The 537,500-nt window shown below is 38.9% G+C and overlaps 3 protein-coding genes, 1 long non-coding RNA gene and 1 pseudogene across 7 annotated transcripts in view; 1 reads left to right on the plus strand and 4 right to left on the minus strand.

The window, feature by feature from the left end:
• The window catches only part of ubl3a (ubiquitin-like 3a), a 131,770-nt gene extending 89,220 nt beyond the window's left edge, over positions 1-42,550 (minus strand). The window contains exon 1 of the mRNA XM_039745720.1: positions 41,962-42,550. Coding sequence (XP_039601654.1) covers positions 41,962-41,988 — 27 coding nt within the window. The 5' untranslated portion in view covers positions 41,989-42,550. The remainder of the gene's footprint in view (positions 1-41,961) is intronic.
• A 106,281-nt stretch (positions 42,551-148,831) lies between these two features.
• LOC120523965 (protocadherin Fat 4) lies at positions 148,832-324,893 on the minus strand. Of its 3 annotated transcripts, none has more exons than XM_039745722.1 (16): positions 324,829-324,893; positions 291,344-291,593; positions 287,940-288,287; positions 280,238-281,148; positions 271,447-271,621; positions 250,741-250,921; positions 243,203-243,453; positions 230,925-235,253; positions 222,539-222,586; positions 213,923-214,230; positions 210,459-210,541; positions 201,113-201,292; positions 200,064-200,188; positions 181,372-181,589; positions 173,883-174,144; positions 148,832-150,360 (listed from the first exon to the last, which is right to left on the minus strand). In XM_039745722.1, the coding sequence occupies exons 1-16, from the start codon at positions 324,883-324,885 to the stop codon at positions 148,892-148,894; spliced, it is 9,195 nt and encodes a 3,064-aa protein (XP_039601656.1). In that variant the 5' UTR covers positions 324,886-324,893; the 3' UTR covers positions 148,832-148,891. The 3 variants fall into 3 exon arrangements, with proteins under 3 accessions (XP_039601656.1, XP_039601655.1, XP_039601657.1); XM_039745721.1 differs by having other exon boundaries at positions 222,539-222,640; XM_039745723.1 differs by lacking the exon at positions 148,832-150,360 and adding an exon at positions 165,691-165,942 and having other exon boundaries at positions 222,539-222,640.
• A 181-nt stretch (positions 324,894-325,074) lies between these two features.
• Positions 325,075-403,307, plus strand: LOC120523967. Its single transcript, XR_005632728.1, has 3 exons — positions 325,075-325,142; positions 360,387-360,549; positions 403,112-403,307. It is a non-coding gene; the product is annotated as an uncharacterized LOC120523967 (long non-coding RNA).
• A 12,314-nt stretch (positions 403,308-415,621) lies between these two features.
• LOC120523966 lies at positions 415,622-417,612 on the minus strand (annotated as a pseudogene).
• An 18,358-nt stretch (positions 417,613-435,970) lies between these two features.
• On the minus strand, positions 435,971-483,075 carry katnal1 (katanin p60 subunit A-like 1). 2 transcript variants are annotated; one of them, XM_039745725.1, is made up of 11 exons: positions 483,011-483,075; positions 471,007-471,169; positions 467,484-467,644; positions 467,229-467,397; positions 466,097-466,224; positions 462,008-462,113; positions 453,365-453,523; positions 446,006-446,132; positions 443,952-444,086; positions 439,225-439,351; positions 435,971-437,665 (listed from the first exon to the last, which is right to left on the minus strand). In XM_039745725.1, the coding sequence occupies exons 2-11, from the start codon at positions 471,166-471,168 to the stop codon at positions 437,467-437,469; spliced, it is 1,473 nt and encodes a 490-aa protein (XP_039601659.1). In that variant the 5' UTR covers position 471,169; positions 483,011-483,075; the 3' UTR covers positions 435,971-437,466. The 2 variants fall into 2 exon arrangements, with proteins under 2 accessions (XP_039601659.1, XP_039601658.1); XM_039745724.1 differs by lacking the exons at positions 471,007-471,169; positions 483,011-483,075 and adding an exon at positions 470,762-470,923.
• Positions 483,076-537,500: the final 54,425 nt, after the last annotated feature.

Here is a 537,500-nt window from a genome sequence, read left to right on the forward strand (position 1 = left end):
ATAAAGCTTGAATTGGTGATCTGTTTTTCTGTGTTAACCTCATATTTTTTCAGACTTCTTCTCAAACCAAGGTGGTGCGAAGGTAAAATGAATCGGGATGCGCTGATCAAAGTAATCGGTGTACCAGGAAATCATGCATCGACAAAAGTTCCCCTTTGCTTGTAATGTGAAGTGTGATTAAATGCATTATTTTTTAACGCATTATGGAGCACATGCATCGAATCTTCTCAGCTGTGCTTGTGCTAAGAAAAGGAAACATTTTAAAAATAACATAACACGATTGTCAATGTAACCTTTTGTAAGTAGTGCCTGGAGGATTCAGTGTGGAGAAACTCTAGAGACAGCGTGTGTATTAACTTGTGGATTTTTCTGGGAGTATTTGGTGGCAGTGTGACAAAGTTGCTTCGAAAGACGGCGTTAGCCACAGAGCTCAGCTCAGACCGAAATGAGGTGAATGGGAGGGGAGATGATGACGTGACTCCCCCACCCGCCTTAAGTGTCAATCCCCCACAAACACAGTCTCTCGGAATTTGCATAAGCACACCCCTTCACCTGCAATTTTAACTTAGTTACAAAGTGATCAAAACTCATTTATATCCTGCGTCCTCTCATTAAACTTGTATCCTGCATTACCCGTGGGCATGAGAAACGCCAGCGGCAGCCTGTCTATGAACTTAATTTAAAGTTTAGGTTTACACCTTGCTTTCTTTCCGAAGTAGCAGCACTCATGAATATGGTAGTATATGTCACTCGCTCGCTTCTTATTGTTTCACTGCCTTCTCAATTATATAATGCATGTTTTCTTCAGCGCTTTTTGGAGGTCTTCCTGGTTTTCTACGCACTACGTTGACAGTCAGTTCATGTGATTACGTGGAAGGCGTGATGATGTCACACGAAACTCCGCCCCCCACAGCTTTTGAGCTCAACTCCATTACAGTAAATGGAGAAAAATACCTTCCAGTTATGACCATTACGCATAGAATTTCGAAATGAAAACTGCCCAACTTTTGTAAGTAAGCTGTAAGGAATGAGCCTGCCAAATTACAGCCTTCTACCTACACGGGAAGTTGGAGAATTAGTGAGTGAGTGAGTGAGTGGTGAGTGAGTGAGTGAGTGCTTTGCCTTTTATTAGTATATATATGAGAACAACACTCATATCAATGACAAAACAATTACATTAACAATCATGTAACATTATTTTTAAAATTTTTCCTTTTTTTTTTTCATAACTTCTTTAACACACTACTTCTCCGCTGTGAAGCACGGGTATTCTGCTAGTTTAACTAATAAAAATAATTATTTGGAATAAGCCTTATCATTCCAAGGCTCTCTAATGTAATATGTGAAAGACAAGGTGTTAAAATTTTCCATCTGCTCATTTAACATGTACTGGATATTAAAGCAATACAGAAAAAACTGAACAGAAAAGTAAATGTAAGATAAAATGCATAGCTGTAAAATTAAGGCAGAGTTGGTGAAAAATAAACAAAAAATAATAATTCTGTGCAACAGTAAGTCAAATACTATGTCAGTGTGACTGAGCACAGGGCAGGAACCAACTCTGGACAATGCACAGTTTCTTCATAAGGCACACATTTAATTTATAGAATTTTCAGAGTGAGGCAGTGAAAAACTCTGTTTACATCTACTTAACTTGCACCTCCGGTGACCCATCTGTAAAACTGTTGAAGCTGGTCCATGACACCAGCGAATCAAAGATTGGAACAAGGTGCCAAATTGGAAAGAGGTGGCACAGCTGGCCACTTCATAAACTAATAGCAATTTCAAACAGAATTCTAAGAAAATGGTGAAAAATCGCTGCTCACAGATTACTTGGTTTATGTATTACTTTTTAATTTTTTCATTAAGCATTATATGATTATGTATTTATGAAAATATGAAAACAAATTTTAAAATGCTGACATTTATTTTAATAATCTAATTACAGAGGCTAGTTTGTTATCCTGTGGATGCAGCACAGGAGTGTTTCCAACAGCAATAACCGCATTTAACACAAATGGAAATGTAAATGAGTTTTCTCTCCATATAAAACAATTACCGTAGATACTCGCCTATTAGTCAACCTCGCAGATAAGTCGAGTGTATTGTTTAAGCTGAAAATTATGAAATTTGTTATGACCCGCGTATAAGTCGAGGGTAAAGCTTGACAGCCTATCAAATTCTTTGATTTTCATAATTATACCCAATGTACCTGGGCCCAGACTTTCAACATTTTAATCTTTGAAGAATTTTAGTAAGCCAAAATTAAAACTCCAAAAACATTTTTATTCATTTACTTACAGTTAGAATATTTCAATTAAATTCGTATTCAAATCCCTCGCATATAATAAAGTGGCCCTAAGTGTCTTCTTCAAATCCTTCAAAGTCTGACTCTTGTTGGGATCAGAGCTTAAAATAGCAGCCTGACATCCCAATTATACTGAATGTGGGATGTGGGTGGAGTTGTCGGGGTTTTGGGGGGTGGAGTTTTGGGATTGAGTGTTTGTTGACGGCGTGGTGGGGTTCTTGTGTTTTTGGTCTCTGTTAAGCTAAAACAGGCACCTTAAAAAGAAGGAGATAATAAATTCAACCATTGAGCAGTCAAGCCTTGTGTGTCACTCCCTGCTGTAAATTAGGAGAAGGGAACCCAGGGACAGGGTTTTACCCCAGAGCACGTTGCTCTGGCCCTGGAGCTTCACACCACTGGACACGAAGAAGGAGAATCTCCCTGCGTCACCCCGACCACGGTCCAGAGACAGTCAGGAAAGGTAACACTGGGGGCTCGTCCGGGATTATTCCTGCCAGCACTAGTGAGTGATACGAAGCTTGTAAAACTGAAAGAAAATTGGTGCATTCTCTCGGTGGAGTGTGTAACTAGGAAACTGTGAATGGTGACAAAACTAGGGGTAGACGCTGACCTGGAAGCAGAGTTTTCCAAAGCCACCACAATTAGCACCAACCCCTTTAGGACATCGCCCACGCTAGAGGAAACTATGTCCCATCGTTTTCCACTAGTAAACTGGGAGAAAGGTGTCGAGGATGGGATTGTCGGACGCGAACGTGAGCACCATTGTAACCCTTTCGTACAGACGCCGTGGACCGAACTCCGAGAACATGCGGACTCGGACGCTATAAAGAAGAGAGATCTGGACATGCTTGATGCTGAAATCGCCCAACTGTTTACCTCAGATACTGAGGATGAAGAATTTGATAGATTTGTGGAAGAGGATTGAACTGAAAAAGTGAGTGTATTGTTTTGTATTTTATGTTACAACTGAGCAATGTTGAGAGTTATTGTGAATGAGTTGAATAAAGTTTGACTTATCTGTTTTGTTTCGCTGAATGCGCTTTATAATACGATGCGTCTTATGTATGAAAGTAGACCCATTCATTGATATTGCGCTTTAAAATCCGGTGCACCTTATGGTCCGAAATACTGTATGTTTCTCGTTACTGCCATCTACTGGCAGCTAATGGTATGTTTGTTATCCAAAACCTGGAAAAGCTAATGCTCAAATTCAAGTGTGGTATTTCACAGTTTAAAGAATTATTTAATGAAATTAGTGTTGCCCGTGTTTAAGTCGACTTTGTGTTTTTGAATGAATTTTAAGGCATAAATATTTCGACTTATACATGAGTATTTACGGTAGGTCAATAGAAAAGAACAAAAGCATTGTGAAGGGCTGAGACAGAAATCAGATATGCCACAGAAGAGAACTGACAATTAGGTAGTTTTAAAAAAAAAATAAGCGCAGCAGCTGTAGCAACATGCAAGTCTGTCAAATATTTGCTACTGTGCTGTAGCAGTAAAGGTTTTCATAACAGTGTGACATATTACATTTTTTCACTTTTTTGTGATGGATCATTATGAGCAGTGCATCCTGATTCTAACTTAGTAGCTTTCTGCATATAAACACAGGATCTGGAAATTCTGTGTGTATGTGGGAAGTCCATTCGATCTCTATTCAAAAGGAGATGCATTTTAGTACCAGGTGTAAATGCTATCTATTTAACTATATACCACTACAATATACTGTAGTGACCTAATTGTGACTGCAGGAACGAAAGCAAATGTAGTCAATCAATAAGAGATTAGTTTTAGTAGGTTGTGAGGTTTAAAATGGGATAGAGGAATTGTACAGCAAAAGAACAGGTTAAAACAAATAACGCGATGTACTATGTACAGTCTGTCCTACTGTTTTTGCTGTGGGGGGTATTTTAACTGAGTAGCACAAGGGGGTTTTGGATGATCAAGGCATACCACTGCTCCAAGCTTTTCTTGGACAACTACTGCTTACTCTTCTGAGTCTCTCTCTGTCTTTTGACCACTTGTGAAGCAACAATTACGCTCACAGCCTTCGGGCACCTGCACTCCACTATATAGAGCTCTTGATCAAGACCATCTTCCTTCTGATTCTCTTTTTCTCCTTCAACTCCAAAGCTCACTTGCCCACCATACCTGACCCCTTTCCTTTTCTATCCAGGAGGTCTCCTTCCTTCACTCGTCTGTCCATCCCATGGGTTATCTTGTATGGCATGGGCTGATCTTGTATTCTCCTGCAAGAAACCTTTATTTGCATAGCAGGTCAAAGCCAACCCCCTTCTCAGCACAGAGCAAATGATATTGCAGCTGTGGCACCACAACATTCAAGGCACTTTAAAGGAGGTCTTTGAGAAAACAGGCAGACATTTTGCATCATATGTAAGGTGTTTTGAATAAGTCTGACACACCTGCTATAGCTGATTTAAGTATTTTAGTGATTTAAGTATTATTTCTATTATATAAATATTTTCAGTTTTCTTCAGGCCCCCTTGGACATTTTCCAGGGCTTCCTAATGTGCTGCATCGCCCTGATGGAGAAGCATTTCTACAGAGTAGCCATTAAAAGCATCCACACTTTCTATGTAACTGTTTGTCATGGCAACATATTTGATCACTCATATTTTTGAAAGTATGCCCATAGGTAATTAACTTCAAGGCTGTGGTGTTTGATACTGCCTTAAATGAATTGTGAATTTCCCCTTGGGATTAACAAATCTATCTATCTATCTATCTATCTATCTACATCTCCAGAGACAGGACTTTGCATATGGATCTTTAACATGTTTTAAATTGTTTCTGTTTGAGCTTTAACCATGGTTCTAAGGTTTGCCTTAGCCTCCAAAATGTAACATGGAGAAAGCAGTAGGTTTATTTTTTTGTCTTGTATTTGATGCTGCTAAGATGTGAAACCAAACTACCTTAAGCAAGTTTGATGACAGATTTAAGAATGGATAATTATCTTCAATAGCTCTGCTATTGACAATAAGTTTTAAAGAGCAAAGTAAGTAAAAAATAATGGGCTTTAACACTGCTTCTAATTAATCATGAATCCCACAAGCTTTGATACCAAAACTAGCCAGACAGGCATTTCAGCAATCCATTTGAATAGTTCAAAACATGTACACTGCCAAGTGACTTTACTCTTGGAGTGGTGAAATTTTAAACGCTCATTGTATTTGAATTGAATTTAAAGTCAAAATGAGTGCATTTATGCACATTTTAGATGTGGCATGCATCAGATCAAGAGAATATATAAAGCTCCATGTGTAAGATTCACAGATTCAAAGTGTTTTCAAAACAAGAGTGGACTTTGTTGTGCCAAGAAGGATTTTTTTCAACAGGCCATAATGTCATATAAAAAAAAAATCAACAAACTAAACACAAGTCCACTCTTATACAGTTCTTAGAAAATTACTATATTTAATGTATCTACAGTGTACAGAAATGTAGATTTGTAAGAATTCTTCACCTCCTTCATTAGGTGGAATGTAATGGCTGTTGATTAAGTAGGTAGAATTTCAAAGTTTACTAATTATCAGCTACTACAAAGTTCAACCAATGAAACACTACACAAACTTTAATGATAAGGCTAGATAACAATTCGGAATCAACAAGACATTAGTTGCTATTTCATAAACAAAAGTGCTTCTGTTTCTCCTTTTCATTGAAATAAGACACTGGTATATTTTTACTGCTAAACAGCCTGAATTGATGCAATAGCTATTTTCTTCAATGCTGATTTATTTGATATACACAGTTGTGAGCGTTAAAATTACACACCTTATCAATTTAATCAGTTATATGCTTGTAAACAGTTAAAACTCACATACTGGTAGAATTCAGTTTAGGCTAACCCTGAAACATAGCCATATCAAAATGAATTTCAGTACTGACAGTTGCAGTATTTAAGGCACAGTATTTTAATCACAATTGGCCATATTGCATTTCTACTTAATACTAAAGTTTAGGTTTCTAGTTCTAACTTTCAGAACAATACTTGTCTATGATCTTAATGTTATATATCCACTACATGATATATTGGGAATTAAAGCCACTTCCCTTTAACTAAGTAATCTATTAAACTGCCACAAGTATGTATTAACAATGGTCTTTGGGGAATAACTAATAACTATCAATATACAGTAAGTAAGAAGGTAATGATATGGTTGTGAGGTCACACACTCATAAGTAAAACCAATAAAATTGCTAAACACACTCAAATTTGACCAGAAAGTAAATGTCCACCTACTGTATATATATTTCATTGAGTAAGTTAAATTAAGGAAGGGTTGTTGAAGAACTAAACTTATAGTAGCACAAGATCAACAGTAATGGGCATACTTTGAGAAAATAAAGAAAAGGCCTATACATGCTGTACAAATCATCTTGTATTTGTCCTTCGGCTCAGCAAAGGAGTCTTGTTTCTCAGACTTGTTCTACTTAATTTGAGGAAGTATTACTACTAAAAACAGGATACATTCCAGCAAAATAGGTTGAACAGGATGAACTGAACTGGGCACAGCTCATTATATACACACACACACAAACAGACAAATAATAAAAAAAAAAAACATCTTCCTAATTCCCAACCTAGCCACTGTCAATGTGTGGTCTTCATGTTTTCTCTGTGGCTGCATGTTTAGTTTTTTTTTTTTATCCCTGAAGTACACCAGTTTTTAAAGCAAATTTCAGGTTCTCAAGTAATTAACCAGAGCCCAGAGCCATCTGCTACGGGCGACATCAAGCTCCACCTGCCAAATAATGTGCCATCAGGTTTCTTGGGGAAAGCTGCCCAGTCCTAGAACCAGGATCTGTTAGGATCCTTGCATCTGCACAGGATTGGTAGTTGACAGATGACCTAAGACAGCATTTCATATTCTCTTCATCTGCATGACCACCTTCAGAACTAATTATCCTCTTGCTGTCTAAATCGATGAGGCAGGTCATGTTTAAACTGTCATTTCGAAAATTACAAATTATGAGTATCCAATGGAACAGTCTCATAATCAGGGATGGAAAGTCCAGCGTGCACCCAGAAGATCTGTGCTGCATGAATTTTCCAGGATGTCCTTGAAGAATGTCTACAGTTTGCTGGGACTGAAAAGCGGGGAACAAGAAAAGGGCCATCAAAAGTATGATGAAGTAAAGAAACTCGAATAGATGGGTTTTGACAGGGAAGAGGAAGTTGCAAGTAAGAGTGCTACTGGCACATAGGCCAAAGCCTGATCAAGACAGGACAGAGTGGGTGAGGGTGTCTGATGTTAAACACCTGAAACACCAGATGATCTCACTGATGACATAACTAGAGTATCAAAAGATTAATATTTTAACAAACCGGTTAAAATAATTAATATTTGATGGTGGTTTTCAGAGTATTTTATAGGCTTGGGGGCAGATTTCAGGTTTTAGAGAGAATGGTATGATCATCATGGACTACCTGATTTATCTTACATTATGCATATACCAAACTGATTCACTGACATTTTCTGCTCAGTGACTGATAAAGACTGCCCAAACTCTATACTAACAAAAAGAACTTCCAAACATTTTAATATCGGTAGAAAATTAATTAGCAAATGCCAAGATTATTAACCAGGACACTTCAAATCAGGCATGTTATGGTTTTTAATACATATCATATATGAGATTAGAGGTTTGTTACTGCTTATTTTTGGACCAATCCATCATTATACCTAGAATAAGATTAGTAGCATTAATTGCAGTAATTATATCCTATATTAAGCAGAATTGTTCCTATACCATTCTAAAGTATGCTGCACATTATCTCAGAGCAATCGTCACTTTAGTTGTACTAATAGACACTCTATTAACTTCAAAAAACTAACAAATATGAAAAATAAGTAGTTTTTGCTGGTTATTTTTTAGCACTGGCTAAGGCTCTGTCTGTTCACATTGAAGCTAAAAGTGATTTGAGATTTTTTGGGGTCCTATCTTGTTTTTGTTTGAATATTCAAATTAATTTTGCAAGCAATCCAAATGAGAAGTTTAGATACCTATGTTAAATGTATCACAAACACACAAATTTAATAAAAACAAATTTGTCAGACAGATTCAAGATTATACACCACCATAAATACCAACTGCATACTTGCTTCTGTTATTTAACACAGCTTTTGGGATAAGATGTTTGTTTTTAGCACTGCTATCACTGCCATGTTTTGATACAGAATCTCATTAGGTGAGATGTGGAGAGTTTGTTTATAAAACAGAGGTTTGACAATTTTAGAATATCAAGGGGGATGTCTGATTATTTATGTCAACGTCTGTTTGCAAGACTCAAAAATTTTGCATGAGGCTGACAATTTCTATTAGATAACAGGTAGCAAATAAGCTGTATTGCCTTGTGACAGTCACCCACCAAAATGCTTGTTAGGAATGCAATTCTTGAAATTCCATGTTGAAATTTACATTCTGATTGGAATATACAATGGTGTGAAAAACTATTTGCCCCCTTCCCGATTTCTTATTCTTTTGCATGTTTGTCACACAAAATGTTTCTGATCATCAAACACATTTAACCATTAGTTAAATATAACACAAGTAAACACAAAATGCAGTTTTTAAATGATGGTTTTTATTATTTAGGGAGAAAAAAATCCAAACCTACATGGCCCTGTGTGAAAAAGTAATTGCCCCTTGTTAAAAATAACCTAACTGTGGTGTATCACACCCGAGTTCAATTTCCGTAGCCACCCCCAGGCCTGATTACTGCCACACCTGTTTCAATCAAGAAATCACTTAAATAGGAGCTGCCTGACACAGAGAAGTACACCAAAAGCACCTCAAAAGCTAGACATCATGCCAAGATCCAAAGAAATTCAGGAACAAATGAGAACAGAAGTAATTGAGATCTATCAGTCTGGTAAAGGTTATAAAGCCATTTCTAAAGCTTTGGGACTCCAGCGAACCACAGTGAGAGCCATTATCCACAAATGGCAAAAACATGGAACAGTGGTGAACCTTCCCAGGAGTGGCCGGCTGACCAAAATTACCCCAAGAGCGCAGAGACGACTCATCCGAGAGGTCACAAAAGACCCCAGGACAACATCTAAAGAATTGCAGGCCTCACTTGCCTCAATTAAGGTCAGTGTTCACGACTCCACCATAAGAAAGAGACTGGGCAAAAACAGCCTGCATAGCAGATTTCCAAGACGCAAACCACTGTTAAGCAAAAAGAACATTAGGGCTCATCTCAATTTTCCTAAGAAACATCTCAATGATTGCCAAGACTTTTGGGAAAATACCTTGTGGACGGATGAGACAAAAGTTGAACTATTTGGAAGGCAAATGTCCCATTACATCTGGCGTAAAAGGAACACAGCATTTCAGAAAAAGAACGTCATACCAACAGTAAAATATGATGGTGGTAGTGTGATGGTCTGGGGTTGTTTTGCTGCTTCAGGACCTGGAAGGCTTGCTGTGATAGATGGAACCATGAATTCTACTGTCTACCAAAAAATCCTGAAGGAGAATGTCCGGCCATCTGTTTGTCAACTCAAGCTGAAGCAATCTTGGGTGCTGCAACAGGACAATGACCCAAAACACACCAGCAAATCCACCTCTGAATGGCTGAAGAAAAACAAAAGAAGACTTTGGAGTGGCCTAGTCAAAGTCCTGACCTGAATCCAATTGAGATGCTATGGCATGACCTTAAAAAGGCAGTTCATGCTAGAAAACCCCCAAATAAAGCTGAATTACAACAATTCTGCAAAGATGAGTGGGCCAAAATTCCTCCAGAGCGCTGTAAAAGACTCATTGCAAGTTATCGCAAATGCTTGATTGCAGTTATTGCTGCTAAGGGTGGCCCAACCAGTTATTAGGTTCAGGGGGCAATTACTTTTTCACACAGGGCCATGTAGGTTTGGATTTTTTTTCTCCCAAATAATAAAAACCATCATTTAAAAACTGCATTTTGTGTTTACTTGTGTTATATTTGACTAATGGTTAAATGTGATGATCAGAAGCATTGTGACAAACATGCAAAAAAATAAGAAATCAGGAAGGGGGCAAATACTTTTTTACACCACTGTATCTATAGTATGTGTAATGAAAGCTAGCATACTACAACAAAGTGAAACACATTAAGGTTTAATGGAAACTGACTGCAGAGAATGGTACTCTATGATATTAAAAAGACAGTCCAAGTATGTTTTTATTACCAATATCTATATATCTATATTTATATTTTATATTTTTATATATCTATATAATCTACATTTTGTTTCTACCTAAGAGAGTAATGTCCAATTACTAGTGGAGGTACCATCTGTGTGACGTTTATATGATTAAGACATACTCTGCAATTGCTGTTATTTCTTTCAGGGTTGATTTTCATAAGGTTCAGTAGCCCAATTACCTAGAACTAAATAACCATGTTTGGAATCTGTGTGGATATGACTCTTTACCAATTGCTGTCACTTTAAACATCTGCCAAAATTTTAAGAATGCAAACTTTTTCATGCAACTGTTTTGAGACATTAAATACATAACTATTTTCAACTAGTTCAACTAATTTCAACTCAAAGTTCCAGGCACAGTTCAACAAAAACAAAATCCAAGGCAAAAGATAACCGTGTTAGCCTCCTAGATAACTCTAGAATGCTCTGTAGTTTCAGCCAAATGTCACAATTAGCTGCCAGTCATGCAACATCATTTTTTACAAATTTTTCCTTTAAAAAGAGGCATTACCTGCTCTGCAAGTCATGACTGGGTTTTAGGGTTGTCACCATGCCAAAATTTCACATTCCAATATGATACTAAGAAAAGTATTGAAATTTTATACCATTTTTGATATCTTGTACAGTAGATAATGTACCTCAATAAAAAACATATTGAAATATGTAGCAATTCTGTATGCAAGATAAGCATGAAGTTCTGTAAGCAATAAAAACGTAAAGATGTTTAAACCTGGTCAACATGTTTTTTACTAGATGGGGTAATACAATGAAATATTAAAAGTTAACTGAATTAGTATTGCATTCTTTTGCTAAAAGTGTACGTAAAAATATTAAAATAAGCATTAAATAAATATTCAATGCAAAGAACATTAATTTGTTTTTTTTTAAGTCATGTTCAGGAAAGTAACACACAAACTTTGCATAATACAAACAATGTGCATTTCATTTCTGTATAAACTACGATATCTCTGTAACTTTCAAAATTTATGCAAGAAAGATTAGCATGTCAACGTGCTCTTCCATGAGACTGTGGAGTGCTTTTGTTGGCCTGCAAATTAGCCCTGACTTACTAAAAAAACTGTTCTGAAGCACAGCTGGAAGATTATGAGCACACAGAAGACTCATGGAATTATTTAAGCAGTTAAGCATTAAAAAGTTATAGTACCTTACATACTACAGTATATTAAATGTAATTTTAAAATGGTGCATAATAACATAAAAGAAAGTAATGCTCAACAGCAGCAGACTTCACAGCATAGATTTAAAAATCAACGGAGCAACAGCGCTTGGGACTGTTGCCCAACTTGTCACTAAATGAACCGCAAAGAATAAAACTGATCCTCGGGTAAAAATAATTGCAGACCCCTGTCTTCATGTGTTAAATGTTTAACTGGCTGTAAAACAGATTTTAACCTGTAGAAAAAAAAAAAAGACAAATTCCTACTTCAGCCACAGCAGTTTATAGGTTTACAATGATTAATGTGTCTGTAATTTAAAAATAAGATACCTGTCGAAATTTTTTGCATTGGTTTGCTGTTGAATCTTTTATACAGGCTTGTATGTATCTTTTGGCTTTCCAACCCCATTTGCCACTAAGCCAGAGTATTTCCAGATGCTATACTGGCAACCCTCTTTAGCAGTTAAGCGTGCTGGTGAAGACTGCTGCCATCTTATTAATCACTGTGGGTGCTGCAAAATGGGACTCCAACTCAACCTATGGTAAAATGGAAGTGCATTGGTAATGTTCCCTGAAAAATGAGTAATGAAGTACAGTAAAACCTTGATTAACTGTCAATCTCTGGTAACCTCCCAGCTCACAAATTACTTAACCACTAATAATTTAATGGAACCCTTTCAGTCTTGTTTCAGGGCGCAGCACAGTTGTGAAACTGCTCTTCTTCGGGTAACCAATGATTTGCTTATGGCAGCAGACTCTGGACAAACCAGCATATTAATTCTGTTAGACCTCAGTGCAGCATTTGACACGGTCAGACATGACATTCTACTGTCCAGAATGGAGAACATGCTGGATATCTCTGGCACTGCCCTCCAGTGGTTCAAGACCTATCTGACTGATAGGAAAGAGTTTGTTAGTCTTGGCAACAGCAGATCCAGCTCAGCGCCCATCATACAAGGAGTTCCTCAGGGCTCTGTCCTCGGCCCTCTTCTCTTCTGTATTTATATGCTTCCCCTTGGCCACATTGTTCGTAGCTATGGACTGGGTTATAATTTTTATGCAGATGACACTCAACTCTATTTCAATGTCAAAAGTGCAACTTCAGAGTTTTCTCAGCTCACAACTTGCCTCAGTTAAATTAAAACCTGGATTGTGCAGAACTCTTTAAAATTAAATTGCAAAAAAACACCTGCAAATTGGCAATAAAGCGCTACTTAAGAAAATTAGCTCCTTTTCTGTCACTCTTGACAGTGATCTCATCAGACCTTTTCTAATGCGAGGAATCTTGGTGTAATTTTTGAATTCTCCCTTTCTTATTCCGCCCACATAAACCACATTAAGAAACTTTCTTACTTTCACCTCCATAACATGTCACATGTTCGCTCATTCCTCTCCTTTTCTAATGCTGAGAAACTTTTCCATGCTTTTATCACATTTCACATCGATTATTTTAACTCGCTACTGGCAGATGCCCCTTCTAATCTTATAACACAGCTCCAGCTGATTCAAAACTCTGCTTCAAGAGTCCTTACATGAACCATCAACAGTGAGTACATCATGCCTATCCTGCTTCGCCTTCACTGGCTCCCTGTGTCTTACAGGATTGAATATAAAATTCTATTAATAACCTAAAAAGCTTTAAATAGCCTTGCACCGGACTACATCAGTGACCTTCTAAATCACAATGCTCATGTTCACCTACTAAGGTCCTCTGATTCTGGTAATCTTGTTGTGCCTCACACTAACTTGCACTCTATAGGTAACAGGGCCTTCAGCTCCATAGCACCCAAACTTTGGAATGACATCCCAAAATTAATTAGATCAGTGGACTCCATGCATTCTTTTAAAAAACAACTTAAAGCTCATCTATTTAGGAAGGCTTTTAACTTAACATTCTGCCCTTTCTTTCTGTTTTGTTAGGTTTTACTTTTAGTATTTTACTCTGGTTTATTGTCCTTTATTCTATTTAGTGCTTTGTTATCTGTTTCATTGTTCTATTCAGAAAAACATTTGTATCCAATGTTACATTTACCCTGTTTTTTTTTCCTGCTAAGACTCTGTGAAGCACCTTGAGCATAGGAAAAGCACTATATAAATAAAACATATTATTATTACTATTATTAATTTCCCCTTGGGATTAATAAAGTATCTAACCTATTATGGTACTACTACTACTACTACCATGTGATACACTGTGAGCTTTGCACATTGCAACATCTCTCTCTTATGCAAGCATGTAGTGTTCTTCCACAGCACCATGTGCCAGGCTTCATTTTGAAATCACAGTGTCAGTTACGTATGTTCAGTTTTAATGGCATTTCATAACTTTTCCCTTTATTATAATCAATCTACTATACATTGTTATAGCTGATAAACACAAGCGTGTGGTGTTGGAATTGCAAAAAACCAAATTATTAAACGTTTACAAAACGGCAGAAATGCCTCAAATATTGCTTCAGATTATGGAGTAGGAAGAACAACAGTGAACACTATAAAGTGTGACACAGAAAAAAATTGAAAAACGTGTTGAAAATGGAAACCACTGATGGTAATGTTAATGACATCCTGTATTGTAATTTTCTTTTTAAATTGTTATATTATGTTTTGTTAATATATTGTGACATGTAGGCAGCTTGTGATGCACTGTTGGGGAGCAGAAAGCGTGTAAGCAAAGTTGTAAGTAATGAGCCTGGGGGAAGGGCTCCTGTTCTGTAGGGGGTGGACACATCTGTTAGGAGATGAGCGACAGGAGAAATTTGGAGAAAAAGGAACCAGGTTTTGAGTATAAATTCAGGAGACAATAAGCTGGAGTGTTTGTGATGTAGAGAAAAAGGAACGTGAGTGGCAGGAGATAACTTGATTGGTAGGGAAAGCTTTCTTTTATTGTTTTGTAGGTGTGTGCTGTAACCCAGATAATGGAGTAACAGGGCACAGTTTGTTAAAGAATGAAGACTAAAACATAGAAAACTCCAGTACATCTGAGTTGTGCTTCCTTAATAAGCTGGTCGTTACAATATTATATGAATTATTTTTGTTAATAATATTACATTTTGTTTTGTAAATAAATATGACTATTCGCTAATCTACACAATTTCATTTTTAAAGTAGCTGTTCTGTTACCCATCTTTTCTCTTATCTGTCATGGCCTCGATGTCGACCTCTAACTGATAATTGAGATTAATATGTAATTCTAAAATGTTAAAATTTATATAGAATGATATTTCAGTACTTTTGACAAACATACAGGGTTTATTATTGTTAAGATGTAGTACATTATATAGTGGAAGCCACCCACTTTTCAGTACATTGCAACATTTAACCTCTATTATATGTGTTTCTTTTAATTTGATTGTACATAATATATGTTTTATATAAAGTTACTGGATTTATTCTGAATTTCAGACCATGTGATTTTGTGCTTGACAGAAGCACATCATGGCAATGGAACTTTTTCTTGCCTGCTGGAATTACTGAGATAAAAAATTATGCTGTGTTCTAATTTGACATTTAAAAGGTAGATGGTTCAGTCTTCATATAACAAGCTACTGTTGGATCCAGAGAAAATCTGGTTATGTGCCTGTGCTCCACATGGATTAAAAAATAGCAATGATAATGTGATCTTGCAAATCATTCTGAGCAAAAGAAATCTTACACAATTACCAGTTTATTCTCATTAACAACTTACATTCATTATTTTCTTTAATCAATAGTTTATTTGGATCCCTTATTAAATCAGGTTAGACAAACACACAATAAAAAGTAATCTGAAATTAAAACACAGTGGCAAACTGAATTAGACTGCAGATACAATAAATTCATTGAAAATACAGAGCACAATAAAAAGCCACATAATCTAAAGTCACATTAGATAAACTGGGGCCTGCCAGGGTCATATGTCATGTGTCTGGGGATTGGAATCTGCTTGTAATTAATGAGTCAACAGGAGACAAATCTTTGTCTCACCAGTTACCTTGGGAATTATAACATCTCACATTATTCAACAAGCTCATAGAATCCTGGTTCACACTTCCACCGGGAATTGCAATAAGGCAGTAATGCAACCTAAAAGATCAACAAAACTCCAACTTGAATGCACCATTTTCAAAATGTGGCATTACAATCAAGATTGTGAATTTCGATTAGATTAAATTAAGATGGAAAGTCCAAATGTTTTGTTCCCAACTTCTTGAAGATTCTGTCACAACGCAGCATTACAGTATACAGGAATACACAAATATCCACCTTACTCAACCAGATGATCAGAAAAGTTTTAAAGTAATATCTTACTAATGACTTCACACTACAGATCTATAATATGATTAATGTAACATTTTAACTGTAAAAACCTGTCAAATTATTTTGTAAATTTGAAATTGTGTGTGAAAGGCACACATTAAATCAAGGTAAATGAACATTACCGGTTTATAATTGTACTATATACAAACAACAATACTCATAAAGCACATAATGACATTTTCAAGTTGCAGACTTTGATGGTCTCCAGACTGTTATAAATAACATTTTAAAACTGCTTAGATTTTAGCACAGGAAAGCTCATTTTTCGTTTCAATAAAACATGATACCAAGGTATATGTTTAAAAACGGTATTTCTCCATTAAATGAAGCTGTACTCAAAATTTGATCTAACAAGATACTTTGAATGTGTAACTGCAACTGTGCTTAAATGACTACATAATACTATCCTGAGAGTGCTATATCATTTATCCACTTATTTAACAGTCATTAGTCTTTGAGAGTTACCCAAATCACTTGTGATAAAAATATTAAAAATATACAATACTAGACATGATTTGAACATATAAATAAAAATCAGGATTTGCTGCTAACCATTAAATAAGTAAATTCTGATAATGCCCAATGAAGCGCATTGATGAAAAGGCCAATATATTGTGTACTTCTTACTTTCAACCTAAGAATGTATGCCTAAATTAAGGTATCTTAATACACCTACAGCTTATTTTCTCCATATATCTGAGATTATTTCAGGCAATTTGTATTTATAGTGCCATTTTCTACCTGAAGTTGAAATCAAAAATAACATTAACTTTCCAAAATCTGGAAACTTGGATTCATACAGTGGGAGGTATATACTGTAGGTCCATAATGTGTACAGACCTTTTTATATTTTAATTGTGACTTGCAAGCATGTTATTGTTTTTTTTTTTTATTAGATTTTAAGTGTGACACTTAGCATAAGACATTCATGCAAAGGCAGTCTACACGTTGAGGCTTACGGTAATGTTAGTTGTGTTCATGTATGAAAAGCAAAGACCAAAAATGCATTTTTTATTTTTTGATATTATTCTTAACCATAGAATATTCTGTCAATAGTTATTGCTTTGTTTATTCTAATGTATTTTAAGCACACCTCCACATCTAATCTGTTTCATTATCCATTTTTCTAATCTATTTTATTTCACATTTGAAAAAAGAATTCATAAGATTCTATTTTTCAAAATTGGTGGTTCAATACATGGTTGTGGGAGGCTGAATTTTCATATTCTGGACACTTACAATTCCTTATTACACGTTTCATTTATGCAGTTATATTTCAGCAACTACTAATAAAATAATCAGTTTGCTTTGATAATTTGTTTCATTGCTCCTTCACCTATACTGATAAAGGTGTTAACCACAATAAAGATAACATAACATTCTAAGTCAGGTTTGAGAATATTATGATTAAGATATATAACACCTCTGGAATACACACATAAGCCTATGATGAAGGAATGTGCTCCAAAACATTAGAATATTGAACATGAGGATAGTAATACTAACCATGAGGAAAAAAACAACACTTAAATCAGGATGGGTTATCACTAAATATACTGATCTGAATGCAAGAAAATAAAATCTTTTTTTTTTACAAAAAAAGACAGGTGCCTATTTAGACACTAAATCTTTAAAATGCTTTTTTTGCATTCAACTGTTTGCTTGTTTTCTGATAACTGAGCCTGTGCTCTGCTTCTAGACCTCGTCTGAGAATAACATGAAAGTCAATACTGAAAGACTGCTGAATCTCATACATTTTATTAATTACTGTGTCATTTATGTAAACTGTGAGATGTATAATGTGGAAAGAATTCTGTGCATTCTATGTTTGCTTGCTTTACTGAGTGTACAAAATAATTCTTTTGTCACACCTTGCAATAAACCAAATTAAAAACAACCTCATCACAGTCAATTTTAATTTACAACAGCATGAAAGTGTAAGGAAAAAAAATGAAATAGTTTCAAATTTTAGAACGATATTAAATTAATATTTAACATATAATGGTTTCATTATATCACTATACAAGACTATTATTGGGAACATACTCTTTAGAGTTGCCTGCTTTATTAATCACTACAACTTTTTGATAATCCCACACTCATCACAAGAAATGCTATGGCAGCCAAAGCCAATTATTATTTGTGTGTTAAAAAAAAAAAAAAAAAAAGAGGAAGATTACTACTAGCTGTTCTGTCAATGAACTGCTTGCTGTCCTCTTTAGGAGTGAATAAAGGATACATTTAGCCATTATTTCAATGTTAATTCTTGCTTTGCTTGCTGCTTATAAATAACCTCTGTATGGTAGTGTTGGATCAATACTAAAATTCTGACTTTGGTACGAATACTTTTACACCTCAGTACCAATAACAAAACAATAAGGAAGCAAATAATTAATAACTTTTTAGACAAAATAAAGGCAAAATTATTTGTTTTATCCCCCCCAAAAAAAGAGTAATGACAAAATTGACACTGACTGTAGTAACAGAAAATACTCTAACCACAACCAAGAACACCATGGTACACATGCTAGAGCGCAACTGACCAAATTACCCCAAAAAAAAACATAATTTTCCATTATTTCTTTTTTCTTTCAATTGACTTGATGACTTATGTAATAAAGCTCAGCTATGGTTATCTTGTATTCAGGCACAACACTGCTATGGAGTTTGATGACTGGTAAACATCTGTGTGTTGCTCTCTGTGACTTTTTTTTTTTTTTAAAAGACAAACAGGTTATTTTTCAATTAAATGCAGTGTTTTACATAATGGTGATATAGACCTATTCAAAAAAAAAATGGTACTTCTGCACAACACTAACATATGGTCATTTTATATACTCAAACAGCAGTGTAAGAAATGCATAAGCTACGTAATGCAAAAAAACTAGTAATTAGCTATGACAGCAGTAAGAGTTACCTTTAACCACATAACATTTACAGACAAACATACATACAAGATATTTCTCCAACAGAAATTTTAATCCCTGCATACAATACAGTCTAGTCACTTTAGTACAGTAAACCTGTTAATGGATGATTAATTTCCTACAATGGTAGAACTATAAATTAAATCTAGTTTGCGGAACTAAAAAATATAAAGTAAGAATAGTTTGCTTTCAACGTATAAATATTCCACACAAACAGTTAGTAAAAAGCAAATTATTTATGTTCTGACATTTTACACTGCACATCTTATTAGTGAAGATCTATAAGAGACATGTAATCAGTGTCAGTTTCAGTTCATTTTAGTTAAGACATGCATTAGTCTTCTCTGTTCAGAATTGAAAAGATTAAGCTCTTTAAGCTTCTCAATGTAAGAAAAGCCTTTTAAGCCAAGGAATGATCTATTCTAAACCTTCTTTAATACACTGAAATGATCTGCTTGCTCAGTTCTGGGAAATTTAATTCATATATAAAAAGTAAAAACCTTTACACAAGACTACTCTGTAATTCGTGCAATGTACATCTAACTGTATTAATAAGATACCTGTACTTCTTTTTATGATTGCCTCATTGCATACAAACAGGAAGAATGTCTCTTTAAATTAAGACATCATTTGTGCTTTAAGGCAGGCACTGAATTGGCCTAAGCTCTAAAGCTTCCATTCCTCACATCACAATTTCCAAAATAAAAAAAAGATACCCGAGAATGGACAAAATAAATGACAGAGAATGGCAACACTGAAAAAACACTAAAAGAAGAGTTTCAAAAAAGCAACAATGCTTGAGGAAAGATTAAGCAATTTTTCCAAAATTCACCATAGAATATTTGTTTTTTTACAACATATTCTGCTGAGATGAGGAAAAATTATGTGATAATGAAAGTTGTTTTGTTTTGTAATTTATTGTAATGGCAAATTAAACACATAATTACTTATATTTATGAAAACAAACCTTTATCTTATTCAGGAAGTATACTTTCATTATGGATTGCAAAATATTATTTTTGACTCTAGCTGTGGTAGTGTTGTTTATGATGTTCACTCCAAAGGTATCTTCAACGTATGGGAATTTGCCTGTATGCATTATGTACAAAATCCATTCTATAAATATTTTAGATGTTTGGACTTTAGAGTTTTTATTATTTACTACTAAAAATTACAATTGTTTCACTTTAAATAACCTATCTTTACAAAAACAGCAAAAACTGTACAACTTAAATTCTTAATGTTAATGTTTGAGTTTTCCTTAAGTGTAAATAAAAATTAAGCACTCTGCCACTTCTTCAGGTTTAAGAAAAGCACACAATGCAAAACTATTTCATACCTGCTGTTAAAATCTATCTATCTTTTGGCCTTTTCATTTTGTCTGTCAGTGCAGTATTTTTATTTACATTTGCTATTGTGATTTTGGCATACTAATATGTCTTAAACCTGATATTGTACTTTGAATCTACTTGCTTCAAAAACAGCATTGAGTTAATGTTACTATACAGAATAAAGAATGACTAACTGATGAACTATTGGCAGCCCATATTAGTTTCTTTTATAGCTAGCAAGAATTAATCATATATGCGTTAACTCTTGTTTTCTGGTGTTTAAGGAAATTAATGACATAATATCAAGCTTCGAACTATTGTTTTATATGTTTATCTGGAGAAATAACTGTTCAAGAAAAAGGAATTACAATTCTGGGTATACCTTTTAGATTCAGAATTAATGAAATGAGGATTAAAATGACTTTAGGATTTGCAAAAAAAAAAAAACAAAGATGAAGCAAAAGCTCCAACACTATTTCTAAATCCTATTGTGAAAAAGATCCAATCTGTAATTTATCATCAGTAATAATAAAACAGGCATTATTAAATGTCCTTTATTTAATGTAAATGCAGTGTGTGATCTGATATCTATATGTACAGTACAGGCCAAAAGTTTGGACACATCTCCTCATTCAATGTGTTTTCTTTATTTTCATGACCATTTACATTGGTAGATTCTCACTGAAGGCATCAAAACTATGAATGAACACGTGGAGTTTATGTACTTAACAAAAAAAGGTGAAATAACTGAAAACATGTTTTATATTCTAGTTTCTTCAAAATAGCCACCCAAACTAGGCCAAAATAGCCTGGTTTTATTTCAGGTGACTACCTTTTGAAGCTCATCGAGAGAATGCCAAGAGTGTGCAAAGCAGTAAGCAGAGCAAAGGGTGGCTATTTTGTAATAAAAAAAAATGTAAATGGTCATGAAAATAAAGAAATCACATTGAATGAGGAGGTGTGTCCAAACTTCTGACCTGTACTGTATATGTAAACAATAATATAATTAAAATCACCACTAATTGACATCGTAAGGCCTGGAGATTACATACTTGGATTTATATGTGTCATTGCCAAGCACGATTTATGAACAACAGGAAAATGTATAATGTACTTTAGCTTAAATATATAACCCGCAGCATTATAAAACTTTGGGGGGAAAATGTGTACACATTTGAGTTGCAAATAGTCTACTTGACAAATTCTGAACCAAAATAGAAAATTTCTCTTTTCTTCCACATTCTTCAAAAACAAATAACAAAAATCTGAAAACCTATTCATTTTTTTTCTGCTTAAAGTAAAAAAGAAACACAAGTAACAGTTTAAGTTTCAGAATTTGACAATACACTGCAGTACTTCAATACACTTATACACCTATCTACTACTGCTCTTTTCATTTATTTAATCTGCAGTGGTAAACATGAAACAGGATAATACCAATTCTAGCCACACTAACCATCTACAATATTTCTGCCAGCAGTCTACCTTCCATCTGACTATCCCTGCTGGAGTCGCCAATGCACACTTAACAAGGCACCCTCATTTATTTTCTTTCCCCTTACCACCTTCAGCACCGTTTCTGAGCCAGAAAAATCAGTGACTCGATTTTTTAGGCGGATCACTACATTAAATAAAAGTGAAATCACCTGTAATGTAAAGGTTACAGTAAATGGCTAAAAATTGAAACAAACAGGTCTCTGGGACTCCCAAATGTTAAACCTTATAATGCATGAAATAAAATAAAATGTAAGGATTTCACAATTTAATGGCATAACTTCATTTAAGGACTGTACCAGACAGCTCGTAGATCAAGACCGAAGTGGTCAGAAATGGACAAGACTGTTTTAATACATAAAGTGTGTTCTTTTCTTACTGTTTGCCACATGACAAAAATGAAAAAGCTTGAAAACTTGCATCTCCCCCTCATCCACTGGTCAAGAGACCTACAATATTTTCAATTCAAAAGTATAACCCTATGTGAAGCAGCTTTCTGTTTGTATACTACTTTCATTGTCTGGAATTATTTATTTAACATTACATTTATATGGTACTGCTGTATTCAATTTTTCTTTTAAAGAAGTGGTTTAAATGTATTTTACTAAAAGAAAAACTACGATTTTTTATTATTTTATCAAACAATACAAATTTATATTTGAACAAACACTTCACAGCAAACAGCAGCCTATAAATAACACATCTTATACATAAACATCTACGTGTGGAAGTGTGTGTTTCTGTCCGGCCTAGAAGTGAGAGGTGGAGTCGGGGTAAAGGCTCTGCCTCCAAAGAAACAGAAAACTCACAGGGGGCTGTACTTTCTCCGGTCCTGTTCAGCCTATATAAATCAGACTTCCAATACAACTCGGAGTCCTGCCACGTGCAAATGTTCACTGACAACACTGCTGTTGTGGGCTGCATCAGGAGTGGGCAGGAGGAGGAGTATAGGAAGCTAATGTTGGACTTTGTTAAATGGTGCGACTCAAACCACTTACACCTGATCACCAGCAAGACCAAGGAACTGGTTGTGGATTTTAGGAGGCCCAGGCCCCTCATGGACCCTGTGATCATCAGAGGTGACTGTGTGCAGAGGGTACAGACCTATAAATACCTGGAAGGCAGCTGGATGATAAATTGGACTGGACTGCCAATACTGATGCTCTGCGTAAGAAAGGTCAGAGCCAACTATACTTCCTTAGAAGGTTGGCGTCCCTCAACATCTGCAATAAGATGCTGCAGATGTTCGACCAGACGGTTGTGGCGAGTGCCCTTTTCTACGCGGTGGTGTGCTGGGGAGGCAGCATAAAGAAGAAGGACATCTCACGCCTGGACAAACTGGTGAGGAAGGCAGGCTCTATTGTAGGCACGGAGCTGGACAGGTTGACATCCATGGTAGAGCGACGGGTGCTGAGCAGGCTCCTGTCAATCATTGAGAATCCACTGCATCCACTGAACAGTGTCATCTCCAGGCAGAGGAGCAGCTTCAGCGACAGACTGCTGTCACTGTCCTGCTCCACTGACAGACTGAGGAGAACGTTCCTACCCCACACTATGCGACTCTTCAATTCCACCCAGGGGGGTAAACATTAACATTATTCAAAGTTATTGTCTGTTTTTACCTGCATTTTTATTCTCTTTAATTTAATATTGTTTTTTTTGTATCAGTATGCTGCTGCTGGATTATGTGAATTTCCCCTTGGGATTAATAAAGTATCTATCTATCTATATATAAAGGGGTATGTGATCAAAGAGGGACAGTTAACCATCTATCGGCATAGCTCTGCTTTGGCCTTGAAGCTAACTAAAATGAATCTAAAAAAACAGATTAATGGAAGATTACATTTTACAAGATGTTAATTAAAAAGCATGAATGCAAAGACTTGCCAATCTGTTTTTGCCATTGCAAAAAGTACCAAATTTTACTGTTCTGATCTCAATTTGATACTCAAAGACGGCAGGTTGCCATGAAACTGTCAAATTAGTTCTAAATCATACAGTTTTCTGTCAAAGAAATCTTATGACAAAGTGTTATAATCAGTTTGTTATAATATTAAGTTTAATGTCACTGTTTCTACGCACACTGTTATGGATTCATTCACACAGGCAGACCAAGTTTGGCACACAGGGGCTAGTCTGCTTGCATTTAGAAAACCACTACTTTAGCAGTTTGGAGAATGAAGGGGACAACTGCGAAGGCATTGTACTATTCCTGAGATGAAATTGAACCCTTTACTTTCCTTGTTTGGAGACCAGAGAGGGCCCTGCACGTGGAGAAGACAGTATAAATACATGAACAAGCAGTCAAACCCTTTGAAGCTGTCGGGTGGAAGATTATGTCATCCGTCTGGAAAATCCTTTCAGCGTGGTGACGAAAGATGGTAGACTACGTAGATCAAGACTCCCACACTTTAATAGAGTCTGTCATAAGCTTCCCGTCTGTAACCGCGTAAAACCATCAGTAAAGTAAGCTAAAGTATATCTTTTTCTCTCATGTGATTTTTGTACCACTGTAATCACGATAGGAGGGACATCGCCTTTTCTGTCATATTTCTATATTTTTCGGTTACTTAACATGCCGAAATTTCAAAAGAACACATTTCCAGAGAGCTAATGCCTCCTAAGGAAACACAAAGTCACCCAGAAAACTAATGATTCCATTTCCATTTTTTATATTTCATGCTTTACTAACTAGTGTTGAATGTCATTGTTTTCCTGTATTCAAAATTCTGTGTTAACGGCCAACAAGAGGACCAGTGTTGTATGCAAAAAAAACTCATTCTTTATCAGCCTTGTGTTGTTGAAAATTGTCATAAGCAAGATTTAGCTTTCTAATCAAAAGTAAAAATGGAAAAAATGGAAACAAAGAACTAAAATATTATACCAACTGCCTTGTAATGGTAGCATTAGCAAAAAGCAGGCTAGAATCTTCATGAATAGTTGAAGATTAGTATTATACTACCTTTAGTGTGCCTTCATTTGGAGGAAGTGTGTACATTCCAAAATGTTAGAGAATAAAAGTTAAACTTGAACAGGTCAGAGATTAGACATCTGATCAGAATCAAGTATAGTTTTTCTTTTTTAAACAGACTTTAAAACTTCTTAAAAACTTTCTGCTTAAGAACTTTAGAAACTATCATAATGCCAAGTAATATTAGGGATGCAACTTAATCAGAAAGGAAGGAACTGGGTACAAAAATGGTTAGTTGTATAAGGCTGTTATGCACTTCCCAACTCTTGTAATAAAGATTTCCTGGAAAAAACAGACTTGCAAAAGCTTGGTCAGGCTTATAGGAAGTGACTTTATATCTATTCTCAGCAGACCTGACAGTAAATGCGTTTGGCTGGGGGAAAAACGTTCAGTTTCCAATAAAAATTTAAATATAAACACAAACTGGTTTGAAAATTCCATAAATAATGTCATAAATAAAAAAAAAATGTCACTTCAAGTGGTACTTATCACACAATAAACAGACAAGTCATTGGAAAGCCATCTTAGTAACTTTTAACTGACATGATAAAAGCATTTACTCCCTACCTGATTTCCTCTATTTTTGCTTATTTTTAACATTAAATTGTTCCTGAAGTCCAAAATATTTTAATGTAATTGAAAAGACAATCTGATTAAACACAATACACGTTTTTAAAATGGTTACATTATGGAAGGAAAACATTTCACTAATGCCTATATCACCTATGTGAAAATATAATTCCCCCTTAACTCAAATTAACCAAATTTAAAATAACAGGTTAAATTAGACTAGACAATGTAAAGTTTGATTGTTGCCATCCCTACTGAATCTAAACATTGCTTAAAGAGAAATGGTCCAGCAATGAAAAGTTGGCTAAAAGGTCAAAATGAGCAGCACATCACTTCTGAGTAAGGTCCCAGTTTAAGTCCAGTCAAACATGCCTTCATATTCTGAAGAGAAAATGTAAGGGGACAAGACACCAAAACAAGCAGGACCTGAAGATGGCTGGCTGGATTAGAGTCTTGGCATAGCATTACCATAGATGATCCTCAGCTCCTGGTGATGTCTAAGGATAGCATATTTCAAGCAGTCATTACATGCAAGTGATATGCAACAAAAAAATATGACTGCTTTAATATACCTACCATTGCTATGTCCCAAACCTTAGAATGTCCTGAAATGGGGAAGGGGTATATATAAAAAGTATTCAAATTTCTACATGGTGGGACCGAAATTTAGGCAAAGTCTGCAATGCGTAATCTAATCGCGTCTTAATTATGTAAGTTAGAATTTTAAATTGTGGAGCAGAGGAGTAACTCAAGGAAAAAAATTGTCCTTGTCTCAAATATTATGGAGGGCACAGTAAAAGACCTACTCTTAGTAAAGTCTCACTAACAACAAGCCAATTAAACTGGGAAAAATGTTTTACTTAAGTAAAAAAGTGATTTGCTGATAGTTACACACTGAATCTAGGGCTAAACAAAATAAAAAATATTGCAAAACACAAAAAAAATTATTTATCTAAATATCTAATTAAAAACAGTAAATTATTATGATAGTGGTATGTAGAAGTACTTTTATTTATTTAGCAGTAATTTATCACCAACTTTTCTATCAGGTCTCTTTCAAGTGAACTCCTAGTAGTTAAGGTATACTTGCAAAACCATAATGTGAATTTTTTGAGGCATCTCTTGATAGAAAATAAAGCAGGAAACACTTTATCAACAGAAATCTTTCTATGAGCAAAACTGCTTAGGTCGCAATATAAGAAGAATTACTAGAATTGTTACACAGAAAAAAATCAACAATATTCACACATTAAAACAGTGCTGTTCAAAACAGAGCAATAAACGAAATATTCTGTGTTATGTGCATTGGTTTTAAAGTACAACAGCTGAAACAAAATGCTAAATAAGATGTCTCATATTTTTTGCAGAAGATAATTTTATAAAAACCTAATGAAACATTACTGTAGTTTATATAAAGTTAACTAAAAATGGACTTAACCATAATGAATCTTTCACATTTAGCAGGTTAAGAGGTATTTGATGTTATTATACAATAAAAACACTAGAATGAACAATTAATCAGCAGGAAAGAGAAGGTCAACTGCCAAAATCAATGGATTTACATTTTGTTAGAAATTAAGTCTGGTATTAAAACTTTAATGTACAACACGGAGCCCAAGAACAAGATTGTAATGCCTGTTACACTTCCTCCTTCTGAGATTTTTGCCAGATTATGTACTTTTTTTCAAACAGCTCAGTAGCTGAAATGGCTTTTTTTATTTCCTCTTGTGCTTCTGACCCACTGATGGACATGTCGGCAATGATCTTACAGTAGGAATGCGCAAACGTTCTGTGCATGGCTGGTACAGCTCTGTGATGTCACACTGGCTTGCACAAAGTATTATGGGGCGTTTGGAAAAAATGTTTACCTATGCCATCTGAATGGCAAATTTCCAGGAAAATATTTGGCCAACACAGTGTATTTTCTGTGAAAAGTGTTTTGGTGAATTTCAGCAATCAACACTGCTAGTCAGTCATACAGTTCTCCACATGTTTAACATCTCTAAAAGCACCAAACATTCTGCTGCAATAACCCATCTTCAATCCATCGTGATTTGATATTTTCTTTGTTAAATAAATCAATCTAAATACATTGTTATGTTTTCCTTGAGCAGCTGTGTTTAATTCAAGCTAAGGTGCTATTGTTTTTAGAATCATTGTCACAGATTGCATTAAGATTTCACATATATGTTCATTTACAGATTTCCAATCCCACAAATCTAGTGGACAGATAGGTTTCAGCATTTCTCAGATTCTAGCACCAAAGAAACCTATACTTCTACACTGGTGTGGTTATGGGTATTTTGTGGTGTTGCCATGGGTATAGGTAAAATGTTCACAACCTACTAACTCCAAATAATATGCCCATATCTTAAATGTAATGTTCAGATTGGGGGGAAAAAAATATTACAGGTCATAGTCATGGATAGGATGTATGTTATTTATGTCACAGGAGTAGAACATATAAATATTAGAATAGAAACTGGCATTTCAAACAAAGGTTATTTAAATATTCAACAAAGTATACCCAAAAGATTCATACTTCTGACTATATTTAAACTGGGTAGTGCGTTTTTCCACAGTCTACAGTGCTGCGACAGGTACATGTCTGCTAACAATTGCAGTAGGCTTACAGAAGATGCAGTGTTTCACCAAAGAAAGCATTCATCTATACAAAGTAATTCATTTTACAAAAAATATACTGTACCCAGCAACAGACTAGTACCCTGTTCACTGCAAACCCATCATGTCATATACAAAACCTAGGCAAATATTCCCATAACACAACATGATAGCTACTAGGGCTGTAACTAATGATTATTTTGGTAGTCGACTAATCGTTCAATTTTTTTTCGATTAGTCACAATTATTTCATGCCTGACTATTTTGATGCCTGCGACCTGTGTTTGCACATCCTATTCTGGGCTTCAGTGCATGTCTTACCTTATCTGCTCACATCTGTCCACCTGTGAATGTCATCCTGATGCCTCTGCATTAACACGATTAAAATTAATAATAATCAAAGTCCAAAAGTTTAAATAAACCTTCAATTCAAATAAAACAAAACAATGTCAAGTTTATAAAAGATTCAGTTCATATATTCCTGATTGCAGTGCAGGAACGAGAGTATTTCGATGTGTTCTGGTGTAAGACTGGCTCTTTTCTTTGAGACAATGTTCCCAGGTGCTGAGAAGAGATGCTCAGAGGGAGTAGAAGTAGCAGGAATACATAGGAATGATTTTGCAGACAGAGAAAGATATTTTAATCATCACACTCTGAAAGAAAAGTGTTGTAGTTTATCACATCATGTACTATATTATGCAAAAAATAAAAAAAAATAGACTAAAATATGTAACAAGGCAATTACTGCCAGCATACAGTAGCTGAGTATATTCGGAAAAGTACATTTGTTGAACGCCGCAACCAGCTAGAGTCGGTTTCCAGTGCAATTTAGAAGCACGCCAAAGCCGAGTATATGTTGAGACATATATTCGGCAACATACATTCATTGAACTCCACAACTGGCTAAAGTTGTTTCTCAGTGCAATTTGCCAGCACGGACCCAGTTCATATGCAGTGTGTAAAATGATCAGTGCTGTAGTAACTGTGATACTCTTTGCATGAAAAAAAAATACGTGTTCCATTAAAATTTCACATTTTGTTTGTGAATTGTGATGTTTACTTAAAAAGTGCAGCTAAAAAGTATTTGGCATCCAGGGGTGCATTAACCCCCAAGTATGTATCGGTTTAAGGGTTAACTATCATTGTTGAAACCTTGATATACACATTATAGTACAAACATAAACGTTAACATGTGACACTAACTTTACTTGCTAAAACTTAATTCTCAAGAGACATCGGCATCACAGCTCCAGGATGCTTGCGTTGGTAGGACTGTGTGCGTCTTGACAAACAATAACAAACGATACTGCCCTCAGACATTCATGTAGTGCAGTGCAGTTACAAAAACCAATGTGGTTCTTTGTGACTGGAGCCTCTATTGAAGGTTCTGTTTATGACACGTCGACAATAAAAAATCTGCGTCAACGATTTTTTGTAATTTACGTCGTCGATTACGTTGACTAATTGTTGCAGCCCTAATTAGCTACATATAAAAAGAGAAAAGCAGGAACTTATACATAACAAGAGCATCTACTAGACAAAGCTACTTTCATAATATTCCACTTTTGGAAAGATTATATCTTAAGAAAACAGGTACATATTTGCAATTGCCTTCATTATTATATATTTTAATGTAAGCAAGTGTTTATTGTAAATCTTACTGAGATGCAGTAAAAACGATAACAAATTTCAGTAAATAACCCTTTTTATGTCACTTTTTAATATTTTCATCTGCAACAGTGAAGAAAAACTATGATTGTAGACCAGGATGTAGCTGTATTTGCCAAATTAAATTTTACACACTGATTACCAAAAACATGCTCAGGTTTAAAGTCATTTCTACTGTATATTAACAGAACCAACCACTAGAGGAAGAAACTTTTTCACATATTTATTCTAAGTCTGTTAAAGGATAGGCTTGATATTTTTCAAGTTAATATGAAACTGTGTTCTAAAGTGAAGAATATTTTATCTATTTAAAAAAATAACTAGCCTATACTTGTCCATTATAATGGAGGTAAAGAGAAACAGAGTCCCATCTTAAATTAAAGCCTTAAAATGCAAGGAATAAATCCACTTTGAAGTAGCAGTTTTCATTTAAGAAAACACACACTGGAAACAGTAACTCGAAAGGTATCAAAGATTGTTAGTTTGACTTTCGAGGTAAGGATACAATTCTTGCTTGGTTGTTTGCTTGCAGTGGCCACCATGGGTGTAATTATATCAAACTGATGTTGAATCCCACAGTCCATTACATTCTATATCATTATTTTACATAGAATACAGATTCATATGGAGCATGGGCATAGTGAAAAGCAAATATATATTAGTTTCATTGTACTGTGTACACTAAACAATAAATCTGAACTGAACTGACAACAATTTTTATTTTTAATAAAAGCTTTATTATGTTTTATACTGTATATGGTTTACATTAGAAATGCGTCAATGCCAATTTTTACAACAGATTCTGATCCTCCATTTCTTTTACTGAAAATACAGATTCTGAATCTGCTTCCCTATTTAAATGTGTCATACTGTCTGTAAGTGTCATGCAAGCAATTCAGATTAGGTTAATATTAATAAAATTGACTATTTTATGCACCTACTAGACTATGCTACCCATCTAGATGGTATGAAATCTAATTAATCAACATACACCTCAGCATTAATGTTTGCAGTGCACCATCCATTGAAATGTATTTTGTAATGTACAGTATGGAGTAATAAAGCAGATAATTTTTTTGATTTCAACAGAATTCTCATCACAAACATTTGTAGTAATACAATGCATTACTACAAATGCTTGTAATGTATCATCTGTTGAAATGACAAATGAAATGCATATGTCTGTTATATGCCAATCGGTATGGGATTCATAAAAACAGAGCTAATGTTTGTGATGCACCTTCTGTTGGAATGAGAAATGCAATACATCGGATTACTACAAATGTTTGTGGTGAGCCAGCGGTTGAAATACAGCAATTGGGCTGACATACAGACATTTATTAAATTGATGTTAGAAACATTGTTAATCTCACTGAATGTCACTGAATTCTATACAAATTGTATTTCATTAATTGCACCTGCATTATGGAAAACAAATTGAACTGGCTCTTTTCCTTTATATGCCTGGTTGGAATGTTTACTTTCTCCTTTCAGACAGCAAGCCGAAAAAGCCAGAAAAGAATATGCCCTTACATAGACTGTTAAAAAAATCTAAGCAATTCAAAGCATTCTATTTTTTGCTTCCACACTGCATTGTTTTCATAATAATAATAACACATTTTATTTATATAGCACCTTTCCCATGCTCAAAGAGCATGCATATACTGCTCATGCATGCAATGCCAAAACACCAAGAAAATGCAGCCTCCTCAAGCTTTTTGACTATTTTTTTAGTTAAAAAAAACATGACATTTATTATTAAAATGCAGTTGTAGCAGGCACATAATACTGAATAAGATGCAAATATTGTGCCTTTAACAAATTAACTGCTGTTGGAAAAAATTATTTTCATAACAGAAAAATTCTGTCACCCAGTGCAGATGCACTGCCCATGTATATGTGTTCAGATGCACTGGTTTCCTGCTTCTTAATAATAATAACAATAAAAAAACACAGATACAGATAATAGCACAAGACACTGTTTTTAAAACGGCATGCACAAGCCTTCTGTACTATCAGAATAAAGTAATGGATACATGTTTAGATTTCTGCATCTGTATGACATTTTCAACCCTGTTTGTTACCTTTGATTTTCTTTTTATTACTGCTGAAACTTCTGATATAAAGCAAAAAAAATCTCATGAAAATGGCAACAAACTTTGCACATGGTCGTAGAGTTTACAAGGCTTATTATTATCTTTTAATAAGAGAACACAAAAATAGTCCTTCATGCAGCTATAGAAATTGAATATAATTTGGTACTACTAATTCTGTGCTGTACATGAACATGTACTTCCTTCACTTCACTGCATGTCTGCAAATCAGGTCATTTTTATGCAGTTTGTTCATCTGCTACGGCAGTGGTATCCAACTCCAGTCCTGGAGGGCCGCAGGTTTTCATTCTAACACTTTTCTTATCTGGTGACCAGTTTTTGCTGCTAAATAACTCCTTTTCCTTTCACTTTGTCTTGCTTTTTTAAATTTGTTCCCCTGAATTTCTTCATTTCTTTCCTTAAATGTCACCGAAACAGAAATGAAATGTGAAGTGAGTGAGCTAACAGAAGACCAATTAAGTCAGGGCCTCAAACTCCAACCAATTTCACTCCAAACAGTTGCTAAATTAGGAGCCAATTCTTGTTGTTAATTAAATCCGTTATGTAATTTCATGCCTTGGTGCTGTGTTCATTGTGCAATAGCATACATTTCCAAAATTGTTGATTTTTTATAAGGGCACTGGTAAAATGTTTTGTGTACCTGAGAAGATCAACATTCCTGAGACCTCCATCTTTCTTTATTTTCAGCTACTGTATGTTGGACAAGGTTTGGTGGTCATGTTTTGGCTCATTTTGTATCTCATTATTGTTTGGCTGTTAATTAAGGAAAAAGAAACAAGGGCATGAGTCTTCAAGAGCAAGTCAATTAAAATTAATTCAAAAGAAGTTAATTATCAGCAAAATCAGGGTCAGAAGGGTTAGAATGAAATTCTGTAGCCGTCTAGGCCCTCCAAGACCGCAGCTAGGGACCCCTATGCTATGATGTGCTCACTTCACACTTGACTGATAACTGGAAAGGTTAGAGTCTGGTGCTATTAAATAATAAACTGCATCCATGTCTTTTTGAAAGTAGGATTACAAGTGAACTGACTTAAATCTCAATTTTTTTGGAAAAATACATTGTTACGAAATAGGCATGACAGCGGACTAAATAAAAAAATATTTTCTACAGAATTTTATCTACAAATATGGACACAAGCATCAAAAACAGTCACTCATCTGCCCGATTGTCTATACATCTTTAAAATGCCTTACTGTGACTACTCTCTTATTAAGTAAACCAGAAGTTTAACTTTTTTTTTTGTAATTCTTGTGTATGTTTCAGAGAGGGGCTATTGTTATTGCTTGTTATATTTCTATGTTTCTTCAGCCTCTGTAAAGACTAAATTACCCCTTAAGGAAAAAAAAAAACTCGTGTCATCTCCTGAAACCTAATAAATGCCACATATACTGCAACATACTACAAATGTTTTCTCAAAACAACTTGTATTCATCAAATTAAAAGAATTTATTTTTTCTGGTCAGTTTGGGGGATTGGTTTGGATAGTACTCAATTTACTAATCCAAAATCTAAGCAACAATTATAAAGCATCCTTCTAAAATACATTCCTTCCATCAATTCTTGCAGTGAATAGTCTGCATATATATTAAGTGTTCAAACTTTTTCAAACATTAATGCCTTTAACAGACAAAAAGCACTCTTAATGTTTCATATGTGAGATGTCATTTACTTTTAAGTATTAAAAACACAAGAAAAAGATCAGGTAAACAAGTATGTAAGAAAATAGACAGTTTCCCAAGTTAAAGAAAAACTTCAATTGATAACACAAATAATCTATTAAAAATTAGATTAGATAAGTGGTGACTGAATCTCTGCAGATTAGATAAAACCACATCAGCTCTACAAATGCTGAGACATTTCAATTTAAATTTGGTCACAATTACTGTTCAACCATTAAGGAAAAAAGCTTTCAACAGCAGAATGCCAAATTTAGACAGAATTACCACTAGGCAAGAATGCTCTTTTAATACTAGAATTGATAAACAAAGCATAACACAAAGAAAGCTCAACACAGGAGGATCACTTCACTTTTAAACTTAAGATTTAATTAATTGATGTTGGCTTGAGACAACAACAGTTACTGTTTTATTTAATATACTGTATACTGCTCTGTTTAACTCAAACAAAACAGTATCCAAAACTTAGAAGCAGCAAATTTGTGACAGGTACATTAAATTAATAACACAACTTATATTCAGCTAAAAAGTTATTTTACTAACATAGTATTATTGATTCTGTTACTCTCATATTGTATTAAAAGACAATTCAAAGAAATGATTTCAGTACAAAGATTATTGAAAAACTTAAAAGCCTATTATAATTTTACCCTGGGCAGTGAAATTAGACTTGCCAATAAAAAGATAATGCAAATGGTACATTTTATGCAGCAAATTCTACAGTATGCTAGGGCTGCAACAATTAGTCGACGATATCGACAACAAAAAATTGTCGATGCAGATTTTTTGTCAATGCGTCATAAACAGAACTTTCAATAGAGGCTCCAGTCACAAGAATGTCTGAGGAGAAGAAGAATGTAGAGGAAAATAAACGTGATTGCAATGGCGAGTCGGATAGAGGAGGAGGAAGGAGATGGAAAAAAAAATTGAGACAGAAACTTTCTAAAGTGTGGGAGCACTTCACCAAAAAAGAAAAAAAAAGCTGAATGCAGATTATGCAAAGTGGAGCTTTCTTTTCACGGCAGCACCATCGTGATGCATAAGCAACTGAAACGCAAGCATCCTGGAGCTGTGATGCTGCCATCACCAGAGAGGTAAGTTATCAAGGTTTCCACAATGACAGTTAACCCTTAAACCAACACATATTTAAAGGTTAATGCACCCCTGGACGCCAAATACTTTTAGCTGCACTTTAAGTAAACATCACAATTCACAAAGAAATGTGAAATTTTAATGGAACACGTATTTTTTTTTCCATGCAAAGAGCATCAAAATTACTGCAACACACTGCAAATGAACTGTAAAAACTATAAAAAAAAACTACTGCAACAATCTATTATTATATGTTCAAGGTGCAATTGACACCATTGATGAAATTCAGTAAATCATCGAGCCAACTGCGCTTGAACTGGCTGCATGCCAACACACAGAGGTAAACACTGATGAGTGCAGGCTCGTCTAGTGCAGCGGCTGAATCCCAGAGACAGTGGTGCTGCAGTTCTGCCAGGGCCAGCAGTGGTCATGAGCTGGCTGCTCAACGAATATACGACACTGACTGATCAGCTCCGGCATGCTGGCACATTGCTCTGTGAAGCCAATATAGCCGATTGTGGGGTTCAATGAAAGTACGTCACCGAATGTATGTCGCCACATATACTCGGCTTCTTTGTGCTTCCAAATTGCACTGGAAACTGACTCTAGCCGGTTGCGGCATTCAATGAATGTACTTTTCCGATTATACTCGGCTCCAGGGTGCTGGCAAATTGCACTGAGAAACAACTTTAGCCGGTTGCGGAGTTCAATGAATGTACGTCGCCGAATATATGTCTCTGCATATACTCGGCTCCTGCGTGCTGGCAAATTGCATTGGGAACCAACTATAGCTGGTTTCAGCAGTTTAAGGGTTAAGTGAATAGAATTTCAGTTATGTTTGCTAATGTGTTTTGAGCTATAGTAAACAAGTGAATAGGCTGTGAGCTGTCCTAGTTTTTTTTTTTTCTTCTTTTTTCATATAATATTTGAGTTCATATGAATAGTAAACCATCTCTAACGTTAGGTAACTCGTGCGTTGGAGCATATCAGTAATTAGCTTGTTACATATTTTAGTCCGTTATTTTTTATTTTGGCATAATATATAGTACATGATGTGATAAACAACACTACTTTTCCTTCAGAGTGTGATAATTAAAACATCTTTCTCTGTTGCTCTTTATGTTTCAGTGGTACTAAGCAAAGGTGTGTAGATGCACTGCTCAAATGGCTGAAGTGTTTAGAGAAAGCATCCTAAACATGATTGCCAATGACATGCAACCTATATCTATGGTTGAAGATCAGGTCTTCAAGCAGATGATCAACACATTTCATCCAGGCTACACTTTACCCTCCAGAAATCAATTTACAAAGATCATTGAGAGAAAGTATGAATCTGCTATTACTCAGATAAAACTGTTCTTACATCAGCCAAGAACAAGATTGCCCTGACAGCTGATGCCTGAACCAGTGTTGCCACAAAGGCTTACCTTGGTATTACTTGCCACTTTAAAAGTGATGATTGGAAGCTCATTAGCTTCAGCCTCACAACCATGCCATTAGAAGAACGACACACTGGCACAAACATTGCTGCATGGATTGAGCAGGCTGTGGAAAAGTTTGAGATCCCTCCAAGCAAAATTGTGGCAGTTGTTCGTGACAATGGCTCCAATGTCATCCTGGCTGCTATCTAGGCGTGTGCGATATACATCGTTTACGATTATATCTTAATTGCTGTTTTAACAATGTGCGGAATTAAATTATCGAGTATGTAACTCGCTTTGCAAAAAAAAAGAAAGACTTCATTCACTAATGCAACAGTATAGACCACTGTGCATGTGCAAAAGCGAGTTGCATAGGCATGAACATCCAGCAAGCCGCAAGTCAGCGTCGCTCTCTACCTCAAAATGAGTGAACAAACAGCACCAGATGATAGAACAGCCTCGCCATCTACGTCGTCAGAGTTAATTGCCAGACATCGTTCATTCTCACTCGCATGGCAGTGGTTTGGTTTTGAAAAGACTGATGTTGCTCAAAAGACGGCAATCTGCAAACTATGTGGTAAATCGGTTGCTGTTAAAGACAGCTTGACAACTAACATGTTTCACCATTTGCAAACTAACCACCGCACAGAATACAAAGCATATGAAAAGCTTAAGGAGCCAACTGTCCAGCACAAGTCTAAAGTAACCAAGGTACAAGCACAAAAACACACTCGGCAAACTTTAGCGGACTCATTCTGCAAAAAAGTGCCTTACGACAAGAAAAGCAACAGATGGCATGACATAAACACCGTCACCAATTACATCGCAAAAGATATGGTGCCAATTCAAGTGGTTGAGAGAGATGGTTTTAAACAGCTATTGAATACTTTAGACCCAAGGAACACACTGCCTGGCTGAAAATATTTCAGTCAAACAGCTCTGCCTAAATTGTATGATTCGTGTCGCCAAACTCTGACACATAAACTGCAAAAGGTTTCACATTTTGCCACAACAACGGATTTATGGTCAAGCTGAACATCCGAGCCATACCTTTCCATGACGGTGCATTTCATTGACGAAAACTGGCAACTGCAAAGCTTTTGTTTGCAAACATCCTACTTCCCACAAGATCACACATCATTGCGCAAGGTCTGAAAGATGCGCTGGCATCATGGTCACTGCAAGAAGACTGCATGGTTTGCATGACAACAGACAGTGGGGCTAACGTTGTCAGAGCACTACGGATTAATAACTGGAAGAGGCTACCTTGTTTTGGGCATAGGTTTCATATTGCGATTGGTGCGTAATTTGGGGTTCCTCTATAAAATGCAGTTTAGGTTAAATTGATCTTATTTATTATGACGTTTAAAAATACAAAAAGACTGTGATAAGTAAGGTTAGAGGACAAAAATATAATTCAATATAATTTGAAATAATACATTACATTATCTTGGAATTATCATTATCGTCAAAGTCCCAGAAAATATCGAGATATTTTTTTATCCCCCCAATATCGCACACCCCTACTGCTATCATCTTGCAGGAGAAACATGGGTGGATGTCCGTCCACTGTGCAGTCCACACTTTGCAGTTGGTGATCAATAATGCACTGATACCCCCTTATATCAGTAAAGCACTTGGAGCAGCAAGGTGTCTTGTAGAGCACTTTAAACGAAGTCAACTGGCTTCAAGGCTTCAAGCAAGCTGAAGACCAAGCAGAAACATATGGGTACCCAGGAGCACAAACCTGTCCTAGATGTCTCTACCAGGTGGAACAGCACTTATATGATAACTCACCTCCTGGAAAAAAGATGGCCACTGACTGTAACTCTGTCTGACCCAACAGTAATACAAAGAGGGAAACACCTAGACTTCAAAGCTGATCAGTGGATCATTTTAGAGGAGCTGGCTAAAGCTCTCCAGGACTTTGAATGTGCTACAGTATACTTTAGTGGGGAAAGCTATGTGACTGCCTCTGCTCTGCCTCCACTGGTCAAAGGGCTTCTGAAATCCACCCACACTGCTTATGATACAGCTGCTGTGCAGGCCTTCCAGGCAGCTGCTTCAGCAGAGATCACTGCACGTTGGTCAAGAGAAGTCCCCTTAAAAGATGATGATCCAAAAAAACTGATCATTGCAACTGCATTAGACAAACATTTTCGTAAGTTGAAATTCCTGAAACCAGAAGAGAGGTTCAGTGTTCAGAACAAAATACAGGCTCTGGCCCTCCTGTCCATGAATGGAAGTATTACTCAAAACCACCAAATTGCCACAGGGCACAAAGAACCACAGGACCAGATGATGAGGGTGCTTCAACTTCAGCTGAGAGAACTTTAAATAGATTTCTACTAGCTCTTGATTCACTGCTTGGATGTGACTCAACAGACTGCGACAAAGAGAACACTGAAGAAGATGCTCACGAACAACTGGTCACTAATGAAGTAAGATATATTTATTGAAATAAGAATAGTGCATATTAAAAAGGTCAATATTAAATATTTCAGATGTAGCCAACTGGCTAATTTCTATCTGTCATCCCATGCCAGGTGTTGATGTTCTTTGGAGAGCAGCCCATCTTGAAGAAAGAAAATCCTCTGTCTTGGTGGAAGGCTAATGAGGCAAAGTATCCCGCACTTGGCTTATTGGCAAAATCATTCTTGTGTATTCCTGCTACCTCTACTCCCTCTGAGCATCTCCTTTCAGCAGCTGGGAACATTGTCTCAAAGAAAAGAGCCAGCCTCACACCAGAGCATGTGGAAATGCTCACGTTCCTGCACTGCAATCAGGAATATATGGACTGAATCTTTTATAAACTGTACATTATTGTTTTATTTTATTTGATTTGAAGCTTTATTTAAACTTTTGGACTTTAAGACACACCAGTGGCCATTTTTGGTTAAGTTAAATGCACTTTTTTTATTTAAAGACTATGTGCACTTTAGTTTGTATTGTTTAATGTATTTCTTTTTTATTGTGATGGTAGTCACACTAATATAAAAACATCTGATTGATTTGATCATTATCAATTTTAATCACGTTAATGCAGAGACATTAGGGTGACATTCACAGGAGGACAGACGTGAGCAGATGAGGTAAGACATGCACTGAAGCCCAGAAGAGGACGTGCAACCACAGGTGGCAGGGCATCAAAATAGTCAGGCATGAAATAATCGTGACTAATCGAAAAAAAAAAAAAAATTGAACAATTAGTCGACTACCAAAAAAATTATTAGTTTCAGCCCTACAGTATAGCACTCTTCTTACAGGACAGGACAATGCAGGATCCTGACCCAACAAACAATATTTAAAGGTTTAGAAGACAATATTTAAAAGTTGCACAAACCATGTTAGGCTGTAATTAAAATGTTCACATTGTGGAAAAAGAAAAAAAATCTTATTATGCTTTTGTGACAGCTTGCAAATCTTTGTAGCCATGGCTGGCAAAAAAAAATCAGAAAGATAACTCTTAAGCTAAACCCATTCTTAATCATTTCATAATTTCTGAATATAAAAAAATAAACTTCATTTTTACAAAATAAAAAAGTGAATCGTATTTCAATGCGAGCCATTAATTTATGAATTAACATATTAAACAATGTACTCCAACCCAAGCAATAATTCTGACAGTATCAGAAAATACAATTAAAAGTTTCTATTTAATAACAAGTAAAAAATATATTTACTACAAAGAGTTATGTTTAACTATAGTGTGTTTAATCTATAAATGTGAGATTATGCCTGGAGGCAAATAGATTTTTAGTTTCTAAACTGCCTACTTGCTGAATTTTTTAAGCATCGATTTACATAATATTCCAGTAATCTGCTATTTACAATACTGTACCTTGTCCCAGCTGTAAGACATACTTCCTCTACAGGCAGCAACCATGTGACTTGCTATATGACTTATGAAGTAATCTATGTGCTTAGCTGGCTAGGTTTAAATGTAGACTGTTAAATGAAAAACAATAACCTGATAAATAGCAAAAATTTAAATATTTGACAACTACAAGCATACAATTATTTGAGTCTCAAAGCAGTTTTATTGACAAACAATATGTGAACATTTTCAAGGAATTTTTAAATTCTAATACAACAGTCATTTGTGAAAGGGCCTTACACTGCTGAGAAGCCAATGAAATACCAATAAAGAAGATTATCCAAAAGAACTTGTTATTTTTAATGTTAAGATCACAGATGTTTGTTGTCCCAACACTTGCACTAACATATATATACTGAAATAACAGAATTTAAATTTCTGCATTGACAGGTAGTGTGGCATAGTCCATAAGACTTAGGAGTTCAACCTCTGAGGTTCAAAGGCACTATTAACACTGTGTGACCATGTGCAACTCATTTCATCTGCCAGTACTCCAAGAGAAAAAACAAAACAAATGTAACTAATAGTATCACAGATGTTGTAAGTCCTCTTGAATAAGGCTTCAACCAGATTATTATTTACTCATTATTTTTGTTATTATTAGAATACATATGCTTTCACTATTGACTACATTCTTTAAATATATTCCTTAACTTTTTCATGTGGTAAACAATTACAAGTGCCACATTAACAAAATTCTGCTCATTGTCATGCCCTGCATATTCACCTAATTCATAAAATTCAGGTGCAAATACTATGCTAACATTAACCACAAAAAAGTATTTTGCATAAATTTGAAATGCTGCGGCAGAAATAAGTAAAAATGAGCATTCATTCATTAATTTTAAACGACTTAAGTTAGTTATTCCTAATTAAGGTATTGTATCTATCCTTTAATCTAAAAACTGTGTACAAGGTCTCCGAGTGCTGATGATACTAGAGCTGACAGGTGAACTAGGTGTAAACATGTAGACTTCATAAAACATGTGATGCTGCTGAAGTAAACACTTAAAAGTAGTTGTATAATATTTAACCAGTGTAAAGATTGTGAATTCAAGCCCTTAAAAAGACAGTTTGCCTTCTAAAACCGTGTTTTACGAGTAACTGAAACTAAAACAACGCTGTAGAAAAAGTTCTGTCATCATTCAAACATTGTTATTAATACAAACCAGGTAATATCAAGATAATAACAGCAGAATTATAAAATAAGGACGAACAACCATAAACAATTTTCAATAATGATTACAAATGCTACACATAGTACCAAACATGCATTACACATCAATAATCGCCAAAGACGCATACAGTGATGAAGTAGAAGAAAACAATGAACTTCATTGACCATAACCTACAGTTCACTTTAGAAAAAGAAATAAAAAACCTTCTTCACTATGTAAACTTCAAATGACGAACAATCCATCAAAACGGAGTTGACTGGAATAACTCAAGTTGTACGTGAAAAGACATTTTGGAATTCTCAGCGAAGTAGTGAGCTCGAAATTCCACCTAATATTTAACCAATCAAGTGAAAACTGAAAAATACGTGTCTATATTAAAAAACGTACAAATTAAAACAAAAATGAAAAAAGAGAATAATGATACGTTAAGTATTTCTATAATAAAAGTAGGGGGCGTAAGCGATTATTTCACCATTGCGGTCATCATTACTTCTACTAGAGGAATGGAACAAAAATTTGGGTTGAACTGCCATATACTACACAAAAAATGACAGATTTTAGAAATATTTTAAAGTGAAAGGATGTCTTGCTCCTTGACTGGCGTTAAATGAGGACTGTTTACCGAACATGCGAACAATAAACTTTTCGTGAGCAGAAGAAAATGCAAAACTACTACAACAGACAACCAAGCATTTCTATTCCTTTCTCCCTTATTGTCATTATGTAGTAGGAAACTCACTTAACAGTTTTTTTTAACTTATCAGTGCTTTAAATTTTATAATGTTGAATCAAGCTTCAAATATTACTGAATTACACTGATGACAGCGATAAAAAGCATTCAGCCTGTGGCTCCTAAATTGTGAGCACTGCTGTGTGCAGTTGAAATTCATGTAAAGTAATCCTTTCCATTAAAAAAAAATCCAAAATAAGACTGATAAAATGTTCAGAATCTCTGAAAAAGTAACACTTAAACTAAACACACATAAATCCCCATTTATATGAACACAGATGCAAATGTTTCTCACCGTGTCTGCGGGAATACTGCCTGACATCTTTGAGTGTTATCCTTTTTCCCCGTCTTTGACCTTCCCAAAATAGACGAGAGTTGATTTTAAATTTGCTTTACTCGTAAAACTGCTAAACAGGAATGATTAAAAAATGTATATCCGTGATTAAAAATGCGTCTTTAGTAAACAAAAACAGTAAAAATATGAAAGCCTCGTTACTCCTTCTTCAGCATCAGAGGATCGTTACGAGTGTTTCCCAATAATCATAATGTCGGCTTCTTTATAAGGTAGAATCTTGGCTGATGTATCCTTTACGTTACGGACAGGTTCCCAGAAGCAGCAATATTTATTATTTTGTTTTACATAAATGCAGCAAACGACACGCGAGAACAAAATTACAATCCCAAGGAAATAAATCTCGACAAAATCCGTTTATTTTCGTAGAAAGAGAAAAGTGCTTAGATTGTTAACTGCATACACAGCTTAGGTCCCTTCGTGTCATAACTGCAAAAAAAAATTGCTATTAAGTATATTAATATATTAACAAATTTCAAACTGGACCAGCGTCGTTCTTCTTCTCCGTCCTGCTGTCATTTTATCTCAAACAAACATGGCGGAATAAGACAGGAACAAGCTTAAATGGACCTGCCCCCTCTAATGCGTCATCATAGAAGGACGATGGGATTTGTAGTTTTTCACCGGGTTTTCCCTTTCCCTCTGTGCATCTTGTATTGCATGAAAGATGTTAGTTTGAGTTTTTTTAAGTTCATAAGAATTGCTTTGAAATCGTTTCAGTTTGTTTTTTTTTGACTCACGAGAAAAAAAAAACCTTTTGATATACCGTTCAACTCGTTATTATATCGTCTTGCTCAAGAGATGAGCTTTTTGGGGTTTCCCCCTATTTTTGACCATCTATGCCCGAAAAAAACATAATTTTAAAGACATTTCTGGGCCATATTTTGTGCAGGAAATTTTGCCTTTATGATAAAGAGCAAACTAATAGTTTTTTCAGCAAAAATGATCCAAAGGACTTAAAGTTGTGTATGCAGCATTAACCAATTCTAGGTGTGTATCCCCTAATAGGAAAGGAGGGGCCAAAGTTACTCTTTTTCACATACCTTCAAAAAATGGGGATCAGTAATATAGATAGTAGAGTGTCATTTTAAGCTACTTCAAGGTTGCTGATCATAAACATAACTTTTGATTCTTTATGTGAATTTCCCCTTGGGATTAATAAAGTATCTATCTATCTATCTATCTATCTATCTATCTATCTATCTATCTATCTATCTATCTATCTGTCTACTAGTCCTAGCAATCAAAAGCCACTCCAAGTAGGTTAAAAATGTCAAATTTCAAACATAAGCATGTGGGGTATAATTTACACTATTTTAAGGTCATTGATTATGAACATGGTGTTACTTTTCATTTTTGATCATTTACTAGGGATCTAGCACTCTATGAATCAGTATCAGAGAGTGAAAAATTACAACCTTTTTTTAGAGTTGTGAATATTTAGACTCAATGTTTAAAATTGAAGGGCACATTTTAATATTTCAAATATCTGATGCAACTATTCCTTTTTATTATGTACTTCTATCACATGAAGTAAACTGTTACATTTCTTCTGGACACTATGACTTAAGGTGGCTTGTGCTAATTCAGACATTTTCTCATTATTAACATTTGAAAATCTGTGATGAGAGCAAAACATTCAGTCCAACAAGTTCACCAATCCCATTCACCTAGATTGTCTAGAATAATCAATATCTGAAGGTCCCTAAAAGTCCTACTCTCTGCCATACTACTTTGTAATGTATTCCACATATCTGGTTCTTTCTGTAATTTTTAACATATGTATGAAATTTGCACCTAACAAATTTCCATCTATGCCCATGTTTTTGTTGGGGAATTTATTAACAGCTGTGATCCACTGTACTAATTTACCTCAAATTTTTAAACACTTTAGTTTATTATTATTATTATCCATCCATTTTCTAACCCGCTGAATCCGAACACAGGGTCATGGGGTCTGCTGGAGCCAATCCCAGCCAACACAGGGCACAAGGCAGGAACCAATCCTGGGCAGGGTGCCAACCCACCGCAGGACACACACAAACACACCCACACACCAAGCACACACTAGGGCCAATTTAGAATCACCAATCCACCTAACCTGCATGTCTTTGGATTGTGGGAGGAAACCGGAGCGCCCGGAGGAAACCCACGCAGACACGGGGAGAACATGCAAACTCCACGCAGGGAGGACCCGGGAAGCGAACCCAGGTCTCCTAACTGCGAGGCACCAGCGCTACCACTGCGCCACCTTTATTGTTATTATTATTATAATTATTATCATTATTATTATTATCTTCTTGCTGAAACTGAAGAAAATCAATTCAGTCTCTCCTCATACAGTAGCTCATACTGCATGTCCCTGTTCTAGGATCAGGCTAGTTACTCTTTACTGGACTTTCTCTAGAGTCACTATGTCTTTTTTGTAATATGGAGACCAAAACCATAAACAAGTGACATCTCACTAGTGTATCATGTAGCATAAGGATAACCTCCCTTGACTTGTACTCCACACATATAATATAATATAATATAATATAATATAATATAATATAATATAATATAATATAATATAACCTGACATCCTGTTAGCCTTCTTGATCATTTCTGTGCACTGTCTCAGTGTAGACAGTGATATATCCACTATGACCTCTAGATCATTGTCATGAGGTGTACTTTGAAGTTTCAAACCCCCTGCTGTGAATTCACCCTTCTGGATGTAATATCTTACTATTACTTACACTGAATTTAATCTGCCACAAATGTTTCCAAGCCTGTATGCTGTCCGGGTTCCTCTGCAACAATTTAGCAGATTACATAGCTTGGTATCATCTGTAAACATAACCAGCTTGTTGTTTATAGTTGTATTCTTATCTAGATCATGTATATATAATAAAAACAGCAGCAGCCCCAACACCAGTGTGTGTATATACAACCCCAATTCCATTAATTAAGTTGGGACGTTGTGTAAAACGTAAATAAAAACAGAATACAATGATTTATAAATCCTTTTCAATCCATATTCAATTGAATACATTATGAATACAAGATATCTAATGTTGAAACTGATAAACTTTATTGTTGTAAAGCAAATCTTCACTCATTTTGAATTTGATGCCTGCAGCACGTTTCAAAAAAGCTGGGACGGGGCAGCAAAAGACTGGGAAAGTTGAGTAATGTTCAAAAAACACCGGTTTTGAACATTCCACAGGTGAACAGGTTAATTGGAAACAATTGTTTGTCATGATTGGGTATAAAAGGAGCATCCCCAAAAGACTTAGTCATTCACAAGCAAGGATGGGGCGAGGTTCACCACTTTGTGAACAACTGAGTGGGCAAATAGTCCAGCAGATTAAGAACAACGTTTCTCAACATACAACTGCAAGGAATCTAGGGATTTCATCATCTACTGCCCATAATATCATCAAAAGATTCAGAGAATCTGGAGAAATCTCTGCACGTATGCGGCAAGGCCGAATACCAACACTGGATGCCTGTGACCTTCAATCCCTCAGGCGGCACTGCATTAAAAACCGACATCATTCTTTAAAGGATATTACCACGTGGGCTCAGGAATACTTCAGAAAACTATTGTTAGTTAACACAGCTCGTCGGTACATCTACAAGTGCAAGTTAATACTCTACCATGCAAAGTGAAAGCCATATATCAACAACACCCAGAAACGCCACCGGCTTCTCTGGGCCCAAGCTCATCTGAGATGGACTGACACAAAGTGGAAAAGTGTGCTGTGGTCTGACGAGTCCACATTTCAAATTGTTTTTGAAAATCATGGACGTCGTGTCCTCCGGGCCAAAGAGGAAAAGGACCATCCGGATTGTTATCAGCGCAAAGTTCAAAAGCCAGCATCTGTGATGGTATGGGGTTGTGTTAGTGCCCAAGGCATGGGTAACTTGCACATCTGTGAAGGCACCATTAATGCTCTAAGATACATACAGGTTTTGGAGCAAGTTACAGGTTATGCTGCCATCCAAGCAACATCTTTTTCAGGGACTTCCCTGCTTATTTCAGCAGGACAATGTAAAGCCACATTCTGCATGTGTTACAACAGCATGGCTTCGTAGTAAAAGAGTGCGGGTACTAGACTGGCCTGCCTGCAGTCCAGACCTGTCTCCCACTGAAAATGTGTGGCGCATTATGAAACGCAAAATACGACAACGGAGACCCCAGACTGTTGTGCAACTGAAGTTGTACATCAAGCAAGAATGGGAAAGAATTCCACCTACACAGTTTCAACAATTAGTGTCCTCAGTTCCCAAACACTTATTGAGTGTTGTTAAAAGGAAAGGTGATATAACACAGAGGTAAACTTGCCCCGTCCCAGCTTTTCTGGAACTTGTTGCAGGCATCAAATTCAAAATGAGTGAAGATTTGCAAAACAGCAATAAAGTTTATCAGTTTGAACATTCGATATCTTGTCTTTGTAGTGTATTCAATTGAATATAGGTTGAAAAGGATTTGCAAATCATTGTATTCTGTTTATATTTACGTTTTACACAACGTCCCAACTTCATTGGAATTGGGGTTGTATAACTTGGTACTGGTTATTTGTTAGATTTTAGCATATTTAATCTACAATTTCCATAAAATTAAGTACCTCTATAATAATTCCTGTTGATTTTGGGAGGTTATCAAATTCCTCATATGTGGAAACATATGAAAAATGCAAGCTCTTTGTATCTACTATATCACAGGCTGCATATTCAATGTCACCCTTTCCATTCCTAATACATACCTCCTTAAATCATCTTTTGCCTTTTCTGCAATATTTCTCTCCAACTGCCTTTTAGCTTTCCTAATATTCCTTTTTAAAATTTGCTCCCATGTTCTCTTATACCCTATGTTTAACATAGGAGTAATTAGTCTTTTATGCCTAATTCTTTGCAATTTCCTTTTTAGCTTATCATTTATCCATCACAGAGTTCTCTTTAATGTCTTACTTCTTGTAAATTTTGGAATAAACTTGTCCTGCATTATATGTAAAATACTTTAAAACCTGCTTCACATCTCCTCAATTTATTCTATTTAGGCTTTATTACATCTGGTCAATATTAGCTCTACTAAAATCTATAATAATAAAAGGCAAAGCCCTCACAGACTGACTGACTGACTCATCACTAATTCTCCAACTTCCCATGTAGGTAGAAAGCTGAAATTTGGCAGGCTTATTCCTTACAGCTTACTTACAAAAGTTAAGCAGGTTTCATTTCGAAATTCTACACGTAACGGTCATAACGGTCGATAACGGTCGACAACGTCCACCATGTTGAACTTTCTTATTTATGGCCCCATCTTCACAAAATGTTTTAGGCGGCTTCCCTGCGCTAACCGAAACCGATGTACTTACTTATTTCGATGGTATGACGCCACTGTCGGCCGCCATATTGAACTTTTAACAGAAACCGATGTCCGTACTTATTTTGTTGGTATGACACCACTGTTGGCCGCCATATTGAACTTTCCAACGTCACTAATTCTCCAACTTCCCGTATGGGTAGAAGGCTGAAATTTGGCAGGCCCGTTCCTTACAGCTTACTTACAAAAGTTAAGCAGGTTTCATTTCGAAATTCTATGCGTAATGGTCATAACGGTCAACAACGTCTGCCATATTTAACTTTCTTATTTATGGCCCCATCTTCTCGAAATTTGGTAGGCGGCTTCCCTGCACTAACCGAAACTAATGTACGTACTTATTTCGGTGGTATGATGCCACTGTCGGCCGCCATATTGAACTTTTTAACAGTCTTTGTTACTTATGGGCCCATCTTCAAGAAATTTGGTACACGGGTTCCTAACGCGAACTGAATCCTACTTACGTACATATATACGTCCATAGCCTGCAGCTCGGTCATCGTGTGAGGCGGCGTTGGGTCCCCCATCCCAACGCCTCCCACGTTGTTGGCTGCCTGCCTATATAAGGCCGTCCGTCGCTCCAGTCTCTACATTCCCTCCCTTGCTTCGCCACGGGATTCACGTCTCCCTACTGATAACTACAGCCTTTTTGTTTAATCCACGGCTTCTCCGCTGTTTTATTGTTTGTTTATTACAATTATAGTTATTGTATAGGTATTTTACACTTACTTTACATTGCTCAGGTACCCATTTCCTTTATCATTCCAACCCCCATTACCATGTCTATCGAGATGATCACTATCGATCAAAGAACTATCACTTGCCGAGTTGTTTCCATGCCCGGAGATACCACCTACCTTTTCCATTCTCTTTGTTACATATTGCACAGCCATATCAGGCTCACTCTTGATATCCGGAGGAACATTGTGTCTTATGTATTGAATGACTGGGACAGGTTCAAGGTGTGTACTGATGATGGTACAGGAGATAATTATACTACACAGGAGCACTATAAGAGTGAAATGCTTAAGCCCTTCACCTATGGTTCTGCATGTGAGTTGATGGCTGCCGCTGAATTGTCGCTTTCAAGTGTACCGAAATGGCCAGATATTTTACACCTTTGGACAACCGCCCAATGCCTCTTAAACATCTTAGATTCACAGGTGATGATTTCAGTAGTGGACACTTTGATGTTTATGAATGTTTAAACTCTCAAAAGCTGGATGTGATTTTATCGCTGAAACCGGTTGTGTGCTTACAACGCTTGACAGATGCCGAATGTCACTTCAATACAACAAATCCTGCAAATACTGTCATAATTGAAAGAAACCATGAAACTCAAACCGATTAAGACAGCAGCAGTTCAAGCTGTGAGATTTGAGACAAGATTACTGTTCACATGGCCAACTGTAAGTTGCATGGTCAAGAGTAAGCTCAGCGCACAGCTTGGTCATATTACAACCGGAGGGCCAAACTGACAACATGGTATACAAAGAGATCCTTAACAAATAATTATTGGCATATTTTTTAAAAAGGTTAAATTTTCTTCTTAATAAAAATTTTAATGCAGTACTTCGCCGCTGCAAAGCGCGGGTATTTTGCTAGTCTATATATATAATTCACTAAGGCAAGACACCCATGGAAAGCACGCCGGAAGGGGCGTGGATTCACTAAGCCACCGACAAGTGAGACACCTATGGCGCACGCAGGAAGGAGCCACGCCCACCAACTCCAAGACCATTGGATACGACGACAACTCGCAGAGCCACACCCACCAACTCGGACGCGACGACACAGAAAAACCAGCGTCATTTATATTCATCTGTCGTAGAGGTCACATGCAGCTCCGACCCACGTTGACTGTTCATAGAGGCATGTTTCTTGCAGAGGTGAATCACCATATGCAGTATGTAAAACGGTTTGCGAGGAGTATCCCATGGGATTCTTAAAACATTCCTTTATAACTGAGGTTAAAACACAATGAAGTGAGCAGTCTTTAAAAAACGTGTTTACGTTTACGACGCATGACCGCGTGCACCATAGCAAACTGTTTTACACGCTACATACAGCAATTTGCTTCCGCAACAAACATGCGTCTTCTTAGATGCTCCGGCACTTCGTACACACCCCCCTCCAACCTCGCTACTACCGTGGTCGGGTGTCTTGGTGAATTATATACAGAAAGGCAGCCAAAACTGCACAGAACAATGAAAAGTCTACGTGAGTCACAGGTGCATCTGGACTGTGCAAAGAGAACAACGACTCGAGTGACGAGTTGGAGGTGGGCACATGAGCAGGCAGTGCATACTGAACGAGAAATCAGCACACTAGCATGACGGAGGGAGCGGAATGGATGTCCTTCTCCTCTCCTCCCGTTCTGCACCATATGCAGCGTGTAAAACGGTTTGCGAGGGGTATCCCATGGGATTCTTAAAACATTCCTTTACAACTGAGGTTAAAACACAATGAAGTAAGCAGTCTTTAAAAACCGAGTTTTCGATTACGACGCATGACTGCGTGCACCATAGCAAGCTGTTTTACACGCTACATATAGCAATTCGCTTCCGCGACAAACATGCGTCTTCTTAGATGCTCCTGCACTTTGTACACACCCCCCTCCAACCTCGCTACTACCGTGGTCGGATGTCTTCGTGAATTATATATAGAAAGGCAGCCAAAACCACACAGAGCAATGAAAAGTCTACGTGAGTCACAGGTGCATCTGGACTGTGCAAAGACGACAACGACTCGAGTGACGAGTTGGAGGTGGGCACATGAGCAGGCAGTGCATACTGAATGAGAAATCAGCACAATAGCATGACGGAGGGAGCGGAGTGGACGTCCTTCTCCTCTTCTCCCGTTCCACCCTCCTTGCCTGAGCACCGCACGGACGATTGTGTGTTGGTTTGTTCTGTGCATTGTTACAATGTTGCTTTTCTTGCTGATTTATTACATTACCGATTTTTCAAATGTTAATTTTCTCCCTGTGCTTAAAAATTATTAAAAAACCGGCCTGATTATGCGGCATATGGTACGCCGCGGGTTGGCTAGTTAAACTTAAATGTTTTAGTTATTGAAAATGCACTCTGGCAAAACACTGTGAAATGTATTATAGTATGGTCACTAGAACCTAATGGTTCAGTCACATCTATCTTTTGAATCCTACCCTGATTACGTCAGAATACTAAATCTAGACAGGCTTTACCCTGCATTGATGGTTTAACATACTGTGTTAAAACACTCCTGTAATGAACTCCAATTTGTAAGGATAATTCAGTTAACATTTGGGTAAATTAAGACCCCAGTGACTATAATATCCCCATTTAAACTTGCTCTTTTAAAATTATTAAAAAGACTTGAAACTATTGCCTGCATTAAGGAGTCTTTAGCACATTTCTAACATAAAGCCTCAATTGCTTATGCTGTCTGACTGAATCCAAACATCCTCAGTAAGCTCTGGCTCAACATCTAATTGAAGAAGACTTGCATTCAGATTTTGTTTTACATAAATTGTGACTCCCCACACTTTTGGTTTTGCCTGTCATTCTTAAATATTGTATATTGGTCTACAATATATTCAACTTCATCTCTCTTATTTAACATAGTTTCTGTTATTTCTGTTTTTCTGTATGATAGTTATGTGCAGCTACAAATAAATCTAACTTGCTTATTTTATTCTTAAAACTCCAAGCATTAAGTCAAGAAATTCATAATGTATTATTTACTCTACTTTGGCTTTTTAAGTGTAAAATAACTTTTAATATTTGTATTTATACTACTGCCTGTTTCCTTACTGAAGTTCTATATCTGGTCTGTCAGAAAATCCTAGCCTTCCTATTCTGTAGTTTCTGCAGTTATATTTTTGAATAAAAGCGCAATTGTTGTGTTAGATTTGTACCTTCTGTGAAAATATTTCTTTGATATTTGGACTTCAGGCTTCATACATTATATAGTTTATGCCTACATTTTGTCATCTACTACTAGAATATAAAAAACGTTTCTGTTTTAAGAATGTGTTTACAAAGATTACTGTAGAAACGGAACAGACATGAAATGCGTGTGTTCCAAACAACGATCTATTATTTCCACTCTAAAACTACACTTCACTGCCAGATAATCAATCAAGGCATGAGCAGGGAGAAGTTTGTGCATGTTCTAAGTCGGTGGGGGGATGAAATAGACGGCTACTTGCAGCTTTTCTTTTATCAGCACATTTAGATTAACAAAAGACGCTGGCGGAGAGGTGAGAATGGTTTTAAGAAGCGATTTAAGGTGGGACGGATTTACGAGTTTTTTCGTAGGCTCTGGTAATTCTAGTGTTAAACAACTCCTTGCTACTGTCTCTTCAGTATATTAGTATCCCTTCTGTGCAGATGTAACTTGTCACAGTGGAATATGTCCCAGCTGTTCCAGAAGGTGTCCCAAGATCCCAAGAACCGATGCTCCTCTGCCCTACACCAAGATATGAGTGACATGTTAAGCCATTGATTTCTTCAGTCATACAGGGACTGGTATGTGCCACAGGCAGAACTTCACAAAAAACTAATATAGGTTTACTGTATCATTAATATCGCCAATGGTTAGGTTTACTGTATTTGACTTCTATACATTTCTATACTTTCCAGTTCATTTATGCCCAAATAGTAGATAAATAGGACCTGAAGATGTCAGGACAGGCTTGGAACCATTCAACCAAGCCCAACCCCAACCCAATCCTGTATTGAAATAACATGTTAATTAAATGAGTGAATGGATGGATATCCATCCAATGATCAATAAATGACTATCACAAACAAATGAATAACATATGCGCACAAGCACATAGGCAGTCACCTAATTATACTAGGCTGAGACTGGGGAAGGTGCTATATAAATAAAATATATTATTATTATTATTATTATCATTATTATTATTATTATTATTATTATTATTATTATTATTATATTGTATTAAAATACGTTTGGATGTAAGGTGAAGCTGATGTTTTGCCATTCCTTTTTCCTTCCTTGCATTGAATAGGATGCAGTCATGCTTGGAAGTTTGTGAAACCTATAATAATGACCACCTTGAAGATGCTACACAAATATTATATAAACTGGAATTCTTGATGAGCATACAAAATGAACGTGCTAAGTAAAAACTCATAGAATTTTAGAGTGTGATATTTAATAATTCACAAATGTTGCATGCAAAAGTAAATGAACCTTTGTCAGTCAGTAACTTGTGAAACCTCTTCTAGAAGCAATACCTTCATTTAGTCACCCCTTATAGCCAATTATCAGTTTCTGACAGGTTGCTGGAGGGGTTTTCTTTTCCCCATTCCTTTTTACAAAATTCCATTAGCTCTGTTAGGTGTGAAGGATGTCTTCCATAAACAGCCCTACTTATTGTCACTGAATTTTAGGTCAGGGCTTTCCCTTGGCTTCCTAAGTCGTTCTTTAGTTGTTAATATTTAGAATCATTTTCTTAAAGAAACATCAACTTTGTGCTCAACGTGAGCTTTCCAACAGATGCCCTAATATTCTTCTCAAGAATTTCTTGAGATATTTCTCAGAATTCATGATTACCTTAATTATGTCAGGTTGTCCACAAACACAGTATGGGAAACGATTCCCATATAAGGACACTTCTACCGCCATAATTCACAGCATGGAAAAGGTTTTGTTGGTGGTAGGTTGTGTTGGCACTGTGTTGACCTTAGGTCAATTTTAAACTCACCTGTCCAGAAGGAGTTATATGGCTACAATGCCTATTATAAATGTTTCTTCTTTAATCTCACAATATATCTTGACAAATTATTTCTTGTATCGTCAACATGTACCAGGACCAATCCCTTTCACATGCCAGAATCAAGAAATTGCTGCAGAACTAGAAAGTGGCAAAACATTTTCAAAGTGGCAAAACATTTCTCGAAGATAAATGGAGTTTGGGACATTCTTTGATATTCAAGACTGTCACTGTGAGGTAAATCATAACATAAAATTGAAAAGTGCATGGGATAACAGATTCTGAAGATAACCACTATCCTTAAATTTGTGGAAAATAAAGTGACAAAGGTCCAGAATTGGTTCTCTGGGTCAATGGTTTGAATGCCTCACAATGGCTTAGAAGGGAATAAGCTGGTTAGAAAATGGATGGTGAATGAGATCTTGCAAAAATAAGATGCTGTTTTTTCATGTAATTGTAGTTAAGAAAGGCACAAACATCTGCCAACAACTTTCATTGTTTCAATGGTTTTAACTCTGTTTATGTCATTTCCAAGTTACTTTCATACAAATGAAATGTTGTTGGTGTGGGTTGTTTAGGGTTTCATTTGGTTTGTTTGAGTAACTGTGAAATAATCAGCCACCCAGACCTTACACTTCAGAATTTGAATTCACTTGTGTTAATTTCAGAAACATGACCAAAGGCTGATTAAACTAGCGAAGAGAACAAGCCGACATGGTCAGAGACTCCATGTCACTACATACAGCTAGCATTACAACTCTAAACTTTTATTTAGAATGTTGGAAACTACTCACTCTAACAAGTACATTTTGCAGCCAGATGTAAAAATCTAAATTAGAAAAAATGTCAGATGTCTTTACCTTCCACATAATTGCAATATTGTCACTGGATGATTTTCTCCGGTCCACAATGCACAAGCATCTTGCTCTTTTCACAGTTCTTTCCTCTTGGGGATATTAAAGTATATCAAATAAAAAAAAAAGAATAAACACAATCATGAAGTGTTGCCCACCATACTCTGTCTCAGTAAAAAATACATCTGCCTTCAGAAACACCAAACTTGATCCACTTATTTGGTGAAGGAAGACTTGATCCACTTTTTTGCTGTGGAGGCATTTGTATGCTACAGAACTGTTGTAGTTTCTTTTTGTTGCTCCATCCATGCCACAGGGTAGAACAAAGTCATTAAAAATATCTCCTTACATCACTTATAGTCATTTGTATAAATCATCCTCCCACTTTGTCAGATGATGTGGATATGATAAGCCATCTAATTTTAATAAATTGGGAATAGCCCTGCCATATTAGCCTTAATCTAATCTTGAACTAATTTGGCATGCAAACACACACACATACACACATACACGCACAAACAAACAAACCTACAATCCAGATATGTACTGGGATCAATTTAGCGTTGCCAGTTCACATTAGGGCCATTTTGCATGTCTTTGAACTATGGGAGGAAACCAGAGCACCTAGTAATGGCAGGGAGCCAATTCATTGCAGGGCAAACACACACTCACGCGCACACTCACACACACACACACATACAAACAAACCTACAATCCAAATATATACTAGGATCAGTTTTGCGTTGCCACTTCACATTAGGGTCATTATGCATGTGTTTAAACTATGGGAGGAAACCAGAGCACCTGGAGGAAACCCAAAGAGACATGGGGAGAACATGTAAGTGCCATGCTGGGAAGACCCTTACTGTGAGGCAGCAGTGCTACCACCGTGTCACCCACATTAAATTAGTGGTTGGTACAAATAATTAACAGCCCAATAGCCGTGTGGTTAGAATTGACCTATCCCTCCTCTGCCAGAGTATTTTTTTCTTCAGATGTCCTGGTTTCCTTTCCTTTCCCAAAAACTTGCATTTTAGGGAAACTGGCAACTTTCAATTTGGTGGAATGGTTGCAGAAGAGTGTCAGGAGAAATTTGTGACAGATGGGTATCAGCAAGAGTGAAAGGGAAGGTCTACAGGACGGTAGTGAGACCAGCTATGTTATATGGATTGGAGATGGCGGCACTGACCAGAAAGCAGGAGGCAGAGCTTGAGGTGGCAGAGTTTAAGATGCTAAGATTTGCATTGGGTGTGACAAGGATGGATAGGATTAGAAATGAGTACATTAGTAGGTCAGGTCAGGTTGGACAGTTGGGAGACAAAGCTAGAGATGCAACATTGTGTTGGTATGGACATGTGCAGAGGAGAGATGCTGTGTATTTTGGGAAAAGTGCTAAGGGTAGTGTTGCCAGTGAAGAAGAAAAAAGGAAGGCCTAAGCGAAGGTTTATGGATGTGGTGAGAGAAGACATGCAGGTGATGGGTGTAACCGAACAAGTTGCAGAGGGCAGAAAGATATGGAAGAAGATGATCCTCTGTGGCAACCCCTAACGGAAGCAGCTGAAAGAAGAAGAAAAAGTGTGGCCCTGTGATGAACTGGCAATACCACCCAGGGAAGTTTTCTGTCCAGTAGCCACCAAGATATACTCTGTCTTTCTTTGGGGTGTAAAGAGCAAAACGGGCTCAAGAAAATTATGGATGGATAACATTCTGGATTCAGGAATTGAGACAGATATTGATACCATTGATGTGACCATTTATGTCTCCTATGTCAGAAATTTCAGTTTTGGACAACATAAATGCAGGTCTGGCTTGCTGTCATTGCTCTACAAGATACAACTGCTGTACCTTTGCATTTAGCTATACAGCTTTAAGTTTTAGGAGCTATAATGATAAAAGTAGAACTGCACTGTAGTCTAACCCCTCACCTGGGATTTTACATATTATCTTGTATCAAGTTTTAATGATGCAATAATAGAGATCAATTTTTCATATCTGTACATGTGAGATACAGTTAATAAAAAACTGTTTTTCAACTGCATTCATTAACATCACCAAGAACAAGCATGGATCAGTCTCGCAATATTCCCTTAAGCTTTTATATGTGATTATAGATACATAGATAGCTACTTTATTGATCCCAAGGGGATCTATACAAGAATCACAAAAATCAGATTTTGAAGAATATTTATTTGTCTGAGTAATTTTAAAGGACATTAAGTTGGAAATATATATGGTTCTCTATGTAATGTTTGCAAATCCTATAGCTTTCTGAGATGCCCATACCTCTTCCAGTTGCATTCGATTGTCTGTTAGGCTAGATGGGCCCATCATATCCTGATAATGAATGGATTTATTGTCTGCTGTATAGTTCAAATGCATTTCAGAAAAAAACGCTAGCAAGCAATAGTTTCTAAAACCCAGCATGCAAAAGTTTGGGCACCCTTGCTTAAAATGTCTGTTTCCATGAATAGTTAAGTTATCAGAAGATGAACTGATCATCTAAGGCATAAAGTTAAAGATGACACATTTCTTTTCAGCATTTTATAAAAGACTAGCTAATCCTCGGCATAGCATATGCCGCATATAATTATTTATTGATGAGTGAACATTTCCTGAAAGACACAGTTGTCCAAATGGGGAGGGTTTGAGGATACAACTGTCAGTGAATGAAAAGATGGAACTCTGGAGAGAGCAACATACAATTGTCTGTGAGTAAAAACAGGTTTTGGCAGATACAGGCATATTTTTTTGAAAGTTTGTGCCTTATTAATAGTCATTGCAAACGCCAATCTAACAGGAAATTGTCTGCGTGTAAAAGTAAAAGGCAAATTAGAATCTGATGGGGTCAGGGAAATCCAGGGAATAAGGAAAGTTTGTGAGGTAGCAGATGTGATAGTCTTATGGCGCTTTTCCACTGCATAGTACGGCACGACACGGTTCAGTTCAGCTCACTTTTGGGGGGTTTTCCACTGGGAACAGTACCTGGTACCTGGTCCTTTTTTAGTACCACCTCAGCCGAGGTTCCAAGCGCCGAACCGTTACCAAAACGTGACGTGTAAACTCTGCTGGTCACTGATTGGCTGGAGAAAATCGTCATTACTGCGTCACTGAACTTGCGACACAAGACAGAACAGACCCGCTAGATTTTTAGCACAGCCAGCGAAGGTTCGGACGCACCTTTAACCAAAAATGGCTGTTTCGTGGTCTATTGAGGAAGTACAGACGTTCCTCTCGTTGGTAGCCGAGGAGCGGATCCAGAGAGACCTGGATGGGGTGACGCGGAATGAAAAAGTTTTTCAGGAGGTCGGCGCAACTATAACGACACGTGAATAATCCTGCCCACTCTAAAGCGGTACTAAACTGCAGTCGAAACGCAAACTGAGCCGAACCAAGGTGAGCTGTACTGAACCGTGCTGTGCCGTACTATGCAGTGGAAAAGCGCCATTACACTACAGTACATTGCGGTGAATGCTGGTAACTGAAAGTCTAGTGCCATTAACCCGTGGGCGGGGCTCTGTTAGAGTTGGCGGGCGGGGCTCTGTGAGTTGGCGGTCGTGGCTCTCTGTCTTGCCTGTGGTAAAAAGTCAATGTGGCTCAGAGGTGCATGCTGTGGTGGACCAAGAAAACTTTTGAAAAGAATTGCTCATTGGATGCTAGACAGTCAAACAACGACCACAGTTTGACTGCAAAAGACCTTCAGGAAAATTTAGTAGAATCTGGAGTGGTGGTGCACTGTTCTACTGTGCAGTGACACCTGAACAAATGTGACCTTCATGGTGGAATCAGTAGAGAAAACATTTCCTGCATCATAGCCACAAAATTCAGTGCTTGAAGTTTGCAAATGAACATCTAAACAAGCCTGATGCATTTTGGAAACAAGTCCTGAGGATGGATGAAGTCAAAATAGGACTTTGTGGCCACAATGTGCAAAAGTTTGGGGGAAAAAGGATTCTGAATTCCATTGAAAACAACAAGTCTACAACTATCATGCATTTCAGTGGATCTATAAAGCTTTCGGCTTGTGTTGCACCCAGTGGCACAGGGAACATGTCATTGGTAGACTGAAGAATGGATTCAAATAAATACCAGCAAATTCTGGAAGTAAACAACACACTATCTGTAAAAACATTGAAGTTAAAAAGAGGATGGGTACTGCAACAAGATAATGATCTGAAACACACCAGAAAGTCTAAAACAGAATATCTCAAGAGAAGCAAGCATTTTGCCATGGCCCTCACAATTCCCCGACCTAAAGTGGATAGATTAAAGTTTTATCTGTCATGTTCCTTAATGATCAGTTGTGTTAGATGTTAATAAATTTCATTACATTTTCCAAAGAAGTAATTATTGAATAATGATGACTTCTGCTAAATAATGCAATACTTATCTTTTTAAAGCCTTCCTTTTCAGAAGGCCACTTTAATCATGAGCAAGCTTGGCAGCTATATACTGTAGATGGTTAAAGTGGCATGAAGTGACTGATTACTTGTATGTTTAACAAATAAATGTGTCTATCTTAAAAGAGAATCTTAATATGGACATTTATCTTCCAGTCGAAAACTGAAATACCTTTGTGGGACAAAATGGCACTGCCTTCTTTTTCTTTCTCATTAGGTGCAACCAAAACCTTTGACTCAAATTTAACATCACAGTCTTTCCTCAGCCAAAAGGAGAAATTCTCAATGGAAATGTCACAGAGTAGCCTCTCCCTTATATTTTTAGCTGATAAAGTGGTATAAGTCACAGTTGAATGATGCTCTTGCAAAGCATATAAAAGATATTAAGACATCTTGGTCAGTGAGACAAAATGTCTGTAATTCATTTATACACCAGCATCAGCACTAGATCCATGCTCTCTCTACATCAGTGAAGCCTTGGGTTTAATTTCTGCTCCATAGCAGAACATTCTATTGCCTAGGTTGGTACAACCTTTTTACTCCAAGGGCTAATTTGGTGCGTAACCTTACTAACAGAAAATGACTAATAGCATAGTTGGTTTTGGGTACCACAGTAAGTTCAGTATCATTAAAGAACACAGAGATGCACTAAGATGCACTTACAGGAAAACTGCATATACTGTAAAAGTAACATATTTGTCACATTGAAGAAAAGAGTCATCACTAATGCTCAGCAGGCATATTTTATGCTATGAATAGAGGATCACTTTGTGAAACTTCAATGAGTTTTAATTGTAGTACAACACAAGGCATGTGACCAAAGAGAAGGAAAGAGAGAAGGACATAAACTCCTAGACATAGAAACAAACAGCACCCTCTTCTTCCCCTACTTTCACATGTGCCAGTGAAATAGGAGTGAATGTATTAGCTGTGGCCGGGTGCGGGAATGAGAGTTCTGAAGACAGAAAGAAAGTTTTGGGTTGCCAGTCAGGTCGTCCCTTTTATTGTCTGAGGACAAAGCAAAATATCAAAAGAGAACAGACTGCTGATCTACTGGGATTTGCACAAACAACCATCTCTAGGTTTTACAGAGAATGGTTCAAAAAGAGGGAAAATACTGTATAAAGTGAGTGGCTGTTATCTGGGCGAAAATGCCTTGTTCATGCCAGAGGTCAGAGGCCAGACTAGTTCGAGTTCATAGGCAACTCAAATAACCACTGGTTACAACCAAGATATGCAGAAGAGCATCTCTGAACTCACAACACGTCAAACCTTGAAGCAGGAGACCACACCAGATGCCACTTCTGTCAGCTAAGAAAAAGCATCTGAAGCCATAATTTGCATGGACTCCACAAAATTGGACAATTACAGGTTGGAAAAATGTTGTCTGATGAGTCTTGATTTCTGCTGTGACATTCAGTTGGCAGGGTCATAATTTGGCATCAACAACATGAAAGCATGGATCCATCCTGCCTTGCATCAATGGTTCAGACTGGTAGTAGAGTTGTAATAGTGGAAGGATACTTTCTTGGCACACATTGGGCCCCTTACTACCAAATAGCATTGTTTAAATGCCCCAGCCTACCTGACTAACTTGTTCCTAACTTGTCCATGCCTTTATTACTGCAGTGTGCCCATCTTCTGAGATAATCTCAAAATGGTTTCTTGAACATGACAATGAGTTTACTGTACTGAAATGGCCTCCACAATCACCAGATCTCAATCCAATAGAGCACCTTTGGGATGTGGTGGAACAAGAGATTTGCATTATGGATGTGAGGACAACAAATCTGAACAAATCGTTGTGTGATGCTATCATGTCAATATAGACCAAAGTCCCAAAGGAATGTTTACCAGCACCTTGTTGACTCCATGCCATGAAAAATTAGGTGTATGTATGAAATGCTAAGTATTGCCTTCTGGACATGCAAAAATGTACAAACCCCTGTGACTTGGACCTTGATGTTGGTGCCAATTGAGAGCCTATGCCATGATACGTGTAATGCAACCCATGACTTGAAATTGTTGGCTAATTCATCTACTAAACTGGGCTTCTTGTCCCTCTCACGGCAAGCAATGTTACAGCCAAATGCAATGGCTGACAGGAAAATAACCGCTGCAAATTCTGCAAAGAGTGAAGCACATTGCACATGCCGATGAATTCACAAGCACACATCCACCTGTGGTCATTAACAAAAGACCAAATGCCATTTAAAACAGCTTAGCAAATTAGATTCTATTATTTGCCTAGTACAAATGGAAAAACTGAAATGGTAAGGCAATTGTTGAGTGGTGGTGAGACTCGCTTCTTATGAAAAATAATGTTGTGGTCAAAAAGTGGGGGAAAAAACATGTTCAGATTTGTTATTGTCTCGGAGACAAGGAGTTAAGGGGACTATCATGAGAACAGTCAGGTAAACAAGCATGGGTCTAAGCCATAAAAGTCTGACAATTGAAAGAGCAAAATCAAGGCATTAATCAAGAACTGAAAGTCAACAAATCAAAGAAAATGTCCTAACCATTTCTGACAAGCTTTTCTTTAGCTAAATTAAATGTGAAAAAATGACTGTTGAAGTATTTTTTATATATCCAAAAGAATGGCTGTGAAGTGCTTCCATCATAATCAATGTGAGCCTTACGATGTCCTCAATGATGACTATGATGACTAGAGTCTACTGCCACGTGGTTAGCAAAGAGTGTTTATACCATCAACATCATGGCAGTGCCTGAATAAAAACAACTCAAAATGGTGAGGATTGCAAGAAAACTCTGTAACTACTGTAAATACTGTCTTGACAGCATCATGAGAATATTAGGAGACAATTATAAGATTAATAAAACAAAATAATTTAAGCAAATATCATTCCATAATGATTGCACATATTAAAAAAAACATACTAGAGGGAGTCAAGCCAAAGTTAGAAAATGGGATTTATTAGAAAATGGAATGAATCTTAACAACAATTATCATGTCATTTCTCAATGTAGTCTCCGCGCTTCTCAATGCACTTATGCCACCTGCCTGGATTCCAGCAGAATAGAAGGTTTTATCTTGTCCTCGCATACCACTCGTGCACCCGAGTTATTGTCAAACACTACATGTTGAGGGGTACTACAGTCACTAGTGTAAGTTGTTGTGACTTGCTGGAGACCAATGTGAAGCCTGCTGTTCGATCCAAGTGGCAGATACTGCTGTCTCAAGGAGTCGTTTAGCTGCAAGATGATGCCTGCCTGCCGCCACACTGCTAACAACACCAAGTCTTGTCTGGAGAAACTGAAGTTTGAGGTATTGCCACATCCTCCTTATTTGCCAGATGTGGCACCGTGTGATTTCTACCTTTTTGGACCACTAAAAAAACATCTGGGTGGTCGTCGATTCAAGACAGAGGACGACGTGAAGAAAACGGTGCATGAGAAATTACCATGTCAATGTTTGTTCCATTTTATAATAAATCCCATTTTCTAACTTTAGCTTGACTCCCCTCGTATTATGACACATACATGTATGGGAGGAATTATTGATTGTATCTTTGATTGATTTGTGCATCATTAATTGTAATATGATTTACGAAATCAAAACAATTTAAAAAATAAAGCAGCTCAATTCACCATTCTGTATCCTTGATTGATGTGTGTGTCATTAATTGTAATATGATTTACAAAATGAAATAAATAAATAAAGCAGCTCAGTTCATCATTTGCAAGATGGGACACTCTCATATCAGCTGTCCTACCCAGAATGACATCATATGTTCAGTTTATTAAGGAAATAAATAGAGAAGGGAGTAGAAACTGACAACAGAATCAAAATAACCAGAACAGAAAGCAAATTTGTGTAGCATCCCTGGGTATGTCTAAACAAGTGTTACTCATATCTGCGAGGTAGGGTGGCTTTCCCTTAAATACCATGCCTTAGATAACATACCATTCTCCCTTCCTTATGTGCTGTCTCTGTCCATCAATGATTGTCATCTGGCCTTTTTACTTTTGATTGATAAGCTCTTGCCCAACTTTATGACCTGTCTCTGAGCTCTATGATGTTCTGTCCATTAGGCTGTTCACTTTTTTTTCTGAATTCATGCCATCTTTGCACTCATCAGTACACTGCACTCTGAATTGCTGTCTCTTGTAGTCTGATGACAACCTTCTTGCTGATATCCCTTATTAATTACATTTTGAAAGTGAAGGTAAATAATATCATTAGCTCAGCTGTGATCAAATGTTTTTGTGGTTTACTCATAAACTAGTATTTCTCCTGTCTAAGCATATGCCGACAGTCCACTTACACAGTGCTACAACCTACCAAAAGGCCTAGGGGTATTTTAATAGGCCATACGCAAGTGAGGGAGATAGGAGACAAAACACAGAAAAAACTAAACCAGCTAAATACAAACAGACTCTATTTATTGTCAAAAAGAAAATAAACTCACAAAATATGGAGAAAGTTACACACAACAGGAACAAGGCAGGAGGACAACACTAACTTAGCTATCTAGCTACACAAAGTTTACACAGTTAGATACATACTATCCATATTTATCCCATAGATGGCAAGCTTACAACAATTACATTTCTTTAATAAGCAATCAGAAACAAAAACACAACGCCAGACCATACTACCCTAACTCTCCATACCTTGCTCACTCACTCACTCACTCACTCACTCACTCACTCACTCACTCACTCACTCACTCACTCACTCACTCACTCACACTCATCTTAAACCCAAAGAAACTTCTTTTAAAATCTACTCCCCACCCACAAGCCAGGAGATTTTATTAACAATGGGTAACTCAATAGGTGGGTAATTAATGCAGGACTCAATTAAGTTATCAGCATCAAATTAGAGTAGCGTTTAACAAAAAGAGCTAGTAGGTCATAACACACAGTCAGAGTGAAAAACCTGTGTTTCTGTTTATTGAGGTAATAATAATTGATGATTTTGAAGAAAAATGAGAAGGCTGCAGCCTGAATCTGTTGACCTAACCAGGACATGCATCTCCTTGCCAAGAGTGACAAAACCACACCTAAGGAAGACCTTTGACTAGTGGCCAGCAAAGCTCCACCACCCCTGCAACCTGACCACATTAGGGCTTGGAAGAGCCAGAGAGGGAGAGGGAGTTTAAAATGTAGATTTAAGTATATTTTGACTGACTTGGCCATTGTACATATTATTTTTTTGTTAGAAGAATTCTAGAATTAAATGAGAAGTCTTTACTTCTCACCTAACCATTTTCTTAATTTAGTTTGAAAATTTGGCATTATCTTACTTTGATTTCTTTATCTGAGTTACATGTAAAATGAATTGGCCTACTAGGCTATGGTTTGTACTGAACTCTGAAAACATACACATTAAGGGTTTGCATATGTAATAACAGAAGTAGGGCTAGTATTATCATATGTACAGAGTACAGTGGAATTCTGACGGGCATAACTGAGCAACTTGCAGCTTGTCTTTACTCTCTGGCACTATGTTAAGAATAGATAGAATAGGCCAAGAATGTGCAAAAATACATAACTTCAGTTTATTTAATACAGGGTGGTCCAGATCTAATTATGCAATTATGAAAAGGCGAACACATCGCACCTGCTGTTCGACTGACAACCGTCTCCCCGCTATTTTGGAATGCAGGGCAGGTGCTGCCATCTATCGGCAACAAAAATAATTTTTTGTGAATTCTCTATGTAATAAACTTAATAAGTTATAGCGTAATGAAAATTGCATAATTAGATCTGGACTACCCTATAGTAAACACAAATACAGAATGTTAACCTGAAGTACTGCTTGCTCATGTTTAGCTATTTTCCAACAACATGAATCCTTGTGGAAAAAAAATATTATTCATTATCAACATCTTTGTGCCTGCTTACATATAAATATTTATTATTATACTATATATTATATATCCCTCAATGTGCAGACACCAACCAGGGATACTGGATTTACTGAATTTTTAACAAACTGACAGAAATATTGCAGAAACATAAAGTATGGAACCGTACAGCAAAAACTAAGAAATCCTTAAAGTACATATCTACCTACATACATGCAGAAAAATAACCATTTTACACAAATTACAACTTAGTACAAAAACTAAGAAAATAATTCCCCCAATTGTCAACATCGCTGGGAATTACAGGGTATTATTACAGCTGTAGCAGGAATCAGTCCTGAATGTGGTATCAGTCCATCGCAGAAGCAGCTCCTACTCACATGCTGCACTCACCTTAGAGATATGAATTAACTTAACATACAGGTCTTTGAGAGATGAGTGATAAAACAGAGAAAACTGCACATGTGTATGGAGCCATGATGTATATCACCAAGTACTATGCTGACATGTTCACCAAAGTAAAGTCCATTATGTTTAAATAAAAAAATTCTTTGAGAGTCTAACTCAGACATTTTCGGATTAAAAAACACTTGACCTCAAAGTGAAGCTACAAGGTCAGGAATCTTGTATGATTTTGTATTAAACATGAAGGTCATTTCCTCCAGATGAAAGTTAAGCATGTCTACAATAAGCAGGAAGGTCCGTTGTTTAAGAAGACTTCATTTTATGGAAAAATTACATAAGGCTACAACTTCTAGTTTAAGCCACTGATGTTTTTTACTGTTGGATGGAGCAAAAAAACTTTATGCCAAACAGCCAAGAGATCAACACAACATATTTTATGTTATAGTTTTCTAATAAATTGTTGCTGGATTTAAGTACTTGTCCAAGTTTTATTTAGCTATTCATACTTTTAAAAAATGTTCTTCTTTTGTCAACATTTTTGTTAACGGTTTTTGTGAGAACTGCTTGACCTCTAAACTTTACAGCCTGTGAGCAGACTTTGAAATGCCTCCTGAGGCGTACAGACAAGACCAGAATTCTCTTAATCATTGTTTGATTATTATAGTCAGAAATAAGGACCCCTAGGTTTCCAGGTCAGAGTTAACACGACACACCATAATTCAATGACACATCAGTTTAACGAACTAATGTTTTAAGTTGTAAAAATGTTCTTTTTCTATAATTAAATGCAGTGTTTGTCATAAACTGCAAGGGATAGAGGGCCTTAATAATTACAATAGGCAAAGAAACCCGAATTCCCAGAAAAAAATGACCTGGACATGTGATCACAGTTTAAGAAGTTTTTCTGAAGATCTTGGTAAAATGATTCCATTATGTCAAGAAAACAAATTAATGATTTCTTGGGGGTGTCAAGAATATTATTCTGTTATCTCAAGAACACAATTAAAAAAAAAGGAAAATAACAATATTACACGTCCTCTCTCAGCTTCCATACAGTGTGTCAGATCAGAAAAGATGTTATGTTTCTATGAAAATAAAGTGAATCCTCAGTAAGAAGATTGCAACCAATGGGTACCATTCTCTCTAGTGTTTTTCCTGTCCTCAGTGTGGCACACCAACCTATGATGAAGAAGGTCAAAACACTTTCAGCCATTAATACAAAAAATGGTCTTTGCTTAGTGTGCCATTCCAAACGTCTATACCTGCCACAGAAATAACAGCCTCTGGTGAACTGGTTTGATTATAACAAATATGCTGTCCACGTGACTTTGTAACATAGTTGTGTAAAACCCATGTTCAACATACTTTAATTTACATGCCTTTTCTAGTGAAAATCCCTGCCTGGTTATCTGTCCACTTCTAAGCATTAACTCTCCAATAGTTCAGTATCAAAGGTTAGTCACATAAATTCACAAAACTGCATAAAATCACAACATTTTTTATGGTTAACAAAGTACGCCCATAACAGTACTTAATAATAATAATAATAATAATAATAATGTTTTTTATAGTACCTTTTACCATGTTCTAAGCGCTTCACAAATACTCAAATGGGTACAGCAGAAATAAAAGTACAGAAAAGGATCCAATGCCAAATAACAATTGACAGAAATGAATATCAAATGCTAAACATAAAAAAAGATAGATAAATGAAATGCAAAGTTCTTACAATAAAATACAATAATCAGGAAGAAAACCTACAATAATTCTAGAAAGCACTTAACTTTACAAAACTGAAGTGGCAGTGGAGATGAGCCAAGTGTTCCAGACAAGGCATGCAAGGCATGAAAGAAATCTGCTGTGACTTACAATGTCTTACAGAATTCAGTTTTTCTTCAATAAGTAAATGTCATGCCATTTACCACACTTTCAAGAAACAGCACAGTCTGATTATATAGAATTGCAAATGAAACTTTGACTTGTAAGACAATAGTTGGGCTGTTCCAAAAAACTTTGTGACAGGTGAAATATCAGCGCTCATGAAGCATTTAGTTGACAGGACAACTGTCACTGAGAAAAAAAGAACAAAATTAAATTGTTCCTGTAATTCAGATAGTACTGGTTAACAAGAACAAAGTGAAGTGGCAAATGGGTGAACAACATAATTATTCAAATATTTTTTAGACAAAATGTATTCTATAAAGTGTATATGACCTATAATAACATACACATTACAAACTGAAGTTTATATATTTTGAAGTAAAACATACTCATGTTCTGTAATGTATACAGTGCACTGTAGATGGAAACACATATTGAAATGCATACACAACACACTCAAAAACACACTGTAATGAAATACAATGTTTTTTATTTCTTGAAATACATAGTGTGTTATGTATTGAAATGCATACACTATATATTGAAACATACCCCACAATATACACTTACTGGTCACTTTATTAGGTACACTTTGTTGTTGGACCCTCTTTTGCCTTCAGAAGTGCCTTAATTCTTCATGGCATATTTTCAACAAGGTGCTGGAAAGATTCCTCAGTGAATTCGGTCCATATTGACGTGATAGCGCCATGCAGTTGCTGCAGATTTGTCGGCTGCATATCCATGATGCAAATCTCCCGTTCTACCACATCACAAAGATGCTCTATCAGATTGAGATCTGGTGACTGTGGAGGCCATTTGAGTGCAGTGAACTCATTGTCATGTTCAAGAAACCAGTTTGAGGTGATTTGTGCTCTGTGACACAGTACATTATCCTGCTGTAAGTAGCCATAAGAAGATGGGTACACTGCAGTTATAAAGGGGCAGACATGGTCAGTAACAATACTCAGGTAGTCTGTGGCCTTTAAATGATGTTCAACTGCGGCGCCCAAAGTGTGCTAGAAAAATATCTTCCACACCATAACACCACCACCACCAGCCTGAACCACTGACAAAAGGCAGGGTGGATCTATGCTTTCATGTTGTTGATGCCAAATCTGACCTTACCATCCGAATGTCAAAGCAGAGATTGAGACTCATCAGACCATCAGCCTGGTGAGGCAGTGCAAATTGTAGCATCAGTTGCCTGTTCTTAGCTGACAGGAGTAGCACTCAGTGTGGCCTCCTGGTGCTGTAGCCCATCTGCTTCAAGGTTCGACGTGTTGTACATTCAGAGATGTTTTTCTGCATACCTTGGTTGTAACAAATAGTTACTTCAGTTACTGTTTCCTTTCTATCAGCTCAAACCAGTCTTGACATTCTTTTCTGACCTCTGGCATCAACGAGGCATTTTCGACCAGAGAGCTGCCAGCCACTCACTCGCTATTTTCCCTTTTTCTGACCTTTCTCTGTAAACCCTAGAGATGGTTGTGCATGAAAATCCCAGTAGATCAGCAGTTTATGAAATACACAGACCATCCTGTGTGGCACCAACAACCATGCCATGTTTAATGTCACTTAAATCCCATTTCTTCCACAATCTGTTTGCTCAGTTTGAACTTCAGGAGGTGGTGTTGACAGTGTCTACATACCTAAATGCATTGAGTTGGTGCCATGCGAGTGGCTGATTAGATATTTGCATTAAAAAGCTTTATAAAGTGGCCGGTGAGTGTGTGATATATATATCCATTGAGTGCATATGCTATATTCTGAAACACATACTGCACATTACGTACTGAAATGCAGACCGTTAATACCAAAATCCAAACAATCAAAAATGAAATACAGTGACTGCATATTAAAACCTTAGCAATTCACGTCAAATGAAAGCATTGTGAACAGCAACAACATTTATTTCTATAGCACATTTGCATAGAAAGGATGTAGCCCTTAAGTGCTTAAGAAGATGTCAAAAGAAAAAACATAAGAAAATAAAAATAAATTAAACTTAGATAAGAGTAATCTTTATACAAAGTAATAATATACAACAAACAAATCAATACACACTTCTGGTATTTTATAATGTCAGTCATATAAGTCGAATGTGGAAAACTCACGCTATTGGTCCAAGAGATTATGATATGCTAACGCCCACCTGAGAGAGGAACCATGGGATTTTTTTTATAAATGATCCACGGTGGTAGCCTGTATATAAACCTATTTGTAAAATATTCCAGATTTGTGGTGCTTAACAGACAAAAGGCCACTTCACTACTTGTTTTATGTTTCGCTCTTGAAGGCTGGTATGTAATATATGGGGACAGGCACTCCAAAATATAGGACGGAGCAAAATTACTTAAAGCTTCACATACCATTAGTAGCATTTCAAAATCAATTACTAATTGTAATTTTGGGGAATTTATAAGTTGGATAGAATCCATCCCCTAATAAATCTGAATTAGATTAAGTGGTTTAATAAAACACTTAATATAGGTTTGCTTACTTTGTGGAGTTCTTCTGTAAAATAAAAATGCATAAACAAAGCACTTTTAATCGTGTGCATATGTTGACATGAGCCTAATGATGAACACATTCTTCAGATTTTTTGGCAAGGCAACACCTGTACTGAGTTTTCTGTTAACAGCAGTACACAGACAAACCACACTATGTTTAGATGGTGCTCCACAAACTTAACAGCATAATGTACTCAAATTCATAACATTCTCAAGTTTATTGCTGCTACTTAATTGTCAACACTTGGATTAGATTAGGTATACTATTTTTGTCCACAAGGGGAAATTAAAACTTTACAGGTGCTCAAGAGCAGAAAAGACAGTATATATATTTAAACATTTTAGTAAAGGAACAACAACCACTCAAACACACAAAAGAACTTCTGGATTGGGTAATGAAGAGCTGCTGCTGTTGATAATAGGCTTGTAGGTGAAAATAAAATGGTGAGACCAGTTCAAATGTATCACATGCCCACCTTCCTGTGTCCACAAAAGGAACATGTGGTTTAGACGTCTGTGCCATCCAAAGGAGCCTGGTTGAAGACACTAGAGTTCAGAATGACTCATCTTTAAAGTATTCATAACTGAGTGAATCATTTCTGTTGCCAAGTTAGGATATAGCGGGTTGGATAATGGATGGATGAAGTTTAAAAATAAGTACCAAAAAGATGATGCACCCTCCTCCTAATTAGTAATGTGGTTGAATCATTTCAAAGTCTGGATCACATATTTAGGTTGTTATTGTAATGTACTTGCTCCTTTTCTATATCTTATTCACATAAGTCTCCAGACCCACTACTGCTTTTTCCATTCCATCTGATTGCATCAGACCCATCATATGAAACAGGAGGTTTAGACTGATTCTCGACCATACCCAAAATGCCACAATAAATGAACTCACCGTAACTCGCCATGAGATGTGAGGATTTTTTTTTAACAAAAAAGCAGTTTCTGAAGTCTTAGGAACAGACTGAACAGGTGAAAGTGGACACCACAAAGTTGCTTCAGATCCGCCAAAGTAAATTCCATTATGGCCACCATTTGTTTAAACCAAGGCAAAGCACCATCACACTGTAAAACAGATACAACTTTCTTAATCCCATGGAGAAATTCAAATGCATACAGCAGCAGAATCATACAAAACATGAATACAGACTCAAAGAACAAAAAATACAGCCAATCAATCAATAAATCAATCAATCAATCAATCAATAAACTTAATGAGTACATTGGTGGAAGCATTAAATAGCCTGGTATCAGTAGGCAGAAAAGGACCCTAGAGGTGCCTTTTAGCACACTGTGGTGGAATAAGCCTGTGGCTAAAAGTGCTCCAAGAAGGTGCCACCTGGAGAGGATGGGGAGGTTTTTTCATGATGCCATCAAATTTTGCCACCATCCTCCTTTCCACAAAGCTTCCAGTGTGTCCAGGTTTCACCTTGTGATGAAGCAAGTTTTCCAGATAAGTTTGTTCAGGCATTGTGCTTCTTTTGTGGCCAAGTTTACTTCCCAGGATATGACAACTTAGAACACCACACTGGCTACTATGGACTGGTAGAACAATTCCAACAGTTTGTTTCACACATCAAAAGATCTGAGTCTTTGCAGGAAGTACAGTCTGCTCTTGCCCTTCTTCTACAGCACCAGTGTATTGTCAGACCAGTCCAGTTTGTTGTTTATATGAACCCCCAGGTACTTGTAGCTCTGTACCACTTCCACTTTCTCTCCCTGAATGGTGACTGGTCTCAGAGGCTTCTTGGCACCACCAGTTATTTTTTCTTGCTAATGTGGAGTTGCAGGTTATTGTCCCTTCACCACAAGATGAAGTCCTCCACGACTTTCCTGTACTCTGATTCATTATTGATGCAGCCTATGATGTATGAGTCATCTAAAAATTTCTGTAAATTTCGGTATTGTGCTGGAAGCCCGTTGTGTAGAGGGTAAACAGGAAGGGAGACAGGACATCTCCCTGACGTTCTAACTATTCCAAATGAATGATGAATGTTTGCATGAAAATGCTGGTGAAGCTCTTTATGAACTGCGTGCAGATGCTCAATCATAAATTAGTTAATCTTCACCATACTGGTTTAATTTGTTCTTGCCATGCAGTGAAAAACATTTTTCACTTCCTAAATAATATTACAAATACTGACCCAACCATATCCCACTCTGGACCCCTTGGCTCTTGATGCAAAGAAGGCTTTGACCACATGAATTAGAATTTTCTCTGACAAATATTTGATAAGGGTTCTATTAACATGATCAATGTTTATATAGGTAAGAGAGAAAGTTGCCCATACGTCTTACCTTTGACTTAAAATAATGGAAAATACAGTTAACAGAAATAAACAAGAATAGAATTTGAATTAAAACAGTGTCCTGAATGGAAGACAACCTAGCTTTAAATGAGGCACAGATAGAATGAAACATATTTTTATGTGTTTATTTGAAAAGGCAATCTAGGAATTGTACATATATGTAACAAATGATATATCCTGTTTACATTTAAAAAAATAATCATTTCGTAAGATTCTGCATATAAAGATATTCTAAAAATCTCACACTGTTCCATTGTGGTGCTGAGGTGTCACCCGTTGCACTTTGCATGGCTGTACTCGGGTCCCAATCTGGGTGGTTCGTCATGTGGTGGATGCGGCAACACTCTATTATCAGCGCATGCACCCAACCTTAAATCAAGAAGCCATTACCATTATTTATCTAAATAACTGTTAAGAAAATTCTTTTTAAATAACAGCCGAGTTTATTTCCTTTATTACAACAAGCCAGAGGGAGTCCTGCATTTGAACAGCGTGATTCAATATACTAAGACTAAGTAAGGCTGGAAGAGCATTTGGTTTACAAAGCGAAGATGACTTGGATAGCACAGTTAAGAAATACATTAATTTGCACCAATCAACATACAAATAAACAGTATAATTCATAGCACACCTTATATCTTAATAGATCTTAAGGTCCCAAAATAGTTAAGTTGATTAAATGTCCTTGGTAAACATCTTACCATTAAATAGGAACTTCAAACATAATACTACAGTTAAATTATTAAATTAGCATATGATCCCATCATTTCCATGGTGCTAAAATGGTTGGCACAGAAAGTCTTAGTTTCACTCACACACTCACACGTTTTTCCTTACAAGAATGTAAGAAGAGAACGCTTCACTTGGAGTAGGCTGATCAGATAGGTCCCTAGGGGATAAAAATTATATAGATATATCAAAAGTATCCTGCTAATTTAGATTCAGATATTTTTTTTCCTTTTTGAATAAACAGTCATTTATATAGATTCTTTGCTTGAATTGTCTCTATACAAGCCAAAGTTTTCAAGGTTTCTCCCAGGTATTTTGAGACTCTAAGTATTTCCCCATTTTTTGGGCCTAACTTAGGCTGAAGCCTCAGTTACTATAGTAGTTATGGAGCTCTAGCTGGGTTGGAGTGAGCTTCTTCTGAGATGGCCAGTAAAGGACCTTCCCTTCACTTTTTGTGGCACTTTTTGAGTCTTCACACCCATTTTGACATGTTTGTGATGCCAATTACAACACATCTGGAGCACTGTGTGTGTCATTCTGATCACCAAAGTTCAAAAAACAAGATATGAACAGCGTATTAAGTCCATTGCTAGACTAAAGGGCATGTCTTTCTTGGCAGTCAGAGGGAATTAAACCTTTTAATTTATGGTGGGAAAGACTATATGTGGTGACTTTATTCAGGTCCTCAAAATTATCAATAATATTTCAACAAAGCTGATTCAAAAACAATTAAATAGGCAATCATATTCTAGAGGACACTGGGGGAAGTTCAGGCAAGTTCAAAATAGAAACTAACAATTTCTTTGCAAACTGTAACACAGCAAAGGTTTTTTTATCCATCCACCCATCCACCCATCTTCCCAACCTCCTTATCTATGTCATGGTCTCAGGGCAGAAAGTTTCCTTATTAAAGACACACAGACAAAGGAGGGAACAGAAAAGGAGTAACAAATGTATAAAATAGATAATAAAGATAATACATAATACAAAATAGGCAAAGGGAAAACAATAACCCCATGTCTTATCTGAGCCAGAAAATTAAGGACAGTCATCCTTTCTGTTACATGCAGTGGCAGGTCCTGCTTCTCTGCATCAAGCCAATACTCCTCTTTATTCTCTCTTGTCTCTGGTAACTTTTTCCCAAATTCTCTGGCCATATTTCCTCCTTCCAGTTTACTCCTGTCTTCCCAACTCCAAGTTCAATAGAGAGATGACTAGTAAGAGGAATTTTATCAGTCAACAAGGGACCACAGATTGAGCAAAGCTCCCATCACTTCTAGGTTCGTAAATGCCCTTTAAAACTTGTGGTCGAAATTTAACATCTTATTCAAGAAAGAAACGTCTTCTAACAGGGCAATTCAGTAATCAAGCAGGAGAAAAGCTGTTCATTGTATCTTTTAATTACTCCTCAGCAAAATGCCTTGGAGGGAGCATTCTTCAAAAGCAGTCTGTTACAGCATAGTAAGAATGATCAGAATGGTCAGAGAAACAAAGGACAGAGGTTCATTTTATCAACTGTTGAATTTACATACAATATCAATCAATGCATACATTTTACTCTAGTTGGTTCATTGGTTTACACCCAAATGATTTATATAAAATAAAAATCTATTATATTATATTACGGTTCTTCATATGCCTTTTGAGATGAGCCAATTCTAGTTTATAGGACATCTGCTGACTTCTTAGTCATTCTTCATTACATTTTGTATATTACATCAACCTTTCTTCTGGTACATTCTTTATTTACTTGACCATCTCAGTATTTTTCCTAAACCAATTTGTATATTTCAGTGTACATTTTGTTGTTCACTTGACCTTTTTTTGGTTTCCCACATTTAATAACCATCCATCCATCCATCCATTATCCAACCCACTATATCCGAACACAGGGTCATGGGGGTCTGCTGGAGCCAATCCCAGCAAACACAGGGCGCAAGGCAGGAAACAAACCCTGGGCAGGGCACTAGCCCACCGCAGAGCACGCACACACACACATCCACACACCAAGCACACACTAGGGACAATTTAGAATCACCAATGCACCTAACCTGCATGTCTTTGGACTGTGGGAGGAAACCCACGCAGACACAGGGAGAACATGCAAACTCCACGCAGGGAAGACCCGGGAAGAAAATCTGGGTGTCCTAATTGTGAGGGAGCAGCGCTACCACTGCGCCACCATGCCGCCACATTTATTAACCCTTAATGCTATTTCTTTAGGATGAATGCTGTGTTACCATAAAATTATTCTTCCACAAACTACTGGTTCTGTATTCCTAGAACTCCTGTTAGTGTCAGTCTTGATCCCCCAACACATAAACTTAAATGGCTACATAACCCCTGGATAGTTTGGCCACCATGAAACAGAGTAAAAGGATATATATTTTTTAACTGGTATTTAACAGACTGAGAGACTTCTTTAACTTTAACAGACTGAGAGAATTCTATTAAATTACAACAAAAACAACATTTATTTATATAGCACATTTTCATTCAGGCAATATAGCTCAAAGTGCTTTACAAGACGACAAAAAGAAAGTTATATGAAATGAAAAACAATTAAGATTAGGCAATAAAAAAATAAAATCTGCAGGGGTTTTATGGCCAAAAGACTGCCCAGTCCCCTCCAGGCATTCTACCTAACATAAACGTTCGTAAATCAGTCCTCTTTATTTAGAGCCTTCACATGATAGGATTTGATGAAAATGGTCTTGTGGACAGCTGAGACACCCCCCTTCATTCCATCGACACAGGGAGCTGCACGGTGCCTTAATCAGGTGGTGGTGGTGTAGATCGCCACCACAGAAGAACCAGAAAAAACAGCACAGAAGAATAGAGACTAGTACAGATTGCAGATCCCTGAAGAATATGATAATTCTATGCGCATGCAGTCTATCAGGAAATACAACTAAAATGTATTGTATCTATGAAAATTAGTAAATGATAGTGATAATCAAAACAGATCACAACGGAACTTAGAGTTTCACTTCACAAAAACAAATTGGGACACAAACTGTGTTTCATCACAAGTGAAATCCATACCATTAAAATATATTTTTTCCTCATCTCATCTGCAGACCTTTTTATCCATGTGCAAAAGCATGGAACTGCTTATGATGGAGCAGACCATGGAAAAGGGATTTGGTGTAGCTAGAAAGCCAACAACAGCAGGCACTTTGCCACTTTGTCAGAAGTGATTGGCTTGCAGACCAGATGATGTTGTCTGCCCCTAAATGAATGGTGTGAGGCAGAAATGGCTGTGGGAATGTGTAGGAAGGCAGTGTGATGATATCACGTGGAGCCAAATGTAGGGGCCGTGGAAATTTAGGGCAGCACAAGAGGATGGCTGAGGAAAGAGAGAGCAGTTTTAGCTCTGGAATAAGCCTCAAGGATCAATATTTCTTATTTTCCATCCCAAAAAATAAAAAAAACCAAGAAATCTTGTTTTGGTGAGTTTCATGTTCCTCAATTGCAAAATGCAAAGTGAATTTTAGGGGTAATTTCATGAAACAGCATGCAAAACATAACTAGTAAATGACCACCATTGTTCTGTTCCTTTTTTATTTGCTCTTGGAGTCAGCATTTCCAGGGCACACACATTTTACATTAGCACTGCCTCTCATTGGTGGCATTTCTCTCTGCATCCATTTGCATAACAAAGAGTCATAAAAATGTGAAACAATCTCTTGAGTCTTGTAGATGAAGCACTTGTTTTTAAAAAAGTATGAGATATTGTAAGAAATTATTACCCAAACAAATGACTGAATTGACTGAATGGTCACTTTTATCATTGTTAAAATTATTCATATTTTTAAGTTCTCAGATTTTTATAATATTTTATTTTATCTTAGCACTTGCATCAGAAAACTGCAATTTCTCCTGTAGATGTGAATGCCGAATTTCATGCATAGTTTAGTTCAATCCCTCAACAAACTCCAGACACCACGGGCATTGTCAACAAATACAGAGCAACCCTTATTGTCACAAAGAAAAGAGACATGCTTGAGATCAGCGTCTGTGATGAATAATGCTGCTGTAACCTTAAAAACAGTCAGTTATTTGAAGACTGAACAACTCATTTGGAACACATTATTTCTTTCTTGCAGACAACAGGTGCACAATCCACAGTTCTCCCATGATGTCCCATCCTTAACATTTCTCCATAACCCTATGAGCATATATAAGAAATTTCACCTCCTCATTCTTTACTGCTTGTAAGATACTAAAAAGCTCTAAAGCTCTATCTCTCCTACAAGATTAATCACCTACATGAGACTGTAGTAATGGAATTTTAAATATTTATTAAGGTTAAAAATTCAACAAAATATAACATTTGTTTGATGCTGCTCTGACGGTGTTCCCTTTTTCGTAAATATTTTAATACTCAGAGTTTATTGTTTTAATGTTTTAAAGATGCAATATATTGCGTGTATTTGATATCTGTCCAATATATAACTTTTGTTTGACCATCTTACCACCAGTAAAGTCACATGAAAGAACAAAGTTTCATAGGTACAAATCAATTCCTGCTTTTTCTGCTTAATAAACATTTTGAATATAAGTTTTATAGGCCTGGAACATGCTAGGATTTTGGAATTGCATCATATGTATGTATATGTGTTTTAAATTACTGTTGTCAAAGAAGACAAGGGTTGGCTGGCATCCCAGCTGCAAAGGATGATTCCCTTCCCAGCTGGGGTCCCTTGGTAATGGAAGGTTGGAAAAAGACTGCTCCCCCAGTCCCACAGGTGGCAGCAGCTCTCTGGTCGGTCTTCCATATACACACTGGCAGGGCTTCATGGGAATTGGATTTCCAAAGGGGAAAGAGGGAGCTGTGAAGAGGACATCTCCTCCTTTTAGGGTAGTTCCGCCTGACCCAGAAGTGCTTCCTGGATGCAATGTAGTGGCACTCCCAGGTCCAATATAATGAAAGCCACTCTTCTTCACACAGAGAGTCAGAGTGAAAGAGGACAAAACTGACTGTGGAGAAGTGGAGGAGAGGGAAGAGACAGAGAAGAAGAGTTTTGCTTGTAATTGTGCATGTGCAACCTTTGAAGAAGCCTGAGAGAGGTATCTGTGCACAATAAAACCAATAAATTGGTTTTAACCTGGGACTTGTGTAGTTGTGGATGTGTTTGGGTTGCTGCAGTGCCCCTTATTGGTCACACTGTATTATATTTATAGCACACATCTTGGCTTATGGTCACTTGGTTTAACTAAGGTGACACAAGGTACTTTTAAAGACATCACTTCATCTTCACACATCATTACTACTGTTGAGGATACTGGAAAATGTACGATTCCATCCTCAAATGTTGAAGGATTGGCCAAGGTCACGGATTTGTCTCATATTCACCAACCAAAAACTCATTTGGTTCTAAATTTGTCAGCTTCAACTATAGCTTGTAAGCCTTGTGGCCTGGAATACAGTATATGGAAAAATGTCATTGTGGTGATAACCTATTTGAGGACTGATTCACTTCTACATTTAGGGACTGGAAATGCAAGATCAATGGTTCCTCATACTTCGAATGATTCTAATTTTGAATGTTCTAGAGTTCGAATGCTAAATTCAAAAGAAATTTGATCCAGAGTTTGAACGATACTTCTACATTTGAACTTTGAGCGCAGTGAAAAAAATGCAGCAACAGACGGTGCTTAGGTCATGCAATGTCATCTGCTGTGCGCCCAATTTGTCTCTTGCTCTCACTGTGAAAGCAGCTTTTGCATTATGATCATATGTTTTCAATGCTTTTTTAGCTTTATTTCGGTGTGTTTGGTTATATATAACCCCTATCTACTAACAATAGCATCCAAGAAGAGTGTCAAACCAACATAGCCTAAGATGAAGGTTGTAGTATCGACAATTCAGGTGAAAAAGGAACTTATCGCGAACCATGTTTATGGAAGATAACTCCCCTTTCAAACAGTAACCTTTCTCTTCTACTCCGCCAGTCACACGAAACATTTTATTATGTGGTATTTACATTTTTTTTTCTTGAACTTATTAAATTTTGTTATTGAGTTTTCTTTTTTGAATTCACTACTGTTTTTTTTGTGTGCATCCAGAGAACATTGGACGTATACAGTATGTTCAAGCTGCTCACAAGATAGGTCTTTTGTTAGACTTTTGTTAATGAATTTTGGGTGGCCACCATTAATTTTGGACGTGCAGAACTGCTGTATATGACCTGTAGCTGGGGTTGAGGGATGTAAAGTACTTTGTGGGTAGTATTGCTAGGTGTGAAATGGGTAGAGTCCTGCAGAATGAATGCCACCGGGCAGCCTTAGTTTAATCATATAATGAGGCAGCTTGGTTAATTGGGTCTTGTGAAGCCTGCAGAGAAGATGCACACTGTCTGAAAAGGAAAGGTAGAACAGAGAAAGGAACTGATGAAAAAGGGTAAAGAGTTTGAGACTTGCATGAATTCCTGTAAGACAGTGTTAATATATAGTTCAACAGAGAGTAGGTTGTCTCTCATTTGAACAGCTAAATGAAAGGAGGAACCACAAGAAAAGCAGTGGCTTGGGGTTTCTTTAAACATGAAGACTGAAAGCTTTCTCGCTCTTTGCATATTTACTAGAAAAAAGCAAGAGATTAGGTCAGGAAGAGGGGCAGAAATTGGATAAACGCATTTCACATCATACTTGGTTTCTCGTAATTTGGATCTTTAAGATGCTTTAGGATTCTGTGCAGGTTTATAGGGTTAGTACTGTCATGTGTACAGAGTACAGTGAAATTGTTATTTGCATTTGTTAATCAACAAGCAAATCGTCGTCATTTGTTGGCACTATGATTAGTGAGTATAACTACATCACTATTAACAGGATAACATTTATTTAATTATTTCATGTGTTTTTTTCCTTTGCCACTGGTTTTATATAATATTTATTGAACACCTGTTTTATTTTTTACAAAATGCACTTTGGACTATTTGAAAATATTTATGGTGACACAATAAAATCAGTTTTCGGGCAAATGCAGCCTTGTTCTATTTCATTGGTTCAATAGTCCTCGGCCCCAACAACCAGACAGCCTGTCACTGTTAGGTCCTAAATTATGATGTATGTCGTTGCAAGAAGTGGCAGCAGTGGGCTAAATATGCTCTAAAGCTCACTACATATCATATGACAAGCTATAAACTAGTAATGATAGATAAACTGCCAATGGAATTGTACAAAGGACTTACCTAAAGTATCTTATTCCAGGATAGCACCCTAAACTGTCCACACTGCTTTCCTTCATCGTCAGATTAATACGATGTCCATAAAAAGCTAGTGAAGAATTAAAACTTGACCTCAATTTAATGAAACTGAAAGGATCTATTTCAGTGCCTTAAGAAATACAAGTCTTATCTCTTAGTTTTTTCAACATTACCTTAAGCGTAATAAAATAGATAATAGATAATGGAATTATTAAAAAAGAAACCAAGGTTAGATAAGCTGAGGTTGTTAACAGTCAAGAATTTACATGTTCAAATATATAACTTCTATACAGTATTCTGTTTCATTAAAAAAAGAATGACTTCCTGAACAAATATTTGATATAGTTTAATATGTGCAATATTTGATTTCCATTATAATTGTAAATCTTTTGACACTGAATGTTTTCCAGTCTTCAGCCAAAATCTAATATTAGGTAAAGGGCATGTGAGTAAACTCACAATACTTTTTTTTTTGCTTATTTCATTTATTGAATGAACAAAGTGATTTAAAACAAACTGGTACTGCATGAAATGTAATTGTCTACCTTGCACTTCATAATCAGTTGTGCCACCTTTAATTGCACACGTTACACACATTGCCCCTGCCTGCCCCAAAGTGAGGGCATGGGACTGGCATGTTGTAGCTTCTTTTTTGTTTTCCATATATCTGTGAAGATGTTTTGCCTTTTTGTGTTTTATATTTTACAGCGTGTCCTGTGTTTTCTGATCTGTGCTTCTTTAACGCTTGTTTAAGGATTGGGCTGCATACATGGCTAACTTGCATGTATAATTAGCCATGGGGTGCTGCGCTGCCAGCATCAGAGGCTTGGCAATTCTGGAGGCCCTAGGCAAAAAAACTCATTGACGTTCCCCAAATCACTCTCTCTTCAGTGCTAAATTAGAAAAAAATATGAAGGAAACATAAACCATGTGTGTTGTGGACATCTGTTGTTGTGTCTGTCTGTGTCTGGGCTATCTTTTACAATGGATAGATAGATAGATAAACAAAAAAGGCAGAAAAAGTATGGTGAACCACCCCCTATATTGTACAGTGTACAAAGCAAAACAACTCAAAGTTCCAACAAAAAAACAAGAACAACGAAAGTTCCATGTGCAAAACAGGAACAACTAAACACAAAAGGAGGTGGGCTTTCATAATAGCCAGGGATGAAGAGGTGGGGTCCAATAATTGAGGCCGGAAGTGACCTTGGTAAGAAGGGTGGTTAGGTAAAAGAAGCAGGAAGTATCCTTCAGAGTATCTGTAGGAGGAGAGGAAAGGTTAGTGCACTTTGAAAAAACCAGCACTTGTTTTCTGCCCTGTGGTTAAGCCCTTTAGCCTGCCTCCCAAGCACACGTGTCTGACAATAGATAGATAAACAGATACATAAATATTTATATATATATATATATTGTCCCAGATGACTGGGGACCCTAACCAGCCGGGACGCCTGGACGGTCCCTGAGATGGAGGATACCTCCCCTGGGCTACGAGAGGGCGGCGCCCGGGTCTGCTTGGGGGCCACAAGAACAGAGCTGGGACGCTCACCCCTACGGGAGGACATGTCACCGCCAGGGGGCTCACAGTCACAAACACATGTGCAACAGTGATTAGGGCCCCTCTTAGGGGGGTGTTTGATGCCGTCATTGTAGTCTGTTATATGTTATGCTTCAAGGGCACTTCCTACCAATCTGTCATTGCAATCAGTACCTACTTAATATAAGCAGATACTCTAGGGGTCCTCTTCTCAGTTAAAGGCCCAAAGCAATTGCCTGCCTAATCTGTTCTGTCGCTACACCCCTGACCAACACACAGGGTTCAGTGTTACGTATCTGTTGGTAGTGCTTGTAATATTCTTATTATAGTCAGATAATATTCCCCACAAGTGAAATATGTTTATTTTTTTAACACATGTGGAAAACTGCTACAGCATTTTTGTCCCTCTTTTGCTTGTGACCAGGTGACAGCCACATCAGTAATGATCTTACAGTAAGCATGAAAGTTTTGCGCATGGCTGCTGCAGCTCTGTGATACCTCTCTGGCCTAGCAAAGCATCATGAGGCACTTGGAAAAAATATTCACTTAAGCAGGTAATTATTTCCAGTAAAATATTTGGTGAACAAGGTTAATTTTACTGATCAACACTATTCATTACTGTTCTAAGGGTTTCTCTTTAGAGAGAAAGACTCTCATTATGGTTCAGTGGAGCTCCAGAGCCTTAGAAATGATTTTGTAGCCAAGGCTGACAGACAACTTCTTTTTTTTGATTTTCAGATCTCTTTAAGAATTTTTTTTAATCGTGGCTTTATTCACTTGTGGAATCCTTGTCCTGGAAAGTTGAGTTCAATAGTTGAAATAAGTGATGTTTATATTGAGCAAAGCTGGCTGTGTAGTTGGGTTGATTTAACTGGAGTTATTACTTTTTCACACAGCACCAGCTAATGTTTGATATGTTTGTTTTTTTATATAAATTCAATAAGTTAAACAAAAAAGGTTTATTTGCTTACTCAATAGCCCTTTGTAAGAACTGGAACATTCAGCATCAAAATGTTTCAATAACAGGTTAAATCAGGAAGCCACAAATATGTTTTCATGGCACTTTTACATACTCGTGTTTCACAACAGCATTTGTCTTCGCAACAACAGTGACATACAGTGCCACTGTTGGATTTCAAATTGAAAATAAAAAATGAAACAAATTGATTTCTTGATAAATAAGTAGTAAAAAATAATGACATGAAATAATAGCCAAATACAAATAAAGCCTTTACCACTTTAGCTGCCACGTTGAGGCAAGAGTTATAAGAGAGCAAGACATGGAAAATAGAAAGGGGATGATTGGTAGTATTTGACACGTAAGCAAGTCTTATTTAAGAAAGCCACCCTACCAGACAGATGAGGGTTTATGACCTGTTCAGAAAGGCCCAGACAAGCAGGAGGTTTCTAATGTTGTAATTTCTTTAGTACTTTGCTTCCCTCCCTTGTTTGCTTTTGTTTTGCAACATAATAAAATCAAATTATTTTATAACTTTGTTCTTACAGCCTTCATTCCATGTGCTCTCTCTGTTTATAATCTGTTAAGAAACACGTTAGATTGTTATATGGAAAACTGCAACCAGGAAACTGACAAAAAGGAAATGTTAGGAACAAAGTCAAATGATAGATAATAGTCAGAAACCAGGAAGGCAAACAGGAGCGTAAAACCGGAGGCTTACATTAGACGTCATTGTCAAAAAATACAATTCAAAAGGTTCTAACACTAAAATCTTCTCAGGAGCATCTTTCAGCTTCCACTAACACTAAGGGCTGAGAGTCTTATCTAATAGAGAAATACCCAAAGAGATGACAGAAGCTATGTACAGACATTAAAAAAGTTGTGAAAAATTTAAAAAAATAATCAGTACATGATAATACAGTACAACAATCAAAGGAAACTGGGGTTAAAGCCAAAAAGAGATAAATGATCAGGCAACCAAAGTACAAGGATAAAATGAGAATCAGAAATCAAGAACAAAAAAGACGTACAATAATTAAAAGGAAACCAGACGGTAGAGGCGACTTATTAAAAAAGGTAAATATTGCCAAGTTTTTAGAAAGTTTATCCAACTGAGAGATAACTTACAATGGAACTTCCATATTTACAACATCGCATCCTATGACATAACTGACGCTACGATCGAGGACATGTGACGCATCTTATCACTGTCGCTGTTGTGATGTGAAATTTTGCATACAAGTTGATAAATATTTTGTATGTCTTTATTTGCAACTTAGACAAAACAATGTAATATTAGTGTTACATTATTGATAATAACAGCAATGGTTTGATGGTTGAAGAACTCCTTCCCCCCTTTTAGGACTGAGTCTTCTTTGTAATTTTATGACAGGTTTGGGTGAAAGTGCCTCATACAAGTTTGGCTAACATTTCTCTGCTGGACTCCCAGTCAACCCCCACAGGAAAACCAGGCTGCCTAACTGCCAAGCTTTAGTTTAACATCTGGTTTGGAGGGCAGGTGTGAAGGTTTTCTGTCCCCCCATTGGTCTGAAATATGGCTGTTTGGAACTGCCTTGTATCAGAAGCCTTTAAGTACCACAACACCCTATTGGCTCTATGGGCTGGACAGAAAATCTATAAATTTGCTTGCTTTATCTCACCCTCTCTCTTACCAAACTGATGAAAAACCATCTCACACAATGAACTGAAAAGGACAACACAATGAAGAGCACAGCTCGGCAGCCATATTGAGACAGGCATGCGGCCTGTTCTGAAGAAAGCTGACCACAAATGATGCCTTAACAAGAGACATTTTAAGTAGCTAACAAGTCTGTGTGCTGCCAGAAAATACACATCACCATTTATCAGGTTGTATGGTTTCCAATATTCAAATGTACTTTGCATGTTGTTATTATTTAAGAATATTATCAATAATACATTGTTTAAATTGTAACTTAATTCTTGCTTGTCTTTTACTACACCAAATTGTCTGAGGTTATAGATGTAGAAGGGAAGGTGGGGAGAAGTCATATGGTACAATACCTTATAAACAGTGGTAAGTCTGGGAGATTTGAGGCATTCTGAAAAAGGCTACATATTAATAATACAAAAGGGGAAAGCAGAGTAAAATATAACTAAAAAAAGATAAAACAGTCGCAAAAGCAAAGAATGGTATGGGGGAAAAATAAACTGTCAAAAATAAATCTGAATGATATGAAAACTCAAAATCAGCTTCCACAAAATAAAAAAAAAACATGACACAACTCAGAACAAAGTTTTTAAACATATTAGGTGCAACGATGCATCACATGACTTCCAATATACTGTACATGCCTAAGCGCATGGTAATCATAAACAACATGGCCACAGTCATGCAAAGAATGTCCCAAAATGGTGTGGCCTTCCATCAAAATAACACAAAATGAAGTAGCCAGAATGATGAAGTAATTCAAAAAATACACAAAGAAGACAAAAATGAGTACAAGAGATTTCGAAAAAATAGATTACAGTAGTGCTAACTTGAGACATCTCCAACCACTTCTTTTAATTTCATTGCAAAGATACACCTAAATAAAACACTGATAGATAAGACAGCCTTTTGATCAAAATGAAATACTTGGGACAATTAATTATTGCCATTTTCTTCTATATAATTTATTGGTGTAATGGTTTTAATTTTTTTCACAAGTTTTCTTTCCGTTTTTCTGTAAGGTCAAATGCATTTCTCTTGTTGCCATCCTTCTAAATTAAATATGCACACTGGATTCACTTCTCTGTCAAGATGACATTACAGAAATCTGTTCTTTATTAACATGCCCTGAGAGACCAAGGTAAAAGTTTTGGTTTGTTAGCATAGTGCAAAATCAAAGTACAGTTGTAAGAAAAAAATCCAAACCTACATGGCCCTGTGTGAAAAAGTAATTGCCCTTTGTTAAAAATAACCCAACTGTGGTGTATCACACCTGAGTTCAATTTCCATAGCCACCCCAGGCCTGATTACTCCCACACCTGTTTCAATCACGAAATCACTTAAATAGGAGCTGCCTGACACAGAGAAGTACACCAAAAGCACCTCAAAAGCTAGACATCATGCCAAGATCCAAAGAAATTCAGGAACAAATGAGAACAGAAGTAATTGAGATCTATCAGTCTGGTAAAGGTTATAAAGCCATTTCTAAAACTTTGAGACTCCAGCAAACCACAGTGAGAGCCATTATCCACAAATGGCAAAAACATGGAACAGTGGTGACCTTCCCAGGAGTGGCCGGCTAACCAAAATTACCCCAAGAGCGCAGAGACGACTCATCCGAGAGGTCACAAAAGACCCCAGGACATCGTCTAAAGAACTGCAGGCCTCACTTGCCTCAATTAAGGTCAGTGTTCACGACTCCACCATAAGAAAGAGACTGGGCAAAAACGGTCTGCATGGCAGATTTCCAAGACGCAAAACACTGTTAAGCAAAAAGAACATCAGGGCTCATCTCAATTTTGCTAAGAAACATCTCAATGATTGCCAAGACTTTTGGGAAAATACCTTGTGGACTGATGAGACAAAAGTTGAACTTTTTGGAAGGCAAATGTCCCATCTGGCTTAAAAGGAACACAGCATTTCAGAAAAAGAACATCATACCAACAGTAAAATACGGTGGTGGTAGTGTGATGGTCTGGGGTTGTTTTGCTGCTTCAGGACCTGGAAGGCTTGCTGTGATAGATGGAACCATGAATTCTACTGTCTACCAAAAAATCCTGAAGGAGAATGTCCGGCCATCTGTTCGTCAACTCAAGCTGAAGCGATCTTGGGTGCTGCAACAGGACAACGACCCAAAACACACCAGCAAATCCACCTCTGAATGGCTGAAGAAAAACAAATGAAGACTTTATGTATATTTATTTTGACATGCCCATAAGGATCCAGAAGAAATTAGGCAGGAAAATTAAAGAAAATTTGTTGCTTCTGCCAGATTCTACTCACTATCTGAACTTCAAATGTAAAGTTTCACAAGGTGAATCAGCTAGCACCAGGGCCAGTGCGTCAAATAATGACGATTAAGGCAAGGCACATTTATGACCTTCACCAACCACCCAACCCCAAGTTTCCTTTTGGGGATTAGAAAAGTATATCAGATCGAAAATAAACCTCTCCCATGATTCAATAAGTCTTTTGAAGAATGGGCAGTATAATCAATAAAAGCATTATTTTTGAAAAAAAAATGAAAAAATGAAAAGGACGTACACAATAAGGATTTCAAAAATACAAATGTATAAATTCTTTGCTGCTTTTGTTTGACCCAGATATATATTTTTATTAATTTTGCATTTACAACACTGAGTTTGAAATAAAACTGGATAGTTTTGCTCGTCCCATTTAATTCTGTGAACACCTACAAGCAGAAAGTCACCTGCCCATTTGAACTAAACATTAGCTGTGTAAACTTAAGAGCACTGAACACAAATTCTGACTACCACCTTAATAGCATTCCAGAGAATTTGCAAAATTTTACAAAATTACAATCAATATACCTCCTCCTTGAACCGTCACCTTATCGTGGTGGAGGGGTTTGCGTGTCCCAATGATCCTAGGAGCTATGTTGTCCGGGGCTTTATGCCCCTGGTAGGGCCACCCAAGGCAAACTGGTCCTAGGTGAGGGATGAGACAAAGAGCGGTTCAACAAACCTCCAATGAAGAGCAAAAACTTTGGACAACGTTTTCCCTTGCCGACGCTGGTCACCGGGCCCCTCTGGAGCCAGGCCTGGAGGTGGGGCTCGATGGCGAGCCTGGTGGCGGGCCTGCACCCATGGGGCTCGGCGGGCACAGCCGAAGAGGTAACGTGGGTCCTCCTCCCCATGGGCTCACCACCTATGGGAGGGGCCAAGGAGGTTGGGTGCAGTGTGAGTTGGGTGGTGGCCGAAGGCGGGGACCTTGGCGGTCTGATCCTCGGCTACAGAAACTGGCTCTTGGGACGTGGAATGTCACCTCTCTGAAGGGGAAGGAGCCTGAGCTAGTGCGCGAGGTCGAGAGGTTCCGGCTAGATATAGTCGGACTCACCTCGACGCACAGCTTGGACTCTGGAACCAATCTCCTTGAGAGGGGCTGGACTCTCTACCACTCTGGAGTTGCCCCGTGAGAGGCCGAGCAGGTGTGGGCATACTTATTGCCCCGACTTGGAGCCTGTGCATTGGGGTTTACCCGGTGGGCGAGAGGGTGGCCTCCCTCCGCCGGGTGGGGAAGGGTCCTGACTGTTGTTTGTGCGTATGCCAACAGCAGTTTGGAGTATCCACCCTTTTGGAGTCTCTGGAGGGTTGCTAGAGGGCATACCTTCTGGGGATTCCCTCGTTTTGCTGGGAGACTTCAATGCTCACGTGGGCAATGACAGTGAGACCTGGAAGGGCGTGATTGGGAGGAATGGCCCCGATCTGAACCCGAGGTGTTTTGTTATTGGACTTCTGTGCTCGTCATGGATTGTCCATAACGAACACCATGTTCAAGCATAAGGGTGTTCATATGTGCACTTGGCACCAGGACACCCTAGGCCTCAGGTCGATGATCGACTTTGTGGTGGTCGCCGGACTTGCGGCCATATGTCTTGGACACTCGGGTGAAGAGAGGGGCGGAGCTGTCAACTGATCACCACCTGGTGATGAGTTGGCCTCGATGGTGGGGAAGATGCGGTCAGACCTGGTAGGCCCAAGCGTGTTGTGAGGGTCTGCTGGGAACGGCTGGCAGAGTCCCCTGTCAGAAGTAGCTTCAACTCCCACCTCCGGCAGAACTTCAACCACGCCCCGAGGGAGGTGGGGACATTGAGTCGAATGGGCCATGTTCCGTGCCTCTATTGTTGAGGCGGCTGACCGGAGCTGTGGCCGCAAGGTGGTGGTGCCTGTCGTGGCGGCAATCCCGAACCCGTTGGTGGACACGGCGGTGAGGGATGCCGTCAAGCTGAAGAAGGAGTCCTATAGGACTTTTTGTCCTGTGGGTCTCTGGAGGCAGCTGATAGGTACCGCAGGCCAAGCGAACGCGGCTTCGGTTGTTGCTGAGGCAAAACTCGGGCATGGGAGGAGTTTGGAGAGGCCATGGAGAGCGACTTTGGACGGCTTCGAGGAGATTCTGGTCCACCGTCCGGCGTCTCAGGAGGGGAAGCAGTGCAGTGTCAACACCGTATATGGTGGGGATGGTGCGCTGCTGACCTCACTTCGGACGTTATGGGTCGGTGGGAGGAGTACTTCAAGACCTCCTCAATCCCACTAACATGCCTTCCAATGAGGAAGCAGAGCCTGGGGACTCTGAGGTGGGCTCTCCCATCTCTGGGACTGAAGTCACCGAGGTGGTCAAAAAACTCCTTGGTGGCAGGGCCCCGGGTGGATGAGATACCGAGTTCCTTAAGGCTCTGGATGTTGTAGGACTGTCTTGGTTGACACGTCTCTGCAACATCGCATGGACATCGGGACAGTGCCTCTGGATTGGCAGACCGGGGTGGTGGTCCCCTCTTTAAAAGGGGACGGAGGGTGTGTTCCAACTATAGAGGGATCACACTCCTCAGCCTCCCTGGAAAAGTCTATTCGGGGTTCTGGAGAGGAGGGTCCGTCGGATAGTGAACCTCGGATTCAGGAGGAACAGTGTGGTTTTAGTCCTGGTCGGAACAGTGGACCAGCTCTTCACCCTTAGCAGAGTCCTGGAGGGTGCATGGGAGTTTGCCCGACCGGTCTACATGTGTTTTGTGGACTTGGAAAAGGCATTCGACCGTGTCCCTCGTGGAATCCTGTGGGGGTGCTCGGGAGTATGGGGTACGGACCCCTGATAAGAGCTGTTCGGTCTCTGTACAACCGGTGTCAGAGCTTGGTCCGCATTGCCGCAGTAAGTCGAGCCCGTTTCCAGTGAGAGTTGGACTCCGCCAGGGCTGCCCTTTGTCACCGATTCTGTTCATAACTTTTATGGACAGAATTTCTAAGCGCAACCAGGGTGTTGAAGGGGTCGGTTTGGTGGACTCAGGATTGGGTCACTGCTTTTGCAGATGATGTTGTCCTGTTTGCTTCATCAGGCCGTGATCTTCAGCTCTCTCTGGATCGGTTCGCAGCTGAGTGTGAAGCGGCTGGGATGAGAATCAGCACCTCCAAATCCGAGAGCATGGTCCTCAGCCGGAAAAGGGTGGAGTGCCCTCTCAGGGTTGGGGAGAGATCCTGCCCCAAGTGGAGGAGTTCAAGTATCTCGGGGTCTTGTTCACGAGTGAGGGAAGAATGGAGCGTGAGATCGACAGGCGGATCGGTGCGGCGTCCGCAGTGATGCGGGCTCTGCATCGGTCTGTCGTGGTGAAAAAGGAGCTGAGCCGTAAGGCAAAGCTCTCAATTTACCAGTCGATCTACGCTCCTACCCTCACCTATGGTCATGAGCTATGGGTAGTGACCGAAAGAACGAGATCGCGAATACAAGCGGCTGAAATGAGTTTCCTCCGCAGGGTGTCTGGGCTTTCCCTTAAAGATAGGGTGAGAAGCTCAGTCATCCGGGAGGGGCTCAGAGTAGAGCCGCTGCTCCTCCGCATCGAGAGGAGTCAGATGAGGTGGCTCGGGCATCTGATCAGGATGCCTCCTGGACGCCTCCCTGGTGAGGTGTTCCGGGCACGTCCAACGGGAGGAGGCCCGGGGAAGACCCAGGACACGCTGGAGGGACTATGTCTCCGGCTGGCCTGGGAACGCTTTGGGATTCTCCCGAAGAGCTGGAAGAAGTGGCGGGGAGAGGGAAGTCTGGGCCTCTCTGCTTAAGCTGCTGCCCCCGCGACCCGACCTCGGATAAGGCGGAAGAGGATGGATGGATGGATGGACAATCAATATACTTTATATACAATATGATAAGTGAAAATCCAGAAAATTAACACCATTATCAGTTACTGGCATGTGGTTTGGAAATTCACATGCACCATTTTCATGCTCAAATTCTTGCAGTGTGGCAAAGTGGTGTGAACTGCAATTATGACATTTTTGAAAGTTTTCAAATGAAACCATTTCTTAAAATTTTAAAAGGCAGCAGGAGCTCTACAAGTATGTAACTCTTACAGTTTATATTTAACTTTCATTTGCATTTTTTATTATTTATAATGTAAAACTAGGTTCACCACCCGCTTTGCTCGACAACCCCGGGTTTGGTGAACCGGATATACAATTTAAAGAGATTGCTATTTTCATGGGAATTGTTACATATGCATTATTTTCACTTTTACTTTATAACTTTAGTTTAAACAATATTTGGAATTAACTTTTTTTCAAGATCGCGTTGAGTTTTGATTCTGTGTTTGGATTTACATTATGACAACGCAATGTATAACTGCCCATTAGTGAATATCGTTTCTTTCTCTCTAATGCTTATGGTTTATAAAGCCTTAAATAATCTCGCTCCATCTTATATATCGGAATGCCTGACACGTTATATTCCAAATCGTAACCTTAGATCTTCAAATGAGTGTCTCCTTATAATTCCAAAAGCTAAACTTAAAAGAAGTGGTGAGGCGGCCTTCTGCTGCTATGCACCTAAAATCTGGAATAGCCTGCCAATAGGAATTCGCCAGGCAAATACAGTAGAGCAGTTTAAAACACTGCTGAAAACACATTACTTTAACATGGCCTTTTTATAACTTCACTTTAACATAATCCTGATACTCTGTATGTTCAATTCTTTATAATAACTATTCATGGTGGCTCTAAAATCCGTACTGACCCCTACTCTCTCTCTGTTTCTTTTCCTGTTTCTTTGTGGTCCGGCCACCACCACCTACTCAAAGCATCATGATTCCAACAATGATGGACTGAAAGCCAGAAGAGGACCATCATCCAGGTCCTTCCATGAAAATATGATGATTTATGTTAGGTAGAATGCCCAGAGGGGACTGGGCGGTCTCTTGGTCTGGAACCCCTACAGATTTTATTTTTTCTCCAGCCTTTGGAGTTTTTTTGTTTTTTCTGTCCACCCTGGCCATCGGACCTTACTCTTATTCTATGTTAATTAATGTTGACTTATGTTTATTTTTTATTGTGTCTTCTATTTTTCTATTCATTTTGTAAAGCACTTTGAGCTACATTTTTTTGTATGAATATGTGCTATATAAATAAATGTTGATTGATTGATTGATTGATAATAAATAAGCTGACTTTTTCAAACGTTTGTTCCTGTGATTTTTTAATTGTCACAGCAAAACCTATTCTCACGAGAAACTGTAAACATTTTAATACAAATGGCATATCAAGATCTCCTTTTGTGTCTAATGTTATTCGCAGAATATGTACTACATTATTTTTCTTGTCACCTGTTAAAATTTTACATGTTAGAATTGTTCGACCAATTTTTAATACAACTAATCACTCATACATAAATTACACAATAACATTACGATACATCCTTCTTTCAACAGTAATTCGGGCGGTGGAAGACCGGAAGATGTTAACGCTTATAGATATTCTATGGGATATTGTAAATTGATGTTTTCATCTTCTGCACGATCACCACCACCTGCTTCAGCATAGTCTATTGACACGCATTGAATCAGTTTGCCATTTAACTGATCAACAATTTTCATGTTAATTCGTTTGACTTCATCGTTTCTCGCTGCCGGAATGCACCTGATGACTGTGGTCTTGTTCGAAAACAATTGTAAGTAGAGTGTGACTTGAAAGAATCTCATGGCAAAAGTCTCCGTCTTGCATGACTTGCTTCCAAAGGTTGTAAGTAACTTTAAAGAATCTCATGGTAAAACTCTCTGTCTCACGGGACTTCCTTCCAAAACATCTCTTCAAATTCTCTCAGATTAGTTTTTTGTTGAAAATAATTAGCTGTAGGATAAACATCACAGATTGCAGTGACGCACATGAAACCTTTGGTTACAACACCCCACGTGCCAGCCCTGGCAACCACTTTAGTATTAGAGATTGAAAATCTGTTAGTAGCTCAAAATTTAACTCAATATTTTAACTGCTTGAAATTGCTATGACAGCATTCAATTTATATACTATAAGTCTTTTTAACACTGATTGAGCGTTATTTATTTTATGCATCTTGAGGGTTTTCTAGGTGACATGATCTTTAAAACAGGTCAATATGTTCCTTGGGCCAGACAATCCATTACTATGTCTGTGCTGCTGCATACAACCTCTTCATTGAAAACAGACGTGAGGTAAGGGTCTATACGGCTTTTAGTATTAGAAGTAAAGTCAAGACCTATTATGGCATTTGAGCTTTCTGAACTATCACATCCAGACTGATAATACCAAAAATGTATACTGCTAAAAAAGTTTAAAGGAACACTTTTCAATCAGAGTGTAGCATCAAGTCAATGAACCTTCTGCGCTAGTGATCTAGTTAGTTAAGTAGCAGATGGGTTTGTTAATCAGTTTCAGCTGCTTTGGTGTTAATGAAATTAACAACAGGTAGACTAGAGGGGCAACAATGAGATGACCCCCAAAACAGCAATGGTTTAACAGATGGTGGCCACTGACATTTTTCCCTCCTCATCTGTTTTTCCCTAGTTTTGCATTTGGCTACGGTCAGTGTCACTACTGGCAGCATGAGGCAATACCTGGACCCTACAGAGGTTGCACAGGTAGTTCAACTTCTCCAGGATGGCACATCAATATGTGTCATTGCAGAAGATTTCTTGTGTCTCCTCGCACAGTCTTAAGGGCATGGAGGAGATTCCAGGAGACAGGCAGTTACTCTAGGAGAGCAGGACAGGGCTGTAGAAGGTCCTTAACCCATCAGCAGGACTGGTATCTGCTCCTTTGCACAAGGAGGAACAGAATGAGCACTGCCAGAGCCCTACAAAATGACCTTCAGCAGGCCACTGGTGTGAATGCCTCTGACCGAACAATCAGAAACAGACTTCATGTGGGTGGCCAGAGGGCCCCATGTCCTCTAGTGGGCCCTGTGCTCACTGCCCGGCACTGTGGCACTCAAGTGGCATTTTCCATAGAATACCAGAATTGGCAGGTCCAACACTGGTGCCCTGTGCTTTTCACAGATGAGAGCAGGTTCACCCTGAGCTCATGTGACAAACGTGAAAGGGTCTGGAGAAGCCATGGAGATCATTATGCTGCCTGTAACATCGTTCAGCATGACCGGTTTGGTGGTGGTCAGTGACGGTCTGGGGAGGAATATGCATGGAGGGACACACTGACCTCTACAGGCTAGACAACGGAACCTTGACTGCCATTAGGTATTGGGATGAAATTCTCGGACCACTGTCAGACCCAATGCTGGTGCAGTGGGTCCTGGGTTCCTCCTGGTGCACAACAATGCCCTGCCTCATGTGGGAAGAGTATGCAGGCAGTTCCTGGAGGATGAAGGAATTGATACCATTGACTGGCCCCCACGCTTACCTGACTTAAATCCAATAGAACACCTCTGGGATATTATGTTTCGGTCCATCCGACGCTGCCAGATTCCACCTCAGACTTTCCGGGAGCTCAGTGATGCCCTGGTCCAGATCTGGGAGGAGATCCCCCAGGACACCATCCGTCGTCTCATTAGGAGCATTTAAACAAGCACGTGTGGGCCATACAAACTATGATTTGGAGTTGCTGCAATGAAATTTCAGCAAAATGGACTAGCCTGATTTTTGGGGTGTCTTTGAATTCAGCCCTCTGTAGGTTGATAATTTTAATTTACATCAAACGATATGGCATCCTTTTGTTCCCAACACATTACCCAGTCCATATCAATACAGATATCCAGCAGGATTTTTTCCATTAAAATCTGAGCAGTTTATATAACAATAATTAATATACTGTATAATATGCTCACCTGATTTGAATTTGTATATATGATCATTTTCTTAATGGCAACATTCTTGGCTTTTGTTGTGAACCGAGCTAGCTAAAACTGTTCTTCTTTTGCTTCATCACCTTAGACAGCTATTTTTTCTAACAGAAACTGCCTGACTGAGTAGCTTGTGGTGAAGCTTATGAGTTATACAGGTAGCTATAGCAGCCCATTAAACCGACAAGAAACAACACAACCAGTGGAGTCCATGTAAAGAAAAGTGTGGTTTATTCTAATAGAAAACTCACAGCCTTGCATTTCATTCCACTCTTGATTCCAAGCACAAAGGGTCATTGCTAGATAGTCCTTTTAAACTTTAGCCCTGAAGCAATTTAAGGTTAAACTGGACCAGGCTTGTTTCAGCTCCCTTCTGGAGTTGGTGCAAGCCCAATAAAACTACTGAGGACATCCTCTCAGAGCTCCCCTAGCAGCTCCATGTATGCCTGCAAATCTAATGGTTTATTTAAAAGAAAAGGTTTTAGTCAAGCCTGAATAAGACTAGCAGCTCTACCTTACTGCCACCATCTATGGCTTTGGAGGAAAAGAGGAAAAGAGTGGCTCTTACTGTCCTTCTGTTACCTTGGGATTCCTGCCAGAATGGTTATTAACGACCTCTCTTTTAGTATACAGTGTGAGTTTGGCCCTGTTCATGATAAGGTTTACTTTTAACTTCAGATTGCTTTGTGTTTCTCTTTTTTGACCATCTTTTAAATGTTTAACAAGTGTTTGTTTCTATTTGTAAATAGACAGAATGATAATCTTTTCTTTAATGACTTTAACATCCAGATTACCAGTCCTCTAAGTGGATTTCTCTATTCTTGTCTCTTTTGAAATGTTTTAAGTCTCTCCACATCTTCATTCATCTTGATGACCACATGTATGTTGCGATGATCTTAATAATAATCATTTTTGTTATGTTACATTTTGCATTTTCCATACCACCTTTGTGTTTTTTATACAAGTGCCGCCATTTTGGGTAGCAGTCAGTAAACCATAGGTCTCATTTGCTGTGTCACACCCCCAAATATCATGTCACGTAATATCACTTGTGCAGCACTATTTAAGCCGGCAATCGTGATAAGGTCTGTGGCAAATCCCCACAAGATTTTGCCTGCAATTTTTGTTGGTTTTGAATTTCGCCTTTGACTGATACACTTTCTCAGACTTTGACTATGATTTATATTTCATATAGGGTTTGTTATTTTGGTGTTAACAATATCCAGACCCTGTCTGTTTATCTGAAAACATTCATTTTGTGGTCTACCAGCACTACCACCTAGCGCCTGGTATTGCTTCCATCTGTTGACAAAACTAGAAACATAAGGAGCCATGTCATTGATTAGACATCCAGATTATCATAATTCTCCCGTTATATTGTAAACAAAAATGGTGGAGAAAAGCAGAAGGTTGGGGAGTCGGCCAGGTCTCCAGTTATTGTAGGCAATTGGGATAAAATAGGTTTGGTTAAACTGTTGTCAGGCCATTGATCATGTATCATCAAGTCAATTCTTTCTGTCTCTTTTTCTTCTTCTTCTTTCTGTGGAAAAAAATCTGCCCCAATCTAAATCCCAAGCCACCATAATGTCAGTGGAAGGGAAAGATAGATTTTTTACCTGCAAATATTAGTTCTCATTCTCAATGGAGAGAAAAGAGACAGGTACAGTAAATTAGACATCTGCTGTAGGTGTAGTACAGTGCTCTTTAAGATGGGAAGTTCTACTCAGAGTATAGTCAGCCTTTTATTCTGTTAATAAGTGGCATAGGTGTATCGCTAGCTTCCACTTTGTGTTTGTGTTTAATTAAAAAACATTCCTAAATGCCCTCCTTTATATATAACTAATTAATTAAACATTTTATCCTTTCAATCTTTTATACACTTAGAAGTTGACATGATAACTGATGAAGTTCGTTTATTCTGGTTAATGAAGATCGGATGATATATTTAACTATAATGAAAAATGTTACATATTTTGGGAAAAAATAATAATAACAATGTGAAAATATGCTTAATCATTGAAATGTGTGAATGTGTGAATTCACATTTCCTAATGAAGCGCATAGATGTATTCAGTAGTATATTTCATTGACAAAATGTTTGAAACTTTAAAATATTTAATTGGTTGATAGTTTCCATTTGTATAATACTATATACGGACCATTTGCATACTGTGGAAATTTTTAGGAATCGATCTACGTTCCTTCTCATGACCTATGGCCACGAGCTTTGGGTAGTGACCGAAAGAGCAAGATCGCGGATACACACAGCCGAAATGAGTTTTCTCTGCAGGGTGGTTGGACTTTCCCTTAGAGATAGGGTGAGGAGTTCAGTTATCCGGGAGAGACTCAGAGTAGAGTCGGTGCTCCTCCGCATTGACAGGAGTCAGTTGAGGTGGTTCGGCATCTGGTCAGGATGTCCCCTTCTGGACGCCTCCCTGGGGCATGTCCCACTGGGAGAAGGCCAAGGGGCAGCCTCAGGACACGCTGGAGGGATTATATCTCCCGGCTGGCCTGGTAACGCCTCAGGGTCCTCCCAGAGGAGCTGGAGGAGGTGGCCGGGGAAAGGGAGGTCTGGGCTTCCCTGTTTAGGCTGCTGTCCCCGGATAACTGGTGGATAATGGATGGATGGATGGGTGGATGAAAATTGGTTTATGAAAGTTTGATAAAATTTCAGTGGAAGAAGGTGAGAAAGAGTGAGAAAGAGGACTCCCCTAAAGGAGACAGCCATCAATGTCTCAATAAGGCCGACACATTTTGGTTTCATGAATCTGTACTTTAGGAACAAACATTTGAAAAGTATTTTTCTGTCAAAATTCACACTGTATATTAAGATACAAAAACATGCAGCATACATATATTATGACCATCAAAGTGAATGTTACTCATATAAAAGGGTTTACCACAATTTATATTCAGAGTCCCATACTGTATAATTTCACTGAATAAATTCAGCAGCTCATTTGTAGGAAGGAAGTTCAATGACTAGACTGACTGAGTCCACCCTGTGCTTCTGTGCCTCATTTAAAAACTCAGTGGTGCTTAATGAAGTTACTGCTGTTTTCATCAATTATTAAGTTACAGTTGCAGCAGGCCTCTTTCATAGTAGACGGATGTAAGTAATAGAAGTCTTTGTATGAATCCGTTCTTTGGACATCTGGTATAAGTTCTCTTGTTATTCCATGAGAAAATGTTGAAGGACACCCACATCGAGACAGAGTCTTTATGGTTTGAAATGTTCACATTTTGGAAAGTACTTGTCTTAGAGTAGACAAAAACTTTTGAGCTCTGAAAAGACTTGTCATGAAATCTTGAGTTATTTTTTTTAGATCCTGACCTTGAGGATTTCTCATACCTATATGGGTTAAACATCCATCCATCCATTTTCCATCCAACCCACTGAATCCGAACACAGGGTCACGGGGGTCTACTGGAGTCAATCCCAGCCAACACAGGAAACAATCCCGGGCAGGGTGCCAACCCACCACAGGACACACACAAACGCCAATTCAGAATTGTCAATCCACCTAACCTGCATGTCTTTGGACTGTGGGAGGAAACCGGAGCACCCGGAGGATACCCATGCAGACACGGGGAGAACATGCAAACTCCACACAGGGAGGACCCAGGAAGCGAACCCGGGTTTCCTAACTGCGAGGCAGCAGTGCTACCCACTGCGCCACTGTGCCGCATGGGTTAAACAAAATAGATAAATTTGATAAATAGATAAAATTGTCTTATATACAACATACACTTTCTCAAACACAAACACATTAACTCTTTGGTTAATTTGGTACTTAAGTATTTTAGTGGCCTATCGCTGAGTTGTGGCTCACATACTTTGGCCCATAAGTTAATTTTCTTTGAAACATTATTTTATGGTACGTATCATTTCTATCCAGCTATCCACCCACAAATATTTCAGATTTATGGCCACAAGGAGCAGGATCTGATGCTACCAACCAGCATTGGGAGCAAGGCAAGCACAGACCCTTATTAGGGTGGCAGTTCATCATTGGGCAAAGGTCCAGATGGGTCATCCAATGAAGCAGCATTACTGAACCTGAATCCAATTCAGAGTCATTTGGGCACTGGGTGCAAGGCAGGAGCAAGCCTGGAATATGGCACCCGCCTATGGCAGTAAAAAAATACAGTGGATTCCAAAAGTACCCAAACTCCTTCATCTTCACACACTTTATTTAATTACAAATGGATAAAATTGCCATTTTGAACATCAACCTGCACTGAATAATCCACAATGACAGATCCTTAATTAAATACTTTGTAGAGTCTTCTTTGGGTAAGTCTCTGCAAGCTTGCATTACTTGGATTTGGGCTGTTTATCCCCTTCATCCTGGCAGCCCCTCTCAGGCTTTTTTATAGTGGATGGGAAGTGTCTATGAACTGCTGTCTTCAGGTGTCCTCAAACATATTCTGTAGGGTATAAGTCTGGGCCTTGGCTGGTTCACTCAAGAACAGTCTGAGACTTGTCCCAAAGCCACTCTAGGATTGTGTTGTCTGTATACTTCAGGTAACTGCCATGCTGAAAGGTGAACCATCGCCCCAGTCTGAGGTCATGTGCATTCTGGACCAGGCCTTCTTCAAGGACCTCTCTGTATTTGGTGTCATTCATCCTTCCCTCAATTCTGACCAGTCTCCCTGTTCCAGCCCCTGAGAAGCGCACCCACTGCATTATGCTGCCACCACCATGCTTCTGTAAAGGGATTGTATTAGACAGGTAATGAGCAGTGCATAGTGTTTGCTCAATACATAAACTCAGTTTTTGTCTTATCAAACCAGGGACAATTTTTCCTCATGCTTTCTGAATCCTTTAAATTGTCGTATTCCTCAAAGGTACTTCTGTCTAGCCACTCTACGATAAATGCATGACTGATGGAGTGCTGCTGAGATGGTTCTCCTTCTGACAGGTTCTCCCATTTCAGCAGAGGACTTGTAAAGCTCAGTTAGGGTGACTATTCTTTTCTTGGTCACCTCCTTGACCAAGGCCCTTCTTGCCCGGTTATTGAATTTGACCAGATGGCCAGAATTAGGAAAGGTCCTGGTTGGTCCAGACTTCTTTAATTTCAGAATTATTTAGGTCACTGCACACCTGGGAACAGTCAAAGCATTAGCAATGATTTTGGTAACACTTTGGTTTATGTACTGCAAAAATAGATCCATTACTCAGTTCCTCTTATGTAACAAGACCTTAACAAAGGCTTCTTTTGATCTTAATAATAATTATAAACATCTGTTGATTGTTACTCATCTCTGTACTGTGTGGCATATTGACATGTTGGTAAAATTAACTGTTAACATGAAGAATTCGCAGGTCTTATGCTAAATATGTAAATTCAAGAGAAATATGTCGCAGTTAAGCCACCTCAGAACACTCCAAAATGAGGTTTTGCTAGTAGATCACATTACAGAATAAACATTTTACTGATGCTTTGTGTTATGAAGGCCCAAAGAAGTGTATTTTAATAGTAAATTTTTAATGAAATAGTAAATGTGTTTAAGATTAATTTTTACAGTACCTAAACTAAAGTGTTACCAATGATTTTATCCCCTCACCCTGATCGATGTCTCACCCCAGTTTGGTCATGGAGGTTTACAGAGAGTTCCTTGAACTTCATGGCTTGTTTATGTCTTGTTTCTAATCAATGTCCAATCAGTTCAGTTTGCCACATATGGACTCCAATCAAGTTCTAAACACTTAAGGACAATTAAGGCAACCCCAATGCACCTGACCACAAACAGTACTGCCACAGCAAAGTGTTTGATACTGGTATAAATGAGAGATTTCAGTTTTTGACTTTTAATACATTTGCAAACCTTTCTGAAAACATGTTTTCAGTTTTTTTCATTATAGATTAGTGAGTGTAGATTGATGGGCAAAACCCACAAATCTATCTATTTAAATTACATTTATAACACAATGAAGTGTACAGAAAGTGAATGGATCTGAACACTTTCTGAATCCACTGTAAGTTTAACTGTTATTATTGGTTTCATAGTAAGCATGACATTTAACAAGTAACATTTAAGGTTCAAAAATCTCTCAGGCAGCGCTGCATATTCTAGCAGAGGTTTCTAATAACATGCTCAGTCTAATATACAGGTACTCTAGATTTAGTGCTAGTACTTAGCTGAATTGCATCTTCCCAAAAACATAAGAGCTGTCTGGATGTGTAGAGAAGGTTCTGTATGTTTGATTGTCAAAAATGGTTTTTTTTCTGAGAGCAGAAGACAAATTTATATGCACATATAATCTCACTTTGGTATATAACCTTCCTTCCCTCCATTTATTGAATGTTGTATGAACTTCATCATTAGAGTTCATCTGTTGGACCCTCTTCAGTTTGCCTAGTGAGCAAACAGGTCAGTGGACGACCAATCAATACAGGTCTGCCCAACATCCTGTAACATCTTGACAACCCAGGGACCTATGAAAGATTTCTGTTTATGGACTTCATCTCAGCATTTAACACAATCATCCATGAACCTTCTCAATTCTAAACTCACCCAGCTTTCTGCCTCCACCTGTCATTGGATTGCCAATTTCCTGACCAATAGAAAACAGCAGGTGAAACTGGAGAAAGTCACCTCTAGCTCCTGCACAGTCAGCACTGGATACTCCCAGGGATATGTGCTTTCCTCAGTTCTCCTCTCCCTCTATACTAATGACTACACCTATAAGCACCCCTCTGTAAAGCTTCTCAAATATGCTGAAGACACAACTATCATCGGACTTATCAAGATTGATCACAAGTCTGCAGAAAGAAGGGAATTTGAGCAACTGGTCCTTTGATTTGGGCAGAACAATCTGGAGTTAAGAGTTAAAACTGTGGAGATGATAGTGGACCTCAGGAAGGGCCCCCAAATATCACCTCCCTTCTCCATACTTAACAATAAGGTGTCAGCTGTGGAAATTTTCACGTTTTCGGGATCTTTAGTAACCCAGGACTTGACACGGAAGACCAACATAGATTCCATTATAAAAAATTGAGAGTGGTCTCCCCTAGACTTTCTCTTATACTGAGATATGGGGATGGATATTTGAGGAGTAAACCGCAAGACAATGATTATATTTTTATATTAAGTACATTAAAGAATCTTCAACAAAAAACCAAATGAAATGAATAATATATTGTGTGAAGGATGGCCGGCCATTTATCCCGGCCAATACCCCCAAGCCGCCAGGTGGAGCCCTCCTTGCAGCATGGAGGTCCCCAGAAGACCAGCAGGGCATCATGGACATTGGAGTTTTTATGCAAAGCCCTGCTGGATGTCGTGGGGGCCACAGGAGGGAGCTGCAGGGAGGACCGAGGGCTTCTTCGTGCCCTGTGACCCGGAGGTTCGTCATAGGAAGAGCGACGGACTTCCGGGTTGAAGAAAAGGACTATTTACCCTGACCCGGAAGGAATAAGGACTTGTGGACTGTTGGGCAGAAACACCTCCGGGTCAGGGAGTATAAAAGGACTATGGGAACTCCCAGACAATGAGCTGAGCTGGGTGGAAGGGTGGCAACGCATCTGGGAGCTGGAGGATTGTATTATTGATTTATTGGTGATTTATATGAGTATTGTGGTGGAGAGTGTGCTTTGTGCACTGTGGCGACAAAATAAAGTCAACTTGGGGACTTTTACCTGGTGTCTGGAGTCGTGGACAGGGGTTCAAGGGAGCGAGAGCGCCCCCTATCGTTCACAATTGATCAATTATTATAAAAGTAAAGTAGAATAAATCAAACTCTGCAGTTGCATGAATACAAAAGTACCACTTCTGGTTAGCAGAAATAGGTTAAAAGTTTATAGAAATCTATATTTTGTACGTAATACTTGTATGCAAAATTTGGTTAAGCTAATTAAAAGTGTACTGAAGTTATCCTCTTTACATACACACACACACACACACACACACACAGACATAATTCCAAAAATGGTATTTTCAGACTCAGGGAGGTCTAAAACGTCGAGATTCATCAAAATCTCGAGGTTGAAATTTGGGACGATTACAATACTTTCCCTATACTTCATATACGAGAAAGTAATAAGGCAAAGCTTGTGACAGCTTTTGAGGGAGTTCAATCTACCACAGATGTTGCTGATTCAGTTCTACACAGCAATCATTGAGTCTGCTTTAAGCTTATCCATTAGTGTGTGGTTCGTATCAGCAACTAAACATGACAAGAACAGGCAAATAGTCAGATCTGCTAAGAAGATCACCGGCACCAGTCTTTCCACATTACAGGACCTGTGCTATTCTTCCATCTGCCATGCGCTATAGACTAAACTAGCCTTGCCAGCCATCTAAAATCGGTTGAAATCTAAGTAATCAACTTCAGTGTTAACGTTTGCAGTGCACCTTGCAATGTATATGTTTCTGTTATTTGCCTTTTAATATGGAATTTGTAAAAACAGTGTTAATGTTTGTGATGCACCATCTATTGGAATGACAGAGACATAGCAACCAGACGGACACTCAGACCGATGCACAGACAGACATACAGACACTTATCCTTTTATTAATGTGCACTACACTAAAACAAGCAAATACTGCACAAGAATGGTTTGTTTCCACAGGCCATCTGCTTCATAAATGGTGTGACGGATATCAGTATGGACACCGCTCCCTTACCTGGTCAGGAGGCGTTGATAACTTAAGGCCTGGGAGGGAGCAGTATTTCCTTTCAATGTCTGGACCCTGGGATGGAAGGATTGCCACAGTGGCTACAACCAAAGTGGTGTCCTAAGAACCACTGAGTGGCCTCTGGCATGGAGACTGCGTACAGTGTCCCTCCATACACTGGGTGACAGCATCTTGTCTGGGAAGAGTTGTGGTCCAATGGGCCTCCCTTTTGGTTTCTGCGGGGGCAGCTAGGGGTTCTTGTGTACTGATAAGGACCGTGGTTGCCCTCAATAACCTGAAAGTGCTTCCCAGGGCAATAGATTAAGCACCAAAAGTTCTCCTGGGTCTGGAATTAAAAGAGATCCCTCCTTTCGACTCCAAAAGAGTTAGAGTTGGGTGTAGAGGAGAGAGTGGAGGTGGAGAAAAAGGAAAGAAGGAAAGGAAGAGAAAGAGTTGTGCTGTATTGTTGGTGTGAAGGTACTGTTTAAATTAAAAGCATTTTACTTGAACTGGGACTGTTGTGGTGCAATTATGTGGGTGGTTTGGGGCTTATTGGTGCCTCCTACAGGCCACAATGGTTAATTCAACTGTCCAGTTCAGCAAACCAATATCTTGCGTTTTGTTTTTACATATAAGTACGCTTAATTCAACATTAATTTCAATATTTCTTGCACTGCCTTGCACTTTGTATGCATGTATTTATCTCGTGTGTGTATTTACGAATTATGTGTATGTCAGTCACATGATGCTTGGCGAGTCACAAAAAAAATGGAGTCGGATTCAATGTATGCGAACACAGGTAGCCAATAAATGTCATTCTGATTCTGATTCTGTCTTGAAGGTACTACGACAGCAGCACATGAATGTTTTACTTTTATTTGTATGTTACTTACTAATGACGTTTAAACCTAAACAAATGACATTCATATTCTTTAAATATCCATCCATCCATTATCCAACCCGCTATATCCTAACTACAGGGTCACGGGGGTCTGCTGGAGCCAATACCAGCCAGCACAGGGCGCAAGGCAGGAAACAAACTCCGGGCAGGGCGCCAGCCCACCGCAGTTCTTTAAATATTTAACTACCAATTAAAATGTATATACTCATTGTAACTGCTAAAGGAAAATGCTGGCTTGTGTTAAAAATAAAGCCCAATTCAAGCCTTTTAAGAGAAGTACGTCTTAAAAATGAAAGTCAATGAAAGCAGGGCATTATTCTCTGTGCTTGACGTTACCGTCATTGATTGCATCAACACTTAGACGGATGTGCTTTTTTCCTACTAGTGATTCTTTGCAGAAATAAATAAGAACAGAACAGAAAATGCAAGCTCTCTTGGCAAAGATTTATAATAAAGAGAATAAAGACTGAATAGGCAGGTCCGACTCTTCAGACAGTGTATTGTGTATATAGTTAAAAACTGAATTAGGAAACAAAATTGCTTCCTTCAATAATGAGGCACCAAGAAAAATGTTTTAACTATTTTTTACGGTCAATACACCTATTGTCCTCTAGTAATGGACAGAGTGTTAAAGAAAGCTCTTCCATAATCACACCAGTAGAAACACAGAATATAGATGCAGCATCCTATAATTTCAGCGAATGACACATTTTACAGCTTCTTTTTAGAAACTTCACAATAAGAAAAGAAACTTGTGTCCATTTGTCGCAGAGCCCACCCCCACTTTTATGTACTTCAGTGAACAATGCAATTAATTACAAGTTTCACTGAAATTTATCACAAAAAATAAAATGTCAGCAAAAAGGTCTCAATCATTTGTAAAACGGGATACATAAATAAATAATGCCTTAAAAGTTCAACAAGTGCTGGCTCCTACTAAGCAGTGCATCTGACATGATTTATTACAGTGCCGGTTAAAAACAACTTCTGAAATATTTCAAAGTTGGGCAAGTGTAGAGAAATGACAGGCAATGTCAAAATGTTATATTGATATCATCCCAAGTAAATTAGGCTTGTGAAGATGATGGGAAATAAGACAGGCTGAAGAAAAGGGTGTTTATCATAATGACTGGGCGGTAAGGGGTCTCCGAGCTCACTGTACGAAGTGACAGTTGGCTGCTGCCTCAGTCAGGGGAATAATTTCAAAAAGGCTGGGGGGTTTCTGGTGGCCACCTGTTCATTTATAAAAGGGTCTTGCCGTGACCTGGCGCACCTTAGGCAAGACATGTACAGTAGAGTGGTGATGAGTGAAACTGGCAGGTTGTGATCTCCGTACAGTTTTCTTAGTACTAGGGTGTGGTACGTGTGAGCCATTATGGATGTGGTGAAGAAGGGGCCTGAGTTACCTCGAAAGTTTGCATATTGTTATCTTTCTAGTTAGCCAATAAAAGGTGTCATTTTGCTTAACCTCTCGCTACATCCATACAGTTTTGGAAAAACGAACCCAAAAATTTTGTTTTGCAATTGCAAAATGTGAAACTCACTACAAAAAGACTGGAGGTTTTAAAGGGATTTTGTAGTGGAAATCAAAGGATATAACCCCCTTTAAAGTCTTGTTCGCATTTCTGTGTTACCTGTGTTCTTTTCTGCAGCTGCGTCACCCAACAGTAAAATCAATTCTATTTATGTATCTCGTTGTGGAGATGCTCGTTGTGTTTTCTTAAAATGTAATATGCTGAATAGTTGGCATGAGAAAACAAACTAAAACATGCCGTTGTGACAGGAAAATTGCATTAAGTGGAAAAGCCTAGAAAACATTCTTTTCTTGATTCCTGCAGATGAGCTTGAGGATATCTACTTTAAAAGAGCTTCAGGTTCCTTTTATGTGTCAGATGCATCTTTGGGATTGAGTTTGAGAAGATTGTCATCACAACTGACAAAACTTGGGACTGGACTACCAGAGCATGTCTGGCGGCTCAACAAAGTGTCTACATGTGACAGAAAATGAGTCTGCTGCTTAATTTTCCACTGTGATCTTTATTTAAATATTTAATGGCAAGCACCTGCGGTGGGTTGGCACCCTGCCCGGGATTGGTTCCTGCCTTGTGCCCTGTGTTGGCTGGGATTGGCTCCAGCAGACCCCCACGGGTTGGAAAATGGATGGATGGATGGATGACAAGCACGTGCATATGGAATAAAAGTTCTGTATGCATTTGCTTTCAGACTTGACTAAACATCTTTCTTCTTGTGTTAGTGGCATGAATTTCACTAGATTTCTTTTTGCAAGTCAAAACAAAAAGCTTCATTGCTAATTCAATTTGACCTCACCATTGTAGAGCAAATATCTGAAGTGCCCTTCTTTCCATCTCAACAAAGCACTAAAATTAGGGTTGCCAGATTAGAAAATTAGAAATACGGGACACTCTTAAAAATCTCTCTCTTTTTTACTATATATATAAATGTATACACGCCACTACACACCCAGACTAATATATTATATGAAAGTAGAGACATAAGTTAAAAAGATAAATGGGTTATGAGGAAAACAACAGTAAAATCATTTAACTACAGGGTCATGGGGGTCTGCTGCAGCCAATCCCAGCCAACACAGGGCGCAAGGCAGGAAACAAACCCCGGGCAGGGTGCCAGCCCAAAGAAGAGCGCACACCCACACACCAAGCACACACTAGGGACAATTTAGGATCGTCAACGCACCTAACCTGCATGTCTTTGGACTGTGGGAGGAAACCCAAGCAGACACGGGGAGAACATGCAAACTCCGCGCAGGGAGGACCCGAGAAGCGAACCCGGGTCTCCTAACTGTGAGGCAGCAGTGCTACCCACTGCGCCCACATGCTGCTAAAAATTATTTAATACAAGCTAAAAAAAAATTCTGTAAAAGTGAAATCATTTGAAAATCTTTATTTAATACAGGCAACAGAGAAATATTATCATTTAATACAGACAGTAGCAGAAAACAAGTGGGCCGTGTCAAGCAGTAACACCACACTTTGTTGACAGTCACTGTATGATGCAATGCTGACACAGAACTGAACAACAGCGCAGCTGGAGAGCAAAACGGTAAGAGTGTCGCTGTCCTCAGCCAACCATAGCGACTGAACAAGTCACAAACTGGCAGCAAACACTCGTTTCCTAGTTATATTTGGGTTATTTTCATCAAGAGAATCTGAGAAAAGAAAGTATAATTACTTATAAAGTTAGAACTAAGTACCGTAAGATGGTAGTAAAAATATAGTAGTACTATGAAATTTGAAAATGAACTAAATACGGGACATTGGGGTGTCCCTGAAAGGTCAGTATGGGACAGGGGACAAAATGATCAAATATGGGACATGACCCGTATATAAGGGACGTCTGGCAAACCTAACCAAAATGTATGGATCTACCTCAAGCTTTAGTCCCTGTAAGAGCGAATCTTAGAAAGTTAAAGCTTTGAGTTAAACTCATATTAGTGTTTGCTTGATTTGAATAGAATATCATTTCTTTCATAGTCATATACAAAGGTATAATCTTTTCCCCCTGTAAGTTAGTAAAGATAGAACTTTCTTGCTATAACTGAGATACGGTGTCTTAATTGTGCCCGTTGTTGTTTAGAGCAGGTCTCAGTCAGTACACAGGGACTTGAAAGACCCATTTTCAGCTTAGAAATGGGGTAGGCGTGCAGTTTTCTGACCGTCCTCATTTTGAAATGGTTCAGTGATTTGTAATGATTTGAAATGTAACAAGCTTTTTTTGCTATTTTAATTTTCTTTTCTGTTTGAACTGTTTTACTTTGAATTTTAGCTAAAACTTTTAAAAACGAAGATATTTTGGTTGTGGAATCATTTCAGCACGTCAGGCTTTTGTTGAATCCCATTTTTTAAGTTAGAGCTGCTGAACTTTGGTAATTTTGGAAAAATGCAGCTACAGTCCCTTTAGGTGAAACTGGAGAGGGGACCTGTTCATTTTAGGCATTTTAGGGAACTCAGAGAAAAAAATATTTTCATAATTGTTCTGTACCAATGTGAGTGTGTAATCAACAGTGCTATGAAAAAGCTTTCCCCCTTCCTAGTATTCCCTATTTTTACATATATGACACAATCAATGTCTTCATATCTTTAAACAAAATGTAATATTAGATTAAAGAAACCAACATATAGCACAAACTGAACTGACTCTTCAGACTGACCACAGCCAGACCTTATTGCAGTAAGTCCTAATGAATCTAAACCGAGGATGACGTTTTCACAAGATTTCTAGAATAACACAATGTGTTTTTGTGAATTTCCCCTTGGGATTAATAAAGTATCTATCTATCTATCTATCTATCTATCTATCTATCTATTGTGAACGCCACCCGGGCACAGACAGGCGGACATCTTGTTTTAAAACACCACCACACGTTTATTATACAAATTATTTACAATACTTAGGTCACAAAGACCCCAGTCACGTGCACAAACCCCAAAACAGTCACTCAGTCCTGGCCACAATGCCTTCTTCTCGGGCCGCCTCCACAACTCCTCTTGCCTCGTCCTTCTTCCACCCGACTCTAGCCCTGAATGAATGGAGACGGCCCCTTTTATGGAGGACCCGGATGAGCCCCAGGTGTTCCCGGCAATCTTCTGGCCACGCCCAAGTGTGGCGGAAGTGCCGGCTGTCCTCCCGGCTGCTCTCCGGGCGCCGTCATAAATCTTCCCCCCAGCACTTCCTGGTGTGGCGGGAGTGCTGGGGAAACAAGTCCCCAAGGCATTGGGGCGCCTCCTGGCGGTGACCACGGGCCCCTACAGGGAAGGGCTTCCATGCCCTCGACCCGTGGCCCCCAAAGCAACCCGGAAGGCAAACCCCACGTGGTCCAGGCAGGGCTCTGACCCTCTTCCGGTCCCTCCTGGCGTCCCGGCCGGGTCATGGCCCCTGGCATCCCTGACACTATCTATCTATCTATCTATCTATCTATCTATCTATCTATCAATGCTTTGATTACAGAAGAATTGAGAATAGATACAGAAAAAAACACTTACCAGTCATGGAAGGATTACAAAGCCATTTCTAAGGCTCTGGGATTCCACACTGTGAGCCATCATCTCCAATTAGAGAATTTTTAAAATAGTGACAAAACCAACCAGGAAAAGACCAGGGGATCTCTGAGACAACTGCAGGCCTCTTTAGTCTCAGCTATGATCACTGTTCATGACTCCACAATAAAAAAGAAGCTGAGTAAAAATGGAATTCCTGGGTGAGTAGCAAGTGCAAAACTCAGCTTTCCCAGAGTAATGTCAGCACTTGTTCTGCCTTTGCAAAGAAACACCCTAATGATTCTCAAGCCTTTATGAACTGCAGGTTAAATTAATGGAAGGGATTATTAAGGATAAGACTGAACAACACATGTCAAGAACACAAGTTTTACTGAAGTCAGCATGGGTCCAGGTAAAGGAGGTCATATTTTACTAATATGCTAGAATTCTATGAAAAGGATTTGATCAAAGTGGAGAATGTTATATTATTTTTCTTGACTTTATGAAAGCATTTGATAAGATGACACATGAAAGGTTGGTCATGAAACTAAAAGAAGTGGAAGTTCAGGGAGCAAAATTGACTCAGACACAGGAAGCAGAGGGTGATGGTGTGATGAACCTCATCAGAATTGGCAGATGTTAAGAGTCAGTGCTAGGGCTGCTGCTATTTTTAATACAGTATATATAAATGATTTGGATAGAAATATAAGTAACAGGTAGTTAAATTTGCAGATGATACCAAGATACTGTAGGTGGACTAGCAAATAATTGAGAATCCGTTGAATCATTACAGACGGACTTGGACAGCATACATGCTTGGGCAGATTTGTGCCACATGAAATTTTATGTAAGTAAATGTAAAGTAGAGTAATCCCTCCTCGATCGCGGGGGTTAGGGTTATAACACCCTTATAACACCCTTTAGTCAAAAGTTTAAACTGTGCTCCATGACAAGACAGAGATGACAGTTCTTTCTCACAATTAAAAGAATGCAAACATATCCTCCTCTTCAAAGAATGCATGTCAGGAACAGAGAATGTCAGAAAGAGAGAGAGAGAGAGCGCGAGAGAAAGCAAACAATCAAAAAGTCAATACGTGCTTTTGGGCTTTTAAGTATGCACCGCGATAAAGCGGCATTTTTTACAGGAGCGTCCGTATCCTCTAGGCAAACAGCCCCTCTGCTCACACCCCGTCCGTCAGGCGCAGAGAATGTCAGAGAGAGTGAGAGAGACAGAGAAAAGCAAACAATCAAGCACCGCGCGGGAAACATATCGTATATCATTGAGGAGTTTTAGTTAATACGTAATGCATGCTCTGATTGGGTAGCTTCTAAGCCATCCGCCAATAGCGTCCCTTGTATGAAATCAACTGGGCAAACAAACTGAGGAAGCATGTACCATAAATTAAAAGACCGTGATATATATTTAGATATGCTTACATTTAAAATCTGCGATGGAGTGAAGCCGCGAAAGTCGAAGCGCGATATAGCGAGGGATCACTGTATTACACGTATAAAGTGGAAATGTTAGGTCTGAATAAACAATGGGAGGTCAAAAAATCAAAAGTACACTTTATGAGAAGGATCTAAGAGTAGTAGTGGGCTCGACACTATCAACTATCAGACGATTTTCAGAAGCCATTAAGAAGGCCAACAGAATGTTCAGTTATATAGCGCCCTGATGTGTGGAGTACAAGTCACAGGAAGTTCTGCCGAAGCTTTATAATGCACTGGTGAGGCCACATCTTGAGTGTGCAGTTTTTGGTCTCCAGGCTACAAAAAGGACATGGCAGCGCTAGAAGAGCGACTAGGCCGATTCCAGGGTTACAGGGGATGAGTTATGAGGAAAGATTAAAAGAGCTGAGCCTTTTCAGTTTAAACAAAGGAAGATTAAGAGATGACATGATTGAAGTGTTTAAAATTATGAAGGGAATTAGTACAGTGGATCAAGACTGATATTTTAAAATTAGTTCATCTAGAACACAAAGACACTGCAGGAGACTTGTTAGGGGTGAATTCTGCACAAACATTAGGAAGTTTTTCTTTACACAGAGAACCATAGACGATTGGAATAAGCAACCAAGTACTGTGATAGAAAATAGAACTTTAGGGACTTTCAAAACTTGACTTGATATTATTTTAGAAGAATTAAGTGCATAGGACTGGTGAGCTTTGTTGGACTGAATGGCCTGTTCTCATCTCAATTGTTCTATTGTTCTAATTTTCTGATGTACACCTTGCATTATTTAAAAGCTTTCATCATGGGCGATGCAGTGTTTACTATTGATCTGTCCATTTTCTGAAACTGCTTAACTCTTTCAGGGCTTATGTCGACTTTTGTCAAAATTAATGGGTAGAGGGTTCAGCTTTAAACTGCAACAGAACTCGCCCTTACATTTTAGTTCAAAGGAAAGTTACATAGCTTTGTTGATCTGACCTCGATTCCAAATGCGTGCATGAGTAGCGAAGAGCAAACAGCCTCCAAAATGGCACCGACATCTGGCGAAAGACCAAAGCGAATGTACAAAGCATGGTCATTTTACGTAATTTCGTGGAATAGTACTCTGACTTGTCAGACTCCGAGTTTGATGCAAGTGATGGATATCAGAAAACGAAAGTGGGGTACTGGCATCATCTGATCGGTCCCCAGCTGATCGTGGTGCCTGAATACTTTCTTGTAGCCGGTGCACCTACAGCAACGCTCGCCTGGTAGGACCACCACTTATGATGACAGGAGGTACAAACCATATTGCGTCACACTGCGAACGGCACAGCCACCCACCTGCTGTGCGAAGACAGCCAGGCAGCCGGCCCACCGTGCATTCGTGCTGACCCCTGTGCAGACACTGCCACCAGAGATGCCAAATGTGCACCAACAGCAGCCACGGCACATAGCAACAGACGTTTTGTGTGGATTTATGTGTGAAAGCATTGCTTTGTGTGCTTTTCAGAAAACTTGAGCTTTTGGAAAAAATATTCAGCCCTTAAAGAGTTAATTCACTTTAAGATTCATGGGCAGTGGCAAGAACCAGCACTAGGCAACAGACAGGATCAAGAGAGGTCCATCATGTGGGATGCTCATGTACCCTACAAACCCATCCAATCCCACTGGGCCAGTTTACAGTTGCAGATTAACCTAACCTGTACATCTTTAGGATGTAAGATGATTGAAGTATCAAGAAAAAAAATGAAAAAATACTCAAAAATCAGAACATACAACCTTCACACAGGCAATGACTAGTCTGGTATTCTAACCCAGTCTCTTTGAACTCTGGCATCTGTGCCAACCAATCTGCCACTGCGCCTCCCATTATTTTTAACTTTTACAGTAAAACACAAAGCACTCCACACATTCCTTTATACTGTACTTACAGCACCCAATGACCTGTGATGACTTCATCTTCATTATCCTGCCATTGGTATGGAGCCCTAATTATAATCCATGGTGTACCAATGTGAAACAGCTGACTAATTAAACAATCAGCATGCCTCTGCACTGAGCAGCCCATGGGTGCCCAACTCCTCAGCCACACCCGCATCCACAGAGCCCAAGTCACACAGTTTTGACCTAAAAGCTAGCACAGTGCCACAGACCCCTGACATGCCTCATCACACTTGCATTTTGGTTTTGCTTGCTGTGATTCTTGATTTTTTGGTATTCAACCCTATTCTGTGTTTTCACTGTGTCTTTTCTCCTGGTTATCTTTTTGTAATCCTTCATACAGTCCTGCAAAACATGTAAGCTGCCACCCATCACACTGCAGGAACATATTGCCCCAGCAGGCAGTTCTCCAATGCCTACCCATTTTCTGGTGTTCAAGAAAGGTACCAGTTGATCTGCAAACTCCTTTGTAATATATAAGCACAAATAGTCAACAGTAATACAGATTTTGTAATTATCTGGGAAAGTCCAACTACAATTTGGGCACAGTAAACTGTAGTGTTGCTATTCACATATCTTTACAATTATGTTTTATATTTATATCAGTGTTGACTGTCCATAACTGAAAACCAAATAAGGAGACAACTAAGGAAGCTGCACACAGGAAAAGCTGGGGGACCAGATAAGAGTCGGTCCTTGATTTCTTAAGGTCTGTGTTGACCAACTTTATGGTGTCCTCTGTCACCTGTTCAGTCTCTCTATAAGGCTTGAGAAAGTGATGCTGCTGTGAAAAACATCCTACACTGTTCCTGTTTCCAAGTAGACAGGCTCCTCTTCACCTAATGACTACAGGTCTGTGGCACGTACATCTCACTTCATGAACACCTTTGAGAGACTGGTCCTGGACCATATGAGTCTTCTTGTTGTAGACCACCTGGACCCACCTATCAGACAAAGATTGGAGTGGATGATGCAATTATCTATCAGCTTTACAAGGCTTATTCTCACCTGGACAAAACTGGCAGAACTGTGAGGATTATGTTTTTGGTTTCTCCAACACCTTCGGTACCACTCAGCCATCCCTATTAAGAAGTAAACTCAGAGATATGCTTGTGGATGAGCCTATGGTGTCCTGAATAATGGACCATCTGTTGGGCAGAAGGCTGTTTGTGAGGCTCAAGGGCTGAGGCTCTGATATGGATGTGAGCAACACTGATTCACCATCACAAGCATTCCTGTTTCCTTTTCTCTTCTGTCTGCACATCTCTGACTATAAATATAACACCAGGTCATGTTACTTGCAGAAATTCTCAAATGATTAAGCACTTATGGGGTTTATTGATAAGGGGTGTGAGGAAGAATATAGGAGTCAGGTGGAGAGCTTTGTTTTTTCACACAAAGAGAATTGTCTACATCTTAACATCAGCAAAACTAAGGAACTGGTTATTGACTTTCACTAAACCAAAGAGCCTCTATGTCCGGCCACTATTCAGGGACTGGGTGTGGAGGTGGTCCACTCCTACAAGCACTTGGGGGACCTCATTAAGGACAGGTTGGACTGCTCTCGGAACACAGAGGAACTATATAAGAAAGGGCAGAGCAGGCTCTTTATCCTTAGGAGACGGTGTTCCTTTAATGTGGAGAGTGACATCCTTCACATCTTCTTTATCTCTGTGGTGGCCAGTGCAATTTTCTGTGCTGTTGTGTGCTGAGCTGTTAACTTCATAAGAGGCCAACAGAATCAACAAGCTAAATAAAAGGGGAAGCTCAGTTATAATACACATTCTGGACACCCTGGAGGTTGTGGCAAAGGAGAGAATGAAAACCAAATTGAGTGCCATTATGAACAACGCTGCACATCCTCTCTCTGACACACTAATACTGAGGGCTTTCAGCCAACAAATCATTCAGCAGAAGTGTGTGAAGAAACACTACTGGGACTTCTTTATCCTAACAGCAATATGTCTGTATAATGCCTCACTGTGTCTTTGGCAACCAAGTCAGAAGTTTTCTTACATTTTAATTTTCTTGCTTTATAGTCATTATGTTTTGTGTTCAAACCAAAGTGTGTGTGTGTATGCTTATTTATTTACCTACTTACTTATCTACCTGTGTATGCATTTGTTTATTTATTTAAAGAACTTTTGTAAAAAGCCAAACTTCCACCTGGGGACAAATAAAGTTCTATCTATCTATCTATCTATCTATCTATCTATCTATCTATCTATCTATCTATCTATCTATCTATCTATCTATCTATCTATCTATCTATCTATCTATCTATCTATCTACAGTTGTGGCCAAAATTAGGCCCCCTTATGAAATTAGGCAACACTCCTGATTCCAATATGAAAATGACCATTAACAACAAATGTTTGTTTTTTAAAGCGTATCTGTGTCCAAAATAACAAGGTCCACTAATTGTAGTTTGGATATTTTATTGACACACTGAGTGGAAACAAGAAAGGGCAAAAATGAGACATCCAAAATTATTAGCCCCATGCCCATTAATAGTCAATACTGTACCCTTTTTGAGCCACAACTGACAACAATCTATTAGAGTAGGTCTTTACTAGATTAGCACAGATCTCCTGAGGGAGTTTGGTCCATTCCTCCATTGCAAATTGTTCTAGCTGGTCCAAATTGCGTGGTTTCCGAGCATGGACATTCACTTTGAGCACTCGCCACAGATTCTCAATGGGATTGAGGTCTGGGCTCTGTGCGGGCCACTCCAACATCTTGGTTTTGGTATCCTTGAAAAACTGTTGAACTAATTTTGATGTATGCTTTGGGTCATTGTCTTGTTGGAAGACCCAGCGACGACCTAAGCCTAGACTACGAGCAGATTTCTGCATATTCTCCCTCAGAATGTCAACATAATTTTCTTTTTTCATGATGCCATGCACCCGAACAAGGCTCCCTGTGCCTGAGGCTGCAAAACAGCCCCACAGCATGATGCTCCCACCACCATGTTTAACTGTGGCAACTGTGTTCCTAGGGTTGAAGGCCTGTCCCTTTCTTCACCAAACATAAGCAACCTCCATGTGCCCAAACAGTTCCAGTTTAGTCTCATCAGACCAAAGCACAGACTTCCAAAAATCATCTTTACATTTCAAATGTTCACGGGCAAACCTCAGTTGGGCTGTGATGTGCCGCTCTTTGAGTAAAGGGGTTCTTCTGGGACGATGGCCGTGAAGCCCACCACGGTGAAGAGCCCTCACAACTGTGTTCCTTGAAACATCAACTCCAGAACAGGCCAGGTCAGCAACAATCATCTTGGCAGATGTCCGGGGTTCCTTGGTGACATCTCTGACTATTTTTCTCTCCAGAGTTCTTGAAATCTTGCGCTTGCGGCCACGGCCAGGTTTGTTTCTAACAAAATTTGTCTCCTTGTACTTGGCAATGATGCAACGTACAGCAGTTCTAGACACTGTGAATCGCTTGGAAATGGCAGTGTAGCCTTGCCCCTTATCATGAGCCTCACTATCTTCTTTCTGAGCTCCAGACTGATTTCCTTTGTCTTTGGCATGGTCAGTAACAGTAGTCCCTCTCATGTGTTCAAGAGTCCTGTTCCTTGGGAGTCTTTTTATGCTGATTGAGTGTTGTTAGGAAGCCAATTGACTTCACAGGTGTGGTTTCAAAGCTGATTGGTTAATTAGTGTAGGTGTGTTTTGAAAGCAAACATTAACATGGGGCTAATATTTTTGACCACCCCATTTTTTTTATTATATTTGATATAAAGCAAGACTAAAAATATATTTTATATTACAAAATGTATAAAAAGCTAGTAAATAGCACTGGTAGATGTTTGATTATATCAAGTTTCATCAATGTTGCAAACTTTGGGAAGAAGTTTAGGAAAATGTTCCATGATTCCAGGGGGGCTAATAATTTTGGCCTCAACTGTATCTATCTCTCTCTCTGGGGTGCACATACGTATCCCTGCACTAATAATAAAGTCTCCCTAAGCCTAAATCTTTAGATTTAAATTGTTGTTATCTTTTAGTAACCGTTGCTTAAACAAACTGAATGACAGGATAAAGACGCCATTAGGGGGGCCATTTCCCTGAAAAGAGCATTTTAAACAGACTCGAGTGCTCTCAACACTTCTTCTGCTCTTTTCCGGTGTAGCCTTGACCTGCACTTCCACTTTTCCCATAAACATGCTGTCAAACGGAAAACAATCTGCACGTCACTCTCAGCATCTGTTAGGTAAGCACAGACTAAATCCAACAGGAATTTCACAAAGGCAGTTCTTGACAATCAGCTTGAAAAGCTGTTTATTTTTCAATAATTTGATCCCATTTTGTGGATTTTTTGGAGGTGTAAAGCTGGTACGTTGTGACAATCTGGGAGAAAATAAGACTTCACAAAACAAAACCAAAAATGTTGCTTAGGATCTTTTTTTGTGAGCCTTGCATTTAAGGTTTGATGAACTGACATCATGGCTCTTTCTTGGCGGTTTCCCAGGACAATTACATTTTTTAAATTCATGTCGGCCTTGCTGTGATTATGTCAGCTGTTTTCTTAATGTATGCCTAGATATTGTAATTTGTACTGACGGAGATGTAAAAGAAGTGCTTTTTAAGCACATTGAGTTTAAAAACTATTAAAATGATTTCATTCGGTGTAATCATTTGCTGTTACCCTTTCTTCTGCTAATTGGTAGCATATGGCTCTTTTAGCCTCTTCATGAATATGTTTGTTCATACTTAATGAAGTGTAATATTTAGAGTGCCATATTTGTCAATGGCCTGCTTCCTCTTGGAATATTAAAGAAATAAATCATGCCAAGTCATTGCACAGCAGAACGGAAGGGTCAGTAGCATTCACCAACCTCAAAGCAGATCTATTTTAGGAGTGTGCAAATACAAAATAAAAAGAAGAAAGAGGAAGGAAAGCCTGAGCCAGCAGAAAGCCCAGTGCAAGCTCTGTGTGGGGTGGCATTCGAATAATTAAGCTGTTGCTTCCTTTTTTATATTTTACTTTTACACAAAAATATTACTGGTGTAGTTGTTTAATACAACCAGATAAGTGGGAAATCTTGCTACATTGCTTTTAGCGTTTTCTTAAAAATAAGTGTATATCCGAAATGGTTTAGTGACTACTGAATTCATACTTGATAAGGGGGGTGAGACAGAATATAGGAGTCAGGTGGAGAGCTTTGTCTTTTCACGCAAAGAGAATTGTCTACATCTTAATATCAGCAAAACCAAGGAACTGGTTATTGACTGTCACTAAACCAAAGAGCCTCAATGTCCGGCCACTATTCAGGGACTGGGTGTGGAGGTGGTCCACTCCTACAAGCCCTTGCTCTAAGAACACAGAGGAACTATGTAAGAAAGGGCAGAGCAGGCTCTTTTGCCATAGGAGACTGTGTTCCTTTAATGTGGAGAGTGACATCCTTCACATCTTCTGCTACTCTGTGATGGCCAGTACGATTTTCTATGCTGTTGTGTGCTGAGCTGGTAACTTCAAGAGAGGCCAACAGAATCAACAAGCTAAATAAAAGGAGAAGCTCAGTTACAGGACACACTCTAGACACCCTGGGGGAAATAGCAAAGAAGAGAATTAAAACTGAGTGTCATTATGAACAATGCTGCATATCCTCTCTCTCTGACACACTAACACTGAGGACTTTCAGGCAACACATCATTCTGCTGAAGTGTGTGAAGAAACACCACTGGGACTTCTTTATCCCAGAAGCAATATGTCTGCATAACACCTCACTGAGTCAGAAGCTTTCTTACGTTTTAATTTTCTTGCTTTATAGTCATTCTGTTGTGTGTTCAAACCCAAGTGTGTGTATGTTTATTTACTTATCCACCTATGTATGCCTTTATTATTTAACTCTTTGAGGGCTGAATATTGTTTTCCAAAAAACTCAGTTTCCTGAAAAGCACACAAAGCAGTGGTTTCACACATAAATCAACATAAAACATCTTTTGCTGTGTGCCATGGCTGTTGTCGCCGTCTGTTCGAGGTCTCTAGCAGGAGCGTGGGCAGCTCAATGACCAGCAGGAATCCATGATGGTTTGGCTGCCCTCGCACAACAGTAGCAGTCACAGTGTGATGTAGTCTGGTGTTTACCTTTTGTCATCGTAAGTGGCGGTCCTCAAAGGTGAAGGCTGGCGTAGGCGTATCAGCTACACGAACACGTTCAGCACCTCAATCAGCTGATGCTTGTCCCTCCATTTTGTTTTCAATCTCCAGATCACTTGCATCAAAATCCGACAACTCAGAGTCTGATTCTGACAAAAAACGTCGCCCACAGAGTATTTTACTTTGCACGTTTGATTTGGTCTTTCGCCAGATGTCGATGCCTTTTTAGGGGTTGCTTGCTCTTCGCTACTCATGCACGTGCAGATGATCTCGGTCAAATCAACGAAGCTAACTTTAAAGAGAGTTGGCGGGTTTTGTCACAGTTTACACCTGATTACCATCCCCTGCCCCTGAATTTCAACAAAAATTGGCATCCGCCCAGAATGAGATCAAGAACTTCTGTAAAAAGCCAAATTTCCACCTGGAGACAAATAAAGTTCTAGGTGACCAGAACATAATTACCGAGTAATAACTATGTAACTGGGGGAACACACTACACATGGAGGGGCTTATTTCTCCATTTTCTTACATTCTCACTTGTACTATAATTACAGGTACCCAGTGTTATGATTTCTGCAGGCTCTCAGGCTCTAAATGAGGGTGTACTTCCAAAATCTAGCCCCTGGCTCTTCTGGGGGCAAAAAAACAATGTTGGCCTCTTTTATACTCCAAACCATGGTTTAACCTATAAATTAGGAAGGCCCAAAAAATACTGAAAAAAAAAATTCTCGAAAAAAAGTACGAAGGGAACTGTCAAACACAGCAAACACAACAGAGTTTCTTATTATTCTGGAGAATTTACTTAACAAAAATAAATAAATGAGTATTTCTATATTTCTTTGATCTCGTCTGCTTTTGCTGACTTGTTGTATCTGTTTAAGGATTACGATTCTGGATTAGTGTTTTGGGACAATTTGTTTTGGATTGCTTTTTAGGCAATTCCTTTTTTCTGTTTTTGCTCTTTTGAGCATTTTGTTCAATTTGACATTTTTTGGTAAGAAAGATTTTCCTTTCTTAGATTAGATTCTATTAGATTATTAGATTACATAAACTGTATTACAGTTTTTCTCAGTTGCTTTGGTGCATTTCTCACAACAGAATTGCAGTTCTCAAAACTGCTCGTTCAATTCCCACAACCTTTAGTCAGTTGTGCCCATCATAACAGCAATTGCTGGGTGTTTTCGTTATTTTGCAATTGCTTTAGTTTGCTCAGGCAGATGCTTATGTGCAATTCTCAGCTATATCATGCATCAGCGGTTGCTTATGTCATGATGATCAAAATGCATTGTGTAGCCCTCTTTTGCATAGTCTTACACTCCAGACAAACTTGTCATTTTTTCATTGTGTAAGTCATTGCAGTCAAAAGTGTTCAACAAGATATCACTGGCTGTCAAGTGTATTTTATAGGTTTCTACAAAACTTTTTTTGGTTTGTATTCACAATACTAATGATTCCTGCACCACCTTAAATTGCTCTCAGGTGACACGTTATTCGGGGCAGGTGTGAGATCTTAGATCAATCAGTCTCAGTTGCTTTGGTGCATTTCTCACAACAGACTTAACATTTGCATAACAGCGAGTGCATTTCTCAAAACACTTAGTGCAAATATCAAAACATCATCAATGGCAAACAACATCAAAATACAAAACACATTTCAGTATGTATATATCGTTTTCAATGTTGTAATTTGTTTTCCTTCATTTCATATGTTATGCATAAAGTATTGAAATGCATTTTTGCTAGACTCCAAGTGCAGTGCATGGTATGTCACCATATACCTGTGCAATCAATAAAATATTCTTCTTGAATCAATCTCCGCCACGTGGTTTTTGTATTTTTATGTTTCCTGCCCTTCTCATTCAGATGTTTTGTGCATCAGAAAATGTTTAGATTGTGCCAATTTTATATTGATAACATGACTTTACATTTTGGCTGTCATGTATGTGGATGATGCATTTTGATGGCACTGACATATTCAGCGATGTAAATACTTGCTTTTGAGGCATGGATTAAGGATTTTGAAGAGGTTACCTGCTTTTGCTGGTCATCCATGATGTTTTGCCATTTGCACTAAGTGTTTTGAGAAATGCACTCGCTGTTATGCAAATGTTCAGTCTGTTGTGAGAAATGCACCAAAGCAACTGAGAAAAACTGTAATCCCATGGGGAAGTTCAGTTGCATACAGAAGCAGAAACATAAAAAGAGGATACAGACTCACAGGACAAATAATACAGCTAATCGCTCGATCAATTGATCAATCAACCAATCAATAATGCAGGTATTTCAAAATGAACTAAATGAGTGCCCCTAGTGGAAGCACTTAATTGCTTGATAGCAGCAGGCAGAAAATACCCCCAGAGGAACTTCTTAGCACATCATGATGGAATGAGCCCGTGACCAAGAGTGTTCCAAGAGAGCACCTCCTGGAAGGGATGGAGGGGATTTTTCATGATGCCATACAATTTTTCTTTTCCAGAAAAGCTTCCAGTGTGTCCCTGTGATGGAGCAGACTTTACTGGTAAGTTTCTTCAGGCATTGTGCTTCTTTTGAGCTCAGGTTCCTTCCCCATGAGACTGCAATGTAGAACACCACACTGGCTACAGTGGACTAGTAGACCATCTCCACTCATCAAAAGATCTGAGTCTCTTTAGGAAGTACAGTCTGCTCTGGCCCTTCTTGTAGAGGTCCACCGTGTTTTCAGATCCGTCCAGTCTGCTATTTGTCTGAACCTCCAGGTATTTGTAGTTCTGCACTACTTTGTGGAAGTTGTCTCAACTAGTCAGAGTTGTCACGATTTCCCTCTCTAGTAAGACAGTTTTGTATATTCTAGGACTTTTTCAGACTTATTGAACTCTAAAAGCCAGATTCCCATTTTAGGGTCTGCTAGGCTTGAAGCCAGCAAGTAGCTGCCAGGACCACATTGGTGTGAAATAAACATCTTCTAGGCTGGCCAGGGAAGGCTCCTGGTCTGATTTATGGTCTTTTTTGAGGCCTCAGACTTATTTTTACCATGTTGATGTCTCCAATTCACAACTACAACATTTTCCCTTGTACAATATGTTTGCCAGGACTGTGCCTTTCCTCCACAAAACCTACAGATTGAGTATGTTATTAGTGCCTCTAAAGTGGTCCAATGTGAGTGAACTTTGGTGTGCATGTGATGTGTGTGCCCCAGGATGTAGGTTTGCTTTCCACCTTGTGCCCAATGTTTGTGGGATAGGCACAAACTCTTCATGTACCACTGAAAAAGAATGTTAGAAAAATGGATAAATGTAGGCCATTTCTACATGTAAATGTGTTAATACAGCAAAGAAAACAGCATCTCTGTTCAAATATGCAAAAGATATTGATTGCAGATCATCGATTTTTTTACTGCTTACTAGATAACTGTCAGTGTGCAGGATTGCATTCAACACATTTACATGCCCTTGGACATTGGCCCCATTGGCTTTTTCAACACAATAGTACTCGCCTTGAAATTCAAAGACATCAAGTAAGTAAAGAGTCTAATATTCTTTTAAGTTCCAGTAAAGAATTTAGCAACTCTATCAAGGCCGGTCTAAAAAGGAAATTTTAGAAGAAGTATGTCCAGAAAATGTTCGATGAAACATGAGATAGAACACCATGAAATGAGATCATCGGAGATGAGGTTCAAGTCAAAGTGAAAATCCCAGCCCCACCAAGTTATACCCTTTTTTGTTTAGGAAAAGATGCAGATTGAGATAATGAATGTGCAATATGGCCTGAGCAAGAGACAATGCATTTGTTTGTTCAGAGAGTCTCCTGCCCTGTGGGACATCCTGAGGGTTCACGGGTTCTCCTTGAGGTTGCTGGATATCATGGCCGGCCTGTACGTTGGTACTGTGAGTGCTGTGCAGAGTGGAGGCAGGACCTCTGCGATTTTCTCAGTTGATTCTGGGGTTCATCAGGGGTGTGTTCTTGCTCTTACTCTGTTCAATACTTGTATGGATTGGGTTTTGGGCAAGGTCGTGGGGTCCAGCGGTTGTGGGGTATCTGTTGGCGAACAAAGATTCACGGATCTTGACTTTGCTGACGATGCTGTGATCTTCGCGGAATCAATGGAGGCGCTGATCTGGGCGTTTGAGAGACTGAGCAAGGAGTCTAAATGTCTACGTTTGCGAGTGTCCTGATAAAAACCAAGATCCAGGCCTTTAATGTCCTCTTGGGCACAGCCATCAGCAGCGTGTCTGTTTGCAGAGAGACTGTCGACCTTGTCAAAAGGTTTACTTACCTTGGCAGTGACATTCATTTCTCTGGTGACTCTTCCTATGAAGTCAGTAGACGGATTGGGAGAGCATGGGGGGTCATAAGGTCGCTGGAAAGGGGTGTGTGGTGCTCCCAATATCTATGCAAAAGGACGAAGGTCCAAGTCTTTAGAGTTCTGCTGCTTCCTGTCTTGCTATATGGTTGCGAGGCATGGGTGCTATCCAGTGACCTGAGACGAAGACTGGACTCCTTTGGTACTGTGTCTCTCCGGAAAATCCTTGGGTACCGTTGGTTTCACTTTGTGTCGAATGAGTGGTTGCTCATGGAGTCCCGAATGAGGCACATTAACTGCATTGTGAGAGAGTGTCAGTTATGGCACTACAGCCATGTGGCGCGTTTCTCTGAAGGTCCTCATTACTGGGGATCTGAGTGGCTGGACCAAGTCAAGTGGCCACCCATGTAACACCTGGCTGAGGCAGATAGAGGGTCATTTCCGGAGGGTGGGACTGGACTGCGTGTCTGCCTGTGAGGTTGCCAACCAGGGACCTGAGCCGTTTTGTCATGTAGTGGGTGCGGCAACGTACTGTATCAGTGCATGCTCCCCAACTTGACTTGACTTGAGAGTCTCCTGCACTGACAGAGTATCCTAGAGGAGATTTTTGTGTGGACAGGATATTGTACAGCTCACCCATGAAGGGGTATCACAACTATGAAAGTAAAAAAATAAACCATCATTTACATAGCATGTTTTCAGTTTCAGAAAATTATGCCGTATATGCTTTTCAAAGTAATAAAACGCTTTAACTAAAGACCTGCAAGCAGTGAAAAAACTGGGGTAAAATTCACATTTCTTGAAAAAAAAATTTTTTTCTAAATGGCATTCTATAATTCAAAATGAGCATATTATATCAGCAATGAATAATTAATTTAAAAAATCATAACAACAGGGAGACACTTGCTTATATTATTTGAATGAATTGTACCTTGAGGCCAGCCTTTGTTTAATAAAGTGAACCAGTGAAGAAATAAAAGGAAATGTTTACACTTTCTCAGTTCGGTAATGAAGGGAAGCCTGCAAATGTTTTGCATAATACATAAGTAAATACAAAGAAAGACAATGAAATACATAAACAAATGAACCATGTATAAAATGAAAGTTGAAACACCCTGAAGGCATCTTGTGCCAGTAATGTACAAAACACAGTTCCATACAGGTGTTTGAGTGATGCCATGCTTGCCACTGCTGCCTCACAACTGCAAAGCGAGTTTGAGATTCCTGCCTGATTATGGTCTGTCCAATGATGGCACATTCTCCCCGCGTCTCTCTGTTCTCTAGTTTTCAAGCCGCATCCTAAAGATGGGAAGGTTAGACTAATGGGTTATGCTAAACTACCTGGGGCAAAAGATGGGATTTTTGCATTTCATTCTTAAGAAGTTTACTATGGATTTGAAGATTATACTTTGGTTCTTTGTTATTTTATTGCTTTTATTTATTTAATTACACTTGGAGTGTTGGAAGGAGAAAAGTTGAAATGCAAAAGTCAGCAATGAAGTTTACATCACAGGTTCTGTTTGTTGAATTGGGAAAATGCACGGCAACTTGTTCATTAACAATGTTTGTTTGTGTTGTTTTAGGCCCCTCATCTTTTCTGACTGTGTAATCCAGTGTTTCTCAACTGCTGGGGTCACAATCCAGTTTTGGGTACACGGATTACTATTGTTTACAAAAGTAATGAATTGCGGTGGGTTGTTGTTTTGTCTTTTTTTAGAGTTATATTTTACTCTACTTTCCCCTTTTGTATTATTAATATGTAGCCTTTGTCAGAATACCTTAAATCTCACAGACTGTTTATAAGGTATTATACCATACCAGTAATGGCGTACAGTGATCCCTCGCTATATCGCGCTTAGACTTTCGCGGCTTCACTACATCGCGGATTTTAAATGTAAGCACATCTAAATATATATCACAGGTTTTTCGCTGGTTTGCAGATTTCTGCGGACAATGGGTCTTTTAATTTATGGTACATGCTTCCTCAGTTTGTTTGCCCAGTTGATTTCATACAAGGGACGCTATTGGCAGATGGCTTATAAGCTACCCAATCAGAGCATGTATTACTAAAACTCCTCAATGATATAAGATACACATCCCGCGCGGTGCTTGATTGTTTGCTTTTCTCTGTCTCTTTCTCTGACATTCTCTGCACCTGACGGAGGAGGAGTGAGCAGAGGGGCTGTTTGCACTGAGGCTGTTTGCCTAGAGGATACGGACGCTCCTCTAAAAAATGCTGTTTTATCGCTGTGCTTCGGCATACTTAAAAGCCCAAAAGCACGTATTGATTTTTTGATTGTTTGCTTTTCTCTTGCACTCTTTGTCTCTCTGACATTCTCTGCTCCTGACACGCATTCTTTGAAGAGATCTGTTTGCATTCTTTCAGGTGTGTAATAGAAACCACAGCATAGAGAGAAGTGTGTACATTGCTTCTTACAGGAAAAGGCGATGGAAAAAGTGCACTTGAATAAAAGTGCACTTTTGTTATACTTTTACACCAATATATGTTCCTGTGTTTGAACGACACGGGCAGATGGGGAGTGTCTGATGATTGCATATAGCGCCGAAGTTACTGGTCTTTACCATTCTTTCCTCTGCATGTCCTGGAGTACAAAAGAAAAAGCATACAGCAACATGCGGGGACTGGCAGGAACACTCAATAAAACTGAATAAAAAGAAAAGCAAGTGACGGTGAGATACGAAGAAGGCAGCTTCGCCAGCGTTTGTGTGTCAGAACCCGGGGGGGTTGGGGGTTTGGCGTTAGTATGCATCGTGGTACACTGCAGAGCTATAGCGCATCTTTAGTGAAAACAGGCGTGTCAGATGGGGTTGTATGGATTGATTCTGAACGCGACTGAGAGAATGAAAAGTGAATTAAAAAAAAGCTAACCTTTACAAGGATCATAAATTGCACCGACTGTTACAGACTGAAATCAAATGTATGCTTTTATTCTAAAACAGTAAGACAAGAGCAGTTTACTTCTCAAAACAGTTGGGCGCAGGATCAAACGCATGACCTCTTGATTCCCAAACAGGGGCTGAGTCTATTGAACCACGGAGGAAGTTACAATAACCTTCTGTCAATGTCGCATGTTAAGGCGGCTTTTTGTTTTATAGCTAAGGCCTATTTCACATTAGACATTTTTTCCAGTGATTTTCAGTCATAGTTGTTAGTTGGAGGCAGTTGGTGATGTGTTTCCTTGAAGTCTGTCGCCGAATGTGATCTTTCTAATGACTGAGACCAACTAGTTTGCGACTCTTTTGTAACAGGTTTGATTTTCTCATTAGTTGTAGGGGCAGGCTGTGTACTCAGGAGAGCTGACAACTAAATGAAACCAATGAATGCTCATCTGAAAGTACAATGCCCTTTATGCAACAACAAGGTAAGGAACATGCATATTTTGAACTTAAAAAGAACAGAAGCTCGTCTGTCTGATGTCTCATATTTTACATACTATAACAGAATGGAAAAAAGAAATAAAAGGCTAAGATTGCAATTGAACCCACTGCAGCTGTTGACCCTTCATACAGTGCTGGCTCCATCAGGCAACACGTTATTGGCTTTCAGAAAAAGGGGCAAATGTGACATGGGCTGAGATTTTCAAGTGTGTAATTTGAAATGGCACAGCGACAAGATCAGTAACTGCAATTGGCAAATTTGACAATGCACAATAAGGTAATTTTGCCATCAGCTTAATAAAGCAAAAATGTAATTGTTATTTCATATTCCAGCTTTCCCAGCATGCTTTGCAGTTCTCTTCAGCTTGACAAGACTTCAGGCTAGAAGCAAAAGGCCTCTTACCTGAACAGTTTAGAGCACCTTGTGTAGACTTACCCATCTGGTTCAACCCCAAACATGCCATTAAGGAGTTAGGAGTAATTGTGAGTCAAACCCTATACGACAAATAAACATGTATCTTTCACAAAATGGAGTATATTACCAGACAATTTAAAAAAACATATGATATAAAGAGGCTAATGCCTGATGATATTGTTCAGAGTTAGGAATTTGTCCCTGATAAAGTTTAGATAATTTTAATCTTGAAAGATTACTGTACATCATACACAGATTGATGAAGTGCATATGTTATGACTGAGTGAATTTCAGGCTTTGTCTAACATTTTAATTTAAAAATTTGTCTCCCTTTATTGCCTATGATTGTCTGTGGGGACGACAACAGCTTATACACTGTAGTCTCAGAATCCTCCTGTATCCTCCTCGTTACCTCCTCATTAGCTCAAATCTATTCAGGTGGAGATACTGATGGAATAATTAAGGAAGGTGTGCTTGTGTTGTTTGTCAAAGTTTTCATCTTACCCTTAAAAAAAGGTGTGCTTCCAGAACCCTCCATTTTAGTTGATCAAAGGGTCAATACACCTTGTCAACAAAGATGCTTCTGATGGAGTGAGTACTTAATATCATCTATGAATTAAATATTGTGTAGGTTGGAGTGATCCAGAATTTATATTTATCATGCACTGTGATGGCAGAGAATAGCATCTCTGCCATTCTTCCATATTTTAGCAAGTTATGTATGGTAAATTAACAACAAGTATCGGAAACTTTGCCGAGCAAAGTAGATAATGTGAATTTTGAGCCAGATGTCCTTTCTAAGGCTTACTAAATTACCTTCCACTCTGTCCATACTCTCTTCTTCTGTCCCTTTGGCTTATCCAGTGTCACCACAGTGGAAGTGCATCTCTGTTTTCCAATACCTTTTATCTCTGTTATGATTTGGGCTCTGCTCTTTATTTTTTGCTCATTTCGATAGTTGAGATGTATTATCTTGTACTTGATTTGGGTGGTGGTGGTTTGTAGGTCAAGGATTCTATTCATGTCATTATTTGTTCAATTTTCCTAATAGTTTAGGAGATTTTTAATAATCTCTTAAACACCATTTTAAGCACAATTAAAACTTATGGCATTTATTAAAATACCATAGTATTGCTGCCATTTTTGGTACCCTTCGCTACATTCATGTCCCGTGTTTATATGGACGAGGCATTAGAGATTGTGACCTGTCGGCAGTCGGCACAGCAGGATAAAAGTAGGTGGTTGGTTCACTTCCTTACTCACTCCGTGGATTCCAAAAGACTTTCAAAGACCGTTGCTCTTTTTCCTTCTTGCTAGTGTCCTCCAGTTTGGACCATTTCTGCTTGCACTTTTTGACCTCGATTTTTGTCTCTCACTCTGGTTTTGGTTGCTATTTTCGATCTTCTGTCTGTACACGCATCTCTCAATTTTGTTTTCTAAGAAAGTTTTCTTATTTCACCCAGTCTTATGCATATTCTTCACTGCTACATGCTTTCAAGTAGTTTTTTGGCCTCACCTGTATATCCATCTCTGATACACTCCTCAGCACACCGTTTTCTTGCTGTATCCCTATTCAGCCAGCTGAAATCTTCTCTCCACCATCTTCCACTGTATCCATCTCACCTTTCGACTTCTCTAATATACTTATTTTCCATTTAATCCATGTTGTTTACTCTACACATCCATCAAAACTCTTTGAACTTCCATACTTCCAGCTTTCCTTCCAGTTGCTCTCCAGGGTTCTTCACTTTTTCAACATTGCTAAGCTCACTACCACTTTGTATATCTTTTCATTTTATCTTGGCAGCTGTTTGTCACTGAGCTGCCCACCATACATTCTCAAATTTTTCCATCTGAGTCACCGCCTAATTTCTGTCTCAAAAATCATTAATCCTAAGAATGGAAAGGATTCTGCATCTTTTCAATTTTTAAACGATAGCATTGACATTTTTAATCTGCTTATCTTCATTCTGTGTCTCTCCATCTTTCAGGTCCTTCGCTTTACTCAAGATCATTTGTAAACAGCGTTAATCATAGAAGCTGTTTGTTCACTTCTTTACTGACGTCATCTAATATTAACATAAGTCGACCTACAATGTAATCCAACAGGCATTTCTGTTACAATTTTGCCTTTGATTATTAATATTTTTTCTTTTCCATAAATTTTGCAATACCATCCATCCCCTGAACACTTGTCTTTTCTTTGCTGACCATCCATCCATTTTCCAACCCGTTGAATCCAAACACAGGGGTCTGCTGGAGCCAATACAGGGTGCAATGCAGGAACCAACCCCGGGCAGGGCGCCAACCCACCACAGGACACACACACACCAAGCACAATTTAGAGTCGCCAATCCACCATGTCTTTGGACCGTAGGAGGAAACCGGAGCAACCCCACGCAGACACGGGGAGAACATACAAACTCCATGCAGGGAGGACCCGAGAAGTGAACCCAGGTCACCTAACTGCAAGTCAGCAGCACTACCACTGCACCACTGTGCCGCCCAACGTTTGTTGTATAGCTGATCATTTTTTCTCAGTTCCTTCCATCATTAATTTAGAATTGGGCCTTTAGCTATGACTTGTCTGAGCTGTCACAGCCGAAGCTCTTTACTGTGGCATAAGCTATTCTTTGCTTTTGTTTTTTGGTTCCCTTTTTGTATTTTGATCCTGTTGTAATTTCCACAACATAAAAATGACAAAAAGAGTGAAAGGGCATTAAAATAAACAAAAATTAGGATTCAAATGGTCTGCCCTAGAGAATGGGCCTCGCCCCAGGCACCTGGCTTTAAACTCAAAAAGTGGGCTGAAAGGTCCTGCCTAGACCCAAAATGGGACTCAGGCTTTCTGAAGTTCAAAAATATTCAAGAGACATAACAGCATCCTTTAAGGGAGAGGATGACCATACAATCTTTGGCTTTTATTTGTATGACTGATAATTTTTTTTCAACTTTTTCTAGAAGCTAGAAACCTGATTTTGGTGTCATTTTGTTTGCTTTTTTTTTTTTTTGCTGACTCCCATGACTCCTGGAGGGGCCGCTTTGGAGCCATTTTGTGCGTCTCTGCTAATGGGCACACCAGAGTAGATGTCTGTTTTTGTGCCAGCAAAGGCCATTCCAGTCTAGCTTTCAGGGATCCCATCCTGTGCTATGTCTGTCTTGCAGTCTTAAAGAGCCATTTATGAGCCCAGCACTATGCCTCATGGTCATAGCAGTCATTTTTAAGTCTTCTGCTACACCCCAGCTGGTAAATGCTTGCTTCTCAACCTGAAGATACTGCAGATTTATGTTCTTTCATTTTTAAAGAATGCACTTTTTGGGGTCTTTCGTCTATTTAGGTGCATAATGACCCCTAAGGGAGGGGGCATTATGTTATGACTAGGATTAGCCACTTCTCCTTTTGTTGCTTGACTCCCTTTCTGTGCTTTCTCTTGTTTTGGTAGCTTGTTGGTCTTTTCGCCATTTTTGTTTTATTCTTTTTGGCTTTTTGATTGCTTTTGACATTGGTTATGGTTTTTATTGAATTGCCGTTTTATGAAAATTCGTATTTTGTTTACTTTTTTGTACTCTTTGTTCAAGTAAAAACAAGAATTGAAACCTAACAGAATGAGATACCGGCCATGTGAATCGAGCAGCAAGTGTTGAAAATTGGCTATTCTTATTAATGGAGGTCCATTTCTCTTATAACATCAAAGATAATAGAGTTCAAAACTCATCACTTTTGTGAACCTGTTTGCTTCCTGCAGACTTCCAAGCATCTAACAGGCATTTTATATACTGGTAAGACAAAGCATCAGAGGAAACCAGGAACTGTGATCACTTAATTGAGAATTCAGACCATAAGAAAACAAAGGTTTAAGAGTAAAGGATCCCAAACTCACTTTTTAGTTCACAATTCAGTTTATTTTTGTGTAGCACTCTTCCATGTTCAGATGGTCTAAGAAGTTTACAGCCGTAATGCAAATTACATCATTTGCATACATAAAAATGCAAATTAGGTTAAACCCACTGTAAAACAGAGCAGATTCAATTTGGTTAACATAATAATCATGACAATGTAAGTCTATTAACAGTTCACAGTTTCAGTTCACTTTAATCAGTTTACTCATAATTGTACAATTAATTTTGTACAAATTTTTGCGAGTTGTTATCATGAGGGAGTATTAGCTAGGCAGCCACAGTGTTGTTTTTATCTAATTAGGTGGTACTTGTGACTTTGTTGTGTTGTTCCCCTTCCTTTTTAGTTATTTTCTGTTAATAAAAAAAATGTAAATATCAGAACAGTTGTGACAAGAACAGGCCTTTTAGTTGTACAAACTCGTGCATCCTATTCACCTGGATTGTCTAAAAATAACATCAAGATGAGATTTGAAAGTCCTAAGGCCTCATGTGTAATACGCTCCAAAATGTTGCGTATGCAAATTTCTATGCTCATTTCGAGATGTATAAAAACTAAACTTACTGTAAAGCCAGGCACATTTTGACAACAGCCTCACACAGTTTCTGCTCGGTTTTGTAAGCAGGTGGCACCTTGTGTCAAAGCAGTGCTGCAGTTTCTGTGCGGTGTTCCTTTATTTTTTAGATAAGCATCAATGACACGTGATTTATCAAATACTAGGCTGACCCGCCTTTTAAGGCGACCGACTTTTAAGTTGACCACTTCTCAAGGCAATTCAATATGTAGATCAATTTGATATTTTATACAAACTCATTAATTTGGTTATGTTGCATTTGAGCGGTATTACTTTAATACTCGTAGTTTCTGTTATGTTTGTGATGAAATTTAAACTTTTTTTCTATATTGAGGTTGTCCTTTTGAACCCCCCTGATATTTACTACGCGGTGAGGCATTTGTACTCCATCAACATTAATTATTTCCAAAGACATAATTTTGTCTATTTTTCCAGCGCATCGCGCACAAAAGCAAGGGAACGATGGGAGCACCAGAACTCTGCTCACATCATGTCGCTTCATACCGCAAGCTGCAAGTAGTAAGTCTGTGATAAGCAGAATAACGCTACGCTTTCCACTCACGGGACAGAAGGACAATCCTGACCGCTTTTATATAGTAAGAAAGAAGAAGAAGATATCGCACAGTTTGGAGTAGAAAATCATCTTTTACCTGGAAAAACGAAACTACAAATCCCATCGTGCACTGAAAAATGGACGGGGAGTGTGTGAAACTGCGTAGCACTCACGGGGCGGAAGGACAATCCTGACCACTTTTATATAGAAGGATACCAAAATTAATTGCATATCATTTACAAATTTAATTCACTTGATTGTAATCATTCTGTAACAATATAATGGTGCACACAGAATGGCCAAACTACCATAATAGGTTTAGCATTGTTAGAAGACATCGCAAACAGAAGAATTAGAAGAGAGTGTATATTCATAGATGTGATGATGACTGGCAATTTTGACTTCCAAGAGCTATCCTCTTGGTGCTGTGTGATGAACTGGCGTCAGCTTTACAAAGGCAGGCTTTAAGGAACTGTGCTCTACCTGCTTCTTTGCAAGTGTTTTCCTTTTTCGGGTTTTTAGCCATAGGAGGTTTTCAACATGAACTTGCTGATGATCAGGTATTTCACAAACATCTCTGAGTTGCGCCATGCCAGCAGTATAGGATGATATTATCCGCTTGTCATTCAGATATATAAGATTTCCTTACACTGTGGCTGAACAGGGAAACATCAAAGGACAATTCACAGCCATGTCCAGGTTTCCCAAATGTAATCTGTGGTCCCCGCCGGGCTCCAGCTCAGGAGGACGTGAGGAGGGTTTGTGCCTCCTCCAGACCGCGAGGGGGTGTCCATCCTGGTTCTGTTGGGGGCCGCGGGTAGAGGGCTTGGAAGCCCAGCCCTGTAGGGACCCGTGGCCACCGCCAGGTGGCGCCCGATGCCGGTTTATCCCGTGTGGTCAGTGGCCGGGGCTGGAGCCCGGGGGGATCAGAGGAGGGCGTGTGCCTCCTCCAGACCAAGAGGGGGCGTCCGTCCTGGTTATGCAGGAGGCCTCGGGTAGGGGGCTTCGAAGCCCAGCCCTGCAGGGACCCGTGGCCACCGCCAGGCGGCGCTCCAGTGCCTTATTGTCCCGGGAGCCCGGCACTTCCGCCACACCAGGAAGTGCCGGGGGGAAGACGACAGGGGACACCCGGACGGCTTCCGGGTGCACAGCCGGCACTTCTGCCACACAGGGGTGTGGCTAACTCTAATTGCCGGGAAGCAGCTGGAGCCCATCCGGGTTCCCATAAGAGGGGCCGCCTCCCTCCAGTCATTAGTGGAAGTCGGGTGGAAGAGGACGGAACTGGAGAGAGGATGGGAGGCGGTCAAAGGAAAGAGAGGCACAGGACTGTGTGGCCTGGACATTGGGGGAATCGGTGCTGGAGGCACTGGGGTTTGTGAGTGCACGTATTTCTTGTAAATAGACTTTGTAAATAAACGGTGGGTGGGTGAAAATATGCTGTCCGTCTGTCTGTGCCAGGGCCAGCTTTCACAAATCGTAGCAATCAGCTGTGTGCACAGTGCTATTGCAACAGCACTGGACAAGTTACATCAGCCAGGGATAAATCACAAAAAGAATGAGTTGGCATTACATCATCTATAGCAAGAGAAACTATAAAAACAGCAACTCTGCACAGTCACAGGTGGTTTTTTCAACTAGTGTGGCAAAAGGCAAGCAGTCCTTTTAAGGATAGTGAGTCACTTCAAAGAGCCATGAAAAGAGCAGAGAATCTCTCCGCTGTGGCGTTTGGTGCTGATGCTACATTATAAAGACGCCTTCAGAGAATTAAATTGCTTTTGTAAATAGAAAACATTTCTACTCTATTAATGTGATGTTCTATAATCAACTGAAAGTGTCCAAGCATGTAGCATGCTGCATAATGTGGCACACAATTGTGGCTTGCCTGTACCTGAAGAGATGTGCTATGATGAACCTGACCCTGTCTCACCAAATCTTCTTCTTCTTTTGGCCGCTCCCGTTAGGGGCTGCCACAGCGGATCATCTTCTTCCATATCTTTCTGCCCTCTGCATCTTGTTCTATTACACCCATCACCTGCATGTCCTCTCTCACCACATAAAAAAAAACCTCCTCTTAAGCCTTCCTCTTTTCCTCTTCCCTGGCAGCTCTGTCCTTAGCATCCTCCAAACCAACACAATCTCACCTCTCTGACTTTGTCTCCCAACCATCCAACTTGAGCTGACTCTCTAATGTACTCATTTCTAATCTTATCCATCCTTATCACACCCAATGCAAATCTTAACATCTTTAACTCTGCCACCTCCAGCTCTGTCTCCTGCTTTCTGGTCAGTGCCACCTTCTCCAACCCAGATAACATAACTGGTCTCACTGCCGCTCTGTAGACCTTCCCTTTCACTCTTGCTGATATCCATCTGTCACAAATCACTCCTGACACTCTTCTTCCACAATCCTCATTGCTCTGTACTGTTGATCCCAAGTATTTAAACTCATCCACCTTTGCTAACTCTACTCCCTGCATCCTCACCATTCCACTAATCTCCCTCTCATTCACACACATGTATTCTGTCTTGTTCCTACTGACCTTCATTCCTCTCCTCTCTAGAGCATATCTCCACCTCTCCAGGGTCTCCTTAACCTGCTCCCTATTCTCACTACAGATCACAATGTCATCAGCAAACATCATAGTCCACGGGGACTCCTGTCTAATCTCATCTGTTAACCTGTTCATCACCATTGCAAATAAGAAAGGGCTCAGAGCCGATCCCTGATGTAATCCCACCTCCAACTTGAATACATCCATCACTCCTACCACAGGTGACCCTGACTCACCAAATGATCAGCCAAATTGGACAACTTTACAACTTTGTTTGAACGTAATCAGAATTAACAAATTCCTTTAATTTGTGGTCAATATCACATAGTACAGCCCTTATATTCCTTACTTCATTGGCCACATCTCTTACTGCATCCACTAATGCATTTTGTGACCCCAGATCAACATCCATCAGCACACAGCCAGATGGTCGCCCAGCGGTTTCAGAGGCAGAGGTGTTTGTGCAGCCATTGCCCAAAGATATGCTGAGCATAGCAGCACCATCAATGCCTCCTCGGTCAGCTTTTGTAATATTGAAACTGAAACTGATTAAACAGACGGTGGGCTGCGAATCGCCTTTTCACATCGACTTTGATATCTGACCACTTCTTTTTATTTTCAGGCATTGTGCAATTTTCTGAGCTTGAATTTTCAAGTGTCTCCACCACACTGTATTACTCTCATCAATTTCCTTTTGTTGTTTATACCACTGCTTAAGCCAACAAATAGTATGTTTTTCCTTGCTTCCACTTCTCATTCACTGTAATTTTTCTTTTTTCCATGTGCCTTTGCCATTGTCTTTTAATAAAGCAATGCAGAAGGGGCTATTTATATTGATTAGCATATTCAAAAAAGTGAAATTCTGGGAGGAGTCAGGGTGGAGCTGTAGGCATGTGTATATGCTTTAAATTTCACATTCACTGGGATTTATAAATTGTCTGGATTTTTTTGTGTGTACACACATTTCCAGTTTTGTCTGTATGCCATTATACATCCACCACACTATTTAATAACTTATTCCAGTTTTAAATTCTGGAATATTTTGACCTACTTTGGATTTATTACACACGTCTTAAACAACTATTATCATACACTGATAATTTCTGTATTATCTATATCTATTATTTATTATTTATTTACTTATTATATTACATATCTTACACATCAATATTGCTGCTACTTGTTTGTCCTATCTTTGCACAATGTCTTGTCTTGTTTGTTTGTGTTTTAATTATAAATTTTAAAATTTTTATTCTATTTTTAATTTACTATTTGCACATCATGTTGTTACACTGTGGACCCTGAGCTTCGCAATCTGTATACTTGTCTATGGTTGAGATGACAATAAAGTTCACTTTGACTTTGACTTTTGACTTATTCTGGGTTTATGGATGTCTTAAAAATTGTACTCTATCGACCACATCATTTTCATTGATTTTTGGAGTGTTGCACAATTATTATTGTTCATTATGGTCTTCTTTTCCTTTGGGAAAGATTATAAGATTTTTATTCAAAAAGCCCCTGGAGTGTTAAAGGCTATGACAGCAAGAAGAACTTTTTAAACCAATTATAAAGGAAAATACACTATTCACATTAAGAGAAAAGATCCCTAAATGTACAAGGAGTTCCTTTAGTGGAAGAGTGATCCTCCCCTACTTTAGAAAATGATTAAAATGAAAACTATTGATCAGACACTTGGCTGTTGGTTATATTCTAATGAAATGTGCACATAGATTCACTTTCCTTTCTTACTAAGTTCTTACTTAGCTGCACCGATTTATGCCACTTTATCTTGCAATCACCAGCAGCTATGTTCTTGGAATTGTCGGAAATGAAGTGCTTTTGCAATATTGATCTTACATTATTTTTCCCATATTGAAGGATTCTGTCAATGACACTAACAACAGCATCATTTTTTTCTACTTTGTTTCCTGGTCCCATTCACTGATAAGTTGCTTTCTTGTATGTTTGTGCATGGTGTTTGAGATGCAGCTTGTTAAGTGAGAGCACTTTGCTTCTCAAAGAAAAAGGCCCATTTGCACAAGAAGGAGACCTCATCAGCCTGGATCTGTTGGAGCTTTACAGAGAGGTGGTGGCACAACTTGAAAAACTGACACCCCACCTCTTTCCTGATTATGGACTACACCCATGTCATCAAGGCACAAACCAACAGCCTAAAGAGCCACCCATCCAGAACAGATCTGAGGCAGCCCAGGGTGCAGAATCAGACAACCTGGTCATGATCAAGGACTCAATCCACACAATTAAAGAGTGGGTAATGTTCTCACAGCTTGGCTTCGATTAAGGGAACACTTTTGTTTGTGTGTCTCAAATTGGAACTGAGTAGATGTTCTGTTCATATGTTAACCTGATGTTTTTTTCATTTCTTCAGCACTGTGTCAGAAGCACAAACCCTCATCTTTGTTCTGTCCAAAGTCAGACAAGCTGTTCCCACTTCTTTCTTCATTTTATCAGATGTATAGAGCTCCTTTTGGAATGCATCAGCCTGAATTCAGAGATCGGAAGGATCTCTGATTCAGTATCAGACAGGAAAGAGACATAGTGCTGTTGTCTATCTACAAGGTCACTGTTCCCTGTGCCTGATAAGTGACAGAAGACTGTACATATAGAGAGCTAAGAATACTTTTCTGAATCTAAGGGGCAAAATTCAGCTGTAAGAAGTCAGAACTGATGTCCATCCAGTGACATTTGTCACTTAATGTGTCATCCCCTTCATCATCAGGCTACACCATATCTTGGGTATCTGATAGAATGGATAGGGTGCTTCCCTAAACTCTAAGCATTAGAGACTGGCTAAAGTCATACTGAACATGATCCAGTGAAACCTCACAAACTTTTGCTTCGAAGCAATAGTACAGGTGCTGTGCAACATTCTGCAGTATTTGTATGAGACATTGTTTTGTTTCATCAGGTCAAAGATCACGTACAAAGAGGACTTCAAGGGTGGGAATGCCATCCCCCCCCCACTATACTAAGGGCCTTCTAAAGACTACAGCAATAGCTCTGTTGGCAACGTCATGTCCCACTTTGTCTTCCTGTCACTTCAGAAGAGGCTTAGCTGGGATGAGTCGAACAAATCCCACCCTTAAGACTTGGAATTTCCTTCGTTCCACCTGGTAAGACATGACTTGAAAACTGGCCTTCCATTTCCCTTCTGAGTGTTGTCTGCTGATAAAAAAGTTTATTAAGAATTGGTAGCCGAAGGGAGTAAAACTGTGAGACCAAAAACCATCCATCAAATACTCCACTGAAGCTGTTGGATACCATAATTCCAATACACTGAAACATGTTTGGCAGAATATAGTTTCCACCAGATTAACACACAAGACACAAAATCCTACCATGGATGACTCTCCTGTCCTCAATGCATGAGCTATTGCAATTCAGATTTTGTCCAAGGTTCATCATGCAGAAAAAGACAGTCCTACACACCATCTTGGAATGTCTTATTATATAGACATCACAGATGGCTTGGAATAAGAATTAATAGACAAGCCTTCCCTACTACTTGGTACCTCACATAATATTTCCTGGCAGTCACACACACAGATTTGGACCCGCTTGTGCTGCTTAGAGACTACTCCACCAGATACAATACGATACAATACAATCCAGTTTATTTTTGTATAGCCCAAAATCACACAGGAAGTGCCGCAATGGGCTTTAACAGGCCCTGCCTTTTGACAGCCCCAGCCTTGACTCTCTGAGAAGACAAGGAAAAACTCCCAATAAAAACCTTGTAGGGAAAAATGGAAGAAACCTCGGGAAAGGCAGTTCAAAGAGAGACCCCTTTCCAGGTAGGGTGGGCGTGCAGTGGGTGTCAAAAGTAGGGGGTCAATACAATAAAATACACAGAACAGAACAATTCCTTAAGGCAGCATAATAATACAAATTTTATAAGTACGGTTTAACAGTAGATGATATGACATAAGAGATGATCAGATCAGATAAGTTGATCAGATGAGATCTGATTCAACTCCCCATCTCCACGGTCATACGAACATAAGAAATTTGCCAAATGAGAGGAGACCATTCGGTCCATTTAGCTAATAGTTAAGCTGTCCCAATATGTTATGCAGATTTATTTTAAGAGTTGTCAATGTTTCTTGCTTCAACTACATGTCTCAGCAGTTTGTTCCAGAGGCCACAACTCTTTGAGTAAAGAACTGCTTCCCGGTTTCAGTTTTGAATACATTTCCTCTTAATTTTCACTGATGCTCTCGAGTATGTGATTCATCCTTATACTGAAAGAATTCTGCTGGATTTACTTTTTCGATGGCTTTGAGGATTTTAAATACCTGGATTAAGTCCCCATGCAGTCCCCTCCGCTCAAGACTAAACTGGTTTCATTCTCTGAGTCTGTCAGAGTAAGTCATGTCCTTAAGTCCTGGGATGCTCCTGGTTGCTCTCCTCTGCAGAGCTTCAAGTGCTGCTATGCCTTGGTGTCCAGAACTGCAGAAAATACTCCAGATGTGTTCTTATTAGGGTATTATACAGGGTGCCCAGAAAAACACTCCTTGATTTTAAATGGTTACAAAATCAAAACTTATTGGAATATGTTTATAAATAAGATGACAGCAAATACATTAATTCAAAACATTTCTTCTTTTCCACAACTTACTGAGGTAGGTGACTACCTTTTTCAACAAGATTGGGCACCACCGCACTGGCATCTCGCTGTCCGTAATTTTCTCAACGAGTGCCTGCCAAACAGATAGATTGGTCACGCTGGAGAAAATGACCAGGTGTTCCTCAAGTGGCCTGCAAGATCACCAGACATCACTTTTTCTGACTTTTTCCTTTGGGGGTACGTGAAAGACAGAGTGTACGTACCTCCACAACCTGCAGCTATGGATTATCTGCAGGAACACATCACTGAAGCTATTAACGCGATCATGCTGGATATACTTTGGATAGTCAGGTCCGAGCTCGATTATCGCATCAATGTTTGTGGAGTAACAGGTGGGGCGCACATCGAGTGTGTGTGAACAACAGATACCATATGAAACTTTATGAGTTGACGAAACTGTAGCCTCAAAGGTGAAAGATATTCCAATAAATTTTGATTTTGTAACCATTTAAAATCAAGGAGTGTTTTTGTGAGCACCCTGTATTGTTTGAGCATGACATCCGTTGACTTAATTTCAACAGTTTCTATGATATAAAATCACGTTATCCCCAAGCCACAGGCACACTTTCATAGTCCTGCCCACCCCAACCCACCATACTGGATGTATGCCTGTATTCTGATCGGCACATTGATATGTAACTCATAATGCTCAGTTCCAAAATCTGTGCCGTATTTCAGAAAATGTGATATGTTATTGCATATTGCACAGCTTAGTGGGCACCACAAGATTAGACTGCCTATTATGTATTAATTTATGTCAATTTTATGCATGTAAATAGAAAATATTTTCTCAAAAAATTGCCGTGAGAAGGTTTGTTTCTTGAACCATTTTATTTGTTTTTAGATTTTATTTTGGTTTTGCTCTCATGCCTGCCTACAGACTCCTGCTCACCCCTTTTCGTTCTGGTTATTTTAATAAATTTTGCGTTTGCTAACCCAGGCTGTTCACTTGAAACTGCCAGTCTCCACTTAAAAGAAATAAATTTTATATGATATTCAAACATATAAATTCAATATTAACTAGATGGGAATGAAATCCAATGCAAATGACTCCATGTGCATAATAGCTTATGGTGTATTTGAAGTGGGCATGATTAACATATTTCTCCTTAGGTAGTATTTTTTGAAACTAGATAACTTCTAATAAACTTGTCAATGATTAATTCAGCAATTAAACCAAAACAGATTTTCTCCTACATCCCTCACTTCATTGTGGACAGCATGTCATAATTTAAAATTAATTGCCCAGGAGAAAAAGCCATCTGAAAGCAGCCTTGATATTCTCTGTGACTATTATCTGTACATTTCAGCTAGTTCTGCTGAAGTGTGGTTTACTCATGGGGCACTTAGATTAGCTTGTATTGATTTGTGAATTTTCAGCACCAGATGTTCTCTGCACTGGCAGTCTGTCACTTAGTTGTCTTTAGAACAGCTCAGGGAGACTCTTCTCCTCTGCAATGTGCCTTTTTCCACTGTTTCTTCTAATAGTGAAGTAATGGAGCACTAATAAACCCTATCAGCATTTTTGTTTTGTCTCCTTTTATTTCAGCATTTTACTGTCAGCACTCCCAAATGAAAGATGTGCTACAGAACCAATTACACACACCACACTTGAGCTTGCCTAGCAGGTATAAAAGACGGCAGTTTCAGGTTTGTGATTTTCAGACCTAGTCTTTATATATTTACCATTGACTTGTAATAGAGATCACACACTTAGAAATTATGAGGAGTTCGTACATGCTAGTTTGAACCTCCACCTTGGGACTGTATGTGCAAAGTTTACATGACACCATACTATGACTATGACTTAAGTGGGTTTTGAGAATGATGGAGGAATGGATGAATGGAGGAATGCATAAAGTGTAAAGCTAAAAGATAACGTCATTGACTGGGTGAGGAAAGATTCACAAGGTATCATGCAGAATGCAAAAATTCACTTTTCCAGAACAATGGCTGAATTGTCTAAAGTTCTTTGCCACTGAAGGAGACTCAAGGGCTGGAATAATAAAAGGGGTCCAAGGAATAGTACTAATGATTATCAAACAATGACTTTCTATTGTATCTGTCAATCCAGTGTTACCCACCTGCACCTTGCGGACAGTTTAAAGGCTCTGGTGGTGTTAATTCCTCGCTGATCTGCAAGGTGGCGCTCTATTCGAATGCCTCTTCTCTTCGTCCCTATGCAGACCGGACGACAACCTTTACCACCCCTGACATCATTTCAGGTGTCCATCCACCACCTCTTTCTGCCCGGCCTGCAATTAAATGGAACTGTTGCCATCTTGGGCAGTCTAATCTCAGGCTCGTGCCTACATGGATGTCCTTTAGCTCAAAAGCATTTATTATTTTTTTATATAGACAGTATCACAGTGGCACGGTGGCACAGTGGGTAGCGCTGCTGACTCACAGTTAGGAGACCTGGGTTCGCTTTCAGGGTCCTCCTTGTGTGGAGTTTGCATGTTCTTCCCATGTTTGCATGGGTTTCCTCCCACAGTCCAAAGTCATGCAGGTTAGGTGCATTGGCGATCCTAAATTGTCCCTTGGGTGTGTGTGTGGGCTGGCACCCTGCCTGGGGTTTGTTTCCTGCCTTGTGCCCTGGGATTGGCTCCAGCAGACCCTCGTGACCCTGTAGTTGGGATGTAGTGGAATGGATGGATGGACAGTATCACCTCAAACCTTTATCTTGTCTCTATCTGTCTGTCCGTGAGAACCCTAAATCCAAAGAGGACTGTTTCATTTATGTGAGGTAGAATGTCCAGAGGGGACTGGGCGGTCTAATGGTCTGGAATCCCTACAGATTTTATTTTTTTTTGTTTTTTCTGTCCACCCTGGCCATTGGACCTTACTCTTATTCTATGTTAATTAATGTTGATTTATTTTGTTTTCTTATTGTGTCTTTTATTTTTCTATTCTTCATTATGTAAAGCACTTTGAGCTACTGTTTGTATGAAAATGTCCTATATAAATAAATGTTGTTGTTGTTGTTCTCCTGTTTTACTTTGTAATTAAATTGAGTATTTGGTTTGATGAATACTCTTGTGATTATGTTGTATATTTTGCACTCATTTATTGTTTTTATGAGCTTCACCACACATATGTGTGACTGTGATTGTTAGAGTGATAAACTAAGGTATTTAATGTACTTTACTGAATTCTTTGTTGAATATTAAAGACTAATACAACTTGTTATGCTGCAGCCAGGGTTTTTTTTTCTCTGGCTTGTATTTATTCACAGTATTTTATTGTTGTTTTGTGTCATTTTTGTTGGTTTTGTTTATTATTCATTAACTGTGTGCTGCTCTTACATGTACTTTGTGGGTTCACCCTGACGTCACTGCTGCCATATCCTCCCTGTGACTTTACAAGTCAGACAGAGAAAAAGACCCAGTAAGTAGTTCATTGAGTTTGTTAGGAGTTGCTTTTATTCTGCCTCTTGATTTTTTGCCTTCTGATTAATGTATTGGGATTGATAGCTTTGGATTGCCTGTTTAATCCCCTCCTTGAGCATTTTTTGCCTATCTTGTGCCTTCTTTCATTAAACATTTCCTTTTTCCTTTGACTTCAAGCAGTTATTGCATGCAAGAGATATGCAACAAAGTACTTAATCTGACTGCTTTAATGTACCTGCCATTGCTATGTCCCAAATATTATGGCGCCCTGAAATGTGGGGGCCTTGTAGAGAAGTGTTGTCAATTCTACATGGTGTGACCAAAGAGTATGCAAAGACCCATAAATGAATGTCTACAATGTGCACTTCACTCACATCTGAATTGTTTGGTTTGTAACTTTAAACTGTGGAGCCGAGGGCTAAATCAAGGAAAATGTGTCTGTGTCGCAAACATTACGAAGGACACTGCATTCAAGGCGTAGGCAGTGTAAAGGTTATTTTTGTTAGGTCTCCTATGACTAATGTCACATAAATGTCGGCAACATTGCAGATTATTGACCCATATTATATTAACTTGTTCAGATGTATAGTTTGGCAGCAGTCAGCCATAGTCTGCATGTGCAAAGATATTTTAATACTACAAAATCTCCAGCAGCTTAGCTTGCAGTAAAGCAAACTGTAATTTGTTATAAATGTTACATTACATTTAAACAGCAGCAATACTGCATTTAGACATTATCCCAGAAATGAAAGCACAATTACAAATGGCTGAAAAGAGGATCCTCAGCAGGGATGCCAGGCTCTCATTCCATGAGAGGCGTGACAATATGCCAAGACCTTGGAGTAGAATTGCCACTTGTCTGAATCAAGAAGAGGCAATTAAAATGGAGTGTATGTGTAGGTAAGAAGCACCTTGGGTTTCTCGTAGCTAAGCATGGCCTAATGGGAGAAAAGCCTGAGAGAGAGAGACTGACTCCACAAGTACAACAAGATGGTTTCAGGAAATATAGAGGCGCTGGAAAGTGAGAAACATGAAGGTAAAGAAAATGGGAATAGGCAGTGCCACCATCCATCATTTTTTAAATCCATCTATTAAAATATGGGTAAATCAACTGCCATTCTGGAATATCCATCAGCCATCCATCATGCTGCTCATTCTCCCTTTGCACATACTGCCGGAAAGCTGGAATATATTTCAGTCAGGCAATCGCCTTCACCTACTGCACACTTTATCCTTTAAAGGACAAGCCTTACAGAATTAAAGGCGTTTTGTTTAAACAGCCTCGTTTACATAATGTATGTTCTTTTTAAATAGGAGATGATGTTTTCAACGCTGCATCCTTGCATTCTAGACATTTAATGCAAGGTTTTAGCATTTTGATTGCTGAAAATCAGAGCACTCTTTTAGGAGCATATTAAAGTAAGTGAGATTATTATATTCTTACAGTGGTATTTATAATGATGATGTATATTACCCTGCCATATTAATCATATAGGGATATTGTTGAGAGATTTGAATTAAAAATAAAAAGTTTCCCAAGCACGTTTTAAAGGAATACACCCCTGAAAAATGAGTTGGTTTTACTGTACATGTTACTTACCATGTAGTTAGTAGTGATGGCCAAGGAAAACCTTTAATGTCATGTTTCTGCAGAACAGACATAATAAACATTGCACTCCACCAAACATTCATAAAAACATCTCACAATATTCATGTTACATAATCCAAATGTCAAATTATCCAGTCATATGCTGAAAACAGGCACAATACATGCTTTTTCTTTGTAAAAATATTGTCAAAATATTTTCTGGAAAATGAGAGCAGTACACACAGAGAATGAGCTTTTGAATTAAAGACAGGAATCTTAACCAATGAATGAAGGGGAGAAGTGGGCCTTCAATTCAAAAACTTTATCCCACTCAAAATATAAGTTTTAGTTGTATCAACATGGGAAAATCATGTTTACATCTTTAATTTAAAACAATATTTATGTGTATGTATGTGTGTGTATATATACATATACTGTATGTACATACAGTTGTGCTTGAAAGTTTGTGGACCCTTTAGAATTTTCTATATTTTTGCGTAAATATGACCTAAAACATCATCAGATTTTCACTCAAGTCCTTAAGTAGTTAAAGAGAAACCAGTTAAACAAATGAGAAAAAAATATTATACTTGGTCATTTATTTATTAAGGAAAATGATCGAATATTACATATTTGTGGGTGGCAAAAGTATGTGAACCTCTAGGATTAGCAGTTAGTTTGAAGGTGAAATTAGAGTCAGGTGTTTCCAATCAATGGGATGACAATCAGGTGTGAGTGGGCACCCTGTGTTATTTAAGAACAGGGATTTATCAAAGTCTGCTCTTCACAACACGTTTGTGGAAGTCTATCATGGCACAAACAAAGGAGATTTCTGAGGACCTCTGAAAAAGAGTTGTTGATGCTCATCAGGCTGGAAAAGGTTACAAAACCATCTCTAAAGAGTTTGGACTCCACCAATCCACAGTCAGACAGATTGTGTACAAATGGAGGAAATTCAAGACCATTGTTACCCTCCCCAGGAGTGGTCGACCAACAAAGATCACTCCAAGAGCAAGGCATGTAATAGTCGGCGAGGTCACAAAGGACCCCAGGGTAACTTCTAAGCAACTGAAGGCCTCTCTCACATTGGCTAATGTTCATATTTATGAGTCCACCATCAGAAGAACACTGAACAACAATGGTGTGCATGGCAGGGTTGCAAGGAGAAAGCCACTGCTCTCCAAAAGAAACATTGCTGATCGTCGGCAGTTTGCTAAAGATCACGTGGACAAACCAGAAGGCTATTGGAAGAATGTTTTGTGGACGGATGAGACCAAAATAGAACTTTCTGGTTTAAATGAAAAGCGTTATGTTTGAAGAAAGGAAAACACTGCATTCCAGCATAAGAACCTTATCCCATCTGTGAAACATGGTGGTGGTAGTATCATGGTTTGGGCCTGTTTTGCTGCATCTGGGCAGACGGCTTGCCTTCATTGATGGAACAATGAATTCTGAATTATATCAGAGAATTCTAAAGGAAAATGTCAGGACATCTGTCCATGAACTGAATCTCAAGAGAAGGTGGGTCATGCAGCAAGACAATGACCCTAAGCACACAAGTCGTTCTACCAAAGAATGGTTAAAGAAGAATAAAGTTCATGCTTTGGAATGGCCAAGTCAAAGTTTTCACCTTAATCCAATTGAAATGTTCTGGAAGGACCTGAAGTGAGCAGTTAATGTGATGAAACCCACCAACATCCGAGAGTTGAAGCTGTTCTGTATGGAGGAATGGGCTAAAATTCCTCCAAACCGGTGAGCAGGAATGATCAAAAGTTACCGGAAACGTTTAGTTGCAGTTATTGCTGCAAAGGGGGGGTCACACCAGATACTGAAAGCAAAGGTTCACATACTTTTGCCACTCACAAATATGTAATATTCGATCATTTTCCTTAATAAATAAATGACCAAGTATAATATTTTTGTCTCATTTGTTTAACTGGTTTCTCTTTATCTACTTTTAGGACTTGAGTGAAAATCTGATGATGTTTTAGGTCATATAATTACGCAAAAATATAGAAAATTCTAAAGGGTTCACAAACTTTCAAGCACAACTGTATATTGTTAGTACCATGGAGGACAGATAGGCATCCTGGCTCTATTTTGGAATGGACTCCCACCAAGATGAAAGGTGCTATGGGATGAATGAGCAGAAGCCACAGGCCAGCAGCATTTCCATCCCCCATGCATTAGGTGACAGTGGTCCTGTTGAGGCAACGTAGCTTGGACAACCACAGCGGTTCATGAGATAGTGGAATCCAAGTGCAGCCCTGTTTGGATTCCTGTGTGCCACAAGGGGGCGCTGTCAAGGGAGGACATGCTGGGTCACCAGAAGGTTTTCCGGTTCCACCATAAAAGGACTGACAATCAATTGGGGGTAGAATTAGAGGAAAGAGGTTCATTATTTGGTATGATTATTGGCAGTGCTTTATTGTATATGGTGCTTGGTCGATTCATTATTTGACAGAGTTGGGAATTATTGGGTTTAGGGTTTGGGGTTTGGTGGCACCCCAAACTGGTTACTATATAGATAGCATAGTGGTCACTGGGGGTTACCCTAGAACCCTGAACCAGGCAACCACCTCAGACACAAATCTAGGATAAAATAAAGCTGTTTTATTGAATACAAATACCTTAGTAGGTTTACTTCAAATTATAAAGCTAATTATAAGTACCTTGTCATCTCCTGCCAATCCTCCCAAGCAAGTGTGGCCCTCTTCCTTTTGACTTTGTTTCTCTCTCTCTCTCTCTCTCTCTCTCTCTCTCTCTCTCTCTATATATATATATATATATATATATATATACATACAGTATATATATATATATATATATATGTATATAGTGGCAGACAACCAGGGACCTTTCCCAGCAAGGACATCCCTGTGATGAAAGGACCGGGGGAGAGGACATATTCAGGGCCACATGCTTGGAGCTTGGAAACTCAACTCTGCTGGGGCTTGTGGCCACTGCAAGAGTTGTGGAGCCCTGCACTGCAGCACTTCTGCCACACTCGAGAGTGCTGCCAGATGACCAAAGGCCACCTTACTTCGTTCAAAGAGCCAGAGTCAGGAGGTGGTGGACAAAACTTGCAGAGAAGAGTATAGACGGCAGAAGAAAAAGAGAGAAAGAAAGAGAAAAGAGAGAAAAGGGAACTGAGCAATAGTGATGTTGTTGATCATTTATGCACTGTGCTGGCAAAGGCAACAAAAAGAAAATAAAAGCGTGTGCTTTTGGACTTGTGTCACTGTGTCTATGTTGGGGTTGACTTCCATAATATTTATATATACATGCACCGTGTGTGTTTGCAAACATCTTTTATATTCTAAATGATATAGGCAGACATAAACTTCAATTAATGTTCAGAGTGTCACTGTAGTCTGCATTTTCAATACGTTTTTCACTCATGTAACCTGAATATGAATTATTATTCTTTCAAGTACTATCCATCCATCCATCCATTATCCAACCCGCTATATCCAAACTCCAAGGTCACAGGGGTCTGCTGGAGCCAATCCCAGCCAACACAGAACGCAAGGCGGGAAACAAACCCCGGGCAGGGCGCCAGCCCACCGCAGTTCATGTACCATATGTATTTTATTTTTTGTTAATTGTGGAGTTCATAGACTCAGTATTGTCTATTCTTATTTGCAGATGCTCATCAATATTCAGCATGTCTCTGGAGCCTTGATTAGTGTGACTACCTTACCTCAAAACTTCTGTCTTCCTTTATGTGAAATAACTACACTACCTTCTAGTTAGAACTCATTTGACAGGCAAGAAGAAACATGTGACCCTCTAATTTTACCGATTATCTGATGCTCCCCTTCTACAAGGATATTATTGCACAATTGGGTGGGCAGCATGTTGAATCCCAGCTGCCAGGTGTTAATAGGACAGCTGCCAGAATGTGAACGTGTTGATGAGTGGACTGGACTAGAATAACAATGATCAGAAAATGAAGCAAATGATTTGTCTCAGGGCCATCTTCTTTTTAATATTTATTTTTTTACGCTACATTGCTTGCTTTTCCCTTTATTCTTCTATTCTTTCTTTTTGTTTTCATTATTGAGCTATGTCAGCTCTTCGAGAAAGCATTTCTTGGGCTGTGACAGGAGAAAGACTGAGAAAGTTCTTTGGAGGTCCTGGTTTCAAGCTCCTGGTTCAGCACTGGTTGGTGTGATTCTCAGTCTCAGCCCCCATGTTTTTGTTCAATCCAACTTCTGCTTTTAATTGGACTTTGAGCCTGAATAAGCAAGCTGTTATTTCATTTGTTCTGTGTTTTGAGGTCAATGCAGAAATTACAAAACGGTTTAGTACATTTTTATTAGAATGTACAAAGCAGTTATGTATGCTACACTTGGATAGTTTAGCATTTTTTAAATTGTGTATTTCATATTTTCATCATGATTGTGGGATTCATTCTGCTTTTCTGTGTGTTCTGGTTATCTAATCTGTTATTTACTAATAGTGATGGCCAAGCATGCTGATATGCCTCATCACAGTTTTGGGAAAATCAAAGAAACGTTCAGAAGCTTTGTTGAACTCAACAAAATGAAGTCAATTGGACAGGAAAAACAGAAGTAGTTTTGAGTGGGTTATAATACAGCCCTGTGATGGAACACTGGCCTCACAAAGCATCATGGGGCACTGGGAAAAAATGTTTGCCTAAACCAGTCACACGTCAGATTTGCAGGAAAATATTCAGTGAACAGTGTCACTGGTGAACACAGCATATTCACTGTGAAGAACGCTTTGGTAAATTTCACTGATCAATGGGCCGGACTGAAACAACCTCCTAATAGGGTTATTATTTAATAATGATCATGTTAGAAGATCTGACACTGAAGTAGATGCAGCCTTTCACCACTCTGTGTCATTTGGCCAGGTGTCTGCTCTGCTTGTTGCTAATTATCATTATTAGGAAACAATGAATGGAGCAAACAGCATAGAAAAAAACAAATACATAGAAAAACAACAAAAGAGAGCTACACTTTCAAAGCTATCCCAAAAGCACAAATATTTTTAAATGTCTTATAAATGCAAAAATTACACTGCTGTGCTTTTCTGAATGCAAAATAACAGAAAAGAAAAAAGACAATCTAATTAAATAAGATCAGTTAAAGGTGTTATGACTTATTGATTGGAGCAAAAACATGCAGCCCTTTTGGGACTGCAGCTCTGAATTTAAAAACCAACAGTTTATTTGACTAAAGCGATATTACAAAAAGTGTTAATATATCCTGGCCTTTGGGACTCTATGGCCCCCAGACCCTGGACACAGTGGGGCACCACAGCTGCTGACTTGGTCAACCCTGGGACTTGCAAATGTTGTCCCTTCCACATTCCCAACATCTGCACACCCTGACAGCTTCTGAAGAAGATAACAGCTGGAGCACCAGGAGTTCCTCAGCTAAATTCTGTATTCATCATTTGTGGACTTTAATTGAGGGTATCCAGGACAGCCTGACTGTGAATTACACTGTTTCTTTAATGCAAATGCAAAATTGCTATTTATGTAATAATTTTTGTTTTTGTGATTATCTTGTCTTAATTGTTTCAGAATGACTTTTCCACAGTACATTTCCCAGCACTGATCCTGACCTGACTGTGCTAACACCCCTTGTTGGCTTACAAAATGTTTAAAATGTATTCTAATATCACTGGATAATGTACACTACTACATTATTCATTTACATTGTAATGAAAACAAACTTTACAATAACTTTCAGGATACATTTTCAAGAATTTATTTAAAAGACTTTAAACCTTCAGTGATAGCAGTGAAAATAAATCGAGTTGTAGTGCTGACTACAGAACATCTGACTTACACAAGATGGCAAGGTTTATTGGCATATCATTCTACAGGACACCAAGCATTATATTTTCTGCATATCCATCCATCCATTATCCAACCCGCTATATCCCGACAACAGGGTAACGGGGGTCTGCTGGAGCCAATCCCAGCCAACACAGGGGTGCAAGGCAGGAAACAAACCCCAGGCAGGGCGCCAGCCCACCGCAGATTTTCTGCATATAAAAAGTCAAAATATTTCCTCCGGGTCACTTTTTGTGTCAAAGCTCCGCTCACTTACACCTTCAACTTCAATAGGAAGCTCTGCCAGATCTTCAAAAACCTCAGCATAGCTACTGAAATGCAGATCTGCACTCAGTATGGCGTGCCACCCGTGGTCACCAGAGGCTGGCTGACTGTGAACATCAGAGCTCAGATCACCACAGGCCTCATTGGCCAGTTGGGAGCAGCAACTGCGGGCAGTCCTTATGTGTAGGCCAGGCTGTTCAAAGGTGCTCCTGAAGATGAGATCTTTTTCACATTCATATTCAGAGCAAGTAAACGAGCTGTGGGATTCGCTGTCAGAGGAGCTATCATCTAATGGAGCCACAGGAATGGATGTCATGCTATCAGATTCCACATGCAGCATGCTGCTTTCTAGCCCTCTCCTGGAGGCCATGGGTGAATTCAATTTTCTGAGGTCATCCATGATTTCAGATGGCCAGTCTGGGAAGTGAGGATGACATTGATAAACAGTGTGGCACGGGCTGTGCCATACAACTTGACGCTGGGTGTCTCTCAGCTTGCCACTGATTATTTTTCCATAAGGTAACTGAAGAAGACACCTGGGATCATGTCCCTTACTGTTTCTCACAGTAAAAGCTGGGTTTCCATTCTCTGTGCTGCCTGAGCCTACAGTACTCTGGGGACTGAGCAGAGCTTCTGCATGCTTACAGAAAATGGCAAGCCTCCTCGCTCCCTGAGGGTTAGGTACAGATTGTGCGAGACCGGGCTGATGAGTCATCTGAGCCTTAGACAGAGCAATGCAGCCAGTGCTGTCAGCGTCATCGTATCGTAATTCCCTCTCATTATGCTTGCATGGCTGCTCGTGCTCAAGGTGATGTACACAGGTCACCGCTCTAGTCTTACAGGCTTTTTTAGCCTTGATGACATCTGGCTGTTTATCAGCAGCATCGATGATATCCTGTACAGCCACGCATTCATTCTCATCATTAAAAGCTTTGTTCTCTGTTCCATTTCTCTCTCCCATTGTTGCGTCTGAGCCTTTACACTGTTGTTTTTTAAACATTGCTCGAAACTTAAGTAGGATGAAGAAGAGGAAGAGAAACAGAACAATTGCGGCAGGAAGTATGGCGCCTATGACCCACAAAGGAATGCTTATGTCTCTTTTCTGACAGGCGTCATTGCTCTCCAAAGCAAACATGCAAGTTTCACACAATGGCCCAGTAAAGTTCCCCAAGCACAGGCAATACCATTCTGTGTCTGCCGCAGCAATGCACGTTCCGCCATTCAGACATGGCTGAGAAAGGCATGATGGCTGGATGGCATCCTGCAAACAGGAAGAGCCGTCGCAAGTGGATGGGAAACAGCCAGTTCTCACTGGAATTCGACTTGCTGTCACTGTCACCATATTACTCCAGCCACTAAAAGGTAAAAGCGTCCTGTTCAAGCTGAAATATTCAATGCATCCAGAGAACCCTATAGGAAAAACAAACAGAAGAAGAGATCAAGAAACTCAAGCAAATATTTATTTAGTAATCCTCTAAACCACCAGTCTTAAGGAGTGTACTGCAGGAGCCAATTCTAGACAGGGCATAATAAGGCAATTTAGAACTTCCAATCAATTTAATGGCCATTTTTTTGAGGAATTCTTCATCCATTCTTAATTTGTGCCTTTGTGATCCTGCTATAATATACGCCAGAACAGATGACCCTGAATGAAATTAAACAAGGCTGAAAATATATGGGTATCTTAGAAATGTGTGAGGAAACCAGAAAGTTTGGTGATAATCACAGGGACAGATGAGGACATGCATAAAGTCCTCACAAGTAGAGACAGGGTCAGGATTTGAACCCATGTACTTGGAGTGGTGAGGCATCACTGCCATTAGGTTTGCCATAACATATATTACTAGCTGTCCCCCATAGATCCACCCACGTAGTAGTGAAACAGGACAGTGAGGAGGGCCCTGCCCGGCTCCCCACTCCTGACCTCACGCTTCCTCCTCCCCTCAGCCCGCAGCCTCTGTCTCGGATTGTCGAAATATATAGCTCCTGCAAGCAAATTATAATTCTTAGCGCAATGACAGAAGTCACAAAATCAACCAGAATGTTCAAGCAAAATATAGAAAAAAACTCGCTCTAAATCTGTTAAGTAGTTCTCTCGTTCGCTAGCTAAGCGGAGGTAAGGTACACACTCCGAGGCTGGTGTGTGAGTTAGGAGATTTGTCACCAATCATCAATATTGACAAAAAAGAGCACCTGAGAAACAAAACTCATTAACTCAGAAGGAAAACATGAAAACTCAATATGGAAAACAAGGAGGCTGAGGTCTAAACCCAGTCCCCAACACTAATATTACTGTAACACCTCCTTTGTGATTTATTCATCTTCCATTATCTGTACCTACTTTGTGCACTACAGGGTCTCAGAAACAAGAGTCGACCCCTTCTATTATATTTCAACCAGGGTTTTGTTGAGAACTGGGAGTTCCAAAAGCACTTTCAATAATGGCCACCGGAGGGGACTTTCATAGTAAAACCCCAGCCTAGTAATAAGGGTAAGCACCAAATCTTTAAAAAATAAAAGATTAATTCTTTCACAAACACAACGCAGCTCCATGGAGCATAAAGACAAACTGGAATTGTCTGTAACAAACGCAATCCAAGTCGAAAAACAGTCCCAAAATAGAATTCAAAAATGTTGTCAAACACAGAACATGAAGGTCAACATTACACACAATTATCCTACCAACCCAGAGTACATTCGCAATGAACCACCAGGAACTGTGGGAGACCCTCCAAATGTATAGAATAAAGGGCAGCTCCTGACAATGACTGGCATATGGCCTCATCTCTTGGGGGATCACCCACCAAACACATCAAAAATGACAAAGGCAACTTATATACAGAGACAAAACCAAAAATAAAGAATAATGCACATAAAGAACATACAACAAAGTATCATACATAATCAAAAGAGACATGAAACATGAATTTGATCCCCAGTACGAGGAGAAACACTTCACTGGGGCATGACAGGTTTATATCCTTATGCATATTTTCTGTTTGTTTGTTATTCTGTTTAATTTTGAATTATAATTTATTATGTTTTGGTGTTATTTTTTATTAGTCTTGTTTATCATTCATTATTTGTGTATAACATTTTTAAATGTTCAGCCATATCTTGAGTTTTGTTGGTGCAACCACAGGAGGTGGGGCCACCCTGACATTACTGTTGCTTGGCTCTACTTCTGCTTTCATATTTAGGGTAGAGAGAGATGGCCCAGCCGTGTTGTAAGAGTCATTTGTTAATAGTGCTTTTCTGGTTGTTTATGGTTGATTAGATGTTCTTGATCTTAGATTTTCCTTTGTGCATTTTTGCTGTTTCCTGATTTTTGTTAAAAAATCCTCAAGTTTTAAAATGACATTGTGTGGATTTTTATGGCTTCTCTCTTTCCCTTGTAAGACATTTTTGGTATATTTTGGGACTTTCATTGTATTTTGAACCTAAAAGCCAGTTCTCCATTTTAGGCATGCTATGGGGAAAAGTCTGCAGGTAATAGTTGTGGGATATTCGTGAGGGGTTGGCTGCCCAGGGTAAGACCATATCTGGACAGGCTGATGAAGACTATGGCCTACTTCTTTGGGAATTTTACAAAGCCTCAAACCCTATTTGCCATGTCTGTGTCCTCCGCTCATACCACTACCGTCTTCAGATGGGTACCAACCTGTTTCTAGACAAACATGTTCACATACCTGCACTCTCTAATGCAAGGTCATTTTAGAGATATGAATTAAACTAAAGTTGATATCACACTATGCAACTTCTAGTCACTGGGTATGTCAGACTTGACCATGGCACTTGCTGATCATATGGCCAGCTGATGTCAATTTACACGACTGAAATTTCTGGAAATGTCACATGCCCATTTTTGTGACAGTCAATAGTGTGCTGCCTGATGGAGACAGTACTGCACAAAAGTTTAAAAGGTACAGCGAGTTCACCCAAAACCGCTACCCTTTTTTTTTTTTTTTTTTCCTTTTTTCCATTCTGCTGTGCTTTGTAAAATACAGGACACCAGGCATGAGAGCTTCCCTTCCATTTGTGAGGTCTAAACCACCAGCGTTCCTTATATACATTGTACATTTTAAAGAACATTGATTGGTTATCAGCACTTCTTTACATACAGGTCTGCCCTTCCAACTAAAGACAATATCAAATCTGTTTGATTTTATTGGAGCAAGTCATGGACAATTTGGAGTGAATTGTTGGGCATGTCACATTATGCAGTTTGCCTTCGCTGGACTGTGATGATGATTGCCTCCATCTCTCGAAGGTTACGTAAATGAAGGCTACAAATGAAAAGTCGTCAGACGTGACATGGCCTTAATACACACTTTTGGGATGTGGAAGGAAAATCTGAAACAGTGTCTAGAATTCAAGTCCAGAACTTTGGTGTGCTAGGCTGGTAACTTCAAAAGAGGCCCACAGAATCAATAAGCTAAATAAAAATGGAAACTTGGTAATAACACACACTCTGGACCTCCTGGAGGATGTGGAAAAGGAGAGAATGAAAACCAAATTGAGTGCCATTATGAACAATGCTGCACATCCTCTCTTTGACACACTAACAATGAGGACTTTCAGCCAACAATTATTCAGCAGAAGTGTGTCAAGAAACACTACTGGGACTTCTACTACTACTAGAACCGCCCTCTAGCTCTATAACTCCCATATGTCTATGTAGACGTACAAGTGAAAGCTACGCAACTGGGATGTCGCCGCTCAGTTAACTGGGGTACACATGACTCTGGAAGGCAGTCCCCCCTATTCATACATTTTGTCAATCTCCAGACATGGAAAGTGAATAGGAATTCATCTGTAAGTACATCCTGGCCAGGTAAGGGAGCACCAGCTATCTATCTATCTATCTATCTATCTATCTATCTATCTATCTATCTATCTATCTATCTATCTATCTATCTATCTATCTGTCTGTATGACTGTGTCTGTCTGTCTGTCTAAAATATTTGATCAAATATCGTTTGTGTAAGGGATGCCATGGTAGTCCAGTGTTTATAACTGCTGCCTTACAGCTCAAAGGATCTTGATTTAATTCCTGGCTTGATCACTTTCTGTATATTTGTGCTTACTGTATGTGAGATGTTCTCTACATATTCAAATTCTCCCCCCAATCCCAGTAATGTGTCGCTTAGTTTAAATGGTGATTCTAAACTTCTATAGTGTCATACTTGGGGCTCACTTTTCCATGGACTGGTTTACCACTCATATGTGACTCCTGCCTAATAACAAATGTGATCAGGCTAAGGCCCTGGCATCTCATGTCCTTGTACTGCACTAAAGTGGCCCAGAATGTAGGTGACTAAATGGATGAATAGAAGGCAACAAACATCAATGGCATTCTCAAATAGGAAAGGGAAAATTAACACACAAATGACCCTGTTCTGCTTAGAGTAAAATAGTAACATACTGCACAGAGGATCTATTTCATAGTTCACTGGACCATTCCCTTTTAAATTCAGCAAAATGTGTTTGTTTGCTCTGGCAGCAGGAAAGTGAATGAGCACACAAGCAATGAAGCCCCCCTACAACTTGTTATTAGTAATAACCATTACATATTGTAAGTTTTGTTAGACTTTGAAATTAATGCATTTTTTAAGAATGTCACCAACAATCACTACACTTCTACTTTTTGTACTAGCAGTGTCCTGGACAGAGAGGTAAAGCTTTCTACTGTACTTAAGATATCCACAATCACAGTGCAGTTCAGTGTAGTATCAGTTTTGGGACAGAACCAAGTGTTTAACTGGAGTCACAAAGTCATTAAAATCATCTCTAATTACCTAACGGATTTAGATTGGGGTTTCTTTCTAGAATTTGCTTGAACATTCTGGTTGATTTTGTGACTTCTCTCATCGCGCTAAGAATCATAGTTCGATTGCAGGAGCGATACATTTGCACTAATTCGAGACAGAGGATGCGGGCCGAGGGGAGGGGGAAGCGTGACGTCAGGATTGGGGAGTCCGTCTACCTCTGTGTTTTGAAACGTAACTTGCCTCTGCTTAGCTAGCGAGACCTTTTAGTTTATTGATTTTTAAAGTTTGTCCTGTTCCACTACTACACGGGTGGAGCTGCGGGGAACAGCTAGTTATAAGTAAAAATCTATACGCTATACTACCTAAAGTCTCACTGAAAGCATGTTTAAAAAAGTACATAAACACTACATAGTTACACATCAGAATCAATAGCAATCTAATGCAAGTACAAGGTAGTCAGGTATCTTCTTCTTCCTCTTCCTCTGTCCACACTTCTATGTTGGGTCGACATGCTTGATCAACCTTCTCCAAACAGCTCAGTCCTGCATCTCCTCCCCTGTGAAGCTCCCTTCCTTCAAATCTTCTTTTACTTTATCCCTCCATCTCCACTTTGGTCTCCCTCACCTTCTCTTCCCCTGTACTTCCATTCCCATCACCCTTTTGCCCACATATTTATTGTCTCTTCTCATCATATATCCATGCCATTTCAGCCTACCTTCCTGTACTTTCTTAGATATCTCTGTCACTTTTGTTGAACCTCTGATTTTCTCAGTTTTTATTCTGTCTTTTTTATACCTCCACACATCCATCTATTCTGCCACATCTAATGTCTTCTCCTGCGCATTCTTTACTGCTTCTGTCAATTGTTTGCGGCCACTGAGAAAGTTTGAATAGTCTGAAATATGAGTGATGTAAATGTAATATATGTACTGTCTGGGTTTTTTGTGAAGTGGTAAAGCATCAGTGATCTTCAGGTTCTTTATATACTGCAGATAATCTCTGTGGTGCTGAAGCCTGTCCCAGCATTTCTGGGCAAAAAGCAGGAATCAACTCAAGATATGTTGCCAGCTCATGTCAGCAAAATGTATGCTCATACTCATTTGAGATGAATTAAGTGTTACCAATTAATTTAACAGGCACATGTTTGGGATGTGAGAAGAAATCTGAGAATGTGGAGAAAAGCTCTTGCAGACAGAGGGAGAATGTGCAAACTCTTGTCTTGATTCTGTAATGGCAGCAGTGCTACATACTATGCCAGCCCTCTTTAAATTTTATGAATTCCAAAATCTTTTGTATTATTTGTCACAGGTTGCTCTGCCAGCTAGTTAGGTCTCAGATGGGTGCACAGTGTGGGGGAACATCTAAGTACTTGGGATATTTAAAGAAAGGCTTTTGAACTGAGAGGCAAGCTTGCTAGTGGGCCCCCTCACGAAACCACTACCCTGTAAAAACCCTCGATCCTACTACTCCGCACATCTTAATGACTGCCCAATGCACACAAGTTCCAAGGATTTAGCACATGATCGATAAGGACTGTTATGACATCAGAGGTGAGCACCTGAATTTAGAACCTGTCCATATCGGTGGAGTTACTTTCTTAAGTGCTAAGCCTGAATGAGGGTGCAAAGTTAGCATTGTCAGGAGTAGTAAATTGTGATGGGCCACTGACACTGCTGCTTTCATAACTTGCTACACATCCATCTCACTCTAGTTATTGTAGTGCTGGACTGCTGTGGCGCTCACTGGTGCCAAATCTCAATCAATTCTTGCTCTTGCACTGCTCTTTTAGGTAGGCTCGCAAATCTTAGGACCATTTGCTGTTGTTCCACAAGTCACAATTCTTGTGAAACTTTGGCAGGCTTTAAAGGCTCCCCTGCAGCTGGCACTGAACTTACTCATTTATATGATGAAATGAAAGCTCATACTGGTGGCGACTCAGCCCCAGGCTGATTCAACTTGTCAGCACCATTACGTTATCATAGTTTTTATCTGAGTCCGTCACTCTGCTTTCTGTAATAACTAAATGGTCGCTTTCTTCATCTGACAGGCCTTCTCCCTCCTGCTTGTTATTTTGCTCTTCTCTGTGCGCTTTGTCATTGCAGTTTTGACCAGATGTAACCGTCATTTGGCTTGAAACAAACAGGTGTTTGAGCAGAACCTAAGTTGAACTAAACAGAGCATTTTCTCACTTTTTAGTGCGCTCCAACCTATCTGATGTGTGCTTATCCATTTTCAAGCATGGCAGCAAATGGGGGAATAGTCTTGTGTGACTATATTTTGGTGCCGTTAACATGTCCTTTTTAAACTTCAAAACTAGATTCTGTAATATATTAGGCTTTATAATAATGTTGTTTCACATTTGTGGATCCCTGTTTGCTCTGCCACTAAGGATACCTCAAAATGTGTTTTGTTTTTTTACATAGCTGGACTAGAAACTTCAAGAAACAGGCCAAGGCTCATGAAGGCCATGGAAGTGAACCACAAAAAACTCTTGCCTCATAAAATCTTCATGAGACAGGACTCTGGTGAGCCATAGTGAGAACAGGAGGAGGTCCAGGGCAGCCAGTCGGGACTTTACTGCTGGCGAAAGAATGGGGAGGAACTCCACTTCAGGTGAGTTGGTCTCTAAAGAAAAGAAAGGGTCCCCAACCCTGAGGAGCTTGGACAAGGCACAAGGAAATGGTTCTGTGTTGACTGTTTGTAAAGGTGTGCTATCTAGAAGTAAAAAAAGTTCTGTCAATATGAAAGGCAAATCATAACCTGTTTGGGCTCTTATTTCATTTACTGTAAATAAACACCAATCCCTACTATGACGTTAGGACCCAAGCACAGCCTGCTATAGGATGGAGAAAATCAAATCTCGGGTGTGGCCTTCCTATAAAGTCTCTTCTTCTTCTATTTCCTATTTTTCACGCTGTCAGCCTTTTTAATTTAGCTCACGTGACTCTTATACTGCGCCCATCCATCTATCCATCAATTCATTCATTTTCTATACTTGCTCAGTCCTATGTAAGACATCAAGGACAGTTTGAAAGGCAAAATGATTAGCAACTTGTGCAATAAATAAAACAAGCATGATGAAGCATGGAAGCAGATCAGTCAGCTTAGTCAGAGGGAATACAGAAGTATTTCAGCATTTTATACAAAATAACTTGCCTTAAGCTCTTGTTTCAAATTTAAAAAAGAAAAGTTTCATTTCTAAAGATAGATTGAAAGCTTTATGGCTTTGACATCATAGGAAAAATGTAAAGTAAGAACATATGCATTGGCAGCAGTAAATATATTAAAAATGCAGGTTTTTTTTTCTCTTTTTAAGTGTTTTGAAAGTGCACTTTAACAGTTGTTTACACTGCATTCAGCTTGTCAAAACAGAAATGAAAGCAGATAAGCAGGAGCATATCCATCTAGGGATTTGTTCCAAATTATATTTTACGCAGTTGCTTATGAAAGATTTTACAAAGCAAAATTTTTATTGCAGCCTCAGAAAAGTAGAATATATTTAGTGCTATAAATACATTTATGTATATGCATATACAATCTGTAATGATTAAATTATAAAAGGAGAGGGTCATGTAGTCTTACTGGCCTCCTGTTAACTATTCATAGGACACACACAGATTTTCACATAGATAGATAGATAGATAGATAGATAGATAGATAGATAGATAGATAGAGAATCTATCTATCTATCTATCTATCTATCTATCTATCTATCTGTTTGTCTGTCTGTCTGTCTGTCTGTCTGTTGTGCCCTAAATAATATTTCAGACAAAGTCACATTTTTGCTTGATTTACCCCTCTGCTCCATGGTTTAAAATTACAAATCAGACAATTCAGAATAAAGTGATTAAAGTGCACATTGCACATTTTCATTTAAATGTAGAAATGACAACACTTTTTGTACATGGTTTCCCCATTTCAGGGCACCACAACGTTTGGGACAATTGGTGTCACAGGTGTTTGTGATTCCTCAGGTGTGTTTCATTAATTCATAAGATACCTCGACCTGCTTCTACCCTTTGGAATTTGTAGTTGCCATTGTTCAACAGGAGGAGAGGAGCTGTGTTAATGAAAGTCAAAGAAGCCATTAAGAGGCTGAAAAGCAAGAATAAAACCATTACAGACATCAGTAAAACCTTTGGGTTATCTATATCAACTGTCTGGAGTATTATTAAGAAGAAAGAATGCACTGATGAACTCAGTAGTCACAAAGGAACTGGTATGCCAAGGAAGACCTCCACTGCTGATGACAGAGGAATCCTCATTTTGATAAAGAAAAAGTCCCGAACACCTGTTCAGCAGATCAAAAACAATCTTCAGGGGGCAGATGTGCGTGTGTGTCAAAGACAACTATCAGCAGAAGACTTCATGAACAGGAACACAAAGGTGCCACACTACAAGATGCAAACCACAAAAGCATGATGGCCAGATTATGGTTTGCAAAAAAGGACTTAAAAGAGCCAGCAGAATTCTAGAATAGGTCTTCTGGACAAACGAGACAAAGATGAACCCGTATCAGAGTGATAGCAAGAGCAAAGTGTGGAAACAAAAAGGAACTGCCCAAGATCCAAATCATGCTGTCTCCTCTGTCACACAAGGTGGTGTGGTTGTTATGGCTTGGGCATGTATGGCTGCCACAGGTATTGGCAGATTTACCTTCATTGATGGTGTAACTGCTGATGGCAGTCACAAAATGAGTTCTGAGGTGTATAGAAACATCTTATCTGCTCAAGTTTCAGTATAAGCCTCCTAATTCATTGGATAGCACTTCATCCTACAACAAGTTCCTAGAAATACTGCTAAGGCAACAAAGGAGTGTGAAAAAGAAGCTAAAAGTGTAAAATTCAGGAATGGTCAAGCCAGTCAACTGATTTAAATCCAACTGAACATGGTGACAAGAAAACTTAAGAAGACAAGCCCCTCAAGCAAGCAAGAGCTGAAGATGGCTACATTAGAGACTTGGCAAAGAATCACCAGAGAAGGTCCTCAGCACTTGGTGATGTCTGTGAATCGCAGACTTCAAGCAGTCACTGCATGTAAGGAATGGGTGACCAAGTATTAAATATGACTGCTTTAATAGACATTGTTATGGCCCAAACATTAGTGTGCCCTGAAATGGGGGACCATGTATAAAAAGTGTCATCATTTCTACATGGTGTATGTGAAAAACCCTTAAGTGAAAGTCTGCAATGTGTACTTTAATCACATCTGAACAGCTTGATTTGCAATTTAAAATAGAGGGTGAAATCAAGGAAAAAATGTGTCTTTGTCCCAAACATTTCCTATCTATCTATCTATCTATCTATCTATCTATCTATCTATCTATCTATCTATCTATCTATCTATCTATCTATCTATCTATCTATCTATCTATCTATCTGTCTGTCTGTATGTCTGTATGTCTGTCTGTCTATATTGACTCCTATAATGTACAAACAAATTTATTTATTCATTAAATAATTTAACCTCCTTTGCAGTAATGCTGAGGGTGACTCAGCTCTGAATTCCATGAAATTAATGTTAAACCCGAGTCAGGCTCAAGGTGATATGCAATGATCCGCTTTACATTTTTAAGCCTAAATAATTGTCAGGACAGTGTTCTTTTGCCATCTAGTGTATGAAACAACATCATGCTGCAAAGAAAAGGAATATTTCTATGCCTTCTGTGACTTTTATGGTAACTACTCGTATAAGATAAACTCATCAATATTCATGTGATGAGTGGAGCTTCAAATAAAAAAAAAACACAACAGCAAATGAAAAGCTGTAAAATCAGAAAGAAAGAACAAACTAAAACTGAACCATTGCTTGAGTGATGGTGATGATGATGGGAATTGGTCATCAGATGTTTAGGTAGAAAGTGAAGCTGAAGCAAGGTCTGTGACTCCATGACTGAGCTACCATGATATTCCTGTTGAATTCAGTTGCATGATGGTTCACGATGGTGCAACAGTAGTTGTCTGACAATAAAGCAAAATATTTCTGATCAAGTGCAAGAAAAAGCAAGATGTTGGGCCCCTAAGCACTGTTCACATTGCAACAATTGTCAATGTTTGTGTCAGGGAAATGTGGAAGTCACTAAGCTTTCCATCGTAGTAGCCGCATCGATTATGGAGATCAGGCACTGACATTCTACCCTCTCATGTGCAAGCAACAGAAAAAAAGAAAAGAAAAGCGAACAAGGAAACACACATCTAATGTCCCTTGCAACATCAGGCTGTGTATAGGTAACTGGCTCAAAATGTATCAAACAATGGACTTCTACTAAATCTGCATTGATACAGCAGTGGACAGCAGACATACAGTATCTTTTCTACTGTAAATATGTAAAAGGTTTGATATTTAAATGTTTCTGTTACATGTAATAACAAAATGTTTTCTTGTTGAAGAAAAATGAACATTTTTGGCTCATTTTGCCTGCGATAAACATAAAGCTAAGGAGGCTACTGTGACCCCAGAGAGGAGACCAATCCAGATTCCACCTCCTCTAGTCCTGTAAAGGATACCTGATGGATTGAATTTACACAGAGTGCTTCTGAGATAAAAAATGACAATATCCTGGCCATTAAGCTAAATCCTTAGAGATGAGGCCTCAGAAAAAAATGACACATAATGTAAGTGGATAAAGTATGTATTACATGAGAGGAAAATGCTTATGTTCCAATAAATATCTGACAGTTACATGTTTTGTGAGTTTAGTCTAATGTGTTCTTGGATTATTATTGATTAACATTGAACTACGTTTCCAGGATGAAAGACTCTAGCCATTCAGTTATCAAACTGCCTAATCAAGATCATAACTGCAAGATCCAGCATGTAGAAAGATGCTATATAAAATAAAGATACGGCAAATCAATCATTTTGACAGTACGGTCAATACTCACAAATCTCTCGTCTTAACTTAATTGGATTCTTCTTTGTTGTTTTTTACTAAAAGACAGGCCCTTCAGTTCTTTACTGTATTGTTTTATAACCTTTCTGCTGATCTGTGATAAGAAGATTGCTAAGCAGCTTATCTGTCTTGGGCTGATATGCTGACAACCGATTTTAAACCAATCCACAGTAAAAACAGAAGTGGGGAATGAGCTGAATGTAATGTTCTGGTCCATGGTTCTGCATACTGTTTTAGAAAGTATTCAGACCACTTCACTTTTTACACATTTTGTTATATTGTAGTTTAATGTTATAATCATTTAAATTCATTTGCCCTCATGAAGCAGCACTCAATACCCCAGAATGACAAACCAAAAACAGGATTTTAGGATTTTTTTCATATTTATTAAAAAAAAAAAAAAAATTAACTATCATGTTGATACAAACAGTCCACCCTTTATTCAATTCATTGTTGAGGTCCCATGCCAAGGATTACAGCCTGGAGTCCTGAGGGTATGATGCAACAAGATTTGTACTCATTGATTTGGGGATTATACTCTCGAGCTCTGACAGGTTTGGTGGAGACCATCAATAGAAAGCTATTTCCAGGACTCTGCAGAGATGTTTTATTGGGTTCAAGTCTGGGCTCTTGCTGGACCATTCAAGAACATTCAAAGAGTTGATCCTAAGCCACTCCCGTGTTTTCAATGTTTTGTGCTTAAGATTATTGTCCTGTTGAAAGGTGAACTTTCAGCCTAGTCTCAGGTCCAGAGCACTTAGAATAGGTTTTCATTATTGGAGTTTTTGTATTTTTCTCCATTCATTCAGCCTCCCCCTTGGTCTCCTAGTTCTAGCTGCAGATAAGTAACCCAAACGCATGATAACATGATGACTTAGATTTGAGGCTAAAGAGTTCAATATTGGCTTCATCAGACCTTGTTGCTTGTTTCTCATAGTCTGAAAGTTCTTTAGATGTCTTTTGCAAACTCCAAGTGGTCTTTCATGTGTCACCTAGCCAATTTGCTGTAACGCCCAGATTAATGGATTACAATAATGGTTGTTCTTCTGGAAGTTTTTTCCCATCTCTGTACTGGTTCTCTGCAGATCAACCGGAGTGAGCATTGGGTTCTTGGTCACCACAGTCACCAAGGCCCTTCTCCCCTGATTACTGAATTAAGTCAGGCAGCCAGCTTTAGAAAGAGTCATGGTTGTTCCAAACATTTTTCATTCAATGATTATGGATGACATTGTAATCTTAGGAACTTTCAGTGCTACAGAATTATTTTGTAGCCTTCCCCAGACAGTACAATCCTGTCTTTAAGCTCTACAGACAACTCCTTCAACCTCATGGTTTTGTTTTTGCTCTGATACATATTGAAACTGTGGGACTTCATATAGACATGTGTGTGCCTTTCTTAATCAAGTTCAATGAATTGAATTCACCAAAGACGGACTCAAAAAAAGTTCAGAAACATTTCAATGATGATCAATACAATGGGATGGATGCGCCTGAGATAAATCATATGTGTCATAACAAAGGGTCTGAATACTTGTGTCAATCTGATAAGTTCAGCTTTTTTATTCATAAGAAAGGTTAAGAAACTCATAAAATCCTGTTTTGAGTGTTGTTTGATGGCTGCAACATTACACAATTTTTAAAAAGTGAAATGTTCTGAATACATTCTGAAGGGATTGTATTATGATAATTACCTTATTATAATGGTGCCAAAGCCTCAGACTCTCAGTCCTTCATGGGTTGGTTTAATATGAATTTATTGCACGGGAATTACATGATGGGTGGAGTTTGAAGAATAAAAGGGGTGAAATAATTCACACCATTATTTTTAAGGGCTCATGGTTTTCAACTTGCGCTCTCCGTTTGAATCTCTTTAGGATTTTGTAGATTTTATCGGTACTTACAATCATCTTGATTTTATTCACAGATTAATTTCAAAAGCATTTTTTGTTTCAGGGTTTAAGCTTAAAGATTCCGTGTTTGGTATCTTAACTAAAGCCAGTCACTGGTGTTGTTAATTCTCTAAAGTAAAAGTGATTTGGCCTTTGAATCACAAAGTAGAATTCTATTTTGTTTCTTTGACTTTCATTTATTCTTACTTTTAGTCTTATTCTAAATAATACTCTCATATTATTTTTCTTTGGTACTTTGCTGCTTTGATTTTTTTGTTTTGTTTTCTAGCATCAGTCTAGCCTAAAATACAGTTATCTTGTGTGTCTTGTATTAACTCAGTCACCCTTGCTAATTAAGTATCATGTTATTATTGTGAATACATTTAATTCAGTTATTGTCAACCTGCATATTATTGCTGTCAATTAAAGTTTGAACAAATTTGCTAATTACAATGCAGCTGATGTGCTTGTGTTGAGATTAGCAGGGTCCTGACACTACAGAAGTGAGACAAAGAACTTTGACCACCGCATGATTCAGGAGCTTTTTAAATTTTCTCTTTGTTTCTGTACCATTGGGAATATAAACAAGCACTGCTTGTTGTATTGTATGCATAATGACAATAAACTGAGCTGAATTTCTGTAGGCTGTTTCTGTGTTCATGGGAGTTCCTTCTGCACGTTACACACATTTTATTAAAATGACTAGTAATGATAAATTTCTGATTCTGATTGAATGTGTCTTGCAATGGATTGGTGTTCAGTGATGCCAGGGTAGGATCTAGCTAGACATAATCCAGAAAGGAAAAAGGTGGGTTTAGAAAATGAATTGGGACTCTGTTTTGTAAAAAAAATAAATGACTGATAAAATGATGCAGAAATGTATTTATGAGTAAAAAGATTAATCTCGACCAGGCGTAAATGGCAGTGGGTGTGCGTGTAAATGTGCCCTGTGAAAAACTGGCTTCAGTGAGGCACTCAAAACCGTTGAGATAGCCTCCATACCTGTGCTAACTAAAAATTTAATTGGTTAAAAATAGATTAACAGGTGATTTTATTCTAACTTGAGAATTTACCAAGATTCTAAGAACGTGTAGAGTAAGGTCAAATCATGTAACAGCTCCTGTTGTTGACACATGCTTAGTCCTGGTGGTGACATTTCAAAGCCTTTTCATTTAAGATTTTTTTGTAATGACCACCTCAGAATGTCTTGGCTGGCTGCTACACGTCCAGGCCTGAGGCCTGTAAAAGCTTGGCCTAAGCCAAGTCAACACTGTCCTCCTCTTGCAACAAGTTTCCCCACTTCATCCTTCAAATCATGTGTCAAAGACAGTAGTTAACAAGATATAAAGGGGAAAGATGAATGTATTGTAAAGAAAGATGCATATACTGTAAACATAAATAACTGAAGGTGCACCAATATATACAGTGAGTTAATAAGTAAGAAACATAACTAAATGGTAACATATACTAGGAAATTACCCACCTTTGTTTCCTCTCCAAATGAACATACAATACAACAATACAATACATATAAAAAATATTACAAACCAAGCACACACAAAGTCGAGGTTGGAATATTATCTGAGAAGATGGTGGAAGGGATGGAACGTCTGATACCGAAGCTTCAAAGCTTGTCTCACTTTAATGAAGCAAGCTATGTCAAAACAGTGTATTGAATCTTCATTACCACATAACTAATGATATCCTAAGCGTTGAATGTCACTGAAGATCTGAGAGCAATCTGATTGCTTTAAAGCTTTATGCTGTTCCACATGCTATTAAAGGAGATGTGAAACTACCAGTCATATTTTATACTGAGATTGCACTGAATTAAAAATGACCTGGAAAAAAGTGGTCAACTGTGTGGGGACATTTCGATCTGCTACACAACAATAAGATAATTACTATTCTGTTGTAGAACTTACAATGTACCATTAATACTGTAGGCATATTCCCTAAATATCCCACTATACATTGTCCCTTTCACTCTGACCAACTCACAAGCACATTTTCTAACAGCAAAAATACCTCACATGAAAAAGTTGTCATATATGAAACAGTGCTGCCATCTAATATATTCAGAATGAATGCTATTATACCAACAAACAAGGACAAGACATTTAAACACTTTTTTATTGTAGAAAATTGTCAAGCATACACATTTATTGCAGAATTTTAATATCAGCGTTATTGTCTTAGCAATATCTCATACTGGGCATTTTTAGGCTTTTAGTGCACTTGTTGGATTGAAATTATTCAATCAACATGGGCTTGTAGATGAGCTTCTTCCATTGACTGTCTCAGTCTCATGGCTGCTATGGTTTCTATAAACAACCAGATGTCACTTCTCTCTTTTTGCAGTACAATCAGGAAGAAGCCTCAAAAGCTTCATGGAGCTTCATCTGCCCTTCACTAGATGGCAGTAAATGATGACACAAACCTTGAAGTAAAGAGAATGCAAAAATATGACTGGAATGATGACACAATCCCAAAGTGAATGATTCTGAAAAAAACAAATAATCTGAACAGTCTGAGTCCTACCACATACAAAGTATTTTCCAGATATAAGTCAGAAAAAATGCTCTTCTGCAGAACTGTGATGAGTTTGATGCTGCAATTTCCTCAGCAGTGCTAGTGGACATCAAACAACTATGTTTACAACTGAAGTCAAGATGGTGGAGTATGAAGAAGAAGATCAACATGGAAAGGGAGGAAAATGAGCTCTGAAATGTGCTATAGAAACAGGAAGTCCCACCTCAAAGAGTTGCAACAACCATGGTCACATGGCCAGTCATTTGCATTGCAAAAATAATAAATAGGAAGAATAAAATAAATAGAAATCTTTCCCATACGAGCTTCAGACAATAAAAAACCTATGGAAGTTAATGTTATCTATGGCATCTAGGAGCTCTGAGGATAAAATAATTAGAAATCTTTCCCATACGAGCTTCAGACAATAAAACCTATGGAAGTTAATGTTATCTATGGCATCTAGGAGCTCTGAGCTGTGTTGTGGTACCGCAGTGTGGTATGTTGGTTAGTACTGCTGCAGCATATGCCAGAACGCTGGACTCAAGTCTTAACCTGGTCATCTGTCCCCCCTACTACTCTATGCAGATTATTTCCTTGTCCTCTGTTTTTCTTTTCTCTGGTTAACTGACAACTTTAAATTGGCCAGTGTGAGTGAGTTGGGGGTGCATACATGACTGTGCCTTGAGCTGGACTGGCACATGGTCCAGAGATGATTCCTGCTTTTGGCCGAACGTTTGCAGAGATAGACTGGAACTGAAGCCAGTAAAAGAATTGATAGTTGGATTGTGATGAACTTGCAATGTTTTGGATTCTGGCTCTCTTACAGGTTCAGGGCCTATTTGATAAAAACATTCTGCTTTGGAATTTGGTTCAAAACTTTCTCTAGTGGATAGAGAAAGCCTGCCACTTGCTAAATGTGATAATAACTCTTTACATTTATATAGCAACTCAAATCGCTTTGCACAGTGAGTGGGAAGTGACTTCCACTACCACTTATTTGTAGCATTTACCTGATGATGCGATGGCAGCCATTTTTCTGCCATTACATTCATCACACAGGAGCTATTAGGTGGTGAAGGTTGAAAGAGAGATAGGCAGTCAGAGACGGGATGATTAGGGGGCCAAAATGACTAGGCTGAGGTGGGCAATTTAGACAGGACATTGGGATACACCCTACTCTTTACAAAGGATGCCCAGGGATCTTATATGAAAACGGAGTCAAGACTTCAGTTTTATGTCATATCATATCATCCAAAGGATGGCACCATTTTTACAGCACAGTATCCCCATCACTGCACTGAGGCATTGGCATCCATATTCAGGCCACAGGGTAAGTACTGGCCGGGCCCAAACATGCTTAGCTTCTGGTGGATGACCTCTTCTGAAGTGCATGTGATATGGCTGCTGGCGTATGTGTATATATATGTATACTGTAAATGTAGCATTTATTTTGATTTACTACATACATGGTGCAGTAATTCAGCTTCCTGAATTTGAATAACACACCCAGTCATTGTATGTGTGGAGTTTGCATCTTCTCTGTGTAAATGCAAGTGTGCATATGTACATGACTGGGCCCTACAGTGGGCTGGTGATGGTAACCTTTCCAGGAGAGTTTCTTGCATTGCTAATGGATAAGGCTCTGCCAATGACCTGTAATTTGGATTAAGCAGGTACATTATGTTTATTTTTGATTTTCCTTAACTGTTAGGGCTGATGCAACTTTTTTTAAAGGTGTTACTTTCTCTTCAGTTCTTTCTTATTACCATTCTCATCCACTGAGGAAGTCTGTTAGATTTTCTGTTATTCCTAATTACTCACATAGAATTGTCCTCTTCCATATGAAGAATACTTTTATACACAGTATAACTGCTTGCTACTCATTTACTTTCACATGTAGAGGTTCTTCCAAGTTTACATGATTAAGACTTTAAAATTTGCTTTTCTGAAATAGTTAACTGTACTGCCAGAGAACTGAGCAGTGCGAGAATGAAAACACTGGACCAGGAAATGAATGAAATTCATAGTCAGGGAAAAAGGTTATGACCAAGAGGGGAAAAAAGATATCTTTCATCAAAAATCAGACCGCTAACCAGAAAGCAGAAGTTGAAAAGAAACAGCAAACATTTTCATAGCCAAAATACAACCATATGCACAAAGGCTTTGTTTTGTATATCCAAATTGCAGACTGAGAATGATGCATTGCATAATGTAGGTGATATTAGGTGCCATGACGCATTTGACAAGCAGCAATGTCCTAGAAAAGCCAACAATATGGTGGTGCCTCCAAATAAACAAAATGGTGCCATGGTGATGTTAATCAAAATAAAAAAATTTAAAATGTGCTTAATTTCAGAAAACAGAGTAATACAAACACTAAGCCAGAAATGTTCACAAAGACATAAAACTAAGATTTCCACTTACTGCACAGAAAGCATTGAGATTCAAGGAAATTCATTTAAAAAAAAAAGAAAACTCAATACATTAACAGAGAGGGGGAAAATAAAAAAGGTGGAATGCTTTGGTTTGGCACTATGGTGGGCAAATTGGTGAGCCACCCTACTGAATAAGCAAGAGATCAAGCTGTGTTTAGTTAGGACCAGAAATGAATCAGGGGCTTGTTTAGTTTCATTTTTGTTCACATTAATCTTGCTTTCTCCTTATGATTGTCCCTCTTTGAGTATTTTGTGCAATAGGGGCACCATTTCATCCTACCCCATTCTTCCCGTGTGTTGTTTTGGTTGTGGAGGGCTACCATGAGGTTTCTTTTTTATCAAGGATGCTTACACTTTCTTCCCTAGATCTTAAAAACGTAACCACAACACTTTAGGTACTGCAAAAATGCATCTATTACTTATTTACTATTATGTAACAAGGACATAAATGCTTTTTTGGGCCTTCATAACATTTATTAATTATCAGTAAAGTGTTTATTGATCTCTACAATGTGACCTTCTAACAAAACTTCACTTTGGACTGGTCTGTGATGGCTCAACTGAGACACATTTCTCTTGATGTTCAATATTTAGTATCGGACCTGTGAATCCTTCAAGTTAACAAGTAATTTTACCAGCATGTTAATAACCTCACACTGCACAGAAATGAATAATCATCTACTGATGTTTTATAAGTGTTATGAAGACCAAAATAATCCTTTGTGAAGATATTGTTACATAAGAGAAAGTAAATACTACTGTACAAGGCATTTATGCAGTACCAGTTTTACAGAATATTAGACACTAAGATTTTTTTTCTCTCCTTGTTACTTTAACATCCTTTGAGTTAAATAGCAGTCATTGATTACATTCCAGTGTTACTCTACTAATTATGCTTTCAAAGTTTATAATTCGGTAATTTAATTCCCATATTACACTTGTGGCCAAAAGTTTTGAGAATGACACAAGTATTCCGTGTTTTTAGATCTTTTTGTCAGATGTTTCTGTGGTATACTGAAGTATAATTACAAACATTTCAACCATATCAAAGGCTTTTATTGACAAGGACATGAAATTTATGCGCAGAGTCAATATTTGCAGTGTTGGCCCTTCTTTCATTTCCAAGACCTTTGCAATTCGGCCTGGCATGCTGTCAATCAACTTCTGGGCCAAATCCTGACTGATGGCAGCCCATTCTTGTATAATCAATGCTTGGAGTTTGTCAGAATTTGTGGGTTTTTGTTTGTACACCTGCCTCTTGAGGATTGACCACAAGTTCTCAATGGAATTACAGTCAGTGGAGTTTCCTGACCATGGACCCAAAATTTCAATGCTTTGTTCCCTGAGCCACTTAGTTATCACATTTGCCTTATGGCATGGTGCTCCATCATGCTGGAAAAGGCATTGTTCATCACCAAACTGTTCTTGGATGGTTGGGAGAAGTTGCTCTCGGAGGATGTCTTGGTACCATTCTTTATTCATGGCTGTGTTCTTTAAAAAAAAACTGGCAAACTTGACTCACAATATTTGACTAAATTTCCTGCAGGAAGACAGAGTGATGTGACTAAACCTGGCCTCTTGCTACATAATGCTTAACGATTTCAGTGTCAGGAGGATATCAGGTTACAAAACTAAGAATTTCAGGAGATGATGGATTGTATGACTCTTTCACAACTTCTTAGGCACATTTGGAGCTTCTTTTTTCTTCCTTCATTCTGTCATAGGATAAAAAAGATGGGGTGTCAAATAAACTGAAAGTTTCATGAGCCTCTGTTCTGTTTTTACAATCCTGAAAACACATTTTTCTTCTCTTCTTGATGCAGCTATTGGTCTTTTCTGTTCTTCTTTTCTTCTGGAATTGATTGGGCTTGTCTCTGCTTGTGAGCATTGTATTCGTTGTACTTACAGCTGAGCACTAACTGGTTGTCAGCTCTTGCACACACAGGAGCTCAGTTCATGACTTGTGATAAAATCAGACAGAGCACTATGACTGAGTCACTGGAGATGTTAAACTGCATACTGTAGCTGCCTGTCATGGGGCTGTGCTGCGATTGTCCACATCTCTCTATGATTATGTAAATGAAGGCTACGGCTGAAAACAGCTGGAAATGTCATATTAGTGTGACAAGAGTTTCGGACTAGACAGATTGTATGCAACACGCCGGAGGTGTGAAACTGGAAAGAATCAAGTGTCAGTTTTATGGATTCAAAGTGGGCCAATGACAGCATTGTCTGATGTGGTGCAATCTTAACGTGCCTATGAGAAGAATTAAGTCAATGAGAGTGGGTAACTGTCTGAGAAGGAGGAAGTGAAAAAAAATGGAAAATCGATAGGTTGGGAAAACCAAATGGACGTACTATAAGGAGGAAACAAAGAAGAAAAAAAAAAGAAGTAGAGAAATGACTAAACACATTGTAATCTGTAAATTATGATCCAGTCAAGCCAACTTACATCACATTTAACTTTACCATGAGATGAAGAGGAAGGGAGCAAGTGATGGCTATACAAAGACTCTGTTGAAGAGCACATATGCATAGATTGAATGAATGCTGGTTTATAAAAATGCATCCACAAATTGGTCCCATATTTCCTACTTAATACTTGAACATGTGAGTTTATATAAAAAGAGCCATTCTTTTGAATGTGCATTCTAAATGCATTTACCTCTCATAAAATCAAATGAAGTAGAAATCAGAGCAGCTACATCGAGGATGAATGCATTGAGCAGATGGCAGATTAAATGCAGCCTACGGCTCAAGCTTACAGCCGGTGCCTGGTGAGGGGCAGCACAGGGCCCGTCTCATGTCTCACATCACAGGCTTATTGGAAGCAGGGGACATCTTTAGTCTACAGCACAGCTGTCTGATAAGCTTTTACTTATTCCAATCAGCATGCTTATTTTAATTGTTTGTTTTCACTTTTATGACAATAAAGGTTTATATTACTATTCCGATGGCCAAAATGAATATCAAGTTATTATGTGTTGCAAAGTTTCACAACACTGTGTTAGATAAATTAGGAACAACTGAATGAGCATGAAGGCAGTCAATCCTGTGTGAAAAAGAATAGTTGACATCTAGTATATAAATTGTTGCACGCTACAGAAAAATATAGTAGTCGTCTGCAAAATAATCTTGTTACACAAAATCTTAACATTCCACGGACTATTAATGTCTGGACAGGCACTACTGCAAATTTGTTGTTAGTGCCATAAGAGGGTATATACCCTAGGGTCATAGCATGTTCAGTAAAGACAGAGCCATGTTTGTGGTGTATTGCATGCATGTGTTTTATTCTGCCGATTGGGTTTTGTTTTCTATTAAATCGTGTCACTCATTCAGTGGCCAATTCAGGTTCTGTTCCAGGCTGACTCGAGCAGATTATGCAGTTCCTGTAGATTTCTTTAGCACACATTCACGCTGTGAACCTCTCATTCTGCAAATACTCCATTGGAGTCTGTGCAGACCACTGGAGAAAACCGAGATCACTGTTAAGTTTATAGAAGTATCTTAAAATGGTGCATTCTTTATGTCACTGTTCTTGTGATTCAGTGGTTTTAAAAAATTGGTAACACTTTAATTTAGGTACTGCAAAAATGCAACTATTATTCATTTTCTCTTATGTAACTTTTGGTCTTCGTAACACTTATAAAACATCAGGTAGTCATCTCTGTGCAGTGTGGGGTCGGATTCACAGGTCTTATACTAAATATGAAGTATCAAGAGAAATGTGTCTCAGTCAAGCCACCTCAGACCACTCCAAGGTAAAGTTAGTAGGTCACATTGTAGAGATAAACAAACACTTTAATGATGCTTTGTAAGTGTTATGAAGACCCAAAGAAGTGTTTGTTAAGGTCTTGCTACATAATAGTAAAGGAGAGACAGATGCATTTTTTGTAGTACTTAAACTAACGCGTTACCAAAAAATATAACTTCTCATTGTTATATCTGTTCCCATTTTGGGTTTTCTGAACTGCTGCCTCAAATTTTATGCACATATTTTCTTATATTATTATTATTTTCAGGTATTAATGAAATAATCATGCTGTTTTATTTTTTATGGGCGCTGCCAATTTGAGTTACCATCATTATGATGTGCTGTTGGTTGCTATTGAGCATGTCTCTGGAAATTTCATAATTAACATAACTGATGTGACAATATAAAAAGAGGCACATCAGACATGTCATTATACGAGTTTGTTAATATCGCCAAAAATGAGTCCTTCTTGTGTGTGTGTTTAAGTCTTGTGCTTTAGATTCACTGGTTCCTGACTCTTTGCATTTGTCTTTTTACTTTGATTCCTTGATTAGCATTTTGATAGCGCAGAACGACAGGGCAAACCTCTGGTTTCAACTTTGGTTTCCATTAATGTTTTCCTCTCCTGGTCATCCCAATGTTTCAATCCGCCTTTCCTTATATAAGACATAAAAATGCACACAATACTCTGGGAATAATCAATCTGAAAAAGTGTAGGCCATGGTCATGAAAGGATGGCCATGGTTACTAATAGTTATTACATACGCAGTAGCATTTCAGTGACATTCATTTGATATTAAGAGGCCTAAATTGTGCTAAGGAAATATGTTTTACTCTGTTACACAACCAACATCAGCCAGTATCATTGACGCAATACCAAGTTATGACCCTTTAAGAACCTGTTGCAGCAAAAACAAGAGATTCATGAGATCCAGATAAAATTTCTCGAATCCTGAGTCATCAAGTTCTGATAATTATTGTTTCACTGTTTCGTTCTGTTTTTACCTAACAGAGGTAAGAACTTGTGGTCTTCTGCTGGTGTTACTAACAATCATCATATACTTCAAGATCCAGAGCATTGCATGTTAAGAGATACCCATCTATTGTAAAGAACTATTATTTGAGAATTTAAGGCTTTAGTTTGCGTCCACCCATTTGTCACTGGCCTCCCTCAGCTGTTTTCACCTACAAAACTATCGTTCACATTCTGGTTTTGTTAATCATACCTTTCTTGGTAAGCGCTAGAAACTCTTGTGCATGACAATTATACGAATGGCCACTGTTTCTCAGATGCTGTCCCGCTTGACACCAATAATCATCCCACAGTCAAGGTTATTTTGATCACACATCTTGCAAATTCTGTTGTTTGGCTGAACAACAGCTAAACCTCCTGAGCATGACTATGCTGTATATTGAGTTGAAGCCACATGACTGGTCGTTTGGAGGAGCAGTCTATTAATGGTATCAATAAGATGTACCTGGGCCACTGAGAACAATTTCTTAAGCAAAGCTACAATATGAACAGACTCTTCACAATTCGTTTAGCACACACCCCATTAAACTAAAATGATTGCTGTATATTAAACGTAAAAAACACATCTTAACCGTTCTGTTTGTTGCAACACTGTCCAAGTAACTATAATGTATATCACATACCAGTTTCATTTTTAAACCGTGGTTGCTCAGATGGCATTCCCCCAAGAAAAATCCTTTCAGTATCAAGTCCAATCAAATCCTGGGCTGGATTAGTAAAATTAATAAAGCATTCATCATCCAAGAAGAGCTGTGCATGTATTCCATTTCTCACCACTTTAAGAATATGCCAGCGATCAGTCTGAAGTCTTAACTCACTAAAAATATGTTCCATTTTGCCAGATGAATCATTGTGATAAATGTATTGTAGTCTTCCACTGACTACCTGCAAAAAATAGAAGCAAATGAACGATCCTAAATTTATAATACAGAACTATCCAATATTATTAACAATATCAAATCCTCAGACATGGTTAAACAGTTATGACAAGGAAATGCACTGAGAACTAATGCACAATCAGATTTTTAAATTAAAGCTGAAAAGTTGGAAGCACAGAGTGAAAATCTTCATTTTCCAAACCTAACTTTCTGAGGGGTAGTTATTCAAAGAATGTAATCCATTGCAGACTCCTAATTACTTCTGTCAATTTGTAACAGGATTACTTTGCTCATTACTTCTTGGAAAAACTAATCACATTACTAATTATTTTACATTTAAGTCACTCTCTAAAGCAAAGCACCTACAGTATGTACCATTTGGAAAGTACAAGGATGACACCCAAATTAGCAGCAGTTATGAGCGTATTATTTCATTTTCACAAGTAAATGGCTGGGCTTGCACTACACTCCCTTAAATGTAAATGATTGCTGCATATTAAATTAAAAGAAAAAAACATCTTAACTGTTCTGTTTGCTGTAACACTGCCCAAGTAACCATAATGTACATTACCTACCAGTTTCATTTTTAAACAGTGATAGCTCAGATGGTATTCCTCTGATGTGCCTTCACACTCACTATAGGACACCGGGTAAGACACAGTATGGGCCCCCTAATGGCACATAATGCTTGTCACAATAACCATGGACCATTATTATGCTATTGTAGTTGCCATTATGGCATGCAAGCTTTTTCTCCTAAATTGAAAGAGCATTAAACCACAAAGCACCATGTTTGCAATTAAAAAGAATGCAAAACAGAATCAAAGAAAAGCAGAAAGTGGTGAGAGCACTGAGTGTACTGCGCTGTTACATGTTCATGGGCCAATGACCCACCTTTCATTGCAGACCACTGTCCACCTTTCACTGGCCAACTTCCAAATAACTGAGGACAATGACACACGAAAAGTGAGTTCTGACAAGGAAGCCGGCTATGTGATTTGTGCTAGCCAGTTTTATCACAGATTTGTGGTTAATTGAGGTCTGCAGCTGATTGGAGTCTTTTAAAATAATTATCGCCAGACTCACGCCTTCAGGTGACGGCGTGGTAGAGGAGCAAGAGCGGTTCCTGCGCATGATGGGGGAGCTGATGGCCCTACGCTTAGTGCACAGGTACAGGATTGCCTGTGACCCTAATTTGCTCCAGGAGCTGCTGATTGCCACAGCGAATGCAAAGAGGGAATAATAGAAAAGAGACACAGCAAAGAGAAGAGGAGCCGTGAGAACAGCAGCGGGTGAAGAGGCAGGTTGAGCCAGCCAGCCAGTGTGTGGAAAGGCAGCGCAGTCGCTTACCCTGCATTGAAGCAAAGGTTTGGTGCTCTTGGGGTTGATCGTGCCCACTGACTATTCTTTGAAGAGCTGGTGCGATTGAGACGGCATCCTCCCCACGGATCCAATACACAACTGCAAGAGCGTGAAAGAAGATGGGAGGACAACCGATCCCGAGTGGTCCAGTCTGATCCGGCTTGAGGCGGCTAAGATGGGGGTCGGGAGGAGAAGACCACAACTGCTAGTGTCTTTGCCAGCTGAGTGAGGTATGGGTGAGCTGGGGAGACGAAGAGGGAGTTGTGTTGGGTTATTTATTTATTTACTGATCTTTTTTGGAGCACTGCACTTTTTGGACACTTGTTTTGTCTGTTTTTTTTTTTAATAAAAGCACTGAGCACTTTTCACCTTCCCCTTGCTTTGTTTGGTGTCCTCATTTATTGAGCACATCCCTCTGAAACATTATTGCCAGTGGCGGTTTAAAGAGACTGCCAGGTGTATCCGGTATCGTGGAGCTGACCCACACCATCACAAGCTTAAACGATAAAAAAGCAGTATGAGCAAAACGTTGTCTTGCAAATACAGTGGTGTGAAAAACTATTTGCCCCCTTCCTGATTCCTTATTCTTTTGCATGTTTGTCACACAAAATGTTTCTGATCATCAAACACATTTAACCATTAGTCAAATATAACACAAGTAAACACAAAATGCAGTTTTTAAATGATGGTTTTTATTATTTAGGGAGAAAAAATCCAAACCTACATGGCCCTGTGTGAAAAAGTAATTGCCCCCTAAACCTAATAACTGGTTGGGCCACCCTTAGCAGCAATAACTGCAATCAAGCGTTTGCGATAACTTGCAATGAGTCTTTACAGCTCTGGAGGAATTTTGGCCCACTCATCTTTGCAGAATTGTTATAATTCAGCTTTATTTGAGGGTTTTCTAGCATGAACCACCTTTTTAAGGTCATGCCATAGCATCTCAATTGGATTCAGGTCAGGACTTTGCCTAGGCCACTCCAAAGTCTTCATTTTGTTTTTCTTCAGCCATTCAGAGGTGGATTTGCTGGTGTGTTTTGGGTCATTGTCCTGTTGCAGCACCCAAGATCGCTTCAGCTTGAGTTGACGAACAGATGGCCGGACATTCTCCTTCAGGATATTTTGGTAGACAGTAGAATTCATGGTTCCATCTATCACAGCAAGCCTTCCAGGTCCTGAAGCAGCAAAACAACCCCAAACCATCACACTACCACCACCATATTTTACTGTTGGTATGATGTTCTTTTTCTGAAATGCTGTGTTCCTTTTATGCCAGATGTAACGGGACATGTGCCTTCCAAAAAGTTCAACTTTTGTCTCATCAGTCCACAAGGTATTTTCCCAAAAGTCTTGGCAATCATTGAGAAGTTTCTTAGCAAAATTGAGACGAGCCCTAATGTTCTTTTGCTTAACAGTGGTTTGCGTCTTGGAAATCTGCCATTCAGGCCGTTTTTGCCCAGTCTCTTTCTTATGGTGGAGTCGTGAACACTGACCTTAATTGAGGCAAGTGAGGCCTGCAGTTCTTTAGACGTTGTCCTGGGGTCTTCTGTGACCTCTCGGATGAGTCGTTTCTGTGGTCTTGGGGTAATTTTGGTCGGCCAGCCACTCCTGGGAAGGTCCACCACTGTTCCATGTTTTTGCCATTTGTGGATAATGGCTCTCACTGTGGTTCGCTGGAGTCCCAAAGCTTTAGAAATGGCTTTATAACCTTTACCAGACTGATAGATCTCAATTACTTCTGTTCTCATTTGTTCCTGAATTTCTTTGGATCTTGGCATGATGTCTAGCTTTTGAGGTGCTTTTGGTCTACTTCTCTGTGTCAGGCAGCTCCTATTTAAGTGATTTCTTGATTGAAACAGGTGTGGCAGTAATCAGGCCTGGGGTGGCTATGGAATTGAACTCAGGTGTGATACACCACAGTTAGGTTATTTTTAACAAGGGGGCAATTACTTTTTCACACAGGGCCATGTAGGTTTGGATTTTTTCTCCCTAAATAATAAAAACCATCATTTAAAATCTGCATTTTGTGTTTACTTGTGTTATATTTGACTAATGGTTAAATGTGTTTGATGATCAGAAACATTTTGTGTGACAAACATGCAAAAGAATAAGAAATCAGGAAGGGGGCAAATAGTTTTTCACACCACTGTATATTAGTTATATTTATACATTTTGGGGTTTTTTTTTTGTGCTTATAAGAATTACTTATGAATACATTAAAATCACTTCAAGTTGTTTTTTGTCAATAGTCACCAGACTCACTGGTACAAGAAAACTTTTCACATATATCTTTCAACAAGTCACGAGGTCTAGTTAAGCAAGCCATCAAGCTTTTTGGTATTCCCCCCACCTATTTTAGCCCTCTCTAGACCCAAAAAACCTTCATTTTTAGACCATATTTGGAGCATAGTTTTTGTGGGAAATTACACCTGTTATGAGTAAACCAATAGCTGTCTTCAGCAAAAATGATCAGAAGGACTTGAAGCTGTGCATGACACATCAATCAACCCCAATCCCTATTGGGATACAAGGGTCAAAGTTACTGCTTTTTAAAAAAAACTTTCAAAAAAACGGGGATCAGTAATATGGCCATGTGGAGCCTCGTTCAATGCTATTTTGAGGTTGCTGATCACGATAATATATTTTATATTTGATTTTTTACCAGTGGTCCTGTTCCTCCAAAAGCCACTCCAAGAAGGTTAAAAATAACAACTTTCAAACATTAACATGTGGGGAATCGTTTTAGACTATTTCACGGTGAGTGATTACAAAAATGGTGTGATTTTTGCTAGAGATCCAGCCCTCTATGGACATATAGTAGAGGGTGACAATGACAAATATTTATTGCAACTGAGGATATTTAGACTTCAAACATTTAAATTGAAGCACATATTTTAATATTTGAAATCTCTGATGCAACTATTCTTGTTTATTATGTGCTTCTAATTCATGAAGTAAATCATTACATTTCTTATAAACACCCTGAATTAGGGCAGCTTACACTAATTAAAACTTAAATGTTTTTCCAGTATGTTGACATATGAATTTAGTTTCACAGGTCAATTAAATGTTTTAAGTGTGCATTGTCCTTACTGTCACAACCTGACTGAATATTTACTGCAGCCCATTAAGTAAAGACAAATCAAACACAAAATTCATTTTGAACAAACATTATAGGCTGTCATCGACCATGAGTAATATAAGACTACTGATGAAATGTTGGGTGCCAACTGGACCAACCAGTTTATTCCAAATAATAAGGTAGATCAAAATAACAAGCGCACAATGGCACAATAAGAAACAAAAAGCAATCTTTAGCCACTGCTTTTAGTGCAAAGTAAATTGCAAGTTTTTCCTTTTTTCCTGGTATACAGCTTGTTATGCATTTAGAATCTTTATTATATTTTAACACTTAAAAAAGTAGTTTCATCACATAGACATTGTTTTATAGTTCCAATTCAGCAGATCTGACTGACAAGCTTTGTTGGATTGAATAGTAAGTGTTCTTGTTTAGATTGTTGTAACGTTTTGTATCTTTTGACAACCATTACACATTTTCCACATGCTTTAAAAAATGATATCCACCAGTTTTTACAACTGAAATTTACTACTCGTGTATAAGTCGGGTCTTGAAACCTGAAAAATCGATCATAACATCAGACCTCGACTTATTCAAAAATGTGACACTTCATTTTTTTTTTTTACATATTCTTGCCTCCTCCCATCTCGCACCAGTTTCTCAGACACATTGAATTTTGTTGCAACAGTGTAGTTACCAATTTCTTTCGCCATTTCAACAACTTTTAATTTAAAACCAGCTTAAAATTTTCTTCTGATCGAACGCTCCTTCATAGATAAGGGATGCTCTTACGATAAAGGTGTATGAAGATATGAGATCCAAAAATCACAAAACAGTGCAAACATAGCTTCGGAATTAGTTGGGTATTACTGTGTGGTCACGTAGGCACAATATATACAAAAAAAGGCAGTGTGCTCCATGGTTATTCTCTCAGGTGGGTGTTAGGATATCATATTCTCTTGGACCAATAGCACGAGTTTCCCGCATCCGACTTATACGACCAACATTATAAAATACCGTAAATTATATATAATTATAAAATCAAGCTCCGACTTACCCGCAGGAGAACTTATACGGTATACTGATTTTTGCGAACACACTCACCTTACCAGGTTTTTAAGGAAGCTGCCTATCTAAGTGAAAGGCTGAACCTCAGTCACTCCCACCTGTGGTACATTGACAAGATGTGGCATTCAGTAGCATCAACAACGTGCATGTTGGTAGAGAGGGAGTAATCTGTTAAAAGCCAAGTCTTTTGGCTTTCGAACCCCTGCAGATTTGTTTTTCCGCCCAGCATCTGGCCAGCTGTTTATTTTTTTATTTTTCTGTTCATCCTGACCATTTGGCCATAGACATGTCATTATCATCATGAGAGAAGAATCCAAAATTTAAGGACTACACTTTATCTATCACTTGTATAGGTGTGTATTGATTTATTCTTATTTACTAGGTTTCATATTTAATTAATTTGTTCATATACTAATTTAGTTAAAATTTGTTGTTTTTCGCTTTGTTATGCAATCTTTCCTTTGACATTTTGTAAAGCACTTTGTGCTACCTGCCTTGTCAAAAATGAATGTAACGAATCCTAGTTGAGTCAGTAACTGTAATGCGATGACTACTAGAATTTAAACTGTAATGTATTACACTACTTTGTTACTGGAAAATATAATTATATTACAGTAACACATCTCTTTTTGAAGCAAAAGCTGTAATAAAGTATGAATTTCATTAGCTGACATTTGTACTTTCTGTGCAAAAATAATTTGAAAGTAAAATTTACTGTATAGCATTCTAACAACATTATTGTTATGTTAACTTTTCTCTGTTACTGCTGCCTGTTGTAAACGTTGTCAGTATTATGTGTAATGTAATTTTTCACAATGTAGGCATTAATTCTCAAACTCTCATAATTCAGGTATGAGCCATGGGGACTGAAGCCTATTTTGGCAACATGGGACTCAAGGCAGGGAGCAAACCTGGGTAAGATGCCAGTTCATTGTTGGCACCCTCAAACAGATGGCCACATTCAGTTGCCCACTTGCTAAGGACACCATTGTTTGAGCCTAAAACAGTCAAGCACTGGTGGTCTTCCTGCTGGATGGTTTGGGATGACAAGATCAGCACTTAGCTGGTCCTTCTGATTATAAGTGCACAACACATGATGGAGCCAGAGCTGTAGATGGTTAGTGCATAGTGATGGTGTGTGTGCTGACACCTAATTAGATGAAGAATTAGAGGGTGCAGGACTTGAAGAAGGAGATGGAACTGATCTGGTGCTTGGTGATGATGACTGTACTGGACATGCAGCAGGAAATCTGTTTAGCTACTGTTATTGGAGCCGGAGCTAAAGCCAGGCCAGACTTTGTTATGTTCAGAACTGGGGATGAAGACTGAGAGAGATTTCTGTTTCTAGTGGAATGAGGACTAGAATTTTGTTTTTTGTTTCTTTTTAATAAGCTGAAATCAGTTTGTAATGGGAATAACTCTAAGCAGGCTTTTGGTAAGCAGGCAGGTTATGGTAAAGGATAGAGTTGTGACTTTGTGCCTCTGTGATAACATGCTGTTGCTATAATACTAAGAGAATATTTGGTCATGGTTAATAGCACGGAGATCAGAAAAAAAAAGAATACTTAAATGTAACTAACTTTAAAACAACAAAATATATTTTGAGGCTCATTAAAGCAGCATTAATTACAAAAGGCAATAAAAATAGTAGCAGTGGACACTTTTAATATTTTACCCTGTGGCAGTTTATTGCAAACGAGTATGTGGAAAAATAATAAGACATACCTTTAGCACAGTGAAGCCATCACTTCCCTGGATATAAAGTAGAATGCCATTCATTCTTCTTATCTTAAACTTTAGTTCCAACTCTGCCCCTTCATCTTGAGATTGACTGTTTATTCTCAGGTAGTTTGACATCATTTCGTTCCGTCTATAGCTTTCTTTTATGACATAATCAAAGTAAAAGTCTCCATCAAACCATATTTGAGATTCCTGTGAAATTTCTAATGAAGACAAAACAATTCCGGAATTATTTTTCTGCATACTATATTCAACAGTATGGACTTGGTGTATCTATGGTTATTTATTTGAGATTTACTTTTCCTGTTTACAGATGAAGGTCATATACCTATCTTTCTATTATATAAAAAAATCCTGGGACAAGACAATACTTTTTTAAGAGATTTTTTCAAGTCCATATTCAACCATGCACACGGTACTCTCATCTCTCATTCATGTGAATGCTGTTGACAGACACGGGTCCTGCTTTCTCAGCTCTTATAAATTTTAATGTTTTCCTCACTTTAAGTTCCCAATTAAAGAAGATGTATTATGTCCAAATCTTAATGACGAATTTCATCATGAAGGGTTATCAACAGAAAAAATGAGTACACAGGCAAGTCTAGCACTGAGAAACGATGAAGTCAAACGAATTAAAGCAAAAAATCTTGATCGGTTACATGGCAAATCAGTTAAATGCGTATCAATAGACTATGCTCAAACAGTTGGTGGTGATTGTGCGGAACATAAAAACATCAACTTAGTATTCCGAAGAATATCTACAACTGTTAACATTGTCCATTCTTCCACTGCACTATAGAAAGAAGGATGTATCCAAGAAAGGTAATGTAGTAAATCTTCCACGGATAACATTAGACAACAAAGGAGATCTTGATATGCCATTTGTATTAAAACATTAACAGTTTCCCGCTAGAATAGCTTTTGCAAAGACAATTAACAAATCTCAGTGTCAAACATTTGAAAAAGTTGTTTTATTTAATAGAGAGAAAGAAACAAAATCCAATCACGGGCAGTTATACGTTGCGTTGTCACAATGAAAGTCCAAACACAGAATCAAAATTCAATGCAATACTGACGAAAATCTAATTCAAAAAATAGTTTTTACTGAAGTTTTACATTAAAAGTGTAAGTTTAAAAAGTGTTTACATGTTAATTTCAAAGCCAAACAGAATGAAATCGTATTATGCAACAAATAACTCTAACGCAACATGAAACATAACTTACTTTCAAATTATTACGTTTTACTATTTTTTAATATGGTTAATTACTTGCAGTAATGTAAAAGTTAGTTCTGTCATGCATATGTAACCATTCCCATGAAAATAAAAATCTGTTTAAATTGTACATCCACATCCCCATACGCAAGCAGCAGAACAACAAAGAGACTTGCGCGTAGTGCAGGCCCAGGGGTTGGTGAGCGAAGTCAACAAAGCCCCCTAGTAATTAAATAAAATAAAAATGCAAGGAAAAGTTGCCTCTTCAATCACTTACTCAACAAAAGATATCAATAGATAGTAATGGTCGTCTGAGGAAAAAGTAAGTCCATCCTTGTCCTCAGAAGCTGGTATTGCTCCCTTTAACAGAAATGACTCCTTGTAGAAGTTCTGCATGACTGCCCATCAGTTTTTAACATGGACTCAGAGAAATTTTCAGCTTCAACAAATGTCTTCTCATTCTCCTCAAGCCCACGTTGATATGATGCACAATTCACAGTTGATTCAATGACTGCAAGCTGCCCAGGCCCAGAGGCAGCAAATCAAATAAAAATCATTTTCACCACCATGCTTCTCTGTTGGTATGAGGTTCACCTCCTGGAATGTTGTTTTCAGTTTGTGTCAAACATGACTACTGTTACGGTGGCCAAAAACTCTTTGATTTGTCTGTCCAGAGCACATTGGTCCAAAAGTCCAGGACTCAGCCAATATGTTCAATGGTAAACTGTAGTCTTGCTTGAGTGTTCTTTTTTGGACAACAAAGGTTTTTTCCTGGCATACTGTAACTTGCATGCAGTTCAAATTTGTGCAATCTCTCTCTAATCGCAGATTTGAGCAGTTTGACGCTAACTTTTGCAATAGTTGCCTGCAGTGAAATTCTGGGGTTCTTGGAAAACTACTTTTATTATTAATTAGCTCTTGGGATGAGTTTGCTGGGCCATCCAGTCCTAAACAAATTACCATTTGTTTGAAATTTATATCACTTGTAGATGATTTTCCTTACAGTGGTATCATTGATTTCAAATAATTTGTTAATCTTTTTAAATCCCTTGCCAGACTTATAGGCATTCACTCTGAGGGTCTTAGAGAGCTCTTTTGATCTTAGCATGATGACACAACACACATCAATAGCAAAGAGAACAACAGACCATCGATATATGCAGTTTAAGAAAGACAGGGTCCAGCTGCATACTACCCAAAGAGGTTCTAATCATTGGCACTTAATCTAGAATGCCCGATTCTAATTTTAGTGGTCTGAAGTGATGATAAATGTAGGCATGGACTGACTTTTTCCATTTGCATTTTTGTTAACTTAGATCATGAGAATGAATACACCATGTCAGTTTTATGTATATTGTTCAGGTATAAAACCTTTATCTGCAGGTACTGTTTGCATGAAGATCTACTGTTTGCTTGTTCACATATGTTGAAAATGTTAACAATTTCCATGGGATGTAAATTTCAAAATCAAAAATAAATTACAATTCTAAAATACTTGGAAAAAGTAGTAAATATCAGAACCATTGTAATTCAAACTTGCTGTTTCTTGCTCAGTGTACAGCTGCAATGTAGTAAGTGGCAGGCCACAAAGGCAGAGAAAGACAGTCAGAAGATAAAGGGTAAGTAAACAATAAAACCAGAAAATCAATCTTAGCTTTCATGTAAACTAAAATGTACCCCAAAACTGAAATTAGTGAAAGTCATTAAACTGTTTTCTGAATATTTAACTTAACAACATATAAGCATTCTAAGTGAATGCTTCTAAGTGAAATCTTAATCGATATCCACACTACTATGTTCACAAACGCAGATATTTCTCTTCATTATTGCCTTTTGTACACACTTTTGTCCACACTACCCAAGTATCTTTAATCCGCGACTTTTAAAAAAACTCTCCAGAGCCATACATTTCTAAAAATGGTTTGAACGGGTGAAAATGGAGAGCTTTGAAAACACAGACTGTTATCCTTATTACATGTCTCGTTTGAATAATATTCAAAAGTCAAAAAAAATATTAAATAGACAACAAAACATACTTGAGTCAGGGATGAGAACATAACACAATGCAAAAGACAGAAACAAATGTCACTGCCGTGTTCACTGCTGTTTTTCTATAAATAATGCTGGTGACATTCCTTCAGCTGCATCATCAGATGGCCCCACCACCTGAGGCTCCACTGAAAGGGGACAGGGCAGAAAAGAAAGAAAACTAATACATACAGTACTAACATACTACACAATTGCAAAGTAATTAATAAACAACATTATTAAAAAAACACATAGAATAAAATAAAACGTAAATCTATACTAATAAAAGGCAAAGCCCTCACTGACTGACTGACTCACTCACTCACTCACTAACTGACTGACTCACTCATCACTAATTCTCCAACTTCCCGTGTAGGTGGAAGGCTGAAATTTGGCAGGCTCATTCCTTATAGCTTACTTACAAAAGTTGGGCAGGTTTCATTTCGAAATTCTACGCGTAACGGTCATAACTGGAACATACTTTCATCCATATATACAGCTATAGCCTGCAGCTCGGTCGCCATGTGAGGCGGAGTTGCGTCTCTGTCATCACGCCTTCCACGTAATTGAGTGCCTGCCCATATAAGGTAAATATTCGCGAGTAAAGGACTGTGCTTAACATATTCATAAGTGCAGCTACTGCGGAAATCAGCATGCCTCCCACGTAATTGAGCTAAATATTCGCGACCACACACTCGGTATACGAACAAGCCAGTTTCCCTTTCGGTTTGTACATGTTCAATCTCTCCCTGTGAATTTCTTGTGCAGCGAGCAACAGAGAGAGCGCGAGACAGCGCGACCTACACACACACACACAAGCAGCATGAGAGAGAGACAGACGCACACACACAGTCATCGCGAGCACACACACACAGGCAGCGCGACACACACACATGCCTTTGCGAGACAGATAGCACGACACACACACAGGCAGAGCAACAGAGATAGCGTGACACACACACACAGACACAGAGGCAGCGTGAGAGATGGACATAGACATACAGTCAGCGCTACACACACACAGGCAGCGCGACACACACACAGGCAGCGCGACAGAGATAGCACGACACACACACAGGCAGCGCAACAGAGATAGCGTGACACACACACACAGACACAAGAGAGAGAGCTGGACGCATTAAGGTAGGTAGGCGGTTAAAGAATGCACTGGGCTTGATTTTGTTTTCACTTCTGTTTCCAGAGATCTGTTCGTAGCGTGCATTGTTGCAATGTTATTTTTCTTGGTGGTTTATTAAATTACGGATTTTTTCAAGTGTTCATTTTTCCCCTGTGCTTAAAACTCATTTAAAAAAGTGCTTTTAGCCAGCGGTTTTGTAGTGCTATAGCGCGAACTATTGCAGTGTTAGTTTTCTCACTTGTTCAAGGTTTTCTCAGTGTTATTCAATGTTTTTACATTTAGTTTACTATTACGCTGTGCATTCGATGGTATAATTATAATTGTGCTTAAAAACTAAAAAAATATTTATTTACATACAGTTCATATGGTCTGGAACGGATTAATTGTATTTACATACAATCCTATGGGGGGAAATTGCTTTGGTTCACGACCAAATCGGTTTACCTCCAAATACGAACCTGATTGAAAGAAATAATGATAATCAAATCCTTGATGACAGCAACACTCATAACAGTCATAAAACAATTACATTGACAATCATGTTACATTATTTTTAAAATGTTTCCTTTTCTTTTTCATAACTTCTTTAACACACTACTTCTCCGCTGCAAAGCGCGGCTATTTTGCTAGTAATAACATAATATGCAAAATAATATCAAAAAACAAAAAAAAGACTAAATGCTTGACACAAGGGTTAAAGTCCTGACTGAACAGTGACATATCATTGTGTCCTGAAATAAGTCACACTTTCTTACTGTGGAAAATTTGTTTCAGGTTTTTTCTGAAATTCCTGTTTGTTTTGATTATAGCTCATCTTTATCACTCTGGCAGTGACACCATCTCACTGCCATTATTTAGGTGTGGGTGCTTCCACTCTGTGGTGGTTTCGCTTTGGCATGGTCATGTTGTTTATGCCAGTGGTGCTCCATTGTCAGACATGTGATTGTCGGTACTACATTGTGTGAAATCAGCTTACAATCGATACTTAAGGTGGTGGCATGCTAGTTCAAACATACAAATTCTTCAAATTTCTTTGAAATTTTGAACATCTTTCTAGTTACAGGTTTGATCCTTTGTCTTCTTGCTACCTTTAAATTTTTGATCTTGCTAACAAACTAATGTTAACCTTTTCGCTCTCCATGTGTCTCTTTGTTTTTCTTCTTTCATCTCCCAATTAATTTATAAAGCTAGTTCTTTTCAGGACAAAACCACTTCCATCTGGGCCACAATTCTGATCATACTGTTCTTCAGTCATGCTTGTGGGTTTTTTTCTCCCTTTTTATTTCTAAAATTAGGCAGAAGCTTAAGAGCTAGGTGTGCCTGTTTGTATTTGCAATGTTTGAGGTGCTCCCCAGTTCACCTAACCTTCATATGTGGGGCAGAGTAGCATTCTGAGTAGATGCTTTCAGGCATGAGGAAAGGGAAGACACCAGTGGCACCATGATCAAGTCTTGAAGGTCATGACGGTAGCCATCAGCAAGAGGATTGAGTGGAGCGAACAGGTTTTTCCTTTTAAACAGGCAATCACCTTTATTAAATGCTGGTGAGCAGCTGAAACCCCTAGAAAAAAGAATTGCAGCAATCTTCGACTTTGCAAGAGACTGGAAGATGATGGTGGACCTGGAGAGAAAGCTGAAGTTCACCCAAAATACTGCAGTCACTACCTTGTGCCTAAATACTGTCCTTACCTCAAAATCCACAAAACAAGTTGTTCTGCTGGAGTTAACGGTCCCATGGGAAGATTGTAAGCATAAAGGACTGATCAAGAATTGTAGACAAGGTATTCAGAGAGCAAGGTGCCTACTGGTAGAGGTAAGATGCAGGAGTTTCACAGGCCAATCCTTGACCAGAGTCTTTGGCTTAGCGGCCATCAAAGGACAGAGGGGAAGAAGAGCCATCAACAGCAACACTGAAGTGTCCGAGAACGCCTCTAGATGCAGCTGGCTCAAGAAAGGAGAGCAACGAGAGTGAAGTAACCTATTTTCTATCTGGTCACAAGCAGAGACCTGATCAACCTCAGCTAGGTCACCTGGAGGAAACTGCATGATATTGAAAGACTCAAAACGCTCATGGAATCCAGGGCCATCACTGAAAATGTTGCCAGAAGCATCAAGGGATGTACAGTGTTTACTCAGTCTTCACCTGGGTTTTGTCCAATTCCCCAGCTGGCTTTTTCCAGATGTCAGTATTTTGCACCTTGTGTGTGCCACAGGTTAGCACCTCTCTTGGGTCTGATGCTGCCACAATCCAGAAGAGACCTTTCTTATAGGACCCTTAGGGCATAAAAGTGTAGTGACTGAGGGAGGAAGTCCCTAGATGACACTCCTCTCGACTCTTAGTGGGCCAGAAAGCATAAAGTGTTTGGAGAAAAACATAAAACCTGAACATAAATAGCTTACATAAAAAACTGAAGGCGACTTTGTTTTATAATTTCTTATTTAGGTTTTTACTGTATGTTGAAATTAAGAGGCAAACACAAGAAATTTAATGAAGTGTTTGTTTACTCTTTCATTTTCTAGTTTTTGTTCCTCTAACCTTACTCACAGGTGCTCACTAGTATCTGATACCATCAGTTGTGATGCTGGGATATGCAACACGGCTTCTCTTTGGACTGTATGCAAAACACTTCTCTGTTGGTATTCTTTCAGGTTCGTCAATGCACAAAACTGATTTTTATCAACTCCAAAGCCAACAAGAGAAGGCTTTGTGTGAGGTGAATTAGGGAAGACCATAGAAAATTTATTTTGGGTAGCAGTAAAGAGGTTCTGTAAAATACAAGACAACCTTGGACATCACCTAGGCTGTTTCTGATAAGTGATATTCTTGAGGGACGGAAGGAGCACATTATGGAACTCCTAAACTTGGTGGATATTCCTTCAGGAGGAGTTAGACAAAACTGTGAGCTTTCAATAAGACTGAGTTAATTTCTATAGGTGGGATCACAGATCAAAAATCCCCATAGTGGTAAATGAAGTAAGGATAGAACTGTTGACCACACAAGACACTTGGGTGTTTTAGTTAATAGTCTTCTTCAGAGTTATTTGAAAGGTAGGACAGTCCATGGATGTAAAAACATCTGATGGCCACAATTCTTAACAAGTTAGAAAATGTACGCATGGCATAACATTCAGGTTCATTCGAGGACTGTGCACACACTGTAGCCATCCATTGACTCAGTTCAGTAAGCCAGTTTTGTACCTTCTTACTCCATTTCAAGGTTGCAAGGGTCAAGATGGGGCACGAGGCTGAGAAGACCTCTGGACAAGATTCTAGTCCATCACAAGGACCACTCTCATTCACAGAACCACACAAACACACACACACACACACATCATATTCACACACAGTGACAATTTGCAATTAGTAACTAACAAAACGAAGAAAAAAAAACTTTTGAAATGAATTATTTCCTGGCATGTCTGGCTATAGTAATTTTCAGTGGGACGCTCAAAGCTATTTATTTATGATATATGTTGTGGAATAACAGAAGTGAAAGGCAAGTTTTCTTGCAGTGAACAACAATTTACAGATAACATGTGAATGTGGTGCCATGATAGTAAATAATAGCACGTCACAAACTGGGACACTTGCGTAGCATGTATTCATCCTCATTTGTTTAATGCCTGCTATAACTTATTAACAAATTAACAAATAGGATTCCACACAGTGGTTTATGTGGAAAAAATAAACGACATTACTCTCTGTTTTTGCATGCTTCTTGGTCGTCATCATGATGTTGTTGTTCAAATTTAATACAAGTTATTTATCAAGATTTTCCCGATTGGAATTGAGGACTGTGCTATTATACATATTTCACATTGAGGGGGAGGAGGATGGGGTGGTATGAGGGAGTCCCCCTTAAAGTTTTGTATGAGGTGAGGATGTTTGTTTTAGGCAGAGAGACTGTTAAAACTGGGATATATTGATATTCTTCGGGTATTTATTTTAACTAAATGTTTATTTGCTCTGTAAACAATAGCTCACATGCCACACTGCACTTTATTCATGTCTAGTGTAGGTGTCAGGAAGGAAGGACAGTCATCCTGGCTGAGATAAAGGAAGGATTCATAGCCAGCCAGGCGACCATAATGGAAGGATCAGGAAATGGGTTCACTGGGAGCAATTCATTCCCCCATACTAAACCTAATCAGGACATGCAGTCCTGTTGGGGTCTTTGGGGACCACTAGAGAGTGCTGCCAGGGAGAGGACTGCCCCAGTGTCCAGATGCTCTGGACAACCTGGACAGCAGGTCTAGTTTAAAAGAAAGCCCACTGCTTCACTTAAAGTAAGCCAGAGTCGGGAGGCAGTGGGCAACACTCCATTGGAGGACAAAGGAGGAATTGTGAATGGTGTGTTTGGCTGATAAATGTATGTGAGAGGCATTCTGTCAAATAAAATTATTTATCTGAACAGGGAATTGTGTTGGGTATTGCTTTGTCTGTGGTTTGGGTCTTACTGGCACCCCCTGGTGGTTACACTACATAACATTTTGTTTGTCTAGCTTGCATTTTATACTTTTAAGATTAGGAAGATCATTTAACTTTCTTGCTACAATTTAAAGCATCACAAGGTGTGAACTGGTGAGGCACTGGTTCCATTCTGCTTGTAGTTAAGCTATGGGGGTGATTTTATAAGGTAGAAAGAATTTGCTGATACCAAGGTTTCCATGTGTGTAACAGCTGTGAACATAAAATTGAAACAGTTAAGTAATTTGTAGATAAAGTTGCATAAAATGTTTCTGTTTTAGATAGATGAGTTCACAAATTCACCACTACATTTCAATGGCAGATTTTGAAATTTAAAGCTGTATGCAGTGCAATCTGTCCAAGATATCTCAGTGAAAAGTAAATTGTCTTGAAGAATAAGTGTGCAACATCTCAACAAAATCAGTCCACATTAGGCTGTGTTGATTCATGCAAACAGATAGACAGACAGGAGGACAGGCAGACAGGTGTATTATATGCGTACACAACTAACACATTTGACAAAAGAATGTCCTCTAATTACAGAGGGAGCACAATCCTCTTCATACCCGAGAAGAGTATATGCTAAGGAGCAATATAGAAACTCAAAGCAATAGACAAACCACAAACTAGGAGCAGGTTTGCCTGTCTGGCAAGAAATCATCAATAAGAAAACAATCTCCGGGATGTCAGATGACAGTACATGACATATTAGGAGGTATGGATAGAAAGAAACAGAAAAACACAGAGGAATCAGACAACAGACACTGGGATATATTAAACTACTGGTGTGTATTCTTTGAAGGCACCAGAGTTAAAAAGACATATGTTAAAATGTGAGGAATCAAGACAAATTGAACAATTGATGTTAATCAGTTAATTATTAATCAGCTTTGTTATTTACACAGCCAACAAATAATGAAACATTTCAGAAAGACTCCCATTTTATTTTCCTTCCCTTTCTCTGCAGACAATTAGACTTATAGTATATCAATGTAACTGAACCATGCTCATTTTAAAAAACAGAATACTGTAATATAATTTAATAATAAAAATGAGGGGGCGGCATGGTGGCGCAGTGGTAGCACTGCTGCCTCGCAGTTAGGAGACTCAGGTTCGCTTCCCGCGTCCTCCCTGCGTGGAGTTTGCATGTTCTCCCCGTGTCTGCGTGGGTTTCCTCCCACAATCCAAAGACATGCAGGTTAGGTGGATTGGCGATTCTAAATTGTGTTTGTGTGTGTCCTGCGGTGGGTTGGCTCCTGATTGGTTCCTGCCTTGTGCCCTGTGTTGGCTGGGATTGGCTCCAGCAGACCCCCGTGACCCTGTGTTCGGATTCAGCGGGTTAGAAAATGGATGGATGGATGGATAAAAATGAGGGTTATAAAAATATGATGTCTTTATATTCTGACATAAATGAGCGGAGTCTCAAGGTAAAAAACAGAAAGACATGTAACACCAAAAAGGTTGTCTGTTCTTTTTTCAGTTTCAGTTTTTCTGGATCTTTTTGATTTTACATGCTTTATCATTTAATGTTTCACTTTTGGTGTTTAATTGTGGTGTCACAGTCAGCTCACACAGTTCTAATACACACAGCTGTAGGTGAGAGAAGCCTAAACTATTATTTTGTGGCTCTAGGCTTTGTAAAAGATACAAATCTGTTTAACACAGTCATGAACTTGTTACACAGTAATAATCACACATGAGAAAGGAGATCTGTAACTAGCTATTTACAGTATTTCCCACATAGATTTATACTTTATTTTTGCACTAATAACCTATTTTAAGCCACTGAGGTTAATGTCTAATGCTGCATGGACTGGCATGCCATGGGTCAGGGTTCTAGTGGTGAACTTTGCTTGTGACGCAGTGCACTCTTTGTCTTTGCCACTTGGCCCTTTGTTGGAGTGTGTGGTATGGCATTGTCTTCCTCATTCTGAAAAGTGTCATCTTTTTCTTGTAAATGAGTATAGCATCTGAAGTTCTCTTTATGATGGACGGCTTCTTCTTTCAAGCAAGGCTCAGACTGATTCCCAAGAATCAAATTATATGAGGGTTGTGTTTTTTTAACTTTGGAAATCCCAAAATAATTTGTGGGTTGGAACCTCTAAACAGAAGGAATATTAAAGAACTAATGAGGGGGTGATACACTCAATAAAACCCTTTCCAATGGGTCCATCATATAACAAATGAATTATTCATATATACACTGCTCACAACAATTAAAGGAACACTTTAAAGAAACACATTAGATACATCAGATCTCAATATGAAGTTGGATATCTATACAAATAACGACAGGGCAATGTCTTAGGAACAAAAGGATGCCAAGTCTTTTAATGGAAATAAAAGTTTTCTGCCTACAGAGGGCTCAATTGTGTAGACACCCTAAAATCAGAGTGAAATGAAGATGTGGCAGGCTAGTCCATTTTTTCAAAAACTTAATTTCTGCTACTCAAAATGCTTTTCAGTATCTTGTGTGGCCCCCACGAGCTTGTATGCATGCTTGACAACGTAGGGGCATGCTCCTAATGAGATGACGGATGGTGTCTTGTGGCATTTCCTCCCAGATCTGTATGAGGGCATCCCTGAGCTGTTGTACAGTCTGAGGAGCAACCTGGTGGCGCCTAATGGACTGAAACATAATGTCCCACAGATGTTCTATTGGGTTTAAGTCAGGGGATCGTGAAGGCCATTCAATTGTTTCAATTCCTTCATCCTCCAGGTACTGCCTGCATACTCTTGCCACATGAGGCCGGGCATTGTCGTGCATTAGGAGGAAACCAGGACCTACTGCACCAGCGTAGGGTCTGACAATGGGTCCAAGGATTTCATCCTGATACCTAATGGCAGTCAAGATGCCGTTGTCTAGCCTGTAGAGGTCTGTGAGTCGCTCCATGGATATGCCTCCAAGATCATCACTGACCCACCACCAAACCAGTCATGCTAAACGATGTTACAGGCAGCATAATATTCTCCATGGCTTCTCCTGACCCTTTCATGTCTTTCACATATACTCAGGGTGAACCTGCTCTCATCTGTGAAAAGCACAGGACGCCAGTGGTGGACCTGCCAATTCTGGTATTCTATGGCAAATGCCAATTGAGCTCCCGGTGCTGTGCAGTGAGCACAGGCGCAGTAGACATTTGGGCCCTCAGGCAACCCTCATGAAGTCTGTTTCTGATTGTTTGGTCAGAGACATTCACACCAGTGGCCTGCTGGAGGTCATTTTGTAGGGCTCTGGCAGTGCTCATCCTGTTCCTCCTTGCCCAAAGGAGCAGATACTGGTCCTGCTGATGGGTTATGGACCTTCTATGGCCCTCTCCAGCTCTCCTAGAGTAACTGCTTGTCTCCTAGAATCTCCTCCATGCCCTTGAGACTGTGCAGGGAGACACAGCAAACCTTCTGGCAATGACACGTATTGATGTGCCATCCTGGAGAAGTTGGACTACCTGTGCAACCTCTGTAGGGTCCAGGTATCGCCTCGTGCTACCAGTAGTGACACTGACTGTAGCCAAATGCAAAACTAGTGAAGAAACAGTCAGAAAAGATGAGGAGGGAAAAATGTCAGTGGCCTCCACCTGTTAAACCATTCCTGTTTTGGGGGTCATCTCATTGTTGCCCCTCTAGTGCATCTGTTGTTAATTTCATTAACACCACAGCAGCTGAAACTGATTAACAACCCCTCTGCTACTTAACTGACCAGATTAATATCCCATAGTTTCATTGACTTTATGCTATACTCTGATTAAAAGTGTTCCTTTAATTCTTTTGAGCAGTACATATATATATATATATATATATATATATATATATATATATATATATATATATATATATACTCACCTAAAGGATTATTAGGAACACCTGTTCAATTTCTCATTAATGCAATTATCTAATCAACCAATCACATGGCAGTTGCTTCAATGCATTTAGGGGTGTGGTCCTGGTCAAGACAATCTCCTGAACTCCAAACTGAATGTCAGAATGGGAAACAAAGGTGATTTAAGCAATTTTGAGCGTGGCATGGTTGTTGGTGCCAGACGGGCCGGTCTGAGTATTTCACAATCTGCTCAGTTACTGGGATTTTCACGCACAACCATTTCTAGGGTTTACAAAGAATGGTGTGAAAAGGGAAAAACATCCAGTATGCGGCAGTCCTGTGGGCGAAAATGCCTTGTTAATGCTAGAGGTCAGAGGAGAATGGGCCGACTGATTCAAGCTGATAGAAGAGCAACTTTGACTGAAATAACCACTCGTTACAACCGAGGTATGCAGCAAAGCATTTGTGAAGCCACAACACGCACAACCTTGAGGTGGATGGGTTACAACAGCAGAAGACCCCACCGGGTACCACTCATCTCCACTACAAAGAGGAAAAAGAGGCACAATTTGCACGAGGTCACCAAAATTGGACAGTTGAAGACTGGAAAAAAAATGCCTGGTCTGATGAGTCTCGATTTCTGTTGAGACATTCAAATGGTAGAGTCAGAATTTGGCGTAAACAGAATGAGAACATGGATCCATCATGCCTTGTTACCACTGTACAGGCTGGTGGTGGTGGTGTAATGGTGTGGGGGATGTTTTCTTGGCACACTTTAGGCCCCTTAGTGCGAACTGGGCATCGTTTAAATGCCACGGGCTACCTGAGCATTGTTTCTGACCATGTCCATCCCTTCATGACCACCATGTACACATCCTCTGATGGCTACTTCCAGCAGGATAATGCACCATGTCACAAAGCTCGAATCATTTCAAATTGGTTTCTTGAACATGACAATGAGTTCACTGTACTAAAATGGCCCCCACAGTTACCAGATCTCAACCCAATAGAGCATCTTTGGGATGTGGTGGAACGGGAACTTTGTGCCCTGGATGTGCATCCCACATCTCCATCAATTGCAAGATGCTATCCTATCAATATGGGCCAATATTTCTAAAGAAGGCTTTCAGCACCTTGTTGAATCAATGCCACGTAGAATTAAGGCAGTTCTGAAGGCGAAAGGGGGTCAAACACCGTATTAGTATGGTGTTCCTAATAATCCTTTAGGTTAGTGTATATATATATATATATATATTGTCACAGATGAGTGGGGACACTGCCCAGCAGGGACGCCTGAACAGTCCCCGAGTTGGACAACACTTCTCCTTGGCCACGAGAGGGCAGCCGCCCGGGTCTATTTGGGGGCCACAAGGACGGAGCTGGGACGCTCGTGAGAGGACGTGGCCACTGCCTGGGAGCGCCCGGACAGTTAGGGAATCCTGGATGGCAGCACTTCCGCCACACCAGGAAGTGGTGTCGGAAGTAATTCCAAGAAGACCCGGAGTGCTTCCAGGTGCTTTCCTGACACTTCCGCCACACCAGGAAGTGACGTCAGGGGGAGCACCTGGGGCTCATCCGGGTCATAATAAAAGGGGCCGCCTCCTTCCAGTAGACGAGCCAGAGTTGGGAGGAAGGAGACGAAGCTTGTGAGGAGGAGAGAGGAGGTCAAAAGAGAGAGAGAGAGAGAAAGAAAGAAAGAATAAGAAGACGATAAAGACAATGGAAAAGAGACTTGGTGCTGGTAGACATTGTGGTGCTCAAGAACCTAATAAAGGAGTGTGCTTTGGACATCCTGGTGTCGGTCTGTCTGTGTCTGGGGGTAAGCTTTCCACTATATATATATATATATATATATATATATAATACAACGTCTGTCTGTCTGTCTGTCTGTCTGTCTGTCTGTCTGCTTAACAGATTTAGATTGTGTTTTTTTCTATAATTTGCTTGAACATTCCGGTTGATTTTGCGACTTCTCTCATCTCGCGAAGTATCATAGTTCGCTTGCGGTACCGATTTGTTTTCATGAATCTGAAAGAATGGCTGTGGGCTGAGGGGAAGTGGAGGGGCATTCCTCACTCACGTGCCAGCCTACCTCTCGCCATGTGTTGGAGCGTAACTTGCCTCCACTTAGCTAGCCATACCTGTTTCTTCAACAGACATTATTATCTACATTATCATCTTGTTAAGGAGTAATGTATGAAATTATTGAGAAAGAGATCAGAACTACGTGTGTTTTAGAGGGTAGCTACTGATTGCCAGGGATATCATGGCCATGTGTGCTTTTTTCCCCATGAGGGGGACGCTCTCCTGTCAGAGCTGAACACGATCAGATACAGTGCCAATGTTTGATGGTGGAGCATACCTACCTTCTGCATGGCCAGAATTACTCTTTTTTTTACATTGAATTTTAAAGTTTGTCCTATTTCACTACTACATGTGCAGAGCCAGAAGGGGGGACAGATAGATTTTGATAAATGGGAATTTTTTTGGTAGCCAGTTTGCTGTAAACGGCCTGCGCTGACAAAGTTCTGTGCTGACTCTGAAGTCATTTCTTATAATAGACACAAGGAAAGGGTTTTTCAATGAAACATTTTGAGGCTGTCCAGTCACACAAACCCCAGCTAGGGTTTCTATGTCCTCTTTTCCAATTTCTTTGAGTATCTTTTTAGTAAATTCTCCAAATTTGTACAATATTGACACAACTCCCCTGAAATGTGCATTTCTTTCCTTTTTACTTAGTTTTCACCTAAATAGGATGTGATCTGATCTGTAGTTTTGTGAGGCCATGGCCAGTGGCATTACCAATCCTTCCAGGATTTTTCAACCAATGCATGCATCCCCAGTGTAGGCAAACATCTACGTTATATTTGTTGTGGATTGTTTTAGTTTGGAGAGAGATAGCGTTGTAAATTATATGAAAATGCTAGCTTGGATGAGTCAAACTAGAGAAACTAATTACAAAATTAAATTCAGGACTAAACAAAAAAAACTGTCAACTAAGAAAAAATGTGAAGATGACCAAAAAAAAAAGAGTAACAAACGCCAGTCGCAACGTAGTCATAGTGATTTACAGTATATGATGATTCTTCAATAGAAAATAGTAAGTTACACTTTGTTCAGAAGGAGTTTTTTAATCTTAAAACTGCTAAAACTATATGCAATCCTATAACTGGATTAAATGGATTTTTAGTATTGCATGATGAGCTCTCAAATTGAGAGTTTATTTGGCTTGCACCCAATGTCATTATTATCTTCTTAAAATATGTTGAAAATAAAATGTACAACAATCATAACCACGGCAAAGAATTGTGCTTGTACCTTAGGTCAGAAGCAGGGCATGCCAGCAAAATATTATATATAAATATATACACACTTTACGGAGTTTCAACCCCTGTACACAGACAGACAGACACCAATTGTCCAAAAAACACACACGTTTATTAATATTCACTATAATATACAATCAGCTATATCGCTCACAGTCCCTTCTTCTCCTCTCTTCTCACAAGTATTCTGCCGTCTCTACTACTCCACTCGCAAGTTCCGTCCTCTTCCACCCGACTCCGGCTTGACTAATGGAGTGAGGCGGCACCTTTTATAACGCCCTGGATGTGCTCCAGGTGCTTTGCTATGATCTTCCTGTGCCGCATGAGCACCCGGAAGCAATTTCTTCTGGCAGCACTTCCTGGCGATGATCACTGGCCACAACAGGGTTGAGCTTTTAAGCTCTGATCCTGTGGCCCCAATGCAGACCAGGGGCCTCATGTATAAACGGTGCGTACGCACAGAAATGTTGCGTAAGAACTTTTCCATGTTCAAATCGCGATGTATAAAACCTACACTTGGCGTAAAAGCCACGCACTTTTCCACGGTACCTCATGCCTTGTCGTATGCAAGTTCTCCGCTCGGTTTTGCAGACTGGCGGCACCCAGCGTCAAAGCAGTGCTACTGTTCCTGTGTGGTTACTCATTATTTTCATGACGCGGCTTTATAAATACACAGAAACTAACAGCATATTGTTTATTAGTGTAACGCATCTGATTGTAATTAACTCTTAACAATATAATGGTCCAGGGAACAGCCATAGTATTCCAAATACCATAACTGCTTTAGCGTTGTTACTCTCACTGCACCTTCCTCTTCTTATTTTTCTTCTTCTTCTTTCAGCTGCTCCCGTTAGGAGTTGCCACAGCGGATCATCTTTTTCCATATTACTCTCACTGCACGACTCGGAGTATTTATATCACTGTATCTGAGTGTGAATCACAGCAGCAACTGATCGGAAAAAGAATTATCGGTATACAGCTTCAAGGACACGCTGTCTCAGCCACTGCAAAATGTTTTAAAGCCTTTCCTGTACAGACCTCGCGGTTCAGAAACAGTTTAATCCCAAGAACTTTAAATGTACTCAATCAATTGCTCCTTGTAGAACTGTTTGTACTAATAAGTACAATCACCCCACTGTAAACTTGCACTATAGTTATAATTATAATGTATTTACATATGATGACGATATCATTTTTAAGGTGAAATGCAGCAAAATATGTTTGTTAAATTATACAGATAAAACTTTAACTTTGTTTAAATAATCTATATTCTTCACTGGGAGTGTCGTTAAGGATAGAATAATTAAACATGTACTACGAAGATATTTCAATGTTCTTTAAACGCTTTGAAGAATCGGCTAAGCTTACAGGTGGCTCAACTTCTATGACAGAGCTGATTGTGTGGCGATCGGTTACTTAGGGAAAGAAAAGCACTGACTGCAGTGACGGCTACGCCAATATATATTGAATATAAAACAGAAAGAGAAAATAACAACATAGCTAAAAACGCAGCGACATATTTCGGCAAACGTTATATGCTTGTGTCATGAGCACCCTGAGTACTGCTGCAATAAATTATTTAATCGAAGTGAAACACATGTTTAATAACGTGCTTTAACTCCTATCATCATGAAAATGGCATCACATATACATCTCAGTATTTTAGTTATTCAGAGAGCTGTAATATCACGAATGTAATGGGCTCTGTGTCCAGTTGGAGGAAGAGAGCCGGTTTAAGAAGCAAGTAGTGATTCACACACATAGAGCACATAGAAGATCAAATACAAAACAAAGCATTTAACGTGCTACTTTAATTACGATGTGATTTGAGAAACTGGTTAATTTAACGATTTTAAGATGAAGTTTATGATGTTCTACTTTAATGACAAAATAAACTACGTGATTAAAGTGGAAATGTCGAGATTGAAGTTGACATTTCGTGCTTTTTCCCCATCGTGTGCCTTTTTTCTCTGTACCCTAATAAGCTTTCATATGACAGTGACATCAGACAGTGGGCTTACAACTCGGCTTTTCACGGCGACTTTGATATGTGACTTCTTTTTTATTTCCGGCACTGTGCGATTTTGTGAATGTGAGCTTTCAAGTTTCTCCAACACGCTATGTCACTTGATCAGCTTCCTTTTGTTGATTATACCACGGTTTATTTGAACAAATAGTATGTTTTTCCTTTGCCTCCACTTGGTATTCGCTGAAATTCTTATATTTTCCCCCGTGCTTTTCCCATTGTCTTTTCACAGAAGGCTGAGCTTAAGGGCGATTTATATTGATTTGCATATTCAAAGAGGCGTAATTCTGGGAGGAGTTGGGGCGTTACATAAAGCGCGTGCACGAGCGTTAGTTTTCACGCTGATCGGGATTTATGTAGCGGAAGAACGTGGAAGTTGGAGTACGCACAGATTCCTGCATCTGGATTTTTCTGTGCGTAAGCACATTTCGGCTTTTGTGCTTACGCCATGTTATAGTGCGAGTTCTACGCACGGCGTTATACATGAGGCCCCAGGGAAGCTGCCCTCTTGTGGTCCAGGGGAGGTGTTATCCCTCTCCTGGCCCTTCCAGGTGTCCAGGCTGGGCAGGATCCCCAGATGTCCGCCACAACATATATATATGGTCTATTGAAGGATTCCCTCACCCAAGCCAATATAAAATGCACTGTAAAAAGAACTTACTGGTGCCACAGTCCACTCCAGTAAAGCCTTTAGGACATTGACAAAGATGGAAAGACCACAAGTCCACGCAGGTAGCACCATTCAGACAGACTCCACTCTTACAGTCCCAACCAATGCGAGAACACCTGTAAAAACACAGTGTTGGTTAAATATGCTGCACAAATACTATCATCAGACGTAAAAGGAATATTTAATTTGTTTGGCATGGACATGTTGCATTTTGATTGTTAATGCTTTGGATGAGACCTCATTAAGATACACAGAAGTTCTAATTTACAGGAAACATTAAGCCACAGGTTTCATAGCACCGCTATTCTCAGTGTAGTAAGGATGAAGTTCACAGCGTCAAATGGCTCTTCTTTATGATAACAAAAAGAGTTAATTTCTCAATTATCATGCTCATTTTCCTTTAACTGAATGTGAACTTTCATCACAACTTTCATCAGAATTATTAATCATTTCCTTTCAACCCCAGAAATAGATTCTTATTGTACAAAGCATTAAGCTGAAAGTAATGTTTAGTCAATTACATTTAATAACATATTTCAATTGCTTTCTAAATTTGCTTATATTTTCATTAAAAGGCATGGTCAGAATGTTCTGTCTGCCGGTCAGTGAGGACAGAACATGGTTTTGAGTTTAGAGGTGTGACGCCATGATGTTAACAAATTGCTGTGCTGCTCTGATATTAAATGTCTGCATACTGTATCTGGCCACACTCTAACTTACAGTAGATAAAAATCCACATTTCACACATTATATATCTAGCAGACAAGAACTGAGACAACATTGCTCTGCAACCAGTTCAGAGAGTGTTAGGGCTCAGTAGTGGTAAACACCAAGCAGCACATTACTTGTTCTATTTTTTACTAATGAGACAGTAACACATTTAATAGAGCTAATATTCTTCTTTAGAAATCCGAAGGGTAATTGACTTAACTAATCAACAGAAAACCTCAGAGCAAACAGAGAGGTTTGGATTTTCTAGTTAAATTCAATTGGAGTGTATACATAGAATAATGGCATTCATTTGTAACAATGTCTTGTACCTGTCATGGATATTGCGATATGTCAGTGCTTGTGAAGGCTCCAGAGGAATCCCATTCAGTCTAATATTTTTTACGCATCCAATAAAGTCATTGCTTCTCACTTGTCCTGGTCGGCTGAGAATTGAATCAATAGACTTAATTCCGCCAAACACCATGTTATTGGAACCCACATCCAGAGTCCTAAGGGAGACAAATGAACACTGGACGTCAATAAGCTAATGCACTCACCATTTTTTTTTTGCTTGTCAATAGTCGTCTGTGCTTCAAACACATTAGCTTTAAATAAACTCAGCAATCTTTTTTCCTAATGTGAAAATAAAGTGGGTCATATTTTTTTTGTCAAAAATACACCAAAGGTTGTATGAAAAAAGGATCACTAGAAATAAAGAACGACTTAGCATATAAATATGTACAAAGGTTACAAATTAGAGGACTTTATATGTTTACCTCACCACTTTCCTACCTAATGCTTCACATATAAAGAACTATTGGTGCCACTTATTTTTTAACAAAGTGAGTTGCACATTAGGCAAGCCAGTGTTTTTAAAATGCGATCAGGTTTGCTTTTAACTGCATGTAATAATTGACCAAAAGTAAGATTGGATAACTATTGTACTAAAATATTTGAAAGAACTGGAAAGAGCTTTTATCTTAGTATTAAAAAATATGCATTTAGTTTTGACTAAACTTGTTTTGCTCCTATCTATCTATCTATCTATCTATCTATCTATCTATCTATCTATCTATCTATCTATCTATCTATCTATCTATCTATCTATCTATCTATCTATCATAAGTGACCCAAATTAATCATTATAAGAAATTAGCTGTCCTTATTTTATAAACTTATATATTTAAAGTTATCTGCTTCTCACGTTAAGAGGCATTTAGTGTGCCAGTACAATAGTGGGACTCCTCTGCTTTGGCAATTAAAACTTCTATAACCAGAAAAAGCGGTTTTGAAAGATGACGTGAGATGAAATAAGATAACCAGAAACTCATGACATGGAAACAATCCACAACCAACCACAAATCACCTTCTGAATGTTTTTTTTTTCCTTTGTTGCCTTTAGCTGTTCTTTAATCTTTCTTTTCATTGCCATCTTTCCTTTCCCCCCATGGGATTGTGCAGTGGGTTGACGGCACAGTTGCTCATGCTTGTATTGCAATGGGCTATAAATTTAAGACTTGGGGTATTTTATTTTGCTATTTTGAGTAAGTTATGGAAAAATGTAACAGTTTAGTATGTACTGTGTTTAAGTTTGTAACCTAAGATTCATATGTAATACTAAGTCAATAAGGCCCTTAACCTGCAATTGCTTCTTCCTGGGTATGATGTTTTCTGCATCCATCCAGCTCCAATTTAGAGGGACAATTTGGGGGTTGGTGGCAGGATTGGCACTCCAGCCACCGTAAAAAGCCTTACACTGCTCCAGAGTGGTGCTGAGGTGTAACCTGTTGCACTCAGGTCCCAATCCAGGTAGTTCGTTGTGTGGAGGGTGCACGCAGATGCGCTATCAGGACATGCTCCCAACCACCTCTCTTCCTCCCATATCCCCTCAGATGTGTGTGTGTGTGTTAGATTAACTGGTCATTCAAAATTGGTCTTGTTTCGGTGTGTACCTTTGTTCTATCAAGGGCTGTTTCTTGCTTTGCACCCAATGCTGTTAGGAAATGTCCCTGTAAACCCTGACCTGGTTTAAGCAGGTTTGAGAATTGTGTTCATAAGAGTCACTTTTGAATGCTGTGAGATCAGTGGCACCCCCAACTTAATCATAAAAACCCAACATATTACTGTATATACTGTTGATGTCTATTTACAGTATGAACAACGTCAAAGTTTTTGAGGTTTACAATTATTTTTGGGTCTCTAGACTTGAAAAATCATTATTTGAAAGCCATTTTGGATCATATAATTTGCAGGAAATTACATCCTTCTGATAAAGAATTAACCAACAGGTGTCTGCAGAAAAAATGATCAGAAAGACTTGAAGTTGTTCATGTCACATCAAACGATCCCAGGGGTTCACTCCCTAATAGAAAATGAGGGGTCAAAGTTAGTCCTTTTCACAAAACTTTGAAAAACTGAGGATGAGTAACACATGCATGTGAAGTGTTGTTTTATGCTATTTTAAGGTTGCTAATCATAAATGTAATACTTTTGATATTTGATTGTTTATTGATGGTCCTAGCCCTCTAACAGTCACTTCCAGAAGGTTACAAATGACAAATTTCAAACATAAGCATGTGGGGTATCATTTTAGACTATTTCAAGGTCACTGAGTACGAATATGATGTGATTTTGATTTTTGATCCTTAACTAGGGATCTATGGACCTCTGCCTGGGATGAAAAACGACAAATTTCTATCATAATCAAGAATATTTAGACTTTAGACATGTCAGTTGAAGCACACATTTTTATATTTCAAATATCTGTTGCTACTATTCTTGTTTAGTATATCCTGCTACCATCTGAAGAACATCTTAACATTTCTTATTAACACCCTGAATTAGGGTGGCTTAGGCTAATTCAGACATCTTAATGTTATGTTTATTCTATGACAACTTTTTGGGGGGGTTGTTAGATATATTGGTAAACAGATTACATTACAATCTTCCTTTGGTCTTGTTTTCAGTGAACACATTTATTGATTGGCTATGCATGTACTACTGTGGATTGTATGAATGAATGTTTTACACAGATTACAAAATTGATATTTTAAAAATTGGCCTGTGTGTGTATGAGTATGTGTGTGTGTGTTTGTGTGCGTATCTGTGTGTGTGTGGTCACCCTGCAAAGGACTGATGCTCTATCCAGGTGTGGTTTCTGTCTTGTACATGATGATTGCTGGGATAGGCTCTAGCTGCCCCACACTTTGCCCTGGATAAAAGGATTAAGAAAATGGGAAGTTGAATGGATGGATGGATGAATGGAAGTGTAGCCAAATTTAAATCTTGTACCCAAGTGGTGGACTTTTTCCTAAGTAAGACTGGCTTAAAGCTCTATGGACATGACCAAGATTAAGTTTGGTTTAATGAGCTCTTTTGATGTTGTGAAAAGAACTTGAGACAACACACTCATAAAGGGTTGGGGTGTGAGCCCCGTGTACTGTTAGGTCCAGAATAGCCTTTCCTGACTTATGCATTCACCAAAATAATGAATCATACAGCGGTCAAATTGCAATGCATGAGAGACGATTATATAATGAGACTGGCAGGAAATTGAATACAGAGGGAATGCTGGGAAGAAGGTCGAGCGGACATGACGTGGAATGGTGAGGCCGGAAATACAGTCGTCAGGTAAGTTCAGAAGTGATGAGTTTAATGGGTGAATGGAATCGTCTGCCAATCTTCTCATGGTATGTTTTATTCTTCCCCTTTTCTGTTGAACGAGAGAGAGAGAGAGAGAGATGCTAGTGCCTTGTACAAAACCCACTTTCTTTGTGCTATCCCATGTCATTGAGCTTGTTAGCTGCTCCCCAAGCACGTGTGTGTGACAATGTTCACAAATGAAGTGGGTCCAAATTATATGTTGTGTGTTGCTCGTCTAAGACAGAAAATGAAATGTATCTATAAGAAATTATTTGTTAAAACAAAGCAAAAAAGTAATGCATGTATGTGCTGTTAATAACTGGTTTCAGTTTCTTATTTTTAATACATTTGCAATCTTTTCTGAAAACGTATCTTCAATTTGTCATTACAGATTATTGAATGTAGACTGATGGGCCAAAACTCCCAATTTATCCATTTAAATCTACAACACAATAAAGTGTGCAGATATTGAAGGGGTCTGAATACTTTCTGAATCCACTGTATGTCATATTCAAAATAAATTACCAAATTGTTTCTGGTGTTTCCCTCTGGTGCTGGAACAATATTTACTAACAAGTCATATTCAAATAATCTGTTAATTAAAGCTTACATTAAATATACTTAATATTAAATAAATGTTTTAATTAGTAGTCACATACTGTATTTTACTGTACTATACAACAACGTATTACCCAGTGGCACAGTGGGTAAGGCTGCAGTCTCATCGATATCCTGGCCACAGATTCAAATCTGACAACAATGCGCTGTGCATGGAGTTTCTCCTTTAGTCTGTTAGTATTGTTTTTCTCTGCCTTTATAGGTTTCTTCCAACAGGAAACGTTAACAATACTCATCAGAGCTTTGCTTCGCAGCTAAAGTTGTTAAATAGATATGGTTTGTGACCAGTACAATTCAGGTGATTCCAACAGTAATAAAGGTGTTAGTTCCTGTCTGAAAGTGTTTTTCTACATTAATTCTGTACACATCATCTTGTCATTTATTTTTTAAATGAAGTTATCTGTTGAAAAAAATATACTAAAAAAATCCCTGGGCTCATTTCTTTTCATGCGTTGACATTTAGTTTTTAGAACCATTAGATGCGTGTCGCGGTTATTCTGGTGGTACAAAGCCTGCTTTGCCAATTATTAGAACATTAGAAAGATTTACACAAGAATGGGCTATCCACTAAATCCTATCCTATATCCACTTAATTCCTCCAAAATATCATGTCTAGATTAAAAGGTCCATAAAGTTCTATAGTCTACCACACTTACTTAATAATGTATAGTGTCTATGGCTCTCAGTGTAAAGAGAAGCTTCCAAATGTTTGTGTGAAATTTACTCTTAACAATTTTCCAACTTTTTCCCCCATGTTCTTGATGAACTAATTTTATTATGGTGACAGTCTTGGCAATCATTATCCTATAGATTTGTCAGGGACAGAAACGATACCCGGATACTTACAGCCTCACAGAACTTGCTGTGTGGATGTGCTCGCCCTGTTCTGAAGGAATCAAGAAATAGCAAAGGGTGGGTTCTAAGTAATGATAGGCAGAGGAAGGCTTTCCTATATGTGCTCAGTGGTGCATGTTAGTGTGTCTTTGTACTGAAATTATGCAGTGACATGAATGAGCACCATAAAATATCGTTGATTTGACCGGTGTACTTCAGATTACCCGAGTTACACAGTTGCCGAAAAAATACATGTGAATACACAAGTGTCAACAAGGCTTTAGCGAGAAATATCTCTCTTTTCCATATCAAAAAATACATGAAAAACCTCAAAAAAAACTCTTAAGTGAGTTTCGCATTTTGTGATTGTGAAATATATATGCAACACTGCATTTATTTGAAACAAAACTTGGCTGTTTTACTCATCATTATGCATCAACACACCTATTCACACCAAAACAAGTCACTGTACTAGCATAAAAAAATTGCAAGTGATCTGCCTGTTTGTGGTATCATCTTTGAGATAAATAGCATTCTGATTGCCACTTGCTCCATTTCTGAGTAGCCATGGGTTGATTAGGGATTGTCCAAACAGCACTGGGCACAAAACAGGAAACAGGCCTGGACAGGGTATGAGTCCACTGCAGGCCCATTTACATTCACACCCACTCGAGGCCAAACTGTCAACTAGCTTAACCAGCATATATTTGGGATTGTGTGAAGAAAACCAGATTTGGCAGTGTATAACCCACTCAGATATGAGGAAAACATGTAAACACCACACCTTACCAGATAACTCATTATTATCACTCTGTGATAATGACTTTGTGATAAGGAAAGTGTGTCCAGAAAAAGAAAAAATGAATTAATTTATTAATTTTGCTATCACATTTGCCAAACATGACATTTAAAACTACTGTATGCTATTTATAACAATAAGAAATAATATTAATTAGCCTCTGACAATACTGATGTGCAGTAGTTAAAATAGTCCGACTAACAGATCCTGGGTTTGAGACCTACAGTTGTTTTTTTGTTTGTGAGGAGTATGGCATCTTCTCCCTAGGTCTACATGTGTTTTTCTCAGGGAATTCTTTTTTTTTCTCCCACTTATCTCCCACTAACTATGCTGCTTATATTAAATTGGACTGGCATAAGTTTGAGGGTGGATGTATTCTTGGGTGGACCCTGTGATGGACCAGCATCTTGTCCAGAGATGGTCATTCATTGCACCTAATGCTGTTGAGATAGGCAGTAGACCTTTATTGAAATCATCGAACTGAGAATGTTATGTTATGTTTTCTTGGTAAAATATTTAAAACACAGCCTCATTTCCATTTGAACATGTCTCCCAAGAACTGAGGACAGCAACTTTTGCCTGCCAAGATTTCCAAACAAGTAAAAGAATGCAAACATAGTGACCTTTCACACATGTAATCCTCCAGCCTCCCCATCTATTGTCATATAAAGGTTGACCCTAACAACCCAATCTGTAATGAAAATAAACAAATATGGGTTGTCTTTAATGAGAAAATAATTCTGCTGTATGAATCCACTTCTAAATCAAACCATTCATTCTTTAGTGTGCCATGGCCATGTAGCACAAAGAGCTGACTCTGGTTTTAATGTTCTTCTTTGCATGGGTTTCCTTAGATGTCCCAAATTTCCATTCAAAATCTAAAAAAGTGCTTTTAAATTGACTAGCATATGTAAATATTTCTCTGTGAGGTTGCTAGGATCGGCTGTGGGTCACTGCAAATCTGCCTTGAATAAAGTCACCTCAGAACATGGATGTCTTTCTAGACCCTCGTTTATCACTAACCTTTTTATTAATCATTATACAGGTCAAACACATCACACTCTACATTTTAAAGAATGCTAACCTGAGCTGGTAATGTGACCTCTTCAGATTTTGTGCATCTGTGTGAACACTGTTTAACGTTTAGCCCAGGATTAATGAATATATAGCTTTTGCCTTGGACTTGAAGTTGATAGGGTAAACTGTGCCAAGCTGAGAAAAACAACAAGAAATAAGATATTTAGGGGGAAAATATCACAACAGCAGTTTAAATTGGTATTTTGAAAACTAAGCCAAATCATTGAATGTGTGATAACGTAAGGGTTGCATTTTTGTTTGTTTAATTCCATTTTTAAAGTGAATCATGAAAAGGTAGGAAAAAAAACCTTCTGGGGGTCTCCCTTAAAATTGCTTTCATTTCTTCCTTTCCAGGTGAATTTATCTATCTTTTATCTTTTTCTACACTCATCTGTGTCTGACAACATGAGACTCCTTTTGCTGCCTTTGGTAGGCCCCTTATACAACGGGTACCTCTGTTGTGTATAGCAGGGTCAGCTCCTAACAGTGAGAAATATATTTGGAACATTTAAAGTTAAGGTTTACGTCTTACTTTAGGCAGGTGGGTTTGGTTAATGAAAATGTCATATTAAATATTCTATACAGCTTGCTCATGACTAAACAAAAAAAAATTAAGACATATACACATATTCACTATTGCATGTTTGGTCTGGGTCAGCCTGCATTTCTCGGAGTTTACTTCAGTTTTCCTTCCATGTCCACATGATATGCAGGTACATTTTGTTGAAGTTGTTGGGAGAGTCGGGAGGGCAGTGGGAACTAGAGGGGCAATATCCATTCTGGATGGGTTATCGTTACTTTGCCAAGAGGTCCTGGACTATGTTGAACTGTATGAAAGCAGCAATACCCCAGGCCACTAGTGGGCAGCATCTGCATTACACCCACTGCCAGTTCCTGAAGGGGCTCTTGGGAACTGTAGTATTTGTCTCTGTGGGAACAGAGGTGATCCAGATGTGCTTCCCAGTAGACTGGACTGAGACTAGAAGTGCTTAGGACCTCCTCCACCTCTACCTCCTCAGTCAGGTAAGCATGAAGTCGGGAAGAGAGCAAAGGCAGGGCTTGTCTGATTTGAGGCAGAGGACGCTAGTGGATAAAAGAAAGTCTGGGGGTAGAAAGGAAAAGGCTAATTTGGTGATTGCAGCCAAGGTACTTGTGCTCTAATAGATAGGTCAGAAGAGCTGTGCTCACATGCTATTGCACAGACAGTAAACACGAGTTTCTGTGTCGGATTTTCCATATGAATGCTCTATGAATTCAAAGCTTTAATTCAGACAGTTCGAAGAGCACAAAGGTACCCAAATTCTCCGAGTTGTGATGTCACACCGACCTTTCACCTTACTCTATTGTATTAAATATAAAAAAAAAACCTGGGTGGTGCAGTGGTGCACTGAGTTTGCATGTTATCCCTATGTGTACATGGGTTTTCTCCCACTGTCCAAAGAGATGCAAATTAGGTGCATTGGTGACATTAAATTGGCCCTAGCATGTGTCTGGTATTTGTGTGTGTGTGTGTGTGTTGGCTATACGATGTACTGCCTTACGCCCTGTGCTAGCTGGTTAGAAAATGACATGACATGACCCAGTTAACTAGAAAGCCATTTTTGTGGTTGAATTACCTTTGATATACAGTTAGTACGTTTAGTCTTTATTTTCATGAAAAATATGCAGTTTATATTGAATTTCTGATTATTTTTACAGCCCAAGTAAAAAATTAACAGCAACTTTGAATTTCTCTGAATAGCTGGACTGGAAATTCACGTGAACGCACTGAAGTGGGAAGGTGAAACGTCACAATCTGGGGCTATGAATACTATAGCTCCATACTATACAATACTATATGATACTATACTATACTACTAAAGTGTTATAAATATAAATAACACTGGAATAAGGGTGTCATGGAGCCTTTTTTTTGTTACAATATACTCTTTTGTGTTGTGTTGACTCCATCTGTTCACCCTGCTCCTGAAACCTATTTTGACTGCCTTGTTGTAATTCAGGATATATGGTCAGCTCTAGAATGCCCTCCAATCTATCACAGAGGCTCTAAACCTGTCTAGTCAGTGTCTCTGTATGTTTGTGTGTGTGTGCATTTTGTGCAGTGCGCTGGTGTCCAGTCCAGGACTTGCTTCTTGCTTGTGCTCACTGCTATGGCTCTGGGTCTCAAAAATGAATGATAGAATTGGGGAGTGGATGATTTGCCACCCAAGGTAAAGAAATGAAAAAGTTGAATCTGCGTAATCAAAGGAAGGAAGAAAAATATCAGCTGTGCTTTTAAAAATGCAAAAAGGAAAATTACTCTCTATTTCAACAAAAGAAAAAAATGAGTGACAGGGCCCTCCATGCATCACTACCTTCACTTCCACAACTGCCACTGCAGGGTCGCCACCTGCTGGAGATTCTTCTCTCTGCATACTGCAAACATAAGCTGCGGTAAGCCATTCAAGTCCTGTCGTGGATTTTAACAGATTTTTCTTTCTGATGCTTACAAAGTGAGTCAAAGTGTCTCTGATCTGTTCATCAATATAAACACTTGGGTATTATAAAACTTCATTTATGTGTAAGTTGAGTAAATCCGACAGGAGGTCTTCATTATCCCTCATGAATTAGGAGTAGACATTTCAATATTTCTATGGATGTTTAAGTACAATATGTTTGTATTTTAATTTCCTAAATAATAATCTTATTTCATAAATGTCACATACCTTTCACTTCCAAGTCCTTCAGTTCTTGAGTAACAAAATCCAGACGTTTCATTTGAGCAGTTGTCCACATTTATAAATCCCACCTGCCAATTTTGCACAAATACTTTTACAGTATACTACATCATTAACTTAACCAAATGAAAACAGTGCAATGTATTGATCAGGAAAAACTCTTTCTAAATTGATACACACCCCCTTTCACAAGCTTGGGGCACAAAATCTAAATTATAATAAAGTTACAATAAAAAAAAACAATTTTGTATTTATAAAAAATATTAACTATCAGGTGCTAAAGTTAGGCCAATATTTAGACCTCATGTTCTTTGTGTATGTTGGGCTGTTTCTGATTGTTTCAGTTTCCTTCCACATTGTCATGATTTATGGTTAGGGTTTGTTGGGATTGTATGTTTCACATTTTTCTTATTATGGTTATTTTTTTGCTCTTATTTATTTTTATTATTCTTTTCTATGGGACGGAGTGGTGGCTCTGAGGCAAGGAATTTGCACTGGCAATTGGAAGGTTGCCGGTTCGAATCCCGTAAATGTCAAAAGAGACTCTACTCTGTTGGGCCCTTTAGCAAAATCCTTAACCTGCAATTGCTCCATCCTGGGTATGACATTAATCTGCATCCAGCCCTGCATGTAGGCCCTCCAACCTGCAGAGAATTAGCTCTCCAGCTACCATAAAAAACCTCACACTTTTCCACTCCATCTGAGCTAGTGTGGTGCTGAGGTGTCACCCACTGCATGGCTGCACTTGGGTCCTAATCTGGGATCCTGAGTTTGTTTGTCATTTGGTGGGTGCAGCAATGCTCTGTATCAGTGCTACTTTTTTTGCTACTCTCTTTCCATGGTCACAGCCATATTGCTTACAATTGCTTTGTCTATTGTCAGCCACATGGAGTGAAGGCCACAGTACAAATTGCTAATGAACCCGAATATAAATGGTGTTGCATGGCAGGTCAGTGGCCTAGCTTTGGGGTAAAACTGAAAATCTTCTCATGCTTCTGCACTTTTGCATGAGAAACTACTTTTCTCGCTTCATATTTTTGACATTCGTCAATGTTTTTTGACCTTTCTTTTTGATTTTGCTTTAGTTTAAATGACAACCCTTTTGTCTTTCTGATTTCTGACTGATCTGTCAGCAACAAGGCAACCAGACTGAGGTTTAGAATGACTGGGAGATCAATAGCAGTTATATAGGCGAAAGTCAAAAGCAACAAAAACAAATAAAACTTTCTTCAAAATAAGGGAGAAGGCAAGCTTATAGTTAAAAACAAAATAAAGTGCTGTAAATAAAAAAATCAACTATTTAGATTAGCACAACAGAACATTTCATGTCCAATAGATGAGTCAATAAAGCCAGTTTGTAAAGTGTCATGAAGATGACACAATTTCGGCAAAGTGTTTTTTAAGGTAATAACGTTGTCTTGGCCTGTGACCTTGTTCACAGAATATTTTCCTGGATGTTCACCATGCTAAGATTTTCCCATGTACTCAATGATGCTATGCAAAGTCAGTGTGACATCACAGAGCTGTAGCAGCCATGCACAGAATTTTCACACATGCTTACTGTAAGATCACTTCATCTGCGACACTATACAGTCAGATTTGCACCTACATGCATTTGAGGGGTACATTAGCTGACCATAATGAAAATATTATGAGTACACACATATGTCAGGGATTCCTGTGAGCTGCTTTAGTCTCTTGTGCAGCACTGCATGGCTAATTTGAATGCATAGGTAGACATAAACAAGCCTTAAAGAAGTCCTCTACCTCCTCAAGTTAGAACAAGATCCTGTGAAATAACAATAATAATGAAAGACTTATTACAGTATGCAATGTGCTTCTATCTTCTTGATGGAAGATACAAGTGCAAAGACGTTCCAGCTGTACCAAGAGCTTCAAAGACTGGAATGAGCCAATCCCATGCTGCTGCTTCACGGCATGGCCAATGTGTACCCTGAGACTGGAGAACTGTGAGCACAATTATATATATGTATGTATGTGAACATTTTCATGATTTTACAGAACTCACGGTGTTTGGTCACCACCAACCCAAACCAAACCATTAAATCATTGTGCTGTCCTTGGGTAGTTCAGTTTTAATAATTGTAATTTCTGCCTTTTCTAATGGAATATTTACAGATTTTGGCATGAAACCAATTGAAGGTGTTACAATCCTATATTATTATGATTATTATTGCTACCACTGTACTGTTTTACTATTTTTTTAAACTTTAGGCATTGGTATTGCACCCCAGGATTCATCAACTATATAAAGTCCACCCTGACTGTACCAATTTACCCGAGATTTGGATAGTTTACTCAATTACCTTGTGAGTCTTTCTTTGTTTATTTTGGTTTCTGATCCATTTGTGTTTTTTGACTATTTTGAGTGTTGACAAACTGTTTTGCCTTCTGGTTTTCATCTTTGCTTTGTTTCTTGTTAGATACTTGAAATCAATCCTAACACTATGGCCTGCTTGGCGAATAGGCTAACTGCACTAAAGAGAATCGAAATGTAATGTATCCACCAAAGGATAACGCATTGTAAAGTTATTGCATATTTATGTGACTTGCTAAAAGAAGAAAATCAAACCTGTATCAAAGTCTAAATGAGAATAAATAACGAAAACTGTTTCTACAAGTCAAAAAAATCCATAAAATACATGTAGTGTTTAATGCTACAAATCACACTTATTTTCTTGGTTTTGATATTTGGTTTTATAATGTTAATTTTTGACTTTGGTTTTTCGTTCTTGCTTTGGCTTATTATTTTTGAGTGTTGTCTTTATGACTCTGATATCCTGCTTTTTCCTTGACTACTTTTATTTCCAGACATGATACCACCCCATCCTGGTTTTTAGCTGTTATTTTCAAAACAAATCCAGTCCTTTTCACCAAAGACCAAAAGAAGGGTGGTGCAGCCATAAGCCTTGATGCCTAACCAATTAATTTGCTGAAAGGTGCAAAGTCTATGATAAGTGATGTTAATAATAAGTCAGTCAGTCATTATCCAACCTGCTATATCCTAACACAGGGTGACGGGGGTCTGCTGGAGCCAATCCCAGCACAGGGCACAAACAGCCCACCGTAGGGCACACACACACCAAGCACGATTTAGGATCGCCAATGCACCTAACCTGCATGACTTTTGACTGTAGGAGGAAACTGGAGCACCCAGAGGAAACCCACACAGAAACAGGGAGAACATGCAAACTCCACGCAGGGAGGACCTGGGAAAAGAACCCAGGTCTCCTTACTGCAAGGCAGCAGCGCTACCACTGCACCACTGTTAACTGATGTTAACATTATTTCCATATTTTCACATTTAATTCAGTTTTATTGGTCAAGTAAAGACATCAGCTGATGCAGAATATAATGATTATGAAACAGAAGATAGATTATTTTCGGTTAGAGGCTTAGAAATCTATAACTATATCAAATTTGTAACTCACCTTCCCACTTCTGCTAGCAATAACTCCATGAAATTTCCCATCAGCAATAAACTTTTTTGGTCTTAACATTACAGTTCCATTTCCTAGGTCATACGATAACTGGAGTCTTCCATTCACTATTTCTAGAGCAAGGAACTCACTCCCAGAGTCTTCTTTATTGTCATAGTTATATAGGAGTAGTGAGTTGTTGTCTACTGTTGCAAATTCCATTGACAGGATGTTATTTCTGGGGTCTAATGGAGGCCATTCCATGTATGACAGTTCTTCAAAGCCATAGATGGCTTCTTCACAATTATTGCCACTTACACCTGAAAGTAAAAAATTGACAAAATGAAATACATAAGGCTATTCATTATGAAAACATCATATTCTTTATCGGGATATATGACATAATAATGAAGTTATGGTTGCTCTGGACACAAAAATAAATCAAAGACAACATTGTGCAAAATAAGTTATTGCAAGTTACAGTACAGAGTGTAGTCAAAAGACATGCATGTGAAAGTTCATGTCTAGTTTGTAGCACCTCTTTTAAAAATTTCCTCTTTAATTTTATCAAATCAAGTAGTCAAGTGGCTTTATTGTCATACCGTTCATACACCATACTGCAGCATATAGTGGCACAAAGTAGCTCTCCCCAGGACCGTGGTTAAAAATATAAATATACACTGGACAAGTGCAAGACAGATAAGAACTATACTATTCTATAACTTGATAAATAAGTAAACATTAAATAATAGGCAAGTGGATAGATAGTAATAATTTGAAATAGTAATAAATAAATAATATAACAATTAAAAATAAAACACAACAGTACTAACAGAGTCCAGACAGCCAGGGGGGTAGAAGCTGTTGTAGAACCTGGCAAAACTGGTTTGAATGCTACAGCAACTTCTGCCAGATGGAAGTGGGACAAACATACTGTGTGAGTGGTGGCACAAATCCTCAAATGAGTGTCTTCTTAGAATTCCAAGAACAAAACTTAAAAGAAGTGGTGAGGCGGCCTTCTGCTGCTATGCACCTAAAATCTGGAATAGCCTGCCAATAGGAATTCGCCAGGCTGATACAGTAGAGCAATTTAAAATACTGCTGAAAACATATTACTTTAAAATGGCCTTCGCATAACTTCACTTTAACTTAATCCTGATACTCTTTATGTTCAATTCATCATAATAACTATTCATGGTGGCTCTAAAATTCGTACTGACCCCTACTTTCTCTTTTGTTTCTTTTTCCGGTTCCGGTGCCTGCGCCACCACCACCTACTCAAAGCATCATGATGCTCCAACAATGATGGATGGATTAAAAGCCAGAAGTCTACGTGACCATCATCATCAAGTCCTTCCGTGAGAACCCTAAATCCAAAGAGGACTGTTTCATTTATGTTAGGTAGAATGCCCAGAGGGGACTGGGCGGTCTCATGGTCTGGAATCCCTACAGATTTTATTTTTTTCTCCAGCCGTCTGGAGTTTTTTTTTTGTTTTTTCTGTCCACCCTGGCCACTGGACCTTACTCTTATTCTATGTTAATTAATGTTGACTTATTTTATTTTTCTTACTGTGTCTTTTATTTTTCTATTCTTCATTATGTAAAGCACTTTGAGCTACTGTTTGTATGAAAATGTGCTATATAAATAAATGTTGTTGTTGTTGTTGGCAGCGGTCCTAAACAGTGCTGTGGGCTTTGCAAATGATATCTTTAATGATCTTTACAGTCATTGGGTGTTTCGGCCTTTATCACAATACACCCTCGCCCGAGGACAGCCCACCACAAGCTGATCAGACAGTGATACAGCTGGTCAGAACACTCTCAAAGATGGCCTTGTAGAACATGGTGAGAATGGAGAGAGGTAAGCTTGCCTTCTTCAGCCTCTGAAGACAGTGGTGTACCTTCTTAGCTGTAGAGGTGGTGGCAATTGGCCAGGTAATATTAGCTGACAAGGTACACACCAAGGAATTTGGTGCTCTTGATCAGTTACAACGCAGTGTACATTAAGAGACAGATTATTGCACTTGCACCAGTCCACTATAGCCCTTGGGGGTGCCCGGGCTTAGTGTGCATTGGTGCTCGAGATGGTGTTTCTGATGCGGACTGCCTTGTAGCTGGTAGACAGTATCATAAGTTTCTGTCTGTCTTGAGTCTGTTTTCCCTCTGGCAGCATCCCAGTTGTGACAATAAACAGACCAGGTGAACAGCATATACAGTATAAGTATTGTATACTCTCCAACCAACTGACATCATATCAGACAGACAAGTTCAAGTTCAGAAAGCCTGAAATAAAAAGAAGTGGTCAGATATTAAAGTCACAATGAAGATGCGAGTCATAACCCATCGTCTAAGTGTTAAAGTAGAACATCATAAACGTCATCTTAAAATCATTTACTATACAGTGGAACCTCGAGATACAAGTTTAATTCGTTCCAGCACTGAGCTTGTATAGCGAATTTCTCGTTTCTAGAACAAAGTTCCCCATTGAAAATAATGGAAATCCAGTTAATTCATTCCGCACCCCCAAAAATATCAACATAAAAATCAATTTTTCTACCAAATAACACTGATAAATAATATATAATATATTATATATTCACAATATAAGTGGAACCTTGGTTTGCGAGTAACTTGGTTTACAAGTGTTTTGCAAGACAAGCTAAATTTTTTAATTAATTCTGACTTGATAAAATGAGCAATGTCTTGCAATATGAGTAGTATGGATACACTTTGTCTGCTGAGTGTCATGTGATCATAACTGAGCTGATGGTTGTTCTCTCTCGTGTGCGTCTCTCTCCTTATCTCTCTCGCTTACACACGCGTCTCTCTCTCTCTCCTTATCTCTCTTGGTCACGCGCGCGCGTGCGCGCCTCTGTCTCTCTCTCCGTGTCTCTCTCTCTCTCTCCGTGTCTCTCTCTCTCTCCTCTTGAGGGCAATCGTCTCCTTTTCTCCGTCTGCATGTCCGCGATATTTTTGGATATGCTTATATGGCGAACTGTTACAGCAAAAAAATGAAATCACAAGCGCACAAACGCGAAGATCCTAACACTAGAGAACGAGAACAAGTAACACTGAGTGAGCTGACGGGCTGGCAGCATCAGCTTGGGTGAATCCCCAAGTCGAGGCAGATCGGGAAACGCGTCACGCATACCCACAGCCTGACTCATGGCTCGTTACGCGAGCCAATGCTCGTATTTAGATCCGAATCTTTCGCTCATGCTTTCCTCGTATCTTGAATTTCTCGTATACAGAGCTGTCTGTATCTCGAGGTTCCACTGTACTAGTTTCTCAAATCACATCTAAAGTAGCACATTAAATGCTATATATTCTGTGTGTCCTTCAATGTGCCTGATTTGTGTGAATCACTACGTGTTTCATAAACGGTCATTCTCTTATGGCAACATGACACAGAATACATTACATTCAAGATATTACAGCTTTCTGAACAATTTAAAATACTAAGATGTACTTGATATCATTTTCATGATGACAGGAATTAAAGCATGTATTAAACACCGGGCCACGATGGCGCAGTGGTAGCGATGAGCTGGCACCCCTTCCAGAGACTGTTCCTGCTTCCCTTGATGAAATAATTTATTGCAGCCATACTGTCTCTTTCAAACATACTAACCCCCAATTCCTGTCCTTCCTTTTCTTTCTTCAAGTAACCAATCGCCACACAAGATCTGTAGTAAATGTCAAGCCGTCTGTAAGCTTAGAACACTGATTCTTCAAAACTTTTAAGGAACATTGAAATATCTTCATAGTACATGTTTATTTATTCCATCCATCTATCCATCCAGGTTCATGCTAGTCCCAGCAAGCATACAGCTTGAGGCAGAAACAATTCCTGAATGGGTAGCCAGCTCATTGCTACCACTGTGCCATCGCACCCTCATGTTTAATTATTAACAGTATACATTATTTAAATAAAGTTAAAAATGTATCTGTATAATGTAATACACATACTTTACTGCATTTTATCTTAAAAATGATATCAAGAGCTCCAAGAAGATAGCATTTGGAAATCTAAATTGACTTGTACATTAGTCGTCATCATATGTAAATACACTCTTTTTAAAGTGGCTCAGGTTGGGCAATATTATACCTGTAGTGCAAGTTTACAGTGAAGTTTGTACTTATAAATACAAACACTACTGGGAGCACTTGATGGACTGATTGAGTGCGTTTATTGCTCTTAGGATGAAACTGTTTCTGAACCGTGAGGTCCCTACAGGAAAGACTCTGAAGCGTTTGCTGTAAGGGTGCAGTTCAAATAGACTGTGCGCATGGTTGAGGCAGCGTATGCTAGATGCTATATGCCGATAATCACCTTTCTAATCAACTGCTGTAGAGCTGTAATTCAACACTCAGATACAGAGAGTTAAAATACTCTGAGTGGTGCACTGACAGTAACGACGCTAAAGCAATGATGGTGTTTGGAATAGTTTGGTCATTGTTACAAGTTGATTACAATCAGATGCCTTAAACTAATAAACGATATGCGGTGTCAGGGATGTGAATTTAAAAAAATAAAGGGAAACAACACAGAAACAGTAACACTGCTTTGATGCTGGGTGTCGCCAATTTGCAAGACAGAGCTGAAAACTTGTGTACGCAATGCATTGAGTTGGCTTGAGAATGTGCGTGGCTTTACGCCAAGTTTAGTTTTTATACATCGCGATGTGAACGTGGAAATGGGTGTACGCAACATTTATACATGAGGCCCCTGCTCACTACCATCCCTTTAACACTACAATTAGCAGAGCCTACGAAAAAACTAGATCCGTCCCACCTTAAATCGCTTCTTAAAACCGTTCTCACCTCTCCGTCAGTGTCTTTTGTTAATCTAAATGTGCTGATAAAGAAAAGTTGCAAGTAGCCGGCTATTCCATCCCAACTACTTAGAATGTGCACAGACTTCTCCCAGCTCATGCCTTGATTGATTATCTGGGAGTGAAGTGGAGTTTTAGAGTGGAAATAATAGATCATTATTTGGAATACACGCATTTCGTTTCTACAGTAATCCGTGTAAACACATTTTTAAAACAGAAACGTTTTTCATATTGTAGTAGTAAATGACAAAATGTAGGCATTGTGATGGACAGCCAGGTCCCATGCCCGGCGAGGACGCCTCTGCAGCAGCCTCCCTGGCCGATGTTCGTTCCCCAGTCTCCCGCATGACATGGAATCCTCCACAACCTGGGTGGGAGCTGGGGTGGCCGCTAGGGGGTGCTGCAGAGACTCGAGAACCCGGCTGGACGAGTCATAAGCCCCACCCAGAGGTGCAATTAGGACCAGGTGGTCAAGCACCTGGATCACTTCCGGGTGGGCTATAAAATGGGCCAGCCTTCACCACTGAAGGGCCAGAGTCAGGTAGAGGAGGACAAGGTTGCCTGAGAGGAGTGGTGGTACAAGGTGGAGAGTTGCTTTGTGTTGTTAAAGTGCTTTTGGGACTGTGTATTGCCTGTGGGTCACGGGGAAGACGTGCGCCACGGGTGAAGAAAAATAAAAAGCCTGTGTGACTTTTACACGTGCCTCTGCGTAGTCTGTGCCGGGTCGGGCGCTATATAGCGTGTTTCACAGCATAAACTATATAATGTATGAAGCCTGAAGTCCAAATATCAAAGAAACACTTTCACAAAAGGTACAAATATACTGTAACAGAACAAGTATGCTTTTATTCAAAAATATAACTACAGAAAAAAAGCCGCCTTAGCATGCCACATTGACACATACTTATTACAACTGCCATGGTAGCGTAATGGTATCAGCTGCTGACTAGTAATCAAAAGGTCGTGAGTCTGATCCCGTGCGATTCAGTTTTGAGAAGTAAACTGCTCTTATTCTTACTATTTTAAAATAAAAACATACATTTGATTTCAGTGTGTAAGAGCCAGTTTAATTTATGATACTTGTAAAGGTTAGTTTGTTTTTTTTATTCACTTTTCATTCTCTCAGTCATGTTCAGGATCCTTCCCTACCTCTCCCCATCTGACACATAAAGATTTGCTATAGCTCTGCAGCTTACTTGTGACTGCATTCTCGTACCAATGCTTGCAAACTGAAGTGCCTGCGTGCTTTTCGTGGCATTACACATCTATTTTTTGAGCATGCCGGTGTCGCTCAAACACAGGAACATATGTTGGTGTACAAGTATAACAAAACAAGTGCACTTTTATTCTAGACTATAAGTGAAGAAGAAATAAAGCAAGTTACAGAAGGCGGTTGATACGACAGCTTGCGTGGGGCAATGCTAAGAAGTGCTGATTTCCGTGCTATATAAAATCACATTCAAATATTAACAATTCCCACACACCCTTCCTACATTTACGACATGTGTACTTGTTGCAGTGTACACATCTCTCTGTGCTATGGTTCCTATTACACTGAATGAGCACCTGACACTGTACTTTCTTCCCTATATAAATAACATTTGAGCTATAGCGCATTTCCAAATAAATCACATTTGAGCTATAGCACGTCTTTATGTGAAAACAGCAGTGTCAGATGGGGCGATCGTGAACGCGACTGAGAGAATGGAACTAAATTAAAAAAAAAAACTAACCTTTACAATTATCATGCATTTACACTGGCTCTTACAGACTGACTGAAATCATATGTATGTTTTTATTCTAAAATAGTACAGTACATGCAATATTATTTGAAAACGAACAACGTCAGATCGGGTTTGAATACACGCTGACGCTGTTACAGAAGGCGTCAGCTTATTCAGTGCAGCAGTTTCAACGCACAGTACATGCAATATTATTTGAAAACGAGCAGCGTCAGATCGGGCGATCGAACCCGATCTGATGCTGTTCGTGTTCAAATAATATTGCATTAGTGTGATGATGTTTTTACATACGTATATTGCCTTGTGTTTTTTTCCCCGATCTTGCCAGTTCGTACATGTTGCTGTATGGTGGTGTTTCTTTTGTACTCCAGGACATGCAGAGGACAGAATAGTACAGAGCAGTAAGTTCAGCGCTATTTGCAATCAGAGTCGGTGGGGGGATGGAATAGCCGGCTGCTTGCAGTTTGTTTTTATCTGCATATTTACAGGACAAAGGAGGCTGGCGGAAAGGTGAGAATGGTTTTAAGAAGCGATTTAAGGTGGGACGGATCTGCAAGTTTTTTCGTAGACTCTGGTAATTCAAAGCCCCATTCACACATACAGACTATTTCAGGAATTTATTGGGAAAAATTGATAGTATATAGTTTATACATAAAGCCAGAATCAAAATGCCAGGAAATGTATCTTGGTAGTTTCCAATGGCAAAATATTGTATGACTCTTGTAAATATGACACCTATCTTAACTGCTCTGTCAAGCACACAAAATATTTTGTAGTCCTACTAGAAAGACAATCAATCATAAGAGACTTGTGTTTTTCAAGAAAAAAAATCATTTTTGCACAGCAATATATTAGAAAAGCGGCTGAAAATATGAATAACATTGTGGATGAAACCTTAACCTTATTTTCACTGGTTGGTGCCACATGCTATCCACTTTGCAGGCTCCAATGGTAGAGCATTGGTTGAAAGGAGGAAAGAAATATGATGGGTGCTTGTCTCCTTATATTTAACTCTGCTGTTTTTGTATTCAAATTTCAAATGGTCATTGTGATTCCATCACATTTTGAAAAAATATACCTGACTGGAATAGAGTAGTAGTAACAGAACACATATTATTAAGATTATAATTATGATGTATGTTGTTCTTATAATTCAGACAATTTTCAGGACCCTCTTAATCTTCACCCTGATTGTAGTGACTGTGCAGGCTTTCAGCAGTTTAAGATGCAATCAGAAGATTGATGTACGTACAAGAATTAAGTAACAAAGGTGAGGGCGTGAAACAAAATTGAAGATTGAGAAACAAAGCAAAAGACTCAATAACCAGAACATTTCACACCCCCAAAGCCAAAATGAAGGATGAGGAATGGAAAAAACTGATAATCGGACAGCGCTCTAAACAATAATGTAAGGGTTTTATTTAGTTTTGATTTATTCACACATTTTGACAGTCAGGAAGTGTATGACACTGACCTTTATACTGTCACAGTAATGACATCATGCATCAAACACTCCCAGTTGTCCTGCTTAGCGACAGTCTGGCAACCCTGAATCACAAACAGCAAACAATGGCAGCACCCATAATAAAAACACAATTGCATCGCAGCAGGACTTGTGTCTCCAAAGACATTGTAAATCAGGAAAGCAGCATAGCTGTTAAATTCATTATCCCATTAAACCACCAAAATGATATGTACATTATTTTAGAGGCCCATGAGAAGCTTATTAAACAAAGTTAAGCAACTAGCAGTCAAATGACCAGATTATTCTGAGCTATGTCTGAGTAAATTCCACTAAATTCCGGAGATAGTTAACTTATGCAGCTTCCAAGTTCAGTGTAAAAAAGAAGCCAGAGTCAGAGATGGGGAATAAAGTGGCACTCATTTGCCTTATAGGCAATAGATGGCTTCCTTGAAAACAAATGAAAAAGACATTTGAAGTGAGAATGCTGAGAAAGTTTTTGCAATGCACAACATAATTTTTTAGTTGAAAATCCACTACAAACATTTAAAACAAGAATTAGACACAAGATGCTTTGTCATTTTCTTACCAAAAGGACACTGGCAGATATACCCAGTAGGATGATTCAAACAAATTCCTGGCAAACATGGAGAAAAGGCACAATGGTCAAGAAGGTGATCACACAGCCTACCTACAAAAAAATAGATATAAACATCAAAACAAAAAGAGAATAATTCTTTTGAAAAAAATATATTAATCTTCAAATTACATTTCTGATCATTTAAACATTATAATTTATTTAGAACAAATATTTTGTTGTGTTTGAAATCACTAAAAGCACCATACCGTTCATCTGATCAGGATGAAACTTTCCGGTCAAATTCGATCTACCAGTGTTTTTTCCAGTGTATTGGGGATTGTTTGTTTGTTTGTTCACAACCCATTAAACCACCCTCAACGTCATCTTTTCATCTTAGAACTGAAAAGGCTTTTTGTAAACCACCCTAATTTAAAAAAAAAAATCTTAAAAATTTTACATTTTTGTACAGCTGCTACACATTTAAATACAGCAATGTCCTTTGGGTCACTTCTGATTTTCCACTGCATTTATGATGGAACATTTGTTCACAACTAGGGAATCCATTCCCGGACATTTCTGCAATTCCCGGGATACTGGGAATGGCCAAGCTTGCATATATAGCGTGTAAAAGTGTAAAAATCGATCAGGAAATAACAGAGTTATAGTTGAAAATAATTAAGTGGCATGTTTTTATTGGCCATCAGTCTCCCGGCTCCGACTAAGACTGAGCACAGTGGACTGGGAGGAGTCTGAACTCTACAGCTCACGAATGACGGGATGGGGCAGACTTCATTGATGTCCGTCAGACAACAGCAACTTGAAATTGCTGTGTGTCAGTCTGTTGCATCCACATTATTTGTGCCAAGAAACTTGCCATCACAGAATGATGACAAGAAACTGGATGCATCAGTAAAAGCTGAAATGGCGGTGTTTCAGAGCAACGGCAAGTGCGGGCATTGTTTAGAACAAGGGTATCAGTACCTGATGACAGTGCCACCTACTTCAGTGGAGGCAGAACGTGCTTTCTCAGCGGCTAGCATACTCTGCACGAAGGTGTGCTCTCACCTGGACGACCGCATGCTGGACACTTTGTGCTTTCTACGCTCTTATTACCGCAACTAACTAGATCAGGGGTACCCAATGCATTGATCACGATCAACCAGTAGATCTCAAAGGTAGAGCAGGTAGATTGCGTTGCATTCAAAAAAATTTTTTTTTAAACGTTAGTTTATCATATATCCTCCCTATGGCATTTGCCACTTGATTGACATACAGGCCAGTCTAAAATCTCCTTTCTTCATCCCGCACGCATGATCAAACGCGCGAGTTACTGCAAAACTCCGGCTGTGATCAAGTTAGCCTTCCAATTTATATCGACTAAAGAAGGGATTTAAAAAAAAAATGTTTGGGGAGGGTATGGGCTGGATGTGGAATGGAAGAGGATTTTTTGTTCTCACAATGTCACAATCGAAGTGCGTTTGTCTGATGTCCGAGGTTCGCTCCTCGGAGAGGGGTGCAGTGGAGTGTGTATGCCTGATGAGCCCAAAATAGGGCAAAACACGTGTCACGTAATCTTTGCATTATTTGACAGTTAATTATGTAACATTCTATGGTCTGCTTCTTGCAACTGAGAGGGCACCCGTGGTGGATGTTTGCCGACTTGCAGACCAACCACATGCGTTACCTTGTAGGTAACCATCCATACAATCAGATTGTGATTCAGACTTCAAATATATATATATAGCATTTTTAATGTAGGTAGATCATTTCGACCTGGTCATTTTAAAAGTAGCTCGCAAGCTGAAAAAGTGTGGGCACCCCTGACCTAGATACATGTATTTATATGACAGCATGAACTGCTTGTAGATAAGGTTAGTCTTTTATTGGTGTCAACATATTGCAGTAGTTTTATTAAAAATAAGTGTCGGTCATTCTAAAACCATTCACATGTGAGATGCCAGTGCACTGTGTCATGCCTGGACGCCCGGGATTCCCGAATTCCCAGGAATGGATTCCCCACACCCCATAAAAACCACTTTGATGCAAGTGTTTTCACTCTGAGGTATTTTGACTTTTAATAAAGTGCTCTAACTTTGCAAAAAGCAAAAATAATTCCAAATGCTGCACATTTTAAACACTGCAATGTCCTTTGGATCAACTTTGATCCACCATGTTTATATATTTCTTGAGGTTCTGTTAAAAGCCAAATTTTCCCCTTGAGACAAATAAGTTCCATCTATATTGTATGTCTGTACGTCTATGTATCGATCTATCTACTTTAGTGCAGTTTACACTGCATTTAGGGTACTGTTTGTTCACATCCCATACAAACATCCTAAATGCCATCAGTTATAAAGGTTAGGATCATTAGTACTAAAGGTTAAGATGGTCAGTCAGTATAAAGCAGGTTCATGGAGAAAAATCTGATATCCAGGGGCCTCATTGACAATACACATACGGGAAAAAACAGAAAAATAAATACGCCATAAAAACAATCAGATTTATAAAACCTGGCGTATGCACATTTCTATGCAATTTACCCTTTATAAATCACAATCATCTTGCAAATGTTCATTCATTAATGCAGCTCTATCTCCGCCCGGCTCCACCCTGAAACAACCATATATGAACGATGTTAAACAACCTCATACATATGCAATCACAATACTGCAGACCTTCATTGGCTGGTAGTGCAGCCAAATGACACATCCAGTAGTGCGATATAAGAAGTTCACGTCTTTAAATTAGAGGCACACAAAGAACCTTTATTTGGTAGCCTAAGTTCTGGTGTCAACAACATGCATAGATATATTGAATGGCAACATGTTACTGCAGTTGTAAATGCATTCAGCTCCAGCCCCGACAGAAAAAAAAGGTCTGATCTCTGCCGATGAAACTGATTGCTAGTCACAAGCAGAATGTGTGTGTAATGGGATGAGGAAATAAACATATCTGCACCATATGGAGACACGGTGTGAATGGCATTTCTAATTGGAGATTTCTTTTTTATGTTTCATTATGCCAGAGTAGTCCAGACAATTGTCAGTCTTATGTTAATAGAATGTAACTGCTTCCGGTTAACAAAAGCAGCTTAAATCTGCTAGGTGCCCTTATTGTAATAAGTGCTCCAGTTACACTAGAAAAATGAACAGTGGTGCAAATTGCCTGTTTATGTTGGTAACATCATGTTATATGTACTGTATATGCACCCACATCATACAAAAATTGGATGTAGCACTTTGCCAGTCAGTTAAAGCAGTGGTTCTCAACCTGTGGGGCGGGCCCCCATAGGGGGGTGCAAAGTAACAAAAAGGGGGATGCAAAGATGTGAAAAAAAGAAAACAAGAATCAAAAATATGAAAAAACATCTATTGAAACCAAAACAAATTAACTTAAACTACATTCTGATACTACAACAATAAATATAGAGTTAGATAAATGTCGATAAAAGTTAAGTAGGTATAATAAAATATGCATCTACATTTAAAAAAAATGTTAGGGGGGGCGCAATTAAAACTGTTATGAAAAACGTTGAGAAACGCTGAGTTAAAGTTTTCTAGCACAGCAAGCATGACAGAGTGAAGCTTGGCGGAGATACTCCTGAACTGTCAGCCAGTTACTTGAGAAGTGACAAAAGGTATTCTAATGTGACAAAAAGATGTTCTTCACTGCAAATACGCAGCATTGGCCCTCGTTAAAGGAAGCTAAAACACTCTCTGTACATCATTTTCACACACATGATAATAGCAGGTCAGTGACGTGAACTATGTCTGCATGTCGTCATGAATTAGATTTGGCTGCATTTCCCTACTTGATCGAGGGTGTCGTCATTTCCCAGTTTCTCTGAAATGTTGCATACGCATGAAGTCAGAGTTGCTGTAAATATACGCTTGTTCACCGGTTAAGTTCTTTTATTAATCCTGACGTTTATGTTGGAAGTTGTGTACACACATCTGGATCCTCTCCAGGACATCTAAAAAGGGTGTGAGAATCAGATCAAAAAAGACATGAAGGGCACCACATTGTGTCAGCATTCGAAGATGTTGTGTAACTTTCACATAAATGGAATTTATAGAAATTTAATTGAAATATTTAGAATTTTATTTGCATGTTGTTAGCAGAGTAAACTTGTTAAGATCGCTGAGGATCACAGCAACCCTATGTTTTTAAATGGGGCTCACACACAGTAAACTAAATTCATATTACTGTAGAATTATTCAGGCGTCACTCCAAATTGCTATTTACCATATTTTAAATATTAGTTTCATATTAATAATATTTTTGGATTTACTGTGATTCGGGAAGTACCATGCTTTTTCCTCCACCACACAACACTTATTTTGATTTTTCTTCTTTTGAAGCACCATTTGCCTCCATGAAAGACAGCACAGTTATTTGTAATGCTATTTGGATTAAAATGAATTAAATGAAATGCAAGCAGGAATTATGTAAAATGCCTTGTGTCCTTAAATGACTGCAGTGGTGGAAAATATAAATAGACTGGTGGGACTGCACCCACACCCCCTCCACTTAAGCATTGAATAAAATCAATTGACTTAATCCAGGTTTGTTTGGCTGTCACATGCTTCTGACTGCAAAAATTGTTCCATCTTGTGGAATGGTCACTGGTAGAATCGACCGTTTACAAGTTCATTTTTATCAACTTCAGTCCAGAAATGCCATTGTTTGAAATATACAAAATTTGGTTCTCATTTTAAAGGTTACTCAGTAAGACTAATGTTTAGTCATCTGTGACGGGTTTGCACTACATTGATTTGATCCAGTGCAGTTTTAAATGCAGAGGCACAAAGCCATAGAGCAAAAATGAATAACGTGAATTACTTTCTTTCGTTCATTTTCTTTGTCATTGGATGCAATATAGGAAATATAAGGGGGAAAACTTAATAATTCTGTTTTTACCTTACTGTTGTCCTAAAAGTCAGTTGCATGTGGTGAGCAAAATAGCGTACAGTGCAGATAAATGAAAAAAAGAAAACTCAAGCATTACATCTTGCCTGAAGAAGGGACCTGAGTTGCCTCGAAAGTTTGCATATTGTAATCTTTTTAGTTAGCCAATAAAAGGTTTCATTTTGCTTGGCTTTTCTCTACATTCATAATGGCTAACACTGTACAACACCCTAGTACTACAGCTCTACAGTTGCAAGTCGTGTGTGTGTGTGTGTGTGTGTGTGTGTGTGTGTGTATACTCTTTTACTTTACTTTGAGAAAGCAATTTCACTTTTTTTTTTTTTTAACAGGCTGCTTTTATTGCATAATAAGAAGCAAACCATCTCATTTTTAGCCCAGCTGGAGGCTAGTTAGTGTTTAGCTGCTCAGGGTGATTTATGTCCTGTTTCATTGTCTCACTGACATCTGACATTTATCATCTTCATTATTTTGTAGTCCTGTTGCAGTTTCTTTGTTTTGTTTTCAGCTGCTAATAGCTGCTTATAATAATAGCCATTAATACATCCTTAACTTTGCATTGTGCATTACCCAGCTTGTCCCAAATGAGACAAGGGCAGCTGACAAGACTATAATTTTGGCTTCTGGTTCTAAGAAGTTGGCCTAATCATGAAAAAAAAAAAGATTTGAGTTGTGATAGGAATTTAGGTTGAGAGTTCTATATGACAGCCTTTGTGTGTTTCTACCTTTATAAAAGTGAAATATAAATGATTAAATACAGTGACCTGTAGGAAATATATAAGAAAGAAACAGAAGAAAATAATTTGCAAGGGTTTTACATGATCAATAACTAATGTACTGTACGTGTAACAACAAATACTGTTGTTACACAGTTACACAGTTAGCTTATTCACAGATTCACATTTTTGGGAGGAATGGCAGTTCATTGTTTAATACCCCTGCCTTGCAGTTCCTGATGCTCGGATTTGATTTCCACTCTGTATGCTGCCTGTTCTCTTAGGGTTCTTTTTCTAGATATTCATAAATCCTCATATCTTAAGGACATGTAGTGTAGGTTGACTGACATCTCTGAATTTGACTAGTATGAGTGTTGTAGTGGTTTGCTACATGCAGAAGGTGGGTGCTGGGTGAGAGAATGCTGAGCTGACGTCACCAAAAAGTACTGTGCTTGCAGTGCTTAGGCAGTTTCTGCAAAGCTGAGGTTAAGAGAACTCTTATTGCTCACACCACAGAAGGAGCTGCTCCTGTGGATCGTTGTAGTGCAATTGCCATCATTCTGATTCAGCGAAAGTCAGAGGAAAAGGTCAAGAGATAAAACAATTTTAAAAATGTGTAATGGTCAATACCAAAAAAATAGAGAAAAAAAAAATGTTTTCAAACGAACAATAAAACGTTAAACAAATATCAGAATATCTTTTTCTCATCTTCGTCAGTCAAAAAAAACATTAAGGGAAATATGTTGACATTTTCACACCAAACATTAATTTAATCCAAACCTGTAGTGACCCTTTAAATCCCCTACACTGTCATTATTAGGACTGAAGTTTGAGGTCTTATATCCTATTCCTGTTAATGGTTGCCATTTTTCAGTACCGTTGTCAGGGTTGTGTTCTGTGTTTCTAGGGGTGTGGTCTCTGGGGTCGTGACTTTGATTTAATCAGCAGAACGGATAAAAGGTCAGCCGTCTGCACTGAGGTGGTTATCCAATCTACAGATAAAACCTTCTTTACCTTTATGAATTCTCTTATGATTATTTTTCGTGTCTTGCCTGGTTTTCAACTTACTGCCTGTTTATTGACTGTGATTTTTGCCTCTCATCTGGGTTTTAGTCGCTTCACTTTATATTTATCTTAGTTTGTTTTGCCTTTTGACGCATCACCCAGTTTAATTCAAGAAACTAGTTTTCTGTTTTCCTGCCATGTCAGGATTTACACAAAAGCTGACGTCAGATTAGCAAAATGGAAACGCTTGCAAGAATCCAATATGGTGTCATCAGAAAACGATAAAGGAGTTAAGACATCAATACAGTATGTGCCAAAACTGAATTCCTTGATGTCAAAACCCCCATTTTAGATGTATAGAAGTAAAAAAAAAACACTTTATAAAAGGCTTAAAAAAATCGTAAAAGAAACTAATCATAACAGTCACAGGTTTGCAGTTGACCATCCATATTACAAGCTATAAATCTATAATAATCAAGCCCTTGTAAGGTGTTCTTAACAAGATGATGAAGTTGGCTGGTGTATGCATAGTTGCTATGTGGTGTCACGTAGCTTTTACCATACAAATTTTGAAAGTCTGCAGCTACTACATGCAGGAGTGTGTGTTTTTATCAACTTGCTTCCCTTTTTCTTGCATGTGCGTTAATAAAGAATATAAGTTTGCACATTTTAACAGTGATGAATTACTGGTATCAGTACTTTGGATGTGACTCCAAGTCTGAGTACAAATCAGTAAAAAGAGTGCTGTTTATAATTGTGAAAGAAGAGTGAAAAAGGACAAAGGTTTTCTGGCTGTGGATCGATCAAACCACATTATTTCTGTACCTCAACCCCATGCATTTAGTGAGGTGAGAAGTAAAATGCACAGCAGCATTCCAATCGTGCCTTTGGATAGTTTGTGTGCTTTTCAAATGCTTCATCATTAATTTCGAAGAGAAGGTAGTTATGGTTCCCAAGTGAGCTTATTTCAGTTTTGGTATAGCTAATGTTAATTTGTCTTTATGTCCACTGTTCAGATAATCTGAGTGAGATGCAAAAGGCCAAACCCATTTTCCCAATTTAAAGATATTGTGTTCAAACAGTAGTATGGACTGCACCAGATAAGCAGCTGAGATTCTTGGTGAATCTGGAAATCCTGCTTTGAGGACTATAGGTGCCACAAGGCAGATTTTGTGAATTTTGCTGGATTTCTACTGACTCTCCTTGACTCAGGATTGTTTCCAAGGCTTTGAAAGGATGCTGTGTGTATGGCACATCACATACAGCTGCTGTGAGCACATCTTTTTACAAATAAAAACTGCTAAAAGCAAATATAGTAGTATACTAACAGATACAAATCTTTACAATGAATTAATTGTTGTGACACCCAGCATCTCCATTGCTATTAGCTGTTTGTACTGACGCAAGCAGTTCAGTTTTCACAATTAGCACAATGTTATAGCGAAATTGCTTTATTTAAAAATAACTCTTATTGTTATTTGAGCAGCTTAATAGCTTTTAATAACACATTTTATAATTAAACAAATTCTTGGAGCAACTGAGCGTGCTGGATTGCCTGAATTTATAGTCACATCTAAACTTTATATACTGCCAGTTGTATCAGTCATTATTGACAGTTCAGACCACCGCCAGATTACTTGGCCCACCTCTTATTTGGACAGTCAGCAGGTTTTTGTATCCCCACAATAGAAATAAAATACATTACACAGAACGATTCACTATTTTAGAGAAAATAGGAAAGGAAATACCTGTATACCCAGGTTGACAGATGCACCGAAAATCTCCTGGTACATTTAAACATTCTGTTCCATTGTAGCATAGACTGCTTTCACATTCATTTACATCCAGAGAACAATATGGCCCTGAGTACCCCACTGGGCAGTTGCAAGAGAAGCCTCCGGGATAATTTGTGCAGATTCCTCCATTTTCACAGAGCTGTCTAAGGCATTTGTCTATAGCCGACTCGCAGGTTTCTCCTTCATATCCTTTTGGACAAGAGCAGGTGAACAATCCAAGTACTCTTTGGCTCACAAAAATTATTGATGGACTTTCTAGAATAACTACCTCTGGATTTACAGAAATGTTTTTAAAGCAAGAAGCGTTGTTTTGGCAGGGTTCCGTGGAACAAGGATCACTTGTGATTAATATAATCGTACAGCTACTTTGAATTTCCAGAAAGAATTTATGAGAGCGGAGGACGGCAGCGGCAGCACTGCCCTCCACATATTGTCCATTAGTGTGTATTACTGCACATAATAAAACAGTTATATTTTCTAAAGGTTGCATGGCAAATACATTAATTGTAGAGGCTTGAATTTCAAATATAGAGTTGATGGCTTTTACTAACTTCCAGTACCTCACAGAAAGAAAGGTCTCAAAAAATGGAGTAGAAACATAAATGAGAACGCAGTTATCAATGCTATTATTAGTAAAGCCTTTATATGTTAAATAGATGCTATTATTAACAGACTGGTGTATTTTGTCATTTGCTTCAATGGTAAAATTAAATTCTGCCTCTCCATGATGTGGTAATGAAATAAGATAGCAACTTTCAGGTGATATGCTAACCATGCTGAAACCTTTACTTTTTACCCTACAGCTAAATTCATCAAGCACATCGGGGTCCTCTGGCTTGACATTTCCAATAATGCCTCCGGAGAATACCATTCCAAAATATTTCACTTCAATCTGAATGCTCCTTCCTGTTGATGGGTTGTCATTTTCATCCAAAATAGTAACATGAAGCATAGTTGTGGATGACATTGCTGGTGTCCCTGAGTCTTCTATTATGACTGGTATATGGAACTCACTTGTTTGCTCCATGTCAATAGGTTTAGCAGTGGACAACAGACCATCTGAGGAAAGACTAAAATATTCCCCTGACTTAGAGTCTGCAAGTTTGTAATGAAATGGTCCTTGGTTGGGAGACAAGTCAGCATCTGTTGCATTTAAAAGCATGACAAAGGTGGCAGCAGGTTGGTTTTCTTTCACATATGCTTTTTCAGAGGTTAAGTGGGGACCATTATCATTTATATCTGTCACCACAATAAAAACTTGGACGCAACCAGTAGCAGGAACTGTTGCATTGTCAACCGCAGCAATGGTGAGAGTATAAAAAGGCCACTGCTCTCTGTCTAGAGGACTGGCAACATAAATAACTCCATGAGAAGGGTTAATAAAAAATGAACTGTTTTTATTTCCACTTTTAATCGTGTAACGGAACTGATTCCAGTTTGTAAGAGAGTCCCAATCTTCAGCATAGACCTGAATGAGTGATGTTCCAACTGGCACATCTTCACTAATGTTAGCATGGTATGAACTGTTTTCAAATGCTGGTGCATCATTTACGTCAAGTATAGTAATAACAACAAGAGCTTCATCAGTGTTATATCCAGTAATAACACCATAATTCTTTGCAATTACATTTAACATGACACACTTATTTGCGTATCTTCTTAAATTACTGTTCACAACAATTTTGCCAGAGTGATGCTCAATGTCAAAACCAAGCATTTTGCTTTGACCGATAAATGAGTAAAACACCACTCCGTCGGCCCCTAAGTCATAGTCACTGGCAATTAAATGCCCAATCGTTGTACCCAAAGGTGATTTTTCTGATACTGTATAGTTGAACAACGCCTTACTAAATTTGGGAAAGTATTCATTAACTCCTGTAACGTGAATAAGAACTTGGGCGATGCTAAACTGGTCTTCATTTTCTACACTGGATGCCACTGCTATTAAATCAAAGGTCTGTTGCAACTCAAAGTCAAAAACCTCCAATGTAACTAGGACTCCAGTAACTGAATCAATTGCAAACAGTTCAGTATTTCCTTGCAGAAGTGAATAGTGTATTTGTGCATTTCTGTCAGAATCAAGATCGGTTGCTATTAACTGAATAACCTTGCTTCCGACTGGGGAGTTTTCAGGTATCGAAGCAATAAATTGCTCAGTGTCAAAGACAGGGACATTGTCATTAACATCCAGGACTTGTATTGTGACATTCACAACACTGCTTTTGGCTTTCCATCCAAAATCGTGGGCACTGATCTCTAAGTGGTGAGAGGGACATTTTTCAAAATCTAAACTCTGAATAAGCGTGATTATGCCAGTTCTGCTGTTTATTGCAAAAATATTCCTGCTTCCTTTCACAATCTTATACTGCAAACAGCCATTAAGACCTTCATCAGAATCACTTGCACTTGCCCTTCCTATGACAGTCCCCACACTCATATCTTCGGGCACAGAAAAAGTTAGGTTTGGAGAGGTAAACACTGGAGTAAATTTATTCTCACCTGTGACAAGAAAATGGACTTGTGTCTGAGATGAAAGGGAAGGAATAACTTTCTCTGTTGCCATCACCACCATCATATATAACATATTCAAACTGAGATTTATTGACCTTCCCACAAAAATCCATCCAGTGTCTTTTTCAACTTCAAAGAATGATGAAGCGTTTCCTCCAGACATGGAGTATTCAACTTTATGGCTATTGGAGCCATTTGCCGCTAACCTGAGGACTTTTGTGCCAATGTCCACACTGTTTGGAATAGGCATAAGAGGCCTATATGGTTGAAAAACTGGTGGGAGATCATTATAGCGAATGAATATCAGGGTTACATTTACTTCACTATAATTAGGAACATCACCAGAATCTGAAGCAACTACAGTAAAACTGTATCTGTTTCTTCTAAAATCCTGACAATTCATTGCTTGTTTTGTTATCACGTTTCCATTGAGAACATTTACTTTAAAAAATTTATTTGATGGCTTAATATAGTAGAAGATTCTTCCATTCAGTCCTATATCTGAATCTCTGGCATTTACCCTTAGGACTACCACCTCATGAACTTTCGGTTCAGGGACAACAGCCATGTATGATAACTGTGAATATACAGGAGCGTTATCATTTACATCAGAGACGTAGATAGTCACATCTGTGTTAACGCTCCATGCAGAGTCATTAGCATTTACTCTCACGATGTAGCGATCGGTTGTTTCCCGGTCTAACGGTTGTGTCACAGTGATGTAACCATCTTTCCTGCCTATTTTAAATGGCAAGTTATTTGTGCTATCAATTATCGTATAGGTACTCATACCATTGATTCCTATATCCTCATCTGTGGAAGTTATTCTTAAAACTGTACATCCAATTGGTGTATTTTCTGGAATATGCTTTAGGAAAATCTGTGAAAATCGAGGAGCATTGTCATTTTTGTCCAGAACATTTACAATCACCATAGATGTGCCTGTTTTTGGATCTTTCCCCTTATCTTTGGCTTGAATAATAAGTTTATATACTGCAATTTCCTCTCTGTCTAAAACTTTCATTGTTTTTACAACACCACTCTTGGGATCAACAGAGAAAGAGTTTTTAGTGTTTCCTCCTATAATGCTATATTCTAATGCACCATTAGCTCCAGAGTCTAAATCAACTGCTGAAACATGACACACATATATCATGGGTGAATTCTCAAACACTTCACACTGATAGACATTTTGAGTGAATACTGGAGAGTTGTCATTCACGTCCATAATGGAGATAGTCACTTTGGAATATGAAGAAAATGGTGGCAGGCCAGCATCTCTAGCTTCAACCCAAAGTTGGAACTGACCTTTGGACTCATAATCTAATGGATTCTTTACCCTTAATATTCCAGTATACTGATCTACCTGAAAGGCATCTCCAAAATTTCCTGCAGCTAGATAGTAAGAAATTGCTCCTCTCTGGCTTTTTCTCTTTGTGTATGACGTCACTCTGGCAACCACAGTATTTTCAAATTGGTCTTCAGAAAGCAGATGTTTGTAGACAAATGTGGAAACTTGAGGGAAGTCATTGCTGGTTTTGAATCTGACTGTCACAGTTGTGCTGTCTACTAAAGGTATCCGTCCATTGTCTGTGACTCGTACATTGACTGTAATATCCTCAGTTTCACTGCTGTTTTGCGAGGCAAAAATTACTCCTCTTTCTGGGTCAATGTTAAATTTATTGGCATTTGGTCCAAATAAAGAGTAGCTGAGCTTTGCATTCATTTCTGCATCACCGTCTATTGCTGTGACAGTACAGATGATTGACCCTGTTAAAAAGACAGTAACAGAAATTGATTAAAAATAGCCATGTTTAGAAATTATACCACAGTTTAATTTATTGCAATTATTAGTGTAATAGAGAGAGGATGGTTAACAATGACTACTTCAAAACTGTACGTTCCTGGTACAGCGCTGGTTTTTGCCTGTGTGGAGCTGGCATATTCTCTATGTTTATCTCTGATTTCCTCATACATGCCAATAACATACATTTTAATGGAAATTGTGACTCTTATGAGAGACTTAACTGTATGGTTGAGAGCAGCTTGCTGTGAACTTACTTTCCCTGCTTTCCCTTGTACCTGATGTCTCTCTGATATCATATTTCTCAGATATTTCCACTATAATGTAAAAAGATGGTTCTAAAATTGCTAGATGAATTTGAAATTCAAATTCATAAAATGGTTTATTGCCTCAGATGAAGAATTTACTTTTTTAGCGATGTTGCTATTAGAAGGCCAAGGCATTAAATAAAACATAACATACTAAACTTAGGAAATATGTTTTGGATATGTCAAGCAACACATATTTGTGAACTTAAACAGGTGAAATGAGTCTAATTCTCTCTGAAATTGAAACCACTTCTCCCTAGCTTAGGTCCTCCTATTCCAGCTGCTATGGTGATGTTGCACCAGACTAAAACACACCTGGGCTCCTGTCCAGTCTGGCACACTAACACTCTTGTCTTTCATGATGAAAAATTTCCAATTACTCTGAGCCATCTTTTCTCATCTTTGTCATGTCAAGACAGTAACAAACTAGGACAAATTTTTGATGACTCAGGGTTCTAGTGGCTATGGTCTAATTTTTTGCTTCATCTTTTTCCATTTTCCTTTTACCTCCAGCTGAGGTCTGTCCTTAACACATGTGGTGTTCTGCTATTTCTCCATTTACTTCCCCCCATACTTGTCTTGTTGATTACCTCCACCATTCCAAACCTGTCCCTACTCTGTACACTGCTTAGTATAAAGCTACATACGGCTACCTCCCTTCCGCGCCCCCATCTTCCTGGAAAATTATTTTTACAATTATTTCTCTCCAAAAATTAAAATTGCCATAATACTCAATTTCAGTTTATACATTACCTTTATTTTATTGTCAGAAAGCATTAGGCTGTGGGTCTGGCCACCAACCTCTATTGCCGTTTCTGCTCTTTAAATGCTTTTTTTCTCCATATGTTTTGGCAATGCCCAAGTGTCTCTTCTGATTAGTCCTTCATCTCTGACTCTATGTCTCTTCCTTTTCTACAGCTATTCCTTTCTCACCCACATCTTTCTTTTACTGGACCTCTCAGCTCTCCATCCCACCTTCAAACAATGGAGGTGTTTCTCCCAAGATATCTCTGCACCCAAGTTGTCTCCAACCTATCACTTGAAACCATCATTGTGTCTCTCTTCTCAGAACTTCTGAAAGTTGTCTTTTTATAAACTGGTTCCTCTGGTACTTTGTGCTGTGTTGATCAACAAATCTCCCTCTATCATCAGGCACTGGTTTTTGCAGTTGAGCTGGTTACGAGCTGGGTGGCCAGGGCTGAGTAACATAGACAGGATCATTTTCATAAAAACAGCCTTTTCCAACATTTTTCTTTCCTGGCCTAGATTTACATCTGCTGTCTTCCCTAATAGGCATTATAGTTCCTTGATTATTGTTATTTTTACTTTTCTCTTTATATTTGCCATTCCTTCTAGTATATTTGATTACAAAAAAGGATTAAATGAACTATTAACAACCACAAGCACCGCACATTAAGTTCACTATTTTACATTAAAGTAAACTTTAATAAGAACATTAACTGCTGTTGAATAGAGGGATGCTTAAACCTGTTACTTCATATCTTTGGTATCTTGAGGTGTTGCCCTGTTGAACTCTAAATATACTGTATTACATGACTTCTGTCGGAACAGATGGACTTTGCTTTACATAGTATTTACTTGTTCAATATTTACAATCTTAAAATCAAAAGCTGGACCCTCATCTTTGGTATCCAATAATAAAAATATCTGGGTGACAGACAGAATTGTAAGTGAAGTTTGACAACACCTGCAGTAAATGTTATTCCTACAAGTCACAGGTGGGCAAAACAATCAGTAAAATGAATTTCCTACCAAGGTGTAATTTCAAGAAATACTAATAAATAGGGAATGCAAGCAATTTGTAACATTTAGACTGCAGCGATGTTGCATTATGACACTTCGTGATTTTTGCTTGCAAAATTCAGTCTGTTTACTGACCAATAAAATAAAGTCCTTTAAGTGAAGTGTTTTGATATATAATGAAATATTGCATTTATAATAAATAACATAGGAGTTATTCATAAGAGGCAAAATGCAAATGAGCTAAAGGGTTTATTTTAAGAACAGGCAAATGTAGCAACGGTTGCTACATGGGAATAAGTTTCAACCAGAATAACAAAACCAAAAAAAAACCAAATTAGACTCAAATGAATGCAAAGATGATGCTACCTATCATGCTTTTACTAGATAATCAATTAGTATGATTATTCTTTGAAGTCTTCATTAATTGTAAGGTTCAGACACTAAGCCTAATGCAGAGATCCACTTAAACATGAACATGGACAAGTTACCAAGTTGTGTGGTTAATAGTATTTTAAGGACCTTCAAAATTCAATTTGATGTCATTTTTGGTAAATTAGGTGAACAGGATTAACGAGTTTGTTGGACTGAATGGCAAGTTCTTAGCTAATTTGTTCTAATGCTCTTAGGTGTACTGTAACCTTTTATACACGCAGATTGAAGATATTACAGTTGTGATCTTTAGTTTCAAACACAGTGAAAGGGTGTGAAGGCACCAAAAAGATCTACAAATGCAGACCAAGACATTAATGGGCCAGCCTAAAAGAGGCTCACCCCAGTCCAGCTACTCCCACAAATACTGTCTGTTGGCTTCAGATTGCACAGACCGCAAAACAAGGGAATTGGCTTTAAAACCTCAAAATACAACTCTAGTGAACTTGGTGTCACGAGCACTAAAGAGTTCGAAAGCATGTATTACAGTACAATACACTTCCAATAATGCCCACAAGACAGGGATATCACTGTCAAACCCTGGCTAGTAATAAGTGCAAATAAAAGTGGTCGGAAAAACAACAAGAGTGTCTAAATTCCAAAATATACAAAAGGCATAAGCAAAACACAAATACATCACTGTAGCTGTGGAAGACCATTTAGATTTATTGGGCCGATGGTGATCAGCAGGTGGCCCCACCTCTTGGGGACCCACCCACAAAACACATGGAGAATAACACCAAAAATAAAGAATGAAGCACATAACCGACATAAAAAGAATTAAAAAAGAACAAACGAGACATTACAAATGAACAAATGCTCTGTTCACATTTAAGTCAATACTTTGGGTTCATTTTTGCAGCGAAAAAAATAAATAAATATGAAACAGGCACCTTAAGCCTTGTCACATGACAATCAAGCACTCTGCAGACCAGTCCCGTGCCTCCAACTTCAGCTGGCATAAGAGAAAGTGGGGAAGCAGGAAATCTCTTCTGAAAACACTCGCAGGCTCCTGCAGGTGCTTTGTTTGCTGCCATTCTGATTGGCTAATGTTTGTTTTTCATCTATTCATGAAGGCAATGGCAACATGCATGTACTGTATATAAACCCCACAATTTTAAACCACATATTTTATGTTTGCTGTTTCTTCAACTTTAGTACAAACATTCTAATTTCAGTTACTGGTTGACAGTCCAACATATTTTTGCCTATGAGGATTTGATTTCAACTTTAACTTGAAAGGAAATACATTGCAATATATTGCTGAAATGAATCAAAATACTTAATATATTAAAAACATTTTTAAAAATTACAATATTATCAAATCATGACACATGTATCATTATAATATTGGATATTGTATATGACATTGTCAAATCCCTGGCAATTCAAACCACTTAAATGAATGGTGAACAAAGTTTCCCAGTGTTCACTTTGTCTCTGACCACTTTTGCACAATGCCAAGTGGGGACTGGGTGGTCTCGTGGCCTGGAACCCCTGCAGATTTTGTTTTCTTTCTCCAGCCATCTAGAGTTTTTTTTGCTTGTTTTTTCTGTCCTCCCTGTCCACTGGACCTTATTTTTATTCTATGTTAATTAGTATTATAATTTAATTTTTATATCTTTTCTTTTTTTCTTTCTTCATCCTGTAAAGCACTTTGAGCTACATCATTTGTATGAAAACATGCTATAGAAATAAATGTTGTTGTTGTTGTTGTAGTGTATAACTGGGTTTTGTAAATCAGAAATGTGTAGGAAACAAAAATTATTTGGTGCAACAAAACTTCTAAGAATGACCTCACATTTGAAGATAACAAACTTCGGCACTGATCACATTCAATTTTTCTGCAACATTTTTGTACATACCAGGTGTTCAAATGAACACACGCTGCATTAGGTATCCAAACATCCATTTACTGAACCTGTGCAGCTGACTTTGTTCTTTGTGTATTTTCTCAGATTTGAATGGAGGTGTCAGATAATAAAAATAATAATCGAAATCTGCTGCATTATATGTTGATTATGTGCCTCATTTTTCATTTTTGGTTGTGTCTATGTACAGTATATTTCAGCTGCTTTTGTTATGTTCCTTGTGTTTTTTGGGTGGTTCCCCAAGAGGCGGGGCCACCAGCCAATCACCATCAAGTACTGCACTCTGTCCTATAAATTTGGAGGGTCTTCCACAACTCCTGGTGCAGTTCATTGTAAATTAGTATGGTCAAACTATAAGACGTTTTTCAACACATTGAATAAACCAACAGCTTTTGAACAAAATTTTAAAAAACAGACAGAAGAAGGTCACTCCTAACAAAAGACATTTACAATTAGACAAAAGAGATATGTTTAAAAAACACTAACATGAACAATGCAAATAATCTCCTTGCCACGTTATGTGATTCTGAAGCTGTATATCTGACGCTTAAATAAAGCAGCATAAAGAAGGACGCCTCACGCCTGCACAAACTGGGGAGGAATACAGGCTCTATTGTAGGTATGGAGCTGGACAGTTTGACAACCGTGGCAGAGCAATGGGAGCTGAGCAGGCTTCTGCCAATCATGGAGAATCCACTGAATCCACTAAACAGTATCAGCTCCAGACAGAGGAGCAGCTTCAGTGACAAGACTGCTGTCACTGTCCTGCTCCACTGACAGACTGAGGAGATCATTCCTCCCCCACACTATGCGACTCTTCAATTCCACCCAGGGGGGTAAACATTACCATTATAAAAAGTTATTGTCTGTTTTACCTGCATTTTTTTCACTCTTTAATTTAATATTGTTTATTTTTATCAGTATGCTGCTGCTGGAGTATGTGAATTTCCCCTTGGGATTGATAAAGTATCTATCTATCTATCTATCTATCTATCTATCTATCTATCTATCTATCTATCTATCTATCTATCTATCTATCTATCTATCTATCAATCTAAATGTAACTTTTTAAACGTTGTGAACATCAGGGGTCTTTGTTGCCCCGTTAGACCCAACAGACATACGCTGACACCGGGTAAAAGCACTAACAAGTATTCTTTTTCTTTTTTCCTTCTATAGTGCTTACAAAGCACCCTAGCCACAGCAAATACAAATAAATCAAAACAGAAACACAATACTTTTCCTCCTCTCCTTGCAGCAGCTCTGTCACGCTCCCTCCCAACTCCAGCTTTGCTTGCTGGGATCCCATCCGTCCTTTAAATAGTCTAATAAAGAACAGGGATTTTCTTCAGCCTGTACTGAAAGAATATGTCCCCAGGTTCTTTAACAGCTCCTCCTGGTGGCACCCACGGCAACCAGCAGGGCTGTTTTTCCGAACTCCATGTCCCAAAGTGCCCTGCAGGAATCTGGGGTACCACTGCACTCCAGGGAAGCTGCCATCTAGCATCTTAGGGGAAGCAGAGTCGGCAAGTAGCTGCCTTCCTCCATCTTTCTATTCAAGGGTCGTCCATCACAACGTGCACACTATTTCATTTTCATAAAATATTTTTACTTGAACACGGTAAGAGTCATACTGCTCTTATATGAAAAAAATATAAGATTCTTGTACAAAAAATGCAAAATGCATTGGTATCTCATAATAGTATTAGAATTGGTAAATTTGTGCTATTTTCAATGGCTTCAAAAGACAATTGGGCCTCACCTTTCATTTGTGTGCAGCAAAAATGTCAGCATGTGTAAGAGTACTTTTAAACAAATATTAGGATGTATCATCTTTGAAATAGGAAATTGGTCGAAACTGAGCATAAATGATATAAACACATGAACCAATATGCAAAAAAGAGGTTTAATTGTTGTATTAAATAGGAAACAAAATCAAGTTCCAGTAATTCATTATTTGTAGCATACATAAAAATCCATTTAAAATTGCATTATTACTGTACTAACCCCTACTCTCTCTTCTTTTTCCTTTTCCGGTATCCTTTTGGTGGTGGCGCATCTACTCAAAGCAACGTGATGTACCAACAATGAAGGATAGATTAAAAGCCAGAAGTCTATATGACCATCAACATCAAGTGACTCCGTGAGAACCTTAATTACAAAGAGGACTGTTTCATTTATGTTAGGTAGAATGTCCAGAGGGGACTGGGCGGTCCCGTGGCCTGTAACCCCTGCAGATTTTATTTATTTTTTTCTCCAGCCGTCTGGAGTTTTTTTTCTTTTTTTTCTGTCCACCCTGGCCATCAGCCCTTACTCCTTTTCTATGTTAACTAATGTTGTCTTATTTTAATTTCTTATTTTGTCTTTTATTTTTCTTATCTTCAGTATGTAAAGCACTTTGAGCTACTTTTTGTATGAAAATGTGCTATATAAATAAATGTTGTTGTTTTTGTTATTAGACACAAATTATTTTATAAATCTAACACTAATTTTATAATTAACTGCATAAATAGATTGGCAATAATCACTCTTTAGGAACTGATTACCTTACAAGCTAGGAGCCACATTATTATTATTATTATTATTATTATTATTATTATTAGTAGTAGTAGTAGTAGTAGTAGTAGTAGTAGTAGTAGTAGTGATCTGCAATGAAGTGACAAAACATGAATAAAAGATTGTCTATATTTGGCAGACCAAGGTGACATAAAGCCAAAATTCATAAGGACATCTGGCTGGGACTGTCAGGGCTTCCAGGTCCTTGAAAATTGTAGCCCAAGGATAGCTTACAAATATTGTAGTTGTCCAAAAAACATAGCCCAATACCTAATGCAGCCACAGAGACAAACTGAAAAGCGGGGGGTGGCATCGATATTGAAACATCAGGTACCAACCTGCTATATCCTGACTACAGGGTCACGGGGTTCTTCTGGAGTCAATCCCAGCCAACACAGGGTGCAAGGCAGGAAACAAACCCCGGGTAGGGCGCCAGCACACCACAGGGCACACACACCTACCCACACATCAGGCACACAACAGGGACAATTTAGAATCGCCAAAGCACCTAACCTGCATGTCTTTGGACTGTGTGAGGAAACTGGAGCACCCGGAGGCATGGAGATAACATGCAAACTCCATTCTGGTAGGACCCGGGAAGCAAACCCAGGTCTCCTAACAGCAAGGCAGCAGTGCTACCACTGCGCCACTGTGCTGCCCAATAAGTACATTAGTATGCATCTTGAATAATTAAATGCATCCCATCTGACTGACCACTAATGTAAATATAATAGAGATGCTAAATTATAACCAATTAATCCTACACCATGTCTTGTAATCTTCTGAGATGGCACAGCTTTCTGAAAATCTGTTTTGTCCTGTATAGATTTGTTAATATGCCACACAGTCCTGCCCGCGATCAGGTTGATTACTTAGATTTCAGCCCATCTTAGATGGGCAGCATAGCCAGTTAAACATATACAGTATGCAGGCAGATTTATGATTTGTAGGTACAGGCATAATTATGCAAAGCCAAAACCGCCATACCTGAATAAATAGCCACTGGAACATTAGCAACATATGGACTGTTCAAAAACTGGGGTCTCATGTCATTAACATCCTCAACTGTTACATACACTACAGCTGAGCTACAAAGTGGCTGGGGGACACTCATGTCACAAGCCTTAACAGTCAAGGTGTAATTGGCTTGGGTCTCTCTATCTAATTCTCTTGTTGTGATGATGTCTCCGGTTGACTGGTGAATTGAAAAGGGTAAATTCATAGCTTCCAAAGAGTACCTAAAAAGAAAGAGATAACAGAATAACAATTATTAGATGGCAATTGGAATCCATCTTGTAAAGAATGAAATTTCAAATTTAAGATGGCTTCAAATTTAAAATTTCTCTTGACAAGTTTATATGCGCTAAGTTGGTTTCCCCTTCACATGCCCACACAGGCTTACAGTATCTGTAGCTGTTTAGCATCTTGTGAGGTGGGATAATGAAATACATCAAATTTAAGGCACCTCAATCTAAAGTTAAGAAACATAAAAAAGTGCATCTGAAATTGGAAGCAAAATGTTAGTTAAATACTAATAATAAATTCACTTTTACTAGGTTTCTTGTGCCTGTAGCAAAACATACTAAAAAGTTTACAATTAAACTGCTAGCCCAATGAGGCAGATTTTAAGGAGCCAGAGGTTACATATTATTTCTATTTCCTGTGTCTAACTGGGAGGCCCAGATATTGTACAGAGACCACCTTTAAAGACTGCCTTCTAGCCTTTGGCAAGCCTTTTCCATTCTTTACCGTTTTCTTTGTTTTGTCAGATTTTCTATTATGTCCATGGTTAGTCTCGGACATTTCAAGTTACAGCTCATAATAATCATAAAAACTGGAAAAAGAACTTAACACTGTCACACACGCGCGGGTAGGACGCAGCTGACCATGTCAACAGCGCATGATAATTCACAGAAAATGGGTTTGGAACAGAGTACTAACACCTTTCTCTTTTATTCATCAGAAAAACAGACGAGTAAGAAAACCTTTTCAAAGACCTGCAGACGATTTCCCTTCTGTGTGTACAACAACCGCTACCTCCCTCCTGTCTCGTTCTGATGACATCACTTCTGGTTCCATGTTTCCACATCATCTCTGGCGCTTCCTGGACTTTCCCATCATACCCATTGTACACAATTTCCTGTCCGTCCCTTATATAAATTTAGCTATTTCACCAATTCCTTTGTCCTTGTTGTGATTCAGTTTCTTTGAATGTACAAGTCTGAGCAAGACTACGGGACATTTCACTACATGGGGAAGACAAAACCCCAAAACTTCTTGAGCCTGTTGTCTTTCTTATATCTTCACAATGCCAAAAAGTCAAATTAACTTTGGTTTGAAATTCACTTCATAATTAAATATATTCATGAAAGTCTGAATCAATTTCTTACAATAATGCTTATTTTAACCAGTGTGAAACATCAGCAAACAGGAAAAGGAACAGAATTTCAGAAACAGCAAACTGCATGTCTGTTATGTGAGTTCATCCAATTTTGAGAGCTGCTGATTCCAATGCAGAGTTGCAGAGGTCCAGAACCTTAATTATTAGCAATAAGGTACAAAGCAGAAATTAACCTTGAATATGATGTCAGCTCCTTACACTCACACTGCCATAGCAGACCATCACTTAAACATAGAAACCCACATTGACATGGAGAGGATGTGCAAACACCACACAGAATGTAAGCCGCCTGTAGATGTGGTTTAGGTAAATTGAACAATAAAAAATAAAAAGTCCACAATGAATAATTAATTTATTCATAAATATTCTTTTCCAGAATCAGGACTCAACCTGAAGAGTTAGCCAATACATGTCAAGGCACATTCATACTCATTCATAATTAGTCATTTTAAAGCGGCAGCTTAATCTAACCCACATGCTCTTTAGATTCTGACTGGAAAACCAGTGCACCGCAAGGAACCCCCAAAGAGACCACAGCGAGAAAACACAAAGTGCATACAGACATGACTGGGCCAGGATTTAAACTCGGACTCCCAGAGCTCTGCAGCAGCTGCTTTAACCACTACACTGACAGATCTCTCTAGGCACTGATTTCAAGGGTAATTCATTTATTTATTTATGTGTTCATGTATTGGAGTTGGTGTGGGAGTTCTATTAGATCAGTATGGAAAATGTGCATCCGATGTGCTGCTTTTTTGCATTTGTGTGACGAGCAGTTGGACAGCTGTCATGGCCAGTCACTTCAGTGGAAAAAGAAAGAAAGAAATAGTTCGGGATCCCGGTTGACAACCCCCCAAGGCAGACATGTGGTCCAGTCCCACCCTCCAGAAATGACCTATCTGCCAGAGCCAGGTGTTACGTGGGCGACCCCTTAGCCTGGTCCAGCCACTCGGGTCTCTAACAATGAGGATCCTACAAGCTGGATCACCCTCGGGGAATCACACCATATGGGCGTAGTGCCGTAACTGACGCTCCCTCACAATGCAGGTAATGTGCATCATTCGGGACTCCATGAGCAACTGCTCATTTGATACAAAGTCAAACCAACAGTATCCAAGAACTTTCCATAGAGACATAGTACCTAAGGAGTCCTGAGACACAAGTCTTGCCAAATAGCACACCCTTATTTAAGTGGGGAAGTGTTTTTCTTTTGCTCCCTACTACACAACACAGCACAGAAAGTACCAAATAATGACACACAGTACTTTTTCTCTCTCTCTTCTTCGCCTCTACTCCTCCTCACAAGTTTTGTCCTTCACCTCTGGCTCATTGACTGGTGGTAAGGCGACTCCTTTTATAATGTACCCGGAAGTGGTCCAGGTGCTTCTTGCCCTTCTTCCACCTGCCACACTCTACGTGTGGCAGAAGTGGTTCCTCCAACGACTCAGCTGCATCTGCAGTACCCCCTGGCGGCACCCACAGATCCCCCCAGGACTGCTCGAACCTACAACTCCCATCATGCCCTGAGGGGATCTGTGGTGCTGTAGCAACCCAGGGGGGCTGCCGTCTAGTGTCTTGGGGACGATAATGACTCCAACATGGTCTTTCTCTTAGTCCTTCCACCTGGCCGGGATGGCCCTGGTCAGCCGTCACAATTAGTACAAGTGATTTAACTGACTGACTCTGTAAAATGTCTTTAAAGTACTAATAAGATAAGCAGAAGAATTGTATGTGCTCCTGAAAGATGAAACCTTTTTCAGAGATAAAAAAACCTGTTTTATGAACTCCAAAAAGATTAAGATAGCCATCCATGAGCTGTCTTTGGGCTAGAAAAACTAATAAAATAAGCTGTATAAAGTCAGACATGAGCTGTCAAGGTAGAGAGCTGAAGAAAGACCTGACCAGAGAGAAGGAGACTCTGTATGAGCTAGAAGGTTAAGGACCACCTGAGAGACTGAATATCTAAAATAATCAGGTTATATGTTTTGGAAAGCCACATTCTATTTACTTTTGTTTAAGGCACCAACTATAATATATAAAGATTAAAAATTATTAAGCTTGCTTTCCAGCATGTACATTTTACCTCCAAGGGGTGTGAAAACAAGTTCTTTTCTCAGCTTGGTCAGTCAAAAGGGAGGGAGAGAAAATAATCCTAAGAAATAAGCTACAATGACATTTATACCGGGATGATGTCTGAAGGGAGTGAACTGTAGTCCTGGATGCAAGTGGATTTGCAACTGTAAACTGTGTATCGCTAAAGGTTGGTAAGTGTAAGAAGAGACAAGGAAGAGTAGCAGCAGAGGTGTACCATATAATTGTAGCCTACAGAAAAGAATGTGTGCATTTGATAAAAAGGAATTTATGTTTTATAGAAAGGTGTCCCCATAAGCCTATTTACCAGTAAAAAAATGGTTTTGTGAGAGAGTGAGCAGAGACATTTGATTTTATTTTGTAATAAAGCACATGTCTACAGCAGTAGTGCTAAAATGATAACAAGTTTGCAGTGTTGAACACATTCAATCCTCCATTTCAAAATGATTACCACCAAAGATGCACACTTGCTTCTAACCCTCCCAATCGAAAATGAGCTTGTGCTAAGATCAATCTAGCCTTTGCACTCCTGAATCTGGGTGTAGACTGGTCACACAAGCAATCTGAGGATCTAGGCATTTTCTTTAACTCGGTGAGGTCACTGGTACACTTCCATGTTATTTGTGGAGTGGTGACTTCACTGCACTGCAACAAGCTTGCATGGCAGGTTCCATTAACAAAGTTTTACATGAATATGATTTAATATGACTTATAATCATCAATGCAGTGGTGAGTAGTACTGCATCACAGCTCCAGAAACCAGGCTTCAGTTCCTTGTCAGTGTGAATTTTGCACACACTCCTAAATGTCTGCATGTTTTTTCTTTTTTTCCAGTACTCAGTTTCTCTGCTGTCCCAATAACATTCCTGTTAGTCTGCAGTTTTAAATAAGGCTGGCATAAGTGAGCGTGGGTTTATGTGCTAGTGTGCTTAGTGCTTGATGCTTCTAGGATAGACTCTGCCAACCTGTTTGTCCTGTAACGAAATGAGTTTGTTCAGAAACTGAATAAATTAATTATGAATCTTGGTAACCCTGGAGTGAACAAAGCAGACCCAGAAGATAAATTAATAAATGTAGAATCTCATAAATGACCATTTATCTTCTGGAATAAACAAATTCAAACAGCTGGTGGTGATACAGTGGTACTACTGCTGCCTCAAAGCACCTTGAAATCAAATCCCATAAGTCTGTGTTAAGTTTTTATTTTATCCTTGTGTCTGTATGGGTTTTTCTGGAGGTGCTCTGATTTACATCTTAAATAGGTGCATGTTAGTTAACGAGTGATGCTGTTTTGTCCCTGTGAGTATGTGGGCGTGAGTCTGCTCTGCCATGGACAGGTGCCCCCTTTACAACTGCTTCCAGATAATGGTGCTCCCTCCTGTTTTTGAGATTTTATATTATGTATCAACTAGGTTTGTGTTGGGTTATAATTTATTTTTTGTGTGACTAATTTCCTGATTAAAATGGCATGCAGGGAAATAGGTCACTCTAAAAATAAATTTAAACACAATATATCACAAAAATGAGGGGTACATCATTTTATTAATGTCCTATTTTTTAAATAGCCATTTTAGGATCATAATGGAAATGGGATCTGTAATTTCATTCATCCATTTCCACTGACTATTTCTTGTTATAGGGCACAGAAAGCTGTTGCTTAACCCTACATCAATTAGCACAAAGTAAGAGTGATAACCTGATGGGTTGCCATTCTATGACAGGGCACAGTCATATGCATACCCACATTAAATGGTTATGAATCGAGTGCACTCCAATAGCAATGAGGGTGAAGGCCTCCAAAACCATCTACAATAAAGGCCTACCACAGGCTTTTGTGATTAGAGTTTCCTCCAAAGTAAAATAGGCAAGGCCATCCAAATTCAATTAAGAAAGAGGCCCAATTCTCTTCCATCAGAGACTCACATAGTCCAGCCAGGCCAAAAAAGCTAACTGCTGCTTTTAACTGGAGCAGGCCCTAAAATGGAGAGCTGGCAAAACAACTATAAATAACACAAAAATATAGTGAAACCCAAATAGGAGGAGGGCCACTGTAAACCTCTGGCTTGATCATGAAAAGGGCAAAAATATTTTTTCAAAATAAACGGTTTATTATGAAAAAAGTTAAACAAAATACAAAAGATCAAGAAAGTACCTCAAACAGATTTTCATTAAAAATATTCCTCAGCTAACAACTGCAAATACAAGATCCAGAAATTATAAACCAAAAAAGAGCAATATATTGTCAAAAAGCCAGTAAATTCAGAGAATAACACTAAACATGTAGTTAGGATATAGTGGGTTGGAAAATGGATGGATGGATAAAGAGAAAAAGCACATACAATGTACATACAATGTACATACAAGGGACTGCAAATCCCATGAGTCTTTACAGGGCTGAAAGCAGTCTCTCAATGGAAATTAACAGATGGTCTTGTCTCTTGGGGAGCCACACACAAAACAAATTGGGAATGGCAGAACAAGCATCCATCTACACATGAAAACCAAACAATGAACACAACTGATAAAAATGCATAATTATACAAATTCTAAATATAAACAACAGCATTAACATCTCTCTATATATAAAATCCAACATCTGTCTGTCTGTTTTTCATGAGAGAACTACTTAACAGATTTAGATCAGGTTTTTTCTATAATTTACTTCTACATTCTGGTTGATTTTGGGAGTTCTCTCATCGTGATAAGTATCATAGTTCGCCTGCAGGAGTGATTTATTCTCGCTAATCCGAGACAGAGGCTGCAGACCAAGCATGACGTCAGGAGTGGGGAGCTTGGTGGGGCCCTCCTCACTCACGTGCCAGCTTCCGTTCAAGTCAGTGTTCCTCTCGCAACATGTTTGAGCGCACCTTGCCTCCGCTTAGCTAGCGATACTTATTTGCTTATTGATTTTTAAAGTTTGTCCTGTTTCACTACTACGCAGGCAGAGTCACGGGGGACAGCTAGTTAATGATAATAACCAAAGGACCAAAAATTAACAAACAGGACATAAAATAAGAAATTAAACATAAGCCAGGTAGTGGTTTAAAAATAACGCAGGCAGCCTTACCATGAACTTGACAGCGCAGCTCTGGCCTACATAGGCCAAAAGAGCCTCTGGCCTTTAAAGTTCAAAGTACTTGTTTAATATTACAAAATATATCAAAGATACACAAAAGTGTAGGGATAAGAGCAACATAGCACATGTTAAGGAATGACAAGGCTAAAGTAAAGTCTTGAAAATTTTTATTTATATAACTACAAAGAAATATAAAATGGCAAACAATGCAGCAGAAGGCAAAAAGGGTTTGCATAAAAGGCAAAACAAAGCAAACAAGTCCCAAATCTCAATCCAATATTCAGAATAACCAAAACAGAAACAACATCTAGATACCAGAAAATCAGTGCTTAGGAAATGCACTCTATTTAAAACATCAATGATCCACTGAAGAATTCATTCCTCAGCTTCACAATATATAGGCTGAGGGTAGTCCTTCATGGGTAACATCAGTGAGGCCCTGCCTGTTGGGGCTCTACCCACAAAGTACACGGAACTCAGGAGATACTGTACATAATATATATACAAGAATACATACAAACATACTTAAATAGTAAATAAACAAAGCAAAATTAACAAGTTATACATAATTGTAATAAATATATGAAAAATGATGCTTTAAAATAAGCAAGATACAGAAAATGAAAATAAACAGAACCCAGGAACACACAGTTCCTGAAACATGATACAAGCTAACTCAGAGTTATCAAAATCACCTTGAGCCGCCACATGTGAACATTGTGAAAACATGCAAATGCCACCCTAAGTGTAAGGACCCAATGTCCAAACACTGGAAAGCAGCAATGCTACCCCGTACCTCTGCCAAAAGCTATAACTTCCATTTCATAATAATCCTGTTTTATTGCTTCAGTACACACTGGTTTGTGTGTGTCTCTCTCTCTCCTCAGATATACATCTGTTTTTCCTTACTTTAACAATATGAAAATTCTTCCTAATGAAATATCTATAAAACCTTACCTTACTTCCCCATTAATTCCTGCATCAGGATCCATGGCAGTTAATCTGAGGCATACAGAACCGATTGCAGAATCTTCTTTTACACTGAGAGAATACATCTTCTTATTAAAAAGTGGAGCATTATCATTCATGTCCTCAACTATAATGAAAATCGTTCCAGTGCCAGTCAATGCAGGAAGGCCTGAAATTAAAAAAAAAAATAGATTAAAAAATAGAATTGTAATGTGATATACATCCATCAACCCACGGAACAAACCTGCTTTTTGCAATATCAGTGTCATGAATAGTCAGAGGAGTCAGAGCAGCACTGGGTGTAAGGCAAAAGAGTCCATTGTTTGAACCTGGTTTTGGGGGGCTTCCTGTGCATCGGGTGAGAGATCTGAAGAAAATGGTGATGTTAGGGCCCTGAAAGTTCATCCCTCAGTTCCACACTTCTGGGCCTGAAGTCTCAGTTGTCCCGTAGATTACATCCCCAACTCTGCTTTACCCTTCAATTAAACACCTACCCTGAACCTCTGAGACCAGAGTCTAAGCCAAATTAACGTTACAAAAGTTTTATCTTATTTAGTTAAGAACCAATTAAATTATAATCCATTCCATCGTGGTACATAAAACACAAGACATCAGACAGACAAGCTTCTCTTCTGTTTGTATAGTTCAAAACACCAGCGTTCCTTGTTGCTGCATTATCAGAATTGTACTTGAATTTGTAAATCAAGAAGTAAAGGCAATTTGAAAATTATGTGGTAATTGCCAACAGATAGGAGCTACAGCAACACATTTGAGATGACTTATGGGTAGTAAACACAGCACAGCACTCTGCCATTAGTCTAATTAAAGCCAAGGTGAAATGAACATGGGTGCTCCACTGCAGAATTGCACCATAGTGAGATTTCTTTGGGTAGAGGGACTGAAACATGCTAAATTTCATCAAAAGATGTTGGTTTGTGAGATCAGTAGGTTGTTTGAACACCCATCTGGTGCAAAATTTGTGGAATCTCAAGTCATCATGTACTTTGGCATGAGCAGATCCATAGCTGATGCCCAATTGTGCAGCAACAGTGTACATCGTAATCCATCATTCTTCTTTAATGAAGGTCTTCACCGTGTCAATGTGGCTGATGTGCAAGATGGTGATGGTCGACTAGATCGAGCTTCTTCAGTTACATTTTGTTCTACCTGCTTTAAACCTTTCTCTCCATTCAGAAACTTTTTTTGAATCATGCTGTTTTCACTTCCGTACTGAGACAACATCTTTTGGTGAATTTCAGCAGGTTTTAGAATAGGACATGTTCTTAATTAATGGGATGCACCTGTTTGCTCTGATTTGTGCTCTTTAAGTGCTGAAATGTCTATTTTGTTGTGTGGTACCCACAACTGTACACAATACTCAAGATGTAGATCTACTAATGCATTATATAGTCTATGCAAATCATCCCTCAATTTATAAATATAACAGGTTGTACGATATAACCTTAAATTTTATTTGCATTTCAATAGCTCTCTTCATTTTAGATGATGAAAATGTTGTCAATATAAACCTCTAAATCTTTTTTTTGGAGGCTGCTTATCATCTTGTGTTTGCAAAGGTGCTTATCTAAGTCTATTTAAATTGCTTTTGTTGCCTCCTCAGATTTTGCTGTTCTTCCCATTTTTAGAACCATCAGCAAATTTAAGTTTACTAACTATAGTGGAATCTCTGTCATTAATTTGAATTAAAAAAATAACAGTCTATAAACAGACTCCTGAGGGACTCCACTGATGACTTCACTTCACATAGAGCATTCACCTGTTTTCTGCACTTCTTGTCTTCTGCCAGTTAACTAACTTGAGATTCAGTTTAGTTATGTCTGATGCCAACAGCTTCTAGTTTCAAAATTAACCTTCAGATTATATAAAAATATTTTTTAAACTCTAGGTAAATTATATAATATACATTAGTTTTGTCAAATACTGCAGTAGCCATCTCAAAACTCCCAAAAATTTGTTTGGCAGGAACTTTCCCTCATAAACTTATGCTGTTACTGGTCTTAAAAAAATTGGGACACCTGCTTTGGACTAAAAAAAAAGTTAACAAAACACAAAGTTTAAGAGTTTCTGTGATGCCTGTGCAAAAGACTTCATTACAGAGGGAGATCTAAAAAGAATTTGGGAGGAAATTAATCATTCTTTTGAAAGTAGAAGTTGAAAGCCATAACATTTAAATACATGTATCAGTGTTGTTTTTTTTAGAACATTAGAACAATGTAGATGACAACAGGCCAAGAAAAACTTCCTAATGTTTGTGCAACAAATAACCTTAATAAATTTCCAAGTATGTCCCTGTGTTCTTGATAAAGTCATTTTAAAATAACAGTCTCGATCCACTGTACTATTTCCCTTTATAATCTTAAACACTTCAGTCATGTCTCATCTTAATCTTCTTTTGCTTAAACTCAAAAGGCTCTCAATTTTTCTTTTTGTAAAAACTTGATTGCTTTGTATGGATTGCAATTAAATTAATAAAAAAAAAAACTTTAATCTTTCATCATAGTTCATCCTCTGTCGCTTTGGAATAAGCCTAGTTGTTCATCTCTGGATCTTTTCTAGTACTGCTATATCCTTTTTGCAGCCTGGAGACCAAAGCTGCACACAGTTCCCCAGATGAGGCCTCACCAGTGCTATAAAGATAGAGCATAACCTCCTTGGACTTGTACTCCACACATCAAGGTGCTATATAATCTAAGATTCTGTTAGCCTCCTTAATAGCCTCTAAACATTGTTTCACAGTTGATAGTTTTGAGTCCGCTATTACTCCTAAGTCCTCCTCATAAGGTTTACTTTCAATTTTCAGACCTTGCATTGTGTATTTAAACCTAACATTTTTTCTTCCTACGTGTAATACTTTACATTTACTTATATTAACTTTCATCTACCACAAATCAGCCCAAGCTTGTATGCTGTCCACGTCCCTTTGTAATGATTCAATGGAATCCAGATTATCTACCAACCCAGATATCTTGGTATCATCTACAAATTTAACCAGCTTGTTACTTATATTCCTATCCAAATCACTTCTCTCTATTATAATAAAAAAATCCTGGGACGAGACAAGAATTTTTAGACTGGGACGAGATGTGAATTTTTCAGAGAGATACTTTCACGTCCCGTGAGACGAGACTTTGTGCCAAGAGATTTAACCACACCCGGGGCCGGAAATAAAAGACAAAGAGTAGATGACAAAGTAAAACATCGTAAAGAATTCAAAAACGTTGGCAAGATACACATGCAGAGCAGGTTAAAGATAATGAATGTACTAAAATCGAAAGTCTCAAAAAATTACAGTAAAGATCACATTAGCCCAAACAAACGGAAATTATACTCGGTGAAATAACAGAACAGCAAAAAGAGATTGAATATATTGTTCAGATTTAAACTTTAAGTCGGAGACTTGTAGATCGCCTAATTCGTGTTGCCATCAGGGAAAAGTAGTGTTTCTTTCCAGTGAAGAGGCATATCTGCAAGAATTAAAAGATTTTTTGTTTGGTAAAAGTGAAATCCACATATGTGAGCAGCAGAGACGTGAAGTGCCTGGTGCGTAGTGCAGACAGGGGGGCACAGCACCCATAGTACATATATTAAAAATAGCAGTGGCCCTAGAACTGACCACTGAGTTACACCACTAGTAATGTCTTAAGTTCCACTTTGATCGTATCCTTTTGTTGCTTCCTCATAGAATTTCAGCATGTTGGTAAAACATGACCTCCATCTTCTGAGCTCATGCTGACTGTTCAGAAAAACTCCTGTACTTGCCATGTGTTGCTTAATTTCACTTAATTCCTTCCATTAATTTACCTATGAGGCATGTTAAGCTAACTGGCCTATAGTTGCTTGGATCTGCCTGGTCACTTTTCTTATATATAAACGTCTACATGTGGAAGTGTGTGTGTCTGTCTGTTTGGCCCAGAATTGCGAGGTGGCCCAGAAGTGTGAGGCTACAGCATGAAGCTTAAAGAGCCGGCAAGGTGGCCTCAAGTTAATGAGTCGGAAGAAGAAAGAAGTACGAGGCTACAGCATGAAGCTGAAAGAAAGCGACTCTGTCGCCAAAGTGAAACCACCAGGCAAAGACAAATGAGAGAGAAACTCGCTTAGTCGCTGATAGACAAGGGGGTTGAGCACGTCCGCAAAAAGAAACCGCCGACTCTGCATTTCAATTTCTTTTCTGACGATTTCAATAGTTTCTAGGAGCCCAGACTTTTTACAGCATGGTTTACACAGCTAGTCTTACTTAATGGGATAATATTTGTCATTTTCCAGTCTTTTGGAATTTCCCCATTAGGTAGTGACTTACTGCAAAATGGGTCAAAAGTTTATATATGTGCTCGCTAACCTACTTAAGAACTTGAGAATGAAAATTATCTGGTCCTGGTGATTTGTTTGATTTCAACCTATTTAATCTAAGCGGTATTTCTCCCTCTATAATTTCCAAATCATTCAGTACCTTCTTAGAATTCCCCTTTACTATTCCTGATGCACTTCACCTCCTTCTTGATTTTTATTTTACTGTTAAAATACAGAAAGAATCTCTTTGGGTCATCTTTCACCTTATCTGGTATATTCCTCTCTAACTACCTTTTAGCCCCCCTAATATACTTCTTAATGGTTGCCCTGATGTTCTCATACACCCTACCATTCATTTTGAAGTTATTAATCTTATAAATTTTATACAGCTGTTCTTTCCTTTGCAACCTCTTCTTCAACTTCAACTGGTTCAATCACCTCTACACCCTCAATTCTATACTGATTAATACAAAATACTACAGTGCATCTGGAAAGTATTCACAGCGCATCACTTTTTCCACATTTTGTTATGTTACAGCCTTATTCCAAAATGGATTAAATTCATTTTTTTCCTCAGAATTCTACACACAACACCCCATAATGACAACGTGAAAAAAGTTTACTTGAGATTTTTGCAAATTTATTAAAAATAAAAAATTATAAAGCACATGTACATAAGTATTCACAGCCTTTGCCATGAAGCTCAAAATTTGAGCTCAGGTGCATCCTGTTTCCCTTGAACATCCTTGAGATGTTTCTGCAGCTTAATTGGAGTTCACCTGTGGTAAATTCAGTTGATTGGACATGATTTGGAAAGTCACACACCTGTCTATATAAGGTCCCACAGTTGACAGTTCATGTCAGAGCACAAACCAAGCATGAAGTCAAAGGAATTGTCTGTAGACCTCTGAGACAGGATTGTCTCGAGGCACAAATCTGGGGAAGGTTACAGAAAACTTTCTGCTGCTTTGAAGGTCCCAATGAGCACAGTGGCCTCCATCATCCGTAAGTGGAAGAAGTTCGAAACCACCAGGACTCTTCCTAGAGCTGGCTGGCCACCTAAACTGAGCGATCGGGGGAAAAGGGCCTTAGTCAGGGAGGTGACCAAGAACCCAATGGTCACTCTGTCAGAGCTCCAGAGGTCCTCTGTGGAGAGAGAAAAACCTTCCAGAATGACAACCACCTCTGCAGCAATCCACCAATCAGGCCTGTATGGTAGAGTGGCCAGATGGAAGCCACTCCTTAGTAAAAAGCACATGGCAGCCTGCCTGGAGTTTGCCAAAAGGCACCTGAAGGACTCTTAGACCATGAGAAACAAAATTCTCTGGTCTGATGAGACAAAGATTGAACTCTTTGGTGTGAATGCCAGGCATCACGTTTGAAGGAAACCAGGCACCGCTCATCACCAGGCCAATACCATCCCTACAGTGAAGCGTGGTGGTATCATCATGCTATGGGGATGTTTTTCAGTGGCAGGAACTGGGAGACTAGTCAGGATAAAGGGAAAGATGACTGCAGCAATGTACAGAGACATCCTGAATGAAAATCTGCTCCAGAGCGCTCTTGACCTCAGACTGGATTGACGGTTCATCTTTCAGCAGGACAACGACCCTAAGCACATAGCCAAGATATCAAAGGAGTGGCTTCAAGACAACTCTGTGAATGTCCTTGAGTGGCCCAGCCAGAGCCCAGACTTGAATCCGATTGAACATCTCTGGAGAGATCTTAAAATGGCTGTGCACTGGTGCTTCCCATCCAACCTGATGGAGCTTGAGAGGTGCTGCAAAGAGGAATGGCCGAAACTGGCCAAGGATAGGTGTGCCAAGCTTGTGGCATCATATTCAAAAAGACTTGAGGCTGTAATTGCTGCCAAAGGTGCATCGACAAAGTATTGAGCAAAGGCTGTGAATACTTATGTACATGTGATTTCTCAGTTTTTTTATTTTTAATAAATTTGCAAAAATCTCAAGTAAACTTTTTCATGTTGTCATTATGGGGTGTTTTGTGTAGAATTCTGAGGAAAAAATGAATTTAATCCACTTTGGAATAAGGCTGTAACATAACAAAATGTGGAAAAAGTGATGTGTGTGAATACTTTCCAGATGCACTGTAAATATAGACAGATCCACACACCCCATTGGTGCTTAAACATAATGAGTTAATAAAACAGTCACTGATTACTTCTAAAAACTCTTGTGTCTATTTGCAGGGTTATTCCAGTTAATATTTGGTAGTTAAAGTCCCCCATGGCTATACTATCCCCCTGCAAACTTGCCTTTTTAATATTACTAAAAACATGTACATTGAAATTAATATGTGCATTGGGTGGTCTATAACACTCCTAAAATAAGGCCTCTTCCCCTAATGCTTACTGGATAAAGCCAGATGTACTCACTAAGATGGGGCTCACTGTCAAATTGAAGAGGCCTTACATTTAAAAAAGACGAAATGTGTCTCTCCCAATGATGAAATTTATTTAAATTCATCCTGTCACATATTAATTTCTTTGCTTGGGGAGGCAGAAAATGCCAGGCACAGCCCTTGATAAGATGATGGTCCAACAAAGGTCACCAGTTAGCATAACAGCACATCTTTTAGAGGAAATCCTACAAAAGCATACCATGCTCAATTGCAAAAATTCAGTGGATACAGCTTTGAACCGTAAACCCATAAACATGCCCATCACTCATTCTGAGTTTAATGGACACCATATAAAATAAGCGTGTCCAATGAAATAACAGTCAGGACAAAAAACAGAAGACGAAACAAAGCTAATAGCCAGAGAAAGGTCTTCTTCAATAGAATAGGCAGTGTTCAAAATATGGAGGGAAACACACACACAGAACTGAGAGACAAAGCCAGAAACACAAACCCATAATTGTAGTCAAAGAAATGTTGCATAAGGCCTGCACTCTAACTAGTTTGTTTTGCTCCTAACTTCACAAAAGCAATATTGTTGCTTTTACTGTAATTCTAAAAGCTTGGCGGCAATGAGCTGTGTGCTACCATTGTAAATACTGACATTATGTGACCTCTAATGAGCATTGAAGCCACCAATGACATTTTCATGGCAAAATTGTGGCATCCACACCAAAGTAAAAAAAATGGTATCACACAAATAAAAACATAAGAAACATGACTAAACATTCCAAAAATAAAACAAGGTGGACATAAATCTTAACATCAAAAATCTGGCAAGCCACGGAACTCCTTTATTCTCAAAACAACATATGTTGGCAATTATGCTGAAGCTGTCTTGAACGGACCATTTCCTGGCCCAAGTAAGTGAAGTGAGTGCATTTAGCCACACAGTCTGTGGTGTAACTCCAACCCACACCTTCATCACCTCATAATCTCAGCCCCATAACAGGTTCTTCACTTAGTGCCGCAAAAGGCAAGAAATGATTTTGCATATAAAATAGCATAATATAAAATGACACTCTCATACATGCCCAATCTAAGAACAAGTCAGGAGCTAACCTTGGATGAGTTACTAGTGCCTTGTATGGCCCTTTGACACATTCATATTCAAAATGGAGCCAATAAAAATTGCCAATTAACCTAACTCACCTGAAGTGCTGTGTACAGTTTTGTTCTCCATCTCACAAAAAAGACATAGCTGTGATACAGAAAGTCCAGAGGAGAATGGCTCGACTGATTCTATGACTATCGGATATGAGCTATAAGGTAAGATTGAAGGAGTTGGAACTTTTCAGATTAAGCAAACGGAGATTAGAGGTGACATGATCGAAGTATTTAAAATTATGAAGGGAAGTAGTAGAGTGGATCCCTTCTGTTACATAAAAGTAAATGCTTCAACTTGCTAAGGGCAGATTTTGTACAAATGTTATAAAAATTTTCTTCACGCAAAAGACCACAGACACAACTACTTTTATTTTGGACAATCTAGGTGCATAGGATAGATGCACTTGTCGGGCTGAATGACCTATTCTTGTCACAGTTTTTCGACTGTTCTAATTATCACACTTTTCTTTGGAATTTGTGAGAAACCTGGAGAAACCACAGAAAGGATCAAACAGACCCAGGAAGAATGTACAAGTTCTGCAACAACAGAAAATGGGTGTGAGATCCAAATCCAGGCTCCTGGATCCATGAGGCAGCAGTACATATAACTGTGCCACCATGGTACTTGTTATAAATTACTGGTTGTTTAATATATTTTACATTAATTACTTGAAATGTTTTATTACAATTCTAATGCATTTATTTTAATGAACCTGCATGTTTCTATTACAAGGTCATAAGAAGCCAGTCCCTATCCCAAAGAAAAGATGGCAACATCTAACCCTGGCTTGCAGAAACTTCAAAAATCCTTAGTGGACATGAGGAGAATAGAAGACTTTCTCCACATAGTGAATGGCCAGACATGAATATATGTTTTCAAGGCTCTGAAATAATAGAACTGTGATAGTGATAAAAAATTAAGCCTCTTATTTCATAAAATCAAAACTTATTTTACTATAATTGCATTGCATTTTCTTTAAAAACATTAACTTTGAACCATCATAAGTTCTATACCATCACTGCCAACCTATAAAACTGTCATTTTTTGGGCATGACTGTTTTGTAAAGTACCATGAAAATCAGTCTGCTTCTCTTGTCAGCAGTTTTTATGAATTTCCTCTAGTGATTTTCACAACATAACAAACCAATTTTGCACCAAGCTTGATAAATCCCTTGGTGTTTGTTAAAGCTGGCCTTATCGGCTGATGAATTCTGAAATAAATATAAAATCTGGCACTTTTTTCAGCTACATACATTCGCTCAGAGCCAGTTTATTCCAAAATCTGCAACAGCATATTGCAAAATGCCACAAGCAGCGGTAAGCTGCTCATTAAATAAAGCCTGAATGAAAAGCATTTAGCCCCAGTTCAGTCAATCAGTAGATTTAAAGTGGCACATCCTGGCTTACTGGCTTACTAATGCCATGATTAAATAGCTGCATTAAAAAGGAGATTGTGCTGTTCCAAAATTAATTTCAGAACAACAACACAAACAAAATCAGACAGCTTTCCAAACTAGCAAGTTGAGACAAAGAGGTGCGTGAAAAGCCCCTTTTCCAATACGATGATTTTTAATTTAGTTATGTCATAGAAGTAACTACTGATCTCTGAGGTGGAAAAGTCAAAATTGCAAAAAAAGCAAATCAGGTACAATTCTTCCACTGCTACGCACTACGGTCAGAAGCCTTATGATTTTTTGCTGGCTTTCAATATGTTGCATTAATAATAATAATAATAATAATAATAATCCTTCCTGTAGGTTGACATGGCATTGCCAAGGCCAAGGTGCAGCCTGGTACAACCAGGCAGACACAAGACAGAAGATGAACAATCAGACGTCAGAGAATTAGAAGAAAGCCAACACAGATAATCACTAAACATGTCAACATGCCAGTGCTGGCAGAAAGTGGACCACCAGGGAGTGCTTATCCCTGTCCTTTCACACAATTCCTTTGAAGGGAATCTTCCAGGAGCACCAGGAAAATGATACACATATCATTTTAGCTTTTTTTGCCTTTTGTATTTGCTTTTCGCTTTTGTATATTTTATTAATTTGGGCATTTTGTTATTTTTAGGGATTTTGAGAATCGTGTCACAAGATAAAAAAAAAAAAAACACAAAAACCAGACCAGCACTTAAGTCAGGTCAGACGACCCAAAGGCAGCCCCAGGCAGCCTAACCCCAAACTCAAATAACAGACTTCCTGCATTATTCCTGTATTAACCCCAAAATGAGTCTAAGGCTTAAATATCCAAAGTTTAAAATGTCCAGAAAGGATGAGAGGAAACCCATGAAACTTCTGGTCCCAAAGGTCAGCAAAAACAGTATAAAGTTGTTGATGTATTTTGAAGCAAAGTAAAAGAATCACAAAAAGCATCCATCCATCCATTATCCAACCCACTATATCCTAACTACAGGATCACAGGGGTCTGCTGGAGCCAATCCCAGTCAACACTGGGCGCAAGGCAGGAAACAAACCCCGGGCAGGGCGCCAGCCCACCACAAGGCGCACACACACAAACACACACCAAATACACACACTAGGGGGACAATTTAGAATCGCCAATGCACCTAATCTGCATGTCTTTGGACTGTGGGAGGAAACCAGAGTACCCGGAGGAAACCGACGCAGACACGGGGAGAAAGTGCAAACTTCACGAAGGGAGGACCCAGGAAGCGAACCTGGGTCTCCTAACTGTTGGCAGCAGCGCTACCACTGCACCACCATCACAAAAAGCAAGGGAACAAAAATAGCAACACAATGCAAACAAATCCAAAATGAAATCCCAATGTCAACATATTATTTTGTCATACAGAACTATCTAATAATAGTACTAAAAGATATCTGAACATCAACATCAAATACTCAACACTGAGAGCTGACACACAAATGAATATTTATAAAATTTAGTTTTTGCTCAATATGCAAAGTGCTAAATTGTACAAAAGGGATATCAAAACATCAACATAAGTACAAAGAAAAGGTATGTCCAGTGTTTACTGCTGTACTGATGCAGATTTAGTACATGTCCTTTGTGTGACATTTAAAACATGTCACCTACACACAGCCCAATATCACAATTAGGACAGTATAAGTGTGTTTCTGTGTGCATTTTTAAGGTGCATGCTAATCAAAACAGCTTGTCAGAGGTGCAAAAGGGTAAAAGGTCAAATTTAAATGAATTCCAACAGCTTTTCACAATAAGCAATACCTTATTCTGAATTCTAAGCTAGAAGTCAAAGAAAAGTCGAAAGCAAAGTGAATCTAAAGCTTTATTTTTCCCTTGAGCTAAGCAATCACTGGCCATTGTTTCATTGATCCAGTGTTTGGTGGTGCACTGATATCTCGATTTACAACATCATTGGCTCCCATGGCTAGTACTGGGCACTGTTGCCTTCATCAACATAGTGGGGCCTACAAAGAATAATGATATTGTAACAGCACTGACAAGTTACAGCAACCAGGGATGAGTCAACCAAGTATGAGCTGGCATTACATCGCTAGTGGCAGCAGCAGTTCCTATATAAATGACAAGCCTGCACAGTCACATGCTTTTCCAACTAGTGTGAAAAAGGTGAGCAGTCCTTTTAAGGATAGTGAGTCACCTCAAAGAGCCATGTAAAGAGAGAGTCCATCCATTGTGGTGCTCAGTGCTGACACCTCATTGGTGTCAGTAGCATGAAGAGAAGACCTAGAGTCCAATTTGGCAAAGCATCAAGTGACTCAGAGACCTAAAACAGATCTGGTTGGCTCTTTGGAGGAGTTGCTGAACAGTCTGGAGGCTGAAATCCATAATCTGGAGTGCTGTTTGTAGCAGCGGTACAGGTTATAAAACAACTAACTGAGTGACTGACACCTGTGCGGCTCCACCACCGCTTCTCCACCTGCTAAGGTTCATTAGCATGAGCGCACAGAGGCCGGTGGTGGTTCAGACTCATGGGGCTGGGGAAAAGTGTGGCAGATCGAGTTGTCACTGACTCCAAGTGAGCTGTGAGAAGCAGAACCAGTGGTAAAAATGTGTAGGCAAAGGACAAAGCAGATTGTAGAGGCATTGCAAAGTGTGATGAAGAGGGAGTTTCAAATTTTAGATCCAGACCTGGAACGCGGTTTGCAGCTCTAGTTCAGTGAAGGTAAACAGCCAAGAGACCAGCACATTTGCATCTCCATACAAGGAGATTTGCCTGCTTGATCACAACTGATCAGTGTTGAATGCCTTTGCTGCACCGCATGACAACAGAGCACTCAAAATCCCAGCTGAGCCATTTGACAACACAGCGCTCATAATCCCTGCTGATGTGCCCTCGTCACCAGCTGCATAACTGAAGTGAAAGAGAAGACCACGCTGCCAAATCAACAAGTCCATGTGTCGTTGCAAAGAGTTTGAATTGGTCGCTCGGGACAACGACTTCAGAAGGAGGGTTATGTAACCTTGTTGACAAGTTACATCAGCCAGGGATAAATCAGCGGGCTTACATCACCAGGGGCAGCAGCAGTTCCTATATAAATGGCAAGCCTGCAAAGTCGCATGCTTTTCCAACTAGTGTGTCAAAAGGCAAGCAGTCCTTTTAAAGATAGCGAGCCACCTCAAAGAGCCATGTAAAGAACAGAGAATCCATCCATTGTGGCGCTGAATATAAATTTAGAACAATAAAAGCAATGACAATAAAATTTGAAAAATTACATAAAATGAACCAGAACAATCTTTTAGATATGAAAAAGAACTGAAAATAACAAAAATCAGTAAGATCTTGACATATTGTCACTATGTGTGGATTGTTTCCATGTTTACTGGAGACTTGTCTGGTTTGCTGCAGATTTTACAGCAGTCTACTCAAATGGGTCAAAATACTTACAATGCCATTATATAAGGGATCTCCTTACAGGTCACCATTACTTGATTTGAGAAATTGCACATTCAGGTTCTCAGCATTGCCATTAACACTTCTTAGTTTCTCTGTTTTTTGGTATTTGCTTAATTTGACTTTGATATAACTTTTGTTTGATTTAGTTTATTTGCTTTATTACCATATTTGTTTTAAAAACAGAAAGATGCAATATTCAGAGTTGCCTTCAGTGAAGGAGGAAATGATAATACATATAATGCCTTCCACAAATGGCTAAGAATGTAAACGGGAATACCTGTTCACATTTAGAGCTACTGCAGTATATCAATCAGTTTGCTTTGCCAGGCTGGCAAAAGGAGCAGATAGTGCCAACAAATGAGGTCTCAGATCAAAGTTTATGCGATCCAGTTAAACATTTCCATCAAGTTTTGGGATCTGTGATGTTTTGGATTCACGCTTCATTGTGCCACACACTGGACAGTATCACGCTGCCATCTAGTAGATGCAACAACCATATGCTGAAAAAAATCATGATTTATTAATTCTATGCATTTTGCCACAACTCATTAATATTCATTAGTGGGGCACAGCCTTGAACTAAAACACAATGGTGTGTAAATAAGAAGCTGTATGGTCAGTTTTAGAACAAACTGAAACTGAAGCATTAGTTGAATAAAGCGATAGTGATGGCACTGATTGACAGACAGTGAAACTGATGCACATGACATTTTATAACCAAACAGCTGTGGTGAAATTGTTGTGAAGCTTCACAGTGGTACAAGTAAGTTTGTGTTAAAAAAAAGGACAAGAAAGTCGTATCCTCCTAAGCACTGTTCACAATGCAGCAGCTGTAATTGTTCATTTCAGGGGAAATGTGGAAGTCACTAATCTTTGCTTGTGGTAGCCTACAATAACACGAAGGGTGCATAGATTGTGCAGATCACACATTCATGCTCAACAGAAAACATATTATAAGAAAAATGCACAAAGAAAAACACTGCTGCTGGCACAATTGAGACATTGAGCTGTGTGTAGGTGACATGTTTTAAAACGTCATGCAAAGGACATGCACTAAATCAGCATCAGTGCAGCAGTGAACACTGGACATGCCTTTCCTACTATACTTATACTGATGTTTTAGTATTTTCATGTTTCTGTTACTCATAATAAAATTTTTTCTTGTTCAAAAAAATGTAATTATTTGGTTGAATCATTTGACTCATTTTTCTGGGGGTAAAAATAATGCTAAGGTGGCTACAGTAGAAACCACACATCTAGTGTACAATCATGGCCAAAGGTTTTGAGAATGACACAAATATGAATTTTCCAGAATGGTATGGAGAGTGATCACAGGTTTGCTGCTTCTTGATCCCAAAAAAAACATTTCCACTGTGTTTCAGCCCTTCCACAAAAGGACTTGCTGATGTCATTTCAGTGATCCTCTCATTAACACAGGTGAGAGCATCGACGAGGACAAGGCTTTAACTTAATACTTTTTTTTAACTTAATACTGATACTCTGTATGTTCAATTCTTCATAATAACTATTTACAGTGGAGAGTGATCAAAGCATCATGATGCACCAACATTGATGGACTGAAAGCCAGAAGTCTACGTGACCATCATCATCAGGTCCTTCCATGAAAACCCTAAATACAAAGAGGACTGTTTGACTTATGTTAGGTAGATTGCCCAGAGGGGACTGGGCGGTCTCTTGGTCTGGAACCCCTACAGATTTTATTTTTTTCTCCAGCCTTTGGAGTTTTGTTTTGGTTTTTCTGTCCACCCTGGCCATCGGACCTTACTCTTATTCTATGTTAATTAATGTTGACTTATGTTTATCTTTTATTGTGTCTTCTATTGCTCTATTCATTTTGTAAAGCACTTTGAGCTACATTTTTTTGTATGAATATGTGCTATATAAATAAATGTTGATTGATTGATTGATTGGAGATCACTCTGTCATGCTGATTGAGTTAGAATAGAGAGGTTCAATTGTTGTGAAGAAGGCTTCAGGGTGCCCAAGAAAGTCCAGCAAGCTCCAGGACCATCTGCTAAAGTTGCTTCAGCTGCTGATCGGGGCACCACCAGTGCAGAGCTTGCTCAGGAATGGCAGCAGGCAGGTATGAGTTCATCTGCATGCACAGTGAGGCGAATACTTTTGGAGGATGGCCTGGTGTCAAGAAGGGAAGCAAAGAAGCTACTTCTCTCCAAGAAAAACATCAGTGACAGACCGATATTCTGCAAAAGGTACAGGGATTGGACTGCTGAGGACTGCTGGGGTAAAGCAATTTTCTCTGATGAATCTCCTTTCTGATTGTTTGGGCATCTGGAAAAAAGATTGTCCAGAGAAGAAAAGGTGAGCACTACCATCAGTCCTGTGTTATGCTAACAGTAAAGCATCCAGAGACCATTTACATGTGGAGTTGCTTCTCAGCCAAAGGAGTGGGCTCACTCAGAATTTTGTCTAAGAACATAACCATAAATAAAGAATGATACCAAAACATCCACTGAGAGCAACTTCTCCCAACCATCCAAGAACAGTTTGGTGATGAACAATGCCTTTTCCAGCATGATGGAGCACCATGCCATAAGGCAAATGTGATAACTAAGTGGCTTGGGGAACAAAACATTGAAATTTTGGGTCCATGGCCAGGAAACTGCACTGACCGTAATCCCATTGAGAACTTGTGGTCAGTCCTCAAAAGGCGGTGGACAAACACAAACCCACAAATTCTGACAAACTCCAAGCATTGATTATGCAAGAATGGGCTGCCATCAGTCAGGATTTGGCCCAGAAGTTGATTGACAGCAAGCCAGGGTGAATTGCAGAGGTCTTGAAAAAGAAGGGCCAACACTGCAAATATTGACTCTTTCTATAAACTTAATGTAAATGTCAATAAAAGCCTTTGAAACTTATGAAATGCTTGTAATTATACTTCAGTATACGATAGAAAAGCATCTGACAAAAAGATCTAAAAACACTGACGCAGCAAACTTGAAAACCAGTACAGTTGAACCTCTGGTCATGAACGTTTCCATACAAGTAAAAATTGGGTTATGATCAAAACATTTGCCAAAACTTTGCATCTGTTCACGACCACATGCTCTGGTGGTGAACAAAATCACTGGCGGCCAGTATCCCTTCCGGTTCGTACGCGCCGATGATTTCCTTTTCTCCGTTTCCCATTTTCTTTTGTTTGCATATACAGGGCCTAACAAAGCAGCTGATGTTGCAAAAGGAGTTACAATGTTAACCAAGCACAGCACTCAAGTGCTAGAAGAGGTGGAAAAACTGTTGCTAGAAGCAACTAGCGGGGGATAGCGTAAGAGAGGCAATCACATGCGACAAAGCCAGGAAGATTCATGGCGATTTGCTGAAAAAAAATCCTTCTTCGAGTGGAGAAGGTCAGGAATTTAAAGCCAGTAGAGGAAGGTTTGAAAAGTTTCGCAAGAGAAGTGGCATTTTTTATTTTTTTTTAAACTTTAAACACTTTAAAAAGTGTTTACAGTGAGCAGTTCGTAACAGTTGAAACTCTTCCGCTAGATGTTCTCTATTGTTCAAGGTTTTCTCAGTTTTATTCAATGTTTTTACATTTAGTTTACTATTATTCTGTGCATTCTATGGTATAATTAACTATTTTTGTGCTTAAAAAACTTTAAAAAATATATATTTAAATAACTGTACATATTTACATACAATCTTATGGGGGAAATTACATTCGGGTTGCGACCAAATCCGGTCATGTCCAGAGTTTTGGAACAAATTACGGTTGTGACCAGAGGTCCCACTGTATTTGTGCTGTTCTCAAAACTTTTGGCCACAACTGTAAGCTGTGATTTTTGTAACCATATGTACACAGAGTCTAGACAGCCTGAAAATGAAATGTACATACAAAACAAAATAAAGAGGATAAGAACAAGTCTTCCATGTTACACAAAGTTGTTAAACCCCCTAACAGTTGTTACATTTTCCTGGCTGACTAATGACTGAATTCCAATGCTAACTCAGTGAGCAGCACTGAGTGTTTCTTCTCATTTGGCTGTGTGGTCCACCAATGAACTGTAATCAACTGACTCATTGAACCACAAGACAGAACTTTTTACAGGTATAGATGTTCCACTCACTAGTTATGGTGCTGCAGAGTAGTCATGTGTTGCATGGTGACTAGCAAAGACAAATAAGAGTCTGACTGTACTATGTACACGTGACAATAATGAGCCTATAACCCTACTAACTGTAGTAATAAAACAATTTAAAAAATAACAGATGGTGCATCACAAACATTTATAATAATGCATTTTATTATTACAAATGTTTGTGATGCACCATCTTTTGGAATGAAAAATGCAGTGCATATGCCTCCATTACATACCATTTGGTATGGGATTTGTAAAAGCAATGTTAGTGTTTGTGATGTGCCTTCTGTTGGCATTACAAATTCAATGCATGTGTGTCCATTAAATGTCATTTGGTATGGGATTTATAAAAGTATTGTTAGTGTATTTTGACACTCCATTTATTGGAATGACAATTTCAATGCAGATGTCTCCATCAGCAAGAAAAGCAACATTGTACCAATGCACAGAACGAAGCAACACACAATCGTCCGTGACTGAAAACTGGTGGACCGTCCTCGCGCCTTCTCCTGCCAGACGGAGGGATGGGGGAGCACGGCGCGGAGTGTGGAACGGGAGGAGAGAAGGAGGACGTCCATTCAGCTCCGTCCGTCATGCTAGTCTGCCGATTTCTCGTTCAGTATGCACTGCCCGCTCATGTACCCACCTCCAACTCGTCACTTGAGTCGTTGGCTGCTTTTCTATATATAATCCACCAACACACCCAACCACGGTAGTAGCGAGGTGGTAGGGGGGTGTGTACAAAGGGTTGGGACACAACCAGTGGGAACGTATAAGTCGCACTTAGTGGGAATTCCATGGTTTGCAGCCCGAATGGGGTTCAATGTCTCCCTGTGCCGGGTAGACACACGCTCAATGTCAATTATTTATTGAATGCTAAACACTTCTGGAAAGACACGGTTGTCTAAAACAGGTTGGTGTGAGAATACAATAGTAAGCGAATGAAAAGATGGAACTCTGGAGAGAGCAAAATACAACACAATAGTGAACCCGTGGCATAACAAATGCCGCATAATTATGTATTGATGGTTGAACACTTCTGGAAAGACACAGTTTTCTAAAAAGGGAAGGTTTGAGGATACAACAGAAAGTGAATAAAAAGATGGAACTCTAGTTTTTAAAGACTGCTTACTTCATTGTGTTTTAACCTCAGTTGTAAAGGAATGTTTTAAGGACCCCATGGGAGACCCCTCGGTTTTGGCTGCTTTTCTATATATAATCCACCAAGATACCCGACCACGGTAGGAGGGGGGTGTGCACAAAGGGTAGGGACGTAATGAGTGGGAGCGTATGAGTCATACTTAGTGGGAATTCCATGGCTTGCAGCCCGAATGGGGTTCAACAGCTTACCCACGCCTCTCTGCGCTGAGTAGACACACGCTCAGTCTCATGCATAATTATTTATTGAATGCTAAGCACTTCTGGAAAGACACGGTTGTCTAAAACGGGTTGGTGTGAGAATACAACAGTAAGTCAATGAAAAGATGGAACACTGAAGAGAGCAAAATACAACACAATAGTGAACCCGTGGCATAACAAACTGCGTGTGGTTCAGACGTGCATGTGGACTCTTACCACAGACGAAAGGGAGTAACTGGGTGGTCAGTGAGTTTTTGCGTCCGGGCAAATGGGCAGGCAGTGTGAATGCCTAGAGAGCAAGGGTAGATGCCGGCCGGTGAAAAAGGAGTGTTGGTGGGCAGGAAAACGTCTTCCGCGTTCCTGCAGGAGCATCTAAGAAGACGCATGTTTGTCACGGATGCGAATAGCTGTATGTAGCGTGTAAAACAGTTTGCTATGGTGCATGCGTCATGCGTCGTAACCGAAAAGTCGGTTTTTAAAGACTACTTACTTCATTGTGCTTTAACCTCAGTTGTAAAGGATTGTTTTAAGGATCCCATGGGATTCCCCTCGCAAACCATTTCATACACTGCATATGGCGATTCACCTCCACGAGAAACATGCTTCTATGAACAGTCAACGTAGCTCCAAGGTGCATGACATGCACATGACATTAACCTGCCATTTTTTCTGTGTTGTCACTTCCGAGTTGGTGGGCGTGGCCCTGCGTATCCAATGGTCTTGGAGTTGGTGGGCGTGGCTCCTCCCTGCGTGTGCCATAGGTGTCTCACTTGTCGGGCTTAGTGAATCCACGCCCCTTCCGGTGTGCTTACTATGGTTGTCTTACCTTAGTGAATTATATATATAGATGTTCAGTTTAGTTGAAGTGAGCATGGCGGGGCCTCACAAATCCAGCATCCTGTGTTCTAGGGTTTCTCTCTGTTTGGAGATTGTTCTTTCTCTCTGTGTCTAAAAGTTTTCCTTTCATATCTCTAAGACATACATGTTAGATTAAGTGGTGATACTAAATTGGCCCTGTGGATAGACGTGTGAGTGGGCCACGAGATGGACTGATGTCCAGTCCTGGTTTATTCCCAGCCTTTTGACTGACTCCTCATAACTCTGAACAGGTTAAGGTGGTTGAAGAATGTTAAGTTTGATTGTTTTATTTATAGCTTGTACAGTACACCTTTTATGTATATCACATTTGACACAAGCATATTTCTACCTGTTTCTCTGAGTATTATTTGAAAGCTTTGGCTGATTGCATTATTAACTGAAAGATTGTGTAACTAAATCAAGCAATAAATTATGCAAAAAAAACCTTTCAAGTAAAAGTGAAAAAAAAATCACAATTGTCAGAGCTAACTGAAATATCATTTTAGACTTAGCATAATATTAAAAATCTCAAGAAAATGGTAGAAGGTGCCACCGAGGCATGTTTTCCATTTAATTTAAATTCCATTAATTAATGTAAAGCTGATGAAAATCACTTCACCAGTGCAATGATAAATGTCAATGGGAATCTTAATTCTTAACAAATTGATCATTCAAAGAATATAACATCTTTAAAAAGTAGCAATATTTTAATAGTAGTGATATTGTCATGTGTACGGAGTACAGTGAATTTTCTAATTACACATTGTGAGAGACAAGGGGCACCACTGAGTAACCAATTCCTGGACACAACCGAATTCTAAAGATGGTTTCTCCAGCAGTAGCACTAATGAATTACAATACTTTTTTTCCTTCCTTCTCTTCTCTCTCCATCCTCTTCCCTGCAGTGAGTGCTGCCTTCCTTCCTCCTGATTCTGACTTTGCTGAAGAAGGCTGGATGGCTTCCTTTTATGTTTGACCCAGGAGTATTTCCAGTGCCAGGGCTTGATCTGATAGAAGCACTTCTGGGTCAACCGAAGTCCCAAAAAACAGGGATCATGAATCTTTACAGCACCCTCTTGGTGGCACCCATGGGACCCAACAGTGCTAATTAATGGCACTACGACTTCCATCATGCTCTACAGGTGTTCACATGGTTAGAGAGGTCCTGGGATTCCTCCATCTAGTTGGCTGGGGACAAACATATTCCTGAAAATGAGCCTTCCCTCTTTGCTCCTTTGTTTTGTCCACCAGTCCAGATAAGGGTACTGGATGGGATGCCAGTCCATCACTGTCCTTCCATTCCGGCTTCTCTTCTAGGTAAGGGTCCCATTTTTTTGGGATGCCGGATAATCCTATCTGACACTTACAACATCTACAGCATGCAGCACCACTCCCCAATAGCAAAAATAAAACTTGATTTCTTTTAGTTGAAATCACAAATCAGCTTACCCCCATTCCCACTTTGCTCAGTTATCTTACCAGTTCCTGAAACCTTATAAGAAAAAACCTTGAGGAAAACTCCAGTGCAGTAAGTAATAATTAGCTGGGCATTTGTCCTTTGAGTGAATCCTTAACAAAGCCATATCTGCTCCACCATACCAAACTCATCTGAATTTCAAAACACTTTACAGTAATGCTAGAAAAAAAACACGATACAGTACCTGAATCCACAGCAAGGATCTCTATGGAATGATGTGCTTGGACCTCTCGGTCAAAGCTCTTTAGGGCACTGAGTTTGCCTTCTGGGGAGAGGCTAAGCTGTCCTTCATCATTTGCTTTGCTTATTAGGTAGGTAAGATGGCTGTTTAGACCCTCATCCTCATCCAGGGCTGATACCTGATGAAATGACACAAAGTAAATCTGTGTATCTCATAGCTGTAAGACAGGAAGAGCATTTTTGCTATTACAGAACTCATGAGTATCCTGCCAATGTGTTCCTCATATGTGTTAACCGATTAAATAAACAGATATGGTCAATGCACTACACAAGGCGTATCTTTTACTGCTCAGCCTTCTCTATCCCTTTCTGTTCTGGGTATGACGTTAATCTGCATCCATCTTTGCAATTAGGTCCTCCAACTTACAGGGTAAACTTTGGGGTTGGTGGCAGGACTGGCACTCCAGCCCCGCTGTTCCAGTGTTGTGCTGAGGTGTCACCTGCTGCACTCGGGTCTCAGTTGGGGAGGTTCGTCATGTGATGGGTGCAGCAACGCGATATCGAGCATGCTACCAAACTCTCTCATTCCCTATAAATAACCAGCAAACCTCCCATATTCAAAGCTCACATCCTTGCCTAGTAATTGAATTTACCATCTGCATCATTAAAATGTTATCATTTGGCAAATTTGTTTTTTGTAATGCTTTATAAAATACAGCACCAAAAACTTTTACTGTAATTTAATTGTATGTATTAGAATACCATTTGGTTAATACACTTGGTCTCTCTTTACGGTGACTTACAGCCACATCATACCTTGGCAGCTTTGGATGTAAGGCAGGAATCAACCGGAATCAACCTTGACACATAACTGGCAATGAGATATTGGAGAAAAACCCACACAGACACAAGGACAATGTGCAAAGTACACACAGAGTGTGCCTAAGCTGGGGTTTGAACCCTCATTCCTGGAATAATGTGAAAGCAGTGCTTTTTTAAAATACTTTAAAGCCACCTACTGATTGGTGTCTTTCCATCCATCCCTCTTTTCTTAATCCTACAGAATCGAGTTGAAGGTTTGGAAAAGTAGAGCTAATCCCAGATGGATGAGGCGCATTGCAGGAATAAACCTTGAAGGCAGCACCCGTTTATTGAAAGCCACAAATCACATGTACACACAGACACACTGGGCCAATTTTGAATCACCAATGAACCACACCTGCACATCTCTGGACTATGAGAGGAAAATGTGAGAAAAACTGAAGAGGACATAAGAATAGGTCAGGGCAATATGGCCAAAAATATTTATCACGATATATATTTGAACATTTGAGATAACGATATAACTGCTGATATGATTGACGTGAGACAACATACTTTACAACTCCACAACTTTATTAGTGCAAAAAAAAACCCTTCAATTTATTTTCACTTAAACAAGCAGCTGTTTTTAACCAAAAGTTTAACCAAAAGGCATTTCCAGTGGAAATGGGCTGACATATCCTGAGCATAACCATGTATAATATCCACAAAACTTAAAAAGAGTTGCTTTGCAACATAAAACATAACAAAAAATTCAAGCCTACGGTGTCCATAGTCTCACTCAGTGTGTTGGTTATAGTCTCTGCTATGCAGTCAATCATATTGTGGGGTGATACAAAACTAACTCTGACCTCTTTAGTGACCTGGCAAACATATTTAATGTAAATAATTAATTGTTTTACATCTGAGATATCTGTGGTTTCATTACACAAAATACTGACAAACTTTTGTGTGTATATTTTTCAGTATGTTAGATTTTATTTCTGATGCTAAGACATCCAACAGCTCTTCCATTATTCTTTCAGAGGTGTAATGTGCATTTTCACCAACATTAAAACTTTTAAGTGGTAAAGGAAGAGCCTGTTGGATATTCAATTCACTCTTGCACTACGGCAGGTACACATTCTCGACATTTCTACTCTATTCTCGACATTTCTACATTATTCTCGCCGTTTATCTCGAGATTAAATTTGACATGTTGACTTTATTCTCGTAGTTTGTCATTAAATTAGAACATCATAAACTAAACTTCCTCTTAAAATGAATGTTTAATTTACTAGATTTTCTCAAACCCCCGTCATAAATTATGTAGCAACAGGTCGACTTTATTCTCGTCAAAAGCGTCAAGATTAAAGTGGAAATGTCGAGAATAAAGTCAACATCTCAACTTTATTCTCGACATATAGTTTTTTTTCTTCACTTTGTCCGTATTTTTTTTTTCTTCACCGTGGCCCTAATATATATACGCTGCCGTACAAAACCCTCAGCAACTCAGTGACAAAACTTTTGCTCAGGACACACAGTGTGTGCTGCAAGGGTTTCTGCACACTTTTTGCAATATGGACGCAGGTCCAAATATGAGCAAATATAAGAACGGCAGAAGGGGTCACTTTAAACAGGAACCACAGTGAGTGCTACAAGGATTTTTGCACACAGAACACACCTAATGCTTAAACAACTGTATGTGTATATATTGGTTTGCTATGTACTTTACAAGAAGAGAGCTGCTGTACGCTCAGCCGCACTATACAGACTGCGCTGACATTGAGAACAGAGATATCACTTCCTGACGCCTTTTTTGTGATATCTGACAGGCTGTTCACTTGACTTTTTTTTATTTTATCAGACCTCCTCTTGCCCGCCCACCTCCACATCCTCTTTGCTTGTAAACTGCCGCTTCGCTCCCGCTATTAGCATGTACAGCCCCCTCTCCTCTCCATACTTCTTGCAACTGTATTAAGCTGCTACACCCCCGCTATTACCATGTACAGCCCGCTCTCGAAACCCCTTTTCCCTATTGTCTTTGCTTGTGAACTCTGCTCTGCATCGACACCCACAATTTGCTTTAGCAGTATTTGCCCACCTGCCCGCTTGTTCTTTGCCATCTCTGCAGATCATTAGATCTGCCTGTGCCTGCAGATCTGCGGCTGTCATCTCACAATGTCATGCGAGATGACAGCCGGGTGCTGAACTAAATTAGCTGGATGGAGCGCCCGGCTAAAAGACGCTAGGGAGAACACTGCTTTAACAGCTTTGTTGTACTCCAACAAGTGCTTCTGCTTCAAATGATGAAATAGGTTTGTGGTGTTTCCTCCCTTCGCCACGACGGCCCGCTTGCATGTTCTACAAAAAATTGTGCTTTGTTGGGTATCTGACGGGCAAAAACCAAACCAGTTCCACACCATGAAGTTGCACTGTTTTTACAAACCAATTCTGGTTGATCTGTTTCACTCAACGATCCGCTTTCTCCCTTCTCAATCTCTGTCGCCGCCATGATTTTTCCGCCGTGTGTATTTGAAAACAAAGGCACTGTGCATGCACGTTTTACCAATATTCTATCGCGATATTTCATTTTCTTATCATTGACTAACATTGTACCGGTATTACCGTGAAAGGTATAATATGGCCCAGCCCAACATAAGAATGCTATGAAAAATATGCACAGGCAGTCAAACTCAGTCTCCTAAATCTGTGAAGCAGCAATACTAGTACTTGAATATTTTAAAATATGTGACTGTGTATTTATAAACACTTTTTAAAATAAAGCAAGACTAAACAATAATAAGACAATTTGAATAATGACAAGAAAGGATGCACCAAATAATGTGTTTGAAAGTGCTTAGGGTCCATTATTATAGAAAAAAACTAAGTAATACATTTAATTAATTGGAGTTAAAGATGCTAAGATTTGCATTGGGTGTGACAAAGATGAAAAGGATTAGAAATGAGTATATTAGAGGCTCAGCACAAGTTGGACGGTTGGGAGACAAAGTCAGAGAGGTGAGATTGCATTGGTTTGGACATGTGCAGGGGAGAGATGCTGAGTATACTGGGAGAAGGATGTTAAGGATAGAGCTGTCAGGTAAGAGGAAAAGATGAAGGCCTAAGAGGAGGTTTATGGATGTGGTGAGAGAGGACATGCAGGTGATGGGTGTGACAGAGCAAGATGCAGAGGGCAGAAAGAGATGGAAAAAGATGACCCACTGTGGTAACCCCTAACAGGAGCAACCGAAAGAAGAAGTAGAATTTAATTGATTTTCACCTATTTAAACATCTCACTTTCAACAAGGTATAACATGTAATACACAGTATGAAGAACCACAAGTAGGAAGATGACCATTTTGTATTACTTATGTAATATGTAAAGAAGAATGTTTGTTTGTACGCAAAACTCCATCAAAATTTGCACGGACTCCCCATTTGTACAGAGGAACACCATAGGCCATGTTTTGCTTCAAACTAAAGTTGGGTCCCCACCCAGGACAGTGCAGGCTACCCCTGATAGTTAAAAATAATCAAGTTAATCACTTATTAATTGGAATTATTAAAATACCGTATTTCCCCGAAAATATGACCTAGCATGATTTTCAGGATAATCTCCGAATGGTTGGAATATGACAAGCAAAGTATAATAACCTCATTCAGCACGCGGACAAGTAAAATGCTAAGAAGCGCAAGTGTGTATCAGGTCAGCAACCATTATTTCCTGAACTAGAAGACATCATCTGTGAATGGATTAAAGACAGGAGAGCAGAGGCTTTAGTTGTGTGCAGGGCTGATATTCAAGCATTTGCCCTTGCAATGGCACCAGAGCTAGAAATATCCCCAGAAGAATTCAAAGCATCAGAAAAATAGTTGGATGACTTCCTTCAGTGACATGAATTGTCTCTAAGAAGATCGACAATGCTGCTCAAGCTGGAAGACACTGAAGTAAACGTGCACTTGCATCAAAGTCCTTTGTTGATGGCATAGACTTTTCTAAATAGCAACTCTCCAACATGATTGCTGTGGATGAAACTACAGTGTTTATCAGGCTAGAAACTCAAATGACAATTGATCAGAGGGGTGCCTCGTTAATCTACATTCCCTCCTCTGGCTACTTGCACTTTGGCAGTTCGTCTGATTGGAAAGAAAGCCACACCTCTAATCATCACTAATGGCAAGACAGATGAGATTGAACGTGTTTCAGGCATTTATGTCCTTGAAACTTAGAAAGCCTGGTGCACACAAGCAGTTATAATGAAGTGGATTGATTTGATGCTGCCACTTGTTTTGCGAGGTGGCCAAAGAGGTCTGCTAATCTGGGATATAGCCAACATTCACCACACTAAAGACATGAAGAACTTCCTCGCAGAGTGAAGAATAGATTAAATAATGATTCCCACAGGAATGACTGCCTATCTCCAGACTCTTAATATTGTAATAAACAAGCCATTCAAGGACCATTTGTGCATGGAAGTAAATCATTACACTGAAAACAGAATGGAGAGAAACCAGTGTGGGAGCTTTGTGAAGCCTAGCCCGTAAGAAATCGTGACTTGTGTGAAAAATTCATGGGATAAAATCACTGACAGCTGTGTTGCCAATGCACTACAAGCAGGCTACTTGGACAAGAAGTGTTCATTTAAGGAGAGCTCTGTTGCTTCACATGAGAGATTGGGGCTGTTTGTTCTACAAGAATTGAAGTCGCAAGAAATTCAGGCTGGAATTCAGAGTTTGAATGTGGAGAGTTATGACGATATTCCAGAAGAAGATGACATGACTGTATTTGGATAAATGAAGCTTGTTGTACATGAATAAATATAAGACATCCCCTGAAAATAAGCCCTAGTGCATCTTTTGGAGTAAAAATTAATATAAGACCCGGTCTTATTTTCAGGGAAATACGGTAGTATATGCATTGAAGCATATACACTTATGAAGTAATAAAGCAAAGGAAATATGAAAGTTATTAAAATTTTGTCGAATTTCACATTGTTGTAAGGATGATGTGATATGCTGTCTTTGCTCTAATGACTGTCTGTCATGTCATGTCATTAGGTACTTTGTTGAAAAGCTAAGGACATTGAACTGCCAGCACTGAGATCCTTCTAAAGAGTGAGGTGATCTGTTTGTGTGTATCAGTTTAATGGAAAGAAAGAGGAAATGCAGCACCTATAAATAGTACTCCCTCGCTTAGGAACTTTCTTATTTTATTTTATTAACATTAAATCACAGTAGATTTAATTTGCCTCTTTTGACACTGAGCAGGAAAAAAAGAATCATTAACGGCAAAATTTAGATAGATAGATAGATAGATAGATAGATAGATAGATAGATAGATAGATAGATAGATAGATAGATAGATAGATAGATAGATAGATACTTAGTTCACAAAACCAGATCTCTCCCAAATGATCTAATTAATTACAAATATAAAACACTATTTGTTTATTTAAGGGTTCACCCGTCTAAATATGACACATCACTGGTGTAGCAATCACTGGGTGCTGCCCATTAGTTTTAGAATATAGAATTAGCTCAAAGAAAATCGCCGACATAGAGTTTCAATTGATTGTCGTATAAATGCAGCTGACTGCATCTGGAAGGTCCAACTTGTGGTGAGTCATTGTGGTGGCCTAACCTACACAATGATGATAAATGAACACTCCAAACAACTCTATGCAAAAGGGTTTGGAAAGTAGGAGTCAGGCGATGGAGACAAGAAAATATCACTGAATATCCCTTGGAAATTGACATAGAAAGAATATGGCACAGCTGTAAATCTGCTTAGAGAAGAACTGAGTCCTTGTGCAAATAGAAGGCTAGTGAGGGAGGCCGCCATGAGACCTCATTCACACCATTCACTCAATCACACCACCGGAAGAAGAAATTCACACCAGGGATTGTGACCAATGGGAAGAAGGTAAAAAGTGTTGTAAGTTAAATTCATGGCAACAGACTTGGGAGGAACTCCTTTGTCAATGGCAGTCAGTTGAAGAGTTAAAATGAGGTAAAAAAAAAATGTTGCACTGAAGTGTTTTGCTTTGCTGTGACACTCTTACACTTCAGCACAACACACAAACTCATACAGGGGCTTTTCTTTATCTTTACTCTTTTCTATATTTTAGTATAATAGAAAAGACAATGAAACTATGACATAACATAAAATTATGATTAAAAACATATTTTTTAAAAATTCAAATCTATCTTATATTTTGGACTCTTTAACGTAGCTACCCTTTGCCTCAATGACAGCTTTGCACACTCTTGGCAAACAGCTTCATGAGGTAGCTACCTTGGAGGCTTTTCCAACACTCTTGAAGGATTGGCTATATATATTGAATACTTGATGGCTGCTTTTCCTTGACTCTCTGGACTAACTCATTCCAAACCATCTCTTTGCCAAATAGCTCTTACATAGCCGGGACGTTAATTTTGGATTGTGGTCCTATTGATAAACAAATAAGACCCTACTAAAGTGCAATGTAGATGGATGGCATGTTGCTGTGGTAGGTATGCTGGTTAACTGTGCATTCAATTTTAAATAAATACCCAGCGACATGAGCCACAAAGCACTCTCACACCCTCCCACCTTCTACCTCATGCTGTAAAGTATGAACCGCATATGCAGGCAACATCTTTTCACCCTCTCTACACCTCACAAAGACACTTTGAAGCGATAACTTCAAATTTGGAATCAGACCAAATGATAGATTTATACTGCTCTGATATCCAATGCCTGTTTTTCTTGCAGGCAAGTCTCTTCTTACTTGCTTCCTTCAGTTCCTAAAATGACAGTATGAGTCACGCAGTTAATACTGAGATTTCTTTTGCTGTACCTTTCATGTGGTTATCCTCCTGCCAGCCAGTTTCATCAGAACACTTGATGGTGTTTGTGACTACTCTTGAAAATGTAACAGGTTGTGAAATATTCCAGATTGACTAAAATTCATTTCTTAAAGCTACAGTGGATATACCTACCTATCTACCTACCCATCCAAAGACAGACAGACAGACAGACAAAGGCACTATGCGATTGATAGACAGATAGATAGACAATGAAAGGCACTATATGATAGATAGATAGATAGATAGATAGATAGATAGATAGATAGATAGATAGATAGATAGATAGTATCGTTCAAAATAGCTCATGTGCAAGAATAACAATAGAAATTAACGTTTAAAGAACAGCACACTGTAATTCACCTTAATGAAAGGATAAGTGTCAGTGTATATGTGAAATTGTGTATTTGTCGGTTTGCTGTTTCTCTGTACAAGTGGCACAAATATCTGTAATACTAAAATGCATTGCATATATCATTCCAACAGATGGCACATCACAAACATTTGTAGCAATTCATTTTATTACTACAAATGTTTGCAATGAACCATCTTTTAGAATAACACATGCAGTGAATTTTACTGCTACATGCTTTATTGAATATGTTTTAATAGATGATGCACTGCAAACATTAAAGCTGAGGAATGCATTGATTATTTATGTTTCAACTCATCTTAGTCTAGTTTGGATGATAAAATGATTGTAGTTCAACATTTTCCAACTTTAAATTTCACTATAGTTCTAAATGAAAAGTACATGTATGGGAGGCATTTCCAAAATTATTTATACTAAGGCAAGTTAGAAGCAGATTTCAAAATATTTAATCTGTCAGATTATGAACAACATAATCTCAGGTGCATGCAGACATTTGACTGGTACTGTAAATACATTTAAATTTAATAAATGTATCTGTTTTTCCTTAGTGTTTTATATACAGTATAACATTCAAACAAAAGTAACATGCCATAATTGGACATTAACAAGTTTACATTATACAACTTCCATTAAATTGACCAAAATCCTACAAAACATTCCTGAGTTTTAATAATTGCTAACACAAGAAACATGTACAGAGTAGTCTTATTTTGGTAAGATGTCAGCAAATGTTTAAATGCAATGCATATTATTTACAGGGTCAATCTCATACCTGAAAAATTACACGAGGTAGCTGGTTCAGGTTTTCCTCCACATGAATTGTTGTTGTTTGTGGCGAGAAGATGGGAGTGAAATCATTAACATCTTTAAGGAAAATGTGAACTGTTGCTGAAGCTGACCGGGCAATACTTCCATGGTCTTTGGCAATAACAGTAAATATGTGCTCTGGTGAGCTTTCACGGTCCAGCATCTCAATAACAGAGATTTCCCCACTGAACGAGTCAATAAAAAACTTCTTCTGGTGAATGAAGTAAGACACTTCTCCATTCACACCTTCATCTGAATCTGAAGCCAAGACACTGAGCAAACCAGATCCGGGAAGAATGTTTTCAGCCACCGTTACTGCATAAATGTTTTCAGTAAAGACTGGATCATTATCATTAACATCTCTAACAGAAATGGTTAAATTCATGGCAATGGACTTGGGAGGAAATCCTTGGTCGATGGCAGTCACTTGAAGAGTTAAAATGCTGGTGTTCTCTCGGTCAAGTTCTTTGATAAGTGAAAGGACACCACTTGTTTTATTGATTTGAAACATGTGGCTCATCCCTGAATCCAAGGAGTACTCGACAAGGCTGTTAACGCCGCTGTCAAGGTCTATGGCATGAACCACAGTCACTATTGTCCCAATGGCAGCATTCTCAGGAACACTGATATTATTACTAGATAAAAAATGGGGAGCATTGTCATTGACATCCAGAATATAAACAGTAATGTGAGCAGAGCTGGACAGTCTTGTGGCTTCAGGCATGGCTTGGTCCATAGCTAGCACAGTCAAACTATATACAGACTCTTGCTCTCGGTCGAGTTCCTTATTTATGCGAAGCACACCTTGTATGTCTACAGTAAATTTTCCATCATCATCTCCTGAAATCACTGTCACTTGTATGTCACCATTGTAACCTACAAAAAAAAGAATAAATTAAAGTATAAGGAAATGATAATGTCATAATGTGCTATTATCTACCCCATTTTTAAAAACACAGACACATATGAAAATTTAATCCATGCTAGTTCTGTATTTTAGCCTGTTGCATATTTTTATCATTATTTTGGTGACGTCATTGTGAATTTATAAAAGGCTTTTGTCCCCAACTGTTGCAGCCCGTGTTTGCCAGTCAAACGTTCAACGTTGGATGTGTCTGACATAAAGGCACTGTGTTTATAAATCATGACTATATGCAGGGTCCTAATTTGAACCCAAATAAACTTTTTACACAGATAAGTCATTGAAACAGGCAAGGAATCGCAACCACAAGAATAAGAAAGAGAGAGACCACCAAAAACCAATTTGTACCCAAAAACTGCAATTTAAAAACAAAAGCAGTAAGTCATAAGTCATGAAGTAATGAAGGCAAACGCACAAAGTTTTCATGGGAATCCATCAAATTTGGACAATTACAGTTGCATAATTGACCAATGTCAAGGAAATTACTATCTTAAATAAAGAATAGCCAAGATCACTGTTACAAATGTTTCCAAAATGAACGTTCTGTATTACAACAGGCTTTGAGGGCTGTCATGTGCACTGGTTAGTTCAGCATGAACAGCAAGAATAGAGAATATAGAAAAGCAAACATCCTAAATAAGTCAGATTCAGTTGTATAACTCTAGGGCCGTTTCTGCGCATAGCCAGTCTAGGCAAATGTCTAGGCTGCCCTCTCGTGGTCAGGGTGCACTACTGCAGTCTCATATAGAGATTCCTATCTTTATTTTGTTTAGAAAAATTTGTCTCGACCGGACTGCAGCACAAAGAAATGTTTATGTTGTGCGCCTCAGCAGCGCCTGCACTGTCTGCACTATGAACAGCATAATCTGTTGCTCAGAAATGACCCTGGGAGACACAACATTTTTTTAGACAAAACAGATTAACAAACACTCAGACTCAAAGCAAATATCAGACTATATTGTTTTATATTATTTTTGCATACTAGCGATGTTCGACCTACGGCCTACACAGTCCAACAATAACAAGAACAACAACAACGATGATGATGATGATGCCAGTATTAATAATCCGCACTGTAGTATAGGAGAGACAGACATGGTGAAATAAAATTAAACAAAATGGTAACATTGCTGTATTGAATCGCTAAAAGCTGATTTAACCCAAACTATGATCGTCTCCCAAATGGATATACATTACAACTTGTGTTAAAACTTAGCAAATATCATCTTCCATCTCACCATTTGTGAGATTCGCTCTGGGCATACTAAAGCAGTTGTGTGCTTTTTTAGATCGGTAGATTGCATTACTTGCATACACAAGCATACAGTAAATAGGAATTCTTGGTAAATATTTCCTATTTAAAGATAATCATTATATTCTCAATTTTACTGAATTAGGTCATTATGCTAAGTTTTACATTTATTTTATTCATTTCAACAGCATGCATATGTTATGGTAATGTATTAGTTAAAAAAAAGTACCGCATATACTCACGTTTAAGTTCACGTTTAATCAAGTCAGGACTTGATTTTATCGTATAGTTTATGGTATTTTATTATGTTGGTCGCATAAGTCAAATGCGGAAAACTCACGCTATTGCTCCAAGAGATTATGATATGCTAATGCCCACCCAAGTGAGTAACCACTGAGCACACTGCCTTTTTTTTTTCTATGTATTGTGCCTACGTGACCACACAGTAATACCCGCAGTATTTTGAAGCGAAGTTTGCAGTGATTTGTGTTTTTTGTATCTCACGCCTTTATTGTAAGAGCATCCCTTACCTACGATGAAGCATTCAATCAGAAGAAAATATGAAGCTGGTTTTAAATTAAAAGTTGTTTAAGTGGCAAAAGAAATTGGTAACTGCGCTGCTGCAACAAAATTCGATGTGTCTGAGAAACTGGTGCAAGATTGGAGGTGTTGCATTTTTGAAAGGTCATATAAGTCGGGGTCTGATTTTATGATAGTTTTTTTGGGTTTTAAGGCCCAACTTATATGCGAGTATATACAGTATATATACAGTGTCACTATCATCAAAAGGCACACATTTAGCTAGTGGTTAAAATAGTTTTAGCAACAGTTTAAGTGTTACTCAGTTTTACTTAGAGAAACGTTAAAAGCAATAAATAAACACTACTACTACAGCCCGATTCATACTTATTTTCTGAAATGGCCCCTCTCAAGAGCATATTTTTCTGAGGCAGTCTTGTAAGCTGATGAGTCGTTGTCTTGCACCCCAAAGGCAAGGCTGAGTCTCAGTACTTTAGCAAAACCAACTTTATTCAACTTAAAACAGGAACAGCAATGTTATTTATTGTAGCGGGATTTGCCATTCTACTATACACAGACACTGCAATCAAGCAGGGTCAGGACCAGGTCAGTAGCCAAGTTATAATGTTTTTATAAGGTTTTTCAAAGAAGTATCAGGCGTGCTAATTGATAATGTTCTTGACATAGTAAATTCGTCACTAGATACTGGGGTCTTCCCAGACTGTCTTAAGACTGCTGTAGTTAAACCCCTACTTAAGAAACATAATCTTGACCCCTCGGCTCTTGAAAATTTTAGACCCATCTCTAACTTGCCCTTCTTAAGTAAAGTTCTAGAGAAGGCAGTCATTATGCAGTTAAATGACCACCTAAATAAACATGCTATTCTTGATAAATTTCAGTCGGGTTTTAGAACAAATCACAGCACAGAAACTGCACTTGTTAAAGTAGTAAATGATTTGCGAGTGAATGCAGACAGAGGCCATTAGTCTGTTCTCATCCTCTTAGATCTGAGTGCTGCATTTGACACCATTGATCACAACATTCTTAGAAATCGCCTTAGTCAATGGGTGGGCCTCTCTGGCAGTGTCTTAAATTGGTTTGAATCCTACCTGACAGGGAGAAAATATTTTGTTAGTTGTGGGAATTACAACTCGAAGACACATGATATCCAATATGGTGTTCCACAAGGCTCTATCCTGGGTCCGCTGTTATTCTCAATCTACATGCTTCCGTTAGGTCAGATTATCTCAGGGCACAACGTGAGCTACCACAGCTATGCTGATGACACACAGCTGTACTTATCAATAGCACCTGATGACCCCGATTCTATTGATTCACTAACACAATGTCTGACTAGTATCTCAGAATGGATGAATAGTAATTTTCTCAAGTTAAATAAAGAGAAAACTGAAATTTTAGTGATCAGCAATAATGGATACAATGAGGCTATTAGAAATAAACTGGATACATTAGGATTAAAAGTCAAGACGGAGGTAAAAAGCTTAGGGGTGATTGTTGACTGTAATCTGAATTTTAAATCACATATTAATCAGATCATTAGGACAGCATTTTTTCACTTAAGAAACATAAGTAAAGTTAGACCTCTTTATCACTGAAAGATGCTGAGAAATTAGTTCACGCGCTTGTTTTCAGTCGACTAGATTACTGTAACGCACTCCTCTCAGGACTACCCAAAAAAGATATAAATCGTTTGCAACTAGTGCAGAATGCAGCTGCTAGAATCCTAACTAGGAAAAGAAAATCAGAACACATTACTCCAGTTTTGATGTCACTACACTGGTTACCTGTGTCATTCAGAATTGACTTTAAAATTCTGCTTATGGTTTATAAAGCCTTAAATAATCTAGCCCCATCTTATATATCGGAATGTCTGACACCTTATATTCCAAATCGTAACCTCAGATCCTCAAATGAGTGTCTCCTTAGAATTCCAAGAACAAAACTTAAAAGAAGTGGTGAGGCGGCCTTCTGCTGTTATGCAAAATCTGGAATAGCCTGCCAATAGGAATTCGCCAGGCTGATACAGTAGAGCACTTTAAAACACTGCTGAAAACACATTACTTTAACATGGCCTTTTTATAACTTCATTTTAATCGTAATTTAACTTAATCCTGATACTCTGTATGTTCAATTCATCATAATAACTATTCATGGTGGCTCTAAAATCGGTACTGACCCCTACTCTCTTTTCTGTTTCTTTTCCGGTTTTTTGTGGTGGTGGCCTGCGCCACCTCCACCTACTCAAAGCTTCATGATGCTCCAACAATGATGGACGGATTAAAAGGAAGAAGTCTACGTGACCATCATCATCATTCAAGCCCTTCCGTGAGAACCCTAAATCCAAAGAGGACTGTTTCATTTATGTTAGGTAGAATGCCCAGAGGGGACTGGGCGGTATCATGGTCTGGAATCCCTACAGATTTTATTTTTTCTCCAGCCGTCTGGAGTTTTTTGTTTTTCTGTCCCCTGGCCATTGAACCTTACTCTTATTCGATGTTAATGTTGATTTATTTTTTATAATTATGTCTTTCATTTTTCTATTCTTTAATATGTAAAGCACTTTGAGCTACTGTTTGTATGAAAATGTGCTATATAAATAAATGTTGTTGTTGTTGTTGTTGTAATGTTCCCTGCATCACCCATCAGATGACTGGCGCTTTGCGCATGGCTGTGGTCAGCTTGCAGTTGTTTCTGTGGTGCTGTGAATCTGCGGTTGCCTTGGCAACGGACAAGCAACCCTCAACAGATGCGGCAGTCACGCTTCTGTGTGTTGTCCTGTTGCGGAGGGTCTCAAAAGAATTCAGAAGTCTCACAAGATGTTGCTGTAACTCGACATTCTCAAATTGTGAATTTGAGGTCCTAAATATTTTGCTGTTTATCAGTCCTGTCTCCAGGTCTCAATGTACAGGTCTGGCCTAAGAAACTGGCCTTGCATAACACAGTCAAGAAGCACCAATTAGCATTCAGACAGAAGATATAATCTTCAGCACGCCTATATCTTTTGTGTATCTAGATGTCCCAAAATAGTTAAACAGATTAAATGTCTTTGGCATACATCAATATCTAAAAGAGAACTTCTTATATATAAATTTTAGTTTGAGAATAAATTAAAAAGTATTAATTGTTATTATCTCATCATTTCTTCCGTTTTGCTCTGGGCTCAAATGGTCTTAAGTTAAACACAGAAGCAAGTTCACACAGAAATAATAAAACACACAAGGTTACATTTTGTTTTTCTCTTAAAACGTGATGCATAAAACTTCTGGTTCCACTCTCAATGATGCAAAATGGCTAGAAGTAAACAAACAGGCAAAGAATCATTGCAGCAAGGAAAGGCTGTGAACACATACTGGAAATAAAATTTTAGACAAAGCAGGATCTGAAAATGAATTAAAAATTTACAAATGCAGAACAGATAATGTAAGAATTTATCTGCTGCCAAAAAACAGCCTCATTGCTCTTAGCTGTGCCAAGAAGGTCACACAACCAGACTTTGTACATTTCAGAGCAGCAGCGTTAACCCTGACTAACCTTCAGCAGTTCTGTCCAATAAAAGACATTTGTCTCCAACAGACTGCTTCGTGGGGGTTTGTTTTCAGTTACGTTTTTATTTCATCCCAGAGAAAGATGCACACTGCTAGGAAGCTGTGAGGGTATGTGGAAAGTTCAGTGGACATGTAGGATGGCAGAATAAAAGCCTGCCAATCGGCTAGCATAAACCCCCTGACCAATTGAGAAACAACAATGATTTCTCATTACACATTCACATGTTTCCTTTCGCTGTCAGATGATGTCACCATGGAATCAAACAGACATATAAAGGATTATCTGAAGCACCTACTTGAGGGAAATACTGACAAAGGACCAGTTGTTTAGCTGAACATTACCCACTTTAGAGTACAAAGGAATAATTAAAATAAGGTAAACTCTGTTAGCACCCATTAAAACGACCATTTGTAGAAACTGTAGTATAAGCAACAATAAAAGGACTTTTAACAGATTCTTTGTAAAAAGGCCAAAATGATGTTTTATGACTCAGGGTTCAAGGCTGGCTAGAGTGAAGTTCCCAATGTCATGCCCCAATTAATAGAATATTTCAATCTCATCGTCATCTTCTGCACAATTACAACTTTATTCTGGGGTGGCGTGCTCCTCTCTCAACATTATACCATCAAAACAGAACACAACACAGCACACCAGTGTGTAGAGTGCTTGAGCATATCCTATCTGTGAGGTGGCACCTGCTCAATCTGAGTGCATTGGCTTCTCCTGACATCCCTGTAATGTGCAGTGTAGGCTGACTGCAGATTTTAAGTTGGACACCTGACCCCTCTAAGGTTGTTTCCTGACTTGCACTGGGTGCTGCTAGAAACAGGCTTGGGCCATTTCTGACTGGGTGATTGCAGAAGGGGAACAGACGCTTTAGCTTTTTCTTATTTAAAATTATTGTTTAAAACAGTTTTTAACCACTCTTCATACAGTAGGATATATGGTTTAAGTTTCTTTTATTACATGTTTACTGTACTGCATGTGTTTAACCAACACTTTATGCTGTATTTAGCACTCTTCAATATTATAGCCACCTCGTTGTCTTTTTATGTTATACTAGGGGGCCACGGCCTGTACTCTGTGGTGGTACAAGGGATTACAAGTCCCTTTAAATTCATAGCTATATTTTGTATACATAAAGTATCTATCTATCTATCTATCTATCTATCTATCTATCTATCTATCTATCTATCTATCTATCTATCTATTATTATATATATTACGATTAGGGTTACTCTCAAAATTAAGTGACATGCTCAGTTTTATTTAGTTACTTCGATGTAGTTAGCAAACTTGTGTTTTTATGTTTCATGCCTTCTTTCTTATTCCTTACTTCCTATCCAATTCATGGTTACGTCCAAACAGTGATTTGGGAAGAAATAATTATTTATGGATTGTCCTTACCTTCGTCAATATCTGTCACGTTGAGGGAGAGGATACTTGATCCAATGGAGAGATTTTCCACAACTGAAACTGTGTATGTTTGGTAATGGAAGACAGGAGGATTATCGTTGATGTCGATTACATTGAAATACACGCGTACCACTCCCGAGTATAAATTTGTGTTGGCAGCTTTTACTGATAAGATATGAAACTGCTCACACTCATAATCCAATGGTCGCATCAATGTAAATTCACCAGTGATACTATTTAAGAGAAAGAGTCCACCACCATCGTCTTCTTCAATGATGTATGTTACTCCATCATTCTCCTGAGCACCAAAACTGGCATGCACACAGCCTACAATGGTTCCTATTTAGAAATACAAATAAGACATAATTAATTTAAAACCAAACATTGTAACAATGCAAATATTGTCGCTAGCCCTCAATGCTATTACTGAAAACTAAAGAATCATACTAGAAATTTTGTACTGGTGGCCCAATTTACAATACAATTCTTGGCTTCTACTGCAGGATCAGCGACTATAGTATAATAACTGATTGAATTGTGGAAAAATAAATTAAACACAAAAGCTGAAACATCTGAGCATTGATGACTCTGCAATTAGTGTCGTACTCTCACACCACAAGTGCCCTGGGATGAAATCCAAATTTGGCAATATCAAATTGGCCTTGCGTGAGGGAGTGTGAGTGTGTCCTCAGAAGCACAGGCCATGGGTTGATTACCGTTGTAGGAGACCTCAAGTCTCCATAACCCTGAATTGAAATGACCAGGATGAACACAAGGACACATAGTGGAAATGTTCCTGAGCCCAGAATAAACATAGGAAGCAACAGATTCCAAGGATAAGCACTTTTTTAATTAAAGATAAGTGACAAATGAGTGTCAACAAAATAGAACCAATTAAAGTACAATAGGACCAAATGCCCAACCAAATCACTTTGTAGGTCTTTTTCATCAGGTTTGGACCTGGTCTAAATCATCCACGAGTCTACCCAGACTCCAACCCTTTCTTTCCAGCAAGCAAGTGCATTTTCTTTTACTCCTTTCCACTCTAAACTCAATAAGGTTGAAGATCTCCCAGCAGTCCCTGCACTCCTGAGACTTCAGTAAGTATCAAAAGCCTAGATTAGGCAATCGTCTACTTGCCTGTTGTTGCAGAAGAACAGTATGTTCTCTTACATCCTCTATGTGCCTTGTAAAAACTTGAGATGTTGCCATATGTGGTGTGTCTTCTCTAACATCACACTCTTTAATAGCTTATCTTCCAGCCTACCTACCACAGCTGCAGTGCATAGTGCCCACCTGGCATTATTTGAGGCATTCTTGCCAGTGAGGGGTTTCCACTGTGTTCTAAGCATTATAGAACCCCATTCCTGATTTAAATTGTGCCCTCCTGCCAACCGCTCACCTGATTACTTGCGTATGCACCATAGCAGGGTTAACAAATAAATGCAGGGATTTAAAATGTATTGCATCACTTTGTTACTTTGTCTCTGAAGAAAGCATTTGTCTTATAGGGCAGATTAGAGAGATTTGGATAATAGCAAAACAGTTTGCAGTGATCTTTAAGAATTTTAATTTACCAAGCATTTCTCATAATAAGAGCTATTGTGAAATGCTTTGCGAAGATTGTTAGAAAACAAGTCAGTAACACATATAAGGGCGAGAAAGGAGTAAACTAAGTGAGAAAATATGCATTCCAACTGCCCTGCCCCAGAATTGACAGGTGAACTTTATAATACCAAATAAAATAAAAATAGTGACCACAACCCAAATGAGAGGCAAGAGTCAAAGTTAAAAAAATAGGCAAAAAGTCAAAATCAAGAAAGATGTGAAGAAAAGAGAAGCAATTAGGTCTTGATTATATCTGCAGGTCAGATATAAAAATGAGTTCAAACCCCACAATAGATGTTATGCTACTGACTACAGGGTCTTGAATACCCTCCCCATGCTGTGATGGTGGAGTCCTCTACTGGTACAAAAGGGCCCTACTAGCCAGATTAGCTTCACAATATACATACTGTATGCTGTAACTGGATCACCTTGCTTTTTGGGTAAAATGTGCTTCACAGAAGACTGAATATGCAACCAGTGTAACATATCTGGCTTAGAATACGGCAGAATTATGGATGGAATTAATGCTGGAATTATTGATAAATAATTGCTGTCTGTGACTTTCTAATTTCTTCCCCTAGCACAGTATTCCTCACATATCACAAAGACATATCTGGAGATTATAACTGTAATTATATATATATCACTGTTCAACTGTAATTATATTCACCAATAACTGTCCAAACCATCCTCTGTAATTGTGGATGTGCTTCTGATGGGCTCTGCATTGGACTCTGCCAGGGATGGTTCCTTCCTTGTGCCTCATGCTGATAGAATAGGCATCAGCCCCCATGGCACTCAATTGGATAGGGAGAATTTGTATTTTAAAACTAGGTAAGACAAGTAAATAGAAGTCAAGGGAGACTATGCTTATGGTGAGGCCACACCTGGAGTACAACTGTGTTCAGTTTTGGTCCCCACAAAACTACAAAAAAGACAGCAGCACCAGAGAAAGTCCAGAGAAGCATACTGACTGTAGGGTAGGAGCTATGAGGCGAGATTGAAGGAGATCAGCCTTTTCAGTTTAAGAAAATAGAGATTAAGAGGTGATGATTGAAGTGTTTAAAATTATGGAAAGAATTAGTACAGTGGATCGAGCCTGTTATTTTAAAATGTGTCTAACAGGAACATGGGGACACAGTTGAAACTTGTTAAGGGCAGATATCGCACAAATGTTAAAACTTTTTCATGCAAAGAACCACAGACACATGGAATAAATTACCAAGTAGCGTAGTGGAGAGCTGCACTTTAGGCATCTTCAGATCTCAACCTGATGTTATTTTGGAGAATCTAGGTGAGTGGAATAGTTGAACTTGTTGGGATGAATGACCTGTTTTTTATCACCATTGTTTTAATGCTCTAATGAAATAAATCTCAGCCTGCAACCACCTTTACTTTTCATTGCACTTCATTGTGCAATAAATAAAAAAAAGAAGACACATTCATTTCAAAACTTGAAATCTGAGCAAGTTTATTTCCCTCAGTTCTTCTTAGGTGTAAAATGCTTTTAGCTGAGGACATCATTGTTTTTAAACCTGATAAACTGATGCACTATACAGTAGTATGACATGACTCATCATTAACAGTAAAGGGGAAAATATGGCTAAATTCAATGTATGTTAAAGTGAAGTTAGAGTGAAAGGTAGACAGGAGCCTATGCCAAAAATAAAGTTGAATTGCTTACTCTTCCCAGATTTATTGAGCTTATAAATACACATAAGGGAAGACATATAATTTAAAAAAGCTTCTACAGTAATGATTATACAGAATATGTATAAAATACTCACCAGGTAAGGCATCTTCAGGTATCTGAAACAAATACACCGGCTTTGTGAATTCTGACACTTGGGAATGTCTGTTTCGCATCCTCAACAAATCAGAAGAATAATGGATGGGGCTATCCACATTTGGACAATAAAAAGAATGCTCCTCTTGTTTGGATGGTGCTTGTTCAAATAATCCCAGGAAAATGTCTTTAGTGGAATTGACAGAAGTGTTCTGAAGTGGAAGGCCATATGAAACCCACACAATAACAGCCTGTGAATATACAAATAGTGACATAATATGTTAAAAAAAACACTGCCTGATGGAACACCCTGATATCACAATAATAGCTCATTAAATAAATGAAAAACTGTAACTATTTTTGAAAATACTTGGGGGCTCCACCCCCTGCTTGGTTCGCTTGCCAACCCCCGCGTTTTCTCCTGTGGAAATACAATTTAAAGTGTTTTTTTTTCATGGGAATTGTTACATATGCATTATGTTCACTTTTTATTTTAAAACTTCAGTAAAAGCAATATTTAGAATAAACTATTCTTCAAGATCGCATTGAATTTTGATTCCTTCTTTGGTCTTCCAGCGTGATAATGCAATGTATGACTGGCTGTGAGTGAATATCTTTTCTTTGTCTCTTATAAATAAACGACTTTTTCCAATATTTGTCCTTGTGATTTGTTAATTGTCATTGCAAAAGCTATTCTCACGGGAAACTGTAAACGGTCTCCTTTTTGCCTGAACACCGTTTCTAGTTCATTCAATAAAAATAAGACTTTCTGATAAAACAATCCACTTACGAATGTGGGAATATCCAGAGGCGATGTAGCCGGTGGCATTTTTCTCAAGAAGCTGCGGATTTCTGGCCATTGTGTATTGCACGTCATTGTAAGAAATAATCTGGATGACCGATAATTCTGGATATTGCCATTGCATCATGATATAACTGTTGCAATGCTCTTGAACTACCTTGATATATGATGGTAATATTACTGCTTTACCATTTTGAATTTGTCTGAACTATTGATATTTGAATTTTGAACATGATCAATGAGGCTTTGCATATATTCAGTTCTAAATTTAGCTTAATTCGATTTAATAAAGTAGACACGATTAGCTGCGACTTTTACATATGCATTAATAATGTTGCGATAGACATTGAGATGATAGAAGTGGGTAAAATACATGGGAACGTATCGCTAATTATGACCCGAAATATTGTGTTGGTGTTATTCGTTTTTCTGAATGCGTTTGTTTCATATTGTACAACCATCATGTTTCGCCATCTGGGAAAAGCAAAGGAAAGAGAAAAGGGTCGGCATGTGGCGATGTATTTGACATAAATGACTAATCATGCTTTGCCTTTGGATGTACTTGAATATTTACTCTGTCTTTGATATCTCCGTCTTTCGAAATTACTAATCGCTGACAATTCGTCACATGTGGGTTTATTATAAATGCGACTGTGATCTTTGGGATTCATATAGAAATCCAAGAAAATTTCTTTGTCCGTGTTTTACTGATAAATTTCATGTAAACTGTGATACTTTGGGACGTATGGATTTGTATCCATTATTGGCAGTATAATTTCTATTACGTCGGATCATTAAACTCTTTCGATTCTAAATTGAATTGCTTCTCCTTTCAAATTTTAGTACTGTCATATTTTTGAACTTGCTCTGCGTGTGTATCGTGCCAAGTTGTTTGTAAGCCTTTCGAATTCCACTGCTTTCATAATCTGTAACCTGCTCTGCATGGTGCCAACATTTTTGAACGTCTTTATGAAGTTCTACTGTGTCTTTTACTCTTTGTCTTTTATTTCTGACCCCATTTGGACCTGCAAGGTTTTTAATTCCATCTGTTCCAGGCTGATTATTACTTTCCTTGCCTAGGTCACCGTGTCACGGGAACATGCTTCCAAAGGACGTCAGTATGACGTGACTTGACTGTGTTGCAGGAAGTGAAAGTGTCTCTGCCTCTCTGAAGTGTCTTTCTGTCTCTCTTCACAAGATCACGTCTTGTCACAAGATTTTTTTTGAAATATGAGGAAAGGATAAGCAAGGAAGTAATCAAATCAAAAACAAGGAAAACAATTAACCAAAAACCTTTCTTGCATAATTTCTATATTATACCAGTTAACTTTAAGAAGTTCATACCTTGGAAGTTTGCACATTTTATTATTATACAACGTTGAATTCCAACTGATTTCATTTTTAATTTAAAAAAGACTTTATTATGTCAAAGTGAAAACAGATCTTTGTAAAATGATCTAAATTAATTACAAATACAAAACACATAATATTTGATCACATAAGTTATTCACCCCATTTAATATGACCCACCTAAGACATTACTGGTGCAGGCAGTTGGTTTTAGAAGTCACAGAATTAGTTCAATGGAGATTTCTGGTCTGGGCTTTCAAGTGGTTGTTGTATAAATGCACCTGATCTGAAAGGTCCAATTTGTGATGTGTCAGTATGCTGGCCTAACCTACACAATGAAGACAAAAGAACACTCCAAGCTACTCTGTGAAAAGCACAAGTCTGGGGATAGAGAAAAGAAAATATTTAGAAAAAGTCACTGATATCCTTTGGCGTACAGTAAAATCAATCATTAAAAAATGGAAAATGTATGACACAGTTGAAATCTGCCTAGAGCAGATGGTCCACTAAAACTGAGTGATTATGTAAAAAGAAGACTAGTGCAGGAGGCCACCAAGAGAACTATGGTAACTCCAAACGACTTACAAGCTACAGTAACTCGGACTGGAGAGATTGTGCAGACAACAACTCTTGCACAGGATTTTTTTTACAAGTTGTAGCTTTATGGGAGTAAAAAAAGACATGACATCTTGGCTAGAAAGCACATCAAAGACTCTGAAATCAGCCGTGAGAAAATGTATTATTGTTCAATGAGGGGCTTTGTGGCCCTCAAACTAAATTCCATTTTTAGACAGTACATATTATCAAAACAAACCATCCCACCATGAAGCATCATGTTCTGGGAATGCTTCTCTGTAGCAGGGCCTGGGAGACTTCTGAGGGTCAAATGAATGCAGAAAAATACAAGGAAAACTTGATGCAGTTTGCAAGAAACCTGCACGTTGGGAGAAGATTTGTTTTCCCACAAGACAACGAACCTAACTGCACCTCTAAGGACCCCTCTGTGAAGCTCCTCAAATATTCAGACAATACAACCATTATTAGACTCATCAGGACTGAAGTGTCAGTTGTGGAAACCTTCATGTTTCTGGGCTTAGTAATCACCCAGGACTTGACATGGAAGACCATCATAGACTCCCTTATTAAAAAGACACAGCAGTAGATGTACTTCCTGAGGAAAAGCTGAGGGAGTTCAATCTATCACAGGAGCTGCTGATTCACTTCTACACAGTAATGACTGTGTCTGTTCTCAGCTCATCTTTCACAGTGTGGCTTGGATCAGCAACTAAATAAAACAGAAACAGGCTATAACAAATAATCAGGTTGGCTAAAAACATCACTGGCACCACCTTACATCACCTTCCCACCTTACAGGACCTGTACTATTGTAGAGTTGTAGGGAAAATCCACACTGACCCCTCACATCCAGGACACAAACTTTTTGAAATTCTTCCATCTGACAGGCGTTATGGACTAAACAACACAAAAATCAGCAGATACGGTATAAGAACAATGTGTTTCCACATGACATGTCATCAAGTCTCACAAAGAGTGAATTTGGATGTCCTCGCTCAATTTGGACACCACCCCAATATCTTGCAATATTCTTACAGTCAAATTCCTTGAATGCATTGTAAGGGTTGGCCAGCAGTTTATCCCGGCCGGGACAACCCAGTACTTGAAAGATGGGGGAAGGCAGCATATCAAAGACACTGCCTCCCCCAAGATGATAGATGGCAGCTTCCCTATACTGCAGTGGTGCCCTGGATGCCCACAGGGCACTATGGAATCTGTAGTTTGTTATCACAGCCCTGCTGGGTACCATGGGTGCCACCGGGAGACGCTGCAGGAAGATCTGGGGATTTGCATTTCCCTTGTAGCCCGGAAGTACTTCCAAGTCACAGGGTCGGAAGCCCCAAAGTACTTCCGTGCTGAAGAAAACCTCAAGTCCTCCATCTGACCCAGAAGTGCTGGCAAGGCATGGGGACGGAAGAACCGAAGCACTTATGAGTCAAGGACTATATAAAGGACTACTGAAGACACAGCAAGCGAGCCGGAGTTGGGAGGTAGTAGGACGGAGCTTGCCGGGAGGAGTGGAGGAGAGATTTGTGTTAATTATTGTGATTATTGGTGTTTATTTACTTTTTATGGTGACGGTAGTGCTTAAAAGGCACTTTGAAGAAGGAGAAATAATTAAAAGAGTTTCTTCGTGCTTTTATCCTGTGTCTGTGTATCTGTCTGTTGGGTTTAACTGGGCGACAGCGACCCCTGGTGTTTACAGCATGAATACAGTGAAAAAATGTGAATGTGGTTCTGATTCTGTTAAAGTCAAAGCTACATAGTAATATCATAAAACAACAATGTTAATATGTTCTGGAGTGGCCAAGTAAGAGTCCAGATCTCAGTTCAATTGAGACGTTGTGGCTGCACTTGGAATAAAAAGGCTGTGCAGTCATGATCTCCATGCAAACTGACAGAGCTTGAGCAGTTTAACAAAGAACAATGGAGGAAAACTGAAGTATCCGGATGTGCAAGGCTGATAGAGAGAGAGAAAGACCTGTGAACACAGACTCAAGGCTGCCACGGCATATGCTAAATATAGATTTGAATACTAATGCAGTTATTTAATTTGTATTTTATATTTGTAATTACATTAGACCACTTTGGAGAGATCTGATTTCATTTTGAATTTAAGAGTCTTTTTCTGTTGATCAGTGTGAAAAAAAGCAAATTAAACCCATGTTGTCTATCAATAAAATATAAAAATATCCAAGAGGGTGAATATTTGTTAAAGGCAACATACACATCCTGTTTTAGTGTGGAGTCTCACTGACTTACCTATCATGGCTCAAATATGAAGCACTGCCTTTTCAATCTCCATTCTCCTTATTAAAATCACAACAAATCATCTCCTAATTTTGTACACTGGGATGACAAACAATATTTGTACTGTGTCTGTTTATTCTTTATCAATTTGAAAGCCAGTGATGATGGCACAAAATAAGCTGCACATCTGTCTTTTGTTATTTCTTTAGCTGCTCTGTGCTGTTATTCTGCATGAAGTTTATTAGATAATGGCATACGCCATATGGTTGCGGTAGGTATGAGGTGCTGCTTACAACATAAATCATTACAATTTCCCCCTAACTAGCCGAACAGTCGACAGCCTACTTATATTCAGAGAGTTTACTTTTGAGTTTGTTGGGCCAAGTTTTCTCTGTGTGGACTCAGTTTGTACCTTTTCGTCGCGTTCATGCATTGACCGCCCTCCAGTTACGCAGGTTTCCTCTCACTTCCCACACCATTCATTTTAGGCTAATAGGCAACTATAAATCTACCCCATTTAACTGAAAGTATGCCTAGCAATGGGCTGATATCCCATTCTCCCTTATGCTTAATGTTGCCTGATTAGGATCTACCCACCCAACTCTATGAATTGCATAGAGTGGGTTTGAAAATGGATGGAAGGATTATTGTTTAAATTAGTAATGAATGATTAAAACACCTTAGAAAATAATTTGAGACTTCAGCCACAGTTGTTGCCTAAATCTGAAATTTGATGAGAAAGCAGTGATTACACTGTGTGAGAGGAAATATAAAGAAGATGCAAGCAGGAATACCACCTGCACTTCAGAATAGGTCATCCACCTGAAGCTGAGCATGTTGAGGCCTGGCCAGTACTTGGATGGGATACTAGGCACTTTTCATCAATAGTGAAGTACAGTGTTAGCAGGGGAGGATAGAAAGAGTTGAGGGAAAGATGAACAGAGCCAAGTACTAAGATATCCTTAATGAAAACCTGCTGTGCAGAGTGCTCTGGACCTCAGACTGAGCAGAAGGTTCACCTTCCAGCAGGACAATGACCCTAAGCACAAAGCAAACACAACACAGGAGTGGCTTAGGGAAAACTCTGGGAATTGTTTATCTGGAGTCTAAAACTGACATCTCTTTAGAGACCTGAAAATAATGTCCACCAATGGTCTCCAGAACTTGAGAGGATCTGCAGAGAAGAATAGCAGAAATTCCCCAACTCCAGGTGTGTGAAGCTTTCTGCATCATACTCAAGATGATGCCGCCAAAGGGGCTTGAACAAAGAGTCTGAATACTTTTTAGTTTTAATAAATTTGCAAAAAATGTCTAAAATCCTGTTTACGCTTTGATATTTTGAGGTATGGAATGTTCCTTGATGTGGGGAAAATATTATTTTTAATGATTTTAGCAGAAGGCCGCAACACAGAAAAATGTGAAAGAAATGAAGGGGTCTGAATTCTTTCAGAATCCACTGTTGACTATTTTGAAAACAATCTAATGAAAACCTGATCAAATTTGCACAAGTATATATTCAAGACTGGGCGGCACTGTGTCGCTGCTGCCTCGCAGTTAGGAGACCCGGGTTCGCTTCTCGGGTCCACCCTGCGTGCAGTTTGCATGTTCTCCCCGTGTCAGCGTGGGCTTCCTCCCACAGTCCAAAGACATGCAGGTTAGGTGCATTGGTGATCCTAAATTGTCCCTAGTGTGTGCTTGGTGTGTAGGTGTGTGTGTGTGTGTGTGTGTGTGCGCCCTGCAGTGGGCTGGTGCCCTGCCCAGAGTTTGTTTCATGTCTTGCACCCTATGTTGGCTGGGATTGGCTCCAGCAGACCCCCGTGACCCTGTAGTTAGGATATAGCGGGTTGGATAATGGATGGATGGATATATTCAAGACTTAGTGACGTAGTGTGATGGCATTTGCTAAACTGCTATACTAACAAATGAGTTACTCCTGACATTACAGTTGTTCAAGCCTTTGTTATTTACAGTGGAATTTGTCCTGTCATCATACTTGAGTAACAACTGTATGTTTACATCCACAACTTAAAATGTAAAAAAATGTATTCAAATTTCCTCATGCAGAAGTATTTTAATACATATGGCTTAAAGTACATAAAAAGCTAAAAGCTATGACTTCACCTCCCTAAAAATATCTTTTTACATTAATTTTATGGCATCTAATAAAGTTCTCCTTTTTATCGAGTTGTTTTATGGCATTACAAGCAGCAATGTTAACCTAAAATCTCTCATTAAGGATACCCTCGAAACATGAGGGTCAGGTATTAGGCTTCACTCCAAAGAACATTGCTAAATATATTTAATTTTAATTAATATTATGAAATTTAAAATAATGGCCGTTTTTATACAGCATACCATCTCCTAAACTGGCTTAATCCTGAGCAGGGTCGTGGAGGGCTGAAGCCTATCCCAGCAAGCATGGGGTGCAAGGCAAGAACAATCCGTGGACAGTGTTACATTATATAGCAGGAAGAACACACACGTTACACACACATACGCACTGGGTCCAACTTAGCAACACCAACCTATACACATAACCTGCATGACTTTGGATTGTGGTAGGAAACCCATGAAGACACGGGGAGAACATTTAAGGGTGCAGACCCTGATCTCCTTATTGTGAGACAGTGGCACTACCACTGCACCACTGTGATGCTCGAAAGTTTTTAGATTTAATCCAAAATCCCTGTTTCCATGTACATTAAATAAAAATTGCAAGAGATTAAAAGGAAAAGATTTTTAGATGTAGCTATCTGTCACCAGCCCTCCACAGTCTCAACATTAAGACTATTTCGGAATTTATAGTCACACACACATACACACACAATATTGACCAGCATCTTTTCCCACCACGAGTACATTATATGTGATGTGATTGTTACAGACGGGGCTGTTTAGTCTAAATTCTTATGTTACTCCGACTCTAATAAGTAGGATCTCAATTCTTGCTATGACATCTGGCACTTTTTAGAAGCACTCTGTATCACACTGCCTCTCTCTCTCTCTCTCCAGTCCAGCCTCTGCCCCGTCCATCACTGACTTGCAGTATCCCTCAACACACAAGGGGCCCTCATACACCAAAAGAGTCAATCCAAGGCAGTATCCTCCTTGAAGGTCCCATCAGCCAAGGCCAATGGACAAACAAGAGTGACCCGTCTGTCTGATGTTGCATGTTTTCTGTTCCACAACACAACACAACAAAAAGAAAAAAGGGTAGAGATTTCAAGTGAACTTAGCGTACCTGTAAAGCCTTTGTGCGGAGAATGGCTCTGTCAGGCAGCACATTATTGGCTGCCAAAAACAGATGAGCTTGCAATATTTCGAAAATGTGAAACTGTGCTAAAAAGTCATTACAGTGTTAACTAATTTGACATATTCAGCCAAGTAATATAGCACAAACATTCAATCATCAAGGTTGTCAGCTACTCTGACTAGAAGTCATATAATGTGACATCAGTTTTACTGCTTCTTAACAGCTATTTCTTTCCAAGGTCTGCCCAGGTTTCTTTTTTTCTCAAGATGGATCCGCACCCTTCTTACAGCCTGCAGAAACCATAGCTGGATCTCTGTCAGATCAGTCCACAGATGTTACAATATATAAAGTGCAATGGATTTGGGAATAACATGGCACAAGACAGAGGAAGCTCTAAGACAGAAACATCCCCACTGGCAATGGGAATATAACTCCACATGTAGGATGGAAAGATGGGGTGCTGCCAAAGTGTGCAAAAGACAGAAGAGAGATTCAGAAGAGATTTCCCACAAGACTACAGGGAAGGTGACCAAGTATGAGCCAGGACAGAAAAAGAGGCAAAATGGGAGGCTAAAAGGCGAGAAAACATTCAGTCTCCAGGGGGTAACACATGGTCTCTGATAGGGAGAATAGCGATCATGACGTACCCCCTACAAAACAATGAGGTCCATGAAGAATAGCAGGATGCTGGTCATTACCCTCCAGTCCTTTAGATGGCACAGCACATTACATTCTCAATGCAGGAAGTGACCCAACCCGTTAAGGCAGTGGTTTCCAACCTTTTCTGTGCCCTGCACCCCTTGAAATGGTTTGATTTATGTTTGCACCCCTTACAAACGTAAAATCAAGTCAAATTTGTAATTTTTGAACCATAAACTGAACCACATACAATGCTGTGGGTGAACAAATTGAACTCCAAAAAAATAAGATTTTAACTCTATCCATAATTCTATCCATAATTAAATATAAATTGAGCAATTTGCTTTTAGAAATCTCAGTAATTATTATTATTACCACGCTTATTTTAACTTCACTTATTTGTTGTCTAGTACAAATATTGTAATCGATATTTAACCCACTTCCTATTGTCCAAATGACTTTTGCACACTTACTCACTTCCGATGACAATACATGAATCAATTGATCAATTAATCCATGTTAATTAAGAAATGAAATTTTCATACGAAGATTAGTTAAAGATTTCACCAATAGATGGCGCTAGTAACGGCTAGACATATTAAAGGAAGTATTCAAATATTGATTACAAAATTATACTAAAACCAACCCAAGACTAAAAAGTGGGCACTTTTACTAAGATTTTAAGAAGTGTTTTATGAATGTTGAAAAGCCCACGCTTTTATTTTACGAGTAATGTATAAGAGACTTATTTTTTACTTTTTGGTACACTTTTTAAGTTAATATAAGTGTGATTTTTAAAAATTATTTATATATATGATATATATATATATATATATATATATATATATACTAGCAAAATACCCGCTTCATGGAGAAGTAGTGTGTTAAAGAAGCAATGAAAAGAAAAGGAAACATTTTGAAAATAACGTAACATGATTGTCAATGTAATTGTTTTGTCACTGTTGTGAGTGATGAGTGTTGCTGTCATATATATATATATATATATATATATATAAATATATATATATATTTACACACACACACAAACATATATATACATATCTATACATATACACATATATATACATACATAATATATACATACATATACATACACACATACATACATACACACACATATATACACACAAATACATATATATATATATATACATACACACACACATATATAAACATATATATACATATACATACATATCTACATATATACACACACAGCTATTTCAGATCAGTGCAATACGCTGTTTGTTAAAACGGATGACACCCGCTCTTACGTGCAAGTCTGCGTGGATATTATGAACTATCGATTTGTTCAAGTTCTATTTAAATTTTAAATAGAAGGAATTTTTATTTAGTCGACAGAAATATCTTTGGTAGGAATGGTAAAACAGACAGGAATATTATTCCTGAATAAATCAACTCAAACCTTAAACAACTTATAATATTTTGCTCTCCATAAAAATATATCCTGTCTAAATTATACAAGTTAGAAATAAAGTAAACATTAAAAGAACAAACATTCAAATTTCTTTACTCTTATGTAATTTTATATATAAAAATAAACTTAGATTTTAAATATCCCAAAAGATTTTGCTCTCCATAAAAATATATCCTGTCAAAATTATACAAATTCAAATATGAACATGCTGCATAACAAAACCTGGAAATATAAATAAAATGTGTTCCTTTCAGCAATAACAAATCAAATCATTCAGTTGTCTTTGCTCATATGTCATTTTAGAGCTGGACGCCTGGCATCTTTTTGGCAACAGGTTCGTTTCTGTTTGCTGTGAGGTTCTGTGTTGTGGAGATTCTCAGGATGGATTGCAGGTGCTCATCAGTGAGGCGACTCCTGTGTGCTGTTTTGTTAGTCTTTATCACTGAGAAGAGCTTCTCACACAGATATGTGCTACCAAACATGCACAAGGTTCGAGCCGCATGTAGACGGACTTTTTGTTCTTCAAAGTCACCAAAGCGCCGTGCAAACTCAGTGCGCTCAGTTTATCAGCAAAGTGCGATTTGGGAACACCGTAGTGACGACTTGGTTTAACATTACTTGGCAACAGGGAAAGTGGGGCAAGTGGTTGTGTCTCCCATAAAAGCAGCTTCACTTGAAATCACTTTGTGATTGTGCACGGTAAAACGTCCGCTGAAGTGTCAGATTCTTATTTAATTCTTCTGCTTTCTGTATCTTCTGCATTGCATTCAGGTCTTTCAGGTTACCCTGATGTTTTGTTTCATAGTGCCGCCTTAGATTAAATTCTGTAATTACAGCCACATTAGCTCCACAAATGAGACACACGGGTTCAGTAAACATATACTCAGCCTCCCATCGGTTTTAAAGGCTCTATTTTCAGAATCAACTTTTCTCTTCAGCATCGTGTGAGCTAGCTTCGCAATAACTTGCAGCATCATAAGCTAGACTTGATTAACGCGGTAAGTGTTGGCAAGGCAGCTGAAGCGCTGCATTATGGGATCTGTAGTTTATTGTGTTACCAGCGCTTCATATACCCGGCCATTAATAACAATAATACAGTATATAAAATGATCTCGGGGCGGATATAATTACGCCGGGCGGATGTGGCCCGCGCCCTTGAGTTTGACACATATGGACTAAATAGAACTTGAAAAGATATATTTTTCAAATGTGATCGCAATTCAGATAGAGTTGACGCGCACTACAGCCTGCATGCCTCAATAAGTCATCCTCCCTCGCTCTTACTTTTTACCGCTCATCTAATGAATACACTGAGTATGGCTTTACCAAAACAATCATTGATGGCTAATAAAGTATCCATTATTCGAGTATGTAGATCGGGATATATATATACATATATATATACCCGCGATCGCAGCGAGAAGTAGTGTGTTAAAAAGCTAGAAAAGAAAAGGGAACATTTTAAAAATAACGTAACATGACTGTCAATATACAGTATTTGTTTTGTGAGTGTTACTGAGTGTTGCTGTCATCAAGGATTTGATTATCATTATTTCTTTCAATCAGGTTCGTATTTGTAGGATGTGTTGTGTTCAAGTTACATTCCGTGTTTGTCAATCGCTGTAAAGATGACAGGTTTCATTCATCGATTCGTTTCTTACTGCATCAATAAACAGCTCGTCTTCTTCTTTATCTGAGACCTGACACACTGCATGCACGGGTTTTTTACACTGTCTTCCTTTAGCGGACATTGACTTTTTCCAACGTGTGCTTTGTTTCCGCAGTAGTTGGATTTATGAATATGCTTGTATGTATGAGACGCTTCATATTTTTGCTGCCTTTTCAATTGTGTAATTCGGTTTTGTTCAGCTCTTTGGAACTGTTGCTTTTATCTGTGCACGCGCCAGTTCACGTGAGCCGCCGTGTACATGCATCGAAGGTTCCCAGCTGTGCTGGTGCCATCTCGTGCTATGTCCATGGCTGTATTTAATGTTACCTTAGTCCTGGCACTTAAAACTTTCTCTCGCAGTTTCGCTGAGTTTGTGTCAAACACCACCCTGACCATCTCATCTTCCTCTCCATAAGCACAGTCCTTCACCCGTGAATATTTACCCGTGGCAGTTTGCTATTGGATTGCCGCTGACGGACGGCCTTATATGGGCAGGCACTAAATTACAAACGCCAGCGCAGCCTGTCTATGAACTTAATTTAAAGTGTAGGTTTACATCGTGCTTTGTTTCAAGTAGCAGAACTCATGAATATGGTTGTATATGTCACTCGCCGCTTCTTATTGTTTCGCTGCCTTCTCAATTATATAATGCATGTTTTTGAGGTCTTCCTGGTTTTCTATGTACTGTGTGATTACGTGGGAGGCGTGATGATGTCACACGAAACTCCGCCCCACGGCGTTGAAGCTCATCTCCATTACAGTAAATGGAGAAAACTGCTTCCAGTTATGACCATTACGCGTAGAATTTCGATATAAAACCTGCCCAACTTTTGTAAGGAAGCTGTAAGGAATGAACCTGCCAAATTTCAGCCTTCCACCTACACGGAAGTTTGAGAATTAGTGATGAGTCAGTGAGTGAGTCAGTGAGTCAGTGAGTGAGTGAGTGAGTGAGTGAGGGCTTTGCCTTTTATTAGTATATATATATATATAGTTATACAGTACAGGCCAAAAGTTTGGACACACCTCCTCATTCAATGTGTTTTCTTTATTTTCATGACCATTTACATTGGTAGATTCTCACTGAAGGCATCAAAACTATGAATGAACACATGTGGAGTTATGTACTTAACAAAAAAGGTGAAATAACTGAAAAAATGTTTTATATTCTAGTTTCTTCAAAATAGCCACCCTTTGCTCTGATTACTGCTTTGCACACTCTTGGAATTCTCTCGATGAGCTTCAACAGGTAGTCACCTGAACTGGTTTTCACTTCACAGGTGTGACTTATCAGGGTTATTTAGTGGAATTTCTTGCTTTATCAATGGGGTTGGGACCAGCAGTTGTGTTGTGCAGAAGTCAGGTTAGTTGGACGATCATTTATTTTTCAACAGGACAATGACCCCAAACACACCTCCAGGCTGTGTAAGGGCTATTTGACCAAGAAGGAGAGTGATGGAGTGCTGTAAATGGTCATGAAAATAAAGAAAACACATTGAATGAGGAGGTGTGTCCAAACTTTTGGCCTGTACTGTATATATATATTATTATCTTGTAAATGTGCCTCCATAGAGCTCGGACAATCAATTGATGATCCTACAACAACAACAACAACATTTATTTATATAGCACATTTTCATACAAACAGTAGCTCAAAGTGCTTTACATATTAAAGAATAGAAAAATGAAAGACATAATTATAAAAAAATAAATCAACATTAACATCGAATAAGAGTAAGGTTCAATGGCCAGGGGACAGAAAAACAAAAACTCCAGACGGCTGGAGAAAAAATAAAATCTGTAGGGATTCCAGACCATGATACCGCCCAGTCCCCTCTGGGCATTCTACCTAACATAAATGAAACAGTCCTCTTTGGATTTAGGGTTCGAACGAGCTTTGTCCCCAATAACACCTGGACTGCAGTTCAGAAACAGATGTGCTACACAGTTAAAAAGGCTGCGTTTCTGCCAGGACCACCGGCAGGAGAGATTGCATGTGGCTAAGCAGCGGGTGCTGCATCCAATTCATTCCCCCTTGTCCCCAAACTGGCAAAAATGTCACTCAAGCCTTGAAGTCAGTGACAGTACATAACCAGGGCTTGCACAGAATTCAATACTAGACCTTGTCCTTCTCTATGAATCGCTTTTTGCCTTTATGAACGCAAGGGACTTGTGAGAATGTGCAAATCTGTGGCACATTGATGGGTGACGACTGCGTGTACAATGCTTGATTCTTTTCATATCGTAGAACCGCTGCGCTAACTAATAAATGACCTACAAATGGTGGTGGATTGCAAGACGCCAATTGTACCATGATAAAGTCGGACAACACACCTCACTCAATTTTGGTGAATCGCGACATGGCATTCCTCTTTGTCACACTGCCTGAAATGCCTTTTCACACCCCCTCAGAATGCAGGCACCCCTGGCTGGGAACACCTGCTTTATGGGTTAAATGGTGTGAGCTGTGCAGAAGCACCAGCGACCACTAGATGGAGTCCTAGGTTTGCATCCCTGTACAAGGTGGTCCAGATCTAATTATGCAGATCCAGATAATCTAGATGACTTTGATTTATGCGGGGACGATTCCAGTTTGGCATGAAGGCGATTCTTCATGTTGTCAGTTCGCACACTTCTCGATGGTCCAGAATTTTTTCGGGTGATTTTCTATGTAATAAACTTAATATGTTATAGCGTAATGAAAATTGCATAATTAGATTTGGACCACCCTATAGATACCTCTCAGCCAGGAAATGGGTCCAGGGTTTTACCAGAAAAGACTCCAGGAGGGGGTTTAATGGGCACAGATGAGAGTAACATCCAGAGTTATAAGGGAGATGAAGTAAGAAAGAAGAGTGCTTTGGTTGGTGTGCAAGAACATAGTATTTTGTACTATTGTATTATATCTTTGAGGTGCAAATGAGAGAACGGCCATCTAGCTCCATGATCTGTTTTGCATTTACCCCATTATGTTGTCCTGTGTTGCATTTGCCCCATTATTTGACACCCATTGCATGCCAAACCTGCTTGGAAGGGGGTCTCTGGCCTTTTCCGAGATTTCTTCCATTTTTTTTTTCCATAGAAATTTTTTGTGTCAAGTTTCTATCTTGTTTTCTTAGGGAGTCAAGGCTGGAGGGCTATCAAAAAACAGAACCTGTTAAAAGCCCATTGAGGCATTCCAGGTCTGATTTTGGGCTCTTTTGGAGATGGGTAAGCTGGTGAGTCTCCCTACCATACAGACAGAAGTTTAACTCAGTATTTCTAAAAGATTCGATTTTTTCTTCCTTATTCCTTATCCCTGTGTTGATTCCTTACTTGTAAATTTTTTATTTTTAAACTTCATTTACATTTTACTATGTTACTATTACCATTTGATCTAAATAACGAGATGCAGTGTAAAAAACACCTCTGTGGCTCTTCAGGCTCTGAAAATATGTTATCACTGTAGAGGTCTTAGAAGACAGAAGTGTTTGTCTCCATAAAAGGCACAGCAACAATAATAGAATTCCGCCACTGCTGTAAGAGCATTTCAGCCAGGCAAAATAAATTGGATTTATAATACTCCAGAACACTTAACCTTTGGTCACCAGGGCACTTTTTCTTGTCCATTCATCAGATTATATAGAGTGAGATTTCCATTAGTACATTCTTACAAGTTTCAGGTCAGAATTATTTCTTGTGGTTTGGATAAAATCAGTTATTTTGTTCCCATAGTAAGGAGGATAAACACTTCTTTCACCAACAACAAAACCTACATTGTATTTCCAGCTTTGTTTGCTCAGTCTCACAATTCTTTATCTACGGTTCTTCAAACAGATAATACAACCTCTCTGCTTACCGTACATGACACTGACAACCCCAACTCACCTCATACTGTGAAACACTGCATGGCTGGCAAGGGGCATCAGAAGAGTTAGCAAAAAGTCACAAAGCAGGACCAAAGCCCCAGACAAGCCTCCAATAAATCAGAAGTCCAGAATAGTGAATGGAAAGCCCCTCTACCCACCATTGCAAACAGATAGATATTGTGGCCAGGGTATGTGCAGTTTCAAATGGTGGCACTACAGTGATAAAAAAAACAAAGCCAGCATCTCCTTCTTGCAGTTCCACTGCTTATCCATTTCTGAGGGCTTCCAAAAAATTACTAATGCAAAAATATGAATGAAGCAGACAACATTTAACAATTTCCACGCAGAAAGCCACCTCAGGTGAAACTGGACCTGTACTGTCACCTAACTGGCACACGGTCAGAATGGCTGCTACAGACTACAAGTGCCACAGAACTACAGGATTTCTTTGGGATAATAAATGAGTTCAAAATGTTGCTGTTGTTATTTGGCACAGTGAATTATTACAATCGAGTCAGTGGACTGGCTATTTTTTTTAATTGTTTACAGTGCCTATGTAAAGTATTCACCATTTTGGAGGTTTTCACATTTTATTATTATATAACATTAAAACACATTGCATTAATTTGGCTGTTTGGACACTGATCAACAGAAAAAGCCACTTTAATGTCAAAGTGCAAAATGGTCTAAAATAATTTCAAATATAAAACACAAAATAATTCATCACTGTGATAAGTGGTCTGTGGCGTTGTGCAGGTTTTTAAATAAATAATTGCATCCCAAGAGCATGCAGGCTCAGAACAGGTGCAGGTATGCACATGACGCCAGTGCTCTGATTTTAATTGCAGTGCTTGGCTAATCGCACACTCACGTGCAAACACGAGCAGACTAGTCAGGTGTCTCATTCACACCTCAGAGAGTGTGGAGGGTCTCATCTGTGCCATATAAAGAAGACTACATGGCAGAGGGAAGGGGGAAAAAAGGACAGAAAGAACAGAGAAAGAACAAAAAGGGGGGATGGAGGTTAAAGCGAAAGGAAGAAATGGAAAGAGCGAGAGGCAGGATTGGGGGAGTTCATGCTAACGAGGAATGGAGGCAGGTGGTCAGGTAGAGGAGCCGGGGGCTGAAGAAGGGGCGCTCTTATTGAGTGATGCTGGGGAGTAGAAGCAGCCCTTGGTGAGTTGTCTCCCACAGACGCCAAAGGACAGGCGATGTGGACTCAAGCCAGGTATTTAGAGTTGACTGCCCCTTTCAGAAGGATGTCTCCTCTGGTTGCAAGGGTCAGACAGGATAAGCAGAGGTGACGTCATGTTTAGGAAGAAAGCATTGGGGTTTATGTGCGTTTAAGGAATAGCCTCCTGCCTGTGATTATAACTTCAATTTTAGGATTGTTTATGGCTTATTTATTGGATTTTTTATGGATTGTTTTCACTTTTTCTGGATTAATTTTAAATAAAAGCACTGACGCTTTTTGAACAAAGCCCTTGCTGGACGTGTGTGTCCTCATTTTTTTCATCTCATCTCAGTTCATGACTTTGGATTGTTCCACGTTGAAGAGGCTCCTGGATGTGACAAGGAAGTGTGGAGTTAACCCAGACCACCAGAATCTCACAAGTATTCATCCCCTTCAAGTGAGTATTTAGTAGATGCTCCTTTGGCAGCCATGACAGCTTTGAGTCTGCGTGAACAGATCTCTGTCAGCTTTGTACATCTGGACTGTGCAGTTTTCCTCCATTCTTCTCTGCAAAACTGCTCAGGCTCTGTCAGGTTTCATGGAGATTATGAGTGAACGGTCTTTTTGACGTGCAGAAATGAATTCTCAATTGGATTGACTCACATGGTCACTCCAGAACATTAACATTTCTATTTTGTTCCCATTCCTTTGTAGCTTTGGCTTTATACTTGAGGTTGTTGCTCAAAAACAAATATTCTCATAAGTTGCAGGTTTCTTGTGGACTGCGTCAGATTTCTTTTCCCTGTATTTGGCTGCATTCATTTTACCTTCACAACTAAGTAAGTAAAAATGCATTTTTACAGGCAAAGGCCACAAAACATTCATAGAAAAACCAGTGATTTGAATAACAGAATCAACAAACAATAAAACAATTTGGTTCCCAGAATTGCTACCCAAAAGCTTGTCTAAACGAGTACCTCTTAATCTGACCATTGAACATCTCAATGAAAGGACCCTGATGCAGGACCAGGGGGACATTATTCCATAACATCAGCACAAAAGACTGAATGGCACATTCATCACGTAGCTTCAGTTTGGTCTGTGGTACAAAAATTAGACTCTGTTTCCCGGATCAAAGAGCTTGAATAGCAATATAAGCCTGCACAAGGTCACTAATGTACTGGGGGCCTGGCCATGGAGAGCTCCTTAAGTAAGTTGAATTCTAAGTTCTCCTGGCTGCCAATGGAGGGATGATAAAATCAGTGTAATATGAGACCTCCAGTTGGATCTAGCTAAAAGCCTGGCAGCTGCATTTTGTACAATTAGGCTACAATTTAAGGCAGATTTGCTTAAACATGTACAGTATACAGTGAATTACAATAGTCTAGGCAAGACAAGATAAAAGCATGGACAAGCATTTCCATCTCTATCATAGTTCACCTTTTCACAGTGGGAATGGCGCGTTTTTGATAATGTGCAGTGTTTGGCTTATGTTAAACACGACGCCCAGTCTGATGGACAAAAAAGCCCAATTCTGGTCACATCAGGCCATAGAACCTTCTTCCAGTTTGCCTTCTAGCAAACTGTTTTGCAAACTTTCCCATAAAGCTTCAACTGGTAAAGGACTAGGGCAACAATTATTGTCTGCACAGTCTCACCAGTCCTATTCATTGTCGCTTGCAACTCCTTCAGAGTTCTCATAGGTCTCTTGGTGACCTTCCTCACTAGTCATTTTCTTGCATAATTGCTCAGTTTTTGTGGATGGCCTGCTCTAGGCAGATTTATAGCTGTGCCATACTCTTTCAATTTCTTAATGACTGATCCTGTAAGGGACGACAGGCATGGGCTTACTGTAATTAAGAAAGATGGGGAGACATTTTATTTGGAGCAGTAGCTTCCCCATGCACTAGATGGCAGCACTACCAGTCCAGGACTCCCACATGACTACCCACAAGGCATATTGGGAATTGTAGTCCTGTGGGGCAGCCCCGTTTGATTTTGTGGGGACCTGCTGTTGAGACTGGTAATCCCTATTTTACAAGACTTCTAAATGACCAGGAAGTACTTTCATCAGGCTATGACCTGGCACATGAAGTACTGCCAGGTTCAAGATAAAAGGAGCCGCTCTTCCACATCCAGGCGAGTTGGAGTCGGGTGAGAAAAGAAACAGCACTCATCTGGGAGGAGTGGAGGAGAAGCAAGAATGTATAATTCTGGTGGTTTATATGTACAGTGCATCGGGAAAGTATTCACAGCGCATCACTTTTTCCACATTTTGTTATGTTACAGCCTTATTCCAAAATGGATTAAATTCATTTTTTTCCTCAGAATTCTACACACAACACCCCATAATGACAACGTGAAAAAAGTTTACTTGAGGTTTTTGCAAATTTATTAAAAATAAATAAATTGAGAACGCACATGTACATAAGTATTCACAGCCTTTGGCATGAAGCTCAGAATTGAGCTCAGGTGCATCCTGTTTCCCCTGATCATCCTTGAGATGTTTCTGCAGCTTAACTGGAGTCCACCTGTGGTAAATTCAGTTGATTGGACATGATTTGGAAAGGCACACACCTGTCTATAGAAGGTCCCACAGTTGACAGTTCATGTCAGAGCACAAACCAAGCATGAAGTCAAAGGAATTGTCTGTAAACCTCCGAGACAGGCTTGTCTCGAGGCACAAATCTGAGGAAGGTTACAGAAAAATTTCTGCTGCTTTGAAGGTCCCAATGAGCACAGTGGCCTCCATCACCTGTAAGTGGAAGAGGTTCGAAACCACCAGGACTCTAACTAGAGCTGGCCAGCCATCTAAACTGAGTGATCGGGGGAGAAGGGCCTTAGTCAGGGAGGTGACCAAGAACCCGATGGTCACTTTGTCAGAGCTCCAGAGGTCCTCTGTGGAGAGAGGAGAACCTTCCAGAAGGACAACCATCTCTGCAGCAATCCACCAATCAGTATGGTTGAGTGACCAGACAGAAGCCACTTCCTTAGTAAAAGGCACATGGTAGCCCGCCTGGAGTTTGTCAAAAGGCATCTGAAGGACTTTCAGACCATGAGAAACAAAATTCTCTGGTTTGATGAGACAAAGATTGAACTCTTTGGTGTGAATGCCAGGCATCACGTTTGGAGGAAACCAGGCACCGCTCATCACCAGGCCAATACCATCCCTACAATGAAGCATGGTGGTGGCAGCATCATGCTGTGGGGATGTTTTTCAGCGGCAGGAACTGGGAGACTAGTCAGGATAAAAGGAAAGATGAATGCAGCAATGTACAGAGACATCCTGGATGAAAACCTGCTCCACAGCGCTCTTGACCTCAGACTGGGGCGATTGTTTATCTTTCAGCGGGACAACGACCCTAAGCACACAGCCAAGATATCAAAGGAGTGGCTTCAGGACAACTCTGTGAATGTCCTTGAGTGGCCCAGCCAGAGCCCAGACTTGAATCTGATTGAACATCTCTGGAGAGATCCTAAAATGGCTGTGCACTGACACTTCCCATCCAACCTGATGGAGCTTGTGAGGTGCTGCAAAGAGGAATGGGCGAAATTGGCCAAGAATAGGTGTGCCAAGCTTGTGGCATCATATTCAAAAAGATTTGAGGCTGTAATTGCTGCCAAAGGTGCATCGAAAAAGTATTGAGCAAAGGCTGTGAATACTTATGTACATGTGATTTCTCAGTTTTTATTTTTAATAAATTTGCAAAAACCTCAAGTAAACTTTTTTCACGTTGCCATTATGGGGTGTTGTGTGTAGAATTTTGAGGAAAAAAATGAATTTAATCCATTTTGGAATATGCATGCACTGTATAAAAAAGCCTTTTGTAAGGTAATTGTGACTAATAAGCCTTATGTTTCCACTGAGGGCTTGTGTCTCTGCGGTTGTGTTTGGGGCTCTCTGGCACCCCCTGTGGACCACAATGCTGATTTTAAAGGACTGACATTTGAGTTATTAAATTGTTTTATAAAATAACCTAACATTATTTTTAAAAACTCATTTTGAATTCAGTCCTGTGCAACAAAATTAGAAAAATGCACAATGTCACATTGGCCAACATCTAAGATTTCAGTATATTGACCCCAGCTTTGGCCTTTTCATTCTCTGCCTCACTCAAATTAATATAAATTAACCTATGGTGTACATTTTATTAAAAGATACTTCACATACACTACTGACATTGTTTTCATAAACTATGTGATTTTAACTACAAGGCTGACTGCTTTCTCATTAAAGTCAGGAGTGAAGCTCTTTAATCGGCCAAAATAAAGTACGTCATTAGCTGCCCTAAATACTGCTTTAGTTTTAAACATTTTCCTGCAAAAGAATCTCAGTCCTTTGTATTTTCAAAACATTTTCATAAAATACAGTATATTGCTAGCACCATATGTTTGGACTATTTAAAGAATTGTAAAATATTTCTTAAGAAAAACAACCAACGTCTTAGTTCTAGGATTTTAATGTTTTTATATTACAGGGAATTGTTTGACACTGTTGTCCTTTAAAACACGGCTGTAGAAACAGTAACAGCAGAGTGCCACTGTTTAATAATGGAGCAACACTATACAGAATGGGAAGTTTCATTGGTAAATGAATAGACACATTCTCTGTCCTCACTGAGATTGTTTCCTACTTCTATTGTACATAACAAGCAGTCCCAAAAATGGCACAACATCTACAACAAAGCAAACTAAATGAATGGCTCACATCTGACAAAGCAAAGTGTTTAAAGCAGCAGAGAGCGGAATATACAATTCCGACGTCCATCAGAAAAGATACTAATCATGAACTCCCCTCCTGTGGAGCACTTGCAGATAGAACACATTTAGCGGGACCCTGGATCAGCAGTACCTCCTGTGGTTGTTACAATGGCTGCGAATGCTTTCATTCAGCCATCCAACAAGGCTTCATGTTTTAACAGAGTAAACACTGGTCAGTTTCCTATGGTAGCTTTATGGCAGACTGCCTCACTGCACTAAGCTAACTTACCATAAACACTCCCAGACTGACTGAGCATACTAATAAAAATTAGACAATGCTGTCTGAGTTGAAAAGGGTGGCTCAAATGCTACACTAAGGTATCCTCTGTTTACTTTCATGCAGAATAATTTTTAGCAAAATTAAAAGACATTAAGGTATTTTAAGGAATGATTTATATATAATCTACTCTACTATTTATTTAAAGTAAAATACCTACAGAGCCCTCCATAATGTTTGGGACAAACACATAATTTTGCTCGATTTCCCACACTGTGCCACACAGTGGTGGTTCCAGACCAAATTTACTGGGGGGCCAGGGTGGGGCCAGTGTTTTTTCATGGGGGCACAGAACATCACCGTAAGTAATTAATTAAAATTTTATCTCTTCAGCACAGGGGCCATAACAGGGGCCTGGGCCAGTTCTACAGGGGCACTGGCCCCTGTTGGCCCCCGTCTAAAACCGCCTATGGTGCCACAGTTTAAAATTACAAATCAAATAATTCAGACGTGATTAAAGTGCAGATTGCAGACTTTCATTAAGGATATTTGATACATTCTGGTCAAGTCGTGTAGAAATGATTTCTGGGCACCATAAAGTTTGGGACAATTGGTGTCACAGGTGTTTGTGATTCCTCAGGTGGGTTTCATTGCTTCAGAAGATACCTCGAATTGCTTCTACCTTTTTGGAGTCTGTAGTTGACGTTGTTCAACAAGAGCTGTGCCAACGAAAGTCAAAGAAGCCATTATGAGGCTGACAAACAAGAACAAAACCATTAGAGGCATCGTTAGAACCTTAGGATGACCAAAATCAACTGTGTGGACTGTAATTAAGAAGACACAACAATGAGCTCAGTAATCACTAAGGAACTAGTAGGCCAAGGAAGAGCTCCACTAGTGATGACAAAATTCTCGCTATCTATATATATAACTAGCAGAATACCCACGCTTCGCAGCGGAGAAGTAGTGTTTTAAAGAAGGTACGAAAAAGAAAAGGAAAAATTTTAAAAATAACGTAACATGATTGTTAATGTAATTGTTTTGTCATTGATATGAGTGTTGTTCTCATATCTATCTATCTATCTATCTATCTATCTATGTTGTTCTCATATCTATCTATATATATATATCTATCTATCTATATATATATATACCTCTATCTATCTATCTATATATATCTCTATCTATCTATCTATATATATATATATAAAATACCCGCTTGGCAGCGGAGAAGTAGTGTGTTAAAGAAGGAAAGAGAAAGAAAAGGAAACATTTTGAAAATAACGTAACATGATTGTCAATGTAATTGTTTTGTCACTGTTATGAGTGTCGCTGTGATATGTATATATAGCAAAATACCCGCGCTTCGCAGCGATGTCATGTGTTAAAGAAGTTATGAAAAAGAAAAGGAAACATTTTAAAAATAATGTAACATGATTGTCAAAGTAATTGTTTTGTGTATTTGGTGGCAGCGCCACAAAGTTGTTTTCGTAGCTGCATCAGAAAATGTACCACACGCCTGACACGCCTCCTTTTACTGTTTTCTCACAGCTTGGATTGTTGCTGTCATATATATATACACACACACATACACACATACATACATATATATATAATATACATATATATACACATACATATCTTCATATCTACGTATCTATATACATATCTACACACACAAATTATATATATGTATGTATGTATGTATGTATGTATGTATGTATGTATGTATGTGTGTGTGTGTGTGTGTGTGTGTGTATATATATATATACATATAATCTAGATAGGGGTGTGTGTGTATATATATATATATACACATACATACATATATATACACATACATATACTTGTGTGTATGTTTGTATGTGTCTATATGTGTGTGTATAGCTTTGGTCACTGAGTGCAAGGGAAAAATAATGAAATATAGTCTATAAGTTATTAAACAGTAAAACATTAACGTTTTAAGAAGTACAGGTACATTGAGCACTACTGGAGTGGTTTGGGTAAACTACATTTTAAAGACTGTGTAACAAAACAGGTAAGTAACTAACAGCAGCTAAAATGTATATGGATCATCTCTCGGTAGTAGATCCCTTTCGAAAGGCGCTACACGACGGCTGTGGTATAAAAATCACATTTTCTACGTGAACGTTCAAATTTGTGCCTCTGGTAATGTGCCTTACCGGCAATTAAAGAAAATTATTTTTGTGTCCTCTGCCGTGTTAAGAGAGAAAGACTTTGGTTTGGGATAAAAGGAAAAAAGGTGTAAAGAAAGGAAAGTTGCCTTTTTTTTTATATAGTATAGAGAGATGTGTTCGCTGACGTTATGATCGCTTTTTGGGGACAGTCGCGATGGGTCTTGTGTAGACTGGTGAGACGTCCCCGCCATTAATCGGCTGTGATGGCACTGTGAGTCCTCCACTGTATGCGTGTGTTCATAATCCGAGCTGAGGACCTGATAATCGTATACGTGCAAAGAAAGTGTGAATCGCCTTAATATTATTTTGCCGTGGTGTAGAAATATATATATATATTCCTGCCTAAATAAGTCACCCTCACTTCGCTCTTACTTTTTTACCGTTCATTTAATCATGGCTAGTGGCGGAAAAATTATAAAATGGAAGGAGGATGGCTTTACCAAAACAATTATTGATGGCGAATCGATTATTCATAAAGCTTGAATTGGTGATCTGTTTTTCTGTGTTAACCTCATATTTTTTCATACTTCTTCTCAAACTAAGGTGGTGCGAGGGTAAAATGAATCAGGATGCGCTGATCAATGTAATCGGTGTACCAGGAAATCATGCATTGACAAAAGCTCCCCTTTGCTTGTAATGCAAAGTGTGATTAAATGCATTATTTTTCAACGCGTTATGGAGCACATGCATCAAGCTTCTCAGCTGTGCTTGTGCTAAGAAAAGGAAAGATTTTAAAAATAGCGTAACATGCTTGTCAATGTGACCTTTTGTAAGTAGTGCCTGGAGGATTCAGTGTGTTGAAACTCTAGAGACAGCGTGTGTATTAACTTGAGGTTAATGGGAGGGGAGATGATGACGTGACTCCCCCACCCGCCTTAAACTGTCAATCCCCACAAACACAGTCTCTCGGAATTTGCATAAGCACACCCCTTCACCTGCAATTTTAACTTAGTTACAAAGTGATCAAAACTCTCGTTTATATCCTGCGTCCTCTCATTAAATTTGTATCCCACATTACCTGTGGGCATGTGAAACGCCAGTGGTAGCTTGTCTATGAACTTAATTTAAAGTTTAGGTTTACACCTTGCTTTCTTTCCGAGGTAGCAGCACTCATGAATATGGTAGTATATGCCACTCGCTCGCTTCTTATTGTTTCACTGCCTTCTCAATTATATAATGCATGTTTTCTTAAGCGCTTTTTGTAGGTTTTCCTGGTTTTCTACGTACTGCGTTCACAGTCAGTTCACGTGATTACGTGGGAGGCGTGATGATGTCACACGAAACTCCGCCCCTATGTCTTTGCAGCTCTACTCCATTACAGTTAATGGAGAAAAATACCTTCCAGTTATGACCATTAGGCGTAGAATTTCGAAATGAAACCTGTCCAACTTTTGTAAGTAAGCTGTAAGGAATGAGCCTGCCAAATTTCAGCCTTCTACCTACACGGGAAGTTGGAGAATTAGTGATGAGTGAGTGAGTGAGTGAGTGAGTGAGTGAGTGAGTGAGTGAGTGAGTGAGTGAGTGAGTGAGTGAGTGAGGGCTTTGCCTTTTATTAGTATAGATTCACTAAAGCAAGACACCCATGGAAAGCACGCCAGAAGAGGCGTGGATTCACTAAGCCACCGACAAGTAAGACACCTATGGCGCATGCAGGGAGGAGCCACGTCCACCAACTCCTAGACTCGGACGCGACGACACAGAAAGAACGGCGTCATTTATATTCGTCTGTCGTAGAGGCCTCATGTACTTCCGAGCCACCTTGACTGTTCATAGAGGCATGTTTCTCATGAGAGGTGAGTCGCCATATGCAGCGTGTAAAACGGTTTGCGAGGGGTATCCCATGGGATCCTTAAAACAATCCTTTACAACTGAGGTTAAAACACAATAAAGTAAGCGGTCTTTTCGGTTACGACGCACGACCGCGTACGCCATAGCAAACTGTTTTACACGCTACATACAGCAATTCGCGCTACTGCCGTGGTCTTGTGTCTTGGTGGATTATATATAGAAAAGCAGCCAAAACCGCACAGAGCAATGAAAAGTCTATGTGAGTCACAGGTGCATGTTGACTGTGCAAAGACAACAACGACTCAACGGCGCAATGGCGGTCCGCGAGTTTTTAGTCACGGACGATTGTGTGTTGGTTCGTTCCATGCAATGTTACAATGTTCCTTTTCTTGCTGATTTATTACATTACCGATTTTTCAAATGTTAATTTTCTCCCTGTACTTAAAAACCATTAAAAAAACTGCCTGATTATGTGGCGTATGGTATACCGCGGGTTGGCTAGTGAAAAAGAAAAAGCCCCAAATACGTGTCTGACAGATCAAAAACAATCTTCAGGAGGCAGATGAGAATGTTTTAGAGCCAACTGTCTGAAGAAGACTTCACAAACAGAAAAGTAGAGGCCACACTGCAAGACGAAAATCACTAGTTAGCCACAAAAACAGGATGGCCAGATTACAGTTTATGAAAAAGAACTTCAAAGAGCCGGGAGAATTCTGGGAAAAGGCCTTGTGGACAAAGAAGAACCTGATCAGAGTGATGACAAGAGCAAAGTGTGGAGATGAAAAGGAACTGCCCAAGATCCAAAGCAGACCACCTTATCTGTTAAATATGGTGGTGGGGGTGTTATGGCTGGACATGTATGGCTGCCACAGGTGCTGGAACACTTTTCTTCATTGATGATGAAAATACTGATGGCAGTCACACAATGAATTCTGAGGTTCATAGAAATCTGCTCAAGTTCTAATAAAGATCTCCAAAAACATTGCATGGTGCTTCGCCTTATAACAAGATAATAATCCAATCATACTGCAAAGACAACACAACAGATTTCAAAACTAAAATATGGACAATTCTTGAATGGCCAAGCAAGGCACCTGAATTTAAATCCAATTTTATTTAGAGAAAACTTAAGGGGACAAGAAAGAGCTAAAGATGGCTGTATTAGAGGCTTGACAGAGCATCACCAGACAAGCCCCTCAGCACCTGGTGATTTCTATGAATCGCAGACTTCAAGCAGCCATTGAATGCAAGGGATATGTGACAAAGTCCTAAATATGACTGCTTTAATAGACCTGCCATTGCTGTGTCCAAAACTATATGATACCCTGAAATGGGGGGATCATGTGGGAAAAAGTCTGCAAAGTCTGCAATGTGTAATTTAATCACATCTGCATTGTTTGATTTGTAATTTTAAACTGTGGAGCAGAGAGGGAAATCGAGGAAAAATGTGTTTTTCTTACAAACACAATGGAAGATCCTACATATGGCTTTTATTTATAACTAAATGCACTATTAAAATATGACTTATGATTTCATGCAAAACCGAGAATACACATCAACTCATAACAGCATAAATATCATATTCTGCATTAAAAACATTGGATAGCAATTTTCTTCAAATGTTCTGCTTCATGAACATTTTTGGTCATTATGATAGACACCTTTAAGTTAAACACATTTTTAATTTCTGAATGACTGTATGACATATGAATTTGTAGAAAGATTAAATTAACTTGTATTTCTTAATCGCTTAATGAAGATAAAACATTGCCTTAGCTCCAGGGACTTAAACATGTTTGTCTGCTGATTTTCTTTTCTACTCATCAGCTGATGCTTCTCCTTTCAGTGTCCGACAATAGTCAACAAACAGTGATGGATTCCACTTGCCCTGATACTGCTTTTCCATTGCTGTAAAGTCCTGGTAAAACCTTTCACCATATCCATCAATGACTGCACAAAGAGTAGCAGAGAAGGAGTCCAAGTGTGAATGCAGAAAATGAATCTTTAGCGACATGCTGCACTTCATGGTTTTGTATGCTTGAATGAACAATCAGCTGGATGTAGTTTGGAACTCTGCAATTGCCAAGAAAATTCACAAACACATCCTTCAATGCCTTCTATGTGATTTCCTCCGGCCTCATTAGTAGATCTTCAAACTGCCTATCATTGATGATGCGTCTGATTTGTGGACGAACAAAAAATGTCTTCCCTTACCTTGGCATCAGTCATTCTTGGAAACATCAAATATCGAAATCCTTCACCTTTGTTGTTCACCAATTTCACTGAGTTTTATGTGAAAAGCAGGGTCAGCAAGTGGTTTATGTGCAACACTTTTCTGGCCTGGAGCCAGATGCTTATGGAGTGGCCAGTTCTTTTTAATGTAATAAGACTCTGTAGCATGGCTGTTTTTTTACAGCACTTGGTATATCTGAGAGGATTTCCTAATAGCAGTGTCACCACAGATGTTTCAGTTGTTGTTGTACTGTATATGTACACTTATAATATTTGAGAAAATCACAAACATAGGCAATTGCAATAAAATTGTACTTGGTAGTAAAATTTAAGGCCGATTTTTGTGATCAGCAATCCAAAATCCATAAAATACAGGGTAGGATTCAAAAGTAATGAGCCTCATTTTGTTCTGACGCGAACGTACCTCGCCAGTGACGGCGACGGTGGGTGTTGGCTTCACAACGCAATGGAGCGAGCGGTAGGATCAGCCTTGACGGGAACCACTGTGCGGTAGTGCGTTACACGGCGGAATGGAAAGTTCGTTAGAGCAACGGTACGCGATCAAGTTCTTCGGAGTGAAGGGGATCATCCACTACGAGTTTGTCCCGCAAGGACAGACCGTGAATGCTGCTTACTACTTGGAAGTCCTGAAAAGGCTGAAAAGAAGCGTCGCATGCAAGTGAAGGGACATCAAGGACAGCTGGAAGCTTCACCACAATAACGCGCACAGCCACACCGCCTTCATCGTGAGCGCCTACCTGGCCTGGGTGAACGTTCCGGTGGTCCTCCAGCCTTCCTACAGTCCGGACGTGTCGCCTTCTGACTTCTTCTTGTTTCCGTGCTTAAAATCAGCGCTGAAAGGAAAACGCTTCGACTCGATCGAGGACATCCAAGCAAATGTCAAGGCAGCCCTTGCAACCATCCCGGAAAAGGCCTACGTGGACGCCTTCGAGTCATGGAAAAGCCGTCTACAAAAGTGTATTGAGGCAGGAGGTGCCTATTTTGAAGACTATTAATTAGTTGTACCGATTTGCTCAATAAATTTGTCTTTTTAAACAAAGGTTCATTACTTTTGAATCCTACCCTGTATAGGCAAAAGTGTTCAGAAAGCAATTATTGTCCGATGAAATCATTTACACCCAAAAAGCAGTTGTCCAAATGGTATGAAGGTGGGTGTAAAGAACAGGTGAAACATGACTATCAAATGTTCCTAAAACCAAAGGAAAGGAAATATTTATGGTCCAAAGCAAGACTTTAATTTTTGGGGGGTCATTGACACTATGTGAAACCCTCTTGGCTAGTGATACAAACACTGGGAACACTCAAAGCTTTTGTTTTCACCCTGATGTTTGCCTCACCACAGTTTGATCACAGATGTCTTTCTGCTTGCCCTCTTTGTCCAGATGCCCAGAAAGATTTGTGTTTGTACCACAGATTACGTTACTTGTTTAGGGTTTTCTTGTAGTATTTGTATTTTACTCCAGTTTATTGTCTCATCTTATATTTCAATATTTTGTATATCCTGTATTTATCTTTTTTTAGTGCTGTATGCAAGTGTTATTTGAATCAAATGTTATATACAGTATACCCTGTCTACTGTATATTTCGGTGAAGTGCTTTGAGCATGGAGAAGGTGCTATATAAAGTGTGTGCCTTGCTGCAATCAATCTCCGGCCTCACTGGGTCACATGTTTTGGGCCTGCACCAAATGAACATCATTTTGGACCAAAATCTTTAAATGCCTTTCAGACAGCCTCAGTGTCACAATCTCTCCTAATCCATTAACAGCTGTGTTTGGTGTACTTGTAGATGGGCTTAAAGTGGAGAAACAAACAAAACTGTAATTGCCTTTACTACACTACTGGCACACAGACTTACCTTTGCTCAACTGGAAGAAGCCTAACTCACCTATTCTATAAGTCAGTGGGTAACTGATGTTATATACTATTTGAAACTGGAAAAAATCAAATTCACATTTAGAGGATCTGTACAAAATGTTTTCAAAACCTGGCAGGATCTAATCAATAACATTTTAGAATAAGTATTTAAATTGAGGAATCAGATTCTCTCCCCTCTTTTACTCCATTTACCTTTATTCATTTATTATTTTATCTATTCATTTGTCTTTACCACTATAAAGTTTTACACTGCTAGCCAAGCTCTCAGGAGTTGATTTGTTTCAAACTTTTTTTTTCTTTTTGTAAAACTTGACTTATGTGTATGGAATGTTATTTGATTTTAATAAATTCAATAAAAGTAAAAAAAAAGGTGTGTGTGTTTTTAAACAATGTCACTTTCATTAAACTACATATAAATCAAAACTCCCCTGTTTCTTTACTAGCAATCACTAGTAACGATACAATTTTGCTTAATCTAGAGCAATATAGCTCTGTAAATACTTATTAAATCAAGATATTTAAGATTCTTACTTTAAATTTCAAGCAGAAATTATGTAGTACTAGAGTGTTGTACCGTGTTAGCCATTATGGATGCAATAAAAAGTCAAGCAAAATGACACCTTTTATTGGCTAACTATAAAGATTACAATGACTTTGACTTAGATAGATAGATAGATAGATAGATAGATAGATAGATAGATAGATAGATAGATAGATAGATAGATAGATAGATAGAATTTTTGCTTTTATTACGCCATGGAAAAGGGCAGGTACCAAGCGGTGCCTGTGCACAAGGGAGACAACTTAAGGGCTTTGGTGATGGTAATTATCCTCTGGACCAGAGGCTGGCGCTGTATACAGATACCATCTGTTCTCCTCCATCTGCAAAACAGAAGATTAACAGCCACTGCATCTCTGACATCACTTCCGTGTCCATCTGCCTGGAACCTTCCTTTCCTGCCTTGTGAACTCATAACCCACAAATTGGCCGTCTTAATTATTAATAATTCACATTTATATAGTGCTTTTCTCACTACTCAAAGCACTCTCCACGCAGGGAGGACCCAGGAAGTGAACCCACAATCTCCTTACTGCAAATCAGCAGCGCTACCACTGCACCACCTATCTTTGTCAGTTCTGTTTTTCACTCAGTTCTGTGAAGGCATTTTCACAATTGTTGCGTTTTTTTTTTACTTTCTTGTATACAGAATATAAGTATTGTAATCGGCCAAAAATTCGACCTTGAGATTTTGATGAATCTTGATGTTTTAGATCTCCCTGAGATCGATTAACTTTCTCATAGGGAAAGTATTGTAATTGTAAAACATTTCAGTTTCGAGATTTTGATGAATCCCGACGTTTTAGACATTCCTGGGTCCAAAAATAACATTTCTGGAATTATATCTGTGTGTCTGTCTGTGTGTTTGTGTGTATGTAAAAATAATATCTTGAGTACGCTTTAACTTAGGTCAATCAAATTTTGCATACAAGTATTATGTACAAATTTCTGTTAACTTTTGGGCTATTTCCATCAACCGGAAGGGGTATTTTTTTATTTATGCAGCTGCAGAGTTCGATTTATTCAACTTTACTTTTATAATAATTGTTCAATAAAATATTATTAATTTGATTTCATTTGTTGTTGATGGTTCTCCAATGTACATAATATAAAAATGTAATTATTGTCTTGCGGTGTACTCCTCAAATATCAATCCCCATATCTGAGTATATAAGAAAGTCCAAGAGAGACCACTCCCGTTTTTTTGGGGGTTTTTTTTGACATAAACCTTTCATTTATATGACTTTACCAAGGTAGTGACCCAATTCTTTATCATTGTTTGTATCCCATTTTACAATGTCTAACTAAAGAAAAGAAAGCAAGGAGGGGTGGAGGAGACTACAGTTAGCATTCCAGAATGGGTCACACATCATCCGTTAGCATGACTGACCAAGGAATAGTTTGGCCAAGGAAGAGCATCAAAGTCCCACCAGCATTCCCGGGTGATTGTTCTAATGTTCTAATTGCTCATGGTTAAAAGGCTTACTTCTTTGGTGCTAAGTTAAGAGTATTTAATCTTATGGTTTAGACAATACTTATCTTCTCTGCCCCATCAGGCATGACAGCCTACTTACAGTTGCTGTGGCCAGAAAAGCCCAATTGTCAAATTTATACAGCCAGCATGGAATGTAATACATCAGGCTTATCAGCCATCCCCTCAAAGATCAAGATCTTTCTTCTTTCTATAGGATTATGAAACACAAATACACAGAAGAGGCACGCCTGGTGTGCTGTCACATTCTAGTTTTAATTTTTATGGTGAGCCCCTATCCCCCAATGCAGACCATCTATTACTTGCAGATTTGGTCATGCTGAGGTCCTGCAGCGGTCCTAATGAAAACTGGACCATAATTTCGTCTTTTTAATTTTTCGTGTGAGGAACCGAGTACCACAATGTTTTAAATATTCTATGGTGTAAAAGAAAAGAAATAGTAACCGAGCTACTGAAGTTTTCATTTTGGTGATGGTGCTGAGGATTTTTTTTTTTTTTCAAAATAAGATTAATTGATCAATTATTGTTACAGTTTCATCTCTCTGACTACATTTTCAGCTTTACTGTTTTGAAGGTAGAACACAATGTAAGTCACAAAAGCGCAAATTAGCTGTATAGCCCAACATCATTTTTTATGTACAGTATGTATATACTTTTCTCCCACTAATGTTTGACTTTTAACAATTACAAAATCAGAAGCCATCCCACAACACAGCACAGACAGAAGTTTAACGTTTCACTTTTTCTTGATTTATTCCCTTGGCACTCCGTTACTTTCTGCGTGTAGATTGCACGTTCTCCCAGTGTGGACGTTTGTTTCTCCAGCGGCCACTACGGCTTCCCCGTCCACACTTCCAAGTCGTGCGTTTTATGCTTAAATGGCCTGACACAGCTGTATGGGCCAAAGTGTGGAAGGCACCCACGGCAGGACAACACCACAGAAATATCACAATGCCACACCGAGCACTGGAAACGTCATCCAACTTGCAAAATGCACACCGCTTGTTGTTAACAGAAAACACAGATTACATGGCATAAAGCATATGACAGATTTCGGCAGAAAGTGTAAAAATAACAAAATAAAAAAAATCCTGAAGGCGAAACTTGCGTGTGACCGATCGCCTTTAAAGCCCGGCCACTTGACTATACCACGGTGCGCACCTGCTAACAAGTTCGATGTAAGTTATAAACTGACATACACGCTACTTTACTCGACATATCCGTTCAAATCTGAAACTTTATATTAAAACCAAACTTAAATTTAGTCACAGATCCACACACACAAGGCGCCGGTTTAAAGCAGGGCACGCAGTAAGTAGCTTACCGTGAAGCACAGCGTAACAGCAACTCGCCGGACCGTCAAACCGCCGCAGGTGTCCATCTGTTCACTTGTCGTGCTGCCTTCGGATTTTTTTTTTATTAACTTTAAAGTTAATTCGGCAAAACACCACTACTTTTACTCCAGCCTCTCGTCATCAGCGTCACAAGTTTCTGCAGTTTAAGCCAACTCTGGCTACGCGCAGGAAGCAGGCGGCTAATATCTGCAAGTTGTATCCATAGGGACCTGCTCGGCTATTGATGGCAGACTTCGGGAATAACGTCATTCCTTTTACATTCTTCATTGTACTTCATTGCTAAGTAAGTCCAACCGTCTCAAAACAGGGAGGTAAGCATCCATTTCCAAATAATTGGTTGTCCTTTAGACTCCTTTATCTTTGTTCATTTAGAAGTTCCTTTTTGTTAAGCGGCTTTTACATACAAAATGAATTCTTACTGGAAAGTTGGAGCCTTTTTTATGTCGCTGAGCTCTGAACAGGAAATACTATAATAATGTAGCAGGTATTAAGCCGTAAAAGACTCCAGTGATTTCCTCACAAGCTGTAAAATATTTGGTGCAAAAGAAAAACTAAAAATGTGAGTCCAGTTGATGCTGCTGTTCAGGTCATTTACTTGAAGTTGAAATTATTGCAGGGGATTCATTCCATGGTCACTTTTCATGTCTTATTTTTATGCTCGTTCTTAAATGTATTTGAGATAATAATAATAATAATAATAATAATAATGGCGAACCCTTCAGTTCACCCATTTTGTGACCTGCTTATCTTGTTAGCTGGTGTCCATCTCAAACCTACGAAACAATACACAATAAATTCTTTTGTGTGTGGAGACCTTGCACAAGTTCAACACAACACCTCAATTACCGTCATGCGTATAGTGAATTCAGAAAGTATTCAGACCCTTTCACATTTTGTTATGCTGCAGCTATAGAAAAGTATTACTATATAAGAACTTGGGAAAGTAAGAATTGTTTCATACTAAATTAGGGGCCTTGCCCCCTGCTCTCTTTGCTTGCCAGCCCCCAGGCCGGCCACTTTACGGTTCTGCCACTTGTGCATGGGGATGTAGATGTACAATTTAAACAGATTGTTATTTTCATGGGAATTGTTACATATGCTTAATAGAACTATCTTACATTACATTGAGTAATTAACCACATTAAAAAATAGTAAAATGGAAAGTAACATGAATGTTTCATGTGAAGTTCGAGTTTTTCGTTGCGTTATACGTTTTCATTCTGTTTGGCTTTGAAATTAACACGCAAATATTTTTTAAACTTACACTTTTACTGTAAAACTTTAGTAAAAACAATTTTTTTAATTACATTTTTGTCAATATCGCAAAGAATTTTGATTCTGTGTTTGGACTTACATTGTGAAAAGGCAACGTGAGAGAATTTTGTTTCTTTCTCTCTAATAAATAAACCGACTTTTTTGAATGTTGTAATTGTCATAGCAAAAGCTATTCTAACGGGAAACTGTAAATGTTTTAATATAATTGGCATATCAAGAGCTCCTTTGGTGCCTAATATTATCCATGGAAGATGTGCTACATTACCTTTCTTGGATATATCCTTCTTTCTACATTAATTTGGGCGGTGGAAGACCGGACAGTGTTGTAGTTATTTTTCAGAATATTGTAAGTTGATATTTTCATCTTCCACATGATCACCACCAACTGTTTCAGCGTAGTCTATTAATACGTATTTAACCAATTTGCCGTGTAACTGACTGACAATTTTCGCGTTAATTTGTTTGACATCATCGTTTCTCTGTGCTAGAATTTCCCGTGTACTCATTTCTTCTGTTGATATCCCTTCGGGATGAAATTCATCAATAAGATTTGGATATAATACGTCTTCTTTAATTGTGAACTTAAAGTAAGGAAAACTTAAAAATCTGTAAGAGCTGAGAGAGCAGAAAATGTGTCTGTCAAAATCATTCACCCAAATGAGATGTGAGTGGACCATGTACGTATTTGAATATGGTTGAGAGGAGGGCGTGATCTCAATCTCATGTCAGAAGTCTTGTCTCACGGGACTTGAAAAAATCTCTTGAAAAAAGATTTTTTTATATAACAGAGAGACATTAAACATGTGAGTGTTAGGATTAAAAAGATTCATGTCTACATATTCTTTATTATTTTGTCTGAGCTAGAAAACACCAGTATTTCATAAGCCAAAGATCAGACATACTAGAGCGTCAACAGATGGGCCCCCTCGCTTAGAGAGGGAATGTGAACTGTTTGGCTATAAATAATGGTAGCAAGTAAGAACAGTCCTTATCAAACAGATAAGATAGACAGAACGGGGTTTGAGTCCCCCTCAACTAAGAATTATTGGTGGAGTTAATTAGAAGCTGGAATATGGAATGTTAGGAGTCAAATGAGGAAGAATAATGGCTTAAATGATAAGAATTGTAATAAATGTAAAAGGTGCTTATAGCTAGACACTGATTGTTCTATCTGAGCTGAGTCTGTATGTACAATAAAGCTTGATTCTGCTGCCTGTCCTGAGACTCTGAGTACCTTCACTGGGGCTAAGGGTGCCTGCACCAGACTGCTTCAGTACAGCTTTCTGCTAAAATCATGTAAATTTCTTTTTTTCCTCTAATCAAGCAGTACTCAATACCCAAGAATGAAAAGTGAAAACAGAATTTTAGTAATTTTTCCAAATTTGTTAAAAATATAAAAAACTGAAATCTCACATTGACACAAGTCCGCTGACCTTTTATTTGGTGTATCATTCAACCCCCTTTGGCAGCGATTAGAGCCTGACATCTTCTTGGGAATGACGTGACAAGCTTTACACACCTGGATTTGATGATTTTCTGCCATTCTTCTCAGCAGACCCTCTCAAACTCTGTCAGGATTGATGGAGACCGTCGGTGGATGGCTATTTTCAGGTCTCTCCAGAGCTGTTCAATCAGTTTCAAGGTTCCAGATGGGCCACTCAAGGACATTCCTAGAGTTGTCCATTAGTCACCCATGTGTTGTGTTTGCTTTGTGCTAAGGGTCATTTTCCGGTTGGGAGCCCAACCTTAGGCCCAGTCTGAAATTCAGAGCACTCTGGGGCAGATTTTCATTAAGGGTATCTTTGCTCTTTGCTCTGTTCAGCTTTCCCTCAATCCTGTCTAGTCTCCAAAGTCGAAGTCACTGAAAAATGACCCTACAGCATGATGCTACCATCACCATGATTAACCATTGGAATGTTATCGAACAGGTTATAAGCAGTGTATGGTTTCCTTCAGACATGATGCTAATCTTGGTTTCATTAAACCACACAATCTTGTTTCTCATAGTCTGAGCAACACGTGGACTACCTCCTGTCTTTTATTAAGGAGGGGCTTCTGTCATAAAATCCAGATCAGTGGGGTGTTGCAGTGATGGTTGTTACATTTACACACCGGTTCTCTCAAGTTCAACCAGAGTGAACATCAGGCTCTTGGCCACCTCTCTTCTCAAGGCCCTTCTCCCTGGATTGCTCAGTTTGGCTGAGTGGCCAGCTCAAGGAAGAGATCCAAACTTAATTCATTTAAGGATTTTAAGGCAACTGGGCTCTTGGCAACCTTCAGTGCTAAAGAAATGTTTGTTGTATTCTTCCTAACACCTTTGCTTCAACACAATCCTGACTCTAAGGTCTATTGACAGCTACTTTGACCTCATGGCTTGGTTTTTACTCTGATACACACTGTCTACTGTGGGACCTTCTATAGAAAGGTGTGTGACTTTCTTAGTCATGCTGAATCAATTGAACTGAACACAGGTGGACTCTAAACGAGGTGTAGAAATGTCTCAATCTTCTTCTTCTTCTTTCAGCTGCTCCCGTTAAGGTTTGCCACAGCGGATCATCTTCTTCCATATCTTTCTGTCCTCTGCATCTTGTTCTGCTACACTCATCGCCTGCATGTCCTCTCTCACCACATCCATAAACCTTCGCTTAGGCCTTCCTCTTTTCCTCTTCTCTGGCAGCTCTATCCTTGACATCCTTCTCCCAATATACCCAGCATCTCTCCTCTGCACATGTCCAAACCAATGCAATCTCGCCTCTCTGACTTTGTCTTCCAACCATCCAACTTCAGCTGACCCTCTAATGTACTCATTTCTAATCCTACCCATCCTCGTCACATCCAGTGCAAATCTTAGCATCTTTAAATCTGCCACCTCCAGCTCTCTCTCCTATTTTCTGGTCAGTGCCACCTACTCCAACCCATATAACATAGCTGGTCTCACTACCGTCCTGTAGACCTTCCCTTTCACTCTTGCTGATACCCGTCTGTCACAAATAACTCCTGACACTCTTCTCCACCCATTCCACCCTACCAGCACTCACTTCTTCACCTCTCTTCCACAATCCCTATTACTCTGTACTGTTGATCCCAAATATTTAAACTCATCCACCTTCACAAAGTCTACTCTCTGCATCCTCACCATTCCTCTGACCTCCCTCTCATTTACACACATGTATTCTGTCTTGTTCCTACTGACCTTCATTCCTTTCCTCTCTAGAGCATATCTCCACCTCTCCAGGGTCTCCTCAACCTGCTCCCTACTATCGCTACAGATCACAATGTCATCAGCAAACATCAGAGTTCACGGGGACTCCTGTCTAATCTCATATGTCAACCTGTCCATCACCATTGCAAATAATAAAGGGCTCAGAGCCGATCCCTGATGTAATCCCACCTCCATGTTGAATGCATCCGTCTCTCCTACTGCAGACCTCACCACTGTCACACTTCCCTCGTACATATCCTGTACAACTCTTACGTACTTCTCTGCCACTCCCGACTTCCTCATACAATACCACAGCCCCTCTTGAGGCACCCTGTCATATGCTTTCTCCAGGTCCACAAAGACACAATGCAACTCCTTCTGGCCTTCTCTAAACTTCTCCATCAACATACTCAGAGCAAAAATTGCATCTGTGGTGCTCTTTCTTGGCACAAAACCATACTGCTGCTCACTAATCATCACCTCACTTCTTAACATAGCTTCCACTACTCTTTCCCATAACTTCATGCTGTGGCTCATCAATTTACTGCAGCCCTGCACATCCCCCTTATTCTTAAATATCGGCACCAGTACACTTCTTCTCCACTCCTCAGGCATCCTCTCACTTTCCAAGATTCCATTAAACAATCTGGTTAAAAACTCCACTGCCATCTCTCCTAAACACCTCCATGCTTCCATAGGTATGTCATCTGGACCAACGGCCTTTCCATTTTTCATCCTCTTCATAGCTGTCCTTACTTCCTCCTTGCTAATCCATTGCACTTCCTGATTCACTATCTCCACATCATCCAACCTCTTCTTTCTCTCGTTCTCTTCATTCATCAGCCTCTCAAAGTACTCTTTCCATCTGCTCAACACACTTTTCTCGTTTGTGAATATATTTCCATCTTCATCATTTATCACCCAAACCTGCTGCACATCTTTCCTAGCTCGGTCCCTCTGTCTAGCCAATCGGTACAGGTCCTTTTCTCCCTCCTTAGTGTCCAACCTCTCATACAACTCATCATACACCTTTTTTTAGCCTTCGCCACCTCTCTTTCACCTTGCCTTATCTCCTTGTACTCTTGTCTACTTTCTGCATCTCTGACTATCCCACTTCTTCTTTGCCATCCTCTTCCTCTGTATACTCTCCTGTATTTCCTCATTCCACCACCAGGTTTCCTTTTCCTCCTTCCTCTTTCCAGATGTCACGCTAAGCACCCTTCTTGCTGTCACCCTTACTACATCTGCTGTAGTTTCCCAGCTGTCTGGTAACTCTTCACTGCCACCCAGTGTCTCACCTCACCTCCTCCCTAAACTCAACCTTGCAGTCTTCCTTTTTCAGCTTCCACCATTTGATCCTCGGCTCTGCCCTCACTCTCTTCCTCTTCTTGATCTCCAACGTCATCCTACAGACCACCATCCTATGCTGCTTAACTACACTTTTCCCTGCCACCACTTTGCAGTCTTCAATCTCCTTCAGATCAGCTCTACTGCATAAGATGCAATCTACCTTTGTGCATCCTCCTCCATTCTTGTAAGTAACCTTATGTTCCTCCCTCTTCTTAAAATATGTATTTACCACAGCCATGTCCATCCTTTTGGCAAAATCCACTATCCTCTGACCTTCTTCATTCCTCTCCTTGACACCATACCTACCCATCACCTCCTCGTCTCCTCTGTTCCCTTCACCAACATGCCCATTGAAATCCGCTCCAATCACCACTTTCTGTCCCTTGGGTACACTGTTCATCACTTCATCCAACTCACTCCAAAAATCTTATTTCTCACCCATTGTACACCCAACTTGCGGTGCATACTGTATGTACTAACAACATTTATTATCACACCTCCAATTTCCAGCATCATAATCATTACTCTGCCTGACACTCTTTTCACCTCCAAAACACTCTTGACATACTGTTCCTTCAGAATAACACCAACCCCTTTTCCTTCCATCCAAACCATGATAGAACAATTTGAATCCACCTCCAATCCTATATAATCCTATATAATCCTATAATCCTCATATCTGCTAACTCTCTCCCCTTACCAGTCATACCGCCAACATTCAAAGTTCCTACCCTCAGTTCCACTCTCTTTACTTTCCTCCTCTCCTCCTGCCTCTGGACACGTCTCCTCCCTCTTCTTCTCCTTCTTCTTCAGCCAACAGTAGCCCAATTTATGCCAGCACTCTTTTGGCTAACAGTACTGGTGGCAGTCATTGTTAACCCGGGGCTCGACCGATCCGGTATGGAAATTTGTATTGTTGTCCGCATATTGATTTGGCAAAGTTTTACGCTGGATGGCCTTCCTGACATAATCCTCCCCATTTATCCGGGCTTGAGACCGGCATGAAGAAACACACTGGTTTGTGCATCCCCTGTGGCTGGGTTGTGTAGAAACGTCTCAATGATTATCAATAATATGGGATTGAACCTGAGCCATATTTCACGTGTCATTTTGATACAGTAAATTCTTTGCTTTAAAAAAAAGAATAGCAAAAATTTCTAATATTCCTATTTTCACTTTGTCATCCTGGGGTATTGAGTTTTGCTTGATATGCTCAGCACTTTTTTTACCACGACAGACCGATGCAGAGCCCGCATCACTGCGGATGCCGCACCGATCCGCCTCACTGCGGATGCCGCACTGATTCACCTGTCGATCTCACGCTCCATTCTTCCCTCACTCGTGAACAAGACCCCGAAATACTTGAACTCCTCCACTTGGGACAGGATCTCTCCCCCAACCCTGAGATGGCACTACATGGTCTCAGATTTGGAGGTGCTGATTCTCATCCCAGCCGCTTCACACTCAGCTGTGAACCAATCCAGAGAGAGCTGAAGATCACAGCCTGATGAAGCAAACAGGACAACATCATCTGCAAAAAACAGTGACCCAATCCTGAGTCCACCAAACGGACCCCTTCAACACCCTGGCTGAGCCTAGAAATTCTGTCCATAAAAGATATGAACAGAATCGGTGACAAAGGGCAGCACTGGCAGAGTCCAACTCTCACTGGAAAAAGGCTCGACTTACTGCCGGCAATGCGGACCAAGCTCTGACACCGGTTGTACAGGGACCGAACAGCTCTTATCAGGGGGTCCCGTACCCCATACTCCAGGAGCACCCTCCCGAACACTCCCTAACCACATGGTTCCCCGAGGGACACGGTCGAATGCCTTTTCCAAGTCCACAAAAGACATGTAGACTGGTTGGGCAAACTCCCATGCACCCTCTAGGATTCTGCTAAGGGTGTAGAGCTAGTCCACTGTTCCGCGACCAGGACAAAAACCACACTGTTCCTCCTGAATCCGAGATTCGACTATCCGACGGACCCTCCTCTCCAGAACCCCTGAATAGACTTTTTCAGGGAGGCTGAGGTGTGTGATCCCTCTGTAGTTGGAACACACCCTTCAGTCCCCCTTTTTAAAGAGGGGGACCACCACCCCTGTCTGCCAATCCAGAGGCACTGTCCCTGATGTCCATGCGATGTTGCTGAGACGTGTCAACCAAGACAGTCCTACAACACCCAGAGCCTTGAGGAACTCCGGGCGTATCTCATTCATCCCCGGCCGCGGGGCCCTGCCACCAAGGAGCTTTTTGACCACCTCGGTGACCTCAGTCCCAGAGATGGGAGAGCCCACCTCAGAGTCCCCAGGCTCTGCTTCCTCATTGGAAGGCATGTTAGTGAGATTGAGGAGGTCTTCGAAGTACTCCCCACAATGACCCACAACGTCCCGAGTCGAGGTCAGCAGCACACCATCCCCACCATATACCGTGTTGACACTGCACTGTTTCCAACTCCTTAGACGCCGAACGGTGGACCAGAAGCTCCTCGAAGCAGTCGTTCTCCATGGCCTCCCCAAACTCCTCCCATGTCCGACTTTTTGCCTCAGCAACCACCGAAGCTGCATTCCACTTGGCCTGCCGGTAACTATCAGCTGCCTCCAGAGACCTACAAGACAAAAAGGTCCTATAGGACTCCTTCTTCAGCTTGACTGCATCCCTCACCGCCGGTGTCCACCAGCGGGTTCAGGGATTGCCGCCACGACAGGCACCGACCACCTTGCGGCCACAGCTCCGGTCAGCCGCCTCAACAATAGAGGCACAGAACATGGCAAATTCAGACTCAATGTCCCCCACCTCCCTCGGGATGTGGTTGAAGTTCGGCCGAAGGTGGGAATTGAAGCTACTTCTGACAGGGGACTCTGCCAGCCGTTCCCAGCAGACCCTCACAACATGTTTGGGCCTACCAGGCCTGACCGGCATCTTCCCCCACCATCAAAGCCAACTCACCACCAGGTGGTGATCAGTGACAGCTCCGCCCCCTCTTCACCCGAGTGTCCAAGACATGAGGCCGCAAGTCCGATGACACGACCACAAAGTCAGTCATCGGTGCCTCTCACCTGGGGAAACTCCAGAGTGGTAGAGAGTCCAGCCCCTCTCAGGGAGATTGGTTCCAGAGTCCAATCTGTGCATCGAGGTGAATCCGACTATATCTAGCCGGAACCTCTCGACTCACGCACTAGATCAGGCTCCTTCCCCTTCAGAGAGATGACATTCCACGTCCCAAGAGCCAGTTTCTATAACCGAGGATCAGACCGCCAAGGTCCCCACCTTCGGCCACCACCCAACTCACACTGCACCCAACCTCCTTGGCCCCTCCCATAGGTGATACACCCATGGGGAGGAGGACCCACCTTACCTCTTCGGGCTGTGCCCGGCCGAGCCCCATGGGTACAGGCCCGGCCACCAGGTCCTCGCCAACGAGCCCCACCTCCAGGCCTGGCTCCAGAGGGGGGCCCCGGTGACCCACGTCCGGGCAAGGGAAAACGTTGTCCAAAGTTTTCTTTTGTCATTGGAGGTTTGTTGAACCACTCTTTGTCTCATCCCTCACCTAGGACCAGTTTGCCTTGGGTGGCCCTACAAGGGGCATAAAGCACCCTGACAACATAGCTCCTAGGATCATTGGGACACGCAAACCCCTCCACCACGATAAGGTGATGGTTCATGGAGGGCTCTGCATCGGTCTGTCGTGGTGAAAAAAGAGCTAAGCCGTAAGGTGAAGCTCTCAATTTACCATTCGATTTACGTTCCTACCCTGACCTATGGTCATGAGCTATGGGTGGTGACCGAAAGAATGAGATCGCGAATACAAGCGGCTGAAATGAGTTTCCTCTGCACGGTGTCTGGGCTTTCCCTTAAAGATAGGGTGAGAAGCTCAGTCATCCTGGAGGGGCTCAGAGTTGAGCCGCTGCTCCTCCGCATCGAGAGGAGTCAGATGAGGTGGCTCGGGCATCTGATCAGGATGCCTCCTGGACGCCTCCCTGGTGAGGTGTTCCGGGAACGTCCAACCGGGAGGAGGCCCAGGACATGCTGTCTTCCAACTGGCCTGGGAACGCCTTGGGATTCTCCTGTAAGAGCTGGATGAAGTGGCCCGGGGAGAGGGAAGTCTGGGCCTCTCTGCCTAAGCTGCTGCCCCCGCGACCCGACCCCGGATAAGTGGAAGAGGATGGATGGATGGGCAAATTTAAATGATTTTAGCATAAAGCTGCCACATAACAAAATACATAGAAAATGAAGGCTGTGAATACTATCTGAATCCATACACCTCAAAATTAATAATAATAAATAATAATAGATTTTATTTATATCGCACTTTATATTTAACAATCTCAAAGTGCTACAAAATAAGAATAAAATGAACAAACAAAAAAATCTATAGAAATAATTTAACAAAAGCCTTTCTAAAAGATAAGTTTTAGGTTTCGTTTGAAGGCATCGATCGACTGTGGGGCTCTCAAGTAGTCGGGGAGGGAATTCCACAGCCTCGGCGCCACCGAAGAAAAGGCTCTATCACCCGTACTGCTAAGTTTAGTTCTGGGAACTTGAAGAGTGTTGGTATGCACAGAGCGGAGGATGCATGAGGAAGTATGAGGGATAAGGAGTTCCTGTAAATACAGGGGAGCAGATCCATAAATGCACTGATGGGTAAGGAGGGAAACCTTGTACTCAATTCTAAGTGGTACAGGGAGCCAGTGAAGGGTTTTCAAGATAGGAGTGATGTGGTTATGCTTTCGCACCCTCATCAGGATCCTTGCAGCGCTGTTCTGAATGTACTGGAGTCTCTGGGTACTCTTGCCAGGAATCCCAATGAGGAGCGCATTACAGTAATCCAGCCTGGACGAGACAAAGGCATGGACAAGCCTCTCTGCATCTGCCAGGGTAAGTGTTGGACGGAGTTTAGCAATGTTCCTGAGATGGTGAAAAGATGACTTACAGAGATGTTTAATGTGGGTGTCAAAAGTTAGTTGAGAATCCATTTTAACACCCAAGTTTGTAACAAATGTAGAAAGAGGTATCTTTTTCCAGAAAAAGTGATACTGGTGATGGTAGTGGAACGAAGCTGGTGTGGTGTGCCAACTAAAATGGCTTCTGTTTTAGATCTGTTTAGCTGAAGGAAGTTGAGCCTCATCCATGCCTCTATTTCCTCCAAACAAATAGTCAGTGTAGATGTTGGCAGAGGAGCAGTAGAGGAGGTGGGAGTAGTCCTAAGATAAAGCTGAGTGTCATCGGCATAACAATGAAAAGAAAAACCATGTCTGCTAATGACACTTCCAAGGGGGAGCATATAAATGATGAAAAGGATGGGGCCCAACACAGAGCCCTGTGGAACACCACAGGTAACAGGTATGGGTGTGAGATTTTGCGCTGCCAAGTGCGACATACTTAGTTCTACCGGTCAAATAAGATGTAAACCAATTTTGAACAGTTCCAGAAAGTCCAAGGGTGTATTGCAGACGGTGAAGAAGAATATTATGATCAATTGTATCAAAAGCAGCTGTCAGGTCAAGGAGAATGAGTAAAGAAGGAGAACCAGTATCTGCTGACATCAGAAGGTCATTTGTGACCCTGACCAGGGCTGTTTCGGTGCTATGGCCAGGGCGAAAACCAGACTGAAACTTTTCAAACAGATTATTCAGTTTGAGATGATCACGAAGTTGTACTGCAACTATTTTTCCAGAACTTTAGAAAGAAATGGAAGATTAGAGATGGGTCTATAGTTAGACAGAACTTCAGGATCCAGGGTGGGTTTTTTTAGTAGAGGTCTGATGACAGCAGTTTTTAGTGCTGAAGGAATATGGCCAACCAAAAGGGATTGGTTTATAATCCTGGTGATAAGTGTAGAAATAGCAGAAATGTTGGCCTTCAGCAAGGCTGAGGGAAAAGGGTCCAGGGAACTGGTAGACAATTAATTGTGTTACTGCCATCAGCAGTTCCATCATCAGTGAAGAGAAGTGTGTCAGTACCTTTGGCAGCCATTCATGTGCAAGCCATAACACCTCCTGCACCATGCTTGACAAATGAGGTGATCTGCTTTTGATCTTGGGCAGTTCCTTTTTGTCTCCACACTTTGATCTTGCCATCACTCTGATCATGTTTGTCTTTGTCTCGCCTGCCCTCAAGAACTTTTTCCCAGAATTCTGCTGGCTGTTTTAAGTATTTTTCACATACTGTAATCTGGTCATCCTGTTTTATGTGGCTCACTAGTGGTTTGCATCTTGCAGTGTGGTCTCTGCATTTCTGTTCATGGAGTCTTCTGCTGATAGTTGTCTCTAACTCATCCACATCTGCCTTTAGAATGTCGGAAAGACAATTGGGGTTTTTACTTTATCATTGTGGGGATTCTTCTGTCATCAGCAATGGAGGTCTTCCTTGGCCTGCCAGTACCTTTGTGATTACTGAACTCACCAGTGCATTCCTTCTTCTTCATGATATTTTACACAGTTGGGTTAGGTAATCCTAAGGTTTTGCAGATGTCTCTATTGGTTTTATTCTTGCTTTTCAGCCTCATAAAGGCTTCTTTGATTTTAATTGGCACAACTCATGTCATCCTTTTGGAGCAATTGCAACTACAGTATCCAAAAAGGTAGAAGCAGACCGAAGCACCTTATGAAACAATGAAATACACCTGAGGAATCACAAACACCTGTGACACCAATTGTCCTGAACATTATGGTGCCCTGAATTGGGGGGACATTGTAGAAAAAGTGATGTCATTTCTACCTTGTGTGACCATAATGATGCAAAGACCACTTAAATGAGAGTATGCAATGTGCACTTTAATCACGTCTGAATTGTTTTATTTGTAATTTTAAACTGTGGTGCAGTGGGGCAATCAAGCAAAAATGTGTCTTTGTCCCAAACAGTAAGAAGGGCACTGTATGCATTTTACTTTAAAAAAATAGTAGAAAAGATTATATATAAATCATTCCTCAAAATACCTTATCTTCTTTTAATTTGGCCAAAAATTTTAAACTGTGGAGCTGAGGAGTTTATCAAGGAAAAAAGTGTCTTTGTCTCAAATATAATAGAGGGCACTGTAAATACAGCTTTTCTCTCACTTCTATCTTTTTCAGAGTAAAAGCAACATACTCCATTTTTTCAATAGATTATTTAACCTACCACTTCATAGGCTATTTTTATGTTGGCAAAATGTATTTTTGTGTTAACCAAACATATACTTATTATTTTTCTCTTTTCCAGTAGATCATAATCAACAAATAATGATACATTTTCTTTTGTTACCTTAGGCTCATTCATCATTATATTAAATAAAACCAGACTAATGGCACTTCATTTACATCATCTCATTTTCTTTACATAATGCATTGACATTTTTAACTTGATCAGAAATCCCCAATCCACTGGAAATTTCTCCCTCTGATGCATTTTTAATACATTTTTATGAACAATTCTTCTCTCCAAATGTCTGAGAGTTGGCATTAGGCATCCCCTTATTGTTAAATTCCTTCCTACAATATTATCCAACGTATCTATTTTTTCCCAAATCTAAGCTAAAGCTAATGCAATTCACAAGTCTGCAAAATGAAACTCATTAAAATTGTTTTAATTGTGAATAGTTATTTTTATTTGCATTCATGAACACAGTAAAACAAAGCATAATTGAATGTTTCCATTACATGCACATTTAAGTACAAAATTAAAAAAAAAATTGAAATGTATCAAATTGCACACTTTATCCATGTATTTGGTATTGTTCTAAATCAATTCAACTTGAAAATATTTAGTTAATATACTGCTCAAAAAAAATTTAAAATTGAAATCACAGTCTGATCCAACGCCAGTGAATTTCATCACACTAACTCATAATATGACTCAGTAGTGTGTATGATCCCAACATGCCTGTATGCAGTCTCGACAGTGTGTGGGTAGGCTCTTGAAGAGACAGCAGATGGTGTCCTGGGGGATCTCCTACCAGACCTGGATCAGAGCATCAGTGAGCTCCAGAACAGCCTGTGATGCAACTTGGTGAGGTTGGTTTCACCGATATACGAGGTGTGGCAGAAAAGTAATGAGACTGGCAACACTGCGCTGTTGTCCTTGATAGAGCACGTGTATCAGTACCCTCCCATAGCTCAGTGCGAGTTTCAACTCCTTCCGTTAACTACGTGATTTTTGTGACTGCTATTAGCAAAGTTGCGTTTTTGGTTGTGCGTCACGCAAAATGGAACAGCGGAATTTGGAGCAACGTTGTGCCATTAAGTGTGACGTTTAAAAAGTTAAAACAGGCCTATGGGGAACATTCTTTATCCCGAGCTCAAGTTTTTCGCTGGCACAAATCATTTTGGAAGGCAGAAAACACGTTGAAGATGAACACCGTTCAGGGAGGACTTAAACTTCGAAAACCAATTAAAACATCGAACGTGTGAACACTCTTGTGAGATCAGACCGTCGTTTAACATTAAGAATGTTAAGTGAATAATTCAATTTGAACAGATTTACCGTTTATCAAATTTTGACTGAACATTTGCACATGCCAAAATGGTGCCGAAAAACTGCCCTCTCCATAACAGAATTTTTGACCTCAAAAGGCATTCCTGTGGTTCCCCAGCCCCCTTATTCACCTGCCCTCAGTCTGTGTGACTTTTTCCTAAACTGAAAAATGTCCTCAAAGGACGTCATTTCGGGACTTTAGAAAACATCCAAAAGAGTGTAACGGACATGCTGAAGACCATACCGGCTGAAGACTTCCAGCTATCAACAGTGGGAACAACGTCTCCATCGGTGTGTAGCTGCCCAAGGGAACTACTTTGAAGGGGATAACATTAATGTTTGAAAAAAATAAAAACTTTGGTAAATAAAAAATCAGTCTCATTACTAATCTGCCACACCTCGTATAATGTCCCAGAGGTTCTCAATTGGATTCGGGTCTTGTGAACATGCACATCACTCCCAAGACCATAATGACCCACCGGCCAACTGGTCATGCTTGATGATGTTGCAGGCTGTGTAACCTTCACTACGGCATCTCCAAACTCTTTCACATATGTCACATGTGCTCAGTGTGAACCTGCTCTTATCTGTGAAGACAATGGGGCACCAATGGCAGACCTGCCAATTGTGGTATTCTCCAGCAAATGCTAATTGAGCTGCATGGTGATGGGCTGTGTGCACAGGTAAAACTAGAGGATTTTGAACGCTCATGCCACCCTCATGGAGTTGGTTTCTGACAGTTTAGTCAGAAACATGCACACCAGTTGCCATCTGGAGGTCATTTTGCAGGGCTATGGCTGTGCTCCTCCTGTTCTTTCTTGCACAATAGAGCTGAAACTGCTCCTGCTGCTGGGTTAATGCACTTCTATGCCCCTTTTCCCTACAGATTTTATTTTTTTCTCCAGCCGTCTGGAGTTTTTTTGTTTTTTCTGTCCCCCCTGGCCATTGAACCTTACTCTTATTCGATGTTAATTAATGTTGATTTATTTTGTTTTCTTATTGTATCTTTTATTTTTCTATTCTTTATTATGTAAACCACTTTGAGTTACTGTTTGTATGAAAATGTGCTATATAAATAAATGTTGTTGTTGCTGTCCAACTCTCCTCATGTAACGTCCCATCTCATGGTCTCATGAGACTGTGCTGATTGACACAGAAAACCTTCTTCTGACAGCACTTATGGTTGTGCCATTATGAAGGAACTGGACTACCTGTTCAAGCTGAATTGACTGCAGGTGCCGCTTCATGCTACCAGTAGTGACAAGGACACTAGCAAAATGCAAAACTAAAGAAGAATCAATCAGTCTGGAAGGATAAGGAGAGAGCAACTGTCAGTGACCACCACCTGCAAAACCATCCCCTTTTTTGGTGGGTGCCTTGCTATTGCCTCTACAGTGCACCTTTTGTCACTTTCATTTGCACCAGAGCAGGAGAAGTTGATTCACAGTCGCTTATGCTTCCTAACTGGACAGATTGCTAACCCTGAAGCTTTAAAGTCTTGGTGTTAGACTGTGATGATTAAGTGTTCCTTTAATTTTGAGCAGTGCATGATATTATTAAACATATATGCAAATAAATTAACACTAAATATTCATTGACTTTTATATAACTTCCCTAGTTGTTGTCACTTCTTGCTGTTTTGGATCTAAAACTTCATTTGGTGGCCCATCGTTTGTCCACTTTTTCTGGTGCATCCCTGTGAATCATCCAGTAGCGGTCTGCCATCATGCTGACATCCCACCATCCCTGGTACTTTTTTTTACCATGTCCTTAAAATCCTCATGAAATCTTTCATCCTGCTCTTCACTCAGGGAAAAATCCAAATGTGAACTTTGAGACGTTGATCTTGCAACCCAATTGCTTAAACTTTACTAATCATTTTTTTACAATTTCTTTATAATATAAGGGTATTTATATCAATACCCTCCTGTTCTGCATGAGAAATCATTTTTTTAATATCAGGTCCCTTTTTCCCTTTTTTAACCTCAAACAAACATGGAAACATTCAGTACATATACATAAAACAGGCTCCATCTAGTGAAAGAGCTTTGACAAACTGCTTTGTTCAACCAAGCTGCAGCATTTGGATTGGATCTGCCAGCTTAGGTCTGATGATGTTTTTGGCACCAAGCCGTGGCATTTGTCTAGCTGGCCATGCCTTCTGAACCCAATGTCAACTTCTGGTTCTGCTGTCCCACCCACAGAGAAAACCTGGGAGTTTTGTGTGCCCTGACTGCTGACCCAGTAAGACACATAGAACTTTCAGGATGCCACATGTGAACCAGCAGTGCCCATTGTAGGCAATAGCTGTTAAAAAATAACTGTTTTGCTCTAAACATAATATTAGAAAATATTTAATGCAAACAAATTATTATTAAAATAAAATATTAATATTTAATTAATTAAAATGTGAAAACAATTTAAAAAATACAGTTAACATCTAAAAAATGTGGTTTGTAAAAAATGTTATGTCATGGAGAAAAATTGTTCTCATTTTTTAACTCAGCAACCAAAAATATACCAAAATCATACAAAATAATCAAAACAATTTATTTTTTCAATGTATACTTATATTTATTTTCTATGAATAGTATGCCAAGTTCTTTTTTTATCATTCTCTCCATTAATTTATTTACACACATGAGATGTTAATACTATTAACCTATTTTGGAATTTTACCAACTTTAAAAATAAAGATTTAAAGCGCCAAAATTATTTCCAATGACTTATGTAAACTGGTGCTGTGTTTATCCCCTAATCCTAACTGCTTCATTTAATTCCCATATGGGGAAATGTATATTCAGAGTTCCATTTTCCTTCTTCCAGTTCCCTGCAGTATACATCTATGATAATACATTATGACTACAAGATGCTGGTATAAAAATCCAAGGATAATTAAAACTGCTGTAGATCCTATAGCTAAAGGGCCCAAAAGCTGTGGAATGATCTGGCTATTTCTAATCAATCTTCCACATATGCATGCCCTGTTTAAGCCAAATGATTAGATTGTTTAAACCACAATTATTATTATTATTTTTTTTCACAAATAGAGGATTATCAATTTTTATGAATTGTTACTGACCTTCTTGCATTTAATTTCTCTTCTCACCATGCAGCTTTTGGCATTTGGTGCCACAGCGACTTTGTCAGGCTGCACTTTGTGCACATGAAATGAGACATTACAGTAGTAGTAAAACAGGGGATTTAATAAACACTGACAACACCAGACCTTCTATTTCAAACAGTATGGATTTCAGATGATGTGTATGCTATTGTACACAGCCCAGGAGAAGCACAGTGGTAAAATGGTCTAGCTCGGCGAAGCTTAACAACCACAGGACACCCAAAGGTTAATTGACTGTTGACTAGGCTTTTTGCTTTCTTATTATCACGTCATTGTTGACTGTGAAGAAGAAGTGTGAAGTGCACAGCTGTAGTAACTGCAGAGGGATAAAATTGATCAGCCACCGCATGAAGTTATGGGAAAGAGTAGTGGAAGCTCGGTTAAGAAGTGAGGTGATGATTAGCCAGCAGCAGTATGGTTTCATGCTGGGAAAGAGCACCACAGATGCTGTGTTTGCCCTGAGGGTGTTGATGGAGAAGTACAGAGAAGGCCAGAAGGAGCTGCATTGCATCTTTGTGGACCTGGAGAAAGCATATGACAGAGTGCCTTGAGAAGAGTTGTGGTATTGTATGAGGAAGTCGGGAGTAGCAGAGAAGTATGTAAGAGTTGTACAGGATATGTACAAGGGAAGTGTGACCATGGTGAGGTCTACATTAGGAGGAACGGATGCATTCAAGGTGGAGGTAGGATTACATCAAGGATCGGCTCTGAGCCCTTTCTTATTTGCAATGGAGTTTATAAAGGAGTCCCCATGGACTATTATGTTTGCGGATGTCATTGTGATCTGTAGTGAGAGTAAGGAGCAGGTTGAGGAGACGCTGGAGAGATGAAGATATGCTGTATAGGGGAGTGGAATGAAGGTCAGTAGGAACAAGACAGAATACATGTGTGTATATGAGAGGGAGGTTAGTGGAAAGGTGAAAGAAGAATCAAAGAATTTCAAAGAAGTATCAGGCGTGCTAATTGATAATGTTCTAGACATAGTAAATTCGTCACTAGATACGGGGGTCTTCCCAGACTGTCTTCAGACTGCAGTAGTTAAACCCCTACTTAAGAAACATTATCTCGACCCCTCAGCTCTTGAAAATTTTAGACCCATCTCTAACCTGCCTTTGTTAAGTAAAGTTCTGGAAAAGGCAGCTATTATGCAGTTAAATGACCACCTAAATAAACATGCTATTCTTGATAAATTTCAGTCGGGTTTTAGAACAATTCACAGCACAGAAACTGCACTCGTTAAAGTAGTAAATGACTTGCGGGTAAATGCAGACAGAGGCCATTTATCTGTTCTCATCCTCTTAGATCTGAGTGCTGCATTTGACACCATTGATCATAACATTCTTAGAAATCGCCTTAGTCAATGGGTGGGCCTCTCTGGCACGGTCCTAAATTGGTTTGAATCCTACCTGACAGGGAGAAAATATTTTGTTAGTTGTGGGAATTACAACTCGAAGACACATGATATCCAATATGGTGTTCCACAAGGCTCTATCCTGGGTCCGCTGTTATTCTCAATCTACATGCTTCCGTTAGGTCAGATTATCTCAGAGCACAACGTGAGCTACCACAGCTATGCTGATGACACACAGCTGTACTTATCAATAGCACCTGATGACCCCGATTCTATTGAATCACTAACACAATGTCTGACTTGTATCTCAGAATGGATGAATAGTAACTTTCTCAAGTTAAATAAAGAGAAAACTGAAATTTTAGTGATCAGCAATAATGGATACAATGAGGCTATTAGAAATAAACTGGATACATTAGGATTAAAAGTCAAGACGGAGGTAAAAAGCTTAGGGGTGATTGTTGACTGTAATCTGAATTTTAAATCACATATTAATCAGATCATTAGGACAGCATTTTTTCACTTAAGAAACATAAGTAAAGTTAGACCACATATCACTGAAAGATGCTGAGAAATTAGTTCACGCGTTTGTTTTCAGTCGACTAGATTACTGTAACGCACTCCTCTCTGGACTACCCAAAAAAGACATAAATCGTTTGCAACGAGTGCAGAATGCAGCTGCTAGAATCCTAACTAGGAAAAGAAAATCCGAACACATTTCTCCAGTTTTAATGTCACTACACTGGTTACCTGTGTCATTCAGAATTGACTTTAAAATTCTGCTTATGGTTTATAAAGCCTTAAATAATCTCGCCCTATCTTATATATCGGAATGTCTGACACCTTATATTCCAAATCGTAACCTCAGATCCTCAAATGAGTATCTCCTTAGAATTCCAAGAACAAAACTTAAAAGAAGTGGTGAGGCGGCCTTCTGCTGCTATGCACCTAAAATCTGGAATAGCCTGCCAATAGGAATTCGCCAGGCTGATACAGTAGAGCACTTCAAAACACTGCTGAAAACACATTACTTTAACATGGCCTTTTTATAACTTCATTTTAATCGTAATTTAACTTAATCCTGATACTCTATATGTTCAATTTCATCAAAATAACTATTCATGGTGGCTCTAAAATCCATACTGACCCCTACTCTCTTTTCTGTTTCTTTTTCCTGCGCCACCACCACCTACTCAAAGCTTCATGATGCTCTAACAATGATGGACGGATTAAAAGGCAGAAGTCTACGTGACCATCATCATCATCAAGCCCTTCCGTGAGAATCCTAAATCCAAAGAGGACTGTTTCATTTATGTTAGGTAGAATGCCCAGAGGGGACTGGGCGGTCTCATGGTCTGGAATCCCTACAGATTTTATTTTTTCTCCAGCCGTCTGGAGTTTTTTTGTTTTTTCTGTCCCCTGGCCATTGAACCTTACTCTTATTCGATGTTAATGTTGATTTATTTTGTTTTATAATTGTGTCTTTCATTTTTCTATTCTTTAATATGTAAAGCACTTTGAGCTACTGTTTGTATGAAAATGTGCTATATAAATAAATGTTGTTGTTGTTGTTGTTGTGAAGATGCTGGGAGTACAAGTGGCAAAGGTGGATGTGTTTAAATACTTGGGATCAACAGTACACAGTAACAGGGATTGTGGAAGAGAGGTGAAAAAGAGAGTGCATGCAGGGTGAAATGGGTGGAGAAGAGTGTCAGGAGTGATTTGTGACTAACAAGAGTGAAAGGGAAAGTCTACAGGACTACAGGACAGCAGTGAGACCAGCTACATTATGTTATATGGGTTAGAGATGGTGGCACTGACCAGAAAGCAGGAGTCAGAGCTGGAGGTGGCAGAGTTAAAGATGCTAAGATTTGCATTGGGTGGGATGAGGATGGACAAAATTAAAAATGAGTACATTACAGGGTCAGCTCAGGTTGGACGGTTGGGAGACAAAGACAGAGAGGCGAGATTGCGTTGGTTTGGACATGTGCAGAGGAGAGATGTTGCGTATATTGGAAGAAGGATGCTAAGAATAGAGCTGCCAGGGAAGAGGAAAAGAGGAAGGCCTAAGAGGAGGTTTATGGATGTGGTGAGAGAGGACATGCAGGTGATGGGTGTAACAGAGCAAGATGCAGAGGACAGAAAGATATGGAAGAAGATGATCCGCTCTGGTGACCCCTAACAGGAGTAGCCGAAAGAAGAAGAAGAAGATTCATTCCCTTAAACAGGCGAGAAAAGAGAGAAGGGAAAAGAACTAGGATTAATGGTGTGTTTTTTTTTATTTAGAAAGTCCTCGGTTCTGTTTATGCAGCCAGAGAAAATGGACAAGGGAAAATGACTGGTATTGTTGTTTTTAGGTCTAAATTGGATTTTATTCTTATTTTTGTCATCTTTATTCTTGCACACATGAACTGTGATTTGATGGACATTTTTCATTTATTGTCCTCAAAGAAAGGTGATTCATACTTTTCCTGTTTTCTATCATGGAGTTTTTATGAAAGGTATTTTTTACACTCATAGCATGCACTTTGTACCATGGAGGTTGCCTGGCAAGGCAATGGGCTACAGTGTCAGCAATCTGCTCAATGGCTGTATATTAAGTATACCATTTTGGTGTGTACTGCAATGTCTTGTCCTTTCATCGTTTGTTGTTTGTTGTCAGTGAAACAGCTCCTGGTTTTGGGTTGAAGCTGAGGTGAGCTTGTGGACGTTGCTGTTTGTTGTGGAAAAAGGGTGTGGATTACTTTGTTTTGTTATCGGTTGCAATGAAAATAACCAGTGTGCTGTAAAGACTGGAGTAGATGTCAGCTTACATAGGTAGCTGTACCCCGCAGTTGACGCACGTCTGATTGGGCTGTGCAATGAGCTTCAGATGTTGCTTTGTTTTTTTCCTGTCAGTCATGGCACCTGCACACACAGCTGTTCTTTTCCTGTCCGCTATGGGTGTGGCCATTTTGTGGTTTTTTTGCTTATGGTTGCTATGGTGTTGTTAGGTAAGGTGAGCTGGAAGCATGTGGTGCATGACATCACCAGGTCAAATGTATAAAGGTCAGTGTCAAACACATCCCCATTGTCCAAGACTGGATTCTCCCAAACACCCTTTCTGTTCATTCCTGGTTGCTTTTGAATTTCTGTTAATGAATTTTTTGCCCGCTTTTCGAGTACAATTTACAAGTATGGCTCGCATTACGTGTTCTTTTCAATTTTTGGTTGCCAGGCTTCCCTGTACTATTAGCCTTTTTAGTTCTGATACTTGGCTTGAAATTTTTGACTTAGCAACATCACCCGATTCTAATTTCAATCAAAGCTACTGCCACCTACTGCAGTCTGTACCACTAACTGTTAATGCCATGATCCTGGCCTTATCTTTCCTTCACATTTTTTTTTTTGCCCTTTTTATAATTGTGTTTATTTTAGTTGTTACTTGTTTCCATCCATCCATCCATTTTCACACCCGCTGAATCCGAACACAGGGGTCTGCTGGAGCCAGTCCCAGCCAACACAGGGCTAACCTGCTTGTCTTTGGACTGTGGGAGGAAACCGGAGCGCCCGGAGGAAACCCACGCAGACACAGGTCAATGGGGGGGACCTGGGGAGTGAACCCGGGTCTCCTAACTGCGAGGCAGCAGCGCTACCACTGCGCCACCGTGCCACCCCTGTTACTTGTTTCCTTATTCCAATTTAAGATTAGAGCTAAAGGAACTGTGGCCTCCAATTTTGACTCAGATGGTGCTGCTAACTTTAGTGCAGTCATTTGAGGGCAAAAAAGAGAGTGTCACTCTCCGTTCTTTACTGTGGCATTACTTTTGGCCCATTGCTTTTTGGTCCATTAATCCAGCCACAGGGGATGCACAAACCAGTGTGTTTCTTATTGCCAGTCCCAAGCCTCTATAAATGGGGAGGATTATGTCAGGAAGGGCATCCGGTATAAAATTTTGCCAAATCAATATGTGGACAACAATAGAGATTTCCATACCGGATTTGTTGAGGCCTGGGTTAACAACAACCGCCACCAGTACTGTTAGCCAAGACATGCAGGTAGAAAAATGGAAGGCCTAAGAGAAGATTTGGGATGTGCTGAGAGAGGACATGCAGGTGATTGGTGTAACAGAGCGAGTTGCAGAGGACAGGAAGATATGGAAAAAGATGATCCGCTGTGGCAACTCCTAACAGGAGCAACCAAAAGAAGAAGAAAAAGAAAGTGGGAAGTTTCTTGGTTATTTATGTGAGATTTTGGCTTTTAGTGTGTTCATCAGATCTAGACTGGTAAATTATGGGCTTTTATTTATTTTTGGTACTGTTTTTGGTTTTGGCTTTTGCATTACTCAGTTCACTTCTCTCCTTGTTTATACTATTCATTAGGGATCTTTACCTTGGTTTATTTATTTAGCACTTTTTGTATTCTTCCCTTTTTATTTAGTTTAATATTATGGCAGGCTGTTGTAAATTTACTAATTCATTTAAGGTTTATATCTGGGTTTTATATTCAGTTTCTTTAGTTTTCCTTAGTTTTGTGTTATAAATTGTATATTTATAAATTGTTTCTGATTTTATAATTCATCTAAGGTGTGATTACTGGGAGGTAATTACATTTTTGGGTGTCTTGGTTTCATGTTTTTGTGTTTCTCTATGGGGTAACAATCATAATCATCATGCGGAGAGGTTTGTTTTCATGGCACACACTAAGGTCTTTGATACAGTTAGATCATCTAAAGACTGTAATCTTTCAGGTGCCTCCCATGATGACAGCAGTGTGTCCATTTTTGTGTTACACAGCAGCATAGCTCATAGGGCTGCTGTTGCCTCATGGATGCACTGTTCTGGGTTCTCAGTCATTGCCCATATGGAGTTGCCATGTGCTTGACATGCCTGCGTGGGTTTCCTTTGGCGATTTCAGTTTTCCTTCCTCATCTAGGATAATCGACAAGTCCACATGGCCCAATGCGTGTATGAGTGGCCCTGCAACAGTTTGGTACTCTTTTGTGCTTAATGCTAAGTGCTGCTAGGATAAGTTCTGTCTACCGTCATCCTGAATTAAATGAAATTGAAAATGCTCTCTTGTATTATGTGTTCAGTTAGAGTAATGATGCACACCACACAACTAAGAAAGTCTTAGAATAATATTAGGAATAGCACAAGGGTTTTTCAGTCACAAAGTATCAGTCCAAGTAAAAACTGACTGAGCTTTTTGATGAGATCTAACTAGAAAAGATTTAAACAGCAGTGCAAGATGATGGAAATGAATGGTGCTGGTGTCACTTAGACATCCAGTTTTTCTTAAGGCCATCTTAAGGTAAAATAGAAGAGCAGTTCATTATTTGGAAGGTATCTATACTAATAAAAGGCAAAGCCCTCACTGACTGACTGACTGACTGACTCACTCACTCACTCACTCACTCACTCACTCACTCATCACTAATTCTCCAACTTCCCGTATAGGTAGAAAGCTGACATTTGGCAGGCTTATTCCTTACAGCTTACTTACAAAAGTTAGGCAGGTTTCATTTTGAAATTCTACGCATAACGGTCATAACTGGAACCTACTTTCGTCCATATATACGGCCATAGCCTGCAGCTCGGTCGCCGTGTGAGGTGGAGTTGCGTCCCGCATCATCACGCCTCCCACGTATTTGAGTGCCTGCCCATATAAGGTAAATATTCACGGGTGAAGGACTGTGCTTATGCAAACGAAGATGCATAAGCAAGAAGATGGTGCGGGAGACACTCTGCCACTACCTATTCGCGGGTGAAGGACTGTGCTGAGCATATTCATAAGTGCAGCTGCTGCGGAAACCCTTTGACACTGAACAAGCCTTTGTACACATATCAATAGGAAAGCAAGGTGTAAAGCTTAAGTTTAAATTAAGTTCATAGACACGCTGCCGCTAAATATTCGCAGGCAAATCCACAACTTAATACCGGAAATGCCTGTTAAACATCTTAGATTCACGAGTACCGATTTGGGTAGTGATCACTATGATGAATGAAACCTGTTCAAAAAAACGCATTACACAATTGAGAAGGCAGCAAAAGAATATGAAGCGAGTGACGCATACAAGCATATTCATAAGTGCAGCTACTTCGGAAACAAAGCATGGTGTAAACCTAAAGTTTAAATTAAGTTCATAGACAGGCTGCTGCTGGCGTTTCTCATGCCTACAACGAATATGATATTTGCAAGATACAAGTTTAATAAGAAGACGCAGGGTATAAACGAGACTTTTGATCACTTTGTAACGGAGTTAAAATTGCTGGTGAAGGACTGTGCTTATGCAAACGAATAGGAAAGCAGGGTGTAAAGCTTAACTTTAAATTAGGTTCATAGACACGTTGCCGCTGGCGTTTGTCATGCCTAAGACGAATACAATATTCGCGAATTACAACTTTTAAGTGGAAAAAATGAATAATTCATTAGGCAGGTATTAATCTCATGAATAGTGTTATAGTCATAATAAGAATTGCAAATTTAAAATGATTATTTCAGGTGTCTTCACAGTTTCCATTTATTTTAAATTTATTTTTAATTGCACCAAACCTAGTTTATTTTCAGGATACCATTGTCACCTCACCACTATATTTCCAGGTACGATTTGCCTGGAGTTTGCACATTATCTCAGGGATTCTGAGGTGTCCTGCCGGCTCCCAAAAATGAGCCTGTTTGGTTATTTAGCTGTTCTAGTTATTCTAGTTGGCTGTCCAACCACAAAGAGATGGAAATCTGCTTTTTACATTGGACCAGGAAAGGAGACTTAAACAAAAGCTGTGCCAAGATTTTTAGTTGGAAATCAAGACTATTTTTCATTTAGCCAAGGGACAAGTCAAAAATTAAAGTCTAAATAAAGAAAAGCAAAGTCTTATAATCAGTAACACATTAAAGAAAAGATTGCCAAACGTTCTTAGGTTTTTATACAGTATAGAATAGAGTGGAAGTGCTTATGCTAACCTTCATATGGTTAAATAATTGAACTCACACAGCACAGGGGGATTCTGTGAAACATTGTCATAGCAACAAAAAATGGACAGGGCAGCACCCATGATGAAATAAAAAAAAATGTTTAAATGTAGCAACATTAAAATAAAATAATGTTAGGAAAAATGTATTCTCTGAGGTGGAAAACCACTGAATGAGTATAAACATGAACTTAAATAGCTACAGAAAATTAATAAATACAGGGAGATTCACTTGAAAGAGGCCCCGAATATTCTGTTGTAACTCCCAATAAGATGAAGCAATCTGAACCAAAAAAAATCCGCTATATACATTGATGTATATGTGTGTAATCAATTGCATTACATGTGATGCTAGAAGTGGTTTTCTGCCAGACAGATTTCAACACGCTACTCCATGTTCCTGAATGTATCGGGGGAATAGCAGCTATTTCATGTTGGATGTTTTCCTTCAAATCTTCCACAGTGCGAGGCTTGTTCTGATAGACTTTTCCTTTGACCATATCCCAAAGGAAAAAGTCTGGTGGTATCAGATCTGGCGACTGTGCTGGCCAAAGCCCCTTTGAAAATTACCCTGTTCCCGAAGAAGGAACCTTCCATTAACTCACGATCAGTTGATTCTGACATTGTTTAAACAAATGAGAAGTCAAGTGACTGAGTGAAGGCGGTATGCACCCAGAATTTGCAAATGGATGTTAAATATTGCAATGGCTGTCTGGCGCCTACCTCATCGCTCCGATGCAGGGGCATCCCAGCTTGTTTGAAGGTCCGTATACTGAGGATACATATACTTCCAAACATTACAATTACTTGCAGTAGTTTACCGTTTTGAAGGATTTTGGACTATCCAGGGTTCCTTCTTGTGTTCTGTCCTGCGAAGCACTGGCGTTGTACAATCCTTGTCATGCATGCACATCTGTGGAACATCCTCCAGACCCATTTGAAGCAGGTACTACCACCCCAGGTTGAGAGGGGGCACACGCTATTTTTCTCCTCTTTTTTTTTTTTTTTTAACATTTTATTGAATTTATTAAAAGCAACTCACATTTCATACAAGCAAATCAAACTTGACAAAACTAAATTCAAATCAACCCCCACCCATGAGAAAGAGAGCAAGGCCAACAGCCAGAGTAAAACTTTAAAAGTAGAAAAAATGGGGAAAAAAATCCTTTTCCCCAATTTAAGTGCTTATTCTAAAATGTTATTAATTGGATCCTGCCAAAGTTTTGAACAGATCCTCTAAGTGAGAATGTGATTTTTTTCCAACTTCAAATAGTATATAACATCAGTTGCCAACTGACTTAAAAGAGGTGGGTTAGGATTCTTCCAGTTGAGCAAGATAAGTCTATGTGCCAATAGTGAAGTCCTTCTCCACTTTAAGCCCTTCTGGGAGTACACCCAGAGATATTAATGGGTTAGGAGTGATTGTGACACCAAGGCTATCTGAAAGGCATTTAAAGATTTTGATCCAGAATGATGTTAATTTGGTGCACACCCAAAACATGTGGCCCAATGAGGCTGGAGCTCGATTGCAACAATCAAAGGTTGGATCTTGCCCTGGAAACATTTTGGCAATTTTAAACAAGACAGAGGTGCTCAATAAAAGATTTTAAGTTGAATAATTGTATGCTGTGCGCATATGGAGGTAGAGTGAATTCTGTGCATGGCTGCCTTCCACTCCTTTTTTGAAATGTTGAGTAATAAATCCTTTTCTCACTGTACTCTGGGATCATTGAAAGAAAGGGACTTTACATGTCTTTATATATTATATAAATGCTGTCTGAGTGCTCAAGACTGATCAGTATTTCTTCCGGAATAGAAGTAGGTGGAAGGTGTGGAGAACTGACCAGATTTTGTTTAGCAAAGTTTCTAATTTGGAGGTAGTGGAATAATTGTGGTGATGGAAAGTTAAATTTGGAGTGTAATTGTTTGTAGAATGCAAAGAAATTATCTACGTACAAATCTCTAAGTGATTTGATCCAGAATGTTTTCTAAACATTAAAAACTGTGCATGTTTGAGAGGGTGGAAAAAGGTTGTTATCACACAGAGGTGCCACAGAAAAGCTTCTCTGTCTTGAAGTACTTCTTACATTGGTTCCATATTCTGAGTGAATGAAGCAGAATTGGGTTGTTAGTATATTGACAATAACTCATATATACTGGGGTACAAAACAAGGAATATAATGAAGTACTGCAGGATTTTATTTCTAATGCAGACCAAGCCTGTGTGTGTTCATTTATTTGTGTCCATGTCCAGGTTTTTATAGTTTGTATGTTTGCTTCCCAGTAACAAAATTGAAAGTTAGGCAGAGCCATGCCACCTTCTGCCATAGGCTTTTATTGGGTTGCCCTTTGGATGTGTGGATATTTTGAATTCCAAATAAATAAGGTTATGATTGAATCTAATTTCTTAAAAAATATTTGTTAATGTATATGGGAATGCTTTGAAAAAGAAAACGAAGCTTAGGAAGGATATTCATCTTGACAATGTTAATTCTTCTAGCTAAAGTGAGATAAAGGGTAGACCATCTATGCAAGTCTCGCTTAAGTTTTCCCATGCAGAACAGCAAACTTTTGTTGGTAAAGAGCTTTATGTTTACTTCTGATGTTTACCCCTAGATATTTAAACTGATCTGTGATGATAAAAGGGAAGGTGGTCAATCTAATATTGTGTGCTGGAGAGTTCACTTTTATTCATTTAAAATTCATTTTTAGTCCAGAAATCTTTTGAAATTCTGCTAGTGCTGTTAGGACTACAGGCACAGTATTTCGTGGATCTGATATATCTAGTACAATTTCATCTGAATATAGTGATATTTTCTGTTCCAGTCCTTCTCTGAAAATCCCTTTTACCTCTGATTTATTTTGAACGTGAACAGCCAATGGCTCAATGGTGATTTTAAATAGTAGTGATGACAATGGGCATCCTTGTCTAGTACCACATTCTAGTTTGAAGTAGTCTGAAATAATGTTGTTATTTACAGTTAAATAAGCTGCCTATGATGATCACATATCGCCCTTTAGAATCAGATACTACATCTGATACTATAAAGGAAATTGTTCTATGCATAAGAATTCCCACATTTCTAGTTTTCTTTGTATAGCTGGAATGTAATATTTGGCCAGTCCAATGTCTCTGCAAATGAAACTGATCCTTGCTTAATAAGTTGGCCTCCTGAAGAAATACTTTTTAGCTTTTAGACTTGTTAGGTGAGAGAATACTTTCTTTCTCTTTAACTCTTGATTGAGACCTTTAACATTCCAGCTCACAGAGGTAACTGTTTGGTCATAGAGACATTGCTTCTGAACTTTTTTGACATTTTGCAGTCTTAAATTAAGATAGCTTTGACCTTAATTTCATGAAGCCTATTGTTATGTTGGCACTTACAATTGTAAAGATTAAAAGGATAGATTAGAAATCTCTCCTAAGCCCCCCTGAAACCCCCATTTTGCCTCTCCATGTGAGGCTAGACCGCACTTCATGAAGTTCCTGTCCTCTGGCATACCTACAGACAGAGCACGTCCAAAGCAAAACACGCCCCCCAGCAGTGTTGTATAAGGAATAAAACTGAGATATCTAAGGACAATACTGTCCAACTACTATAAAGTACTGTATAATTTTAAACATTCTGAAAGAGTAAACCAAGGGAATGATGTTAAACAGTAGCCATGGATAAGCAGATAACCTTAATAAATAAATGATCAAGTATAATATTTTTGTCTCATTTGTTTAACTGGTTTCTCTTTATCTACTTTTAGGACTTGAGTGAAAATCTGATTATGTTTTAGGTCATATTTATGCAGAAATATAGAAAATTCTAAAGGGTCCACAAACTTTCAAGCACAACTGTAGAGAAAAGCCAAGCAAAATGACACCTTTTATTGGCTAACTAAAAAGATTACAATATGCAAGCTTTCGAGGCAACTCGGGCCCCTACTACATCTTGCCTGAAGATGTTGCCTCGAAAGCTTGCATATTGTAATCTTTTTAGTTAGCCAATAAAAGGTGTAATTTTGCTTGGCTTTTCTCTACATTCGTAATGGCTAACACGGTACAACAACCTAGTACTAAGCACCACTGTAGATATATATATATATATATATATACTAATAAAAGGCAAAGCCCTTACTGACTCACTCACTCACAGACTCATCACTAATTCTCCAACGTCCTGTTTGGGTAGAAGGCTGAAATTTGGCAGGCTCATTCCTTACAGCTTACTTACAAAAGTTGGGCAGGTTTCATTTCGAAATTCTACGCGTAATGGTCATAACTGGAACCTATTTTTCTCCATATAATGTAATGGAGTTGAGCTCGATGGCCGGGGGGGCGGAGTTTCGTGTGACATCATCACGCCTCCCACGTAATCACGTGAACTGACTGTCAACGCATTACATAGAAAACCAGGAAGGGCTCCAAAAAGCGCTGAAGAAAACATGCATTATACAATTGAGAAGGCAGCGAAACAATAAGAAGCGAGCGAGTGACACATACTGTACAAGCATATTCATGCCTGCAGCTACTTCGGAAACAAAGCACGGTGTAAATCTAAAGTTTAAATTAAGTTTATAGACATGCTGCCGCTGGCGTTTGTCATGCCCACGGCTAATGCCGTGCTGATACAAGTTTAATGAGAGGACGCAGGGTATAAACGACAGTTTTGATCACTTTCTAACTAAGTTCAAATTGCTGGTGAAAGACTGTGCTTATGCAAATTCCTAGAGACTGTGTTCATGGGGGGATTGACAGTTAAGGCGGGTGGAGGAGTCACGTCATCATCTCCCCTCCCATTCACCTCATTTCGCTCTGAGCTGAGCTATATATTCAGAAACAAGTTTTGACTTTATATATTCCGACAGTGACTTTATATATTCAAGTTTTGACTTTATATATTCTGGAATGACTTTATATATTCTTGTTTTGACTTTATATATATGTTCATATTACATTGTCAATCATGTTACGTTATTATTAAAATGTTTCCTTTTCTTTTTACTTCTCCGCTGCCAAGTGTGGGTATTTTCCTATATATATATAGATATATATATATATATATATATATATATATATATATATATATATATATATATAGATATAGATATATAGAGATATGACAGCAACACTCATATCAATGGCAAAACAATTAGCCTACATTAACAATCATGTTACGTTATTTTTAAAATTTATTTTTCATAACTTCTTTAACACAGTACTTCTCCGCTGCGAAGCGCGGGTATTCTGCTAGTACATATATATTTTCCCAAGGATGGTTTGATTAATGTTATACCCTTGGTTTATTGTATTACGATTTATTATCACATATTATCTGCTTATCCATGGCTACTATTTAACATTATTCCCTTGGTTTACTCTTTCAGAATGTTTAAAATTATGCAGTACTTTATAGTAGTTGGACAGTATTGTCCTTAGATATCTCAGTTTTATTCCTTATACAACACTGCTGGGGGGCGTGTTTTGCTTTGGACGTGCTCTGTCTGTAGGTATGCCAGAGGACAGGGACTTCATGAAGTGCGGTCTAGCCTCACATGGAGAGGCAAAATGGGGGTTTCAGGGGGGCTGGGGGTTATTGTTTTTTAAAACAATATTTAATGAAAAATGTGTCTCTCTGTTCTTTCATTCTGCCCTGCCTAGGTACATGCACACTCGGTAGTATGTTCATAACTAGTCCCATACATTTAAGAAACAATTTAACATGAAAAATAAATTAAAATATTTTATTTAATAGAAAATGAAAAAGAATATAAAGAGAGTCACTATACATGATGACTGTACTTTAAATCTCAGTCTTCACATTCCTTTTAGTACTTTGCTTGACAAAGAGAAACAACAGACAAAAGACACCAGCGCTTATACCAATGTGTCGATAGAGGAGCTCGCAGTTCACATCAACTCACGTCCATAGGTTCATCTTCAAGAGGCTACTTTAATAACAGATGCTGCAAAAGAAATAACACAACAAAATCTTTAGAAATTGGCAGAGAAAGCTAATTATTTCCTGTGAATAGAGCACAAAAATCTTTGTTAGATTCCATAAAAAGTGAAAAGAACTCAGGGAATTTTTGTAGAAGTATAGTAAATTAAAAAAATAACAAAAGGACAATGTGTTCAATTAAACTAGGAGCCCAAATACACGCAGTGTCTGGTCTCCTATTTCTAAATTGTAAACAAAAAAGAGAAGGCACAGGCCAAGTTTGGATGACATAATTACAGTTTTCACAAAGCTGTTTATGCCAAAATTACTCTGGAGCAATAAAGAATGTAGACTTAGACATGGAGTGGTGCTGCAGTGCTCTGTAGTGGCTGCCTCCTCATGAATCCAACATCCGGAGTTCAACACCCACTCCAGGTTACCTGCTGCAAGTGGCTTCTCCAGGTACTCTGCTTTATCTCCCACATTCAAAAGATATGCATGTCAGATTCATTTATGCTTTAAATTGGCCTTGTGGGTGTAGGCATGAGTGGGTTCTATAATCAAATGGTCTCCCCATCCAATATTGTCTCCTGACGTGCTTGATGCTGCCCGGATATGCTCCAGTACTCCCGAACCCAAGCAGAATTAAGGCTGATTTATATGAATGCATTGAGCCTGTGCCATAGCTGTGCATGTAGCCTACACCATTGAAAACAGTTTATCCTGAACGTTATTTGGCAATGTTTGTACCATGCAAGAAAAGCAAATGTTTTTGCCCTCCAGGATCACCACTCCTCTCGCTACACATTTTCTTCCATAGATGAATGTATTTGTCCCTATCATTTTTTCAGTTTTTCATGCATTTGTCAAACTGAAAGATGAGTGGAAACGTGTTTCAGTAAATAGATAGTTACCAAACTGATTAATTAGAGTCATATTGGTCTTTGTAGGACTCAAGTTGATGAGATGCGTAATCACATTTTGAAGGAGGTGAGCGTCAGGCTACATCATAGATAAGGCATAGGCAACACAGATTTCAGTGTACCTACAGCGCAGAAGTATAAACCTATAAAAATAAATAATATAAATAAAGCCTATAACAAATAATAATGCAGTTTCATTCAGTTTTTTTTTTTTTGCCTAGTCACAGTACCTGAGGAAACTATGGGAAGTTCTGAGAAAATGAATTGAAGACGTAAGCTGAGAGCAATTTTCACAAAATGTTATGGGAATTCGAAACAAAGTGCCAGAGTGATGCAGTTTAGCCTTGACTGCTTTTGAAAAATATATGGATGAGATATGGGACAGCATAGCTATTGGCTAACCAAACAAGCTTGATGGACTGAATGTTCTCCTCTTATTCGTCCTAAGTTCTTCATCATTATCATCATATTCATTATCATCATCATCATCAGGTGCTGTTCTTTATCAAAGGGTTAACCATCGTGACTCTCCATCTTACTCAGTTTTCAGCTGGCCTCTTTATTTCTCCATAGTTTTTTACTCCTGATCTTTCCCTAATTTCAACTAGTCAGGTTCTTCTTGGTCTTCATTTGTTTGTTTTTTTTTTTTTTACTGCCCATGCTTGTCTGTAAGATATTCAAGGCCCAACTGCCCACTGACCCCATTATAATATGCCCAGCATACTCCATTTTTCTTTGTGTTAAATCTATTCATAAATGTTTCTATGTATTCATTGTAGTTACTTTGTCCATCCAGCTTATTTGTAGAATTCTTCAGTAGCACCATTTCAGATCTTTACTCTGTCACACATGTGTGCCAGAAGGTCACCTTCCTTAAGGGCAATAAAGCAGAGGAAGCTCCACCCCCTTCTGGTTCGACAAGTATAAAATGGAGACTCTTCTGGAAGGTGGTGTCTCTTTTCAGACCTGACAGTTAAATACCTCAAGACAGAGTGTGTGTCCTGTATAAAAGAGGGGAATTGTCCCAGCGAGAGAGCACCATCAAGCATGTGTTTTATCCATCCATCCATCCATCCTCTTCCACTTATCTGAGATCGGGTTGCGGGGGCAGCAGCTTGAGCAGAGAGGCCAAGACTTCCCTCAACTCAGCCATTTCTTCTAGCTCTTCCGGGGGAATCCCGAGGTGTTCCCAGGCCAGCCGGGAGACATAGTCCCACCAGTATGTCCTGGCTCTTGCCCGGGGCCTCCTCCCGGTTAGACTCACCAGGGAGGCGTCCAGGAGGCATCCTGATCAGATGCCCGAGCCACCTCATCTGACTCCTCTCGATAACCTCTACTCTGAGCCCCTCCCGGATGACTGAGCTTCTCACTCTATCTTTAAGGGAAAGCCCTGACACCCTGCTGAGGAAACTCATTTCAGCCGCTTGTATTCACAGTCTCGTTCTTTCGGTCACTACCCATAGCTCATGACCATAGGTGAGGGTAGGAACGTAGATCGACTGGTAAATTGAGAGCTTTGCCTTACGGCTCAGCTCCTTTTTCACCACGACAGACCGATGCGGAGCTCGCATCACTGCGGACGACGCAACAATCTGCCTGTCAATCTCACACTCCATTCTACCCTCACTCGTTTTATTTGTTTTTTATTTTATTTTATTTTGTTTAATTTGTGTTTTATTTAAACGTTTTTTTCTTTTTTGTCAGAATTAAATGGTGCTTTGCCCAGGTGACGCCCCAAGCATTTGGACTTGCCTTTCCTCATCATTCACCCCGATACAACTCTTAATCCGTGTTTCACACCCATAGCCCAAAGCTGAGAGAATGTAACACTTTAGTAAATTCTTTTTCAGGTTGAATTTTAAGCCTTCTTTCTTGAATTGTTTTTGTTTCAAATGTTATGTTCTTAAGTATATAAGAAATGGAGCCTTAATTGGACACAAGTCTAATTAATTTGTATTGAAAAGTAATTTTACTGACATAATTATGTAATTATGCGTACATAACAGGTGGTGTACTATCAGAGTGATTTTGTGTAACTGCATGCATCATAAAATGTATTGTAGCGTTGCCACCAAGTACTACAATGGATGAATGCTCAACTCTTTATGTGACTCTTTGAGGCATCTCGCTGTCTTTCAAAGAAGCTGCTCATCTTTTGCCACACTAGTTGGAAAAGTGTGACAGGTGTCTGGTCACACTTACAGGTAATCTAACCCTCTCTCGCTGGATTCACAACTGGCGTCTCCTTGTGGAGCTGTCTGTTCCTCCCTGGAAGTAAGTCTTGCTGTCCTTGTGCCTCCCGTCGTGCCAGCCAGGTACCCCAGTCTGCCAGTGAGCCTCTGTGCTCTCTGTGAGTCTTGGCAGTGTTCTCAGTGGACTGTCCCTCTCACTTTGCCTTCTCCTGGCCAGGGATTAAATCTCCTTCAGTCCCTGCAATTACAGTATCAGTTCTGGACAATCAGATTAAACAATGGCACATCTAAATTCCCTGGGTTTAACAAATAATGACAAACACAAGTTAACAAAATGTATTGTTACCAACCATTAATGAGTACAGATCTGCTGTTTAGAAACCAATATTGTCAAACATGTTAATTGCCAAGTCAAGTAAATACAGACATCCTCCAAGGAGGGAGCAGTTCTGTTATCACAATTTGGTATTGTTTGTTATCTGAACCAGCCAAAAACTTCAAAGTGGTGACTCCTTTGCAATCCAGCAAATACCTACAATCTGCAGACAGCCTTTTAACTTCTCACCCCCACTGCCAACAATGGGTGCCTATTGCCTGTTCATCTGCTGGGCTTTAAATGTAATATTTGCATCTTTCTTTTCCTAAGAGAGAAATGGAATGACTCAGTGTACAAAAAATGACAAAAGCATGCAACTTTGCCACTAGTGATGTAATGCCAGCTCACACTTGGGTGGTTCATCCCTGGCTGATGTACAGTAACTTGTCAGTGTCGTTACAGAATTACATTGACATGAGTCAGAAGATGTCTTCAAGCATTGCTAGAGTTTGTTTCTACCTGCGTTGAAGGGATGCTCCAGTGCTTTGCCATGCTGTTATCACTTCTGCATTTTTTTTGAATGACAATACTGGTGGGGCCAAAGGGATGGAGAATCTATCAGAAGGTATGTGTGATAAGTCAAGTCCTGATTCCATTGAAAAATGTTTTAAAGCTATTTGTAGCTTATAACTAGAAATATAAATAGTTATAGTGGTAAAGGACCACTGTTTTTGTGCTCCTCTGAGGGACAATATGGTGGTGGAGTAAAGCTGCACCAGTGTTTGCAGGACTATCTGTCAGGGAGCTTCTACGAACTCAAACTGGAAACAGTTTATGGCCACTCCAGAAAACAGAAACAAACAGAGCATTTGATTGAGAACTTTAAAAAGGTTGCTAGTAAATACACGTGTAGTGTAAATTGTAATTAAAATAAATACAGAGAAAGTTCACTGTTTCACTTAACTGTAAGGGGAATGAGCAGCTGGCGCAGTGTGATTGCTGACATGCTTTTATACGGAGAGTTTGAAGGTAGATATGCCAAATGCTAAACCTGAATAGGAGTTGATGCATGGAGTGCAATTCACCATCACTAATGATTGAAGAACCTCACAAGGTGTACATGGGGATTGGCTAAACGAAAGGGTTTAGCCATATAAAACTGTAGTCCACACCTCCATGGGTCATCTCTTGACCAGTTTTCGGGCTAGTGAACATGTCTTTGCCATTGAAAAACTTAGTGTAGCTGTAAAGATAGGAGTTTGATTTTGTAGATATGTTTTGAACCAGAGAGTTGCCGAGAGCTGATTCTACAATAAAATAAATTAAAAATAAGAAAAGAAATAATCTTGGGGGTCAGTCATCACCCCCGAAAGTGGATAGTAGATGTCACGTAGTATATGTGTACCAAATTTCGGGTCAATAGGTCAAACAGTTTGCAGGCTACAGGTGATTTAAAATCCTGGACAGACAAACAGACAGCCACGGTAGTGTGTTATATATAAAGATTTCCCCTTTTTGTTAAATGAACAAAGTGGTAAATCTTATTGTACATAAGTAATCAACCTGGGTCATGATAATAATGATGACTGCTCCAAGTCAGTAACATATACACGTTCACACATTTCTAAATTGTGTATCCTTCAAGCCCTAAGGTGGAACTTTAAAAGCTGAAGCAATGTGGAGACACAATCTGCGAAGAACATTGCAGGACCTGTCCATCCAACCAGGAACAGGCTAGCAGCACCAGATGCAAAGAAAATTTCATATAATCTAAAAATGAATATTTTTCTGGGTAAGCAGTTGCATTCAGTATATCATAAAAAACAGGAAAATTTTGAAGATTCAGCCAAATAAAGCTCATCAATCCCTTTTCACCTGAAGTTTTGCAAAATATCATGAGATCAGTATATGAAGATCTCCAGTGCACTACAGTCTACAACAATACTCTGTAAATCATCCAATGTCTAGATGGTTCTTTGTGTTTCTAACATTTCTGGAAAAATATGTCTTTATCTAGTTCACATCCATTCAACATGTTCTTGTTAAAGAACAAATTTAAAAGTAATAACTTGGATCCACCATACTAACTCCATTCAAAATTTCAACCATTATTATAAATGCTTTTCTTTATCTTTGCTTAAATGGAAAACATTAAATTCCTTTCAGTGTCTCCTCATGCATCATACCATGCAGTTCTAGAATAAATCTAAAAGTTTGTCGCTGGACTTTCTAGCTTAGCAAATCCTCAAAATTTTGTATGGGATGTAGTGGCATCCTGACTGTGATAGAAGGTGGCATCTTACCTGGCTGGGAGGTTATTATGAAAGGACAGGTGGAATGGAAGTGCAAACCATCAGTATGGTTCCCAGTTCTTATCTCAGTCATGGGGAAAGAATAATGGTTGGACTGGGAGAGACTGTATACCAATATGATAGGTGGCAGTGCTCCTCTGACATGGTCCCAGTTTGGGTATTTGCAGGGTTCCATGGGACTCATAGTTCAGAAGGACAGCCCTATCAGTGTATTTGGGTGCTACCAAAGGGCACTGCCAGGAGAGAACCTCTCTGTTTTGTAGAGCTTCTGCATGAGCCAGAATTGTTTATGCTCTGCAGAGCTGTAGCACCAGAATTATTCCCTGGTCCAACATAAAAGAAACCAACTCACCTCAGTCTGTAGGAGATGGACAAGGCTTGCATTGGAGAAGTGGAGGAGTGCTGATACAGTGCATTGCTGCACCCACTGGGAATGAGGAAAAGGACCATCTTGACATGTATTGTGTTGACTGAAAAAAGAAACCTGTGACAAGGTAATACCATTAAATAAAACTCTTTTTTTAAGCCAGGACTGTGTTGGTGCCATTGTTTCTGGAAATTTAGTGCTCAGTGTTCCCCCCACTGGTAATTTGTGTAATATGAAGACCAACCCTGCAAACAACATTCCAGATGAGACGTCACCAGTGCATAGTATAGATCAAGTGGAATCACTTGACATGAACTCAAACACGTCCAGCTGTATACTGTACACATCCCATAAGCCTTTCTGATCATCCCTGTATATTACCTGGTTGTGGGCACTGATTTGTCAAACTTGAGTCTTAAGTCCTTTTAATAAGGTATAATTTCAAATTTCAGAACATCATTTGTGTATTGATATGAAATATTGTTACTTCCTAAGTCTAGGATTCATTCACATGAATAAGGCACTTTCTAAATAAACAGGATTCTGAGAAGTTAATTCATATATTTATTTCTAGTAGGATTGACTACTGCAATGTGGTGTTCACTAGATGTTCAAACTGTTCTTTATACAGCCTCCAGTTAATCCAAAATGCTGCTGCAAGAATTATTACAAGAACAAGAAAATACAAACACATAACTCCAGTTCTTAAATCCTTTACACTGGCTCCCAGTTAAGTTTAGGACAGATTTCAAAATCCTCCTTTTAATATATAAAGCCTTAAATGGCCAAGGTCCGGCTTACTTGTCTGAACTTATCATGACTTACAAACCAGAGGGCACATTAAGATCTCAAGATGCCAGTCTGCTTATGATTCCAAGGATTAATAAAATAACAGTGGGAGGTCGAGCTTTTAGTTACAGGGCCCCAAAACTGTGGAATGGTCTTCCTGCTACTATAAGAGATGCCCCTTTAGTCTCAGCTTTTAAAATCTGGCTGAAGACTCACTACTTCAGTTTAGCATATCCTGACTAGAGCTGCTGATTAACTGTACAGACTGCATCTCTGTTGTTGGTCATTAGCACTTAATTATAAGTAACATGATAGTTATAGTTTGATACTAACCCTCACCTATTCTATTTCTCTACTCGGTACTCAAATGTGGCACTTAGTGCCACTGCCTACCTGCCAAGTTGTTTTGCCTGCCTAAGGTAAAGTCATCCCTGATGGTGGATCACAGGAATCATGGGGTAGAGGGGTCCTTTCATTGGATCAGCTGTCCAAGCGCTGTCTCAGCTGTGGAACGGCCAATAGGGGGAGTCACCTTGATGGCTGAGGTCTCCAGGACTCTATAAACAAATCCAAAATCATACTATGGGATATCATCTACTGTTAAATTCTGCTCTGTACTTGTAATATTTTTATTTTGCTATTATATTGCATTGAGGATGACTTGTGTTTTGTTCTGTGTATTGTATTGTATTGTATTAACCCGCTTCTTTTTGATACCCGCTGCACGCCCAGCCTACCTGGAAAAGGGTCTCTCTCTGAACTGCCTTTCCCAAGGTTTCTTCCAATTTTTTCCTACAAGGGTTTTTTTTGGGATTTTTTTCTTGTCTTTTTAGAAAGTCAAAACTAGGGGGCTGTCAAAAGGCAGGGCCTGTTAAAGCCCATTGCGGCACTTCTTGTATGATTTTGGGCTAAACAAAAATTACTTGTATTGTATTGCATTGTAATTTATTCACACTAAATTTCATTTGTCACATATGTGTCTAAAGTCTGACTTAAAACATTAACTAATATCAGAAAATGCACGCATATTAGTTTAATGACAATTAAATAAAAAAAAATAATTCAATATTAAAATAATGTGCACATAAGTGTAGAATATTAACATATTGACGGGAAGAAATATGCGCATACACACATATACAGTACATAAGCACAGTCATTTTTTCTCCAAACTCAACTACTTTGGCAATATGTACTGTATATGTTAATTTAATAAAACACTTCTTTAGAACATCTGAAATATTCCATTGTATAGCACATCAATTTACCTCTGAGCTGTATCGGTGGCTTCTTGAATGCCACATTTTCCCTAATTTTCTTTCCCCACTTTGTTTTAGTCATCTTATTCATTCTATGTGGCAATCTCTTTTTTTCGAATTAATGTCGAGTCTTTCATTTCTCTCAGGCTGCCGCACTATTTTTTTTTTTTCCTTGTCTCCACAATGAAGGCTTTGTAATAATTAAAATACAAAAATCCTGCATCCAACTGAAAGCGAACTCATCAGGGCAGAGAGTTATAAACCATCCAAGTTTATTTTTGGATTAGTCTGAAATTGAAAAAAACAATAATAAAATCAGTAAAGTGATTAAGAGCACTTAGGATGTTGTGTCTGTATAAGTGGGTGAGGACTTTCTATGGAGTGGCATTAAATTTCAGTGTGGCACAAAAAACATTACCTGTAGTTAGTAAATTATGTAAGAATATACATTAACACACTTCTTTTACTTTACTGAAGTGCTTTGAGTCCTTTACAGCAAATTCAAAGCTGTTAAAACCCAGTTGCTATTGGATACAGATTTATAGTATAAATGTACTCAGTTGTTTTCACCACCTAGGTCTGACTTAACAAAAATGCACATTCCATAAAACAAAAACCTATGAGTATTAAATGGACATTTGAGTCCCGATGGAGTAACATTTGTTAATTTTATATGGACTAAAAAAATTGATAGCTTTAAGGATTATTCTTCTTGTTCCTCTTCATCTTTCTGTCTTCTATACTACTTGCCAAATGTTTTAGAACACCTCAGTGTTTCAAGTTTCTCTTTAAATTTAATCAGTTGAAATGCAGTGAATGACCTAAAATGATGAAAAGGTAAGCAGTAAACTACCAGAGATTTAAATTTAAAGCTTATCTTAACAGAAACTAAAAAAGAACATTTCAGAATATGGGCCTTCTTCAGTGAAAAACAAATAGGTTAGTACCTACAGATGTTCTGCAGCAATAAAAATCAATTAAGTCTTGCAAGTTGAAGCAAACAATTTGGACAGGTGTCTCAACTTCTGTTGATTACTTAAAAATCTTTTGTGTGTCTTAAAGCAGAATTGGATCAGACTCTAAGGAAGGCAAGATGCAAAGAATGATTAAAATAACAACAACATTTTGCCTACTAAGACAAAACCCAAAAGTAAGCCAAATCCAAAACATTTTAATCAAACACCAAAGTGAGAACACAATAATCCCACAAAATCTTTTATTTAATATCCAGAACAGGGGATCCAAACAACACACCACATTTATTCAAAGTGATAATTGAAAAACAGACAAACAACAAAACATTTACATTAACAAATATATCAAATCACAAAAAAGCAACATCATAAATAAACGTCAAAAAAACACTAAAATCTGGGCGGAACCCCGGTTTAAAAGGGACAGCCTGGAAAAGATTTAGGGGATTATGCTGACACCACATTCTGATTTTTTATATAATGTGTGGAATCAATGCGAAAGGCAAATAAAAAGTTAGTTTATATTGTAAGACCTGTTGAATAAAAAATCAAGAAACATTACGCTCAGGCCCTATGATGTATTAAAGACACAGTATCTGGACTACCATGTGGAGGTCTGATTATCGCACTACAAAAAAAGACACAGGAGATCTAAAAGGCTCACAGAGAAAAACAATGATGAGCCTCCTAGGAAGGCATGTCCTACTCTGACAAGTTAAGGGAATTAAACCTCATGACCAGAGAGGGCTACATGGGGACTTAATCTGGGCCTTTAAAATTCTCTAAGGAAATGACAGTGTGGATCTACAATGATCCTCATAATAGTTTGTGCTGCTAGGGAACCTTAATCGTGTTGGCAGGACTTAGCACAACAGAGTCTGGCTGCTGACCTCCAGTGGGAGATTTCTGGGACAACATTCAGGGGACTCCGGCTGGAGGTGTGAAGTGAACAGTCTTGGCACAGGGAGATGTGTGCGTGTAAATAGAGATATGAAAACTGAGCATAAATAACTAAAAAAAAGTACTGCTGCCTCGCAGTTAGGAGACCCGGGTTCACTTCCTGGGTCCTCCCTGCGTGGAGTTTGCATGTTCTCCCCATGTCTGCGTGGGTTTCCTCCGGGTGCTCTGGTTTTCTCCCACAGTCCAAAGACATGCAGTTTAGGTGGATTGGCAATCCTAAATTGTCCCTATTGTGTGCTTGGTGTGTGTGTGTGTGCCCTGTGGTGGGCTGGCGCCCTGCCCAGAGTTTGTTTCCTGCCTTGCCCCCTGTGTTGGCTGGGATTGGCTCCAGCAGACCCCCCGTGACCCTGTAGTTAGGATATGGCGGGTTGAATAATGGATGGATGGATGTTTCTACAAAGCTTAATTAAAAAAAATCAATTGAGTCTGCACGCATTCCTGCTGTGGCAGACAAACCCTGGCACCACATAATGGAAATAATCACAGTATATTTAACTTAACAGTAGCTCACAGAAATATTCTAGTATTGTGGCATCCAGCTTATTATCTTAAAGATGGGCAGGGCTGGATGCCTGATTGACAGCGACCTGCCACATAGGTACATAAAGCACTGCATAAGACAAGTCCCAGGAAGGTTGGCTGTACATTCTACAAGATCAGGAAGGTTCAAGAATGTAGGCAGAAACTTTCAGAGGTGGAAAAATAACAACACCGTGCAGAAGATAAGCATAGTTTTTGGTGGATCACTGGGAAGGACTACTCCTGCAGTGATTCCTATTAGATAGATAGATAGATAGATAGATACTTTATTAATCCCAAGGGGAAATTCACATAATCCAGCAGCAGTATACTGATACAAAGAAACAATATTAAAATAAATAGTAATAAAAATGAAAAGAATTAAAATAAAATTAATGTTCGCATTTACTCCCCCGGGTGGAATTGAAGAGTCGCATAGTGTAGGGGAGGAACGATCTCCTCAGTCTGTCAGTGGAGCAGGACAGTGACAAAAGTCTGTTACTTAAGCTACTCATCTGTCTGGAGATGACACTGTTCAGTGGATGCAGAGGATTCTTCATAACTGACAGGAGTTTGCTTAGTGCCCGTCGCTCTGCCACAGATGTTAAACTGTCCAACTTTAATCCTACAATAGAGCCTGCCTTCTTAACAAGTTTGTCCAGGCGTGAGGCGTCTTTCATCTTTATGCTGCCACCCCAGCACACCACCGCGTAGAAGAGGGCACTCGCCACAACCGTCTGGTAGAACATCTGCAGCATCTTACTGCAGATGTTGAAGGATGCCAACCTTCTCAGAAAGTATATTCTGCTCTGAGCTTTCTTACATAGAGCATCAGTATTGGCAGTCCAGTCCAATTTATCATCCAGCTGCACTCCCAGATATTTATAGGTCTGCACCCTCTGCACACAGTCACCTCTGATGATCACAGGGTCCATGAGGGGCCTGGGCCTCCTAAAATCCACCACCAGCTCCTTGGTCTTGCTGGTGTTAAGATGTAAGTGGTTTGAGTCGCACCATTTAACAAAGTCTTTGATTAACTTTCTGTACTCCTCCTCCTGCCCACTCCTGATGCAGCCCACAATAGCAGTGTCATCAGCGAACTTTTGCACGTGGCAGGACTCCGAGTCATATTGGAAGTCTGATGTATATAGATTGAACAGGACTGGAGAAAGTACAGTCCCCTGCGGCGCCCCTGTATTGCTGCACTATTACTATTAATATTAGGTCTAGTATGAATTACTATTCATACATTTTCTTGTTTAAATAGTTATACGGGGTGCTTGTCTTGAGGAGTTGAAGGTGATGCTCATGAAAAGTTTGGTTAAGGAAACGGCAAGGCAGCTGTGTGGATGCGGACGGGGTGGCATGTGGAGTGCTACATGAGTCATCCAAGCTCCGACGAGAGGAGGGATACCGACATGAAGTACAGAGCTGTAAGGAACAAAATATTAAAGTTATCAAAGCTGTTTCAGTTATGAGTTAATGCGTCAGAGACAGATAAGAGATACAAAAAGAGATTACTTACCAGGGGGTGATCGAAGTTGGAGTGTTCATGGCTGTGCACATATTTGTACTGATTTATCAAGTTCCTTCTGGATTACAGTGCATAGCAAAATCTACATGAAGACACGTGAGGTAGGTGGAGGGGGTTCATTGACACATTCATTGGGATTGGGCATATAAAGTGGGAAGTTCATCTTTCTATTTGTCAGCACAGAGTGTCTCATCAGCGGAGTGTGCACTGCGGCACTCCTGAGGTACCTGAATAAGGACAGTAGGAGGTGCACATGACTCTTCGCTGACAAATGGGGATGGATAATGTGATGAGCCGGACATTAGTTTCAACCAAGTTCTTTTTCTTTTTAAGAAGTCCTTCATTCCCTTAAGCAGGCTAGAAAAGGGAGAAAGGAAAAGGACCAGGAATAATGGTGTGTTTTTTTTTTTAATTTTGAAAGTCCTTGGTCTCTCCTTGGAGAGACAATGGAAAATGACTGGAATTGTTGTGTTTAGGTCTAAATTTAATTATTTTCATATTTTTGTCATTTTTATTCTTGCTCACGTGAACTTTGATTTGATGGTCTTTTTTCACTGATTGACCTGGTGTTTAAACTTCATTTTCTTACCACCTGGTTTTTAATAAAGAACTGCCTGTTCTTTGATGGTATACTGGGCATCAAAGCCCTTTGATGGAGCAGACATGGCTGCTGCCTTCTATCCAAAGCTGCTGTGATAGCCTCTGGCCCCTCACAACTCTGAATTGGAAAAAGTGGGTACAGAAATTAATTCAGTTTTTTTTTTCTTTTTACTTTAATGAGTTTTCAACTTTGTAGCTGCAGTTCAAATCTGCTTTTCGGCATCCCTTTATACTTCTAGTAATGGCAGTATACTGATTAGGTCACAGTAGGCTCGGGCGGCTTTAACAGTCTGCATTAATGTCACACCAACATGGCATGATCTTGTAATTGCTTTTTAGTTATTAAGCTATGTAAGAGTGATTAAATTACATTTAGCAGAACAAGATTATAAAAAAAATAATGCTAAACAGAAGAGAAATTCTACAAATAGTTATTTTGTCATCCTGTTGTGTAATGGATTTAGCTCCTCGAGCTGCAATTTGCATTAACAACAACTGGTGGCTTATTTGACTGCCCACCACTTTTCCTAATCAATTTAATCATGGCAGCCACAGGGGTCCCCCAGGACCGTGGTTCAGAACCACTACTGCAGAGCCTTTATACTTTGATCTTTACTCATTAGCTTACAAGATAATATTGAATTCATTTAACTAAATGTGAATTTCTAATTTTTTTTTTTATCATTGTAAGATAATTGCAGTTAAATCAATCTTCATTAACTTCATTTGACAATGTGACCTCCTGTAGCACTGTAACCTCTGCTGTTCTTCAGGTTGTGAAGCTGTGACTCACTCTTCACCGTGGAAGTACAGACTTCCACTCCCGGAGACCTTAAGTTGATATATTATAGTATCTGAGATTATTGTGCTTTCACTATAAAATGCTTGGAAACCCTTTCTTAAAATAAAATCAATGTGTTGTAATATTAATAGCTGATGTATGTTAAAGGCTTGCACTTTTAAAAATGATGAAACACACCTACAGTAGGTAATATCCTTATACCACCGCTTTAGAAAATGATGGTCTTAATGGAAATATAAAAACTGCTGCACTGAGGCTTTTTGTTAGTGTTGTGCAGGGAGATCGGGTTACAACATTTTTGTCCTTATGATATCATTTGATACATAAGCCCAATAGTCTTAAGCCTTACTTCAAAATGAGTTCTCCTGAGACACAGCTTATTGTATGTGGCACACAACAAGCAAAAGATATGACATCCATTATCTTACCTCACTCCATCCACCATAGGGGTCTTACGGAGCCAGCACTGAGAGCAGTGGGTACAATGAATAGGGAACATCTTAGGGGGCAACCACATCTACACTCACACTTAAAGGGACAAGGTAGAGCTGCCATCTAATATACAGTGCAGGTCTTTGGGATGTGGAAAAAAAAAATCAGAATAACTCTCAGAAAATGTGCTGACTCTGCCAAAAGTGGTCCTGTCTGCAGTGTTTTAGATCGTAAAAAGCTTCAGTGTAACTTCAGGATAGCATACCAATGTCCTCGGCCTGTGAAGCAGAATGGCTAACCATAGCACCATCTGGCTACACCACAGAAAAATAAAGTAAAAGAGATGTCACCAGTCTGCATTAGTGAAATCATGGGATAAATTAAAAGTATACTGTAAGTCCACTTCTTATATTCATACCCATATACAACATATACTTCCACCTGTCATTTACAAAAGCCCTTTGTCTTCTTTTCTTCTTTTTTTATGAGTTTTTGATAAGCTTTTTTTTTTAATAATTGTTAATTTCTAATTAGACCTGATATCTAGCTTGTCACTATAAATGGATTATCTGTCTAATATGGGCTGAAATCTAAGTTTACATTCAAGGTTTGAAGTCCAAAGCCTTAACCACCGTGCCACTGCTTACCTACAGTAATCAACTAAGACATTAACGTTTGAACATGTTAAAGCTTGAACACCCAGGTCTGTGTTATATGCCATTAGCTATAGGATTTGTAAAAGCAGTGTTAATGTTTGTGATTCACCATCTGCTGAAATGACAGAGACACTTAACCTTTTATCAAAGTGGATTTTTAAATTGACGATATGCTACTATCATTACAAACTCTAGTGTGGGCTCAACTTAAGTAACTTTTGGACGCTCTGTGAACTTAAGAGATGCCATAGCGTGATTGTAGAGGAACTGAAGGTTATCTCACGCTCACAACATCTGTGGAATGTAAAGTGGGGTATATCAAATATTACCCTATTATGATCACTACCACCTAAAGAGCCCTGTTATACCTTACTGGAGGAGCAGCTTGTCCAAAGTTGAAAAGGGTAAAGATCTGGAGTGAGGATTAAGAAAGGTGGAAAGGTTTCAGAAGGGGGCCTGCCGTCATATAATGTGGATTGTTTGATTGCTTTTAACTAAGGCAGATGATCTGTCACATCTCATGGTGAGTCATGGCGAGTTCGGACACTGTGGCATATTGGGTACTGTGGAGAACCAGCTTACACATGTTATACCAGATGCTATTTTAATAGGCTTCATCTGATACAGTCAGATGGAGTGGGAAAACAAAGGACAGGGAGTTGACATCTGTGCGAATGAGCAATGGTAAAAAAGGGAGCACATTACATTAAGAATTAAATGTCAGATCCAGGCATTGAAATATTGAATGAAATCATCCACATTCTGCATAGGGAGACATGTTACAAAACATCAGCAGCAGAAATGATTTCATCTGTTACCAACACTGTAATGATAAATCATTCTGACCCTAGAATGCTGGTGACATTAACCAGGGGAACTTTGGAAGGACCAAACTTCTATCAGCATGTGTCCACAAGTTGGAAATGCTGAATTAAAATCCTAAATGCCTTTAAATGTAAATCTGTGGCACAACTGGACAGATCTGATCACATCTGACTCCCCACCTACCAGCTTGTTATCAGACACAGTAGCTGTCTAATTATCCTAGCCAGAAGTTAGTGTATGTATTTGTTATTTTTTGCTAGAAAATGTATATTTTTGTTGCACTTCTGTAAATTTTAAATTCCCCATGGGGGATGAATAATCTATCTATCTATCTATCTATCAAGTTAAAGTTGTTGTAATCTTTATAGTTTGCCAATAAAAGATGTAATTTTGCTTGACTTCTCATTACATCCATAATGGCTAACACCCTAGTACTACAGAATTTCTGCTTGAAATGTAAAATAAAATCTTAAATATCTTGATTTAAGAAGTATCTACACAGCTATATTACTCTAAATTTAGCAAAATTGTATTGTTACTAGTGATTGCTAGTAAAGAAACAGGGAGGTTTTGATTCATATGTAGTTTAATGAAACTGGCATTGTTTAGCAAGGCACACACCTTATATAGCACCTTTCCTATGCTCAAAACACTTCACAGAAATTCAGAAAAAACAACAGGTTTTATAAAACATTTGATTCAAATAATATTTGCATACAACACTAAGTAAAGATAAATACAGGTTATACAAAGTATTGAAATAGAAGATGAGACAATAAACCAAAATAAAATACAAAAATACAAATACTACAAGAGGTCCCTAAAAAAGTAACATAATTTGTTGTAAAACATAAATCCATCTGGGCATGTGGACAAAGAGGGCAAGCAGAAAAACATCTGCAGTCAAATTGTGGTGAGGCAAAGATCACGGTAAGAGTGAAAACAAAAGCTTTCAGTGTTCCCAGAAGCACAGTGGCTTCAATAACTGTGAAGTTTGGAACCACTAGGACTATTCCTAGAGCTGGCTGTCCAGCCAAGCTAAGGAATCGATCAAGAAGAGCCATGTACAGGGATGTGACCAAAAACTCAATGGTTACTCTAGCAGAGCTTCAGAAGTTTTCTGCTGTGACGGAAGATCCTTTTGGAGGGACAACCATCTCACCAGCACTCCTTCAATCAGGCAATGATAACAGAGTGCATAACTCTCACTTGGAGTTTGGTAAAAGCATTGAAAGGACTATAAGAGCATAAGGACAAAGATTCAGTGGTGTGAGGAGACAGAAGCTGAAGATCTCCAAGCACTATGTCTGCCGAATAGACTGATTAAAATTAAGGGAAGGATAAATGCAACCAAATATAGAGAGGTTCTTGAAGAAAACCTGCCCAGAGTTAATCCTCACAAAACATGTATGGACAGAACTGAAGATGGCAGTTTACAGATACTTCCTACCCGGTCTAACTGATATAATACATTGCCCAAATTCAGCTTCACAAAGTTTATAGAGATGTACAAAGGAAGACTCGGACCTGGAATTGCTGCCAAAGGGGCCTTTAAAAAGAGTCTGAATATTTATAAAAATGAGAGATTTCAGTTTTTGATTTTTAATAAATTTACAAACCATTCTGAAAGTGTTGTGGCGAAAAATTCATCATCAGAAGGCTTTTTACCTAAAAATAAAGGCTATTAGGACTTGAGATAGACAGACAGAGTTTTAAGGCTTTATTGCAATAAATCAACCACACAGACTCAACCCAATTCGGCCGAATGAGATTGAGCCCCGAATATTACAGCAATTGAAGTTTTTATAACAATTTCTTATCATTTTTACCTTGTTTGATTAGCTCATTCTGCACCTGGTTTTACTGTCCATTATTCCTCTTGGTGTCTGTTCTGCTTATTTTGATTGGTCTAAGACTGGGTGGATGGCTTCCTCTTACCATCTTTGGGCTTTTCTTATGTCATTTCCTATCTTTTCTGACCTCGCTCAAATGAGCTCTCTTGCCCATCTTCTCTGACTCCCTTCTACTCCTGTCCGGCCGAACCTTGAGTTTCCAAGTTTCTCCTTACTTTCCTATTACTGGCCCCCTCGTGGAATTTGTTATTTTTCTATGCTGTTCCCATTTTCTCTAACTGGCCAAGGCTTCAATTCCATATATGGGTTTCCTCACATCATTTTCTTTCTTAAACCTTCCAAACTTTTTATAATAGTGACCTGAAGCTTAAACTTTTAATAAAAAGAAGTATAGTATGTGCATTTAATCATTGCTTGGCATGCTTGATTTGTCTTAATTTCTACACTAAAGTTAATTGCTAATATATTCTTCTAGTATTTTTGCTAATGCCTGAATTTACTAAGATTTTCTCTTCATGCATTATGTCAGCGTGACCCTGCTCACAGCAAAAGCCTTTTGTTGCCTTTCTGCTGATTCGTCAACCCAGCTGGTTTTCGATACGTGCCTTTCAGAGTCATCTTCTTTGTGCTATCGCTTCCTAGCCTTGAATCACAGGTGTTCTCAAACTCTTATCCTGTCCAAAGCTGGTTTCAGTGCATCAATTTGCTGTTCTTTTCTTACTCTGGAAATTTTACTGTAAGCCTAAAAAATAATGCAATATAACATATCTTATTTGCTTAACATTCTAATTTATGCTTAATCTTAATATTTTAAAAGCTTTTAATTACTTTTTATGGCTCTTTGCTATTCTTTATGTTAATATAAAAATTTTCCTTCTACAAAAGCATGTTTTCACTTTGTTATTATGGGTTATTGAATGTAGTTAGATGGGCAAAAATATAAATTTATCCATTTAAAATTAAATCTACAATATAATGAAGTGTGTAGAAAGTGAAAGGGGTCTGAATCCGCCGTGTATTTGTATATATGTTGAGTTCAACTACAGTTATTTCAGTTGGATGACAAAATGTCACATTCAATCAGTGGCACAACAAGCTGTTTTGAAGTGGGTTTTCAAGATTTGTTTTTTCGTCCCATAGTGTTTTACCTCAATCAGCGGTGTACTTACCAATATTCCTCTAGTACTTTACTTCGACATATGACATGGGGTCAGCCGTGGTCACTAAATAAAGAGTGAACCTCTTTATGGAGCTCCATGCAACAGATCCTTTGCACATCTCCCCCTTTTCTTATCCCTGAATTTAATACATGTCTAAAGAGATTTCGATATCTGATAATCAATTTCCAGGCAAAAGCCCCATTGTGAAGGCCAAAGAGCTGTTTGAACAACTTGTTAAAATTGCAAGAATTGAATCGTAAAAGAAGAATTCATTATTTCTATCATTTTTAAAGTTAATTTCTCGAGTGTATCATCAAGAACTGAAAACAGTAAAGATCTATCACTTTCTACAAACAGCCCATTCCCTCAGTCTTTCTAAGAACACCACTTGACTGAGGTAAAGAGTATCATGGCTGTGATAGATAGATAGATAGATAGATAGATAGATAGATAGATAGATAGATAGATAGATAGATAGATAGATAGATAGATAGATAGATAGATAGATAACTTTATTAATAGGACATCACAGATTACAATCTGCCCTGCATCTCATTGTGTCTTGATCTCATGTAACAAGTATTATTTGACTCAAATGAATCTTTAAGAAGTTTCTTGTATTTTTGCTGATAGTTTCCTAAAGTATGAGCCTTTTATACTCTCATATCATATTAAGAGTTTAGAATTAGTAAGAAAATTGCAGTGGGTGGCCACGTTATTACAACCACCTGCCTGAGTTCCGCTTAATTGGCTACTCAATTAGTTACAGCATCATATGTGCAGACAAAGCAGTTTAAAGCAGTTAGACAGATACTAACAGATTCTGAATGTGTATGCAGTTCAGAGAAAGAATTAAAAACTGAAGTGATTTGGAATGTAGTGAGTGATGGTGAGTAGTGGATGTGCCAGTGCAAGGAGCAGCACACCTGTATTACAGTTTTACACAAACTAATGTCACTCCTTAAAAAATGTCCAGCCAGTTTTGCCCCCATGAGGATTACAAACAGACAGAGGAATATAATGGAAAGACATTTGACAAACCGTCACAATAAATATCCTACTGGTGTATCAGCAGGGGATCTTATTAGTGTGTTGCAGTTTACCCAGAAGGATTCAATATAGTGAAAACATTGATTACATATTTGTTTGAACATTTTGTCATAAACATATGTTTGGAGCAGAAGTTAATATTTTAGTAGCTGTCAAACAGCTTCAAGTGCTGCAAAGAAATGACACAAAATCAAAGACTGAGGAGTTTGTGGGATTGGAGACCCCCCAGTAAGCAATAAGTGCCGGCGCACCACTTAGCAGTGAAAGCTTTGTCCCCTGATAAAACCTGCACATCAGTTCAAAAACAGTTAAGATGCACAGTTAAAATTGCTGCTCTACTGCCAGGATGGCCAGCCGGAGAGATAGACGGAGTGTAAGCAGCAGGTGATGCATATAATTCAGTCCCCCCCTTAAACCCCTGGCAAAAATGTTGTCAATCAAACCTCAAAGTCAGTGACATTTCATGAACAGGCTTGCACAGAAATGAATACTAGACCTCACCCTTCTCTACAAATCATTGTAAAGTCCAGATTGCATTCTCTTAAAAAAGTTGTTCACCTTTATGAATGCGAGGAACATGAAAAAATGTGCATTTCTGCGTCTCATTTACAGGTGACAATTGCACAATGCTTGATTGATTCCTGTACAAACTAATAAATAGCCTACAAATGATGGCACTCTGCAAGACACCGATTTCACTACAACAAAAGCTGGACAGCACACTTCACTCAATTTTGGGGAATAGTGATGCAACCTTTCTCTTTATTGTACCCCCTGAAATACCATCTTGCACCCTCTGGTTGGGAACCACTACAAAATAACTCTGAAGGCATTAGACATACTGACTCCTAATATCTCTTTTCCTTATAAAATGTCATAAAATTTGAATTTCCCTTTCCAGTGGCTGCTTCACTTTCTGTCTTAGGCCTTGTTGGATCCGGCACCTGTATTGTGCCACCAACACAACTGTTGTCTGGCCAGCTTTTCACAATATCCAGTCTTCATCTCTTTTTCTGGTGGCAGCTATTTCCCATTCCTGCTGCCGTAGTTCACTGTTGTGGCTTATGTAGTGCCTTTGTACATATAATTCAAATATCCACCTACTTTATCAACTGACTTTTAAGCAAATCCAATATTTATAAAAACTGGGAAAATACACATTGACAAGTCCCCCTCACAATTTTGATAAACTTTTTTCAGCTTCATGATCTTAATCATATGATTACATTTATTAATTAATGTGAAGTTCATCAAATACAAACAGGTTGTATCTTTTTGTACAACCAGCTACAGTGTGAATGCTGCAAGCATGAGAAGCAAATACCTTCATTCGAAAAACAAATTTTTCGGATCTATAAAAAAAAATGAATACAACAGTTTGCACCTACTGTTTTGAGTTATTGTATGTCAACTTCTGTTTAAATGAAGTAGATTCAACACACTTCAGCAAGTAAAGTGAACTAACTTCTCCTTAACATTCAAACTTATTTTTAATTACCCAATACTTAATAATTAGCAGTTGTCACGCACGTGCGAGTAAGAGGACATTGTATGGACTAAGTGAAGGTAATTCCACGCCAGGCCAGGGGGTGGCAGGGTGTACTAAACCTTCTCCTGTTATCTCAGCAGACCAGCCGCGGGAAAACCTGTCTGATCCATTATTGAAGATGTCACTTCCGGTTCCAGCACCTGAGATGACAGCACTTCTGGTTCCAGCGCCTAGACTGAGGTCACTTCCGGTTCTGGCACCTATGACAACGTCAGAAGAAAGTCACTTCCAGTTCCACTAAGTCACTTCCAGTTTTCCCACTTAAAACCACCATCATCCCAAACATCAATCAGTTTATGCCTGGACTCCAAAAAAGGCACCTCTGTCTTCAAAACCAAACCCATTGCAGCCAGGGACAATATATGGGTGGCTGTCCCAAACCTTTTTAAGTGTGTCGAGTCTGATCAGTTAACACAGTATAAACCCAATTTTTAAGTTGGCTACACAAAAAAAAATTAAGCAGTTTCAAAATACTTTTTTATCAATATGTATAAGTACATTGAGAATCATCTATTCATCCCTCATCTCCATATTGTGAGGCAGCAGTGTTACCACCTACACTAACTGTGTTGCCTCTTTGTGTGTCCTGTCCTAGGAATATAAGTTTTAACTTGACAAGTTTCAGACATGTAAATTCTTCCAAATAGTTTTATTTCATTATTTGTTAGCATTCTCAATTGAAACTGCGACATTACAATAAGAACATTATCCTTTATATCCTGAACCAAACTCGTATAGAGAAACAGATGATCTACCTGCTCACAGAAATAAGTGAACTATTACAATGACTTTTGACAGTTTAAAGGTAAGATGGATTCCTTTTTGCCATGGCCATCGTGTTATTACTAGTAGTTTGTTGAGGTATATGGATTTGCATTATGACATTATATCTGCAATGGTTTTAGAACATTGGAACGTTAGAACAATCTAGATGAGAACAAGCAATTCAGCCTAACAAAGTTCGCCAGCCCTATGTACTTAATTCTTCTAAAATAACATCAAGTCTACTTGGTAGCTTATTCCTAGTGTCTATGGATCTCTGTCTGAAGAAAAACTTCCTAATGTTTATGCAAAATTTACTCTTAAAAAGTTTCCAACTGTGTACCCATGGTCTTGATGAGCTCATTTTAAAGTAACAGTCTCGATCCACTGTACTAATTCCCTTTATAATTTTAAACACTTAATCAAGTTTCCTCTTAATCTTCTTTTGCTTAAACTGAAAAGGCTCAGCTCTTTTAATCTTTCTTCATAATTCATTCCCTGCAGCCCTGAAAACATAGAAAATTGTACTCTTGAAATTGGTAATCTCCGTGTATTAGAAAAGTATTATAAGCACATGAGGAAAGTAGATACTATATTTTATTAAGTATTAAGATGGTAAAAAGAAAGACACACAATCATCAAGGTTTGGGGTTTCCGGCCCCGTATACTGTAAGAAATATTGCAGAAATAATAATAATCGTCAATGCAGTATTGAATCGCTCTATACAGCCGACAGTCAAAATGGCGGAGTGGGGAGCATTTATGAAGAGGGACCGGAAGTAGAGAGAGGTTTGCTGGGAAGGAGCCGAGATGGATGTTGGGATTGCTGACATCATCAGGAGTTGACAGAGGAAGGGTGGAAGTGGCCATGCGTGGTTAGCGAGTCGGGCAGAGTCATGGCGACGGTGTGTCTTTCTTTCTGCAGGAAATAAAGAGAGAAAGGTTAGTACCCCACCATTCCCTTCTGGCATACGACTTTACGATACTGTTTAGGTCCGTACGCGGCCACCTAATCGCACGTGCGTGACAAGATGTAAGAGTTAGGAGTTGAAAAGCTCATGTCTATATATATATATATATTTTTACCCTGTATAACCAACAGACCACCATTATCTCTCAAAGTTAAACTCTGGATGTGCAGGAGAGTTGAGAAGAGATGGGCCCCTTGATAAGGAGGGGGATGTAAACTCTTGGGTTGTAAGTAATGGGTGAGCACTGGGAAACAAGGGGGGTGCAGGTAGGGGCTGTCATACACATATGATAGACAGCAAAGAGTTTGACACCCACCCAGCCGAGAGAAAATGGTAGATCAATTAGAGGCAGGAATGCTAGGAGTCAGATGAGGATGAATAATGACTTGTGTGATAATAATTGTAATAAATATAAGTTACATTTAGTATTCGATGGATTAGACAATGGATGGATTTTTGCTTATTGTTCCATCTGAGATGAGTCTGTATGTGCACCATGCAATAAAGCTTAACTCTGCTGCCTGTTCTGAAGTCTCAGAGTGCCTTCTTGGGGGCTGAGGATGCCCCTGCTGTGTCAGCCTGCTTCAACAGAATCAGCCTAGTCACTCTTCACTGGACTTTTTCTAGCGCTGCTATGTCCTTTTTGTAGTTCGGAGACCGAAACTGCACACAGTACTCTAGATAAGGCCTCACCAGTGCATTATAAAGCTTGAGCATAAACTCCTTGGACTTGTACTCCACACATCGGTGATCTATATGACCTAACATTCCTTTAGCCTTCTAAATGGCTTCTGAAAACTGCCTGGCAGATGATAGTATCGAGTCCACTCTGACTCCTAAATCCTTCTCATGAGGTGTACTTTCGATTTTCAGACATCCCATTGTGTATTCAAACCATAACATATGGTAGCTGTTTGTGGTAAGAGCCTAATGCAGGGGTGGTGAACACCAGGCCTGGAGTGCAGCAGTAGCTACAGGTTTTCATTCTCACCCTTTTCCTAATCAGTGACCAGTTTTCACTGCTAATTAACTTCTCCCCCATCACTTTAACAGCCCTATTAGAAGAATTCAGCCTTCTGAATTGATTACTTTCTTCATTAAATGACAGCCAAGCAGAAATGAGATGTGAAACAAGCTAACAGATGACCAGCTAAACTAGGGCTTCAAACTCCAACCAATTTCGCTCCAATCACTTTCTTAATGAGAAGCCAGTTCTTGCTGTTCATTAAACCCATTATTTAATTCCATGGCTTGTTGCTGCTCTCATTCTGCCACAGCACACGTTTCGAAAACTGTTGTTTTTCTGTTCTTTCTAAGAGCAAAGTCAAAATGTTTCTGTGACCTGAGAGATTAACCTTACCAAGACCATCGCCTCTCTTTAATTTCAGATATTGTGTCATGGGCACAGTGGAGCTGGTCATGTGGTGTCTTGTTTTGTATCTCATTATTGTTTGGCTGCCGATTAAAGAAAAAGAAACAACTATGGGGCCTGAGTCAAGTTAAATAAAAGAAGTAATCAGCAGCAAAAACCGGTCACTAATTAAGAAGATGGCAAGAATGAAAACCTGCAGCCACTGCGGCACTCGAGGCCTGGAGTTCGCCACCCCTGGACTAATGGATACACTTAGATGGATGTCAGCTTTCTTTGCTTTTGCATTTGTAATGTGTTGGTTGTTCAGTTCATTTTGAAACTATCCACTTTATTGTTGGAATTTATGTTACAGTGAAGACATGAGCTCTCTTTATCGTTTTTTGATTGTTTTAGTCTTGTTTTGTGTACATTTGAGTGCGTCATAATGCACAAATCAATTCACTTATCGTACGGAGCTGTTATGTCTAGTGGGCCGCCAGAATCTTACAATTCCTGGCAACATTTAGGGTCTCAATTGAACTCTGTAGAGAAATCACTCTGCGTCTATAAATAAAGTCAATGTCACTGTAGGCGAGTGTTTCTGCACTTACAGACCATGTTGCTCAGCAGTCATGTAAAGTGCCATAAAGTTGTTCAGACATATTAAGTGGGTTGGGACTTAGACATCCCATTCCAAATGAAAGTGGAGAGAAATCACATCATTTTTGTTTTTATCAGTGAATTAATGAGATTCAAAGTAATTACTGTTATTATTGTGTCAGCACAATGTATTAACTAAAGTTTTTAATTCCGAACATTTAACAAAATCATTGTTAGAATTTTTACCATGCAGCTGTGCATTAGTCTTGGCTACAGGTTCCCTGGATTATTGAAGTGGTTCCCCGTCTATCTATGCAAAGCACTTTGAGTAGCGAGAAAAGTTCTATATGAATGTAAAATAATGTAATTAATTAATTCTGTATGTTGTATCTACATTTTATAGTACATTAGCATGTACTATAAAAAGATAATCTGGAAAAAAACGAATTAACAACTTCCCACATTTTAATGAATGAATTGCTAGATTAGGTGATCTTTCGAGAATGAACACATTTTCTTTTTTGAATAGTTATCTTTGTGGAGATAAAAATAGCAAAGTAGATTGATTAGAAAATTATTTTGTTTGGAATGGTGCAGCCGGGTCAGACCTGTTTTATCAATTTCAGTTTAGTCGATTAAAAAGAGTAAAATGATCAGAAACATGCTCCATTTTACAAGCACTGAGTCACTACAAGGTCTCCAGTTTTCCTCTGCCTTTGCCATCAGATGTTCTGCATGAAAACCTTGTTCAAGCTTCACGTGTCCTACAGATTTGTGCTGAAGTGCGCTTCCCTCATCTCACAGGACACATTGCGCATTCCAGCTCTGTTGCTAAGAGGCTACGGGGGTTTCAGTGCATAAAGAAATGCGAATAAAAGGATCATTCAAAGCCTCGCTTTGAAAGTAGCAATGCTCTCACCAGGCTCCAGCGCCTCTGTGTTAGTAGGGCTGGTCCAGACATAAATTTAGAGTGCTTTTCAAAGACAGCGTGGAAGAAAAATAGTGGAGATTATAAAGCTTAAACATTTTGTTCGACACTTTAGAGATGCTAATAGGCGAGAGTGTGGTTGGTTTAGTGGCTCTTGCAACTAATTTTAAAGTACTCCATATTTTACTCAGATGTAACAGAATCTAAATAAAACAGAATCTGTTAATAGGGTACAATAGTACTGTAGCACGCAACAGAATAATAATGAGGAGTGCTGAACACATCATTCAAATGGTGATTATGTGCATTTCAGCTGCCATATTTGAGTAAAAGTAATTAAATGCTAACAGAATGTCAATATGGCTTATATTCAGTTTTCATACTGATCTACTTGTCATTCAGTCACTAATCACTCTGTCCAGTGCCGTTTCCTGCATTTCATCCAGGCGTGCCAAGAGAGTCTCCAATGTAGCCTCTACCAGGAAATGTTATGTGGATTCAGCATACAGAATTAATTAATTACATTACATTACATTCATATAGCACTTTTCTTCCTACTCAAAGTGCTTTGCATAGACAGAGGAGAACCACTTCAACCACCAATGTGTAGCACGACCTGGATGATGCAATGGCAGCCATTTTTGCACCAGTATGCTCACCCTGCATTAGCTATCAGGTGGCAAAGGGGTGAGAGAGATTAGAGACAAGGAATGATTAGGGGGCCACAATGACTAGGCCATGATTGGCAATTTAGCCAGGACAATGGGAAAAACAACGTTCTTATTGAAGGATGCACAGGGATCTTTAATGACCACAGAGTGTCAGGACCTTGGTTTTATGTCTTATCCGAAGGACAGTGCCATGTTTACAGCACAAGTTCCCAGTCACTGAACAGGGGCATTGGGATCCACACACAGAACACTGGGTAAGCGCCCCCTGCTGGCCTCACCAACTCCAGCAGCAACCAAAGCTTTTCCTAGATGGCCGGGCCAGAGCCTGCTAACCTTCATACAGAATGTGTACCCAGAGTTAATTGTGCGTGTTGGCCTACATTGCAGCTGACCACATAAAGAGAAGAAGACAAGTTCAAATAATAAAAATCTGTAATTAATCTCTCAATTATGATACACGACAGTCTATGGCACATACATGAAGGTAAATAGAGCCAATAGCTGTGTTAATTTGGCTCTTTTGACACTGATCTCAAAAAAGTCTTTAATGTCAAAGTGAAATCAGATATCTGCAAAGTGGTCTAAATTAATTTCAAATAAAAACCAAAATAGTGGATTGCATAAGTATTCACCATAAGGGGCACCAGTGGGCTTTAGAAATCACAGAATGAATTCAATGGAGATCCCATATCTGGAGTTTCAATTGATTGTCATATAAATGCATCTGGAGGGTCCAAGTTGTGCTAAGTTAGTGTGGTGGTCTAACCTACACAATGAAGACAAAAGAACACTCCAAGCATTCCATTAAAAGGCGACTGAAAAGCACAAATAAGAAGAGGGAGACAAAAAAATATCTAAATCACATCCATATTAGTGGCAAGAAGAGGTAGAGCACATTGCTGCACCCACCACACGACAAACCAACTCAGGATCCCAGATTAGGACCCCAAGCCATGCAACGGGTGACACCTCAGCACCACACTAGCTTCTGTTAAAACACACCTCGGCTAGAGTTTTCCAGAAGGCACATGGAAGACTCTAATGTCAGCTGGAAGAAGGTTCTTTGGTCTGATGTAATGATAATTGATCTTTTGAGTCATCAGACTAAACACCACGTTTGGCACAGGCCAAACACTTCCCATTATCAAATGCAAACCATTCCCACTGTGAAGTATGGTGGTGGTAGCATCATGCTGTGGGGATGTTTGTCTGCAGCAGGTCCTAAAAGGCTTGTAAGTGTAAAATGAAGGAGCAAAATCCTGAAGGAAAGCGTAAACTTTGAGAGACAATTTGTTTTCCAGCAAAATGTATATGAATACTTCATGTGATAAATTTTTTTTGTGTTTTATATTTATAATTAACTAACCATCCCCTGCAGCTTTGCCCAAGTAAAACAGGACAGCAAGGCCCTCCTGACATCACAGTTCCCCCTCCCCTTGGCCCGCAGCCTCTGTCTCAGATTAGTGAGAATATATCCCTCCTGCAAGTGAACTATAAGAGAAATCGCAAAATCAACTGGAATGTTCATCACATTCTAGAAAAAAGCCAGATCTGAATCCATTAAGTAGTTTTCTCATTCGCTACCTAAGCAGAGATAAGAAACCCCCCCGGCCCCCTCCCCTCAGCCAGATGAGTCTCTCTCGGATTTGAGCTAATAAATCGGTACCATGAGCGAACTGTGATATGAATGTGAACATTGCAAAATCAACTGGAATGTTCAAGCAAATTATAGAAAAAAAACCATCTAAATCCATTAAGTAGTTCTCTCGTGAAAAGCAAACAGACAGACAGACGTTGGATTTTATATATATGGAGATGTACAGTAATCCCTCGCTATATTGTGCTTCAACATTCGCGGCTTTACTCTATCACGGATTTTATATGTAAGCATATCTAAATATATAATGCAGATTTTTCACTGCTTCACAGGTTTCTGCGGACAATGGGTCTTTTTACTTCTTGCACATGCTTGCTCAGTTGGTTTGTCCAGTTTCATACAAGGAACGTTATTGGCGGATGGCTGAGAAGCCACCCAATCAGAGCACGCAGTTAAGTTCCTGTGTGCTGATTGGCTCAGCGACGGAGTGCCGAATTCGATTCCACTGCATTAACCAGGAAGTCTCGTCTCACTCATTTAGCATCAATGTGTTTCGCTGTGTAAAGAGTTAACTTTTGTCCTCTTTTGTGTTTATCTTTGTGCATAGTCAAGCCCTTCGTTATGGCTCAAAAACGATCTGCTTCTGCTATTGCTTCAGGGGTCGTGCCCAAGCGCCAATGAAAGATGATAACGATTGCCAAAAAGGTAAAAGTTTTGGATATGTTGAAGGAAGGGAACAGCTACACCTATGTAGGACGCCATTATGGTATCGATGAGTCCACAGTTCTTTTTATTTAAAAGGAGGAAAAGAATATAAGATCTACGGCCACAGTGTCCTTTAACCAGGGCGCAAAACGAGTTGTAAGTGGACATAATAAGGCGATAGTCCGGATGGAATCTGCTTTAGGGATTTGGATTGAAGACTGCTGGAAGAACAACAACTGCGGTGCTACACAGTCGCCTGAAGAGGCTCCTTTAGAAGAGCTGTAATGCTCGCTCTCCTTTATTGTGCAGTAAAACTAAACTCATCGTTACCAGACAATTCATTGTGTCATTGTTGGTGAGTAGCCATAATTAATTTTCTACTTATAGTACTTAGTACATGCATGTACTTTTAATGTCATTGTATACACATTTTACTGTATACAATTTTTCTTGCATTGTACGTATTTATTGCTGGTGGCCTGTCTATCGTAATGGCTGTAACATATGTGATATCGGAGACGCTGGATATCTTTAAAATAATTTTTAGGTTTTAGTGTATATAAACAGTGTTTTTACATACATAATTTCAACGAATCTTACTTAATATCTAAGAGAATACAAAGGGTTTATGCTGTATAACTGTGCGGGAAATATTTATAAGTGTGGGAGAGTTTATAAGGGCTTAACATATATAAAAAATAATCATATGAATATATGGTTTTTACTTCACGGATTTTCACCTTTCGCAGGGGTTCTGGAACACAACCCCCGCGATCGAGGAGGGATCACTGTAGATATGTAGATTTTGGTGCTGAAAGCTGCTTTTGGTAGATGTTGGTACTAAAAGATCTAATGGTCACCATCTCTCTTATGTGTCATTAAAGAATGGAGTACAACTCAGTGAAAGGGTTTGTGTGGCTGATACTAATTTGCTAGAGTGCATTTGTGACCATCTTGGTATAAGACAGTGGACCTTGAGACTTGAGCAGGTAATTGAAACGGTCTTCATGAGAATGACAACTGATCATATCATTGGGACTACTGAGTGTCATACTTTAGGGACAAGAACAACAGGCTGAATAAAAGCAAATACTAACATGCTCTGGATCCATAACACTAGAGTTAAAGGTATGATGGATCTCATGGTCATATCAGTGTATAATTTGTAAATAGTTTGAGAGTCCAGGGAGGTTGTTACAATGCATTAAAATTTTCATTTTTAAGGTCAATCTACAAAAGCGTCAATACAAAGAGAATTGCAGACAGCATAGAATGGGTTGTATTAGAGAAGGAAGATGTTCATTACTCACAGGGTATACAGTGGGATGCAAAAGTTTGGGCAACCTTGTTAATAGTCATTATTTTCCTGTATAAATCGTTGGTTGTTATGATAAAAAATGTCAGTTAAATATATCATATAGGAGACACACACAGTGATATTTGAGAAGTGAAATGAAGTTTATTGGATTTACAGAAAGTGTGCAATAATTGTTCAAACAAAATAGGTGCATAAATGTGGGCACCACAAAAAAGAAATGAAATCAATATTTAGTAGATCCGCCTTTTGCAGAAATTACAGCCTCTAAACGCTTCCTGTAGGTTCCAATGAGAGTCTGGATTGTGGTTGAAGGTATTTTGGACCATTCCTCTTTACAAAACATCTCTAGTTCATTCAGGTTTGATGGCTTCCGAGCATGGACAGCTCTCTTTAACTCACACCACAGATTTTCAATTATATTCAGGTCTGGGGACTGAGATGGCCATTCCAGAACGTTGTACTTGTTCCTCTGCATGAATGCCTTAGTGGATTTTGAGCAGTGTTTCGGGTCATTGTCTTGTTGAAAGATCCAGCCCCGGCGCAGCTTCAGCTTTGTCACTGATTCCTGGACATTGGTCTCCAGAATCTGCTGATACTGAGTGGAATCCATGCGTCCCTCAACTTTGACAAGATTCCCAGTCCCTGCACTGGCCACACAGCCCCACAGCATGATGGAACCACCACCATATTTTACTGTAGGTAGCAGGTGTTTTTCTTGGAATGCTGTGTTCTTTTTCCTCCATGCATAACGCCCCTTGTTATGCCCAAATAACTCAATTTTAGTTTCATCAGTCCACAGCACCTTATTCCAAAATGAAGCTGGCTTGTCCAAATGTGCTTGAGCATACCTCAAGCGGCTCTGTTTGTGCTGTGGGCGGAGAAAAGGCTTCCTCTGCATCACTCTCGCATACAGCATCTCCTTGTGTAAAGTCGCGAATGGCTGAACGATGCACAGTGACTCCATCTGCTGCAAGATGATGTTGTAGGTCTTTGGTGCTGGTCTGTGGGTTGACTCTGACTGTTCTCACCATTCGCCGCTTCTGTCTATCCGAAATCTTTCTTGGTCTGCCACTTCGAGCCTTAACTTGAACTGAGCCTGTGGTCTTCCATTTCCTCAATATGTTCCTAACTGTGGAAACAGACAGCTTAAATCTCTGGGACAGCTTTCTGTATCCTTCCCTAAACCATGATGGTGAACAATCTTTGTCTTCAGGTCATTTGAGAGTTGTTTTGTGACCCCCATGTTGCTACACTTCAGAGAAAATTAAAGGAGGAGGGAAACTTACAATTGACCCCCTTAAATACTCGTTCTCATTATAGGATTCACCTGTGTATGTAGGTCAGGAGTCACTGAGCTTACCAAGCCAATTTGAGTTCCAATAATTAGTTCTAAAAGTTTTGGAATCAATAAAATGACAACAGTGCCCAAATTTATGCACCTGCCTGATTTTGTTTGAACAATTATTGCACACTTTCTGTAAATCCAATAAACTTCATTTCACTTCTCAAATATCACTGTGTGTGTCTCCTATATGATATATTTAACTGACATTATTTATCGTAACAACCAACAATTTATACAGGAAAATAATGACTATTAACAAGGTTGCCCAAACTTTTGCATCCCACTGTACATAGGGTTTTCAACTAGGGTTTCAACATCCATCATTGTTCTCTCAATTTTCCCTTCTTACATACCCTTTGCTTTTATCACCATGAAGCACTGATAATCCAAATCTCGATTCCACTACAGAGGACAATGCTGCTAACACCTAGTCTTCTCTTAGACAAAAGATATTATACATTATAGGGGTATTACAAGCATGAGGCCATATGTTTGAATGAATAGTTAATACTGTTAAGACAAGCATGCATGGACTGACATTCAGGTGATAGCCAAATAAATTATCACCAGAAATATTTATAGGACCATCAAACAGACTTGTTCAAAAAACAGTGACTTACAAGCATGGGTTATTTGGACATTCGCACTTACACAAAAACACCACCACAGTGAGGATAATGTTCTTTGATTTTTCTAGTGCTTTTAACACCATTCTGCCTCCTCAACTGGGAAAAAAGCTCAAGGCTTTGAATCTTGATGACCCCACAATGGACTACCTGACCAAAAGACAGCGGTTTTTGAGGCTAAGGAACTTTGTTAGAAATGGGGGTGTGTAATACAGGAGCACTTCCTGTTCACCCTCAACACAACAGACTTCCAGCACAATACCAGCACTTGCCGTCTACAGATATTTTCAGATGATCTCTCGTTCATCATAGTTAATAATGGAGATGTGTCAGAGTATAGGAAGGTTGTGGAGGACTTTGTCTTGTGGTGCAGCTCAACATTAGAAAGACAAAAGAATTGGAGGTTGACTTCAGGCATGCCAGGAATCCTCTGAGGCCAGTCACCATCCAGGAGGAGGACACAGAAGTGGTGCAGAGCTACAAGTACCTGGGGGCTCAGACAAACAGCAAACTCGACTGGTCTGATAACACAGTGGTGCTGTATACGAAGGGTCAGAGCAGATTGCACTTGCTAAGAAGACTCAGGTCTTTTGATGTGTGCAGTAAGCTGCTAGAAATGTTCTACCAGTCCGTAGTAGTCAGTGAGCTGTTCTACCCCGCAGTCTCCTGGGGAAGCAACTTGAGCTCAAAAGAAACATAATTCCTGAAGAAACTTCTCAGGAAAGTCTATGCCATCACTGGGCAAACGGTGGACACACTGTGGAAAAGAGGTGGCAAATTTGGATATCATCAGGAAAAATCCTCTGCATTCCTTGCAGGAGGAGCTCTACTTTTAGCCACAGATATAATCCACTACGGTGTGCAAAGAATCGCCTCTGAGGGTCTTTTCTGCTCACTGCTGTCAGGCAGTTCAATGCTTCTACCCAGTGTACTTGTTAATTTTATTTTGAGATATCTGCACAATATACATTTATTTATTTATTTACTTAATTATCTTACTTAATGATTGAATTATTCTGTGTATTCCCTGTCCTGGGAGTCTGATTCCTTGTTTTTTATGTTTCTGTCTCTGCTATTGAATTTCCCTATAGGATTAATAAAGTAAAGTTAAATCTTATCTAAACTAATCTAAATTTGGCATTCAAACTGGGTTTAAAAATGTTTGAGACAATATAATGTGCACAATTCTAAGCATATTCTAGTGCACCAGGCACCAGTGATTAATACATTTGTGTTACAAGAAGTTTACTTCTAAGTTTCCCTCCGACATTCTGCCACGTTCAGTTATGATCTTTCAAATTACTTTGCTGACCAGGTCGCCATGCCCCGTTTTTCCTTCTGTTGTCTTTGCCCCTCCACATCGTTTAAACACCCATCAATGTTCCTGAGCTGAGAATAAACTGCATATTCTTAGCAGCTTTTCTATGCTGCCGTCTTTTAGCCTGAAGGATTTGCTTGGGTTTTCAGTGCTCACTTACTGAGTAAGTGCCCTCTAAACTCTAATAAAAAAGGAAGCTTTATTAATATTTACTTAGGGAATTATTTTTTGCCTCAGGAATGCCAACCCATAGAACACCCCCTTGTAACACTTTGCCATTTAGGTCAGCTAATCTTTTAGCTGGCTTGAATTTTTTCTCACCAGTGATGATGTCAGCACTCAAGGTTTGAAGTCAAGTTCACCTCCCACTCCAATGGATGTAATTATATATTCTGTACGGAAGACTTTTCAAGGGCTGTGTCACACGTACACCACCAGTCAAAAGTGTGCACACACCCAGAAATGTTTGTGGTTTTCATAGAAACTGACACCTTTTATTACCAAGATACCATTAAATTGATTTTAAAATGCAATCAAAACATTACTGGTGTTTCTAATGTTGATTACTGCTGGAAATGACAGATTTTTAATTTATTATTCACATATGACTGAAAAGCCCCATTTTCAGCAGCCATTCCTTCACTTTTCTAATGGTCGGCTCCCTTGGCTTATTCATACTTAGTCGTGTATAAATTTCAATTGGTTATTAGAGAAACCTTTGTAATTGCATTAGCATCACTGAAATCTGTTACGCTGTTCACTTGGGTTGTAAGGTACTGGCATTCCTAAAGTTCAGTTCTGGGTTCAAAAATGGCTAAAATTAAACAGCTTTCTCAAAAAACATGATAGTCTACTGTTTTATCTTTTTATTTTTTTAAAGAATGAAGGTGACAGATTGCCATGAAACAGATGCCTATTATCGTCTTGAGAGAAGAGTACTGGATCAAACCAGAATAGAAAAAAAAGGGGAAGACCCAGATGCACAACTGCATAAGACGATAAAGACACCAGAGTCTGTGATTTGACAAACACCTCATTTGGCTGTGTTCTTAAATACACTCCAAATACTTGTGTCACAGGCAAAAGACAACTCAGGGAAACTGGCCTTAGAAGCAGAGTTTCAAAGAAAAAGCCACATCTAGAACTTGCAAATTAAAAGAAAAGATTAAGATAGGCAAAAGAAAACAGATATTAGAGGGAAGATGCCTGGAAAAATATACTGGTGTTACCTTTTCACTGTTGCAGACGACCCTAGCATTTATTATGAGGAGGAGGTTGCTGCCATGCTCATGGGTGACACCTCAGCACCATACTAGTTCAGAGAGAGTGGAACAGCGTCAGGTATTTTTATGGTGGCTGGAGTGCCAATTCTGCCATCAACCCCCAGGTTTTTCCCTGCAGGTTGGAGGGCCTACATGCAGGGCTGGGTGCAGATTAACGTCATACCCAGAATGGAGCAATTGCAGGTTAAGGACCTTGCTCAAGTGCCCAACAGAGTAGAGTCTCTTTTGCCATTACAGGATTCAAACTTGCAACCCTCCGTTTGCCAGTACAAACCCCTAGCCTCAGAGCCACTAATCCGCCCTATTTGTTATGAATGTAAGGAAAAAGCCAAGTGAGGACTTGTAAGGTGTTTATTTCTCAAAAGACAAACTCTAATAAGGTCAAAACAAGGATGCCCAAGAGTTGTTAAGTAGAAGATGTGTTGTCATCAAGACTGAGATAGTAAAACCATAAACATAGTCAAAAAGTGGGATGCCATGAGTTGTGAACCAGAAGATGCCAAATGCCAAGAGTGCTAGACTGAGGCAGGCCAGTGTGATTTGGACTTCAAACCCTGTGACTGTTGATTAAAATCCCACTACTGACACTGAGTGACCATGAGCAAGTCACTTCTCCTGCCTCTGCTCCAACTGGAAAAACAGGACACATTTTATCTCGAATGTTGAAATTCGAATGTTGAAATTTGCCTTTGATAAAAGCATTGGTCAAATACAAATAGTAACAGACTGAAGTTATTGAAGGAATAAATCAGCAATTATGGACACTGCTGAGTGCTGTGTGTTTTAAAGCCAAGAATGCATAACATAGAGCATCATGGCTTCTGGAAAGAAACATCTATCAATGGCGCAGTGCTGAGACTATAAAATGATAATATGGCACACAATAAATGTAAATAAATTGATATTAACTTGTAAATAGCGTATTTTTGTGATGGGCTCATGTGTTTATATACCCAGATGCATGATGCCTCCAAGAGGTAACAAAAACAATGTATTTCTCTCTATTATAAAAAGAAATTCTGGAAAGCAAAAGCAAGGCGATGATACGTGATCTTCTTAGGAGTTCTCGAAAGACATTTAAAAGAACTGCGACACAAAAGACACAAAAGGACCGTAAACATGAGACTTGGTGCCAAGAGAGTGTGCCAGGGCCGTCTTGCGGGGAGGTGGAACATGAGATTCTTGTAAGACATGCCCTACTTACAAAAGATATCATATAAGCTCAAATCCATCAAAAAACAGTCAGTCGTATAACAGCACGTAGTTCACACAGATCCTATGCTCTCAACACATATAAAATGTATAAGGACAATACGGAGAATAGAGACCCAAAGGCGTTGGAGAGAAAAAAAGGCAGATACGAGATTATAAAACCAATTATAATTAAAATTCAAAAGTATTGCAGCGTCCCAGCCAGGTCGTGGCCTTTTTGGTTTTAAGTGACTGTTTGGTCCGATTGAGGGAGGGCAGAGTACAGTATGGTAGACTGACAGCGGGGTATTGATTGATGCGGTAAGGGGGGTGTGAGACGCAGAGGATGAGGGGTTGGAGAAGGTGCTAGAAAGTTGTGTTTGGGGTTACGAAGTCAGCGGTTGTTCAAGTAAAACTTTTGTGACACTTTATCTTTTAGTCGCTACAGTATCAAAGAAAAGATAGAAAAGATCTCATTACCGCAAAACAAACGGTGATTAATCATCAGAACCAGGTGTAACTGAAAAAAGAGCAGGACAAATCGAGGTCAGAAATAAAAGGCAAAGAGTAGACAACAAAGTCTTTTCGCATTCGCATCATTCAATGCACAAAACGTGGATTTACACAATAATGGACCATGCACTATGAGAATCTGTAGTCCTGGAACAGTTAAAGCAACGACAAGTTGAATTTCAAAGAATACACAATTTGGTCAGGTGTATATTTATGATCACGGAGAAGCGATGCAAATTTTAACAGGCAAAAAGAAAGGTAATGTATATATTCCGTTAATAAAATTACACACCAAAGGAGATCGTGATGTGCCATTCGTATTAAAATGTTTACAGTTTACTGAGAGAATAGCTTTTGCTATGACAAGCAATAAATCACGGGGACAAACATTAGAAAAAGTCGGATTATTTATCAGAGAAACAGAAACAATATTCACTCACGGGCAGTTATACGTTGCGTTGTCACAATGTGTCTCCAAAAAATATTGTTTTTAATGAAGCTTTAAAGTAAAAGTGCAAATAATGAAATTTAAACAATTCCAAAGAAAAAAAAAATTTAAATTCTGTATCCGATTAACCAAACACAGGGGTTGGCGAGTGAAGCCCCCTAGTAAAATAACAAATAAATGTTAACAGGCTTTCCCAATTAATAACAATTTGTAATGTTTCTTATTTGGCCACCATTTTGTGGTTTAGTGAGGTTGCCATATTGTTTTGGTTACTGTGACCCATTTCCATCACTCCAGTATAAAATGGCAGTGGATGAGAGATTCCTTACAGAGAGCGCTGAGGGCACTCTTAAAAATAATGGTTCTTTACTGGCACTTAATGGCTCTTTACACTGTCATGTGGCTCCTCTGTTGCAGGATGAAGAACCATTTAATTCTACGCAGTTTTATGTATATGAAGTTGAGATATTGCTTTGAAAAACTTCTTAATATGTAGAAGAAACCTGAAATCTTTAGTGTATGGTAGGATACCTAGCAGGACACTAACAGATTTTAAAAAACCTGGACTTAGCCTGTGTTATTGTGAGCAAGAGTCCTTTTGAAATCAGAAGCCATTGGTATTTCACAAATCTGTTGCCATCTACTGTGTTTATGGTTATTTACCGTATGGAGCCTGTTATAGATCTAAATAAGTAAACATTCTTTCTGGAACCTCCACGTGAATACGTCGTACAGGAACCATAAATGATTCCCCTATGGCATTGCTCTGAAGGACCACTCTGCTACTTTTATTTTTAAGAGGAGAGGAAGAAGCAATCATTTTATTTCTGGTTCTTTGGGGTTTGCCTACTAACCATTCCATTAAAGTTAGCAAAGGTGAGTTATGGTTGTTCTCCTTTTGCTAAACAAGGCCCCAAAGAGTCTGGGATGCGAACACAAGGCTTTCATTAGATTTTGATTAATGCTGCCGTTTCAGATGGAGAGCCCTAGTGTGATATAGCGGGTCCGCGGATAGCAATAGATGGGCAGTTTTTAAATAAATATTCGCCGCACTTGTGGTTTAAAGAGGGGGTGTGGTAGTGTGGCCAGAGCGGTTTCCGGGTGTGACAAGGGCTTGAGCTTTTCCATACTGGAAGTGCACGTGTGGGATCGCCTATGTCCATAATTGATGTCGGGAGCTGTTAATCGCTGCATTATATATATATATATATATATATATATATATATATATATATATATATATATATATACACAGTGGTGTGAAAAACTATTTGCCCCCTTCCTGATTTCTTATCCTTTTGCATGTTTGTCACACAAAATGTTTCTGATTATCAAACACATTTAACCATTAGTCAAATATAACACAAGTAAACACAAAGTGCAGTTTTTAAATGATGGTTTTTCTTATTTAGGGAGAAAAGAAATCCAAACCTACATGGCCCTGTGTGAAAAAGTAATTGCCCCCTTGTTCAAAAATAACCTAACTGTGGTGTATCACACCTGAGTTCAATTTCCGTAGCCACCCCAGGCCTGATTACTGCCACACCTGTTTCAATCAAGAAATCACTTAAATAGGAGCTGCCTGACACAGAGAAGTAGACCAAAAGCACCTCAAAAGCTAGACATCATGCCAAGATCCAAAGAAATTCAGGAACAAATGAGAACAGAAGTAATTGAGATCTATCAGTCTGGTAAAGGTTATAAAGCCATTTCTAAAGCTTTGGGACTCCAGCGAACCACAGTGAGAGCCATTATCCACAAATGGCAAAAACATGGAACAGTGGTGGACCTTCCCAGGAGTGGCCGGCCGACCAAAATTACCCCAAGAGCGCAGAGACGACTCATGCGAGAGGTCACAAAAGACCCCAGGACAACGTCTAAAGAACTGCAGGCCTCACTTGCCTCAATTAAGGTCAGTGTTCACGACTCCACCATAAGAAAGAGACTGGGCAAAACGGCCTGCATGGCAGATTTCCAAGACGCAAAACCACTGTTAAGCAAAAAGAACATTAGGGCTCGTCTCAATTTTGTTAAGAAACATCTCAATGATTGCCAAGACTTTTGGGAAAATACCTTGTGGACTGATGAGACAAAAGTTGAACTTTTTGGAAGGCAAATGTCCCGTTACATCTGGCGTAAAAGGAACACAGCACTTCAGAAAAGAACATCATACCAACAGTAAAATATGGTGGTGGTAGTGTGATGGTCTGGGGTTGTTTTGCTGCTTCAGGACCTGGAAGGCTTGCTGTGATAGATGGAACCATGAATTCTACTGTCTACCAAAAATCCTGAAGGAGAATGTCCGGCCATCCGTTCGTCAACTCAAGCTGAAGCGATCTTGGGTGCTGCAACAGGACAATGACCCAAAACACACCAGCAAATCCACCTCTGAATGGCGGAAGAAAAACAAAATGAAGACTTTGGAGTGGCCTAGTCAAAGTCCTGACCTGAATCCAATCGAGATGCTATGGCATGACCTTAAAAAGACGGTTCATGCTAGAAAACCCTGAAATAAAGCTGAATTACAACAATTCTGCAAAGATGAGTGGGCCAAAATTCCTCCAGAGCGCTGTAAAAGACTCATTGCAAGTTATCGCAAACGCTTGATTGCAGTTATTGCTGCTAAGGGTGGCCCAACCAGTTATTAGGTTCAGGGGCAATTACTTTTTCACACAGGGCCATGTAGGTTTGGATTTTTTTCTCCCTAAATAATAAAAACCATCATTTAAAAACTGCATTTTGTGTTTACTTGTGTTATATTTGACTAATGGTTTAATGTGTTTGATGATCAGAAACATTTTGTGTGACAAACATGCAAAAGAATAAGAAATCAGGAAGGGGGCAAATAGTTTTTCGCACCACTGTATGTATATATATATATATATATATATATATATATATAATGCAGCGATTAACAGCTCCCGACATCAATTATGGACATAGGCGATCCCACACGTGCACTTCCAGTATGGAAAAGCTCAAGCCCTTGTCACACCCGGAAACCGCTCCGGCCACACTACCACACCCCCTCTTTAAGCCACAAGTGCGGCTAATGAAAGCCTTGTGTTCGCATCCCAGACTCTTTGGGGCCTTGTTTAGCAAAATATATAAATAGTAGGAGTGCAAGTGCGGAGGGGATGAGAAAGAAAAATTGGAAAAGATAGTGGAGGTTACAGGAAGAAGCTGGAGGCTAAGAGCCAGTGCGGGTGGGTGTGAGCGAGTGAACCTGGTGGTGGCAGGTGAATGTGAAGTGAGCCCTAGCAGGGTGTTGGGCCGGCACTCAGGGCGGATGGATTGGGTCACTCCTGCTGAGTTTATCAGAGGAGAAGGAGTGACCAGGATTGTGGACGGCTCGCTGCGAAAGGTAGTGGGAGTCATGGAGGGAGTGCCCCAGCGTGAGCGCCCTAGTCATGTGGAACCCGAGTTTCGGTCCAGCAGATTAGCCGTACGGAGGCAGGGGTCGGGTGGCTACTGGACCAGAAGGAAAGTCAGGTGCGCCTGCAGGTAGGGTGACTCCCCTGCTCCAGGGCCCATATGGGAGAAGCAGGGGAGCCGCCAGTTAAAAGAAGAAAGCACCAGGTTTTTAAAGAAGGGACAGCTTCCTGCTAGTATTTTAACATGGTTTTTAAATGGAGTTATTTATTGGGATATTAACCTCCACTTGTTGTTTTAATGGATTATTTATTTATTGACGTTTTGAGCACTGCACTGTTGTTTTGAACACTTTTGACTGTTTTTAATAAAAGCACTGTTTGCACTTTGCACCTTCCCCTTGCTGCGTTTGGTGTCCTCATTGCCCAGCTCATCCAGTTACATCACTGAACATTTAAGAGGCTCCCTAAAGAGAGATGGGAGCCCGGAGCAGAACCCGCATCGTCATAGCCAGATAGTGAATATCATGGTAGAGGCCCACTGTACAGTTGCAGTCCCACAGAGAAGCTCATCCTTTAATGGGCTCAGGTGAGATTGATGTAAAATGTGCAAGTAAATAATGCAGCTCACATCTAAGAATTGCACTGAAAGTCTCACTTACCTCACCCATGAAAAGGAGACCAGTGCCACTTTATCCTAAAGGAGTACACGGTAGTGATCAGGCACTTTAAAACACCACAAGACCTTGCATCCACGACTAACGAGATTGCTAAAATAATATTCTCGCTCACCTTTTTGGGCCTCTCAAATGTCAAGAATGCTTTGGACGATATTCAGTCACTCATTCTCTAAGGCTACTTGCATTTCTAAAAAACTGGTGTACAGGCATCCAATGACAGAACAATCAATGAATTCCTCCCGTTTGTCATTTGGCTTCGGAAGACGCAGCTACAAAGAGAAAGGACCGTCTCTAATTACTTACTGCATGCTGAGTTTGTAAGTGGAAGTGTGCCTTGTAAGAATAAACTGAACTGAAGTTGAATTGAATTGCATAAATTAAAATATTCAGCAGGACAGATGTGCCAGCACCACTGCTTATAACAGTAGACGAAGCAAATGGATCGAGTAAACCAATTCCAAACAAAATAGCAATTAAGCACCAAAAGATATCTTTTATATTTGTGTGTACTGTACTTCATGTGCTTGATGCAATGCAATGAAATATATATATTTTATGTTCGATTACACATTTCTTTAAACAACTCAATGAACATATTTAACCAAGCATAACAGCTGCTGACCTGAAATCATTTTTGCAATGCTTTTGCAATTCATGTATACTTAACAGCGGGATAAAATTATGTATAGTGTATAGCTGCAGGCGGCAATTTATTTAACACCGCTTAAGACTGTGTTAAATTTAATTTCAGCATCCACAGGCTTGGAAAAAAAAATGTAAAAAAATAAAAGACGAAACTATGAAAGAAGCCAAGGAAGATGGACAGTATATTCTAGGCCAAGAGATAAAAAAGAACATTTCTTCCTGTTAAATCCTTCTATGTTCTGAACTCACTTGGTAAATGAATGGGTCATAGGAAGCTAGAGGCTATCGGGGAGGCAATGGGAGTCAGACATACAGTAGATGTGATGATAGGCCATGGCAGAGCACTTCCATCAGCACAATTCAGTGTAATCTGCCTGACACTGGCATGTAGAAGGGCAATGGAGCTCCTGGAAAGAAACACCAGATAGAGAGACGTTTGGCAAGAGGCACTGAGGCCCACAATGGCACTAAAATATGAACTTATACTCTGTGGCTAAGCACTGCACCACTATGATGCTATCTTCCTGTTAAATATAAAATATGCTTCATGGAAACCTCTCACTTTTAGATTTTCACAAACTCAGAATAAATGCAGATGGAGTATTGTGTCTTCTTATGAAATGAATAATGAAGTCCAAGCCCTCCAGTTACGTATCATGAAAGTATTTTTTATCAAATATTGCTTGTGATGCTCTGTGATTTTTTCTTTCGAGTAATAGCTGGATAGTCTCTGTCAGCTTGATTTAAAATACTGGTTTACAGCTAAGAAAAGCATACTGGAGTAGGCTGGTGTTTGTGTGTGAGTGTTCATGCTGTTTTGATTACATGCTATAAGGATATCATCTGTCCTCACAAAAACTATATAATATGTTAGCTTGACACCTTCATCCAAGTGAACTTATAAGATCAGAACTCAGTACAATTGTCTACGTGGATTCTTTAAAGTTTAGCCCAGGCAGATTAACACAAAGACCCTAAAGCAGCACTGCACTGCACCACACTGTCTGCCACGCCAAAATCAGCAATTAAAGCCATGATTAAAGAATGAGCCAGACACTAAAAATATGGACATTAGTATCATTTTAATAATTTAGTAACAGGAAGCTCCCTTTCTTCTCTTTATTTTTCGATTGGTAGCCTACTGCCAAACCACAATATTTTAATCTCGATGGCTACCTTAAAATTCTTTTTTTTAACTCCAGATCTTTTTCAAAGACTTGTTTTATTTTCCTACTAAGCAATATGGGTGTATGCTAAAGTGGGTTTTATAATTGTGTCTTTCATTTTTCTATTCTTTAATATGTAAAGCACTTTGAGCTACTGTTTGTATGAAAATGTGCTATATAAATAAATGTTGTTGTTGTTGTTGTTGTCCTGGGATGAACTAGAGTGACCCAGCACCTTGAATTGGATTAAAAAGAATTGAGAATATTACATTATTTTTCTAGGTTTTACAGAATATGAAAATAAAATGTTAAACGTATTGTTAGAAATGTGCACTTTGGGGGCACTTTCAAGACTCTTGTTGTGGTGTGAAATTCCACTCCGGGACAATAGGGGGCGCTGTTGCTATCTACCTGCTCCTTTTCCTCTGCAGGTCCAAAAATGAAGTGCCGGAGGGTTGCTGACTGTGCCCCTTAGGGCTCTTGAAACCCCACCCATTCTGCAAGCAGGTGTTCATTAGAGGCAGAGCTCCTTCTCGCCAACTTATTTTGGAAGTCAAGGAGTACTTGCTGGTGACCACTAATTTATCTGTTAAAACCTTTTCTTTTCTTTGTCGAAATCAATTGACTTTACTAGGCTGGTACCTCTATGTGTGATGCGTGTAGCATCAGAGGTGTGCAGTGGCTGCACACTTTCCTTCCTATAACTTCCTTAAAATAGTTGATGGAACCCTTTCAGTCTGGTTTCAGGGCACAGCACATCTGTGAAACTGCTCTGCTTCTGGTAACTAATGATTTACTTTTGGCAGCAGACTTTGGACAATCCAGCATATTAATTCTGTTAGGCCTCAGTGCAGCATTTGACATGACATTCTACTGTCCAGAATGGAGAACATGCTGGGTATCTGTGGCACTGCCCTCCAGTGGTTTAAGTTCTATCTAATGGACAGTTTGTTAGCCTTGGCAACAGCAGATCCAGCTCAGCGCCAGTCACACAAGGGGCTCCTCAGGGCTCTGTCCTCGGCCCTCTGCTCTTCTGCATCTGCATGCTTTCCCTTGGCCATGTCATTTGCAGCTATGGAATGGGTTATTATTTTTATGCAGACGAAGCTCAACTCTATTTCAATATTAAAAGTGAAACTTCATGAGGGCTTTCTCAGTTCACAACTTGCCTCAGTGAAATTAAAACCTGGATGGAGCAGAAGTGTTTAAAAATAAATTGCAACAAAACTAACACTTGACGATGATCTCATCAGACCTTCCTCTGATGCAAGAAATCTTGGTGTCATTTTTGATTCCTCCTTTTCTTACTTCACCCACATAAACCACATTAAGAAACTTTCCTACTTCCACCTCTGTAACATATCACATATTCGCTCATTCCTCTCCTTTTCTAATGTTGATAAATTTGTCCATGCTTTTATCACATCCCACATCGACTATTGCAACCCCCTACTGGCCGATGCCACTTCTAATCTTATACCAGAGCTCTAGCTGATTCAAAACTCTGCTGCAAGAGTCCTAACACCCATCCAGCTTGGTCTCCACTGGCTCCCCATGTCTTACAGGATTGAATATAAAATTCTATTATTAACCTACAAAGCTTTAAATGGCCTCACACCAGACTACATCAGCGACTTTCTCCATCACTGTGCTCCTGTCCACCCACTAAAGTCCTCGGATTCTGGCAGTCTTGTTGTGCCCCACACTAACCTGCACTCAATGGGTGACAGGGCCTTCAGTTTTATAGTGCCCAGACTTTGACTCAATTCATTCTTTTAAAAAAACAACTTAAAACTTCTCTTAAGGAAGGCTTCTAACTTAACCTAAAATTCTGCCCCTTTTTCAGTTTCTCTCTCTGTCCAGATGCTCTTGATAATTTGTGTGTGTTATGCTCTCTTTTAGTATTGAATTTAGTATTTTACTCTGTTTTTTTCTCTTCAATTTCTATTCAAATTATTGCTTTGTATTCCTGTATTTATCTGTGCAAGTGTTCTATATAGAAAATATTTCTATCTAATGTTACATACAACCTGCTGTTCTTTCTGACACTCTGTGAAGTGCCTTGAGCATGGTAAAGAAGCTATAGAAATACAGTATATTATTATATTATATCTCACCTGCAGTGGCAAAGGGATGTGCCACCTCATATATGCGGAGGAAGTAGACATTCTTACCAAAACCTTAAACATAATCAAGCATATTTCTGACACAACCAAACAGAACTGTTTACAACCTGGCATATTTTAAATAACAACAAAACGCTAAAAAAAGCTGCTTTGTTAATATTGATCCATAAAACTGCAAAATTCTCACTAAATAATTGAAACAAACTCCCCCCATGGTTGTCTTCCTGAGCTCCACTCTGTCTGCAGTTGTGTTGATCCACAGCACTGCATTGAAATCATCGTAACATGGATTTTACATATGCAAGGCTCATGCCCGAGACTGACAGCAGACACAATGAAATTTAGAGTATCCAAATAGTAAGTCCTGAACATTTATGACTTCACTCTCTGTAAAATATTTAACAGTGTTTTATGCTGCCATTTACGGTAAGTATTATTGACACTTGTTTTCACATTGTGTCTTATTTCCTGTGCTACACTATTCTGTGCTGCATTGGCAACCTGGTGAAAATATAGCATCACAATTTATTGCGTTGTTTTGTATCTCATTATTGTCTGACTGATAACAAAGAAACATTTAAAGGGCCTGAAAGTCAATTAAAGAAGAGGAAGAAATCAACTAACAGCAAGAACTGAACACTAATTAATGAAAGGGTTGAAATGAGAACCTTCACAATTAGAGTATATATACCATATTATATATATATATATATATATATATATATATATATATATATATATATATATATATATATATATATATATATATATATATATTAGATAGATAGATAGATACAGTAGTTAGGTAAATGAAATATGAAAGGTTCGAGTATCTCCACATTAAGCCCCATTTAGTGTATAAATGAAAAGGGCAGAAAAAAAAATTAAAAAACCAATCCGTGGAGACCGTCACAGCCCACAATCAAGGATTTGCCAATAGAACTTGCTTCAGTAGCAAAATTCTGTCTCACTCAGATGTGGCTTTATAACTGAATGGATTCTGTGAATTCTTAAATACTGAAGGAGGCAAAAAAAGGGTGAGACATCCGAGCCTGAGGAAGAAAAGACAGCAGAGGTTTTCTGTTTTACAGGCAAGAAGGAAGACAGTTAGCAACTGTGTCATCTTACACTCTCTACTTACTGTGCTTACTTGTGAGGAGCCTTGAAAATGTATACATGTTCCTGATTCACTCACTGACTAACAAGAAATTCTTGGTTAGACCACCTTAAACAAATTATTTTCACTATTGGATAAATCTCATTGTTATTTGAGCACCACCTAAATACACTCTCAACAAAAAGTTAATTACACAATGAGAGAAAATTGCAACAATATTTCATATTTAAAAATTGGAAAGGCCCCACACCCTTAGGTCCTATATGAACAGGACTGGGCAGAAAAAACAATGGTAATATATATAAATGTAATATAATGCAAAATCGAGAAATCTACTATATAATAAAACAATAAGGTTTGTGAGTGTGTCCAGTTCCTCCTTTGATGTGATTGGTCAGTTTGGCTTTGGTGATGCCAAGAGGAAGTGCAAGCATGAGACACGCAAAGAGGACTAAAGCCATATGAGCACGATGAGAGCCACCTTCATACTGGAGAAGGAGAGAAAGGTGCCCGGTAAATTAAGTCAGTCTGACAGGCAGGCTTTACAGAACGCACTCAAGTGACTGAGCGCCAGTCAGCAGAGATTCAGAACACATGGATACTGAAGAAAGGTGTTGAAGGTAAAACGCAGGCAAAGAGATAGCAAATATTTTTAAATGATTCTATTACCTGTCGTTGACAGGCAGCGTGGATAGTTATTAATACTGTCACACATGCGCGCTTAGGGAGCAGCTGACTGGCTCAACAAAGCGTGATAACACGAAGAAAGAGGGTTTTGTACAAGGCAATAATATCTCTCTCTCTTATTCAACAGAAAAACAGAAGAATAAATGCACCGTTTTGAAGACTGGCAAACGATCTCACATGCAGAATAACAAAGGCATTACTTTCAAACTCACCTGATGACTGCATTTCCGGCTTCAAGTTTCTACATCATTTCTGCCCTTCTGTTTTCCCAGCATTCCCTCTGTATCCAATTTCCTGTTAGTTCACTATAAAAATCCATTCACCACCTGAAATGTTGTCCTCTGTTTGATTCCTTTATTGAATGCATCAGTCTGGAAAGCTTGCACTGGACCTTCTACTATACGGGGCTTCCACCCCAAATCTTTATGAGTGTGCTGTCTCTAATTCTTTCTTCACAATACATAACACATAATGAAGAAAACCCCGTCACAGGGGGTGCACAAACCAGTGTGTTTCTTCATGCTGGCCTCAAGCCCGGATAAATGGGGAGGGTTACGTCAGGAAGGACATCCGGTGTAAAATTTTGCCAAATCAATATGCGGACAACAATGCAAATTTCCATTCCGGATTGGTTGAGCCCCAGGTTAACAACGACTGCCACCAGTGCTGTTAGCCAACAGGGTGCTGGCAGAAACTGGGTTATTGTTGGCCGAAGAAGAAGGAGAAGAAGAGGGGGGAGACGTGTCCGGAGGCAGGAGGAGAGGAGGAAGGTAAAGAGAGTGGAACTGAGGGTAGGAACTTTGAATGTTGGCAGTATGACTGGTAAGGGGAGAGAGTTAGCAGACATGATGGAGAGAAGGAAGGTTGATATATTGTGCATGCAAGAGACTAAATGAAAGGGGAATAAGGCCAGGTGGATTGGAGGTGGATTCAAATTGTTCTATCATGGTGTGAATAGGAGGAGAAATGGAGTAGGGGTTATTCTGAAGGAACAGTATGTCAAGTGTTTTGGAGATGAAAACAGTGTCAGACAGAGTAATGATTATGAAACTTGAAATTGGAGGTGTGATGATGAATGTTGTTAGTGCATATGCCCTGCAGGGTCCATGTGCAATGGATGAGAAAGAAGATTTTTGGAGTGAGTTGGATGAAGTTATGAACAGTGTACCTAAAGGACAGAAAGTGGTGATTGGAGCGGATTTCAATGGACATGTTGGTGAAGGGAACAGAGGCGATGAGGAGGTGGTGGGTAGGTATGGTGTCAAGGAGAGGAATGAAGAAAGTCAGAGGAAAGTGAATTTTGCCAAAAGGATGGACATGGCTGTGGTGAATACATATTAAGAAGAGGGAGGAACATAGGGTTACGTACAAGAGTGGAGGAAGATGCACACAGGTAGATTACATCCTATGCAGAAGAGTCAATCTGAAGGAGATTGAAGACTGCAAAGTGGTGGCAGGGGAAAGTGTAGTTAAGCAGCATAGGATGGTGGTCTGTAGGATGATGTTGGAGATCAAGAAGAGGAAGAGAGTGAGGGCAGAGCCAAGGATCAAATGGTGGAAGTTGAAAAAGGAAGACTGCAAGGTTGAGTTTAGGGAGAAGGTGAGACAGGCACTGGGTGGCAATGAAGAGTTACCAGACAGCTGGGAAACTACAGCAGATGTAGTAAGAGTGACAGCAAGAAGGGTGATTGACGTGAAATCTGGACAGAGGAAGGAGGAAAAGGAAACCTGGTGGTGGAATGAGGAAATACAGGAGAGTATACAGAGGAAGAGGATGGCAAAGAAGAAGTGGGATAGTCAGAGAGATGCAGAAAGTAGACAAGAGTACAAGGTGATAAGTCCCAAGGTGAAGAGAGTGGTGGCGAGGGCTAAAGAAAAAGCGTATGATGAGTTGTAATAGAGGTTGGACACTAAGAAGGGAAAAAGGACCTGTACCATTGGCTAGACAGAGGGACCGAGCTGGGAAAGATGTGCAGCAGGTTAGGGTAATAAAGGATAAAGATGGAAACATACTCACAAGCGAGGAGAGTGTGTTGAGCAGATGGAAAGAGTACTTTGAGAGGCTGATGAATGAAGAGAACGAGAGAGAGAAGAGGTTGGATGATGTGGAGATAGTGAATCAGGAAGTGCAACGGATTAGCAAGGAGGAAGTAAGGACAGCTATGAAGAGGATGAAGAATGGAAAAGCCGTTGGTCCAGATGACATACCTGTGGAAGCATGGAGGTGTTTAGGAGAGATGGCAGTGGAGTTTTTAACCAGATTGTTTAATGGAATCTTGGAAAGTGAGAGGATGCCTGAGGAGTAGAGAAGAAGTGAACTGGTACCAATATTTAAGAATAAGTGGGATGTGCAGGACTGTAGTAACTACAGGGGGATAAAATTGATGAGCCACAACATGAAGTTATGGGAAAGAATAGTGAAAGCTAGGTTAAGAAGTGAGGTGATAATTAGTGAGCAGCAGTATGGTTTCATGCCAAGAAAGAGCACCACAGATGTGATGTTTGCTCTGAGGGTGTTGATGGAGAAGTTTAGAGAAGGCCAGAAGGAGTTGCATTGCATATTTGTGGACCTGGAGAAAGCTTATGACAGGGTGCCTCGAGAGGAGCTGTAGTATTGTATGAGGAAGTCGGGAGTGGCAGAGAAGTATGTAAGAGTTGTACAGGATATGTATGAGGGAAGTGTGACAGTGGTGATGCCTGTGGTAGGACTGACAGATGCATTCAAGTTGGAGGTGGGATTACATCAGGGATCAGCTCTGAGCCCTTTATTATTTGCAATGGTGATGGACAGGTTGACAGACAAGATTAGACAGAAGTCCCCGTGGACTATGATGTTTGCTGATGAGGAGACCCTGGAGAGGTGGAGATATGCTCTAGAGAGGAGAAGAGTGAAGGTCAGTAGGAACAAGACAGAATACATGTGTGTAAATGAGAGGGAGGTCAGTGGAGTGGTGAGGATGCAAGGAGTAGAGTTGGCAAAGGTGGATGAGTTTAAATACTTGGGATCAACAATACAGAGTAATGGGGATTGTGGAAGAGAGGTGAAGAAGAGAGTGCTGGCAGGGTGGAATGGGTGGAGAAGAGTGTCAGGAGTGATTTGTGACAGACGGATATCAGCAAGAGTGAAAGGGAAGGTCTACAGGATGGTAGTGAGACCAGCTATGTTAAATGGGTTGGAGATGGTGACACTGACCAGAAAGCAGGAAACAGAGCTGGAGGTAGCAGAGTTAAAGATGCTAAGATTTGCATTGAGTGTGACGAGGTTTGACAGGATTAGAAATGAGTACATTAGAGGGTCAGCTCAAGTTGGATGGTTGGGAGACAAAGTCAGAGAGGTGAGATTGCTTTGGTTTGGACATGTGCAGAAGAGAGATGCTGGGTATATTGGGAGAAGGATGCTAAGAATAGAGCTGCCAAGAAAGAGGAAAAGAGGAAGGCCTAAGAGGAGGTTTATGGATGTGGTGAGAGAGGATATGCAGGTGATGAGTGTAACAGAGCAAGATAGAGAGGTCAAAAAGACATGGAAGAAGATGATTCACTGTGGTGACCTTTAACGGGAGCTGCTGAAAGAAGAAGAAGAACACCATATAAAACAAATACAATACAGACGGGAAAAAAACGAATTAATATTATTAGAAATAATATTGGAAAAGCAGCACAAAGATTAAATAAACTAAAAACATACTTGAGGCAGGTAAAAGACCCTGCCTGAAACATAAAAATTAACATTTGAGTCTTACCTTCATGCTTTAATTATTGTCAACAAATTTTTCTTTTGCATACAAAAATATATATGTAGATGAATACAATTACATGTGTCTGATTAAGTGACTGACAAGGAATTCTTGGCTAATTGCATATCACCTAAGAAAAAATGTTTCCCACTAATGGATCAAACTCATGGCTTCAAGACCAGAAAAATCCAGTCTCGCCAAAAAGTTCATTTGTGAAAAAAAATTGCAACGATGTTTAATAGTTGGAAAGGATGATCTTAGCAGTGGCCTACGGCAGTTGCAGAACAGCACAGACAGTAAGTCAGTGGCATCATGCTTTGAGTGCTGCTTGCATCCTTTTTTATCTTATTTATGTTTCACAGAGCAAAGCATATACTGAAGAATGCTATATAATTAATTAATATAAACAATTAAATGTTTATTACTATAAAATGACTTCTTATCATAGAAAAATACTGTTGTAAAAATGTAAGATATTCATGCTGTTTAGTCTTTACTTCTATCAGTTACTTAGGTATTAAGATGTGCATTTGTTTTACTTTTAATTGTGAGAAAGCATAATAACATGTTTTAAATTTTCTTTGAATTGTCAATTGCCATCTTCCGTATTCTGTAATTTAAACTGATTACATTTCCATTGTTTTAATTAAGAAATCAGAACTGTTGCCGTCTCAATCTTTCCTTTGTTGTTCTTTTTAGTTCACATGTCTGACTTGCTCCTGCACAATTATTTAGCTGGGCTTCATCACTCCAGTTCAAAGGTACATCATTAGTATTCTAGAAATTTCTCTGTTCCTGTGTGTACTGTCATGATAACTGCATTGTACATTCCAAGAGAAAAACAAAGTGGCTTTGGGGATGCAAGCCTTAATTACTACTAGAATGGGGTTTAAGCCCAAGGGGCTCTCTGTGTGGGGTCAGTATGTTTTCCACATGGGGTTCCCCGGCTGCTCTGATTTCCAAAGACGGCCAGGTTGGTGGATTGATAATGCTAAATTAGCCCCTGATGTTTGTGTGTAGAATGAATACAAACTGCTCAAAAAAATTAAAGGAAAACTTTGAAAACACATCAGATCTCAATGGGGGAAAAATCCTGCTGGATATCTCTATTGATATAGACTGGGTAATGTGTTAGGAATGAAAGGATGCCACATCGTTTAATGGAAATGAAAATTATCAACCTACAGAGGGCTGAATTCAAAGACACCCCGAAAATCAAAGTGAAAAAATGATGCTGCAGACTAGTCCATTTTGCAGAAATTTCATTGCAGCAACTCCAAATTATCCTCAGTAGTTTGTATGGCCCCCATGTGCCTGTTTGCATGCCCGACAACATCGGGTCCCTGCTCCTAATGAGATGACGGATGGTGTCCTGGGGGATCTCCTCCCAGATCTGGACCAGGACATTATTGAGCTCCCGGACGGTCTGAGGTGCAACCTGGCGTTGTCGGATGGACTGATACATAATGTCCCAGAGGAGTTTGATTGGATTGGGGTCAGGTGAGTGTGGGGGCCAGTCAATGGTATCAATTCCTTCATCCTCCAGGAACTGGCTGCATACTCTCCCCACATGAGGCTGGATGTTGCCGTGCACCAGGAGGAACCCAGCATAGGGTGTGACAATGGGTCCAAGGATTTCATCCCGATACCTAATGGCAGTCAAGGTGCCATTGTCTAGCCTGTAGAGGTCTGTGCATCCCTCCATGGATGTGCCTCCTCAGACCATCACTGACCCACCTTATCTGGCCTGGCTTCTGTGTTATTTTCCCATAAGAAAATTTTACTGCTCAAAGGTGGATCTTTGATGGCAAAAAGAGATTCTCATGTTTGTTTCATTTAGGAATCAACTTCTTCTCAGATGTTTTTCTTAAATTTCCTTAGGAGACAAAAAGGAGACAACTGAAGTAAAAGGAGTCAAAATTGAGAATCTGGTTTGGAAAGCATGTTAGTTTTTGTAAGATCTCTTTCTAGTCTTATTTTAATATCTTTCAAAACTTTGTATTTCTTACTTATTATTGGACTGATGCCTTACTCCCATGTGAATTATAACATTAGAGATACGATCGGTTCCATTTCTTTATTTTTCCAGTGGTAGCACAGGCAGATGAATTGAATTTGTGTGATCACACAGCATCAGTAGTGAGTTTTGAACCCACAATCTCTGACTGCCTTTTCTTCTAGAGTGAGTGTGATCTAATTGGAGCAAAACAATGTAAATTAGACCAACTAATAGTATAACTCCGAAGCAAGGACTACAATTTTGTAATCATAGAAAGTGTTTCCTTACCACAAACAACTGTCCGATATCTCACTATATATTACTGAGCACTCAATGCAAATACTTTCAGACTAGAAAATATCAAGACATTGCTTGGAAAATCTGAGCTCATAGTTATCTAGGAGAAACCAAAAAGATATTAAAGAAATGTCTATTTTGATTTTCATTCCTGTGGGTCGAGGCTGTTCAGCTCTGTTTTTCATTACAGAATCAGAACAAAACTGTTTTTGGGAGGTAGGACTTTGCCTGTTTCCTTTGACTTTCATTCTTCATTAGCATATTGGGTTGGTTGTTTGGTTTTCTCTGCACTTTTTGACAGTTATTTTGACAAATTATTGTTTTGATTTCATCTCCTCATCCTGGTATTATTTGGCCTTCTGCCTTTGCCACTCTTCTTCCAAGCCATTTCAGTTATGATAAGTGGTTTAAGTGGAAAGACACTCCAGGTTTCTCTGCTTGCTCCAATTCCCAGGAGATAGTTGTCAGTTAACAAGTGTGACTTTAACGTGCTGACAGGTTGTGAGAAGTGGTGGAGTGGAGGACTGAAAGACAAAATGATCATACAGCAAAGAGCAAAAAGTGGAAATGCTTAGTTGGGACTGAAAAATGTTGAGCACTGGATGACTTTAGACACTGCCAGTCAGTGTAATGCAAGTTCACTCCTCAAAAGAACTCGCTCAAAGTTCAGTTCACACAGAGTAAAATGAGTGAATTCACATTCATTGTTCACCATTTCAATTTTGAACTAGTTCATGTTCAGTTCATTTTGTATTTTTTTTAGAAGTGAGAATAAATGACCCATGAATTTATGTTTTTCAATTTTGCATGCCTTATATAGGTTATTATAGTGTTCTTGAAAAAAATACAATAATTATGAAGACTTTTTTATTTAAATACACTTTACTGCATTATACCCAGCAACAAACCAACAAACACGCATAACCATATATGTTAATATCCTCCCAATCAAAAAAGAAATTACGTATATACTCATGTGGATAAATCAGGGCTTGATTTTACTGTATAATTTCCGGTATTTTATAATATCGGTCGTATGAGCCGAATGCGGAAACCTCACACTATCGGTACAAGAGATTATGATATGCTAACGCGCACATGAGTATTAGGGCCACGGAGAAGGAAAAAAAAAATATGGACACTGTGAAGAAAAAAAAAAGTGTATGTTGAGATTAAAGTCGACATGTTGACTTTATTGTTGTAGTTTATTTTGTCATTAAAGTAGAATGTCGTAAACATCATTTTAAAATCAATGTTTAATTTACTAGATTTTCTCAAACCCCGTCATAAGTAATGTAGCACGTTAGATGCTTTGTATTAAGTGTTCCCTGACCCATGTTACTCGGTACATGCTTCTTAAACTGACTTCCTCTCTTCCTCTCCTCGACTTTATTCTCGAACATATACTTTTTTTTCTTCACTGTGTCCGTATTTTTTTTCTTCTCCGTGGCCCTAATACGCCTCCGTACCTGAGAGAGTAACCACGGAGCACACTGCCTTTTTTTTCTATGTATTGTGCCTACGTGACCACACGGTAATACCCAAACAACTCGAAGTAATGTTTGCACTGATTTGTGTTTTTTTGTATCTCACACCCTCATACACCTTTATCATAAGAGCATCCCTTATCTACGATGGAGCGCTCAATCGGAAGAAAATATGAAGCTGGTTTTAATTTAAAAGTCATTGAAGTGGCAAAAGAAATTGGTAACTGCGCTGGCGCAACAAAATTTGATGTGTCTGAGAAACTGGTGCGAGATTGGAGTAAGCAAGAAAATGTAAAAAAATAAAAAATTAAGTGTCATATTTTAATGGCCATATACAGTAAGTTGGGGTCTGATTTTATGATCGATTTTTCGGGTTTCAAGACCCGACTTATACACAAGTATATGCAATAAATAGATACAAGTATACATATAAATTAGAGCTGTGGCCCACCAGGCTGGCACCGCCAGCTGAACCCGATGCAGACAAGCATGTGACACAAGTTCAAGGCACACAAGGTTTATTTTTTCTTTTTCCCCTGTAAGAAACGCCTTCCCCGTTCTCCACAAGTATAACACAAACACAATCACAGCACAATACCACAAGTCTCTTCCTCTCTTTTTCTTCTCATCCACTACTCCAGTCAAGCTTTGTCGCTCCTCCTCCCTACTCTGGCTCCTTTTATAAGGCACCCGGAAGTGCTCAAGGTGCCTGATTACTCTTTTCTGGCAGCACATCCGGGTGTGGCGGATGAACTGCCCATAAAAGCTCAGCAGCACCTCCTGGCATTGCCTGTGGATCCCAACAGGGCTGCACCACACTCCAACTCCCATGACGCCATTCCGGAGTCCAAGGCAACACTGTACCCCAGGGGGTTACCATCTAGCGTCCCGGGGGAGGTAATGCTCTGGCCACGCTTGCTCCCCCAGTTCTCCCATCATGGAGGTGTCCCAGCCAGGCAAGGGCTTTGGCCATATGCTACACCGCTCTGTTTCCAACTGTGTGACACAAATGGTGATTGTGGAACCAGCGTGTAGGTGAACTAACAGGGAAAAACCTAAAGTGGCCTTGCAAAGTACGTTTTCATAAAAGCGAAAGCGGAGCTTCACTGCTTGCTCATGTCAGTGGGGGTGCACCTTAAGCACAAGCAGGCAGACACAGATAGTGCCTATTTAATTTTACATTATGTTTTCCGAATACAAATAAATGGCAAAAAATTCATACGTAATAAATATTCGTAAAAATCCACTATTTGTGCTTATCTAAATACCGTATTCGGATTCGGCTCCACCCCTATATTACAGGGTAAGGCAAAATGTTTAATCTGGACCTAAAACAGATCTTAAATGTCACATAAAACTGAACTAGCTCACATTCAGGTTCTTCACATTCAAATACGTTTGGTTAAGTTTATCGTTCTTAGAAAAATGAGCTGGTTCAATGAACGGACTCCCTTGAACTAGTTCATGCACAACACTGCTGCCAGTAGTCAGGAAAACCATCTGCTACTCCAAAGAGCAAAATTCAGAAGTGCCAGAATAGAGTACCAGTGAGCAATGGCCCACTGCTTGTGATCTGTTGAACAATAATAGCTAGTTTACTTTTTGATTTCTTCTACTTCTGAGGTAGAGATTGTCTGTTTATTTCACTTGTGCCTCTGCCTCTAAAAGATAAAAGCAATAGCTTGAAAAATATTGCTCATTACACCAACATCTTTGTAACAATAACTATGTAGCTGTCACACATTAGGAAGGGTAAGAAAAAAAAAGACCCACAGCCTTTAATCTGTACTTCAGCATTCAGTTTTACACCTTTGTGCAAAATCCATTACTGTTAAACTGCCTTCCTCATTGACTTTTAGTGTTTTGAAGTACCGCAACATCTTATCACAAGAGAGCTTCATATTATGAGCAGCAGTTAGGAGGAAGTAAAAAGTGATGGGAGGAGTCAAGGCCCATACCTGACTCATTACCCATAATCCTTCATGTGATGTAGTCTGAATTTGGTATCCAATACCATTTGATTAAATTTTATTATTGCCGTTCCCTACAGAGGGATTTTTTTTTTGTCTTCTTAGGGAGTCAAGGCGGTGGGGTTGTCAAAAAATAGGGCCCGTTAAAGCCCATTGTGGCATTCCTAGTGTGATTTTGGGCTATACAAAAAATAAATGTCTGTTGTTGTTGTTGTTGTTGTTGTTGTAGTGGGTAGTAAAACACAGAGAAATCTTGTGTAATCGCTTTCACCTCTAGTCTGCGTCAGGTATTGGGCTGATTTAAATCCTACATTTTACCTGCCTTGTCAAGATGTGTTGTGTTAACAATGGCACCTTCTGAATGATGAGTGAGTATTACTGTGTGTGAGGTTATCTTTCTTGCCTTTTCAGTGCCTTACCACTCCACCCCACCAGCAGCATTGCACTATATAAACAGTATATATCACTAAAGCAACCTAGTTGTGGGCTTCTCTACTCGCCACATTGCTCCTAGTGGTCTCCTAGCCTGCTTATGCCAGGAAATAGTCCAGTCTGCTGACGAATATAAATGCCACTTCTTTTTATAAGCCAGACTCCATGCTCATTAGTGGCACGGTGACTACATTATTCATCTACACAGTCTTGTACTGCAGCTTGTAAAGGGTATTAAAGATTTAATTATAATGTGAATTGCTGAACATGTGCCAACATTCACTGCAACCTTTTATCTGACATGAACACCTCAAAATGACAGCATGTTACCTTTCTACTATCAAATTTTTAGAACTCTTAACCAGAATTTCAGTTAATCAAAGTTTGCTAGAACATGAAATGCAATTTATAGTTTGTTACTTTAAAAAAAAAAATCAGTAACACAAAGAGGAAGGCAGTACAACATCTGTAATGCAGCGTTTGACTGCTCTCATTTTTCCCACCGCTCCTCACATTAGCACAGTTCTCAGAGGATGTGTTTGGTGATGTCCAGTATCAGAGTGCGTAACGAATGTACAAATGTGGCAATCACATATATTTTGCATTGAGAGACTTCATTTTCTCTTCAAAATGCATGGCATTGCCAGCCTGCCTTGACTGCTGACAGTAAAGGTGTGACCGTTTTTCTTTATCTATTATTTTTACAGTACTTTCAGTAGCAAGCTCAAATATGCCATATTTTGGCCGGCCAGCAGTTATCCTCTGTAGAATAGCCAGGCAATGATTCTGTTTTATCCAGAACGTCATCAAATGATGATTATTTTCTTAGACATCAGATGCCACAAACAGTACCATGTTTGTATGGTATAAAATAATGAGAAAATATTAAAATAAGGCCTTCTTTGTGAAGAAAATGGAGTACAGTAGCTCACTCAGCCCAGATAAGTTAAATTACACCAGCACTAGCAACACTAGGCAAAATTTGATATACCGCTTCATTGGCACAGGGTCCACCATGTCTTTTTCTTTTAGGTAAAATTATTTATTAATTAAACAAATAATCCCCAAAACATTTTTTTGCAATGTTGCCTTACATATAACGTCTCACTATTATAAAAAAAAATCCTGTGGAATGAATGACTAGAAGACGATATGTGATCTACAAGTTAAGATCACGAAAGACAAATGAAAGAACCGCAAGATGAAAGAGAATGGGCAAAAAAAAAAATCAGTAGTGTAAAGGGAAGCAGCACACACAGGTACAGGTATCTCAGTGCATATAAAGCATATAAAGGGTAATACATTATAAATGAAACGTCGACAAATAAAGATCGCATTAGCGAAAAAAAAGGAAATCATCAGGACCAGGTGTAATTGAAAAAATAGCAAGTAACAAAGCGAGGTCAGAAATAAAAGGAAAAGAGCAGAAAAAGTCTTTTCGCATTCGCAACATTCAATGCACAAAACGTGGAATTACACAATAATGGAACTTACGCTATGAGAATCTGTGGACCCGCAACAGTTAAAGCAACGAGAAATTTAATTTCAAAGAAAACACTATTTGGTCGGGTGTATATTTATGATGACAGAGAAGGGATGACAACGCGAGCAGCAGAGACACAAAGTAGGAAATAGGACAGGCTTTAAAAAGATCGAAGGGCAGCGTGACAGCAGACACCGACAACGTGAGCAGCGTTATATGTCCTGCAAGAAAGAATTTAACCGCACCGGAACTAAAGGACAAATATTGTTTTTACAACGTCACGCGAGACCAGGCAGTGAGCCATCATTTAAAACAAGTCCACAGATATCCAACCTAGCAGTAGTTAGATTGCATTTGGCAGACAAGCATCATGTGCTCCTAGCTCTTAAAACAACGACATGTGACAAGCAGAAAAAGCAAAAAGCCAGCAGATGATCCAAAGGCATATCCTTAGCGTGCGTTCAAGCCCCACACCCCCCTTCACAACACGAGCAGCATTATATGTCTGGTGAGAAAGAGCTGTAACCACGCACGGGGCCGGAAATAAAGGACAAGTATTGTTTTTACCAAAATTTTTAAAGTAAAAGTGAAAATAATGCATATGTAACAATTCCCAAGAAAATAACAATCTCTTTAAATTGTATATTGCCTGCCTAAGGTAGAGTCATCCCTGATGGAGGATCGCAGGAATAGTGGGAAAGAGGGGTCCTTTCATTGGATTAGTGCTATTTCCGATGTGGAATGACAAAATGGCGGAGGCAGCTTAATGAATGAGGTCTCCAGGACTTAAAACCAATCCAAATCATATTATGTGATATCATCTGATGTGAAATTCTACTCCGTACTTCTAGAATTTTTATTTTTATACTGTATTGAGGATTTATTCTGTTCTGTGTATTGTACTGTATTGTATTGATCCCCTTATTTTTGACACCCACTGCACACCCAACCTACCTGGAAAGGGTCTCTCTTTGAACTGCCTTTCCCAAGGTTTCATCGATTTTTTTCCCTACAAGGGTTTTTCTTCGAGAGGTCTTCTTAGAGAGTCAAGGCTGGGGGGCTGTCGAGAGGCAGGGCCTGTTAAAGCCCATTGCGGCATTTCTTGTGTGATTTTGGGCTATACAAAAATAAATTGTATTGTATTGTATTGTATATCCGGTAAACCAAACACGGGGCAGGCGAGCGAAGCCCCCTAGTTTTAATTATACACATACTTGCTGGGAAGGTGATGGAGATTCAAACTAGCCAACCACTACAAGGTCATCTTCAAGAAAATCATAAAAAGGCACCTCCAGATTGAGAGCTGCATGGCCTTTCCTTATTCTACCATCCATCCATCCATTATCCAACCCGCTATATCCTACCTACAGGGTCACGGGGGTCTGCTGGAGCCAATCCCAGCCAACACAGGGCGCAAGGCAGGAAACAAACCCCGGGCAGGGCGCCAGCCCACCGCAGGGCACGCACACACACCCACCAAGCACACACAATTTAGGATCGCCAATGCACCTAACCTGCATGGCTTTGGACTGTGGGAGAATCATAATAAGAGCCATGACAGAGACAGTAGCAATTGGTACACAACCAGGGTGAATACACACACCAATCAAAATCATCCACATCATGCTGGGGTCTCTCAGCTTTGCCAGATTTACAGCAGCTTTCTGCTCGATTTCTTTTTGAGTCCTGCGACATATGAACAGTGCTTTTCACCTACACTTGAACGTCATATTTTTTCCTTCTGGAATTTCAGAAAGCTTGACCTCTTATTTTGGACATAGCTAATACATCAGCAGAAGCACTCAGAGTGGAAATGAACTGAGTGACTATTGTCTTACAGTATAAGCGATAACTACAGTACTAGGGTGTTGTACCGTGTTAGCCATTATGAATGTAGTGAGAGGTCAAACAAAATGACACCTTTTATTGGTTAACTATAAAGATTACAATATACAAGCTTTCGAGGCAAGCCTGAAGAAAATGGGCAAGTGTAAGAATCTCTGCAACTTTGTCAAGAGCCAGATGGTGATGGCTAGACGACTAGGTCAGCATGTTCCTGGTATGCAGTGGTTAGTAACTACTAAACGTGGTCCAAGGAATGACAACCAGTGGCTGGGCAGCAGGGTCGTGGGTGCCCAAGACTTATTGATGCTCATGTGGTGCGAAGGCTAGCAAGTCTAGTCCAGTCATACAGAAGAACCACTGTAGCATAAATTTCTAAAAAAACATACTGAGAGAAAGGTGTCAGAACAGAGAGTGCATATGGGACAGCGTAGCTGTAGGCAGGACAGAGTGCCCATGCTGACCTCTGTCCACCACCGAATGAAGATGTGAATATCAGATCTTGACCATGGAGCAAAGAAAGAAGGTGGTGTGGTTTAATAAATCTTGTTTTTGTTTTATCATGTGAACGGTAGCAGAATACACTATGGGAAAAAGGCAAGGCCACAGTGATGCACTGGGCAATGTTCTGCTGAGAAATCTTGGGCCTTGGCATTCATGTACATGTCACTTTAACACATACCACCTACCTAAAGACTGTTGCAGCTCTCCATGGCAACGGTATTACCTGATGGCAGTGGCCTCACTTAAGCAGGATAATAAGCCCTTGCACACAGGAAAAACCATTCAGGAAAAGTTTGAGGAACATGAGAAAGCGTTCAGGGTCTTGATGTGGCCTCCAGATTTCTCAGATATCAATCAGAGCAGACATTGGTGGGTTGTGCTATAGTGAGAAGTCAAGCAAAATGACACCTTTTATTGGCTAACTAAAAAGATTTCAATATGAAAGCTATTAGCTTGCATATTGTAATCTTTTTTAGTTAGCCAATACAACATGTCATTTTGCTTGCCTTCCCACAGTAACTACAGAGATTGCTCCAATGACCATGCAGGTAAGAGAATGCTTTCCTGTTGTCACTGCTATCACATGGTGACTTCCTCACATCCTGGACATCAGATATTCTGTAGTCAGAGATATCAGGGACTGTGATGCATATTGGACCTTGGAGAAACCATTCAGGCTAGTGGTGACAACGGGCCCAGTCTTTGTGCACTGCCCATTCAAGGACTCACGGCAGAGGAATTGTTTCTTTACATCCTGCAACACCTTTTAGTCTTGAACAACAACTCCAAGAGCCAAAGGCTTCAGTAGTCCAGCAACAGCAAACACGGTGCTTTGTAAGTAAGGTACAAAAGCCCCTGAACGAGCAGCCAACAAAAGCATGGCGACAGGGCTTAGCAGGGTCCACCATGTCTTTACAGTCTAATAGGAGCCAAAAAGAGATGCTAACTAACCATAATTATTCAATCAGGAGGCATCTTGGAGCAAACATTATTATTAGTCAAACTAATAATCAGATTTTCTGTATGTCAGTGTCAGATTTGTAATGGATTCAATTTTATACACCAAAGGAAGATCATTCTTCATATATTTTGGCAATTACAATTCAAAAATGCAGAATATTACATATTGTGTGCCTCAGGGATCAAGAGAGACCATTTAATCGAAGTAGTCCGGTGCAGCTTGCCTGCGTCTGTTCTATCATTACCGGGGAAGACGTTTCCCACAGGTGAAGAAAAAGAAAATAAAATATTTGTGTTTTATCAGTGTGCCTCCTGCGACTGTCTGTGTCCGGTACGCCCTCTACATTTGTCACACTCATAACTTTAGGGACCCAATGAGATTCCAAATCTGTATGGTGTTTGTCACCCAGCTCTCCCATGTATGTGCATGGGGGTGTTCTCACGGTCTAACATCTCATCCAGGGTTGGTTCCTACCTCTCCATGACCCTGTGTAATAAGTGGATTTTAAATAATCAGGACCCGGTAAAGTGCAGGCTTGGGGTGGGTGATGGCGCTGCTCTGGGGTTGATTGCAGTGCTGCACTTATTACGCATTCATGCAAAAGCGAGCGGATCAGTCGAGTGCCACATTCATACCTCGGAGTGGACGGACTATCACACCTGCACCCAGCTTAAGAAATAAAGAGCCTGCACAGCTGATAGAAAAAGAATAGGACAGAACAAAAGGAACAGAAAGAAACAGAGAGAACGCGAGGAGAAGAAGGGAATGATTAGAGGTTAATGGCAGAAAAATTGAGTGGCAGGGTCGAGGGAAGCCGATGCTGTTGACAATGGAGGCAGTGTGATAAGTGGTCCGTGGCGTTAGGCAGTTTTTAAATAAATAATCGTACCTGAGAATGTGTAGGCTCGAGAGCGGGTGTATGCAACTCTAGGGTTGGTTGGGGTGCCTGGCTGATCGTGCAAATACGTGCAGAAGCGAGTGCCAGTCAGGTGTCTCATTCACGCCTCGGAGGTGGCTCTGTGTCACACTCATGCCAGTCAGTCAGGGTATGATAAAAGGAGCCTGCACGGAACAGAGGGGGAGTTCAGAAATGAGTCCGGATTCAGAAACAGAGAGAAAATGAAAGACGGGGAGAGAGCAACAGAAAGAAGGAGGTTGAGACAATACAGAGTAATGACGAAGGTGGCAGGTCCAGTACAAGGAAGTGCAAGAGTTTGGAGGCAGACAGCCAGAAGGAAGAAACCCTAGGGGGCTGAAGAGGGTCGATTGGGCTGAACATTATAGTAGCTGGAGTAACCTGATTTCTCTCAGCAGCCTTCCATGTCAGTCCAGGAAAAGTTAGCAGGAGACAAAGGGAGCGAAATGAGGTTCAGATTGGGAGTTTTGCTTGGTGCCTGCAGCCAGCAGGTACCCGAGCCTGGATTGATGGGTGGGAGTGCCAGTCGGTGGGATGTCTCCTCAGGGTTTTCAGAAGCTGGCTCCAGGGCACATCCATTTTAAAGAGTTTAACCTGAATCTCTTGGGATTTACCCCAGTTTCTAGATTATTTATTTATTTAAGAAGATTTTAAACTGCACTATTGAACAATTTATTTTGGATTGTTTTTAATAAAAGTACTAATCACTTTTTGCACCTACACCTTGCTGCATGTGTGTGTCCTCATTTGCCCGGCTCATCTTGATTATGACTACTGACAGTTTGGGTTGAAGAGGCTACTGAATGTGACTTGGAGCATGGAGCCAACCTGGACCATCACAGGCAGGACGTCAAGAATGAGACTCGAGGAGAGGAGCCTGGAGCCGAAGAAGGGGAGCTCCTACAGAGCGATTGCCAGGGAGTTGGAGCAACCTGATATGCGGTGTCTCACATGGACACCAAAGGGCAGGTGATAGGAGACATGCGTGGCACCCCATGGATGCCAAGGGCCAAGTATTGGATGACTGCACCTGTCGGGAGGACGTCTCCTGTGGCAGAAAGAGCCCAGGTAGAATAAGCAGAGGACACGTCAATTTTAGATGGAAGCATTGGGGCTTTGTGAGTTTTAAATAACTGCCTTGGATTTTAACCTTGTTCTTATGGTTTACTAGGGGGCTTCGCCTCCTGCTCGCTTTGCTCGTCATCCCTTTTCCCCGTCTGCCAGCGGCCGCTTCTCTGAAACCCCTTTTAAATGGTGATACAATGAGAAACAAACACATTTTTTTTAACTCCTCTTTGCTCAAGCAGCTGCTGGCGTGCTACTGCTGCCCTCATGCGTGATCTGCAATTCACTTGCCTACCCCTGCCACCCAAACCCAGCGGTAGGCGCCATTGTGAAGTGGGGGGTTGAGCACATCCCAAGGAGATGTGGTCACTCCTCCAAAACCCCTCTTGAACGGTGATACATTGGGACACAAGTAACAGGTGTTTTTTTCACCTCTTCTTTGCTCGAGAAGCTGTTGGCTTGCTGCTGCTGCTGCTTCCGTGCCGTGTGATCTGCATCTCGTGCGGAGCTTCGATCATTTAAAAGCCTGCACAGCACCTGAATATTCTATCTCTTTTTGCTGTTCTGTTATTTCCCAGAGTAATATTTTCAGTTTGTTTGCGCTAATGCGATCTTTACTCTCATTTTTTGAGACTTTTGAATTTTCCTACTTCCATTTCCTACTAACCTGCTCTGCGTGTGTATCACGGTTGTAAGTATGACGTGACTTGTCCATTTTGCGGGAAGTGATCTCTTCAAAAGATCACATCTCATCCCCGGGAAAAAGTCTTGTCTCGTCGCAAGTTATTTGATGGATTTGTAAACCTCCCACGTTTCACTGATTTTATAGATTACTTATTTATTGCCTTTAAAGGGTCAAGCACTGCACTCTTTGCACTTTTGTTTGCCTTGCAGGGTGTGTGTGTCATCGTTTGTTCAGCTCATTTTGGCCTAAGACTATTGATGGTACCGGGATGGAAGGTCCCCAAAAGCAACCTGGGAGAGTGGAGCTAACCTGGACCGTCACACCCTGTAAAGTGAAAAACAGCTGGCTCTGAAAAATAAAGGAATCAATTAATCATTTTAAACTACGTGTTTAAGGCGGTTGATGACATTTTTTATTTTTCTGTTGAATTTTAATCAATATTGCCTTTTACAACAGTCCCAGAATTTAGTTACAATGGTACTAATCCAGCAGTTCAACAGCACTGATTTTCACTTTCTCTCAACTGACACCAAATAAAAAACAAATAAAAAAGCACAAGTTTCCTGATGAGATCACATTTCTTCCATGTCATATTCTTTTTTTTTTTTTTTATCCGAAGTGTTGCTTCTTTCCAGTACACCCTTAGCTTGAGCAGGATGATATTTTAATTCATTCTGATAGGTCTATATTTAAACTCCTTAAGGCCATTCATTACTTACTTCTACCTGACATGCGCTTTATTTAATCAGGAGAGATGCAAAGAGACGTCAGAGGTAAAACAAAGACTCTGGGAAAAAAAAGCAAAGCTCGTGCATTTATTACTTGAGACAAGCAGTGTCTAATAGGCAAGGGCACATCTCCCCGAAATAAACACCAAATCTAGTGAGGCGTAATAGGCTTTTATCTTTTTTTAAACTCGGGAGCAAAAGCTGTGTTTTATACACCCGAATCATTGTTTAAGTTATAAGTTATTCCCGGGTTGCTATGGTTTCGGATGAATTATATCCAATTTGTATGCAGCGAGTTTCTTCTCACTCTCACTACAATCTTAACCTTGGTCTTATTAAAAAGCACTCTCTCAAAATCAGCTTGTGAAATTAGGAGGAACGTAGCATCCTCCGGCACGACGACTCACTGCCAAGAAGCACAAGCAAATGCTGTCCACAACATGAAGTCACATCTTTCAAGATGAGTGGGGTAGGCTTTTGTCTTCGTGTGGATCCTGATATTAAGAACGGCTGCTCAACCTTACTGGTAATATTGAAAAATGAATACCAAACTTTTGCACATGTTTTTGTTTTTTATTGTTTGGATATTACATTTTTGGAGGGTTTCGTACCAATAGCATTTCTTTCTGACTATCTAGTAAGTTGTTGCTGCCTACTGAAAGCTCCTATGGGAAGGTGAATGTTGTCATATCCCCATAAAACAACAGTTTGAACCTCTCAAGTTCACAACATTGGGAATGTACGGTACATTTGGTACACTTTTCCATTCCTGTTTGGCTGTGTGACACAGAAAGCCTTCTAATGACAATGATTTAAATGTCTGTTGTGGTCTCATTAAGAGCTGACTGATGCCTTAAATACAGAGGCTCCTTCTGTACGGGGGATTGTGCTACACAGGACAATATACAGTAAAGAAGCAAGCACAGCTGAAATCCTAGGAAATGAAACTCAACAGTAAAATTTTAGAAATAAACTAACAGGAAAAATCATGCACAAAAATGAATGTTAAAACTCCTGACTTTCTACAGAGGTTCAATAATTAACTACAAATACTACTTAAATAAATTAAGGGACCAGTTTTTAAACAGAGAATAGCATCAAGTCAATGACATTTCTGGGCTATTGATCTGGTCAGTTAAGTAGCAGAGTGGGTTGTTAATCAGTTTCAGCTGCTTTGGTGTTAATGAAATTGAGGGGTGCACTAGAGGGGCAACAATAAGACGACACCCCAAAACAGGAATGGTTTAACAGGTGGAGGCCACTGACATTTTTCCCTCCTCATCTGTTTTTTCCCTAGTTTTGCATTTGGCTATGGACAGTGTCACTACTGGCAGCATGAGGTGATACATGGGCCCTACAGAGGGTGCACAGGTAGTCCAACTTCTCCAGGATGGTACATCAGTACATCCCTTTGCCAGAAGGTTTGCTGTGTCTCCCAGCACAGTCTCAATGGCATGGAGCAGATGCCAGGAGACAGGTAGTTACTCTAGGAGAGCTGGACAGGGCCATAGAAGGTCCTTAACCCATCAGCAGGACCGGTATCTGCTCCTTTGGGCAAAGAGGAACAGGATGAGCACTGCCAGAGCCTACAAAATGACCTCCAACAGGCCACTGATGTAAATGCCTCTGACCAAACAATAAGAAACAGACTTCATGAGGGTGGCCTGAGGGCCCGACGTCCTCTAGTGGGCCCTGTGCTTACTGCCTGGCACCGTGGAGTTTGATTGACATTTGCCATAGAATACCAGAATTGGCAGGTCCACCACTGGCACTTTGCGCCTTTCACAGATGAGAGCAGGTTCACCTTGAGTACATGTGACAGACGTGAAAGGGTCTGGAGAAGCCGTGGAGAACATTATGCTGCCTGTAACATCATTCAGCATGACTGGTTTGGTGGTGGGTCAGTGACGGTCTGGGGAGGCATATTCATGGAGGAATGCACAGACCTCTACAAGCTAGACAACGACACCTTGACTGCCATTAGGTATCAGGATGAAATCCTTGGACCCATTGTCAGACCCTATGCTGGTGCAGTGAGTCCTGGATTCCTCCTGGTGCACGACAATGCCAACCTCATGTGGCCAGAGTATGCAGGCATTTCCTAGAAGATGAAGGAACTGATACCACTGACTGGCCCTCACTCTCACTCGCATGACCCCAATCCAATAGAACACCTCTGGGATATTATGTTACGGTCCATCCGAAGCCGCCAGGTTGCATCTCAGACTGTCCAGGAGCTCAGTGATGCCCTGGTCCAGATCTGGAAGAAGATACCCAAGGACACCATCCGTCATCTCATTAGGAGCATGCAAACAAGCATATGGGGACCATACAAACTACTGAGTATGATTTGGAGTTGCTGCAATGGCATTTCGGCAAAATGGACTAGCCGGCTGCATCTTTTTTTCCCTTTGAATTCAGCCCTCTGTAGGTTGATTATTAACATTTTCATTGAATGATGTGCTATCCTTTTGTTCATGACACATTACTCAGTCCATATCAGTAGAGATATCCAGCAAAAGAGAGACTTTTTAACTCCTTAGTAATCCTGGGCATTTTGTTTGGGACGCGGCACACTGTCTGGGAGGGTACCACAGTGTCAACACCGAAGTGACGGAGTCCCTCAATATCATTCTTACAGGTATACTCACACTAGGCACGTTTGTTCCATACCATGCCTCAGCACGATTGTTCTCCTTTCTTACTCCCCCACTCGCCTGCACTCACACTGTACTTTCACGTTCTGGGCCTGGGCGCGTTTTCGTTACTTTCATGCAACTTTGTGTAAATACGAAACAAGATCCGAACATGGAGTGACTGCATGCATGTCAAAGTGATTTTCCTTATTTTATGGTTTTTTTTGGGAGTCTTGTGGGGCGGGATAATATTCAGCCTTCGTACAGATTTGAGTGTGGAGCACAACATTTTGCTGTTAGTCGTGCTGCACATATAGGGTGGCCCAGATCTAATTATGCAATTTTCATTACGCTATAACTTATTAAGTTTATTACATAGAAAATCACCCGAAAAGTCCCGGACCATCAAGAAGTGTGCAAACTGATGACATGAAAAATCGTCTTTGCGCCGAACTGGAATCAAAGTCATCCAGACGATCTGGATCTGCATAATTAGATCTGGACCACCCTGGTACAAGAAGACTTTAATGGAGACAAATGATGTTAAGAGAGGAATTTGCAGCTTCTCTTGCCAACTACATAGACTTTCATAGGCTTTAGTTCACATTAATCTATACGGTGAGAATAAAAACCTGTTTTTAACTCAAATGGTATTGAATGAAATGACGTTGCATCATTGATATCATCATGTCTGTGATCCATGCTCAGGCACGTTTAGCGATCACACTCTTCTAGAATCCTACCGAACTGTGCTGTAGCCCACCTCTTCCAAGCGGGCCAGCTGGCTCGGCACAGAGCGATCATGCTAGTCAAACAAGCTAGACATTGGGAGCGGTCACAAGTGGACAAACATGCTCAGGCACGGAACTAATTGCAAGGGTGAGTACACCCTAAATGGCTTTCACATCATTTCTCAGTCCCTTGTTTGGAAGCAGTCATTCAAAGTCATTCCAGTTTCCAGGCTCCATTTCCTCACTATCCTGGTGGTAACGGGTGTGGCGAACAGCCAGTGCCCTTGCCCTACCAGAAAGACTCTTCTGTACAGTATATGGTCAGGGGGAACAGGCATGGATTGATCAGTACCTCCCCCAGGACGCTAGATGGCAGCCTCCCTGGGTGGCAGTGGTGCCTCGGATTCCCACAGGGCTCCATGGGAGATGGAGTTCTCTACGACCCTGTTTTGATCCAGGGGTGCCACCAGGGGGCGCTTCACTGGTTCCTGAGCCCATGTGGGTAGTTCTTCCGCCAAACCCGGAAATGCAGCCGGAAATGGGTCAAACACCTGGAACACTTCTGGGTGGGCTATAAAAGGAACCGGCAGCCACCACTCCAGGAGCCAGAGTCGGGAGGAGGGAGACAAAGCTTACTGGAGAGGAGTGGTGGAAAAAAAGAGAGAGAAGAAGTATTGTGTGGTACTGTGCTTGTGGGACTGTGTTGTGCCTGTGGGAAACTGGGAAAGGTGTTGCCCAAAGGCAAAGAAAAAAAAAATAAAAACATTTATTTGTTTTACCAGTGTGCCTCCTGTGTCGGTCTGTGTCGGGTTGAGCGCTGGTATAGTGCCTTTCATTACACGAGCTATCATCTAATAACAGTCTTATAGCTACAGGTAAAATGGATGATTGTGATCAGATCTGCTAAAAGTTTACAAATTTAGAAGTATAATGAGTTATGTTGACTTACTCTGAGTGCCAGTCTGTATGATAGTTTAAGTTTAAGAAGATCAAATTAGTCCAATGAGGGAGATGTGCTATTTACTGCCTTAGTTTCCAGTGCAGCAGGGACAGGCTGTCCCACACCTTTTAAATGGTCTAAGTGGGTTGGATGCTACTACGTAAAGGTAAAATTAAGTTTAAAATGAACTTTCATGGACTTTGGTTCAGAATTTAACACAACTGTTCCCCAGAAGCTGATTGTGAAACTGAGTGGGTTTGGGCAAACACCTCCATTAGTAAGTGGACCTTGGATTTCCTGAAGAAGATGCCCCAGTCAGTTCAGATTGGCTGCCACACTTCCAGCTCTATCATCCTGAATACTGGAGCTCCTCAAGGCTGGGAGCTCAGTCCTCAGTTCTTCACTCTGCCAACTCATGACTGTACAGCCTCACTTGACTTTAGGTAAACCATCGCTACACTGATGAAACAACTGTGCTTGGTTTGATAAGCTGGAATCACCAGTCGGCAAATAGAGAGGGGATAGAACAGCTGGCCATTTGGTGCAGAGACAACAATCTATCACTTCACTTTGATAAGGCTAAAGAATGAATTGTTGACTTCAGCATAAAAAAACTCACACTGACGACCTACCATTCTGCATCAATGGGTCCTCTGTGAAGAGTGTAAAGAGTGCCAACTTCCTCAGTGTGCACATAATTGACAACCTCACATGGACTAACAATACCACTTTCTTAACTAAAAAGGCCAAGCTGAGACTATACTTTTCTGGATGACTCAAGCAAGCCAGCTTCGCCACATTTCAGAGAGGCATGTTTGAGAGTGTTCTGACCAGCTGCATTATGGTTTGGTATGGCGACTGGAGCATGTCTGACTGCAAGAAACAACATATAAATAGTGAGGTCAGTGAAGAACATTATCCTTGTTCCTTTCTCTTCTGTAGAAGACACATTCTCCAAATGATGTGTCTATAAGGCCTGTTCAAAACATGTGGGTTTAGAAAATGGATGGATTTCCTTCCCTTAATGTGCAAATCATCTGAGAAATAAATGTTGTCGGGAAATGGCCAGGAGCTACATAAATTTGCATTAATCAGGTGATGCCCTACAATATTCTACAAAAATAAGTGATGGCACTGGTTGGTTAATGTTTTCCCTGATACCAACGTATCGGTCTGGCGCCCACGCTTGACCTCGGGGGAACATGCTTTTTTATTTTTATTTTAAATTTTTTTTGAATTTAGAATGCACTTTAAATCTTTTCTGTTACATTTAATAAAGCTATTCTTTGTTGTAAATTGGTCCATATTTCTTTTTTTATTCTCTTATACGTTAATAAGGATACAGTGTTATGCAGAGGTGTACTTATAACAATTTTATAGACAAATGATACTATTTATAGTCACGCGGGGGGCGCAAGATGTTTTCTTCTTCCTAGGGGGGGCATAACAGAAAATAATTGAGAAGCACTGCCCTAGATTCATATTCTGAATGCCCATTTCATTTTATACTTTCATTTTCATTGTTTCTCATTGGATCTCCATTTTAAACTGCTGCTTTCACCAAAACTTTAGCCAACCATACCAGTTGAAGGAAAGGTTTGCTGAGGCGTGGTGTTGTTTCACCAGTGAGAGATTCCTGGTTCTCACCAACCTTCTTGCAAGCTTTCAAAAAACGGACAAAAGAGCTTGGTGAGAGACTAGTGAGAAGTGCACAAGTGAGACTCTCAACATTCGTTATTGAGAAACTGGCCCAATATCTTGTATGTACTGTAGGACGGGCTAGCATTATGTATTTTATCAGGCTGGAACCCAAGTCCTGCTTAGCAAACAGTTGCCAGACCCTCTTATCACCAGCAAAAAAATCTCAGTTTGCCTGACTGGGCCTCCCTTTGGAATGCAGCATCTGCAACCATATCTGATTAGACAGTCAACTCCAGACCACGCAACCACGAGGGACATCACTCTGTAAGGAGCAAAATAGATTAGATAGATAGATAGATAGATAGATAGATAGATAGACAGATAGACAGATCGATCCCAAGGGGAAATTCACAAAAATAATTGACTTGGATTCTGAACAAAGGACCATAATTCCAGGATGAGTAACACTGATGGACACACCTTTGCACCAGTAGTCACCCAAGAGGATGGTCTTATGTGCTCCCAAGAAGACAATAACACAAGCTCTATTCCTCCCTTTAAAATCCCTTAAACTAACTTATTGCTCTTCTCACACTATGCTACAACTTGACCTGGCCATAACTGGGCTGCTCACAGCCAGAGCCCATAGCTGACAGGGTGTGGTCAAGACAGAGGTTGAAGCCATCCGTTTAATCATAGAGGGCAACTGTTCTGGACTGAAAAGGTGGCATACTCATCTGCATTAGAGTTTGGACAAGATTGTCATTAATCCAACCTTACTGATGGACAGCGGGGACAGAAGCAAGAGAGAGAGAGATGGTACATAAACCACACGCTTGCCTTGATAACGATAATCGGTGACTGATCACCAGTTGACTTAGCAGGCACAATTTTCCTAGCATCTGAGGACACTTTGTGTAAAACCCTCGAAGAGAAGACTGCAGTACCACCCACAACCAGGAAGTGTGACCAAAGGTGAAGAAGGAGACCTCCTGAGCAAGGAAAAGAAAGTGCTTATGAAAAATCTTTCCATGTGTCTGAAGAAACCAAGCATCACTCACCCTATGAGTATACTTTGATTCTGAGAACTATTTACTGCAAATTAATAGACAGGACAAAACCAGCTAATGTACTATGGTATTGGTGTTAACTGTAACTGGACATAATAATCTTGTGAAGGATAAGTTCTGGTTATTATAAGTTTCTCTCACTAATACAAAGGAACAGATGGAGCAGCACCTCACACTTGTGCACACACACACAGACAGATAGAGAACTCGGTGTGGTAGGGGTGGTCCCTGATCCTGGGCAAATGCTAGCTGCTGTGAGCAAATGAACGCCACTAGTCGGCAACAGAAGCATTGATAACCAGCCAGAGAATGCATCCATCTTATGCTCATCAAATGAAAATTCAGGATTCACGAGTTGTGTGTTTTTTTCTAAAAGAGAGGAAAGTTCTATTTACACCAACTGACAAAACTGACGTTATGTCTTTTTCTACAGGAGAGGAAAAGCTAATCTAAGCTTTTGTTATTTTATGCTTTGTGTTGTTCCTGTCTTTTGTCTATATATATATATATTTGCATAATTCCATCTTCAATTATCCTCATGTTATAAATAAACTAGGGGGTTTTGCCCCCTGCTCACTTCGCTTGCTCACCCCTGGGTTTGGTTATCCAGATATACAATTTAAAGAGATTGTTATTTTCATAGGAATTGTTTCATACTCTTTCGATTCTGTTGCATCGCTTCTCCGTTATCATAAATATTACACCTGACCAAGTTGTGGTTTCTTCGAAATTAAACTTGTCGTAGCTTTAATTGTTGCAGGAACACAGATTCTCATAGCGTATGGTCCATTATTGTGTAAATGTACGATTGAGCATTGAATGATGCAAACAGATTATTGTAGACTCAGATATTTTGCCTGTATTGTTTGTGTATTTCACTTTCACTAAGCAACAAATCTTTTAATTCTCGCAGATATGCCTCTTCATTAGGAGGCAACACGAATTAGACGATCTACTTAGTGTTCGACTTAAACTTTAAAGCCTTACAATATCTACATACTTCTGACATATCACCTATGGCCATATATTTGATCTCTTTTTGCTGTTCCATTATTTCACTGAGTAATAATTTCCATTTGTTTGTGCTAATGCGATCTTTACTTTTTTTTTTTTGATACTTTCGAATTTCACTACTTTCATAATCTGTAACTTGCTCTGCATGTGTATCGTGCCAACGTTTTTTTGGAGCCTTTAGAATTCCACTGCTTTCATAATCTCTAACCTGCTCTGCATGTGTATCGTGCCAACGTTTTTGAATATCCTTCTGAAGTCTTTTATTTCTGACCGTGATTGGACATACGAGGTTTTCAATTCCACTTGGTCCGGGCTGATTATTACTTTCCTTATTTTCAGAATTTGCACATAGCTTTCTTCTTCACTTGGTCGTTGAAGTGCCATCTAGAACGTATAAAATTTTTAAGAACTGGGAGCACATGAAGTGTGTCTGCCAAAAGCATTTCAACAACACAGAGGTTAGATGTTCGTAATCTTGTTTTAAATTGTTTGTAAGTAGGGGGTGACGTGCAAAAGTCACCGTCTCACGGGTGTTGCTTCCAAAGGTTGTAAATTCTAGTCTCACGTAACGTCAAAGTGTCTTTCCGAGAAGATTATGTGTCGACCCAAGATTTTTTTATTATAATAAAGTGTATTATTTTGTGCATTTCAACAAGCATGTCTGAGTTATTTATGAAAGCAAGTCTTCGGTCACATTTTGTATTACAACAGACAAAGTGAAAATGTTAATGTAGACCTTCTAATTTAGAACCTCTCCTCATAATTCTGGCATCCCAGCCTGAACATGAAACAGAGCTCCTACAAACCTTCTGCATTAATTTGAGGTGGGTGTCTTATTGATTATTAATCATATAAAATCATATATAACGATAGTTGTTTTCTTGTACAGTAAATATAAGAAATTATCCCATACATTTGAGAAAATTTTACACACATATGTGATAGGAAGTCCCCATATTTTTTTTTTTTTCATCGTGCAGTTCAGATCTTCCCATAGTTTTCACTTTGACATTAAAGTCTCTTTTTCTGTTGATCAGTGTCTACAAAGCCAAATGAAAACCCTGGTGTTTCCCTGTTGTATAACAATAAAATGTAAAAACTCCCAAGGGCGTGAATACTTTTTATAGCCACTTGACAGCACTTGAACATATCACTAGTGCTGACCTCTGCTTTATTGGAATAAAATTCGCATCTGTAATGGTGGGAGCAGATACTTTAAAGTTGTTATTGCCTTTTGCTTTTTTATTATTTTACTTCATTCTTTGTGTCCTTTTAAAATTGGCTGTCATTGCCACCAGAACAGAAGAAATTTGATGATTAAAATTTGGCAGGAGGACAAAACTTTCATCAGGATGTTTATCAGACGTTCATTCTTTATCACACCTTGTTTTCACTTTTTTCCCCATTTTCACTGAATATTTTCATTAGTGGTTGCATTTCATCCTAGACAGTTAGTAATTGAAATGTCTATCATTCGAGGCTAATGTTCTCATTTCAAACATTAATTCTCATTTTAACATGAAGAGAATGCAACACTTCCTGCTTTATTATTGACGTGAGGACATTAGCAGGTGAATCTGAGCTGCCATGTCATAAAATAGCATGCTTGTACTGTTAACTCTGAAGTCTTTGACCTCCGGAATCACTTCCAGCCAAGGCAGAGAAACACTTTTGGTGTCAAGCACATCCCAATCAGGCACTAGGGTAATGGTCCCTTTAGCAGCTTTGGGGCCTTCAGCTCCAAGACTCCGTGACAGGCCTCTCACCGCCTTATCTCCTTACCTGGCAACAGCCTGGGATTCTGTGCTGCCCTCCATCAGTCAGGAGGCTGTAAATGGAAAAAAGTGCTTGAAACTGCCAGCCTGTTTAACTCGGACAGCCTGACATCATTTGTACCAGCACATTTAAATTAGAGATAGATCATGTTATATTTTAACTTTAGATTTTGTTCTCACATAACTGTTTACACATGAGAAGTCTTATTTCTGTGAACTAGGTATTTACCCAAGACTTTTTTAATGATGAACTATTTTGGGACTTTAGATGATACTTAATGTCATAGGGATGTTTAGATGAATATACCATTTGTCTGTGTGCTGATTGGTGTAAATTAAAAGAATATTTAAATGTGTTTTCTAACTCGCTTAGTCCTAAACAAGGTTGTGGGGGTGTTGGAGCCTATCCCAGCTAGCAAAGGGCGCAAAGCAGGACCAAACCGGAGAGAACATGCAGACTCGACACAGGGAGAACCGAAGATGTGAACCCTTTACTGCAAGGGAGCAGCAGTAATTTTAGTCAGTTTGCCATGTTGCATTGAACAAGGGCAAATGGAGGTTCCATCCACTGGTGTAAAAAAAGGACGTCCATTTTGAATTTCATTCGCAACGATGACTCAAGTCTATTCTTCATTTACTGAGAATTTTCTCTGAAGAAGTCTATTAACTTGCCAGACATCCTGTTTTTCTTTTTGAATAAGGAAATTTAAGCATTTGCTTGGCTCCATGTTCTTTAATGTCCTGGGACAGCATTACTGGTTACTTCTCAAGTCATCCATCCATCTCTCTATCTCTTCATTACTGGTCTCCTTACCCATAGTGCTTCTGGGACAACCTGTGCATACATAGGACTAGGGTCAAAGGACTTATGCAGTCTGCTGTCTGCTTACTTGGTTGACGCCATGTGTGGCCATCAGTGGCTTCTTCCATGCAGCTCCACATGATCTCAGCTACCTCAGTCACTGCCTAAACATTCATAACACCAGCTCCACCTTGCACCTCACTTGGGCTCAAATGCAACACCGTCTGCCTCATTGCCTCCAACTCTGTGACACAATCAAAGCTAGGATCTTTAAGAAGACTTGCCGGTGGCCATGCACCCAGACTAAAGAATTTCTGCAGGAGAGAAACATCTCTTAGGTGCTGGCAGGTCTGAGCTCTCTATCCGTGCCGCCTCTCCTATGTTCTAACGCACTGGCTCCTTTCATGACCGAGTGCTCCCGATTCTGCTAGGTGCTGTTTGTTTTCTCCCACTTCTGGCCTTTCTATAATCTGCATTTTAGTTTCTAAAGATACCGTTTTATAAACAAAGCCAAAACATGGTGCCAAGGAAGGCTGGTGCTAGTTAGCACTTCTCATGGGTGGCAACTAACCCTGCGTAAATTCTGAGACTCATGAGTTAAATATGGTGTACAACTTTAAATGACTTTGGATTATGTCTCCCCTGCTGGGAGAATGTTTTGGGTTTTTATGGCTTTACATTAATTGCAAAACTAAAACGCATCCAAAAACATTCTGATTAATCATTGCTTGATGTGCATTCCTATCTGAGTATTGTTGCCCACTATGTGCATCCCTTCATGGCCAAAATGTACCCATCTTCTAATGGCTACTTCCAGCATGACAATGTACCAAGTCACAAAGCAAAAATCGTCTCAACCTGGTTTCTGGAATGTGACAATGAGCTCCGTTTTCTTCAGTGGCTTTCCCAGTATCCAGATCTGTAGCCAATGGAACACATTTGGGATGTGGGAGAATAGGAGATTTGCAGCACGAACATACAGCTGATAAAGTGCATGATGCAATCCACTGGTGGAACACCCAAATACATACACACTGGTTCGGCTATGAATTGCAGTCCCTTGGGATAACCCTGTCGGGGTTCTTGGAAATGCAGGGGTTCACTATGCCCTCTTTGAAGGGCTTCCGCCTGACCCAGAAGTGCTTGCAATGCACAGTGCTGCGGCACCAGAAGTACTCTCCGGTCCAGCAATAAAAAATACCAGGTTTCCTGCATGAATAGTCAGATTTGGGAGGAGGTGAATGAGACTATGTTGGAGAAGAGGAAGGAGGAGGTCAAATTATCACTTTGTTTTGCAACCTGAAAAGGCAGAAATTGGAACCAGTGGAAGTACTGTGTCGAATAAACACCTTATATTTGAACCCAGGACTGTGTTGTGTAGATGTGTCTGGGGTCTGGTGGTCACACATGCAATTAACCTTAACATTTACACTATTGTTATAAAATGACAGCAAGCAATTCATTGGTGAAGGCAAAATGAACAGAGAAGATATCCTTTCCTTCTACCTCATCTTAACAATGAAAAGTCAAAATGTAAATAATCTGTATGAATCAAGACTTTGAGAGCTAGGTTGTTCAACCTTGACTAGTCTAAGATATGCAGACCAAAGGTGAAAGCACACACTGTGGGAAATAAACTGCCCCATTCAATTCTATAAAAAGCATTTCTTAATGTCTATTGACTATGAACTTAATTTCATATCTCTGGAGCTGTGAGGCATCCATCTTTGCGACCATGCCCCCTAAAACAGACATCGGATTATCTCTTGTTGTTCTAATAGTAAACAAACCTTTCTATGAATGTTACAAATCAATGTGCTTTTACAGGATTTGAAGAAAGAACATAAATAATCCAGATTGTTGACTTTTATTGTCAAAACACTTACACATCACATAAACCTTTGTTTTGCGGAGACCGTTTAAAAACAAAAGAAACATTAACACAAATAGCAGCAACAATCACAATACACAATTCAAAAAGTGTTCTGCCATGTCAGGCAACAGAAATGCTTAAACTATGCTACTGGAATAGACTGCAGCTCCCATAACCCTGGAGTGCAAAAATATGAATAGACTGATTTAAAAAAGATTAAAGTGCATCCTATTAAAAGTGACATTCAAACACTTCATTAGGAGAGGCTGGTGTAGCTCTTGACTGGCACGTATGACATATACTGTACCTTTGATCACAATAAAACAATAAAATATGTTAATAACTTAAAGTGGTTAATTGCCACTGTTAAACACTTTCATATGAATGACTTCAATACATACAAACTGGTCAATGGAAATATGATTCCCTAAGTGGACTCTTCCATATTTTTTGTTCTTCATTTGGGAAATATTGTTAGCATAGCATCAAAATAACTATGCAATTAAAAAAAATGTGAAATGGTTAACAAGACTTTGTTTTAATAACTTCTTCATTAGTCAACCGTCCTGGTGGACAAAGAATCTGGTGACCAGAATACAAAAAGGTCCAGTTAAAGGAAAATATAAACTGGAACTCTGGACTGGAGAAGTAAAAAGTTCTCACATGTATCTTTCATGTTAAGTTCATGGAACACAAAATTTTTTTTTATTAAAAAATAAACTATATTTAAGTGTCTTGTAATCAGTATGACAAAACACTTTTAACATATTCACCATTAATGTACTGTAGTGTTACTAAAGTGAGAAAAGAATAAGAGAATCAGCATTGAGGTACTGTATGTACTTTAACTTTTTAAAATATTGACACTAAACATTTTTGTGAGATCACAGTAAGCACTTAAATAGATTCAGCAAATCCTAAAGATGATTTTTCAAGTAAGAACAAAGCTTTTTTGCTTGTATAGAAGTATACCAGCTCACATATAAAGTACCATCACCACGTTGGTGTATTGTTGCCACAGTCAGTTTGGCATGACATTTGTTAAACATTCTTTCATTCTTTCAGCAACTGAATCATTTTTATTGCTATTTCAAAGGGTATAAACTGACTTGACCCAACAGGATCGAACTGTCCATGGTTTGTATTTCATTATAATGGAGTTATCTGAAATCCCATACTTATTTACAATTCACAGTTTTTAATAATAGACATAGATTCAGTTTTCTCAATAGATACCATTTTGGAGAATTCAATTTAAAATAATATAAGAGTGCATTTTAAATTAGGTATGTTTAGTTAGCACTTTTAACTTTTGCAATGTAGAGAAAATATATCTGCTTTCAAAAAGAATCAAACGTTATAAGGTTAACAAAAATGTATTATGTTGTGTTAATTTAATCTGGAAATGACACACTGGAGACACACACTGGTGAGGGAATGTAAACACATTATGAACACTGTAAAAAGATGGTGGGAGAGGAATTTTAGGTGAAAACAAATAGTAAACCTTAATTTTCCTAATGCTAATAAGTATATGCTACCTATCAATATTAAATATATATTAAATAAACATAGCTTTTAAAAAATCCAAGTCTAAAACACAGTTTTCACTAAAAGCCATCTAACTACAAATCAGTATCAAGCTCACTTCCTTAAAATAAGCACTGCAAGCCATTATAAGTAATACAAACTAGAAAAGTAGTGTTGAGAACGTGGGGGTGTCGTTATGGCTCAGTGGTTATTGTACTTGCCTTGTAGCTCTGTGGACCTTGGCTTGACTTTCTAGTCTCTTTCTCTGTGGAGTTTGCTTAATCCCTCTATTCCAGGGGAACGCAATTCTGGTCCTGGTGGGCCTCAGTGGCTGCAGGTTTTCATTCTAACCCTTTTCTTAATTAGTGACCTGTTTTTGCTACTAGTTAGCTTCTTTTGAATTAATTTTAATTGACATGCTCAGACCCTTTTATTGTTTCTTTTTCATTAATTAGCAGCCATACAATAATGAGATACAAAATGAGCCAACACATGACCATCAAACTGTGACCATCATACAATATCTGAAAATAAATAAAGATGAAGGAGTGTTGATCTGCTCAGGTCCACAGAACATTTTAACAGTGTTCTTAGAAAAGAGAAAATCAACCATTTTGATATTGTATGCTATTGCACAATGAGAGCAGCAACAAGCCATTGAATTAAAGAACGGGTTTAATTAACAACAAGAATCGGCTCTTAATTAAGCAACTGGTTGAAGTGAAATTGGTTGGAGTTTGAGGCTCTGACTTAACTGAATTTCTGTTGGCTCACTCATTTCACATTTCATTTCTGTTTGGATGCCATTTAATTAAAGAAATGAAGCAATTCAGAGGAACAAGTCAATTAAAATGAATGGAAAAGAAGTTAATTAGCATAAAAAACTGGTCACCAATTAAGAAAAGGGTTAGAATTAAAACCTGCAGCCACTGCAGCCCTCCAGTTGCAGTTTGAGAACATAGCTCTATACCCATACACTTTTTCCCCAAGTACTCCAGTTTCCTACTATGCCGTATCTAAAACACACATATGTGAGGCTAACTGGTGACGCTAAAATTGCCTGAAATTACCAATGAATGTGCCTGAGTATCCCCTGCCTCCGACCTCGGTCGTATTTGTGTCCCAGATTTGTGCCTGATTGTCCAGGGATAAAGTCTTGTAATGGAAAACATAAGTACAGCAATTACATTGTTATCTTTTGGCCGATGCCTTTATCCAAGACAATATTTGAGAAATACAATTCTCTACATTTGTTTTGTATTTTTCCAGTTGAAGGACAGGCAGGTGAAGTGACGTTCCCAAGTTAGTAGTGGGATATGAGTCTACATCCTCTGGGTTTGAAGTCCAAAGGCTTAAACACTGTGCCATGCTTCCTGCCTGACAGATTATTTTAATAAAAAGGTACACAAATATTATCACCACTAAAAAAAGAGATAAAAGCCACAGAAATATTCAACTTAAATTAGCTACAAGAAAACTTGAGATCAGGATGTATGAATGATGTTTAGGAGATAGATATATTTACAGCAGAAACTGTATTAATGTTTTCTAAATCCATAAGAATGTCTCAGAGACAGTGACTGGGATGGAAGAGGGATGCTGCAAAACTTTGTGGTAGGTTCATTTGTTTAAATGAAATAAGAATAATGGGGTGACTGATCATGAACTTGATGTGCCATTTCAATTTTTAAAGGGGTCAAACATCTATTCTAACATAACATGTTAATTGACCTCTGTTACTGTTAGTCCATTCCTCTGTTCATCCATTTTCTAAATCTTGTTTATTTAGGACTAAATTGAAGCTTATTAGTATTGGGCAAAGAACAAGAACCATCCCTGGACAGAAAGTGAGTCCACCGCAAGTCAGAGTCTCTTTTACATGCTAATTTCGATTCACAAGTGCACATAACTGTGTCACTGGACTGGGAGAGGAAACCCCACACTTATGACACTCCAGCAATGAATCAAACTAGAATCTAAGTATCTTGACACCTTAGTACTATTCACTGTGTCCTCCTGCCACTCACCTACATTTCTCTTTTGTACCCATTAATTATACTTATATCCCTATCATAGAAATTGCCAGATGCTATAAAATATATTACATTTAATCATTAAATTTTCAGTTAATTTAAATATAATGTATAAAAGTATTTCAATAAGATTATCAAGATATGTTAAACTATCTTGTACTGCACAAGTACAATGTGTTAGTTCAATGAGTCCCTTTTATACTGTACATTCTATAGCTACCCTAAGGTTTAACTTCTGCAGGTCTGTTTGACTTTACTTAACTCAAATAAGAAATGACTGTAGTGAAAAGGTTTCCCTTTAATATCAACAATTATTGCCAATTTACTGTACAAGTTACACAGAGCCAAACTCATCCATCCAAGCTTTATACTTCTCTAGGTCAGCTGCAGAAACTGATTTTGATATTTTCTTCAGTGCTAATTCGAAGTCTTCCACTGTTACAGGCATCTGCAATTCATCCTTTGACAATGCCCGAATCTCCTCTGGAGTCAGGCCTTGTATGCGACGTCGCATTGCCATCATGGAGGCATCACTACAAACAGAAAGGGTATAAATATTAATAGATATTTTTAAACAAACAGTTTAGCAGGTTTCTTCACAAAGTATGTTGCTGGGCATTTACAATTACTTTTTGAATTCTCTTGACTGTTGAGTAATATGTGTGTAAAATTTGTGAGCCTGCTGTTGTGTGCAATAAGACCTTAAGAAAGAGAGCAAAGGACGTGACCATGGGACAGTATAATGGATGAGCAAGACCATAGGTAGCTGAGAGAAAATCAAAAGAACACAAAAGAGTTGGACAGATGAGAGCAGACAATTCAATCCATTAAACTTATTTGGCTGGCTAATATCTAAAATGTCCAAAACATCAAAAGTCTTCATGACCATCCCAGGGCAAGAAACTGTGTAAAGCTAGTAGAGTGGTAAAGCAATGATAAGAGGTAGCCCTTTTATGGTAACCAGTGGCTCAGGAGTGCAGGAACATCAATGGCTGCTAGAGAGCGCTTAACTAGTAGTAATTCTGGGGCCTAACTAGAAACGACCCTATGATGGTTGTAAAGCCAACTCAAGCTCAAGTGAGTTGAGTGATCCTACAATGCGTTTAAAGTAAATTCAAGATAACAGACTTCCTGAACTTGGAGGTCTGAGGCAGGTCAAAGGCAAGATCTCAACTGATGAGAGGAAGAGAAGGCAAATGGGAATAACTGAGAGAAACAAAGTGTGTTTGTGAGAATGTTTGATTAAGGTGAGCAATAGAATAAGCTCACTCAACTGGTAGAAAGGAGGCAAGACCTATATAGGAATGCCAAGAGGGCTTGCACTTTTTGTTGCTTCATACTCTGTTCATTTGGTATTCTAATTCAAATTTTTGACATATTCAGACTCTTTGGTGTTAATATGAGTTTAAAATTGTCTTTCTAAATTCCAAAAACCAAGTGGTTTCATCAGTAACTTAAACATGGCTGAAAAAAGATCAACCTCATTTACACAGATGGATGCATGCTTGTCGTAAATTTGTCAGCATCGTAATGAAAATGTTTTTGGTGTGACTCCATGTTAAAAATACAATTAAAGACAAGACCACAGAAGACATAATTATAGGTACAATTGTACAGTTCTCAACTGTTAGACAGCAGTGAAGTGGTATATAAGAGACAATAAGTTAGGAATTATGTTATGTGGCAGCAATACACTCACACTGTGAAAGCACAATGCAAGAAGGTAGGGTAGCATGAAAATGTTTGGGAAAGTTTTGTATGGTAAGCAATATAAGACATTTACCTTGACTATAGTAAATGTCTGTTCCTGTGTATAGGGATGCATCAGTAAAAAAGTAGTATGCAAAATCACATTTGTTTACCCTTAAAAATTTATAGCATCATTCTGTTATAATAATTTTAATGTGGCATCAAATTAAAACTGTGGTTATCTGCAACTTTACATTTACATCAAGGCCCCATTTAGCTAAAATGGACATTTTTAAAAGAGATGGACAAATAGACAGCATTTCCACTGAAGATTTCAGAACATGGAACAATAGCACTGAAATAGAAAATATTGTAATTAATCCTGTAAATCCTGTATACTTACCGACAAACATTAGTAATATCAGCACCTGAATAGCCTTGAATTTTTTCAGCAATTACAGCAAGATCAACATCTGGAGCCACTTCAACCTCTCTCAGGTTTATCTTCAGCAAATCTGCTCTACCTTTTGCTGTTGGAAGTTTGAAAATGTAAATGCATTATTCTGACATAAATTTAAGTAAAAAAATGTTTATGGTACCATATTATTTATTTAATATATATATAGATAGAAATTGCTTGAAGACTGCAACAATGAAAGGCAAATGGGTTTCTACATTAACAAAGAAGTTCAGTATTTCAGATGACTTGGCTAATTTAGAGATCTACTTTTAGCCAGTGTCAGTAGCCCAAAATATCTGTTGTTTCTTTAAAAGTATATCTGTCTATTATATAAAATCTTGGAAGGTTGGAAGGAGACGAGACATGATTTTCTCAGAGAGACACTTTCACGTCTCACGAGACGAGTCTTAGTGCCAAGAGATTTAACCACGCCCGGGGCCAGAAATAAAACAAAGAGTAGATGACAAACTAAAGCGTCGTAAAGAATTAAAAAACGTTGGCGTGGTACACATGCAGAGCAAGTTAGAGATAACAGAAGTACGAAAATTGTAAAGTCTCAAAAAAAGGATAGTAAAGATCGCATTAGTGCAAACAAAAGGAAATTACTACTCGGTGAAATAATGGAACAGCGAAAAGAGATCGAATATATTGTTCGGATTTAAACGTTAAGTCGGAGACTTGTAGATCATATAATTCGTGTTGCCATCAGGGAAAAAAGAGTAGTGTTTGGTGAAAGTGATATAATTTCTCATTTGTGCGAATGCTATTGTCAGACACATTTCTTGAAGAGAGAAAGAAACAATATTCACTCATGGGCAGTTATAAGCTGCGTTGTCACAATGTAATTCCAAATACGGAATCAAAATTCAATGCGATATTGAAGAAAAGGTAAAAGCGAAAAGAGATATATGAACATAGGTGATATGACAGCAGTGAGAAAAGCGAGATGCAGATCACACGGCACGGCAGCAGCAGCAAGCCAGCAGCTGATCAAGCAAAGAGTAGGTAAAAAAAACCTATATTTGTTTCCATTGTATTACCGTTTAAGAGGGGGTTTCGGAGGAGCGACTACGTCTCCTTGGGGTGCGTTCAGCCCCCCTCTTCACAATGCAAGCGGCAGAGATGCGAAGTGGCTGGCACGTAGCACAGTCCGGGGGTTGACAAGCAAAGCGAGCAGGGGGCAAAGCCCCGTAGTACCTTAATAAGCTTAAGTTACCTTTCATCTCCCACCATATAAGCCCATTTAGAACTTGTTTTTGTGGCTATGATGCTCATTGTAAAGTGTTTTGATTTAATTGCTTTGCAATCAAGGCATATTTTCTGTTGTTTACATTTTTAAGTTTAGTAGATAACAAAGTATAAATGCCAAACTTCCAGTCGAGGTTTATTATCTGGAAGTAGCAAATCTATTAAGCATCTCTCTGTTTATCAGCTTCTTAATTCATTATTCTGAAAATGTAATGCTGGCATTTGCTATCTTGTTAATAGTTTTGTAAATCAGTAGGACTCTCAACACATTTTAGATAACTTTGAAATTGCACAATTTACAAGATGAATCCAGATTATTATAAATTCTAGTAAAAGGGAAAAACACTGAATACAATTTCTATTAAATTTTACAATAAAATCATACATCAAAATGGTTAGCATCCCCTTTACTTGCTTTCACTTTTTAGTTAGGAAGAATCAAATTAGGTATGGAAATGGACAGAAAGATAATTTGCTGGCCATGTGTTCTTAACATATGTATACAGAATAAGGGATGTAATGTAGAAAATGCCTGACAGAAGACAAAATTGCATGGGATTACAGGTCAGTTGGATCGCTCCTTTGTCCTTGATGTCTTTCGGTGATGTGGCATGAATTGCTATGCTATCTTATCAAGTATGGAAACAGGAGGGAGAAGGATAAAAGAAGCCATGGGCAAATAGGAAGAATGAATGATAGAAAAAGGAAATATCATTTATCAAATAAGCATTAAAATCAACACAAGGTCTTCATAAAATTTAATCTGACTAGTATCAGACTAAGCATTCACCAAGCACATGTTTAAAAATTAATCAAAGGCCTCAAAAAAACATATAGTGCACAAACCTCTCCTTCAAACTGTGCATATGCACTGAGCAATGCATATTGCTCTATACTACACACAATGTTGGGAGAAGGAAAGTAATGAAAAAAGCAAACATTTTTAAAACATGTTTACTTGGTTGACTTAGAAATGATTTGAAAAAAATGTTATGTTTATGCCCTTTAAAATGGTTTTAGTCAAATTTCAGCTAAATAAATTACATTTCATGGAAATATTGTGTAAGCTTTACATGGAAAGACCCAGTTGGTTGTAAGCCTTTTCAGACAGCATAGAATGGGAATTAAGTGATTAGACGTTTTTGCAAAGAGTACACTGGTAATGAACAATTGCCACAAGGGGGTATTATGTAATTTTGGGATAGAAAACACCCAAAGGGTTCTGTACTCTATTACTTTCATTACAAGTGAAAGACAGTAATGGACACTGGCAAATGGAGCAGAAATGGCAGGAGGAGAGTCCTACGAGTTCCCTAGGTCTTTCCTGACCTTGAAATTGATTACTGAGACTTCTGGTCAGTCCAAGACAGAAGGTGAATAATTGACAAGGGCTCAACTGGCAGGAGAATAAGAGAACAGTTTGCAAAGAAGGAGTGCTACCGAGAAAGTTGATGAAGGAGTGTTTGTGGAGTGCAGCCACTTTTCTTTTTATGAGTTTGTGCTCTCCTTGCTGTATTACCCTTTCATTGAAAAAATCAATATATGGTTTTGTACACCTTGATCTTATTTGTGATCGGGGTGGCTTAAGACTATCCCCTATGGTTTACAGCCTATTTACGATATATGTATATTTGCTTTAATCAAAGAAGGTTTGTATGGTACTTGACTGGGAAATAAACTGTCTTCTTTTTTGCTTCAGGATTTAATTTAATTCACGTGCAGTGTATTACATAATCAACTGTGCCTGAATTTGCATTTCTATAGATGTACCATAAACATGATCTTTACATATCATGAGTCACAATCTAATATATACTTAATATATATATACTTTTCTATGTATTTATTGTATGGTGTTTGTGTGTTCAACATTGCAGTTTATGTGGTTTCTTTCTCTGTTATAATTTTAAATGTGTACTATGCTCTGAGCATTAAACAGATATGAGTTAACAGATATACCAATGTATACCAAGATGCGTGAATATTAATTCCAAAGTCCCAGTTACTTCAAATTTTAACTTTTCTGGCATAAAGGATGGCTAAGGGCAGGAAGAGGCAACAGTGCATGGTGGTACAAGAATGTATGGAGTGTCTTTTAACTAAGAACAAGTTATATCCTTAATTGTCATTAATACTATGTGTCTGTGAGGTGAGCTGAATTATCTGGGAGTGAACTTATGTACATATATCTCAGTTTGAACTCCATTAATTTGAAATGTTCTAATAACAGCTTTGTACGTTATGATGAGTCGCTGATCATGATTGGCTGATTTTTTACTTATATTTTACATTTTAATATAAAAAAACATATAAATATATATAAATATATTATATTATATTTATATATTAATAACCAGGCAATACTCTATATATTCCTGGCTACTATAGTGACTTCACTTATGTCAAATTTGAAATAACAGTCAAGTAATGCATACACTATCCTAGATTGTCATTTTGCTAAGATTATGAAAAAAAATCCCAGTTATTCCTCAAAAGCATAGTGGATATTTCATTACTGCATCATTAATCATCCATAAGTATGGGAAAAACAAAGATTATTAGCTTGCGAGCCAGTTCAGAGTCCAATGTTAATTAATGAGCTTGTCCCAAATGACAGAGATATGGACTGGGAAATGAAGGGCATCAGTAAAACAGTGGTCAGAAAGTATGCTAAATCTTAAACCAGAAAAACAAAAATGAAACTAAAAATAACTAAACTAAATATAAGTAACAAAAACTGGCACACAAGCAATTGTGGTCCTAGCTGCCATATGATCATTTTTCATTGGCTCCATTTCCAGGTTGCACCTAGTTCTTATTTTTGTTATTGTAGGATTATTATTTATGTTGTAGCATATACAGTAATGTTTTACTCTCTCAAAGTTTATAACAAAACAGGTCCCAGGATCCTTTCCCTGCATTACTAGTATTGATTCATTTAGTTTTAAGTTTATCCATATACTTAGATGATGAGTTTACTGTGATTACTCCTTAAATAGGGAAATAGCAATGACGTCATGCATCAAACGATCTACAATTATATGGCATTAATCAGGTATTTTTGCCAAAAATAAAAGACCCACAGCCAAAAAGGAAAATCTTAAAATGGCAGCATGCACATTAAAAAACAAAGCACAAAATAGTGACAGGATAATATCATGGAAAAACTGACAAAAGTTATTAACAAAAAGAAAGACAAAATAAGAGTCAGGAGGTTCAAAAAGCTATGCATAACTGAATTAAACATTTCCAAATATATACTTTAAATAAATATTAAGACAAAATAGTAATTATCATCATAGAAATTTAACACCAAGGATTGTGTCAGAATTTATACAGATACTGCACTGAAAATTCATGTTATTATAAAATAATGGAAATAACCCTAAATGTAAGAAAACAGCTATAAAAATAAAACCAACCTGTTGGCAAAGGGATATATATACGTTTTTCCAGTCTTCTCCTTAAAGCTTCATCGATATCCCATGGAAAATTTGTTGCCGCCAGCACCATTACCATTTTTGAAGGATCATCATTTTCCATAGCACCACCTACACCTAAAATAAGGATTAAATATTCATGTTTAGTACACATAGAAGCAAAACAAATTAAGATAATTTGTGCAAATTATATATACTGTAAATGGCCAATCTAATTTCATTAAATATTGTAAATCAGCCTCTAAAACTGAAATACTGTAAATGAATATTATGTGCATTCATTTGATGTCATTTTATATCAGGGTTAGGCATCTAACATAAAAATGACAGCCTGTCACTGGATTTCCTTCATCAGCAGCCTCACCAGAACAAAAAAAAATTCTAACCACAAAAATGCAAATATTTGAGACCAAATGACTAATCAGGGAAGGGAAGTGTTACCAGAGTGTGTATCGCTAGAACTTAAATTATGCCCGCTACAGGCATCACTAGGAGTGGGTAAAAGAATCCATTTTGCCTTTCAGAAGATGAAGAAGTTAACAAAAAATACAAGAAAAATGAATAAGGAGCCCTAGTACTTGTTTTTTTTTGTGTAAGATAAGAGATTATGTGGTTTTTAATGTCCAAATGGCTGTGTTGTTTAACCTCATCCATAACCTGTGTCAATGTCTATTAATAAATAAAATACCATTTTTACTCAGGTTCAAGGGCTAACACAGAATATGGATAGTGGAATCTAATATTAGTCCTTTCTGAGTGTGTGTGGGCTTGTGCATAAGTGTGCCATGTGATGGATTGGCACCCCATCTAGAGTTTGTTCCTTTCTTGCACGTCATGGAGCTGAGCTCACTACCAGCAACTATGGCGTCTGAACTAGACTGCAAATACTCAAAAATAAATGCATTTAAGGATGTATGGGAAAAAGAGGCTGAAGAAAAATTCAGGGTATGACATTTTCAAAAGGAATATCAAGCACACAAATGTGTATATTTTATATATACAGTATATATATATATACATGACAAGAAAAAACACATTCCGACATTTAAATGAGTAGTATTTCTTTGATAATCTGAATTACTACGTTGTTTGCTTTCTTAAGCCTTTTGACTGATGCCTTTTTGTGTGACATAGATATCATATATGGCAGTTTAAATGATATCCACCTACACATACTGCACTTTAACTGATCTCATTCTCTGATAATTCAAAGCATTCCACTTCATAAAAGAAGCACAGTGTGCTAGGAGCTCATTTATGGTGTTTCATTCTCAGTCTGTATTTCTAAAGAGCAGGTTGTCATACTTGATCTTAAATGTGTCTTATACAGCAGATTTTTATTAATGTTAGACAGCATTTCAGGACTTTTCAATCCTGGCAGTGATTTAAGCACCATTTGTGCTGTCACATTAATGAGATTTGTACTACAGTATTTATTTATTGTCCATCCACTTTATTAAAATGTAAGTTATTTTTCAATAGACAAGTACATGACTTAGATTTATTGTCTATTACTTACATCACACTATAAAAGAGTAAAAGAAACAGCATAGCTAGATTATGCAAAAATACAACTTGAATTTCCAATCTTCATATTTGAGCTCACAGGTATTACTTTCAGCTACATTTCCAAAAGTTTAGTTTTCTGTAGTTTACAAAATGCATTTCATCTGTATAATTTGACTATTGGTGAAGGTCTTAATTTTCATTCTAATGATGGTCCTAACATGCAACATTTATTATTTTTCAGTTTCTCCTATCTTTTATAAATGTATTTGGATAGAAATATTTGATAAAGATACAGATTCTAAAGTGATCATGTCATTTTCCTGTCTAAATCCTTTCACTTTCTCCTATTCCAACAATTTCCTATTTTGGTTCTAGACCGGTGCATATAATATAAATTTTCTCATTTCACAAAACAGCACTTTAGCAACACACCCTAGACAGAAAAGTAAGGCAACCACAGTACTTAATTTTAACATTTCCCTGTTTTCTAATGGCTATGGCCTATTTTTCACCATGACTGTTCTTACCATCCATCTGCACAAGAAGCTCAGATTTCACTCTGCGGCTGGCTTCATGTTCATCAGAAGTCCCTCTGCGACTACAAATGGAGTCAATTTCATCAATGAAAATTGTAGTGGGGGCATAAAATCTAGCCTAGGAAGGAAGATAGGGTAAACATTTTTGGTTCAAATAAAATAACAAAAGCAATGTATTAATATTTCAGTATGTCTCAAATATCATATTTATCATCACATATTTATTATCTCGTTTTCCATATTACAGGGTTGACAAAATTGTTTTCTAATTGTCCCTCTCAATAACTATGAACTTTGAAATGTAAAGTATTATGTTACATGTACATTTGATTCTGTAACTAAAAAGGCATTAAAGGTATTTTAATGACTAAAAAGGCATTAAAATGCGTGTATAATGGACACTACTATTCATTTAAAAAAATATTAATCAAATTACAGTGGTGTGAAAAACTATTTGCCCCCTTCCTGATTTCTTATTCTTTTGCATGTTTGTCACACAAAATGTTTTTGATCATCAAACACATTTAACAACTAGTCAAATATAACACAAGTAAATACAAAATGCAGTTTTTAAATGATGGTTTTTATTATTTAGGGAGAAAATAAATCCAAACCTACATGGCCCTGTGTGAAAAAGTAATTGCCCCCTGAACCTAATAACTGGTTGGGTCGCCCTTAGCAGCAATAACTGCAATCAAGCGTTTGCGATAACTTGCAATGAGTCTTTTACAGTGCTCTGGAGGAATTTTGGCCCACTCATCTTTGCAGAATTGTTGTAATTCAGCTTTATTTGAGGGTTTTCTAGCATGAACCGCCTTTTTAAGGTCATGCCATAGCATCTCAATTGGATTCAGGTCAGGACTTTGACTAGGCCACTCCAAAGTCTTCATTTTGTTTTTCTTCAGCCATTCAGAGGTGGATTTGCTGGTGTGTTTTGGGTCATTTTCCTGTTGCAGCACCCAAGATCGCTTCAGCTTGAGTTGAAGAACAGATGACCAGACATTCTCCTTCAGGATTTTTTGGTAGACAGTAGAATTCATGGTTCCATCTATCACAGCAAGCCTTCCAGGTCCAGATGCAGCAAAACAACCCCAGACCATCACACTACCACCACCATATTTTACTGTTGGTATGATGTTCTTTTTCTGAAATGCTGTGTTCCTTTTACGCCAGATGTAACAGGACATTTGCCTTCCGAAAAGTTCAACTTTTGTCTCATCAGTCCACAAGGTATTTTCCCAAAAGTCTTGGCAATCATTTAGATGTTTCTTAGCAAAATTGAGACGAGCCCTAATGTTCTTTTGCTTAACAGTGGTTTGCGTCTTGGAAATCTGCCATGCAAGCCGTTTTGCCCAGTCTCTTTCTTATGGTGGAGTCGTGAACACTGACCTTAATTGAGGCAAGTGAGGCCTACAGTTCTTTAGACGTTGTCCTGGGGTCTTTTGTGACCTCTCGCATGAGTCGTCTCTGCGCTCTTGGGGTAATTTTGGTCGTCCGGCCACTCCTGGGAAGGTTCACCACTGTTCCATGTTTTTGCCATTTGTGGATAATGGCTCTCACTGTGGTTCGCTAGAGTCCCAAAGCTTTAGAAATGGCTTTATAACCTTTACCAGACTGATAGATCTCAATTACTTCTGTTCTCATTTGTTCCTGAATTTCTTTGGATCTTGGCATGATGTCTAGCTTTTGAGGTGCTTTTGGTCTATTTCTCTGTGTCAGGCAGCTCCTATTTAAGTGATTTCTTGATTGAAACAGGTGTGGCAGTAATCAGGCCTGGGGGTGGCTACGGAAATTGAACTCAGGTGTGATACACCACAGTTAGGTTATTTTTAACAAGGGGCAATTACTTTTTCACACAGGGCCATGTAGGTTTGGATTTTTTCTCCCTAAATAATAAAACCATCATTTAAAAAAACTGCATTTTGTGTTTACTTGTGTTATATTTGACTAATGGTTAAATGTGTTTGATGATCAGAAACATTTTGTGTGACAAACATGCAAAAGAATAAGAAATCAGGAAGGGGGCAAATAGTTTTTCATACCAATGTATGTGTTTGTGGGAGTCTGGAGTCTAAATGTTCAAATAAGGATACCTTATTTTTTGCTGTTATGTACTATAAATGTCTAAAATGTCTTGAAAATCAGACAGTCAGATTTACTCATTAGCTAATTATTTAAAACAGCCTTCTGGAAATGTGGAGTAGACAAAGGGTGAAACACATATTCAACAAAGATATCTGACAGTTGAGGCAACACTAACTGCTGACTTCTGAGTAATGAATGTGCATCCAGATTATTAATCTAATGTAGAAAACATGAAATACCACTTCTTGCCTTTTTCAATGCTACCCTTGATCTTCACCATAACAAAACCTTTGATTTGATTTTATCAAACCACTGTGAGGTTTTTTTATATTGTCAGAACTAAATACTAATAGTTTAATAATTTCTATCACTTGACGTGCATACTGATTATTGAAGAATTTCAAGCCTGGATAGACGTTTTTGTTGTTGGTGTTTTTAAAATGCTGTGTTAAAAAACACTCTATGATTGCATCTATGACTTTCTGTTCCTGTGTTATGATATTTGGATTTTTCTTTTCCATTTTTATCATTTGGGATTGAGGAGGTCTTCGAAGTACTCCTCCCACCGACCCACAACGTCCCGAGTCGAGGTCAGCAGCGCACCATCCCACCATATACGGTGTTGACACTGCACTGCTTCCCCCTCCTGAGACGCGGACGGTGGACCAGAATCTCCTCGAAGCCGTCCGAAAGTTGTTCTCCATGGCCTCTCCAAACTCCTCCCATGCCCAAGTTTTTGCCTCAGCAACAACCGAAGCCGCGTTCGCTTGGCCTGCGGTACCTATCAGCTGCCTCCAGAGACCCACAGGACAAAAAAGTCCTATAGGACTCCTTCTTCAGCTTGACGGCATCCCTCACGCCGGTGTCCACCAGCGGGTTCGGGATTGCCCCACGACAGGCACCGACCACCTTGCGGCCACAGCTCCGGTCAGCCGCCTCAACAATAGAGGCACGGAACATGGCCCATTCGGACTCAATGTCCCCACCTCCCTCGGGGCGTGGTTGAAGTTCTGCGGAGGTGGGAGTTGAAGCTACTTCTGACAGGGGACTCTGCCAGCCATTCCCAGCAGACCCTCACAACACGTTTGGGCCTACCAGGTCTGACCGGCATCTTCCCCCACCATCGAAGCCAACTCACCACCAGGTGGTGATCAGTTGACAGTTCTGCCCCTCTCTTCACCCGAGTGTCCAAGACATATGGCCGCAAGTCCGACGACCGACCACAAAGTCGATCATCGACCTGAGGCCTAGGGTGTCCTGGTGCCAAGTGCACATATGAACACCCTTATGCTTGAACATGGTGTTCGTTATGGACAATCTGTGACGAGCACAGAAGTCCAATAACAAAACACCACTCGGGTTCAGATTGGGGGGGGGGGCCATTTTCCCAATCATGCCCTTCCAGGTCTCACTGTCATTGCCCACATGAGCATTGAAGTCTCCCAGCAAAACGAGGGAATCCCCAGAATGTATGCCCTCTAGCACCCCCTCCAGAGAATCCAAAAAGGGTGGATACTCCAAACTGCTGTTTGGTGCATACACACAAACAACAGTCAGGACCCTTCCCCCCACCCAAAGGCGGAGGGAGGCCACCCTCTCGTCCACGGGGTAAACCCCAATGCACAGGCTCCAAGTCGGGGGGCAATAAGTATGCCCACACCTGCTCGGCGCCTCTCACCGGGGGCAACTCCAGAGTGGTAGAGAGTCCAGCCCCTCTCAAGGAGATTGGTTCCAGAGTCCAAGCTGTGCGTCGAGGTGAGTCCGACTATATCTAGCGGAACCTTCGACCTGCGCACTAGCTCAGGCTCCTTCCCCTTCAGAGAGGTGACATTCCACGTCCCAAGAGCCAGTTTCTGTAGCCGAGGATCAGACAGCCAAGGTCCCGCCTTCGGCCACCACCCAACTCACACTGCACCCAACCTCCTTGGCCCCTCCCATAGGTGGTGAGCCCATGGGGAGGAGGACCCACGTTACCTCTTGGGCTGTGCCCGGCCGAGCCCCATGGGTGCAGGCCCAGCCACCAGGCGCTCGCCATCGAGCCCCACCTCCAGGCCTGGCTCCAGAGGGGGGCCCCAGTGACCAGCGTCCGGGCAAGGGAAAACGTCGTCCAAGGTTTTTATTCTTCATCAGAGGTTTGTTGAACCGCTCTTTGTCTCATCCCTCACCTAGGACCAGTTTGCCTTGGGTGGCCCTACCAGAGGCATAAAGCCCCGGACAACATAGCTCCTAGGATTATTGGGACACGCAAACCCCTCCACCACGATAAGGTGACGGTTCAAGGAGGGGGTTCGCATGGACATCGGGAACAGTGCCTCTGGATTGGCAGACCGGGGTGGTGGTCCCCCTCTTTAAAAGGGGACGGAGGGTGTGTTCCAACTATAGAGGGATCACACTCCTCAGCCTCCCTGGAAAAGTCTATTCGGGGGTTCTGGAGAGGAGGGTCCGTCGGATAGTCGAACCTCGGATTCAGGAGGAACAGTGTGGTTTTTGTCCTGGTCGCAGAACAGTGGACCAGCTCTTCACCCTTAGCAGAGTCCTGGAGGGTGCATGGGAGTTTGCCCGACCAGTCTACATGTGTTTTGTGGACTTGGAAAAGGCGTTCGACCGTGTCCCTCGGGGAATCCTGTGGGGGGTGCTCCGGGAGTATGGGGTACCGGACCCCTGATAAGAGCTGTTCGGTCTTTGTACAACCGGTGTCAGAGCCTGGTCCGCATTGCGGCAGTAAGTCGAGCCCGTTTCCAGTGAGAGTTGGACTCCGCCAGGGCTGCCCTTTGTCACCGATTCTGTTCATAACTTTTATGGATAGAATTTCTAGGCGCAGCCAGGGTGTTGAAGGGGTCCGGTTTGGTGGACTCAGGATTGGGTCACTGCTTTTTGCAGATGATGTTGTCCTGTTTGCTTCATCAGGCCGTGATCTTCAGCTCTCTCTGGATCTCTCTGCAGCTGAGTGTGAAGCGGCTGGGATGAGAATCAGCACCTCCAAATCCGAGAGCATGGTCCTCAGCCGGAAATGGGTGGAGTGCCCTCTCAGTGTTGGGGGAGAGAACCTGCCCCAAGTGGAGGAGTTCAAGTATCTCGGGGTCTTGTTCGCGAGTGAGGGAAGAATGGAGCGTGAGATCGACAGGCGGATCGGTGCGGCATCCGCAGTGATCGGGCTCTGCATCGGTCTGTCGTGGTGAAAAAGGAGCTGAGCCGTAAGCGAAAGCTCTCAATTTACCAGTCGATCTACGCTCCTACCGTCACCTATGGTCATGAGCTATGGGTAGTGACCGAAAGAACGAGATTGCGAATACAAGCGGCTGAAATGAGTTTCCTCAGCAGGGTGTCTGGGCTTTCCCTTAAAGATAGGGTGAGAAGCTCAGTCATCCGGGAGGGGCTCAGAGTAGAGCCGCTGCTCCTCCGCATCGAGAGGAGTCAGATGAGGTGGCTCGGGCATCTGATCAGGATGCCTCCTGGACGCCTCCCTGGTGAGGTGTTCCGGGCACGTCCAACCGGGAGGAGGCCCCGGGGAAGACCTTGGACACGCTGGAGGGACTATGTCTCCCGGCTGGCCTGGGAACGCCTTGGGATTCTCCCGGAAGAGCTGGAAGAAGTGGCCGGGGAGAGGGAAGTCTGGGCCTCTCTGCTTAAGCTGCTGTCCCCGCGACCTGACCTCGGATAAGCGGAAGAGGATGGATGGATGGATTTTTATCATTTGGGTAATTGAAGTCCTCCATCCCTTAACATTCCCCAGTAGACCTGTTTTTTTCAAATTAATTAACAAGTTTTACATTGATGCATTTATCTGACTTGGGAAATCTACAGAATATTCCTTGTGTCTTGCTTATGTCTTTGCTGCTTCTAAGTCGCATCCAAATGTGACTAAACTAAGTTGTAGCCTATCACATATCAAGAACTGGACATAATACACTTAACATAAAAAATAAGACAAACAGATATATATAATGAGGTCAAAAACAAAATATTAAAATGACAGAAAACATAGTCTAACAAGTAGGTACATTGTTATGGCTAATGATAGCTGTGAAAATAAGATATTTGATAGCTCTTTCTGGAGCAAAGTGTATACTTAAGACCATTAAGACCATATCTACTACTACAAAAACCCTTAGGCTTTCTCAAAATGTACAATTTATAGCTTCAGGTCCCTGTTATGTACTTTTATTTAATACTTTTGCTTGCTTACATGCATATACCACTTATCTGCCAATATCTCAAATTTGTCTATAGGCATTCTTCTAACTCTAGGTTATCTACTAATTCACCTAATTTTGTTGTCATGTACATATTTACATTATTATCTAAAAAAAGCCCTATCTTTGACTGCTGCATAACCTCAATTTTGACCGGAACCTAATTAGAGAAAATTCCTCTGGCCATAAGGCATTATCTTATATGTTTAAAGGACTCTTCTGCACACTACTCCCTGAATACCTGTGGCTTACAGTTTTGTAACCAGCATCTTTTCGAAATGTTTTTGAAAAGAAAGATTAATAATATCGTAGTTTCAATTACAGTAAAATATTTTTGTTTCTTCAAAAAACTCCGGAATCCATATAAATCTTATCTTCTCATTTAAGCCTACATTATTACATCTGTCCTGCATAACTTGTTCTTATTCTTACATTCCACAATTACTCCCCCTCCCTCCCCATGGGAGATATGCTAATTAATCAAGAGTTACCAGAGGCAGCATGATCACCTTTATCATATAATGGGACAAAGTTTCTTAATTTCCAGTCTTTCAGAAATCATCAAAAAACTAAATATTCATGTGAATATTTCTGCTGTTGGTCAGCAAACTCTTGCAGCTGTTATCACAGCTGTCTGATAGTTCCAGAGCACTGGGCTTGAATCCTTGCCTCATCAATCTTTGTGTACAATTTGCATGTTCTCCTCCTTCATCCAAAACATATGAAAGTTAATTGGTGACTCTAAAATGATATGTTATTAATGAATGCTATCATTGATAGTGCATTTAGTAAATAGATGGCTAGATGTCTGGACATCTATAATAACAGAAATAGATACACTCAGTGCATTTAGTAAATAGATGGCTAGATGTCTGGACATCTATAATAACAGAAATAGACACTCAAATCTATGAACCATTTTCACAATGTCTGTAATTTTCCTCCAATACAATCTTTTAATTGTAGCTCTTTTGAATGTATATGCTAAAGTAAAACAGTAAGTATAAATATTAGAAAGGAAACTAACAGACTGTCATGCTTTCTTTGCTATTCAGACAAAAATGCCACTCACCATCTCAAACAGAAGTCTAACCAGCTTCTCAGACTCTCCTCTGTACTTGGATGTAAGTGTAGAAGATGATACATTGAAGAAAGTTGTTCCACATTCTGTTGCAACTGCTTTAGCTAACATTGTCTTGCCTGTACCAGGAGGTCCAACCATCAACACACCCTGAAAAAATTATTTGAAAAAAGTTTTCATGTCAAAGTTCAAATTCAACTTCATGGTTGTTGTAATTACATACATATACGGAGTGCAGTGAAACTCTTTCTTGAATGTGTGTTGACTAATTGCCAAATAAGATTTCATACATATTTCCTTTTTAGTCATTGTGGTGTGTGTTTAGACTATAGTGTGTGTGTCTGTCTATCGTCTATCTATATATCCATCTATCTATTTAAACAACTCCTGTAAAATTCCCCTTGTGGACAAATAAAGATCTATCTATCTATCTATCTATCTATCTATCTATCTATCTATCTATCTATCTATCTATCTATGTCTGTCTGTCTGTCTTACTGACTATTATCTTATGGACTGCCTTAGAAACAGACCTCAGTATGTGCATCTTGGGAACTGCAGGTCTGACATTGTGGTCAGCAACACAGGAGCACCGCAAGAGACTGTACTTTCTCCGGTCCTGTTTAGCCTACATCAGACTTCCAATACGACTCTGAGTCCTGCCACATGCAAAAGTTCACAGATGACACTACTATTATGGGCTACATTAGGAGTGTGCAGGAGGAGGAGTATAGGAAGCTAATCAAAGACTTTGTTAAATGGTGTGACTCAAACCACTTACACCTGAACACCAGCAAGACCAAGGAACTGGTTGTGGATTTTAGGAGGCCTAGCCGCCTCATGGACCCCGTGATCATCAGTGGAGACTGTGTGCAGAGGGGGCAAACCTATAAATACTTGGGAGTGCAGCTGAATGATAAATTGAACTGGACTGCCAATACTGATGCTCTGTGTAAGAAAGGTCAGAGCCGACTATACTTCCTTAGAAGGCTGGCAGATGTTCTACCAGACGGTTGGGGCGAGTGCCCTCTTCTACGCGTTGGTGTGCTGGGGAGGCAGCATAAAGATGAAGGACGCCTCACACCTGGACAAACTTGTTAGGAAGGCGGGCTGTATTGTAGGAATAAAGTTGGACAATTTAACATCTGTGGCAGAGCGACGGGCGCTAAGCAAGCTCCTGTCAATCATGGAGAATCCACTACATCCACTGAACAGTGTCATCTCCAGGAAGAGGAGTAGCTTCAGTGACAGACTGCTGTCACTGTCCTGCTCCACTGACAGACTGAAGAGTTCGTTCCTCCCCCACACAAAGCGACTCTTCAGTTCCACCCAGTGGGGTAAACGCTGACATTATTCAAAGTTATTGTCTGTTTTTACATGCATTTTTATTACTCTTTACTTTAATATTGTTTTTTTGTATCAGTATACTGTTGCTGGATTATGTGGATTTCCCCTTGGGATTAATACAGTATCTATCTATCTATCTATCTATCTATCTATCTATCTATCTATCTATCTATCTATCTATTGTTATCTGGTCAAAATATAGGTAAACTATATAATAAAGGTATACTGCTGCCGTTGAATTAAAAATAAATACTCTAAGCACTTGGTTCAAAACTACTCTTCCCTTCCTTTTTTTCCCTAATTATATACTGCATAAGTGATATGTAGGATTAAAAATAAATGTTTTATAAATGTCTGAAAAAATAGCTTCTTGACAAAATTAAATTTTGTAAATATTAAATTTTTCTATTACATAAATAGAAAAAAATCAGGAAAAACAGGATTTACTATACATTAAAGTCATCTGCTTTAAGAGGCTGAAATAAGTCTAGATAGACTTTCATTAATAAGCAATATGCTACTTATTTTTTACTAAAATATTTTGTCTGAGGCATACATCTACTTACACATGCACTAAAAATGAGTATATAAGTATTAATAATTATTAAAAATGTAAACCCAGTTTTAGGCCCATTTAACTTTAAGTATCACTATAAGAATTTACAGTCTACACGCTTTTTATTAATTACGCTATTGACAACAAATAATTATTATTTAAAATATTAGGATTCTTGAGGCATATTACAATTATTTTGTATTGTTTTATGTCATGCTGAAAAGACTTTTTTATAGCATGCATTGTATTCCAAGTTATAAAATAAACCTAGTTTACTTGAACAGTTTGTCCTGTAAAGATATGTGTGAATTTAAAAAGGTATTGTAAAGTGCGTTATTGAACATTCTTCTCATTGGCTTTACAAACACATACATGCTACTAGAAAGTTTAAATACTGTATATTGAAATATTTTGTAACTATTCAAATAAAATAAACATCCTTAATGATGCACTAGTATAATAATAACATAATTTAACAGTGCACTATAGGAGTTAAAAAATAAAAATAACAAGTGTCAAGCATGATATTAGATCAACAATCAGTATCAGCAAAGCACAAGATATAGACTAGTGGCCTGGACATTTCCTGCAGATAACATGTTGTACATGTTGTAGCTTAATTTTTTATCAATACCCCACAGAAAGACACATTCCAGTATATACAAGAGTTATGTACTAAACAAAACCAATTTAAGGGTAATGTACTCTCACAATATATTATTTGAAATTACTTTTTAGCTTTCCTTGTTTCCACTTTCTCATCCACACAATACCAGGTAACTTTGCTATTAATTTATAATACTTTCGTAATTCCATATACATTTTTACTATAAACTATTATAAATAAATAAGTGATATTTAATAAGTTTGAAATAAAAAAAGTTCATAAAAATTCTGTCTTTTTAAATTGATATAAAATATGCAAAAAGCCAACTTCACTAATCTTAGAATTTACATTGATGATTCTTTTTTTGGAAATTTTATGATATATAAATTAATAGACTATCAGCTGCTTATGATCCATAAATAGATAAAAGTTGAAGCAAATTTCAGTTCTCCTGGTAATTTCACCTAAAAAATGATGTCAACAGAAACAATTAGCAACTATTGCTGTAATTCACTATAGTTCTACTTTATTATGACTCTTTTTGCTTTTAAATAAAAATTCAGGAGAATTTTACTAAAATATAGCAACATCCCACAGAAGAAACCAAGTATAGTGTACTCAAAAAAAAATAAAAAAGACTAAGCATTTTTGAAAGTTTTCCAGTAGCACCACCTACTGGACAAGAATAATTAAACTTTTAAGCCTTAAAGTGTATATTTTTTGCTTTCCTGCTTTTATAAGTCTCTCCATTATAATAAAAAAATCCTGGAACGAGACGAGACTTTTTAGCCTGGGACAAGACATGACTTTTTCAGAGAGATACTTTCATGTTCCGCGAGACGAGACTTTCTGCCAAGAAATTTAACCACACCCGGGGCCGGAAATCAATGACAAAGAGTAGATGAAAAAATAGAATGTCGTAAAGAATTAAAAAATGTTGCCGCAATACACATGTAGAGCAGGTCAGAGATAATGAAAGTGCTAAAATTCAAAAGTCTCAAAAAAATGATAGTAAAGATCGCATTAGCGCAAACAATTGGAAATTATTGCTCGGTGAAATAACGGAACAGCGAAAAGAGATTGAATATATTGTTCGGATTTAAACTTTAAGTCGGAGACTTCTAGATTGTCTAATTCGTGTTGCCATCAGGGAAAAGTAGTGTTTCTTCCCAATAAAGAGGCTAATCCGCGAGAATTAAAAGATTTGTTGTTTCGTGAAAGTGAAATCCACATACGCAAGCAGCAGAGACCTTAATTAGATGTGTTAGTGAGTTAAAGGAGTGGATGGATGAAAACTATGTGTCTCTGAATACTGGAAAACACAGAAATGTTAATTATTGGAGGGAATGATGCAGACTGAAGCAAAATTCTATCACTCTTTAACTGAGTTGAAATCACCACTAGTTGTACCCAGTCAGCACGCAATTTAGATGTTATTTTTGACACTAGCATTTAAATTAAAACAAACATAACAAAACTGTCCAAAACATACTTTTTTCTTCAAAAAATGTTGGAAGATGAAATGTTTTATAAACTTCGCTCGCCAACCCCCCCGGTTTGCAATACAGGCCAGTCACTTCGCGTCTCTGCCATTCACGTATGTGGATTTCACTTTCATCAAAAACAAATCTTTTAATTCTTGCGGATACGCCTCTTCATTGGGAAGAAACACGACTTTTCCCTGATGGCAACATAAATTAGACGATCTACATGTCTCTGATTTAAAGTTTAAATATGAACAATATATTAAATCTCTTTTCGCTGTTCCATTATTTTACCGAGTAATAATTTTCGTTTGTTTGCGCTAATAAGATCTTTATTATCATTTTTTGAAACTTTCAGATTTTAGTACTTTCATTATCTCTGATCTGCGCTGCATGTGTATCGCACCAATGTTTTTGAATTCCTTATGACATTCTACTTTGTCATCTACTCTTTGTCGTTGATTTCCGGCCCCAGGCGCGGTTAAACCTCTTGGCACAAAGTCTCATTTTACGGGGAAATGACAGTATCTCTCTGAAAAAGTCATGTCTCGTCCCAGGCTAAAAAGTCTCGTCTCATCCCAGAACTTTTTTATTATAATTGAGAGATATTACAGATACAGTGGAACCTCGGTACATGAACGTCTCGGTACATGTACAACTCGGTTTACGACCAAAAAGTTCGCCAAACTTTTGCCTTGGTTCACAACCACACACTCGGTATACAAACAAGTCAGTTTCCCTTTCGGTTTGTACACATTCAGTCTCTCCCTGTGCAGCGAGCAAGAGAGAGAGCGAGAGAGTGCGACACACACACACACACAGGCAGCGCAAGAGAGACAGACGCACACACACAGGCAGCAAGCGCGCAGACATACACAGGCAGCAAGCGCACACACACACAGGCAGTGCATGCGCACACACACAGGCAGCGCAGAGAGCGCGACACACACACACAGAGAGACAGCGCAAGATGCAGACACACAGGCAGCGCGAGAGAGTGCGACACACACACACACATACAGAGGCAGTGCCAGAGAGAGCGCGACATACACAGAGGCAGCACGAGATGCAGACACACAGGCAACGCGAGAGAGAGTTGGACGCATTAAGGTAGGAAGGCAGTTAAAGAATGCACTGGGCTTGATTTTGTTTTCACTTCTGTTTCCAGCAATCGGTTCATAGCGTGCATTGTTGCAATGTTATTTTTCTTAGTGGTTTATTAAATTACGGATTTTTTCAAATGTTCATTTTTTTTCCCTGTGCTTAAAACTGTGCTTTTAGCCAGCGGTTGGTAGTGCTATAGCGTGAACTATTGCAGTGTTAGTTTTCTCTGTTGTTCAAGGTTTTCTCAGTGTTATTCAATGTTTTTACATTTAGTTTACTATTACACTTTGCATTCTATGGTTTAATTAACTATATTTGTGCTTAAAAACTTAAAAAATATATATATTTACATACAGTTCGTATGGTCTGGAATGGATTAATTGTATTTACATACAATCCTATTAGGGGGAAATTGCTTCGGTTCATGACCAAATCGGTTTGCAACCAGAGTTTTAGAACGAATTATGGTCATGAACCGAGGTTCTACTGTACTGAGAAAGTACTGTAATTCATACATATAATTCTGGTAGGACTGCATATTGCAATGCGTTATTCACTGGATGTTTAAATCATTCTTTATGGAGCTTTTGATTAATTCAAAAAACTGCTGCAAGAAGTATTACACGAACCAGAATATACAAACACATGATTCCAGTTCTCAAGTCCTTATGCTGACTTCTAGTTAAGCTTAGGGTTGATTTCAAAATCCTCTTTTTAACTTATAAACCTCTAAATGCCCAAGGCCCTACTTACATATCTGAATCGTTACTTATAAACCAGAGTGCACACTGAGATGTCATGATGCTGGCCTACTTATTAAAGATTAATAAAAATAACTTTGGTAGGTCAAGCTTTTAGTCAGTTTTAGTTACATACTCCAAAGCTGTTTAATGATTTGCCTGCTAATATAACAGGTGCCCCTTGAGTCTCACCTTTTAAATCCAGGCTAAAGACTCACTATTTATTCTAGCATACCCGGACTAGAGCAGCTGATTAACTGTGCATACTGAATTTCTATTTGTTAGTCATTTGTGCAGAAATATAAGTAATACAGTATTTATAAACCATTACTAACCCACCTATTTGATATTTTTCTTGTCAGTAACTTGATGTGGCACTTGGTACAACTGCTATACTGCCAGACAGTTCTCCTTATATGGAAATGTCATGTCGGATAAAGAAGCACTGGAATCACTGTTTGGAAAGATTCTCTCATCTGATTGGACGGCCAGCACAGAATCCACTACAGAAAACTCAGGTGTGGGTAGGCAGCCAGTTGGCCTAGGTCTCCAGAACCATGACTTTATTTTTGACTTTCTATTTTACAATTTAAACATCCACCATTGTCAACTGACCAAAGTTAATCATTTAAGTAATAGACACACATTGCTGGTTTTGATTTGTGTTTAATGTATTTTAACAAATCTGCACTTATATGTCTACCAGTTCTGTATTAATTAATTAGTATGATCTATACTTTACTTCTGTATTTTAACTGAGAATTGTTCACAGCACTGTGCACCTGCTCAGTGAAGAGCGCTACACAAAAAACAAGTTCCACTGTATTGTATTATTCTACCAATGTGGATCACACCTTTGGTAAATTCAGCATCTTAGATTTGGTTTCATTATGAAGAGGATGTAAGCACCAATATGCTCCTTGTATTCTGTCCAGTTTTTTTTTGTGTTATTTGGTTTCAGAAAAATATTTTTATACTTTTATTGTATATATGATTCAGATTTGATTTCCCCAAATTTAATGCAGTAAAAGTTGATCTTATAGCATTACTTTGGAGTCACACCTATGAACTCCACATTGAGAGACACCATTTAGAAATTAAACCTTGAGAGTGATGAAACAGTAGTGCCAACTAATGCACTACTGGAATTAAATAAAATAAAATAAACACATAGACAAAATAAAAAAAAATGGCTCTCAATGCTATTACTGCTGTCATTATTATTGCAACATTCATATTTCAGGGGGATGGAAACTAATCCAGTAACAATGACAGCAAGGCAGGAAGCAGTCTTGACAGAATGCCAGTAAACTGCAGTGCCTAGTCATGCACATTCACACTCTTTCAGGGACAACTTGGAATTAAAAGTCAATTTAGTTTTGGGAGAAAAACTGGAGTACTGTAAGAATATTTACTTTCATTTGTTTTAACATACAATAGCCAATCTTGGGATTCAAACCCACTAACAAGTATGCCAATGCATTATTATTATTGTTGTTGTTGTTGTTATTATAAATACTGATTTTAAATTCAAACATTGTCTTTTTATTTCCTTGAATGTTTCTGTACTCCCAGAACTTGCTACCAAAACTATTCTCATCTGTGTCCATAGTTTAATCGAACTAAAAATAACTACACTTAGTAGTACTTAAATAAAATTACATTTAAAAAAAATTCAAAACACAATGAACTGATTATACAAAAATGCAGTGCTTTTGTTTGTTTCAATACGCTGAAATTGACAAAACCAAATAACCGTGTCTCCCACATAAATTCTAAAGCGACACAATTTATTTTTTTACACTAGAGGGCAGTATTGCATAGCAAACTGCAGCACTGTGGTTACCAATTTTTCTTCAGTGGTATGTGATGTGCACTTCTATAAACGTGTCTGCTTTTGATAATGTATCTTCTGCATACTTTTATTTAATGATTAATATTATTTACACAATACAGTATATTATCATATAGTAAGAAAGCTGCAATTTTTTTTATTTATACCAAATTCAAAGTTTGTATATAACTTCTATCTGTATTATTAGTCTGTAATAAATGGTGTTTTATTTATTACAGGTACATAAATGATTCTACATATTGTTTTGTTTATGTTATCTAACACAAACCGTTTAACTCAGTCAATCAAGTTTTCTTTCCATAACCACCTCTAATGTTTAGGGTGCTTTATATATTGTAAAAATTCACAGTCAAATGAATCTAGTAATGCCGGAATTTAGAGTGTATAACTTTAGAGTGTATAACCAAATATTGCCAAGCAGTGCAGTAAGGCTAACTTAACCAAACATAAAAATGATTACCATTAGACACATAAGATAATACATAAGATAAACATAATACAAAATCAAAATAACTATGTAGCCATTCAAGAAATAGAAAGAAAATTATAACAAATTTTATTCCCTAAAACATATTTTCATTTAACAACTTTTCATTTAAGTACAACAAATAAAAACTTAAACTTGTCCACCTTTAGTACAACTGATTATACTGAATACAAGTTTTACTACTAGCGAATCCTGTATATTCATAATATAAGCAGCCTTGAGGGTTGGTTAGAGAAGGGATGTGGTAAACACAAACCAATGGGGAATGAATTATCGTTAAAAATAGCATGAAGGGAAAATAATTGACTTGCAAAACTGTTCTGCTCATAGCATTATTTTATAAAAAAAGAACATATAAATCCCATAAAATACAATTTTATAAGTGTTGACTATTTGCTCAAAACATAAAAAGCAAAAAACTAAATGCATCAAAAGTGTATATTGTAATAGTCACCTTCCATGGTCTACGAATTCCCTTGAAGAAGTCTGGCATCCACATTGGCAACACCACTGCCTCATTCAGCAACTTCTTTGCATCCTCAAGATCTGCTATGTCATCCCTAATGGTGCATTTAGATAAAAAAAAAAATCACTTTCACTCTAAGTTCTTTAAGTGCTTTGATATGTTTGTTACTAAAGAAGAAGACACGCAAGAATGTTGTATAAAGTAACTATTTATAGGAAAGGTTTAGTATCTTGCAGCACTGAAGCTATATTTTTCTATAGTTTTCATATAGTGTTCCACAATGGTCTGGTATCTCTTTCAGAGCTGAATACTGACTTGTCCTTGAGTCTCATTGGATGTAGGCTGAGCTTTCACAAAACACTGTACTGAATGTAGTGGCTTCTGAAGACTAACAAAGAGTATAAACTATTTTGATGAACAGCATAGAAATTGTACAATTAATATATTCCAGCATATATGTTTCAAAATAGAAAGATTATTGTGACAAATGTGTCACCTCATTCTAAAAACACGGACAACATAATGAATACGAAATCAAAAGACAAGCAGAATTCTTGGCAATTCTATCTTAAATGTACTTCATACCAAAATAATTATAATAACGAAGTAATTTACAACAAATTTTTCTTTCCAAACGTAATCCAAAAATTGAATTGTGTAGGATTCTTTCCTAATACAAAGACAGTAATATTTTGAGAAGTTGCATAAAACTGTGTCAGTTTTACTTCAGATGAGTATGCTGAATTGTTCATCCAACATCTTAACCGCTGAAGTAGAACACGGAAACATTTAGCAATATATTTTAAAATATTCATATTTAGTGTACATAGCAATAGAGCTAAAGGAATGGACTAATCAATAAAAAAATCAAATAACATTTGTTAAACATTCTTAACACACTGTAGCATCTACTAAATTTTTATGAAAATGCCAACTTGTAAGATGTACCACTTATGTAAGATTGGTGATCATCTTTCCAGATTGGATGTCCTCAGCTTATATTGTAGTTAGTGTGGTTTAGTAGAAAATGAATTTAATAAGGAAGGACATTTAAAAATAAGCAGTGCATGAATATAATCAAATAATAGAAATGGTGAATATAATGCAAATGTGCTTGAAAAAATAAATAATTGTATGGATGAACATGTTTTACATAGTTTAGCAATAGGTAGCAAGCATTGAATTGTTTTTTTTTCTTTTCATGACACAGCAGGACATTTCACCGTTAAATTAACACAGTTCATAAACAACCGTCTAAAAACAGCTTACCTCTTAGTATTCAGTATCAAAGATTTTCTAATGTTTAATAAAAGCTAGTTTGTAGAGTTCAATTTAAAAACAGATTTGAATATAAAAAATGTTATTAGCTTACAAATACCTCTCTGATATGTGTTACTGTAATTATTTACACATTTAAAAATGCATGCAATGTGCTAAAGCATTCCTTCTGGCTATCTGGCATTATTACATATTAGAACAGCATATTTTTCTTTAGCTAAAATATACTTGAATATGTCCTAGAAATAAAAATATGTATTCATATTTAAAAATGTTAAAGAAATAAAATATGAATTTAACACAGATAATACACATGCAGTATCTTAAGTAACAAGAAACCAATCAAATGAACTGACTGCAGGTAATCATTACGGTTTCACCCCCAGAGATTTTTTTTCTCTTGTGTCAGGTTTGTTTTTCTCTTCTTTAAGCCTACTGGTTAATCATTCTTACATTCTGCCTACTTGACTATTTTATAAAATATCAGTTTAAAGGACCTGGTCTTATTTCAAATGACCAATATGTTTATGTGTATTGCAACAGACTGGCACCAAGTTGCCACCATGTACACACCCTTCAGCCTTAGAAAATAAGAGACAATAGGTCACAATGCAGAATAAGACAAACATAATACAGTACAATGACAACCACCACATGAGTATTAACTTAAAACAGAGTTACATAAACATACCACTGGGATTTACAATTTGGTTACCTACTATTAGAAACTGCAGTTCTGTTTTTTCCTGACTTTCTGCTAGATGTACAGGGTACTGTCTCATTTCCTAGAACTGACTCTGTTCCCCATTGCTTTAATTGTATGTACAGTATTACAAAAAATATGATTGTGTAGCTTCTAATTTAAACTTAGCTCTTCCTTTTAATGTCTGCTGATGGAGTATTGGAGTTAGCTGAAAATGAAGATCAGAGAACTGTTTAGGAAAAAAGAAAGTGATTTGGATGTTGCAAAAAGAATAACTGAATCAGGACCATTGTATAGCAAGATCATTCATCTACTTTCCAACCCACTTAAACAGTTTAGGGTCATGTGGAAAATGTGCATTAGGCAAAAGGCAGAAACCAGCCCACTGCAAGGGATCCTTGTGCACATACTTATGGGAAGTCAACTAATTTAGCCTGCATTTTTGTGATAAACTGACAGGAAAATTGTGCCTACTCCCTATAGCTGTGAAGAAATAGCATCAACCATTTAAACACTGTGCAGGTAAACAGAATATCTGCAATATCTTGAGAAATAACTGATATTGTACCTTATAATGACCAGTGTCCAGATTGGTTGAGATTAAAAACAAATAAAGTAGCTATCACCAAAATCACCAACAACCTTCAAGGTGCAGGGGTATGAAATGCAAAAAGTGTAAAACTAAGACAATATATTTCCTAAAAAATTAGTTATGGGAGAAGAGATAGAGATAAAACCTCAAACATAATCATGGTAAGGCAAGGATGTGTAAAGATAATGTTATGGCCTAGGCATACACGAACACCTTCAGAACAGGCTCAATCACCTTTACTGATAATATAACTATTGATGCAGAAGAAGAAGAATGATTCTGGAAGCACACAGAAAAACATTCCTACCTATATACAAAACAATATCTTCATATTCATTGTCTGGTGCTTCACATGCAACCAGTCAGTGCCATCAGAACTAAGAAGGTCATCTCAAGGAAATAAGAACAAAGTTCTGGATGGGCTAAGTTGGTCTTGTATTTTTATGGCAAACTATGCATGCATTTCACTTGCTTAATGGTCAGAACCAACTACAGCAAAATATTACTGGAAATGGCTGCATCAATGATATTGTAAAGCATCTCATATTAACAGTATGATGACATGGGAAGGTCAAAGGCTCCGATATTGCATGCAGAGAATTTGCAACTAATTTGGAATTTTAAGTCTACTTAATGTTAATTTGCCCCATTGCTTATAGTGTGCTCATCTCAAACAGTGGTATAAGGCAGAAAAAATACATTTTGTTAAAATATGAAGGTATACAGTATATGCATAGAAATAAGAGATGTTAAAGATGCATTCTCCATAATATTTTTTCCTTACAAAATTAAAACAAACATATAAAAATAATCTTTTTAACTTCCTCATCTATACTCATGGATTGTTACCATAAGTAACCCTAGTATTCTTCTGATTTACTTAGCTGTACAATTTAAAAAGTGATATGTAGTGGGTATTTAGCATTGTTAAAGTACTGAAATTACTGTACAACAACAACAACAACAACAACATTTATTTCTATAGCACATTTTCATACAAATAATGTAGCTCAAAGTGCTTTACATGATTAAGAAAGAGAAAAAAAGACACGTAAGAATTAAAATAAGAGAACACTAATTAACATAGAATAAAAGTAAGGTCCAATGGCCAGGGAGGACAGAAAAAACAAAAAAAAATTAAAACGGCTAGAGAAAAAATAAATCTGCAGGGGTTCCAGACCATGAGACCGCCCAGCCCCCTCTAGGCATTCTACCTAACATAACACAATAATTTTAAATAACTAAATTCTTAGTGACTGCTTGAGGTCAAATATAGACAAATACTTTGAAAGGCTCACATTTCATGTACTTGGAACTCAAGTTATTTTTGGTTCAAATAGTCTAAAAATAATATGAAGATAATTAACTTATTTTTCATAGCATACAACATTAAACTATCTAGTTGGTAGACTGCAATAGAGTTATGTTTGAGGTTTTCTTGGATACAAAGCTTAAACCTTAAAAAATCAATGATGATGAAAACATTTACAGAAAAATACATTACCAGTGAACATTTGGATTCCTGGAAACAATGTCCCTTTCGAGTGCTTCCACCAAATCTTTGTCATATCCAGTACCATCAAATTTACGAAGGTCACCATCACCTCCAGCATCCTGTTGATTCTTTTTTCCCTGTAATAAAATTAAACATTTGTAATATGTTTCTAATAATCCCATTGCTTTCTTTAAAAAGATTTGAAACCACCCAAATATATGTAATAATACATAATTATTTATAGATTTTCTTCATTGTGATGGTGACATTTTTCTTCTTAAAAGTAAACAACAATAGATCTGGCTTAATTTCACAACTTAGTACATTTCACATGAATAGTGACCAATTACATCAACTGAGTAATGGTTATAGTATAGGTGAGTGAATATTGTGATGGAGAACCATCCTTGAAAGCATTCGTATGAAATACAGCTTTCCAAAACCCTATATTGGTAAAAATATCATCAGAAAATGAATAGATGGATGCATGAAATAAGACAGAAAACTTTATGAGTTTAAAATTCAATTGATAATTAGATGATCATCATTTTAAATATCCTCTAGAGACAGTTTTCAGACTATTGATGCACTTTTCTATTTTTAAGGCAGCGGAAACAAATTAAAAATACCTATGACTAACCCTTCTTTTACGACATCCTCATTTAACTGTCTTTGGCTATAGTCTCTTACTGGTACAACAAATGGGCTGTCTGGTACACTCTAACTCCTCACTATCATTATTTACTTACTTCTTGGCAGTTAATGAAGTAACATGCATGTCTGAGTATGTTGATCAGGTCAATTTCTCTCTAACTGTATGTTCTGAGTGTGGCTGTGAATCAGATATTGTGACCAACGGACAACATTCTCAGGACCTAGTATGGCTAGTTTGACTAGCACGACATCAGAGAAATATCTCCAATTCTAATTAAACACAATTCATCTTGAAAGAATGTAAATCAAATACATACCTGATGCCACATTATTTTTACTGCTGGATATCCAACAGACTGAAAATGCTTCCTCATTTGCCGAATCGCTTCATAATATTAAATCATGATGGCTCTATTTAAATTTTAAGAACCCAGTTGTTTTAAGACAATAAGAAAATAACTGATATATTTGGAATTAATTGCATTACCTTATCGTCTTTGGCTTTAGTTCTTGCATCTTTGCTGTCCTTGATTCCTAGCTTGTCTCCTTTAGCTATTGGCTGAGCACGGCCAATAGGCCCTCGATGTTGCACAACAGGAGATTCTTTTTTCACAGGTTTAATTTCTCTGTTAGGACGCTTCACCTGATTGGGTGCTCTGCACAAAAAAGGGATGTATATAACTGTGTTGATTATTTCACAAATTCTAATTAAAACAATTTTCACCTCTCTTACTTAATTTACCTGTGCTCAGCTGGAATTGGTGGAGGCCAAACAGCAGGGTCTTTTAGGGCTTCTTCTACATGAGGTGTGGAGAATTCTACAGGTTTATCAATGCGGAAACTTTCCAAAGTGTGCACAATGCCTTTTACTTGCTCATACTCTTCTGTTAACTCTTGTCTAACCTGCATTGAGGAAAAATGAATATTTAAAAATTGTTATATTTTATACAAATGCAGTATTTTTTATGGCATGAAAAGTATGGTGGGACCATACCAGAATGTTCCTTTATTTGTGTAGACTTATGTAACATTAACATTAAATTACCTAATTAATAACACCTGTTCATGTTTTGCTAATGACTACTGAGATATTAAAGTTTGTGTAACAAAAATCAATCCAACAAAATAGGTCACTGGTGAAGCTGCAGAATTACAGAGAAAACTGGCATGGAAGACTTTGCCTATATGGTTAAGACAATGGGTACAGTAGCTGCTGCTGTTGTCCAGCTTGAGTATAAGATCAGTAAACATGTTAGTTGAGATGTTCTGTGACACAATGGGGAAGTCCACATGAGAATCACTCCCTCACAAATAATTACAACAATAACACTGAGACAGCACAAAGCAGTGATAGTCATTGGTGAAGATGGAGAGAAGCCTGTGCACTCAAGGTCACTTGGAAAAAGACATCAGATGAATGGCTGCTCCAAATTGCTAACAAGTAAATAGCAAAGAAACTGGCTACCTGAAAGACTGGGAGGAGGTTGATTTTTGAAATTAAATATTTTTTGCACCGTACCTTATTCAGAAAAATGTTTGTTGAACATACAGTATCGGAGATTCTAGGAAGAATCACTTCTGCAAGCTGTTGTATATTGGATTAAGGTTCTTTCTTCTGCATGTTACTTTATACTGTATAATGAATATACGATAGCAAAGCATGCCACACTGCTGAATCACGACATTATGAACATGTATATGTTGTTAAGTACTACTGACTGAAACAAGGCTAACTTCCACTTCTGGAAAATAAATTCCTACTTGTGAGCAATAAAGACAACAAATTCATAACACTATGAATTGGTGTTACTATGACACTAGCATGTAATTTAAAACACACATCACAAAATTATCCAAAACATATTTTTTTCATCTTAAAAATGTTGGAAAATAAGAAATTTCAAAATATGGAGGATACTGAGAAATCAATTCATGAATTTAATTCTACTAGGATTGAGTAATGCAATCCATCACTTACTGGCTGTTCAAATCATTCTTCATGCAGCTTTAAGTTGATTCAAAATTGCTACTGCAAGAAGTATTACACAAAACAGAAAATATGAACACATACCTCTAGTTCTCAAGTCATTGAACTGTCTCCCATTTAAGCTTTGGCCCTACCTATCTGAACTTATTATTACTTACAAACAAGAGCGTAACTGAGATCTCAAGATGCCAGCATAATTAACATTCCAAGGATTAATAAAATATCGGTGGGAGGTTGAGCTTTTACTTTAAGGCCCATAAGCTGTGTAATTATCTGCTTGCTAATATAAGAGATATCCCATCAGTCTTGGCTTTTAAATCCAGGCTAAAGACTTACTACTTTAGTTTAGCATACCCTGACTAGAGCTGCTGATTAGCTGTACCTGCTGCATATCTGTCTGTTAGTCATTTGAATAGAAATATATAAGTGAAACAATATTTATAAACTGTTACTAACCCTCCTCTATTCTGCTGTTATTCTCAGTATATTAACATGGTACTTGGTGCCACATTTGCACTGCTAAGCTGCTCTCCTACATTTGGAAAAGTCATCTCAGGTAAGGAATCTTGTCTCTGCTATTTGCAGATGACGTGGTTCTGTTGGCTTCATCAGACAGTGACCTCCAGCTCTCACTGGAGCGGTTCTCAGCCGAGTGTGAAGCGGGGGGATGAGAGTCAGCACCTCTAAATCCGAGGCCATGGTTCTCAGCCGGGAAAGGGTGGAATGCTCTCTCTGGGTTGGGAACACTTTACTGTCTCGAGTGGAGGAGTTCAAGTATCTCAGGGTCTTGTTCACGAGTGAGGGAAGAATAGAGCGGGAGGTTGACAGACAGATCGGTGCGGTATCCACAGTAATGAGGGCACTGCAACGGCCCATTGTAGTGCAGAGAGAGCTGAGCTAAAAGGTGAGGCTGTCGATTTACCAGTCAATCTACACTCCTATCCTCACCTATGGCCACGAGCTTTGAGTAGTGACCGAAAGAGCAAGATCGCGGATACAAGTGGCCGAAATGAGATTTCGCCGCAGGGTGGCTGGACTTTCCCTTAGAGATAGGGTGAGGAGTTCAGTTATCCGGGAGAGACTCGGAGCAGAGTCGCTGTTCCCCCGCATTGAGAAAAGTCAGTTGAGGTGGTTTGGGCATCTGGTCAGGATGCCCCCTGGACGCCTCTCTGGGGGGGTGTTCTGGGCATGTCCCACTGGGAGAAGGCCACGGGGCAGACCCAGGACACGCTGGAGGGATTATATATGGCCTGGGAACGCCTCGGGGTCCTCCCGGAGGAGCTGGAGGAGGTGGCAGGGGACAGGGAGGTCTGGGCTTCCCTGCTTAGGTTGCTGCCCCCGCGACCCAACCTTGGCTAAGCCGTGGATAATGGATGGATGGATGGATCTCAGGTAAAGGAGAACTGGAATTAATAAGACTGAAACAGTCTCTCATCAGATTGAATGGCCCAGCACAGACTCCACTATAGAATACCCAGAAGGGTGTAGGTGGCTTGTTGGCCAAAGTCTCCAGGACTGTGACTGTGTCTGGCTTTGTCTTTGACTTTTTCTACTAAATTTTAATACGCTCTGCTGTCAACTGACAGACAACGGACAGATATTGTTGGTTTCCATTTATGTTAGTCGGTTTCTGTTTTGGTTTCTGTGCATTTTAACAAATCTGTGTTACTAATTCTGCATTTAGTAATTAGTATAATCTACTGTATATTTGTATTTTACCTAAAAATTTGTTCATGATGCTCAGTGCCTACACTCAGTGAAGAGTCCTATGCAAAAATAAGTTGTATTGTATTGTATAACAACCTAATTCATTCTATGCCATATTGGAAATATGTTAGGCTAGTCATAATGCTGATATTGACTAAAATAATAAATATCACTGATGTTTTTCAAAGATGGCCTTGTACACTTAGTATTTAGCACACAAATGACAAAATCCACAGAGGCTGGTGATCATGGAAAATTTCAGTTAAATCTTTACGTACATCTTAATGATCTAGGAGTGTGGCATTAATTATGCAGATAATACATACCTGGTGCCATTTCACCTTCAGCGCTGGATCTCTAATTGATTGACAGTGTTTGTATATCTGCTGTATCACACCTTGATAGTAAACCATTGCAGAGTCATAGTTTCCAAGAAGGGCATATTCCCTGCCTTTTTTTGCATTGTCACAAATCTCATTCAGATTCATTCTAGAATGCAAAGAAAACAATAACATCTGCCCGTGTCGTTCAAACACAGGAAAATTGAAAATAACCTGCAGATAATACATACCTGGTGCCATTTCACCTTCAGCGCTGGATCTCTAATTGATTGACAGTGTTTGTATATCTGCTGTATCACACCTTGATAGTAAACCATTGCAGAGTCATAGTTTCCAAGAAGGGCATATTCCCTGCCTTTTTTTGCATTGTCACAAATCTCATTCAGATTCATTCTAGAATGCAAAGAAAACAATAACGAAAATTGAAAATAACCTTTAACATATGTATTAAAACTTACATTTAATCATTCAAATGAAATTCTTGATAAGTATTTAGGATAATGGAGTAAGAAAGGTATAGTTGAATCAGTTGTTCTCAGTGACTTCACTCTATAATATGGGTACTTCTTATCATTTGCAGTACATCTAATAATGTTAAAGAGAAACATCAATCATGTGTTTTCGGTCTTGGTTTCCCTACTTCACTGTTGTCCTGTAGGTGCCCTCTTTATGACACTTAGGAAAAAGCCTTCATCAGTTTAATAAATTATTCAATGGTTCTATATTAATGAAGAATGCCAAGTTCAAATAAAGAAAGCTTACAAAGTAAAGAATGGGCTCCTTTATACAACAATGCCTGAATTATTTTAAAGCTGTGTGGAAATTTGTTATTATTCAAAACAGAATTAACTTTCAATCTGAAGTGGTTTGATGTCTGTTTTTTATTGTATCTTGACATTTGCTGAAGATGGGAACCATTTAAAAAGGCAAACAATGTGTATTATTGTGTTATATTAACATAATAATATTATAACTCACAAAATGTTATACAGGATGTCAAAAACTGTTTATGAACTACTTGTGTATGTATGTTATTGAGATATACAGTATGCATAAAAATTCTACATGAATTTATTATTGTAATCTTAGTCTGCTGTCATGCTTCACTCCAAAAAAGGCCTTCATACAGCTTGTTGCAGGGACTACAGCGGCTGAAGCGAGCAAGTCTTCCCCCTTCCATCCTCACCATGTTCTACAGAGGCACCATTGAGAGTGTTTTGACCAACTGCATCACTGTCTGGTATGGCAACTGCAGCATATCCGACTGCAAGCGCCTGAAAAGGAGAGTGAAGACAGCAGAGAAAATTATTGGGGTGCCTCTCCCTTCACTACAGGCCATAATTTTACACACACAGTGTTCGCAAGGCCTGCAGCATTGTGCAGGACCCCTTACACCCCTTCATTTGGACTTTTCACACTACTGCCATTCAAGAGAAGATACTGCAGCATCAAAGCCAGATCTGCCAGGCTGCAGGATAGTTTTTACCCCCAAACTGTCAGACTCCTTAACACCAAGCTGCTACCTGGGATCTTCCACACAGCCTCGACCACCTCTAAAAATAGAACTTTTATACATGGAAGCCACTTTCCTGCAAAGACGAGTGTGCATGTAGAAAAAAACTGAAAATCTCATACTGACCTTTAAGTATTTGGACACTCTTGATATCCTTCTGCTGTGAAACATTCTGACCTGTCATTGCTTACACTTGTCTTAAACAACTATTATCACACACTGATAATTTCTGTATTATCTATTATTTATTATATTACATATCTATAGACTATATTTATGTATCTAGATTGCAAATACCATACATTGCATCAATGTTCATATTGCTAACTACACGGCAATATTGCTGCTATTTCTTTGCACTTCATGTTGTTACACTGTGGACCCTGAGCTTCGCAATTTCGTCTATCTGTATACCTGTATATGGTAGAGATGACAATAAAGTTCACTTTGACTTTGATATCTACCAACAAAAAACAGGCAAAAAATTTACTAACCATTCTCTTTCTCTTTATCTTATTCTTAAAATGAGAGATTCAGCATGCACTATAAAAATACTGGGAATTGGTTTGTGGCGCTGCATTCTTTTCCCTTGTGGCTTAGTTACAGCACATAATGTGCCTTTTTTTGTTTCATCAGTATTTTCTTAGGATGCATATACAAACTATGCACCAACATCAAGTGCTGATTAATATTGTAAACGTTGGCTACATTTACACTACTGATCTGAGATATAACTCCAATTTTTAAATAAATCTGACACAGGTCAGATTTTGGAATGAATACCCAATATGCACATGGTCAGCATTTTTTTAGGTAGGATACAGGCCACTTATGAATGATGAACTGACTTTTGCTTCACTTCCAATTGCTTATATCTGACCTCTGTTTATATAACCAGATTTTAATTTAAGGATGTGATTTGATTATGTTATTTTTGTGCATCATGTAACATGCTAAAACAATCAAAACAGTACTAGCAGAACCAAACATGTGATCCATGTTTATGCCGTATCTGTGTTGTAAGTCACAACACATGTTTAGTGCACATATACCACATAAGCTGCATGTATATGTATAAATTCAGGCCACATCTAAGCCATGTAATGTAAACACAACAGATATTGGATCATATTTTATGATCAATACTGATAAAACAATACTGATTTAGGCACTAAGATGTGGTATTATATGTGTGGCCTTTCAAAAATCGAATGTTTTTCTATGACAAAAAAAATGTCAAGCAGTGTAATCAGTTAAATTCATACTGATGTCACATGAGCAAAAGTTCATTGAAATTGTATTTGCATACTTGGCTTATTTAGCATTAGGCAAAGACATTGCAGAGCCTGAGAAGATTCATTCTTCAAAAAAGGAGCCTACACTAGTGACTGGACAGACCCTCCAATTGCCAACGTTGTTAAACAGTTACTGCGCCAGTGGACAAAATAAATTATGTGCCTAAGGGGTGTCCCAAAAGTAATTACTCTGCAGGGTCTAATATAACAGAGAGGCTCTTGAAGAGTCTGATATAACAGAGAAGTCATAAAGAATGGAGAATTACCAGAAAACAAGGATAGTTACCTCAAAATGGAGGGTAAAGGCAAAGGGCCAGCTCATGGTAAAGTCAGGTCCTGTTGCATGTTATGATAATGAAGATGGCAAAGATGCTTTAATTATGAATTAGCTGCTGAAGATACAGCTTTCACAATGCATTCCTCACTTAGTACATGATTCCTCGTGTGGTGCCAAAAATAATCCAGGGCTTGGTTTTAAAGGACATTCTCTGCCAGCGGCATATTGAGTTTGGAGAGGAGGCGAGTTGGGTAAAGGCTTGCCTATCAGAGACATAGTGTAAGCAAAGCATAGTGAAAGAGAAGAAGCTGAAAGGGAGAGTGTTTTAACAAGTAGGAATTCTATTGTACTCTGTACACATGGCAACACATCTACTAGGAATGTCAAAAGAACAGATATTTTGTTGCCAAGTTGACATCATACTCCCAGAAATACAACAGTACTAACTTTTTTATAGTATCGGGTACACAATATGAGAGTCTACTCAGTACTGCACTAAGGCATTTATTGAATTGAATTATTGAAATAGGTAGAAAAATTAGGGCGTTGGCACAATCATATGTAAAAAAAAAAAAAATAGTTAAAACTACATATGAAAATTCCTCACAGTGGTGATGCTACAGCACCATATTAACACATGTCAAAAAGTAAAACAGCAGAAGTCACATCTGGAAATGCTTTGTGTTCAAGACAGGAGGATTTCAGAGAGCAAGACAAAACACACTAACACAGGCTTTTGTTATTGCCACTTTTACCTCATTACGGAGTTTGTTCAGAAATACTGTAGATTCATGTGTTCTTTAAGAACATTGTGATATTACTGATGACATGCAGCCATTTAACATGCAGTGTCACATATTTATAACAGGAAATTAAATGACGGAATTATTCACTGTTTTTTAATGCAGTGTCACACACAGTCCTAAAAAAGTCACAGAAGCATTGCATTCAATCTCATATTGAAAGTCTGCAGATGTCCATCCAAGCATCCATGCATTTTTGAACCAGCGTATACAGCTCAAAGTTGTGGAGAAAATTTGCAAGCATCCAGAATCACACATATTGGACTGTGGCATGTTGGAGGAAACTACACGTTTTAACCAAGTGGCTAATTAGCTAATTTACACAGGCAATAAAATGAGCTGTTTCATTTCTTAATACTTAAATAAAAAGTATTTATTGTTTAAATGTTTTGAGGCACAAGGAATATCTTACTATTGAAAAAACATGTACTGTGTTAACAGAAATGCCTAATCGCCAAGACGCCCATACAGCTGGCAGAATTGCTAAAACACCATACCTCATGGCTGACTACTCACCTGCAAAGGCTAAATTTGTGTCATTCTTTTAGTTTCTGAAGGATAACTAATGTTCAAGAGTATAATCTCTAAAATGTGACAAATTTAGTGAAAGGGCACATATGTCATATTTTTTAAAGGTACAGTATATTGGTGAATGGGATGCAGTCTCTCAGTTTGGAGTAACTGAACATAAGCAACATTAGTCAGGTTAATTTTCTGGATTTGTACATGGACATAAACAATAACTAAATATAATGCATGTAAACACACCTAGACTATAACAGAACAATGGGCTATTTTAAAATAATAGATTAATGTAATATGATTCTTGAATTCATACAGGAAGCCTTAACGTTAGGATAAATTTAAAAAAAGGAGGAGTAGATTTAAGAAATGAAAACACAAGGGGTTTGTAACATTTGAAAATTGTATCAATTTGACTCATTTGTTAAACATTATTCTTCAGTAAGCTTCTGAACCAGCTAATGTTGCAAATGTAAATCTTACAATAGCAAATGTTGCAAACCTAGCAGAAAGATTCTCTGACGAACCTGATTTTAAACCATGTACTACAAAAACAGCTTTAAAGAGTTTGTTTAGATGAAAATAGCCTGAATAATCGTGGAATTTATTCATACTTGTTATTACACTGGGAGAATCTCTAAGTCTATCACAAACTAAATTTAAGCTCTGCATTGTATTTGGATATTTATGGATGTTAATATTTAAATCGATGATTCCCAACATTGGCCACACATCCCACTGGAGAGCAATTCGATTTTTTAGGGGGGCAATTCAAGAATTTAGGTACAGTGCATTAAACAATTTATAAAATCAAAAAGCAGAAATTCACTGTTAAAAATAATAGAAAAAAAGAAACAAATAATTTTTATTTTTATTTTTTACAGAGATATTTATATATTTATATAAACATAGAAGGGATGGTGAAGAACCCTTTAATTTATGATTTTACAACTGGCTTGGGTTTTTCTGCTTAGAAATCGTTTTCACCATTAAAATAATATGAATTGTAACAATTATAAAATTTTGCATTATAACAAAAATATAAAATGATCAAAATATTACAGAAAAAGCTATCATTAAAGTTATTTTATTATTTATGAATATCACATCTCCTATATGTTTTCAAAACTGTATTTGCTGTATTTTCATATTACTTCATATTATATATATATCTATTTTTTAACAATTTCTTAGCGATTTCTTTGTCAGTACTTTAACTATCCTTTCCCTCTTTTGTTTCCATGTTCTCTTTACGCTTGTTTAGACCAAATTAATGATATTATGGGCTTCCTCCATGTGAGTAGGAGTTCACTTTTTGAATAGGTAATAATAAGAATAAGGTATATGTTACAGTGGGGGACATCATGCTTTTAGAGAGGCCTAGGTGGGGCATGGCCAAAAAAAGTTTGTTAACCACTGACTTAAATGATAGTTGTAACTACCTGAGTCCACAGTCTTAACTATTAATCAAAGCAAATTATTACATTTTTAAAGTAATCCTGATATGAATCCTTTTGAAGGTTGTCATGAACAAAGAGTTCTGTATACCTGGCCATGTTGATCTCTCAAGGCAGTATTCAAACAGAGCCAATGCTTTCATTTGTAAATACAACTAGTTGTGCTATCTGTCTAAGATAGGCTGAAATCTAAGTAATCAATGTAAACCTCAGCATTAACGTTTGCAGTGGACCATCTATTGTAATGTATTTTGTAATGCATGTAAATAATAAAAAAAACTGTTATTCCAAAAGATGGTGCATCAAAAACATTTGCAGTAATAAAATGCATTTAACACAAATGTTTTTGAGGTGCCATCTGTTAGAATGACAGAGACATAGCAACTGGATGGACACAAAGATACACAGACGTTTGTCCTTTTACTAAGATGCATGCCTTGCCAGATCCAATAGAATATATGAGTCTACTATAACAAACACTACACAACATAGCTCTCAAGAAAAATCAGACTTCCTTAATCTCTGACTGATAGTCAACTTATTCTTTTTTTATAATGCACCTTATTTACATGCCGTGAATACACTTGACTTAAGCATTCATATTCTTTCTCTGTACGTTTAGCATTCATTTGGTTGATGCGCTTGCTGCTTTCTGACTGAGCAGATCTTCTTTTCTCCACCCTAGCGGCCTGCTACATCTCTTCTTCCATCAGCATCTTCTCGCATTAAAACTAAATAAGTCAGTGTTTGTGTTGCAATTACGCACTTAAGGCAGATTGAAGACTTAAGAATGATTTAAGATATGAAGAGGTAGGGGATATGACGGCAAAGGTGGTAGGGATGAGAACGGCGCCCGTATACATGCACCTCACGGCTGCCCTGCTGGCCGCTGCTAAGAGTTAATTCTACAATAAAATAAAATAAAAATAAAAAGAGGAATAACCTTGGAGGTCAATCATCACCCTGAAAGCAGATATTAGACATCACGTAGTATATATGTACCAAATATCAGGCCAATAGTTCAAACGGTTTGCGAGCTACAGATGATTTAAAATCCTGGACAGAAAAACAGACAGCCACGATAGCGTATTATATAAGATATAAACACAACATAATTTACGTGATGACACATCATGAGCTAGTGCTGAAGCCCATCCAATCAACCAATTAAATGAATTATAAAGCAATATCTAGAGGTTGGTCTTTTATTCACATCTATGCTGTGTGGCACCCCAGTTACCTAGTTATTATTAAACAACAACAGAATGATTCAACAAACAGAAAGACAAGTAAATAAATTTGGATGAACAAAACCCTTAACATCACACTGTAGTACTAAAATTGATTGACTTATTTACATGTTGCATCATTGCTGGCCTTTTTCCTGGGAATGGGACACAACATGCAGGCTTACAAATATCTACAAAAGATGCCCATGATCCTTAAGAGAAGCCTAGTATCCTAGCTTATTCATGACTATGATACATTAAAAAAAGAATAATAATCTTAGTTACATATGTTGTATAATATGTATTTTTCTATTACTGCAATTTAAAATGTATTATTTAAAACATTCTTAATTATCTCAAATAAAATATAACCCATGTTGAAAGGAAAAAGGAATTTAAGTGAATTATTTATATCAAAAATTTCTTGCCATCCATTTCCCAACCAAATTTCAAAGGTCAGGTTCGTGGGGTGGAGCCGAGCCTAGCAATCCCATAGGTGTTAGTCTTGTACAGCATGCTATTTCCCTTTTCAGCTGTGATGCAGCAGTGCCTATCACTGTGCCACCTAAAGTTATATCATCTAAACTGAGTTGTTAAATCAAGATTATGAGAGCTAATTCAGGACTAAGTCATAATGATGAGATATTAGGTTGAAATTGTGAGATACTAATTAGTAATTAAGAGAGAGAAAACCATAACTAGGAGATTTAAGAGAGAATTATAAGTTTTAAAGTCATAATTCTGAGGTATTATATAAAAATTAAGAGACTAATTTCAAATTAAGAGACTGTAAATCACAATTATGAGTGACTAAATGTAAATTAGGAGATTCTAATTTTACAGAATGTGATAGAACGCTATAAATATGAGATGGTATGTCAAAATTATGAGATACTAAGTTATAATCTAAATTTTGGGATGTGATTTTTTTCTTTACTTGGTAGAAAAATAAAGCTTGGTAAAAAAGTAATAATAAAAATGGCATGATATCTATTTATTCAGTTTCAAAGAAAAGTAGATGAAGTGTACTACCCTTATGTACATCATCCATATTACTACAAGGAAAAAGGCAACATGGCATGTCTAGATTAGACTACTTGTATTTTTACATATTGACGTTTCATGTGTTTTGTTACATTGCTCTAGGGCACGGGTGTCGAACTCCAGGCCTGGAGGGTTGCAGTGGCTGCAGGTTTTTATTCTAACCATCTTCTTCATTAGTGACCAGTTTTTGCTAATTAACTTCTTTGGCTTTAGTTTTAATTAACTTGACTCAGGCCCCTTAATTGTCTCTTTTTTTAATTAGCAGCCAAACAATAATGAGACACAAAACAAGCCGGCATGTGACCAGCTCACCTTTGCCCGTCACACAATATCTTAAAATAAAGAGAGATGATGGTCTCGGTAAGGTTGATCTTTCAGATCACCAAAACATTTTACTGAACAGAAAATCAAAAGTTTTGGAAATGTCTGCTGTGGCAGAATGAGAGCAGCAACAGGCCACAGAATTAAATAACGAGCTTAATTCACAGCAAGAATCAACTTCTCATTAATAGATTGGTTGGAGTTTGAAACACCAGTTTGGCTGCTCATCTGTTGGCTCGCTTCACATCTCATTACTGTGTGGCTGCCATTTCAAGAAGAAACGAATCAATTCAGAGGACTGCATCCTTAAAAACAGGGCTATTAAAATGAAGGGAAAAGGAGTTAACTGCCAGTGAAAACTGATCACTGATTAGGAAAAGGGTCAGAATGAAAACATGCAACCACTGTGGTCCTCCAGGCCTGGCGTTTGACATCACTGTTCTAGGGACAAGGCATATGCCCCCTGAATTGTCTACATTTCCTCACACCCCTAATATTGGATTAAACAGGTTCAGAAACTGGATGAGGGAGAGTTACACATTGTGTTAAGTGTTCATTAAATTTAGTTGTCTATTTATAGAGTACCGTCAGAAAGTATTCAGACCCAATCACTTTTTACAAATTTTGTTATGGTGCAGCCTTCTACTATTTTCTCCCTCATCAATCAACACTTAATATCCCAGAATAACAATGTGAAAACAGGATTTTAGGAATCTTTGCAAATTTATTAAAAATAAAAAAACAAAATATCACACGGACGTGAGTATTCTGATTCTTTGCTATGACACTTGAAATTAAGCACAGGTGCTTCCCATTCTATTGCTTATTACTGAGATGTTTCTACACATTTTGAATTCCACCTTTATTACATTCGGTTGATTTCACGTGATTAGGTAAAACATGAGGTTGATGAAATTGCCTGCAGTTCTAAATGAGAGCAGTATGTCAAGGCACTGAACTGGGCAAGTTTTTCTAAAACAAATTCTGTGGCACTTAAGTTTCCCAAGAGCACAGTGGCCACACATCTTAAATTGATTAAGTCTGCAACAACCACAACTTTTCCTAGTGATGGATGTTCAGTAAAATCAAATAATTACAGCAGAACAAGCTTGTTGAGAGAGGTGTCTAAGAACCCAATAGTCACTCTGTCTGAGCTCCAGAAAACACTTCTGGAGATGGGAAAACATTTCAGAAAAACAACCATCACTGCAACACTCCACTAATCTGGGCTTAATGGAAGAATGGCCACAAAACACATAAAGCTGGCTTTCAAAAAGGATTCTCAGATTATGAGAAAAAAGACTATCTTGTCTAGTGAAGCAAACATTAAACTGTCTGACGTCAATTCTAAATGTGACATTTGGAGAACACCAGGCACAGCTCAGCGCAAAAACCATTCCAACAGTGAAACAGGGTGATGGCAGCATCATGCTGGGGGTTGTTTTTCAGTGGCAGGGACTGGGAAAATAGTCAAGGTTGAGGGAAAACTGAATAGAGCAAAGTACAGAGATATCCTTAATGAAAACCTGCTCCGGAGCACTCTGGGCCTCAGACTGGGCCAAACATTCACCTATCAATAGGACACTGACACTAAGCATAAAGCAATCCAAACACAACAGCGGCTTATGGATCGCTCTGTAAATGTTGTTGAGCAGCTCAGCCAGAGCACAGACTTGAACTTAATCGAACATCTCTGTTCAACCTGACACAGAAGAATGGCAGAAAATACCCAAATGTAGGTGTGCAATGCTTGTCCTTCGACTCCAGGCTATAATCGCTGCCAAAGATGCTTCAACAAAATACTGAGCAAAGGGTCTTAATACTTGTGTTAATGTTTTTTCATCTTTTTTTATTTGTAGAAGTTTATTTTTTTGGCTTTGTCATTTTGGATATTGAATGTAGCTTTGTAAGGGAAAAAATAAATAAAAATGATTTTAGCGTACAGCTGCAACATAACAAAATGTGTAAAAAGTGAAGAGATCTGAACAGTTTCTGAAGTTTCTGAATATTATGATTTCTGCACGTCCTGATCTTGAAGAATACCGAAATTCAAATTATATTTCAGGAATTTAAAATCTGGGACAAGAACATCTTTGAGGTATTATAGCTGTAGCCAAACCCAGGCAGCGTCTTCACTGGTCAAATTAAAACATTCTTATCTGTAAGTGTGCATTGGTTTGGTGCTTTTTTTCACATTTTATATGTTTTGTGTGAAAGATATTAAAATAAATACATAACTAATTTCTGAACTGTCAGAATTTATGATGTTGCACAGATCTTACATCTTTAAATTACTTTAGCTAAACTTAATCAACAATCCATTAACCATCACAGACAATGAAAACGTAATTTATGCAAGTTAACATGGGTATTTGTAATGTACAAACAGCATCCTGACATTCAAAAGAACAATATATAGCAATACTATTAATTTGGTGATTATTTGTTGAGGAAAATGACTAAATATATATATATATATATATATATATATATATATATATATATATATATATATATATGTCCACTTGGGATTAATAAAGTATCTATCTATCTATCTATCTATTTATCTATTTATGGTAATTTCATCCATCCACTTTCTGAATCCGCTCTATCTCGTGCAAGGCCGCTGTGAATCTGGAATCTATCCCTGCAAGAATAAGACACAAAGCATGAACAAACCCTAGACAGGACACCAGTCTAATACATTTTTGATGATACTAATCTGTATTAAATCCAAGCCTCGGATAATTCTTTTAACAATTTGTGGTTTTCTGCAAAACTAATCCAGAATGAATGTAAAATACTGGCATGTATCAGTACTGGCAATTGTGTGCCAAACCCCTGAATGAATTTTCAGCATTCTGTCAAAGGTCAATTAAAATACAGAATGTACTGAGTAATTGGGGACGGCTTACTTACGAACGGTTTCGTCTATTTATAGATATTCTTTATATACGGGAGAGTAATTATTTTTAAAAATATTATGTTTTACCTATTCCTGTATCGTTACTTTACAAATAATTGAAATAACTAGAATGTGCATGTAAGTTTTAGTATACTGTACTCACAATAGCACACATAAGTATTTGGTGATTCTTTTACTGGCATTATATCTGGTACATCAAATAAAACAAAGACTATTAATTTAAAATAACACGTATATAACTTCTAAAACGATTTAATAAATCCAAAATATTTCGATTATTAACTAACGACTTTAAGAATGCTATAATATGTTAAAATGAAAATGCGTTAATACCGGTACGAAATGTGGGGTAATTGTACTTTTGGTATTTCCTTACCACGAACAATATTATAGCAGTATAATATTAAAACAACAAATACGTGCGTATCTAACTTAAATAATATTTCAAGATGTTAACAGCTTATTATTCTGAATACTTCTAATGCAGATAAACCTTATTCTAATGGGAAGCCAATTTCAAATACTGAAACAAAAATGAAAAACAGCCACCTTCACAATCAATGACAGCTACAAAGCCAGCTGGGACTCACGGAATATGTAGTTGCATTCGCACATTTCTTTGTTGATATGCCCCTTTGCGAGCTTTAAAAGAACCACATTACCCATGTACCCTTGCAAATGATTACGCCCAAATCTAGGCCACACAGAATATCTAAATACAGATTGGCAACGCAACGTTCCTGCGCAAATTATTAGCGTCATAATTTCAGTTGCAAGTTGTAAAGCCTGCAGATAATTCACGCAATATTTGAAAACATTGTAATTACAAAAAATGTGACAAATTTACCTCACGCAGCAATACTGTTCTGTTTCCTGAAGCGCCGCAGTCCGTTAGTCATGGTGACATTGCCATAACAACGAAAAGACGCCAAAGATTATACAGTGACGGGGAGGAGACATTGCTGAGCTCAGGTTTGGTATTAGCAAATTAAATGAGCCGAAGCTGAATACACAATATAACAGGGGTATTGTAACTGCGTTAGCTGATGCATCTATGCCTACTGTTTTGCTTAAGCAGATTCTTATAAGCAAGCTGTTTACATTACCGTTTATAAATGAATAATGAGCTAAGTTATGAAATAAATGTGAAATATTTAGTGAATGTGAGTTTTTTAAAGAACAAAACACAATCCAGTAAAAAAAAAGTAAATACAATCCATGAAACTCATCAGTCAACTCCGACTCGACTCATAAAAGCATGTCTCACAACAGGCCCATCCAAAGGTGTTCTTCGTATGGAATAAAATAGTAAATAAAATAAAAAGTGTCAGATATATTACATCTCTAAATTGTCCTTGTATGAGCAAATCTACTGTAGGAATGTGCTTAAGTGTGTCCTGTGCCAGGGTTAATTCATGCCCTGAGTACACTGAATTTTATTAAACAAGTCTGATAAAGGATAGATGAATGAAGGCATTCCCCAACCTTTTCATATCTGTACTTTTTTTTTGTCACCATTATGTACTGTGAAGATGACAAATGACAGAGTTAGATATAAGGCAAGAGCCAACCTTATTTGTAGTACAAATAGTACAAATAAAAAGAGAATATGAAAATGGTATTAATTTTTAAGTAAAAATTCTTTATAGATTTATAATGTTGCTGGATGTTACTGGATATTACTCTTACTATTATGCAATATATTACTAGTTCAGTTTAGGTCAGTGGTTCCCAACATTTTTTTTGGTCATGCCCCACCTAGGCCTCTCTAAAAGCATGATGTCCCCCACTGTAACATATACCTTATTCTTATTATTACCTATTAAAAAAGTGAACTCCTACTGACGTGGAGGAAGCCCATAATGTCATTAATTTGGTCTAAACAAGCTTCCAAAGAACATGGAAACAAAACAGGGAAAGGATAGTTGAAGTACTGACAAAGAAATCGCTAAGAAATTGTTAAAAAATAGATATATATATAATATGAAGTAATATGAAAATACAGCAAATACAGTTTTGAAAACGTATAATAAGAGACGTGATGTTCATAAATATAAAATAACTTTAATGACAGCTTTTTCTGTAATATTTTGATCATTTTATATTTTTGTTATATTGCTAAATTTCATAATCATTGTTACAATTCATATTATTTTAATGTTAAAAACGATTCCTAAGTAGAAAAACCCAAGCCGGTTGTAAAATCATAAATTAAAGGGTTCTTCACCATCCCTTCTATGTTTGTATAAATAAAAATAAAAGTTATTTGTTTATTTTATTATTATTTTTAACAGTTCATTTCTGTTTTTTCAATTTATAAATTGTTTTAACGTACCTTCTTCATCTTCTTTTGGGTGCTCCTGTTAGGGGTTGCCACAGCAGATCATCTTCTTCCACATCTTTCTGTCCTCTACATCTTGCTGTGTCACACCCATCACCTGCATGTTTTCTCTCACCACATCCATAAACCTTCGCTTAGGCCTTCCTCTTTTTCTCTTGCCTGGCAGCTCTATCCTTAGCATCCTTCTCCCAATATACTCAGCATCTCTCTTCTGCACATGTCCAAACCAACGAAATCTCACCTCTCTGACTTTGTCTCCCAACCGTCCAACTTGAGCTGACCCTCTAATGTACTCATTTCTAATCCTATCCATCCTCGTTACACCCAGTACAAATCATGTAATATAGCTGGTCTCACTACCGTCTAGACCTTCCTTTTCACTCTTGCTGATGCCCATCTGTCACAAATTACTCCTGACACTCTTCTCCCCCAATTCCACCTTGCATGCACTCTCTTCCACAATCCCCATTACTCTGTACTGTTGATCCCAAGTATTTAAACTCATCCATCTTCACCAACTCTACTCCCTGCATCTTTACCATTCCACTGACCTTCCTCTCATTTACACACATGTATTCTGTCTTGTTCCTACTGACCTTCATTCCTCTCCTCTCTAGAGCATATCTCCACCTCTCCAGGGTCTCCTCAACCTGCTCCCTACTATTGCTACAGATCACAATGTCATCAGCAAACATCATAGTCCATGGGGACTCCTGTCTAATCTCATCTGTCAGTCTGTCCATCACCATTGGAAATAAGAAAGGACTCAGAGCTGATCCCTGATGTAATCCCACCTCCAACTTGAATGCATCCATCACTCCTTCCGCAGACCTCACTACTGTCACACTTCCCTCGTACGTATCCTGTACAACTCTTACATACTTCTCTGCCATTCCCGACTTCCTCATACAATACTACAACTCCTCTAGAGGCACCCTGTCATATACTTTCTCCAGGTCCACAAAGACGAAATGCAACTCCTTCTGGCCTTCTCTAAACTTCTCCATCAACATCCTCAGAGCAAACATTGTATCTGTGGTGCTTTTTCTTGGCATGAAACCATACTGCTGCTCACTAATCATCACCTCACTTCTTAACCTAGCTTCCACTACTCTTTCCCATAACTTCATGCTTTGGTTCATCAATTTATTCCCCTGTAGTTACTGCAGTCCTGAACATCCCCCTTATTCTTAAATATTGGCACCCGTACACTTCTTCTCCACTCCTCAGTCATCCTCATACTTTACAAGATTCCATTAAACAATCTGGTTAAAAACTCCACTGCCATCTCTCCTAAACACCTCCGTGCTTCCATAGGTATGTCATCTGGACCAATGGCCTCTCCATTTTTCATCCTCTTCAAAGCTGTCCTTACCTCCTACTTGCTAATCCATTCCACTTCCTGATTCACTATCTCCACATCATCCAACCTCTTCTGTCTCTCGTTCTCTTCATTCATCAGCCTCTCAAAGTACTCTTTCCATCTGCTAAACGCACTTTCCTCGCTTCTGAGTATGTTTTCATTTTTATCCTATATCACCCTAACCTGCTGCACATCTTTCCCAGCTCGATCCCTCTGTCTAGCCAATCGGTAGAGGTCCTTTTCTCCCTGCTTAGTGTCCAGCCTCTCATACAACTCATCACACGCTTTTTCTTTAGCCTTTACCACCTGTCTTTTCACCTTGCGCCTTATCTCCTTGTACTTTTGTCTACTTTCTACATCTCTCTGACTATCCTACTTCTTCTTTGCCATCCTCTTCCTCTGTATACTCTCCTGTATTTCCTCATTCCATCACCAGGTTTCCTTTTCCTCGTTTCTCTTTCCAGATGTCATGCCAAGCACCCTTCTTGCTGTCACCCTTACTACATCTGCTGTAGTTTCCCAGCCGTCTGGTAACTCTTCACTGCCACCCAGTGCCTGTCTCACCTCCTCCCTAAACTCAACCTTGCAGTCTTCCTTTTTCAACTTTCACCATTTGATCCTTGACTCTGCCCTCACTCTGTTCCACTTCTTGATCTCCAACGTCATCCTACAGACCACCGTCCTATGTTGCTTAACTACACTTTCCCCTGCACTTTGCAGTCTTCAATCTCCTTCAGATCAACTCTTCTGCAAAGGATGTAATCTACCTGTGTGCATCTTCCTCCATTCTTGTACATAACCCATACATTTTACCACAACCATGCCCATCCTTTTTGCAAAATCCACTATCCTCTGACCTTCTTCATTCCTCACCTTGACACCATACCTACCCATCACCTCATTTCCACTGTTCCCTTCACCAACATGCCCTTTGAAATCCACTCCAATCACCACTTTCTGTCCCTTGGGTACACTGTTCATCACTTCATCTAACTCACTCCAAAAATCTTCTTTCTCACCCATTGCATACCCATCTTGCAGTGCATATACACTAACAACATTCATCATCACACCTCCAATCTCCAGCTTCATAATCATTACTCTGCCTGACACTTTTTTCACCTCCAGAACACTTTTGACATACTGTTCCTTCAGAATAACTCCTACCCCATTTCTCCTCCCATCCACACCATGATAGAACAATTTGAATCCACCTCCAATCCACCAGGCCTTACTCTCCTTCCATTTAGTCTCTTGCACGCACAATACACCAGCTTTCCTTCTCTCCATCATATCTGCTAACTCTCTCCCCTTACCAGTCATACTGCCAACATTCAAAGTTCCTACCCTCAGTTCCACTCTTTATGCTTTCCTTCTCTCTTCCTGCCTCCAGACACGTCTCACCCCTCTTCTTCTCCTTCTTCTTCGGCCAACAGTAGCCCAATTTCCGCCAGCACCCTGTTGTCTAACAGTAGAAGTGGTGATCGTTGTTAGCCCGGTCGTTATTAAGTTGTTTAACGTACCTAAATTCTCGAATTGTCCCCCTAAAAAATCTAATTACCCCCCAGTGGGGCATGTGCCCCACGTTGGGAATCAAAAGTTTAGATACAGATAAGATATTGATGTTTCTCAATGTTTGTGGTAATTATTTCATTGTCCACTAGTACATATTTGGTGTTTATTTTCCTTGTTCTTTATCATTTTAGCCACTTCCGCAAAGTTTTCCCTCCTAACATAGGAATTAAAGAGTTCACCACAAAACAGACCCATTGTTTTATTCTGTAAAAATCAAGGTCTTTAGTTGGGCAGTTTAAAGTACTGATTCATGCTCTATGTTATTTTCTGCTTTATTTTAACAATACTTTACTTGCAAGTGTGTTCTGCACTCTTAGCTTATAAATGTGAAGCTTACCTTATAAAAATGAATTGAATTGAATTCTGATTAATAGAAATGACATTACTTCCAGAGTTAGTCCAACATTATGATCCCAGTATTCCTGTGTCCTTCCAATTTTGAAAGGTGTGCACATTAGTGCAATGAGAATCTATCAGGTCGCCTGTCATAAGCGAGTGTGGATGGATGTATGTAGGAATATGCTGTACCTTGAACTGACATAAAGTACATGTATACTCAGTCCCATCCAGGGTTGTCCCTACTTTATGAGAAAATCTTCTTGAAACTGCCTGCCTGTTTAACAAAGACATCCTGACTTTTGGTACCTGTACATATAAATTAGAAAATGAGATCATATATAACATTTCACTTTATATTTTGTTCTGCTTTTACCTCGTGCTCCCCAGTTTTTCAATTTTTAATATTCCATCTCTCTGTCTCTGTCTTTCTTCCTCTTGCCTTTACAGTCTGAATAACGTTTCTGTTAATTATCAGAACCACTAGGCTATAGCACCTTCTAGAAGCTCCTAGTCTTCCTGCAACCTGAACCCAGACACTCAGGATGGTATCCTTTCTTATTGCCCTTCTCAGTAATTACTATGACCCTGCATTTTGCTTCTTTAGCCACCTTAGTCCAGTCTGACCCCCAAAATTGTTCCACTATGCATCAGAGAAGCTCCACAAATACAGTGGTACACACCTACATCTGTGGATTATTCCTCTCTTCAGCTTTCTCATTTCAGTTTTTCTTCTGCTGTCCTTATATGGACTGGAATGTAAACAGTACTACACATTTATGTTTTCACTTCTTTCAGCTCTTGGGTTATTTGGCAATGCTTCTTAATCCAAGAATTTAGCAGTATAACCTTATATTGCTGCCCCCTGGAGGCTCCTGGATACGTGCGTTTCTGTTCAAACCATCAATCACACGCTGTGCATTCTTTGTTAATTGCTATGACTCTTCATCCTTCTAAGATAATGCATTCTTCTTCAATTACTGTATTTCCATAGTCCATATTGTTTCAGTCATGCCCATTTCAAATAATTCCTTACCCCCCACCCCACCCCGAGCCTTTCTTGCCTCAGTTTATCTGTCCCAGACCTTCTTTCCCACTCTAGATTACTTCCTTTCAAATTCAGTGTATGCAGAACACACACAAAGGTCTTACTTCTTAAGTGAGACCCCATATTGACTATCCTCATCAATGTCCTTGCAGCTAAGACAGATGTTATTTGCTTAGGCAACAGAAGTTACACTAAAGGTTGGACAGTTACACAATACCATACAACTTATTTTTGTATAGCAACAACAACAACATTTATTTTTATAGCATATTTTCATACAAATGATGTTGCTCAAAGTGCTTTACATAATGAAGAAAGAGAAAAAAGACAAAATAAATAAGAAAATAGAATTAGGGAACACTAACTAACACAGAATAAAAGTAAGGTCCGATGGCCAGATAGGACAGAAGAAACAAAAAAACTCCAGACGGCTGGAGAAAAAAAATAAAATCTGCAGGGGTTCCAGGCCACGAGACCACCCAGCCCCTACTAGGCATTCTACCTAACATAAATCACCTCAATCAGTCCTCATGGTGTTCAGGCTTCACATGGAAGAACTTAATGATGACGGTCATGTGGATCTCTGGCCTTTAATCCATTAATGTAGGGACATCACGCTCTGATCAGATGGTAGTGGCACAGATCGCCACCACAGAAAACCGGAAAAAGAACAGCAGAGAAAGTAGGGGTTAGTATGGATTATGGAGCAACCAGGAATTATATAAATAATTAATTGCATATACAGAGTATCAGGATTAAACTAAAATGAAGCTATGAGAAAGCCATGTTAAAATAATGAGTTTTTAGCAGTTTTTTAAAGTGCTCCACCATATAGTTTATTCCTATTGGCAAGCTATTCCAGATTATGTTTCATGTTGCGTTAGAGGTATTCGTTGCGTTAGAGGTATTTGGTTTTTTTTTGGCTTTGAAATTTACACGTAAATACTTTTTAAACTTACATTTTTACTGTAAAACTTCAGTGAAAACAATTTTTTTAATTCACTTTTCGTCAATATCGCTTTGAATTTTGATTCTGTGTTTGGACTTACATATTGACAATGCAACGCATAACTGCGTGAGTGAATATCGTTTCTTTCTCTCTAATGAATTCGACTTTTTCGAATCTTCATCCTTGTGATTTGTTAGTTGTCATAGAAAAAGCTATTGTAACGGGAAACTGTAAACGTTTTAATGCAAATGGCATATCAAGATCTCCTTTGGTGTCTAATGTAATCCACAGAAGATGTACTACATTACCATTCTCGTCGCCTGTGTAACCGATCAACAATTTTCACGTTAATTCGTTTGACTTCATCGTTTCTCTGTGCTAGGATTGCCTGTGTACTCATTTCTTCTGTTGATTCATCAATAAGATTTTGAAATAATAATTCTTCTTTTATTCGGAGCTTAAAGTGAGGAAAACGTAAAAATGTATAAGAGCTGAGAGCGCAGGAACTGTGTCTGACAAAAGCATTCACATGAATCAGAGGTGAGTGGACCGTGGGAGTGGTTGAGAGGAGGGTGGGATTTCACAAAATCTCTTGGCAAAAGTCTCATCTCAAGATTTTCTTTTATAATAGAGAGATGTCTTCATTTTCCAGCATTTTTAAGATGGACAATAGATGTAGTGGATAGTTTTGTAAGGCATGTTTTAAATGTTATGCTAGTGTCAAAGATAATAACTAAAGTGCATGCTGATTCGGTAAAATTGATGGTCATTCCAAGTTAAAAAGTGGCAGAATGTCATTGCACCTAATAACTAACATTTCTGTTTTCCTGTATTCAGAGACTAGAAGATGTTATCTATCCACTCCTTAAACTCACTGACACAATTATTAAGGGTAGCATTGGAAAATATCATTAGGTCTAAAAGAAAGGTAAATTTGGGCATATCTGCATATGAGTGAAAATTAATTTTATGTTTCTAATGATTTCCCAATGGAAGCATATAAATAAAAAACAGTAATGTTTTATGTTGCTTGTGTGTGGGTTCAAGGTGGAATTAACTGCACAAAGTCAGGTTCAAGGCCTATGAGGTAGACACCTAAAAGCAGATGTTAATGGCAAACTAATTCTCAGTCAGAAAAGTGTCAGAATGGAATTTGCTTCAAGAACCAAATCTGGGCAGGTCATCTGTCCATAATAGGGGCCAATCTTGCACATACAGTACCCATACTCACATGGAGCCCATGAGGAAACACTGAATAGTTTGCGTCCCCAGAATAGATAAAGTAGCTTCAAATTGATGAAAATATAAAATGGTAGACTTCAGCGGTAATAGCATGAACTTCATCCTGTGCAGATGGAACATCATTTCTAAAAACTACTGATAATGTATTTAGTAGAGATAGTGTAGGGCTGCGTCAATATGCATCTTCAAAGGAAAAAAAAAAAGGTTAAAAGTATTTTTCCACACTAAATACAGAAAAAGGTTAAAGAGACAACATTTTCAGCCATATAGCATGAAGGCTAAACAGCCAACTGTTTCAGCATATGTACTAATGGATCTTCAAAAACAGATGAATAAAAAAGTCTTTAAAAGCAGAGTTTACTGCATTCTTTATCCAGGCATGAATCCATCTATAACAGTCTCTTAAACATTTTACTATATCGCCTTATAAAATATAACATTAATTCCAATGACTAATCATCTGTTATCTGTTGCCTCATGTTAATTATTGATGGATACTGTTGAAAAATATAAAAAGAACTGTCAATAAGGATTTCATACTATAATAGCACAGTCTTAATAGTTTCTCCACACTATTTAATCATTAAAGATCTGTAGGCTGCTAAGCCAGTAATGCTGTTGTAATTGTCTATTAAAGCACATTACTCTAAAAGCATACTGCTTCTTCAAAATACAATACGAATACAAAAACAACAAACTGAGTCATCTGCCAGTTCTCATGTTATTCACTCCCATTCTCTTTTTCACATATCCTGTAACTAAAATGGGGCTGATCGCTCTAATACGTGTATGCCAATTAGGGATTCATTAATAATGCAGATAGCTTTACACAGTGCAAAAGGTGAAGGAGCATCACAGTATAATAGAACCACTGGGGTTGAAATTGTTTAATTGGTGGCTTGCCGATTGCTCCATGCTTGTTATGTGAGAAGCAACAGTGCAATGATACACTGAGTGCTGTTGGGAAACGGCCTGCTAAAGGGCCTGGCTACATTGCTGGATGTATTGTGGAAAAATGTTATTCTGAAAGGGAGACATGCCACATGATTATCATGTTGCAGTTGAGTAGGCAGCACATATTACACAGAAGTTATATTTATAGCACTAAATACCTTGAAGAAAAGAAAGTTGAAAGAGAATACTACCCTCCTCACCTAGAGGCAAAGAAAAATAGAACCTTAACAAAGTACAGTATTGTGTAATTAAGCATTCACATGCCTTAAAGAAACCTTCAGAGCTCAGCTAAACTCCACAAAAGTTTATTAAATGTATGTATTAATAAAAATAATTGTCCTTGCTCAGTACATTGCTTATATTTTGTTGCCCTTTGCTAAGTCTGAATAAGAGACGATCAAGGGTGGTTATTGTACTTAATTTGTCTTGACGGATCTCATTAAAAGGCTTTCCAGATATGTTACTGTGACTTATATTCATTTGATTTTGCTGAAGATTCTTTTATCAAGGAATATCCATTAAACATTGGTAAGGACCATCTCAGAAGAGACACACGTAGGGCACACTCAGGTACACCTCACTCATGCCAAGCCAGTTTAAACTTACCAATTAAATGGACAGCATGCTTTTGACATACAGGAGGAAACTGAAGTATGAGGAGAAAGCCCATGCACATACTGGTAGAACATGGAAATACCATACAGAACAACGAAGAGGCAGGTTGCTAAAGCCGTGAGGCAATATTTTTAACAGCTTCCCATTAAAAATATCCTTCCCATCCATTCACTGAACCCACTCAATTAAACTTACTACATTGAGAGCAGTGCATGCACCAAGCCTGCATGAAGTACACAAACGACACTAATTGAAATGCTTTCACATTTACTCATACTGGATCAATTTAGAATTGTCAGCTAACCCAACATGTGTGCAGAAGGAAAGCCAGTGGGTCTAGACAAAAGTCATTGAGCTGCACAGAGCATACAAACTTCTTATAGATTATAACGAACCAGAATTCAAACACAATCTCCTAGATTCTTCATGGAAGCAGCACTAAACACCATGCCACAAATTATTTTTTTTTATATTTGTAAAAGTGTAAATAAGGAAAATTGCAAGTTATGTTCTCAGACTCATTAGTCACTGTTCTTTTAGTTATATGTAGTCAGTCATTTTATAACCCATTTAGTCCTGAACAGGTTCACAGAGATCTGCTGAAGCCTGTCCTATATAGCATAGGGCACAAGGCAGGAACAAACCATGGACAGGGCGCCAGTCGTTCACAGGGCAAGCACACACACCCCCAACCACACACTATTTAGTCACCTATCCTGTCTTACCTGTCGGGGACCTTGAGAAAACCCATGCAGACATTGGAAGAACATGCAAATTCCATGCAGGGAGAATCTGAGATGTAAACCCTGGTCTCCTTACTGTGAGGCAGCAGTGCTACCACTGTGCCATCCAATTAAATGTAGGTCTTATCTAAATAGTAAGATTTCCATTCATTTTTTTTTAATGATTAAATTATCCCACAGTTATGCCATAATGCAAGCTAAAAATCTAAAGGCAAATTAGTGTAATTTTCTTGTTTTAGTCAAATGATTCTTATTAAGATAGTAAGATTTTTGTGGTGTCTAATTGAAGTATACTGTATAAAGAGAGAGATGTGCAATATTGTATTTCTTTGTCTTATTTTTCAACATGTTATTAAGATCAGTAATCTTCCCTACTTTTAAAAAATTCACTTGCATTATAATTTTTTTTAAATTGAAATTAGGTTTGGTTTCTGACCTTAACAATTATATAATTTTGGTATATCAATATAATATATTCTGTCATTAATCAGGATACAGTATATCTGACTAAATAAGACACACTAAGAAAAGGTTTTTAAATTTGCCAGCCTAGAATTTGAGCTCATTTTGTTAGTGGCACACTGTGTAGCCATGCATGAGTTCCCAATTTTGCACCTGCGTGTTCACAGCTCAAAAAGCATGACTTTGTGTCAGTTGTCGGTTGACATGCCCAAATTAAAATACACACATGATCCCAGCCAAAATGAAATCTTAAATTAATGTCTTAACCCCATTAACCAAATATGCTGCTTGACCTGGAACCGGTGATTTTCATTTTGAGAGATAAATGCTAAGGTGTCTATGCCAAAACTTCCTCAGAATCTTAAACTATTAAAACCTGCTATGCTGTAATTGTGTCAGATCACACACCCTTTACCTTTAATCAGTGTATGTCCCGATGTTGCTACTGTACATTACCTGTGACGTCGGTCCCTACCCTGCAATTGATATCACATCATATAAAAGAAACTGCACTGAGTAAAGTTATACTCTGTAACATTCTTTACTCTGATTTTATCATTTTCAGTTTTTACTTTGTTCTGTTTAGCTCCAGTTTATTGGAGCTTTTTTCCTCTCTTTCCTGACCTGAATTAAGCTTTGGATTTCCCTGACTTCAACGACATTTTATTTACTGCCTTGCTAGTTTTGACCACTGGATGGCAAACGTATCTTTTCTAGCTAAAGCCCTTATCACTGTACACAACGTTTCCAGAAATTTGCAGAGTTCATTTTCAAAAAATCGTAGGGAGTAGGGGACAATCATGGTGCACTACCATGAACCTCAGTCATATAGTTTGATATCTTCTGCAATCTGGTCAGCAAGAGCCAACAAATAATGAGTCTTCAGTTGGATTATACACACAGTGAAGCACAGAAGAAAGAAGGAGAGTTGGTGTTTTGGACTACACAAGCAGAACTGAGGCTCCTCTGTCTGACGATTTGTGTGTTCTGCTAAAAATAGCAAAAATAAATTGAATTCAGGACCAGAAGATGAAACACTAGTCATCACACTATGTTCTTAAACCAGGAATTCAGGCCAATCTTTAGGCAAACCAAATCAAAACACTGAATCTTATTTAGAACTAGCAAAATACCCGCGCTTCGCAGCGGAGAAGTAGTGTGTTAAAGAAGTAATGAAAAAGAAAAGGAAACATTTTGAAAATAACGTAACCTGATTGTCAATGTAATTATTTTGTCACTGTTATGAGTGTTGCTGTCTTATATTTTATATATATATATATATACACATACATACATACATATACATATACTGTATATGCATATATACGCATATATATACATATATACACATATATATACACATTCACACATACATATATACATACATATCTATATATATATCTATATATATATCTGTATATCTATATCTATATATATATATCTATATCAATATATATATATATATATACACATGCATACATCCACATACTGTATATACACACACACATATATATATACACATATCTACATATATACACACATACAACACACACACACACACACACACACACATATATATATACCGGTATATATATATATATATATATATATATATATATATATATATATATATATATATATATATATCTCCTTTGGGGTGCGAGCAGCTGTTGCTGGGGTTGCCAGAATCCATCGAGGAAGAAAAATAAAAAACATTTTTTGTACAAAATCTTAATTTATTTATCCATTCCTAAATAATTAAATGGGCAGGCTATTTCGTATCAGTGCAATACGTTGCTTGTTAAAACGGATGACTCCTGCTCTTACGTGCACTTAGTGCTGCGTGGGTATTATGAACTATCGTATCTGTTCAAGTTCTATTTAAATTTTAAATATAAGTAATTTTTATTTAGTCAACAGAAATATGTTTGGTAGGAATGTAAGTTAAATTTAGTCATATTGCATACATTTTTCTTCACCATAGAAATTTAAAGACTAAATTCAACTTACATTCCTAGCAAAGATATTTCTGTCGACTAAATAGAACCTACTTATATCCAAATAGAACTTGAAAAGATATATTTTTTCGAATCTGATCGCTCACTACATCGAGCCTGCGAGTCTGCAACTTTTTTACCGTTCATTTAATCATGGCTAGTCGCGAAAAAATTAGAAAATGGAAGGAAGATTACACTGAGTATGGCTTTATCAAAACAATTATTGATGGCAAATAAAGTATCTATTATTCATAAAGCTTCAATTGGTGATCTGTTTTTCTGCGTTAACCTCATATTTTTTCATAGTTCTTCTCAAACCAAGGGGGTGCGAGGGTAAAATGAATCGGGAAGCGCTGATATATATATATATTTAATATATTTAAATAGTTTTACTGTCAAATAATGCAAAGAGTACACGGCACATGTTTCACCCTAATTCTGGGCTCATGAGGCATACACACTCACTGCACCCCCTCTCGGGAATCGAACCTCAGATGTCAGCGCTAGAGGCAAAGCCTCTCGTGTTGCGCCACGGTGTGTGGTTCCTTTATTTGTGAGTATGTAGCTCAGGGTATATATATATAAAGATAACTCCTGTAGCCACAATAAATGCCTTTATTGAATAGACAAACCAGGGGTGAACAAGTTCCTTTCTACTGCAGCCACAGCCGCGACACACATAAAAAACATCAATAATAACTCATAAACTTGCAATATTATTTAGGAAAATCGCAACATTTTACTCGCCAAAAATTCAGATTATTTGTAAACAAAATCCATCCTCCTCTCTTTCCTTAAAAACAGTTCAATCACTCTGTCGTATGGATTATCCATGCGCTTCAGTTCCATCAAAAAGTCCTTTTCTATCGCCATTGAAGGTAATGCTGAAAGTTGAACATGCCCTGTCGTATTTCTGGCATAAGTCTGAATTCGCTTTAGGGCTGAAAATGTCCGCTCGACAGAAGCAGTGTACACGGGAATGCTCACTGCCAAATATACCAATGTGAACAGCTGCCCCATGCTCTCATTCAGATTTTTCTGATGAAGGAAGTCAAGGAGATCAGTGGGAGATTTTCCTGCAAAATCATCCATGGCATACATTACAGTCAGTTCTGTTTTTAACCGAGACAGATCAAAAAGCGCTCCGTGGCTCTTGTGTTAAACTGGAGAAGGCTGCATGCGTGAAATTTTTCTTGTATTCCCGAATTTTCTGGGGCTTGAGGAGCGTGACAAACATCAGGTTTTCGTGGTCTTGAAATATGGTCTGTGTCTGTCAAATAATATTGTCCAGAATCCTGCCATGGAGTTGACCGTAGTGCACGCGACATTCTTTCCCTCGGAGCGTTTGCGGTGCGTTCAGTGGCCTTGTAGAGTTTCTCATATCGGCTTCTATCCAATCAATGGGTCTGAATACGGTGACGTTGCCGTACTCCTGCTAGAGGGCCCTACTGACAGCAACTCAAAATCTGATTGGTTGAAGCAACAGGTTAATCAACATTTATTCTGTGTTAAGAGTACCTGCACAACGGATTGTAAAAGCCTCTCTGCCTGGCAACAAATGATGGCTGAAATGTGATTGGTTAAATACTTTAATATGAAACTCCGCCTCCCACGGCTATCAAGCTGCAGTCTATTACAGCATATGGACGAAAATATGTTCCAGTTATGACCATTACGTGTAGAATTTCGAAATGAAACCTGCCCAACTTTTGTAAATAAGCTGTAAGGAATGAGCCTGCCAAATTTCAGCCTTCTACCTACACGGGAAGTTGGAGAATTAGTGATGAGTGAGTCAGTGAGTCAGTCAGTCAGTCAGTCAGTGAGGGCTTTGCCTTTTATTAGTATAGATTATATTGCCGAAACATCAATTACCTGAAAAACTAACATAGAAAAAGAGAACGCTAAGAGTCACACTGATTATCCATGAAATGTTGTGACCTCCAACCCTGTTACCATGCTGTAACACTACAGTATATCACAAAATGGCAGCACCCATAAAAACCAAAATGGCATCAGAAAAAATATGCAAATAAGTTCTAACAATTTCCAAACAAAAGTGATCAAAAAACTAACACCAGAATTGGATTTGGTATCCCAAAAGCCATAATACTTAAGTAATCATTTCAATATATACCTGCGTAACAAAAGTAAAAAAATATTAAACAGAACATAATCACAACATTATACTTGTTGTACCACAACAGAATTAAAAAAGAAAAATAATTGAGCCAAGATTGTCATTACCCTTTGTACAGCCACTGGCGCTGTCAACCAGCATGTTATTGGCTATCAAAGTGCAATAAGTTCATGATACTTTGGAAATGTGAAACTGAGTTAGAAAGTCTGCACAGAGTCATGTACTTTGTCATCCCCTTATGATTTCTAGTTATGTAATCAGACATCCTCAAGATCCCGCGACTATTGTACAGCCATTAAATATGAAATCCCCTCCGACTAGAAGCTGTGTAAGATTATGCACCAACTGAAGCCTCAAACCAATTTACCTTCTAATAAGAGCTGAGGTGGTGTACCATCTAACATCAATTTTATAAACCAATCCCAAATGTGACTCTTAACTGTGAAGCTAGGGTGAAAGAATGTTTTGTTTCAAACAGGGGATTTTCTGTTGTGGCAATGCCATGCCTACAATAATGGCAAAGAGACCAAGATATCTGAAAAAACGATTTATTAAGGAACCAGACACTAGAGATGGATAAAAACAGAGAGAACACAAAGCAGCAAAAAAAAAAAAAACAGACAACCATAAATCCAACAGCCCCTTTGGGCCTAATTAAAAAGACAGTGATCCCTATCTGCCTGTTAGGACAGCTCATCCATTTTCCCACTGAAGTACTGAAAAAAATATTCCGAACTCTCTCTCTCTCTCTCTCTCTCTCTCTTGCTCTCTCTCTTTGTCTCTGAGCTTAACTCTTTGAGGGCTGAATATTTATTTCAAAAACATAGTTTCTGAAAAGCAATGGTTTCACACAGAAATCAACATAAAACGTCTGTTGCTGCATGCTGTGGCTGCCAGTTTGCCAAGAATGTGCGGCAGGCTTGCTGCCAGGCTGTCTTTGTGTGGCTGGGACAAAGTTGCGGTGCACTGCAATCTGGTTTCTACCTCTTATCATTATTAAGTGGCAGTCCTCCCTGGCGAACATTGTCAGTACAACCATTTAGCTGGGAACCAATCAGCTGAAGCTGGAACCTCACACATGTTTTCAATCACTTGTATCAAAATCTGAGTCCGACAAGTCATAGTCTAGTTCAGAGATAATAGCCAAAACATCGTCCAAGGAGTATTTTGCTTTACGCATTCGCTTTGATCTCTCGCCAAATGTCAGTGACAATTTTGCCGTTGTTTGCGCCTTGCTACTCACGCGAGCGCAGGAAATCTCGGTCAAACCAATGAATCTCACTTTCCTTCTAGCAACAAGAGTCCAACTAAAATGTAACGGTTGGTTTTGTCACAGTTTACAGTCCTCCTTTTGACAAAAGTCGACATCAGCCCTGAAAGGCTTAAAATGGTTTTAAGCAGCATCACAGAATTACTTCTGGGCTCATGGGTGGTAATATTTTGTAAATATGTGACCACATGTATCCCTGTAGTAACCAAATGTATTCCTGCATCACTGAAGTCCCTTAAGAAAGGCCAGTCTATAGAACAACCCTCTTGCTATCTCATCACCTAAAACAGTAAACCAGCCTCTGCTCTCCTACCTTGGGGGTTCATCTGTTGTCTTCTCCCAGCCCTCCATGCTATAAGAATGCCCAGGCATTTACAACCTGACTTTGTTGTCACCTTCCTTCTAGAAACGTTATACATATTCACCCAGATCACACCTAATTAACTGTTTCCCAGGCATCTCTGTCTACAACCCTTCTGGGATATCCCATTCACGTACTGCCTGAAAAAGGAGCCTGAGTTGCTTCGAAAGCTTGCATATTGTATTCTTTTTAGTTAGTCAATTAAAGGTGTCATTTTGCTTGACTTCTCATTAAATGGCATGAAAAGAATATGTAATCTCAGCCAATGACTATTTCCCCTCCCCTTCCTACCATTTTACTGGGCCTTTCAAATGCCCTGTGCTATCCTTTTCCAGCTGCAACTGCCAGTCAACCAAAACACACTTTTGTCTGCAGTGTTAGTCCTTCATTTCCTTTGTTTTGTCACCGGGCCCTCCTGTCAGTGTCACTTACTAAAATGATAGGAGCACCACTGGAAATAAAAGTGGAAGCCTAATCAGAAAGCTTCACTGTACCATTGTGTGTGTTTACCCTTGTAAAAGCTTAAGTGCTTACAGTTTTTGACATTTTGGATTTTGATTTTTTTTTTTGTGTTTTGACCTGTCTGTTTTTGACTTTATCGCTTGGAAATCAATAAATGACACATCATTTTTATCTGTCTCCCAAGGCTTCTGTCTTTCCTGCTTTTAATGCAGCCTGGTTTGCGCTGCCAGCCATGCATTACTGTCCTTCAGCTTGTTTTATTAATTTATTTTTTTTTGTATATGAATCGACATGCACTCCACAATACTGCATATATGTTCCTCATCAAACAACAAAATACACTCCATTACATTTTTTTCAAGGAGTTTATAGTTTTGGACACTGCAATTACAGTTATCGGCTTGTGTTTAACTCTGTGATTTTATGAATGTAATGTACAAGCATCCGTTCCACTCTCTATGGCAGTACCTGATTTTGCAGTCTGATTAACTGAAAGGTGCCTGTTTGCATCCTGCAGCTTATCCATTAGCTACCCTACATAAAGATTTGCTGCTCTCAGCCCATTACTCCTCCCTCTGTTGAACTTCTTGCTCTGAACCCTGTCTTAGCTCAGAGTCATTAGCCCCCGCTGAACACTGAACCAAGGATATCACCTCCCAAGGGATTTTATGGTGACTTGGCAGGTTAGCACAATTTCATACTGCAATAGTCGTATTATGTCTGAGCTTCAGTATTTAGGTTTTCCTGCTAAAATGTTTAAAGTGACTTGCACAATTTTCTTGCTGTCTGAATGTTCTTCTGACTGAGCACTTGCAACCTAAAGTAAATGTGAAGTAATTCATTTGGTGAATCGCTTTCTTCCTTTTCAGTGGAATTTCAGGTACTCACACACTGTTTATACCTTACTTCATTAAAGCTTTTTACCATGGGACTTGTTCCTACCAATTTAATCTCCCCCGCTTGGGTAATCTAAGAACCTTAGCTGTGTGTAGATTTCCTGGCTGCAAAAATCACGAGCAGGAGAAATATGATAATACTTCAATCAATCAATCAATCAACATTTATTTATATAGCACATATTCATACAAAAAAATGTAGCTCAAAGTGCTTTACAAAATGAATAGAAAAATAGAAGACACAATAAAAGATAAATATAAGTCAACATTAATTAACATAGAATAAGTAAGGTCCGATGGCCAGGGTGGACAGAAAAAACAAAAAAAAACTCCAAAAGCTGGAGAAAAAAAATAAAATCTGTAGGAGTTCCAGACCACGAGACTGCCCAGTCCCCTCTGGGCAATCTACCTAACATAAGTCAAACAGTCCTCTTTGTATTTAGGGTTCTCACTGAAGGACCTGATGATGATGGTCACGTAGACTTCTGGCTTTCAGTCCATCAATGTTGGTGCATCATGATGCTTTGAGTAGGTGGTGGTGGCGCAGGCCGCCACCACAAAGAAACCGGAAAAAGAAACAGAAGAGAAAGTTGGGGTCAGTACGGATTTTAGAGCCACTGTGAATAGTTATTGTGATGAATTGAATATACAGAGTATCAGTATTAAGTTAAAGTGAAGTTAGGAGAAGGCCATGTTAAAGTAATGTTTTTTCAGCAGTGTTTTAAAGTGCTCTACTGTATCAGCCTGGCGAATTCCTATTGGCAGCCTATTCCAGATTTTAGGTGCATAACAGCAGAAGGCCGCCTCACCACTTCTTTTAAGTTTTGTTCTTGGAATTCTAAGGAGACACTCATTTGAAGATCTAAGGTTATGATTTGGAATATAAGGTGTCAGACATTCCAAAATATAAGATGGAGCAAGATTATTTAGGGCTTTATAAACCATAAGCAGTAATTTAAAGTTAATCCTGAATGACACAGGCAACCAGTGTAGTGACATCAAAACTGGAGAAATGTGTTCGGATTTTCTTTTCCCAGTTAGGATTCTATCAGCTGCATTTTGCACTCGTTGCAAGTGATTTATGTGTTTTTTGGGTAGTCCTGAGAGGAGTGCGTTACAGTAATCTAGTCTACTGAAAACAAAAGCTTCTTTAAACAGATTTATACCCATTTTATATGACTTTATGCCTAATGTGTAACATACATCTCACTGTGCAGATACAGGAACCAGATTGTTTAAAGCAATGGCCCATCAACCTAACATTCTTAAATTGCCTCTCACAAAGCATGCCAGAATACGTTTTCTCCAAGTTAACAAAAGATATGTAAAATAATAGATATATAGGGTAACCATTTTTACATGTACACGCTGCCTCATCAACTGGGAAAAAAGATCAGGGCTTTGCATCTTGATGCCACCACAATCTCCTGCATCATAGACTACCAGGCCAACAGACATCAGTTTGTGAGGCTGAGGGACTTTGTGTCAGAAATGTCATGTAATTTCATTTTCCATCCCGCTTAATCCAAACCAGGGGGTTGGCTGGAGCCCCCCTCAGCTGGCGTAGGGTTATGTGTAATACTAGAGCACCTCAGGGAACTGTCCTGTCTCCCTTCCTCTTTACCCTCTATACAGTAGACCTCCAGTACAATACTAGTGCTTGCCATCAAACAGAAACTTTCAGATGACTCCTCCATCAAAGGCAGCATTAATAATGGAGATGAGTCAGAGTACAGAAAGATTGTGGTGGGCTTTGTCTTGTGGTGCAGGAAGAACCATCTGCAGCTCAACATCAACAAGACAAAAGAGCTGGTGGTGAACGTCTGGGATGCCAAGGAGCCTCTGAGGCCAGTAACCATTCAGAGGGAGGAAGTGGAAGTGATGCAGAGCTACAAGTACCTGGGGGTTCACATAAACAACAAAGTGGACAGGTCTGACGTCATGTTGGTTGTGAATAAGAACGGCCACAGCAGACTGTACTTGCTAAGGGGACTCAGGTCTTTCGATGTGTGCAGCAAGCTGCTGGAAATGTTCTACCAGTTCATTGTACTGTAGTGTGGAGTTCTACACTGTAGTCTCCTCAGGAAGCAACTTGAGCACAAAAGAAGCACAATGCATGAAAGAGCTTATCAGGAAAGTCTGCACCATCACAGTGCAAACCCTGGACATACTGGAAGCTATTATGGAGAAGAGGATGGTGGCAAAATGGGATACCACCATGAAAAATCCCCTCCATCCCCTCCAAAAGGCGCTCTCTTGAAACACTTTTAGCCACAGGCTCATTCCACCATGGTGTGCTAACAAGTGACCCTAGGTTTTTTTTTTTTTGCCCAATGCTATCGAACAGTTCAATGCTTCTTTCCAAAGTACTCTTTAACTTCATTTTGAAATGTCTGCACAATATATATTTATTTTTATTTATTTTGATTGATTGATTGATTGATTGGTTGGTTGGTTGGCTGCATTATTTGTCCTGTGAGGTTGTATCATTGTTTTTTTATGTTTCTGCAGGTGTATGCATGTGAATTTCCCATTGGGATTAATAAAGTTTATCTAAAATAATCTAATCTAATCTAATCTAATCTAATATGAAATAAAAACAAAATTAAATGGATGCTTTATTTGCATGAGCATATGTAGGTATGATGTACATCTTTTCAGACAGACATTACAAGTACATGTCTAAATAATCTGGCATTGCAATTAAATGCATTAGAGTGCATTTGATACATATAGTAATTAGTATATAAATACAATATACCTAATGACCTACTTTAACATTTGCAGTTGTCATTTAGAAATATCTGCCCCAATTTTACTTGGAATTTAAATAACAGAATATCTAAAAATTATTAGAAGGAGTCATTTATTTAAAGTATAGTCAAGTGCATGAAATAAAGTGATAACTTTAATTCTATTCAATACATATGTTTTATTTTGCTATTATAACTTTCAAATATCTAAAGTATGATATTAAATCTAAAGAAATATATTTTAGTAGTTTTAAATGATTCTGATAAACAACTGTATTTTCTAGACATTAGTAATGTCTTAAATAAAGGGACTTTAAATTAAGCATATTCCTAGTTTACTATCTATCATTAGCTTAAATTGTATGTTCATTATAGATTCATTAAGTGATATGTGCAATAATAAGAAACCACTAAAAATTGTCTTTTTTGAATAAATTAAAAAACTAATCTTGGGCTTTTAGTAATGTAAAAAATTAACATAAATGGTATTTTTGTGAATAAAATCAATTTCTATAATGAAGGTTTTATTAAACATATGCTCAATTTACTAATCTGTTGAAAATCCAAAATCAAAATGAGCCTTGTGTGCTAATTTGATGAATATGCTCCAGTGAGTTTTTGTTAAATTGGTTGTTTGGTGGCTGCTGGAAAATGATGACTACGGTTGTTCAAATAATTTCCCAAGTAACTGACGTTGTTATGGTAAAGAAGTAAAGTAAAGAAACTAATTATTGACTATTGTACAACACAACCTTAATGTTAATATCAGTTTAAAGATGGGGCAGTGAAGTAGTGCCTCACAGCTGCACAGACCTGAATTCAAATCCTTCTCCACCACCTTTTTGAACTTCGCTCATTCTCTCCATGCTTTGACTGGGTTTTTCTAACACAGGAAAAATATGCAAATTACATATGCACACCAGTTGAGTGCGAATTTCAAAGTGAAACTGCAGCAGCACTAACCTTAGTACCACCAATCCACTCTGTCTGGAAGCAGCCAGCACATTAAAAGACAACATAGCAATTTGTTCATTTAAAGTATGTCAGTACTCTTTCATGATAAAATAACGATTTGTTTAATAAAAGTCACAAAATACTATTATAACCATCACTGTTGATAGTGTGGACCACCAGGGGTTGTATCACTCCACAAACCCCAACACAGGCTGAGGCATCAGATAAAAACAGCACATATTTTATTCAGGTGGGAATCATTTTCTTTTGCTTCACCGCACAGTACAAAAGTACCAACAAACATGGCATGCAGTCCTTTTCTTCATCTCTCCTTTCTTTGGTTCGCCTCTACTCCTCCTTGCAAGCTTTGTCCTCCACCTCCCGTCTCTGGCTCTCTGACTGATGGTGAAGTGGTTCCTTTTATAGTGCACCCAGATATGCTCCAGGTGTTTCTTGACCTTCTTCTGGCTGCACTTCCAGTTGTGGTGGAAGTGATACCCCAGAAGGGTTCAGCTGTAGCTACAGCACCCCCTGGTGGCATCCACAGAACCCAACAGGTCTGCTCCAAACTAAAACTCCCGGCATGCCCTGCTGGGATCCATGGTGTAGTAACAACCAAGGGGGTCTGCCTTCTAGCGTCTCGGGAAGGATAGTGTCCCAAAGAGATTCTCTGCCTGGCCATCCGTCACAATAGATTAACGTTTAGTAAGATATTAATAATGATTAAGATGCCAGAGTTTGAATGCATGTGTGGAGTTTGTGCATTCTTCCTTCCTCTGTGTGTTTTTTGGGGTACTGCTTCTTTACTTCTAGCTAAATAAAGATGTGTGAGGTTAGGGTAACTGCTGATTCATAGCTTCCCTGGTATGAATAAGTTTAGGTGTGTTTCCACTCTCTAGTGCTTGCATGACAACCTCTTAAGTTCTTATGTACATATGATAGGCACCAGATCCCTTAACCCTAAATGGGATATATGTGGTGGACAGACAAATGTTTAATAAGCTCCAAATGTTTAACCAATGTCTACTGTATAATGTGCCCTGAATAAGATATACGGTATAAATTTTGACTTGCAGTGGCTATGACCAGGCTTGTAACCTCAAGACTTATTCAGGTTCCAGTAGCACTAATGACTATGTGAACGTGCTGCCCTACATAAGTACTACTATGACAGTTGCTGCGAACAAAAGTGTAAACAGGAATATATGCTTAATTCAGGAAAAAATGGTGCCAAGAACATGTAATAAAATGTACTAGTAATGGCGGACTGCATGATAACGTGCAGTGAATACACTTGACTTGAGCATTCACAGTTTTCATACTTCTTCTCTGTACGTTTATCATTCATTTGCTCAGAGGTTGATGCGCTTGCTGCTTTCTGACTGAGCAACTCTTCTTTTCTCCACCCTAGAAGCCCGCTTCTTCTGTTCTTCCATTGGCATCTTTTCACGTTAACACTGATTAAGTCAGTGTTTGTGTTGCAATTACTTAGTACGTTTTCCTTAATTTTTCACCTAAGATGGCACTTAAGTCTTCAATCTGCCTCAAGAATGATTTAAGATATGAAGAGGTAGGGGAAGTGATGGCGAAAGTGGTAGGGATGAGAACAGCGCCCGTATGCATGTGCCGCATGGTCGTCCTGCTGCCGAGAGTTGCTTCTACAATAAAATTAAATAATAATAAAAAGATTAATAATTCCAAAACTCTTCTTTTTTAATATAAAGCTGTAGTGCAGAGTTTCAGCGAAGTATATCTAGACCAAATTTCAGGCTACAGGTTATTTGATTTTTGACCTTCACCTTCCTGGTTTGACTTTTGACCATAAAAGTCACTCTTCACACTGAAAGTAGATATTAGACATCACGTATATGTTTTCCAAATTTCAGGTCAATAGTTCGAACAGTTTGCGAGCTACAGGTGATTTAAAATCCTGGACAGACAATCGGACAGCCACGGTACCGTATTATATAAGAAGATAATTTCCAGTGTTCTTTGTTTTCACAAACATATCTCGGAAACAAAGGAAGAATGTTTTCCGAAATCAGAAACTTGTCCTTTTCGATTTGGATGCATTCTGTTTATTTTAAGGCTTTTGTCTTCAAGTTTCAACAAATGCCTCATATGAACTGTAAGGAAAGGCACAGTATTTTGAAAATGTATAAAAAAAAACCTTCCCATAAAAACACAGGTTCCAATTCATATTAATAAATAACATGATTGTGAAAAAATCATTTTCACTTGATTACTACCAACCTTATGCTTCAACAACTGCAGCCCTTAAATATCTTGTATGCCTAACTGCCTCTTTCAGCCACCACTGGACACAGAGCTAAGGACCCTCTGAATCTGCAGTTATGGGATATTTTTCCATCCCTGCAGGAGAGCCTGATAAATCTGCTAGCCAATGACTGGCAGAGGATTACGTTTCTGGATGTTGTTTTCCAGGACTTCACAAAGGTGGTGTGTAGGACAGAAGGTACAGTAGGTCAACATAACACACCAGCATTCATTCCTTCTTTAGCAATGTGGGCATTGCGTCTGTCAGTAATTTCAGTAACAGGTCAGGTGGCAGAACTGAAATAATATTCCAGATGTACCAATCCCATGTGTCAGTTCTGTTCTGGGGTGGTCACTCAAGGACAACCAGATATTATACAGTCATCTGCCCTGGTATTCTGTTAAAACCTTGCTCAGCAGAGTGGCTTAGTCTCTAGCCCACCTGCAGTAGACCAATTGCCCTTTCCCTTACTTCTGGTAGTATTAAACACTTTATGGAATGCACAGAAAACCGACAAAGCTTTTGTCTTGCTGTGACCAAAGTTTTGAATTTTTAAAAGGGACCTGATCTAATATTTTTTTTATCTTATCTACTTTAGATAAATGTGTGCTAAATGACCTTTTGTGTATTTGGCAAATTGTAATGACTCACTGCACAGGATGTATTGCTTTTCATAAGGCTAAAAGAAATTGACAATTTTTTGTGGAAGTCCATAAGCTATAACTATAAATTACTCATTCTAAAAAAAAATTGTATTTCTTTTTTCATATACTATGTGTGGTAGCTCCCTGAGATTAGTACCAAATAATAATAAACTTTGCTGGAGCCTGTGGTTCTCATTTTATAATGGAGCAGATCGTATCTCGTCTGGCTTTGTTATGCAGTGATACTTTTGTTGGTTCCAGAAGTTTATAACACTTCCTGGCCCATCTGGATATCCGGAGCAATTCTATTAAAAAATGATGCAGAGAAAGCAAATGAAAAGTGATGGAAAATGATAATTTATTATGTTAAGAAGTCAAGTTAAGAAAGACAAAATAGCTTTTATATTTTGTAATTTCATCTTTTCCTGTTAACAAGAGATTTATTTAATTGAGATTAAGATTGTAGCTGACTTGTTTTTGAATGCAGAGCAGCCTGCAAAAGATGTCATTGTAATCTCTCAAGATAAGCTGCAAGGTATCTTAGATAGTGCTGTGAACTACCACCACATCAAGATGAAGGCTGATACCAGCAGCCGCATTCATTCATTGAAGGAGATCAAAGCTAAGTTTAGCTGTTCCAGCATATGACTTGTGGTGGTCTTATGTTAGTGGTCTACAAGGTCGGCTGCTTATTTAACAGATGTGTGCAACTAAAGAACTGGAGGCCACAGTGCTTGTGGATCACATTTAAAGGGGCACGGTAGTAAAAGGAAGCACATCTTATTCTAGCATGTCTTCGTCCTTATGAAAACGTTTGACAAGCACTAGAAAGAAGACACTATTATAAATTGTAAAATAAGGTGCAATTTTGCATTCTTATATACACTACATAATCAAATCTCTGCTTCAGGCCTAATTAAACAGTTTTAACATCTTAATTCTATAACAAATTACAGCGAAAATCTTTTTGGCAACAAAAGATATTTTCAATAGGAGGATTTAAAGACTGGCAAGCACTATGGGATAAAAGATATTTTCAATTTGGAATGAAAGAATTACTATATTGAAAATCAAACATGCTGCCCTAACCTCCCTTTCAAAGTATCAAGCACAAGTTGTGGTCTACAGACAATGGACAGCTAGTCCAGAGAAATTGGCAGCTGCCAGGTGTATTTCTGTATTCTGCAACCCTTTCCTGTGTACACATTAAACTAATTGTGAAGAACATAAGAACACTTTTAACAAGAGCAGGCCATTTAGCCCAGCATAGTCTACTGCCCAAAGTTGCTTGTTCCTAAACTTAGCCAAAGTCTTTGCAGATTTCCACAATGGTCTGTGCAGAGCACAGTAATACTCTTCAAGGACACTGAACGCTTGGCTTCTCATCTGCCCAGTCCTGGTGTGATGATGCTTCTGAATTCTGTGATGTAGTCAGTGAGCAACTCTATACAACACACAAAAAGAAGAGGTCAGAAAGGACAACATTGCCTGACCCTGCAGATGATAGCCATTCACTAACACTGTGCTGGATTTTTTTAAAAAGGATTGTATCAATAATGAAAGAATAACAAATGTGATGTTACACTTGAAATGTTACTTTGTTAATTTATTATTATCAGAGAAAGAATATTACTGACGATTTTAAAGGCTGTATTGAAAATGGTCATCACCTGCACGCTGTAACATATTCATGCTGATATGACCTTTGTGATGCAACCATCTGGTGTGATAAAAGCAGCATCAATTTGTAAAGACTATTGTCTATATAATCTCTGCAGTATTGACGTAAGGGTTATTGATTTCAGTACATTGTAGTAGGCCACTTTTTCACCAATTGGTGATCTGTGGATTTTCAAGGAGCATGCATGATCCAGGATATCCACATGCAACAGGATATTATTCCATGAATCCCTTATATGCCAACTCCAGACCTCCACCTCCCCAATCGAAATACATTGTCCCAATGAATAAGGCATATCTTCTGTCCAGCAAGCATGCAGATAACAAACCTTACAAAATGCCATGCATTGGCACGTTCTTCTAAATTCTTTACTGTGCATGGGGTTCAGGTTCATGTGCCTCCCTGTGCATCATCCTGACTAACAAACAGTATAGGTCTTGCATCTTGAACATGTAGAAGAGCCAATGTGGCACATAATCAAAGGCCTTCTCCTAGTCCAGTCTGAACAGGGCCACATGGATAAAGTAGTGAGCTAAGTCTAGACTAGGGGTGGGCAATGTCAGTCCTGGAGAGTCACAGTATCTGCAGGTTTTTTGTTCCAACCCAGTTTCTTAATGAGAAGTCAATTATTGCTTAAAATGCTTAAGTGACTTTTTAATGCTTCATTTTAGTGGTCTTGCTTGTTAAGGTTCCCCACCCTTAATTGCTTATTTCAATCTTAAAAAGCTGCATTCAGTGTTTTAATGGCTCCTTATTAGCAACAAGATGTAAATGACAAAGCAGACAGCAGTCCTCCATCTAGCTTGTTTCTATTTACATCTGTGTGTTTTCATCATGCACTGTTTAATTTAACAAAAACTTAAAATTAGACTAACAAGCCATATAATTAAATAAGATCAAAGACTGGCAAGGATTGGTTTCTAATTAAGCAATTGGGTTGAATGAAAACCTGTAGCCACTGTGGCTCTCCAGGACCGACATGCCCACCCTTGGTCTAGACTAGTCCATGGCTGTCTGTGATTCTGTGATCTAGGATGCTACAGGTCTGGACTGGTTGAAGGATCTATCTGATGACTGCCTTTTACTGGTTGGCTAGTACTTTGGTGAGGAGCTTATACCCCACATTCAGAAGGGGACTAAGACATCAGTTTGTCAGATTGTATCACAAGGCCATGATCATCCTTCCCCTTTGTGATATTCTACTATCATCCATCATTACTCCATACAGGTGTGAGCTGATGAAGTATCAACAGTGATATGCAGGGTTCAGCTGGGAGTTCTGCTGATTCTTAAACATCTAGCAATGGAATTCATCTCCATTTCCACAGCAAAGTTCCTTCTGTAGTCTACATAAAGTGTTGGTTATGCCTTGTAGGAAGCTATTAGTCATATGTGCCTCAATGGTCTTCTGGGAAGTATCACACTATCATTGAATTTATAACAATAGAGGACAATACATCTTCTGAGATTCATTCTTTTGTAGTCAATGTGTAACAAGACCAGTCCCATTCATATGTCACACAGGGAGTTGTCATGGTGTGTTGGGGGTCTCACCTGAGGGTTTTGCCTTTACTCAGTATGTATTTTGATTTCTTTATTTCTCCTCTAGTGTTCTTTTTTTGCCTTATTTTAATTAATCGTTAATTCCATTTTTGGGTTTGTTTTGTTAATTATGTTCAACCTGTTTCTGGCTAATTAAGTGCATTTGCATCTGATGCAGGAGTTTCACGACTGCTAATTGGATTACAAGCCCTGTGTATTTCGATCAGCCCAACAGTGGCACCTGGGGACCATTTGAGATTTGCAGTGGCAATAATCAAGAGTTGGATTCTCCTGCTCTTTTTATTTCATTTAGTTTTGCAGTCTCTGATCTTGAAGTTTCAGTTTTCTTATACTTACGGCTTTTATATTAGGGCTTAGTGATTGGATTTCAGAATTTGGAATGTTAATTTCATTAGTATTAGTAGTTTTGCTTTTCTTTTTTGAACATATTGGCATTTGTCCTTTTGTCTGTATATCTAGAATTTTTATTTCTGTTTTTTGTTATTTTTAGTTTTTTGCTAACGTTTTGTTATTTGTTCAAAAAAATTATGGCCTTTGTTTTTGATTTACTTTTGTATTTTGTAACTGGTTGAATGATTACCATCCAAAGATCAACATGATTTAACTTTTTTTTAGGCCTGGGAAAGTTTATACGTTGATTTTTGTTATTAATGCGGCCAATTTAACACATTAAAAAATATTGTTGTATCCAGAGCAGGCAACAAGATGATCGCCTCATACTTCATTTTTCTGATTTATACATTTCAACATAGATGCAGGAGAGTGGGAGGAAAGGTGGAAGGCACGGGGCATTTATGACAGCCCTGGTGCAATGTTAGAGAAAAGTCGTGAAATATAAAAATTGCGTTGTTTTATCATTTCACATTTCTGTAAGTAGATCAAATTAATGTCATACCATATAAGTGCTATATAATTTATCTTAGAGTGGTCCTAAAGCCAAAATAACTCTCTAGTACTGTAAGAGCCAATTTTAGAAAGTTAAAGTTTTGAGTTAAACTCATATTAATGTTTGCTTAATTTGAATAGAATATAAATTTCTTCCATAGTCATAGCTTATGGTATGGTCTTTCCCCCTATAAGCTAGTAAGAGATAGAACCTTCTTCCTTTAATTGAGAAGTGTGATAATAAGCTCTGTTGTGTTTAGAACAGGTCCCAGTACATAGGGACTTAAAAGACCCATTTTCTACTCAGAGATGGAATAAGCATACAGTTTTCTGACCGTTTTGAAATGGTTCAAAAATGTTAAGTAAATAGTAACGATTTGAGATGTAACAAGATTAAGCTTAGAACTGAACTTTTCTTAACATTATTTTTTTTCCTTTTTTGCTATTTCACTTTTCTTTTTTGTGTGAACGGTTTTACTTTCAAACTTAACCAAACTTTTAAAAATGAAGATATTTTGTCTGTGGAATCATTTCTGCGTGTCAGGCTTTTGTTGAATCCCATTTGTTGAGTTGGAGCTGCTGAACTTTGGTAACTTTGGATAAACGTAGCTACAAGTACCTTTGTATTTAACTCGTCAGCCTGTCAGGTGGCTTGCAGTGCTGACTGCCCTAATATAATGACGAAAATCTACAAAACTGAAGTGTAATGATTATCCCTACACATTATTCTAGTTTGCAGTATATTCACTAATTTATGCAAAGAACACAACATAATCACCCAAGTAATGCACAGTGAGATACCAGAAGCAAAGGTGTACATCAGTGTTTTCCAACCTTTTGTCTGTGGTGGCACACTTTTATAACCCAAAAAATCGCAAGGCAGACCATGATTCTACCAACTACAAAAACCTTAAATATCATACATGTGCCAATCTGTCTGAAAGGTCTTGATTACCAGAGACGCTGTCAAACAAAATCAGTTTGGAGATTGGCACTCACAGACAGCACTTAGTGAACACTCATATGCCCACTGTCCCTCGGCTCTGTGAGAGTTGCTGGTTAACATTAGCCCTGGCTGATGGACCCCCGACAAGTCTCCAGGCTGCTACAGTGCATTCTAAGTGCTGTGACTACAAAATGGCGATCACAGAGCTGCTTTTATGTAGATATTCTCCTGTCAGTCCCAGCCACCTGAGGGGTGTGTTTCTCTTAGGTCTGGACTCGGGCACTACACTATTATTTCCATAGTGCACCAGTTGAAATCACTTGTGCACAGTATAATTATCAAGTCGTTGATGATGATGAACAATTGAGAATAGTATTTGCAGAGTTTTAACACAATTTTAATGTAGGCCCATTTAAGAAATGCATATTAGTCTTTAACAGTGCATTCAAAGTCGTCATTTTGATCATTTAGATTTTCTTTGACATGTCTGTGTTTTATATACTATGCCAATTTGAGAATTAACACTAATTTTTTTTTTTGTAATGTTTGTAGGTGCTTGTAATACATTGGCCTTGTTTTCTTATTGTCATCTTTTCATCTTGCCTTTTTGGAAGGCATTCAAATTCAGGTTGTACTTGCTCAATTAGAATCAGAATCAGATTTATTGGCCAAGTATGCATGAATAGAAGGAATTTGACTACAGTTTTAGTCAGTCAGTCAGTCATAATCCAACCTGCTATATCCTAACACAGGGTCACGGGGGTCTGTTGGAGCCAATCCCAGCCAACACAGGGCGCAAGGCAGGAACAAATCCCCGGGCAGGGCTGTAAGACAGAGAATGTAAAAATATATATACATATATAAACTGTTCAAAAAAATGAAAGGAACACTTTCAAAACACACCAGATCTCAATGCAAAAAAAAATCCTGCTGGATATCTCTACTGATATGGACTGGGTGTTGTGTTAGGAACGAAAGGATAACACATCATTTGATGGAAATGAAAATTATCAACCTAGAGAGGGCTGAATTCAAGACACCCCGAAAATCAAACTGAAAAAATGATGCGGCAGGCTAGTCCATTTTGCCAAAATTTCATTGCAGCAACTCACAATCATACTCAGTACTTTGTATGGCCCCCACGTGGTTGTTTGCATGCTCCTAATGAGACGACAGATGGTGTCCTGAGGGATCTCCTTCCAGATCTGGACCAGGGCATCACTGAGCTCCTGGACATTCTGAGGTCCAACCTGGCGGCATCAGATGGACCGAAACATAATATCACACCAATAGGTGTCCTATTGGATTTAGGTCAAGCGAGCGTGGGGGTCAGTCAATGGTATCAATTCCTTTATCCTCCAGGAACTGCCTGCATACTCTCGTCAAATGATGCCAGGCATTATCATGCACCAGGAGGAACCCAGCACCCACTGTACCAACATAGAATCTGACAATGGGTCCAAGTATTTCATCCCAATACCCAATGGCAGTCAAAGTGCCGTTGTCTAGCCTGTAGAGGTCTGTGCGTCCCCCATGGATATGCCTCCCCAGACCATCACTGACCCCCCACCAAACCGGTCATGCTAAAAGCAGCATTACGTTCTCCACGGCTTCTCCAGAACCTTTCATGTCTGTCACATGTGGTCAAGATGAACCTGCTCTCATCTGTGAAAGGCACAGGGTGCCAGGGGAGGACCTGGCAATTCTGGTATTCTATGGCAAATGCCAATCGAGCTGCACAGTGCTGGGCAGTGAGCACAGGGCCCACTAGAGGATGTCGGGCCCTCAGGCCACCCTCATGAAGTCTGTTTCTGATTGTTTGGTCAAAGACATTCACATCAGTGGCCTGCTGGAGGTCATTTTGTAGGGCTCTGGCAGTGCTCATCTAGAGCAGAAACCAGTTCTGCTGATGGGTTAAGGACCTTCTATGGCCCTGTCCAGCTCTCCTGGAATCTCTACCATGCCCGGTAGACTGTGCTGGGAGACACAACAAACCTTCTGGCAATGGCATGTATTGATGTGCCATCCGGGAGAGGTTAGACTACCTGTGCAAACTCTGTGGGGTCCAGGTATCGCCTCATGTTACCAGTAGTGACACTGACCATAGCCTAATGCAAAACTTGTGAAAAAACAGATGAGGAGGGAAAAATGTCAGTGGCCTCCACCTGTTAAACCATTCCTGTTTTGGGGGTCTTCTTATTATTGCACCTCTAGTGTATATACAGTATATATATATATGTGTGTGAGTGCAACTCAGTATAAGAAACACTGAAATAAACACTGAGGGATAAAAAAGTAATACAATATGTGAACAGTACTGCAAGACCCTGGGAGGCCTGGGTAAAGAAACTAACCATTTGTGAGCTTGATGGCCTGTGGGAAAAAAAACTGTTCTTATATCTATTTGTTTTGGTGTATTTTAATCTATAATTCATGGGGTTAGTAATGATTCTATGAATCTATAATGACTGGGTTTAGGAGTCAGTAATGATTTTCCTTGCCCATTTCATGAATCTGGAATAATACAGGTCCTGTAAGGTGGGCAGACTGGCACCAATGATATTTTCGGCAGACCTGATTATTCATTGTAGCCTGTTTTGTCATGTTTAGTCACTGATCCGAACCACACTGTTATGGATAAGCTGAGAACAGACTCAATGACTGCCGTGTAAAACTGAATCAGCAGCTCCTGTGGAAGGTTGAACTTCCTCAGCTGTCACAGGAAGTACATTCGCTGCTGTGCCTTTTTTCTGTTGGATCCTACATTGGTCTCATATTTCAAGTCCCAGGAGATTATACCTCCCAGAAACATTAAGGTTTCCACAACTTTCACTGCAGTATTAAATATGGAGAGAGGGGATAATATTGTGGGACCTCTCCTAAAATCCACTGTCATCTCCACAGTTTTGAGTGTTTAGCTCCAGATTGTTATGACTACACTAATGGGCCAGCTGCTCAACCTCCAATCTGTATACTGACTCGTCACCACTCCCGATGAGCCGAATGACAGTTGTGTCATCCACGTATTTTATAAGTTTGACAGAGGGGTCCTTAGAGATGCAGTCATTAATGTAGAGGGAGAAAAGCAGTGGGGAGAGCACACATCCCTGGGGGGCACCCATACTGATCATATGATAGCTAGATGTGAGTTTTCTAAATTTCACTTGCTGTTTCCTGTTGTTCAGGAAATTGGTGATCCATTGACAGGTGGAGGCAGAGACAGAAAGCTGGGTGAGTTTCGAGTGGAGGAGCTCCGGGATTATTGTGTTGAAAGCAGGGTTGACGTCCACAAACAGAATCCTTGCAAATGTCCCTGGGTTGTCAAGATGTTGCAGACTTATGTTGACTGTATCATTCATTGACCAGTTTTCTCAGTAAGCAGATGTAAGGGGGTCCAACAATGGAGCTGTGATGTCCTTCAAGTGAACTAACATCAGCCTCTCAAAGGTCTTCATGATCACAGATGTCAAAGCAATAGGCTTATACTCATTCAGTTCTGTTATACTGGATTTTTTGGGGACTGGTACGATAGTGACTTGTTTGAAGCATAAGGGAACTTCACACATGATTTGCTGAAAATCCAAGTGAAGATGGGCCAGTTGATCAGCACAGATTTTTAAGCAGGAGAGGGAGACCCCATCCGGACCTGTTGTTTTCTTAGTGTGTTGTCCTTTGAAGAGCTGACACACATCCTCTTCAAAGATATTTAATGCAGGAGAGAGTGGGAGAATGTGTGGTGGGAGAGTTGTATAAGTCTGTACACTAAAAGGGCTGAAGATAACGTCCATTGTATTCTGGGGCTTATCAAAACTGCAATAAAAAGCATTCAATTTGTCAGCCAGCTGGTGGTGTACTGCAATATAGGGGAATGGTTTCCTATAATTTGTAAAATTTTGTTGTTCTTTCCACACTGAAGTGGGGTCATTGGCTAAATAAGAGTAACTCTTTTTAGCCAGTCTTACTTTTTTGTCAGTGTGTTCTTTGCCTGTCTGAAGAGTGCTCTATCCCCACTTCAACAGGCAGCTTTCTTAGTCTTACAATAATGGATTCAATGAGGTTATCAGAAATAAACTTGATGCATTAGGATTAAAAGTTAAGACGGAGGTAAAAAAACTTAGGGCTGTTGACTGTAACCTGAATTTTAAATCGCATATTCATCAGAACACTAGGACAGCATTTTTTCACTTAGGAAACATAGCAAAAGTTAGACGTCTTATCTCATTGAAAGATGCTGAGAAATTAATTCACGCTTTTGTTTTCAGTCGACTAGATTACTGTAACGCACTCCTTTCAGGAATACCCAAAAAAGACATAAATCACTTGCAACGAGTGCAGAATGCAGCTGCTAGAATCCTAACTAGGAAAAGAAAATCTGAACACATTTCTCCAGTTTTAATGTCACTACACTGGCTACCTGTGTCTTTCAGAATTGACTTTAAAATTCTGCTTATGGTTTATAAAGCTTTAAATAATCTCGCTCCATCTTATATATCGGAATGTCTGACACCTTATATTCCAAATCGTAACCTTAGATCTTCAAATGAGTGTCTCCTTAGAATTCCAAAAGCTAAACTTAAAAGAAGTGGTGAGGCGGCTTTCTGCTGTTATGCACCTAAAATCTGGAATAGCCTGCCAATAGGAATTCGCCAGGCTAATACAGTGGAGCACTTTAAAACACTGCTGAAAACACATTACTTTAACATAGCCTTTTCATAACTTCACTTTAATTTAATCCTGATACTCTGTATGTTCAATTCATCATAACTATTCACGATGGCTCTAAAATCCGTACTGACCTCTACTCTCTCTTCTGAGCCACCACCACCTACTCGAAGCATCATGATGCTCCAACATTGATGGACTAAAAGCCAAAAGTCTACATGACCATCATCATCAAGTCCTTCCATGAGAACCCTAAATACAAAGAGGACTGTTTCATTTATGTTAGGTAGAATGCCCAGAGGGGACTGGGCGGTCTCGTGGTCTGGAATCCCTACAGATTTTATTTTTTTCTCCAGCTGTCTGAAGTTTTTTTTTTGTTTTTTCTGTCCACCCTGGCCATCGGACCTTACTTATTCTATGTTAATTAATGTTGAGTTATTTTATTTTCTTACTGTGTCTTTTATTCTTTATTATGTAAAGCACTTTGAGCTACATTTTTTGTATGAAAATGTGCTATATAAATAAATGTTGTTGTTGTTACAAGCTGCTTCAGTTTTGCAGTGAACCATGGTTTGCTATTGTCAAATTTTAACCAGGTCTTGGTGAAGACACACATATATTCACAAAAGCTAACATAAGGTGTTACTGTGTCTGCCAGTTAATCTAAGTTATTAGCAGTATCTTTAAAGACACCCCATTCCACAGTGCCAGACAATAAGCAGGAGCTTTCCTGGTGGCCTACTGCCTGGCCTGGCCTAAATAAACTAATGGTGGAATTATATAATGTTATTATACTGGAAAACGAGCAGGTGTTATTGCTCTGTTGTGGGCACAAATCCTTTTGGTTTAACGTTGGAGGGTTCCTTTTCTGGTTTCTGGTTGGATGGTTTCTTGTTTTTGTTCAAGTCAAGTTTTGATTTTATGTGTGTCTCATGCTCTGACAGTTAAACAGGAGCCCTATGATGAGAGGTGCGTACGTCTGCCGCTTTTGTGATTAAAGTTATATATGAAGATTGTTTAAAGGTTTATAATATATTTTGAATTATATTTGAGTGTTGTATGGGTTTTGGTATTTGCTACTGTATTTTTATTTTGTTTCAAATTTTAATGAAGTGTAGCGTATGGTCACATTTTTAACATTTTTTTTCCTTTATCCCTCAGAGTGACTGAATAGGCTACTCAAATAATTTTATTTATTTATTAATGACACACATATGTGAGTAGAATGATTTGTGTTTTTAAATGTACCTGCTGTTCTTTATTTCATGATAAGTTTGTTAATGAAAGCGTCCTGTTTTTACTTTATTTTAATACTTTAAATTGCGTCTCTCGCTCTCTGACACTTAAACCTTAGTTCTATGATGATAGAGTGACTGAATAGGCTACATGAAATTTTTCATAGTTTTTTTTTGTTTACTAAGTGCCTTTCTTTTTAAATTCTTGGCAGAATTCTGTGGCTCTGACAGCGGCTGTGTAGATTCCAGAGTCACAGTTGAAATTGTAAACATAATCTATATGCACTGTGGATTCCACTGACAGCTACGTTTTGTGGTTCAGTGCTTTCTGCACATTTGTTTTGATATAAATATTATAGAACTACATGGTTTATTTATTTATGAAGTGTTTACATTTATGAAATGTTGTTCCACACTTTATCAAAGCTTGTCTTGAGTCTAATATTTAAGAGTGAAATGTATGTGTAAGCTGAATCAACTGTCTCCTCATAAATAACAAATTCCAAGTCAAAATGGTGTTTGTTGGTTTTTTGAGTCTGTGCCTGTAAAAGACAACTGATGTATGTTGTGTGGCCTTGGTTAGACTTAGGATTCCCGGTCTGAATAAGCTTCCTAGACTGGCCCTACCGTTCCATCCAGTCAAAGCAGGCTTGCAGCTTCCACTTTTCCTCATTAGTCTACCTTCTCACTGTAATATTCACAGGTTTAACAGATTTTAACTTATAGGCAGAGAGCAAATGAATCAAACAGTGATCAGAGAAACCCAAAGCTGCACGGGGGACAGAGCGATAGGCATGTTTTAACACTATATAGCAATGATCCAGTGTTAACTGTCTCATGGCACTTTATGTGCTGTATAAGTTTGGGAAGTTCCTGGCTGAGATTTACCTTATTAAAATCCCCAAGAATTATCAGAAGGGAGTTTGGATAATTTTGCAACATGCTCATTATCTGATGAGCCAGTTTTCGTAGTGCAGGCATGAGGTGGAACGTAGACACTAACCAGAATAAATGAGGAAAACTCCTGCAGTCTATAAGAAGGCCTACAGTGAACAAAAAATGTTTCTAAGCCAGGACAGGACATTTTACTTCACTTCAGTACACTAACCTTCATTGATATAAAACAAGATTCTGCCTCCTTTTCTTTTCCCTGATGTCCATGATGTGCGGTCTTCTCTATAAAGTTGAAAACAGAGAAGGTGTAATGCTGAGACCAGGATGGATTCATTTAACCAGGTTTCCGTGAAACACAAAGCAGAAGAAAGTGAAAGGTCCTCATGAGCTAAGATATCCAGTAAAGTTCTTAATTGTGAAAAATCCAGTGTCAAATCACACGTAGTGAATTGAATAATATTCAACAATTCTTCACGGGTATACTTGATTACAGCTGAACACCAAACAACAGAATAAATAAACAAAAACAGACAAAATACTAGAGAGCACTGAACCAAGGCTGTCATTTGGGGCTCCAAAGGCCAGCAGTTAAAGTTAAAAGTACTTTGTTAAAAGTTCAGGTTTCAGTTAATTGTTTAAGTTTAAGCTATACCATTCATTTTTTTTATTTCCTTTGTTTTGATTCTACATTATTTTTGTGATTCAGGTGGTGAACCAGCTGAGGGTAGGGAAGGCTGCAGCGATCTATGGTATCCAGGGAGAACATCACTAGGATAGCGGTAAGGCTGTCCATCTGGCATTGCAAGCAATCTTTGCTTCCATTTGTGAGACAGGCTTCATTCCAATTGACCGGAAAATGGGATTTGTCGTCCCTATTTGGAAAGGGAAGGGTGATCACTTGGATTGCAGCAACTTCTGCGCTCTTGGTGCAAGGTAAAGTCCATGCTAGGGTCATCTTCAATAGAATTTGTGATCACTTGCTCACCTACCAGCGACCAGAGCAGTCTGGTTTTATACCTAAGAAGCCTACCATCGACTGCATCCTGACACTGAGGGTTCTCATGGAGTGCAAACGCAAATATCAGCAGAGTTTCTTTGCATTCTTTGTCGATTTTCAAAGAAAGATTCACTGATCTTGACTTTGATGACGATGCTGTGATCTTTTTCAGAGTCAATGGAGGCTCTGATCAGTGTTCTCAAGAGACTGACCAAGGAGTCTGAGTGTCTGGGCTTATGGATGTCCTAGATAAAAACCAAGATCCAGGCCTTTAATGACCTCTTTGGTGCAGCCATTAGCAGTGTGTCTGTCTGTGGAGAGAGTGTTCACCTTTTTGAGAGGTTTGCTTACCTCGGCAGCGACATTCATGTCTCTGGTGACTCTTTCTATGAAGTCTGTAGACGGATTGGGAGAACAAGGGGAGTCATTTAGTCGCTGGAAAGGGGTGTGTGACACTCCCAATATCTATGCAAAAGTCTTTACAGTCCTGGTGCTTCCTTGTTACAGTATATGGTTGCCAGACATGGACGCTATCCAGTGACCTGAGGCAAAGACTGGACTCCTTTGGTACTGTGTCTCTTCAGAGAATCCTTGGGTAATGCTGATTTGACTTTGTGACGAATGAGCAGTTGCTCATGGAGTCCAGAATGTGGTACATTACATGCATTGTAAGGGAATGTCAGTTACAGCACTACGGTCATGTGGCACGATTCCCTGAGGGTGACCTGGCTCGCAGGATCCTCATTGTTGAGGACCTGAGCAGCTATACCAGGCCAAGGAAATGCCCATGTAACATCTGGCTGCAGCAGATAGATGTTACTTTCCAGATGATGGGACAGCAACACATGTCTGCCTGGGGGGATGCCAACCAGGATTCTGTGCTGTTTCATTGTGTGGTGGGTGCCGCAACATGCTGTATCAGTGCATGCCCCCCAACCTGAACCTGAACACAAACCTGAGTGTGTATTTACTTCATGATTTAAGTACTTATGATTAGGTTTTAATTTTAGATGCGATTAATTGCATTCAATGATGCTATTAGATAATATTTTTTATTTTAATTACTTTTTTACACTAATAGCTTAATGCACAGATGATCCTCTGGTAATTAAAAGCATAATCAATATGCAAAAGTTTGCATGTTTTATATCCTACACTAAATCTTATGAAAATTTGAGCACTGCTTGTAATATCGTTTAAGTAGCAGGGTAAAGCAATGGGTCAAACTTTCTAAATTTCACAACGCTTCAGCTTTCATTTGATACTTGTAGGTGGTACCTTTCATGTGGAATTTGCATATTATCCTCAATTTCCCATCTAATATCCAAACACATGACCTTAGGTTGATTAGAGATTGTCACAGGGTTAGGTCTTGCTGAAGCTGAACCACTCGTTGACAAAATATGTTTGAGCACTGTTGTGATGTGAAATTTTGCAAACAAGTAAATAAATATTTTGTATATCTTTATTTGTAACTTAGACAAATCAATGTAATATTAATGTTACATTATTGATAATAACAGCAATTGTTTGATGGTTTAAGAACCCCTTCTCCCCTTTTAGGACTGAGTCTCTCTGTAATTTTACAACAGGATTTGGGGAAGTGCCTCAAACAAGTTTGGCTAATATTTCTCTGCAAGACTCTCTCAACCCCCACAGGAATGCCTAACTGCCAAGCTTTACCTTAACATATGGTTTGGAGGGCAGGTGTGAAGGTGTTCTGTCCCCCCATTGGTCTGAAGTATGGCTGTTTGGAATTGGCTTGTATCAAGTGTATTAAGTATCATGACACCCTATTGGATCTAGGGGTTGGACAGAAAATCTATAAATTTGCTTCACTTCACCCTCTCTCTCTTACCAAACTGATGAAAGACCATCTCACACCATGAACTGAAAAGGACAACACAATGAAGAGCATAGCTCGGCAGCCATATTGAGACAGGCATGCGGCCTGTTCTAAAGAAAGCTGACCACAAATGATGCCTTAATTAGAGACATTTTAAATAACTAACAAGTTTGTGTGCCGCCTGAAACTACACATCACCATTTATCAGGTTGTATGGTTGCCAATATTCAAATATACTTTGCATATTGTTATTATTTATGTATATTATCAATAATACATTATTTAAATTGTAACTTAACTCCTGCTTGTCTTTTACTACACCTAATTGCCGGAGGTTATAGATGTAGAAGGGAAGGTGGGGAGAAGTTATATGATACAATACCTTATAAACAGTGGTAAATCTGTGAGATTTGAGAAATTCTGCAAAGACTACAAATTAATAATCCAAAAGGGAAAAGCAGAGCAATATAATACTCTACCGAGACAAAGCAAGCACCAATGACTTTAAGCCAGTTTGGGAAATGTGAGTTTGCACATTCATATACCAAATCTATTTTACCTAGCAATATTTCTAAAATGGATTTTTGTAGTAAGTTATACTTCAATTAAATGAAATAGTAATAATATTAAAATGTTACAGTATGTCTTTGCTTGTGTTTTATGTATTGTTGTGACCTAACTCAATATAGTATGTGATGGGGTGGCATGGTGGTGCAGTGGGTAGTGCTGCTGCCTCGCAGTTAGGAGACCTGGGTTCGCTTCTCGGGTCCTCTCTGCATGGAGTTTGCATGTTCTCCAGGTTCCTCCCACAGTCCAAAGACATGCCGGTTAGGTGCATTGGTGATTCTAAATCAGTGGGTTTGTTTCCTGCCTTGCGCCCTGTGTTCTAGGATTGGCTCCAGCAGACATCCGTGACCCTGTAGTTAGGATATAGTGGATTAGATGGATAGTATGTGCTTTTGCAGTTATTACAAACAACTGGCCTTTTGACTAATTGAAATAATAGATACATTAGTGGGACTATGTTCCTTGTGACCAGCACTATTCATGACATGCATAATACTCAAAGGTCACTGCATATTTTTCCATAAAATACATATTAGAGATTGCAAGTTGCACTCTGTATTTCAAAATCTTTCAGAGCTCCCTTGACTCATAGTGGTTATAATCATTCCTATTCATTTCAAAAAGGAATGTACACATTTCACAGCCGCAGTTCCATTGTGGTTTGGACGCTGTTCAAATCAAAAGACTCAAATTCTCTTTTGCTTCATACAGTGGCACAGTCACTAGCTACCAAAGAGGTTTTAAGATACTATTAGATTTCATTGTGGTATGCAGATTCTTTTGTTATTCTAAATAATTGTCTTTTCTTAATGGATGTATTGCTTCCTGTCTAAAAAAATGCATTACATATAATTTTCCACAAATGCTGCACTTAATTAAAATTTAACATTAGTCAACATACTGTAACTTCCCAAACCCCATCCACAAAGCATATCGGGATGGAAAAGATTACTTATAAGGCTTAACTAAAACCAAATGGATCATTGTAGGTAATATATGATTCAAGGCCATATAAGAAATGCGAACTCATTTTGACAGCAGCAGGAAGCAACAGAGGAGCCATGCAGGGTACAACATGGCAAAAGTCATCTAAGAGGGGGGGGTTTAGGGGTGCTCTTAAGGTGCACAGCATTTTTGCATTTAATTGTACTACTTTCTAGTTTGTAAAGTGTGAATAAATACTACAAATGGCTCTATTTAATGTAAAGATGAATTAATGAACTGTTGCTTGTATTTCTCACGTAACGAGTGACCCATTTCATTACATTTTTTGCAATGATGTAGTAAAGTTTTTCAGCCAGTTGCCTGGAGAAGGGGACTACCAGACCTAAGATCATAATTTCACACCCCATTTTACAGTACATAGACACTTTTATTTAAACAGGCAATGTAATTGCATTCCCTATTGCATCAGTCACTCTAGGCCTAAAAATGTTATAATATTCTGATGTCAGAAGTTCCAGTGCTTAAAATGCTGTGTCTATGTGCTCTTTGTTTGCAGTGTCCTATTGGTTTAACTTGGTGTTATTAGGAACATCTGTACACCTGCTTATCTATGCAGTTAACTAATCAATCAGTCATGTGGCAGCAGTGTAATATATAAAATAATTAAGACAGAGGTCAGGAGCTTCAATTAATGCTCATATCAAACACCAGAAAGGGGGAAATGTGATCACAGTGGTTTCAACTGTGGCAAAATTGTTGGTGCCAGACAGGATGTTTTGATTATTTTTATAACTACTGATCCCCTGGGATTTTCATGCACAACATTGTCTTGAGCTTCTTCAGAACAGTTTGAAAAACAACACGCATCCAGTGAGTGTCAGTTCAGTGGGCTATAGCAGCAGAAGCCCACATTGTGCTCCACTCCTGTGTTCTACTCCTGTCAGCCAAGAACAGAAGCCTGAGGCTGCAGTGGGCACAGGTCCACCAAAACTGGACAGTCAACAACATGAAAAACAAATCTCAATTTCAGCTGGGACACACAGATGGTAGGTCAGAGTTTGGTCAGGACATGCTTGAGTACAGCCAGAGAGCATTTAAGCATTTTTGCAGGCAGTGGTCTAGTCACTAGCAGTGGACTGTGAATCATCAGACTGCTATTTCAATCTTCTTCTATCGTCTCACAAGCTGACAAAGAGCAATCCACTTAACATGTCTGTACTCTGGTTGTAAAGCTAAGTACAGTATAACCCTACATTCCTGTATTGCATTTGATGGGTTTGATAAAAATCAATAAATGGGTTAATATTTTGGATAGTGGCTAGTGTTGCTACGCCATAATCTGCTTTTCTTGCAACATCCCAAAAATGTCTACATGTTAGTTAGTGACTATAAAAACTGAGCAGGTGTGAATGTGCCTTGTGATGTCCTATTGCACTGTTCAGGGAAGGTTGCTTTCTTGTGTCTGTTGCTGCTTTGATTATCAGCCTTGAACTGGTTTACACAAATTTTATGAATGTTACATTATACATATCTACTTTTTCATTATCATTATGAATAAGCTTTTCTGGAAGTCATGGTGAAACAATCTGTACTCATGCCTTTTAATGTTCCAAGTAGAGCTTATTTCTTACATTTTTAATGTAATGAAAATGTGATGGTGGTAATAGTTTTTAGTCTTAGCCTGGTGTGATGAATCTCAATTTCTGCTGACACACACACAGATGGTAGGGTCAGAATTTGGTGCCAACAGCATGAATCTGTGTACTCAACTTGCATTGCATCAACAGTCCAGGCTGGTGGTTGAGGTGTAATGCTGTGGGGAATGTTTTCTTGGCACACTTTGGGCCCGTTAATGCCAATCAATTATCCCTTGAATGACATTTCCTATTTGAGTATTTCTGCTGACCATCTGACTCCCTTCATGGCCACAGTTTCCCAATTTCTATTGGCTACTTCCAGCATGATAATGCACTATGTCACACATCAAAAGTCCTCTCAAACTGGTTTCATGAACATAATAATGAGTTCAGTGTTCTTCAGTGGCCTTCCAAGACACAAGCTCAGAATACAATAGAACACTTTTGGGGGTTGACATATCTGCAGAAATTGTGTGATGAAATCATGTCAATATGTACAAGAATCTCAAAGGAATTCTTCTGACATCTTAGGGAATCCATGACATGAAGAAGAACTTTAAAGAAAAAAAAATTCTACTCAGTATTTACTGTATTTTCTTTTATAAACTGCTCAAAAAAATTAAAGTAACACTTTGAAAACACATCAGAACTCAAAGGGAAAAAAATCATGCAGTTGTCTATCCTGTAAAGGTCTGTGCGTCCCTCCATTGATATGCCTCCCCTGACCATCATTTTCCAACCACCAAACTGGTCATGCTGTACAATGTTACAGGTAGCATTACGTTCCCCACGGCTTCTGCAGACCCTTTCACGTTTGTCACATGTGCTCAGGGTAAACCTCCTCTCATCTGTGAAAAATACAGGGCAACAGTGGTGGACCTGCCAATTCTGGTATTCTACGGCAAATACCAGTCGAGCTCCATGGTGAAGGGCAGTTAGCACAAGGCTCACTAGAGAACATCGGGCCCTCAGGCCTCCCTCATGAAGTCTGTTTCTGATTGTTTGGTAAGAGACATTGACACCATTGGTCTACTGGAGGTCATTTTGTAGGACTCTGGCAGTGCTCATCCTGTTCCTCCTTACCCAAAGGAACAGGTACCAGTCCTGCTGATGGGTTAAGGACCCTCTATGGCCCTGTCCAGCTCTCCTAGAGTAACTGCCTGTCTTCTGGAATCACCTCAATACCCCTGAGACTGTGCTGGGAGACACAGCAAACCTTCTGGCAATGGAACGTATTGTTGTGCCATCCTGGAGAAGTTGAACTACCTGTGCAGCCTCTGTAGGGTCCAGGTATTGCCTCATGCTACCAGTAGTGACACTGACCGTATCCAAATGCAAATCTAGTGAAAAAACAGTCAGAAAAGATGAGGGAAAAATTTCATTGGCCTTCACCTGTTAAACCATTCCTGTTTTGGGGGGCATCTCATTGTTGCCCCTCTAATACACTTGTTGTTAATTTCATTAACACCAGAGCAGCTAAAACTGATTAACAACCCCCTCTGCTACTTAAGTGGCCAGATCAATAGCCCAGAAGTCTCCCTGATGTGATGCTATAAGTGTTCCTTTAATTTTTATGAGCAGTATATATACGTACATATGTTTACAGTAATTATAATAATAATAAAATAATATTTTATTTATATAGCACCTTTCCCATGCTCTTATATTGTCACACACATTTAAGTAGAAGGCATTCAAAGAGCTTGTTTGGTGCTGATATCTCCACCCTGACTCAAGAGATGGCTGTGGTATTCACATCCTGTTTCACAGGATCTATGATGGGGTGGCCAAAGTCGTTCCTGGAGGACCGCAGTGGCTGCAGGTTTTTGTTCCCACCCAGTTACTTAATAAGAAGCACTTATTGCTCAAGTAACACTTCATTTTATTTGTCTCGCTCGTTAATATTTTGAAACATTATTGCTTATTTTTGTCTTCAATAGCTGTTTCGGTTTTTAATTGCTCCTTATTAGCAATAAGAAACACATGACAAAGGAAACCAGCATTTCTCCATTTAGCTTATTTCCATTTACACCTGTGTTTATTTATTGTGCACTATTGGGTTTAATTAAATATTTGGACAGAAAGTGAAGAGAAAAAAGTGAAGGACTCAGAATCACTCATCTGTTTTAGACATCAAATCATTTGGATGATATCCTTAGAAAGGAAATAAAAATCTAGGATATGAGAATGACCTGACGTTAAAGCACTAACAAGCCATGAAATTAAATTATTGGCAAGGATTGTTTTCTAATTAAGCAACTAAGTTGCAACAAAAACCTGCAGCCACTGTGGCCCTCCAGGACTGACTTTACCCACCGCTGACCTATGAGGTAATTTTCGGTTCTGCCAATCAAAACCACCTCTTCAAATCCTGAACAACATAAAACTCTTCACTTGCCATCACAGAGGCAGTTCAATAAATGAATTTTTCAACTAATTGCTTATTATTTATAAACTTATTATTGAAACTTCACAATACACAAGGATCACTGGCAGGGGCCCCAACTCTTATTCTGACAATGTGTGTTCATTTTTAATATATATATATATATATATATATACCATATATATATAGTGCTTTGTTTAGCTTATGTATGTATAGTCCTTCTTATGTGTGCAGTCATTCTTCTGTGGTCCTGGGAAATTCTGTTTCATATCGCTGTACACACTTATGTTTAAATGATATGACAATGAAATCCATTTGACTTGTCTTGACTTGATATGATGAAAAAGAGCTGTCTAAAATTTCCTTTATGGTATTTTTGTTTTCCCTAGCAGAATCAAAGCTGACATCATTATTATCATAATAATGATCTCCTGCCTACTATAAATAAATCATTATCCTCATCCTCATCATCATGATTATTATCAATTAACAGAGAAACCATTGTGTCTATCAACAACTATATACAGTCCAAGTGCTCCTACACCCCTTTAACTCAAGTAAGCTGCTGGTCTGGTAACCAACAGTCTCTTCTTTATAAGCAAAGAAAGCAAAGCTCCCTCAAATCACATAATGCTTTAATGACAAATGCTAATGACTCAAACCACCTACAACTGAACACCAGCAAAACCAAGGAGCTGGTGGTGGATTTTAGGAGGTCCAGGCCCCTCATGGGCCCCATGATCATCAGAGGTGACTGTGTGCAGAGGATGCAGATGAATGAATACCTGGGAGTGCAGCTGGATGATAAATTGGACTGGACTACCAATACTGATGCTCTGTGCAAGAGAGGACACAGCCGACGATACTTCCTTAAGAGGCTGGTGTCCTTCAACATCTGCAATAAGATGTTCTATCAGACGGTTGTGGTGATTGCCCTCTTCTACGCGGTGGTGTGCTGGGGAGGCAGCATAAAGAAGAAATATGCCTCACGCCTGGACAAACTAGTGAGGAAGGCAGGCTCTATTGTAGGCTTGAAGCTGAATAGTTTGACATCTATGGCAGAGCGACGGGCGCCGAGCAGGCTCCTGTCAATCATGGAGAACCCACTGCATCCACTGAACAGGATCATCTCCAGACAGAGGAGCAGCTTCAGCGACAGACTGCTGTCATCGTCCTGCTCCACTGACAGACTGAGGAGATCGTTCGTCCCCCACAATATGCAACTCTGAAATTCCACCCAGGGGCGGAAACGCTAACGTTATACAAAGTTATTGTCTGTTATACATGGATTTTTATCACTCTTTAATTTAATATTGTTTTTTATCAGTATTCTGCTGCTGGATTATGTGAATTTCCCCTTGGGATTAATAAAGTATCTATCTATCTATCTATCTATCTATCTATCTATCTATCTATCTATCTATCAAGTCAGTCATTTTCTTACCCACTTAGTCCTGAACAGGGTCACGAGGGGGAGCCAGAGCCTGTCCCAGCTATCATAAAGTGCAAGGTAAGAACAAACCCTGGATGGGGTGCCAGTCCATTAAAAGGAGAACACACAAATACCTCAACCACACATTAGTATCACTAATCCATCTAACATACAGTCTTTGGACTGTAGGAGGAAACTCACGCAGACACAGGGACAACATCCAAAATCCACTCAGTGTGAGCCCAGGACACAAACCCAGGTCTCCTTCCTATGAAGTAGCAGTACTATCTTTTCTCCACCATGCCACCCGGATGCCAATACATTAGATTTAATAAAAGCATTAGGCTATTGCAGGAATAGGCCATCACAACATTCAATACAGAACTGAGTATCAGTTACCCATTGACTTTCACTCTTCATTTGCTTTTCTAGATGAAGTAGTAGCACACTAAACTGGACAGACCCGGACAGAGTTTAAATTGTTTCTGGGAATTTCCAAGTAAATGAAAGAGACAAAAGCCCAGCGGCATGTCCTGGATTTTTCTACCAGTTGGTTTTGCTCTGGATAATGATTGTGAAAGGCACCTAAAATATAGGATGTTATTTTTTCTTTAATGACCATGTAGTGAGAACTATATACTATAAAATCTTCTTTGTGATGAATATGAGAAAAGGTCATCACCACTTTGTAGCTACAGCTCTTTATTATTCAGTTTTTTGACAAGAAGTTGCCTTTTTTAACCTGGTCTGCTTCTGCAAAGAAAATTAACAAAAAAACAGTATGGCATTTTTGAGAACCTCAGAAATATTTTAAGCACAAGTCAGAAAAACATCTGTGGCCAAGCTGCCTGTGATCTCTATTTTTATTTTGTTATTTTTTTAGATAGTGGTTTGCCAGTGAGCTGAACAGGCAACCCACCCCCAGTGTACAACTTTACAGCTGAATACTTTACTTCCTTTGCCTACTATGTGGTGCTCTTTTACATTCACTCATTTATTTGGAGGGTAGCAGCGAATGGTATATGATCCTATTACTGCGTGAAGGAGTATTTTAAACTGTTCCGCTTCAACATTTGAAAATTAAAATAGAAAACTGAACAGTTACATATTACTGCCACTCATTCTGCTGAATGCCAGTGGTAAATGGTAAGTAGGTCGGATATGCTTGAGTACAGCCAGAGAGCATTTAAGAATTTTTACAGGCAGTGGCCTAGTCACTAAAGCAGTTCACTGTGAATCACCAGACTGCTATTTTAATCTCCTATCATCTCACAACTTGACAAAAAGCAATCCACTTAACATGTCTGTACTCTGGTTGTAAAACTAAATATAACCTCACAGCCCTGTGTTGGATTTGATGAAAATCAATAAAGGAGTTAATGTTTGGGGCAGTGGCTAGTGTTCCCTCTCCATAAATCTAGCATCCTGAGTTCAAATCCTCTTACTGTTGTCTGTGCAGGTTTCTGTTTGGACTTATCTTACAACATGCAAAAACATAACGTGTGCATGTTAATAAGTGACTGTTAAACATCAGCATATGTGAATTACACTGTGTTGTCCTATTGTAGTGTTCAGGGATGGTTCCTTTTTTGTGTCTGCTGCTTCTTTGATTATCAGCCTTGAATTTGATTATGCAAGTTTTGGAATGTTACATTATAAAAATCTACTTTTTCATGGTCGTTATGAATAAGCTTTTCTGGGAGGCATGCTAAAACAATATTTAGTCATGACTTTTAATGCCCCAGGTGTAGCTTATTTCTTGCATTTGTCATGTAATGATCATGAGCGTGTTGGGGTTTAAGTTTGGAAAACACTGTTATTAACCCTGGTCTTCTCGACGGAAGCTGTGAAAAGAATCAGATATTATTAGTTCTGGACTAGCACTTGACTGTATCCACCAGCCCTCAATCTGGAATTCCAAAAGGAGTAAGGACACAACATAAAGAGATTAGTACTAGTTTACATGGTGTTGTCTGAAATGAAATAGTTTAGCCAGAGTATAATTTAAAAATTCCTTTGTTGTTCATGGTTGCTATGGAACATAAAGTTTGAAATTTGCACTGTTTCTATGAAGTTTGTACATTTTTCCTACCACGCCCTGTGACGGGCAGCCGGGTCCAATGCCCGGCTGGGATGCCCCTTCAACACTGGATCTAGGGGGAGCAGCCATGGGATGCACTCTACGTCCCCCGGAATGCTTTGTGGAAGCCCTCCTGGGTTACATCATGGCCACAGGTGTGGAACTGCAGGACTCAGACCTGTTGGGCTCCATGGCCACCACCTGGAGGAGCTGCATGTCTTAAGAGCCTCTGTGGGCTAGAATGCAGCCACACCCGGAAGTGCAGCCTAATTAGGCCAATTACCACCTGGAGCACTTCTGGGAGGGCTACAAAAAGAGCCTGCTGCCACTACTCGGGAGCCAGAATCGGTAGGAAGAGGACGAGGTTGCCTGAGAGGAGTGGTGGCGCCGTCAGAGGAAGAATTGGTTTGGTTTGGGTTGAGTTGAAGTGGTTTGGGACTGTGTTGGGCCTGTGGGACACGGGGAAGACGTGTCCCACGGCTGAAGAGAAAAATAAACCGTTGTTTATTGAGCACGTGCCTCAGTGTGAATCTGTGCCGGGTCGGGTGCCTATATAGCGCTTTATTCACAGCCCCTAAAGCGTGTTAGGTTTTTTGGAGATCCTAAATTAGATCTTTATGTTCTTCTGAAGCTGTGGTGTACTATTTAGGCTTTCTGGTTATAAGGTTTGGACATGCTTTGTCTTTGTGAACCCATGCTTGTGCAATCTGTTTCTTGTGGATAACATCTACCATGCTGTCAACCAATTAAAACCCTTTGCAATTAATTCTATCCTATGTATCTTGTTTCATGCCCAGTTTCATTATTTCTCAATCTTATAGTGCTTTGTATAACAAAAGAGTGAGACATTCTTCTTCTTCTTTTAGCTGCTCCTATTAGGGATTGCTAAGGCGGATCACTTTTTTCCATATCTTATTGTCCTCTGCATCTTGCTCTGTTACTCACACCACCTGCATGTCCTCTCTCATCACATCCATAAACCTTCTCTTAGGCTTTCCTTTTTTCCTTGTAACTCTATCCTTAACATCCTTCTCCCAATATACCAGCATTGCTCCTCTGCACATGTCCAAACCAACGCAATCTCACCTCTCTGACTTTGTCTCCCAACCATCCAACTTGAGCTGACCTTCTAATGTACTCATTTCTAATCCTATCCATCCTCGTCACACCCAATGCAAATCTTAGCATCTTTAACTCTGCTAACTCCAGCTATGTCTCTTGCTTTCTGGTCAGTTCCTCCGTCTCCAGCCCATATAACATAGCTGGTCTCACCACCATCCTGTAGACCTTCCCTTTCACTCTTGCTGAGGCCTGTCTGTCACAAATTACTCCTGACACTCTTCTCCACCCGTTCCACCCTGCCTGCACTCTCTTTTTCAGCTCTCTTCCACAATACCCATTGCTCTGTACTGTTGATCCCAATTATTTAAACTCATCCACCTTCACCAACTCTACTCCTTGCATCCTCACCATTCCAATGACCTATCTCTCATTCACACACATGTATTCTGTCTTGTTTCTACTGACCTTCATTCCTCTACTCTCCAGAGCATATCTCCACTTCTCCAGGGTTTCCGTCAGGAAGGGTATCCGGTGTAAAGTTTGGCCAAATCAATATGTGGACAACAATACAAAGAGTGGGACATTGAGATGACAGAAATTGTTGTGCTACATGTATTAATACATATGAATTTAAATAACTTGCAAATGTCTTGTTTTTGAATTTGGTTTCTAAGCAGGTATTTGCTGTACCCATTTGTCCTTGGTCAGCCTGGACCAGAAGAGTGCCTTCATGGTTAGGGTCTCTTGTGGCTGTTTGTGATAGGGGCAATGTTTTGGTTATACATTATGTTAGTTTGATGATTTTGACATATTCATCTGTGTGGTATTAAATGACCAGAAAACGAACCCCTTCCCTGCCTTCTCTGGGTTCAGTTAAGGCTGCCCTGTGTTACTCCTTGTCTTTTGTCTCTTGTACAGACTCCAGAGATGAGAGGGATCACTGTACTGGGACCAGAGAGCCAAGAGACCATGTGCTTGTCCTACTTGAAATTGCATTACCAATCACTTCTTAGTGCAGTAACTGGTGACAGCTCAAGGAGACCTTTAAAGACTTTTGCCAAGCTTTAAGTATGAAGATCTACTTTCGGAAGTCCTGGAACAAGAGAGTGGCAAAAAAATTAATGTTCATCAACCCCTCTAAAAGAAGCTTAGCTGCAACAAACGGGACAGCTCTTTACCTTATAGTTTACCCTATAGTTGCTACAACCTAAAGTTCTGGGAGGAAATTAGGTGTTTGTGTGCTTTGAAGTGTAGCCACAGAAAACAATGACCATGGCTGGTGAGTTTTATATGACCATGATGCAGGGACTGTATGTGTAGGCTAATGGTCATCCATTATTCCAAACTAAAGTGAATTTGTTTACTTAGCTCCAACAAGTTAACTGCATATACACCCTGCCCTCTACTGCACTGACACCACACAGTAACAATTGACTGTCAATCTTGCACCACAGCAATTGCCATGATGTGAGCCATTCATCACATGAACTGCCATTACATCCTTCCAGTTGTGCCACTGCAGCAGTTTCCTAGTTTTAGCTGGGATGCACCTGGGCACCTTCAAGCAGAGTCATACATGCTTTGTGACCTTCGAATTCATACATGTCCAAAAGAGATAATCAGTGGACCTTTAAATGTTGCAACATACAGAAGGCAAAAATAGTAGAGCAGCTGAAGGTGAGTGAATTCATGATATCCTTCATTTACAGGAAGTCATTCCAGTAAATGCTAAGCAGCTACAAATAACTGTCTGGCAATGCAGCAAAAATATGGAAGGAAGAATCATGCTACATAAAATAGCATGCAATAGGATGAAATGGCATTTTATACAAAAATCTAATTTAGATAAGCAAAATGCTTTTAACATTGTTAATTTGAAATCAGTCCAAGCCACAAAAACTTCCTACCAATCCCACTGTAGAAACATAAATCTGAAGAATTGTTGTCCACAAACCATAATAATTGCTAACAATGCCACTCACCTCTGGTTACTTTAACTCTTTGACAGGCTATCAGCGGTTATGAAATATGGCATAATCTGTGTGTCATGAGCATGTGCCAGGCCTGTCTTAAGGCAGGAGTCAAAGAGGCCCTGGCCAGTTGTGCTAAAGTTATTTAGTGATGGTAATTGGAGGCAACTTTGCCTGTTTTGATAGAATAATATCTAAAGGGGTTACCTAACTGATTCATAACTGACCTGGTGTGAGTAAGTGTGCCCTGCAATAAATTGGTGATTCGGGGTTGAGTGAGCACCCAATGCGGTCAAGTCAATTCTACATTACCCTAAACTTAGATTATGCATGTTACAATGCACAAAGTACATCCCTATATCTTATTATTTTATATGTTTTTCTATATTACATTTGTCTTGAAACACATCAGTGTATTTAAACATGGTCTCTTCTCTGTACTCAAATGTGGCACTTGGTGCCACGGCCCACCTGCCAAGTTGTTTGCCTGCCTATGGTAAAGTCATCCCTGATGGAGGGTCACAGGAATCATGGGAAAGAGGGGTCCTTTCATCGGATTGGCTGGCCCAGCACTGTTTCAGCCGTGGAATGGCCAAATGGGAGAGGCAGCTTGATGGATGAGGTCTCCAGGAGTCTAAAAATATCCAAATCTTATTATGTGAAATCATCTACTGTTAAATTCTGCTCCGTACTTCTAAAATTTTTATTTTTATGCTGTATTGAGGATTTGTTCTGTTCTGTGTATTGTATTGACCCCCTTCTTTTGACACCCACTGCACGCCCAACCTACCTGGAAAGGGGTCTCTCTTTGAAGTGCCTTTCCCAAGGTTTCTTCCATTTTTCCCTACTAGGATTTTTTGTGAGTTTTTCCTTGTCTTCTTAGAGAGTCAAGGCTGGGGGGGCTGTCAAGAGGCAGGGCCTGTTAAAGCCTATTGCGGCATTCCTTGTGTGATTTTGGGCTATACAAAAATAAACTGTATTGTATTGTATTGTATTTTGCACCCTCTGTGAATCTCTAATAGGTTTATAGACTCTGACCTGCTACATATGGACAAATCGGTTACAAAAAATGGAAGAAAGCACAGACAGGTAAGAAATGTATGGATGAACATTTAATAGAGTTCACCATGCTTTTTGACTCTCTAGATCCAAAATCATGAATTATGTTTTTGAAATCTTTACTTAAATTTCCAGTATAAGGCAGTGGTTAGTGCTGTTGACTCACAGAACCGGGATATGAATCCAATACCCAGTCATCATTGGTCTTGGGTTTGCACATTGTCCCTTTATTTGCATGTTCCTCCCACATCACTAAACAACATGCAGGTTAGGGAAATCCCAGCTTGAATGTAAGTGTATGTGCTCGAATGGCACCATCTTCAGAATTGTTTCCTTCCTTGATTACCATGTACTGAGATAAACACCAATCCCCTGTGATCCTGTATTGGATTAAGTAAATTTGAGTATGTATAGTAAGTATATGTGTTTGTATTTCCCTGAATTTTCTGTTTAAATCTGTTCCCAGATGTAGCACCTCATGTTGTTCTACTTCCTGGTAAATGACAAAGAGTGGCACTGTTAGAATAATCTGCAAAGAAGTTGCATTTTACTTTTCATAACTAAGTGATCTTAATCCAGGCTTGTTAGATCTCCATTAGCAAATGTCTTTTGCGCTTGCAGATGTCTATTTACAGACATAAAATGAACTAGAACAGGTTCTGTCATTTGTTAGTGGAGCATAAAGGTTAGCAAAATGTGTACTCTGTACTTTAGAGAAGGAACATTTAAAATAATATTGTGCCTTCTAACAAACAATGTTTTGTTTCTTTAAAGCACTAATGTATTCACCTTGTTATAAAATAACAGACAGCGGTGGGAATTTTTATAAGTCTATTTCTCATGCTCAAATTTTGTTTGTGCATGGGGCTGTACTCAGTCTTGAGGGTAAAGGTGTTTCTGCACCTTCAGGTTGTACTGGTTACATTCCATTATTCTGTTTATAGTTGTGCCTCTGTGCTTTCTGCTCTTAGCTGCAACACACATCTTACCTGTATCCATCCATACAATCGATAACATTAAATACTTTGTTATCTAATTGATTTTTTCATTATATATTTATGTATTGGGTTTCAGTTAACAATGTATTACAATAATAGATTCAATAATACATTATATCATTAATATAATTTTTTTTCTCTTTTTGGTAAATTCATTCAGCCACCCTCCTGATTAACCCTGCTGACATATTTATGTTGTAAATACAGATATTCTACAATTACAAATAAATAGCTTTACCACATTTTCTTACAAAATTAATTTCAGGATTGCAGAGTCTATCCTAGTAGCATTGAGAGCAAGACAGTCCCACATGCGCAATCAAATGGGACTGGGATTTGGATTCAAATCCAGAACTCGGGATACATGAGAAGGTAGTGCTAGCAGTGCTTAACCAACTCTCATCTGTGCGCACATGTTCAATATGAAGAACTTATTGTATGTATTTTAAGTAGCAGATGGTTTCTACCATGCATATATCCCTTTTGTGGAGGTTAGCCCTTTTACACAGACAGACCACAGATGTCCAAAATCACACGTTTATTTACCTTTATTGTTTTACAGCACCACACAAAGAACTAAACAGCTATAAATTGCTCACAGTCCCTTCTTTCTTTTCTTTTTCCTCTATTCTTCTGCCACCTCTACATCTATTCTCATAAGCTCTGTCCTCTGCCTCATGACTCTGGCTCCTCTAATGGAGTGAGGCAGCCCCTTTTATAATGCCCTGGATGTGCTCTGTGATGATCTTCCAGAAGCACTCCGGGTATACTTGGTTCCTACTCCGGCAACACTTCCTGGTGTGGCAGACGTGCTGCAGTCCAAGTCTCTGTAATCATCTGGGTGCCCTCTGGCGGTGACCACGGGCCCCAACAAGGTTGAGCTTCTAAGCTCTGATCCTGTGGCCCCAATGCAAACCAGGGTGGCTGCCCTCTCGTGTCCCGGTCCTTCCACCTTCCAGGAGTCCCAGCTGGGCAGGATCCCCAGCCATCCGCCACACTGTTTTCTTTTAGCGCATGCACCTCAATCCTATAATGAGACTAAAAGTTTTATCTAGATTGCACTAACATAGTATTGGGAAGCATGAAAATTTGAGCAGAGCTCAAACACACAC

This window comes from Polypterus senegalus, chromosome 2 (genome assembly GCF_016835505.1).
Source record: "Polypterus senegalus isolate Bchr_013 chromosome 2, ASM1683550v1, whole genome shotgun sequence".
NCBI lineage: Eukaryota > Metazoa > Chordata > Cladistia > Polypteriformes > Polypteridae > Polypterus > Polypterus senegalus.

Excerpts from the sequence above, each read along its gene's own strand:
- LOC120523965 (XM_039745721.1), bottom strand. The coding sequence starts at position 324,885 with ATGGACACCTGCGGCGGTTTGACGGTCCGGCGAGTTGCTGTTACGCTG. Across the intron at positions 243,454-250,740 it reads GGAATTAATGGGGAAGTAAG|GTACTCTTTGGAAGCTATGA; the intron begins GTAAGGTTTTAT and ends CTTTCTTTTTAG. Across the intron at positions 174,145-181,371 it reads ATGGCTTCACTGTGCTAAAG|GTAGTCAGTGGAAGACTACA; the intron begins GTATGTCTTATT and ends TATTTTTTGCAG.
- katnal1 (XM_039745725.1), bottom strand. The coding sequence starts at position 471,168 with ATGAATCTGAATGAGATTTGTGACAATGCAAAAAAAGGCAGGGAATAT. Across the intron at positions 444,087-446,005 it reads GCTTCTTGTGCAGATGGATG|GTGTAGGTGGTGCTATGGAA; the intron begins GTAAGAACAGTC and ends TCCTTATTTTAG. Across the intron at positions 437,666-439,224 it reads GATATTACTAATGTTTGTCG|TGATGCCTCCATGATGGCAA; the intron begins GTAAGTATACAG and ends TTCTGTTTGTAG.